General features: G+C 43.9%; 3 protein-coding genes across 27 annotated transcripts; 2 read left to right on the top strand and 1 right to left on the bottom strand.

Annotated features, from left to right (window-relative positions):
- Window positions 1-3,067: 3,067 nt before the first annotated feature.
- Window positions 3,068-253,577, top strand: PLCB4 (phospholipase C beta 4). 21 transcript variants are annotated; one of them, XM_084825031.1, is made up of 44 exons: window positions 3,395-3,717; window positions 32,615-32,670; window positions 96,361-96,424; window positions 100,159-100,288; window positions 105,409-105,480; window positions 113,512-113,709; window positions 128,109-128,265; window positions 143,150-143,250; window positions 148,212-148,292; window positions 149,479-149,538; window positions 150,884-151,027; window positions 163,529-163,608; window positions 165,131-165,184; window positions 168,707-168,788; window positions 169,368-169,468; window positions 169,988-170,045; window positions 179,040-179,148; window positions 179,719-179,929; window positions 180,508-180,601; window positions 181,344-181,423; window positions 181,894-181,978; window positions 187,636-187,726; window positions 189,017-189,112; window positions 190,053-190,153; window positions 191,740-191,775; window positions 194,887-195,028; window positions 196,371-196,455; window positions 196,686-196,810; window positions 198,299-198,350; window positions 205,775-205,877; window positions 209,574-209,738; window positions 216,062-216,266; window positions 221,478-221,566; window positions 223,412-223,562; window positions 223,758-223,807; window positions 224,704-224,769; window positions 229,573-229,688; window positions 234,688-234,763; window positions 238,550-238,725; window positions 241,884-241,985; window positions 243,507-243,564; window positions 247,103-247,189; window positions 250,338-250,374; window positions 252,938-253,577. In XM_084825031.1, exons 8-44 carry the CDS (start codon window positions 143,167-143,169, stop codon window positions 253,024-253,026), a joined length of 3,621 nt encoding a protein of 1,206 aa, XP_084681157.1. In that variant the 5' UTR covers window positions 3,395-3,717; window positions 32,615-32,670; window positions 96,361-96,424; window positions 100,159-100,288; window positions 105,409-105,480; window positions 113,512-113,709; window positions 128,109-128,265; window positions 143,150-143,166; the 3' UTR covers window positions 253,027-253,577. The 21 variants fall into 21 exon arrangements, with proteins under 21 accessions (XP_084681139.1, XP_084681215.1, XP_084681183.1 ...); XM_084825057.1 differs by lacking the exons at window positions 3,395-3,717; window positions 100,159-100,288; window positions 105,409-105,480; window positions 113,512-113,709; window positions 128,109-128,265 and adding exons at window positions 3,241-3,327; window positions 33,774-34,127; XM_084825082.1 differs by lacking the exons at window positions 100,159-100,288; window positions 105,409-105,480; window positions 113,512-113,709; window positions 128,109-128,265 and adding an exon at window positions 96,036-96,177 and having other exon boundaries at window positions 3,370-3,717.
- A 21,918-nt stretch (window positions 253,578-275,495) lies between these two features.
- Window positions 275,496-291,860, top strand: LAMP5 (lysosome associated membrane protein 5). The gene is made up of 6 exons (XM_084830499.1): window positions 275,496-275,611; window positions 276,032-276,204; window positions 277,148-277,279; window positions 277,798-277,903; window positions 283,434-283,622; window positions 291,682-291,860. The coding sequence occupies exons 1-6, from the start codon at window positions 275,545-275,547 to the stop codon at window positions 291,858-291,860; spliced, it is 846 nt and encodes a 281-aa protein (XP_084686625.1). The 5' UTR covers window positions 275,496-275,544.
- Window positions 291,861-302,418: 10,558 nt separating this feature from the next.
- On the bottom strand, window positions 302,419-471,040 carry PAK5 (p21 (RAC1) activated kinase 5). 5 transcript variants are annotated; one of them, XM_084824935.1, is made up of 12 exons: window positions 470,738-470,979; window positions 448,680-448,766; window positions 445,459-445,719; window positions 406,344-406,425; window positions 393,315-393,529; window positions 346,955-347,740; window positions 328,701-329,183; window positions 323,768-323,901; window positions 318,215-318,341; window positions 312,863-312,988; window positions 306,936-307,070; window positions 302,419-305,439 (listed from the first exon to the last, which is right to left on the bottom strand). In XM_084824935.1, exons 3-12 carry the CDS (start codon window positions 445,663-445,665, stop codon window positions 305,284-305,286), a joined length of 2,451 nt encoding a protein of 816 aa, XP_084681061.1. In that variant the 5' UTR covers window positions 445,666-445,719; window positions 448,680-448,766; window positions 470,738-470,979; the 3' UTR covers window positions 302,419-305,283. The 5 variants fall into 5 exon arrangements, with proteins under 5 accessions (XP_084681061.1, XP_084681099.1, XP_084681071.1 ...); XM_084824973.1 differs by lacking the exons at window positions 406,344-406,425; window positions 445,459-445,719 and having other exon boundaries at window positions 470,738-470,817; XM_084824945.1 differs by lacking the exons at window positions 445,459-445,719; window positions 448,680-448,766; window positions 470,738-470,979 and adding an exon at window positions 411,371-411,704.
- Between the last annotated feature and the right edge of the window lie 16,547 nt (window positions 471,041-487,587).

Here is a 487,587-nt window from a genome sequence, read left to right as displayed (position 1 = left end):
GGATTACAACTCTCATCATTCCCAGCCAGCATGGCCAACAGATCTGGAGTGCATCAGGTTGGGGAATGCTGGTGTAGATTATCATTCTAAGGTGAAAATGCATTATAAAGGGATCCCCCCCACACACACCAGTATTTCTGGGTTATAACGGGATTCCCGCCCCAGTAGTATTTCTGGATTACTTGGGGTGAGTATGACATTGCCTACATCATATCTGCAGCCTAATTTAATTGCAGGCTGTATTCCTCCAATGTGTGGTGTAGAGATGTGTGAATCAGCAAAACTCAAGCTCGCTGAAGTTCTTTGAATTCCATCTCGAAGCTTGTTCTGACTCGAGTCCATATCAGACTGTGAGCTTTGCTTTTTTCTTTCTGCATGGAAGTCTGTATTTTTGTGCATATTTTTCCAAATGTACCCATCAATTGTGCACATCCTTGAAATGAACACATTCCTCTCCCGCTGATTAAAGCGTGCCTGTGTGCATTTTTCAAAAGTACGCATTTTTTCATGCACGTTTTTCGAATGTACCCATGCTGTCAAACACATGCTTTGGGGTCTGTGAATCACATTGCAAGCTCGCAAATGGACGGACTTTGACCCCAGATTGTGTCTGAGTCCGTGTTTGGTCCAGAAGTTGCGAACTGAGTAAATCCTGATCAAAAACAAACAATTTTCTCTTTCTTCCCTAGTGTGGTGATGATCCTAAATGAATGTTATCTGCAATTATATCGCATTACCTTTCTGGATATAGAACTGCTGAAAGCTTACTCGCCCCTCTTCTTTCCAAATTATGTAAAATAGGTAAACCACAGTTAGATCTAGGAAGATCGGCAGAGTTCTCCACTTTTACCCCACTTCTCAGCAACTGTTTGCAATGACTACCTTCTATATACAAGTATTCAAATGTTCCAGATGCTACCTGATATCAAGCTAGGTTTTTATTTTTTCTGATATTCGTGAGTGTCATTCTACTCCGCTGCTAATCCCGGTACATAACGCATGTGGGTAGGGACAATCAGAGCCACCCAGGGGCTTATGGGGACTGGGGTAGGACCATGCATGTGTTGGGCTCTGGTGAGCAATGGGGCAGGGCCAATAGTATGTGGGGGTCTGGGACAGATTGCCCCTGTTTTAACCCCTCACCCCCGGGCAGTCCTGGGAACAGTACAAAAATAGCCAGCACCCTCTGAAATATTTAAGAAATATCTAGCTCCATTTGGCTTTGGAATCTTTTCAATATGATTTGGTAGTTGCTTTTCTTCTGGACCAGCCTTGTGCTCAGCTGAAGGATTGCCTGTCTCCACATGTGCCTGTCAGTACACTCAAACCTTCATCGGAGCTCTTTCTCTGGGTGCCCGTGCCCATCTGAGAGGTATGGCTGGGGGAGGAAAGGGGCTTCTCTGTGGTGGCACCCAGGTTATGGAATGCTCTCCCCAAGGACATTTGCCTGGCACCTAACTTTGATATCATTTTGGCACACTACTGGTGAAGAACATTAAAAAAAATATTTCTCAGGACTTTTACGTCATTTTGACCTGTTTTATGCTGCTCCTATAAATTTAATAGCTTTTGGTGTATTTTTGCATGTTTGTTGTTGTTGTTTTAAATCTTGTCAGCTGCTGCAGGAATTTGAAGGGCAAGTATATAAACCCCCATCATGACTAATTAAAGGTGTGTGTTTGATTTCTTCTTGCTTTTGAGGATTTGCTATTGTCAAAATCAGTTGTGGTCAAATTTTCAAGGTCATTTGCATTCTAATCCTTATAAATGTCTGTAATTCAAGGTCTGTACCATCTGTAAGCTTAAATTCATTTCTGTGGTTCAAGTTATGAGCCAAAACTGGGAAACAGTGTGAGCTCTGGGAAGAGCTGTGCAGTTCTCTGTTTCAGCCCCATTTCTCAACAACTGTCAATAACTACCAGCATGTGTGTGCAAGTGTTCAAACTATATATTAACCACAACCTGGTGTTTTCCAGGTGTGCTGGACTACAACTCCCATAATCCACAGCCAGCATGGCTATTGGGGTGAGTGGGACTTGTAGTCAAACACGTTTGCAGCTGGGGGGGACAGACCGGAAAACTACTTGCATAAGGTATACCCCTCGGAAACATTTAGTTTGCAGGTGTAAATATAGCTGTGGCTTAGGTTTTCAAACCATTAGCAAGTACGGTAGAGTAGATAAGTCTCCCATTTGAACCCCCAGTTAAGCAAAATGTGGCATTCTTGTTTGCCCTGCCCAACTGGTACTGAAAATTGATGTAAATTTTGAATTAAAATACATGTTGAATGGAAACAAGTAACAGAAGCATCACATTTGTCTAGGAATTAACCTTACCAGGGGCTATTTCCTCTACATATTCCAGGACAGGACAAGTTCACAAGGGTTCTTCTAAAGATTATGCATTAAGATTATGCAAAAATGGACACAGAGATTTCACATCCATAGTAGGTATCAAAGGCCAAAGTGGGAGTGCTAGATAACACGTACAATTAATTTGCAACAAACAAACCCAGGTAAGTAGTATATCTCCCCTCTTGCGAGTTCCTGTGCGTTTGTTCTGAATGTGGGGCTGGCTTATTGTCCCCCACTTCCAAGACTACAATCTTATACTGGGCGAAAACGCCATTAAACTCAACGTTAAGCTCACTTCTAAGCAGAGATGTGAAGCCCGAAAAATGCTGGAAAAGTTGCAGGGGACTCCTGCATTTCCCCCCAGGGATTTTTTGGGAAAATTTGGGCGGAAAACATGTTCTCCCCTGAATTTTCCACATCTTCCCCCAAGCCTGCGCACTTTTCTTCTGAGTAGACATGTGTAGGATCCCACTGTTAGTATACTATTCCTAGGCACAGCCCTTTTGAGAATCGCTGTGATTTGGCCGCCACGCTAAGGACATGTGCGCACAGCCTCACGTTGCCATCCGCCTGTTCCAGGTATCTGCGCGGGCTACCCCCGCCGCCACCACCTATGCCCAGACGCCACCATGCTCCCTCAGGGGCAGCGCACCTGCTGTCCAACGCGTGCACAACATCTCCGTATTCCTAATGCTGCCTGGAAAGGAAAAGGCGACAAACGAAACCCGTGTCCAGCCTGACTGTGAGTGCGGGGGGGGGGGGTGCGCTGGGCTGTCTGCCGGCCGCCCTGCCCCTCGCGGCGGGGAAAGGGCAGCCGCTCGCCAAAGCCTCCGCCATGCGGCATGTTCGTGCCCATGTGGGCGCATGTGATTTGCCCAGCGGCCGTGGCCTTGCTCTCCCCATCCGCCACACGGAAGAGGATCTGGGTGCTGCTGGCGACCCGCCTCGAAGGCTGCCGCCTCCTTCCTCGACGGTACACGCGCCGGCTCGGGTCCACCCCCGCCCGCCCGGGTGGGAGAGGAGCGCGATCGGGCCGCGTTGCTGTGGCCGGCCACGGGCGCGCCCCGCCCGCGAGCGCGCGCAGCAGCCTCTCCTCCGCGCCCGCGGAGCTGCGCCGCGTCCTCGCGCGCGCTTGGAAGGAGCCGCAACTCCAGCGGCGGCCGCCAAGAAGGGAGCCCCGCGCGGGGAGCCGAGGCTGGCTGGGACCTCGGGGCGGGGGGCGATGAGAGGAGGCTGGGGAAGCCGCCCCCTCCTCCAGCTCCTCCTCCCGCCGCCGCTCTCGGCGAGCATCTTGTGCAAACAAAAGGGCTGGCTGGCGGCGGCGGCGGCGGCTCTCCTCCGGAATCCTCGGGCGGCCGCTGATGTAAGTCCCTGGCGGGAGCGCTGGGAAAAGCAGGCGGGGAGGCGGCGGGGGGATGCGGTGCTGCTCCTGCCGCCGCCGCCGCCGCCGCCAACCGAGCGCCGCCTTTCCTGGCGAGCGTCGCCCGCCGCAGCCGCGCCAGGTCTCTGGAGCGGGCGAGCGGAAGGGGCCGGCAGGTAGGGCGAGGGGGCGGCGGGGCCCTGGCCTGAGCGCGCCGGGGAGCTGCGGGGCCTTCCCCTCGGCGCTCCCGCCCGCGCGGGATGCCGGGGGCGCGGATCCCTGGGGGGGGGGTGCGCGCGCGCGCGCCTGCCGGGAGACCCTCCTCGGCCGCGTCTCGCTTCTTGCGTCCCCTTGTCCGCGGAGCAGCCCCTGCCCGGAGCCGCGTTTACTCGGAAGTAAGCCCCTTGGCGTCCCGTGGGATTTGCTCCCCGGTAAGTGTGGCCAGGAGCGCGCCCCGAGCGTCGTTTTAAGCGTTCCGAGGGGCGGCCGGCGTGCGTGCTGTGGTAGCCCTGGCGGGCGGTCTGCTCTTTCTCGAGAGCCTCATGGCGAAAGCTCGTTCGTGGCGTGACTGAGATGTTTGCTTCACCTTGGCTTTGTTCACGGATAAACACAACCGGCGACCCATGGCAGGTCTGTCTGTATCTCAGCTCCCAGCTTGGATCCTAGCCTGCCTGTTACTGCTCTCCTTCCTTCCTTCCTTCCTTCCTTCCTTCCTTCCTCCCTCCCTTCCTTCCATCATCATCGCCTGCTGAACAGGTCTCCTTTTTCTGTATGTGCATCTGGGATGAAATGTCAGTGCAGTATGCAGTGCTAATAAATGTTTCTCCCCGGTCGAGTCTAACTTTAGTTTTGGAGCCTTCCCAACCTGAGATGAAAAGGGGTTGTTTTGTTTTGTGTGCTCTGGGAGGCCGTGGTACTTTCCTTCCTATGTAGAATTAACTTTAATGCCACATAGTATTTAACTTCAGTACTACATAGGAAGGAAAGTGCCACTTGTCACCCACTGCACAGAAATAACCCCTTTTCATCTCAGGCTGGGAATGCTCCTTTGGTAGTAATTAAAGGGTGGGTATGTAGAGATCTGCTTCTTCTTTTTTTGGGTGCTAATTTTTCCCAGCACTGTTTCAGATGAGATTCTCTCACAAAGCAGGTGTCGAGTCTGTTAGCCTGTGTTCGTGTTGCTGGTAACTCACCAGGTGAATTTGAGATATGACTGAATTTGAGATGTGATGAGACACGGGGTTTTCTTGGTCATTGCTGGAGAAGATTCCGTGTGCGCTCTCGGTTCTTAAAAGAACTATGAACACTTCGCTCCATCCTATTCTGCTCTTGCGCCTCTTTTTGATTTCCCCTCTCCCACCCCCTTTACTTGTGTGATGAGGTAATACTTCTGGCCAAGAGAATAATTTTTGGAAGCTGATCCGAGGAGTTCAAGGTCTCATATACAGATGTGTTTGGCCTGTAGTCACAATGCTGGTGATAAACCACCAAAGTTAATTCCTGCCAGAAGTGAAGCATACACAAGAAAATGCTAAATTTGCCATTATCCCTGTTTTCAACTAATTGCAGAAGAGAATGTACTGCTGTGGTATGGTATGTGTCTCTGCGTGTTTATTTGTATGTGTAATATACATATACATGCACCATACCACAGTGGCATACTCTCTTTCGTAACTTTAAAAAAAAGAGGCCAGTCCATAAAAATGATTGCCCTCCCGCATGTACTCACTGAGAATAAATTGTTATTCTCAGATGAGAGGTTGCTGATGTATGGTAGAATGCTACTGGTGTTCTACCACCAATGGTGTTGGCTTTTGTCTGGGAGCACACGCACAGCCTCTGCTTCTGAAGGACCTTGCAGAAGCAAGGAAGAGAGGAAGGGAAGTTACTGGTTCATGCTGAGGTCTTGAAGATGTGCATGACCATGAGTTTTTGTTGTTTGTGGCAATATTGCCAGTGTAGGGAAAACGTACCAGTTGTGCAGCATGACGCAAGGGTTTGTGGTGTCACTAGCACATGAGTCAGGAGTCTGGTGCATGAATTATGACAACCAGAGAAAATATGTGTGTAGAAAAGAGCAAAGTGCTGAAAGCTGCTTTGGAAGCTGCTACTAGTTGAAATCTGCAGGATGTGTTTCCATGTTAACATGTTTAGGATTGGGGTCTAACTGTACCAGACATACAGATTATATGAAAGGGCACTTTCAAAGATGGGCACATCTCCAAAGTTTCAAATGAAGCGGCTGAAATACTGCACTTTTAATTAAGCCAACAAAGCACTGCTAACCCGAACATATAGTGTTCTGTGGATGTTCATTGACAGTACAGTTGTGCAACTTTGCCAGTTGTGGGTTGTCACTGATGCCAAAGAAATGAAGATCTCCAGCTCCATAAGAGCAACAGATAGCATTGCCATACAAGTTAGGTAGTTAAATAGTCAATATTCGTTAAAATCTGGTGTGATTTTGAAGGAGTCTATTGTAAATTATCATGCACAATTTATTGTTTCCATAGGCTGCCTTTGAATCTAACTCTTATATAAAGGCCTTTTTGTTGTTGCATCTGAGAAATTCGAGTTGATGGCATTTAATAATACAAACATTGTATGTTGCAAGTAAGATTCTGTTTGCATATAAAATGAATAGTTGCCGTGTAAATGTAAATAGGAAGGAAGGAAATAAGGTTTGTTGTACTATTTTTTTTAATGGCACCTTATTTCAGAATGATTTAGCATTCTGCTAAAGACCCTAGGCCGCAACCAACAAATAGAGTTAAAGTCCATGGGCTTAAGAGCGCCCCTCTTTGTGTTGGACTGTGGCCCTTTTCTTTGCTTACAGATTAGACTTCTGATGAAAAATAGATCTGTGCTAGCAACTGTCAAAGCAATTGTAAAAGCTCAGTTGATCATTGGGTATGGATTCGTATCTGCTTGCATAACAATGCACTTTGCTTTACAGTTGCGCTCCCACGCAAAGGAGCTTTGTTTTAAAACACAGTGTTTTTTTTAAAAAAGCATTCAAAAATATCCAAAGCATATTCCTGTAATCTAAACAGTTGGCTGTGGTGTGTGAATGAAGAAAACCTTTGCAGATAAAAAAGGAGATGAAATGATTGCCTCCTCCCACAGGTGTCTCTTGAAATACAGCATGCTGAGGTGCAATCCTATTTAGTTTTAGGATGCAGTCCTATGTGTGTTTAGACAGAGAAAAGCCCTACAACTCCCAGCATGCCCCAGCCAGCAGTGCTGTCTGGGGAATGCTGGGAGTTAAAAGTCTGTCTAAACATGCATAGGATTGCACCCTTAGAAGACCATCTCTCAGTCTCCTTTGTGCACCACTCTGAATTTAGTGAATGACAGTATTATATGGTTTTTATTCTTCTGCCAATAAATCCATAATGCGGTCTTGACGTTTAGTGCAGTTTGTTTGTTTTTTAAAACTATGGCTGTATTGTTCCAGTAATTTTTTGGCAGTCGTGCTCGTCTTGGAGCTCTGTTGGGAACCTGTCAAATCCATTTGCCTCCTACCACGAGGGGGGGAAAAAAGAGTTCCTTGTTTTAAGTAACTTAAGTGCTTCATATGTAAGGTGGGGACATGTAAGTTGGCTGTTATGCCTACTCATTTGGGCTTGAGTAACTTCAACCTCTTTACAGTTTTGTGGCTTTTCTCACAATACTGATATATCTCACCAAAGGCAAATGTATTGACATTTCATAGTTCGAAGGAGGAAACAAGGAGTTTCCATAATCCGCAGTAAGACAATACTGTTATCAGAGCCAATGAAAATGTCACAAAATAGCAAACTTTTGTCTTCTCCAGAACTATTCATCAGGCAGGATAAACAAAATGTTAGAGTGGGGCGGAAGAGAGAAAAGGCTGGGATTAGTGAAGTTCAGCCTTTGCCAACTTGGTGCCCTCCTGATGTGTTTTACTACCATCTCCCCCTCACCCTCAGCTAGGATGGGCATTGGGGGTTGTAGGACGATGGGAGTCGTAGTCCAAAACATCTGGAGTGTACCCAGTTGGAGAAGGCTGGTACAGTTGCTACCCAAGGTGGCAGTCCGGTATCCAACTAACTGGGATTAAGCCACATTGATCTCAAGGAGACTTACTTCTGAGTAGACATGTCTAGGATTGCAGTGTATAACCATCTTGAGCTGGAACACAGGAGGAATTCTGCAGGTATAATCGGATTAGCTTGTCAAGGTGCAAGACAAATGGTAAGATGCATTCGGGGCCAAATTGGGACACACAGGAAAAAAAAGAAAAGAAAAAATGGACATTCTACCATTTTGATGAATATAAAATCTGTTATTTACTCAGTTTTGACTCAAGTCCTATTTGGAACCCCCGGATTCCTTGGGAGGCATGGAATGAAAATACAGAACAACATGGCATGCCTTATTAGCACAGTTGGTTTAATTTTTAGGTACCTGTTGGTCCACCTGAATTTTTTATTTTTGTGTTCTCTCTCTCTCATCTGTCCCTCCAATAGACTTGTGTGTCTCTGTTTTGAGACAGTGAGTAACTACTAGATTTCATATTTCCCCGGGTGGGGGAACATCCGTATTTTGCTTTTTTGTCCAAATAGTCACGGGTGCATTTTTGCAACCTGCCTTGCGCCTTGAGAGGCTAATGCACTTGTGTCTGCAAAGCTCCTTCATTGCGTGCGGCTCAAGATGGTTACAAACTGCAACTACACCAATCCCAGCCCAGCCCAGCTTCCCTTCCCCTGTCCCCCTCCCCCGCCACCCAGTTTTGTTTAACATCCTGCCTGATGAAGCGTTCTGGTGAACTTGGAAGCTTGTTGTCTACGTTGTGATATCTTAGTTGGTTCTAGTAAAGGTGTTGCCTTACTGTGGGCTTTTGGATTTTGTTCTTCTATTGGAAGTTATGCTTTAAAAGGAATTGTTATGTTTCTTATAGAATGCCTAGAGGAGCTGGCAACCTTGATGATGAAGAATGTTTATTTCCTTTTCAGTCCATGTCCAAGGCAGAGCGTATACTTTTAAACAGTTTTTTCCCCAGTCTGGTGCTCTGCAGATGTGTTGGACAACAACTCCTATCATCCCAGCACCAGGTTGTGGAGCACCAGGTTGGGGAAGACAACAAGTTCAGTAGCTGACTCTTGACTACTAATTTTGATGGCCAGGGTTTTGAAAAATCAATTTAGCAGCCTATGTGACAGCTGCGGGCAGGAGATCAAGACCTGTTCTATGTGCCTCCTTTAGAAAAATGTTCTATGTTCTATGTGTTCTATTCCTGTTCTATGTACCTTCTTTGTGTCAGATTAGGACAGTGATGGCTAGGAGAAAGGCCAGCTTCAGACTGCTTTGCCTGCTTGAGTGAGGGGGTGCTCTTCTCTACCCATGTTTTACAAGGGCTGTAATACTTTTCATTTGTTCAACTGATAGTTGTATATGTATTTGTGTGTGTGTGTGTGTGTACGTACACACACACACATATACACACACACGCACACTAAAAATGAAACAAAAGTAAATTTAATAACAAGATATGTGTGTGTATATATATCACAGACATATATTTCTTTGTTACTTGTCATTAAATTTATTTTTGTTTCATTTTTAATGGAACTTTTGTTGTGCTTTGTGTTTTCAGAAAAGTGGCTTAGAACTTTTTTTGTTTTTTAAAATACAAAACAAGTGGGGCCTGCAATAAAACGTTTCGGTGTGGAATGTTGTGTTCAGTATCCTCTGTTCCATTTTCCCTGCCACCTAGTTTTCCACTCCCCCCTCCCTTGCAACAGTCGTTCCGCATTTTGTAACTGCTCAGCATGCTCTGTGTTCATTGGGCTGTTTTAGGGGTGCAGCTGCCATAGGGTATTTTCGTCAAGATTTCTTGTACTTCTGAAAACTTCGGTGTTCCCCTGAGTCTGCTACTAGATCTCCCTCTAGTGCCTTGGTGCTGCTAGTTTGTCTATGTAATGAATGGTACTTGGAGAATTGAGATCGCCATTAGTATATATGATGACTCATATATACGCAGGGCTCAGTCCTGGGCCCAGTGCTCTTCAATATTTTTATTAATGACTTGGAGGAGGAGGTGCAGGGAATGCTGATCAAATTTGCAGATGACACAAAATTGGGAGGGATAGCTAATACTTTGGAAGACAGAAACAAAATTCAAAGTGATCTGGATAGACTGGAGTGCTGGGCAGAAAACAACAGAATGGCATTTAATAGGGACAAATGCCAAGTTCTGCACCTAGGAAAAAGAAACCAAATGCACAGTTACAAGATGGGGGATACGTGGCTCAACCACACTACGAGCGAGAAGGATCTTGGAATTGTCGTCGATCACAAGCTGAATATGAGCCAACAATGTGATGTGGCTGCAAAAAAGGCAAATGCTATTTTGGGCTGCATTCATAGAAGCATCGCTTCCAAATCCCGGGAAGTACTAGTTCCCCTCTACTCAGCACTGGTTAGGCCTCATCTGGAGTACTGTGTCCAGTTCTGGGCACCACACTTTAAGAAGGATGCAGACAAGCTGGAGAGGGTTCAAAGGAGGGCAACAAAAATGATCAGGGGACTGGAAACAAAGCCCTATGAAGAGAGACTGAAAGAACTGGGCATGTTTAGCCTTGAGAAGAGAAGACTGAGGGGAGATATGATAGCACTCTTCAAGTACTTGAAAGGTTGTCACAGAGAAGAAGGCCAGGATCTCTTCTTGATCATCCCAGAGTGCAGGACACGGAATAATGGGCTCAAGTTACAGGAAGCCAGATTCCGACTGAACATCAGGAAAAACTTCCTGAGTGTCAGAGCAATACGGCAATGGAACCAATTACCTGGGGAGGTGGTGGGCTCTCCCACACTGGAGGCCTTCAAGACGAGGCTGGACAGCCATTTGTCAGGGATGCTCTGACTTGGATTCCTGCATTGAGCAGGGGGTTGGACTCGATGGCCTTGTAGGCCCCTTCCAACCCTACTATTCTATGATTCTATGACTGATCCTGACTTTTGGGATAATAACTTGGAAGTGAACATTGCTGTGCTTTTAGAACGTGCTGCCTTTAACACACACAAATACTCTGCACACATACATCTAAATATACTCTCAAGGATTTTTTGTTTTTGAAAGCCAAGAGCTTCTATAATCTCATTCAGGCAAGGCAGTTCCTTCAGCGTGTGAACAGTCGCAACCATCCCTTGGTACATATCTGTGAGGACAGTGTAATGTAGGAACTAATCTTTTATGGACAGAGCTGGGCAGAAATTCCTCCAGTGTGTGGAAAAAGTGCTACAGTTTGAGGAATTTCTGCTGGTGGTATCCATGATGACCTAGTTCAGTGTTCACTGTGGGTTGTGACCTACCAGTGGGTCTCAGCCAAACTTCAAATGGTTTTAATGCTGCAGATTCCCGAGTGGCTCTTTGCTTGACTGCCCTGTGTCATGGCCGCACCATGCATACTGCATAGGCCGGTGTGGCACTGGGAGTTGGTGAGAGAGCAAGGCTAATATTTTTTTAATGAGAATAATTTTAAAAAAAAAGAATAAAGAGGAAGCAGATAAGAGAGGGAAACTGTTATAGGAAAAAGTGAATGAAAACACAGCAGAAGGGAGGGAGGTAGGGGATAGGGTACACATTAAGTGTGAAATGAGAACGGGAGAAGAAATGACAGCGGACAGTTAAGACTTTGAGAGGCACGTGGGAGGAGGATAAATATATAATAAACAGTTTTCTCTTAGAGCAGTGGTCCCTAACTTTTTTCGGTTGGTGGGCACATTCAGAATTTTGAGAGAGCATCATGGGCACTCTCATAAAATGGCTGCCATAGAAGAGCTTTCCCATTTATTAACTGGCGGCCATGCTGGGCATAGCAAGTTACAAAACACTCATTTCCCAGAAGGCTAACTGGTGACACTACTAGAAGAGTAACTTGACCTAGAACCTAAGCACATTGCAGAGCTCCAAATTATGAAACCACTCTTTTGAACCCAATTAAAGATTTTGAACCCAGACAGAGGGGACACTTTGCTTTGCAGCATGGCTGTCTCCCAGTTAAAAATAATTTAAAATAATCTTAATAAATAAAATTAAAATCAGGAGAGGCAGGGAGTGCGGTGGGTGCCAAGAGAGGTTGTCCACAGGCACATTGGTGCTCTTAGGTGCCATGTTAGAAACCCAGACTTAGAACCTTTGGATCAGCATATTCTTCTTGAAATGGGGAGGATGAATTATAATACCTCTAGAACCCAATGTCTGTACTTAACCTGAGGAAATTTGAATTATGGAACTCCCTGCTACAAGGAAATAGCTGTGGGAAAGAATTTAGCAATTTTCAAAGAGGGATTAAATACTAGTATAAAACATTAACATGATTATGCCCTTTGATTATGCTAAGCCTCACCTCTGTTGGTTACCATTTTGTGACTGGTGGGACTCCATCATTTTCAGCTCTCTCAAGTGGGCCCTGCGGGTAGAAAGTTTGAGAACTCCTGATCTAGTTGTATGTGTTGCATTTGGCCAGGCATTTATCTTATGGCTAAAGATAGCTAGGACCACTCACATGAAAAAGTCTTAGGTGAATCATCTGTCTTCTCCCCACTCCCTCACTTTATTATACTTTTAGCTAGAGCTGTGCAGAAATGGCCTCTCAAAATTCTCCACCCTTTTTGCGAGCAGAGACAATTTCACTGAATTTCTCCAAGGGGAGGAGAAATTCTCCAACAGTTTCTCACAGGTAGGACTCACCATTAGCTGGGATTGTAGCATAGGTCCTGTCTTTTTTCCCTAAAGGCTTTTGGTTTTTTTATGCTGCTGCTACAAGTGGCAACAGCATCGACTGGATGGACAGCCTGGCCCCCATTTTGTATCGTCCACAGTGCAGGTGTGGGAGGGGCAGTATTGTGTCTCACTCCAGGGAAGAGGTGGAGCTAGTCCTGTACCAAAATCTGCCTCCAATTTCTTCCCCCATGAAAGGATGTTGTCATTTTTCTGCCTCATTCTCAGGGCGTTAGATAAAAGAACTTTGGATTTCTTGTAGTAGTATTTTTGAGCTTAACTTAGTGCAGCGAGATGACTGAGGGAGCTTTGTAATAGAAAGAAAAGAAAATACACATCACTTATTGCTCTGCAGCCTACCAGGCTGCCTGCGGTTCCTGATCTGAAGAAGCCCGATGGGAGGAATTACCTTACGATGTCTTCCCCTGGGCTTTAATTGAAGAGTGGGAAGCCAAGGAGGCTACAGCCTGCAAGTGTGATGTTTGAACAGTAAAAGACAGGACACTCTCACACACACTCTTTGGCCCCCTGGTAAGTAAGACAAGCACAAGAATACAGAAACCAGCCCATGAGAATTTCCCTGAAATTGTCTTCTCCTTTGAATTTCTTTTTGAAAGCAATTTCTTTTCTATCAAATTGAATGAGAATGGTTGAAAAAAAAATGTGGAAGAATTTTTTGGCATGGCATCACTTTTAGCAAGCAGCAGAAAAAACCCTAAGAAAGTAGTTCAGTGCAAAATATAATGAAAAGGTTACCCAAAAACAACAATTACCATAAGAAAGACAGAGAAATAAAAGAAGCAATTTAACAACAATCGTTAACTTACTGGGTCGCTCTTTATGAACCAGATGTCTAGTAGCAATCATAAAAGTTTTTATATAGCAGTAATAATGACAACATTATTATAACATTGTTGGTGACTAATAAACACAAAACAAATAGTTGTTTAGCAACATGTTTCTGGTTTGTTTTTTTGCTTTTTTCAATAACTGGTTGCAAGGTGCATAGAAACATTGGGATGTCACTCTTGCTTTTGACAGCTCTGATTTAACGAGGCTTAAGAATCTGAATTGGCTCTTGTTGTAAAAGTGAATTTGCAGTGAATAGGCCTTACCCTTGTTCTTGGGTGTTGTGTGGGCAGGGAATGCAGCAGTTAGTGTTTGTCTCTTGTGGATAGCATAAGAAGAGCCTTGCTGGCTCAGATTGTGGTGGCTCCATCTACTCTGGCATCTTCGTTCTAACAGTGGCTAGCCAGATGCCTCCAGGAGCCTCAGAAGTAGGCCATGAAGGCAATGGCTGGGTTCTCACAACATGCTAAACTGCACTCAGTGGTTGAGTGTGGGTTGTTGTTGAACCGTGGGTTATCATGTTGTCTGAATGCAGTGTGTTTTCCACAACTCAACAACAAATCATGGGTTCTTAAGGTTCTTGTTCAAGAAAAATAAACCACACTGCATGGTTAACAGGCCACCCTGGTGAAAATGTGCTGTGTTCAGATAACACGATAACCCATGGTTCAACAACAGCCCGCACTCACCCACTGAGTGTGGGTTAGCATGAACCCAGCCAGTGTGTCCCCATCCCCCGCCCCACCCCTGTAATTTGTGTTTGAAGGCATACTGGTACTTTGCAGTAAGTACTTTGCTGTAAGTACACATCAGCCTTCCAGTCTGTTTTATCATTATCATTTTTGTTCTGGACCAATGCAGTTGTAATGCTCCTTAACTATGGTTAAGGGAGTGGAAATGGGCTGTGAAATTGCATGTTCTGACCATTTTCCACTGGTCTTAACCATGGCTCTGATGTTAACCATAGTTAATGCTATCCAGGGTTTGCTCACAACTATAGCTATAGGAACACACTCTGGTGATGGTGACTGTGGAGCTAGGGCAGGCTGATAAACTCTGAGTATGTGATCTAGTGACACTGATTTCCAGGATCACCTGTAACTGCTCACTGAGACCAGATGACCCTTGGTATTTATACTTCTGGGCAATTCAGCCTTTTATTCAAAAACCTGCAGGCGTAATAGGGAGTAGATCATTCCACAACATTCTTGTGACTTCTCTTTGCAGTTTTCTTGAACTACCACAGAGGCCATGGTTAGATGCAGGTATTCGGCACTAGAAGACTGTTTTGATCCAGTATAGCAAGTTTGTTTCTTAAATGCATCTGTGAAAGCAGTTATTTGAGTGGATGAGAGGTGAGATCCAATACGATGCAACGCTGTATAAGGTTTTTAGATTTTGCTTATATATATAGTTGTTCACCTTTTCATGTTAGGACTCACTGAAATATTTGTCAACACCTTTTTTGTGACTTCTCGGGAGATGGAGAAAGCTTCAGTGGAATTTTAAAAAAATGGCCTTGTTCAGATGTAATGCTCTGGCGTGGTTGCAAGGAGGAGATCGGGAGCTTTCACTTTTGTTTTAGACTGTCGTGATATCCCAAATTGGACAAACTGTGATGAATCTTAACCTTGAATCTTAACCATAGTTAACTACAGCTTAGGGTTCAGTCAATATACTAAACTGCGGTTAATCTAAAGCAGAAGCTTTGAATCTCCTTGTGGCCATGCTATAGGAGAGAGGAGGGAGAATTGTGTGACCCCGAGGCTATAGGAGAGAGGAGGGGGGAATTGTGTGACCCCGAGGTTTACTGCAGCGTGTTCTTGTAACACTAAACCATGGTCCAAATGCAGCCACTGTATCAGCTGCAGAATCTAGTGCAGTGAAACATTATATGGCTTTTCATTTATTCTCTGGAAAAAAGAGATTAGTTCTGCTATCTTCACCATATGCTTCCAGGCTGCAGGATTCCTGATGCCAGAGAGCCCAATTGTGTAGGTTAAGTGATTTCTGCTTAGGAATGTTTTTGAAAATTATGGGTTCCTGAAATAGGTGGCAAGTGTGCGTGTGTGAGTATTGATGGTTAGTAAAATTTGGAAAATGGTCTAATTTCCTTCACATTTAAAACAGAGGATTTTCTAGGCTGCCAGGGTGTTACAAAAAGACCATTGTAGGTTACATCTTAAGGGCGACGTATCCTGGAAATAAACAGTAGCAAAGCTGACTTTGTGTTAGGGCTGTAACTGATTATATTAAAATACAGTGGCTTGTGATCATTCTGGCCTCCAGAGGATACAGCAGCAAGGGTCTATCTTGCAAGCAAACTAGACATCACCTCCTTTGGGGTAAATATTATCCAGCTTAATATACCTCATGGAACAGATACATCGAAACATATACAAAATTGAAATCCACAGTAGCTTTCCATATTGGAAATGTGTAATGCCTCTCATTTGTGTTTGACAGGTGACAGTGTTAGGATCCACTTGACATATAGTCGGCTAGCTTTCAGTGAATCTGCAACCTACAAATTTAAGTTGTATCTGTGAGGCATCTGTGACTTTCAGCCATGCAGTGCAATCCTGTGCAGGTTTGCTCAGAAGTAAGCCCCACTACATTCAGTGGAGCTTACTCTCTAGTAAGTGTTTAGGGTTGCAGCCTAAAGGTGACCCAAGTCGTTGGGTTCCTGGGGTGGTGTCTGTGACCAACTACTCTGGTGACAGCATCTGACCGTGATCCTAGCCTAGCCTTCCACTGTGCATCCTGCAAACAGCTGTGATTCTATACGAAAGATTAATTGTGTGACCACCACTGCAATTAAAAATCTGGGAACAAAGAGCAAGGCAACATCTGTTGGCTTCATGGATGTCAAGGGCTGTATGTGCTTTTTGAAAAAGCATCACAACAATTTCAAAAGCTAGTTTGTTACTTGCATAAATTATACCAATCATCATTCCCTCTATTTCCAGTGTCCATGCTGTGAGTGCCATCGCTTATGTGGCCAAAGCAATTCCTCCCATGCACAAGAGGGAGATATCAGCAGGTTTGAGGGAGCCCTGAGGTTTGCAGAAGTACAAAAATCTTTAAGAAAGGGAGGCGGGGGGGAGGGGAATGGAATGGAGTATCCTGGAAGAGGCCATTTTGGACAGAAGCATTTTGTTGCAGGTTCCACTTGTTTAGAATGATTCTGATTTGTGTAGCCCTGAAAGCAGAGAATGAATTAAGTCAGGCAATGAAGCCTTTCTGGTTCAGTCATGGAAATAGAGCTCATTCACATGGCCTCCCAATCTCAGTTTTTCTGCACTTAGGTTGTATGATCATACTGTGTGAGAACAGATACTCAGTCTAAATGGCCTGTAACTTGATTAGATTGCTGTTCTTCCTCAGTTAGTATCTTTGTAAACAAATCTCCAGCATTTGCAGATGTTAGTGTCAAAGTGTCAGTAAGTTATATGATTACCAACATCTGTTAAAATTTCCTGGGACCATAGTGTTGATAGGTCAATTTGCCTTAGTCTTGGCATTGGGGTCACCAAATATAGAATTGCCCCACAAGAGTATAGTGTGGATGAATAGGATGGCTTATGGCATAAGGATGTTACAGTGTACTGCTGCAGAAAATGGGAAGGCTAAAAGAGGAAGGGGTCCCTGTGATTATCTCAGTGTGATGCCTGAAAATATTGGGGCTGCCCAGTGCCCTAAAATAAGGATCCCATATCAACATTACTGCATTGACAACTTGCATGCTCTCAGTACAATTTTGCACAGACAACAATTTCTTTTGGCTGCCCCTGCTTTTTCTTCATCTGAAAATTGACCACCTGCTCCAGAGATATTTAATATAGTGCAAACAAGTGGGAGCTGCAACACAATGTTGCAGTGTGGAGTGCTCCTTTTCAGCGTGCCAGCCATGCCTTCTTTCAGGATACTCCATTCCGTTCCCCACCCCCTCCAGGAACAGCAAGCATGCCATCTTCACTGAGCATGCTCAGTCCTCATTGAGCTGTTTTTGGGTCCCCTCTCTACTTAGGATTTTTTCCTAAAGTTTTTTTTGTAATTGGTGCCCACCCTCCCCTGCCAAGCCTGTTGATACCTCTCTCTTGTGCATGGATGGTGCTGTTTTGGCTGCATGAGGATCTGCATTTGGTAGGGTGGGCATGTGTCCCACTTTACCAAGGACAGACCTCTGTTTGAAGGGCTGTTCTGTCCAAGTCTCGTTTAAAGATCAACCATCAGAAGGAAGAGCTGGGCCTTGAAGTTGTGCATCCACACCACTTGGACAGCAGACTGAGCAAGGCACCCAGGTCACCTGCTTGCAGGCTTTCCCACTCTGGTGAGATCTGTTTTATTTCTATTTAAATTATAGTAATTTTGTTCTACATCTGAATCAGTACATATAAATTAGCATGTGCAAATTGGTGTCCTCTTTTATGTTCCCCTTCGTTGATGCATTTCTTCTTTTTTAGTGATGTGTCTGTAAGTGGATGCGTGGGGAATTGAGTTTGCTACTAGTTTATAGAATAATTAAAATAAAAGCCATGCGTGATAGGAATATGGTTATGAAGAGGTGTAAGCGGCAGTGCATTACGCAAAATGCCACACTGTGTAAAGCTATTCTGTTGTTAGCTACATAAATGATACCATTTTCATTCTGCTTTATTATATAGATAGATGGATAGATGGATATGGATATGAATATGGATATGGATATGGTTTATTTTATTCCCATTGTGGACAGAATAATGGCTGCATTTGCATTTAACAATAAACCAGAATTCCAGAGAGCCCTGGCTTATCGTTCAAGAGCAACCCCCTGGTGCATGCTCCCTTGCTTGCTCCCTCTTGGGAGTAGCTACATTAACTAGAAACTAACTAGGAAATAAATCTTAGCATTCTGTGCTCATGAGCGCTCCTAACAAATCAAAATCTGAAGCCAGGGTTTGTTGTTAGTTTCTGATTATGGGTTTGTTTGCAAGTGACAAGCCAGGAGTCCTGGTCTGGATGTACCCCTAAGCTTTCGCTTCCTGTTTAGATCTGGTTGTTTTAGCCGTTCCCACCAGCAAGAAAACCCAAATGGGAGTGACTGGGCAGCGTGCTCCAGCTTGTGAACAATACGCCAGGATTCTCCGGGATTTTGGCTTATCAAGGCAATTGATTTCTTATCTCCACCTAAGATTGTGCTCTTTCTTCCCCTGTGGCTCTGGAGCGTCTGTGGCTGTCACATCTAGAGACAGGATATTGGATGGAAATGCTTTTCCCCAATAAAATGCAGCACAATCCTGTGCTTGTTTATTCAGAAGTAGGTCCCACTGAACACATTGGGGCTTACTCCCAAGTAAGTGTGCCTAGCATTGCTGCCTTGGGTGAGTTTGCTTCATGATCTGACAGATTTCTGTCAGATTTCTGTTGGCTTGAGGCACATTGGTCTGGATTGTGTGGGGCAAAAAAAATGTAAAATCCAGACTGGGGTGGAGGGCACAGAATGAAGAGACTCTTTAAGAAATACTTCTTTTCAGAAAGGCTTGTGGAAGTGTGTTAGTTTTTATTATGGTGAATTTCCTTTCTGATCTTTTTAAAAACAAGAGTTTCTTCCATTGCTGCTCAGTGATGCTGAGGGCTACATACTGGTCCCGATCCAGAGAAAAGCGATCACGTTGAAACCCCATTGGAAACAATAGGACAAATTAATAATGGCTCATGACTAAATTAAACCTCCATTAATTTCAGTGGGACTTAAGGCATGACTGTTTTTATCTAGATTAGGGCCACTTATGTCGAAGCCCATGTAGTATAACTTTTCTTTTGCGGGATGGCCATTCTACTTGCATCTTCTATGTATTTCCCCCTGTTTTGTCAACTGGCAAAAAAGTTATGCTTATCTGTGTTAAGTGCAGGAGCTTGTTCCTCCATCTGCTTGCACCAGATATATTTGCCATTGTTCTTTGAATAAAAACTATACGATGTCAGTAACCCCAAAGTACTATATTTAATGTGCTAAGTTATATTCTGAACATGGTAAAGTCCAGGTTTTATAAGTTGGTATTGCATACATTTCAGTTTCCCCCAAATCCTAATTTCTCCCCCTCCCCCCAGAAACACCCTGAAAATGGTTTCTTCACGGCTTCAGAATATCCGGAAATGTTGAATATTTAACTTTAACACACAACTCAGAGTTCGCAACCCAACAACAAATCACAGTCTCTTTCTGGGTTGTTTGTGGTTAACAAACCATTTTGTTCGTTAGCGTGGCCGGGTCGTGCATCACAATAACCCAGAATTCAACCACCCATGGGTTAAATAAACCATGGATTAGTGTCATGTGTGAACACGGTCAGTGTTTTTTGTGCTGGTAGAGCGGATTTAGGTTGTGAATGACACATGGCAAAATACATGGGAGTTTACAGAATATTGTAAAATGGCAGCTAAAGACCACTGTTCCAATGGTCTTCTGACATGGTTAGGTCCAATTGTGATGTAACTCTGGCATCTTCAATATTTTCATGTGGTTTGTACGTAGTCAAAATGGTCTCTGAGAAATGTAGGAAGTTTGTATTGTTACTTTATTCCCCATCCCCATATTTTTTAAAAGTACTACTTAGCGAAATTTATTTTAAAACTTAAAAAAAGTCTTTAGACACTTTTTATTTTGACATCCATTACTAGATAGTATAGACAAAAAGCTTATGCTTTAAAAATCATCCCAAGAAAGACATCTTTTTTTAAAAAAATAATTCAATAGTATTCCACTACCAATCCTGGCTGTCCTAAATCAATTCTGCAAGGCGCTTAAGGCATCTGCCAGTATCTTTCAGGCTGATTAACTCACGGAATTGAATGTGAACAAAAATACTTGTTTCCCAAAGGGAACAGAATGCTAGCTTCCCTTGCAACACTCATTTTGCCTTCTCCTGGGAATCCAGTACCCTGAAGAATTCATTGTAGTAGTCCTCAATCCCTGGGGATTGGATATTTTACTGACTAGAATCTCGGTTATATAAAACACATGGCTATAATTAGTCATGATGTTTTAATTCAGTTTATTGTTGGTCATAAAGATAAAGCATGTAAATGTTTCCAGGAGTGTAGCCCAAGAATAAATTAAGACCGATATGAGTACCAACACAGTAAGTGGAGAGAACGGGAGATAAATATCACCTGTAAACACAGTTGTTAGTTGCAGTATGCTAGAAGCTCTCCTCTTAGATGATGGCTCAATTCAGATGCCACACTACACCATGGTTTGAATTAACCATGGATCAGAACCCATACCATGCTTTCAGCTTGCAAACACACAGGCAAAACAGTGGCTTAGACCGCTTGCCTGATTTCATTTCTGATTTGTGCATCACTTCTGCTTCTAACTATGGCGCAGGGACCTCCAGGGTTAGAACAACAGCTGTAACTATTTGTCAATTCAGATGCCATACCAAACCATGGTTTGCTCCAAACCATTGTTTTAATTCTGGTTTGCTAGCAGTCTTCAGTTGAGACATGTGAAACCCTTATTAAGCTCCTGCGATATGGTTTGGTGTGATACGTTAACCAGTATTTTTAAATATGGACAGCGGTATATAAGGGTGTAATCCTATGTCTCCTAGACAGTGTCTGGGGGACATAGGATATTTTGGTTTCTGAGATCCGAGGTTGGAACTAGGGCTTTGACCTTGGAGCCCAGAAACTGCTGTCCCTGCCCCCTCTCCCACCGCCTTGTAGCTGGCGTGAATTTGCGTTGGGTACATCTTTGTGCTCGGAAATGGAGTGCTGAGATGGTGAAAAGGGGTTGATCCTGGGGGCGGGGAGGGTAGGAGACCATGGAAGCTGCTTTACACAGCTTCCTATGTACGTCCCAGCCTCCATCCCGGCCTCTGTCCCTCCTCCTTCTTGAAGCCGCGCCTAGACTTTCTAGGGAAAATGTAGGGTGGATGGAACACGGAGGTGAGGATTGCCTCCATCCTCCAGCTGCCCTGCATTTGGGTACTCAGCAGCCTCTGACTTCAGAGGCTGCTGACAATCAAGATAGGAATGCACCCTAAATCTGTTAAATAGATACCTGAATTGAGAGCCAGTGTGGTGTAGTGGCTACAGTGTTGGACTGGGAGTCGGGAGATCCGGGTTCTAGTCCCCACTCAGCCATGGAAGCTCACTGGGTAACTTTGGGCCAGTCACAGACTCTCAGCCCAACCCACCTCACAGGGTTGTTGTTGTGAGGACAAAATGGAGAGGAGGAGGATTATGTACGCCGCCTTGGGCTCCTTAAATGAGGAAAAAAGGCGGGATATAAATGTAATAAATAAATAAATAAACAAACCAGAGTAGAACGTGAAAGAGAAGTCTGAGCCTTTAAATATTCTTTCAGTAAATGGTTTGTGGCTGAAACGTGCTGGCTTCGTTTAAGAGAAGACTTTAGGACCTAGTTCAAGCCAGTTGGGTTTGCAGAGTGATCTGTAACTTGGTTCCAAGTGAGCATGTGATCAGTTTGTTTGCTAGATAAATAAGCAGGCCATCTGATGGATGTCCCTAATCCATTTGCTTGGAGAATCAGGCAACAGACAGCTGGGAAATCCAGCTCTCCCCCACCCCTGTGTGTGTGTGTGTGTGTGTGTGTGTGTATGTGTGTCTTTCATCTAAAGCAACGTCGGCATGGTTTTATAAATGAAGCATTGTTTTTAACTGTTTGAACAGAGTTTAAATTTTAATCTACTTCCTGTAATTTTTTTTAAACATGGCAATAAAGAACAAAGCAACAAGGTTTGATATTTTTCTCCTCCACTTTGCCATCAACCAATCTGTCTTTCGGCATTTCAGGAGCTTAGCTATTGTTGGGTCTCAGATTAAAATAAATACATAGGTGCTTTTATTCTGTTCCAGACATGTGGGTGCCCTTTTCTTTCTGCCAGGGATCCTGAATCTTTAACAGCTTGGGGAACAAACTTTTCCCTGTCCATTAAAGAAAATGTGACAACTGAAGAAGGTACCTCCACAAGACCGAACAAAGCCAAAAATATATGAATATGTGGAGAAGCAGATTTTATTAAGCAGACAATCTTAGGTCCCAGTGGTTTTTCAGAATTAGTGGTAGCCCTTTCTCAGGGAAAACTCCCACTTCAAAACTGTCTTCTCTTGCTTCAGAGAGAATTGCCAACTCTCTGGCTTGGTTCAGGTCTTCACCCAGCACTGATGTGATGGGAAACAAATGTCCATGTTGTTTGGTTGACAGAGCCTAAGTATAGTCACAACAACAACAACAACAATAAGTAAGACATTATAATGCTGGATCTTGAAAATCATATAATTTCCTCCAGCTTATTTCTTTATAGAAAAGAAGAATTTAACTTGGGGGGGGGGGAATCTCTTTCAGCCTGAGGGCCACATTCCAGTGTTGGGTGGAGCCAAAGGCAAAAAGGGCAGGGCCAAGAACACCAGCATAGTTTAGCTTAAAGTGCTACTGCCAGAAATGAAGCCTTTGGAGAGGCATTTCAGCCTTTTAGAATGGGGAGAAAACCATGTAAAAGCTGAAAAAACACCAAATGATCAGTGGTCTGGGGAAATGGTATGTGGCTAGGAAACGGGGCATGGCCATCTGGGGAACCAACCCAGGAGCATCAGATTGGGACCCCAGGCAGGCAGGCAGGCAGGCAGGTAGGCAGGATTTGGCCTGCGAGCTTGAGGTTCCCCACCCCTGCTCTAGCTCCATGTGTGTGTTAGGAATCAGGATTCGCTGTTAAGAGCAGAGCCATGCGCAAATGGCCTCTCCAAGTTCTCCACCCTATTTGTGGGCAAAGGAATGGGGGGGGGGATTTCACCGAATTTCTCCAGGGGGAGGAGAAATTCTCCAATAGTTTCTCAGAAGTACAGCACACCGTTGGCTGGGGTTGTAGCACACCCTCTTTCTTTTGCTTAAGGGCTTTTGTTTTGTTTTTGCACTGCCACTGCACATGGCCAGCAGCATCAACTGGCCCTCATCTTGCACCCTGGAAAATGCCCCATACCTAGAGCCATTCCAGGGCATGGGGGGGCTGGGGGTGGTGCGGAAGGGAAGGTGGTGTTTTTGAGTTTACCTAATCACTGCAAGCTGGCTGAGGGTGCTATGTTTGTGTTTTCTTTCTATTACACATCTCTTCATTGCTCTGCAGCCTCCCAGGCTGCCTGCACTTCCTGATCTGAAAAAGCCCGATGGGAGGAATTACCCCATGATCTCTTCCTCTGGCCTTAAGTGCAGGAAGCTGAGGAAGCTAAAGGCTGCTGGAGAGATGATTGTACAGTGAAAGACAGGACACTCACACACACTCTTTGGACACCTCATAAGTAAGGTGAGCACAAGAACTCCAAACCAACTCATGAGAATTTCTTCCAAAAATGTCTTCTCCTTTGAATTTCTTTTCAAAAGCAATTTATTTTCTATCAAATTGAATGAGAATGTTAAAAAGAAGTAGGAGAAATTTTCGGCACATCACTAGCTAAGAGTATATAGTTTGGTCCAAAGATTCCAACCTGGAATATATCACCAATCTGTCCTTTCCCCAAAAACATGCTTTGAAGAGTACCCCAGTTTTTGGGATGCAGAAGCCTGGGTGTGCAGAGGGTTGTTCTCATGTGGTTGTGCGTGAGCACCCCCCCACACACACACTGCATGAGACGTGCCTTCTGCTTGTGCAGTTGCATTTTTGCTGCTGGGCCTCTGTGTGTAAATTTTAATGTGTGTGTATTATATCTAGATGTTAGTTTAAGGTATTCTTAACACAGTTATTTTTTAACAGTTAAAAATCTAATTTTTAATATGTTTTTTAAATAAAATGATTGATTATACTAGCAAATTAGGAAGAAGCATTCTAAGCTTCCTCCCTGATCAGCTAGTTTTCTATATGCAGGGATGTGTGCATGTGTACAGAGGAGAGTTACGTCACGTGAGCCTCCATCTGCACTCCGAAGTGGTATAGCCCAGCCACTGTGAGAACTAACCATCATTGTTGATGCAACAGTGAGTTCCTTCGGCTGCCATTCTGGTTGCTAGTCATGCAGAGTCCCAGGCAGTGCAGAATGATGCACATAACTCCAAGAGACTAGAGAAGAAAGCTGTCAATTCAGGGGTAGGTGGAACATGAGACCTAAGAGCTCATTTGTAACATTTGAACTAGGCATCTTGTCATAGCATCTTAATGTCAAATAGAAAACGAGGGTTAACATGTTTTCCTGTGTGTATGTTTTTTTTAAAAAAATTATACAAAATCAGGCAACTTCCACAAACACATTAGGGAGACATTCTGCCCAGCGTCACAGTGTCAGCAGATGAGAAAGCAACATCTGTCTTCTGAACAACAGAGATTGTGCCTTAAATATTCAGGATATCAGTTCTTTCCAAAACATCTCCAGACAATTAATGTAAATAAAGTTAGCAATAATTAAAACTCACTCGTCTTCTGGGATAAAGGAACACGCCACCTTCCATTTCCTCTTGCATTCTGACTAATTGTTAATTACTTTCCTAAAAGCTTTGTGGGCGTCAAGTAATCCTTTTTGTTTTACGCAATTTTTCTAGTCCTTAAAGGATATTAGAAGTTATTTCTGTACACAGAAGTAGCACTAATAGTGATGGAGCTAGCACTGTACACCCCCCTCCCCCAATTTGGATCAGGGCTGTGGTACAAGAGGAGGGGAAGTCCGATCCCCCTCCCATCACATGCACACCACTGTTCCAGTCCAGATTGCCTCCTGGAGATGCTGTTAGCCCCAGAGGGGAAAATCTGTGGGCGTGAACTTTGTCTGGAGAAGACACAATTCTGATATCTCCCTCCCTGCCCCACCCCACGTGTACATTTCTGTTTGTGAAAACCATCTCTGCAGGCCTATTGTATTCTCTAATCTCATACTAAGTACATTGTAGCTGTTTTTCCTCCATGTGATTTTTTTGAAACGTGGCTTACAGACAAAGCTGTCTCCTCCCTGCCCACATGGCTGTGCCATGGCAAACAAAAGACATAGATTCATGTGGAACAACTATTTCTGTATCTTCTGCCAGGAATGTGAGCCACCTTCCACGTTACCTAGAATTGACCTGTGCTTCTGCTTCCATGTAACATGGGGAATGTGCCCTCAAAATGTCTGGCAAGCAAAGAACTCCTGACGCAGCAAAGAATTGGACATGCTGGTCTTATATTTGCCAGTGCCTGCTGCAGGGGGAGGCTGCATGGCATGTGTGTGCTTAGCAGTATTCCCCTCTCTATTAAACGTGAGTTGCTGGAATGGCCACGTTTTTGAAAGGCTTGCCAAACCTTTCTCCGAGCCTGGCCAAACTGATCTCCACCATGTGGGCCTCGCTTTGTTTCTGGGCGAAGGCATGCATTTGCATGCTTTCCTCGCATTTATGGAAACAATCGGCTGGCTGTCATCTTTTTGAAGATCTTGAGAACTGATGGGACCTGATTGCTGCAAAAACAAATTATGTGTGAATTGCATGGAAATGGCTGTCAGAGCATCATCTGGTGTATGGCATGTCATAGCCCGGATGCTGGTGTGGCAGAAAATGTCTCATCTACCTAGCTACCTGCCTATCTTCCCTCCCCACCTCCTCAGTGGTGAAATGAGAGTTCCAATTTTGTGTGGACTTTTTCTATCCTACTGAGAGAAGATGCACAAACCCTGCCCCCCCCACCCCCACAGTTGACAGCAGAAGCTGAACATGCAGATTTGCAAGTAACTCATGCATCTGCTTTTCCAGTTGAACTCCTCTTGTGCATAAAACCTCAAAGCTTCAACATCTCTCAGGAGGATATATACCTAGAACATGGGTAGGCAATGTGGTGTCTTCCAGATGTTTTGGATGACAACTTCCACAATTCCTGACCATTGCCTATGCTGGCTGGGGCTGATGGGCATTTTAGTCCAAAACATCTGGGGGGCACCCTTGACCTAAAGCATAAAAGTTACTGGGGGTGGGGCAGGTGGGGGTGTAAAACAGATTTAACTCCCTCCACCCCTTACCACATACTTTATTTTTATTACGTGATTGGTGGGGTTTACTTAGTGGGAAGATAAAATGTGGTGATGGCATATGATTTTTGGGTTATGTGGGGGTGTTGCATGCTCTTCTCTATGAAGAACTCAAACATGGGATAAAACAATGTAACATCAGTTTGATCTTTGTTTATGAAAGTGCACCATTTGGGGATGAGTAAATGAGTTTCAGCTCTAATGGATGATATGGCAAAATAGTTCAACCTATCTTCATTGAGTGTGGCATGATGATACTTTAGAGACATGATGCTCATAGTTGGTGGTTATAATTTTCTCTGCTTTTGCAGCATGTTTATAGTTCCTCTGTTTCTTGCAGTGTGTTTATTGAAGCTGTGCCTGCTCACAGATAGCAAGGCTGGAAAAAGCCCAAGTGCCTGGCTGAATGAGCAATGAAATTTTGTTCCTGCTGCCTAGGATCTTGAAATGCCATTGAGTGCAGGGCTGGCCCTTAAATCACTGAAGGTGGCATCTAAAACTTGATGCTGGTAGGTTAAAAAATATCAGCATCGTTTTCCATCCCTGGAAAATGGTACTTGCAGGTTGTTATCTTTGTTTCCCTGTCCCCCTTACAGTGTTATAAGACTATGTATAGTGGTGGGCAGACTTCAGGCTTATAGGATCTACTTTCTTTTCTTTTTACTAGAAATGCAAGGTGCACCGAGCAGAGCTATGTGCACATTAGTGGCTGGATGGTGGGCGGGCAATATACTCTTAGAATTAAACAATGAAAGAACAAGGTGTCTTTGAGTACATAGACAGCTCAGGAATTTTTTTCCAGAACCGAGGTCCCAGTCCTGCCACACACAGATCCACTCCTGGGATGTTTCCAGGCAGAGGGATCCTAGCGCTACCAGTGAGAAGGCATTTTGCAGCTGTTTCATCTTCTCCTCCTTAATGGATTTTTTGCAGCAGAAAAAAAGATGGAAGAAGCGGGGGCAAATATGGGAGGCTCACAAGTAGAAGTCATTGGGGCTGTTCACACAACACGCTAACCCACACTCAGTGATTGAATGTGGGTTGTTTTGAACTGCGGGTTGTTGAACCGTGGGTTATCATGTTGCCTGAACGCATCCAGGGTGGTTTGTTAACCATGCAGTGTGGCTTATTTTTCTTGAACAAGACAGCTTGAGAACCCATGGTTTGTTGTGGTGTTGTTCAGGGTGATTAATAAGCCCCCCTGGCTGCGTTCAGACAACACAATAACCCACCCTGCAAAAGATGTGCTGTATTCAGACAACACACTATCACATGAGTCAACAAACAACTCACCGTTCAAACAGCCCATGCTCAACAACTGGGTGTGGCTTAGGGTGTTGTGTGAACAGCCCCATCATCTCTGTCCCTCTCCCTCACTCTCTCTCCCCCTCCCTCCCCCCCCCCAGTAAAATTCTGGGAATGAGGTAGGGCAATGGCACAATAAAAGCCTTGTCTGGAAGCAGCTTTCCTCTCCAAGGTTTCTCTTCATCTCAGCAGCCTGATTTGGGAAAATGAAAAGAAAAAAAAACTTTCTTGTTGCTGTTTTTAAAGAATTGAGAGTCAGAAACCCTTGCTGATCTACTGCAAGTCACCCAGAGATCTACCAGTAGATCCCACGTTATTTGCTGCCCACCCCAATGTTTAGACATAAGTGTTAATGATGGACAAATGAGCCTGTTAGTGCTTGGTCAAGTCAGCTGGAACAGGCAAACTGTGTGGCAGCCTCTCCCTCTGCCTTTTGCACCTCCCTGTAAACATCACGGGGCAGGAGCCTTCTTGCAGCCAGAGACCTAATTTGGTTATGTTTCATGGCTGTATTTGCAAAGTCCTGGTCATTGGCTAACTTCATTAACCAGATAGATCACAGAAGTAATTTCACTTTCACGCACATTCCCCTCCCACATCTATCTCCCTCTGGCCATGTTTGTGATGGTTGTCACTTGTTTGCAGTGCCTTTTAAATTAAGCTAATATTGAACTACACATTGTAACTATTATCATCCAGCCATTGTGTAATGCTTTGTCATAAGAAACTTGGCGAGGGGGGCCAATCAGGGGGCTCTGCTGCTGCCAAACCATGGAGACGATGTGCTTCAGTGACTGTACTTAACCTCGCTCTGTTTTCCAAAATGAGGATAATGCCTGAAAGTGCATGGCTAATTCAAGCTTCCATTTTGATGGCGTCTTTGCTGCACAGTGTGAACGAGTCTGCATGATAAAATCCACAGTGGTTGCAAGGGGGAGATTGCTGGTGGCAGTGGACCAAATGGTCACTTTGACCGATAGTAGATTTGGGCGACTTGAGGCCCCCACAGATGTTTTCATCTGTAGTGGCCGTCAGCCATAGCTGGCGTAGCCAATGACAAGGGAATATGGGAGTTGTAGGCCAAAACATCTGAATGGCTACCAGTTGCCTACCCCGGTGTATAGGGTAAAGCAGAGTAGCCAAGAACTCAAACAGAGCAATCCTAGGCACATCTACTTCAGAAGTAAGTCCCTCAGTGGGATGTATGCCCCTATCTGGACAGGGATAACCTAGCTTCACTAGTCTATGCTCTGGTAACCTCCAAGTTAGATTCTTGCAATACACTGTACATGGGGCTGCCCTTGAAGACTGTTCAGAAGCTGCAGCTTGTGCAAAATGTGGCATCCAGATTGATAGCAGGCTCCAGAAGGTCCAAACAGATAACACCAATTCTGGCCGGCTTGCACTGGCTGTCTGTACATTTCCAAGCCCATTTCAAGGCGCTGGTTTCAATCTATAAAGCCTTACATGGCTTGGGATGACAATACTTGACTGTGTGCCTCTCTCAGCATGACACTAACCATATACTGTATCCATCAAGTGAGTTCCTTCTCCCAAGTTCCCTCTCCAAGGGAGGTTTGGAGAATGGCAATGATGGAGAGGGCCTTCTTGGTGGTGGCTCCCCAGTTGTGGAACGCTCTCCCCAGTAAGGCCTGCCTGGAGCCCAGCATATGATAGTGTTTTTACTGGGTCCTGGAATTTCTTATTGTTGATTGTTAAAAGTGTGTGTGTGCGCGCGTGTGTGCGCATGTGCGTACTCACACACACACACACAGTTTTTATATTATGTTACAGTATTGTATTTTTAAGGTTTTTGATCTTTGTAAACTGCCCAGAGAGCTTCGGCTACTGGGTGGTATAGAAATGTAATAAATGAAATGAAACTTCAGGAATGTATATATAGGATTGCAGCCTTAGTTTCCGAACCTTGAAATGCCACTCCCTGTAGGAAGCCAAGTAAACAGAGGTGGCTACATTTCAGGCTCCAGAATGGTAACATGAATCAGTTCAAAGTGTGAAAGGGGCCTTGCTGTGCAATCAATAGCTGCTGTGGGAGGCTTGGACCTCCTGGTGGTTCTCTCCATGGGATTTTGTATTTCTTTGGCCCATGAGATACTTCATTGCTAGCTTTTATATACCGGTCTTGTGTAGGGCTGGGCTGAAGCATTGCTCCAAAAGAGTGGGACACAATTGGGTGATTGTAGGATGCCAAATGGGCCCCACCTAGAGATGTGAAGGCCTGGAAAAACCCTGGGAACAACAACAACAAACAGGGAAACTTGTTCCCCCCCCAAACAAAAAAAGTCCCTGGGGAAACCCCCTCCCCATTTCCCCCCCAGGCCTTCACTTCTCTAGCACCCCAGTTTTATTTTTGTTGCTTCTGTGGCTGTTCACAGCCATGATGATGCTTCCCTCTGCCATTTTATCTTGGCTCAGAGGAGCTTTGGGCTCCCTGTTAATGAGGGCGCAAGACTGCACAGAAAGCCAAGGAGGCATCTTCACATTGCCTAGGCAACTGGGAGATGCTGGCTGTCTTTCAGTGCTGCTGTGCCGCGAGACTGCAGCAGAGCACCAGAAGAGAGCAAGGGTGCTTCCAGATGAGGCTTTTATTGTGTAATCACCCTGCCTCATTCATGGATTTTGTGTGTGTGTGGGGGGGGAGGTCCCCCAACGTCCCTGTCTTCCACTCTTGACCGTTCTGTGTTTTCCCACTGCTTCTTTCCCCCACAGAATCCATTAACAATTTAATAGCTGCACAATGGGTTGTATGCAATGTTAGCCCTACTTCGAGTGGACCCATTGAAATGGATGGGACTTAAGTTCAGGTAACACTGGATACAACCCAATGTCTTTTGATTGGTCATGCCAGGAGTCCTTTACCTGGAAGCAACCCGAGTGTTCCTCATTTACCCTAGTCCAGCCTTTCTCAGGTGGTGACTTCTAGATATTTTGGGTGACAACTCCCATCATCGATGATCAGTAGCCCTGCTGGCTGGGGCTTATGGGAGGTGTAGTCCAAAATATCTGGAGGGCACCATGTTGGGAAAGGTTGGCCTGGGCAAAGGGGAGCGCTGGTCTAGCTTCCAGCACTGCACTGAAAGGCTGCACCGCAGCACAGGATGCGTTCCCATGTTGCTTAGGCAATTTGGGGAGGCGCTTCCTTCCCCCCCATACCCCTCCATAATGGGCAGATATTGCACAGATGTGTCGGCCTCCCCCCCCCATCCCCTGCAAGCATCACAGAAAGGGGATGACCATCCAGGTTTGCGGCCTGTGAAAGGGGAGCTGCAAAGTCACAGGGCCATTTTGACACTGGACCAGTTTTGTGTGATACACGTGGGGTGACCCGGGGAGGCACTGCGACAAAGGTTTGGCACACCTGACTTGGATAATTCTTACACATTCATACTGTAGTGTGTTACATCATGCTGAAGAACACTAAAAGTTGGCATAGGAGTTCACACTTGAAGCAAGGGGAAGTGAGATGTAGGGAGAAATGGGCAGGTAAGACGCTCACGCACACGAATTCGGAGCTGGAGCAGACGTGATGCTCAGTGTGTGAATACACTTCCCGCCTCTGTTTGTCCTTTAGCAATAACAGCTGAGGGGCCCCACAAGCAGGACTGAGTGATGTGATGGAGTGAGTGATGATTAACCCTTTTCCCACACTGGAGTTTCATTGACTTGCTATTAGCCCTAGGAGAAAGGTTTTCATTGGCACCTATGGAAGGTTCCTTCCCAAAACTAATAACAGGTGTGTGTGTGGGGGGGCATTTATTTACTTTTAAACTGCCCAACAACAGAAATTATCTGAACAGTGTACAACAGATTAAAAACATACTGTACGAATATTAAAGCAAAAAATAAATTTTTATTTATTTATTGCACAGAATCAAACCAAGACAAATCCAGCAGCAAAGAATAAAACCATTACAACACTGTAAAACAAGATTTAAAACAGCAGCAGAATAGAGTACTAAAAACAATTCTTAAAATTCCTGGGAGAACAAAAATGTCTTCAACTGGCACTGAAAAGGTGATAATGTAGGTGAGCCTCTCTGGGGAGGGCTTTCCACAAATGGGTTGCCACCACTGAAAAGGCCCTCTCTGTTGTGCCTAGCCTCATTTGGTGGGGGCAACTGGAGGGGGCCTAAGATGATGATCGTAGTGTCTGGGTAGGTAAATATGGGAGGAGACATTCTTCAGGTAACCTTTCCCTAAGCCATTTAGGGCTTTGAAGGTTAAAACTAGCATTTTGAATTGTGCCCAGAAATGACTGGCAGCCAGTGCAGAAAGAGACGTACTGGCATATTATGGTCAGATTGGCCAGCCCTTGTTAGCAGTTCAGTTGTCCTATTTTGAACTAAGTGAAGTTTCTGGACTGTTTTCAAAGGCAACTCCACACACAACATGTTGCAATAATCCAAATGGGAAGTTACCAGAGAGTGAATAACTGTCGCAAGGCTCTCTCTTTCCAGGTAGGGTCATACATGGTATATCAGCCTAAGCTGATAAAAGGCACTCTGAGCCACTGAGGATTTTGGGTTGGCACTGCAGTTCAGGGAAAGGGTTAACTGTGCATGTGTTGAGGTTCTGATCCTGCTTGGCCCCCACCCCCCAAGTTGCTCATCTTAAATGTGTGGATGTCTCGTTTTTTCTTTAACTCGTATCTTTTTGGGACCTCATACCTGCAAGTAGCAATGGAAAGCTTTCATTCCAAGTTCAGGCAAAATTTGTAGTTTGGGGCACAATCCTGTGTAAGTCCCATTCCTTTCATTAGAAGAGGTTTAAATTCCTGCTTTACTCCTGTTCCTAATCAATGGGATGCAAAGAGTGATTAAACTTTAGATTGCCCTTTTGGCTGTTACTTGATGTCAGTAATGGGGAGATGTCGAAGTAATGTGTTTGTAACAGCACCATAAATATCAATTATGGAACTGTAATTTAATTTAGAGCACTGTGATCTTCAGCACACCACATTTTTCACTGCTTTTTTGTTTGTTTTTATAGGGAAAGGAGCAGCTCTTCATAATGAGAGTTTCAAAGATATGATCTTGATTAAAAAGGTAGGTACCCCATCTTTATATCAATATGTCCATTTAAACCCAAAGAAGAGTGAAAACATGCATTGTCGAGAGGCCTGTTGAGACGTCTTTGTGGAAGAAATGGAAATAAATATATTTCTCTTTCTCAGAGGTTTAATGAGAGCCATTAGGTATGTATGAAATGCAACTGCTCTGCTTCCCTTGCTCCTCTATATCTTAATATACAGTTAAACATTGGGATTTTTCATAGTTTCATAATTTGTAGCTGGAGCAAGTTCTCCTCCTTAGTATCTTCTAAGCTGTACTCTGCATATTATAATTTACTTGTGTGTGTATTCAACTTTCAACCTTTGCTAAAAGTTAACTTTTGCTTCCATTTTAGTTTAAACACAGCTTGCCATGTCATCCAAACCTGGACAGACTATGGTTAATCTTAACTAGAAACAGGTCAACTTCAAACTATAGTTTATGAAACTAACAACGGTTAAGCTAAACCTTGGTTTAGGGTTCGGAAGACACACTAAACTGCAGTTAGTCTAACATGGAAGCAGCAGCTTCTGATTTCCATAAAGCCATTCCAGAGAGGGAGAGGGGAGCATGCGAGCCTAGGGAGCAGGGGAGGCTAGGCTTGTTGTAATGCTAAATCATTGTATAGCATTGGGGCCAAATAAAGCACATGCATACGTAAGGGTTTTTTTTAATAGAAGGTATCTCTTTGCAAAATATGTGAGCATAGAACTGCATCTCATTAGTATTTTGGATGTTTACTGAATGTGATGTGTCTGGCAGGAAAGCAGTTTAATGTACTGGGGAATCTAGAGTAAGAAATGGAAAGGGGAAAGCTGTCAGTCTAAAAAATGTAGGATTCAAATGGCAGTCCTTACATGAGATTAAGAGTAACTATATGCTGCAAAATGACAGAGTAATTCACTAGCTGAATTACGTTTATGGAAGATTTCTGTAATGTTATGGTAACTTGAATTATTCATTATGCTAATTTAGTGTGAATGCTATCATTCAGGCCTGCATGTGTTACCCATCATGCCAGAAAAACAGCAGAAGGCAACACTTTAGTTTTACTTCAGTTTTAGAGTTTTTAAAATGCTAGTTTGATTTTTCCACAGTTCTTGATAGGAATGACTTCACCCTTCTCAAGTTGGCTCTCTGACCCGTTCTCATCCTCAAATGGTGGCTGCTGTTAACTCTTCAGTGGCTCCTGGTCACACATGACTGGAAAGTACCAAGCAGACATACCACAGAGAGATGCTGTCACTGGCAGACAGCAGGACTTGGATGGCAGTCATCTGCTGCCCTAAAAGGAATTACTGGACACTGGTGCCTGCCTATCAGCCTGAGGAGAAATGAAAATTATGCTGAAGAGGGCGGGTGAATAAGGAAGAAAGTTAAGAAAATTCCTGTCTGGTTCAGGCTGCAAGAGGCAACTTTCTCATGAAAGTTACTGGTAACATTGGAAATAGGTACCTGTGTGTGTGTGTGTTTTGCCTTCAGGTGGGCATCATCATGAAAGCTCAAGGGCCAGTCTGCTTTGGACAGGCTGCATCATCATGAGGTCACAATGGCCAGTCTCTCTCTTTTAGGTAGGCAGTATCAGCATAAAGTCACAGTGACCAGTTTCCTTTCAGCAGGTAGCATCAGCATAAGGTCGCAATTGCCTCCCTCCCTCCCTCCCTCAAGCAAGGCAGCAAGCAGCATGTGGGCAAAATCTCTCTCTCTCTCTCTCTCTCTCTCTCTCTCTCACACACACACACACACGCACACTGATGCAGATAGAAGCTGGAGTCAGGTGGACGCCATCTTTTTTTTACTGAGGTGAGCATATGGACAGGTGGGCACTGTCTCCATTTCCCTTATGGAGGTGGCAGCAAGCAGTTTGTGGTCACAGTGGCTAACACCGATGTCTGTCTCATTGAAATGGAGAGCAGCATGGGGAAATGGAGTAACTGTTTGTCTTAAATCAGAGCTTGGACATCGTGGCTGAATGGGTAAGGGCCAATCGGCAGAAGCCTTGTGGCTGCTGTTGAATTGTTGACTGTTTTATAGTAGTTTTTTATGACTGGCTTTAAAAATTGGGTCACTAGGCGGTTTGGTCATTCTAAGAGTTGCTGCTTAGATTATTGCATTTTACTGTGAGTTATTGCAAGCCATTTCAAAGCTTTGCCATGAGGTAGAAGATGAATTTGTACAATCAATAAGGGTTTGACATGAACACTTCCCTGTAATATGTGCTAACGGAAGGAGATGGCTCAGAGAGAGAGAGAGCGTGCACATGAGATTGAGAGCACACTCCAGGGTCCAGTCCTTCTTTTTAAAGTTCAGTTCTGTGGTTAAATAGCACCACTTTTAAGTAGCTGGATCTTAGGGGATATCTGATAAGTTTGGTAGCAACAATATAAAAGGCTGGGTAATAGCAATAGACATAAAGTTCAGCTGTGGCCTTTTTCATGAAGGGACCCTACCTCAGTGGCAGAATATATGGGTTGCATTGCAGAAGGCCCGAGGTTCCATCCCCCTGCACCGCTAGTTAAAAGGATCAGGTGATGGGATTGGAAAGACCTCTGCCTCAAACCTTGGAGGACCGCTACCAGTTGGACCAGACAGTGTTGAGCTAGGATCTAGCTGCTAGATGGACAAATCATCCAAGGTGGTATAAGACAGATTCTTATGTTCCTGAGAAGAAAACTTTGAGGAATGGGAGGGACATGTTGAATGTTTTAATGAGCTTCGCACTTTGAATTTTTACTTTGCTTTTGATAAAACCTTTTTGAGAGATGTCTTTATGAGTCCTTTTAACACTTCTTCGAGAGCTACAGTAATTCTCCTTTAGATCTTATACAATTTTCGCAAGTGATTCGAATATCATGTGAAATAGAATTGGAGTGCTCACGGCTCTGGTTATGAACCTCTGCTATATCTATCTATCTATCTATCTATCTATCTATCTATCTATCTATCTCTGAGAATACTCAGGGCTACTTGTGGGTTTTGCTCTCCCCCTTTGGCTTCTTTCCCAGCTTTGTCTTACAAACATATTGTACCTAGAGCAGGAGTGACAAATATTTTTCAACCCAAGGGCTGAATTCCATGTTGGAGAAGCTCTTGGGGTGGGTGAGGGGCACATTCCAGTAGCGGGCAGGGCCACAGGCATAAGTAGATGGGGCTGAAGAATCCCCCGCCCTTCAATGTCATTGTTACCACTTTATGATAGCAAGCATGTCTACTCCGAAGTAAGCATGAGCAACATGCCTACTCTAAATAATCAGGACATGCCTCTGCAGGTCCACTCAGAAGTAAGCAGGACTGAATCACTCAGCAGCACTTTCAGATAGCATCCCAAATATCAACCCTATGCATGTCTCCTCAGAAGTAAACATGAGCAGCAACAGGGCCACGACTAGTGTGGCTACTTAGGAATGGCCAAAGAAGAGGAAACACATCACCAAAAAAGAGGGTGGCAATTTGCATAACATTTGCACATGCTAATTTGTATGCATAGATGCAAATTTAGAAGTAATTATGATAATTGAAATAGAAATACAGTACATCTCACCACAGTGCCAAAGACTGTGACCTGCCTGTTCAGTCTGCTGTTCAGGTGTTCTGTTGATGGGCAACAGTTCTGATAGTTCCCTCTCTTTAAACCAGAGCTGGACAGGACAGCCCTTCAAATAGAGGACTGTCATCTCTAAAAGAGGATACATGGCTACCCTAGTGACAACATAGGCCTCCATCCTGTCCAGAACCCCCATCTTCTTCCTCTAAGCAGGAGGAAGAATGTACCCAGTGTTCATCAACAGCACTCTGATAGCAATCAGAGACTGAAAGCATTATCTGAGCAGACAGTGTTTGAAGATATTTTATCCTGGAATGCTTTTTATGACCAAGTCTGCTAGTTTGTGTTGGTTGGTTGGTTATTTTTGCTGGGTTTTAATGCTGTTGTATATTCTGAATTTGTATTTGATTTTTATGGCGTTTCATGTTGTTGTACTTCATGGCATTTTTGCTTTGTTTTGCTTTTTAAAGGAAGCCATTTTGGAAAATTCATTTGAAAAGTGGGCTAGATATAATTTAAAGCAAATGAAGTGTGTACCTCTCCATCACATGTGTTCAGGATTGCGCCCTCTCTTACTCCCATGGAGACTATGAACAAAAACAAAAGTGTATTTTCTCCTGTAGCATGTTTGGGACATTCCTTTGCCTGGCTGGATACGCTTTTCACTTTAGATACCCATAGATAATTATGGCAGTCCTAGCTGGTGGTGATGTCAGCCTTTTAAGGGTTGGGTGGAGGAAGGGCCATACTATGCCAAGTTGTCAGAGTCTGATAGAGCACTCACCCCATCCTTCTTGCAGTAGTGAAGAGTGAAGTCGTGCAGAGTGAAGGCTAGGGATGGGAAACAAATTTATTTGGTTCACATTGTATGCAAACTTACAAAATCCTCACTTCCCGAACCTAAATGTGAACTGGAATGCAGCTTGCTGCTAAAATGCCCGCATTTCCAAAGTTTTTGATGCAGTCTGCAAAAAGGAAGGAAGAAAGAATGAAAGAAGCACACACAGAAATGCGCACAGAATGCACATGTTTGCAAAAATATGTACAAGAATGCTTTATTCAGTGAGGGAAAATGCATACGGTTGCAAAACTGTGCACAAGAATGAATGGATTAGGGGAGAATGCATACAAATATTGGGGATTTTAAGAAAATGTGTGCAAAAATGTGTTAAAGTTCATGTGGAATTAAAAAATAAAATCACAGCCAAATTGCCAAATTGGGATGGAATGAAATCATCATTGGAAAAAGGAGAACCTGAGTGAAATCAACAGATTTACCCATCCCCAATGAAGGCAGGAAATGAGCATGAGCCTGCTTCAACTTGGAGAGCAGGGGCTTGGTCTTGAGCTAAGGCATGAACCCAGACAGATGGTGATGGTTGCTTGGTCCGAGCTCAGCTGGGGTGAGATGAGAGATCTTCTCCCAGTCCAAGATGAGCTCCTGGCTTAGCTGCATTATTTTTGTTTTATTTATAGAATTTTCACTCCACCTTTGTGGTTTCAAGGTAGCCTATGGCAATAATATAAAACCTTAAAAGCCAATGGTATAAAATACAGGCCTAAAGTTTCTGGTCCAAAGTGGCTTCAAGGTAGCCTATGACAACAGTATAAAAACGTAAAATCCAGGACTATAAAATACAACAATACAATCTGACAATTGAAAGCTTAAAATCCAATCCTGAAATGGTAATACAAACCTCAAGGATAAAAATGGCAGAACGAGCTGATGAAATAGCACCTTAAAACTACTAAAAAGATCTTAAATACCATTGAAAGTACTGAAGAACAGGATGGACTTTGCCTGCTGCCTAAAAGGGAGAGTTCCATTTTTTGGGTGTTACCACAGGAATCTCTCTCCTTGTTTAGTCACCCACATAACCAGGGCTGGCCCAAGATATCTTATTGCCTGAGATGAATGACAAAATGGTATCCCCCTCCCATTCTGCATACTGACACCAACTGGACTGGTAGTTGACTCTTACTTCAAGACTGTTGACAGGACAGCATCCTCCATTGAACTAGAGGGCAGCAGGCTAGCTTTGGGGGATGGGGCGGGTTTACAGGCCAGGCAGTGTAACACAGCTTTGCCCGCTAACTCCATTCTCCTCTTCTACACTCCTCCCAGCATCCGCTGAGGTGGCTGCCTCAATCTGCCTAACGGTAGGGCTGGCCCCGAACCTCTGGGGACATCTGGAGAAGGGTCTCTGAAGATCTTAATTGATGGGCAGAATCCTGTGGGAGGAGGCAATACTTTAGAAGTATCCAGGCTGCCTGCCTCTAACTTCAGTGCCTCACACTCCAGGCAGATGGATGTGTCTGTAGTTGCCCTTGTCTGTGAGGAGAGGGGAGGTCATGAAGTCAGTGGAGAAATACAAAATCTGGGGGAGGGGCAATTCACAGTTAGGCAATACCTTTATTAGGACTAACCAAAATGCCACCAAAGGTTGTGCAAGCTTTCGAGTTCTCCAGAACTTTCGTCAGGCTAAGGGATATCACAGGCAGGGATGTGGGGGTGGGGGGTGGGGGAAACAGAAAAGTTCAAAAACTAGGCCAGATCTTGTGGCCCTGGGGTCAGTGGAGACACTCCAGACCATGGAAGTTGGGAACCACCTTTTTGATAGATTTGATAAGTAGTACGTTTGTAGTCCGAATAATGCTGTATCTCCAGGTAACTGGCACGTATATAACTCAGTGATTCTTTTTGGTTGCAAGGTTAATAAGCCATGTATTGCTTTGCAGAGAGGTGTTTCTTTGACAGGTTGATGAGCTTTTTGTGGTAAACAGGATTTGCTTTCCTATCATTGCCTGGTAATAAGCCACATTGTATACTTCTGAGTTACTGTTCAGTGAAGTAAGTTTACAGGGCCAGAGAGAGGTCTGAAAAACTGCTGCCAGCTCTCATGCAGGTTTTGCATTAATGGGGGGTTGGAATGCCAAAGCTAACTAATTAAATAAATGGAATGGGAATTGCTTTATCCAGGGCCTATTTTTTCAGGGTGGTTTGATTACAAACCTTGATCTACTTTGTTGTGAGAAGACAAATTTTCAAATCACTGATTCAAATGAAGCTTCCTATTTGTGCCTCACATATTTTCTAAACAAGGATGCATAAATTGCTTGATATAAACAGCAGAGCATACTTTTTTTTACCTAGAGGTAAGGGAACAGGCAGCTTAGGTTTAATTCCTCTTTTGATTTGGAAGGCAAAGCTAATCAGTCTTCATGTCCCCTTCTAGAGAGAAATTCCCTCCCAGTGTTGGGCTCTGTCTCCTCATGAAGAGGAGTAACCACCCTGACAGTCAGGATAATTGTTCCCAAAGACGTGCAGGAGAGGGCACAAATAACCAGTGCAAACTTGTGCTGTGCAGAGTTCTTGAGGCTCCTGCCTTACAACTTAGAGCATTCGCCCCAAATTCTCCCTTGGCAAGGGCTTGCATTCTTTGGAGCAGAGGATCGCTACTGGGAATTCCCATAATGGAAACCCTCACTGAGCTGACTAGAGTAGCCACGTTCTTGGCTGACTCTCCCATGGACTGTATGCAGTACGTGGCCAGAGCTATGGCCCTTGGGTGTTGTCGTCTGCCTCAACCTGTGGCTTGGACTCTGGAATGTGGACATCAGACCTAAGTTTAATGTCTTTACTGCTCTGTTCCTTGGTGGCAAGCCTTTTGGGGGGTCTCTGTAAGGGTGTCCTACTTGTTGAAGGAAAAGACAGAAAGAACACTTCCCTGCAACACCAAAGTCTCACAAGAGTACATCTCATGCCTGTCATTTGGGCAGGTTCTTTCCAGCTTGCAAGGACTCCAGAAGCTCCACATCTTCTGGTAACTGAGAGTCTGCACAAACCCAGCTCCCGTTCCTCCAGACCTCAACAGGGAGATGGAAGCAGGCAGTGGGGAAGACATTGCCCTACTACTGGTCATAGATTGCTGTCATTTGCTTGACACTCCTCCATCTGTTGCAGAGTGCAGAGCTGTTCCTCAGAGGGTGTGTGTGTCTTATTTTTGGCCTAGGGGCCACCAGTTGCTGAAACCTCTTTTTCAGGGAAGGATGGTTACAGAATTTAAATGTTAAAATATATATGAGACATCCAACAGTGTCTGTCCACCGATGGCATGGACATAGTTGATGGAACAGATCCCTTCTCCTCTCTGCTGCCCACTGCATCCCCCCACCCCACCCTGCATCTGCTCTGGAGTATGGGAACCCTGAACGCAGAGCGTATTGATATTTGAATTCAAGGTTATAATTGTCATAACTGTGCTCAGTTTCTGAATGTATATGTGATCTCATATAGCCTTTTTCTCCAACATATAATTGGCGTCTTCCCATAGGAAATTATGGTTATTGGTACAGAAAAAGCAATTCGGTATCCATCACGTTTGGGAAATGAGAGTTACTGCAAAGGTCAGAGTAAAATACACTCTCAATTATGCTAATGAGAGCTGCCACAATGATCCACGGGAAAGCTAAATGGCTCAGAATTCATCTTACTGTTTTCATTTATAATGAGTTCTGAACTACATGCTTTGTTACCGAATTGTGAAAGCATGAACTTTTCCCTCTAAGAATATTAATACAAGTAACATTGCTTTTAAGATAAAACTTAAATGTGCTTTAATGTTGGTGGTTAAGAACTGGCACATTGAATGCCCCATTTAGAAAGTCTCATTCCCATAAATTGTCAGCAAAGCCAACTTGCGGTATAGTTGAGTACCATTGTCCAATAAATATAGAGCAACTAAGGCTGCAGCCTTATGTACATTTACTCCGCAGTAAGTAACATTGAACTAGATGGGACTTAGATCAGTACATAGGGTTGCTCTGCACATGATGTTATGGGGTCTCCTGTCTTAGAGACAGACCTTCTGTTATATACGACCTGAGAATAATCAAGCCCAATCCTCTTGCAGTTGCAGAGTTCCATTAATTGGGGCTTCATTCCAGCCTCCTGGTCCCTCCCTTTTAGCTTTCTGTATGCTGTAGGCTTCAGAGATTAAGGTCAGTAATTGCATTAAGTGCTGGGCTATGGAATTGCTCTGTGGAGCTGAATGCTAAAGACTTAGGAATGTCTGGTCCTAAAACCACTTTTGCAGGCAGTGGAGCCGGTTCACACTTGCTAAATCAGGGGTTCAGGTCCTCTATATGCGGAGAGGCAGAGAGCTATGCGCACCTGTCACCATGAATATGTCGACATGGGTGTCTGTGTGTGCACATCTGTACATGACACCCCATCTCCATGATCATTCCCCCTTGTATGAGTTGCATTAAAAAAGCAGCATGGGTGTAGGGTGGTGCGGTCCCCATGTTCACCATATTATTGACAGGCTCATTGATTTTGGTGAGTAGATGGACTGAACCCTTAGACTGTGGTGTGGTCAGATATTTAGCAAAACATGGGCTTGGTCCACACTGCATGGCAGCTCCCAGGCAGCCTGCAATGGCATGGCGGGACTCAGGCTTGGAAGGCTTGGAGGGCCCTTTTTGAGCTGCTCAGACTAAAGCACAGTGGCTGTGCTTACAGCCCCCATATTTAGAGTTGCCTCTGTAAGCCCACCTGGCTGTTGGCCTATCAGCCAGCCTAGTTCTCACTGGTGTGGTCAACCTGTCTTTTAGCTCTACCACTTCAGACTGCAATGGGGGGGGGGGTTCAGGAAAAGACCAGGTGCGGGTGGGGTGGGGGTTTAACCCCCCGGGAGCGCTGTGGTCCTGATCTGAATTGGGGTCACACATGCTTACACAAGAAACAAAAATGACCAGCCTCAGCTACATACTGTGCAATTGGCATAACATGTAGTTTGGCCCTGAGATCACTGCTGAAGCAACAGCTCCCTTAGAGATCCAAGCTCCAGGGCTCCATTTCTGAAGCAGGAAAATGGACAATCACATAGGGACCCATTGCCACTCATGAAGGGAACCAATTCTGTACTCCAGTATAGGGAGTTGGTGCTGGTGTGTGTGAGTAGATCACAGGGTTGTCAAATATCCCTTAAAGGTTGATTTGTAAGGCTGCAATAGAGGGAGTATCAAAGGATATTCAACTACTGCTGATACTGCGCCATATACTCTTTCATGAATATCCTATTCAAAAGCAGTATTCCCAGAGTGATGTAGGTGAAAGCTTGCTTATAGCTTCTGGCATTGATGTTGAGTCACATGATCAAGGGGAATGATCAGATGATATTAGACACAGAAAGGGGCCCTAGTTGGTAGGTAGACATTAAGGATGCCTCAGTATCTGTTAGCTTGCTCATTTGATTCCCTCCTTTTCCTTTCAGTGGACTCATAGGCTTCATATCCTTTTCGTAAATTAGTGGCAACTTAGTTTTATTGGCAGGGAAAAAGAGAAACAGGTTAGACCTGTGAGCTTTGACTGTGGGGTGTGCTGCAGTAGTAATTTGTGTATTTCTTAAGGCCTCTACAAAACATCGTGTAAAATGTCTGAATGTATTGTATCGGAACAAAGGGCTCAGTGTTTTAAAATCAGATCTGCTGCAAAATGCTTGTCTTGTATATCATGGGTAATAGGTATATTTAATTGTAAACTATATCTATCTATCTATCTATCTATCTATCCATCCATCCATCCATCCATCCATCCATCCCCCCCCCTTTGGATGATATTTGAAGACAAATTATTTGTAAGAACAGATGCATTTTTTTAATGTCCAAGGCTTATTAATCTAATGTGCTCTCTGATACTGTACATCTGGTTTGTTGTTAAACAGGCCATTATGATGTTGTTATGAATGCTAATACCAGGCAGATTTCTTAAATTGAGTTATAATTGCTGTTCATTAATGGAACATTTGCTGTTCCATGCCTTTTTATGTTTCATGCATTTAGTATGCATTGTAACTCTTGAAAAGGAATGAAATTCCAGAAGTTTAATACTATGAATAATAAGATAAACAACTTTATCATGAACATAAACATATGGTTTTTTGTGGTTGCCATTATGCGGTAGATTGTCCACTGTCCATTTTCTTTTTATGGTGTGCGACTCTGGCTAGTCATGCTGGCTTTGTACCTCACGTAAAATTCTGTGAATGATGCAAGGCAATGGCATGATAAAAGTCTCATCTGGAAGCAGCCACAGAGAAAATTAGGTAGTAAGCCCAAACAGGTGGGGATTCATGTGAAGTTTATTCCATACAGTCTTTTGAACGTCACATATTTTTGCCTTGTGTGTTTATGTTCATCCTGAAATTCAAGAAACACATCCCGGCATTAAGGCATATGACCACAATCTTTAATTCAATAGTATTTAAAGACTCATATCCTATAATGCTGTCTGATGATTGCATCCAGCACCTTGCAGAACTTAACATAGAAAGCAGGAGCCTTGCAAAACTGGGAGCTCCACATTACTAAGATGCAGAAAGTGGAAATTCTGCTATGGTAGTATGTAGCAGTAACTCAAATAGGATTGATTCTGTGCTTCTTTTTCCTGGCATGCTTTTCAGTTATGGCTTTTACTTTAATTTTAGTTGTAAGAACATTGGAGCAGGAACCTGTCTTTTTATGGTTCTCTGTAAAGTGCCACACATTTGAATGCTGATATGTTAATAATAATCTTAAGCATTGCATTTGGCTCCATAGTTGGGCAAAAGATCATCTGGTTTGCGGATGTCCTGAACAGCTGTAGGCTCTGGCCTGTTTTTCTCTCTCTCTGATACAAGTGTCATTTGTACATAATCAGCCACGGTTCAGATGTCTGCTGTTGGTTGGTGACTGGTTTTAGACAAATGGTAACAATGTCCCCTTCATGGATCACTGCCTTGTTGTGGTGAAGGGGCTTGCGTAACTCAATGAAGCCATAAGCTATGCCGTGAAGGGCCACCCAAGACGGACAGGTCATGGCAGAGAGTTCTGACAAAATGTGGTCCACTGGAGAAGGAAATGGCAACCCACTCCAATATTCTTGCCAAGAAAACCCCATGGAATGTATCACAAGGCTAAACGAGATGATGCCGGAAGATGAGCCCCTCAGGTCGGAAGGTGTCCAATATGCTACTGGGGAAGAGCAGAGGGTATTTCCAAGTAGCGCCAGAAAGAGTGAAGCGGCTGGGCCAAACCCGAAAGGACACTCAGCTGTGGATGTGTCTGGTGGTGAAAAGAAAATCCGATGCTGTAAAGAACAATATTGTTTGGGAACCTGGAATGTCAGATCAATGAATCAAGGTAAGCTGGAGGTGGTCAAACATGAGATGGCAAGATTGAACATCGACATCTTGGGAATCAGCGAACTAAAATGGACAGGCATGGGCGAATTTAATTCAGGTGACTATCATATCTACTATTGTGGGCAAGAATCCCTTAGAAGAAATGGAGTAGCACTCATAGTCAACAAAAGGGTGGGAAAAGCAGTACTGGGGTACAATCTTAAAAATGATAGAATGATCTCAGTACGAATCCAAGGCAAACCATTCAACATCACAGTAATTCAAGTCTATGCCCCAACCACTGATGCCGAAGAAGCTGAGGTTGATCGGTTCTATGAAGACCTACAACACCTTCTAGAACTAACACCAAAAAAAGATGTCCTCTTCATCATAGGGGATTGGAATGCTAAAGTAGGAAGTCAAGAAATCACCGGGATAACAGGCAGGCATGGCCTTGGTGTACAAAATGAAGCAGGACAAAAGCTAATAGAGTTTTGCCAAGAGAACATGCTGATCATAGCAAACACTCTTTTCCAACAGCACAAGAGGCGACTCTACACATGGACGTCACCAGATGGTCAATATCGAAATCAGATTGATTATGTCCTTTGCAGCCAAAGATGGAGAAGCTCCATACAGTCAGTAAAAACAAGACCTGGAGCTGACTGTGGCTCAGATCATGAGCTGCTTCTTGCAAAATTTCGGCTTAAATTGAAGAACGTCGGGAAAACCACTAAACCGTTCAGGTATGACCTAAATCATATCCCTGATGAATATACAGTGGAGGTGAGGAATAGATTTCAGGGATTAGACCTGATAGACAGAGTGCCTGAGGAACTATGGACGGAGGTCCGTAACATTGTTCAGGAGGCAGCAACGAAATCCATCCCAAAGAAAAAGAAATGCAAGAAAGCAAAGTGGCTGTCTGATGAGGCTTTACAAGTAGCTCACGAAAGAAGGGAAGCGAAAAGCAAGGGAGAAAGGGGAAGATATAGCCAACTGAATGCAGAGTTCCAGAGAATAGCAAGGAGAGACAAGAAGGCCTTCTTAAATGAACAATGCAAAGAAATCGAGGAAAACAACAGAATGGGAAAGACTAGAGATCTCTTCAAGAAAATTGGAGATCTCAAGGGAATGTTTTGTGCCAAGACGGGCATGATAAAGGACAAAGAAGGCAGGGACCTAACAGAAGCAGATGAGATTAAGAAGAGGTGGCAAGAATACACAGAAGAACTATACAGGAAAGATCTGAATGTCCCTGATAGCCATGATAGTGCGGTCACTGAACTTGAGCCGGACATCCTAGAGAGTGAAGTCAAGTGGGTCTTAGGAAGCATTAGTAACAACAAAGCTAGTGGAGATGACAGTATTCCAGCCGAGCTATTTAAAATCCTAAAAGATGATGCTGTTAAAGTGCTGCATTCAATATGCCAACAAATCTGGAACACTCAACAGTGGCCACAAGACTGGAAAAGGTCAGTTTACATTCCAATTCCAAAGAAGGGCAACGCCAAAGAGTGTTCAGACTACCGCACAATTGCGCTCATTTCACATGCCAGCAAGGTGATGCTCAAAATCCTACAAGCTAGGCTTCAGCAGTATGCGAACCGAGAACTACCGGAAGTACAAGCTGGGTTTCGAAGAGGCAGAGGAACTAGAGATCAAATCGCCAACATTCGCTGCATCATGGAGAAAGCAAGAGAATTCCAGAAAAATGTCTATTTCTGCTTCATTGACTACGCTAAAGCCTTTGATTGTGTGGATCACAACAAACTGTGGCAAATTCTGAAAGTGATGGGAGTACCAGACCACCTTACCTGTCTCCTGAGAAACCTGTACAAGGGTCAAGAAGCAACAGTAAGAACCAGACATGGAACAACCGATTGGTTCAAAATTGGGAAAGGAGTACGACAAGGCTGCATATTGTCACCCTGCTTATTTAACTTATATGCAGAGTACATCATGAGAAATGCCGGGTTGGATGAATCAGAGGTCGGAATTAAGATTGCTGGGAGAATTATCAACAACCTCCGATATGCAGACGATACCACCCTAATGGCAGAAAGCGAAGAGGATCTAAAGAGCCTCTTGTTGAGGGTGAAAGAGGAGAGTGCAAAAGCTGGTTTGAAACTCAACATTAAAAAAACTAAGATCATGGCATGTGGCCCCATCACTTCCTGGCATATAGAAGGGGAAGAAATGGAAGCAGTGACAGATTTTACTTTCTTGGGTTCCAAGATCACCGCAGACGGTGACTGTAGCCATGAAATTAAAAGACGCTTGCTCCTTGGGAGGAAAGCTATGGCCAACCTAGACAGCATAGTAAGAAGCAGAGACATCTCCTTGCCGACAAAGGTCCATCTAATCAAAGCTATGGTTTTCCCAGTAGTAATGTATGGCTGTGAGAGCTGGACTATAAGGAAGGCTGAGCGCCGAAGAATTGATGCTTTCGAACTGTGGTGCTGGAGAAGACTCTTACGAGTCCCCTGGACTGCAAGGAGGTCAAATCAGTCCATCCTAAAGGAAATCAACCCTGAGTGCTCATTGGAAGGACAGATACTGAAGCTGAAGCTCCAATATTTTGGCCACCTAATGCGAAGAGAAAACTCCCTGGAAAAGACCCTGATGCTGGGAAAGACTGAAGGCAAAAGGAGAAGGGGACGGCAGAGGATGAGATGGCTAGATAGCATCACGGATGCAATGAATATGAACTTGAGCACGCTCCGGGAGAGAGCGCAGGACAGGAAGGCCTGGCGTGCTATGGTCCATGGGGTCACGAAGAGTCGGACACGACTGAACGACTGAACAACAACAACAATGTGGTCTCTTTTCCATACCTTTCTGGATCCATTATGGGCCTTGGCTAAATAAACAAAGTGCAGAGTACTTGCAAAGGTTTCTGTGCTAATTTTCTATTTTAATTGATAGAATACTTAATTTCAAGAACTCATTATCCCCAGATCATAGTATATTAAACTATACACACCTTTTATCCAGGGATATCAGTTCTATTAACTCAGCTCCAAATCAAATTTAGGCCTTGTCCCTGCTTTTACTCTAATTACCAGGTTTGAGTTTTTCAATAATATCAGATTTATGCAAGGGACCTTTTGTATCAAGACCTGCTTGTACCAGAAGTATATAAAACCTATTTGCTCCATCAGGCCCAAGCTGTGGTACAAATGGGTTTTCAGGTGGACAGAGAGGCGGATCGAAAAAAGCAGGAAGAGGAAACAAGCAGCAGCAGCAGATTAAATGACTGACCGAAAGGTATCGGAAGATTTTGTGGAGCATGCGAGTTTTGTGGGCATCATGACCATGAGTGGGTTCTGTAAATACTTAATAATGAATTAAATTTGTATCCCACTTTAAGGTAGCTCACAATAACAAAATACAGATGAAATGCAAAATTACATTTAAAACATAAAAACATATACATTGAAATCCCAATTAAACACAAACCAATAAAAAAGAAATAAAGCAGCACCCACCAGTTCATACAGATCAGCTGACTCTCGTCCAAACAGAAATGTCTTTGCCTGCTGGCGATAAGACAACGAAGATGGAGTCAGCCTGGCCTCCCCTGGCAGGAAATTCTAGAGCTGGGGAGCAGCCACCAAGAACGCCCTCTTGAGTGTTCCCCCAAGTATGCCTCTGAGGGTAACGGGACAGAGAAGGGCCTCTCCTAAGGACCTTAAAGCCCAGGCCACCTCACAGGGGAGAAAGCAGTCTTTCAAATAGCCTGACCCCAAGTGAAGTAGGACTTTGTAGGTCATAACCAGCACTCTAAATTGTTCTGCATATCAACTTGTATAATAACTTTTCTCACTTGTGTGGGTGTCATGATGAGTAGAATGATCACAGGTTGCTGTCTGAAGTAGATAGAGGAAGGGATGAGCAGATCCCCTCCCTGCAATTATTGTTGTGTGGGTTTGGCCCACCCCGCATTATGCTCCACCTGTCTTCTGGTTTGACTAAGATAATGTCTAAAGTCAGTTTCAGAATTTCTGAACATTCAACTTTTTTTCTGTTTCTCTCTTCTCCCTCCTCCTCCTCCTCCAGGTTACCAATTACCATTGCTTTCAATTACAGTGCAAAAAAGGAACCCTTCTGTGACTGCATGATAGTATCAAGATTCCCCTTTGTGCTATGATTTCACTGATGCACATATGTGCTGGTGTGCATTGGTAAGGGGTAAGAACAATAAAGGTGCAAGCTGGAACTGCACTTGTTCAGTGCACTGAAGAAGGTCTGAAAATAAGAAATGGAAGCATGCTGGATCACTAACTCACTGGTATCACTCCAGATATGAGGGAGTCCTGAAATCTGAAGAGAGATTTGGATGGGGAGAATTTTGTAATGTTTCTGCTTTTACAAGAGGTTGAGCGAGCTCTTGTGAAGCATAAGCACATTTTTGGATATGGTTTCTTCTCTCATTAAATGCTGTAGTACAAGATGTAGAACAAACCTTCCATTAGTAGACGATACCTTCCCTATGCAGAAGAGCACTTTTCACCATACACATCGAGATTAACCTTTGAAAAAGGTATGCTAAAATGACCCGAGTATGTGAAGACTTTGCCAGATCTGATCTGGTTTGAGTAAGGATATGGGCGAATCTGCCTGTTTCCAGACTGTCACTGTTCTGTATGTTTTTACCCCTGGTTTCATTCTACTTTACAATGATCTGCATATAAAGAGAAAACCTCTCAAAAATTCAAAATACATATTTAAATGCATACTTTCAATACATATTTACATGCATATTTTCTCTTAAAATACATATTTAAATGTGTATTTTGATATGTTTGAACTGGTGAGAACTGGAATGCAACATTCCAAGGAGTGCGACATTCACTGGATAGCTAAGATCCAGTTGGCACTTTTGTTTGAGTGGTGCAGATGAGGTCATTTTGTATGGAAATTCACAAAGGTTGAATTCCAGAAGCAACCTTAGCTTTTGGTCCTTCTCCTGCCCTTAAATCTAATATGCTTGATGCGTGAGATCCAAAAGGATGTATTTTAAAGTTATCCTCTTTGCGTCTCCTTTTGATTGTTTTTCCTGTCCTTTCTTCGCATAATGGATTTGGGTTAGTCCAACTGTCTGTGAAACTCCATGGGATCGAGGAGACGTCTTCTATTAAAAACAACAAAGAGTCTTATGGTACTTTATAACACATTTATCATGGCGTAAGCTTTCGTGGACTATATACCATAACAAATGTGTTCGTCTTTGAATGCTCCACAAGGCTCTGTTGGTCTAGTGTGGCTACCCCTCTGGAAATGGTCTTCTATTAAGGCAGTCTCCTTGTGACTGCTGTTTGGGGTAGCCTTTTTCTGCTCTTTATTAATCTCTTGGTTTTAGGTAGGAAGGTTTTATCTACTCTGTTTGTAACAGAGTGTGGTTTATACTCATTATGAGATTTGTATATTAGGGTTCTCATACAGTATTCTTGTTTTTGTGAATGCCTCTTTGATTTTAGCTTGAAGCCACATGCCTTAGCTCTAATGCCTAGTTGCTCCTTTAACGGAAGGGGTTCTGTTCCACTATGCAGATGGTTGTGTGCAGACCCCAGGTCAGGCTACATTTTTTAATTAAGCAGGGTCTGAAGGGCCATGCAATGGCTCTACCCATTGTACAACCCAAGGAGCAAGCAAAGGGCTCTTTAATCCCCTCCCCTCCGGCATAAACAGCAAGAGGGGCTTTGGCAGAGTCCTCCCCTTATTTTCCACCTTGCACATGGCATTCTAAATTGCATGTTTGTGGCTCATATACAGAGCTGAGTTGCATGAGGGGAACATTCGGACAGTGCCTTTGTTGTTCATGGGTTGATGGGATCAGGACAGGGACTCACCAGTTTGGGTTGGCCTTGGATTCCTAGCCAACATTGGTGATATTGCCTGGCTTGGTCCACAGATTTGTCCTCCTTGCCATGTTTGGCTGTTTTATGAACTGAGCACCACTTTCCCCAGGACTTTTTCACCGGCCCTGAATGATAAACAAGATTCTGAGCATGCTCAAGGTTAGTGTTCAGCAGCTAGGTGCCTGTGTATACAGAAGCTTCTTAATGTTAACCCAATACCTTCGCTGAAACTCTCTCATTGTTTGATGTCAGCTATGTGACCAGACTGCCTGATCAAGTTTTGTGTGCTTTTTCTGTATTTGGGTCAATTTTTTGATCCAGTGTTCTGGATGCGGCAGACCAGCCATATAAATCTAAAGCCATTTCTGGTGTGTGTGACTGGTTTGTATGTGTGGTGGATTTCCAAGGGGCTTTCTGTGTAATGGCTGGTCCTATATGGTGTGTGCAGGACAGGTAAAACCAAAATACAATGCTGAGGGGATAGTACTATACTGCGTTTTCATGGGGCATGGAATGTGCGCATGTGCTAACATTGTGACCCAGGAGAGGACTCTCAGAAATGACTTTTTTCTGAACTATGAATTCCCCTGAGGGGAGCTCATCCATAACTAGCCAATGTCTGTGCATACCACTGGTACTTCCCCTGCCTAATGTGGTGCTGAGCTTCCAAGGCACATGGAAAGCGGTGAGGCACCTTGCTGCTTTACAAATGCTCCTGAGTATCATGGTGACGTCACATAGAGCTGCCCGCCCGCCTGAGCCTGGAGAATTTTTATTTTATTTATTTATTAATTAAATTTCTTAATCTGGCCGGTCACCTGGCCACTCTGGGCGATGTACATCAATACAACAGTTTTAAAACAATAAAACTGTACATTAAAACGTCATATTTCTAAAAATACCCTAACCCACCCCAAATGCCTGCCTGAACAACCACGTTTTTAATGTGTGGTGGAAGCTCATTGAAGAGGGGGCATGGCGGAGTTCCCGAGGGAGGGAGTTCCACAGGGTGGGGGCCACCACAGAGAAGGCCCTCTCCCTCACCCTCACCAGCCTAGCTGTCCTGGCTGATGGGACAGAGAGAAGGCCATCCAAGGCTGCTCTTGTTGAGCGGCCTGTCTGGTGTTTCTGGAGGTGCTCCTTGAGGTAGGCTGGGATGGAACCATATAGGGTTTTAAAGGTCAAAACCAACACCTTGAATTTGGCCTGGAAAGCAACTGGTAACTAGTGCAACTCCTTCAGCACTGGTGTGATGTGATCACGCCGGCGGCTGCCTTTAATCAGGCGAGCCGCCATGTTCTGTACCAGGAGAAGGCATGGAAGGCTCTCCGAGACCTCACACTGAGCTTCTCATCCAGATTAAAAGATGTGCCCACCACTGGTGAGCTGGCAGGTCTGTTTTTGTAGCCTTGAACCAAGGGCTATTCATGTGGCCAGATGGGAAGCACCTGGGGGCTGGGTTGCATCTCTGTGACACAAAATGTAGAACAAGGTACATAGTTTGCTAATATGGGGAGCTGATCTTGTCTGGCAGACCCATGACCAGTACTGTGATTTCTAATTGTAAGAGCCATTTATGGGTTCATGGAACTTCAGTCTTGAGAATTTTAGGTTGTGGAATTCTTTCCCATGGGAGTGGCTCCCTCATTACTGGCATTTTGCAAAGGCTGCAATCATGCACCCACTTACATAGGAGTTAGCCCCTTTGTACTCTAATGGGACTTCTGACTTGACATGTATAGTATTGCGCTTAAGACCTTTCTGTTACGTTGTGCATTTAATGGAGTCCTCCTGCCCCCCGCTGCCCCGTCCATGTTATGCCTCCGCTGCCTCTGTTTTCATTTCATTTTATCACGATTATTGAATGTCTTTCCTAAGTTGTTTCAGCTTATGTTGTGAGCTGGTTCGAGGCTCTTTGGACCAAAATGGAAAAATATATTAAAGAACGCTAGGCACATTTCTTTGATAGATAAATCTGCTGTGTAGATAGAAAGCAGTGCTAGCATATTATACGTAATAGCCAGAAACTAAAAATGTACATGTTTGTCACATTCCATTGTGTTCCATTCTAGCATCATGGAGGGAGCAATCCTACCGGGATAGGCGGCTGCCTCCGAACTTGGAGGCAATCACCTATCCAATGCAGGGCAAGAGAAGCATGGAAGGGATCGTCCCCTCCGTGCTTCAGCTGCTCTGCATTTGTGGCTAGATGACTGATTTCAGCTGTCTAGCCGCCGGAAGGCGGAGTGGGGAAGTGGCTGCTGCACGACACATTGGATGTGTCGTACTGGCATTTCCGCCTTCCCCGCCCTGGAATGCCCCGTTTCTGCCACTCCACGCTCCTCTTCCAGGCTCAGAGCATGGGGCTGTTCTGAGCTGCCTGCAAGGCAGCGCAGGAGGGGGGGAAGGTTGGTTCTCCGGGAATCGATCTCAGAGCGTGGGCTCCAAGGTTGGTTCCTGGAATCCAACGTATCCTATGGCCGTCTAGCCACTGACTAGCGGCCATAGGATTGCTCCCTTAAAGATGCAACATGGGCCGTGACTATGCAGAATAGGGACAGGCTGCGCTGTTGATGGCTGCTGTGCCATCCGATATGACAAAGCAAATGGCTGTGACTGACACCACAGTTGGGGAGGGGCAAAATCTGCGCCCCATGCATCAAAACAACTGGGGTCACCATGGGCAGTGGCAGGCTTGGCCCCATCTCAATAGCATCCCTGCATGCACATCTTTACTTCCTCCATTGACTTCTATGGGGGAAGAGTCAAGTGCTATGCGCTGGGGACACTGTTGTAGTGGGGGTAAAACTGCTCTTGCCCCTTCTGGGGTGTTGTTGGTGGAGGCCTCACATAGAAATATGTTGCAGTCATCCCCCTTGCAATAAACTTGACATCTCCCTGACCATCTTTCCAGTCCACCCATGGTGATAATAGGCATGTTGTAACTCTCTGATTTTAAAGGAAGTGTTTCCACTCCAGTCTATTAGTATAATCGAGACTGAAGCATTTTCATTGAGGAAAAGCTCAGAGTGGCATTTGTTTCTATTTAGCAATCCTCGAGTATGGGAACTTTAATCGGAACAGCTTGGCTTGTTTCCTAATGTGGTTACATGCGTTTCAATAAATATTCTTTAAAATAAAACTAACACTCTCCAACGTGCCAGGGATCCTTCTGTCCATTCTTTCCCCCAAAGAGCCTTCAAAGTACCAAATTACGGAGGTAATGAGCTTTGGTACTAATAAGAAATTCAAGCCATAATTGAAGTATAGATTGAATTGGTTTCTGGGAATGGTAGCAGCTGCACTGATAATTGCTCTCTCCTGTGAGAAATATCCTGGAGTGTGAGTGTTTCTTCTCTCCTTTTACAGTCTTGTAGAGGCCGAAGAAGCTGAGGTTGATCGGTTCTGTGAAGACCTACAACACCTTCTAGAACTAACACCAAAAAAAAATGTCCTTTTCATCATAGGGGATTGGAATGCTAAAGTAGGAAGTCAAGAAATCACCAGGATAACAGGCAAGCATGGCAATGGTGTACAAAATGAAGCAGGACAAAGGCTAATAGAGTTTTGCCAAGAGAACACGCTGATCATAGCAAACACTCTTTTCCAGCAGCACAAGAGGCGACTCTACACATGGACGTCACCAGATGGTCAATATTGAAATCAGATTGATTATGTCCTTTGCAGCCAAAGATGGAAAAGCTCTATACAGTCAGTAAAAACAAGACCTGGAGCTGACTGTGGCTCAGATCACGAGCTGCTTCTTGCAAAATTTTGGCTGAAATTGAAGAACGTAGGGAAAACCACTAAACCATTCAGGTATGACCTAAATCATATCCCTTATGAATATACAGTGGAGGTGAGGAATAGATTTCAGGGATTAGACCTGATAGACAGAATGCCTGAGGAACTATGGACGGAGGCCCGTAACATTGTTCAGGAGGCAGCAACTCAATCCATCCCAAAGAAAAAGAAATGCAAGAAAGCAAAGTGGCTGTCTGATGAGGCTTTACAAGTAGCTGAGGAAAGAAGGGAAGCAAAAAGCAAGGGAGAAAGGGGAAGATATATCCAACTGAATGCAGAGTTCCAGAGAACAGCAAGGAGAGACAAGAAGGCCTTCTTAAATGAACAATGCAAAGAAACTGAGGAAAACAATAGAATGGGAAAAACTAGAGATCTTTTCAAGAAAATCGGAGATCTCAAGGGAACATTTTGTGCAAAGACGGGCATGATAAAGGACAAAGAAGGCAGGGACCTAACAGATGCAGATGAGATTAAGAAGAGGTGGCAAGAGTACACAGAAGAACTATACAGCAAAGATCTGAATGTCCCTGATAGCCATGATAGTGCGGTCACTGAACTTGAGCCGGACATCCTAGAGAATGAAGTCAAGTGGGCCTTAGGAAGCATTATTAACAACAAAGCTAGCAGAGATGACAGTATTCCAGCTGAGCTATTTAAAATCCTAAAAGATGATGCTGTTAAAGTGCTGCACTCAATATGCCAACAAATTTGGAACACTCAACAGTGGCCACAAGACTGGAAAAGCTCAGTTTACATTCCAATTCCAAAGAAGGGCAACGCCAAAGAGTGTTCAAACTACCGTACAATTGCGCTCATTTCACATGCCAGCAAGGTGATGCTCAAAATCCTACAAGCTAGGCTTCAGCAGTATGTGAACGGAGAACTACCGGAAGTACAAGCTGGGTTCCGAAGAAGCAGAGGAACTAAAGATCAAATCGCCAACATTCACTGCATCATGGAGAAAGCAAGAGAATTCCAGAAAAATGTCTATTTCTGCTTCATTGACTATGCTAAAGCCTTTGATCATGTGGATCACAACAAACTGTGGCAAATTCTTAAAGAGATGGGAGTACCAGGCCACCTTACCTGTCTCCTGAGAAACCTGTATGAGGGCGAAGAAGCAACAGTAAGAACCGGACATGGAACAACCGATTGGTTCAAAATTGGGAAAGGAGTACGACAAGGCTGCATATTGTCGCCTTGCTTATTTAACTTATATGCAGAGTACATCATGAGAAACGCCGGGTTGGATGAATCACAGGTCGGAATTAAGATTGCCGGGAGAATTATCAACAACCTCCGATATGCAGACGATACCACCCTAATGGCAGAAAGCGAAGAGGATCTAAAGAGCCTTTTGTTGAGGGTGAAAGTGGAGAGCGCAAAAGCTGGTTTGAAACTCAACATTAAAAAAACTAAGATCATGGCATCTGGCCCCATCACTTCCTGGCAGACAGAAGGGGAAGAAATGGCAGCAGTGACAGATTTTACTTTCTTGGGCTCCAAGATCACCGCAGACGGTGACTGTAGCCATGAAATTCAAAGACGCTTGCTCCTTGGGAGGAAAGCTATGGCAAACCTAGACAGCATAGTAAGAAGCACAGACATCACCTTGCCGACAAAGGTCCACATAATCAAAGCTATGGTTTTCCCAGTAGTAATGTATGGCTGTGAGAGCTGGACTATAAGGAAGGCTGAGTGCTGAAGAATCGATGCTTTCGAACTGTGGTGCTGGAGAAGACTCTTGTGAGTCCCCTGGATTGCAAGGAGGTCAAATCAGTCCATCCTAAAGGAAGTCAACCCTGACTGCTCATTGGAAGGACAGATACTGAAGCTGAAGCTCAAATATTTTGGCCACCAAATGCGAAGAGAAAACTCCCTGGAAAAGACCCTGATGCTGGGAAAGATTGAAGGCAAAAGGAGAAGGGGATGGCAGAGGATGAGATGGCTAGATTGAATCACTGATGCAATGAATATGAACTTGAGCACACTCCAGGAGAGAGCAGAGGACAGGAAGGCCTGGCGTGCTATGGTCCATGGGTTTACCAAGAGTCAGACATGACTTAACGACTGAACAACAACAGAGGGTTTTCTCCTAGCAAAAAAACCCCTGGGTCCAGGGATTAGGGGAGACTCAATCCGTGTAGCAGGCCATCGTGTTGTCCAGTTACAGTAGTGTAAGATTTTCTAGTGTAGAGATTGTATTCAGCACTGAGCAGAAATTGAGGGATGAATTTTACGAGGGAGCATCAACCTCCAGGTTGCTTTGGCAGTGGGAAGGAGTTCCCTTGCCTCCCAAGAAGCTACAGACAGTGACTGTGAATAGGCCTAGAACAAATGTGTCAAAGACTGCCCTTTTGTGAACATTTCTGTGCAACTTTTGTAGTGAAAACTGAACCTCATGTTAAATTTAGTGCAGCATTAATTGTGCTGTGGTGGTGGCTTCGAGACACAAGGGAGTAAGAGAAGCTTTATCCTACTTCTCTTGGATGTTTTTCTGATGTGTTTTATTTTTTTGCCTGTAGCCTGAAAAGGTGTGGACATGGGACATTCTGTTAAGGTAGGCTCTGTTTTCCCATTCCTAACTGTCAAGATTCCCCTTATGACCTGGACCCCCTGAGCAACTCCTTACGGATTTCTCGCCTCCTTATGAATCCCACTTTCCTTCTTTTCCCTTTCCAATAACATGGGGTTTAGGCTGTGGGCATGGGGCGATTGACACTGTAGGCACAGGGTTTAACCACAACAGTTTACTGGTAAATTAAAGCAAGTAAATCACAACTACAGGTATTTACACAATAGAGCTGAGTGATACAAAAGGCATTAAGAGAAAATAAAACTTGCAAAACACAAGTTCCTTTACTCTAGCTGTACTTGGAGTTCTCCAGGCTGCTTCTTCCTGCTCTCTCTTCAGGCTCTGGTCTCCCTGACTCTGCTGTTACTGGCTCTCTCACTCTCTTTATATACTGTCCTTCCTCAAAACTGAAAGTATCGTTTCAAACCTGAAGAAATGAAACTTAACTGGGGATATACATGGAACTGAAACTTAACCAGGGAAATGAAACTACTCCTCTCAGTAATAGTCCCTCCCAATAAAACACCTCCAGGCCTCTAGGCCTGACCTTTTTCCTTTCCTTGCCTCTGTAGGCCTCAAACCTTCACACTAACACTTCACACATTGGAGAAACAGCGAGTGTTTTACTGTCTGTACAAATATCTGTCTTGTCTTTTGGCTCTTGCACTGCCCTGTCAATAGAAACTACTTCAGGCTGCAGTGCTAAGTATGCTTACTTAGAAGTAAGCCCCACTGAACAGAATAGCACTTATGCCTGAGTATACACGCATAGGATGGCACAGTAAGGCTCACTAAGGGTGCAGTCCTATGACTTCTGCCCTCAATGCTCATAAGCCACTAACTCAGAGGCTTACAAGCATCCAAGCACAGAGTGGGAGGAGTGGCAGAGGCAGTTGTCACCTCTGCTGCTTCTCCTGCACTGCACTTTTGTTAGATGAGCTTTTTTGCCCATCTAACTGGGGCGTTCTGGAGGGGGAAGGAAGGAGGCTGGAGAGGTCTCAGGATAAGCTCATATCCCAGCCTCTCCAGTCCCCTTCCTGCTGCCCACCAGAACGCCCCCTTTACTCCCTGTCCCAGTTCCTGACCTCAGAGAGGCAGCTGGCACAGTTCTTTCCACACCAGCTGTGAGGGGCAGGGGGCGAAGTGTCCATTCCCAGATCTGAGGTTGGAGAGTTGTCTCTGACCTCAGAGCTAGGAATCCGAAGCATCTCCCCCCCCCCCGATGCTATCTAGGGGACATAGGATTGCTCCCTAAGCTATTTAGGCTGCAAACCTTTACCCATTAACCTGGGAGCTGGGCTGTTGCTAGCTATGTAAAAGATTTGGAGCACATAGGTGACAAATTTGCACATCCTGATTTATATCTATAGATGCAAATTTGGAAATCATTACTAGAATTTACATTTCACAGAGGGTAAGCCAATTAATTTCCTATCCCAATCATCCAGAATTGAGCCAGTGTGGTGTAGTGGTGAGAGTGTTCGAGTGGGAGTCGGGAGATCCGGATTCTAGTCTCTACTCGGCCATGGAAGCTCACTGGGTGACTTTAGGCCAGTCACAGACACTCAGTCCAACCTACCTCACAGGGTTGTTGTTGTGAGGATAAAATGGAGAGGAGGAGGATTATGTATGCTGCCTTGGGCTCCTTAGGAGGAAAAAAGGTGGGATATAAATGTAATAAATAAATAATAAAATCTTCGATTAATTTGCATCCCACCTCAGTTCAACTGAATCTGTTCTTCAATTAGTTTTATGCATTACTCCAATTACATTCCGACCAAGATGTTCCAGATCCTGCTCCAAAATGATTTTCTCTTAATTACCCCCAGTCATTAATCATCACACTATCCTCCCCACCCTAAATTAAATTACATTAAATTAAAACTAAATAGGGTTCAGGGCATTACAGTTCCCTTTGGGTGGTAGGGGGCTGGACGATTATTAAAATGACAGGAGGTTGCTGGTTCGTTCTTTCTTTCGTTGGTTCTTTCTTTCTTTCTTTCTTTTTACTACCTTAAACCAAAGGGAAGCTGGTAGCTGAGCTCAGATGCCCTCAGGAAAGAGAAAAACAGCATTTCCATTTCCTTTCCTTTTCAAGGGACATTGTAGGGAAATAGAAATGGCTGTCCATAGGTAAATTAATTGAAATAGGGAGCCAATTCCTCCACCCCCACCCCATACAACACCCGTTGGAAGGGACGTGGAAATGGCACTGTTTCCCTTTCCAGGAGCATTTGCAGTTCCAATTGGCAAGGCACTAGCAATGAGACAGCAGCTCAGCTGAGCTGCTGGCTTGCCTTTGCTTAAGATGAAAGGAAACAAAAGCCCTTCTCTTGCTACCCCACACACAACTGATGGGCGACACTCATGCTTGGTTCCCCCACAGCTACTGCATGATTCTAGCCTTGGTCCAAAGGATGCAGGTCACGCCCGCCCCTAGGCTACTCCTTACCAATGCCAATGTCTGGGAGTAAGCCCCACTGAACCCAGTGGGAGATATCTCCCAGTATATATTTATACGATTGCCTGCTAAGCTCCTTGTCAAAGGACTGATTAAAAAGGAGTCTTGGATATTTTAGCCAAGTAGACAGATAGTTCATATTAGATACCAAATGACAGGGCTCATGAACCCTTAATTAGTTGTGTAGAAGTGGGGATTTCAGCAGCTGCAGCTTGTCATGGAAGCTGCACCTGCTGAAAGTCCTCCTTCTACACAATTATTAAAGGTGCAGGAGCACGGCCCCCTTTTGAATCTGGCCACCCTTGTTCATATCCGTAGTGATTGGGTCTATGGAGAGCATAGAGGACTTGGTTGTGGCCACTTGGGTGAAACTAGTGGGGGGGGGGCTTGGGTGAAATTCTTCTGCTTTGTATGTGGAGTAGGGAAAGTGGGGCAGGGAAGAAAGAATGGGAAATTGTATTTTCGTCTTTATCCTGAAGTACTTTGAATGTGAGTGTGCCAGGCCAAGTGTACAACGCAAGTTCCTTTCAGAAACATGCCCGTCAGTGTTACGTAATCTGTTCTTGAAAGAAAATGTCAGGATTGTCTGTATGAAGAGGCGGAACCACCTTTACAGACACATAACAGTAGGGCTTTTCTGCCTCCTTCTGCCTTCTCCTCCTGGTACTTCAATTACCAGGTGTGTACTGTATGTAGGCAAGTAATTTTTGAAATTAATTTGACACTCTCATGACCTGTATGAATGAATCGGAAAATTTAGACCAACTGTTTTGAAGGTGAATGCAGCCTACACGATTCTAGGACGCTTATGTATTGTAGCTTGAATGTCACCTTTTCTGTGAACGATCTCCAGGAAAACTCCCATTTTAATTTTACATATATCTAAGAAAGAACTCGGTAGGGGTTTTGAATGCCAGCCTTTATATAAGAATTCATTTAGGGCTCTTTTTTTGTGATCCAGCAGGTTCTTATCACCTGCTGTAGTCCTTTGTATATGTACTGGTATATGTGTGTTAACAGAACTAAGTTCCCAGTTGTAATTATACAACACATTACTTGCTGCATTTTGAATGTAGAAACTACATATCTGCTGGTTTGGAGCTGTAATTGAAGTCTCATATTGGTGTTTTATTAACAAAAGGATGTGCTGGTAGTATGAGATCATACTATCTTGATTATTTCAGACATTTAATGTTGAGAATCTCAGAAGCAACTTTTGAACTTTATAGGTATTTCTTTTTAATCCATGCTTGCTATTGCATTCATATTGGCACAGTTAGGGATGCGCATTGCTGGCAGCCTGTTTCTCTTTCCGCTCGATGGAGTTCCGCAGTATGCTTGTCTTGGTTTGTATTTGTGGGCTGAGCCGGTGGTTTTTCCTGAAGTCCAGGAACGTTTTGTTTGTTTGTTTGTTTATTTTGTGGTGAGCTGTGATTTGCGCAAACAGAAATTTGTGCAAACGGTGGCCAAATTTGCATAATTTGTGTAAATCGTGGCTGAAATTTGCATAATCTGCACAAATTGTGCACATTTGTGCAGAATTCAGCTGCAATTTGCATAACTTAAAAATACAGAAAATTTGTGAACTGGCTCGACTCAATGCAGATCGAGTTGGGCTTTGCAGTGGAAAACGGACTGAAGTCCAGGGGGCTGAACCAAGTGAAGCTTGTTGAGCTTCACTCCCCAAATGGATTTCTCTGACGTCCCTAGACACAATCCGCTTACACTGCAGAGGCAGCATGAGGGATTGCAGTGGAACTCTGTGCCCCTTTCCTCTGTGTGCCTATGCACACCCAGCAGAAGTTACTTGTGGTGAGTGCAGAAGTAACAAACAAGGCACAGAGATGGAGGGAGGGCTGAAAGGGGCTGTGGGAGATAACGCACATAACTCCAGTCCACCCCAGTGTGCATGCAGGTGGGGGAAGGTGGTAAAACCTGACTCTGTTCACCCTTATGGGGATGCCCTGTGGGTGATGGACTTGCAGTGCAAGTGAATTGTATACATTGGGTCTTGGACCAGAAAGGCTTCAGATACATACCATGTAAAATAGCCACTGATCAGGTGCCCAAGAAACAACGTTTGTGTGGTGGCCAAGCTTGACAGGACCTGTCTGTGGATTTAAATATAACAGAAAAGCATGGGTTTCCACTATGAGAATTAATGCAATGAGCCTTCGATTCATGCGTAAGGATGGGTGAGAATTTTCTTTCCTTTTTAAAAAAGAAAAAATTACCAAAATTCACAAATTTCTTCATAGTCGGGACGGAAAGAACTTGAGATTTAGAGGAGACACTGAAACAGACAGATTTGTCCACCCAGGGCTTTGAGAGGTTAACTCTTAAAAGTCCGAGTTGAATCCCTGTGTATTCAATCATGTTAGTGCTGAACACCTATTTTTTTCTGACAGGCTCTTCCTCCTTAGCAGCTATATGACAGGCAGGTACAACATGATCTGCTGTGTGCAGGTGGGTGAGAATTGGTTTCGGTTAAGTTTTGATCAGAAAATTGCAAATTTCTTCATAGTTGGGACAGAAAGGAAATTTAAGAATTTAAATATAGGAAAAAATCAAAACTGACACGTTTGTCCATCCCTACAATTGGGCGCTCCCCCTGCTTTCCTCTTCTTTCACACTTGGGAGGTTTCTGTTTTAAACTAGCTACTGCTTCCTGTGACATCTGAACTCAGGGAACTGTTGTGTGTTGTTCTCGGACTACTCTGAAATGCCTTGCTATCTTAGTAAACAGTGTTTATTCTACATCACATCCTACTTGAATTGAGATTTATTTGTGATAGCAGAAGATGCTGAACCAAAGAAATGATCATTAGCGGAATCGTTGTCTTTTGATTTCAATCTTCACTTATTCCCCTGGCTCACACCTGTCATTCCAAAAATGAACTGGTACTTTACCTTGCTCTTAAACCTTCTGTGAGACAGTCAAGAGCAGAGAAGTAAACACCGCATTTCTAGATGACCGTTTCAGAGCAGCGCTTTTGTGCTTCATGAAACTCTGCTTAATATGATACACTGCTTTTGTAAAAGTGATTAGAAACTTGGAAATTTAATAGTATGAGAAAGTGTAAGTTACGCTGGAGGGAAACATATGTGGGCCTTTGTTATAAAGAAAGTCAGAGAGGCGGAGGGAGCAGAGGCGGAGGGGTAAACTCTTAGAGAACAAGGCAGATCACACAGAGGCAGGCACGGCTTCAGCCATGTGATACACCCAGAGGCAAATTTGCAACTCGGTCAACTCGGGAGGCCTTTCAGCTCAGTAACACTGGAGTATTTTCCAAAGCTGTGTCTGCAAACTCCTGGACAAGCCTTTTTTATCTGCATATGGTGAAAAAGGAACCATTTCCAAAAGAAGGAGAGGCTGGGAAAAGGTAAAATAATACAGCATCATTTCACAACCAGTAAATTCATTTTTTTTCCCAAACAGCCTTTCCAATCATTGGAAAGATTTTTATATTAGTGTTATTAATGCAATAGGTCTCTCTGTCAGGAAAATTAGGTGTGAGTGTAGGGAAAGAGCAGAAATACATTTCACGTTTGAGCGAGGCATGGTGATTTCCTTTTGCTTTTAGCCAAGTGAAGCTTGTCTTTAGTTCATTTTATGAAAGATTTTGGGACTGGACCATTTCGATGGGAGGCAGGGATCCCATTGAGAGTCTTTTTAACACCAACATGGGCACAGATAGAAATGGGAGTAAGCCTCTGTAATTATCACACTGAGGATCATTATCAGAGCTCCCCCTCCCCGTGCCGCCACTGCACTAGAACACATTGCTGGAGGTTCTTCTTTGTCTGTTGTATGGGGAAACTGGTGGCCCTGCATATGCTGTTGGACTACAACTCCCATCAGCCCCAGTCAGTGGGCAGGGATGATGGGAGTTGTAGTCCAATGACATCTGGAGGGGCGCAAGCTCCCCACCCCGCTTTATTCAATAGCGTGTCCTGCAGCACTGCATCCTGACCGCAACTCCTGCTTCACCTTTTTAAACATTTAAAATTTAATAGAATCATTAATCTCACAACAGATATGCTTGTACTTATTATAGACTAGGTATGCCTCCAACACCTTCAGCAATTCTGTGTGTCTGCATAGGCTGTAATGGACAGTAGGGGGAGAAAGGGAAGGGGAACTGGGAATTGGCAACCAAGTAAGAATCCATTTAGCTGCAACCTCAGTCTTGCTGCATCATTTATAAATGAAAGGGAGAGGTGGAGAGGTGTTCTTTTGGTTAAAGATATCTGAGGAAAAAATGGACATTTCCAGCTGCAGCATGTAAAATGGTAGGCTCACAGCAGGAATAGGTAACCTGGTGCCCTCCAGATGTTTTGGCCTAGAGCTCCCATAATCTTCGACCATGGGCTTTGATGGCTGGGGAGTATGGGTGTTGTAGTCTAAAACATCTAGAGGGTGCCAGGTTGCCTACCTCAGGCTTACTGCGCGGTGTCTTGGTATGCCTATGCCTTGGCAACGCATGCATGTGCATTTGAGCAGAGTGGCATCTGCTCCCACTCAGAGCTTTACTTTCTAGTGATCCAGGGAAGTAGGTTGAAAAACAGGACCTCTAGTGCATGTGTGCACACTACGGTATTTTAAAAGGGCATTTCCAAAAGACGAAGTAGTGAAAGTGATTTACTTGGAACCCTATGCAGGCATTAGCCCATCACACGAAGGGGTAAAGTTTGGAAGGAGAGTGGGCTCACATCTACTGGCCCTGGCCCAGATGTCACATGCTCCACTGTTGTTACCTGTCTCCACGCTTCTGACATCTACATCTTCAGCAAAGGTCTGAAGGGGGAGTCGGTTGTGCTCTCGTAAACTCCTCTGTGCAACCTTTAACTAGTGAATTAGTGAAATTGCCATTCTTATTTGGTCTATATTGGAGAGGCTTAACTGTGGATACCAGGAAATGGATAGCTCCGCTGGGCTTGGCTGAAATGCACAATGCTATTTTTTAACAGTGAATTAGTTTTGAAGTTGGTTAGGGGATAGCTCACGAATTCGATTTTTTAAAAAAGTACTTGCAGAAAGGCTGGTTAGATTAAATAATGTACCGCGAAATCGTTGTCTTCTAGGGTTCTCTGAGTTCAGGATTGACATGAGCTCGATTGTTTTTCATTGTGACAGAAACATTCCAGTCCTGCCCTTTTATTTCCGTAATCGAGTTTGGAAAGGAGGATATGGAAGTTTGGCATTCTTCCCTTTATGCTTTTGGGGAGTCTGCAAGGGCAAACTGCCAAGGCCTGAATGCTCTTTTATGAACCTACATTCCAGCTGCATTGGGAATACTGTGTACAGTTTTGGTCACCTCATCTCAAAAAGAGTGTCCTAGAGCTGGAAAAGGAGCAGAAAATGGTCAAGTGGTTGGAAGTGCAGCATAGTTGGTATGGGAAAAGGCTTGTGCATTTGAGTTTATGGTCGGTGGGAGGGGGGAGTGGACTAAGGGTCGACATGATGGAGGTTTATAAAAGGTATGGAGAAAGTGGATAGAGGGTTTTTGCCCTTTCTTGTAATGGAACCTCAGATTACCCAATATATTGATTGGCTGTAAGTTCAGGACAGGCAAAAGAACGTACTTCTTCACGCAACTTGTAATTAACTTATGGGATTTGCTCCATAAGATGGGGTGATGGGCACTAGCTTAGAGGGCTTTAAAGGGGGATTAGACAAATTCTGGGAGAGGTGGTCTATCAACCACTATTAAGCATAATATTTAAACAAAACCTCTGCGTTCCAGTGTGGCGTACTTACCAGTACCCCTTGCTAGGGGGCAACAGCATGGAAGAGCGAGTGCCTTCATGTCCTTTGCTTCTGTGTTTTCTAGGGGCATCTTGTTGGTTGTTGAAAAAGAAGACTAGTTGGTGGGCTTTATCCTAGCCAGCCGTACGGTCTCCACATCACTGTTCTTCATGCCATACTGTTTCCCTGCCTTTTAATTCTCACCTTGCGTGATCTTAAGATGCTTCACCTGTGTTCTTAACTGCCAACTTCATTTACACCTTGCTCTGACAAAATGCACTGATGTCGTGTGCGAACCTCACTACAAATACCTATTACCCCCAAAGGAGATGCCATCTTGAGTGACCTATCCGACTGCTTATTTCAGTATTCATTCAACCACAATGGGGATCCTGCCTGATCCAAAACAAAAAGTGACAGTCAACTTTGTTGGAGGCAGTTCAGACTGGATACACCACATTTAAAACCAAACTTCTTACTTCAGCCCAGTTTCTTTGTTACCTTAGTCCACTCTGCTCCATTTTCAGCTACATCCTTGGACTAGTCTAGTTATACCTGCAGCAGGCCCATCTCTTTAAAAACAAGTCTGCCCTAATCACGTACAAAACAGAAGCTTGGGAGGACAATTTTAAGAACCAATGGGGAACATGAGTTAGGGGTGCTAAACAATATGTGTGGCCTCCTCCTGTTGCTTTAATTCCAGAAAACTCCCTTGAGGGACAGATTTCCGGGAGGTGAAGCTAGTGTAGCATATCTTACTACATGCTCCTATTGCTCTTAAAATCACCCTGCCACCTAAGAAGCATTGTGGGGTTAGATCAGATGATCTATTTGTCATGAGCAGAAAGCCACCAGAGACACAAGAGAAGATGCATAAACATGTCTATCTGAAGTGATGGGACCCCTTTCATGACTCTACTTCCTTTGCCACTGGTAGGATGACAGGCTTATTGTACATCCAATATGCCACTGTAGCATTTGTGTTTGAGGATAGCAGGGCTCCTTATCTGGTTTAGTATATTTTATTTTAATTTTGGAGGCGAAATGAGTTCCAAGTGTGAAATTATATGCTCGTCCCTCCTCTTGGCTGTCTTCTTGGCAGAAGACTCGGAACGAATACGATCGAACACAGGTAAGAATCCATTTGCGATCTTATTCTGTGGCGGTGATGGCAGTGAAGAAATCCTACTTCTCTGCTACCATTGCATCTGCTCAGTGTTGTCCAGCGGAGCTCTTTCATATGGTTAAAGGCCTCTTGGGCCTTTACTTTACTACTTGCTCTTTAGATCCTTGCCCATCCTGGCTGGTGAAATCTGCCAGAGCTGGGCTGGATATCTGGACCTCAGAGGTGGTAAATGCCTCCTTGAGGGACGGCAAGGTCCCCGCAGCTTTGAAAGAAGCTGTGGTGAGACTCTTGCTGAAGAAACCAAATTTAGATCCCTTGGTTCCAGATAAGTACCGCCCTGTGTCAGATTTGCCATTCTTGGCAAGGTGCTAGAGCGTGTGGTGGCCTCACAACTCCAAGAGTTTTGGATTAAACTGATTATTTAGATCCATTCCAATAAGGTTTCAGGCCTGGTTATGGGATGAAAACAGCCTTGGTCACTCTGGTTGATGACTTACGCCGGGGAATGGATGGGGGGAGTGCTAACCAGTTGATTCTTCTGGACCTCTCAACAGCTTTCAATGCCATTGACCATGGTGTCCTTCTGGATCATTTATCTGGATTGGTCTTGAGAGGTACAGTTTTAATGTGGTTCAGGTCCTTTCTGGAGGAGTGGTCTCAGAAGGTGGTGCTGGGGGACTTCTGCTCCACCCCATGGCCATTAGCCTGTGGGGTACCACAAGGTTCTATCTTGTCCCCCATGCTTCTTAACATCTACATGAATCCGCTGGGGGAAGTCATCAGGATGTTTGGACTGAAATGTCATCAGTTTGCGGATAATACTCAGCTCTACCTCTCATTTCCATCTGCACATCCCAGGGAGGCTGTGGAACTCTTGAACATCTGGAGGCTGTTTTGGGATGGATGAGGGTGAACAAGCTGAAATTTAATCCAGACAAGACGGAGGTACTGTGGGTTGGGAAACCAACTACTTCAGATGGAGGTTTACAACTAGTCTTAGATGGGGTTGCACTCCCCCTGAAAGACCAAGTGTGCAGTTTGGGAATGCTCCTGGACTCTGAGCTAACTGGGAAAGCCCAGGTGGCTGTGGTGTCCAGGAGTGCTTTTTATCAGCTTAGGCTGGTATGCCAACTGCGGCCCTATCTGGAGAGGACGGACCTTGCCTCAGTTATCCATGCATTAGTCACGTCCAGGCTGGACTACTGTAATGTGCTATATGTGGGGCTGGCTTTGAAGACGGTTCAGAAATTCCAGCTTGTGCAGAATGTGGCTGCCCGAGTATTGGTGGGGGCGAGGCGATTCGATCATATAACGCCTATACTGTGCTAGCTGCACTGGTTACCAGTGTGTTTCCGAGCTCAATTTAAAGTGCTGGTTTTGACCTTTAAAGCCTTAAATTGTTTGGGACCAAGTTACTTGAAGGACCGCCTTCACCCATATCAGCCTGCCCACCCTTTAAGATCAGAAAGGGAGGCCCTTCTCATTTGCCCACCTGTGAGAGCAGTCAGGCGGGTGAACACACGTGAGAAGGCCTTCTCTGCAGTGGCCCCACACCTTTGGAACAAGCTGCCGTTGGAGGTCCGCCATGTCCCGTCACTGCAGACTTTTAAGAAGGCCTTGAAAACATATTATTTTACCTTGGCCTTATATTAATAAGACTGCTACTGCTGCTGTTAACATCATTGCTGGTTTTAATTGTTGACTTTTATTGTTTTTATGTTTTTATCACTTTTAATATTTTAACTGTTTTTATCTATTTTATTGTTGTAAGCCACCTTGGGAGGGCTTCTGTCCTGAAAGGCGGCCAAGAAATATTTTAAATAAATAAAAATTGTGTCTGGCACACAATGAAACCTATATGTATGTACATACACACATAAAATTCCCCAACTGTGGTTTCAATACTGAACTTGTGGACATTGATGAAGTAACCTAGAAGTTGTTTCCCTTTGTTCAATATATTTTCAATTCAGAGATTGTTAATGACTAGTCACTAACACATTGAAATAGAACATATGTCATGAATGGCTTGTGTTTACAAGAGACCTTATCTTGATGGCACTGCAAGAAAAAAACACATATTTAGCATAGTTTGCCTGGGCTATATCAAATGTTGATTTCATACTAGAACAATTTAGCTCTTTGTTACACTTTGTATTGACTTGTTCGCCTGTGGATTCAATCTGTGCTTGGGAAGTGAAAATAGTTGGTATTTCCTTCCATATTTGCCTTAAGCAATTGTTATGAAATTTGCATATATTTATTTTTGAGGTCACCGTGTTGATCTTAAGCATCATTTCCTTGTGTGTTAAAGTCTTTCATGATGTTTTCATCACGGTCCTCAGTTTTCGCTGGAGCCCATTAACAGCCAGGCAAACATTAATAGCCTGAAATGGAGCTTGTATGTGGTAAAGCAAAGAGTACAATTACTGTCGAAGTCTCTTGCTTTCTAAGATGGTGAAAGCAAATACTAACGGTTGAAGACAGTTGCAGCAATACTAATGGAAATGGTTTTGTAACAATTCTTAATGGGCTCAACTCATGTAATGGTTTTCCAAAATGCTTTTAATATAATTAAGTATTGCCCTGTGAATTTGCAAGTTTTAGACTCTGAGTAGCTGGTTTTTCGCAATTGCTTAGGAAAATATTTTAGAAGATAGTTAAAGTTAGATTAAAGTAAAGAATTGAAGTCCAGTATGAGGGTAATAGAAGGAGAAAGAGGAGAAGACACTGTGCGTTCTACCCACTTTGAGCAACCAATCCCCCGCAAGCTTCGAAATTCCACTCACCACTGTGTTGCAGGGAGGCCTCTCTAGAGACTTCTGTGTGAGGCCTCCTTTCCTCCTTGGCCCTTTGAATACTGTAATGGAAGCATACCAGGCGCCAGGGAACCTGGGAAGCCCAGTTTTCCATGGCACCTATGCCCATACAATGGATATCCGGCACCCCAGAAGCTTCATGTCCTAGGGCTTTTTGTATGCACCTCAAGCTCTGAGACATGTCGTTTCTGCCGTGCCAGAGTCCATTCTGAAGACACAGGCACTCTGGGAGAATTACACTTGCCAGGGTGTCTAGTGCCTGCAGTGCTGCCACTACAGCATTCAGGATATTAGAAAGGGAGGCAGAAGTATGAGCTGAAGAAGCATTTTGGGAGGAAGTGGAGCTTGCTTTGTAAAGGAGGGGAGCATTACAAGCTGGACGAAGTTGTATTTCAAAGCAGGTCGTAATTGCAGATTGTAGCAACGGCACTGTCTGAAACTAACTGTGAATCAATAAGCCAAAGATACAAGCAAAATAGTCTAGTACATAAGGATTAGAGTTGAAACAGGCACTTTTATTTCAGTTAACAGGTATGCTTTTGATGTGATGTATCTACCTGCCTGCCAGGACTAAATGCCTTGATCCATCCTCTTATAATATATTAAAAGTACTATTTGTCTGAAAGAAGAAAAAGACCCAGCCTCTGTTCATGTAAATGCACAGTGTCTCAAGTAGTGGGAGAGATGTAATTTGCTCCACAACTTTAATACTTGTTTCAAAAGTCTTTGCACTGGCTTTTTACTTGTTCCAGCTAACTGCAGATGTCCTTTTAGGTAACCTGGGCTTTCTCTGCAGTTGCTTTCTAATAGCACTGCCCTGTATGTTTGTACTCCAAAATAAGCAGGTGCTTTCATGATGTCAGAATGTGTAGTATACCCAAGTGGGGCTGCAAAAAGGAAATCAATCTGGCCTTGTGATGAGGATAGTCAAAAGTAAAAGAAAGCTTTTGGAGATTGGCTGGTCAACAGACCTGTAGTCACTCCCAGCTCCAGGTTTCTGAGGGCCCTTGGGCAAGACACCGTCAATGGGCCCCCTCCCTCAGTGAGTCTACCTTCTCACCACCATTGTCCCCAGCTGCTGTTGCTCCTCACCCTCATTCTCTGCTTGCTTGGCAGGCAAGAGCCACTGGGGAAGTGGGCAGTGGCATCCACTGCTCCTCCTTCTCACCACCACTGTTGTCTGGGCCAGAGCGAGAGGCAGGTGAACAAGCTGCTTGCAGTGGTGAAGAGGAGGAACAACTCCACGGAACTCTTGCCAGTGGGCCCTTGTCAGGTGCCCAACCATACCTACCCTTGACACCAGCCCTGTGTGTAGTAGCTACTGTTTAACTGCAATTCAGCCCCATTCAAGTAATGGTATGATCACCATCTCAGAAAGCCAAGGTTTCCTTGGGAAAACCAGTGTACGTGTATTCCTATTTTACTTTTACTTTTTAAAAAAATATATATCATCAAGGTTACCAAACTGTGTGGTGGTGGTTCTCTCTAAGATATCTGAAATGTAGCAACGGTTGTAAAGCATGAAATGGTAAAGAAGGGAGGAAGTTAGATGAATTTTAATGGTGTGCTTCACAACTGAAATAGTCCACAACACCTTCTAAAACTCACTCTGGTAAGGTTATTAAGTCTAGTGTCAAAAATTACCTAGCTGCACTGCTGGAAGAATGTCTTTTGGAATTCAATGGGGTTTACTCCCAGGTAAGTGGGTGTAGGATTGCAGACTAAATGTTAGCAACGTGTGATAAACTGATTCAGAGATATTATGCTATAAGTTAGAGATGAGCTGAAATGTGGGACCCCCCCCTTTTTTTCTCTTAGCACGTCATTCCCACAAAAAGGGTGTGTGTCTCCCATTCTGGTGGAGTTATTTCGTGGAGAGGGGGGACATGCGAACAGGGCAAAAACCTGCTCCTTCTCTGAAGTGGCGAGTGCCATTCTTAAAGGAGTCCAACTACGGTGAGGTCCCCCCTTTTCCCTTGGCAAGTGATTCTGCCCAGAGAAGGGGAGACCCCGAGCCACAGGGGGTGCTGTGGATCACTTCTTTTTTGAGAGGCTGTAAGAGCCCCTTTAAAGGGGCACTCCTCGGGAGCAATGCTCGGTGTGATTCCTCTCTCTGCTTTTGCAAGTGCTTTGGGAAGAGTCAAGGGGTCTGGATTGCCATTGTATCGTCTAGGGCTGATTGGAGCCGTAGGCAAAAATATCTGGAAGGCCACAAGTTGCCCACCCCTTGTCTAGGGTAAGACAATGTTTTTCCTAAGCTAGCACTGCCATGTTGGAGAAAATGCTAGGCCCTTGAATTAGAACCTGTTGCATGTGCAAAGAGAATCCCATGAAAGTTTGGCACAGCTGTGCCATTCATTATTTAGAAATAATGATCTCCCTCCCCAAATTCTGTTTCCTTTGGAAGTGTTGTAGGTATTGTGTATGTGTGGTCTTGCTCTGTTTTTCTTCCATTTCCCTCTTCTGTTCAATAGCCCTGTTTTATGCATTAGCAAAGACTTTACAGTTAACCAAACCGCAGACAGGTTTGGTACCACCTTTTATCCATTGAGCCCCCGAAAATGGAAATTTTGTAGTGTAAATGCATTTCATTTGTGATGTTGTTCACTCAGTTCTTGCTTAGCATTTGCCAGCACAATATTGTTAAAATATAATGCTGGCTTTTTAATCTAGAGATATATTAAATCCTAATGGATTAAATTCTGGCTCCTTTGAAGTCACAAGCAAAACTCGCTTTTTTTCCCCTTCCAGCACAGCCAAAATTCTACGCACAGTGGCGATTTGTAAAAACTTGCATTATATATATATATATATATATGTGTGTGTGTGTGTGTGTGTGTATGTATGTGTGTGTGTGTGTGTGTGTGTATATATATATATATATATATATATATATATGATTTAAAAAGATTAATTGTTTCTCCAGCTGGAAAAAGAAGTGAAATTCTTAGTGTTCCTATTTTACTGAAACCTGGGCTCACCTGCATGTTTTAAACATACATATCAAATACATGGATCAATAGCAGTTTAAAAAAATGTCTGCATTGGCTTTTAAAGCAAGATTTGTGAGACGTATAGTAACATTTCAGGAAGAGCTGTCTTGTGGGAGAGCCTTTACATTGTCAGCATTCTGTTCTGTTTCTGTTATAAAATGTCTCCTCTTAAAACCTTGAACTAGGAGGGAAAAAAGCCTGCTGTAACACTTCATTTCCTTGTCCCAGGTGTACAATAAATTGCTTGGTAAGGGGTTACAGGACTGTATTGTAGTTGTAATGCCTATTTCAATGAAGAATGATGCTGCCATTCTCAAACCTGTAATGCAGGCGTCTTCTCCATCCTGATATTGGGTCTTCTCATTTGAGTCATTGCTACAAAATTACTATTGAATACTCATTAGCTTGAAATGTATCATAGAATACATGTTTATTCGATATAATTTGGTAGTGCTAGTTGCTGATTACTTAATGTGTGAAGAAGCATGCAGAAAAGATGGGTTTGGGCTGGAATTGTATGCCCACTTACCTGAAAGTAAGCCCCATTGAATTCAATGGGACTTATTTTTCAGTAGACATGAAAAGTACAATTACTTACTGAAGGTATGGATTTGCTGAGATCTGTGCATGTATAATGTGGGATGGCAAAATGTACAGAGACTTTCCAGGGAACCCTTGGGTGGAGTCTGGTCTGAAGGACATGTCTTTGCTGGATATATTGCATGCATGGGTCTTTATACTACTGGTTAAAGTCATAGCAGAAATGGACCAGCCCTTAATGGCAGAATAAGTAATACCATAGCAGGTTTGGCAAGATCTGGGGTGTGTACATTGGAGGCATAAACACTGGATATTACAAGAGAATATTTTGAGTTCTATTTGCCTAACCAACAAGGTTGTTTGTGTTCCTGGTTAATTGTTTTGCTTAGTGAGGGCTTATGGGGGTTGGTCTTTTATGAGGAAGGATTACTTATTTTGTTATATGGACAGTTTCCAAGCATTGTAAATAGGAACAGGATGTCAACTTTGCTGGTCTGCGAGGCAGAAATGAAGGTTTATCTGGAGGCATAAGAGATGATGAGGAACGTGGAGAGAAATGGGAGTTTCTTCTCTTTATTTTGTTATCTGATGTGACTCCAGATTTCTAAACCGCTTACAATTTACCAGCACTTAACAGAACCACATGTATGAAAAGGGGTTTTTATTGTTATCATTGAAGATTGTTTTTTAAAATCAGGAACCCAGTCCTTTTCTTATTTAATATTCAATGTGGAATATTTGTGCATTCTAGCTTACAGTGAAATATTTTAATTCTTTCTGGCATCCTTTATTAGATTAGTTGTGAACTGTACTATACTATTTTTTTAATACCCCCCCTCATATTAATATTTGGCTTTTTATTATACAAAATTCCTCCAGGAAAGTTTACTAATCTTTCCACCCCCACCCCAAATCAGGGATGGAGCAAGGGCTACTACACAGATCTGGCAATTTGAGCAGCCTCCTCTGCTTAGCTCTACAGGGATACAGATGGGGGCTTCCATCGGGATTTAGATTCTGTGCCAGGCAGTTTGCTGTACCCCATGAAGAAATCCCCTCATGCCCCTCCAGGGATGGCGGCTAGGCAAATATTGAGTAACTTTTAAGGGGAAGCTGCATCTCACTAGTAGTTGTGGAATGTAGTACACCTTAAATCTAGCATGCCCTGACCCTCTTAGATAGCTTCACGGATTTGTTTACTCAGGGATGTCCCTTTACTCACTGCATAACACTTCAGTCCTAAAAAAAGTATAATATGTGTGCATCCTTTGTATTTGTCCCAGCAGTCTGAATGGAGACTACAGATGTGCATTTGTTTAATTTTTTGTAAATGTATATAATTTGGAATTATAACAGAAACAAAGGAAAAAAGGGGAAAATGAAGAACAAAACCAGCAACAATACTTTTAGATAAATCTGTAGCACTGTTGTTTTGGGCCCTAGCTCTCATCATTCTCAGCCACCATGGCCATGCTGGCTGGGGATGATGGAAGTTGTAGCCCAACACATCTGGAAGGTGGTATGTTGTGGAAATCTGTTCTAGCATCTCCTTCTTTCCCATGAGGGGATCTCTCAGACCTTATTAAGACCTCTAACATCTGCCCTAAACCCACCAATTATATTGGGTGACTTCAAATTCTAGTATTAGGAGAAATCTCTCTCTCTCTTTCTCTCTTTCAAATCTCTCTGTACCATGCATAATTTTATAACCCTCCATCTGAGGTATGGCTAGTGAGTGCATGGCACAGAGTCTCCTTTGGTTGCAGTGCCTACACTCTTATCTCCCTCCCTTAGAAGGCCCATCTAGCCCCTTCCCACATAACTTTTCAGAAGACATTTAAGACCATCTTGTTTCAATAGGCTTTTAGTATTGGTCAGATAATCTGATACCCTGATTAATTTTCCCATTTGACCCACCGCCCACCTGACCATTTCATCCTGTTTTTTATTCCGTTGATTCATTTGTTGTTAAAAATTGTTTTTAAACTGTATTGTGTTTGATAATGTGTACAATGCTTGGAGGGGGAGGCTTTTAAAAATAATAATAACAGTCCATTCCCCCATAAACACTTCCCCCCACAAACTAAAAAGCCCCAACCCATTAACTTTTCCTCACAGAGAAGGTGTTGATCATTTTGACTGGCTTTTCTGCACTTTTCCCAGGGCTATGATCTCCTTTTTGAGAGGGGTGACCAGACCTACACACAGCATTCCAAATGTGGCTGCATTATGGGTTGTCTAAAAGGCCTTACCATATTGGATGTTTTGTTTTCAGTCCCTTTCTTAATAATTACCAACACTGAGAATGTAGCATGTCTCAGAATGCAAAGGCACAATAATATGTAAGCATGCCTTTTGGTTTTCCATTCCCCAATTGGCAATGTGGCTCAAAGACCATGAGTCGCCCAACAATATCTGTGCACGCAAGCTAGTCCTGAAATATTATCCACAACATAGCATTGTTTTTCCTTTAAAGGAGAAAATTGTAGCACTAAGTACAACCCGAAGACATTTCTATTCTGAATGCAATCTAAATGATCAAATCTTTCAACCACCCAATATTTCGAAGGAGGGGGTAAGAAAAGTATGCATTTTGAATGGGCACAGCTATCATCCCATTCAAAACAAATTCCCTACCTTAGATGGCAGATTTCAGGGTCTTCCATAGTTGGCAATTGTGAACATGGCTGAAATGCCTGGGATGTTTACCCATGACATCTGCACTTTCTGTTATCAGTTTCTGCACTGGCTCTTATAAAAATCTATATTTTTTCCTCCTAGTTTTGATGGTTGTTGGAAACAGTTTCATAAACTAACATTAGAAAAACCCCATCCAGCAAAACAGCGTAATTTATTTGAAATGAATTGATACCTTGCATAGCTGGAGTTGATGAATAGATACCAGAGAAGGTTATGTTCATTGATGAATATTCTGATCTACAAAGCTTTCATTGGTCCAGCCGTATTTGAGTTGTTGATGGGGCATACTCTGGAAAAGGGCTAGGGGACAGATACATTTGGACTGGCCTTCAGGACATGTGAAATGCATCTAAAACTGGCCTGCTCTTCCTGTGGCAATTAATGGCAGCCTTCACAACCATACCTGTCTGATTTTCTGCAACTTACTGCAAACTAGGGATGTTCAAGAATTTCATTTCTGTTCACAAATCATGAGAACATATCCTGTGCACAATCCCAAATGCCGAATGCAAGCAGGAGTGCTTTTTTTCAAGAAATATTTGCAGATTCCCGAATTTGTGTTCACATTTGAAAAATGCACCTTTTAAAAAATGTGTGCTTTGAAATGGACATTTCCCCCCCAAAATAAAATAAAATGCATTTTCATGCTTTAGTTAATGGGGGGAAAGTGCACAGTTTGAAAAATATGCATAGAAATGCACACTTTCCCCATTTGAATGAGCTGGAAAGCCAGTAAAAAATGAGAATGGGAGTGAGCCAAAATGAGCTTCGAAGTGATTTTCAGAGAATTTAGGCGAGCTCAAAAATCGCTGGTTCTCCCATCCCTACTGCAAACCAAAATTCCCCCTTGCTGGATGGTAGACCTTCAGGACGAGGATTAGGAATCTTGTGAAGTCAAAGTCTGTGCCAAACCCCAGTGGCTTCACTAGATATCTGCCTCACATGTTCTAAGGCAGGGGTCCCTCCAATGGCACTACACAAAACTCCCCACTACTTGTCCCCTCCTAATACATTTTTAATTAAAAAAAATGAAAAATATTAGGGTGCCAGGTTCTCCTTCCTGTTCCTGAATCTTCCGCTGATCAGCTTTTCAGCAGGCAGGAAGAGAAAGCAAGGCAAATGGGTAGAGGGGAGAGAAAGAGCAAGGCTAGAGGCTAGGAACGGGGAGAAAAGTGAGGTAAAGAGTTGTGGGGCGAGAGAAATAGCAAGGCTAGAGACTGGGAGTGGAGAGAAACAGCAAGATAAAGGTGTGAGTGGGAGAGAAAAAGCTAGGCTAGGGGCTAGGAAGTGAGAGAAAGAAGAAGGCTAGGGGCTAGGAAGGGAGAGAGAGAAGAAGGCTAGGGATGGGGAAGGGAGAGAAATAGCAAGGAACAGGGTTGAGGGGAGAGAAATAGTGAGGCTAGAAACTGGGAGCAGAGAGAAAGAAAGAAAGAAAGAAAGAAAGGGAGGGAGGGAGCATAGGGGAAAGGTCTGTGTGGATGGAAGAAAACTGGGCAGACCGAGAAGCAACTCTTTCCATTTCCTCCTCTCTCCCAGCCTCTAGCCTTGCTATTTCTCTCCCCGCTCACCCCCTTGACTAGCCAGACCTCCATAGTAGCCATTTTGTGTCTAGCCACATCCTCCATGGGAGCCATTTTGTGGTAGTGCCCACAGCAGTTTCTTAAATGTGTCCCTGGGCCCAAAGAAGTTGGGGACACCTGTTCTAAGGCTGCCATACTGGGGACCTGGCCTGGAAGTTGCTGGAAACCAGCAAGCCATGGGACTTCTCTGGAAATTATTCTGCCCCATCCAAACCTGCGGTTCTAGCCTAATCTGCAATGTGGCAAAATCTGGATCAATTATACCTGTGCAAGCAACGTCCCTGGAAAACTGGATCTTGATCCATCTTTTGCCACCCATATCTGTATATCGTTTCTTTCTGCAACCAAGAAAACTAAATATGTTGTCCCTACAAAAGCATGTGTTAATGTTTTATTATATGGCAGCCTGGTAGTCAGCATTGGATTATTTGCAGCACAAGATCTGACTTTTTCTCCCTGCCTTTGTTTCTTCTTAGTTTCGTTTTTTGGGAAAGGCTGTTGGAGGATCATGGTGGCAGATGATCTTGAAGCATTGTCTGCCAATTCTAGCATAGCATGTCTCCAAATTATTACAGCAGCAAAATGTGTTTGAAAAGGTCCCGTCTCAAAATCACACACATTTAACTTCTGGCAGTCAGATAACATCTTTTTAATAGTCAAAGTAAGGGTGCTATTACTGGATGCAGTAACATATGTTAACAGCACCACTATTCACACAGATGTCATTTTGAGGCATACAGCTCTGAAAAACTTGGTTGCTATGGTCCATCGCCATCCATCTTGGTCCGTTCAAGAAACAGACTCCTCCCAAAATTTTCCCCACTGAATTGCCAAAGAAAGTTGAACCTATGAATGGGCTCCTTGCTTAATTTGGGCTACTCCATGTTCTGACACCAACCCCTGGTTCAAAGCTTGCAGCCATCCCTTCCAGCATCCTGTTTCTCTCCCATCATTGCTCCAGATTGGATGAATTGTTTGTGTTGATAATTTGTATAAAATGGGGAGAAGTGAATCCAGTATTGATTTAATAATAATAATAATAATAATAAGAAAACTAACAGTGAAGAGGAGTAGAATCGATGAGTCACTAACTTTTGATGCAGTTACTTCTCGTTTATACATATAAGTGATGGCTGCCTTCATAGCTTGAGGGAAAAGGAAGGATTGTAACTGAGTGCAGTTCATTCCTGAAGCCTCTCTTGGTGAACTGCTCGTGTTGCTTTCCAATGCTTGCAGAGGAAGAACAGGCACCCTGTGGTCTTTAGTGGTTAAGACGCTGAACTGCAGACCGGAAGGTTGGAACTGCAGACCGGAAGGACAGCAGTTCGAGACCCAAGTGCTGCGTGATGGAGTGAGCTCCTGTCTTCAGTCCCAGCTCCTGCCAACGTAGCAGTTCGAAAGCAGGAAATTGCAAGTAGATAAATAGGTACCGCTTCAACGGGAAAGGTAACAGCGTTCTGTGCACCTCAGTGTTCAGTCATGCTGTCCACATGACCACATAAGTGTCTTCGGACAGCATTGGCTCTTTGGCTTAGAAATGGAGATGAGCACCGCCCCGTATAGTCAGACACGACTGGTTGGGGACACCTTTACCTTTACCTGTGTGTATCTAAGTACCTTGAGATATAAGCTTTATTTGAAAGAGAGACAAACACACAGGTGTGGGTAACACTACACGCCATATTGGAAACTCTTGTAGTGGTGGTAATGACTTACCCTAGCAAATTAATTCCTAAATTGGTGGTATCAGGGCACATGGTGTGCCATGAGAGGGACTGATCAACATGAGACCAAGGAGCTGTACCGGAAAGAATTGAGGATGTTTTCTAGGTATTTGGCCTGAAATTCAGCAGTTGTAGTGCGATGTATTTGTGTATTGAAAACTGTTGCTTAGAGATGTTTGATGTTTCCTTACACCTTGGTGAATGAAATTATGGCTTGCCATCAAGCGAGCACTGAGACTTTCTCCACTTTAAAAATTAAGTCTTATTCTGTTTATCGACTGAGCTGGATTAGTCAGTTGCAAACCATTTGTTCATTGTGTGTGTGTGTGTGTGTGTGTGTGGAAGAAGATAGGCCTAAAAATACTGCAGATTGGAACTGTAAAACAGTTGGGGCTAATCCGCAGTAATTCATGCATAGGAGTTCTCCCCCCCCCCCCCGCCTGGTTTTCCAGCTTGAAAAAATAAATACATGCTGCATTGGATGACACATTTCTCATTTTAGCTTTTTTTCAGAAATTGTACACTAGAACAGCTTTATCCAAAACATTTTCCTGCATAACCTAGATAAGTAAAGGTGGGACGTATTAGAAGTATCGGGGCTGGATCCTGAGCTAATATAACTTCTGGATTTCAGTAGAAGTCTTACCGAATTAGTGAAGGGAATAATTTCTGTGGTTCTTTTGCCCTCTGTGTCTGCACTCCTATAACAGATGTTTAGGCCTCTTCCATAGTTTGCATGAGGCATGTCCTTTGGGTTAGTTACCCCTTTGTACACTTCACATTTTTATTACAAAGGTTGAGTGGTACAAAGGCTGAGTGGCATTTTGTACATGTTGGATTTATGTTTATGGACATATTATACAGGGGATCCTAAATGGTATACTGAACCACAGGATGGTGCTCTGGATTATATACTTTTTTTGTATCTTGTCTGAGCCTCAATAAAATAAGGTTGGGGTGACTGTGATTTCATTTGCGCCTAACTTGTTCCTGGCCTTTAAAGCATAAGAGCACTGAGAATTGTAATACCCTTTCTGTTCCTTTAGTATATTGACTGGTGAACAGAATTAATTGGCATATGAAAACTGATTGAAATTATGCCCTCTGAAGTTGATTATATATAAAGAGCCTTTCAGTATCTTTAACCATCTACACATCTGGGGCCATAGCTTGACTGCAAAGGGGTTCAAAAATGTGTACAACTTTCTGTTGTAACCGGTGCTGTTTCATAATCCAGAATTTCCCTCCCCCCACCCACTCCTTCCAAATCTCAATTTTAGTAGTAATGCAATTGCTTTGTACTCTTTATGGAGCCAGGAGCAGTACCTATGAGTTGCCTTTCTCCTCTTCTTCTGGCTTGGATTTCCAGAATTTATAAGGACAGGTTTGCGTATGCAGTTTACTATTGACGTAGCTTTCCATTCCTTAGGCTTGCCTGATTTTTTAAATAAAAATACTTAGGTAAGCCAAATGTACAAGCAGAATATCCCCCCCCCCAATGCAGTGATCCACACAATTGCATCAGCATGCCTTTAGTGGAAAGGTTGTGACCCATTAGTGTAGGTCCTAGTGCACATTGTTCCTTTCATTTTGGCTAGTTCTATACTAGTGCTTTTTATAGGTGTTGAAGTGCACTGATAACCATTGGGGCACATTACACATTCCATATACCATTTTTCTAGCATTATTTCCCGCTTTTTTATTCTGTGTTATCCAAAATATCGCAACAGATGTCATTGTGTGTTCTATGAGTAGGGATGCTGGAGAAATTTGAGAAAGACTAAAATGACCTCGGATTTCTAAGAATCTGACCTGCGAAATCCACTGTGCCATGACCCCCTCAGGCTGCATGGAGTCCATGGACTTTTGGATGATTTTTTTACTTTCTCCAAATTTATGCATAGGAAAATGTAGAAGTTTCTGCTGAGGAAAAGTTGAATGGAAAGGGGGGATACAATACACTAAATGTTACGTACCAAGGTAAATTATGTAAATTCTTACGAAACCTCTTACGTAATTATTTGCGTATTTTTCCGCATGATGAAAAAAAATGCATCTGTCTGTGAGTGGACGACAGAACAAAAGGCATCTGACAATCCATGAAACACAGACGGGGCAGATTTTACACAGTCCATACATCCCTAGCTATGAGGTATAAATTCACAAGGAGGATATAGTGTTATCATGATGGAATTGTAGGCACAGAGACATTCTTATTTCCTTAATTTTTTTTTACAGCAATGTAGGCTCACATCTTTCCCCTTAAAAAAAGAGAAAAAAATGAGAGAGTATTGTTGGATTCTGGGGGAAGTGGGGGAGAGAAGGGGCTTAATTGTGTGTGGTGCCCCATTCTAAGCCCTCTCTGACTTGCCAGTAGTCATTTGGTATTGCAAATGGCCACCATTTCTTTCTCTGTGTTGTAACTCAGAATATCTTTCACCTACCTTCCCTGGCTTGGTGTCCTCCAGACATGTTGAACGACAGCTCCCAGCATCCCCCAGACCGCCATATAGTGCAATACGTCTGGGGTGCACCAGGTTTTGGAAGGCCGCCCAATATGTATAAAATAAAAGCCCTTCTCATCAGACCTGGACATGTAGTGTAAAGTTTGGGTAATGCCTTTCAAATCAGAAGCTCCGAGTTCAAATCCCACAGTGTGTCAATTCCCTTTGTTCCAAGCCTTACCCTCTCTTCAGTTCTTGATACAAGTCTTAACATTTGTAATCATAATTAGACATTCTTAATAGCTTTTTAAATTTGAGTGCAGCTCAACATTCCAGTCCTGTGGTTACAAAACATGACATTTTTCTTTTCTTCCCCCCGCCCCAAACATTTCTATTTAAAAATAATAATAAAGTGTGGAAATGATGACAAACTTGGGCAAAGCAAACTGTGTGTTAAATTAAGCTTTGGACAATATGAAGAATATCAGAAGAGTTACAGTATGCACAATGTAATGCGTGGTGTGGGGGACTGTGCCTAACGACATAATTGAAAATCTAGTTTCTAATGGAGAGCAAAGGACGATACTTCACTGGCGCTCCAAATCATGTTCAAAACTGGGATTATCACTGTTACCATCCCATTTCCCAGTGCACTGTTCTTACTGTGAATACGCCTTTGGAACGGCAGGCAGCAGTAGGCAAGCACCAGCTTGGTTGGTGCATAAACCAGTTGGGCTGCTTTGACTGTACAAGTTAAACAGTCAAAAACCCTCAATGTTGGTACAAACACAGTTTGCTCAGTGCAGCACAGGAAACTCCCAGGCTGTGCAGAGCTGGCTGCCATTTGCAGTTCAAGATACAAAAAGCCCCTGCAAATGGCAGCCAACTCTGCATGGCCCATGGGATTCTGGGCAGCTAAAGATGAAGGGTGCTGCCAGTAGGGATGGGGAAGAAATCGTTTCAGTTCACATTTTAATGTGGACATACCTCATTTTGCACTTTTGAACTACTATGCGAACTGAAACTCAGTTATCCTTCAAAATTCACACTTTTTCGAATTTTGCCGTGGAGTTCTCCAATTTAAAAAGTGCCTACAAAAATGCATATATTAGAGAAAATCATGTTCAAATATGCATTATATTAGGAAAACTGCTTGCAGACAATGTGTCTGTTAGGCGAACATGCATGTATTAAGAGAAATATGCACAGAAATACTTAGGAATTTTCATGTAAACTTTAAAAAAAACTCAAAGTTTGCATTGAACCGAGCTTAAGACTAGAAAAATGAGAAACTGAGAGCAACCAAAACAGACAGATTTCTCCACCTCTAGCTGTCAGTGCCCATGATCCTGAGCTGCATAAGGCAGGTGCAGCCTCAGAGACTGTGTGGTTGGCTGTATTTGGTAGCCATAGATCATGGATGCCTTGCAAACCCCACAAATGCTGGATGTAGATACAGTTCCAAACTCTAGTAGGATCAAGACTGAAGGGGCCTCCCCGTCTCCCTCTTGAACTGGGGGGGGGGGATTTTAATTATTTGAGCAGGGGTGCTCAGATTCATGAGCGCTTCTGCTTAATTACCCTAATGGAGTCTATTGCTTCCATCCATGCCTTCCTTGGTTCTCCCTCACCCTAAGTGCCAAAGGAAATCAGTTTTAAAAAATGACTGGAGCAGTGAGAGGCTGGAGGTTTTGCTTTAACACTTGTTTTTCTGATCAAAATCCCTTCCCCTCCATTTTTACCCTGCAGACGAAAAAATATAGGGAAGTTAAGGATAAATCTTAGAAAACAATATATTAGCCACATGTTAGAAACCTCTTTAATGACAACCCATTTGCTTTTAGGGAACATTGATAGCATTTTGGGTGGTGTTGTTTTACTGCAATGTTCCACTGATTTAATTTATGCATTATAAGTACAATACTGGCTGTACCGATTTAAGATCAATTTTGGAGAAGAATAATGTTGGTAATGTCAGTGTTTCTCCAAGGCTTTACTGTCATGATGCTTTTTGTGGTGTGCACAATTCAGTTTGTTTGGATTATAGCTGATTTGCACTCTAATCCAATCATAATTTGGGCCAAGTCATTCTACTCATTATATCTGTTGTTGTCTTTTTTTTTTCTACTGTTGGTTCAGTGCGGTTGAGTCTTTTTAAACACACACACACACACACTCATTTTGATAGCATCTGACCTGAGCTGACTCTGAACCAGTAACCCCAAAGCTACCTACTCTCCTTGCTACTGCTTTCTAGAAGTGCCATTAAAAGTGAATAAGACCTGCAATATTTAGGGGTCAGCATTGCTACAGAAACACCATTTTGCATGACAGTACCTCTGTCACAGATGCTTGTTACTAATGGCTGTGATCTAATAATCAGGAGTGCACAATCTTTGGCCTTGAGGGCCACACTGGGTGTTTGTCGGGATGCCAGGGGCTACACATGTGTGCATATGGACATGGCCACTCACACACACAGGCATGTGTGCATGTACACACACACACACATTGCACTGGAAGCAGCAAAGGGTGACAGGTTGTACACCCCTGCAAAACCCAATATGTATATGCAGGAGAATGCCTGTGTCAGGGCTGGGTTCTGGGCAGCAAACTAGAGCGAGCCCAGAGTTGTGGGACAAGTTTGTAGTCCAGACAGATGAAGCAGCAGGACCAAAGAATAGCATCTAGGACCAAGCCAGACATCCGGATCCAGAAACACACCAGAGCTCAGGCAGACCTTGTTGCTCAAGCAAGGATCAGCTGGAACTAAATCCCTTTATTGTTCTTCTTTTCTAGAAGGATCCAATGGTCAGCCCAGGTGGGCGGAGTCAGTCTGGAAGCTTCTTCACTGAGGAGCTCCTGCTTGCAGTTCCATGGTTCACCATATGGGGGAGCAGCACACAGGCAGCTCCTGATAGACTGTGTGCAACGGGGCTCTAGGATTTTTTCCCCCCAGAACAGCTGCCTTGATGCATGCTGCAAGGAATTATCAAAACTTTGGCTTTTAAAAGCAGCATATGAATGGGGAAGTGGGTTGTTTCCAAGAAAGAAGTACACAGCTTGGCTACCAATGACAATGTAGTGGATTATGATCTTGAGGTTTTTTGTCCTTTGCAAAGAGGAAACCAGTCTTTTCTCAGGTCTCCCTCCATGGTCTTGCCTGGCAGAAACTTGTTGTCGAATTAATTTGATGTTTTAGGCCAACTCAAAGGGCACAAAATACTATGTAAGCTTTTGAGTTCTCTAGAAGTCTTCATCAGGCAAGATGGTAAACAAAGCAAAAAAAAAAGTGGTGGGGGGGCGGGGAGAAGGGGAGAAAGTGGTTGATGTTCAAGCCATGGAGTGTGCATTTGCTGATACAGTCTTAAGATGGAGAATGTGAGGATAAATTCAAATTAGGCTCTACTAGGTAAAACCTAGATGGTTTCAGGTTGTACCAGGGACCTTCCTAAGGGTTGCTGAGAATACACTGTTTGTGCAAAATCATTGCCACTAATCTGTACACCAATCTGTAGCTAAAGTAGTGTGTAGAAATAAGTTCCTGATTTCTCTGCTCTCTTTCAATCTGTATTTTGAAATGATTGGACATGCTGCTCCAACCACTTACCCTGAAACCACCACGCTAAAGGGCTGCAGTTATTTGAACTGGGGTTGCCAGGTCTCAGCCATCCTTTCAAAGATTTCAGCCTTCCTGAAATAAAATCTAAACATTTTTATTTTATAAAAATAAAATTTCAGGATGGGGGGGTCTAGAATCTGGTTGCAGAGTAAATTTTGTCTGATCACACTTGAGACAGAAGTCAGCTGCAAGCCTTAAACAGGACCTTTACTTAATATTAACAGGCGTTTTCTTGTTACAACAAAAATAGGCAAATAAGTAGGCAAAAGTGAAACCAAAACCAGCACCCCAACTCCCTACATGTATTAACCATTAGTGGCTTTTCAACCACTTATTTCCCCCTCCATACAGAGGGTTTTAATTAGTGGCTGTTGCTTTATTCTAACAGAATCAAGCCATTCATCTGCTTAACTTCAGAGCTTTTGCTCTTTGCTCCATCCCTCACATCCACTAGACTCTACCCCTGAGGCACTAGCCACAGCCATTTTATTGTCCTGAACCACCAGGTGCTGTTCTCCACCCCCACTAAGCTCCACCTCCTGATGTGCTGGACACCACCCTTTAGCTCCCTTTGGACTCTCTCTTTAAGTCTTAAGGGCCCAAGCCTCAGGAGACCTGAGAGACTATAGTCATTTCACTTATGATGTAGCTTATCAGGCACCCAAAAACTATCTGGCTGGGTTGTTGTTGTTTTTGCAACATCACCTAGCCTGTAAGTCAGCCTTCCCCAACCTGGTTCCCTCCAGATGTGTTGGACTACAACTCCCAGCATCCCTGTGCTAGCTGGGGGAGACTGGGAGTTATAGTCCAACATATCTGGAGAGCACTATGTGGGGGAAGGCTGATGTAAATGGTTTGTATGAAAAATGTATGGCACCAATCAAATAATTTTAGCTTCCCTTTAATCTTAAGATTTAAGGTGTTTTGTGTAAACCCATTGTAAGTCTCAAGGCAGTTTGATCTATAGCAAGTCCACATACTTGTATATTGTGCAACTCTTAAGTTACCAGAGAACTCGTGATGTTGCTTACTGCCAAGTAAGCTCTCTGCGTGATAGACTTAATCGCCATCAATATTATGGTAGACATCTATCGTTTTACCTTAAGGTGTTTGCAGCAGGATATTCTCACTCTAATGAGCAATGCTACAGAAGCTGGTAGACCTGTCAATATACTAGCTCTAAAGCCGCCCACATTTGGCTTTTTTTTTAAAATGACCCATAGTGATATGTGAAATGCAAACCATAGCATAGGCTACATGTGATGACCCATCCTTAATTGGCTAAATGTAAAAATAAAGAAAAAATATTGCTGTCTAGGTATCCTCAAGCACTCTTCATTTAAGAGCTGCAGTTTGCTCCTCCATAAGAAGGGTGGGGAAGGCCAGCGTGGGAGGGGCACGAGAGAGAGAGATTTTTTTTTGTCTTTCGCCCTTGGATTGAGGCGGGACTGAGAGCTTAAGCCACAGTTGTGTGCCAGGGAGGCAAGCCATGTATACAGCACAGATGGGTGGAACATCATAGAAAGAGGGGATGAAGGTACAAGAGGGAAGAACATTTCAGAAGTGCAGGACTGGTTAGGGTTGCCTTTGTTGTATGAGAGGGATCTCACTTGCTCATTTCTTTGCCGCTTATGGCCACACCATACCTTGCACTGATCACATGGAAAGTAGTCTGGGCCTGGTTGCTTAAAGCTCTGAACGATCTCTCCCACTGTCTGGCCCTATAAAGAGAGGAGGCTTCATGGGCTTTGTGCACTGGTTCCCCTTGTGCTCATAGAAAGGAGAGAGCACCAATCAGATCAAACGTGCCTTGGGCATGAGTAGCTCATTCCCAGAAGGAAGTGGTGGTTGTTGTTGGCTGGGCTCTTTTCTTTTACATGGTTCTTTCTCTTGTGGCGAATTTTCCCTCTCAGTTGGGAGGGAGAAGAGCAGGGAAGGGAAACAAAATACATCTTTAAATTGATGTTATTAACTATATGTTTGATCTCATAATTTCTGCATCTGAGTTTGTATTTAGTTTAGGTATTTCCTGTAGATTTGCTCTGATTCTTCTGTGTTAAATTGTTACCCACCAAGAATTCTGGGTGCGGGGGGGAGGTATGTTTGAGTTGTACAAATAATTGTGACATTTGTAGATTATGTTTAAAAAAGTCGACAGCTTAAATCTATTCAGTGCTTTTTGTGCCTTGTTTTTTTTTCTTTTTCAGATGCTGTATTAGCCGTGGTACTTCTCATGATTTATGCAAAAAAAATGTAGTGAAAAACTCCCATTTAATAGTAATCTTGCTATTGCATATTCTGTTTCTTGATTCTGGACATCTTTTGGTATCACTCTGTGACTTGCTATTGGTTTTGTTTTGCAGGGAGGGAGACCAGGCCCAGAGATCTATTATAATGGAAACATAATCCTTCTCCTAGGGGTTATTGAGCTCTTGCCCATTTTAAAATCCAAACTTGTAGCCCGTGACTCTTTTTGTCATGAGAATCTGCTTCAGTTTTGCTGTCAGCCTGCCCTGTATCTTCTTCATCCAACAAACAGTATATTTCATTTAAACTCTTGATCTGTTTTCTTTAACATCTTTTAACATCTATCTTGCATTACTAATTCTTCATCAAAAGTAATTACCAAAACCAAACGTACACACACATGCACAGGCTAGAGAGAGTCTGTTGCCAGCTGCAAATCAAAATACGGGAACAGGGAGAATCTCAGGGGTGGAACTACACGATATACCTTGTGGGAAATTGGCTGCCACTGATAACAGATCGATGTCAGAAGCAGCAGGAGTTGTCATTCCAGTGCATGGCAAATAGCAATCAGTGGTTCAAGACTAAAGCAATCAACTCTTGTATGCTTCTCAGAACAATAGAAATATTTCATGTCGAGGCTATAGGGCAAGAAGATTGCTTGCTGTACTGGTGTGGACATCTGGCAACCCAGTCTGTTCAAGAGTTTGGATATTGATTTTAGCACCCATTTGTAGCCCTCTATAATAAAGTTAAATGCTTTTTACTGCCACTGACCAGTAAAATGAAATCGTGTTCGTTTTTCAGGCCTATAGCAGTTGTAATTGCTTATTCTAGCAGTTTGTGAAGCCCTTGCTTCTCAAGTTGTATAACGATTGAATTGAGGAACTCAGGAGTGCAGAAGGTTTTGGTTTTTTTTTTAAGTGTGATCACAGAATTACTTCAGAAGGGTTCCTCTGGCTTTAATGCATTTTTTCAGGGTTCTATTTATTGAGTATAGTGGTCATAGATTCTAAATATCCTGCTGAATACCATAACAAAATAATTTTATGGGTAGTAATAATAATGAAGATCTAGGACTTATACAATCTTTTTTTCTAGAAAGCAGGACAATCTAATCTGTGGAAGGCAATGATTAATGTTGCCATTCATACTAGTCTTGCAGAAGGCCCATCACTGCAATGTTGCATGCTTATGTAGTTTGTGGAGAACTCTTTTGTAAAGATTGCTACTTTGAAATTCTGGGTGATTCCAGACAGGCAGCTCCTAGAGGTGTCCATTCATTGCTCTTCAGCTGTAAGCCTCATAAGAGAAGTGTAATTGAGTACTGGGGTTATTTTGCTTTATTCCATCCACATTCGTGGGTGTGACCTAGGCATGTGGGTGGCTAGGTCTTTTTAAAGTTTCAAACTTAAAAAAAAACCACAACAATCCGCTTCCATCTCTGCTGCCTCCCAAGTTCAGACTGCACTGTTTCTCCAGCCAGTTAGCCTGGCCAGAGCCACCTGCTGGAGGACTTCCCGGCTGACCACTGTGTGCTGGCCAAGGCCGCCGCTGCTACAACAACAAACCTCCTCCTGGGGAAACATGCAATTCCTTCCCTTCCCTGCACAGAAACTTCTCTTGCTCCAGGAGGGATTGAAAAGCAGCAACAAAACAGAGCTGAAGGGTCCTTGGAGGTCATACAGGAAAGCCAAAACAAGCAGATATTTAAAGAGGCCATAGCAGCTCCCCCACAGTAAAAAACTAAGATGGGGGTGGCAGTCCTCCACTGTGACAGATAACTAGCAGTCTTAATGCAAGCATGAAGGAACCTTTTTCTCCCTATATGTGCAAACTCCTTGTAACTAAGCAGCAGCATCTCTCTCTCTCTCTCTCTCTCTCTCTCTCTCTCTTTCTCCCTGTATACACAAATATATACACACATATACTGTATGCACACATTATATAAAATCAAAATTGCACAAAACAATAAAGGAAAATTTAAAACCGCCAAAGCACTTCCAGAGCGGGCAGCTGTTTATTATTAAGTAATTCATTATAAATGTTATAAATTGCTCCACATCAAGAGCGATTGGACAATACATTAAAATGCAAAATGCATCAGGAGCCAGGATTTCTGCCAGTAGGTGGGTGAGGCTGAGCCGGGGGAGAAAGAGGTAAAGAGAATTCTGGAGCCAGCAGAGTTGGAAGCGGCACCCCACAGCTCTCCAATAATTCTCATCTCTAAAGCCCAAACATATTCTTTAAAACCAGTGTGTTTGTGCAGGAGGGGGGGATGTCCTCAAGATAGTATCTTATGGGGGAAAAGTCGAACAAAGACAAGAGCTTATAGAATCATACTTGGAAGGGTCCTTAGAGGTAATTAGACAAACCCCATGCTCAATGCAGGATGCGACTACAGCATCCCTGACAAATTGCTGTCTAGCATCTGCTTACATACTTCCAGTGAAGGAGACTCTACCAGCTCTGGAAGTGGTCCCTACCACTGGCAAGCAGCTCTTACCATTAGGAAGTTTCTCCTGATTTGTAGCTGAAATGTGCATCCCAGCAGTTGCCACCCATGTCTGCTCCATTTACTGCCTGACAGCCTGTCAGACTCTTTAAGACCGCTGTCACATCTTCCCTTAATCTTTTCTTCTCAGGACTAAACATATTCATCTCTTTCGATTGTTCCTCATAGAACTTGGCTTCCAGCTCTCTCATCATTCTGGTTATCCTCCTGAGGGCTAGGGATGTTGAAGAAATCCATTTGTGGGGTGAAGTTCAATGAGTTTTCCTAGGTTCAGCCTTCCAGATTTCGTTTCGGTTCCTGCTGAGGCACCTGACTCATTCTGCAGTGAGTTGGGCCAGTTTGTGGGCATTTTGCGCATTTTTGTGAATTGCGCACATTTCTGAGCAACTTGCACAAATTTGGCCACAATCTGTGCAAATTCAGCTGTAATTTGTGCAAATTTGGCCTTAATTCATGCAAATTTGGCCTTAATTGGCGCAGATTTCTCAGAGATTTGCAATAATTGCAGAACCTGCAAGAAAAAATGCACTTAATAAGTTCCTGGATTTCAGGGAGGAAAAATGCAGCTTTGCTCGCAAACACAAATTGAGCCGTACACAGCGTGGAATCCCATTGAGTAAAGATTTCCCAGTGACAGACATCTCTACTCAGGGCAAGCACCTCTGTCCTTCTTGAACAGGCACCAAGCTAGACAGGAAGCATTGAGTGTTAGAGCAAAGGATTGGACAAGAGGTGTTCAAAGTGATTATAGGTTCACCTTTCCCATACATGTGTCAGGTTTCCCTTTGCCCCCACTGATCTTCAAACGCTGAATCAAGCACAGACAAGAGGCTTCAATCTACAGCTTTTAATTCCATTACCACAAAGGGTCATACAGATGCAAATTCTCCGTGACTCTCGGTCTGCAAGGAAATGCCTTCAGGGAGCTCAAACGGTAGCTGCGAAAGTTGCCCACCATTTGAAAGAAAAGTGGGCTCACTAGCCTAACTTAAGGGGTGGGGGGAGGTCTCTCCCTCGTGAGGCTTCTAAGCGCCGCTTTTCACTCAGGGCCAATTGGGAAGACCTAAGTTCTGCCCCTGCCATCTCCCTCTTGGCTCTGCTTCTGTGACTTGCATCTATTAATTCAGAGTCGCCAAACACCGCCTCTCCCTGTTCGCTGTCTCTCAGGGTGTGTGTGTGTGTGACAAGGGACCTTCCTCCAGCTGGACCTTTGAAACCTGAGGAGCCTGCCTATCCATATCTGGACTAGCCTGGGAACATACTTCCCCCATGTCTGGCGGTTCCTGTTCAGAATCTGAACTGCTCTCCCACTCCCTGCTCTCAGAAGCACTCCTGACAACATCATTGCACCACACCTCTTTGAAAAGTTGAAGGAATAGTGCTAAGGCGCTCTCCATTTGTGGAGACCATGCTGTTCTTTTGTGTGTGTTTTTAAGTTGGATTTTTTGATGCCTAAAAAGAAATGGAAGCAAGCACAGCAGGTCCATGATTTGCAAATACTGTTGTGAGGCTGCCCTGTCAAAGTGGGGTGAACCATGTGTGGTCAATCCTTGTCTGTATGCACCCTCTGTTGCCTAGAACTACTTTGCAGCTTGAAATGCCTCAGTTGTTTCCTCAGTAACTGTACATTACAGCATAGAATTGTAGGCTTTATACAACGGGGAATTGGAGACAGATTGTCGTGTTGATATTGGCGGTGGGAAAACCAAAATGTTTCTCCACTCATTTTTTTGTTTTGCTTTGCAATAATTTAATACACAGACTTTCAGAGTCATGTCAGGAATATATACTAAGCTTTGTTTTTGCCTTTTTCGGTTATTATTCCTAGTCATTTGATAGGTTTAATGTTCCTGTTCAGAAAATAAAACCAAGAATGAAATGTGTGGCTGAAACGTCCAGTTTTAGCTATTGGAGGGGAATGGGGGTGACATTTGCTGTTTGCAGGAGCTTCCTGTGACCACTGTTGTTGAGCCCTTATATAAATCTACGGTGCAGCCACATTTCAAATACTATTTACAATTCTGGCTGCCTCCATCTCCAAAAGGAAATATCGTGGAGCTTGGAAAAGTACAGGGAAGGGCAACCAAAATTATGAGGAGGTACCTTTCCCCACAAGGAAAGGTTAAAGTGTTTGGAACTTCTTATTTTAGGGTGAAAAGACAACTAAGTGGAGATGGACAGAGATTTATAAAATGATGTGGAGAAAGTGGATGCAGAGAAGTGTTCTCCCTCTCTCAAAATGCTAGAATTCAGGCCCCACAAATGCAATTAATTGGCAGTAGATCTCAGATGGACAAAAGACCTCAATTCTTCACACAACGCATCATTAACATGTGGAATTTTATGCCAAAAGGTGTGGTTATGGTCATTGGATTCATTGGCTTTAAAAGGGGATCAGACATATTCATGGAGGATAGATCTGTAAATGGCCTTGCTTGTGGCCTTCCTGGAGATATCTGCTTGGCTCTTGTTAGATGCAGAATACTTGGCTGATCATTTGCAGCAGAGCTGCTCTTGTATTTTTATGTCCTGGGATAATCTAATTCAGGAATTCTCGGTCCATACTACCAACACTTCTCCTCCATTGCTGGTGCCATCACTGCAGGGGGCTACCACACTGAAGGCTCTTTTCTTGGTGGACTCGAACTGGGCCATGGGTCCATGTAGACCCACCAGGAACATGCCCTCTGATTACCTCAGTGACTCGGGGTTGGTAAAGAAGGAGGCTCTCTCTCAGGTATCCTGGTCCCAAGTTGTTTAGGGCTTTGTATGCTAGTACTAATACCTTAAACTTGGGCCAGTAGCGAATAGGCAGCCAGTGCAGTTCCCTCAGCAGAGGAGTTACATGCTGAAAAGGGGCCACTCCCAACATTAATCGAGCTGCTGCATTCTGCACTAGCTCCAGCTTCCGGACCAGCGTTAAGGGCAGCCCCACATAGAGCGCATTGCAGTAATCCAGTCTTGAGGTTACTAATGCCTGTACCACTGTAGCCAAGCTATCCCTGTCCAGGAGAGGCTGCAGCTCGTGAACCTGCCGAAGCTGGTAAAAGGTACTCCAAGCCACTGTGACCACTTGGGCCTCCAGCGACAATTATGAATCTAGGAGTACCCCCCAGACTACGGACCTGATCTTTCAGAGGGAGGGCAACCCCATCCAGAACAGGCAATGAGCCTATTTCCCGGACCAGGGAACCACCCACCCACAGGGCTTCTGCCTTGCCAGGATTCAGCTTCAGTTCATTGGCCCTCATCCAGCCCATTACTGCGTCTAGGCACTGATTCAGGACTTGCACAGACTCTCCTGATTCAGATGTCACAGGGAGACAGAGCTGTGCGTCATCAGCATACTGATGGCATTTAGCTCCAAATCCCCTAATGACCACTCCCAGCGGCTTCATATAGATGTTAAACAACACTGGGGACAAGATGGTACCCTGCGGCACCCCATAGCTCAATTGCCAAGGGGCTGAGGAATAGTCACCCAATGTTGCTCTCTGAAATCGGCCCCGTAATAGGACCAGAACCACGGTAACACAGTGCCTTCGATACCCATCCCAGGGAGTCAATCCAGGAGGATACCACGGTCAATGGTATGAAAAGCCGATGAAAGATTGAGCCGAATTAACAGGATTGCACTCCCCCTGTCCCTCTCCTGATAAAGGTCATCCATCAGGGCGACCAAGGCTGATTCAGTCCTGTAACCAGGACGAAACCCAGATTGAAATGGCTCTAGATAATCAGTATCCCCCAACAGTGCCTGCAGTTGGTCTGCCACGAGCCTCTCAAGTACCTTCCCTAAAAAAAGGGTTTTTGCGACTGGGCGGTAGTTGTATAATACCGTTGGGTCCAGAGTGGGCTTCTTCAGGAGTGGCTGCACTACTGCCTCCTTAAGGACAGCAGGGACCACCCCTTCCTGTAGGGAAGCGTTTATCACTCCCTGGACCCACCCAGTCATAACCCCTCGGCTAGCTTTTATTAGCCAGGAGGGACAGGGATCAAGAGGGCATGTGGTCAGTCGCATTATTGCAAGCATCTTGTCCACATCATCAGGCCGTAACAACTGGAACTGATCCCACAAAATCAGGCAGATGGTGGCATCAGACACCTTGACTGGTACTGCCCTAACAACAGCATCAAGGTCGTTGCAGAGACAAGCGATTTTGTCCCCGAAGTGCGATGCAAAAAGGTCACAGCAGGTCCTTGACGGGGCCACGGCCCCATTTACTGGGGGAGATGTTAACAACCCCTGGACCACCTGGAAGAGCTCTGCTGGACGGCTACTTGAGGATGCAATGGAGGCAGCAAAATAAACATTCTTTGCTGCCCACACTGCCATGCAGTAGGCACGATTATGCACTCTAGAGTGTGCTCGGTCATCTTCACTTCGATGCTTGCGCCATTTGCGCTCTAGCCGATGTCCAGCCTGTTTCATTGATGGCAGCTCCCCAGTATGCCAGGGAGCAGAACGGGCTCTACAGTGCCAGAGAGGGCATTCAGGTGCAATCAAGTTGATGGCCCTCCACATCTCACTGTTCCACAGTGAGGCTAGGGCCTCAGCTGGATCACCAGCTCTCTCCACTAGAAAATCAGTAAGAGCATTCAAGAGCATTCAGAAATCCATTGGATTCCATCAGTTTCCTGGGGCGGACCATCCCCCAGGAGACTGATGTCCCCCAACCCCATGGGAGGTCCCCCAACCCCGTGGGAGGAGAGTAACACCGTAAGTTCAAATCTCACCAGGAAATGGTCTGACCATGGCAGTGGGGTTACTTGGAGCCCCCCAATCTTCAGACTACCCATCTCACAAGTTGGAGCAAAAACCAAATCAAGGGTGTGCCTTGCTTCATTTGTTGGGCCGATGACATACTGACGCAGCCCCATGGTTGTCATGGAGGCCATGAAGTCCTGAGCTAGAACTCCAGAGACAGCCTCAGCATGGAAGTTGAAATTACCCAGAACCACCGTCCTGGGTTCCTCCAACACCACACTTGCAACTGTCTCTACCAGTTCAGTCAGGGAGGATGCTGGGAAGCAGGGTAGGCAGTACACCAGCAGCATCCCCAATCTGTCTGTACGGCCCAACACCAGGTGCAACCCCTCAAGGCCTGCTCCAAGGTGGAGTGGTCTCCTGCTGATAGAGATGGAAGTTCTATGAACCACGGCAACTCCCCCCTGGCCCCGGCCCTCCAACCTATGGATGGTGCTGCATTCAGTACCCAGGTGGGCAGAGCTGAGTCAGGTTGACTCCACCCAGCTCACCCACCCAAGTCTCAGTAATACATGCCATGTTGGCCCTCTCATCCATGATTAAATCATGAATGAGTGCGGTCTTATTGCAGACCGATCTGGTGTTAAATAGCAGCACCACAGGACAGGCGGGCACAGTGGAAGAGCTACCAGGTACATGAGAGCTAAAGGAGGGGGGTAGAAGGGGAACAGTGTATAAACACCTGTGGCCCATTCTACTTTGATGTCCCAACCCCCTCCTCCTGCCATATCTCCTTCTGCTCCAAGTCGCTGGAATAGTGGTGCCCCCTCCATGGGTCCCTATATCAGAGTTTCCTAGGCACATCCTTACGGCCGTAAAAATACCCCCACACTCTCAAGAGCCACCCACCATTCAAATATACAATCAACCATTCAACACATACACTCCACTCATCCAACAATTACTCCCAACTAAACTAACACAGTGACAGTTTGTAATTTGTGGTTGTAACCAGCTGCTGGCCGCAGTTAGGACATCAGGGTTGTTAATCAACCAAAATAAAGCAGAGAACAAGTAAAGTGGTTATTTCTTAGCCATGTAACCTAATTCCATTGGTTCATGCTCAATCTACCTCACCTGGAAGGTGGTAAAGCAGTTCTCCCTCCCCCCCCCCAGCTCTCACCCAGGGGAAGCTCCATTTCTGACTACCACAGGCTCCCACCCTGGACAGAGAAGCAGTGCTAGGATATGGAGCCTCTATCCCCTGTTTCTCACCCAGGGTGGGCAGCAATAACATATGGAAAACTGCTGTTGTCAGAGGATCCCTGCTCTCACTCAGGGACACCTCACTCACATAAGACAGGCAATCAATAGATGAGCAAGATGTAAGCAGGCCAAAAAGGAAGAGAAGATAGAAGGCACCCTCGTGGCAAACCGAAGGGGCAAACCAAACATCACTCACACTAGATGTCATTGACTGAAACTTAAGTGCCATGAGTACTTTTTTAGTTGATATTGAATTAAATCATTATGACTGGGGTTTCCCTCTTGTGCAATATATGTTTATGTACTGTCATTCATTCTGAAAAGCTCCCTTTCAACTTCCTCTCTTTCTCCATCTCCTTCTCCTTCTCCTCCTCCTTTTTTCTTTCTTTGAAGTTGCTCATCTGAAGGACTCATCAGAACAAAGCTTTCATATATCCTGCATTCATTTAGATAAGGATACAATGGTAGTATTTTTGCTTTTTGTGCTTGCAGGAGGTACGAATGTTAGAAATCTATTCTGACTCGATGGACCTAATCAGAAGTTTTCCTGAAGCTTGTTAACAAAGACAGTGCTCTTCAGAGGTAGAAAGTAACACCTGACCTGACACAGTACCATATCTTTCTGAGTCAGGTGTTGTTTTCTACTCAAGGGTAGGGATGTGCACCAGGTTCAGGAAAAAGCAGGCATAGACTAGAGATGTATGAGAATTTTCATTTTGCTCACAAAACATGTGAGCATGCCCTGTTCGAAGCCCTGAATATAAGTTTGAGCACGTGCCCGCCAAAAACATTTACAAATTGCTGGACATGTACTGCTTGCACCCAGTTTGCACCACTGGAGGAAAGTGGCACAAATTTGGGGAAATTCACATCTGATTGCTGCTCCGTTTGCACAATTTTCCCATCTGCGCAGATCAAGTAGCAATCGCAAACGTGGACAGGAATTGGGCACGAGACAAGCAACAAGACGATGTTTGGAGAATCCTCAAACGTCACTCCTTCACCCATCCCTAGCCTAGACTGAGTTAGAGTTGTGTGATGTCCAACCCTAGTAGGTATGACTCATCTTTTTTTAGTTGAAACATAGAGCTTTCATTTTCCCACATAAGATTTAAGGAACCACTTAAATGAATCTTGTGAAGTGATCACATCGTAGCATATAAGTCTAGATTTATAAAGCTGGCCCAACTCAATGGATCTTATGTAAATGACACCGTGTAATATTTTCCTTTTTGCAGAGCAAGAGGTTTCCCACTACACCCAAATCGAATTCTTTTTATCTACCCAGATAAGCACTACTTGGTAAGTTTCCTGTTTATATACAATGGGGCCAACTTGCCACCAGTATTAACCATAAATGATATTTTCATTTGGGGATGGCTGGGGTGAGGTGGGGGAGAGAAAGAAATAAAAGCTCTGTGAAGGTTTGAGGCCTGCAGATTCAAGGAAAAGAAAAAAGTCAGGCTTAGAAGCCTAGGGGTTTTTTGTTGGGAGGGGGTAACCCTGAGAGGAATAGTTTCATTTCCCTGGTTGGTTTCGTTTTCCTGAGTTAGGTTTCATTTCTCCAGGTTTGAAACAGTACTTTCAGGTTTGGGAAAGGAGGGGATATAAAGGGAGACAGAACCAGTGAGAGGGAGACCAGAGAAAGGAAGACCAGAGAGTCAGAAAGACCAGAGCAGGAAGAGAGAGCAGGAAGAAGCAGCTTAGAGAAGTCTAAATGCAACTAGGGTAGAGGAACTTGCATTTTTGCAACCTCTATTTTCTCTTAATGGCTTTTGTATCACTCAGCTCTATTTTGTAAATACCTTTAGTTGTAAATTGCTTGCTTTAATTTACCAGTAAACCGTTGTGGTTAACACCCAAGTATCTGAAGTTCCAGTCACCACACATCTGCAGCCTAAACCCCACATTATCGGGAAGGGGAAGTTTACAGTGAGGAGGAGGATAATGTAAGCCGCCTTGGGTTCCTTGCGAGAGGGAGAAAGGCGGGGTATAAATGCAATAAATAAATAAATAAATAAAAAGAAGGAAGGAGCGACTCTTAAGGAGGCAAGAGATTCTTAAGCAGATGCTCAGGGAGTCCAGGTCATAAGGGGAACCCTGACAAGCTCAGATTTGATTGTGCCCATGTCACCAAGCTTCTGCTTAGATGGTATCTGTGCAGCTTCAGGCAGTGATTGCCATTCTCGCTCCTGAGCTGAAAAAGGCAAAGGATCCTTTAATCTTTGGCTTGCTCCTTGCAGCTAATTATCCAGTTACCAAGGCATCAGATTCACCCTAGTTCCTTATATGCAGAGAGAGAGAGAGAGAGAGAGAGAGAGAGACCTTAAGCAACAAAAGTGTCAAGGGTTGCAACCAGCTGGCAGCATTTGAAGGAAACCTCCAGAGGCACTTTATTTTTGTAGCTCTAATCTAATATACTGAGTTGCTCCTTTGGTTCTGGAGAAATTTGTACTCCCTTGGTGCTTGTTGGAGGAACTGTGCTTGCATATCTCAAAAATCTAAAAATATAAATGTATGTGGAGAGTGAGCCCTCCATTACCTGCTATCCAGGCTAATATACATTGCTATCTCAAGGTCGTACTGGGCCACTGTTTTTTGTTCCTGAGTGTTGGGGGCGGGGGGAGAGACGCCTATTGTTGTTGTCAACCTAAAGAGTATTTGTTGATCCTATATATACCATTCTCATTCAGTTACTTCTGGGTGTCTAAAATAGCACTGACATCAGTAGTACTACAAGAAGCCTTCAGCCAAAGATTTGGCTGGTTATTTCAGAAATAATATGTAAAATTCTTGAGGCTGGGCTGAGAATTTGTGTTTGAACTTGGAAAATTTCAAAGAGAGGATGGCTTTTGAATGTGTTTGAAAGACGGGACATAATTACCTCCCTTTACCTTTTTCACTGTTAGTGCTGCATGATAATGATCCTGGGGGTGTTAGCGATAGCACCCCCTAGTGCTGTTGCTTTTTCCTTTCCTTTCTCCCATAAGATGCTAGACTGAGGTGCAGGAAGCAGTGGCCTTCCTCTGATTTGGCTTTATATGTCATCATGCAGCCCAAGTTCATTGGGTATGTAGCATCATTGCAAAGCCCAATCAGAGGGAGGGTAATGTTTTCTGTCCTGTTTTGTTGGGGGAAAATGGCACATAAGAACATAAGAAGAACCCTGCTGGATCAGGCCAAGGGTCCATCTAGTCCAGCATTCTGTTCACAGAGTGGCCATCCAGCTGTCAACGGGAAACCCACAAGCAGGACATGAGTGAAAAACCACCTGCCTGCCAATGTTCCTCAGCAACAGGTGTATATAGGCTTACTGCCTCTGAAATTGGAGGTACCACATAGCCATAAGGACTAGTAGGCACCCAGCAGCAAAGAGCGTATTAGCCAGTGCTAGTAGGGGGGCAAACAACTTGCCTCTGTTTTGGTCCCCCACAAGCCACCGAACTACCTTCTAAACGTGGCATCCTGCAAATAGGATGGCACAGTTGGGTGAGCACTTTTGTTAAGCCCTAGAAATTCGGTCCTCCCCCTCTCTCTACCATGGGTATTTCTCCTGCCCAGCCCCTCTGTTACATCACTGCAGGTTATCTGCCTCTTTAGCCCCTCTGTTACATCAGAGCAGCCCTGAAAGTTGCTGATGAGATGGTTTTGCCAGTGTCACCTTAAACTGGATATTGTTAGCTTTCCTGGAAGCTCAAGTAGCAATTGGGTATTCATCATCTCCTTGCCCTTGAAGGTAATGTGGAAATAGATGAGTTTGGGATCACTTTCCCTTAATGCTTGTGGAGAACTCCTAAATGAACAAGCAGAATGTTTTCCTGAGTTGTGCAGTAATCCTATAGATGAACAGGGGAGGAGTAAGACTGTGTGTCCATTGCATGTTTTAATGCGCATGAGGGATAATTTTAATTTAAAAAAAATAAGGCGTTATCTTTGAAGAATCGTGGCTTCTCCGCAATTTTTTCCCCTCTAATTCAGGCATGATCTTTGAAGATTCAAAGATCATGCCTGAATTAGAAAAAAAAAAAATTTAGAGAAGCCACGATTCTTTGAAGATAACACCTTAATTTAAAAAAAACAAAAGCTGAAGCGGGGGATAGAAGGGAGTAAAACTTGGTCTCATTTGAAAGGATAGAACAACCCCCTGCTCAGTGCAGGAAGCCTGATTCCCAGGCAGTCGCCCATCCAACTACTGACTGGGGCTGACCCTGCTTAGCTTCCGAGATCAGACAAGTACGTGCACATCCAGCCCTTTGCTTGTTGGTGAGGAAACATTCTGAGGAAGTTATGCAATCAGTAGCTGGAAGACGACATGGGGCTGTCGAGAACTGTGATTGGACAGGAGGGAAATACAAACACCGCTGTATATGGATGGGCAGGGGAGGGGACTACGACCAGATAAGGTAGCGAAGGCAGAAAATCAGAGCACATTAAGGGGAAATACCGGGATATCAGGGTATTGAAAGCGGGAGCACAGGAGTGGGAAATTCCGGTTCCAATTCGAGGCGGGTACTGTGTAGTGTGAAAGACAGGTGGTGCAACCTCAATGGAAGTGAAAAAACCCGTAAGTGTAGATCGGCCCCATGTCAATCAGTTGGCCTTCTTTAGGTTGAGGGCAGTCTCTCTCCTGCTTGAGTCTCATGAGCTTTGTTTGGGTGGTGCTGGGGTAATCCTTTCAACTGCTTACCATAAACACTGAATTTGGGAAATATTAACCTGATACAAAATACTTTGGTTAGGGAAATGGTTTCCTTCGAAATGTGGTGGTGAAATGTTTACAGTATCCTCAGACATTGAAGTAGGCTGGGCCCCTCAATGGCTGTGCCAGGGAAGTGATACATCTAGACTTTTCTCATGAACACAAGTAAAATCTTTGTTCATTGTGATAAAGCACAGTGTGAGATTTGCCCGCTTTAATGCCAGGAGAAGCATCAGGAAAAACAAGTAATATCTCTTCTTGCTTGCTTACAAGAGTTCCTATCAACATGCTTTTTTGAAGGAGACCAACATCCATCTACTCTTCATTTCGTTTCCAGCAGCATCCAGCCAGATGCCATTTGAGAGGCTCACAAGCAGAGCATGAAGTTGATGGTCACCCCTTGGTGACAGTCCCTAGCATCTGCTATTAATCATAATAATCATTTCCTCTATTTCTAATGATCAGAGGTGAGTGCTGTTGCTTTTGTAGCCAAAACACAAGAGGGAGGTATCAGGCGGGTCAGGGAAACCCCAAGGTTTGCAGAAGTACAAAAATCTTTAGGAAAAATCCCCCCCAACAGCCCAGTAAGGACCGAGCAAGCATGCTCAGCAGCTCTGTAACCTCCTTGTGAATCATCAGCCTAGAGTCAAGGGAGGTAGTCAGGAAGTGAGCTTAAGGAACTGGGAGGCAGCTTCCAAAAGTTTGCAAGCTGAGCACACAATTTCTGAACCATTTTTGGAACTTTAAGCTGAATCCCCGTTAGCAAGACAGTCAATGTAAATCTCTTTTTAACAAAGTTGTGATGGCCCTGGGGTCCCTAATAACAGCTTAGACTCCATTTGGTTTCCCCTTCATTGCTGCGAATACCAGTTGTGTCTTGACTGCCTTTGCATCTGTTATCCATTGGCTGTCCCTGGACAGTTTGGTACTCAAGAGTACCTAAGCAGCTTGAGGATATTACCCGATCTTTAAATTTGGAACTAAAGGCTGAGCAACCTAAAGGAAGTCTGTGCCCACAGCATTTTTCTGACTTTTTGCAACCCATCTGGGAAGTGAAGTCATTTGGGTTCTTTTTTCTCTGAAGCCACTCCTGCTCTATTTCTTTTCCTTTCCACCGAAAGCTACCTATTTCCACTGCCACGGTCACCAGAACCCACACCTCTTTGGTTGCAGAGCCTTCCAATCCCCTGCTCTGCCGTTTCCATAGTGCCACCTTTCCCTCCTTATTTGGCAGATGCTAATTTCCCCAATCTGCTTCTTTCTCTTATCTTTTAGTAAGGCCTGTTAGAACTAAGGTACCGGCCCATGTGCTAGGGGCTGGGTATGCTAACCAAGCTATTTTTTTCTTCTGTAGCAAATGTGCACACATGTGTTTCTGAGAACCAAAAGATTTGTAAAAAATAAAGTTCACACTTTTAGACTTGAAGGAATGTTTGAGCTAATTTCTCCAATTCAGAAGTAACTACTCCCCATTTGTAAGGGCATGGCGCATATATCTGCTGTGTGCACACTGCACCTCTGGTTAAAGGCACCCTTAAATCTGTATTGGCCATTACACTCGCGGACATGCAAATTACATGCCTGTGTGAACAAGGATGTGCAGCAACAGAATGGACCTGTGCCTGTAATACACCTTTGAGGTTTGGCTATAGAAACAGCTAGAAGGCAAGTATTTGGCCACTGCTATTAGCCAAGTTGATGGACCTTTCTTGGGTGCGCACTCATTTTGTCTTAAATATTTTCATGGGAGTTACTGCTAGTTCTTACCAGTGAGTTGCACATGTTTAGTCTCTACTTAAGACATTATCTTTGCCTCTTACCTGGGAAGCATTGGGTTACTTGCCTAGGCATTTAGGGATGGCACAGGTGCCCGATTCAGTCTGGGAATCCGGCGGACCTGCCCCTGCCCACACCCCCGAGCCCTGCTTGCCAAGTCGCCCCTTGTCTTCGCTCAGTGAATGGCCTGCACTCACCCTGGCAGCCTTGTCGAGCTTCGCAGCTGCCATATTCTGAGAAATAAAATGGTGACTGCAGAAATGCGCAAATTTGCACACACATGAAAATGCACATTTTTGCAAATGCACATATTCGTGTATGCGCAAAATGCATATTTACGAAAATGCATTTTCATACATGCACTAATGTGTCCCTTCACAAAAATGTGCATTTCACATGTGAGAATATGCGCATTCGCAAAAATGTACATTTTCATGCATACCAAACATGCGCATTTTTGCGATGGCCTTTTTTTTTTTTTTTAGAAATGGCGACCGCAGAGCTTGACGAGGCCATGGGCTGCTTGCCAAGAGTGGGAGGGACTTAAGCACAGTCCAGGGACTGGCGGACAGGAGCTGTGTCAGAGTCCGGAGAACCCGGATGGGGGTGATTTTGCACATCCCTATTTCCATTTGTGCCAAGTGAAGGCATTGTCATTAGCGCTCTCTGCCCTTCTGAGTGCATTATTCTTCTCTTGGTGACTCCCAAGGGCTGATAGTAGGGAAATCCTCTTTGAGTGTGGCTCATTGGGATCACCATGGCAGCTCAGCATATCCTCCCGAGATTGCCATGCTACGTGCAACGTCAGTTTCCTAATTATATTTAGCAGTAATCATGCACTGTGTTTCGCTTCCCAGGGGTATCTGGTGGGCTACTGGTGCAGACAGAGCACAAAACTAGATACATCTTTGGTTTAATCCAGCAGGGCAATGCTTACGTTTCTGATCCTGTTTCTCTCCTTCAGAGAGGAGTTTTAAAAGACATTTTTGTGAAGTCTGATGAAAGAACAATAATATTTTGACATCTGGGTGGTGGTGTCCCACCACCTCAGCATTTAAATTTTTGGAGTCTGGGATTCCCTCCCCCTGCTATTCCTACTACACGGAGGGAGCAATCCTTTGGCCGCTAGACAGTGGCTAGAGGCCATAGGATAGCATGTTATCCGGGAACCGACCTCAGAGCCCGTGCTCCGAGGTTGGTTCCCAGAAAACCAACCTCCCTCCACTTCCGTGCAGCTTCTGAGGCAGCGTGGAACAGCCCCGTCTTCCGTGCTCGCAAGAGGAACACGGAACAGCCAAAAAGGGGCATGGCTGGGAGTGTTCCGGGGCGGGGAGGGTGGGAATGCCTGTATGACACATCCAATGTGTTGTACAGCAGGCTCCTCCACTGCTCTGCCCTGCCACACAGCTAGACAGCCGCAATTGGCTGTGCAGCCGAAAATGCAGGGCAAGAGAAACACGGAGGGAATGATCCCCTCCGTGCTTCTCCTGCCCTGCATTGGATAGGCGGTCACCTCCAATTTCGGAGGCGGCCGCCTATCTGAATAGGATTGCACCCTTAATGGACTAATTTGTTACCTTAATTGATTTAAAAGGAACACTTGATTAACTGGACAGCAGACTTCTTAAAAATGACAACCCTTAATCGTTTTTAGTACAGCTATTCCCAAGAACTGCAGGTGGTGAGCACAAGCTCAGAAAATGCACTTCTCTTTATCATGCAGGAGGGAGTGCTACTTCTAAGATGTATTGCCTTCTGTGCATGGTGCCTAGAGTATATGTGTACAGTATTATAAAATGAAGGATAGGTCCCCATCCCAAGAGATATACAGCCAAGAGACTAGGAAGCTGTTGGGAAAAGTACATAGCCCAATGGAGAACTGAAACATTTCAGACATTGGGAGGGTGTACCTACTCCAAAACACTGCACAGTGGTTGGGGAGCAGAGTATGGACAGGAGGGTGTCTGCCTTTGGAAAGGGTAGAGCTCCTGGTAATTAGGTTTTTTCCCCCCAGACTGCCACCCTAGAAGCTCCTCTCCTTACAAAGCTGTCAGGAAGCACAATCAAGGTTAGAGGCCACTGCAACTGAAACTTCTGAAGACTTGAGTTAAATTTGTGTTTGGAGTTTAATTATATTATATACATGTGTGTGTGTGTGCGCGCGTACGCACGTGTGTGTGTGTATACAGACACACTCACATATATGTCTGGAGTTTAATTATGTATGATATCTACCACTTATATACTGCTTGATACCCTAAGACCACTGTGGATTACATAAAAGCTAATATAATACAATATAAAAACCAGTGTAAAAACAAGACAAAATAATAAATACATTTAAAACATTACAACAAGAACAGTAGAAGAGAGCTGTACAATTACAAATTGGGGAAAGCCTGACTTGTAATATTATACAATCATATAATTATTATTAATATAATACATAAATAAATAAAATACATAAAATAAAAGGCTCTTCCTGTAATGAATCCCACAAGTTCGTCAAGAAAAGCGATGTGCATACCGGAGATATTCTAAGTAATACACAGTAATGCACATACACAAGTATTTCTGGTTTATATATAGCACTTCACATTTTTACTGTAATCCATTTCATGGTCTTCTAGGAGTTAGGTGTGAACCGTAAAACTGAGAGATTGGATCTTCCCTATTTTGCAGCGTTTTGATGCAAGATCTCTGCTTTTGTGCTAACAACTCTGTTTTCCTCAATATTTGTTCTGGGTGGGTTAATTGCCCCATTACGTTATAGTATCTCCTTTGATCCATTGTTGTTGGTTGATTGAGTGGAGCATTAAACTGGGCAATGGACCTTGCCTGAATGACCAGGCAGTGGAAAATGATGAAAGAACTGTTAGTTTTGGATAACAGTCACCTTCTCCCATAAACTGGCATAACTGGTATAAGAGAAGCAGATATATTTACTTTGCTGCCTTACTGATCCTGAGAACAATGTCTACATTATCAAATATCAAGATAATCTTGCTAAGAGTGGAAGACTTCCCTCTTATCTCTGAAACAGCCTTCCTGATGTTGTCTACTAGCATGTTGATTGTGCCAAAGGAGGTGTAGGCTCAGATGAATGTTGGCAACTTGGTTTTTAAGAAAACAGCTGGCCTAGGTGTCCTCACCCTTAAAAATGAACTATACACTTTTGCTATAATTAATACATTTTGTACAAATTTACATTTAATTTAACATAAGAGCCCTGCAGGATCAGACCAAAGCCTATCTAGACCTGCATCCTGTTTCTCACAGTCGCCAACCAGATGCCTTTGAGAAGCCCCAAAAGGGGACATCAGGCACTAGCCCTCTCCCACTGTTGATTCCCATTGGCTAGTATTCAGAGCCAAGCTACGTCTGATCCTGGGAGTAGCATATAGCCGTCGTCACCAGTAGCCATTGATAGCTGTATCCTCCATGAATTTGTCTAATTCCCTTTTAATGCTGTCCAAGTTGATGGTCATCACTACATCTTGTGGAAGTGAATTCCATAGTTTAACTATGTACAGTGTGAAGGAGTACTTCCCTTTATCTGTCCTGGATCTCCCAACAATTGCCTTTATTGCATGCAAGATGACAGGGCATACATACATGTCGGTAGCAGAAACTGATCAGCTGGATTTGTTTTATTCTTTTGGATTTGCATCCTACAACTCTGGAAACCAGGGTTACATTCTGACCAAGCCAGTCAAAGTCTAGCTAGACCTGTGCCTTTCTGATAACTATTTGTCTGTGTGTTTGCTTCATGTTTCCTTTGTGAACTCTATGATCATGTTTCTCTTTCAAGATCCTACAGTTAAATCACAAGAAGCTATCCATGCAATCTAACTGAGCAGGGAGACGGAAGGAGCTTTCTGAAGTGAGTTGAAGGTCAGAGCCTACTCCTAAATAAAGGGCATGCGAGGCCTCCTGGATGCATACAGGGCTGGTGACCAAGGGGCCTTACTCCTGCCATTGCTATCTGATGAAGCCACTATGCAATCACAAAGAAAGACTTGTGATTTTACATACAAGCATTCATCCTGACTATGGAATATTCTTTTATCCATTTATGCGTAATAGGTAGTCACATGAAACTGTTGACCCAGTGTGCATCAGCGACAGAACAGGTGAATTCCATGTTAGGGCTCATTAGGAAGGGGACCAAAATAAAACTGCCAATATCATGATGCCTGTATACAAATCAATGGTGAGACCACACTTGGAATACTGTGTACAGTTCTGGTCCCCATACCTCAAAATGATGTTGTGAAGTTGAAAAAGGTGCAGAAAAGGGCAACCAAAATCACTGAGGCCTGGAGCAGCTCTCCTATAAAGAAAAGTTACGATGACTAGGATTGTTTAGCTTAGAAAAAAGGCCAGTATGGGGAGACATGATTAAAGTGCACAAAATTATGCATGGTGTGGAGGAAGTGAACAGGGAGATATTTTTCTCCCTCTCTCATAATATTAGAACTCAGCATCATCCCCTGAAGCTGAATGGTGGGACATTCAGGACAGATAAAAGGGAGTATGTCTTCTCCAAGCACATAGTTAAACAATGGAATTCACTGCTAGGCATGATGCCTACATATTACCTACAGTAACAGAGGTAGTATGCCTATGTATGCTAGTTGCTAGGGAGTAGGAGGGTGCTATTATACTCATGCCCTAGTTGTGGGCTGCTGGCAGGCAGCTGGTTGGCCAGTGCTGGACTAGATAGGCCTGATTCGGCATGGATCTTCCTATGTTCTTTTGACCAGCTGTGCTAGTATGGAAAAAGTTTTATATGCAGTGAGACAACATGATACATCTGGTTGCGCTCCATTTAGGACGGGTGCTTTCTGAGAGCAAAGATTAATGAGCATTTTATTAGAAAGGCCTCTTTGTTTTTCCCAGCTGGCCTTTATGTAATCTGATAATGCCATGAAAATTGATAGTAAGAGCATATCTAATAAAACCTCCCGCTGTTCCCTATTTTTGTGGTACTAATGCGTCAATATAAGCAGTGCTTTGTTTTGTTAGAACTGATTTTGAGTCTAGGATAATTTAAATATCTCTGTATGGTTTAATTTGGCAACTTTAGCTTAGGTTTGTAGTGTTACAGGGAAAACCTAATGTAACTGTAGCTATGTATCTGTTTCGCTAACATTTCTTGGCCTCAGTCAGCAGCTGGAGGCTGCATGGTACCTGATCTTTTCCTGTATTACTCTCAAAATGATATGGGATGGCAGTATTTACTTCAGGTCTGAAGTCAGTCTGAGAAGGTTTCCATGGTGGTTAATGATGTCAGAGAAGAGCAGCAACTCAGTGCTGTTTGCTGTTACAATGGAATTGTAGTGCCTTTGCTTTTCAGACTAGAGAAAAACAGCTTCCCCTTTGTAGTAAACACTAAATGCTATGAAAAGTGTGCTCTTAGTAAACCAGAATTATTGATCTGTGCTGATAGTCATCTGAGGACTGGGAGTGATCATGGTAGCACACAGTGGGTTGTTGTGTTGTAAAAATTATTGGCAACTTGTTTTAGTTTTCTATTCTCTTTTCTGTGTGGTCCCATGGTCTGTGTTAAATTGTCTGGCTTCTGAAGCAACTGCCTTGTATTGGGAATCCTTTCTTCTTCTTCTTCTTCTTCTTCTCCTCCTCCTCCTCCTCCTCCTCCCTCTGTGTGCGCATGTGCGTGCGCGCGCATGTGTGTGTACACGAGACAATCACCAGATTTCTGAAGAATTGTTACCTGCACTCTCCTGACTTACAGTTTTGTTTCATAATGAAAGGAAAACGTTAACCCCTCCTGCCAACAAAAGATGTTAACTGTGCACATAATAGGGATAATTTGTAATGCTACAATTTCACCTACATGGCATGGGAAATATGGTTCTATAGTATTTACTGCTCAAACACTGAGAGGGAGGCTAAAAGGGGTATTCAGATGAAGTTGGTCCTTGTGTGCCATTTTGAAAACCACTGTTGATCTGGCCTGTTTGCATCCACCCTAGAAACAATTCACAATTTGTTGTTTCAGTGACTCTGCCAAAGATAAATATGATGACAAAACTGGAGTTGGACCCCTCTCTCTCTCTCTCTCTCTGTCACAACTTCCATGTAGCTTGGATTATAGCTCCCACAAGCCCAAAGCAGAGTGGCCACTGGTGAGAAGTTTATGGGAGTTGAAGTCCAAAACATCTGGAGGGCATCAGTTTCACTACTGTTGTAAAGAAGAGATTAAAAGAAAGGTCATTAATAAAATACTTATGGCTGCTAATTCCCTGTCCAACCTTAGTTGCGTAGAGAAGTTTTTCATTATAATAGCCATATAACACAAACTACAGACTTTGGTCTTTAAAAGGATGAGAAAAATATTGTTTCAGAGTCTTGGTGGGGAAAGTGAAACAAATAAGAGATTTCTCATGAGTTAAACTGAGCATCTGTGACAGGGAAACACAACCAGACTAATATAAGACCTGGTTTAATGTCTTGAATCATGGGAAGTGATTTTGGTATTTGGTACAATGAGGAAAAAAACTACACAATTGTGTAACATGGTAGCATTGGATACTTAACCAGAGGAATTTAACAGAAGCAAACCGTGTGTTTACAGAACTAGTACTTTTAGCTTCATAACTGAGAGCCACATGACTGAAGTAAGAGAAAGTTGCTTTGTGAATGAAGACAAGCAGAGTTGTATAGCACAACTTGGAAAAGGGCAAAACAATAATATTTCCAAAAAGGGATATGTCGAAAAATATGGCTTTGTCTAACTTCAGAAGAAGAAGAAAAAAAACAAACTAGTTTCTCCACTAATTTAAAAACACCTACTCACAGACATGCTTTCTTCAGACTATGTTTAATGGCAGAATGTTAATTAAACATAATGCAAATGTTATGTACAATAATAGTTTTTCTCTCTATTTTTCTGCGGAAAATAAATGGGAGGCAGTGGAGGCTGGTTACTGTGATTTCAGTTGGGTGGTGAATCCGCTCTGGTTTCAGTCAGAACCAGTTAGAACTCTAAAAGAGCCATCCAAGGTGCTCGCACTACACACTGTTGTAAAGAAAGTAGTGGATTGCTGAATAAAGGGTTGGTATTACAAAATTAAGATGGTATTAGCCTGTTTCTGGCACTCTTATGCACACCTATGCTGTGCACAGTTACACTTCATTCTGATGTGTGAAAAAAAAATGCAGAAGCCTAGCTTAGTGAATGGGGCAGACACCACATTCTACACTTAAATGTTTTTTAAGGCACAGAGGACTTAGTGGATTAGTTGCACTGGCTTCGTTTGCACATCACAGTTAAGTCAGAACTCTGGCTTATCGTGCATGCTTTGGGGTATGGTCAGGCAAATGACGTGGCAAATTTTTGTGTAGATGAAACTGTAAACTCTTGCTGAATCGGTATGGCTGTGGCTTCATTCTTAGGGGCCTTGCTAGGTCTATGCAGAAGCCTAGCAAGGTTCTAGGATGTGCCAGTAATGTCATTGGTACATTCTAGCACTTAGAGGCCTCTGTGTAGGCTGTAGTCTGCATGGAGACCTCAAGGCAAGACAGAGTGTGCATTGAGGTTCACATTGGCTAGTGCTGTGCCGAAAATTTCTCCCACATTTTTGGGGACCATTCTTATTCAATTTGGTAGAAGAGAAATTGCTTTCGAAAAGAAATTCAATGGTGAATAAATTTTGGAGAAATTCTCATGGGTTGGGTTTGGGTGTCTTGGGCTACTTAGGAGGTGGCTGAGGAGTCAGTGCAAACGTCCTGTTTTTCATTGTACAATCATCTCTCCAGCAGCCTGTAGCCTCCTCTGCCTCCTACACTGGAATTAAAGCCCAGTTTAAGGCACCACGAGATAATTCCTCCCATAGGGCTTTTTCAGATCAGGATGTGCAGGCAGCCTGGGAGGCTAGCTGTGATTAGGCAAGCTCAAAAACACCACAAAAATAAATGATAAAGCATCCTGAATGAGGCAGAATGATGGAAACCTCTTTCATGGGGGGAGAAAAATTCAGGAAATTGGAGGACAGATTTTGGCAGAGCAGTAACTGCATCTCATCCCTGGAGCTGGACACAACACTGCCCCTACCTGCACTGTGGTGGATATAAACTGGGGTCCAGCCTGCCAAGACAGTTGATGCTGTTGCAGCACGAACCCCCCCCCCCAAAAAAAACCCTTACCAAAAAAGAAGCTGTGCTGCGAGCATTGCCAGTGGGGAGCCCTACCTGGGGGAAACTATTGAGAATGTCTCCTCCCCGAGGAGAAATTCAGTGAAATTGTCTCCGAAATTTCTCTGCCCACAAGTGAGGTGGAGAATTTCAAGATGCTGTTGCACAACTGTAACATAGACATGTGATGGCACCTAGTGGTCTGGGAGATTACAAATGGCGTGGTTTGGGGGGCCTTTTTGTCACGAAATGTCTTGAAGTAGTTGATTCAGCTGCTTTTAGCTACTCCTAAGCCAAGCAGTGTTGGTTTCACATTAATGCAGCATCTAGTATGTAGCGTGAATATAGCGTTAGTTTAGATAAATGGCACAACATCACATGCGACAGTTCAGCTTTGGCCCTACTTTGTGACATGGTATCAGTAACCTGAGCCTCCTTGAAAGACGTTTTTCAACTTGATTTGTGTGCCAGCTGAGGAACAAGAGCCAAACCTAGACCTTCTATTTCTTCTTTTTTTTAAGAATCTGTATAGAATTTCCCAAATGTTAAATTGGATGTAGAGAAAGTAGATGTGTTTGTACACGCTCTTTTCTTTATGCAAAGCATTGTACAAGGGTTGGCTTTACAAATCCACTCAATAATGAAGAGAGTCGTAATTGATTGGCAATTAATATGTAATGTTTTCCAATCCATTTTAGTCCCCCCGATCAGAGAAAAGACTTTTGACTTCGTTTCTGTAATGAGCACCGTATTTTTTAAAGTACTGTAAGCTAAGCTTACTTGTATAATTTGCTTGACCAAGTACAAAGTTGGCTGGCAGATAAAGAGAGAATAATCATAATTTGGATGAGAATATGGCATATTTATTTGTAATGAATGCTTGAAATCATCTTCCAGTGAATAGCTTCTGCTGATACTTTAAAAAGACCATTTGTCAGTGTACTTTAGATAGATGCAAGAAAACCAGGTAAAGAATTCTGGGGAAATTTCCTGGAGTAGCTGATTCTACAGCTTTTAGCTGAAAATATTTATCTGTTTACCAGATAATTTATTTTACCATTTTAAATTTTTTTTACTACATAACTGCAAATATATGCACGCCCCATAAAAATCAATTACACCAGCTTTGGACCTGATGCTTTTAAAAGACATTATATCTAAAACAGCTTTCATGTTTTTAAACATTTTAAATGTTTTTTGAACTGCCCAGAGAGGTTCAGTTATTGGGTGGTATATATATGTAATAAATAAATATCCTCTTGGGTAGCTTTGTATAAAATAATTCATTTTGAATGTTGCTATGTATGTCTGCATAATTAGATTACTTTGGCTAGTTCTAATTTCAATGTATTATCTTTTAGATAAGGGAGGGAATTTACAATACCATTTCTTGGGCTGGCATAAGTCCCGGCTCCATTTGGGGGCATGTTGGGGGGCACATCGGGGCCTAGGATGCTGCAGATCTTTGGCTGCCCCAACACCCTCCCTGAACTGCCCCATTTTTGGCCTCACCACTGACAGAACACTGCCAGCAGGGTAGCCCACAGCGGCAGAGCTTAACACTACCATCCAGGGAGGACCTCTTCAGGCAGATCTCCCTCTCTGCTGCATCCACCAGCCCCTCAACCAGAGCCAGCCTTTAAGAGAGCTCCCTAAAAACACATTCTTTGGTGGATATAATATTCAATTAAGCAGTATTAAACTCATGCCAGTTGGAGTAGCTGGAAATAATTGACAAGCTTAAATTAGGGATGTTTTTGTTTATTTCCCCCCCTTTCATCAGATTACCAAGTTTGAAAAGTGAAACTATTTCAGTATTAGAAACATCAGCCAAACTCCAGAGTATCTATCTTCCCTAAAACTTGAATTTAATAGGAACATAAGAAGAGCCCTGCTGGATCAGACTAAGGGCTTATCTAGCCCAGTATTCTGTTCACACAGTGGCCAACCAACTGCCTCTGAGCAGCCCACAAGCAGGACATGAGGGCAATAGCACCCTCCTGCTCTCATGTCCCCAAGCAACTAGTATACAGAGGCATACTGCCTTCAATACTGGAGGTAATATATAGCCAGCAGGATTAATAGCCCTGTAGAGCCTTATCGTCCATGAATGTGTCTAATCCCCTTTTAAAGCCATCCAAGATGGTGGCTGTCAATACATCTTGTGGCAGCAAATTCCATAATTAACTATGTGCTGTGTGAAGAAGTCCTTTCTTTTGCCCTGAATCTCCCACCATTCCACTTCTTGGGATGATCCTGGGTTATAATATTACAAGAGAGGGATAAAAACATCTCCCTGTATCTACATTCTCCACCCCATGCATAATTTTGTACTTCTCTATCATGTCTTCCCATACTCACTGTTGTTCTAAGCTAAACAGTCTCAAGCATTGCAAACTTTCCTCAGAGGAGTTGCTCCAGCCTCTTGATCATTTGGGTTGCCCTTTTCTGCACCTTTTCCAGCACTACAGTATCCCTTTTGACATGTAGTGACCAGAACTGTACACAGTATTCCAAGTGTGGTTGCACCATAGACTTTTATAAGGGAAGTATAGTGGTTAAGACGCTGAACTGCAGACTGGAAGGTCGGCAGGATAGCAGTTCGAGACCCGAGTGCTGCGTGACGGAGTGAGCTCCCGTCTTCAGTCCCAGCTCCTGCCAACCTAGCAGTTCGAAAGCAAGAAATTGCAAGTAGATAAATAGGTACCGCCTCGGCGGGAAAGGTAACAGCGTTCCATGCACCTGGGTGTTCAGTCATGCCGGCCACATGACCACGGAAGCGTCTTTGGACAGCGCTGGCTCTTCGGCTTAGAAACGGGGATGAGCACCGCACCCTAGAGTCGGACACGACTGGTTGGGGACAGCTTTACCTTTACCTTTATGATATTGGCAGTTTTATTTTCAGTTCCTTCTCTAATTATGCCCAACATAGAATTTGCTTTTCTCACAGTAGTTACACACTGGATTGACATTTTCATCAAGCTATCTACCACAACCCCAAGATCTCCTTCTAGGTCTGTCACCACCATCTTGGATCCCATCAGTGGATAAGCAGAGTTGGAATTTTACATTGTACGCTTGCTTATATTGAATTGCGCTTGCCATTTTAAAGCCCATTTCCCCAGTTTGGAGAGACCCTTTTGGATCTATTCACAATCCCTTTTTGTTTTGGACATACTAAATAATTTAGTGTCATTAGTATAAATTTAGAATCTGTGCCAGGCATAACTGCTGCATCTCTGCAATAATTTGCCAACATTTTTGCCAGCTCCAGTACCATCAGAAGTGGAGATTATGGTAGTGATACAGTCAGTCACTCCTCTATCAGGGGGCCACATTGCTCTTGCCCAGTGGAATAGCCAAGAAGGCCTTCAGAATTTATCATTACCCAAAAATGTCTTGGGAAACACCTTTTCATCTAACTTTAGCACATAGATAACTTTGGCTACAGAAGATGAAGAAAAAGGAGCCAATAAAACCATGCAAAACAAATTGGCTGGGGTCAGATGCTGCATGCAAAAACTGAGCTGCTTGAGGTGTGCCATGATCGCCTAGATCCTTTTTCTCTTCACAAGAGCACAAGCGCCAAGCACAACGATGCTTTGCAGCTTCCAGGTGCTTATGTTCCTATTGTTGCTGGGCCTGATTTCACCACAGTGAGCACAATGTCAGGGGCAGAATATATACCTAGCTGCACAGTATGCTTTGTTTTCTGATCCTCTGCCCTTGTGGCTTGTTTTCATGGAGTTTTTAGTGCTGTATGTAGAAGCGAAAAGATTCCTTGTTCAGAGTGCTGATAAGAGTGCTGAAAGATTCAGTGAGTGCTACTCACATTGCGAGTTGTGTTGTCTGGATGGCCAGGAGGCAGACTGTATCAAAGACCGAAGGCTGTGGCTCGGGACCATCTCCTCCTTCTCATAGTACAGTCATTCTTCTGCCTTCAGGAGAGAAGGTAAGCTCTATCACAGCAGGAGATTTGGTGTTTCATCATTTCATAAGTGGCTCCTACCCCTCCCCCCGTCCTTTTTTCCCCAATCGAGGCACTTGCACACAAAACAAAAAACTGGCCTTCTTCCACCACTCTGTCGTCTTTGGACTCCTGTTAGACACTTTGTATTGTGCCTTAGTTTTTCCTGTCTTTTTTAAACAAAGGTGTTTTGTTTTTGTAACCTCAGGCTTCTTTTCTGAGAGTCCTGATTTGGCCTGCTCACTTGTATCCTTTCCCTGGTATCCTTTCAACATCATGGTACCTGTCAGTGATTCAACAGGCTCCACATTTCAGATACCCAGCAAACCACCCTCCCCCGGTCTGTGGTGCAGGGATGTGAGGAGTGAAAGTAACTGAGGCCCAGAAAACTGCCTTCCATCTCTCGGTCTCAGAGAGCTCTGCTCTGTGGGGAGCAGCCACATATCTCCAGCATCCCGGGGTAAATGCAGTGAGTAAGGGCTCCTCTTTCCTTTGGGTCTCCCCCCCCCACTGGAGTTATGGGGGTGTGGAAACTGAAATGTTAGAGGGCCTGAAGGTTCAGACCAGCACCTTTTTGAGGCCTCCACCATCCCCAGTGCTGGTGGTCCCCCTTACTCAGCTGTGCCTGCCATGTGTGGAGAAGGATCCTTCCCAACCCTTTGCTAGTGGAGAATAAATCCCTGTTCCTCCAGTCGGAGAGAGAAGGGTTGTGTGGGGAAAGCCAGGCCACAATAAAGCAGGCTGCCACTGTGAGAAAATGAACTGTGGTTCGATTTTAATGTGTATCGATAAAGTTTGTATATTATTATATAATTTATTGTAAGCTGGTATATTATTGGTTATGAAATCTTGGAATCTTGCTTGATTGACAGAATGAATAGCCCTGTGCTTTGGGAGTGAAGCCCTTGTTGTTGTTCCGCTGCTGTTGCTGTTTTATTATTTAGATGACTATAAAACTAGTTCCCTGAGTGTTTTAGAAACAGGTGCTGTCAACTGGGAAGTGACACTTGACAGTTGATGAGCATTATGAGAATGACTAGGAGTGAAAGATCAAAGGGTGTGTTCTGATTAAAGGGAAAGATGTAACAGTTGATGTACACAAGTCCTGCAACGCAACGTTGCAGCATAGAGGCTCCTGGTCAAGTTTCCGGCCACTGTCTTCCAGTCCCCCTCCCCAGCAGTCCCAGTCAGTTAGCATTCTGTGACCGCAGAGTGCACTCAGTCTTCACTGGGCTGCTTTTAGGGGTCCAAACCTTAGATTTCATCCCTAAAGATTTGCTTGTACTTTTACAACCATTGGGGTTCCCCCATGCCTGCTGATACCTCCCTCTTGTGTGGATGGTACTGTTTTGGCTATATAAGGATCCACACTCAGAGAATTGAGTTTGCCATTAGTATATATGTTGAGTAAAGATTATAGAATCAATCAATATAACAAAATCTGATTACAGTTCAAATAGGTGTCTTGGAACTAGCTGATTTAATCCCAAAGCTCATGTTGCTGAATTTTTGTTGCCCCCCCCCCAGAATATTTTGCTAACACACAGGTGGGCAACAGGGTGCCCACAGGCACCAATGCACCTCTAGACATCTTTCTTGGCACCTGCCAAGATGCTCAACCTCTCCCACTTTTTAAAAAGAAACCATATTAATACATTTTCCTACCGGCAGCTGGGATTGCTGTGAAATAAGTTTGTGTTGGTGCTGAAAACTGTGGGTTCTAAGGAGTTGTTTAGTGTGTTGGGGCTCAGACCCCACCTCTGCTTTTTACTCAGTCTCAGGTTACTTGCCCTTTGCCATGCCTCCTGTGGCAGTGATTTTGTGGTGGTGCCCAGGACAGTTTCTCAAATTGCCAAATGTGCCCATGACTAGAGATATGAAGGCCTGAAAAAAACTGGAAAAAAACTGAGGGAAAAAATGTGTCCCCCCCATTTTTTTTTCATGGACCGTTTTTTGTTTTTTTCTGAAAAATTGAAAAAAATTGAACAGCTTTGGATTGTTGAAATATTTTCTTTGAGAACTTAAGACAAGGTGTATTGTTACTAGGGCTGTGCACTGCTTCGGTCCAAAGCCTAAATAGCAAGTTGAAGCGGGCTGCTTCGGAGGTGCCTCCGCGTGATACAAGGCAGAGCAGAATAGCAACAAGGCACCCAGAAGCGAAGCAGCTTGTGTACGAAGTGCCTCGTTGGACTCGGTGATTCGTTTTGAGCAACCCAGACAGCCTGGCGCCAAAAGTATCAACTTGAAAAAGTTCAGCGAGGGGTTGAGGAGGGAGGGGGAGGAGGGAGCTTTGGTGAATGGAAACTCTAGTTGCCAAATCAGAGCTGAACGTAACCCAGCAATCTCCAATCAGTGACAGTGGTGGTGGAGGAGGGAAGATGGAAGAACTGGAGACAAATGGCTGCTTTTGAGAGACAGAGATCATTCTGGTGGTGTTACTTAGGGATGTGAGAATCCACCCCCATCTGGGTTCTCCCGACGCCCGCCCCTGCCCTGCTCACTGGTCCGTCCACCACAATTGCCATGTTTTTAAAAAACATGGCAATTGGAAGCCTATGTGCACATAGACTTATATGTAAAAAGAGCTGTGAATTGCCCACGCAGGAGGAGGAGGCAGCCCTCGTGAGCAGGAAATGGCTAGCAGCGGTGTGTGGGGGGGTGCTGCACCTCCTCCTCCCTGGTCGGCTGTCAAGGACAGCCAACCAGCAGCGTGTTGCATGCCCCTGCCACTTCCTACCTGTCTCCTCCTTGTGAACAGGAGACAGTTAGCAGTCCTTGGCAGACGAGCAGGCAGGAGGAGAAGGCGGTATTGGGCTGAGATGTATAGCTCTTTGCTTTGAGAGTTTTTGTGGGGGGGGATCAAATTTCAGCTGCACCTAGCACAAAAAGTACTGTGCCAAACTGTCTGAAATGTGGCAGGTGGGATCCCCTCCATGTTGGCAGAGAAGCCCCCAAGTTTCATGTATTTATCATGAAAACTGAAAAAGTTATGGCCATTTGTGTTTTCCCATGCAAGTCAATGGGAAAACGCCCAAACCGAGTGATCCGGATAGCCGAATCTCACTTCGGATCCAGAACTAAGTCGAAGTGGAGGGGGTCCAAGTCAGTCCAAGTTGAAGGGCTTATTCTGAGGGTCTGAAGCAGCATCTTAAGTGAAGTGGGGGGGTCCATGCACAGCCCTAATAGTTACCCAGCCGTTATTCCCCCTTTCTAGCACAAAGATGTGCTGAACTGTCTGAAATTTGGCAGGTGGAATCCCCTCCATGTGAGCAGAGAGGCACCCAAGTTTCATGTTTCTAGATTTCTAAAAACTGTGTAATAAAACTTGTATAGTAAGACTAGAGATGTAAAATGTCTGAAATAATGAAGTCATGGGGGGAAATGTTTTTGGTTTTTTTTGGTAGTCCACGCTGTAAGATGACCAGCATAGCTGTTTCTTCCATTACTTATTAAAATTATTGATCCGTTGTATCTTTTACTGATGGACATTTTGGACTGCTCCAAGTCATGCTCAGTTTCCCAACATGTTAGAGTCACTATATCATAATATGGAAGAAAATGTGCATTCTTGACAGTCTGGTTTTTTTTTTTTTTCCCCCTTATGGAGTCTGGTGTTTCTGGACTTGTTCTGGTTAGATGCTGTAGCATTCAATTACTGTAGTTCTAATCTAAAACCCACATGTGAAAAAAAAACATTGTAGGTTATTCTGCCACTGTCACCAGATGCAACAGAAGAGCATGTGGGTTATCCTACCTACGTTTCTTTTTTTAAGTTAACTTTGAGACTTGGGTCTCTAGCACGCGCTGTCACAGCTTTGAAAAAGATCTCAGACCTCACCGCTAAGGAATGCTGTCTCAGCTACAAATCTTTAAACTGCTGCCACTAGAATAAACTAGGGCTATGCACAGACACCCCCCCACTTCACTTTGGATGCCACTTTGGACCCTCCTAATCAGCCCCTCTTTGACTTGGACTGATTCGGACCCCCTCCGCTTCAACTCAGTTCCAGACCTGAAGTGAGATTCAGATATCCAGACCACTCAGTTTGGGCATTTTCCAATTGACTTGCATGGGAAAACACAAATGGCCATAACTGTTTCAGTTTCCATGATAAAAACATGAAACTTGGAGGCCTCTCTGCTGACATGGAGGGGATTCCACCTGCCAAATTTCAGACAGTTCAGCACATCTTTGTGCTAGATGTGGGTGAACATTGAGTTTTTCCACAAAAACTCTCAAAGCAAAAACCTATACCTCTCAGTGCCATGCTGCGGTCTCCCCCGCCGCCTGCTCGGCTGTCTATGGCCATTTTTCCACAACAACAGAAGGAGAAGCTAATGGAGGAGTACTGGATTTTAATTTAAAAAGAATCAGCTTTGCTGCAATGTGGTCCATGTAGGGCTCCACGAGCGGATTCTTTGCCCCAGTAAAAATCACTTCACAGAACATACTTTCTGGTGGAGGTGGGGGTTGGAGTGAATATCATCTGACTGGCAGGGGCTGCTCAACCAATAAGAGAGGCTTTCCCCCTCTCCCCCCTTTCTCCTTTCCCCTGAAAGTCCAGATGCACCTGCATTTCAGGAGCAAGCCTCATTGAGCACAATGGGAGTTACCTGCGAGTAGATCCACATATGCTTGTGCTGGGAAAGAGAGCAGTAAACACAGAGGGGACTGGGCTAACCTATCGCATGAAAAACCACAGACGCAAATGGTGTAGCAGACACCATCTGCGGCCGTAAATCCCTTAGTTTAAGCTAAATGCAGCCATTTACAGCTGCATTTAACTTAATCTAAGAGCTTTATGGCTGCAAATGGCGCAGTGGACGCCATTTGCATCCAGAGTCCGTCAGGCTCAGCCAGTGATATGGCAGTGGCGGCCGTATCGCTGGCACTCTGGAGCTGGCAGTGAGGGGGATCCGACCAGGGAGGATTCCTCAGGGAGGCGGAGGTAAGTACTCCGTTCTTCCACGGACTCCGGAAGCCGGATTCTTTTCTTTTGAATTCGGCCTCACTGGGGTCCGTGGAGGAATTTTTCGCCATCCCTACTCTCTACCTAAAAGAAACTCAGTAGCCTGCTTGCTATGGCAGAGGTGTGGAATTGAAACCATCACTAGAGACAGCCTTTCAAAATGAGTAAAAAAAAATATGTTCATTAATGGAAATGATTTACAAAAGTCAATAAAATGTCACTCCTCAAATAATAGGTTGAGATTGCTTTAAGGTTTATTCGGGCAATAATTACAAATTTACTAACGGAGTTTACTTTTAAAATGTTTTGAATATGATGATAATTTTATGAGCAAACCAAGTTATACATAATATAACTTTAGGAACATAAAAGTTATTTAATGTTCCTAAAGCAGCCTCCCCTAGCCTGGTGTCTGCAATGGAGGACTACATTGTACTTTTAGACTATAATGCCCAGCTTTCCTGACCATTGGCCATCCTGCCTGAGGCTGATGGCAGCTGAAGTCCAGAATATCTGGAGGGCACCAGGTTGGGGAAGGCTATCTTAAAGCAACAAAGTAGATCTGTGAAGAGCACTAAAAAAATAAATATTGCTTATTTTTCATTTTTTCCCAAAATGTTCATTTTTTTCCACCACCCCCCCCCAGAAAAAGTGGGGTTTTTCCATGGCTTCAAAATGTCCAGAAATTTTACATCTCTCTACCCATGGCCCCAAAAGGTTGCTTATCCCTGTGCTAACCCCTCACACCTAATTAACACTCATCAAAGAAGTGACAAAGAGGGTTGTGGTTTGCTTCTTTTTATTATTTTTTTATTATGCATATCATCAACCAACAACAAATATGTGTTGCACATACAAATATAGCATTGCATCTAAAGATTAACAGGGGAACAACATAGCAACCTAATACATACCCATTACTTTCCCATTCAGACATCAGGTGATGTCTTGGTGGAAATCGACTTGGTGAAATTCAGACTGCATACTCAGAGGGGCAGTTTAAAAAATGACTCTGAGTGGTGATAGCGAAACCTGTGAATAGGTAGTTGATAAGGTAGGGGATCCAACCTGAATCTACTACCAATGCAAAATAGGCTGTAGCTTTGTGTGAAGAGTTGCTGACCATTTTACCACAGCCACTCACTCCCTTCCAACAGCTTGGAACTAAACAGGAGAGAGAATAAAACCTAAAATGGAAATAAAAATACTCTGCATACAAGACCAAACAGATACCTGTTCTACAAAGACATCATGGGGTTCTCTACAATTAATCTACAAATGTTGGTTGGCAGCCATACCTCTCACTTGTGGCAGCCTTCCTCTCAGCTGTCATCTGAGTTTCTTCTCTGTAGCTTCCCCATCTCTTACCTGGGTAGATTAAGATTGCCAGTCTTCCTTCAAGTAGGGATGTCACGGGCGCCTGACTGGATCCGGGAATCCATCAGGTGCCCTCCGCCCACGACCCCCGGACTGTGCCCGCTGAGACGCTGTCCTCGCTTACCCCCTGCTTGTACTCGCTTGCACCCTCCCAGACTCACTGCAATCCCATCAGGTGAGTGCCTGCCATTTTCCCGCCTTTGATTTCTATGTAAAAAAGGAAGTTAAAAAAAAAAGTTTGGGGCTGGGAAAGCTTAATATGCGCAATATTAGAGGTATAATCCCTCTAATATTGCGCGTATTACATTTTCCCGGCCCCAAACTGTGCATATTTAAATATGCACATTTTAACTTCCTTTTTTATGTAGAAATCAAAAGTGGGAAAATGGCAGGTGCTCACCTGGATGGGATCGCGGTGAGCCCAGGCAATTAGTTGAGCTTGTGGGCAGTCCGAGTGCGGTTCCGGGGGGGGGGGTGCGAGCAGGGGTGCCACTTCAGTAGGCGCCCGGAGAAGCCAAGCTTGGGTGAGTTCTTACATCCTACCTTCAAGCCCCACATATACTCTCACCGTTTTGATATTACTCAGTGTCTCTCCACCAATCACCTTTTCCAGCACTCTCTTCAAGACAGCAGGCTCCAAGATGGTGGAGTGGGTGAGACAGATGGAGATCAGCCCCTTGATGTTAGTCTGTCTCCACCAAGGACTGTATTGGGGCCCAGAATGCAATAGAGGTGCTAATATAAAGTTGGCATTCTTCCTGTTCTCTCTCTCTCCCCCCCCCCATCCCCAAGTTGGTGGCAGTAAGGGCAACACTTTCTAGAGAGAGTTCTCCTTCTGAAGGGAGATAGGGTCCCCAAGGATTCAGCTGAAAAAATTAAATCTCCTTTAATCTGCACCCATAGCAGTACTGGCTAGTTTAGTCAGTTTGTACTTCGCAAGGGTTATGGTGTCCTTGATTTTGAGCAAGTAGAAAGGTGGCACTCAACAGCAATATACAGGAGAAGAAACTACAACAAAATGAAAAACAAAAGGACAAACATCTAAGATAAGAGTGCAACAAGCATGAGAATAGTATTAAAATTAGTGCTGTGCCGAAAATTTCTCCCACATTTTTTTCGGCCATTCTCATTCAATTTGATAGAAAAGAAAATTGCTTTTAAAAAGAAAAACAGGAGAAATTTCAGAGAAATTCTCATGGGTTGGGTTTGGGGTTCTTGTGCTTACCTTACTTATGAGGTGACCAAGGAGCATGAGTGAGTGTCCTGTCTGTCATCGTACAATAACTTCTGTGGCAGCCAGTAGCCTCCTTGGCTTCCCGCACTTCAGTTAAAGCCATCATGAGGAAGACATCATGAGGCAATTCCTCCCATGGAGGCTTTTTCAGTTCAGAAAGTACAGGTGGCCTGGGAGGCTGTAGGGCAATGGAAAGATGTGCAGTAAAGAGAGAAAACACACACAGCACCCTCGGCCACCTTAGAGTGATTAGGTAAGCTCAAAAACCAAAAGAAATTCAAAATTCTGCCTCAGAGAAGTGGAAGCCTCAACTCATTTGATGCTGTTGCCACCTACAGAAGCAGTGCGATGAACCAAAACCCCTTAGAAAAAAAGAAATAAGTTGTGCTACAGCCCCTGCCTATAGTCGGCCCTATTTGTTAGAGAATTTTCCTCCCCTAGGAGAAATTTGGTGAATTGTTCCCCTAATTTCTCAGCCCATAAATAGGCTGGAGAATTTTGAGAGGGTATTTGTGCACAGCTCTAATTAAAATATCGAATGTATACAACTTTCAAGCTTGCACAGTCTTCAGGGAAATTATATATGTTGATTCTTAGAAGGATACATTTATTTTTAACTAGTAGGGTTTTTTTTCCTGGTAAACTGTTTTTCAAGAACCTTCATAAAATGTTGTTGCCTGAATGATAAAAGACAAGATTAATTTTCCCACTGCTTTACTGGTAATTCCTCTTACAAGCAGAGGGTGTGCATGCTCAGAACTTGGCCAAAGTTGGGTAAGGTTTGTTGTGGGTCCACAAGAACATGAGCAAAAGATAGGAGCTCCAGTTCAGATGAATCCCAAGGGACAGATTCTGGATATTTCGTAGCTCTATTTGGGTGTTAAAAATCTGTCTTACCTCAACATGCAAGAGAGACAGAGAGAGCATCAAGCAATAGAGCAGATGGAATGCATGGTCCCTGGGCCTGGATGCACAGCTGGCATTCATGAGGAAATGAGAGATCCTATAGCCACTCAGCTGACAATCTCAAATACGTGATTGCATCTTTAATTTCTTTTTGTATTCTCATGGCATTTTCACCTTGGGAATCTGTTCCTCTAAGACAGCCTTCTTCAACCTGGTGTCCTTCAGATGTGTTGGACTAAGACTTCCATCATTTCCCAGCCAACATGGAGATGATGGAAGTTGTTGTCAGGATGTGCCCTAGCTGCCTCTTACAGTCTTCTCCAATAGCCAACTCAAGACACAGACAAAAGGATTCTTTTCAAGGCATTAATCCTTTTACAGCTTAATGACTCTTTCAGATGCCAATCACCAGCAACTAAGCAAGGAACAGCACTGGGGAAAGATAGCAGAGTAGCCTATGCTCCGGGTAGGCAGTTGGTCCCGGTTTGAAGGAGAGTCACTTGCAGACCCTGAACTTATGGGCTAGGGAGAGATCCTCCCTCTTTCCCTTGGGTCCTCGGGACGCGACCGTTGCTTGCGTGCCAAATGAGCGCTACGCCTCCTTTCCGCGCCCTCCAGCTGTCATCGCTCCCTGCATCTGCGCCGAGCGTCCAGCAAGCCCCCCTCCAGCGCTCTCTCACTGCCAGGGTCACTATCCCAGGAATGCTGGCAGGAGGAGTCTCTGCCAGCTGCTGTGCTTGTGAGAGATGAGCGAGCTCCTCTCCCACAAATTGCTGTTCCTCCTCAGAATCAGAACTGCTCTGTGGTTCTATTGGCTCAGTTTCCACCCTGACAGTTGTAGTCCCATACATCTGAAGGGCACCGGATTGGAGAAGGCTGCTCAAATGCTTCCCGTTAATGATTGCTCCTTCCTTGGCAAGGTTCCAAATGTTGAGCGGAAGCAAGCCAGAAACCCATCTAGTTCACAGCAGCTTTGGTAATCCTATGTTTTGCTTTCTCTTGGCATTGTTTAATTTTGCTGTCCTCTTAATCTGTACTTCCTCTCTGTCAGAAGAAAATTTAGTTTCCCAGTTTAAACACCACTCAAAATTGTGGATTGGACTGTATCCACTTTAGATAATTAACTATTCAGAAAACTCCATTTTCTTTTATTAAAGCTGGACCAACGTTTGCTTTTGTTTGTTTGTTTTGTTTAAAATATTAAACAATCTTGCCTTTCTGGTGACTTCGGACATTGGAAGTGACCAGAAGGTCAAGCTCAATTCCAGGTCTTCCTGAGACTTACAGGGTGGAACCTCACAGCTCAAGGGTAACACCTGTGGGGGTAGGGACTAGAGCCTGGCAACACTAGGTGGTGGTTGGGTGTGTTTTTCAATATAAATGTTGTTTTATTAGATTCTTAACCTTTAACATCATACGAAAATGAGGAAAACCAAACTGCCCTTGTGGCCCGCCCATCCCCACACCTAACTTTTCTTTAAAGCATTCCTTACCAGTAAAAATACTTGTCTGCAACTTGCTCTTAACAAATCGATCGTCTTTTATAATACATCGTTTAATGCAAATGTTGTTTACGGATGTCAACATAGCTTACGTAGGGAGCTGCCTTATACCGGGTCAGACCATTCATCCATCTGGCTCAGTACTTCTGAGTACTGTACCAGTCTTCCCCAACCTGGTGCCCTCTAGATGTTTGGGGCATCAACTTTCATCAGCCCCAGCCAGCATGGCTAGTCCCCAAATATCCGGAGGGCACCAAGTTGGGGGAGGCTGTTCAATACTGACTCTCCGGGTTTTCAGAAAATAGTATTTTCCTGCTCTACCTGTAGATGCCAGGGATAGATCCAGGGCCTTCTGCGAACAAAGCATCTGCTCTAACCCCGAGTCCAGTTTTCTTCTGAAGTAACAGTATTTATTTTCCCATTGAACAATTGTAGGTTCTTAAGAATTGGCTAGGGAGGCTTTTGCTGCTAACAACAAATTGTTGTTGTTGTTGTTGTTAATAATAATAATTTATTACATTTCTATACCACCCAATAGCCAAAACTCTCTGGGTAGTTTACAAAATAAGGGCTTTCGATCCACTTCCATTTATTTAACAGTATAAAATATGGGTGAACTGTGATAGCATGTCCCCATTATTTTCTGAAGCATACCTTTTACATGTTTCCAAGAGTCTTGAATATATTGGCAGGATTACCGTGCATGGATAAAAGAGCCTGTCTTGACACCATCTTTCTGGTAAAACCAATTACCTAAGTCCTGACGTATTCATGCTTTCTTTTGGTGGATTTAAAGAGGGAGAGAGAGATCAAGCTTTTCCTTTTAATCCCTTTTAACAAGGATCATTTCTATCTTCTCTCATGTGTTTCTCCCTATATTTATTATAACTATATTGGTGTCCACCACTCCAATGTGTGGTCATATTGGTGACCTGTGACACACTCACGACGGCAGCCCTCAGGTAAAGCGCTCACCTGTGTGTTCCACCCATGGCCTGTCATGGATAAACACACTTAGGATGCAATCCTATGGCTGCTGGACAGCGGCTAGACTGCCATAGGATTTTTTGTTTCTGGGAACTGAGCTTGGAGCTAGTGCTCCAAGGTCAGTTCCCACAAATCTGACCCCCCGGGACCTCGTAGGCGGCACGGTTCATCCCTGGCTCCGCGCTCAGAATAACAGTGCAGAGAGGCCAAGAAGGAGGCGTTCCTGGGGGCAGGGAGGGGAGGAGACCACGGAAGCACCGTTACGATGCTTCCTATGCGCCGTCTGCCCACCCCCCCGCTCCGAGATGCCCTGGCTAGAGAGCTGAAATTGGCTGTCTAGCCACAAATGCAAGGCAGCCAGAGTGCAGAGGAGAGGATTCCCTCTGCGCTCTGCCCACCCTGCATTGGATAGTCGGTCACCTCCGAGTTTGGGGCCAGCCAACTATCCCCATAGGATTACACCCTTAGTTTGTGAGTTGACCCATTTGTCTGCCGGCATTTGTTGGCCCTGACTCTGAGCAAATGTGGCACTGGCATGTTCAGTCAGCAGGCAAATGGACTGACTTCCATATTAAGTGCATTTTATATGTAATGTGTTACGGGTGGAATGCATACATGGGCAAGCACCTCACCCTTGGCCACCATGTTTTCTCTCTCTCACACACACACACACATGGAGAGATACTGAAGAACTGGAAGGAAAAGTGGTGGTGGTGGTAGCGGTTTAAGTTTTACGATCAGGGAGAAAGCTGGTAATGGGCCCCAGAGAAAACAGGTTACTACTTTGCTCCTGACTCCTCACCCTGAGATTTAACTCCTTTCTGTGGAGACCAAAACTTTGAGCCTTTGGATCAAAACTTCAGCATATCAGCCCATTTGCCGCAATTAACCCATATAGAATTATGGAGCCGAAGGAGGCCCTGTAGGCCATCCAGTCCAGCTCCCTGCTCGATGCAGGAAATACAAAGCTTGAGCATCCCCAAGAGATAGCTGTCTAGCCTCTGCTTGAAGACCTCCAGAGAGTGTTTGCCTGCAAGCCTTCTAAATCATTCATGCCATTGTCAAACTACTCTTGTCATTGAGAAGTTTGCCCCAATGTTCAACTGAAATCTACCCTCCTGTATCTTAAGCCCATTAAATCTAGTCTTGCCCTCTGGGGCAGCAGAGAACAAGTCTTTGCCCTCTTCTATGTGACAGCCCTTCAGGTCCCCCTTCAATCGTCTCATCTCCAGGCTAAACAAATCCCGTTCCTTCAATCTTTCCTCATAGGACTTGTTTTCCATACCCCTGATCATCTTGGTTGTCCTCATCTGGATCTGTTCCAGTTTGTTTATATCAGGGCTAAACTATATGCTGCATTAAATGTGGAACATGTAGCTGATCCTACCTGTTTTAATTTAGTGTAACCATGTAGGGCCCTGATCTGAATTGAGCCCACTATGCACAGGTAGCAGGGGTTAAGACTTCCTACTCAGCTGCTCTCCTTAGCCTGCGTGTGTGTGTGTGTGCGTGCACGTGTACGTGTGTAGGGGAGGTTTAGTGGGAAGTTTGAACACCCTCTGCCCCGGCATGTGATAGTCTTGATCCAGGACTAACACTAAAGTAAAACAAAAATTGGGATTCGCTACATGCTACGCATTTAATGTAACGTGTAGTTTAGCCCTTACTCTTAAAGTGCAGCACTCAGAACTGAACACAGTACTCCAGATGAAGTCTGACTAGTGCAAGATAATGTGGTTCTGTTACTTCTTGTGACCTGGAAACTATGGTTCTTAACCCAGCCTAAAATCGCATTAGCCTTTTTTGCAAACACATTGCACTGCTGACTCATGTTCAGCTTATGATTGACTATAATCCCAAGATCCCTTTCACATGTACTACTGCCAAGCCAGATGTTCCCCTTTCAATACTTGTGCAATTGATATTTTTTAACCCTAAAAGCAGAATTTTGCATTTGTCTCATAAACCGCTATGATGTAAAGAAAAGAGAGGAAAGGCACTTAAAAATAGAAATCTGACCATAGGGTTCGTGATGTAGCATTCAGTGTGTATTGTCTGATTGCATTCTAGTCCTTTTGGCTGAGTTAATCCTAAATGGAGTCTTTTGTAGAGGACCTGCTACTTAACTGTTATGCTTAGCTAAATAGGATCACAGTGTACTTTTCATTTGTATTGAATTTTCTCCAACATTGTTAACGTTTTTGGGACAGAGGGATACTGTGCTGTAAACCACAACAAACCTTCTGCTCATGTTCTACTGATAATGATGTTATTGGATGGTGAGCATAAAAAAATAAACATTTTGTACCTATAAATGCAGTTGACTTCAGTTTGACTTAGTAAATTTAAATTGGGTAGCTGGGCTTTCTTTTATAGCAACAAAGGAAGATACAGTAACAAATGAATACAACTTAGTATATCAGATGGCCATCTTTGGGAATGGGAACAGTTAAAAGAAAAACGCTCTAGCAACTACTTCAAGAATAAAAAATGCATTGTCTTTTCATTGCCATTTTATTTTCCAGGGTATTGTGCATTACAAATGTATTCTCAAAATCAGTCATGGAAATGTATGTGTTTTTAGCACAGTGACTTTCTTTAACAACTGGTGAAGTCCGAAAGCAGATTGTTAAGCTATTTTCCGCAGGAGAACCCGTTCACTATCTTGACCAGAGCTAGATCTACACTAGTGTTTTTTATGGGTACTGAAGTGCATTGATAATTGTTGGGGCACGTTACGCATTCTGTATACTGCTTTTCTAGCATTATTTCGCACTTTTTATTCTGTATTATTCAAAATACCACAACAGATGTCACAGTGTGTGTTTCGAGGTATAAATGTGCAAGAGGGATATAACATCACCATGATGTAAATGGGAGTGGTGTTGATTTTCTAACACGACCTTCGCTAACCTGGAGCTCTCCAGATGTTTTAGACTGTAAGTCCCATTAGCCCCAGCCCACATGGTCAGGGGTGAAGGGAACAGTAGTCCAAAACATCTGGTTGGGGAAGGCTGTAATCCAACAGATGGTTTCTTTTTCTTCCTTCGCCTGTGCAGTAGCAAATGCTGTGGGGATGCAAACCACATTGATGGAAACATCTCAGTATCACTGTAGTTTCACACTAGCTTTTACTGTAATACAGGATGGTTCAAATTGCCACACATGCAAAGATGTTGGTTCTCCTGCATATTAAAAAAGGTAAAGGTGTCCCCAACCAGTCGTGTCCGACTCTAGGGTGTGGTGCTCATCTCCATTTCTAAGCTGAAGAGCCAGTGCTGTCCGAAGACGCTTCTGTGGTCATGTGGCCGGCATGACTGAACACCAAGGTGCATGGAACGCTGTTACCTTTCCCATCGAAGCAGTACCTATTTATCGACTTGCAATTTCTTGCTTTCGAACTGCTAGGTTGGCAGGAGCTGGGACTGAAGACGGGAGCTCACTCCGTCACGCAGCACTCGGGTCTCGAACTGCTGTCCTGCTGACCTTCCAGTCTGCAGATCAGCGTCTTAACCACTAAGCCACTGCGGCCCCCTCCTGCGTATTGGTAGTTCTCAAATTCAGTGTAAGTTGTTTTTTTTAGAGGTTTTCCTTTGCAAGTATATGAAGCGGGCAGTGTGTGTGTGTGTGTGCATGTGTGTGTGTGGTTGTTGAACTTGGAGTCCTGGTATGATGGGTATTTTTATGAACTTTGGAATGAGAAGGCATTAGTCTGACAGGACTGGCATGGACTATCATTTGGAGAGTGCTGTGTTCAGAATTGGCCACTGAATCCTAAATGCTGATTGGTGCTATCAGGACAGCTTGCAGTGCTCCGTCTCTGCATCTCCACAGTGACTTTGCATAAGTAGTCATTTTTGTGGGCTTTTACTGGTGTTGCCATTACTACTTGCTGAACGAGATGTATTAATGCAGCAGTGTTAGAATTAAGATTGTGCATTTCATTTATACGACACTCTTCTTCCCAAGCGTCTGAGCATCGAAGGTACGATTCTCTAGCGATTTCTCATCCAGGCATTTTATAAGGCCAGATCTAAGTTAGCTTCTAGAATTTCTTCCTGTGTCTCCAAGGCCATTTTCTGGGCCATTCTCTGGATGTCCTGCACTTGTTAATACTTTTAAAGCTAGGATGCTAAGAACCACGAGTGGAGTTTGGCTCATGGAACAGGGTTTTCCCTGCTCCATGCAGTAGCATCTTGTACACTCCCCCAAAGCAGCTTCTGGGGTTTGAGGACCCTCTGGAATGGTGTTTAGCATAGCCCATAAAGCTGTAGCAACAGGGGGAAGCAGAACCCCTCATTGTGTGAACAGAAAGGTCCCATTGGATCCGAGGCTGTGTCTTCAATCCTAAATGCACTTACTAGGGAGTAAGCCCCATTCAACACAGTGGGGCTTTTTCTGAGTCAACATTTTTTTACTTAATTGTTTATTTAGAGTATTTTTATCCCACTCCTCAGCCAAAAATCCTCCCAGAGCAACTTAATCAGTAAAACAAGGCGTCCCTGCCCACAGGCTTACAGTCTGAAAGATTGTACGGCACACAAGGAAAAAGGAAGAGGGAGGGAAGAGGGAAAATTTAAGACTTTCAGCAGGGTTGGTGGAATGGCCCTGCCTGTCCCTCTCATCTCTCTCAATACAGCTTTGCTGGAATGGCTACTGGAGATGACATGCATAGGACTGCACTGTAACGTCTGATCGTCTGATGAATACTTTCTGAAATGGACAAAGAGTTCATTTGTACATTAAAAAAAAAAGCATTGCAGATATAAAGCCTCAGTTTAAAATGACAAATGTCTTCTTATCTAAGAATGGGCTTAGCTACTAAACGGGGCCATATGAAGTAAGTCTTTATCCTTTAGGGGTTACCTGGCTTCTTTCAGTTCTCTTTGAATTGCTCTTAGATGAAACAGTAGAACTGCACCACTATTGATCGCAATGACAATTCTAATCTGCTGATCACAAATAAGGTTTGGGATAACTCTGGGCACCCCACCCCCATTGAACACCTTGAAGGAAAGGCAACATAAGGATATGATAAATAATAAAGAACATTTGTTATTCACACTCTCTGAACTTCTATTATGCCCCTGCGACTGTAGCACTCAGCCAAATTATATGATCATAATCTGGATTTTTTTTTTTAAGGTGGTGGGGGTGCTAGGAGTATGGAAAGCCATTTTGTGTATCAAAAAGCTATTGATTGTAGCTGTTTGATTGTAGCTATTGATTGTAGCTGTTAGTTTAATATTTAAATGAATGTATGAATGCTGACAAGCCAATCAGCCAAAGTACTTTAATTTACATGAATGAAGTAACCCATGTAAATGGGACTAAAATGACTTTGAATTCACCTTAGGTGGGATGTGGATTGGTTTATGGATCACACAGTTTTCTTGAGTGTATCGTTGGTCTTCAGATTAATCATTTCTCCTAATACCGATTGAATGTTCCCCTTGCTTATGTTTTCCTGCACTTCCTCCACAAGAGGGAGGTATCAACAGGCTTGGGGTAAACCTGAAGTTTGCAGTAGGGATGTACAAGAATTTTGTTTCTGCTCACAAAACATGCAAGCATGCCATATTTGTAAGACTGAATGCAAGCATGAGCAGAAGAACGTGTCCGCCGAAAACGTTTGCAAATTCTCGAATGTGTGCTCGCATTTGATTTGTGCAAATTTCCCCATTCGCGCAAAATGAACAGAGATCACAAATGCGAGCCCAAATCAAGGAGAGATGAGCAATGGGCTGATGCTCAAAGAATCGTGGTGAGCCTGAACATCGGTCGTTTGCCCATCCCTAGTGTTCAGAGGTATGAAAATTTTAAGAGAAAAACAGCCCAATGATAACTCAGTGGTACAGAATGTCAGCGGAATGAGAGAGGAGAGGCAGCCTAACATTTGGGAGGGGAAATGGCAGGGGAAGAAAGGAAAGAAAGCCAGATCGGAGGGGGAATGGAATGGAGTGGCTGGAGAAGGAGGGGAGGGAGGAAGAGAGACACAGAGAACTACTCCAAACCATGTCATTGACTGGATAGAGTACCCTGGTTCATATTGAGAAGCTATTTTAAATGTTCCCAGGATCAGAAGTTAGAGCTTCCCATAAACATCAATGGAGACATCCAAGATTTTAATATAGATGGGACTGGGCACGAGTTTGTCCACACACACAAACACACGAAGAAAAAAAAGAGAGGGGAAAACCCAGGAGTGGCTGGAACCCCGAAAGACTCCACACTGTAACATTTTGTTGCAGAGCCTTACTTGTAATTACATAGGGCATTACATTGTAATTACATATCCAAGACTGCCGCTGTGCCTCTTCTTGTTCTGTTGCACCAACTGGACCAGCCTCTCGTGCACCAGGAAGCGATTGCTTCCTAAAGCATCCCTGGAAATGAGCAGAAACACTCATTTCTGGAATGGGACAGGTCAGCGGAGCTTCCTTCTGTGAGCTCCGTTGCCCTGCCCTGTTCCATCAATGACTGTTTCAGCTCATTTCCTGCTCCTTTGGGATCCTCTAGTTTCCCATTGCTTTAACAGTGGGCCTGCTAGCTTGCATGCAGCATTGGATAGTGCCCATAGTGTAGAGCAGCCTTCCCCAACTGGGTGCCCTCCAGGTGTTTTGGACTTCAACTCCCACTTGCCCCAGCCAGCATGGCCAGTTGTCATGAATGCTGGGAACTGTAGTCAAAACATCTGGAGGGCACCAGGTTGGAGAAGGGTGGTGTAGAGGTAATGGTTGACTGTTTAATTATTTTCTCTAGTGCAGTTTGGCTTGCCTTGTCTTCCCCCTACTCTATATAATTAGCTTTCATGTATCACAAACAATGGACGCAGAGTCATTTGTATTCTTAATGACTGTCATATTACTTTGGAGTACATGATGTTCTTTAATGTAATAATAGTAGGTTCTTTTCTTCTGCAGTTCTGCCATTGTTACTACATCTGTACACATATAACTGTCTGTTTTGTCTTGATTTTTTTTTTTTGTAAACTCCCTATATATGAGAATCAGTGATGCTGAAACCCTATAGGATTTTTGTGCACGCATGAAATGAGTGTTTACCAAGAATGGGCTGGAGTAACTGTTCATTTGTGCTGTGGAAACTTACTTTCCCACAGCCTGATATTAATGTATGCACATATCATTCCGATAATTGAAATTAGAAGCTTCTTAAAGGAGGAAGAAACCAATGGACAGAGACAGGGAGAGGGAGAGAGTAGTAGTTCTGTATATTCACATTGGCCCAGTTTGCATGTCACAGCAAGGCAGATTGATTTCTTTTTTAAAAAAAAATCTGGCTTACCGTGAATGCACAAGTATGCTCTGTCCCTCTTGCTTGGCTCCTTCTGCCAGCAGGAGTGGCCAAATGCAACCACTCTCCATCCATGGTTTGTTTAGCATGACATCCGAGCCAAGATCTCTGTCTTGTTGCTCTCCCAACAAGCTAGACTTATAAACAAGACTAAAACCTGATTTCCCCTTCATGGATCACTGCCTTGTTGTGGCGAAGGGGCTTGCGTAACTCAGTGAAGCCATAAGCTATGCCGTGCAGGGCCACCCAAGACGGACAGGTCATGGCAGAGAGTTCTGACAAAATGTGGTCCACTGGAGAAGGAAATGGCAACCCACTCCAGTATCCTTGCCTAGAAAACCCCATGGAACGTATCACAAGGCTAAAAGAGATGACACCGGAAGATGAGCCCCTCAGGTCGGAAGGTGTCCAATATACTACTGGGGAAGAGCAGAGGGTATTTCCAAGTAGCGCCAGAAAGAGTGAAGCGGCTGGGCCAAAGCCAAAAGGACACTCAGCTGTGGATGTGTCCGGTGGTGAAAAGAAAATCCGATGCTGTAAAGAACAATATTGTTTAGGAACCTGGAATGTAAGATCAATGAATCAAGGTAAGCTAGAGGTGGTCAAACATGAGATGGCAAGATTGAACATCGACATCTTGGGAATCAGCGAACTAAAATGGACAGGCATGGGCGAATTTAATTCAGGTGACCATCATATCTACTATTGTGGGCAAGAATCCCTTAGAAGAAATGGAGTAGCACTCATAGTCAACAAAAGGGTGGGAAAAGCAGTACTGGGGTACAGTCTTAAAAACGATAGAATGATCTCAGTACGAATCCAAGGCAAACCATTCAACATCACAGTAATTCAAGTCTATGCCCCAACCACTGATGCCGAAGACGCTGAGGTTGATCGGTTCTATGAAGACCTACAACACCTTCTAGAACTATCACCAAAAAAAGATGTCCTCTTCATCATAGGGGATTGGAATGCTAAAGTAGGAAGTCAAGAAATCACTGGGATAACAGGCAGGCATGGCCTTGGTGCACAAAATGAAGCAGGACAAAAGCTAATAGAGTTTTGCAAGGAGAACACGCTGATCATAGCAAACACTCTTTTCCAACAGCATAAGAGGCAACTCTACACATGGACATCACCAGATGGTCAATATCGAAATCAGATTGATTATGTCCTTTGCAGTCAAAGATGGAAAAAGCTCTATACAGTCAGTAAAAACAAGACCTGGAGCTGACTGTGGCTCAGATCATGAGCTTCTTGTTGCAAAATTTCAGCTTAAATTGAAGAACGTAGGGAAAACCACTAAACCATTCAGGTATGACCTCAATCATATTCTTTATGAATATACAGTGGAGGTGAGGAATAGATTTCAGGGATTAGACCTGATAGACAGAGTGCCTGAGGAACTATGGACGGAGGTCCGTAACCTTGTTCAGGAGGCAGCAACTCAATCCATCCCAAAGAAAAAGAAATGCAAGAAAGCCAAGTGGCTGTCTGATGAGGCTTTACAAGTAGCTGAGGAAAGAAGGGAAGCAAAAAGCAAGGGAGAAAGGGGAAGATATATCCAACTGAATGCAGAGTTCCAGAGAATAGTAAGGAGAGACAAGAAGGCCTTCTTAAATGAACAATGCAAAGAAATCGAGGAAAACAATAGAATGGGAAAGACTAAAGATCTCTTCAAGAAAATCGGAGATCTCAAGGGAACGTTTTGTGCAAAGACGGGCATGATAAAGGACAAAGAAGGCAGGGACCTAACAGAAGCAGATGAGATTAAGAAGAGGTGGCAAGAATACACAGAAGAACTATACAGGAAAGATCTTAATGTCCCTGTTAGCCATGATAGTGTGGCCACTGAACTTGAGCCGGACATCCTTGAGAGTGAAGTCAAGTGGGCCTTAGGAAGCATTACTAACAACAAAGCTAGTGGAGATGACAGTATTCCAGCTGAGCTATTTAAAATCCTAAAAGATGATGCTGTTAAAGTGCTGCATTCAATATGCCAACAAATTTGGAACAGTCAACAATGGCTGCAAGACTGGAAAAGGTCAGTTTACATTCCAATTCCAAAGAAGGGCAACGCCAAAGAGTGTTCAAACTACCGCACAATTGCGCTCGTTTCACATGCCAGCAAGGTGATGCTCAAAATCCTACAAGCTAGGCTTCAGCAGTATGCGAACCGAGAACTACCGGAAGAACAAGTTGGGTTTCGAAGAGGCAGAGGAACTAGAGATCAAATCGCCAACGTTCGCTGGATCATGGAGAAAGCAAGAGAATTCCAGAAAAATGTCTATTTCTGCTTCATTGACTACGCTAAAGCCTTTGATTGTGTGGATCACAACAAACTGTGGCAAATTCTTAAAGAGATGGGAATACCAGACCACCTTACCTGTCTCCTGAGAAACCTGTATGAGGGTCATGAAGCAACAGTAAGAACCAGACATGGAACAACCGAGTGGTTCAAAATTGGGAAAGGAGTACGACAAGGCTGCATATTGTCACCTTGCTTATTTAACTTATATGCAGAGTACATCATGAGAAACGCCGGGTTGGATGAATCACAGGTCAGAATTAAGATTGCCGGGAGAATTATCAACAACCTCCGATATGCAGACGATACCACCCTAATGGCAGAAAGTGAAGAGGATCTCAAGAGCCTCTTGTTGAGGGTGAAAGAGGAGAGTGCAAAAGCTGGTTTGAAACTCAACATTAAAAAAACGAAGATCATGGCATCTGGCCCCATCACTTCCTGGCATATAGAAGGGGAAGAAATGGAAGCAGTGACAGATTTTACTTTCTTGGGCTCCAAGATCACCGCAGACGGTGACTGTAGCCATGAAATTAAAAGACGCTTGCTCCTTAGGAGGAAAGCTATGGCAAACCTAGACAGCATAGTAAGAAGCAGAGACATCACCTTGCCGACAAAGGTCCGTCTAATCAAAGCTATGGTTTTCCCAGTAGTAATGTATGGCTGTGAGAGCTGGACTATAAGGAAGGCTGAGCGCCGAAGAATTGATGCTTTCGAACTGTGGTGCTGGAGAAGACTCTTACGAGTCCCCTGGACTGCAAGGAGGTCAAATCAGTCAATCCTAAAGGAAATCAACCCTGAGCGCTCATTGGAAGGACAGATGCTGAAGGTGAAATATTTTGGCCACCTAATGCGAAGAGAAAACTCTCTGGAAAAGACCCTGATGCTGGGAAAGACTGAAGGCAAAAGGAGAAGGGGATGACAGAGGATGAGATGGCTAGATAGCATCACCGATGCAATGAATATGAACTTGAGCACACTCCGGGAGAGAGCGCAGGACAGGAAGGCCTGGCATGCTATGGTCCATGGGGTCACGTAGAGTCGGACACGACTGAACAACTGAACAACAAAAAACCTGATTTAATGCATCTGGCTTGCTAGGAGAGGAACAAGCCAGAGATCTTGGTGTGGACGTGATGCAAAACAAACCGTGGACAGAGCTTGTTTAGCCACTCCTGCTGGCAGGAGGAGCCAAGTGGGGGGGAGAGAGCAATGTGCATAAGCATGCTTGCTCATTCACTGTAAACTAGAATATATTTCTTTACAAAATCTGGTTTACCATGATATGTGAACTGGCCCATTATATGTGATAGATTTTGCTAAGTTGTCAATCTGATATACAACAGAAGGTGTTGTGATTTACTCCAGTATTCCTCTCAGTCATGTATCACAGATTGTATCAGTGGGGGTGGCAGGTGATGATGTAGGCTTTTAAGAGAACTGATGCCTAGTTTTATTGTAAAACAGAAACATTTCCCCCTTCATCCCTTCTGAAATCTTTGCCTATGTAGCCAATGAAACTATCAAGCCAAGTCAGTGGTAATAGAGGATTGCTTACCTTTTAAGCAGCATGGCCAACAAATATGATTTGGATGTATCTATTTTTAACAGAAGCATTTCTTTACAGAAGCATTTCTCCACTGCTCCACTGCTCCACTCCACTTCCACTGATTGAAGAGACTATAAATGATGAAATACTATTTTGTTAAAGTTTGAACTGTTTGTTCAGGTCTAAACTTCATGATAAGCAGAGTTGAAGAACAGCCATATCTATTTATTTGTATCATTTTCAGACTTATAGGGTGAGGTATTTTGCAAAAAAAATGTTTTAAAAATTCAAGTAAACTATGTCTACTGGATCACCCCTATCCACTTGCTTGTGGATACTCTGATAGATTAATGAGACAGGACTTATTTTTGCTAAAGCTGTGTTGATTCTTCAACATGAAGACTAACTTTATCTTTAATAATGTTTTCCACCATTTTACTTGGAATAGATGTTAACCCACTGCCATGTAATTTCCTAGATCTCCCCCCACCGCCATTACCTACATGGAACAGGTGGCATTTCAGAGAAAACTATCTTGGAGGTCCTGGATTTCATCTTCCTGCCCAGGAATCTAACTACCGCACATCTACATGTCCTCACGGCATTGGTGCTGATGTCCAACCCAAGCACTATATGCAATGGCATCTGCTACCTTTGCTCCAAGTAAAGCAAGTCACCATGCAGTCTGCACCATGGATCAGTGGTGGAGCACATGCTTTAGATGTAGAAGGTTCCAGGTTCAATCCCTTGCATCTCCAGGTAGAGCTAGAAAGACTCCTGTCTAAGATGGAAGAGCTGCTGCCAATACTGAGCTAGATGGACCAAGGGTCTGATTAAGTACGCATCCACTGCTGGGAGTGCAGCCCCAATCACTGGAGGCATATCTCCGGTGCAAGATACCATCCACCTTCTGATCTAAACCACTTCCAGAGAATATGGAGGGTATTAGAACACCTATGTATAGGATCACACCAGGGCAGAAGCCATATGCTTTTCGTATGTGCCACTTGATTTGGATGATCTTTGTGGACTGTGTGTGCCCTTAGAGGAAGAGGTGTGTGACCATGCATCAAGCTGAGTTTGACTGACAGATGAAGTTAGTGGTGCTAGCTATTTTTAGTTTAGAACGAGCTTTCCTCATTCTAAGGTTATCACAGTTATAATTACATTTGAGCTTCTCCTTAACCAAAATAAGCAGCTGCTGGAGAATGAAAATTGTTCTCAAAGTGGCTGGGGATTATGATGCATTGAATGCACTAATCCATGTTTGATTAAGATGCTCTTGCCTTCCCACAGAGATAACTTGCTCTACATCTTTGTGTACTTGGGTCATTACGGAACAATATGCTATTATTCCTTCAAGTTTAAGATTACATCGTGCGCATGTGTGCGTTTGCTAGTTTTTGAGTATTTGTGCGAGATTTTCCTTTTGAATTCCTTTTGCAACATTCATGTTGACACTTTCAACACTTACTATTTTTCGTCTCGCTTCCCAGTGTGGTGGGGTATGTTCTTGGCTGCACAGCATACAATTTGTATTCCTCACACTTCCCTTCAGGCTACTCTGGGATCTCAACACATCTGTAAAGATGTCAGCCATATACTTTCACTGTGTAAAAAGTGTGAAATAGAACAACATTGTCTTTCTTGCTATTTGTTGAGGAAAAGGGGAACGGTAGCCAAGGGCAAAACCCTTGCCCACAAGCCAGTTGTAGACTTCCAGACAAATAATTTAGACATTACTGTATTGAACAGTTTACTGTATTGAACAGTTCAAGGTGTGTGAGAGAGAACACATTTATGCATCTTGAATGAAACACTAATCCAAATGGATTTTTCTTTGAAAAATTCCCTCACTGTAGTCGCACATTTCCTCTGAGAAAAAAGATCATAGAAATATTATATCTTCATTTATTTATGATTTTTTTTAATCTCAGTCTTCCTCCAAGGAGCTCAAGTTGGTGTAAATGGCCCCACCTTCTTTTTATCTTCACAACAGCTCTGTGATGTAGGTTTGGTGGAGAGTTTATGATTGGCTGGTCCACAGTCATCCAGTGAGCTTCTAAGAAACCGGGGTATATTTTTTCCTGCCTTGCCTGTGAAGTCTTTCCCTTTGACAGCAGATAAAATAGGTAATCAAAGCTAGCAGTTTCCAATGGTAATATTTTGGAGGGGAAAGAAACACGCTTATACCATGTCTAGAAAGGAAGCTTCTCTAGGACCATAGCATATTGCTCCCGTTTCCATAATCCATAATTCACTTGCTGGCAAAGAGTTCGCCCTCCCCCTCCCCCCTTAGCAAGTGCATTTGTCCAATAAATCTAGCTCACAAAGATCCCCTCCTCACTGGGCTTTTGCAGGAGATGGCAGCAGGAGCCAAGTGCAGCTTACACTTTGTGCAAAAGCCCAGGTGAGCGAGGGGTTGGCATAGGCCGCAAATATTGACTTTGTTATTGTGGGCCCTTCAAAATGCTGTTCTGTGTGAACGGTCTAAGTCAGTGCTTCTCAAACTGTAGGCCATGACTCACAGGTGTGCACCGATGTATTCCTGATTGGGCTGCACAATGAGGCCCCTTTTCTTCTTCTTTCCTGCTATTTCCAGGCCCTTTTCAAAATTTACTTTTGTTGGGTTGACTTATTATTATTGTGTAGTCCCATTAAGAGACAGGCTCCCTCCTGTCCTCCTTAAATTCTGTTTCGATTCATACTGCCTACATACCCCTCTATTAACATTAAACATGAAAACTAAACTAAAATCCTGTTGCGTGTTAACTACAGATGCAATATTCTTGCATTTTCTGTTGAACAGGGAGAAGGTAGAGCTTGGAAAATGGAGCTAGTTTTACAATTGGGCCTTGAAAGGTTGACTATAGGTGGGTCCCACTTTGAAATGGTTGTCAAAGGCTGGTTCAGTCTGGTACGGCACAGCCTTTGCTACTAACTTTGACAAATTTCTTAATCTGTTACATTTTGCACTGGGCTTTCAAGGGCTACACATGTATGAACAAATGGATCTGCCTTATGAGTTAGAATATGGACTCATCCAGCCCAGCCTTCCCTAACCGGGTGCTCTCCAGATATTTTAGACTACAGCTCCCAACATTCCTAACCCCAGGACATGTTGACTGGAGCTGATGGGAGTTTAGGGATGTGTGAGTCATCAAAACTCTGTTTTATGTGTGAATAAACTCTGTGTTATGTGTGAATCAGCAAAACTCTCTGGAGCTGATGGGAGTTTAGGGATGTGTGAATCAGCAAAACTCAAGCTCTCCCAAGTTCCTTGAATTCCATCTTGAAGCTCGTTCTGACTTGAATCTGGATCAGATTGCCAGCTTAGTTTTTTCTCTCTTTTCATATGAAAATCTGTGCGCATTTTCCCAAATGTATGCATCAGTTGTACGCATGTTTGAAATGTATGCATTCTTCTCCCTTTGAGTGAAGCGAATTTGTATGCATCTTTCAAAAGTACACATGCGCGTTTTCAAATGTGCTCATGCTGTTGAATGCATGGGGGGGGGGTCGTCTGTGTATCACACTGCAAGCTTGGAAATGTACAGACTTCGACTGCATCCGAGTCTGTCTTAGGTCTGGAAGGTGCGAACCGGATAAATCCTGATCAAAAATGGACTGAGATGAATTTCTTATACATCCCTAGAGCTGAAGCCAATACATCTGGAGGACAATGAGTTGGGGAGAGCTGATATAGTCCAGTATTATTTGCTCTGACTGACAGCAGCTCTCCAAGGGCATTGGCAGATGGGACTTTCCCAGCTCGATTACCTCTGATCCTTTCATGAGAGAAGCCAGAGTTGAACCTAAGATCTTGGGCATGCATCTCATCTTCTCTATGATTGGGCTGTGTCCCCCTTTCCAATAATAGAAAATAAATCAAGGCTGTAATAAATCTTTGATGGCACACTGGACGAGGGTTTAAAACCGTGTTTATGGGGGTATATTTCCCAAATGAGCCCTCTTTTGAAAGGATAGAGAAGTACTTCAGTGTATTTATGTATTTAATCCTCTACTGTTTTGCTTAGCCTGCTTCTCACAAGAGTATGCAATACGACTAAAATGAAGTACAAATGTATCTTAGGTTCTGTAGAAATGGCACATAAACCTCTGTATTACTAGAACAAGCTCATGTTCAGTCATGTCCAACTTTATTAAAGTTTAGCTTCATCGAAAACCTAATCATGCGAGGGATTCCTACCAATACACATTTGAAAGGTATTGCAGAAATTTGATCTGAAGTCTTTAAAAAACGTAAACACTGGAGATCTGGGTCTAGATAAGGCTCAGGCAGAGATGAGTTAATCTCCAAGGAATTTTGAGGAGGAGGTGTGGGATGAGAAGGAAGGGTTCACAAAGAGTTATCTGCCTCTCCTTTAATTGTACATGTTCGTTCATGTATCTGTTTTCAAAACTAATTGCTTGACATTAAAAGTTAAAACGAGAGTGCACTCAAATGTCAATAATTTCCTTTGCCCTTCTTGAAAGGTCTGAAATATTTTTCATTAGTAGGTAAAGACATGCATTTGTATCAGCCCCTTGTCTCCACAAAACTCCTTTCCTAACTTCTAATCTAAATCATAATTTTCTGAAGGTCATGAGCATTTGCTTAAATTGATGTGCTGTGTCTTTATTAATTCCCTACCACCCCCCAAACCCTTTCTGTGTCCTCTAGTTAATATGGCAGTCTCTATTCTTTACCTCCCAGCTTTCTGTTAAAACAGAAAAGGTTGTGTTTAAAATCTGTGGAGAAAGCCTTGCCTTTTGGGACCTAATCCAGCAGTTTCCTCAGTACTCCTCTTGCTAACACTGTTTATGTCATGAATAGAGGCTGTGTTGTGAAATTTTGAACCTATTTTTAGGGCATTCAGTAGAAATTCTGTTCTCTGGCAACATTTCCCATCAAGATGTCAAAGTTGCACTGCTTTTCCCTCTTTCCGTTGCAGTGTTTGTATGGTGAGATCTCAAGTTTATTAAATTATGCATGGTCCCTCTGGCTTCATGTGATATCCATATTTTTTGGCTTCTAGCCATGTACTTTACTTAGAAAACCCTCTTTGATTTCCCTGTTTCAGGAGAATGACGAGGATTAAATATTCCTTCATGTTATTTTGAGTCTTTTTATTTATGTTGGGGAATATTTGTAAACTTCAATGCAGGTGGGAGCATTTTCTGCCAGAGAGCATGATGAAGATGAGTGATGTTATAACTCTAATTAATCACGTATGATTAATATATGGCCTGATGGGCTTTAAGTATTTCTCACTGGATACTTACTAAAGGCAATGGATTGGATCCATACTTCCTGTGAGTGGGATTCCACTCACTGGAGCTCCTGTTGGAGGAAGGGGGATTGTGATTTTCACCAATTCTTGCTACAGCCTCCTGAAAAGCTGCTCTGGATGGGTGGGGGACTCTCTGGAACTATATGGGAGGTGGCTGTGCAGGGGGCTGCAAGGGGAAGGGGGAATTGATGGAAATCGCTCCCCTGCCCCAACCGCTCACAGAAGGGTAAGTCTGGATCCAGTCCTGTGCATGAAAAAAAAAAAGAGTATACAAGTCGTATTTTTTTTAAAGCATGTGTTTTTCCTAGTGCAAAAATTATAACTTTTCTCCTGTTTACTAGAAATTACATTAATTCTTAATTTGAAGAGTTTATTGTTTCAACATATTTAAATGTATAAAGCTGCCTTAGATCCACTAGTCCATCTAGCCCAATATTGTCTATCCAACTCTCCAAAGTCTTTTGCACCCTTCTATCTAAGATCCTTTCAATGGGGATTTAACCAGTGACATTATACATGCAAAGCATATGCTGTACTGCAGGACTATGAACCCTCCTGGTTCTAGCTTGGTGATGTTGTGCTTTAATTTTGACTTATGTGCAGCATGCTCCTAAATGTGTGCGTTCAGAAGTAAATCTGATGGATTGATTTCAGTGGGTCTTTTATCCCAGTAATTATGTTTTAGGAAATTTCAGTTTCCTCTCTTTGTTTTCTGTTTGTTTTTGTTTTTCAGAACTAGTTTGTTCTGCAAAGGTTATCAAACCAATTCCCTCCAGTTTTAGAATGTTGCTGGCTTTTTGCATCTAGGGGCCAAATCCCAGCACCAATGGGAGCTTTCCTCTTGTTCCGACTGGGATCATAGCAGAGGCAAAAGTTAACACCCACGCACCCTGCCACAGCTTGAATCCTGCTCCTCACCCCTCATTGCCTATTTGTTTTGTTTTTTAAAAATAATCAGGCATGCAAGGCCAAATCATGTGACAAACGTTACACCAAGTTTGTCTCTAGATGGGTCATTATTTGGCAGATTACAGGTCCTAAACCCTGCTTATTTCACTTGATAGGAAGGTCAGAGAGCGTATAGCTTAGTAATAGGTCACAGGCTTTGCACAAAAGAGGACCAAGGTTCAGATCAGCAGGGCTGGGAAAGACTTCTGCCTGAGAGCTGCTGGCAGTCAGAGTACTGACTAGGTGAATGGCCTGGCTCAGTATAAGGCAGAATCATATGTCTAGAATATTTATACTTCTGTAAGGAGATGTAAGGGGGCCGCAGTGGCTTAGTGGTTAAGACGCTGAACTGCAGACCGGAAGGTCGGTGACAGCAGTTCGAGACCCGAGTGCCGCGTGACGGAGCGAGCTCCTGTCTTCAGTCCCAGCTCCTGCCAACCTAGCAGTTCGAAAGCAAGAAATTGCAAGTAGATAAATAGGTACCGCCTCGGTGGGAAAGGTAACAGCGTTCCGTGCACCTCGGTGTTCAGTCATGCCAGCCACATGACCACGGAAGCGTCTTCGGACAGCGCTGGCTCTTCAGCCTAGAAACGGGGATGAGCACCGCACCCTAGAGTCGGACACGACTGGTTGGGGACACCTTTACCTTTACACCTTTTAAGGAGATGTTAGTGAGCCCACATAAGCAAGACTTGTGCTGCCACTTCAGTAGTCACCGTGTGAAAATGCATGCTGTGATTTTTCTTTAGGGAGATAAGTTTTGATTTAGATCTGCAGCTTCCATTATCTCAGGCATTCTGACTGATACATTTGATACAAAGATTTGCATGTAAACTAGTGCTTTTCTAAAACTGTAGATAATAAACTGTGGCAAGAGGAATGCTAATGAAAGGTATACTTTGGTTCCTTATCGAGGTTTTTTTTCTCTCACTGATAAGGAACCCAAGTATTCCATTCATTAAATTAATAACATCTCTCTGATCTTTGCTGCTTTACATTCTAACAGCCAAAGTTTAATGTCACTTTGTTTTCGTTCCAGGCTGATTGTTCTATATAATGGCAAAACCATATGAATTTAACTGGCAGAAGCCAGTTCCATCCTTTCTGCAAGATGGAGCTGTGTTTGACAGATATGAAGAGGTAAGGAGTCTTCCTTAATATCCTCCAGACACAAAACATTGAAACCTCAAGTCTGAAGACTAACAATGAGTGTTTGCCTCTAGTCACTAGAGCTTCATAGATAGGAACGTAGGAAGCTGTCTTATTCCGAAATGCAACTCCAGAGAGCTACTCCAAAAATGAATTCAGCCCTTGGTTTGAAATATGATTTCACCTACAGCATTATTTTGACCAAATCCTTTAATATTATAATGTTTAATATGGTGTTTGGGTGAAAAATACTTTTGTTTAAAGCCATCTCGTCACTAACAGATTGCATGTTACAGAGGTAGCCATGCTTCTAAAATTCCCTCCCTCTGAACTTCGCCCCAGATTTTGGTGTGTGAAATAAATAAGTCCTAGTCACTGAGCAGCACTGATGATTAACAGTGTAATTCTTTACATGTCTATTCAGAAAGATGTCCCATGTATGAGTGTATAGGATTGCATCCATAGATTTCCACTGTTCTGCTGGCATCTTTGGATGTCATAAAGACCACTGACCATGCACAGTTGGATCTAGCTGCATTTTTCCATTGCTGCTGCTCACATGTGTTTAATTTTTTGGTTCTTTGCAGATAAGCCACATACAAGTGATGGTGCGCATTAAAATTAGGGATACATGGATTGTGTAAAATCTCTTCCATCTATCTTTCATGGATTGTCAGGCACTTTTCATTCTATTATCCACCCATCACTGGAATCGGATTTTTTTATTTCTAAATTTTTGCAAATGTACATCGCGCATGTGTGGAAATGCACAAATCCCCCCATGCGTATTTTCATGCTTTAGCCTATGGGGGAAATGCACTGGGCTTTTTTATTTTGCATATTTTTCTACAACAAAATTTGTGCAAAATTCAGGAAAGTTAGAAAACTGGTCTGCAAATCTGCAGAATCTGCCCAACAGGGGAAAAGCCAGTCTGCTGTGGAATCCATGGGCTGGATTTATGACAGTCTCAACCCATTTGGTTCTGTTGTGGATTTCTCTGACATCCTTAATTAAAATACAGTTTGGTTGGGTTTTTGGACTAATAATGGAAACTGCAGCAAGTGAATTCAAGCTCTGTTACCATCCTTGAAAACTGAGAAATGCATATAGGGAAAAACACTTCACCAGACAGCAGTATAACGAAATCCAGGAAAGGCCAGGCCAGTTCCATCCCAATTGAAATCAGAAGATGCACATTCAAGAGTGGCTTTAGAAAGCTGATTATTCCACTCCAGCAAAGCACACTTATTACAAGATCATCCAGTGTGATTTGCATATCTGTGTAAATTCATAAAAAGAAATAGTCCCAAGGAACGTGGAAAGGAACATAGCGTGTTTGCAAAAGATAAAATTTAGAGCATGCTTTCCTTTTATTTAATCATGTGGTCAACATTCCTTTTAGAAATAGATAACTGGACATTCTGTTTGTTTAACTGAATTTAACAGGCGGGCATTGTTTGGTGTTTTAACAAGCTTCACATAAACAGAATCTTTGGTTAATCTATCCAGCACTTGTTCAATTAGCTTGAGGCTCGATTTAACAAGACAAATAACAGATTTTTTAAAAAATCCAAATAAATCCCTTTAGTAATATTTTTACTTCATTCTCTAATCTCTTGAAATGAAGAAAAGATATTTTTAAACATGGAGGTTTGCCAAGACAGATAGAGGCCTTGTATACCCATATTCGTGGCGGCAGCAAATAAGCTAACGGGCTTGCTAAATGTTTGTTGGTTGCAGAAGGATTCTTCAGCACTTCATTCCCCCTCCCTGTTCCACAAATAGTGTCCCCAAAATGTAGAGTTCAGCTGGTACTAGAAATAAGCAGATGGGTTTCAGTCTAGTCCACTTGAGCATAACACCCATACATGGAGGTAACTCCATAGCACAGGCATAGGCAATGTGGAACCCATGGGCACCATCTGCCAAGGTAACAAGATTTCCTACTGACAGCTGGGATTGCTTCAAAGCAATATGAGGCCTCTGGCTACTCCCATCTTTTCCCATAAATGACCCTGGGCTACACATGGGGCTTAGGAAATACATTCTTAAGAAAACAAGATGGCAGGTGGCTGCAGGCCATTGCTTTCGTCTGCAGGTGGTGTCCAGGAAAGTTATTCAAATTACCAGATGTGCCCTCAGGCCCAAAAAAGATTGCCCACCCCTGCCATATGATGTGCTGGGAGTTATAGTTCAACACATCTGGACATCACCTGGTTGGGGAAGGCTGCCACAGCACATAACTGAACTCCCCTCTCCTTGCTGCCTGTATTCAGGCAACATGGAATGCAAATCCTGGGCTCATCTCTCATGTCCTCATCCATTCGTCCATCCATCCGTCCGTCCTCTCAGTCAAGGATCGAGCTCCTATTCCGCAAGCTCCTGTTCCTCGACTAAGGGGAGGGGAAAGACTCCATGGGGATGTGATAGGCACGCATAGGAGACTTGCCATTCTCTGTAACTGCCTGGTGTGTGGAATGCCCATGTGCGCATCTGAAGTGGTGGTGGGAAGATAAAATTGGCTCTATGTCCTATGGGAATTCCTCCACATGCGCAAGTGGTACCCATGCTGGAGTGCATTGAGGCCACATTTAGTGTGTTGAATAAGGTCTTTGGGAAGGAGGGCTGACCACTTCTGTGAACATTGATGTGCAAGTGTTTTGTTCTGGGTGGACAAGTGCTTTTCTAACTCCTGTAATTCCCTTAATTCTTTCCATACATTCTTCTTTGGGTAAATTGTTTCTTATATAGCAGCCAATGGTGAAACCAGGGGGGACAACAAAACTTTATCTGGAGAAGAGGAATGTTGTGGGCATATGTGCCAGTTAAAATGCAGGCATGTTAACACGTTTATCACTTCTCAGTATTTAGAATTAAGAGCCACAAAAGTTGCAAGGTTAAGAGCTTAGAGAAGAAACAAAATCCATAATGGGTATTTTAATGCTCTCCAGATGCTGGAGACAGAAGTTCTGTTCATGAGAAGACTGCTTTAGGTTCCAAATAATTGCCTCTATATAAAGTTGAAATGGTTGGTGCAAACAGCGGTTTGTGCTGCTGCTGCTAAAAAATTACCCTGTGCCTTGCTAGTGCAGCAAGATGCTTTAGTACTGCTTCCATGTAGGATAACCTCCTTCAGTTTGGGAACACTTGACTCAAGGAGCCCCAACGGTCACTTGAGGCTCATGCTGCCTGTGCTGGGTATTCATTGTACCCATTATCACATCACACAAGCATAGACTTGCCTTGGCTTTTTCTAATGCAAAATGTGGTTTACAATGCATATTCTGGACACATGAGGTTTTTCTCTGTCCTCCACATGTCTGCCAACCTGCACCATGGTACAGGGGAGTGGTGGAGGTGCTTCCACCAGCATGTGGCCAAGGGGAGCTGCTATGCTGCTTTAGCCAAAAGGTGTATCCCTGAATCTCCAGCAGTGTCTCCCAGCCCACTTGTATTGTTTCTGTGTAATAAATGTATTTATTTATTTTTGTCAAGCCGTTTCCCCCTGCTCTTCACCTGAACAGGGCTCCCAGAGCAGCTTACAAAGAGCAGTAATAAGAGAGTCTTACCATCTAAAAGACACAACAGAAAAGGAAAAGGGATTTGGAGGGAAAAAATAAATGGAGGCCCTAGTTCTTAATTACATACTTGGTTAGCTTCCAGCTATCAAAACACCTTATCAGAAGTAGCAACGCAGCTGAATATTGACCTTACAGGTTGGGGCCTTGGCCTTCTTGGGCCTAGGAGAAATCTGCCGGCTCCTCATCAGTCCCTCTATGGAAAGTAAGTCTCAGGGGGATCCAGATAACACCTGCACCCTCCCCCCCCAAGCAGATGAGTGAAGCTGAAAGCTACTAATCTTGAGCCACCTTTTGCACCATAAGCCCCAGATAATGGGTGTGAGTGTTACCCCACATAGCACAAACTCATAAAAATGGGGCCACATTTTGCCTTTTGGCTGCTTTGTCAGACAGTGGCTCCATCTAGTCCAGCACCCTGTTTGCAATAGCGGCCTGCTAGATACTTCTAGGAAGCTCTCAAGCTGGCCATGGTAGCCACAGCCCTTCCTCACTCTTCTTCCTCACGCCACCAGCAACTGGTACTCAGAGGCATATTGTCTGAACCTGAAGGTTTAATTTAGCTGCTAGGCCAAGGGTAAGCAACCTGCTGTCTTCCAGCTGTTCTGGACTACAACTCCCATAATTCCTGGCCATTGGTCATGCCGTCTGACAGTTATGGGAGTTGTAATACAACACATCTGGAAGGCACCAGGTTGCCTACCTCAGAGCTAGGCTAAGTCCCTTCCAGTTTCTACATATTGCAGAGACCTGCCTCAACGAAGCAAGTGAATGGTTGGCCACCCTTATTCCATATGGTGCAGAGTGACCTGGAGGGCACCATGGGAGTTATCTGCATGAGGCGCTGCCCTGTTTGTTTGTTTGTTTATTGCATTTTTATCCCGCCTTTTTTCCTCTTGCAAGGAACCCAAGGCGGCTTACATTATCCTCCTCCTCCTCTCCATTTTATCCTCACAACAACAACCCTGTGAGGTAGGTTGGGCTGAGAGTCTCTGACTGGCCCAAAGCCACCCAGTGAGCTTCCATGGCTGAGTGGGGACTAGAACCTGGATCTCCCAGCTCCCAGTCCAACACTCTCGCCACTACGCCACAGCCTAAGAATCCTGTGTAATGCTTGCTGACTGTAATAGTAGCCCAGCTGCTGCCTGTGATGCAGCAGGAAAAGTGGAGGGGGCTGTAGGCCTGATTCTTGGGGCTCTGAAATGTAGTACCAGTTGTAGGATTTGCCTTTTCAGCCTCTCTATATTTGGGATATTATGATGTTTAAAATGTTTTGGTTCTGAACTAGAAGGGGGGCGGGGAGGGTGGGTAATCTGTGTACTTCTTCAGTTATTTCTTGACGAGCTGAATATTTCATTTTTCTCCTTCAACAGGAATCTTTCGTCTTTGAACCATGCTGCCTCTTTAAAGTGGACGAATTTGGGTTTTTCCTAACATGGAAAAGTGAAGGGAAGGTACAATTCACAGTGACTGCAAGGCCATCATTGTCTGTGTGGAACGCTTACATCCCCCATCCTAGAAGCATGCACTGAATATTTGTGATAAGGCTCATGCTGTCTGTTCCATTGTGAGGCATTACTCCTACATCTCTGGGCCACAGGCTGCGATCCTAAACACACTTACTAGGGAGTAAGCCCCACTGAACACAGTGGAACTTACTGCCGAGTAAACACGCATAGGTTGCACTGTTAATTTGGTGAGGGGAAATCCGCACCCAGAACTGGGTTTCCCGTGTGTTCCTGATCTCCGCCTCATGATTTTTGTCTTAGCTGGGGAGGAGGAAACAGTTCAGGCACCTCTCTTGCCCCAACAATCATCTGCTTACTGAAAGGAAGGTGTGTGTGGGTGAGATTTGTTGAGCACAACTGTGTTCACAGAAGTGTGTAAAGGGGTATAATTGTATAGAAGTGTGCTAATGTGCTTGGCTTGACAGTGGTCTTAGACAGGCTTCACCAACCTGGTGCACTCCAGATGTGTTGGACTACAACTCCCAACGTGCCCCAGCCAGCCATGCTAGGATTTCTACTCCAACACATTGGAGGGCACCAGGTTGGGGAAGCTCTGGTCTTAGAGATATGTAATCCTGCTGCTGTCTAGCTGCCTCTCTCCATCCCCTTCTGTGATGATGGCTGTTGGGGAGTGCATAGCAACAGCCCATCTTTGTTCCCTTCTGTCCTCCTCTCATGACATCATCCTGGTGCAGCCATCATTTCACCCCATCCGGTGTATTTGATGTTGGGAGGTGAAATAAGGACTTTGAGTCTGGTAAGCAGATGCTAAATTTCTGTAGTTCTGTAACTATTTCGACGTGGTTAATGTTTTAATCCTTTTAGGAGTAACGATATCACTGGTCCGCATGCTTTAACCCAAGGTTGGAGCACCCGTGGCCCTTCAAATGTTGCTGGTCTCCATTATCTCTGGCCACTGGCCATGGTGACTGGAGCTGATGAGATTTGGAATCCCACAGGTCACAGGATCCCCACCCCTGTTTTAACCAAAATTAATAGAATGTGTACTGCTTTGTATTAATTGTGTTTGTGAATTCTATTCATTTTTTGCTTTTGTTACATTTCCTGTTTCAGTATGTTATGTATTACATCAAACCTTGGAGCTTAAGAGCTGTTCCCTTTGTTGTTCCAGGAAGGGCAAGTTTTAGAATGCTCCCTGATCAACAGTATTCGTGTTGGAGCAGTGCCAAAGGTATTTTTCTAATTTTGTTTTGTAATATTGTTTTAAACAATAGGTGTTGGGTTGAGGGCCAGTAGTGGAACTTTTTTTGTAAATTTACTACCTACAAATGTCAAATGCCCCTGAAAGCCTGGCATCTTCGAGGGCCACAGAATTGGGGGGGGGGATGAAATCCTGCATAAACCTCATCTTTTGATATGCAGTGGATGGCTGAGGGGAAAAAAATGTCTGTGAGAGGGTATGCTCCAGCTATTGTTAAGCATTTTTAAGTTCTGTTGATTTCAGTGGCAGAGTTTTAAGCTTATGCTTTAGTTTCCCCATTTAAATCAGTGGGACTGGAAAGTGTTTTCCTCTTGGCTAGATCATTTCCATTTGTTTTTGTTGTTTTTTTTAAAAATTACATGGCTATTATGAAGACAGTTATTTAATTAATATGCATTAGTTCATTGGCATTCTGATCCCAATGAAGATGTTGCCATGCAAATGAGCTTCCTTAAATCTGGAAAGAGACTCTACATCAAAGTAACATGATAGTGTCTATGCATGCTTTCCCTAATCTATCTGTTCCTTCAATTCTGGCTTATACCCAGTCTCTTGAGGCAACAGGATGGTGATCTGTTTCTTAGACTGATCATCTTTTATTAATTCTTCTCGCATAGCCTTCCTGTGGCTGCTCGAATAGCCAAGTCTGCTGCTGGCACTAAAGCTCCATTTTCTGAAAATGTAGATTCGTATCCATAGGCTTATCAGAGGACAGATACATATGGCCCACTGTCAGTGATTAAAGGTGGAACCTGTAACAGTGAAGTGGTCATGGCTGAGGGAATTACCTCATGAATACTGAAAATTTTATGAAAAAGAAGGTGAACTCTACCTGAAAAGGGATTGTGTGGTGTCAAAGGGACAATTGAGCACAGGGAAGATGCTGCAGACATATTTGTATGGTATAATTTTGGCCTGAACTATGATTGGAGTATCTCACTTACATAGGACTGGTGCAGACATAACACTGGAATCATGGTTATGATTCCATAACCAGCTCTTGAGGGCAGAGCATTAGTGAAGTACCACCAATTATCTGGCCCATAAGGGTTTCACCTTATGAATCAAGCCTTTGTATAATCAGATGTATTTAAAACATTCAGATCTGCCTTCGTATTTCAGTGACACTATTCAACAAGCAGTTGTGAAGTGAAGATTTTCTAATAGTAACCTTGAAATGCTGACAAAAAAATTAAGTGAACGTGAATAAGGAACTTCACAGGTTAAATATTTGGAACAACAACAACAACAAAACGGAATTCCTTTCTGTTTTTAGCCCTGGATGATCTAACAAGGCATTCGTTGCGTTTTACAGGATCCAAAAATGTTAGCTGCTCTTGAGGCTGTTGGCAAAGTAGAAAATGAACTGGAGGGACGTATAGTGTGTGTCTGTAGTGGCACGGATCTGGTGAACATCAGCTTCACATATATGGTAGCGGAAAGCACCGAAGAAGCCAAGGTATTGCAGTTACACACAGCTTGTGGGCTTTGCTGAATTCTTCTTCCGTGTCAGGGGGTTTCGTCTCTGAGGGCTGCATGTGTTGGCTTGGGGGCCGTGTGCATGCACACACACGCACACGCACACCCCAGCGATCCTGGGGGAGGGAGTGGAGAGCCTTCTCGCTACCCTCTCCTAAGCAGTCCTGATATAGATTGCTTTTTCCTCACTGGTAGCAGCATCGGGAAAAGAGCGATCTGTGTCAGGAATGCTGGGGAGGGGATGGAGAGAAGGGTAGTCTTATGGGAGGAAGCGCAGTTACGGTCTTGGGGGCCACAGGTTGTGGGCCCCTGTTCTATGTAAATCCCTTGTGCTCTGCTGAAGGATAACAACCATTCATTGGAAGAGAGATCTGGTGAAGTTAAGGGCAGAGAGCACATACTGCCAAAATGAGCTAATTTATCAAATGAATTAAGGCAGTGCTTTTCAGGTTCGTTGGGTGTTTCCCCCGTGTGGGAAAATGTTAGAATGGCAACTTAGGAAATGTGCAGATGTGCGATAAAACGTTAAATTACAATTAGAGATGTTATCTGTAACTTTTTGAAGAGCTGGACTGCCAGGAGACTTGTTAAATAACACTTAAGCCTCATCTTTCATTGGGAAGGATAAATAAATAAATAACTATAAATGAGTAAGATTATAATCTTGAATTATTACTCTTTTAAAGGCCATGTTTATGTCTTTATCCATTATGAGCTATGGAGCTTGAATGGAAAAATAAAACATCTGATGTTTGATAAAGTGGGCGGGGGGGATCTAAAAACACCAGGGGGGCAATCTTGTGGTCCCTGGGAGGCTATTTCAGGGGGCCATATGATACCACAGACCTCCCTATCTTTCCGCAGAAGTCCTCTGTCGATAGTAGCAGACGTTTTGCTGCTGTGGCTTCCCTGGTGGTGCTCCATGGCGGTGAGGGTTAAAATGGGGCATTCCAGAGCAGTGTCAGGGTGGATGACAGGAAGGCTTTGGTTCCGCTGGATCCAAAAAGCCTTCCTTCCCTAGACGTGTCCCCAGAACTATGGGGCGGGGGGAACCATGCCAGTCCTGGAGCTGGTTGTTATTTCCCATCCCACTGAAAGCAATTGGAGGAAAAATAAACAAAAGGAAAAGCCAGTGTCAACAAATAAGGGGGGGAACCAGCCCCCTTCCTTCTGCTCTGGCCAGCAGGGCTTAGGAGGTGGTGGTTTTTATGCCATGGATTCTCCTGTCACCACCTCCATAGGATTGTTCTTGCTGATATTATGGATATTTGGATTAAGGGCATATGAGCAGATGAAGCCGTCATATTTTGAGTCAGATCGTTGGTCCTTCCAGCCTGGCTCTCCAGGGCTTCAGTCTTTCTCAGCCTTGCTGCCTGAAATCCTTTAACCACAGATTCCAGGGACTGAGACCAGGAGCTACTGCATGCCATGCATGTGGGCCCTGCCCTGTTGGTTCCCCTGCTATGAGTGTTATATTGCCATCTTTTTAATTCTGCTATGCCATCCTCTAATTACTTTACCATTTAAAAACTTGTAATCCTGTTTCTATGATGATGACAATCAGGACCAAGAAGTTTTCTATATGGAATTCTATGCAGATATTTTTGATTTACTGTAGCAAAACAGGCTCAGTATGGCCTGCTCCCTTTTTGGAGACACAGAGTTGGATCCAGCTTTAGTCATACTTAGAGCAGACCCATTGAAATCAGTGGGCCTTAAGTGAGTCATGACTTTGTCCCATTGATTTCTTTGGGTCTGCTCAGAGTATGATGAAATCTGGGTTCAGTCCACAATATTAAGGGCTATGAATCCAAGATTACTTTCAATAAATGGTTTTCCTCAGAAGATTGTTTATGCGGGTGACTCAGGTTACTGTGTGATTAGTAGCCACATGTGGTTGTTGAAGTTTTTCAGTTGAATACTCAGCCTGTGGGAGGAGATTCTCATCAGGACAGCAGTGCACGGGGAGAGAAGGCTTAACTTTCCCTTCCACAGCTGTGATCCTAACAAAACCCACCTCACCATGCTACAATCAGCAGTAGAGAAAGGTCCCACTGGCACAGAGTAATACATTTTCTAAAAACCCAGATGTGGTTTCTAACTGTGCAATAAAAGTAACATCTAATTTGACCCTGAGTTTGATTCCTAGAAGCATTTATACACACAGCATTCTGAGGTCATTATAAGGTGTCTGGACATATTGTATAGCGGATAAAGCAGAAAACCAGGTGGATTCACAAGAATATAAAAAAGATTCCAGTTACATAATTTGGTTCCATGTTATTAATGGATTGCCATAACCTGTTCTCCAAGCTCGCTTACTAACAAGGTTCCATTGGAACCTAGAACTTCTTCTCCAGTGTAATAGATCATGAGACCCGATCAGTAAGCACCAATGTCTTTTTTAAGGGGATGAACACCTCTTAGGCCTGTCCCCTTGTACAGGGAAAGTACAGGGAAAGCTAATGGGGCCATATTCATCCCATTGCATATTGATGTGAGAAGTACCCGTGCAATTTTATATGCACACACAAAAATAGCTACGGACTGACTGCCAGCTTAATTTTGGTTTGGTTATGAACATTATGGTATGTATGCATATCAATTTGTGTGGGGAAAAGATAGCAATCTCAAGAAGATGTTTCTTTGGGGAACAAAGTCTAACTCAAATAGTCCACCAGGGAAAACATAAGCTTAACTTAATGGCCAACAGCATTTAATGGCATCTTAAACTCAGACGTATTTCCCAAAAAACTATTAACATTTAATGGGCAATACTTCTGTAGTCATTGATATGAATGTACTGTGATTATGGCTTGGTTAATATACTTTATGTAACACAAATGCTGTTGATTGTGAAGTGGAGTGCTTCTGCAGTTCTCTTTTGAAGTGCTGGCATTGAAGGGCACAGTAGGGCTGTTTGGGTTTTTTCATAAATTAGTCTTTACGGCAAGGGTGAGTAACTTGTGGTCCTCCAGATGTTGATGCAGTACAGGTCCCATCATTCCTGACCATTGCCTGTACTAGCTGGAGCTCATGGGAGCTGGAGTCCCAACACATGCTGGAGAGACCCTGCTTAAAATTATCCCCACTGAATGCTTGAGGGTTTATTTTAATGATAATTTGATCATAATTGGAGACACTACGATGAGGGGATTTAGGCATAACTGACCTTTTTTTAACCCCTTGTTTAGGTGGGATCCATTTTAAATAAATGTCCAAGTGTAGACAAAACAAAATCCATTAAAAATGCATGTCAAGGGAAAACAAAGAGGGGGGGGGGAAGGCTGTGGATGCTTCCTGGAAGCACAGTTCATTTTCAGGGGGTGGAGTTTGAGGCTGGTGCTGGGCAGATGTATGTGTGAAAAGCAGCAGTTTATAGAATGGTCAAAGACAGAAAGCTGAGAGTTTCTACCTTGAGTTTTCTACAACAGAGGGTACATCCCGGGGGATCCCTTCCCTTCTTTTCCTTTTGGCCTGGTCTGCATCTCCCACCCTCCTCAGCCTGTTGCATAATTCAAGGATTAAAGTTTAATAATAACCTTGATTTGAAAAACCTGGCAGTTCTTTAACTTTGCTCCAGTAGTTCAGCTGTAGTGGAGAACACAAAATGAGAGCAAGGTCACATAAGCTTTCCTTGTAGAGATGATTACACTGAACACTTAACAACCTTCAGTGGTATGCATCTGAAGCAGGTGTCTAAGATATGAAGCTAATGCATATTGAGGGCTCACGTGCCCTCAAAACCCATAGGAACAATGAGCGGAGGGCTTAAATGGTCATAGAGCTGAACTCTGTGCAGGACAAATGGCAGTCATCCTGGGAATGAAAGCAGGGCGTTTCAATGAATTTCAGTGCCTCTTCCCTTACTAGCTCCTGCAGTTGCTGGTCCTGATGGACACTTTTCTACCTATCCCTGTAGCTTATCATATCCAAGGACACTAAGTTGTCCTTTAGTCCACCCATTTCCACAGCTAGGCAAACCTGCTGTCTCTTTGCTTGCTTTCCTCTCTCCATTTGTCTGTCGCTTAAGTAGTCTGCCACTGCTCACCAACCTAACATATTAATCCTATTAATTTGAAAACAAAATTAAAACAAATTAGTTTCCACATCCGTTTGCATTAAGTTTCCCAGCTGTGATGCCAGACCAAAAAGGAATACACATCCACAAAAATAAATGGGGAAGGCTTTGTACATTTCCTATCCATTGCAATGAACTCTTTGGGTGTGTGGTTGTGTGGAGAAAGTCCAGTTTGCAGTTAAAATACATAAGTAGACCTGGGCAACGATTTGTATGATTGTAGCAGCAGGACCAGCAGTTGTTGCTAGTGTGCATGCTGTGCACATATCGCACTACAGAGTTATCATAAGCAAAGGACCAGTCTCTGCCATAGGAAGATCAGAATATCTTTTAGATTGGAAGTGGGGGCAGGCAGGCGACAGAGGGATTGGAAGGGAGGGAGGGAGAAGTAGGGGGTTCAAAGGTATAAATTTGAGCAAATGATGTTGCTGACATTGCTCTGAAAGCAGAAGTTACTGCTGTAGCTCTGACAGAAAGAACAGTTGTGTGATGCCAGCCTTGTTTTGTTTTCAAACTTACTGTGTACCCAGCAACAGTGGAAAAATTTTCACTTGAAAACGGTTTGTGTGAACCAGCCTTTTATCCTGTAAAATTCACCGTTTCCTTATGAACAAAGCTTGTTTTCATCTTGGGTAGATACAGTAAGCTCTTTAGGGATCCCACGGGGCCAAACTATTGATGGGATGCTTCTGCATCTACTGGCTTTTGGATGAAATGTGGCTTTCAGTGGCAATCTCTTTTCCGGGTGCTGTCACTTGTTGGCTCTTTCAGAGAGGAGAAGCATAAATAATGAAAATGTCCCTGTGCTGTAGGAAGACAATCATGGAATGTCAATTGTCTGTCTGATTTGAGAAGAGGCACTTTAATGTGACTCTGGGGGAGATGAGAGGGCGAGAAGTATGAGTTGAGGGTGGTGTAGGATGGCTGGTCCTGTTTGTGGGCCACTCCACATACTATGTTTCTGACACAGAAATTACTGTGCATGTGGGAAAAGGAACAGTGGAACTGTTGTGTATTACTGTCAGAACTATTTAATTTGGCCAGCATAAACTTTCTGCTGATACTACACCAAACATTGTATTTATTTCTTTAATGGTATTTATAGCCGCCTCATAACACAGGTTCTCCAGGCAGCTTGCAAAACAAATATGTTAAAATATAAAACTATATTTTTAATAAAACGGTAAAATAATAGTTTATATAAAGCTATTAAAACTAAGACAAAATTAAAACCCAGATTGACGGAAAGCAGACAGTCTTTCTCATGGTTTTCTATCAAGGTCACCTTAAAATCGGATGAAGTTGGTAGGTGGTTGGTGAAAGTCAGTTTTTGCTACGTGCTGCCAGGTAATGGACCTAATTACAAGAAAGGTGAGCCAGTGTGGGATGGTGGTTAAAGTGCTCGAGTGAGACTGGGGAGATCTCGGTTCAAATCCTTGCTCAGCCATGAAGCTCACTGTGTGACTTTGGTCCTCTCTCACAACCTGAAAGGGGGGTGGGGTGGGTGGAGTACTATGTATACTGCTCTGAGCTTCTTGGAGGGAGGGCAGGATTATAAATAAGTAGGCTTACAAAGTATAGCCACCTAAGACTCCCCCTGCTGCCCCTCTTTAGGTGTTCTATACACTGAGAGCTTTGTTATGTATGGCCATCAATGCCCTTCATCCATTAATGTAGGAAAAAGACATGTTGATGGCACAATAATGGCAGGTGTCAGATGACAAACTTCCTGAATCAGAATTACCCACCTCTCCAAGTGACCCTTCTGTATAGTCCTGTTCCCCATCTACTCCCCCCCCCCCACGCACACACACAATTTAATTGCTTTTGGAATCAACAGGGATGTAATACCATTTCAAAACAGAGCTTACTTGTATGGTTTTCTCACAGTCCTGTTTATCTCCTCCAGTCCTCAGCAGTGTGGTAGACTGTACTTCTGCTGACACCTGGTGGCATCCCTGTAAAAGAAGGTTTAACTTTTAAACTGAAGGGTGTCTCTGGGTGCTCTGTATGATTTTTAAAAATCTCTTAGATGAGTGGCATGATGGGGACCTGGTAAATATTTTAAACATTTTAAACAAATGTTTTTTAAACATTTGAGGCCATTTTGAAAGTTTTGTGGGCTTTTTAAATAGATAACTGGAGAATACAATAAGACAATTCTGTGTTCGTAGAATTCATCACCGTCTCCCACTTCATCATTCCCACCCCCCTTGTGAAGCAACATTTCCTGTAGTTGATTAGGTAAGCATTTCAGTTCCTAATTGCAAGTATGATTTCCTGAAAAAGCCCTCCCAGTGGAAACTTGCGGCAAATGTGAGAGAAACACTTTTATGCAATTGGATGCACACATATTGGGGCAGGGGTCCCCAACCTTTTTGGACCAGTGGGCATATTTGGGAATTTGAGATACTGCTGTGGGCACCACCACAAAATGCCTAATCAGTGGATCGCTGCGTTGGCATCTACCTTTGGCATCTATGGATCTTAGGCTGTGTCTTATTCAGTAAAAACTTTTGCTTCGTGTCTTTTGGACATCACAACGACTCTTTAATAAGAGATTGTCTAATTCAGCTAAGTGCTGGCGGTGCAATACAGCTATTGCTTCTTTTAAACATACATTTTGGCAATGTCCAGTGGTTGCTTCTGTATGCAGGGAGGTTATAACACAGAAAATTTTTGTACTGGAACAGTCTTGAATAATCACTGATGTACAAGCTCTTTTAAATTATTTACCAACTTCATGGAATTAATAAATGGCCAGCATAAATGGATTCTCTGTACCCTTTTGAGAGCTAAAAGACTGATATTACAACATTGGAAGGATAAATACTCACCTCCTGTAATGCAATGGATTGAGGACCTTATGATGGTTTCAATATTTGAAGGGGTGGCATATAGACACCACCTTCAAATGGATACTTAGTTGGATATTTGGTCCACTTTTGTTGAAACCCATGTATAATTGCTAGAAAGTGGTATGCATTTCATACAAACCCATGTATGTATATTTAAAACATGGGAATAAAACAAATTAAATAATATAATAAATATTTTCGGATGCCTGCCGTCACCACGTTGGGGACCCATTTGCGGGTGCTATTGGAGGTACCTGTGGATGCATTGGGCACCCCTATATCAGGGGCTATTTAGATATAGTGATGTGAAGGAGCAGCAGTAAGCCAAACAAAACAGGGTTTTCCCCACTAGAAATAAGAACTAGTTGCCTGTTTTACCTGGTTTGGGTGTAAGAGAAGTAAGGAGTGGTTGCTTATCTCCCCTGATGCCAACAAAGCGACCTGTTCTTGGTGCCATCAGGGAACATCATTGGGAGGGAGGGCAACCCTTCGCTACCTCTGTAGTTGGAGAGCCCCAGTGAAGGTTCCACCAATTTGCCAAAGGCCTACTGATAACCCTGGTGTTGCACCGGAGGTTTATTTTTTGGTTGTAGAGTTGATTGAGAGTTTGTTTTCAGCCATCTCATCTTAAAGATATCTGCTTGGATGTAAGAAATTATTTATAATTAGTGTTATATCTGAAGTTTGGAATGGAGAGACCATAATAATGAATTCAGTTGTCCACCTTCCCTCTCCAACTGCCACAACCCCTTTATGAACTGAACCCTCAGCTCCACCTAAATTCAGTCCCAGGTTGAATTGGGCTCATTGTGAGCCTTGCCAGGACCTTCCCCTTTCCCAAGCAAATGTACACTTGGGAGGGTGGAGGAATATGTGGCGAGAAAGGCTAGCTGGGGCTGGTGTAGGCCATTATGCTTGAGGTCCTGATGTATCTGTTGCTGCTGTGATACATGGGAAATGTAGTTTCTGATGCCTCTTTATTCAATAAATTGGAAGGGCTGACAGGGAGCTCCAGGTGTGCCAATATTCTGAGTTTTTCTGAGAGTTCTCTGAGAATGTTCAGGGGGAAAGATTAATTGTGAAGCAAGTGGGGTGGGAGGCTTGTCCATCATTCATTTCAGGAGGGCATACTTTCTAGCAAGTGTACTTCAGGCTGCAGCCCAAGTGGGAAGCTTGATACTGACAACTTAATTGCAAGTTATGTAAACTGTCCTGCAATTACTCCAGTTATGTAAACTAGCCGGAAATTGACACTGTAACATATCCAAGTCAGATATTGGCCAGAAAGTCTTTGCTTTTATGCTGTTCTGGCAGCTTATCCTTTTTTGGTTGATGGGTACATTTGCAATGCTGAGACTCTGTTGTGGGCACTCTCACAAAATGGTTGGCATGGGGGCGCTTAGCCATTTATAAAATGGCTGCCATGATGGGCATGCCCAGTCACAAAGCACTCATTTTCCAGAAGGAAACCTAGTGAGGCTAAAAGAAAAGTATATTTCCCAAGAACCTAAACACATGGCAGATGTGGGATCTGAGCTCCGAAACACAAAACCACTCGTTTGGACCCAAATAAAGGTAGTACTGGGGAGCAGCACTTTTACAGCATGCCAGCCTCCCAGTTTTTTTAAAATTAATTAAACCTTTAATGAAACAAAAAAAGGTTTTGTTTCATTAATAAAACAAAAATAAGGAGTGGCAGAGAACCTTGTGGGCACCAAAACAGGTGTGTATGGGCACACTGGTGCCCATAGGCACTACGCTGTACACCCCAGGCTTACTCACTGCAGATGGTGCTTCATGGAAGCATCACTTCCATACTGTACAAATTTGGAAATTTTGGGTATAGAATCTGTAGGTGATGATCAAATAGGAATTACAATCAACACAAGAGTCATACTACTCTTACGTCACAGAAAGAACATCAGTGATTGAGAAAATGCTTTTTAGGGATGAAAACTAGGCAGCAAGGGAACATAGTTTAGCAGGATACTCTCCACTGAGGTGATTCAGTAGGTGAAACTGTCAATGGCTGTGGCACGGTAATTCTTACCTTTTGTCACTGGGAGGCAGAGGCAGAGCGAGTCACAGCCAGCACTGTGCAAGTGTACACTTGCGGAGTGGGTGGTTGCCCCTACTGTCATCAGCAACCTCCTCCAGGGTGATGATCCATTCAGCAACCCTGTACTTGCATGGTTCTGGCTGTGGCATCTTCTACCAGCAGTAGAGGTAAGCATAGGATTCCCCCTGTTGTTCTTCATGGCATCCAGTGATTTGGCCTAGTGATCCACCTCACCAGCCACCGCAGGAAACTGATATCCCTTTTTAACAGAACAATTTTCTATTGGCAAGACTGCATTGGCTACCTAATCTTACAGTGTAATCTTTCAGGCCGAAATTAAAGCCACCCTAAGTTCATATATAGTATCATCATTTAAATCTGAATGAAAGCTACTGCTATTGAGTTCTGAACATAGCTTGCTAAAGATGCATTTAGAAGATGCGTTTACAGTATGTGTGATGTTGTGTAAAACATCACCACCATTAGAATGCATCAGAGCAGTGTCTCTTACTCTGTGGATTTAAATACTGATATTACAGAAATCTGAAAGGGCTTAAATTAAACCTCCCTTAAGGCTCCCCCAAAACTCAGTTAAGTATTTTTGGAAATCTGATTCCCTACCATCACCCTGCCTGAATCTATCAGCTAATGTTGATCATTGTATTACCATAACTAATCATGCCCATTTATTCTTTGTAATTGAAAGGAGTACAGATTTAGATAGGAGAATTGGACTCAAAACTCTGGTTGATGTTCCTTGCCTATCCTTTTTTTTTTTTTGGTATAGGATATTTATTAATGGGTTAAGAAGATATTCCTGAATACAATTTTGAACCCTAGGAACTGGAGACTGATTCTGTTACGCATAGGAATTAGAAATGTGTTTTGTAGTGTTTGTGATTACCATTTTGGAATTTTAAGAGCTTATCGTAAAAACAGTAATGTGAGCCAGAGGTGTGTGTGCTAGTTTGTCTTCTGTCTTTCTTTTTTTTTAAGCGATTGCGCAGTCTCTTGTTTCATTTATTTTATTTTATAATTTAAGCACAATGCACATATGGCCCATCACCTAAAGGCTTCATTCTGCAAGCTGCTTTTAAAACTTAGGGCTTTTCTACAGAAGGATTTATCATGCTCTCGCCATTCCCTACATACATTTTGTTACAGGTTCTTTAGACAATGCTGTGACCCTTCAGTTTTGTTTCTGTATCTAAAGAGCACATTTGGTGAGGTTTTTTAGAGCAGGGAAAATGCAGTATTTAATTGTAAATGACCTTTTCTACATGAGGCTGTTGCCTGTTAATCTACTGTATCTACTTCTGGTTTCATTGCAGAATTGAGATCTAAGTGCTACACCAAGACTGTTTCCTTTTCCACTACAAAACCTCGCACTGTGGTATAGCTGAATAGCACAATTACACAAGAGAAAAAAGTGTTTTCTTTCCCTTTCACAATTAAATAACATTTTCCCTCCTCTAGAGATGCACTAAAAGTGCTCTTTAGACACAGAAGTGAAACTGAAGGGTCATGATGTCGTCTAAAGAACCCATAAACAACCGTGAGTAGGGAATAATGAGTGCACAATAAATGTCTCATGTAGAAAAGGCCAAAGTGAAATAAACCGCTTTTTTCACTGGTATATTTACGCTATCCTTCTATACCACAGTGCCACCTAGAGGTTATGTCACAGAAAAGCGGGAAAGGAAATGCTCTTTGTGTGGTGCTCGAATCTCAATTCTGCAATGAAACTGAAAGTAGATGCAGCAAATTAACAGCTGATTAACAGCCTTGTGTAGAAAAGCTCTTAGTGATGTTTCAGAAACAATTGCCATGAGTTTAGGGGATGGGAAGAAACCCTAGAACCAAGCAAGATTACCATGTTTTCTTAATGGAACATCTGACTATTACAGCAGAGAGAGGGAGAAAAAGGGACAGGAGGAACATGAATGGTAGAAAAAGGATGGCCAGACCCAGCCTTGCCACTAGGGGATCTTACCCACCTGCCTTTTGGACACCGTTATAGGCAGCATTAGTTTTGCTGTAACATCCATAGAATGGCGCTGGTACTTCTGGCTGCTGTGTTTGTGTGTGTGCTTCTGTAACTGAGAGCTTCTGTTTCAGTCATCACAGCCAAAGTAGCCACATGTAGGCCAGGCACCGGCTGTTGCGAATTCTGGAGTCCCCCCCCCCCCAGAGTCATTCAGAGCAAGCAGGAGGTGTTCATAAACACTCACTCTCCACTTTCCATCTGTCTGTTCTATATCTCATCACTTCTTGAACCCTTAGCTGTCCCTCTGCTCTTTGCCCTCTAAACCCATAGGGACAGTATGAGCCACCATCACCCTTTCAATAGAACATGTGTGGAGGATGTAATGATTGCAGAATTGGGCAGGAAATTTGTACTTTTACGTGATGATATAATGCTGCTGTACTTTTCCTAAGTTCTCAGAGGAAACATTTAAGAAGGGGAATGGATTATCATGGCTCAAATAACTGAGTGTTACATGCATCCATGTGAACAGCTGTGCCATTCCTAGCTTCAGAGGCAACAGAGGGTCTAGAATCAAGTCACTTGTATAGAGAAGAAATGTAAGAAAGCATCCAGTTGAATATTGTAAATTATATTGCGTGTGTGAGATTATTGAGAGCTGGTTTAGTGTTGTGACTAGGGGACTGAGCGACGGATCCCTGGTTTGAATTTCACATCTCTATGAACTCATACGGAGACCTTAGGTAAGCCATTCTCCTCTCAACCTCAGCTCCCTTTCTGCAGTATGGGAATAATAACACTGATGTACTTTACATGGTAGTTGTGAAGGATTGTAACAAGATCATTTATGTGAAATGCTATGAACACTTAAGGGTGCAATGCTATGGGGATAGTCATCAGCCTCTGAACTCATAGGCTGATGACACTCCAGTGCACTGCAGAGTGGCTGGAGCTCAGAGCGGATCCTCGCCTCCATGCTCCAGCCGCCCTGCATTTCTGGCTAGGCAGGCCAGGGAGCTCCAGAGCAGGAAGCGGGGAGGCCAGGAAGCACAAGGGAACCTGCGTAACGTGGCATCTGCGGTCTCCTCCCCTTCCCTCCCCTGGGACTAGCCCCTTTTCCTCGTCTCTGTGCTCTGTTTCCGAGCGCCGAGATGTAGTTGGCACCGAAAGAACCAACTGGGGCAGGGAGCGCAGTTTCTGGGAACCGTGGTTGGAGCCCTGGCTCCGCCTTCAGCGTCCAGAAACCAGAAACGCTTTTGGTCCTCTAGGCAGTGTCTAGTGGCCATAGGATTGCTCCCTAAAAGCGCTAAACAAATACTAAATACTAAGTATTGTTGTTACATACTGATATTATTATATTACATTGCATTACAGCAGGTGACATTTTTGCCATTACATAGAAAGAACACTGTTGTTGAAGTGAACATACATGGTAATAACATTATCCTTTTTCATTTTGGTGTTTCCCATAGCTTATGTCCTTTCTTGTCTTTCAGCAATGGGTTGATGGACTCAGAGCAATCATACGTAACTTTAGAGCAAACAATGTCTGTCCTATGACATGCCTCAAGAAACAGTAAGTTTTCTTCCCTCACCTCATCAATTCTTATTTTGTTTCTGGCTGCATTTTTCTTTACATGCTCTCTCAAAAAATTTCCTGTCCTTACTTGGTCCAGTGAGCAATGAATATCTGGGCAGTTTGCAGAAGACATTCCCCACAAATTCAAGCATCCATGAGAAATGTAGTGTTAATTTATTCTTCATATTTTTTCCACAAATAAAAATGTTCCCAAAGTCAGATATATTCTGAGGGGTGAAGTGAGTTCACTGCTGGATATTATCATCTGTGGAGAGATGCAGTTGTAGTGCTTGGACTTGTTTGAACTTTTCCTGGTTCATGTTTGCCCAAGTATGCGCAAACTTTCTTGTTACATTTGGATTCCAAGTGGGCTCGTTTTTTTGTTCCTGGGTTTTCATGGAGAACGTTCTGAAACCTGGGAAAGACTTGGCCCATTCCAAATGCTTCCCTGCCTGCCCTCCATTCTCCCCAGTCTTCCTCAGAAGTGTGTTTCCCTCCTCCTCACCTTGTAAGCCCCTCCCCCCCCCAGCTTGTATGGCTTTCAGTGGATTACAGTATTTTCTTGGGAGCATTAACACCTCTGCTGTTTGGGGATCCATGGCATGAAGAGAGCAACTGTCATTGCCCCCTTTCATTTCTAATGGTTGGAGCAGAGAAGGGAGCAGGACAGGAGGCTGAAGGTGACCATATTCAAACAATTTTGGTTTGTTCTCTTCTTCAGTATTTGTCTTTTGCTGACTGCAGGGCACACTGACATTGGCTTTCCATAGCTGAATTAAACATTATGTTTACAACCCAGTTGTGTTCATTCAACCCTGTCTGTAAAGTGAGTCCCCAGCATAACCGTGTTTGTTGAAGAATAGGCTGGGTTTACCAAAGCACCTGTGGAAGCAATTGAGGTCATTTTCTCCTCTTGCCCTCCTGTTATACATGTCCAGTTAAGGTTTTGTGTATTTTCAGAGTTTGGAATGCTATAAGCCAATTAGATCTTCAAGGAACTCAAGGTATGGATTAATTGCTAGAGGAAGGTGGAGCAGACTTAGACCTGAGCTGAAACTCTGAAGTTTCATTTTCAGTACTGTATAAAAAGCACCCCTTGTTTTGGGTTGTGCTTTCAATTGCCTGATCTTTTCTGACCAAGACTGGGGGAGCTAGCTGACTAAGCTGAGCTTACGTTTAGGCAGAACCCCTGTATATGTCCTCTGTGAGCCCTCTCTCCAGTCCATATAAATGTAGACAGGGCTAGCGGCGGGGTTGTTGTCTCATGGAATGCAAGGCAATCAAAATTCTTTAATGTTGGCTCAGCTCTAAGTAGATTCCTAAATAATTCACCTGTGGTTTTAAAAGGGCATTTCTTAGATCTCACTTTGGATGAAATCTGGGAATCCCACTTTTAGAAACATGGGAAGAAGTGTGAGGCACTTCTCTGCTTGTTTTCACTTTATAATATGAACCAGCTTTTACTGCGTTCCTTCTGTGAAATATGTGTTAATAGTTGTTGTTTTTTCTTAACTTCTAGCTGGATGAAACTGGCATTTCTGACTAACACTAATAGCAAGATTCCAGTTAGAAGGTAAGGGGGATTCAGAGATGTTCAGTGATTTGCCCAGCAGTAGTTGTACCACTGTGAAATTATATATGTGTGTGTGTGTATGTATGTGTGTAGTACCCAATGCTAGTCTTACCAGACCCATTGCAATGAAAGGGATTTAAGCTGGTTGTGACCAATGGAACTCGGATTCATTGCAATGGGTCTACTCTAAGTAGGACTAGCATTGGATACTACCCTATATGTCAGAGTCTATCCGCAAGGCATACAATTCAGTGGTCTTTGAGGATTAAGGCATACTGATTTCTATAGGCTAAGATGGGTGGGCAACTTTGGCAGGCCCCACCACCACCCTGGAGTGCAGAAAAATAAATAAATAAAATGACGTTCCATAGAAGTTATGAATCCTAAAAGGGTCCAAAAAAAGTCAGAAACTGGGTGTATTTTAAAAAAGGGGGGCAGTACAGGTCGCACAGGTCCCAGAGACTGGATGCTGCCCACCCTTGGCCTAAGATATGTATGAGTTTTGTGGTCCGGCAATACTGTCAGTAACCTTTGATTTTCCCACCCTGATCTGCCATTTGTTACTGGGTAAATAGTGAAGATAGCAACCTTGTGAGAATACAGCCATCTCAAATTTTATCAGGTGTTTCTGTATACATACCAAAAACCCTTTAAAGTAAATGTTGCAAACTTCAAATGGCATTTGTTCTTCCCAACCTATTTGTGCTTTTATAGGTAGACCTTTTGCTAGAATTCGGAAGTTAATGTCATGTCAGGCCCTTTTACTCTAGAGTTAAGGACAGGAAGCTGCTGAAATCATGGCTCCAAAGAAGTCAGTGTTGACATGTTCGTTCATCACTATTTAGTTTTTTTTACTATCAATCTATATTTTTTTTAAAAAACACAACAATTCTGAAGTCTAGAACAATAGATGAATACAAGGAACAGTAACTATAAAATGCATATATATACAAATGTTGATACTCCCTGTTCACCTTAGTGATGTCTGAGTTTCATTGTATAATCCATATTTTCTAAATACCGCAGACACAGTAAGACATACTCTGTAGTGTAGCAACACCCCCCCCCCTGCATACAGTATATGCTGGATGCAAACAACACCAACCTAACCTTCCCCATGGTACCTTGTTTTCAAGCTTCCCAGACGTTACAGCCAAATACAGATCTCATGGCCCAGAAATGTTCTGAGATATTATCCAGGATTCAGAGTTCATGCCAGTGGATGCGGACATATTTTTGAACACAGAGATTTAAGGGAGATGTCAAAGACAACTAGATCATGTGTTTAATGCAATCGTTGTGTTGGTGTGTCGAATGTAGAGGGAATGTAAGAACTGGGGATGAGCATTTGAAAGGGAGGCACAGCATCATTGAAAAGAACTCTTTTGATGGTTTTTCAGGGATTGCATTAAAAGGGTGAGGGCAATCAGTGGTCAGATTGGCTAGGATTACTCATGTGACTTGATGTGATAAGATTCCCTTACCCCTCAGTTGGCTTTGCCCTTGGTGACAGCATCATGAAGCCAAATCTGATTGGCTACATAATGCCATGCTATCTTCATGGTCACTGTGTGATCCCTGATTGGCTGGGATCACTCTAGGAAGAAGAAAGAGGTCCCAACCAGGAAAAAACATGGTATTGAAGCTGCAGAAAGAGAGCAAACAACAGTAGCAAATAACTCAGAAAAAAGGTTAAATGCTAAGGGAAATATTTTAAACACACACACTGGAGCTCTATTTGTGTTGCAAAATCCAAAACAAATGAACATTCAACCCAGCCCTAAAATAAAGACATCTTTGAGAAGGGTTCCATGTACATTTTGCTTTCCAAGTTTTCTTTATGACATTTGAAGACTTGAAGAAGGCTAAAAGGCAACAATTGGTCTGAAGGTAACAAAAAAGAGGAACTCCCCCCCCCCTTAACTTGCATAAGGTGCCCCACTCGCTCTACATTTAGATCCCTCCTCAAACTTCACCTTTCCCATGAAACTTTGGCTTAACCCCTTAATCCTTACCGGTAACTGTAACCAAGACTGAGTATGAAGTATGTATAGCTGCATTTGCTCACATTTGTACCATTCATTCCTCTTCTTCCTTTCTTCTGTTGTCTTCTTCACTATCAAAATTTAGATTTTAAGCTCTTGTGGCATAGGAGATCTCTCTCACTTACTTGTGAAAACAGCAAGTCTTGTGACATCTTAAAGACAAACACATTTATTATGGCATAAGTTTTTGTGGGCTACAAACCACTTCATTAAATTCTCTTAAGGTGCTATGTCCAGTTGCTACAGAGTAACTGGACATGTGCACTACTTCAGGGCAAAGGGGGTCTGGGTCCTCCTTTTCCCTTCTAAGTGATCACAGGGGTGAAAGAGAAATCAGGCTTATTACATTCTTGTAACAACTAATATATATAGGTCAACAGAGCTGCATATATAACCACTACCCCTATTTGTAAAGTGGATCAGCAGCATGTCGATGTGTTGGATCTCCAAATGGCAGAGGGAGAGGGCCAGAGTGGATCTTTAGAGGTGGAAGAATCCATGAGATATATAGGAAAGCCCTATCTGTATTTGGGGGCAAGACCCAGGGCTGGCAAGGATTGACACATGCACACTAGCCCTCCCCCAGTTGCTTCAGGGGGCAAATGGAGGCTGAATTGTTCCTTCCCGTTCTAAGGGATGGCAGGAGTGGGAGGAGAATGGGCTTCAAGCCAGAGTGTCCTTTGGCTTTTGAGCTCAAATCTTTCTCCACAATGGCCCCATTTGGAAGTTGGCCTTCCTTCTGTTCAAAAGCCATCATGGGGGCTCAAAGGCAGGCTGAGTGGAGCTTTTCTGTGATCGCAACACACAAACTGTGTTTGCTTTGCATAGGTGGGTCTGTTACCAGTCACATGGCATGTGCAGTCACAGCATATGTAAAGGTACTCTGCCTAAGCTGAAGCTAAGTAGTTAGGGATCTTCTCCAGCTTGGTTAGAAAAGCTCAGAAACTGCAGAGTTCCCTGAAGCCTTAGAAACCAGCCTTTTGCAAAACTCTCTTTGAGCTGTGATTAGTGTCCAGGACTTGGACAGAAATAGATGAAATTTAGAGGAGGCAGTCAAAAGCATGCCCCCCAAAATGGAGATGCCTTTTGACAATATCAAAAGTGAAACCAGAACTAAAAACACTGCTTTGGCTCTCTTTTGTTACTGATGCCTGGATAATTTACATTTCTACGTGATATCAAAGAATAAAGTGCAGAAATGTAGCCATTTTGTTTCCCAAAAACCACAGCTTGTATGTAGTATGATTAGAATGATCCTGATAATTAAGTAGAGGCTGTGCTAAAATTGTTTATGCACACAACAATTCATGACAGTATGATGTTCGTGAGGAGGCTTACGCTGGAGTTATGTTTGTAAACTGACAACAGAGGAAATCATGAACTACCCACTACCACCACTTTTGAAAGATGTGTGAAGTAGCTCTGCTGATGGCTTACACAATACTTTTCAAATAATGGACTTTTCTGTTTTCTCTAGCATTACCCGAACTTTTGCATCAGGTAAAACTGAAAAGGTGATCTTTCAGGCACTTAAGGAATTGGGTCTTCCTAGTGGAAAGGTATTTAAATTTAATTTTCAAGAATGATGGACTTGATCCGTTTTTAGATGTGTGTCATAAGCCAAATATACTCAGCAGTGTCAGTGGAAGATTATTCACTACCACTTTTACCCATATCTTAGCCATATTCATTAGTTGTTTTACAAGTCTTAATGTTCATGCTGTTTATAGTTAAGACACTTCGAAGAGAGGGGTCTATAAATACATACAAAACACTGCACAGCATTGTGAATTTGGAGAACTATTTCCCAGTTCCCTTGTTTTTTCCTGCCAAATAATATCAAGTGAGATGCTCAGTACTTCCATCCCTAATGAACGTAGTGTAAAATGTGGTGGCCATCAACTCAACTGGCCTGGCCTGTGAGCCATGTTGACCCAAGAATTTCCACTTGACCATTGCCAGTCAACATTCTAGTGCCTTAAGCTGGTGAATGTAGGGTAAGAACTGAGTATTTTCACAAACAGTATGTAGAATAAAATGGAACATCAATTTGGCTCCTTATTAATTTTGAGTTTACTTAGTCAAAATGTTAAGAAAATGTTTAAGACGAGTAGAGTCAAGTTTTCTTTTCTTTTCAGAATGATGAAATAGAGCCCTCAGCTTTTACTTATGAGAAATTTTATGAACTGACCCAGAAGATATGTCCTCGTACTGATATAGAAGATCTTTTTAGGAAAATGTAAGTTAATTATACATGAAATGAATTATATTTTTATTTTAATATGGTAAATATTACTATAATCATGATTTTATGCCATATTAATAATTGCAGTCAGATTTTTGTTCTTCTCCAAGGTAAACAGTCAGTTAAGAGAAGGACCTGGAACTGTTTTTGAATTGGCTTTACTAACCTACAATATTAACCGGCTATTTTAAGGTTATTAACATGATATGTGAACTAACTAGGATAAGAAAGTCTTAATGTCTGAAATTTCATGCACTAAGATTTTGAAGTGGAAGACTTACATGTTGGTTTGTTCATCACTTTAATCTGTTTAAATAATGACATGGAGAAAAGCTGCTGTTTTGTAGCAAGCATAGTTATTCATTACAGTCGTGCCCATTCTGAAAATGCACAGCTTAGGTCAGTGGCAGAATCTTAGATGGGAGTTGAGAATATAAAAAATGTCAACATGTAAATCATACCTGCTGTAGCACTTACATGAAAACTTACTTTCTCTAATAAATTTCTTTTCAGCAATGGAGACAAAACTGATTATTTAACGGTAGACCAATTAGTGAGCTTTCTAAATGAAGTAAGCTTTTTCATACATTAACTACCATACAAGTCTGTCTGCAGTGGCTTGCTTCTTCTGGCCTTCTCATTGCATGTTTCATGCCACCATTTGCTGTGCTTCTGATCAGCTGATCTTTCCATTTTGGCAATATCCAGGTGCAAAAATCAGCTCCAGCTTGATGCATTCCCCTGCTTTCTTCATGTTGGCTTTGCAAATTGCTTGTGTTGACTACTTACCGTAGTTGTGTAGCTGCTGTGTGTGTTGTTGGTTGTTATGTCCAATGTAGTTTTAACCAAAGTGACTTGATATCCTTTTATTTTTAGAGTGGTCCTTCTAAATATTGAGGGGGCGGTAGAAGGGAAATTGAACATTGGACTTCTGTGTGCAGTAACTGGAGTTTTTCATTTCCATGTGCTATTTCAAAAATTTACATAGGATGTGTGTGTTTTTTTCCAAATGCTGACTCACGTATCATAGGATTTTACTGACAGCATGTTTTTTCTAAGATGCTTTCTTGTTAGCAAAACAAATGGATGACCACATAGTATTTACTAAATGAAATACTGGATAAAAAGTTGTTTTTTGGAAGACTCTTTTATTCCTAGATGTGTTAAGGTGAGCACACTTGATGCTCATATGAATCATTTGAAGTATAGCACAGCACAAGTTTGTCAGGATCTAGCAAAGTCTAAATAGTCAGGTGTTCTGTTTCTGTTACACTGTGTTTTTTCTGTCTTGCTTAGAAGACCAGCTGTGATGAAAGGGGTTTTTTTTAGGAGGTAGGAGAGGTATTTTTCACATTGCATCTCACCCTCCATTAGTGATGGCTGGTTTCTGAGGGATTGAGATGCCCACCACAATTCTGTTTAGTCTCTTTTTGATTTGCCTCTGCTCTCCCTGCATCTGCTAGAACTACTGCGATGGCCTTCCTGCCACACCAGAGAGATGAGATTGAGTTAGTGCTTATGGCAATGAGTTTAGATTGTTCTAGGATGGTGCCATTTTAGAGAAAGCCAAGAAAATGCTCTTTCTGCCCATCTTCATCTCTGGCACTCTTTCCTCTAGTGAGGGAGAGAGGGTTCAATGGTTGTGATGATTTGGAGAGCATTGGTACAGCAATATGGAGTGGGACGAGGTATGGGAGTGAGGGAGATGGGGTGGGGTACGGGAGAAGGTTTCACTAGGGAGGAGAAAGCAGAGAACCAGGGGGGAAGGTCAGGATTGAAGAATGGGACCCTCCTTTTACCCAGCCCCCGCCTATGAAATGTTGTGTGCCTTTCTCTAGGGTGAATTCACTAAAACCAAGGAAAGTCCCTATGTTTCACATCTTTATGCATGATTCCTTAATCTTGATATATTCCACATTGTCTCATTTTTATGGTGCATCACTTGAGATAGCAGTGAGCTATGAAAATGGGATGGTATTGCTTTACTTTTGCCATTTCACTTGACCAAAAAAAGAAAATATTTTCCAATTCTGCTCTTTGTCATACCTCCTAGAATACTGTTCCAAACACCATGTATAACATCTCTGCCAAAAAAAGTGAACAGTTAGATTTTTTTAAGATCACTAATTAACTAATGCTTACAGTAACAATTCCACTCGAGTGACTTACAGAACTTTTTTACATGAGGCATTCCTCATGATTCCTTACTCACACTCATGATTCCATACTCACAGTTGTTTACGGATTCTTTAGATGACGTCATGATCCTGCAGTTTTGCTTCTGTTTTTTAAGAGCACTTTCCCGCGGTTTTTTTAGACTTGCTGTACAAAAGGAACACTGAAGCCGTCAACCATATCCCCCAAACCAGTATAACTGGTGCTCATTTACTGCTGAATAGAAGGGAGGCCACCATCTAGCATATAAAGTGAGTTTAGACTGTAGCTCATAACCCTCAATAATGGAAAGGTCATCATACTAAGATAGGTTTCCTGAGTATGAGGCTGCTATAATGATACTAGAACACACTTATGTGCAATCAGGCCAGTTACCTATGAAAATTAATCTGCAATTGCTCATTAATAGTAGCGATAATTGCTTGTAATGCTGGCTGTAACCACAACAATTTCCATTGGAATGGATTGCCATTTCATTTTCAGTTAAATTCTGGTATGCTTATACAGTATACAACAATATTGACACGGGGGCCACTATAGCTGGGTCAATGTGTATTTTGGGCTAGAAAAGAAAAGAAAAAAACACAAAAAGAAACTTCTGCCTTGGGGAAGAGCAAAATTCTATGGCCTGGGTACATCTATTCAGATTGATATGCTTTCTTTTACAATAAACAGTTGATAATACAATTGTGATATGTATGTATACATACACACACACGCGCGCGCGCACACACACGCTTCTGTCTGTCATGGCTGCTGGAAACTATTTATGGGGTTTAAAGCCACCCCTGCCTTCTGCTTGGGCCATGAAAAATCTTCAGCTGCTCTTCTGGCCCTGTTTTTTAATCTTTAGTTTTCAGTCTGTACTTTTACAAAACACTAAATATGAAGAAAGAAAACAAAACAAAATAAAGATTTCTAAGGGTAAAGAGGCAGCTTTTACCAATAGTTGTATGGATTGAGATTTTCCTTCAAGTTAAAGCAGGGTGAACAAACTTCAGGCTTGCAGGCTTGATTTTTAACTAGGAGCTTTTCTACATGAGGTTGTTAATCTGCTGCATCTACTTTTGGTTTTGTCGCAGAATTGAGAACTGAGCAGTAAACGAGGAGCATTTCTTTTCTTGCTTTTCTGCTCCATAACCTCCAAGTGGCACTGTGACATAGTGGGATAGTGCAGGTAAACAAGAGGAAACAGCATCTTCTTTTGCTTTTAGAAATAATACACCATTTTCCCTAATCTAAAAAGACTTGCCGAAAGTGCTGTTTATGAACAGAAGGGAAACTGGAGGGTCATGACATCATTTAAAAAACCCATAAACAACTGCGAGTAGGGAATAATGAACACACAGTAAATTCCTCATGGAGAAAAGCTCTAGAACTCCACCAGTCAGAGCCAGGTGCAAAAGCATAGCTCAGGCAAGCAGTCATGTGTGAAGAATTAAGGAACAGTTTGCTTCTGAGTACCTGCTCAGTTCAGAGATTTGTGATCGGTACCAGAACCAAGCTCCAAAGTTCTTTCACACACAAAACCACTCTTAGTTCCCTCCCATCCCAAGTGTTCTTTTTCAGCCACCTGATTGGGGAGCAGGGAGGGAAGCTTTCTAGTCTGTTGCTATTGTAAGATGTTTGGGAATAGGAAACCCTCACCAATCTACTGTAAATCACCCAGATCTACTGGGAGATCCCGATCAACCTTTTGCCCACCCCTGGGTTAAAGTGTACCGTTCAGCGTAAAACAAGCTGCTAGTTTCACTAAACTCCTGAAGGGTCAGACTTAGTTAATTTATTTCTCCATTACTGCTCTGGCTTTTGAGATTTTAGCAAGGACTTCTCACACCTTTTCATGGCTGGGGAATGCTGGGAGTTGTAGGATTTTTTTTTTCTGTCTAAACATTCATAGGATTGTGCCCTTAAGAAGCTGAATCCCTAACATCTAGTTTGGCCTTTAGGCACTGCAGGTAATTGGATGAGGTGTGGCTTGTGTATGATCAGGTATCCTCTGTCTTGATGCCTCTACATTGCTCGGGCATATGAATAATGCTGTAGACAACAGCAGTAAGGCTGACAGATATACAGAATATCTGAACTAGAGAATACCTGAGGCTAAGCCATGACGACTAAGTGGAACCTCCAGATTCAGAGGCAGTGTATCAGTTGTTGGGGGATAGATAGTTGGGAGGACTGTAGACTTCATGCCTGGCTTGTGGACTTACTGAAAGCATATGTCTGGCCATTGTTGGACACAAGACAGTGGACCAGGCAGGACTTTGATCTGATCCAGCAAGGCTGGTTCAGTGAAGCCAGTTACAGATTGGATAGTATGGGGGAAGTGTAAAAGCTTGAGACAAAGAGAAATCACTATAGTCTGTCAAAACAACAAAATGTCTTGCCTGCAAGTACTCAGGATCCCCCCTTTCCCAACATTCTCCTAATTCCCTGCATTGCTTATTTGTGGTAATATATTTAATACTTATGTGTAGTGTAAGGGGTGGGGTGAAATTGTGACTGTATTCTGAAACCATCCCTCTTTGTTCCTCAGTGATTTTGAATATTATATCGAAACTAATGATGTAAAGCTTTGCGCTGCTTTTGATCAGCTGTGTGAATTTGTGGCTGGGATGTGAAGTTGCATGCTAAGGTTCTGTTTTTAAGTGATGCTTTCTTAGCAAGGGGGCACGCTGCATTTATCTTCTTTCATATTTCATCAGCTTTAATTTACATATCCAGGAAATCAACGTACAGTGAGGGTGCAATACTATGCATGTTTAGACAGAAAAAAAGTCCTACAATTCCCAGCATTCCCCAGCCAGTATGGCTGGGTGGGTCATACTGGGAGTTGGAGGACATTTTTTTTCTAAACATGCATAGAATTGCATGTTGAATTAAATTTCTATACGTCTGATGTAGACGGTTCGTAGCACAGATGGAGAGGTTATGCTATCTCAGTTACATGTTTTGATTTGGCATTGCTTATATTATTTTTTAATGCTAACTTGTGCGTAGACAAGGGAATGTTTTCTCTACAGAGAGAACTCATTTACTTGCCTTTTCATTGGATATTTCTTGATGTTGAACAGAATGCCAGATATTTATGAAATTTCAACAAATGTTCCTTGGTGCCTCTTACATAAGACTGGCCACACTGTTGATCTGCAATATGTGGTGTTCTGCATTCCATCTTTGAAACTCCCATAAGTGAAGTTTACAACTAGGTACTCGCCATGGTTGAAGGACTTTTATATTCATAGATTTATTTTGCTCTCATCTGCTTACATGTCACTTACTCTGCTGAAATGTGCTTCGTATTTGTTTTTGTTTTAATTGAGATTCAGGCACACAATGTACAGCTCTAATTTCCTGTGACGACGTAAAAACCTTAATTCTGTGGACTCTTGTTTGTCGTTAATTTGAAGCCATGAATAAATGGCTGGTGTGCGCTAACCTCTCAAGGGCGACTGGAGATACAACTTCTTGCCATCTTGCAAAATTTCGCACTAGGTGACTCCCAAGTTCACGTCCAGCCCTAGAATTTTGGGAGTCTCCTGCTGAAGTAGCTGAAGTCACAACAGTGTTTCTAGATATTATGCAATTCACATGTTTCATCTAATTAGAATTATATGAAGACTGCAATTCTATGTACACTTCCTTAGAAGAAAACCTCATTTGGCAGTAGGACTTGTTTTTTAGTTAGTACGCTTAGCTTTGGCTGTACAGAGGACAGGAAATAGACCCCCTTGCAGTCTATTAATGATAATAACAATATTTAAACATGCAATACATACAAAAACTATAAGAAATATATACTTCCATATTTTGGGGGGTGGGGAGAAAAAACCAATTCTGTATAATTCCCTGCATATATACATTATGCCTCATTGTCATATAGCAATCTTATTATACATGCATATATCTAAAAGTCTGAAATTCATAGCATTGCTGAATCTAGTTGTACATTCCACCAGACACATATTTTTGAGTCCAATAGACTACAAATAATTTCCATTTATCCACACATCTTTGAAAACTGGCAGTTCTTTATAGCCTATTGGGCTACTATCTGAAACCAATGCATGAAATGCCAGATATTTCAAGCCATTTTTCTACAGATAGTTTATTCTCTCTCTCCCGCAATTCTTAGCTATAAGTATTTTGCTGCTGTTAAGATACTACCCTACCAAGCACCTGCTTCTCTTTTTTATATGTTTAACATCATTCCGCAGAACCACGTTTCATGCTATAGCTAGTTAATCACCTGCTTAGCTCTTGTATAATTCTGGTGAAATATCTATTGAATATTTCTTTATAATTTTACATTTTCATCGTGTGTGTGTGGGGGGGGGGGGCTGAGCTATAGCTAGCTGTCAGAGGGGAGCCAGGATCTGGGAGCCAGGAGTTGTGCTAGGGAGTTAAAGCTGAAGACTTCACCGAAACACACCAGGTGGCTTCATGGTTTGACACTTCCAGCATTTTGGTTTGGATCCAAGTTATCTCTTCCATAATCAGGGTGGTGTGATATTACTGATTTCTGCTGATTCACCACCACCATCCCCCTGTGCCATCTTGGACATTATTCTAGAGGGTCTTCTGACCTTCATTTAGTGGCTTGGGGGGGGACCATGAGGGCCTACAAAGAGAAAGGGATAGGAAAATCCCATTGCTTAACTAAAACTCTGCCTGTAATTCTTTGGATCCAAGCATTAATGTTAATATTTCCATATGATGTTAAAATCTTAACAATGTGTAGTAACACTGACTGAATAATTGCACACAAGTTTTCTTTAAAAGCCACTTTTAAGATTCCTAAAGGGCTAGTTTTACACATACAACTCCAGCCTTTTTCTAGAATATTAATTTGCACGTTGTGTGGCTTCTCCCTTTCCAGTATTGCAAAAATATGGCTCTTCCTCTCTGTCCCCTCAGCAAAGATTCTGGTCCACACTCTGGTCATCTCTTGCTTAGTCTTCAGCCTTTTCTCAGGTGCTAAAATGGCTCTTCTGAGAAGGCTTTCATAAATCACTGAGCAAATAAGTGAAACTACAGGTGCCAGGCCCTTTTTGTATCTTTCCCATACAGACATGCTGGCCTGACATTTGATAACACTTTTATTTCCAATGGAAGGGCTGTTCATTTTTTTCTAGCATGACCCATTCTTTTAGTGGAATGCATGTATTTTCTGTGAATCAGCTAAAATTATTTTCTGCAGGTACCCTCCATTGTTGTGCAGCTTCCAAAATGGCTAATTGCTAATATATAGGCTGGGTTCAGATGTATCGTGAAACCATGGGTTGTTCTAATGGCCTCATTCAGACATAACACTAAAGCATAGTTCAGTATTACATGCACAAATCTACTCCCACCCTTCCTCTGGCACAGCCATGAGTCAGAGATTGGAAGTGTCTACTTCCATTTTCAGCTAGTTGCAGTTTGTTATTTCATCCAAACCAAGAGTGATTAGTTTTAACTACATGTTATCCAAAGAAGTCAGGATCATAAGTCACAATCTGAAGTTGGTTTGTTTTTACAAACTGTAGTTATAACTAAAAACAGTTTGTCCTGGTTCAGACAATACGAGAAACTTCAGTTAGCTGAAATCAGAAGCGGATATTTCTGAACTTGCGGCCACCATGGAGGTGGATTGTAAACTATGGTTTACAGTGCAATCCTATGCATGTTACTCAGAAGTAAGTCCCACTGTATTCAGTGGCACTTATTCCCTTGTAAATAAGTTTAGGGTTGCAGCCTAACATCCAAATACAGTGTAATGTGGTGCTACCTCCAGACACACCCAACTTCTGAGCCTAAGCCTGCACACAAACTGGTATGTTTGGGGCTGACAGAGCAGGATCTGAAACCTCTGTTAAAGCTTGTGTACTACAAACCACAGTTTGTGCTAGCTGTAATTTGCTGTTACGCCTGAATTCAGAGACCTTTGAGAAACCATAGTTAGGGCCATTGCCCTGCACCTTGAAGATGGGAATGTACTTATAATGCTGAGAACTGAGGAGATGGCAAACAAAAGCAGACAAACAATCTAAACTATGATTTGGGAGTTGTATATGCGGGCATTCAAACTGCGGTGTGGGTTCTTACATATGATTAGGACAAACCATGTTTTGCTTTACATCTGAACTCAGCCTTAGAGATATTAGTCACTGCAAGGTGCACATACTTCTTCCATACCTTCTACTACAGTATTCTTGATCAAATGTCTGGGCTTTCATAATTTTAGAGGGTGGTGTATTTATTATTCCCCCCCCCCCGAGGTATCTTTACCACCACTACTAAAAAGAAAAATAGGAAATTTGATAATGCATTCATTTTAATCACAGCAGGTCTTCCCAAGCATGATATTTGTAATTTTGACCAAAATTTGTCAAAATTGTCATTGGGTCAATATTGGCCTTTATGACTGCAATCCAAAAATGGAACTGGAACAGCTAGATCTATGCATCCCATCTTGGGGAACTTAGGACTGTATTTCTCAAACATCAGTCTCATCTCGCCCCACCACCACATACTAAGCCATTGTTGAATCTGGGGGGACTTTCAAAAGCAGTTTGGATATGGCATATGAATCTATTGTTCAAAGGGGAAAAAAAGGCCACTGGGCATATCCTAGCCCTTGGGCACATATAAAGTAGCACTTTGGATCCTAGCCAATGATATTATTAAAATAATTAGATAACTTTACTCCAAGTTATCAGACATTTTTATCTTTCAACTTAGCATTATAATAATTAGTCATTACTTCCTTCTGTGCCAGTATTTATTTCCAGTCATTCAAACTTTGTTTGGTTTACCTTATAAACTGGTATGTGGCCAGATGAATTCTAAGCACTCCATTAAGTTATTTATTGACCACACTGAATTCTTTAAACATGCATCACCACAATTTGCACAGGATACTTTAAAAATTCTTTCTCTTTGTGTGTTTCCACTTTAGATATGAATGGTAGTGTTTTTAAAATATAAAGTTATATGATGTAATATATGGGAAATTCAGAAGTCATCTAGTTCAAACTAGAAAGTATTAAACTAATATTCTATTATTTAAAATAGATTTTAGGGTAGAGGAGATGCATTTATTAATGATGGTGCTAAGGAGCAATAAATAAATGATTTGCAATGTGCACTGCATGCATTTGTTTATTGCGTATGAACAACAGTGATACATATTACACTGGATTATACAGTTTTATTGAACATGAGTTAAAATTAATTTAGCTGCAAAATATTGGGATTTAAAACAACCGAAAGATAAGTAAAATAGCCAAGTTTTAAAAGCAATTACTTCTACCCCCCACAACTATCTCAGTATTGAAATAATTTTTGTAGAAATAAAGCTGCACGCTAGCCAGCTTTCTAAATCTTATTTTTCCTCTAACCTTAGCATCAACGAGATCCTCGACTGAATGAAATTTTATTTCCATTCTATGATCCTAAAAGAGCAATGCAGATAATTGAGATGTATGAGCCAGATGAAGATTTAAAAAGCAGAGGTAAGAAGAAGGTGGTTCAAGGTGATCATTTCTATAAACTGAATGGTTTACTCTGAGGTTGCCTATTCAGATGTATAGGCTGTTCTGACCTTTGCCTCATGATAGGTAACATTGACATACCTAGTCCATCCTTGAAACAAGCCAGTGATGTGATCACCCAGTCCTTATTCTGCCAGAGGGCAGGCTGCCATCGATTCATCCTAGCTAGTCCCTGTAGACCTAGACAGAAGGAGCCAAGCATATATAACTAAGATGGTTAAATCTGGGAAGTGGGGTATCCATGGGGAGGCAATGGAGACAAAGTCAGAGCTGTATTGAGAACAATCTAACAAATAGTCAAGAAATGGTTTAACTGTGAGGCTTCCCAGGAGGAGGAGGAGAGGGAGGGGTTATGGATTGAGTGACATGGCTGCATATATGAGCTACACCTAACATCGTGTTTCTGCAATTGACCTTTCCTGTCCTCTCCTCCCAGCCACAACTCCCCATGCACCCCCATCTGCAGTGCTGCTGTTTTCCACCAGCATCAATACATAGAATCTATAATGTTGTGTTTGTCATGCTTTTCAGGTCTCATGTCAAGTGATGGGTTTTGCCGGTACTTGATGTCAGATGAAAATGCACCCGTCTTCTTAGACCGTTTAGAACTATACCAAGAAATGGAACAACCTTTGGCTCACTACTTCATTAGCTCCTCCCACAACACGTATCTCACAGGAAGACAGTTTGGTGGGAAGTCATCTGTGGAGATGTATAGACAAGTCCTCTTAGCTGGATGCAGGTTGGTCATGCATGATGGTGGTTTAAGTGAATGTTTTAGAGAGCTGCTACATTATAGAATAGGTTAACCATATCTGATTCATCATTGCATGTTATTCAGTACTTATGGTACACATATACACATGTAACAAACACTGAATTAAATATTGAAAGGATCACAGAAGCACTGGTGGAAATTTGCAATGATATCTTTAAAGATATTACAGGATGGGCAAACAGCGGGCGTTGTTCTACCAACTGAATGCTGTTGATTTTTGACCACACACAATGAAAAATGTAAATTATCCTGGAGCCATGTGCATTCAGAGGCATTTGTTTATATCTATGTAGATCTGTATTTGCATATGAGTCATATTTAATTGCTTGAAAAGAGTAAATATGATGGTAAATTCAGATCAAAGTAAGAAAAGAAATACGTCATTTTCTCTCAGATGGTTTATTGACATACAGAATGCATTTAAAAGTGCCAACTGTTATTCTATGACATTATTTGAAAGGAATACTGTTAGTTTTAAATCTTAATAGTGAATTGCTTTAGCAGTGAAAAGTGGACTCAGTACTTTTTCACTTTGGTTATAGATGTGTGGAACTTGATTGCTGGGACGGAAAAGGTGAAGACCAAGAACCAATAATAACACATGGAAAGGCAATGTGTACAGACATTCTTTTCAAGGTAAGCATCTCCTGTAATATATGAAAAAAAAAACCCAAAAAACGAGCCAAAGATCTATTAGTATATTTTTTTTCTTGGTTTACCAGGAACTCAGCTGTCAGTTGTGTGAACTCCTCATAATGTAGTGTTGCTATTCCACCCAAATATATAAAGGGTTCTTTCTTTTCCCTTATTATTCCAAAGCTTGCTTATGATTGACTATCAGTAACCTTCTGTGCTGCAGCATTCATTTAAAACCATCTCTAAAAATTAATTGTGGCTCTGCTGGGTTTGAGGTTCTTCTTGCTTATCAGTGGAAAGGGAAGGTGTAGGACAGGGGTCCCTAATGCAGATTAGCTACATCCTCTGTGGGAGCCATTTTATGGTGGCACCCACAGCAGTTCCTCAAATTCCCAACTATGCCCATGGGTCTAAAAAGCTTGGGGGACCCTGGTGCAGGATTTACTTTGAGTAAGGTCCTTCCATTAGCAATAGACTGCATAAATAGGCCAGTGTGGATCAGAGAATTTGTGGTGTATATTACTTATCACCACAGCCAAATTCCTTTAGCAACAGGGAGCACTTTTGGGAGACCTGTCATTCAGTTTAACAGTGTGGGATAAAATTGAAAAAAAAATCAGTATGAAACTCTTTTCAGCATGTACTGTGTTTTGTTTTGAATTGTAGCATCCTTTTGTTTAATATGCTCTTGATTGTACCTGAATTGGTTTTCATGTGTAACCTTTTATTTGCATTTTTTAAGGATGTGATTCAAGCCATTAGGGAAACAGCTTTTGTAACATCTGACTATCCTGTCATCCTGTCGTTTGAAAATCACTGCAGGTATATTATGAAGAATTGTTCCTCTTGCATATTTCAGTGGTGAGATGAAAGAGATTGTGGCAAAGTTCAAAGTAGGGCAAGTGTTGCTAATAACAGCATTCTAAGGTGATTGACCTGGGTTAAATTTGAGGGCACTTGAAGTACTTGATTTAATTACAAAGGTCAGATTTAAGTTGCTTTGCAATACTGGGGTTTAAACTGTGATGCAGTTGCTTTAATGCATGTGAAAGTCACTTTAATATAGTCGTTTTTATTCTGTTCTTCAGTTGCCTTTGGTTTTATCATGTTCACCATAATAACTTTCAGTTATGCAATAAGCAGACTGCATAAAAAAATGAGTAGATGTCTTACACTTTTGTATTTTGGTTCTTTGGGTTCTATTTTTTGGTTCTATGTTTGGTTCTTTTGATTCTATTTTTGGTTCTTTTGGTTCTACTTTGGTTCACTTTTGTATTTTGGTTCTTTTCCAGCAAATATCAGCAGTACAAAATGTCAAAATACTGTGAAGATGTTTTTGGAGACCTTCTATTAAAGCAGCCGCTAGAAGCACATCCAGTAGGTATCTTCCAACTGTTTTGTTTAAATCTTCTTGTAGAAACTTTTGGAAAATTTGGTGACAAGAGTCATATATATCCATAAGCTTAGGTGATATCAGATTTCTATCATGAAGCGCTGTGTGTGAAGCCCCTGAACATAGTTGCTCCTGCTTACCTTTCCTCGTTAATTTCTCAGCATACTCCTTCTAGAGCCCTGTGTTCCTCTGGTACCACTTTTAAGCTAGACCAAATATTACATCTGTTGTCTCATAAGTGCCATCTGTTTTCTTTGGTTGGATCTCATCTTTGGAATTCATTGCTCCTGGGATGCAAAACTACACAGCAGTTTAAACGGAAGGGGGTTAGGAAAGCAAGAACTGTGATGATTGACATCCCTGTTGGCCAGTTGGCATTGCAAATACACCAGGCAGCAGCATGACACAGACAGTGGAACCCTCCATAGGGTTTTGTTTGATGATGGCACAACTTGGCAATTTCTAGTCAGGGCCACTGGGGTGAGGACACTGTGTGAAAAAAACAAAACAAAACCCACTATCATTGCAGCAGACTGTTGCTTTGCACTCCTGTCTGCTGCACGTTTTCTGTGCAGCACCTGACAGACTTTTCCCTCCAGTATTTGTTTCCCCAATTGAATCCCCTACCCCCGCCCCCATTCTACGGGTTTTCTCTGAGTTTCATTCTTTCCTCCTTAGCTTTACATTTGTTTTTATTGATTTTTCAAGATATTTTCATTTCAATCATCTCCTTGCCTAGTCTAGATGTACTTTGCCTTGTTCCCTGTCCATTCAGCTCCTCCAGCCAGTCCTCTTTCGTCTCCTCTCTCACATTCTCCTGTTCCTGTGACTACGCCCAGCCATCTGGTCTCTCTCCTAATCAGTTGCTTCTCCTGGGAGCACATGCTGCCAGGTGAGTCTGTAGTGAGTTGGTTAGTGAGCAGAAAAGGTGGACTTTGCAGCATTCTTATACGCTGGTAGGTAGCCACCTAGAGATTTGTGTAGCTTAAACATAGGCTTTAGCTACCCAAGGTGAGCCTCTCACGTACACTAATAGGTATCAGGCAAGTACAGCTTCATATGTCAACAATTGTACATTGCTAAGCTTTTCCCAACTACCTCATGAAGTAAAAGAGATAAAGGTGTTGTGCCTTGATTCCCACAGAAGAGCTGAGAAACTCCCCCTCCTATGTTAGACTGTTGAGGCCCTGTTCTCAGAGAAGGGGTGATTGATTTCCAAGCCTGTGCTGCTTCGAGCACCTTTTGGAAGGAGAAACACCCCTTCTCCTGAATGTGCGTGTGTTGGCCTGTAAGCTTCTGAGAAGGGAAGAGGCGCTGCCTGTCAGCTCATGAGCTGGAGGGAAGCATCTAGCAGAGAAGCTTATAAGATCCAAAGCTTTGCCCTTTGGTCTCGCTCCAAGGGAGCTTGGAGAGATTTTGCTGGTGCTAGAAGAACAACTTCTCATACTTTGTTGGAGGCCCCCAGAGTACAAACAGCGTGGCACGGAACTGCTTTGTCACCTGAAGAGAGGTGTGAGCTTTCTTTGTATATTTATTCTGCATGTATTTTCTATCAATAAACTGTCTTCCTTTTGCACAAGTGGCTTTGTTTCATCTTCGTAATCAAACGAATCTATGACTGGGACCTGACAGAATCAGAACCCCAGATCAATTCAGAATCCCTGCTGTCCCTCTGCCAGACAATGCCTCCCCACCCATTGTTGCTGCTTCACCTGCTGCCATCTGGTCTTCACCCCTCCCTAATCTGTTCCCCGTAAAGCACGCTCTTAAATGTGAATCCCTGCTGTATCTGGGGTGCTCTGCCAGCGCTTGCTATTCTTTAGCTCACCTGCAGCCTGCCAGTCTCTCTCAAATTGTGACAGAATCTGCAGGCTGTCACCATGTTTTATCTGGGGTACTACCAACATTCCTTGTGCCTAGGGATGTTGGAGAATTCCACCACGGACCGCAATGAGGCCGGATTCAATGGGGTCCGTGGCGGAATGGAGCACTCACCTCTGCGCCCCTCTGGAATCTGTCCAGGCCGGCTCCTCCACATGGTGATCCTGCGGAGCCGGCTGCCGGCTCCGCAGCACTGGCAGTACGGCCAGCCGCCATTGCCGTGCTGTATCGCTGGGCTAACTCCGGATGCAAATGGTGTCCACTACTCCATTTGCGTCCCTGTTTTCACGCGATAGGCTATGCAAATTATATTTACGTAGATATTTGCGTAGCCTATCATGTGAAAAAACAGGGACACCAATGGCGTAGAGGACGCCATTTGCGTCTGGACTTAGCACAGCGATATGGCAATGGCGGCCGGCTGTATCGCCAGCACTGCGTAGCCGGTGGTCGGCTCCACAGGATCACCGTGTGGAGGAGCCAGCCTGGACGGATTCCAGAGGGGTGCGGAGGTGAGTGCTCCATTCTGCAGGATCACTGCAGAGTGGAGCCGGCCTAAACGGATTCCAGGGGGAGGGATGGATTGCCTCCCTCCCCGCAGATCCCCCCAGCCGGAATGGGGTAAGTGATCCGCCCACCCCTACTTGTGCCTGCCTCCATTATCTGTCCACCTCTTTGAGGCAAGGCCACCATGGAAGAAGAAGCCCTGTAACAACTGGGGTGCCTTCCTGCCAACTCTTCTCCTCTCCATGCCTGTTGCTTCTCTGCCCACCTGCTGCTGCACATTTCATTGAGAGAGACACCATTGTCCACCATGTCCACACATGGCTACCGTCCACCTCATAAAATGAAGATTGCACCCACCTATTTCTGCACATGCCCTTCTCAGAGAGAAAGAAGCTGTGCCCACATCCTCCTGCTTCTATCTGCCAAAGTGGAAAGGCGGGAGAGAGACATTGTGCCCGTATCTACTCCTGCTTTAATATGAGAGACAGAGAGACAGAGGCTGGCTGTTGTGATGTCATCCTGAGGCTGCTCACTTGAAGAAGAGAGACTAGCCATTGTGACTTCAAGCAACTGCTGCTCACCTGAAGGAAAATAACCAGCCATTGTGACCCCCTGCTGACATTTCCTGCCCGATGGAGAGAGATGGGCCATTGGGATGTGTCGCCACCAATATGCAGAGGATGCCCAACTCTATTTCTCCTTTCATCTCACACCAAAGATGCTGTTGACATTTTGAATCAATGCATGGAGGCAGTAATGGGTTGGATGAGGGCTAAGAAACTGAAGCTTAACCCAGATGACACAGGGGTCCCAATGGTCAGGAAGGAGAAGGACTCTGAGCTAGGGATTCAGCCTGTTTCGGATGGGGTAGTACTCCCCTTGAAGAATCAGGTTCACAGTCCAGGGGTGGATTGGTTTTAACTGCTGACTTTGTCTGCTTGGTGGATTGTTTTATATTGTTTTTACAAAACTGTACTTTGTAAGCTGCCCGAGTAGTGGTTTTGCACCAGAAAGGCAGCATATAAATATTTTAATGAATCAATAAAATAAACTGTGACCTCATGCTGATGCTGCCTATCTGAAGGAGGGAGGCTGGTTCTTATGACCTCATGCTAATGCTGCCTGCCTGAAGGAGGGAGAGATTGGCCAGTGTACTCTCCTTCAGTTGTTGTCCACCTGACCGGAGGAGGAGGAGGAGGAGGGGAGAAAGAGAGAGACTGCTGCTGGGCCTAAAAATTGTCAATCACTTTCATAGCAGCTCCTGTCCTGGGACAAATAGCACCTTTGGTGGTGGGGGGGAGGTGTCATTGAGGCCACAATATAGGGGGAAAGGATTGAACATTTGCTCCACCTGTGCTGCAGTTCTAATACAGGTTGGTGCCTCCCATGCCTACTGTTTAAGAAACACACATACGTGCTGCAGGTTACCCAGAGATCTACCAGTAGATCCAGATCTATCTTCTGCCCACACCTGCAGATGACTGAGGTGCATCTCTGTTAGGTTGGTCCCTTGGATATATCTAAGGGGGTTGTTTGTGTTTTTGCTGGGTGAGAGAAGGTTGTTCTGGATTAAATAATCTGGGTTAAGTAATTAAGCCAAAGTACATGTAACTGAAGTAAGCGTGGGTAAGCAGGGTATACTCTTCCCCTGCTTCCCCATGCCTCCATTTCCCCCCTTCATCTATTCTTGAGGTAGGGACCTGTCATAGCTCTTCTTTGTGAAGTGCCATGTGCATGGATGGATGGATGGATGGATGGATCGATCGATATCTATCTATCTATCTATCTATCTATCTATCTATCTATCTAATTAGGTTCCTTATGAAAACCAAGTGAATGGAAGGAGATAGTTCCAGAGGAAATTGTTTCACTTTCATTCCTGTGGGGTTTGGGAGAGAAGATAATTGTGCATAATGTGTTTCAGGATTTCCCTCTTCTCTATGATTATAATAGATACAGAAGCCTTGTACTCAGTTGTGTCTGGTCATCCTAGAAGTCAAGGTGTGACTAAGGCCATCCAGTACAACCATGGTTGAGTGGAGATTTGAACTAGTTAACCTTTTAAAAAAACAAACTCTGATTCATAGAGCAGCTTGTGAACCAGCCACTATACATCACCATATGCAGCTGGGTGACTCCAGTAGCAACAACTGCTGTTTTCTTATTGAATTGCAGTAGACATTTGGCTAAACAATAGACTGACTTTTCACAGTCATCTCACTCACTCAACGCTATTTTATACTTTTGTCAAGTATTCCTTATCAGCAACCTATACTTTCCAGTCCCAACCTAGAACAAACCCTACTCTCTTACAGGTTTAAACTGTGTGCTCGTTAAATACGTGATGCAGCTGATCCTCAATGGTTTTTTTACCTTGAACTAACCATGTGGGGTCCCATTCTAGATTGGGACCACTGCATGTGGGTGGGGGAGGTTTAAACTTTCCCACCCAGCCACTTCCCCCCTTAGATTCCCCCGCCCCCCATGCAGGGGCTAAAAGAAGAAAAAACCTCTATTGGCACCAATAAAGAATTAAAGGATGGATCCCCCCCCCCAAAAAAAACCCCAACCCATGAGGGGTGAGTATGCTCAGTGTCCATGGAATGCTGACTGGCTGTTGAAAGGGGGAAACTGGAAAACCAGAGGGAGAGGGAATAGAATGGACTACCCTGGAAGAGGGTATGGCTGGAACTCTTATCAGAAACACCTTATACTTCGTTGCAAGTTCCATGTTGTTGTTGTTGTTAAATCTAGGCACACCAGGGGTAGAGAGGTATGTATTTTGTTAAATATATTCTGTCCGTGTTTCACAGACTTTAGGTGTCTTTCATTCCATCATCCACTCACTGATGGAATCAGATTTTTTGTAGGAGAAGTTAGTTCTACTTGCTAACTCTTGTCACTGCTTCTTAGAGAAACTTAGATACGTAGCAGTTTTATTTTCCATTTCTGTTTTAAACATGTACCATTGAGTAGAGGGGGCTTTGAGGGCAGTATCATTGTTAGCAAATGATAAAAAGATCTTTGAGTAGGGTAATTGTGCTATGGAAAATGCTACAGAGAGAGGGGGAAACAGATGACTGTATGCCCAACAGGCTTCTGCAAGTCACAGGACACTTCATTCTGTCCCTGGCCCTTCTTTTCAGCATAATTGCCATAAATATAATCATTGTGGGCAGAACTGTAACAAAAGACAGTAATACAAATGTGTGTGTGCAAAATATTTCCTAATTACGACTCATCTCGGTTGCAGCTTGAACCAGGAAGACCTCTGCCTTCTCCAAACGACCTTAAAAGGAAAATCCTTATTAAAAACAAACGGTTGAAACCTGAAGTGGAAAAAAGTAAGTAAAATGCTGTTAAAAGATTGAAATGAAAACCTAAACAAAAAGCAACATCATAGTCTCTATTTAAATCTTGTCAATCACTTCCAGTATCCCCAGACAAGGGGATACCGGAAAGGCTTCTGCTTTGCTGCGCTATCATTTATGACAGAAGCATTGCAAGAGCGCTTTCTAGAGTATTGTTTGATTTGTTGTGTTATATTCATGTTTGCCTTTACAATAGATCTCACTGTGCGTTTACAAAACTACTACTGCTTTGCATAAAGAAGACTTCTTTAATTATTAGTCTCAATGGAGTGGTGGTCTTCAGTGGTACTAGGTTTTATTTTGATCACCATTTTTTTTCCCTTTGGTTACTCAGTATTCCAGAGTCTTACAATTCCGTCAGGGAACTGGCCATTCATATGAGACATCCGCATCTATTGAAGACATCAGGTGGAAGTAGTCCCAGGTCTTCCCACTCCCCACCATGAAGCAACTAACAGATAAACTATTACAGATAAACTATTACAGACGCAGTGATGGAGTGATTGCTTATTTCTAGTAGAATGACTGCAATCCTATGTGCTATTACCTCTGAATCAGCTGCATTGAATATAGTGGGATTTACTTTCAAGTAAACAGGCATAGGATTGTTACTTAAAACCTGCTAAGGTCCTTGACAGTTCTCATGCACTTCAACGTCTAGGTTAGTGGTACTCCAGCAGTAGAGCTGTACTGTAGTGGTCGAATACATGTGATTTTAACATGTGAGGTTCCATGTCTTGTTTCTGATGCTTCCAGTTAAGAATTCAGAAGTAGCAGGACCTGACAAAAACTTACTAGCTAAGGTCCAATGTATTAATGACAAACAGTGTCAAAGGAGACCCATGCATGTGCAATAACATTGAATGAGACAGAGCACATTGGCAGGCTCAACAACATGGATTGTTGCTACACCAGCATTGACTTACTCTGAGGACTAGCAACAATGGGGTACAAAGTAGATCACCATCCACATGACCTAGTACCTATAAACATTGTGTGAATAGCCATGTGGTAGTGACTCCCATGTTGTGGCTGACAACACACAAATTACAATTTCATTGAGCATGGACTATGCTGAGCACATGGAGTACACTGTGATTCAATACTGACAATGATCAACTCAACCTTTTGAATTTAGGCATCCATTCCGAACCAGGTCTTAACAACGGAATGATTTTACAATATATTTTCATCGATGTATCTCTTTTTTCCCCGTGTGTGTGTGTGTGTGTGCGCGTGCGCATGCATGTTTATTTTAAACAGAACAGCTTGAAACCTTGAAAAGTATGATGGAAGCTGGTGAAACTGCTGCTCCTGTCAGCATCTTGGAAGATGACAATGAAGAAGAGATAGAAAGCGGTATGGTGGTTCTTAAAATTGTCCTCCTTTTAAGCTCCTCCTGCTGGTCGTTTTATTGTCTCAGCTGATAGCTCATTTGACAGTTAGGCCTTTGACGAGCCAGCTTTAATTTTAACGTCATGTCTGCTAGCAATGACCACAGTTAGGCGAGTATCCCTTTCTAGCATAAATGTCATTATCTTTACATTTGGGCACCGAATTCGAGGGATATATGCAAGAAGCACAGGGTGTTCATGAAAAGCCAGTCGGGGCCTGACCCTATGGTGTTATGCTGCTCAAACACGTAGGACAGAGCTTAAGGGAATGTGGGGTTTTTTTTAGTTATATGTTGTTTGTGAGCTTTTATGTAAATGGCTTTTAAACTTTGTATGTTACATTTTAATGTTTTAACTTCTATAAACCGCCCAGAGAGCTTTGGCTATGGGGCAATATAGAGATGATGATGATGATAGAATAGACCCAACCCCCAGGACCAACAGGGTGGGTATTGGTGCTACTGTGCTAGTATTTGCCTCTTGCCAAAGCATGTTAAGTGCCATGCAAGGGCAGAGAGTGAACATGGTCCCCTCTGATACACACCCCTCCCGAATATCGTATGGGTCTTTGTTATCTAACAGTAAGGCCTAGATGCACAGAGCAGGTAATGGGTGACAGCCACATGAGTGCCTATGGGGGAGGCGTTGCCAGGCATAGGATCCTACTTCTGAGCTGTTGCCTTTTATTACATAGGCTTAAAATTCCATATTTTAAGTACTGCTGAGTTAAATGTACTGAAAAGTGACATTCTTTTATGGATAAAAGCTAGTAAACAACTTAGAAGTCTTTCTGCTGCCTTTGTAAAACATCTGGTTTGCTGGTTGGCTGGTTGGCTTTTGTGTCTTTTCTTTAGTTGACATCTTTCTAATGCCTTACACCCTTTTTGGCTTGCATTATTACGTAGTTGACCAAGAAGAGGAAGCCCATCCAGAGTACAAATTTGGAAGTGAGCTCTCTGCAGATGACTTGAGCCAGAAAGAATCTGTAGCCAACAATGTGAAAAAGGTAGGCTAGCTTTTCCCCGCATACATTTTAACTGGAAGATTTCTCACTGAGATGGCCATGAGAACAGGATCACAGTGCGCACATTGTAGTAGGTAGAAACTGTGTAAGACGTCTAAGAATTTCCTTATGCAGTTGCTGACATTTTAAATGTATGGCAACGTCAACCTCCTTTTTTAAAAAAAAAAAAAAGTGTATTATTCTTATTCAGGACAGTTCCCCTTTGATATATTGAGAGCTGTACTTGAGAAAATATATCAAGACCAGAGGTTAATGTTGATGTTGTTTTTACCCAGAGAAGGCTGCATGTCACTTACTGTGCATATTGTACTGACCCCAGGTGTACATAATTTGGGTTAAAGTTGCAAAGAGAAGAGGGACTGACTCTGTTCGCTGTTGGCTGCTGCTGCTGGAGCACTTTTGTGTTGGAGCTTCTTAATTCTGTGTGTTTGGTGCATACTGTGTCGTTCTTTGCTGGTAATATGACTAATAAAAGCCAGAGATTTGTAGAGTAACAGAAGTAAGCATATGAAAGCACCAATTTGAGATAATTCCAGGAGATCATGAAAGCAGTCCAAAAGGGAGTGTTACTCCAATTGTTTTTTATTGCTATAGCTTGCTATTACACCCCAACTACCAGATGACTCTTTGTTATAGAACATTTCAATGTACTAGGGCAGCAAACACATCAAATCCTGCTTACTCCAGGAAACATTCACATTCTGACCTACATTAGAACTTTTGTTCTTGCTGGGTCCTTCTTTTTTGCCTAGCTATCTTCCAGTCTTGATCCAGGCAGCCATGCCAGTAGAAGCCCTCCTTGCTACCACCTGCCTTTTTGAAGCCTTTTTAAATCTTTGGAATACAATTGCTAATTCAGGAATGATAACTCCTTACTTTTTCTTAGCTACCTCTGGAGCTCCAAGTTGCATCTAACTGAGATGGGGATTCACCGCGTAGCATAGCGTGTTTGCAGTTAGTTAATGAACTAAGTGGCACACGACTCCCTCCAGTTAGTAAACTTGTCCTTGATTGTGAACTGGCGTGACTGCTTTGCTCCCCTAATAAATTATGTGACAGATACTCCAAGATAGTGTCTTCAGGAGTTAGCCAGTGTCTTTCAGTGTTAATGCCAGGGATAGAATTGCAGATAGTTGTCCTGTACTTTTATCTAATATGTAGCACTGTGTTTCAAGCAATCGTAGAATCTCTTTTGTCAGACAAGAGGGCTCTTTTCTACACAACAGCTCCTTTAAAAATTAAGAACTGAGCAGCTGATTCAGTTAACTTGTTTTTCATCCAGCAGTTTCAGTAATATACACCGGACCCCAGGTATGTCATGATGTCTGTTCTTGTTCCTCCATTATTTCTTCTGCACAGAGGGCCTTTCTGTCAACATATTATAAACCACTGCGCTTTTAAACAGAAGCTGTAACTTACACATGTGTGCTTGCATGCACCCAATGGAAAGGATAGATTTAAAATACATGCCCAGTGCTTTTCCTTGTTTTAAGCTCCCCCCCCCACTTTGAGTTATGAGTGTATGATATTGCAATTTCTTTGGATAACATCTGTATTTTTCCCCTTAGGCTGTGGACGATTCTGAACAAGAAAACAATAAAAAGGTGATCCTTGCGATATTTTACAGCTTTCCCATTTTTATTTTTCTGCGTCTAACCAAGCTGCTTTGTAGAATGCATTCTTAACTCCCTGCATCATTTAACCCTTCTCTTTATGTAGCTATTCCTCAGGATTTGGAAGATTATTTCTAGTTGCCATGGTGGCTGTTTTTTTATAGTGGGGGTAGCAAATCCAACTGCCCCCACAACGCAGGATAGTTCGAAGCTAGATGGCCTGCATGATTCTTCTATCTTAGCCTAATGCAGATAGTTACAGAGTCAGCTTTTTGGAGAGTGATAAGCAACTCTGACTTCCTTCTCATGTCTTCATTCCTTTCTTTACTTTGCCTTCCTCTTTCTTTTTATTTTCTTTTGGTTGGGCGGGTTGCATGTTAAACTTGCGTCTGGAAATGCTTCACTTGAACCTCTTTTCCCCATTACTCTTCTCCATATTTCTGTTCTGTCAAGATTCTTCTAATTCGTAGGCCTAACTCAGTGTTATTCTCTTCCCATCTTTTATGGGGAAGAGTTTCTGCTGTTTATATAGAAGAGGCTGAGTTTTACAGCGCTGATGTGCTAAAATGGCCGATGATTATGTCATAATCATCAGTTTATAGTTCAATAAGAAAAGCTGAGGCACAGCTTTTGCGTCTGCACTCCATTGATATTTCAAAGGGGTTGCAAATATTTAATTACTAATTGTGAACCAGCAGAAATGTCAAGGAAAAGCATCATGTTAAATTTGAATGCATATTCTTTCTTTCTGTATTTGCTTACTTAGAAGAATATGGACTTCTAAACAGGCTTCAGCTTGTTTTATGGACTTTCATCTAATCTGTCCCTGAGCCTCTAGAAACAGCATCATGCACTTCTAGCCCTTTCCCTGATGTAGGATACAAACTCTTATTTCAGTTCATTTCATGGCTCTTGAGTATTGTCAAGATATTCAATAGCAACTAGAGTATGTTATTAAAATTCTGGTATTTTCTTAGCAAAGGAAGGCAAAGTGATGGGCTGTGACATTAAGGTTGCAATCCTGTGCACACTTACCCTATGCACACTTACCTGGGAGTAAGGCCCATCAAACCCAATTGGGGTGACTTCTGAGTGGACATGCATAGGATTGCATGGTAAATATATTATTGGGGAGGGACTGGATATTGGTGGGGTGGAGTAGAGTGGAGGAAGAAGCCCTAGAAACAGCCTGGGTCTTGGTGTTCATCAGTACTTAATGTCACATGACAACATAACTGTGGGGAGGAGGCAGAAATCTTCCAAAATTTTTGCAATACGTGCATTGCCAAATGGAGAGGTCACAAAGTGGAGTCAGTGGAGGCTGCCATTTCTTACTGGTAACTAATTAATATTCTGATAGCAGGGGGCTGGATCCACAGGTACCCTTCCATGTGCAGAAGGTATCTTCCGTTCACAGAAGGGCTACGGCACGGCATGAGAAAAGGGAAACCTAAATCCAAAGAGTTTTTTTCTCTGCTTGCACAGGAGTTTGTGCAACTGCTTGCACGAGAGAGAGAGAGCTTGGGCAGCCGCTTGCACAAGCAAGAGCATGAAGTCAGCTGTAGAATCTACCTATTATGGCAGTGCATGATTAGTACCACAAACACTTGTGCAAGCTTTTGCAGAACAGCACTAGCAGCTGCTGTGTCTGGATCCAACCAATGCATGCATGAGACTTGAAGGCTCTGTAGGACTATGTAGGACTATGAGACCTACCATGGCTTTATTCACTGAGTGCCTTGTACTATATGTAGGCATTCCTTTCTTCTCTGCCTATCAGGAGTGCTCTCACATAACTCTAGAAAACTATGTATCTCTTGTGGCTGGGACTGGGAGAGCGTTCTGATGGGTTGTGTCCAATCCTGTCCACCCATCAGCAAAATGAAAACTGCTAGTGCAAGGGTCTCCAACCCTTTTGGACCTGTGGGCTCATTTGGGAATTTGAGAAACTGCTGTGGGCACCGCCACAAAATGGCTCCCATGGTGGATGGGGCTAGTCACATAATAGCTGCCATGGGGGCCTGGCTAGTCAAAGGTAAGCAAAAGCGGTTGGGGGAGAGAAATAGCAAGGCTAGAGGCTAGGAGGAGGAAATAGCAAAGCAAAGGGCTAGAGGGGAGATAAAGAGCCAGGCTAGAGACTATGAAGGGAGAGAAAGAGGATTGCCCTAACATTTTCCAAAGTTTTTCTTAAAACAATGTTTTGGAAGGGGCAGGGAGGGGAGAGCTTTGTGGGTGCTGATGGAGGTCCCCACAGGTGCCATGGCACCCGTGGGTGCTGTGTTGGGGACCCCTGCACTAGCAGAATGATTTCACCTCCCCATTGCAGACGCTCACCCACCTACCATTTTGTGGGGGTACAGAGTTCAGGGTCATATGAGACATCGTATGGTGCAGGACGTATGTGCTGACCCAAAAGGGGTAGTTAATCCTCCAAGAGTGGATGTCCCTCTAGCCTAGACCTTAAGAAAAACCATCCAGAATACAAAAGCAGGCAAAAATCCAAGTGGAAAGCAGAATGTCTATGGCCTAATCCTGCCTACAGACCCTTCTCTTCTGCTCTGTGGGGTTTTTACTGCTGTAGTGGAGAAACGCTTGATCACCCCTTAAAGCAAAAGGTCAGTTTTTAGTCTGATGTCCATAAGATTTCAAACACTGCTCTACGTTTCTCTAATTGCTCCCTTGTTACCCTTGCCCCTTCCCTCCCCCCTCTCTTCCAGTGTCTTAACTATGCCCACTCTTTCCTACTTTCTCTTCTTCCCAGTGCTATCTAAATTGATATAGTAAGCTCAGTGGAACAGGACAAGAACCTCTTCTTTGCTTATTCTGTCAAGCACCTTGCACACTGATGGTGATACATAATAACAAGTGATTATAATAAAACACTCTGTAACCATAGATTTATTCTGATACCCCACATAGCTTTCTTCAACGTATGTAAGCATTATTCGCATGCATTTATGGTTGGGAAGGCCTCTTCAGTGTCATTTTCCATTTAAGTTCACTTCTTGAAATTCTGACCAAATCCTATTTAAAATCATTCCTGTTGGGACAAAGAAAGAAATGCTGCCACTGACTGATGTTTGTCTCTGAATATGCTTTCAGGGTGTAATAACTGCGGAAGATGAGCAAGCATGGATGGCTTCTTACAAATATGTAGGAGCCACAACTAATATACACCCGTACTTATCAACGTTGATCAACTATGCTCAGCCTGTTAAGTTTCAAGGTTTCCACATAGCAGAAGGTAACTTTAAAATGTCTAATTAATGTGCAATACATTTTCCCTTTTTCCCTTTTTTGTTTTTTTTACTGTGCATCTCAAGTATGGCTTTTTACCATCACATTTTCCCTGATATTTCATTTCATCCTTTGTCCACACGGAGGCACCAGATAACAAGGAGCATGGTAACCTACATCAAGAAGAATACTTAGCACATCTGTATTTATTTATGCATTTAATTGATCTGCTTTTCCCTCTTCAGAAAAATATGGTTGCTGTAAATACTTGAATTTTCCACCTTGAAAAACACATATTGCTGATTTCATGCCATTCTAATTCTTAACCTGGTGAATTTGTAGTTTCACAGAAATGGAGCTGATTGTCAATAGCTTAGAAAAGGTATCATGGTTGGAGAAAGATAGATGACCATGATCTGAATACTTTTTATGTTTTATTCCATTTATTTAAATGTAAGTTTTTATACCTTCCATTCCTTTCCTTTATTCTGCCAGGGGCAGAAATCTGCATCAAATACTGGGGCTTTCTCTATCCAGTGTCATGGCAAGATTTGATCGGGCTACTTTACACAGTTGTTTCTATCTCATTATATTCCATTCCTTACCTTTTCATGGGGTGGCTACTTTTCCACAAAAAGCCATTACATGCACTGTGGGCATCTTGAAATTTCCTCCCTGGTTCCTGCCCCTTTCCCTCCCCTTGCAGATTACTGGTGGTTTGGTTGTCATTGACACGCAATTTGGGTGGCCAGCATCCTCCACTGAACTGCCCAAACCCCACCCCCACAGGCACTGGCTTCCCAGCAAACTGCTGGCATGCCGGCCATTCTGTGTGGTGGAGTAAGCAGCCAAAGTCAGGAGCAAAAGTCGGTGCATTGCATTTAGTCATGGCATGGTGGCAAGCCAGCATCATGGCGAGCCAGCAGCTCAGTATACTGCTAGGCCCACCACCCCAGCGTCACTGCCATTATCATCAGGACTGTGCCCCCAACAACCCCAAACAAAGCAGGTTTTTCATGCTACGGGAGAAGTACATGGGCAGGCCATGACGCTCCTGTTGCACAGGCTGAAAAAATACTGATTTTTTTTCCGTTTGGGGATAGCACGGGGTAGGCAGGGGGAAATAGCAGGAAAATCACTGGAGGATTACAACATTATGTAATGGACCCGCAAACCTCTGTGAGTGGCCAATCATGAATATGCGATAAATTGCAGGTGTAGAGATGCTCTAAGAAGCCGGGAGATATGTATGTTCAGACGTTTAACTTAATTCATTGTAGGCCTTGATATTCTACTAATCTCTTATCTCCCCAAATTTTATAAAACAGATTTTACTATTTTCTTTCCAGAACGCAACATTCACTACAATATGTCCTCTTTTAATGAGTCTGTCGGGCTAGGTTATTTGAAAACACATGCAATTGAGTTTGTGAAGTATCCTTGCATTGAGAGAGCTATAAAGGGGGTGTTTTGTCATTTCAGCTGAAGAGGCAACTGTGTGGCTAAACAATGCACAGTCCGTTAATAAAGTACAGCATGATCATTGTCTGTGGCAAATGCCTCGTGAGTTAAAACATTAAAAAAAACCTCATAAAGATGTGGGCAAATGATCATTAAGCCTCTATGTTGCTTGGTTATTCCATTTTCCTTAACAAATAACACAGCTATAATAAACGGCAAATGAGTCGAATATACCCAAAGGGAGGCAGAGTGGATTCCAGCAATTACATGCCTCAAATTTTCTGGAACGCTGGATGCCAGATGGTCTCACTCAACTATCAGACCCCAGGTAGGCAGACATGTCCACTGAGTTTCAAAGAAAAGCAGCTTGGGTAGTCACTCTCCACCAGATGCCATTGCTTTTGCCCCTGGCATTATTGGACAACTCAGTCACATGGATAAATATGAGAATGTGTGTCAAACCAGGCAGGCCCTAAGATTAAAACCAGTAAAAACAAAAGGTATAGAAGTTTCTGCATGGGTCTTTATGTTACAGGATTAATCAACATGGTGCTAGTGGTCACAGTTGTAACCGATATAATACATATACAGAGTCAGCATCTTAAAACAAGTCACTTCCGTGGAACAATCGATACGCATTGCTTCTGAGTGAAAACATTGGAAAGGAGGGCATTTCCAGAAGGGGAAGCTGAAAAGCACAGTGCTGTTTACTTATGCTCAATTTATTTGGAGCCCAGAGAACTGTTGCTGGCAAATCTCATTTATAGGCTATAGTAGTTGGGATATTCTGTAATGGAAGTAACAGACAAGTGGAGGTCAGGTGCTTCTCTGCAAAGCAGGAGTAACATATCAGCATTTGCCCAAAGTGTTCCTCATGCCCATTGTATGTTTCTTTCACGTAGAGGCCACTGAAGAACGTTTTCTCATGGCTTTGTTCCACCCAGAGTGTGTACATGTGTCACATTTGTAAGCTACGTATCATCTGGATGGCTAAATGTAGAGGGTCACCCTACCAGCCAGTGGCTGCTTGTGAGGTAGATGGAGAACTGCCAATTAGCGTTGGATGCACGGGGGCTGCTAGCTCAGTACTGTGGAGGTATACAGCTGCTCAGTGGCTCGCAGCGTGTAACATGGGTCACTAATGTGGTCCATGCTAGGTGCTACTATCTACTCAGGGGAGGAGAGGAGAAATCTGTTTTGCAAATGGTCTTCCACTCACACAAACTTGGAATCCAACCCTACTAGAATTAAAGGAGAGCCAGCATGGTGAGGTGGTTAGAGTGCTGGACTGGGAGCTGGGAGATCTGGGTTCTAGCCCCCACTCAGCCATGAACCTCACTGGGTGACTTCGGGCCAGTCACTGACTCTCAGCCTAACCTACATCACATGGTGGTTGTGAAGAGAAAATGGAGAGGGGGAGAAGGGCTGTGTAAGCTGCCTTGGGTTCCTTGCAAGAGGTAAAAAGGACAGGATATAAATGTAAATAAATAAATAAATCATCCTGCTTTAACAGAGAAGAATCATAGTAGTAGAACCAGGTCCACGTGCTGTTCATCATTGCCCTTCTGTCAAGTGTCGTAACATCATAGAATATGGAAAGCTATGATATATTTTGTATTTGAAATGCAGATTTAACTTCAGTAGGTTTAAGCATTCTCAGGTTTCAGAATAAGTATTTTCATTCAGCACACAGGACTTGCATTTCAGTTAAACTGGCTATCTGGGACAAATTATTTCCTTAGATTAAGAAGGCTGTTCAGCCTCAGCTTGGCATTGCTCAGGAATGAGATACTAAACTATTTTTGTCTTTTGACAGATTTAGCAATGCAGTTGAATCAGGGAAAATTTGAATATAATGGGTCATGCGGGTGAGTAATGATATAAACTGTTGTCATTATGCAGAACCATGTCACTTTTAATTACATGCTGAAAATGAAATACAGCATGTAGAGATTAGATGCTCTATTCTGTTTTATGAAAGGGAGCTGAAAGATCTGGGCATGCTTAGGCTTGTAGGGAGCAAGAAGCTAAGAAACAATAGAACCATAGAATAGTAGGGTTGGAAGGGGCCTACAAGGCCATCGAGTCCAACCCCCTGCTCAGTGCAGGAATCCAAGTCAGAGCATCCCTGACAGATGGCTGTCCAGCCTCGTCTTGAAGGCCTCCAGTGTGGGAGAGCCCACCACCTCCCCAGGTAGTTGGTTCCATTTTCGTATTGCTCTTACAGTCAGGAAGTTTTTCCTGATGTTCAGCCGGAATCTGGCTTCCTGTCACTTGAGCCCATTATTCCGTGTCCTGCACTCTGGGATGATCAAGAAGAGATCCTGGCCTTCTTCTCTGTGACAACCTTTCAAGTACTTGAAGAGTGCTATCATATCTCCCCTCAGTCTTCTCTTCTCAAGGCTAAACATGCCCAGTTCTTTCAGTCTCTCTTCATAGGGCTTTGTTTCCAGTCCCCTGATCATCTTTGTTGCCCTCCTCTGAACCCTCTCCAGTTTGTCTGCATCCTTCTTAAAGTGTGGTGCCCAGAACTGGACACAGTACTCCAGATGAGGCCTAACCAGTGCCGAGTAGAGGGGAACTAGTACTTCCCGGGATTTGGAAGCGATGCTTCTATGAATGCAGCCCAAAATAGCATTTGCCTTTTTTGCAGCCACATCACATTGTTGGCTCATATTCAGCTTGTGATCGACAACAATTCCAAGAGCCTTCTCGCTTGTAGTGTGGTTGAGCCACGTATCCCCCATCTTGTAACTGTGCATTTGGTTTCTTTTTCCTAGGTGCAGAACTTGGCATTTGTCCCTATTAAATGTCATTCTGTTGTTTTCTGCCCAGCGCTCCAGTCTATCCAGATCACTTTGAATTTTGTTTCTGTCTTCCAAAGTATTAGCTATCCCTCCCAATTTGGTGTCATCTGCAAATTTGATCAGCATTCCCTGCACGTCCTCCTCCAAGTCATTCATAACAATGTTGAAGAGCACTGGGCCCAGGACTGAGCCCTGCGGTACCCCACTCATTACCTCTCCCCAGTTTGAGAAGGTCCCATTGATAAGCACTCTTTGAGTCCGATTCTGTAGCCAACTGTGGATCCACCGGATCGTTGTTTCATCTAGCCCACTTTGAGCTAGTTTGCTCATCAGGATATCATGGGGCACTTTGTCGAAAGCTTTGCTGAAGTCGAGGTATATGATGTCTACAGCATTCCCACGGTCTACAAGGGAGGTTACTTGATCAAAAAATGAGATCAGATTTGTCTGGCAGGACTTGTTTTTGACAAATCCATGTTGGCTTCGAGTAATCACGGCATTGTTGTCAAGGTGCTTCCAAATGGATTGCTTTATCATCTGCTCCAGAATTTTCCCAGGGATTGATATCAGACTGACTGGTCTGTAGTTCCCAGGTTCCTCCTTTCTACCCTTTTTGAAGATAGGGACAACGTTAGCCCTCCTCCAGTCATCTGGCACTTCCCCCGTCCTCCATGATTTCTCAAAGAGAATAGACAGCAGTTCTGAGAGTTCTTCTGCCAGTTCCTTTATGACTCTAGGATGCAGTTCATCTGGCCCTGGAGATTTGAACTCATTCAAAGTAATGAGGTGTTCCTTGACCATATGCCTATCGATCTCAAGCTGCAATCCTGCCCCTTCAGCCTGTACTTCGCCTTTGCCAGGGGGGTCATAGACCCTCTTTTGGGAGAAGACTGAGCCAAAGTAGGAATTGAGCACCTCTGCCTTTTCTTTGTCATCTGTTATCGTTTTGCCATCCTTATTTAATAGCTGAACCACCATTTCTTTCCTCTGCCTTTTACTATGCACATAGCTGAAGAAAGCCTTTTTGTTGTTTTTAACATCCCTTGCTAACCTCAGCTCATTCTCAGCTTTAGCCTTCCTGAAGCCATCCCTGCAATTCTGTGCTATCTGCCTGTACTCTTCCTTTGTTACTTGGCCTTCTTTCCACTTCCTATATGTGTCCATTTTTGTTTTCAGGTCATCCCTAAGCTTTTTGTGAAGCCACATTGGCTTCTTCTGTTGTCTTCCACCTTTTCTTCTTGTTGGAATTGCTTGTGATTGTGCCTTGAGAATTTCCTTTTTTAAAAGCTCCCACCCATCTTGGACTCCTTTTCTTGCTAGCATCGCTTGCCATGGGACCTTACTGATCATTGTTCTGAGTTTATGAAAATCAGCTTTCCTAAAATCCAGGGTACGCGTTTGACTACACTCGGCTTTTGCTTCCCTTAGAACCAAGAACTCAAGTACAACATGGTCGCTTTCCCCCAGAGTTCCTGTAACTGCTACTTTATCCACTAAGTCATCTCTGTTGGTTAGGAGCAAGTCAAGGATAGCCGATCCTCTAGTTCCTTCCTCTACTTTCTGTAGGAGGAAGTTATCCGCCACACAAGTCAGGAATTTCCTGGAGGGGCCATGTTTTGCAGAATTTGTCTCCCAACAAATATCGGGGAAATTGAAGTCCCCCATTACTACTACATCATGCTTCCTTAAAACATTGGCTATTTGCTTTTCAAAAGTTTCATCCTTGTCTCCTCCTTGATTGGGTGGCCGGTAGTAGACTCTGACCACCAGGTTCCTTTTATTCTTTGCTCCATTTATTTCAACCCAGATGCTCTCGATGGGGCTACCAAGCTCCTCCTCCTGTATTTCTGTGCAGAGATATGTATTTTTCACATACAGTGCAACCCCACCTCCCTTTCTGTTCCTCCTGTTCTTTTTGAACAAGTTATATCCTTCAATTGCTGTATTCTAGTCATGAGAGTCATCCCACCAAGTCTCAGTTATACCTATCAGGTCATAATATCCCTCTTGTATTAAGAGTTCAAGTTCGTTCTGTTTGTTTCCCATACTCTGGGCATTAGTATATAGACATCGAAGACCATGTGCTTCATAGTCTGGCTTTCTTCCTACATGTGTCTGAAGGCTATTATTGGGCGCTATCAGAGCTGTTCTCTCCATTGCAGTGCATGCGCCTATGTCCATTGTTACCCCCAACATTACATCTCCCTTCCCTGTAGGATTCAGTTTAAAGCCCTCCTGATGAAGTTCTTCATGCTGTGGCCAAACACATTCTTCCCATCCTTTGTGAGGTGCAACCCATCCCTAGCCAACAGCCCATCTTCCAGGAAGTATAGCCCGTGGTCCCAGAATCCAAATCTCTCTCGTCGGCACCACCTTCGATAAATACAAGGAGAGGCATTAAGTCAGTTTAGTAGGGAGATTCTTTCAGGTTAAAGACTATCCTAAGTGGAAGAACAAATAGCTGTCTAGCAAATTTAAGTTGGAAGCTTTAAATATTGATCAGGTAGAGTACTTTTCTGGAGTACTTTTCCTAAAGCCTCCACAAGAAAAAAAGTTCTGTGATTTAAAATAGAACCGCATAAATGTTTGTGTGTCTCAGAGCCACAATCTTCATGGCAACAACAGTCATGTTTGAATATGTGTCTGCTCCATTCATGAATAAAGTGCAATCAGGGAGGTTTGGTTTTTAGCATCAACAGTGGAGTATAAATGAGGAGACATGACCCCCCCCATCTCTTATGCTATGTTGCCCCAGCACTTTTCTTCTAACCTGCCTGTTTCCAGAATCGGAACCAGGCTGGGGGAAAATGTTTGGGTGATGCATGGCATAAGGCAGAGAACGCTCTCCCTCCCCTCCCCCACGCACCCCTTTTGATGTTAAAAATCAAACTTTTCACTTCCTGCTTTATCCATGGATGGGGCAGACACTAGATGTTGCTGCCACTGCTGTGTCTAATTTACCGTTCAGCAGTTCCTCTCTGAGATCAGGAACATTCTTGTTCCCCACCCACCCCTCTCACACACCCATTTTTGCGCAGATGGGGTGTCTGGTGTTGGGGAGACTAGTACTGAGAAAGTTGAAATTATCTTGGTCCATTTTGGCAGATAGTCCTTGCTTTTATACTTTCAGTATGAACGACTTGTTGCAGATTGGGAAGGAATTTTCTGCAGGTCAGTTGAGCTATGGATCAGATGGGAGGTCGTGTCATTGTGGGAGATATCCCTTGTAAAAGATGCCTGAAGAATTGCTTTCATCCAGATCTACGATTCCTTGCCCAGTTGATACAGAACAATCTCTCTCTCTCTCTCTCTCTCTCTCTCTCTCTCCCTCCCTCTCTCTCATGCATACATGCACACATACACTTTTATTTTCTCTTTTGTTCCTCCTTGTATTCCTACTTATCTGGATAAAAATGGAAGACTGGAGTTTCAATAACTATGCAGACACCGAAGGCTGTAATAATAGGGACATAATTTAATAATTATCTTCTTTTCTTCCCGATTGGTTTGTGCTACCCAATGAGATATCTATTCTCTCTTTCGTTGTTTAGTTTGATTTAGAATTTTACTCCTTCACTTATATTTTATGCTGCTGTTGATAATATGATATAGATTAGGAAGAACCTCAATAAATTTATGCCTGGTGTTGCACTGTTGCATCTCACCAATGCTCAGTGGGCATCCCTTTTAATCAGTTTTGTGAACCTTCTTTGAACACTGGTTTGCACTGAGTGTTTGAAACATGTAGTTTTGTGCACAGCAGATTCCATTTCATGAAATCTCTCTTTAACTATGTTGCTTGCAAGAGATGGGGGAATGTCCATCCTGAAGAGCTGCCCTTTTAACATGGCTGCCAAAAACATCTTGGAATGATCAGTCTGGCATGGAATTAGTATAAGAACTTTGTATAACCTCAACTGTGCCAATATATTAGACTTGCTAATGCATGTCAGAGAAGAGTAATAACATGGCACAGATTAAAAGAGGCCCCAAAGGCCTGTCTGTCTAAAGTAATACTTTTGTGGATCCCTATTTTCTTTGTGTAAGGGTCAAACTATATTTAATAATCAATTGCATGAAGTTTTTCCTTGATATTTTCATCCTCCCCCCTCCTCAAATGGGCAGCAACTCGGGGGAGGATTTTTAATGTAAAAGAGAACAGTGGGTCTTCCACTCCAGATTTCAGCTTATGTACCTGCAATATGTATGTGGGTTGAGTGTGGAGTAAAATGGGGGTTAAGTCCAAGGAAAAATATGCCTGAGTGAATATCGCATGTAGTAGTTTGGCTCTTTGTTGAATGATATATCCACTGCAGATAGATGGGTGAGCTCATACTGGACTGGCTCAGAAATAAGTTGAGCCATTTCTCTAAACTTCAGAAAATGGCTTGGTTCATTTCCAAGCCAAACCAAATTCAAACCCCCACACCCAATTGACACCATAGCCCATCTAGGAGAGGATATTAATATACGTTTGGATTGCATAGGAGAAGAAAGAAGTTGCGCCCCCCAGAACTGCTAATGGGAGACCAATGTCCAGCCCCACTAAGGTCCCTCATGGCAAGGGGGTGGATTTTAATCTGAGTAGCAGAAGATCCAGAGGCAGATAATGCTCACCTTTTCTTTGAGAAAAGCATTATGAGCCCCTGAAGCTCATATACGGGCCTGAGCAAAACAGTTTTCACCAGCATCTCTAATTGCAGACCTCATCTTCTGCATGCTATGATGGCACAGGACAGTGGATATGGCAATGTCTACAACAAATATATCTTCCTCTTTAATCTCTACAACATATACATTTATACATATGAATAAGTCTGAACCACTAATTCTGTCACAAAAGAACAGATTGCAGACAAGTTACTGATAGCTCACTTCTCTTTTCCTTATGCATGCATGCACACTCTCCCTCATTTAATTATCAGTGTGCATTTCTCCCATGTAGACGTGATCAGTTCATGCTGATTTATGTTGCCTTTGGAATTGTTTGAATGGATTTTTCGGTGGTGGAGGGAGAAAAAGGATAACACAGATCATAAGACAGTAAACTATGCAGGGTTTTAGGGGTGCTGCTCTTTGCACAACCTCCACATAATGAAGGGTGGGGAGAAGAGGAAACATTGTTATCACATGATGATGACATTGATGATGATGTCACATTTTATTATTATTTAAAAGTTTATTTAATTTTTTAATATCGTAATGACAACCCTATCTCACAATCCTCCCTCAATATTTCCCACCTAACCCATCAGCAGGTCAACCTACAGAGCAATCACACAGATCAAAGCAAAAAGCATTAATTCATAAAAATTAAAATAAAAGAACATCGGACAAACTAAGAGGAAAAGGGGAGAGAAAAAAAACACACAAACAAGAGTTGCCAAGAAAAAGTCATCTTCTAACATCAGCATTAATCATAATGATAATTATATATAATTAATTAATTATATATTAATCATATATAAATATATCGCCCAACCCCTCATTGTGCAATATATTAGCCTTCCCCAACCTTGTGCCCTCTGGATGTTTTGGACTACAATTCCCAACAGCCTCAACCAGCATGGCCAATGATCAGGGATGATGGGAGATGTAGTCCAAAACATCTGGAGGACAATACATGAACAAACAATTTCAGAGATATCATAGTATGTATAGTTTCTTGATAAAGACAGCCTCAATATAGATGGAGTGGTAGGGAGGAAAGCCTCAACAAAAACTGAAAGTATTTATTTAAATCAAAGTACATAAAGAATACTAGGAATTATGAAATCTATGACAAAAAAGCAGGGAAGGCAAGCTGCTCCTTAAAACAAGGCTCTAGGCATGAATGCTATGGCTTGGGGGATTACCTTCTCCACTCAACATCACAAGCCTTGAATTACTAATAGAGGCAGCCATTCAACCATCTAGTGGAATGTAAGGACCCCAACCTTCACACCAAAGAATGCATGGCAGGAAAAAAAACGTACACCATATTTGTAGTCATCAAGGCTTTCAAGCAACCACATGGTAGAAAATCCCACCACATGGTTAGCCGTATTAGCTCAGTTTTCAAAATAAAATTGGAGGCCTAATAATTGCTTAAATGGAATCTCACAAATTGAATACATGTCTCTGGGTCTAGGCTATGGAAAGAAATGTCTGAAATGATTAGCAGATGATATAAGTAACTTGTGCTGATTACTGTGGTTTTATTTGCTATTCTTCAGTGGATAAAATTCACAATGGCTTTCTGTTTTTCCTGAAATGTCTGTTTTGAAAATGAATACTCTGCAATGTTCTATTCATTCATTCATTCATTCATTCATTCATTCAATTTATATCCACTTTTCTATATACAACACCCAAGGCAGCTAAAACCAATAATAAAAATACAATATAAAGTGGCTTCTTAAAAAAAAAAACCTAAATTATAACGCTAAGATAAAAAAGAGCAGTATGAAGTTTTACCTATAAAAATATGCCTTCCTTTTTTTAAGGTATCTTCTTAAACCAGATTTTATGCGTCGACCTGATCGAACATTTGACCCTTTCTCTGAAACTCCTGTAGATGGTGTGATTGCAGCAACCTGTTCAGTACAGGTAGGAAGCATATGTATAATAAACCAGCCTAGGACAGACTGCCTTGGCTAAAAGTGAAATATACTGCTTGACAATGAATGTATGAAGCTAAAGGGGAGAAGGGCTTATAGCTCCATGGTAGAGCACAAGCTTTTGATGCAGAAGATCCTAGGTTCATTTCCCAGCATTTTGAGTTAAAAAGGGTTCATGTAGCAGTTCGAAGGCCTCTGCCTAAGACCTTGCAGAGCTCCTGTGACTTAGTGCTGGGCGCATCTGCAAGGTCTGCTTTTGTGGACTTCCTCCATTTCCCATCTCCAGGTCCATTCCATGCAGATTTTTTTAAATGGAAATCAATTTGCATAAAGAACAAAGTTGAGATCCTAAGATAAAAAACCATTTGGGGCTGTATCTGACAAGACCAGCACCTGGAATTGTACCTGTATGTCTATATAGGAAGGCAGTGCAGATCCTGGAGCATGTATATGATCTGTGCATGTAATAAAGCATTTCCCTCTGGAGGGGAGCCACCACAAGCTACACCATCTGGAGCCCGTAGACAGTCATGAAGGGCATGCATGATGAGCTGCACACGAAATGACCGAGCCTCGTGGTTTAAACAGTATTATTCATGGTCACTCACTCTAGGGAAAAAAATAATCACAAACCCATTGCCAACGGAGTTTGTGAATAATTCTCAAGGCTGCCACTGCCACCTGATTTGCTAGCTGGGACAATTGATCTAATAATGTGGTTAGATCATGAGCTGCTTCTTGCAAAATTTCGGCTGAAATTGAAGAACGTAGGGAAAACCACTAAACCATTCAGGTATGACCTCAATCATATCCCTTATGAATATACAGTGGAGTTGAGGAATAGATTTCAGGGATTAGACCTGATAGACAGAGTGCCTGAGGAACTATGGACGGAGGTCCGTAACATTGTTCAGGAGGCAGCAACGAAATCCATCCCAAAGAAAAAGAAATGCAAGAAAGCCAAGTGGCTGTCTGATGAGGCTTTACAAGTAGCTGAGGAAAGAAGGGAAGCAAAAAGCAAGGGAGAAAGGGGAAGGTATATCCAACTGAATGCAGAGTTCCAGAGAATAGCAAGGAGAGACAAGAAGGCCTTCTTAAATGAACAATGCAAAGAAATCGAGGAAAACAACAGAATGGGAAAGACTAGAGATCTCTTCAAGAAAATCAGAAATCTCAAGGGAACGTTTTGTGCAAAGACAGGCATGATAAAGGACAAAGAAGGCAGGGACCTAACAGAAGCAGATGAGATTAAGAAGAGGTGGAAAGAATACACAGAAGAACTATATAGGAAAGATCTTAATGTCCCTGATAGCCATGATAGTACGGTCACTGAACTTGAGCCGGACATCCTAGAGAGTCAAGTGGGCCTTAGGAAGCATTACTAACAACAAAGCTAGCAGAGATGGCAGTATTCCAGCCGAGCTATTTAAAATCCTAAAAGATGATGCTGTTGAAGTGCTGCACTCAATCTGCCAACAAATTTGGAACACTCAACAGTGGCCACAAGACTGGAAAAGGTCAGTTTACATTCCAATTCCAAAGAAGGGCAATGCCAAAGAGTGTTCAAACTACCGCACAATTGCGCTCATTTCACATGCCAGCAAGGTGATGCTCAAAATCCTACAAGCTAGGCTTCAGCAGTATGTGAACCAAGAACTACTGGAAGTACAAGCTGGGTTTCGAAGAGGCAGAGGAACTAGAGATCAATTCGCCGGATCATGGAGAAAGCAAGAGAATTCCAGAAAAACGTCTATTTCTGCTTCATTGACTACGCTAAAGCCTTTGATTGTGTGGATCACAACAAACTCTGGCAAATTCTTAAAGAGATGGGAGTACCAGACCACCTTACCTGTCTCCTGAGAAACCTGTACAAGGGTCAAGAAGCAACAGTAAGAACCAGACATGGAACAACCGATTGGTTCACAATTGGGAAAGGAGTACGACAAGGCTGTATATTGTCGCCCTGCTTATTTAATTTATATGTAGAGCACATCATGAGAAACGCCGGGTTGGATGAATCACAGGTCGGAATTAAGATTGCCGGGAGAATTATCAACAACCTCAGTTACGCAGACGATACCACCCTAATGGCAGAAAGCGAAGAGGATCTAAAGAGCCTCTTGCTGAGGGTGAAAGTGGAGAGTGCAAAAGCTGGTTTGAAACTCAACATAAAAAAAAATAAGATCATGGCATCTGGCCCCATCACTTCCTGGCATATAGAAGGGGAAGAAATGGCAGCAGTGACAGATTTTATTTTCTTGGGCTCCAAGATCACCGCAGACGGTGACTGTAGCCATGAAATTAAAAGACGCTTGCTCCTTGGGAGGAAAGCTATGGCAAACCTAGACAGCATAGTAAGAAGCAGAGACATCACCTTGCCAACAAAGTTTCGTATAATCAAAGCTATGTTTTTCCCAGTAGTACCGTATGGCTGTGCGAGCTGGACTGTAAGGAAAGCTGAGCGCTGAAGAATTGATGCTTTTGAACTGTGGTGCTGGAGAAGACTCTTACGAGTCCCCTGGACTGCAAGGAGGTCAAATCAGTCCATCCTAAAGGAAATCAACCCTGAGTGCTCATTGGAAGGACAGATACTGAAGCTGAAGCTCCAATATTTTGGCCACCTAATGCAAAGAGAAAACTCCCTGGAAAAGACCCTGATGCTGGGAAAGACTGAAGGCAAAAGGAGAAGGGGACGGAAGAGAATGAGATGGCTAGATAGCATCACCGATGCAATGAATATGAACTTGAGCACACTCCGGGAGAGAGCAGAGGACCGGAAGGCCTGGAGTGCTATGGTCCATGGTGTCACGAAGAGTCGGACATGACTTAATGACTGAACAACAACAACAACAACAACAATTTCCTTGAGGAAAGTAGCATACAGAATAATCCTGTGCACGTTTAATTAGAAACAGTCCCAGGGTGTTCAGTGGGGCTTCGTGCCTAGTACGTGTGTTTAGGGTTGCAGCCTTAGGGTTGCATCCAATGCTGGTCATCCACTAGCAGAACAAAACTGCTGGTGGAACAGATTCCCCCTTCCTGCAGCCCCCATGCCCACCCCCATTCTGCTCTGGAGGATTGGAGGACCCACCGGAGCAGATTTGGGGCGCGTGCAGGGGGCTGCAGCAGGGAGGACAGGGAGCCCCTGCTATGCCAGCAGAAGTCTGCTAGTGTGACATTGGATCCAGCCCATAATATCCTACTCTTCTCACCCAAGTATCTTCTCTGCTGTTTTAGAATTTCTCAAACCCCTGAGTAGCCTTCAAAGTACATGAATCCTTAGCTCAGTAAGTACTTAAATATATATTTGTGTGCACATACAGGCAAAGTAGGTGAAAGAATCACAGAACAACATGATCCGATGATGATTTCTGACACAAAAAGTATAATGAGTTATATAGTACATAAAATTACAAACAGGCTATGAATATTTGTCAAATATTGCCAGCCTCGCCTTGGTTATACCATGTAGTTGTTAATAAACCTTGTGCATACATGCTTACATTAAAAAGTTTACATATCAGTAAATCCATTGATTTCACAGTTGAATTAAGTGTGTGTGTGTGTGTGTGTGTGTTTGTAGATACATACGTATATAGAAGACTGAAACTCAACACTGAATATTCACTATGTTATAGTTTGCATCTGACCAATGTGCTGTTAAGTTTTATGCTTTAATTTAAAGGTAATATCTGGCCAGTTTCTGTCAGACAAAAAAATTGGTACGTACGTAGAAGTGGATATGTATGGTCTTCCCACTGACACAATACGTAAAGAATTCCGAACACGGATGGTGATGAACAATGGTTTGAATCCTGTTTACAATGAAGAATCATTTGTATTCCGAAAGGTATGATGCGATTTGACAGTACGCTTCTGCGTTGCAGCCTGTATGTGAATCATGTTTTGCTTCAATATGAACACTTTCCCGAAGAAGGATTATTTAGGAGCATAAAGTCTTGCTAGTGTGTTCCCTTCATATAGGGCTGTACCATGGTACACTTTTTATCATGGGTTAAGGCTGATTTAATCTTAGGCCCCCCCCTTTTTTTTTTTTTTAAGAGCGAACCTCTTGTAGCTATCACGTGATTTTTATTTTTCTGTTTGGCTTTTCCCTCTTCTTGCTTCCTCCTCCTCCCTCTTGGAGGAACCCACCTCGTTCGTGGCTATGCCTGTGTTCCAGGTATGCAGTCTGCTCAGAATGAGCTCCAGCTGGTGAACCTCTACATTCCTTGGAGATTACAACTTCTTCCCTGCCCTGGCAGTGGCTGCTATCTTGCACTGTTCCTTCAGCCAAGAGGGCAGGTGAGATGCTGCATCCAAAGCAAAGGTCAATGTCATTACATGGATTAAGTCAGGAGGGGGCTGCCCCCACATCTGAGGCTGGCTCCCTCATCCTGTGTGCGTCATGTACATTTTTTTCTCTCTCTTCCACCAAAAATGTTCTTAGACACCATTTGGTAAAGCATTTTAAAAGATTGCTTCTTGAGGGTGAGTTTACCTGTGCCATTTGACAAAACTTTCTTATCCTGATGGTGGAAAACTGCAGTATCTTTGGGGATAAACATTTTCTTGATGTGTCCCTGGCCTGATTTAAATATGCAGCAGGATGCAGTGGTACAATCTTCAGGTGATAAGAGTAGTCTATCGTACTTCAGCCTGAAGGTGGGGGAGGTCCCATTTTTTAATGTTCCCCCTCCTTAAAACTTCCTGCAAGTGAAAGTCATCAGGGGAAAGTTTTCTAGCCCAGAAGCCTTTCACTGCTATTTTCTCCTTGCAAGGGATTTTACACATAGGGGAACATTTGAAGATGGTATCTTCCACCTGCAGATTGAAATGGTACAAGTCCATTCTACAAGTGGTAGCGCTTCAGGATTCTACCGTCTCATTCCCATCTTGTTATGAAGAAACCCCCATTTGGTAAAAACACAGGCGCAGGCTTAAGTTGCACTGTGCCGGGCACTTGTACGCAACCTTTAATTGAGGAAGTACCGCAGAAAGATTTGCCGAAACTGCATGTGTGAATTCACCTTCAGTTGTAATCCACGGTGTCTATGATTTTTTATATCCCATTCTACTTTTAATTTTTTGTCCACTAGAGTTTCATCCGAAGTATGTGCGTTAGTGGTGCCGTCTTTGACAATGTCTCTTATCCTTTCACTTGTTCTGTTGTCTAGAATGCAGAACGCTTACCTGCTTTTCTTTCTTCAGTGATGGATCTTTTTGGCTAGTGATCACGCCCTTTTTAATTATGGCTGTGGCATAATGCCAAATATAAATTTTCCTAGTAGCTTGGCACAAGTTTCCTATGGCTGATACTTGGTCTAATAATAGTTTGGAAGGCAACTTAAAGTAAGCACAGCTCCAGAGCCCTATAGTGGAAAAACAACCTTAACAACAGTATGAGGCAGTAGGTTTAGGCTTCATCAGCCTCCCATTATAAACACAAACCTCATGCAAACTATTAGCAGGTAATGTGTGAGTTGCGTTTTCTTGTCCTGTTTAAAAATAAAAACAAAACAACTGCTGTTGTAATACATATTCTGTGTTGTCATTCCACTGTGAGATATTGGTAAGGTGTGATATGATATTTTCAGTGCTTACATTGGATCAGTCTTGCTGTACTAAACCATGGATGCTAGTTTGGATATTGCTGAATAAATCATTGATTTCATAACTGTAAAATAAATAAATAAATAAACTGAAGCTTGATCCCATGGAGCCATTGGGGGCTGCATTGATCCAAGCAGTAGCCTAGGCTTCTAACTGCCACGGCACATTATCCTTAGTGAGTGGGCCAGGAGGATGGAACATCTGGTGCTATCGTATAACATCTTAGCCTGGGGAGTGGACATAAACTACCTCTGCATTAAGGTTAGCAGGATGCTTTCTTTCTGGGCCTGTTTGCACCGGCTGCTGCTAAATAAGCGCATATTTTGAGGCTGGTAATTCTTGCCAGTGGGATGGTACGGGGTATCAGGCCCATGTTTTGCGAGAACACCAGCATTCATGGTCTACATTTGCAGGGAAACCCTTCTGGCTGATCCTTTGTATCCCATTGATAGAATGCCAATTAACAGCATCTGGGGCAATTGTCATTTTTTGTTCTTCATAATCGGTTCTGCATATAAGTCATGTGTCTAGCAGAGGAACCAACTGGGGAGAAAAAAGACCAAATTGTTTTCAACTTCCTGCTACAATTTGAGAAGCTGAAGGACCGGTTCCCATTTAGTTTCTCTGTCTCTTCACGACTGCCAGTGATGCCATCTAGGCAAATGAAGCACATCGGCTTGATACCTTGCTCTTTGAAATGGCAGACAAGGACCGCATAGTTAAGCATTTTTGGCTGCAGCTGTGGATGAAGGACATTCACAGCTGGTGGTGGGAGAGCACTTTAGAGTGAAGTTCCTCCTAGTGCTGCAGGCAGGGCTAGAATCCACTTCCACCCCCAACGAGGAACAGGAAATGAAGGAGATATCATCACCCTCCTGCCCAGTAGCAGAGGACAGGACTTTTGTAAGGCTCTAACCTTTCATTAGAATCTATTTCGCATTCCATCTGCGAATGAGTTCCCCCTCCCCATCTCTCTCCCCCTATCTGTGAAGACCCTGCAATGGTTCCTGCTGGATTACCAGAACCAAAGAGCTAGGCAAGCACCTATTCAACTACCTCTCCCTGATCAGGTAGGTCTCTTTAGTCCTGGTGGACAAGTCCTTGCACTCTGCCTGGCTGTCAATCAGTAATAGAAATCATATCATAATGGACACAAGACTGACAGCCTGGTAAGTCCATTGCAGTGGTAGAACTGCCCAGGGATGCCGAGGAGTGGACTCAGAGTCATCCACCTTGCCCTCAGGGAATTTCTTCCAGAAGTGCATCGTGTAATGGCAAGGACGGGCAACGTCATAGCAAAACCAAAAATAAATCACCAAGATAGACCCACAGGCCAAATATTCCAGAAGGAGGCAATTCAGCCATCCAGTGAGTGGAATCATAAGCAGAACTTCTTCAAGGTGTTCTGAACACCCCCACACACTGGAATGAGCAGTCAACAGGTAGAGCAAGTAGAGTGGTCCTTGGACTGGGAAACATTTTGGCAAATTGCAGATTCAATGGCTCAACGAGTTTTGGCCCTCTTCACCCAGTTCTCTTGTGAAGCACCAGAAGGCTCCAATGCTTTTGCAGCATGGTGGCCCAGGGGGCTGCTATACTCTTATTGCCACAATTCATCTCATTCCCTAGACCAGGAGTAGGTACCATATTGTCTCCAGGGTACAGATTGCCCCCCAGACTTGCCCCCTGTGAGCCAGATGATGTCAGTGGCTGGGTCCCCATCAGTAATGTCGGGGTCACAGCCCCCCCTGACCTCGTTGGGTCCCCACCCAAAGTGCCATCTTGAACTCTCCCAGTTGGCACTTACTTCAGCCAGAGAGCTCATCTTGCTCATCCTTCAGCTTCCCCGTGATGGGAAGACAAAGGATGAGTGCAATGCATTCAACGCATGCTTGCAGTAAGCACCAGCTGAGCATGCAGCACTTAGCATGCTGCTTTCTCTCCCAATTGGGTAGAAGAGTCACAAGCTAAGTAAGGGGCATCCCCTTGTTATCTCTGACTTTTGATCAGAGATAACAAGGGGAGTTCTATCCTTGCTTTCTCCCAAGCCCCCAGTACCTTCCAGGCCAGGGGACAGAGCTTGGGGAGGGGCCCAGAGAGGTCTAAGTCTCCACAGGCTTAATGGGGAACCCGCACAGGTCAGTTTAGGTCCAGAGATTCCCCACCCCTGCCCTAGTCATTCAGAAAGCTGTAAACCTTCTTCTGCAAACCACCCAGAGAGCTTCAGCTATGGGGCAGTATAGAAATGTAATAAAATAAATAAAGCTGAGGGAGAGAGCAGAGCAATTCTCATAGCACCACACTAGCCATGCTTCATGTGTTTTCCTGAATGAATCAATTAGTGAACCATCAATTGAACATTCTGTATCTTAGGGCCTCATAATCCACCATGGACCAACATGACTCCAATTTGACAGTGTGGACGTTGAGTGGGACGCTGTAGCTCAACCTGTCTATTCTAATGAGGGTTGTCTTAACTTCATGACATCTTGCAAGCTTTAATCTATCCAGAGAACTTATGGAACTGCATGGAATGCCTTAACTTACTGGCACTCATCACCAGGTCTCACCTATGAAGGCTGAAATCTCAGATATTTCTGAGTTCCTTCAGTCAGATCTAGACAAGCCTTAGTGTCTGTGCAGTTATAAGACAATTATCAGTCCTGGCAAATGCACTTGACTGTGCTTATGCAAAACCTCTCTTTTCCATCCTTGAATGAAAAGATCCTTTAGAAGGAGCTAACAAAATAACCCTTCACAGTTTCAGTTTTCCCATGTCAAAATTTAACATATTGATTCAGACTTTTAGAGGACCTTCATTCAAACCCATGGCCTAGGTTTCGTTAAAGGAACATTCTTAAGACTGTATTTCCAGGGGCAATGTCCTCAGTATGCAAAATTTCAGAAAAAAGCATCCATATGAGTATATTAAAATATTTGCATCTTCCATCAGGACAGGGTGACCCCCACATTTATCACTGTGGGCAACTCTGCCTTTCACACATCTCAAGACATTGCTATACCTTCTTTGTTTCCCAAACTTGTATAGCCTAGAGGAAAGGAGTGGCAAAGTAACATCTGAAGAGCCCTGTATTTTTGCTTTTAATGACATGGCCATATCTGAAAGAGGGAGCACTTTTTTTTTTCATTAAAGAATCCTCTGTGGAGGAAAAAGCTATTCAAATCTAGCTTAGCAAGGTGGCTGTGAGATTTGTATTCTTGAGGCATATACAAGAGAGGTTTGCCCCACAAAGGGTATTGTTACCCATCCCATCAGGGAAACAGTAACCTTGGCAGCTTTTCAGGGCAATGAGATTTGTAAAGCCACACCTTGGTCATCTATTTGTAGGCATTATAAAGTTTATATTCTTATGCCTCTGCAGATGCAGTCTTTGGTAGGAAGGTACTGAAAAAATGGTTTGGAGTGATGGAATTCTCCCTCCTGGGATGATAGTGCTTTTGGACATCCCACAGTAAACTGCTCTTCCCTGCCAACCGAGTGGTGAAAAAAATAATAATTGGACTTTCCTTGAAGTTTCATTCTTGATGATGATAGCAGTTTATCCTGCCTGAATTCTTAGGCTGAGATATTTGGAATAGCTGCCCCCTAGAATATGGGCTTCTGGAGATTCCTGATTCCTGTCCTCTGTAGCCTTGTTCTCGTTGGTGAAAAGGGTGATAATGTATTTATTTTTCTTGCTGGTTGTTTTATTAAGAGTTCAGTATGTTTAGGTTTGTTGTACAAATTCAGGTAGGAGGTAGGATTGTTCCTCCACCTCGTAATTCTCTTTGGGGAAAAATGCTACTAGCCATTTCTGCAGCAGTAAGAGGCGATTTATTTCAAAATACACTGTTTTCCCACCACTATCAAGAAAGAAATTTCATGGTAAGTCGTTCTACCAAATTTTGATAGTCAGAAACATGTCCCCTTTCTGGTATTTGGTTCCTGCAGACTTGCTTTGCCTTGTATATTTATGTAGGAGAAAGAGAGAAATGCTTTCATCCATCAAGGGTTGTGTTGCTACCATTGTGTGTATTCCAACCAAACTACATGGCCAGAGAATGTAGACATTGGTGGGAGTGGAGTTAGAACAACCTCAGAAAAAGCAACACAACAGCACTGTAGATTGTGTATAAATGTGGACATGGAAGGTATAGTCTATATCTCAACACTGCATAGCCACAATAAACTCCACAACTTTGGGATTCCTTGTCCCTTTCCAAAACTAAACATTTCGTTTCTGTTTGTCACCTTCTGCTTGCTTGTTTTCTTACTCCAAATTTCCTTAGTTTCCATTTTTAGAATAAAAGTCAAAATAACAGAAATCTAGAGAATTCTTCGATGGGCTGTTTCCATAGCCATTCCTCACTAACCACAGTGCTTCAAAATATACTTCTGGAATGGAGTCTTATGTAGAGACATAACCAGGCAGCACTTCTCTGGACTGACACTGTTAGGGACTGGCCATGACATGATTCCTGGATTCCTTCAAAGATGACAGCGACAGAATATGCTGTATTATGATTATCAATAACCAACTTTGTTCTTCGATTTCTTAGGTTATTCTACCAGACCTTGCAGTCTTGAGGATAGCTGTTTATGATGACAACAACAAACTGATTGGCCAAAGGATATTGCCTCTAGATGGTCTACAGGCAGGTTACAGACACATTTCCCTCCGAAATGAAGGCAACAAACCATTATCTCTGCCAACAGTCTTCTGCAACATTGTTCTCAAAACATACGTCCCTGATGGCTTTGGAGGTAAACATTTGAATTGATGCCATTAACTCTGAAGATTTTAGTAAGCAAGAATTAAGGATATACTTTAAAATCCATAATCCTAAAGATGGAGAACTTCTAAACATTTCTTAGCCCTACATAAAATACTAACTGTAAAAACATGGGTTGGATCCAGCCTATGTTGTTGTTGTTGTTGTTGTTGTTGTTCAGTCGTTCAGTCGTGTCCGACTCTTCGTGACCCCATGGACCATAGCACGCCAGGCCTTCCTGTCCTGCGTTCTCTCCCGGAGCGTGCTCAAGTTCATATTCATTGCATCCGTGATGCTATCTAGCCATCTCATCCTCTGCCGTCCCCTTCTCCTTTTGCCTTCAGTCTTTCCCAGCATCAGGGTCTTTTCCAGGGAGTTTTCTCTTCGCATTAGGTGGCCAAAATATTGGAGCTTCAGCTTCATTATCTGTCCTTCCAATGAGCAGTCAGGGTTGATTTCCTTTAGGATGGACTGATTTGACCTCCTTGCAGTCCAGGGGACTCGTAAGAGTCTTCTCCAGCACCACAGTTCGAAAGCATCAGTTCTTCGGCGCTCAGCCTTCCTTATAGTCCAGCTCTCACAGCCATACATTACTACTGGGAAAACCATAGCTTTGATTAGACGGACCTTTGTCGGCAAGGTGATGTCTCTGCTTCTTACTATGCTGTCTAGGTTTGCCATAGCTTTCCTCCCAAGGAGCAAGCGTCTTTTAATTTCATGGCTACAGTCACCGTCTGCGGTGATCTTGGAGCCCAAGAAAGTAAAACCTGTCACTGCTTCCATTTCTTCCCCTTCTATATGCCAGGAAGTGATGGGGCCAGATGACATGATCTTAGTTTTTTTAATGTTGAGTTTCAAACCAGCTTTTCCACTCTCCTCTTTCACCCTCAACAAGAGGCTCTTGAGATCCTCTTCGCTTTCTGCCATTAGGGTGGTATCGTCTGCATATCGGACGTTGTTGATAATTCTCCCAGCAATCTTAATTCTGACCTCTGATTCATCCAACCCGGCATTTCTCATGATGTACTCTGCATATAAGTTAAATAAGCAGGGTGACAATATGCAGCCTTGTCGTACTCCTTTCCCAATTTTGAACCAATCGGTTGTTCCATCTCTGGTTCTTACTGTTGCTTCTTGACCCTCGTACAGGTTTCTCAGGAGACAGGTAAGGTGGTCTGGTACTCCCATCTCTTTAAGAATTTGCCACAGTTTGTTGTGATCCACACAATCAAAGGCTTTAGCGTAGTCAATGAAGCAGAAATAGACGTTTTTCTGGAATTCTCTTGCTTTCTCCATGATCCAGCGAATGTTGGCGATTTGATCTCTAGTTCCTCTGCCTCTTCGAAACCCAACTTGTACTTCCGGTAGTTCTCGGTTCGCATATTGCTGAAGCCTAGCTTGTAGGATTTTGAGCATCACCTTGCTGGCATGTGAAATGAGCGCAATTGTGCGGTAGTTTGAACACTCTTTGGCATTGCCCTTCTTTGGAATTGGAATGTAAACTGACCTTTTCCAGTCTTGTGTCCACTGTTGAGTGTTCCAGATTTGTTGGCACATTGAATGCAGCACTTTAACAGCATCATCTTTTAGGATTTTAAATAGCTCGGCTGGAATACTGTCATCTCCGCTAGCTTTGTTGTTACTAATGCTTCCTAAGGCCCACTTGACTTCACTCTCGAGGATGTCCGGCTCAAGTTCAGTGAGCGCACTATCATGGCTATCAGGGACATTCAGATCTTTCCTGTATAGTTCTTCTGTGTATTCTTGCCACCTCTTCTTAATCTCATCTGCTTCTGTTAGGTCCCTGCCTTCTTTGTCCTTTATCATGCCCATCTTTGCACAAAACGTTCCCTTGAGATCTCCAATTTTCTTGAAGAGATCTCTAGTCTTTCCCATTCTGTTGTTTTCCTCGATTTCTTTGCATTGTTCATTTAAGAAGGCCTTCTTGTCTCTCCTTGCTATTCTCTGGAACTCTGCATTCAGTTGGGTATATCTTCCCCTTTCTCCCTTGCTTTTCGCTTCCCTGCTTTCGTGAGCTACTTGTAAAGCCTCATCAGACAGCCACTTGGCTTTCTTGCATTTCTTTTTCTTTGGGACGGATTTCGTTGCTGCCTCCTGAACAATGTTACGGACCTCCGTCCATAGTTCCTCAGGCACTCTGTCTATCAGGTCTAATCCCTGAAATCTATTCCTCACCTCCACTGTATATTCATCAGGGATATGATTTAGGTCATACCTGAACAGTTTAGTGGTTTTCCCGACGTTCTTCAATTGAAGCCGAAATTTTGCAAGAAGCAGCTCATGATCTGAGCCACAGTCAGCTCCAGGTCTTGTTTTTACTGACTGTATGGAGCTTCTCCATCTTTGGCTGCAAAGGACATAATCAATCTGATTTCGATATTGACCATCTGGTGACGTCCATGTGTAGAGTCGCCTCTTGTGCTGTTGGAAAAGAGTGTTTGCTATGATCAGCATGTTCTCTTGGCAAAACTCTATTAGCTTTTGTCCTGCTTCATTTTGTACACCAAGGCCATGCCTGCCTGTTATCCCGGTGATTTCTTGACTTCCTACTTTAGCATTCCAATCACCTATGATAAAGAGGACATCTTTTTTGGGTGTTAGTTCTAGAAGGTGTTGTAGGTCTTCATAGAACCGATCAACCTCAGCTTCTTCGGCATCAGTGGTTGGGGCATAGACTTGAATTACTGTGATGTTGAATGGTTTGCCTTGGATTCGTACTGAGATCATTCTATCATTTTTAAGACTGTACCCCAGTACTGCTTTTCCCACCCTTTTGTTGACTATGAGTGCTACTCCATTTCTTCTAAGGGATTCTTGCCCACAATAGTAGATATGATGGTCACCTGAATTAAATTCGCCCATGCCTGTCCATTTGAGTTCGCTGATTCCCAAGATGTCGATGTTCAATCTTGCCATCTCATGTTTGACCACCTCCAGCTTACCTTGATTCATTGATCTGACATTCCAGGTTCCTAAACAATATTGTTCTTTACAGCATCGGATTTTCTTTTCACCGCCAGACACATCCACAGCTGAGTGTCCTTTTGGGTTTGGCCCAGCCGCTTCACTCTTTCTGGCGCTACTTGGAAATACCCTCTGCTCTTCCCCAGTAGCATATTGGACACCTTCCGACCTGAGGGGCTCATCTTCCGGCGTCATCTCTTTTAGCCTTGTGATACGTTCCATGGGGTTTTCTTGGCAAGAATACTGGAGTGGGTTGCCATTTCCTTCTCCAGTGGACCACATTTTGTCAGAACTCTCTGCCATGACCTGTCCGTCTTGGGTGGCCCTGCACGGCATAGCTTATGGCTTCACTGAGTTACGCAAGCCCCTTCGCCACAACAAGGCAGTGATCCATGAAGGGGCAGCCTATGTTAGTTGCATTTAAATCCCATAGAAAAATTAGTCATGACTAACTTAAGTTATTGCCCTAATAGGAATTGTGGTTTTATGACCAACACAGCTACCTTTCCTTTTTAAGTCCCATTGATTTCAATGTGATTTAAGTGCGACTAACATAAGCTGGATCCAACTCTATAGATTTTTATGGTTGTGAAGACAAATAGGCTTGGAAGGACTAGTGTCTTGAAACTAATTAAACTAATTAATATCTAGTGTGGTCCCGAAAACTCATTTGCAATGCCTGCAGACTCTTTTTTAGTATTCTGAGAGACTTTTGATTGTATGCAAATAGAAGCAGGCTTGATTGATCCTCAGTGACTGGAGTTACTTTTGGCCTGGAACAGGTTTAGTCCCTACCCCAATGGTGTCTCCAAGCGCAGCCCTTTATTTTCCACTATAAAATGAATGGCTTCCATTGAATTACATGGGGAACATAATGCACTGTACTTGGGGATAAAGTTGCAGTAAAGGAAAACCTGCCTGCTTCCCCGGCCACTAGGTGGCCAACCACCACTGCTAGGGATTTCTTATGGGGTGGTGAACTATGTACCTCCTCCTCCTCCTGAACGCTTATTTGGGGGGTCAGTATGTTTCCAAAGCATCCTTCCCCCATCCCAAATAAAATGGAGACCAAAGGAAGTGGGTTCAGGATTGGAAAGGACAGAGGCCATGCAGAGCATCCCCACCCACCCACCCTGTCCCCAAATCCGGCCAACAACCCCAAACATTCCTTACCTCATTCCTTCTTAGGGTCTGGAGACGATGCTCTGGTTGAGGCAACAGCAATCAGCATGGCCAGTTTTGGATAACAGCTGACTGGGGATGATTGGAGCTGTAGCCCAACATATCTGGAGGGCATCAGGTTAGGGAAGACTGCCTTATAGCAATGGTCTCAGTGGTGGATGGGTGGAAGAAGAACTCTCCACCTCTACCTCCTTGCCATTCAGTTGATCGCTGAAGCTAGTGTAGCAAGCAAAGCAAAGGAGTGGGCTCAGACAAGCTGTTCTGCTTGGGGAATGAGGTGGTGAGTGATCTGGGGAATACTTCAGAGTCTCCATTCCTCTGCCTTCCATTAAACTTGGCTAGTTTTGTTCTTTATCTGTATAATTTTGTGTGTACATAAAGGGACAAGTACTTTTGTAAAATATATCATGCAAGATATATTTGGGCTGCAATTCCAAGAAGGGGTGTCTGTATGTGTATGCGCGCGTAAAACCAGATTTCACCACAACTTCCACCATTGAAGAAGTAATTCACTTTTAAGTTTTAAAAAATCAGATCATTTGTCAGAACCACTGCAGTGTAAACTTCAACGAAAGCTCCAATTACACACATAGTTATCTGGTAGCAACAGGTGGGCATCCTCTATCCTTGAAGGTTGCCCCTCCCATACAGGAAGGAGGCAGGACCAGCATGCTAATTGATTCCTCCTATGGAGGAGCTCCCATTCTCCCACACTGGCCCTACCTTGCATTAGGGAAGCTGGATTTTGTTTGATCTCTGCAGAACCCAACAAACAGCTAAGCTTGCTACATATTGTTTTTCCTTTCTCCTCCCTCCCTGCCCAGCTGCCATATCCTAATTAGAGCCCAATTTGGGCCATACATTTCTGCACCGCTTTTAAGTATACTGTGGCTTTCCACATTAGTAGTCCATGATGAAGAGGTGAGAAGTGCCTGACAAAATTAAGCATAGTCTTTGTAGAAATTATATGACATGTTTTGAAGGGAACTGAAGTGGAAAATAACTTGACGACTTATGTATTTTAAATTTCCGTTAGACATTGTGGATGCCTTGTCAGATCCAAAGAAATTTTTATCTGTCATGGAGAAAAGAGCAGACCAGATGAGAGCTATGGGGATTGAAACCGTAAGTAGTAATTAACTATGGATATGAAAGTAATTTGCATTTCTACTTAAAGCCTCTCATAGTAGAAGATTTGAAAGAAGAGAGGAGGTGAGAAGATTGGCCAGCTTTCTCTTTTTGTTCAGTTTAGGTAGGGTACAACATGACTGTACTTTGGCTAGAGTGACATTGATTGGGTGAAGGCGATACATTTCTAAATATATTTTGCTGTTTAAGGGGCAACCTTAATTCACCTCTTTGCTCTAATTCATACATCCATGAATTAGAGCAAAGAGTTTCAGCTATTGGGTGGTATAGAAATGTAACTGTATGTATGTATGCATATGTAGGTCATCTATGGATCCTTGGCTAGGAGTGTCTGGTTCTTTTTGTGCTCGAAGGAGTTCTGTGGAGTACCCAATGTGGTTTGCATTTGCTAAGCCATGTTTTTTTCTCTGAACTCTGGAAACATTTTGCAGATTTTTGTGTTTAGCAGTAATTTGTGCAAATAGAGATTTTGGCAAATTATGGCTGAAATTTACACATACTTGTGTAATTGGCAGCTTAAATTTGAGCAATTTGAGCAAATTTCAGCTGTAATTTGCGCAAATTAAAAACACAGAAAATCTGTGAACTGGCCTGATTTGCTGCAGACAGAGGAGGAAGATGGAACTGCAGATTCCATCCGCAGGAGAAGATGGAACGACGTCCAGGGGCTAAACCAGGGAAAACTCATCGCACTCCAAATCCCTGTCCTTGGGTATTAAGAATCCATAGCATATAAGCCTTTCATTTTGAACAGAGACCTCATAGTTTCACCAATAAGTTTGAACAAGTGGGAACTACAATAAATTTTTGCAGCATCTACTCATTCCTGGCTGCCCTCTTCTAGGATACTCTCTTCCCTTCCCACTCCCCTGTGATTTTCCATGCCCCCCCCCCCAAGCAATCAGTCAGCATTCCATCCCCACTGGGCATATTCAGTCCTCGTTGGGCTGTTTAGATTTTTTTATGTATATATTTCTGTAAACCCTTGGGCTCCCTCAAGTCTACTGATACTTCCCTCTTCTACATGGAAAATGACTATAAGGGCCAGCAGTTGTAGAATTGAGACTGCTGTTAGTATATATGATATATCAAAATTTCCAATGGTGATCTCAACTACACACACACACACACACACACACACACACACAAATATTTTCTACCCTGTTCCAAAATGTTGGAATAAAGATGTCTGAAATGTTGCTGTTTCTTAGGCAAGATATCCTTGGACAGGGGCAGTAAGATGCAAAAGATCTTATGTGCATCAGTACCAACAGTGGTTTGTGTCTCTATGGCTTAAATGTTATCCAGGTGATGCAGAACCATTAAGAAGCCCTTACAATCCAAAATTAGTTGCAAATTTTACCAAGTGTTTTGCTCTGATTCTACCAAAAATCACCATTAGCTTGTTTGCTGAAGGTTATCATCCTCTCGCTAATGCTGTCCAACTACTTGCATGTCACAAATAATGTAAGGGGAACAGCTCTGGGCTAGTTGTGCTGACTGCTGGGCTGTCTCTTTGTCCTGCGTCTGGCACCTGGGATCCAGGTCCTGTGATGCTGGGACCTATTAAACCAGCCTTCCCAAACCTGGTGTCCTCCATTGGTTTTTGACTACAACTTGCAGAATTCCTGGCCACTGGCTATGCTGGCTGGGGCTGATGGGAGTTGAAGTCCAAAACATCTGTAGGGCACCAGGATGGGGAAGGCTGCCTGAAACCTTGCCTTGTGCCTTTATCCTTTGCGCACACATCTGACTACTTGGAATCTTTTACCCCCAATTCCAGATTGTCAATGGTCTTTAAAAATTCCTTGTTGCTTGCAGAGTGATATAGCTGATGTTCCAAATGACACTTCAAAGAATGACAAGAAAGGCAAAGCTAATAATCCCAAAGCAAATGTTACTCCTCAGACCAGCTCTGAACTTAGACCAAATGCCACTTCTGGTGTGGGACCTGGAATGGAAGCTAAGAAAGGTAAACATGCATCTGGAAGAGTTCAAAGGTTTCTTACTGTATCCCTGTAGAAATACTATGACATGCTTATAGTCTTTATGAAGCAGTGTAAAAGGCTTTTTATAATAACCAACACACCTTTTCAGTGAGTTTGGGTGACTGACTAAAACCAACATTTAAAACAGTATCAGTGTGTACATTTTTGTTTTATTTTAGGTATAGATCTTATTCCTCAAATAAAGATAGAGGACTTAAAGCAAATGAAGGTAAGTCAATGCAAAAGCTTAGCAATATCTTTCTAGAACCTAGATTGAATTGTTTGGCAGAGGTGAAAATAACGTTGAAATTAAAATGTTATGGGCGGGGAGGCATTGAAAATCATGAGGCTAGAGTGCGCAGTGGATTTGCCTCCATGCTTATTGAATAATCAACCAAAGGAGTTTTCCTTTTTCTTGACCTCTCTTTAAGCTCTTTAGAATTCCAAAATGGCCCCTCTTGGCTTCTTTGCTACTTCCTGGATTAATTTTACTACAAACAACCCCAAGGGAACCTTTGAGAAGGGAACCTTTGAAAAGGCTAAAGGGGCTGGGGCTAAGGAGCTATTAGAAACAAGAAGCCAGTCTTGTTGCCTTGTTGTGCCCATGGTGTATTGCTGATTGGTTTCTACTGTGGTGTGTAAACTGGGAAATGGGGAGACGGATCGGAACTGCTTGAACAAGCCCACAGTCTAGGCCTCCAGGTCTCCACTTCAAATTCTTGCAGGTGTTAGTCAGGTATATAACACCATTTGTTTGTTTATGTAACTCACCAGGAATTCCCAGGTGGCCATGCACTTTTGGTGGCTTTTGGTGCAGGTTTTTCCCATTCTAAAAGGTTGAAATGCTTCTCCTAAGGCTTCATTATTGGTAGGAAGAGCTTTAAGCTGAAATATCCTGGTATTTTTGGCCCCGCCTGTTTTGTCTTTGGCCCTGCTCACCCCTGGAATGCAGCCCCCAAGAGCTCCAAAATGGAATTTGGCCCTCGGGCTGAAAGAGATTCAACACCCCTGATCTGAGTCAAAACAGATGTGTGCAGGTGCCATTCTCAGGATTTTAATGATTCCAGAAGTCTTAAGGAGATGTTAATCTAAGCTTTTTTTCTTTTTCTTTTTAATGGGGAGCAGGCATATATAAAGCATTTGAAAAAACAGCAAAAAGAACTGAATGCTTTGAAGAAGAGGCATGTAAAGGTAAAGAGATAAGCTAGACTGTTTTGCATCAGTTTTCTATTCTCAGACATGGGGTAGCAGAACTGGAAAAAAACCTGATTGTCATAATGATTGGCAAAATAATTAGGTAGCGCCACCGTGTCTTAGGTATGGCTCCATCTATGCAGGTAAGTGCAGCATCAGCTATATGGAATGCTCGTTGCCATCCCTAGTTGTGAAGGGGAAGGATTTAAGAAGCTGCATACGATCTCCATCTTTCTGGTGCTCTACCTCCATCAGTCAACCTAAGCCACTCCAAGTAGATGAGACCCAGTCTTTATCTCTCAGTTAAATGTACCTACATGAAAAAATATATGCCTACCACCCTGAGCTCCATGGAGGAAGGGTAAGTTACAAAAATAATGATGTACCTGTGTTGGGTGGTCTTTGGCATCTCACAAAAATCATTTATAAGATTAAGATGTTCAACAGTAGATCAGTAACTTTTAAAGCTTTAATCTATGTATATCCTCTCATACACATCAATCCTAGCCACTCTCACTCTCTCTTCATACTCTCTTCAATTCAACTCTTCACAGACCCAGCACAAATCCCATGTCTCACAAACCCTCTCTGTCTCTCTCTGATCTATTCCCTAAGAAAACAATCTCTTTTCTGAACCCTTTCTGTCTCACAGAGGCACAGCACCCTGCTTATATATCACACACATTTCGCCCCACCTTCACTCTCTCAGCCAAATCTTCCATATGCTAATACACCATTCCTCCTGTCACTCAACCCACTCTCGCCCTAGATATACTCACCATAAAACAATACACATCTGTACCTACAGTTCATAATATACATATGTGTAATGTCACAGGGGCTACTTCAATTTATGTTGTGAAAGTCCTGCATGCTAGGGCTGCCCATGTGAGTCACATCATCTTTAGGTCCTAGGTTTCATTGCTTTCAATGGAGCTTACTCCAAGGTAAGTGTGTATAGGATTGCAGTCTTAGTCTCTTTCATCTCAGGTATTTTCTCTATTCTGAGTAGACAGGATTTTTATGGATGTCTAAGCTTGTCAGAATTACATCATTCTTTTTTCTCTAAGTAGTTGCTCATGTTCGTAATCAGCATGTATATCCCCCTGATGAAGCTGACAGCTTGCTCATGCTGTTCAGATTCACTTTTCTGTGAAATCTTTCTGGAGCAGGAATGTCTGAGGTTTGTTCTCATCGTGAATCATAGACACTATGTATGACTCGTTTCCCAAAGGTGTAGTCAACTTATTTTGGAATTTAGGTTTAGACTTTAATACTTGAACTTCAAAGTGTTGGCCAGCTTTCTGCTTATCTAGTAATTAAAGGGAATGTGAAATTCTCCTGTGAGATTTTGTAAAGGACTCTGGATGGGTGACATTATAAGTGAAATGTGTTTATTATTATTCAAAGCTGTGTTAGGAACAAATCTACAGTGAAGTTTAGAATTAGCAACCTTTACATATTTCAATAATATACATTCAGTGTGATGCATATTAGAACAAGTGTAACCCAGTAACCATAGCTTGTGTCAGGAATATTTATAGTTTGTGATTCCTGACTTTCTCCAGACTTTCACAGAATGCTGTTGGATTGCCAAATAATGGCAGAGTAATAGTGGTGTAGTGTGGAACCAGAGCTCATAGGGATGCAGCATCAGCACTTTTTAAAAAATAATAATTTTATTAATTTTTCAAATACAATAAAAACATGCACAACAAATGAACCAAAAAAAAAAAGAAAAGGAAGAGAAAATAAAATAACATACATAAAGTTGAATTCTACTGGCAGAGGGCAATATATTTAACACATTTTCCACTTTTACATTACAATCACAAATGTGAACCAAATCTGTAAATGGCTTGGAGATTATTTATATAATTCTTCATATTACAGTTTGTATTTATTCTCTTTTCCATAATCTGACGATGTTGAATACCTTGCTGGTCTGTATATGAAATAAAATCATGCATACTTTATAAAAATCAGATACTTTTGCTTTACCTTTAACTGATCTAAGTTGGTGTGTCAATTTTTCTGCTATGGCTATTTGCCACAGCTCTGTATACCAAGAGTTTAATCTTAAGAATTCTGCATTTTTCCAACATTTTGCTATTACCCTACACGCTGCCATCAGCATAAAGACTATCAGTCCCTTAGATGTCACTTTTCCATTTTGTTCCTCCCAAATTGTTAATAAAGCTAATGCTGGTGTGGCATAGATAACTTGATGTGTGACGTTTGCCATTTCTGTAAATATCCTTTTCCAGAACTGTAACACAACAGAACATAACCACCACATATGAATATATAACCCTTGCTGATTGCAATCTCTCCAACTTTTTGTAATATTTGTATTATTTATCCTTACTAGACACACCAGTGTAATATACCATCAGTGTAATATTTTTAAAGAATTTTCCCTAAGGATTATTGATAGTTTTCCTTGACTGAGTCGTCCATAATTTGTTCCACGTATCTTTGTCTATTTTTATCCCAACATCATCTTCCCATATTATTTTCAATCCTGTTGACATACTTGTATCTATTTCAATTAAGTGTGTGTATATTTTAGAGATCAGTCCTTTCGTATTATTCATATGTTCCAAAATAACAGCATCAGCACTTTTTAATTAGCACTGATACTGACATCATCTGCCCCTGCCCCGCCCGACTTCCCTGTTCTCTCTGAACTTGGCTGCAACCCTCGCAGTAGCTGGGGGGAAATTGACTTTCCCAGCAACAATATATTGTTCCCTATTGTAATGCAAAGTATTTGGAGGTGGTTTGATCTAGAATGGGCAAAAAAGACCCATTCACTTTACAAAAACCCCCGCTCCAGGTGGAGATGAAAACTGCTAGAACTGACGTGTTGACATGGATCCACACCGCTCCCTGCATTTTTGGACTCTCCTTGAGGCCGTGGCTATGAGGACTATCACAACAAGCACCCACACTTCAAAATTTACAACTTTGCACCGCTGCAGAGTAATCACCATTTTTTCTTCATTATGCGCAGTTACAGCATGTGGTGAATTTGAATGGATGATACTAATATAGTTGAAATGCCAAAACACAACTGTTAGGAATATGATCATTTACAGAGCAGGCCTAACTAAGGATGCTGGATAAATTCGAGATAGACAAAAATGAGCTTGGATTTCTAAGAATCCAACCTGCAGAATCTGCTGTGGAATGACCCCCTCAGGCCGCACGGAGTTCGTGGACTTTCGGGTGGTGTTTTGTTTTGTTTTACTTTCCCAAAATTTACACATATAAATTTGTAGGAAAATACGCAAGTTTCTGCTGAGGAAACGTTGAATGGAATGGGGGACAATATGCTAAATGTTATGCACTGAGGTAAATTATGTAAATACTTATATAAATACTTATGTAATCATTTGCATATTTTTCCGCATGACAAAAAAATATATATTTGCATCCATCTGTGGACAGACGATGGAACAAAAGATGGAGCAGATTTTACACAGTCCGTGCATCCATAGCCCTAACTGGGGGGTGGGGAGGAGAGAGAGCAAAGTGGCATTTTGGCTGAATCTACACATAATGGTTTTACCATTATCATGCTGCAGTGATAACTGTTGGTGTACATGACACCAATGGGCACCAATAGTTATCACTGCAGTATGATAATGGTAAAACTGCTATGTGTAGATTCAGCCCTAGTCTATCATTTCCAAAGCCCAGCCAGCTTGTGTAAGCCAGGGCAAGTGAAGGAGACTTAAGGTTTTTTTATTGTTGGTAGTTCTGTTTTTTTATAATTCCCCTCCTGTTGGTTTCAATGGAACTGAAAAGATCTATGCCAGCTTGAGGCTACTGTAGTTGAGGAGGCCAGTTTCAGGGCACAAAGCAGCTGTGTATCCAAGGCAACCTCTGACCTACTCCTGTCCTGCAATTGGAATGTCCCATTTCAGGGCCTACCACCAAAGGAAACACCACCAACATCTACAGAGTTTTCCACAATTGTACCTGGTGCACCCCCCACCAGCACAGCTCCTCTCCATTGGTGGGGGGACACTTCTACCCCATCCTATCCTCCTTCAGCTGGCAGTTAGGATTGTCTATTAATTATTATACTTATATCCCACCTTTCCTCCAAGGAGTCAAAGCGGCATACAAGGTTCTTCCATCCCGCTTCCTTTTATCCTCACAACAATACTGTGAAGTAGGTAAGGCTGATAGATAGTGACAGGCCCAAGGTCACCCACTGAGTTTTGTAGCTGGAGTGGGGATTTGAACCTGAGTCTCCTAGATCCTTGGCCCACGCTCTAATAGCACCACCATTGTGCATGGCAATCTATGCAGTACAAGAGGACAGGGGAGAAACAGAGGGACAGGAGGAAAGTGAAGACGTATACAGGGAAAGAATGTGCAGTTTTTTTCAATTACATATACTTAGGGCACAATCCTATGCAAGTTTAGACAGAAAAAAAACCTACAACTCCTAGCCTGCTCCAGCCAGCCATGCTGGCTGGGGCATGCTGGGAGTTGTAGGCCTTTGTTTTGCCTAAACTTACATAGGATTGCACCTTTAGATTTAGTTACCAGCATTCTTCCCCAACTTAGTGCAGGTTGGGGATGGCTGCAGTAGGGCATGCGAATTCGGGGGCCAAATGCCTGACAGAATAAAAAGGGCTTTGTGCAGTGTCAAAACGCTTTCAAAGATTATCATACCAAGAACCAGAAGTGCTTTTTCTGACCTTCATATGTATAGGCTGAGACATACATTCGGATGCCTAATAATTCACACTGTAGCCTGATGAGCCATTTCTTCTGTTGCAGGAACACTGCATTATGCAGAAGTTACACTGCACACAAGTTGACAAAATCGTAGCGCAATACGACAAAGAGAAGTTAGCTTATGAGAAAATCCTCGAGAAGGCAATCAAGAAGAAGGGGTACAGTCTTTTTAAACTGACTTTAAAAATTGTTTTTAATTTGAGGATATATCTGTTGCATTAATAAACTTTTTTTCTTTTGTTCCTGGTTGTCCCTCAGGGAGAACCAAGTGAAGCTGCATATCTTGTGTACAAATATATTTTTTGTTTCATTGCCCGTTTTAAACCAGTTTTAACAACTGGCTTAGAGAATTCAAGCAAGAGCCTGTTTTCTGTAGACCTGGAGTTTGGCTTGGAGGGAGAGTCTGACAATAGCCCAGATTTTCCCAATCTTGGATCCCCAGATATTGGATTACAACTCCCATCAGCCCGGCCAACATGACCACTGGTCATGGATGATGGGAGTTGTAGTCTGGCACCACGTGGCGAGAGTCCTGGGCAGGATGGGAGGGGGCAGGATGGTGGTGTCATTTTAACTTTAGGTGCAAACACATCCGGAACTGGCACTACCTAGTACAGTTACACAATTGTATCGCACCACGATGTGCTCTGCTGGCAGCATACTGGTTGGAGTTTCATATTTGCTGATCTCACCTGGATTAGTCAAGTTTGCCAGGACCAGTGAATACTTGAGGCCTTTAGGTTTAATGAGTGTATCACTTATTAAAAAGATCATTTGGAGGCATAAAGAATTTTCTCCTTGTCTTACTAACAGTCAGTGTTTTATTTTAAACTGAAGTATATGCTTAAATATCTCAAACACTTAGCACACAAACTTATTTTTCAGTCTGGCATAAGTGGTGACCCCAGTGTGGAAGGACTAGCCAATCTGGAATTCAGTCTTAGATGCTGCCTCAGTTTAATACTGTTTCTACAACCAATGTATTAATTTATCCAACTTTGCCTTCCTTTAAAGGGTAAACTATGCAAGTAATATTGGGTGCACAAAAGGCAATAGTCCTGCGCAGATTTCAAACAAGGTAGAAATGAACATGTGGGGGAGAGGAGAACCAGGTTTCCCCATATACACCCCAGCATATCCAGTTTTGAATGTGCAATCAGTACTCTGCAAGAATAGAGAGAACAAACTGTGCATTCAGACTTGAGCCTATCCTCTTTGGGATACACATACGTGGGCCCCTTTACTCAAGTTCCTAGACAAGGTTACAGGTGGGGATAGGGGCATTTCATCACTTTTCAAAATATTATTCTTTGGTGTGCATCATGTTTCTTCAGTCTTTCCCTTGCATATCAGAGGGCAGCATCCAATAGTGCCATTCCGCAAACTCAAGTAGTGCTGGCAGAGCTCCGCTGAATCTTTCCATTGCACAAGTAGTTGCACATTACACTTGTACAACCCATTGTGCAACTGCTTGCACAACCCATTGCACAAGTGTAATGCACAACCGGTTGCACAACCAGTTGCGCAAACGTGATGCACAACCGCTTGCACAACGCGCTTGTGCAAACATAACTTCAGTTGGATTCTCCTCTTGCACATAGTTCGGAACCTAGTTTCTGCTAACATCATTTGCGCTACCAGAATGACATAGTTGGATACTGCCCATCGCCATGACGCTATAAAAGCCCTTCTGGGTCAGACTGAATACCCATGTATTCCAACATCCCTGTTTCCAGCAGTGACCAGGTAGAAGCTTCTCAGAACCTCACAAACTAAGTATGAAGGCAAGAGCCCTGCCTTCTTTTTGCTTGCCCCCAGATGCACCCAGCTGTTCCATTTAGCCGTCGTGCTAATAGCCATTGATAAGCGCTTTCCTCCCCCATGAATCAGTCTCATCCCCTTTTAAAGCCACCCCAAGCTATAGCCCATTACCACTTCTTTTGGCAGCAAACTCCATATGTTAAGTAAGCGTTGCATTAAGAATTGCTTCCTTTTGTCTGTCCTGAGTACATGACTAGAAGTATATAGAGGCTACATCTTTTCCAGAGTGGGGGTGGGGGATATAATGACACTCTTGTACATTTGCAGATGAGCGAAGTGCCTAGGGATGAGCAAGGGATGTCAGCTATACACTACAAGTGCCATTACATGTCTCAGGGTCTCCAGGGAGTTGCCGCGCTCATGGATTAATTCACAGATACCAATGTGTTCAGATTTCCAGATAAATAAACAGCCTATTTCTTTGGGGGGGGAGAAAGGGAAATAACTGTGCTGTCCCCTAGGGAGTGTTTAAAGCAGCCTTCCCTAACCTGCTGCCCTCCGGATGTGTTGGACTACAACTCCCAGCATCCTCCAGCTGGCTGGAAGGCAACAAGATGGGGAAGGCTGGTTTAGAGTCTCATTGTATGAGGTCCAAGCTAGATAGGATAGAAACAGATACCTTTGTTCATGTGCCTCCTGTTTTACATATGAAAACAAGTGAGTGGGTGAGGGGAGCTGAACCTTCCTCCATCTTACCTCCCTGCATTCTGCCATTTTTTTCCTAGCTTTGAACATGAAGGTATACGGAACGGAATCCTCTCATATCTTATCTCCACCTCTTCAGGCACTTTCCCCCCAACCTAGCCCACTTCCAGTATTGGAGCTGGGCTAGGAAATATTCAGAGATTGCATTTTATGTCTGGATTCTCTTCTCTTTGAAGGCAGCATAAATACTAATCAGACTCTGATTCTGCCTCTGGAGCTTCGCATGTGCCTTCCAAAATGTCAAACCCATGGCACGTGTCTTTGCAAAGCCATCTATCCTATGGCAACAATGTCAATTATTAATCCTCTCAGTAGTCCAGAGGGAACACAAGGTATGTCAGGATTTCTTCAAGTTTTCCGTGTGGACCTTGTAGCAAGGAATTTTAGAAGATAAAGGTTTTTGTGAATGTTCATAAACTAAAACTGAATTTGACGCTCAGTAAATAAATTGAAATGACATTACTGCATTCTTGCTTTAAAACTCTAGCAGTATACAACCACAGTAAAAAATAAACAACAATAACAATTCAAAATGATACAAACCTAAAATCACAAGTTTAGTAACCAGAACTAGCACCAATTGTAGGCTTAGGGGCAGGCCAAAATGGCCACCCCCAATTCACCACCTCATTTACAGATGGTGAATTGGGGATGGCTACTTTGTTCTTAGAGTCCAAAGAGTACTTTGGTTCTGTTTTGATGGTCACAGTTTGACCCCCCAAAAAAAGTTTTTTTTTTTGAGGGGAGGGGCTTACCATGCTAGCATGGGCGGGTGTGACCTCTTCTTCTTTTATTTTTCTTCTTTTGTGTTACTAGTTTCCCTGCCCCTGCTCCAGTGTGGTTGCTGAAACTCTGAACATCATGATGTCACATGTATAGTTCATTAGACTTTACAAGGAGGAGATGCAGGGCTGCTGATGTCAGTGGCTTCCATGCAGTTCCCATAATGTTTGTTGTCAACCTAATTGTCATTTTAATAAGGGCTTCACGTTAAAATAAGTATAATAACTACATGTTAAAATAAATAGGGGGATAGAACTGAAAAGAACAGCCTTATGTTACGTTATCCTGCAAACACAAATGAACTGTAATGTGTAGCAAAACTTCCTCCATGTCTTGACATCACATACCGTGTGTTTTCCTACCCCATATCATTGGCTGCTGGTGGCAGTGCTGGTTGTGGTGGCAGATAGACATAAAGATACTGTGTAAATTGGACTACACATTACACTGGAGAAGAGAGAGAACATAACACGGGGCTGCCATTTTTGGTGGCAGCCCCTGTTAATAGTAATGTGAAGTTCCAGCTGTAGAATAAGGGGAAATGTTTTGGAAAGAAAAAACTAAGTCAAGCTGATCAATGTTTTGTATTAAAGATTCAGGATTTATGGTTTGCATATGCTCTTAGATTTAAGCCCTAAAAATTTGATAGGCAAAAAGATTATTTATCACTAATTATTACACAAGCATTGTTGTGGACATTCTGTTGTTTTGGCAACTTAAACCTTGACTATTTAAGTCGACGTATACACCTCCTTCTCCTTCTAGGGCCTTATCCGGTGTTGGATGGGAGGCCAGGGGCCATGCACATATGTACATGTGCACACACAACACACACACATACGAGCACACGTATGGCAGGGAAAAAAGTGAAGTCTCTGGGGGTTGGAGATACAAACATGGTTTCCCCTGTCAGTGCTTGCACTGGCTAGGAAACTCTATTCTTATGTCCTGTCTGTATTTTCTCCCCCTGTAGCTGGGCTGCGGGAGAAAGTAGCCAGGGTCCCAACAGTTCTGTGGGTTGCGTGTGGCCCATGGATTGTGAACCCCTGATTTAGGCCATAGTTGATCCCCCAAACAGGGCTGTCTCGATGTATCGGGTTGGGAAGGGTGCATTCACATAGTTCACACGTGTTGCCAATACCTTGGCCAATACCTTTGCTGGGTCTCAGAATTGCACAATGATTTCATACATACACCCACGCTGAAACAAGATCCTGCCATGTGTACTAGCAGGAATAAGTGAGAGGGAAGAGCTAGGGATGGTGTGGAATGTTCTCTCCTTTCATCAAGATTAACAAAGCACAGATTCTTCCAATTCTCACATTCTGATGATTGAACAGGTATTTTAAGACAAAAATTTAAATAATAATTACCTACTTAAATTGTTCTTAGCTGTTTACATTGTTATAATTTTTCTGTGTTAAAATTGTAGGCTGTTTTTATTATGTGTTTTCGTAATGCTGGTGTATTTTTTATCAGTTGTTGTAAACTGCCCAGAGAGCTTTGGCTATAGGGAGGTATAGAAATACATACATACATACTTGATCTTGGATGTGAGCTCTTAAGAAAACAGGAATATTTTGGAAACATCCATTAAGGAGATAGGTAAAGTGAATGGATCTACTTATACATACTCTATACAATTGAGTCATTGTTGTCCTAAATTGTGCATTATATAATTTAGATATCAGCAAGCCAACAATATGAGAAATGTGGCTCATTTGTAAAAACAGCATACTGTTATCGAAATATGTTTAGGCATTTGGTCATCCTCTAACATTTATTAGGAAGCTTTAATATGTGGTGCTTGTTTGAAATTTCTCTGTTTGTTTATATGTTTTGTTTTAGAGGAAATAACTGCCTTGAGATGAAAAAAGAAATAGAAAATAAAATTCAGATACTCACATCAGATCACAAATCTAAGGTAAGAGAAGAACGAGCCATTTTAACAATGCATTCCATCATGTGAGGATTTTGTAAGTGGCTAAGATGCCTCTAGAAGTAGCAGATAACTTTTGCTGCTGCAGCAGGGAGTAGGAAGAAAGACTGCAGACTTACCCAGAACTGGGTGAAACAAGCCACCGCTTTAATTGAGTTGAGAGTTTCCAAAGTCTGGCTTTGAGAAGGACCCAGGTGTTGTAGCTGCAAGCCGTTCTGATACCTGGTCTGCTCCCCAGCCTCTCTGCTCGCAGAACCTGGGAGGAATGATAGTGCAAGGCCCCAGATGCCCTTAAAGTCATCAAGCTGGGGTCAAAGCTGTTTAACCCATCCCAGTTGAACTGGATGTTGTCCTCCAGCTTCTTAAGGAGACACACACTCCTCACAGTTTGTAACTGCAGCGTATAGTGTTTGCTGTTTTTACTTACACTGGCATGAATCCTAACTTCCTCTGAGCAGAATTTCGCACGTGGGACACTCCCACTGGCAGAAGAGGGAGAGGCACTTTTTATGTATTCTCCTTTCCCCCTGTGTCTTTCGAACATCTGCTCTGGAGGGTTAATGAAGATGCCATTGCAGCATGAGAGGTGGTGTTGTGGGCTGCAAGGAGAAAAGGAATTGGCAAAAATCCCCCCCCTTCTACAGGTAGGAGTCTTCATTGGATCAGAGTCCCTTCCATGAGAAGAAGGAGCCCTTCAGTGAATGGAAGGACTATGCAGGATCCAAACCATTGTTTCCAGTTGCCCAAAGCTATAGTTCAGTTCCTGTCAATACTGGGTGCATGAACTTGAGCACGCTCCGGGAGAGAGCGCAGGACAGGAAGGCCTGGTGTGCTATGGTCCATGGGGTCACGAAGAGTCAGACACGACTGAACGACTGAACAACAACAAAAACAAGCTGTACTTATTGGGCTACAGGTTTCTCATGGAGAGAACCTATCTTTAAAAGGCCAGGTACTTCTAAATACACATTTATTATTATTTATTTTTTATTTATTAAATTTCTTAATCGCCCATCTGGTCAGTCACCTGACCACTCTTGGTGATGTACAATAATACAACAGTTTAAAAACAATAAAATAACACATTAAAAGATCATTTTCTAAAATTTCCCTAGCCCACCCCAAATGCCTGCCTGAACAACCAAGTTTTCAACGCGTGGCAGAAGCTCATTAAAGAGAGGTCATGGCGGAGTTCCCTAGGGAGGGAGTTCCACAGAGAAAGCCCTCTCCCTCGTCCTCACCAGCCTAGCTGTCCTGGCTGATGGGACAGACAGAAGGCCATCCAAGGCTGATCTTGTTGAGCGGCCTGTCCGGTGTTGCTGGAGGTGCTCCTTGAGATAGGCTGGGCCGGAACCATATAGGGTTTTATAGGTCAAAACCAACACCTTGAATTTGGCCCGGAAAGCAACTGGTAACCAGTGCAACTCCTTCAACACCAGAGTGATGTGATCATGCCGGCAGCTGCCTTTAATCAGGCGAGCCACCGCATTCTGCACCAGCTGCAGCTTCCGAACCATCTTCAAGGGTAACCCCACGTAGAGCGCATTACAGTAGTCTATATGAGAGGAGACCAAGGCATGTACTACCGATAGGAGCAGATGGTCGGGAAGGTAGGGGTGCAGCTGCCGTATCAGATGGAGTTGGTACAGTGCTGTCAGGCTCACAGCTGACACCTGAGTCTCCATGGACAGCTGGGAGTCTAAAATGACCCCCAGGCTGCGGACCTGGTCTTTCAAGGGTAGCCGTGCCCCATTCAACACCAGGTCAGCATCCCCCCAACCTCCTCTTGTCTCCCACCAAAAGTACCTCAGTCTTGTCAGGGTTCAGCTTCAGCTTATTCCTCCCCATCCAGCCACTTACCATCTCCAGACATTTGGACAGGGATTCTACAGCCAACCTTGGTGAAGATTTGAGCAAGAGGTAGAGCTGTGTGTCTTCCGCATATTGATGACACCACATCCCAAACCTCCTGATGATCGCCCCCAGTGGCTTCACATAGATGTTAAATAGCATCGGGGAGAGGATGGAACCCTGTGGCACCCCACAAGTGAGCAGCCATAGGTCTGAAACCTTTCTCTCCCAGTGCTACCCTCTGGTACCTGCTGGAGAGGAGGGACCGGAACCACCGTAATACAGTGTCTCCAATGCCCATCCCCTCCAGGTGGCCCAGGAGGATACTGTGGTCAACAGTATCAAAAGTCACTGAGAGGTCGAGGAGAACAAGGAAGGAGTATTCACCCCTATCCAAAGCCCTCCTCATATCATCCACCAAGGCGACCAAGGCTGTTTCTGTCCCATGCCCAGGCCTGAAGCCCAACTGAAATGGATCTAGATAATCAGCTTCTTCCAAGTGTGCCTTCAACTGCATCGCCACCACCCGCTCAATCACCTTGCCCCAAAAAGGCAGATTCGAGACTGGGCAACAGTTGTTCAGAAATTGGGGACCCGAGGAGGGCTTTTTTAAAAGTGGTCTTATCACTGCCTCCTTGAGGGCTGATGGCATCACTCCCTCCTCAGGGGAGGCGTTCACCACCACCCTGATCCCCTCACCCAGCCTCTCTCTGCAGCTCATAATGAGCCAAGATGGGCAAGGATCAAGTAAGCAGGTGGTCAGCTTTACAGATGAAAGCACCTTGTCCACTTCATCAGGAGGAAGACTACACAGCGTTGTAGTCAGTGGTGGCTTTGCTTTGGCTCATGCAAAGCGAGGCACCTGATTTTCACTGATTCCACCTACTTGCCCTCCATGCCATATCCCATCCAGTTCACCCTCAGGAGCAGCTTTGAGGGAGCAGAGGGGGCTGTAGTGGATGGGTGGAATCAGCAAAAATATGGTTCATAGGGATGGTGGAGAAATTAGTTCAATTTGCATTTTAACACTTACCTACCTAACTTCGCACTTTCAAACCACTATGTGAACCGAAACTTGGTTATCCTTCAAAATTCACACTTCTCCAAATTTGCAGTGGAGTTCTCCAATCAAAACCTGAGTAGAAAAATGTGTATATTAGGGAAAATAATGTTCACAAATACATTGGATTAGGAAAACTGCTTGCAGAAAATGCGTACATTAGGCATAAATGCATACAAAAATGCATGCATTAGGAGAAATATGCATAAAAATGCTTATGAATTTTCATGCAATTTTGTCTTTTAAAAAACTCCAAGTTTGGGGTAAACTGAACTTAAGACTAGAGAAATTCTCAAAGTTTAAGATGAACCAAGCTTAAAATTGGGAAAATGAAAAATGGAGAGAAACTGAAATGGACATATTTGGCCGTCCCTAATGGTTCCTTTCTTGGCACAAGTGGAAGTGGTTTCTGCTAGTGCAAAGATTCCATTGGATAAAAGCCATATTTTTTTTTTTTGTAAAATCACTATGGAAGGAAGCATAACAACAAGAAAAAGTGTTTAAACCCTTAGATATACTTGTCTTGCTAGACAACCCCTATGCATAATCTGTGGAAGCATTCTTCTGGGTAAACAGGTGAGTAATACAGCTCTGGAAACGTGCCTTCAACAATGTCAAAAGGCGTAGAAAAGTAAAATAGAGAGGCAGAATGGGAAGGGTCCGTTTCATTTTCTTGCTTCTTCTCCTGATCATACCGATTGATTTCCTCAGTAGTTCCATGGCAGTGCCTGGTTTCTGTTGGGAAATTCCTTTCTGCCATTTTTTCTGCCTTTGTTTCCAAGACTGCCAACAAAATAGCCAATAGCCTCCCTTTAAAAGGTAAGCCTAGAAAGTACTAACTCAGCCATCCTTCCTGCAAGGTAAAAGAGATTGTGGCGCAGCACACAAAGGAGTGGTCTGAGATGATCAACACACACAGTGCCGAAGAGCAAGAAATGCGTGATTTTCATCTGAGCCAGCAGTGCGAATTACTAAAGAAGCTGCTAATTAACGCTCATGAACAGCAGACCCAGCAACTAAAGCTGTCGCATGACAGGTGAGCATGCCAGTGTTCCCGTTCAAGCACGGGGAGGTCTCTGAGGCTTGAAGTTGATTCAGCTCATTTTATGAAACTGCACCACTATAGCATGGGAGTGCTCTGTTCACTAAAAACTTGGAGGCCAATCTTCACTACGGGGCTTTATATAAAGGGCCTGACATATTGAGAGCACCATTTGATGTCAAGAGTGTTTGTGGATGCTGTCTTGTTCAGGATCAGTCTTAAAAGTTGTGTTTTTAACCCTAACACAGTCTTTGCTATGGATGAATATAAGCACCATGATTAGATGGGGAGGAAAATCACACATTCTTAGTAAACCTAAACTTATTTTACTGCTTTAATAACTAGAGGTCTGCGCTGACCACAAGACTGGAATTGAACCCCAATTTCATGCATCAGAAAATGGCCCGATTTTGCTCAGACCCATTCGGAGGCCATCTACTTTGATTTGGGTACTGAACCTGAGTTGAGATTCGGAAATCCAAAGCTCTTGCCTTCCATTGACTATCATGGGAACCCAAGAATGGCTGTAACATTTTTCTGTTTGTCAGACATGGATGAAATTTACAGGCATAGTAGCCCCCTAGGAGAGGACAATGCCTGCCAGATTCCAGAAAAACAGGGACAGCAAATGAGATGACTATGAGAGAGCCATTCTTCCAATGCCCTTAGGCTTCACTTTGAAAAAAGGCTTAAAATGTTGTTAATCATCATAACTCCCTAATCCCTGCACCTATCCTTCTGAAACTTTGCAGGTTTCTTGCCTGAAGACACCTCTACGATGTATGCCCTCAAACAACCACTGCCACTTTGGTTCAGGTGGCACAACAAACCATTGCAACCTCCCGCTGTGGGTTGAATATTCAAAATGGCCACCAGCACACACCGCAACCCACTGTAGCTTAAATAAGCCACGGTGGATTGCAGTGTGCGCTGGTGGCCATTTTGAATATTCAGTAAGCCATGCTAGTTTGTGATGATCATGTGAACTGGTCCAGTGTCTGCCTTTCCAAAGCCTGAATTGCAGACACAGCTTCTTACAGGGCCCAGCTTCAGTTCTGGTATCTTTAGAAGGAAGCCCGCTTCACCTTGGGAAGCACCAGAAATTACCTGAAGGACCAAATTCAGCTTGGGCTTTGGGGTCTGGCTGAACCTGATGCACATCTCTATTAATAACATAAAATGTAACATTTATTTATGCATGTTTTCTCAGAAGTAAGACCCAATCTATGGAGTTTCATACTGGGTAAGCACACATAGGCTTGCAACCTCAAAAGTATAAATGCCTTAGTTTTTTGCTAGCAAAATTGCAAATATGACCTTACAACATTTGAAATAGCTCCACAGGCTTCCTGTGTATTTCTGAGTCCAATTCAAGGAGCCGTGTTCAACCTATAAAGCAATATGTGGCTTGAGACAGGGACATCTCAAAGACCCCCTCCTGCCACACAAATCTGTGTTTTGGTGTCTTTTGGCGAGGCCCTTCTCCAGGTTGCCTCCAGAGCTATGCCCTCAATACAGAAATTCTGGATAAGAAATACTACTTCTGCTTGCCTGAATGATTTGGCCATTACCTTACTTCTCAGAACAAGGTTTTATCATTTCACACACGCTCAGGCAGATGTAGAATCACATTCATAAAAATCATTGCATAAAGATTCAGACAAGAAAAATTTACTCATTCACACTGTGACCACCTCATCACGTGAAAACACACTTCCCCCATGGAGAGATTGACAGCTACTATATTGGGGAACAGGCCTTTTCTGTAGTGGCATCCCCTCTCTGGTTTTTTTACCTGGTACCCACACTTTCAAACTTTCAGTGCCAAGTAAAAATGTTTTTATTTACCCAGGCATTTTAATTTTAGTTTATTGTGGTTTGGTTTTGGTGCTGCTTCTAGACTTCTAAAACAAATTTAGTTTGCATTTTTAAAAATTAAATTGGAATATTTTACTCCATGATTTTACTTGCTGCTATGTTATTTTTAGGTTTGTCTGATGTTGTTTTTGTTATTTATTGTCTTAGTTCTTTTATTGATTTCTTTTGTGAGTTGCCTCGAACACTAGAGAAGCAGGATATAAATGAAAAAAAAAACACTAAATTCTTAAATTGCTGGTAACCAACCAGCTATTTTTCTCTGAAATACTAGATAAATGATGAGATACAGTCTTGGCGTGGTTTTATGTAGTTAGCATTATTCAAATGGTAAAATCTAACAGTGCAATCCTGTACATGTCTATTCAAAAGTAAGCCCAGCTGAATTCAGTGATGCATACTCCCAGGTCAGTGAGTATAGGATTGTAGGCTAAATATCAGTCCTTGATATTCTGTAACTATCAGAGGCTGAGGTTGATTCAGACAAGCTATCTTTTTTAGTTGACTACCTCATCATTTTATAATGTGATGGCATATTTGTTAAGGGTGGGTAATAGCTGTCAATCTCTCTATGGGGGAAGTGAGTTTTCAGTGAGGTGATCACAGTGTGAATGAGTAGATTTTTCTTGTCTGAATCTTGATGCAATGATTTTTATGTATGTGATTCTACATCTGCCTAAGCATGTGTGAAATGATAAAAACCTCTTTCTGAGAAGCAAGGTAACCACCAAATCATTCAGGCGAGCAGAAGTAGTATTTCCTATCCAGAATGGTTTTAGCATAAGGTCTTTGGAGATAAATATTATACATTTAGCTATTGTAAAAGAACAGGATTCTGCTGAGCATGGCAGTCTGTTCTTTTTCACATGGCCAGATACAACATTTTATCAGTAAATTAGTCTCTGACAATGCAACCCTACACATGAGTTTAGTGGGACTGCTCCCAGGTATGTGTGTACAGCAGAGGTTGGCAACCTGCAGCCCACAGTTAGTTTCAAAAGCTCTTTGCAAGGGATCAGTTCAGACACCTGGCAAGAGACATCTGTCCCTCCCCTGGCAAGCCAAGGGGTTGGGAGGAAGAGAGAGGCAGAGGGAGTCAGAAAAGAGAGAGTGAGAGAGAAAAGAGGAGGGGTGGGGGAGAAGAATGGCCCCACCCACTTCTGACTTTGACCATGCCCACTTTGAGTTCAGACCCCACCCACTGCTGGCATGAGCCTCCCAACAGATTACCCCCTAATTGTCCTAATTTCACTTCTCTTTGTCCTTTTTCTGTATAGGGAAAGCAAAGAAATGCGTGCCAACCAAGCAAAAATTTCTATGGAAAACAGCAAAGCCATAAGCCAAGACAAATCTATCAAAAACAAAGCTGAAAGGGAAAGGTAAGTATCGTATTTCATCGCTGTCTGTGGGGTAAACTGGACAGTCAGTAAAATCCTACTTGTGTGTAATTTCTGTGGCACAATGTCCATTTCCACCTTCATTTTGGCCTTTATTTTAAACAAGTTGTCACTCATTGGTTCCGTTATTGGGCCTTTCTTAGACTCATAATTTTGGATGGTGTGTCTGAAAACGTTAGCTGATACATGACAAATTGGAGTTCTCACACATGTGAAGTTGAGCACAAATATTAATGGTAGCAGCTGATAAAAATAGAAGAAGTAACTGATGATAAAGAGAGCTAGGAACAAATTGGCTGGTGGAAGAGGCCGGAAAAAGTGCCACAGTTGAAATAACGTGGGCTGTTCTCTGGAGATTTCAAACATGGCCTACTCCTGTTCCCTCATGACTGCTGCTATTGATCAGGAGCAGCAAGGTACGTAAGCTTTTTTATTGCATTTGCCCTGTGAGACAGGTCATTGATGTTCCCATTTTGCACATAAGGACCTACTAAAGCTGAAAACAGCTTAGGGTGCAATCCTATGCATGTTTAGACAAGAAAAGGCCTACAACTCCCAGCATGCCCCAGCCAGCAGTGCTTGGGCCCTTGGCTGGCTGGGGCATGCTGGGAGTTGTAGGCCTTTTCTCTGTCTAAACCTGCATAGGATTGCACCCTCACTTGCTTAAGACCACATATTGAGGCCATTTTATTTATTTTACAACATTTACATCCCCATCCTTCCTCCAAGAAGCTTAGAGTGGCATTTTATTCTCACAACATGTAAGTTATTACATTTTATACCCCACCTTTCCTCTAAGGAGCCCAAGGCGGGGTACATGTTGTCTCCCTGCCTTATCCTCACAGCCACCTTGTAAGGTAAGTTAGGCTGAGAGACAGTGAGTGACCCAAAATCACTCAGTTAGCTTCAGAGCTTGGTGGAGATTTGATCCTGGATCTGCCTAGTTCTAGTCCAACAAGCTAACCACCACACTGGTCTTGGTCCGAGGTGGCCTGTGGCATTAGCCTTCCTTCCTGCCATCCTCCCTTTTGGACTGCTGCTGCACCACACTACACTGGGCTGTGAAGTAGTGATTTGTTCAATGGGACCTGCAACAAAATTTCGCAGTATGGAGTGCTCCCTGTTAAGGATTCCTGCCACTTCTTTCCATTCTCCCTGATTCATGGTTTTTCCATTTATCCCCCCAACCCCCACCGCCCCTGTCAGCCAACATTCCTTAGCCACTAGATATACTCAGTTCTCATTGGGCTGTTTTTCTTCTTTCTTCTCTTTTTTCTTTTTACTTCTGCAAACCTTGGGGTTTCCCAAAGCCTGCAGATACCTCCCTCTTGTGCATGGATGGTGGTGACGTGGCTACATAAGGACCGGATCTCAGAGAATTGAGACCACTAATATGATATATAATAGCTGAATGATATCAGAGCTACCATCAGGCTTACTCTTTTTTCACTGACATTTTTTTGAAGTAGGTGGATACTATAATGTTAGAAATGTCTTTTATAGGCGTGTCAGGGAACTGAACAGCAGCAACACAAAGAAGTTTCTGGAAGAGAGAAAGCGGGTAAGTAGTTAATCGTCTCAGATATCATAAATATCTACATCAGGGGTAGGCAAACGTTTTGGGCTGTGGGCACATTTGGCAATTTGAGAAACTGTCCTGGGCACCACCACAAAATGGCTGCCATGGGAGGCATGGCAAAGGATAAGTAACCTGCCCCAAAGCCTGAGTATAAGCAGAGGTAGGGTCTGAGCCCCAAACACACTAAACAATTCCTTTGAACCCACCGTTTTCAAAACCAACAGAAACCTATTTCACAGCAATCCCAGCTGCCAGTAAGAAAATGTGTTCATTGGGAAAAAAAGTGGGAGGGTTAGGGCACCTTGGTGGGCACCAAGAAAGGTGTCTAGGGGTTCATTGGTGCCCATTGGCACTGTGTTGCCTACCCCCGATTTACATGCTTCATAAGCAATCATACTTCTCAAAGAATCTGTCTTTATACAAGGAATCATCATAGTTGTAAACAAATTCACCTATATAGTTGATAAAGCTGATTAGCTTGAAGGATATGACTAGGAAAGAAGATATAATGGAAAAAAAGAGCAGCTCTTAAAATAAAAATAAACCATGCATTAAAAAAAGACAGACTGTGACTTGCAATGAGGGGGACTCGAGGGGTTGGACCCAGACTAAATTAACAGACATAGTGTAGTCCCATGGGAATTAATGTAAGACGTAAGTCATGACTAACTGAAGCCCCAGTTGATTTCAGTGGGAACTAAGAGTGAATAACTTAGAGAGCAATTCGGTGACCCCTAGACAGCATGTGTGGGGGCCATAGGGTAGTTCAGGTTCCTGGATCTAAGGTGAGAGACAGCGCTCTGACTTCGGACCAGAGTCCGAGCTCTCCTCCCCCTCACAGCTGGTGCAGAGAGAACCGTGCCAGCTGCCTCTCCGAGGTCACAAAAGCAACCTTGGAGGGAAGGTAAAGGGGGCGTTCCCATGGGCGGGGAGTGGAGGGGACTGGGAAAGTCGGCTTACAAGGAATCCTCCAGCCTCCCCAGTTTCCATCCCTCCCACTCCCTGATGCCACAGCTAGACAGGCAAGAACACCCATCTAGCTAAAGTACAGGGCAGGAGGAGCATGGAGGCAAAGATTGCCACCGGCGCTCCTCCCGCACTGCATTGGATGGCCATAAGCCTCAGAGTTCAGAGGCTTATGGCCATCCCCATAGGACTGTGTCCTTAGAGTGCAGTCCTATGCATGTCTACTCAGAGGTAGGTCCCACTGAGCTCAGTGGGGCTTATTTGCAGGTACTTGTCCATAGGATTGCAACCTTAGTAAGCTACTGATCTATATACATCCAATTTGGAGCATGTTCTGAAAAGTTTTTCTAAGAAATCTTGAGCTTCTTAGGATGCAGTCCTATGCAAAGCATGCATAGGATTGCACTGCTACAGACTAAAAAGCTGAAGTGAAGACCACTGAATTCAGTGTCAATTTCTGTTATTATTTGTAGTCGTTTATAATCTGCTTCAAAAATGGGTTGTCTTCTCAGATGGTGGGGAAGACCAGTTTACTTAGGTATAATGTTCTTCTTCTCAGTGAATTATTATTATTATTATTATTATTATTATTATTATTATTAAATGCATTTCTTAGCCACCTTTCAAGACTACAGTCTTCCCAAGGCAGCTTATATAAAACCTACAATTCTATATCAATATAACTAATACATAAAATCAAAATTTTAAAACAAATTTAAGCACAGACCAGTCACAAAAGCAACACATTTAATGAAAACCTTGCAATTAAAAGCCAAATAAAAGAAATACATTGTTGAAAACCTCTTGAAAGCAACAACAGCACGGAAACAGATGTATTTCTCTTGGGAGGGGGTTGCACAGGGCAAGGGCCACCACTGAAAAGGCTCTTGTCTCTAGTGTTCACTAATTAACAGATTGTAATGGCAGGCCAGTAAGTGGGGCCTCTGACGATGACCTTAGCACATGAGCAGGTTCATCAGGGTGGAGGCCAGCCTTCCCCAGCCTCGTGCTCTACAAGTGTGTTGGATTGCATCTCCCATAATTCCCAGCCAGCACGGTCAATGGTCATTGCTGGCTAGGAATTATGGGAGGTGCAGTCCAACACACCTGGAGGGCATCAGGCTGGGGAATATTGGTGTAGGCAGTCCTTCAAATAACTTGCTCTTCCACCATCAACCACGTAGAAAACTCATACTAAGTGTAGTCATGCTATTGTTTTATTTGGTCAGCTAAGTGGTTAATTTGAAGTGTATGAAATAGTACTGCGCTGAGTTTTCACCCATAAAAATTATTGGTGCGAAAGGGGGGCCTTTGAGGCTCAGAACCCTCCAACCCAGCCCAGACTTCTAGTATACCTTTTTTCATGTTTGTTTGTGGCTGTTTGCAGCCACTGCGTCCCCTATCTCTGCTTCTCCTTTGGCACCATTTTGTTTTAAAAGTACCTGACAAGGCGCACCCGCCTGTTTGGGGGATCCTGTTGTATATGGGACCTTGTAACCAATCAGACTTGGCTATGTGGTGACATGGCTGAGGGCAAACAAAGCCTCCGCTTTACCCCCACGTAGAGACATGTTCTGGATACAACATTTGAACTTGTGCTTTTCCAATCCCCCGCCTTAGAAAATTACTGAAAGGGGTGTCCTTTTTAAGGAGTGCCAAAGTGCTTGCAAGAATCCGCTTTTCCTTTTGGCTCAGCTCTAGTATGAAGAGAATCTTTAAGCAGTTCAAATATTGTTGTGTCCCTAATTTGATAAGAGTGTTTTGGCCCTCAGTAGTATATATCTATTTGTTTTATTTTATCTATTATTACATTTTGATACTGCCTTTTTTTCCTCCTGTAAATAACCCAAGGCGGCTTACATAGTCCTGCTCCTCCTCTCCATTTTATCCTCACAACAACCCTGTGAGGTAAGTTAGGCTGAGAGTCAGCAACTGGCCCAAAGTCACCCAGTGAGCTTCATAGCTAAGTGGGGACTAGAACCCGGGTCTTCCAAGTCCCAGGCCAACACTTTTACCACTACACCACACTGGCTCTTAATCTATACACACACATACATTTGCATGCCTAACACATGCATATAAATCATGTCCTCTTTGGGTCATCTTGAGAAGGTGTGAATCATCAAAATTTAGGGTGCGCCAATGAGTGACCTAGCCAGGATCACATCTTGGTGCTGTATTGACTTCCTCATACCGAAGGCTGAGGTCCCCCTTTATGGTACACTGCACTGGAAATGAGAACTTCCATCACCTCAAGGAAAACAGATACAGATAGTATCTCTTGGAATGTGAATTCTTCAGAGGTTGTATTCCTTCACTGTGTTCTCTATGGCAGCCTTCCCCAACCTAGCACCCTCCAGAGGTGTTGGACTGGATGGGAATTATGTGAATGGCATTTCAACACATCTGGAAGCACCAGGTTTGGGAAGGATGGTTTGTGGCATGCAGAATTCTTCCAAAAATAACATTTTGGGAGAGCTACTTGTTAAAAGCCCATACAGCCACAGAGAGAAGTCTGTGTTTCATCTTTGCATTGGTCTGTTTTTGCATATAGCTGGCAATGAAGCAATCAAAGGAAATGGATCAGCTGAAAAAAGTTCAACTTGAGCATCTAGAAATTCTGGAGAAACAAAATGAACAGGTAATCATGGGATAGGCTGCGAGAAGAACGTGTGCGTGTGAGCTACAACGTTTATTCAAGGAATTGGCTAGATCAAGAGTGGGAACCTGTGCTGTTGGACTCCAGCTTCCATCAGCCCCAGCCAGTATGATTAGTGGTCAGGAGTGATGGGCTTTACAGTCCAACAACATCCAAATGACCACATGTTCCCTACCCCTTGGTAAGATAGATTGACTAAAAATGTGCCGCGAAATAATGAGCAGTTGGGCAGGGGCAGGGCTTGTCTGTGTGTGTATTTTCAGTAAGCTATTTTTTGTACAAATACTCGGAAAAACCCAAAGTGGCAGGGTTTTTCTGAGAGGCATATTCCCCCTTCTTTGTCAAAAAGCAGGGGATGCCTCTTCTAAGACAGTGCTTACTGCAAGATGTGATGGCATCATCTAAAAATAATGGTATAACTTTGCTTTTTGCAAATGCATTCAAACTTAATAAATTGATTAACAGAATATAACTAATACAATCATTTAAGATTGATTTAATTGAACAACAGCCCTACTGTGTTTATCTGTATCTAGATAATTCTGGCTTGCAGAGCTTTTCTACATGAGGCATTTATTGTGTGCTTGTCATTCCCAACTTATGGTTGTTTACGGATTCTTTAGGTGACATTCCCCTCCAGTTTTGCGTCTGTTTTTAAACAGCACTTTCGGCTATTTTTTTTAGAGTGGGGAAAATGTGTTGTTATTTAAAGAAAGTGAAAGAAAACACTATTTCCACTTCTGTATTTGCGCTATTCCACTATGCCACTGTGCCACAAACTTTCTTTGTGTAGTGTTTGGATCTCAATTCGGTGACAAAACCAAAAGTAGACATAGCGGATTAACAGCCTTGAGTAGAAAAGCTCACACCGCCACCTTCAATCCCTTCTGTTAATTCAAGCCCTGCTCATTTTAAGAGGCTCAGTGCTGGCACAGAGTTTTAAGAGTCAAGCCTTCACTATGCTGAACTCCTCAAATGTTTGTGTTTTCACCGTTTATGGAGGTCTAAATATATAGATAGGCCAACATCTGGAATGTGCATAATGTTCAGATAATTATTTGAAAACTGTCATCCTTTATTATCTAAATTAATCAACTTGCTAATGCTAGAATGGGCATCAGTGATGTGTATAAGGGTAGCTTCACACACCAGTCCAGAGCATGAGAGGTACAATGAGCAAGTCACGAGCCCATGCATGCCTCCTCCCCCTTTATGTAGAGCAGGCTGCATGACTCAGTGCATATCCCCTGCTTATGTACACCATGTCCACACTATTCATATGCTATGAACAGAGGGGAGAAAAGGTCACATGGGAAGGTTCTACGCATGGTTGGAGGAGGATTGCAGGAGCATGAGACTGGATACTGCACTATACTGAATATACAATCTACACACCAAGCCGATGTGTGGCCAAGTCCTAAGAACACACATCCAAAGAGTTCCAGCCAGCTGTGCAGTTTTCAGTTGGGTCTAGAACAGCCTTCTCCAAGCTAGTGACCTCCAGATATTTTGGACTACAACTCCCAACATTCCTGTCCAATGGCCATGTTGGATGTGGCTGATGGGAGCTGATATCCTGAACATATGGAGCGGTCTAGAATCTCTATGAGAGAGGTGTTGTAAAATTTCTGAACAGTACTTCCTTCCTGTTCCAAAGGCATTTTGCAAGGTAATTCTCTCTCCGCCTCCCCTAAGCAGCTTGCAGGACATCCCCATGGATCGTGATTGGAAAATAAAAGGGGAATGCCTTATTTCAGATGCTGAGCCTTTGCTTTTGTGTCAAGCAGCTTTCTGGATTGTGTCCCAAAAGCTGAATTTATCCTGTTTCACCCCAGTCTTTTTCAATGTCCCTAAGGGTTTATGAGATATTCATTGTCAAAACCAAAGATGATAGCAACTTCTGTACTGAAACGGAGCAACAATATTAACAGTTGTCTCCATTTTAAAAATGTGGGTATCCGAAGTATTTTAGCAGCTGCTACTATTGGTTAGGCTAAAATCAGAATTATTATTATTATTATTATTATTATTATTATTATTATTATTATTATTATACTGGGAAGGGTTTTGGCATGGAAAACAGTATATCTTAGGGCTGGTTCAGATATAACAGGAAACTAAGGTTAGTGAACAAGCAAGGATCAGAAACCACATTTTTATCTTGGCTTGTTGAGCTAACCGTAATTTAAACAAACTATAGTCCTCTGAGTTCAAGCATAACAGAGAGTTGTGCTTCATTTAAAAGTGAAAACAGAAGTTACCAATTTACTCCTCTGGTGCATACTGGGGCTGAGGGGTGGGGGTAGGAACATACAATCCAAGGCTAACTGCAACCCATTCACATAGGAGGAAGCCATGTTTCCCCCTATGTCCAAACCAACCCTTAGTTGTTTCCTGTCCTAGAAGGGATGAGATTTAGCTGGTAATATGAATTGCTTCTCATAGTTGTATCATTTTTGCAACAATTCTGAAACCATTTATGTGCATATAGCGAATTAATTAATTAAGAAAGAAGCTTCAGGATTGATACATTCAAATGCTGAGACCTATGGCCTGGTTTGTCTGTCTTAAATTTTTTTTGTCTCATTTAATTTAACTTTATTGAATTTTACTAAGCACAAAGGACATCAGTGAAAGATCAAGGCCCGAAATCTATATCTTGGCTATATGTGTTTCCATTGAAGATTATTTTTTAATGCAAATCTCTACCAGTGCAACCCTATACCCACTTATCTGGGAGTAAACCCCACTGAATTCATGGTCTGTTGTAGGGTTGAGATTTATTGAACCCTCAAACAGTCACATTCAGATGGCTCGACAAACTGTGGCAACCCCTGCTGGCAAGTGTTCAAAATGACTTGCGGCACAACCCACCATGGCCACAAACTGGTCCAGTGGGACTTATATCTGAGTACATATGTATAGGATTGTGCTGTAAAAGTCTTGCAGTGACCTTCATTAAAAGATGAACATGGAGAGATATAGGGGAAAGCACACATAGACATTGTTATTAACATGTATAACTTTATTTTTTCTTGCATTCGTTTGTCACTCTCATCTTAGTTTGCATTCATTTTATTTGCCTCTGTTGTATTACTCAATTTTGACGTTATTATTTTTGTGCAAACAGCTTTTGAAATCCTGTCATGCAGTCTCTCAAACTCAAGGTAGGATTGATCTACACTGAGCAAACTACCACGTTTAGTGTGCTTTACTAAAATAAATTGATAATCACTGAGGAACTTTCTGTAGATGTAACTTGTGATGGATGAGCTCCCCTTGGCTTGATTTGGAATTGGCTTGGTACTTACAAGCTGTCTTGGAAAGCTCCTCTATTTCCAAGAGTTCTGTCTTGGTTTGTAATGTTGTGCTGTGGCCCATACACATTACCACATTTCCCACGGAAGCTTTACTTTGGTTTGATACCCTATGTGTGGTTGAAGTTTCAGTCAAGGCAGAATACAGCCAGGCCACCTCCCAGTTTATTTGCAGCATGATATTATGTTGATAATCACATGCTCATTTTAAATGTATAGTTTCTCAACAATCAATGAGAGTTTGACTGAGAGAAAAAGATTAACTTAAAAAAAAAACTTCTATGCATGCCATTTACAAACCATCTAGCTTTAGGCCTATGGTCTGTTGAATGCTGATGATGCATGCATAGAATCTTGTATAACAACCTGTACCAGAGAAGAACATTTTGGGGAAACAGTGAGGGAGTTCCATATTCTTCTGTGGCAAGACCATTTCACTGGATAGCTAATCCTGCTGTAGCACCTGTCAGAAAGTGAAAAGTAAATTCCTTGTGCAATACTTCCCCTTGCTTTTTTGGGAGGATGCTTATTAATGTTAATCCAGGATCCATACAAAGCAGTTGCACTATGATGGATCAGTTTTCTCCCCAAACCATTAACAAACTGAACACAGACACTGCATGTGGACGAGGGTTCCATGTTCATTGTAACTCCTCCAGCGTTTGTGAGATCTCAAATTGAAATGTTAATGTTTCCAACAGCATTAAGACGGCAACTAGTTGGAACTTTAAATGCCAACTCGTGTGTCCCAGTGCTAACAGATGTTACAGTATCTGTTGCAAGGACATTTATCCTACAATGATTTGTCTATTTCAGAATGGTCAACATCCCAATATATTTTCATTGCTTCAGAAGTGTCATGGGTCAAATTAAGAAATTATTTATATAAGTGACAACATGCCCTTTACATATTTGGAAACATTGTTATGAACAGTTGTTCAGAACAGATGAACAGACATATAACCTGTGTTAAAATATGGCTGATTTTGACAAAATGTTGGACCTGTAATAACTTGATTATCAATCTGCCTTCACTACCAGCAATTTGCCCATAACTTGCTCAAGGCAAATACAATGACTTATCGTTAATTGCACCTATGAAATGGAAAAAACCCTTTGTCTTTTCATTAAACTCATGACGGTCATTGACTTGACTTGAGAATGAATGATGGAAACAGAGAAATGGAACTTACCATATGTTTAACCCATTCCCGCCCCCCAGTGCAGAGTGGTGAATGTGTGGGAATCACTAATCTTATATACTTTCCTTAATATGGTAGGTAGAAATGAGATCACATAGTTGGGATTTCTTTTATACCTGTAATTCCCTTGAATTGAAATTTTAATTCCTAAATGCAATTGACTTTTTATAGATTAGTAATAGCAAACAATATGAAGAATCATATATGCTACAAATTGACATTTCTGGTTAATGTCAGACCTCTTACATCAGTTAAGTTTCCTTAACAGATGTAAAACGATGATTGTGTCCCTGTTTTAAGGCCAATTTTTTTAATGACTACTTGAATCAGGCTTTTTCAAATGTATTTCCCATCATGAGCAAGCGTTTGCCTTTGGACTCCTGAACGTTATGGTTACCCATTGTTAAGCTGAAAATGTGGTAGAGTTGATGCCCACAAGTAATCAACAGAATATAAGGTTGGATCCAAACTTAGTCAGACTAGACCCATTGGAATCAGTGGGAATTAAATTGGTCATGATGAACTTAAGTCTCGTTGATTTGAATGGATCTACTCTAAATATGACTAACTCTGGATCCAATCCATATAGTGATGTCCATCTTCAAATACTTCCAAAGGCCATGCTTTAGTCATTTAAAGGCAATTGGAAGGAGGAGGTAGATACCTGAATTTCACTTGGAACATTCCAGTTGCTGAAGTATATATATTGGTCAGCATTTCAAAAGAGGCTGTACTTGCTGATCCATACATTATGTTTCATATTTTCACTTATGATTTTTTCCATTACCTTCTGACTTGAGATATCTGAAATGGAAAAATGGGTAATGTTGTTTAATTTTTGTGTCACTCAAAATGTTAGGATGAAGAATCCAGTGGTTTCAAGAAAGAAATATACTGGTAGCACTTGCCCCAAACTTTTATATTTGCATAGTGGGGAATTGTGTTTATCTGGTGTGTATGCAAACAGATAATTTAGCCCTGATTTATTCAATTGTTCTTTCCATGCATAGCAGCTCATGAGCACACACAGAGTTACCGTATGAGGAAGGGGTCCCTAATTTATCTCTGGGTGTTGGGCATAGCTCTGTACATTTATCCTTATTGCAACAACAGCCCCTTTAACCAGGAATCAAGTGGTAATCTCAGATTTATAGTCTTTCTCCATCCCTCCATTTCAGTTCTGTTAACAGTACAATTTTCCTGGTTTGCAGGCAAAGGAGATGCAGCAGATGGTGAAGCTAGAAGCAGAGATGGACCGCAGGCCAGCAACAGTGGTATAAAGCCTCAACATGCAAACTGAAGTCTGAAATCTAGTATTTTTTGTATTTCCAAAGTTAACTCACTGAAGATTGGACGGTGGTGTCTCTTCCACTTAGTGTCAAGTGTAGCTTCAAATCACTGATAAAGAGCTTGGAATGTTTTGTAACGTTCAGAGTACTGTATTTTCTTTCTGCCACAATAGACCATGCTTATATATTAAAACAACAACAACATGATTTTAAAATCCTGTCCAGTTCAGAAAGCTGCTCTCTTTTAAGTGAGATGTTTGTCTTTATTGGGGTAACGGGATCAGACTGGTCTAATACAGTCACACATTCTGTTTGTTCTTGAATAATTTGCACTTGTCTGTTCTTAAAACTTGTATTGTCATTTTATATTACACTTTGCCTGGGGTTCCTTGGCTTTTGAGAGCCAACCAGGTGTCCTGTAACTTCCCAGAAAACACTCAGCATTCTGGTGCAAGAGCCTTTGATAAGGGACACTTCATCTAAAAAAAAAAAAAAATGACATTGTCCATAAGTATCTTTCTAGGAGGAAATCATCTTTTAACTCTTTGTTTTGTTTTGCCATGAGGACAACCTGGAAATGTAGCAAATGTAATACAAATTAAAATTACGCAAGTGAGACCTGCAACAAAATGTCGCAGCACAGAATTCTCCCTTTTCAGGATTCCAGCCAATCCATTCCATTCCATTCCCCTTCCCCACCCTGGTTTTTCGCCTCCCCCCAAACAGTCAGTATCCCATGACCACTTGGTATGCTCAGTCCTGACTGGGCTGGGTTTTTTTTGGGGGGGTCCCCTTTTAAGGTTTTTTCTAAAGATTTTTTGTACTTCTGCAAACCTTGGGTTTCCCCTGAGCCTGCTAATGCCTCCCTCTTGTGCCTAGATGGTGCCATTTTGGCTACATAAGGACTGGCACATGGAGAATGGAGATTGCTATGAATATATATGATACTGGGAAACTACTATCTGTAAAATCAGTAGTCTAATTTAACATTTAGTATAAAAGCTGTGCAGGTTATTTCTGTATTCAAAACTATGTCATCAGCAAGTGCCGTATCAGGTTGGTCTTGTCTGGATTGAAACTGACTTTTGTAAAATGCTGCTGAGAGGATTGTGAAGTGGCAAAAGGCTGTCCTCGTGCCAAATCTATTTAATATGATAAAAAGTAAAGGAACTGTATTGTAGGCACTTTAACCAATGTTTACATACTACTTAACAGTTGCATTTTGATCCACTCATTACCAGTCCCAAATTATTACCGCTCATTGTATCTTAAAATTTGTTAAACAGCTGTTGGGAGAGAGGGGGAGAGTTTGTTACTGTGAAATTGTAATGTATTTATACACATGCAATCACAATCTTCTAGAAGATCACATTCCTATGGTGACAACAACAACAACAACAGTAAACAAAATTCTGTTTGCATGTAGTACAAACACCAATTTTGACTTCAGTTAATATCGTATGACCGGCAATTCTCTTACCGGTAAATCAGTACAGAGTCAGTGTATGATACAGAATATTTGATTAATTAACAAAACATAAGTATATATGTATACTTATATATATATATATGTGTATATGAATTATGTGGGCATTCTTACTACTTCAAGTTCTAGTTGAAAAAGAAAATATGTTAATTTAATTTTACACAATATATTTATGCAGATTTTCAAACTTTCATATCAGGAATAACCCTTTTTATGTCTGTTAAATATACAAACAATTTGCTACAGTATTAATGTGCATGTTCTTAAAACCTGCTGTAGTTACAATGCAGAACAATGCATGTCAGCCTTCTGCTTAGAGTTGTCCATGCTACCACCATAAAAGAGACTGTGGAGAACTGGTAGTTTAGATCAAATCAGACAACTGATTTCAATAACACTCAGTACCAATCATGTTGTTGTATATGCTTGTACAAACTGATTCTACATATTCCTATAAATGACAAATAAAGAAATAATTATGTAATTGTCCTGAGATATAACTTTCAGATTCTCTAATAAAAACCCATACACATGGAGTAACTGGCCACATGGATCAACCCAGACTACCTGTGGTAAAATTCAAGGTGCTCCATAGAGCAAATATTCTCATTTTGTTTCTCTGCTTCATTTACTCTGTTATTCCATCCATGAATATGTTTTTAACTGGCAATTTGTTAGTAGGTTGCAGATGTGACACCTCCCCAAAGAGAAAAAGCTGTCTGTGTTGAACCTGATCAGTCTTACTTTTAAAATATAATGCAAAATCAACCTTATATTTAAATTCACCAGTCTGTCTGTCTGTCTGTCTCTCTCTCACACACACACACATACACACACACACACATTCACTCTCTCACTCTTTCTCTGACTTTAGCTCATCATCTGCAAGTACTTACTAGATGGGACATATTCATTTTTTATTTGTCCCTCCACTCTTAATCCTTTTGGATTAAACTGCTTTGCTCAGTACTGCTATCTGAAACAGCAAGTGTGCCTGACATAGTCCTGGTCAAGTAAGCTTAGGTTGCAGGAATTCCCAAGCAACTGAAGTCCATCTTGCTTCCATTGTAAAGTCACTGTTAATTTGGTCTTGTTTAACCACAGAACCTGCACCAAATGGTCTGAAGCACTCTGGTGGGTAACTGAACTAATCCAAACAAACATCACTACATTCAAAATTGTAAATTGAAATCTATTAAGGCTTATTTTGGAAAAATACAGACTATAAAGAAAGTGGCATGGTGGTTGTATGAACATTAGAAACTTTATAATTGGCGGGGGAAAGAATGCAACAAAAATCAAAGATTAATTTAAAAAAACTGTAATTGCCAAAGCTGGTATTATGAATTTAGCTAATAGGATAACGGCTTGAGCTTCTAGCATTGTTATGACTCCTCCTTCCAACTTTTTCCTGCTACTTGCAATTTAAAGCTAAACTAAAACAAAACTAAACTTTTAACTAAAACATAAGTGTTAAGTCTCCAATTACTTTCTCCTGCGACTTCCTTGAATATATAAAACGTATGCTAAAGCATTACTAAGTTCCTCTAGGCATGTGAAGAATAGAGGTAAAAGAGTGAAAGGCAAACCTCAAGACTTGGAAATAATTCTAAGTTCCAAAGTCTAAGAGTCTAAAGAGGTCCATAGTTACCCAAATCCTTGGGTCTGGTGGCGAGGCAGAAAGAGTGAAGTGAAATAGTAGCAGCAGCAGGAACAGCAGAAATGAGCTCTAACTACCTGTGTTTTTATACACTTGCTCTGGTCAGAGGTGGGGGTCCCAATGAGTAATGAGACAACCATCTTCCAATCAAAATGGGGTGTGTCCACTCACTAACCAATCAGAAGTAAGGTGTCTCATCTACCACAATCTCGTGTTTGTGGAACACATCTGGCACCACTACAAACGGGTTACTTTGAAATGTCTTAAAACGTGGCCCAAAGTCTGCCACCTGGGCATGTTATCTTGATTGACATATTTCTCCCTGGTACATCTTCTTTGAACTCACGGTCATCTTTGGTCATATCTGCCTGAACACCTCCTCCCAGTTGTTGCTTGTGCTCAACAGCTTCCCCTGCCCAACTAGCACTGCGTAAGAACATCCTCTTATCAGCTACAGCTTCCCCTGCCCAACTAGCACTGCGTAAGAACATCCTCTTATCAGCAGGTGTACACCACGAGCTGTCAAAACAGTACTTTCCCTCCTCTTAGTCAGCATCTGAGCATGCTCAGTTCTTCTGTTCATCTCGCTCATACAGCCTGCCAGCATACTGTGGCTTTTAACAAGCTCTGTGAAGCCGCTTGTAAAGACAGCTATGTTTGTTTGTTTCCTTCAAAGACACTCCTGGAAAACCTTAGTCTCAGTTAGTGAAAGCACATCAATCAGCATAGAATCAAAACTTCAACGTCTTCTTGCCCAGGGGTCATGTGTCTGGAATATAAGACTGATTCTTAAATACGAGTCTGAGGTCTTTTAGGGGTTCTTGTAGGTCTCCCCAAAACCCTCATTCAGGTCATTCCACCATTCCAGATCAAATGGGCCATCTTCAGTCTTTGTTAGCAACATTAACACTTTTAGTACCAGATTAACAGTCACTGTAATTATCTGCTGTGTGGTCATTGCCTGGTTTCATGTTCGAGCAGCACATTTCAGATTAAAGGTCTGAAGGTCTCACATTAGCAGTAACAATAGTGTTAGTATGATCAATAAAAAGCAGGATTTTTCTTCGGCCAATTCTTGCTCTGGAAGAATTGTTATGTGGCCTTGTATCCACTGTCCCAGAGGTTTGCCTGGCACCTATTTTAGAGCCCCGCAACCTTCAGAGAAGTACAATTCCTGCCGGCATTAATTTTATTTATAAATTTATGAGTTGCCTTTCAGCCCAAATAGGCCTCCCAAGGCAACTCACAATTTAAACGCAAAACAACTTAAAAACTTTAAAAATCTAAAAACTTTCTAAAAAGCAATTTACAAATGTTAAAGCATCACTAACAGCAAAATTAAGAGCAGGGAAGAATCTTAAAAACAGAACAAAAATGTTTTAACAGCCTGCCTGAAATGGAACGGGGGGGGGGGAGGGGCAGCCTAACTTCCTTTGTGAGAGAATTTCATAGGCAGAGTTCTGTCACAGAGAAGACCCTAACCCATGTTCCCACCAACCTGACCTCTCTTGTTGGTGGGGGACACACAGAAGGGTATCCAAAGAAGATCTAGGCAGACTCCCATGGGAGGAAGCAGTCTTTCAGATATCTTGGCCCAGAGCCATTTAGGGCTATATAGGTAAGAACCAGCAACTCGATTTGTACCAGGAAATAAGATTAGCAGCCAGTGCAGTTAATACAAGGCTGGTATCATATGGTCAACCAAGTGTGCGCCAGAAAGCAGTCAGGCTGCTGCATTTTGCAGTAGCTGCAGTTTCCAAGCGTTCTTCAAGAGCAGCCACATCACCATCTAATCTGGAGGTGATTAAGGCATGGATCACTGTGGCCAGATCTTCCTTCTCCAGGATGGGATGCAACTGGCACACCAGTATTGCAAAGGTATTTTATACCCACAGCAACTACCTGATTCTCAGGAGGAAGGCCAGGTCCAGAAGCATCCCCAAGCTGTGAATCTAATCTATTGAGGATCTATTGACCAACAGTATCTCTGTCTTGTTGGGATTTAACCTTAACTTGTTAATCCACATCCAGTCCATCACAGCACCCAATGCAACAGTTCAGGATTTCCATAGCCTCCTTCGCATCAGTTGGCAGAGACATTGAGCTGGGTGCCATCTGCATGACTAGCGATCGTCCTCCAGAACTAATATTCCGTTTAATTCCTATTGATTTTAATAAGATATATGCTCATGAACTGCACAGGATTGAATCCTTGTATGGTTTTGACTTCAGGGGATGGAGGATAGCAGTTCTAATTAGAGATCCCTTATGCTTAAATAAGTTTAAAAGCATTTTCATATATATAATGTTTACTTTGCAGTATAGGAACATTTTTGTCCAATTAGCTGTTTTCTGATTAAGATTGTTCACATATACTCTTCGAGAGTTCATTTGCTCCAAAAGCATCTCTCCAAACTGGGCAAAACGGGCATCCAAATAGCAAATGCAGTTCAGTTTAAGCAAGTGTAAAGTGATGCACATTGCAGCCAAAAATCCCAATTTCACATACACACTGATGGGGGCTGAGCTGGCAGCACTGCTGACCAGGAAAGGGATCGTGACAGGTAGCTCAATGAACTGTCAACCCAGTGTACAGCTGCTGTGAAAAAAAGCAAATTCCATATTGGAGATTGTTAGGAAAGGAACTGAAAATAAGACTGTCAATATACTGCTGTTATACAAATCTATGGTGCAGCCATACTTGGAATACTGTGTACAGTTCTGGTCACTGCACCTCAAAAAGGATATTGTAGAGCTTGAGAAGGTGCAGAAAAGAGCAACCAAAATGGTCAAAGGGCTGGAACAACGCCCCTATTGGGGAAGGCTATATTGTTTGGGGCTGTTTAGCTTAGAAATTGCTTTTGAACTGTGGTGCTGGAGAAGACTCTTACGAGTCCCCTGGACTGCAAGGAGGTCAGATCAGTCCATCCTCAAGGAAATCAACCCTGAGTGCTCATTGGAAGGACAGATACTGAAGCTGAAGCTCAAATATTTTGGCCACCTAATGCGAAGAGGAAACTCCCTGGAAAAGACCCTGATGCTGGGAAAGACTGAAGGCAAAAGGAGAAGGGGACGGCAGAGGATGAGATGGCTAGATAGCATCACCGATGCAATGAATATGGACTTGAGCACGCTCCGGGAGAGAGCGCAGGACAGGAAGGCCTGGCGTGCTATGGTCCATGGGGTCACGAAAAGTCGGACACGACTGAACAACAACAACAACAACAAGCTTAGAAAAAAGCTGAGTGAAGGGAGACATCATAGAGGTGTGTAATATGGGTATAAAGTGGATAGGGATATGTTTTTCTGCCTCTCTTATAATACTAGAACCTGGGGACATCCCATGAAGGTAATGTGAGATTCAGGAGAGACAAAATGAAGTATTTAATCACTCAGGGCATAGTCAAACTATGGAATTCGCTACCACAAGATACAACGATGGCCACAAATATGGACAGCTTTAAAAGGGAATTAGACACATTTAATTCATGGATGAGAAGGCTAGCAATGGCTACTAGTCAGGATGACTATTGCCTCTGTTATTAGAGGCAGTACCTCACAATGCCAGTTGCTGTGGATCATGAGCGGGAGGGTGCTGTTATGCTTATGTCCTGCTTGTGGTCTTCCCACAGACATCTGGTTGGTCACTGTGGGAACAGATTGCTGGACTTGATAGGTCTTTAGCCTGATCCAGCATAGCTATTTTTATGTTCTTACATTTTCCCACAGATTATCCTTGGGTTGGATCCAGAGATCTGCCCACCAAAGGGGGCAGGCAGAAGCTGATTATCCTGCCTCCTCCTCTCTCCACTTGTGTATTGTTACTATCCTCTTTAAATAACCTCTTGATTCTGATATGCTTGAAACCCAGCAAAAGACAAACTTAGGAATGCTTTAAAGATCTATTTCACTGGCCTCATCACAGTTCTACAGCTTCCCAATCAGATGCTGTTACGCAAATTGTTTTCCTCATTGGAGCTTTCAACTCATAATATCCTGAATTGTGAGAGACTGACAGCGTCTACTGTGTGTAGCATTACCCAAATTCTAGTGCTGTGCTGAAAATTTCTCCCACAATTTTTTGCGACCATTCTCATTCAATTTGATAGAAAAGAAACTGTTTTCAAACAGAAATTCAAAGGAGGAGACATTTTGGAGAAATTCTCATGGGTTGGGTTTGAGGTTCTTGTGCTTATCTTACTTGCAAGGTGGCCGAGGCACACAGGTGAGTGTCTTGTCTGTCATCGTACAACAATCTCTGTGGGAGCCTGTAGCCTCCTTGGCTTCCTGCACTTCAGTTAAAGCCATCACGAGGAAGACATCATGAAAAAGCCACGGGGCTTTTTTAGTTCAGAAAGGGCAGATGGCCTGGGAGGCTGCGGACCAATGGCAAGATGTATAACAGAGAAAGAAAACATACATTGCACCCTCGGCCACCTCACAGGGATCAGGTAAGCTCAAAAATACTACCAAAAGAAATTCAAAATTCTGCCTCAGAAAAGTGGAAGCCTCAACTCATTCGATGCTGTTGCCACTTGCAGCAGCAATGGTGAGCCCTGCCCAGGAGAAACTGTTAGAGAATTTCTCCTCCCCTTGGAGAAATTCGGTGAAACCGTCCCCCCAATTTCTCTGCCCACAAATAGCCTGGAGAATTTTGAGAGGCCATTTGTGCACATCTCTACCAAATTCTTATGTTTATGTAGGCATACCCCTAAGGCAGGGGTGTTGAATAACTTTCTGCCCAAGGGCCAAATTCTATTTTGGACATGCTCTTGTGGACAGGTGCATTCCAATAGTTGGTGGGGCCAATGGCAAATGGGCAGGGCCAAAATACCAAAAATGCCAGCGTATTTTAGCTTGAAGCTTTTATCGCCAGTAACGAAGAGCTTTTCTACCTAAGGCTGTTAGTCGCTGTATCGCCTTTCAGTTTCATCTCAGAATTGAGATCTGCACTCTACAGAAACAGTTTTTCCTTTCCTGCTTTCCCACTACGTAACCTCTAGGTGGCACTGTACTATAGCAGAATATTGCAATTATACAAGTAGGAAAATACATTTTCTTTCGCTTTCAGAAATAATACCCCATTTTCCCCACTCTAAACACACACACACACACACACACACACACCCTGAGAAAGCACTCTTAAACTGGAGGATCATGATGTCATATAAAGTATCTGTAAATAAACATGAGTAAGGAATCCTGAACACACAATAAATGCCTCATGTAGAAAAGTGCTAAGCCTTAGAAGAAGCATTTCAGCCTTTTAGAATGGGGAAAAACTGCAAAAATCCAGGTAACCACCAGATGATGACTGGTTGGGGGAAAGGCAGGGGGCAGGGGAAGAGGGTGTGGCCATCTAGAGAACCCCAGAGGCTGGATTGAGACTCCAGAAAGGCCGGATTCAGCCACAGTCCTGAGCCTTTTGTATGCCTGCCCTAAGGATTTGTATGCTATCCATTCTGAACTTGGAAAGCAAAATCTTCCAAACAAAGGGAAGTGTATTTATATTTTGACCCACTCCAAAAGCATGAGGCTCAAGCAAACATCTTTTGGTGATATTAGAATATTGACATTTCCCCAGAAGCATAGCCCCAGGGTCTCTGGCCTCTCCCATCACCTGCTATCCAGTCTTTTTAAATGGCAATATCTGGGACTGAATGTGGAGTTGTGCGCACAAAGCATGTTCTCTATCACTTTGATATGGTCCACAAGTTGCTCAAGTCCACAAAGTGTTCAGGCTTGTATTTTGGCAAGTCTAGAGTGGGAACATGGTTCGCTGGGGACTGCCACCTGTTCTTGCCCCCCTGAGGATATGATTTAAAGAAGGCACCTTTGGTGGCTCTGAAATTATAATTGGATGATTTGGAGGAAGTCATCTATAGGGTATGTTGGCGTGAATTCATAAAGCAGGGATGGGAAACATGTGACCCTGCATATGTTGGACTACAACTCCCATCAGCCCCAGCCAGGATTGCCAATGGTGGGGATGATGGGAGTTGCAGTTCAACAACCTCTGGAGAGCCCCATGTTCCACATCCCTGTTGTTAGGGACTTATGGTTTGATATCAAGTTTGTTGTAAATCCTGTCTGATTTTTCTAATACTGATAACATAGGTGATTTTTATATTTATGTTGTTCTGTTGATGACTTCATGCCATGTAGTTCTCCAAATGTTTTAAAGTATACACCAAAGGCTTAAGAATGTCTTGATAATTTTCTGTATCACTGCTGTCTGTCTCATCAAAAAATATTCCTTAAGGGATCAGAAGGTTTTACACACTGTTTAACCAGGGGAAAAGTTTAAATACTTATGTGCCTGCCTGAACCTCAAGATCATCCTCAGCGGCCCGTCTCGGTGAGCCCTTGCCAAAGGAAGTGAGGTGGGTGGCTGCTAGGAGGAGGGCCTTTCCTGCTGTGGCACCCTGGCTGTGGAATGAGCTCCCTAGTGAGGTTCGCCTGGCACCTACATTGTATTCCTTCCAGCGCCAGGTGAAGACCTTTTTATTTTCCCAGGCATTTTAGCATTTTAGCTTTCTAGACTTTTAGCTTTGCTGTTTTAAATCTGTATTTTAAATCTCTGCATTGCTGCTAGGTTTTATTCTGGTTTTATTCTGGTTGTATTGTTGTATTGTGGTTTTAATGTTTTTATATTTTAATGTTCATATATTTTATATTGTCTTACTGTGCGCTTTTGGGGTTTAATTTTTGTGAACGACCCAGACAGCTTCGGCTATTGGGTGGTAGAGAAATTAAATAAATAAGAAAATACTTACAAAAATACTCCTCCTATCTGTCCCCCACCTCCTACTCTCAGTCAAGCTGGCTACAGTCTTGGCACTTTGCATTTTTAAATAGCATACTGTAAAACTAGCAGAAATACAAAAGATTGAAAATAACCTACAGTAAATGAGAGGCTGCTCCACAGATTAAATATAAAATGGGAGCTGGTAAAAGAGAATGATAAAATTCATGACTGCCTGTAGTGCAGCACAATCTTTGATGTATTTTAAGTAGCAAATATTCAAATATAGTACTAAGAAGGGGAAATCATTAGGTTGGCTGCTAGATGGTGGTGACTTATTTTCATGTAATATCAAGGCTTAAAGTGATTCTGCAGAATATACATAAGGAGAGGGGATGAAAAGGGATTTTCTTAATATTATTCAAAATTTACCAACCAGTTCACCAAGGAAACAAGGCACTGATTGCTGCTTTTTTAAAAAAGAAAAAGAAAATCCAGATGGGAAATTCTAGCTTTCTCTGACAACCACAGACTGAAATCAGTGTGTGTGTGTGTGTGTGTGTGACTAATCTATCAATATTTTCTGTATAATTTCATGAATTTAATACCCTTTATAGTCATTGTTCACAAAGTAATATGCACCCCAGTTCCATGGTCTATTTAACTGGAGATGCCAGCAATTGAACCTGGGGCCTTCTGCATGCGCTCCGCCACTGAGGCAATGATGGAGGTAATGTAGCAAAATATTAATTCTTAACACACAAATGTCCATCATTCTTATCTACACAAATGTAGAGACGTTGCCCAGAAACCCACTCTTTGCCAGTACAGGAGCCCCATACCTTATAGCAGACTTCCCCTACCTGGTACTCTCCAGGTGTTCTGTACTACCTTTCCCAGAATTCTTGATCACTTGCCATGCTGGCTGGGAATGACGAGAATTGAAGTCCAAAACATCTGGAGGGCACCAGGTTGGGGAAGGCTGCCTTATACATTCCCATATTTATTATCAAGGCATTTTTTTCTCAGAAGTCTTTGTTCCTTCCTTGTCATGCTTGCTTGATATTCTGCTTCCCCATCCCCCTGTATAGTAGGTGTTATGTAGTAAAGATTTCCACATCGACCATTCAGTTAATTTCTTGATAGGCTTAACATGTGGGCCAGACACGGTGGGACTGGTTCAACACCCACACCACCCAGATTCTTGTTCCCTGGACATCATTTGGAGATGTGCTAAGTGGGGTCAATGCATCATCCGAAAGAGTTCATTGTGCAACAGGTCTGCACTCCGGATTCCGAAGACTGCCCAAAGCATGGTGATCTCCAAGAGTTCATAACTGGGATCCTTTGGATTATCGGATAACTCAGATTAAGATTTTAAACTTTAACATCTATGGACTACTGCAGCCAAAAGTTAACTCCCACATGCTAAAATGAGCAGCAAAGAACAGCAGTGCAAACCTGAGTTCAGCCATCTGGGCAACTGAATTAAACACCACCATCACACTCTTTCCCCTTCCGCCCTTCCAATCCCTTTCCTTGTGTCTTTCTTTTTAGATTGTGAGCCTGAGGGCAGGGACTATCTGATTGTTGATTTTTGTAAGCCACTCTGGGTGTCTTTTCACTGAAGACTGGGATATAAATGCTTTGAATAAATGAAACTGAATGGATATTTTCATTCTATGACTATAATAAACCACAGGAGTACTCCTACTAAGTGGCAAAATCAACATGTGGACATCACCTCCTAGGAGTCTTGAGAACTGCTTTGCCCTATACTACAGTGAGGCATTGCCAGTGCTGAAGTTCATTCTTTTTCCCATCTTCCCAGTCTGATAAAACCTGGAGACTTCAGTTCCACCCCATCAAGTTTGGAAATTACATTGTAAATCACAGCTGCCTTCCAGTCAATAGAAACCAATAACCTTTGTTGCAACTGCTACATTCAGCAGCTATTAGCAGAGAGAAGGAACTAGGGCTGCTGATCTTTTCTTCTGAAAACCTAAAAGCTATTCTGGAAAGAAATGGCTATTTTGACAGTCACCCACTGTGGGCAACATATTGTCTCTTCCAGACATGTCAGTTCAGATAGGAAGTTGCATGTTCTGAGTGCAATGTTTTAATGTGTGTGATTCAACCGGATGCTAAAAATGTAATGTAACTTAGCTTAATGGAGAAGGAGAGGAAGAGGAAGAAACAACTGCCCTGTGATGTCACCTTGCTGCTGTACAATCTGTGTACAATCTGATGTGAGTGATCCTCATTCTTAAAGTGAGGAAGGCAGGGCTGGCTCAAGACATTTTGCTGCCGCTGCCCCCTCCCATTCCATGTAGAAAAGCCAACAGGACTGGCAGTTGAGTCTTTCTATGACACTGGTGATGGGACAGCATCTTCCACCCCAGGCAGCAGGCTAGCTTAGGAGGCTCAAGGCAGGTTGTCTGGCCCACAGCTCTCTCCTCCAATACCTTGCTGCTACATCCCAGAATCTGCCGCCTGAAGCAACTGCCTCACTCTGCCTAATGGTAGGCCCAGGCCTAGAGGAAGGTAACAAATGAACATTGATGATCAAACACCCTTCTTGGCTAGTCATTTCTTTGGGTTAAAATTAGTATGCACGTAAGAGGTCTCTTTAGGGCAGCTATGCTGTCTAGAGAGAACCCAATATTTCTCAGAAGACTTTTTCTGAGAAAATAAGATATCTCAAGATTATTGTTCTTTTCTCACCCCACCCCTCCTTAGAAAAAGAAGGCCAATTTGCAGAATTTTCTTCAAATATTCTCCACCATTTTTGTGTGTGTGGTGGCCGCCATTTCCCCCTCACACTGCCCCGGAATGACATTAGGTCCAGGGCATTGTGGAGAATTCAAAATGGTGGCTAGACTGCCAAGACAGCAACAGAACAAACAAACAGACAGACAGACACCTTGGGGGAAAAGAAAGAAGCTGTGACACTGCTGTTGCTAATGGTGAGCCCTGCTTCGAAGGAAATGTTGGAGAATTTCTCATCCTCCTGGGGAAATTTGGTGAAACAGCCCCACAATGTTTCTGCCATCAAATGGGGGCAGGGGTGGAATTGAGAGACCCTTTGTACACTGTGACATGGAGCTTGGGGGCATCCCCACATAGTAAGTCTCTTCAGATGAGTGGCTTACTTCATGTGGCAGCTGTTTGTGTACATTGACCTGTGCTGGAGGAGAGAGTACAAAGTTATTTTCTATACCTGCCCTACCAGAAAGTGGATCCCTTGTAGAAAGTTTGGGTTAAAGGAGGGTCCCAGTATGAAAGTCAAAGACTACTGGCATACCCTGTCCCCAGTATTCATGGGTCAATCTCTAGCTGTCTGCCATTTCTCTCTTGTTATTGCAGTGTGTAAGCACTGTGTACTGGGGTAGTGCCACTTTTATGGCCTGTAGAGTTCATTTTGGCTTCATTTTTACTACTACATAAATGTTTAGTAGAAATAAAAAAAACCTATATAATGGGTCTCTAAAATATTGCCTCACCTCATTTTTCTTCAAGAATATACTATGATCTGAAGATTTAGCACATCAAGTTCATCCACAACTCGAAGAAAGTTCCATTGGGGAGGGGGAAAATAATCTCAGGTGTATAAATCTACATTTTGATCTCTCCCATTGCATCCTCTAAAATCTATAACTAGCCCTTCCCTTAGCCATGACAGCCTTACTTCATTTCGGCTAATTTAGCCATCGTCAACCTGGTGCCCTCCAGATGTTTATGACTGCAACCCCCATCATCCCCAACCATAGGCCATGCTGGCTGTGGCTGAATTGAAGTCCAAAATATCTGGAGGGCACCACGTTGGGGAATGCTGAGCTAATTTAATTTGCAGAGCAGGGGGACCAGCATGGTGTCACATTTCTAGGGAAAATAGCGCAATAGGCTCCCCCTCCCCTGATTTTTGGTATCCATGTAGGAAAATCCATAGTAACCAAGCAGGAAAATGTGGATAATTGGATTATGGAACAATGTGTATGAGAAGCAATAGAAAGTGCATTTAAAAAAATATTTTTATTTACTTATTTTAATTGAAAACATTTGTATCCTTATCATTAAGATCTCAGGGCAGCATACAGATAAAATAAATTTAAACAGTATAAAACAATAAATAATTTAAACAGCTAAAACATATTCAACATTAAACAAGCTAATACCAATTAAAATCTAAAACAATAAAACACTTAAAACAGTATGCTACTTTAGGGAATGCATTTAGCCCTCAAAGGCTCTGGTAAAAAGCCATGTTTTCACTTGGCGCCGAAATGAAATGAAATGAATGTATGTGCTAATCAGGCCTCCAAGGGAAGGGCATTCTACAATCAGGGTGTCACAGCAGAGAAGGCCCTCTCCGATGTCCCACCATAGTGTATGTCTCATACTAGTGGGACTCAGAGGAGGGCCCCTTCAACAGATCTCAGTCCTTGGGCAGGCATATATAGGGAGAGGCACTCCCTCAAATATCAAGGTCCCAAGCCACTTAGGGCTTTAAATGTCATCACCAGAATCTTGAATTCTGACCTGAAGCATATTGGCAGCCAGTGCAATTCCTTTAAAACCGGTGTTATGTGATCTTTATGAGATGTTCTGGTCAGCAGTCTAGCTGCTGCATTTTGCACTAGCTGCAACTTTTGAGTCATCTTCAAAGGCAGCCCCACATAAAGTGCATTGCAGTAGTTTAATCAGGAAGTTACCAGCGCAGGTACTACTGTGGCTAGGTTATCCCTGTCCAGAAAAGGCCTTAGAAAGATATTCAACACCCCTGTCTTAGGGGTATGCCTCCATAAACATAAGAACTTGGTAGAGCTGTGCACAAATGGCCTCTCAAAATTCTCCAGGCTACTTGTGGGCAGAGAAATTGGGGGGACGGTTTCACCGAATTTCTCCAAGGGGAGGAGAAATTCTCCAACAGTTTCTGCCAGGCAGGGCTCACCACTGCTCCTGCAAGTGGCAACAGCATCAACTGTGTTGAGACTTCCACTTTTCTGAGGCAGAATTATGAATTTCTTTTGGTGGCATTTTGGATACCACCAATCACTTACCTCATCACTGTGAGGCGGCCGAGGGTGCTGTGTGTTTTCTCTCTCTATTGCACATCTTTCCATTGCTCTGCAGCCTCCCAGGCCACCTGCACTTTCTGAACTGAAAAGCCCCATGGGAGAAATTGCCTCATGATGTCTTCCTCACGATGGCTTTAACTGAAGTGCGGGAAGCCAAGGAGGCTACAGGCTCCCACAGAGATTATTGTACGATGCCAGACAGGACACTCGCTCATGCTCCTTGGCCACCTCATAAAAAAGGTAAGCACAAGAACCCCAAACCCAACTCATGAGAAGTTCTCTGAAACTTCTCCTCCTTTGAATTTCTGTTTGAATTTGAAAGCAGTTTCTATTCTATCAAATTGAATGGGAATGGTCGAAAAAAATGTGGGAGAAATTTTCAGCACAGCACTAGTTGCAATATATATGGCTTTTCCCCAAACCTTGAAATATATGAATGCTGGTGTAGTGTTTTCAATGTGTTCACCACCCAGAGAACTTTGGTTACTAGGAGCTTTAAAATTGAATATTTTCTTAACGCATAGTTGTCAGGGGTGTTTCTGAGTGCAGGGAGTGGGATAGCAATCCAGATTCTGAAGGAGAACCATGAAGGAGAACCATGGGGGAGGTGTTTTCCCAGGCTAGTCCAGATATGAGTAGGCCTGCTTCTCAGGTTACAAATGTACAGATGGCTGAGCTTGAGGGTCCCTCCTCAACCCCCTCACCCCGGTGAGAGGCAGCGAACAGGAGGTTGACCTAATAGATGCCAGGTGCAGGCGCAGAGCCAAGATAGAGAAGGCAGGGGTGGAACGTAGATGGTCTACCCGATTGGCCTTGCATGAGAGGCTGCACTTAGAGGCCTCACGAGAAGAGAGGGACCTCCCCCCCCCCGCCTCTTAAGTTAGGCTAGTGAGAGCTCCTCCCTCTTCAAACAGCAGGCAACTTTCATAAATTCCATTTGGATCTCCTGAAGGCATTCCTTTGTAGACAGAGAGTTCTCTAAGAATTTGCATCTGTATGACCCTGTGAAGTAATGGATTAAAAGCTGTAGACTGAAGCCTCTTGTCTGTGTATGTTTGGGCACTGAAGTGAAGTGGGGTCTAAGGGAATCCTGACAATAGTGGTGATGAGACAGAGCTACAAATCCAAAAAAGTCCCTGGTGCAGACCTCCCCTCTGCCAGGACTCACTAAGTGGCCTTAGGCAAGCCACTCACTCTCAGCCTCAGTGCCCCCATCAGCAACACATGGGGGATAATAATACTGACTCAGTTTGACTTGTTGTATGGATAACAATTAGATAATGTGTGTGAAGCACATTGAACATTTGATAGTGTTAACTGAATGTCAGTATTCTTGTTGCTGTTTGTCAGCCAGGGTAGGCATGTCAAGGAAGAAGGAGAAAGGATGTGTTAGAGCAGGGGTGTTGAACCACTTTCTGCCTGAGGGTCAAATTCAGTTTTGTAGAAGCTCTCAGCAGCTGCACTCCAATGGTGGGCGGGACTAAAAGCAAAAGAGGCGGGGCCCCAAATCCCAAAAGTACCAGCCTATTTTAGCTTAAAGCTCTTAGAGCCAGTACAGTAGCCTTAGTAGAGGCATCTCAAGCTTTTAGAAGGGGGGGGGGCATGTGAAAGCTGGGAAACTACCAAGCAACCAGTGGCTGGGAACAGATGATGGGGCCAAGGGGAGTGGGCGTGGCCACCTGGTGAACCATGAGGGGCCAGGTTGGTACCCCAGGCAGGTCAGATGGGGACCATGGCCCTGAAGTTCTGCACCCCTGAGTTAGACATTAGTACCAAGAGGGTCTAAGTTCCAGGTGAAGAGAAGCAGAAATCCTACTCCTGACTATTAGGGAACTGCATCGCAAGCTATAATGTTAAACCCAGACAGGCACTCTACCATAAACAATGTCCTGATCACAGAGGCCATAAAAAGCTCACGAACGTGCTGCCTTCGCCTGCATCTATGATAAAATAAATGAGAGTGGAAAACATTGTATCACATTTGATTTACGGAACAGGGATAAGCCATGGAGGGGCACACGGAGTGTCATCCATCTGTTAAGCCCGATAGGACAGTGCAGCAGTCTTTCAGAAGTGCACGTGGTTGGGTTGCCTTTCATTTGACCTAACAGTTCACTAGGCTGGTTGGCATGCAGTACAGAGTTCGGAGCAACTACCTTGAAACATAGGTGTGCCTATCCATTTATTCCTTCTCGAATGGCATATTGTCTCCCCCTGCCACAAACATACCTATATTCCACAACTGTGAAAGCATACACTGAGACATATACACGATTTCATTGCAGTCTGAATTCATGCAAGTGCTTTTGATATTAATGGTCGGATACTGTGTGAAAGCCCGGTTACGCTTAAGGACTGCAACATGGGGCTTTCTGAAAGATTTGTTCTTGTTTTTCAGCAATCAGCTCATGGTCTTACGCACAGGGGGAATAGAGCATTGCTTCTGACTTTGCTACTCTGCACATCCAAGCACTCGCTTCTAAGCGACACATTAAACAGTTGCTTTTCTTAAGCAAAATGTCTACTGATCCGTGGACAGCTCACTTCCTTTACTGGTGCAGGGAACCTTTATTCCCTGCACCAAACGCAGCCATAAAATGCCTTGTTTTATTGGTCTGTTTCTTCCTCTGATGGAATTGGATTCGTTCAGGGAATGGTAGCGTACTAAAGCATCTGCTTGAAATGACAAAGGAAAATAGGAAGGAAGGTTGCGTGCAGCAACACCAAGGATACCCAGGCTACATGGTCATAGCGCTATGAACTAAAGGAGCTTAAACAGTCTGCTTCACTTTTATAAATTTGAATGAGAATATATTTGCGATTGTGTTCATAACCTCAGGTTTTGGCTACTTTGCCTGTTTAATTCTCCTACCTTCAACATTTGGACTTAAAAACAATGACAGAAGCGTTAATGAAAATAAGAACAAGGGTACTGGATTATTTTTTAATATTTACCATTACAATTAAATCTGGGGGGGGGCTATGAGTGATGCATGTTAAAATGTCTATGCTACAGACAAACCTCAGCTTTGACTGTTCATATGATGCCAGAAACTAGTATCCTTGTCTGTTTGACTGCAATTGTACTGGTCCATAGGTCTTTCCAAATCTTTGTTTACTGTTTTTCTGCCAGCAGGCAAAGTCATTTTTATTCAAGCAGACCTTTGTCATATAAGTGGGTCTGTTGAGTTGGGTACTATTATTCTTTTATTGCGCTTTTTACCTGTGTATTCACACAGGTGAATTATTACAAATATAATAAAATATTTGTTTTATTATACTTTTAACCAATTTTTTTTTTTAGTTAACCACTTTGAGCATCATTTTCTTGGTGGAAAGGCAGGGTACAAGTCATATCATATCATATCAAATCAAATCAAATCAATCAATAGTTTGACTACTGCATCATTTATTCTATCGTGAGATAGATGTGGGAGGCACATTTGTCTAGGACCCTGGCAGCAGCTTTTCACAACTCTGTTTTGCTTCAGGAAACTGATTCCATTCTTCTTTAACATTTGGCTACATTCTCTATCAACTTTCTTTAAGAAGATAGATTCAAAAATATGTCAGCCAGTGTTATAGTGTGACTAGAGCAGTGCACTAGGAGACCTGGGTTCAAATCCCCCCATAGCCATGGAACTTACTGGGTGACCCTGGGCTAGTCACTCTCTCTTCTCATCCTAAACTACCTCGCAGATTTGCTGTGAAGATAAAATGGGGAAATCAGCCATGTATGCCATCCTGAGTTCCTCTGAGGATTAATAAGGTTGTATTTTGTGGATTGTGAGCTGGACACACTAGTGTGAAGTGTGAAGCACTTTGAACAATCAAAAAGTAATTAAGGGTGCAATCCTATGCATGTTTAGAAAGGAAAATGTCCTACAACTCCCAGCATGCCCCAGCCAGCCATGCTGGCTGGGGCATGCTGGGAGTTGTAGGCCTTTTTTTCTTTCTAAACATGCATAGGATTGCATCCTAAAAGATTCATGTTTACCCTCAAGGATGGTGGTGGTAGGGAGTGAAGGGGGGAAGAATAGGCTGTGGCTTGGCTTTGTCTGTTTTTCCAGTTGAGGAGAGTTGGTTGAGTTATCAGCTTCCACTCCAAGAGGCGGAAAGGTTAAGGCTAATTAATTCTTATATGTTACAATCATGGTTGCCCTTATTCTACTTAGCCACAATGGAGTATGAAATCCAGTGGTGCTCAGATGTGGTTCTCCATGCTTAATTTCCTTCTGCTCCATTTGATGTACAAATTGGCATGGCTTTAAGCACATCAACTCCATCTCCTTTGCCATCCACCTACTGCCAAAGCAGTCAGACATGAATGATTAAGGAGGTCCTCTGGTTTAGCATGCTGCAATCTGTTCGGATGATTTCTGCTTTCTTCATTAGGCCTTGCTGCTGATTTGGGTACTTTAGTCTTCCTGCAAGCATTTGATGCATTTCTGTTAAATTATTCCTTTTAAATAGGGGGACTATTTCATGTAGAATTATGGGGTGGGGCGGGGGTGGTACATGTTCTTGCCTCAGCTTTTGGATATGCACTCGAGTGAAAAGTTCAGTGTATGGAATAGGCACATTCCATGGGAAAGCAATGACAAACCAAAGGCATCTGTTCTGTGCACATGCACTATATCAGCTGGTTGTTTTCTCTAGATATTTTTTAAAAAATAGTTTCAAAAATCAATTTCTTTGGGAAACTGCATTCAGTAGATCACTTTTTTTCTTGAACTGTGTAGCTTTCCCATACAAGAATAGAATTATACAAGGATCTGAGCTGATTAGGTGCTACAGAACAATTAATTAATTGTTAATTTGCCTCCTTTGTTACTGTGGTAGCTAATTTTAATCTATAGTTTTATGGAAGGGGTCAGTGAGCATGAAAATGTATGTAATTTGAATGGGTTGCTCTTCTGCAGCTGCACACTGCAGCAATGGACTACAGCTTCAAGTTAGTGCCTGCAGCAGATGGTGAACAATCAGTTCAGTGGCTTAACCCAGACAAAACTCTGGTTGTTTTGTTTATAATAAATAACTTTAGCTTCAAAATGCTTTAGTTTTGGACTTTTAGATCTATCTATATATTAAAATAATTTAATGTTCAGATTAATTTTATTTTTTTAAAGTGGTGGTTTCTCTGGTATATTTGATAGCCATCTCAGTCCTTGTGCATTTGTAGCCATTACTTTCCTCTAATGTGCATTTATGCGCATCACAGAACTCGTTCTGCTCATAAAGTTGTGTGTGCTCACTGATATTTTATAGTGCAATCCGAGGCATGCTGAGTCCAAAGTAAGTCCGACTGACCTTATTGGGACTTAAACCTGGGTAAATGTGTGCAGCCTAACTGTGTGGTCCTAGATGCATCTACTCAGAAGATGCCCTACTGCATCCAGGGGGACTTAGGAAAGTAGTCACAGGATTGCAGCCTTAGATACCTACATTTACAGAGCTTGCATTTACATGTGCTACATTTTGCATTCAGACTTTTACATTTTACATTCAGACTTTTACATTCAGACTTTAACTAAAATAAACTCTTTAAAGTCCATTTGGTAGTCAGGCATAAATGCATTGGCAATGGGTTGTATCAAATGTTAGTTGAACTTAAGCCCCATTCATGTCAATGGGTCTGCTCTAAGTAGGACTACTTTTGGAAACAAACCCTTATGGTTTGTAGCAGAGGGCTGAAATATTTGTTATGAGGGCAAATGTAGAGATTAGAACAGTGCTGTGATCCGAGACATGGTCCATGGAAGTGAACTCCTGCACCACCTGTTTCCCATATGGTGAGAGGGTACTGAGGTGTAAGAGTGGCCTTCGAGCCACATTTCATGATGTGGCCACCATTTGAGGGCTGAGTAAAACTGACCTCTCCTGGCAGCCACTCTACAGGACAAGTCTTTTCATGTCTCCTGGCTTACCATGCACTCCCTAACTCTGGGGTTTGTCTCCATGTTTCTGTCACCTACCACCAGAAATATTTGGTGGAAACCAAAAGATAGCGGAGCAGCAACTTTTACAAGTGAAATGGCCTGCTTGGTGCCTATTATTATGCAATGCATATGAAAGCCCCCATTGATCCCACTGAACTCGAGGGGGCATACTTCTGCATAGATACATTTAGGATTGCACTGTTAAAATGGCACATCTCCAATGTGCATACTCCAAAGGAGTATATTATAACTCTGGAACAAGGCTTGAGGACTGCAGTCTCATGGGTTTGCCTCATTAATTCATTACCCATGTAATTGCTTTGAAGACTTTACAGTGAGGATGTATTCCAGCCTTCCCCCACATGGTGCCTTCCAGATGTTTTGAAGTGCAATTCCCATCACCCCTCATCTTTGGACATGCTGGCTGGGGCTGATGGGAGTCAAAATCCACAACATCTGGAAGGCACCACTTTGGAGGAGGCTGATGTATTCTTTCCATGAATGAAGTGTGTGTGTGTGTGTGTGTGTGAGAGAGAGAGAGAGAGAAAGAGAGAAAGAGAGAGAGAAAGAGAGAAAGAGAGAAAAAGAGAGAGAGATTTGGAGGGGGACACCTTGCTCTGGTTGGTTTCAGGTTATTTTCTCAGCAGTCCCCCTCCCCCAACTCCACACATGCCCTTTTGCTAATGTTTTATCCTTTTCCTGTTTCTCGATGCAAGTATTCATTTTCTACATTACCAGATAATATAACCAGCTAACTCTGAAGCCCAGTAACCTCAAAAATCTGGCCAAAGGATGATTTGTCAATACCTTCCATGCTATGAAAAATCCCCCGATCCTCAGAAATGCAGCAAGCAACCACTTGTTATGGCTACCATAAATCTGCTTCATTGATGCCCTCGCCCTCGGACCAATGTGTAAGGGAGCATCTTTGAACCTATAGATGTCTGTGGGTGGTTTCCAATCCTAGCAAGGAAGAAGCATCATTTTAATTATTTTATGTGGGGGGAAAAGCCACCCCCACCCCCAAATTGGATCATGGAAGGGAAAAGAGGTATAATAAACTTCGATCTGTTGGTGTGCTAAAGAAATAAGTGACCTCCGGAGGAAGGATGTCTGGGAGAGAAAGAAGTGCTGTTGGACTTTAGCAAGACCACCTGAGCTACTACTGAATGAAGGCAGCGGTTGGGGGTGGGGGTGGGGGTGGGGGAGAGGGAGGAAGGGAAAACAAGGACCCAGCACCCGCTCTCTTCTGCAGAGGTTTCAGTCCTAAGTGGAGGGATCTTTAGAGTGGCTTCCTTACGTTCGACTTGCGTGTTGTCGTACTGGCTGCAAGGACGGGTGCTTTGGACAGCTCCCTCTCGGACACGCCGTAGTGGGGAAGGGAGCCGTTCAATACCGCGGCGCAGTTCAGCACTAGGTTACCTTGGACAGCTCCCGACGGCCTCCTCCATTACACCCCGCCTCCCCGTCACTTCTAGCTATTCCTCGAGCTTCGCAAAGCGAGCGGAGCGCCTTGCACCCGCGCAGCAGCGCCGGCACCCGCCCGGGGCTGGAAGGAAACCACCCTGAGGAGCCTCATCGCCATCGCTGGTTTCCTCCTCGCGGGCTCAGTTTTGGGAGCATGGACCCGAGACGGCGCGGGACCTGGTCACCCAGCCCGGGGCTCCGGGGGCTGCTTCTATTTGTTTGTGAGTATAGCCTTGCCACAGCTACGGCAGATTTTCCTGAACATTCCCCCTCGCCGCTTTGCCCTGCCTGGCGCATCTTCCCGAGCGTATCCACCGTTACATCAGTTCTGTTTGAGAGCCGTCTGAGAAATGGGAGAAAAACAGCCACGAATGACCGCCTGGGCGTTTTTCGGGGTGGGAGGATGTGGGCAGGGCTGGATAAAATCTACCCCCTTGATTTTTCTGGAAAGGGTAAGTCAAGTGGGTTTCGCTGGGAAAATTTACCTAGTTTACACGGTAGTCTTTTCGCCCAGATCGGACAGAAAACGCCCCGTGGAGAGCAGAGAACTCCTTTTCCAGCGTAGCTCCCAAGCCATGCTACTGAACCGTCCCCGTCCCCCCCGCAGATCCCGGTTCTCTATGTATTTTCTCCTCCAACAGATGCACTAGCTAGCACCGTGGCAGAGCAAGAAGTGGAAAACCTCTCCGGACTCTCTCCTAACCCCGAAAAGGCGATTTTTGTAGTTCGTGAAAACGGAACAATTTGTCTCATGGCGGAATTTGCGGCGAAGTTAATCGTCCCTTATGATGTGTGGGCCAGCAATTATGTGGATGTAAGAATCTGTCGCTTCCTCTCTCCTATCACCCCCCCCCCCGCCGCCCCTACATACCCCATTCCACTAACTTGGTGTATTTCATCCTCTAAAAAGGGTGAAAAGGTTCGGATTTAACATTTTGCGAAGGATCGTTGGCTTAAATTCCTGTGTGTGTGTGTGTGTGTGTGTGTGTGAGCGAGAGAGAGAGAGGGAGAGAAAGAGTGAGTGAGAATGAGAGAGAGAGAGAGAGAAAAGAAAGAGAATAGGAATAATCTAGAATATGATTCCAACCGTGGTCCCCCTTAGTTTCTTCATGTTGCCAAGGTAATGCGTCTTCTCTCCCTCTCTCTCCCTTTCTCTCTCGCTCTCACACACAGACACACAGAGGCACACTTTAAAACCAACAACCTACTTCTAATTTTCAAATACTTAAGTCTGAAGTGAGAATAAACTCTGCACAGGAACATAAACGCCCCCTGTCTCCACCCCCAACCCATTGTTTTCCAGAAAAAAAGAAGAAGCTCGCTTTATCTGTTCCTGGGAATAAGCGTTCTTTGATTTGGCGCTTAAGTAAAGTGTATAAAGTTGGGGTGGGGGATTCCTGTGGGAGTTAAAAAGTAATCCGACAATACATAATTACTCAGCTCGATCCCCTGGGGTTGGGAGCTGGGGGGACTGTTATGGGTAATAATTATCCCTTGGGCTGTACTGCAAAATCCAGGCATTTCTTTCTAACACGAAGTACTGAGCAGCTGTGAACCTAAACACATCTCTATGTTCATTTTATCCGTTGTGGGTTGATATCACGCAGCACTGGAAAAAGAGATGTGGTGTGGATACTCCACCACATTTTCTGAGAATATCACAGATATTCTCTGTGAAAGTATTAAATTTCCTATAAAATCCTTATTTATTTTTAAATGTTTGGGATTGACATTGATCGAATCTTGTGTGCATTCAGACGATCACGGAGCAAGCCTATATCCCACTTTCTCGGGCAGCAGAAGAGCGAGGGAAATGCGGCAGCAATGAATCCGAGCTCCAAATTTCGTGGATAGACAAAGCTTACACCCTCCGACTTTACTTTGTCAAGGTAAATGATGACGGTCGCAGGGTCCCCTGCACAGGACTTAGAAACAAAACAAAAAAATAGGGAAGAAAAGAAAGTATCAAAGAAGAAAATAAGGGGCAGGAAGAGTGCGAGAGAGAAACTGAGGAAGAAAGAGAGAGGGAAAGAAAGAGAGGGGGGAGAGGGAGAGGGGGAGAACGCGATGCTAATCAACCAGAACGTATTTTTGTAGCTTTCAAATGCATGTTATGCCTTTTCGTCAAGGAAGTCGCACAAGGCGCTTCTCTTGTCCTTGTCAATTTCCTACACTCCGTGTCAATTTCAGACCTGAGAAATGAGCACGCTTTAAAGAAGAGCACGGAGTTCCCAAACCACAGCCCAAGTTCTCGCCAGGCCAAAGCGAAGGGTCGAATCCGAGGGGCATGGGCGGCGGCGGGCTTCCTAACCCTTGATCGATCATTCTTTTCTTGCCTCCCTTTCACTATTCCTCCTTCCTTCCTTCCTTCCTTCCTTCCCACCCCACCCCCGCCCCGAATTGGCAGGAGAGTCGCAATACAAGCTCAGGGCCAGAGGCTTGGTGGAAAATGAGCAAAGTCCAGTTTGTTTATGACAGCTCGGAGCGCACCTACTTCAAACAAGCCGTTAACCGTAAGTGAAATGCTCAACAGAGGCCTAGTCAACCAGCTGCGGGCGGGGAACGAGGGATACGGGCTCGGTGATGGATGGGTTAGAAAGAAAGCGGTCTTGCATTCTGGATCTAGCCTGGAAGGGGGGGGGGGGATATAGAGAGACAGGCTGCCAGGCAGAGGATGAAATGGACAACCCTGGAAACACAGTCACATTCAGGCGCGATTTTGGCGTGCTAAGTACGCTTGGCGCTGCGGGGAGGGCTGGGGGAAATCCGGCTTCCTTCCCGCGTCTGCGCGTTTTTGTCCCACCCCGCTCTCTTCCGTGATCTTCAGTCTCCTCTCCGGATTTGTCCAGCCCTTGCTTGGACCAGGTTCCCCCAACCTCAGCCCGCACTGCGGATAAAACCGCAGGCTTACATTCGCCCGACGGCCTCCCCTTCTTCACCCTAACTCAGAGGAGGCTGGTGGCTCTGATTTCGGTGGGGTTGTGAATCCATTCTGGTTTCAGTCAGAACCAGCCAGAACCCTAAAGGAGCTCTCCAAGGCGCTGAACCTATTCTGGGGATAGGGCCACCAGCCTCCACTGCCCTAACTCCCCTTCCTTTTTGGATTCATCGTCTGGCGTGTATATTCAACTCATGTCCTGATCCAGGAGCATTTAGGCGCGGGATCCCCGCTCCTCTGCCAGGCTGCAGTTTTCTTCACTAGTGCGCTAAACTGTGCGCTAAACTGGCCTTTTCCTTCGCGGGATTCAGAAGCGGCCACGATTCTGCTTTGCGCTCTCCTAAAAAAAAGGCACATAGAGTCATTTTCATGTTTAGTTTAAAGAAAGGGACCGATTCGCCCGTTTAAGGCTGCCAACCGCCAGCTTGGGCGCAGGTAAACTTCAGCCGATTTTTGTCGCATTCGTCGAGTTCTACGAAGATGAAGAGGCTGACGTGGTAGTCCCAGACGTGTTGCAGGGAAGTAAGGCTGAAATCCCACGAGCTTCCCAGGGAGTACGTGCCAATTGAACTCAGTAGGACTTACTTCTGGGTCGACAGGCTGCAAGTCCCACACGCTTCTGGTAGGGCTGTCTGCAGTGATCTTTTTAAGACTGAAAGGATCAATGGATTACACCAAAATATTTAACAAAACAACCCCCCTAGTAAACTTGCCTTTCTGGGATGTAAGGAGATTCTGCAAATTTGCAAATTAATGAACAAAAGCTACCATTCTTCATCTGAAAGAAAAGCCACCTTCTCCCTTTCTTTTCTGTTTGGCTATGGGGTGATATAGAAATGTAATAAATAATAATAATAATAATAATAATAATAATAAATATAATATAATATTCACTATTACAGCAAGTCACCAGGACTGTGTTTAAAAAATTGAAACCTGTGCCCTGAACTTTCAGATCTACAAAATAAAAGTGGTCTCCATTGGTCAGGATCATTTGACCAAAGCTTTAATTGCTGAATCATGGGCTGCCTAAATGGATTAAACGTTGTAGCCCTAGTTTATGGTTGGAGTGTAACCTAATCTTGAATTTTACAGAAGCAGGTTTGCAGTTATGGGTGCATTTATTGCACTATTCCAGGCACTTTTGAATGCAGAGCTTTGGGCTCTTAGATCTATCTGGCAGTTTTGCCAATTGAAACGGGACTAACTTGCTTCCATTTTCCTATTTTCTTTTGGACCTGACCTTGTAATGCTTAAAAACAAAAAAACAATCAAGTTATCTCAGTTTTCCCTTCACAGAGATGGCAGTGATTACAAGACAATAAACAAAAAAATATATTGACTATGTCCAAATGCTCTGAAAGGATGATTAATTAATTTATTTTTGCTTCATTGATGTGGCTTCCATTTTTAAAAACACAGTGGAAATTATTCTATTTCCTTGCATTTCTCCCCCCCCCACCCCATGCCCCCTTTTAAGGTATTTTCTTGATGCCTGTATTTGTTACTATGTGTATCTGCAGGATGTTTCAGAGAGTGTCAGTATTTTTTGTTTTTGCTGTGAAGCATGCAAAAGCCAAACCCTTCATGTATAAATTCCATGCCTTCTGAATATTTTCTGGAAGCAATTTCTAATATTTGGATCCTTTAAGCCTGATTTTTTTTTTTTTTAGCTTTCTCTGCTCTAAGTATAGATTGTGGGAAAAACCATTTTCATATTAAAATAAATGTATAGAGAAATTCATGATGCATTTTCAGAATGACTTGAAATGCATCAGTCTTCTGTGCATATAATTTAATGGGATTTGTCATCATATGCAACCACAGCTTAGCAATGCTGGACACGCAACTCATAAAATACGTGTTAATCATGATAAAGACTTACAGTGTAATCATAATATGCATGTGTACTCAGTCAGAAGTATGTTTAATGGGGCTTACTCCCAGGTAAGTGGGTATAGGGTTTCAGCCTTAGAGTTAAGTCCACAGAGAGTCATTCAGTAGGACATCAGAGCATAACTAGTCTTCCACAAACTGAATGACCATGGTGGCTGGGGATGATGGGAACTAGAGGGCAGCAGATTGGGGAAGGCTTAAGTAGTTGGGTGTCATTGATTTCAATACTTACATTTTCTTTCTTTCAGAATTTCAGCCTTACTTATTAAGATTTCTGACTTGTTTTCTGTAAAGTGTCATGTACCTAGATCAGCCTCCCCCAACCTAGTGCCCCTCAGATGTTTTAGACTACAGTTCCCAGCATTCCCAACCACTGGCCATGCTGATGGGAGCTGAAGTCCCAAACATCTGGGTTGACCCAGATATCTTTTTTTCACCCACAATTCTTGCTTTGTATGAACTTTTTGCCATAATAATTTGTGATGATGGCTTTGCAGTGAGAGTGTAATCGGCTAGAATGTTGGATTTGCATGTGGGAATCACAGGTTCAAATCCTGCCTCAGCTGCAGTGCTTATGGGGTGGCCTTGGGCAAGTCACAATCTCTCACCTGGTTCGCATGTAAGGACAACCGCTCATTTAGCCAATGGGTTGTTGTTCGGTGGGAACAGCCCCTCGGTCTCAGCCTAGCCTGCCGCACAGGCTGCGTCTGAGGCTAAAATGCTGCCCTAAGTAGGATATAAATATAATAATCCTCAGAAGACATAGAGCAAGTGATGGCATGTGGCATAGTGCAAGGGGAATGCCAGAAGCATTTTTAACAACAACAACAACAACAAATATGCTGCTTCTGTAGTGATGAACATTGTTACAGAAAGCCATTGCCATAGTTGGTATTCCTAACTTCCCAACTGTGATCACTGATCACCATGAGTTGCCTCCATAGCAAGAAGTCCCCCAGTGGGATGTTAGGCATATATTGCTTATATATGGGCACTACAAACTGTCATGATAGCACCACTATGTGATTAGACCCTAATGATGAATGCAAGGATGGTAAAAGGTCATGAGGGCAGCAGTTAACACTCTGCATTTTGGATTGTATCCATAATTCCCATAAAGCTGCAATCCTGTAATAATTTCCCTGGGATTAAGGCCCATTGAACTCAATGGCGCATACTTCTGAGAAGGCATAGGGTTGCATCAGATTGCACTGTAAGTGTTGGCAATACCGCATGTGAATATTTCTTCAACTGGTTGTTGTTGTTGTTTTAAATCTACATAGAGGTTCTTGGTGTCACCAGAGTGCAAACTGGGCATCATCAAAGCTGGTGCCTTCCTGATGTATTGGTCTTGCTGGTTGAGGATGATGGAAATTGTAGTCCAACACATTGAGGGGGGGATGGGTGGGAGAAGGTGAGTGTTTTCTGCTCTGTGTACACTGTTCAGAGGGTGAAGAGAAGAAAAGCCCCTGCTGCCATTCTTACTCTTGCTCTGAAAATAATCAGAAAGTCTTTCTGGTTATTAGGTCAGTCTAGCCAACAAGAATGCTTTGCATGCAATCCAGATTTGACTGGAGATAGTGGCTAAGATGCCCTGTTTGACTTCTACATATTCCTCTTTGACCAATGTGTAGAGGGGACATTCCAAACACTATGGATTGATCCAGTCACACTCAAAACAAATCCCATAGAATACCCTTCCCCAACCTGGTGCCCTCCAGATGTTTTGGACTACTACTCCCTCCATGCCTGACCATTAGCCATGCTGGTTGGGGATGATGGGAGATATAGTCTAACACAGCAGGAGGACACCACGTTAGAAAAGACTGCCATAGAGAATAAGAGAAAGCTATTTTCTCTCCCTCTGCCCTGGCGCACACAGTCACCTTGCTGTGTCATCATCCTTGCCCTGCTGTCAGGATGAGTGAGTGAGGGGGTGGGGGGGCCAGGGTGCAAAGCTCTACTATGTCTCGTGGGACCCCTCTTCCCAAGGTCAGACTGGACCAAGCTCTTTATATGTTATTTATTTTAGCTATTAAAAATCTACCCCACCTTTCCACAAAAGTGCTTAAGGCAGCTACACTGGCAGCATCCAGAGCATGGAAGTGTGTCAGAACCAGTGTGGCAGGCTGCTCTCTCCCTCTCTCCTGACTGCAGCAGCATCAGGATTATTGGCGTGATTTCATAGAATCATAGAATAGCAGGGTTGGGAGGGACCTACAAGGCCATCGAGTCCAACCCCCTGCTCAGTGCAGGAATCCAAGTCAGAGCATCCCTGACAGATGGCTGTCCATCCAGCCTCGTCTTGAATGCCACCAGTGTGGGAGAGCCCATCACCTCCCTAGGCAATTGGTTCCATTGCCCTATTGCTCTAACAGTCAGGAAGTTTTTCCTGATGTTCAGCCAGAATCTGGCTGGATCACCATGATCTATGCAGTGCTCACATTAATACCTTTAGCATTACGGTTGGCTGGTTAATGTTGAATTCCTACATACAGAGAGGCTTGCCTGGCACCTACATTGTGGTCTTTTCGGCACCAGATGAAGACCTTTCTATTCTCCCAGGCATTTTAGTCCTTCAGTTTTTATTTTTTTAAATTGGAAATTGTATTTTTACATCTTTACACTGCTGCTGTGGTTTGTTGTTGTTGTTGTTGTTGTTGTTATTATTGTTACTTTGGTGATATAATGTAGTTTTAGGATGCAATCCTATGCATGGATTCTAATAAAGCTTGTAGCAATCCTAGGTAATAAAGCATGTAGCAAACCACAGTACATGGTGGGTTGGGTCCTGACTCAGGGTGCAATCCTATGCATGTTTAGACAGAAAAAAAGCCCACAGCATGCCCAGCCAGCCATGCTGATTGGGGAATGCTGGGAGGTGTGGGAAGTTTTTCTGTCTAAACATGCATAGGATTGCACCCTTAACCTTAAAAAAGTGTCATATTAGTTTTTGTCACATTGGTGCATTTTATGATTTTAACTGTTGTGAACTGCCCAGAGAACTTCAGCTGTTGAGCAGTAAATAAATAAATAAACAAACAAATAAATGTCCCAGTAAATTCACTGGCACTTACTTCTGAGTAGACATGGATAGGACTGCACAGTAAAGCAACAGAATGATTGCCTGCTCAAATACTGGAAAATGTTGTAGATCCCAAGCATTATAAGGGGGTACTCATTCATTGACATTTCTGTCCTCTTGGCAGCTGGGAAGCATACAGTCACCACCCATCACCTTTCAGCTTTAGTCACCCCAGCTGGGAAGTCTTATGAATGTCAAGCTCAGCAGACAATCACCTTGGCCTCCAGCGACCACCAGAAATCTGTCGTTCTCTTGCTGTCTGAGGTCCGCCTTCAGCCCTTTGACATCAGCTCTGACTATGTCTTCACTGAAGGTAAGGGCCTTTCGGGTGCTGGGAAATGTTTGGGCACAATCTGGAAGGAGGAGGCAGCAGCTCTTGACCAGGAAAGCAAGCCATTTCAGTGGAGAGTTGAGATGGAGAAGGCATGCAATCCAGCTTTCTACTTTAATGCCCAAGGCAGGGGGCTGCACTGTCCTGTAATGGGTGAACTCCAACAACTCTGGGGCATGCTGCCATGGGGAAAATGCACATAGTCTCACAATGGATTTTAAACCTTTTGCTTCTTGGTACTGTGTGAAGTGGCTCTAACTTTGGAGTGTCTTTGCTCAGCTGCTTTCCTTGATCAGGTCCAGTATTTGGGGTGTGTGCGTGTATGTTCTGCTAACATGTTAAGGAAGAGCAAAGGAAGGTTCAATGCAAGGTGAATAGCTACTGAAATGGCAGCAGTGGTAGGTAGTTCTCAGAATTCTTGGATAATGTAGGTGGCACCTAGGAACATAGGAAGCTGCCTTATTGAGCCGGAGTACTGGCCCATTAGCTCAGTATTGTCGACACTGACTAGTGCTGCCTATTCAGGGTTTCAGGCGGGTTCCTTTCCCAGCTCTATCTGGAGATGCTGGGGACTCAACCAGGGACTCTATCCTGTGATGATGATAAAGACAAAGATAAGTCATATTTTGCTTGTTAATTGCATTTGATGATACTTCCCAGAGAGCCATTTATGCTGGGATATCTGCAGTGGAATCTAAATGGTCAACACATTGTGGAGTTATATCTTGAGTGAGGCTGCTAGAAAGCAAAAGTGTTGATTAAGCTTTTGTGTGAGTGGGGGAGGACTGGAGATAGAAATGACCTCCCCACTCACTCTTAGAAGTGGGACTGAACAACAGTGTTGAACATCTGAAATGTTTCTGATGTTGTCCCCAGATACTTAAAAACACTGAGGTAAGCTTAGGGAATTGGGAATAGCTGATAGCCCTCAAAACTAAGGCACAACCTTTCATGTTATATACCACCTGTCCCCAGCATGACGCTTTCCAGATATCTGGATGACTACAACCTCTGTCAGCCCCAGCCAAGAGGGCCAGCACTCAGGGATGATGGAGGTTGTGGCCCAATATATCTGGAGGGCACCACATTGGGGAAGGCTGTTATAAAACCCAAGACTTGCATTGGGGGTTGGACTCAGTGGCCTTGTAGGCCCCTTCCAACCCTACTATTCTATGATTCTATGATTTCCCTATCACTCCTGGGGTTTGTCAATTACGCTCTCCTGTTGCTCCTAATAAATGGGATGTTTTTATTTATGATCTGAACCGTGGCTTGTATCCAGTGGCGGTTTTGCTTTAAGGACTTCCACTTGTGCAAGGTAAGGCACTAGATCTTTGCCAATTCCTCGTACCTGCTTAAGCCTCCATCCCTCCAAAGCTGCTTTTGGGGTCAGGGGACCCTTCAAAACAGAATGGTTAGAGAGGATTGGCAAAAAGTGGGTGCCCTGACTTGAGTGAACAGAAGTGATTTCTGTCAAGGTGGCAGCAGCACTGACTGGATGCAACCGCAAGTGTTTTTAAATAGCCATCAGATATTCCTCTTTTTAAGTGTTTGTATTGTGGCAGTTATTGAGGATTCTGTACCTCAATAGTCATAATTATTCACTGTTCTGGCAAAATATTACAAATCTGAACTGAAAAGGGACAATGTCAGAATGCTTTTTATACAGCTCTTTTTATTACCTTCTTGAGTTCTCTTCTAAATTTTCTGAACAGAAAACATTTTCTAGTTTCTGTAGCCCATTCTCTTGCTTATGGATAATCTATATATTCCTCTGGCACACAGGATGTGTGGCAGAACATGGAGGATTTCAGCTTTATGGAATATTTTGGCTTTGTGTGTTAGTATATGTATCTGTACATACCTGATTTTGAAGCATGGAACAGCACTTCTGGATCTCAGAAAGATGCAGTTAATCACTTATATATTACAATGACCAATACAAAAAGCAAAATGTTTCAGTTTCTGCCTTCTTCAGCTGCCCTGATGTGAATCAAAGGGTACTGTCACCAATGTGGTGTGTGTGCACACACGTGCATGCACACACACACACACACACACATATATATATAGTGTGTGTGTGTGTGTGTGTATTATCAAATATGGGTTCGATAATGGTTGGCAATGCATATGAGTGCCACAGTCCTGTATGCATAGGTAACAACAAAACATAAGAGTAGTCTGCTGGATTAGGCCAAGGGTCCAGGTAGTTGAGCATCCTGTGTCCAACCAGATGGTTCTGGGAATCCCAGATGCCGGCCATAAAGGCAACAACCCTCCTTTATTTTGACCCCCAACAATAGCTATTCAGAGGTATTCTACCTCTGAACATGGAGATTTCTTTTATCTATAAATACATTGACAATCTGGAGCATGTCCAGAGAAAGGTGGACAGGATGGAGAGGAGTCTGGATACCAAGTCCTATGAGAAACAGTTGGAAGAGCTGGGTATTTTTAGCCTGGATAAGATAGTTTAAAGGAAGATGTGGTCATGGTCTTCAAATATCTGAAGGGCTGTCATGCAGAAGATGGAGCTGGCTGGTTGCTCCGGACAGCAGGACTGGAGAAACGGCAGGGATGTAGAATTCAGGTAAACATCAGGAGGAACTTCCTCATGGTAAGAGCTGCTCACCAGTGGAATGGACTACCTTGAGAAGTGGTGGATTCTCCTCCTCTGGAAGTATTTAAGCAGAGGATAGACAGCCATTTACTAGCTCAATGGCCAGTTGCTAGAGAGCAACAACATGGATGCTTTAGGGCACAGTTCTCTGCATGCTGGCTGGGGAATGCTGGGAGCTGTAGGACTTTTTTCTACCTAGACATGCATAGGATTGTGCCTTTAGTTGCATCCTACATTGCAGATCCTGCTTTGAGCAATAAGTTGGTCTAGTTAACCTCGAGAGCCTCTTCCAACTCTAGTTAACCGCAAGAGCTCCTTCCAAGTATGATTCTGTCACGGCTAAGAGTAATTGAAAGATCTATCCATGAATTAGTCCAACCTTCTTTTAAAGTCATCTAAGCTGGTGGCCATCACCACATCTTTCTGGGCAGTGAATTCCACAATTTAATTATGTGTGGTATGGAGAAGTATGTTCTCTTGTCTGTTCTGAATCTAAAGCACATCCATTTTCATTGGGTGACCACAAGGTCTAGTGTTAAGACTAGAGAGGGAGAAAGCATTATCTTTCCCTTTAAGTCTTGCATGCTATTAATGATTGGCTGACCCTCTATCATCCCCCGCTTAGTCACCTTCTCCCTCCCTGCTAAACTAATGACCTCTGGTCATTTTTGGTTAACCTTTTTGACATCTTTTCCAACTCTACAATACCCTCTTTTAGATGGGGCAAGCAGAACTCTAGACACAATTTCAGATGCACCAGCACTATGTTGTTGTTCAGTCGTTAAGTCGTGTCCGGCTCTTCGTGACCCCATGGACCATAGCACGCCAGGCCTTCCTGTCCTCCGCTCTCTCCCGGAGTGTGCTCAAGTTCATATTCATTGCATCGGTGATGCTATCTAGCCATCTCATCCTCTGCCGTCCCCTTCTACTTTTGCCTTCAATCTTTCCCAGCATCAGGGTCTTTTCTATAGATTTACATAAAAGTATTGCAAGTAGTGTCCTAATAAAACCTAGCATAGAATCTCCCCTTTTTACTGCTGTCAGACTGTGTTGATGATGACATGAAACTCTCCATCATGATCCTAAGATCTCTTTCTTGGTTATTCAAGGGATGGGAGATGGAATGGAAGGAGGGGGAAGGAAGGAAGCCAGAGTCTTGAAAGAAATGGAAAACCTGGTGATAGATCGGGGAAGAAGGTCAGCTGTAATTCACATAATATGTCAAATTGTTGGTCAGAGGCCTCTGAAGAATGTTGTGTTGTAGCTGGTTCCATGCTGGTTGAAATGACTTGAACATGACAATTGGTTTCCCCAGTCACAGTCCATCTTCTGTCATTACTGCTGTAATGCAACAATTGTATAGGATGTCACGGTGCTACACCAGGTGATGGTGGCTGATCACAGTGCAGTAGCACCAATTTATGATGGGTAAATGTGAGTCATGGCATTTCCCCTCAATGGAGGGGGTTTTTTGGGGGTGTGCATGGTATTGTTGTCCTCCATCCCAGCTGCTTGTTTGCTGGCCCCTTTGGTGAACTTTACAATATTCCAATTAAATCATGATTTCACAGTGCATCGCTCTTTGGGAATTGGGAGTTCTTGATTTCCTGGCTCACAATTTGCAAAATATGCTGATAAGCAATTCTCTGACTTGAATAGGTGGACCTTTTGTTGAGCCCAGATTGTTGAACCACTAGGTTGTCTTGCATGCACAGGCTCTCATGCCTCCAGGGCAAATGTGTAATTATGACTTTTTGATCCAACTCAAATGCATCACCCTTGACAGCTTTGGCATTCTAGTTTTTTAGTCTAATGCCCAATGAAACCCCAAACCATGATTTGGGGTGTGCAGTCTTCTTGCTGCCTTAACTCACAAGCTGAAACCATACTGAAGGCTGCAGACTTTATTCATTTCATGATTCCAATTCATATTCAGTGTGATCCCAACTGTAGAGCAATCCTTCCAAGATTTTATATGGGATTGAAAAGCAGGAGGCATTCTGAAGAGATCGGAGGGATGGCAAGACTATATTGGTACTCTGATCACATTTGCAGTCTTCCCCAACCGGCTGTCCTCCAGGTGTGTTGAACTACAATTCCCATCACCCCATCATTGGGAAGGCTGGGGATGATGAGAGTTGTAGGGCAACACACACTGAGGCTGCTGGCGGGAGAAGACAGGATTTTAGTATTCCCTTTGGTTTCTGAAGCACCCAGTGTCAGTGTCACCTATTTCTAAGACATCTTGTGTACCAGAACGCAAAACCATCTCCAAAGCTGTGCTGGTAATCCTTTACCACAAGCACAGCTTTGAGAAGTAAAGCGTGCCTTCCCTTTGGGCAATCAAATGAATGGTGAAGTTTGTCTTGAGGTCAGAAGTTTGATTCACCCAGCCACCTTAACCTGATCTTTCAAACAGCAAAGTCCTGTTTTGTTTTCTGGTTGCTTGTTTTTTTTAAAAAAACAATCCATATTAGAGCAATATCTTTATGAGGCCAACCCAAGGTCAAAAAGCTTGTAGTGTGCAAGCTTTTGAGTTCTTCAGAGCTTCATCAGGCTAGGTGCTAAATAAAGCAAGGGTGGGGGGAAAGGGGGAAATGCTGGCTGATGCTAAAGCAGTGGAGTCTGCATTTTGTCAGGGTCTTAAGATTGAATGTGGGAGGAGCTGGCAGAAATTAAAATTGGGCTCTGCTAGGTGCTGCAATGATTTCTGGGAGCACCGGGAATGTCCCTAGGGCTTCTGGGATGAAGGAACAAAGAGTGGCAGCGGGAACCTGAACCCAGCACAGCATTTCCTCCATTTGTGTCCTCTGAAATGTTCCTCTGGCTGAATAACAAGGGGGCGGGTGCTTTCTGTTAATACAGGTGAGGACACGCCCTCCCATACCCTTGTGTTCCCCCATCTGCTGCCTGATGTGCCAAAGCTGGTGTCAAGGGCTCCTTGGAGGGCTCTCAGTCTAATCCAGTAGCCAAGTCCAGACACAGACAAAGGGATTATTTTCAAAGCTTTATTCTTCTTTTACAACTTAACAGCTCTACAGGTAGCAACTAGATCTGAGCAGCAGCATCCCTATGCCCTAAGTTAGAACAGTTGGTCCCCGTTCGAAGGGCAATTACTGGCAGACCCCTGAATATAAAGACTAGGGAGAATCCCTCCCCTTTTCCCTTGGATCCTCTGGGCACAACCGTTCTTTGAGCGCAAACCATTTGGAGCCGCTCTCTGCGTCTGTGCCTGCGCCGCGCATCCCCCCCAGTCTGCTATCTGTGCTGAGTCACTCCCTGGACTGCTTTCTAAACTAGGAATGTGGGTGGGAGGAATCTCCGTCAGCTGTTGGTCCTGGGAAAAAAGGAGCGCGCTCCTCTCCCGAAGGAGCGACTGCTCTTCCTCAGCATCAGAACTACTCTGGGATTCTATGGGCTCAGTGTCCACCCTGACAGCTGGTTCATAATGTTGCATCACTGCAGCTCATCATTGGCTGATATCACTGCACTGCCAAGCGCAGCTCTTGCCAGATGTGGCGTAAGGTCATGACCAGAATGTCATATAGCGGAGAAGAGGTTGAGAGGGTCAGGGCTTGACATGACTAAAGCAAACAGCCTCCCGAAATTCTCCATGCTATTTGTGGACAGAGACCTTGATTGGGGGGATGAGGGGGGGGATGGACAATTTCACCAAAGTTCTCCAGCAGGAGGAGAAATTCTCGACAGTTTCTCACAGGCAGGGCTCACAATCGGCAGAGGCTATAGCACAGCTTCCCTCTTTTTTCCTAAGGGTTTTTGGCTCTCCCGTGCTGCCACTGCAAGTGGCAACAGCATCAACCCTGTTGGCTGCCCGGCCCCCATTTTTCATCCACCACAATGCAGGTGTGAGGGGGGCAGTGTTGTGCCCAGCTCCAGGGAAGAGGTGGAGCTAGTGATGTGCCACAATCTGTCCTCCAACTTTCTGAACATTTTCTTCCCCCATGAGAGAGGCTTCCATTGTTTGGCTTCATTTCCAGGGTGTTATATAATATTTTTTGTCATGTTTTTGAGTTTGCCTAATCACTGCAAGGCAGCTGAGGGTGCTGTGTGTGTGTTTTCTGTTTATTACACCTCTCTCCATTGCTCTGCAGCCTCCCTGGCTGCCTGCGCTTTCTGATCTGAAAAAGCCCTGTGGGAGAGATTACCTCATAGTGTCTCCCCCTTGGGTTTAATTGAAGTGTGGGAAGCCAAGGAGGCTACAGGCTGCCAGAGAGACGATTGTAAAATGAAAGACAGGACAACTCATACACTCTCCTTGGTCACCTCCTAAGCAAGGCAAGTCCAAGAACTCTGAACCCAACCTATGAGAATTTCTCTGAAATGTTCTTCTCCTTTGAATTTCTTTTCTATCAAATTGTATGAGAATGTTCAGGGAAAAAAATTCGGCACAGCACTAGAAAAGATGCACAGATTTAATGTCAATTCAAGTTGCCTGATTTTGATCTCTTATGTGTGTCCGGCCTCTGTACATCTCAAGTACACAGGGCTACCACACTATTGAAGTCTTTCTCCTGCTTGGCTTCTTACAGTGTCTGGTGTAAGGCAGGGGTGCGGAACCTTAGGCCCAGGAGCCAAATCTGGTCCAACCTGCCCCCCTGGGCATGCTCAGAAGGCTCCAGCCCTTCCCCTGGCTCCAGCCCTGCCCTTGGCTGGTGATGGTCTCCCAGTTTTGGTGAACTTTTTTCCCCATTCTAAAAGGTTGAAATGCCTTTCGTCAGGCTTAGTTACTGGCAGTAATTGCTTTAAGCTTAAATATGCTGGGGGGGTGTTTTGTTTTTTGTATTTTGGCCAAACCCCTCTTGCCTTGGGCTCCTCCCACCACTGGAATGTGAACCCCCCCCCATCCAGAGCTTCTATGGAATAAAATTCAGTCCTCAAGCCGAAAGAGATTCTGCCCCCCTGGCATAGGGGTTGAGTGTTGGACGTGACCTCAGAAGACTGAGGCTCAAATGTGATCACTGGGTGAACCTGGGCCAGTCACTTTCTCATATTCAGGGCGACTTGCCTCGCACAGTCGTAGTGAGGATAACATGAGGTGGGTAGCATCTACATTGCCCTGAGTTCTTTGGAGGAAAACCCCCCAATCTTTTCTTTCAAAGAAGGCATTTATAAGAACATAAGAAGAGCCCTGTTGGATCAAACCAAGGGTCCATCTAGTCCAGCATTCTGTTCACACAGTGGCCAACCAGCTGTTGACCAGGAACCCACAAACAGGACATGAGCACAATAGCACCCTCCCACCCATGTTCCCCAGCAACTGGTTTACATAGGCTCACTGCCTCTGGTACTGGAGGTAGCACACAGCCATCAGGACAAGTAGCCATTGATTCACCTATATTCACCTGTATGCACAATAATTCTCTCTCCCTCTTCCCTGCCCCTCTCTTTCATATGTTGCAGGCCATAAATGTCCAGTGGACCAAAGAGAACAGTTAGAAGAGACCCTTCCTCTGGTTCTGGGCTTGATCTTGGGACTGGTTATTGTGATAACCCTCGGTGTTTACCATATCCATCTCAAAATGACAGCGAATCAAGTCCAAATTCCACGGGACAGATCTGAGTATAAACATATGGGATAGCTGGTGAAGCCATGGATCAGCTGAAGCAAAAGCACTTTTTTCCTCTTAGGCAGGGTCTCCCCCATGATCAGATGATCAACTGTGTAATGACCAAATGGAGAGGGTAGGGTGGGGTGGGGTGGGGTGGGGGGTAGGAAGCAGCCATTTCTCAAAAGTCAGTGCTTAGAGCAGAGGGAGAGCCTTTGCTCCCTTGGAGAACCGTCAACACAAAAGTCAGCTTTGCTTCTACTTTCGACTCCCTTCCCATTCAAGTACTAAGGGAAGACATTGGGATGAAAGTGTATGTTTTGCTGTGAGAACTGATTGAGGTGGTGGTGATGACGATGATGAGATATGGCAGAAATGGGAAGCCTGTGCCCCACCCAGATGTTGGACTACAACTCCCATCATCCCCCTCCATTGACCAAGCTGGCTGGGGATAATGGAGTCCAGCAACATCTGGGAGGCCCCAGGTTCCCCATCCATGATATATTGGGTGAGATTCAGAGATCCTTGAGTGGAGTTCTGCTCATGGGGCAGTATCCAATGTGATACGAGTGCTAGAGTAAGGGACATTGTGCTACAACAAGTGACCTGGAGCACAATGCCATAGCATTAGCTGGTGCAACGGGTTTGCCAGGGAATCCATGCGCACCAGCTAACGATATTAGGGGTCCTTTACGTTAGCAAAACATAATCTATGCTAGTGCTTCTGTCCCATTGGATACTGTCCATTGAATGCTCTTCACTTATGGAAGTGGTGCAGGGCAGGGGGGATTTTTGGCTGGTATCCCCTTCCTCCTGCAACACCTAGCATCCCTTGGAAATTGGACTGGAATGGTTGGGGAACCCTCCAGAACAGTGTGGCTGCAGGGGGAAGAAGAAATGAGCACAACTCACTTCTACCTCTTCCATGGGCAGACGGGGGGGGGGGCTTGGCTGGTTTGGAGCGTCTTCCTCAAACAGAAGGACACCTTCCATTCATGGCAGGGCTGCTCTGGATCCAAGGCATAGTCCTGAATCCCAAAAGCCCAGAGAACATGCCTACAGAAACAAAGAAATGGGAGGAGCAAGGGATTTAGGACAGCCCCCCTTGAACACCCATTCCTGTTGGAAAAATGTCACTTCGAAGGAAAAACACACACCAGCCAGCCCCTGCTTACCTGATATTAAGTCCTTAGGGTTCCACTGCAGCTCATCTCGACTGAAACTCTATTTTGATAAGATGAAAACAAAAAACAAGGTTCTGTGGTTTTAGCCTGAATTTTTTTGTTTGTTTTGTTTGCTTTTTGGGAATGCTTTAGCACCAGAACAACTTTATGGTTGTTGCTGCTGAAAACATAAAGAGTGTCATGCTATTGTAATAACCCAAGTGAGAAATGCTTCCGGGCCAGACACCTTTGCATGTGCTGTGATTGAAAAATGCCAATTGCTACATGATGATTTTGTAAGACCGCAGTGACAAAATGTTCATCTTACTATGCAGATAGATACCTTCAGGTGTTCTAAATATATACGTGTAAATATCTATATGGGAAAACTCAATAAATCCTAAATTATGTTGCTTAATGCACAGTATTTTTAAAAATCTTATACAAATATATATATGTATCATATTTTATTGGCATTCTTATTCATTTGGAAATGACCTTTGCTTCTGTACAAATAATGAGATGCAAATAAAATGTTGGAAGATTCTGTAAAAGAGTGCACTGTATTAGTAATGCCTCCAGCAGAGGGAAGGAGGGAGTTTGTTGGGAGAAGCTCGCCCTGATCCAGGTCATTGCACATCCATGGTGTGTGGATAGTGCTTAAGGTCACAGTGCGATACCCACTTACCTGGGAGGAAGCCCCACTGAACTCATTGAGACTTATTTCTGAGTAAACATGCATAGGATTGCAATGTAAAAGAGGAAGGTTTGGTCTCATCTGTGTCAATCACATCCACCAAGTTCAATGGAGCCCTGATGAGCATCTAATGCTCCTGCAGATCTCACTTGTTGGGTTAGGCTAGTTTGCCTTTGGGTCATTACTGAGTGGAGGCTGGTGGCTCCGATTTCAGTGGGCTGTGAACCCATTCTGGGTTTCAGTCAGAACCAGCCAGAATTCTAAAGGAGCTATCCAAGATGCTGAACCCTATCCCCAAAATAGCTTCAGCACCTTGTATAGCTCCTTTAGGGTTCTGGCTGGTTCTGACTGAAACACAGAATGCATTTCCACCCCACCAAAATCAGAGCCACCAAACTCCACTGACATATATTAATAGTGTGTTATCACCATAGTTAGAACTGGCCACATCTCTTTCTTAATAAGCCGGAGTCCTCTGAAAACTCAGATATTGTTCCGGTTATGCATTCTCTAGGACAGGGGTGGGCAGACTTCTGGCTTACAGGATCTACTTTTTTTTAAATTATTTACTAGAGCTAAATAACAGAGATCCACCAGATTCACCTGGTGCAAAAGTCATACACTTAAAATGAACGAATTCTGAACCCAGGCATTTGTTCTGAGTACCAGAACTGAACAGAGCTCACAATCCTTCCACAGAAAAATCCACTCCTGGTTACCCCAAGCATTTTTCATTTTGGCAGTATAATTTAGGGAGATTCATTTTGTTACTGCTGTTGTTAAACCATTGGGAATCAGAAATCCTTGCCAATCTACTGCAAATTATTCAGAGATCTGAAGTAGATCCAGATTTACTTTCTGCCTATCACTGCTGTAGGATAACAACAACAACAACTTGTGGACATTGTGACTGTAAAACTTCTGCATGTGATATATTATTTGCACTCAGTAATCTGATTTTGTTTGTAAAACTTTCTCTCTCTCTCTCTCTCTCTCTCTCTCTCTCTCTCTCACACACACACACACACACACACACACACACGTAATCTGGATTCTGACCATGATTGCTGGTTTTTCAAAAAACCTTCCCCTGTACTATTTTCCCACTGAATATTGCCTCTTGAGCTGTTCTTTTCCCCCTGAAGGTGCTGTGCAACAGGTAAACAGTGCTGGGGAAAGGGTAAAACTGCCCTCCCTCTGTGTAGTGGTCCAGATCTGGATCATGGTGCCCCAAGGCTATGTCACGCTAAGAAAGAGACATGGCTCAAACATTCTACTAATATAAAGTGTAGTTCGGATCTTTGACGGAGATGTATTTTTGGGAAGGAGTGTTTTTTAAAAAATAAATAAATAGTTCAAAACAGCAAAATGCACATTTTTACACAAAACACACACAACAAGAAGAGTAGAAAAAGATTTCAAACCTAAATGATTACTCTAAACAGAAACAGAGGTTTCTAAGGGTAAGACATGTTGTGAATCCAGACTGATATTTACAATAATAATATTTAGTATTTACATCGCATTTTCAGGTGCCTTGCATACCTTGTCTTGTTGTCATTTTTCCAACAACAGCCCTGTAAGGTATGCCACTTTTATTCCCATGCTGCAGATGTGAGTCTGGCAGACACTGGCTTGCCTAAGGCCACCTAGAGACATGTTTGAGGCAGAATTTGAACCAGGGGCTTCCTTCTTCCTAACTCAGCCTCTTTGCCATTACACTACTAGGGATGTACGAAACACCTACCTGACTCCGCGCCAGGCAATCCATGTGGGGGGGGAGGCACTCTGTCCCTCCCCCCGGAATCCTCGACGGGGGGGAGGCACTCCGTCCCTCCCCCCAGAATCCTGCCCGGCTGGCTCCGCTCCACGGCCAAGCCGCAGAGCTGCCAGCCAGCTCCGGCCGCCCACAGCCGGACATCCGGCCACTGGGCAGCCCTGCAGGGACGCAAATGGCAGCTGTCGTAGCTGCCGCCATTTGCGTCCCTGTATTGAGCTGTGATAGGCTATGTAAGTATTTACGTAGCCTATCACAGCAGGGGGAAAAACCCTAGCATACACAAATGGCGGTAGCTGCTGCCATTTGCATACGCTGGGTTTTTTTCCCCCTGCCGTGATAGGCTACGTAAATACTTACATAGCCTATCACAGTAGGGGGGGGGAAAACCAGCGTATGCAAATGGCGGTAGCCGCCGCCATTTGTGTATGCTGGGGTTTCCCCCCCCCCCGCTGTGATAAGCTACGTAAATACTTATGTAGCCTATCACGGCCTCTGCAGGGACGCAAATGGCATCCCTGCATTAGCCATGATAGGCTACGTAAGTATTTACATAGCCTATCACGGCTATGAAGAAGAGGAAGCGAATGACGCCACAGGACGGCCGCCATTTGCAAAGCAGCGTGGATGGGAGCAGGTAAGTGCTCCGTTTCACACGCCTTTCGTGGGCTGGGGGTGGCGGGGTCTTCATCCTGCGTACCTTTCATGGGTTGGGGGGGGCGGGGGCTTCGTTCTGCGACGGATTTCGGGTGGCCGAATGCACTGGCATTCGGCCTCACCGAGATCCGTCGCAGAATTCTCTGACATCCCTACACTACACTACACCAGCTCCATGCTAAAGGCAGGGTTGTCTTGTATGGATGATGCTCCTGAAAAAAGGCAGGCAACAGAAACATGAAGTTTATCCAGTCTTGGTTTTTAGGTATTCTTTATTTTAATCATGTCTACCCCACTTTTCTTTCTCAGCTTTTAGTTGACTTACAACTAAAATGAAATACAAAGCCACAGAATACAAAGACAAACACAGAACTGAGGGCATTTCTACACTAGCATAAACTCCTGCATTTAAAATGGGGCTTTCTGCTTCTGTTTTAAATGCAGGATCACCATTGATTCCCTTTGCATGTGCTTCCTTTCCCCCCTCCCCTTCCCTCCTCCTTCTCCCCGTATCTGAGCCTTCCATTATCTTTCATTGATTTCGCTTCTCTTCTTGCCGCTTTAACTGTTTTGACAGAGGAAACTGAAGCGGAACACAACGGGGTAATTTGATAGCTCATTATCTGCAATCTATTTAAAAATGGAACAAAGGGCATTTAGTGCAAGAGGGTCACCGCGTCATGTAAAGAGCCCACAAATGTCCATGAAGGAGCAATCTTGATCGCAGGATAAAAGCTCCATGTGATGAGGCCCTGAGACAACATACAAGTTCCCTCTCAGCTAAAGATGGTCAAACGCTCTCAGGCTCTCTTTGGGTTGACATGGAAATAGGAAACAAATTGGTTCATTTCCTGAGGCAATCCAAGGATATTAGGAGATGAAGACCCTCCCCCCTCCCATCCCTGCCAGGTCCTCAGCCTGCAAAATACCCTCCTCAGCTTCCCTTTGTTCAGTCCTTAAGTCATGTCCAACTCTTCGTGACCCCATGGACCATAGCACGCCAGGCCTTCCTGTCCTGCGCTCTCTCCCGGAGCGTGCTCAAGTTCATATTCATTGCATCGGTGATGTTATCTAGCCATCTCATCCTCTGCTGTCCCCTTCTCCTTTTGCCTTCGATCTTTCCCAGCATCAGGGTCTTTTCCAGGGAGTTTTCTCTTCACATTAGGTGGCCAAAATATTTCAGCTTCAGTATCTGTCCCTTTACTTACTTGCAAATGGGGGCTGCAGTGGTGGCAGCAACAGTATTTGGTGACCAGGGCTTTCCCTTCTCATGCCATCATCTGGAAGTGCTGCAGAAGACATCAGGTCTGAATTGTTTGCTTAGAAGGCCCACTCGCCAAAAGCACCACAGTCTTGTTGGGCGGGGTAAGTCTCATTTTGTTATCCCCTATTACCATGCTATGTCTGATGAGCCACCATAGGTTGGCTAAGAAGCTGCATTCAGCTTTGCAGGGCAAATATTGTACTGAGAATCGAGTTCTGGGGTCTCCAGAGTTGTGCCAGTAGGCACTAATGTGTCCATAGACACCTCTCTTGGCACCCACCAGGCTCCCTGCCCCCTCCTGATTGTTATATTTCTTAACGCTTTTTAAAATTAAAAATATATTTTTTAAAACTGGAAGGGTGACAATGTCTTTATTTGGGTCCAAAAGAGTTGTTTTAGAACTCAGCACCACATCTGCTTTGTACTTAGAGTCTTGGGCAAGTTACTTTTCTTTTTATCTCACCAGTTTGCCATCTGGGAAATGAGTGTTCTCTGACCAGCCATGTCCAACATGGCAGCCATTTTATGAATGCGCAACCCCCATGGCAGCCATTTTGTGAATGCGCAACCCCCATGGCAGCCATTTTATGAATGCGCAACCCCCCATGGCAGCCATTTTGTGAGAGCATCCATGACACACTCTCAAAATTCCAAGTGCACTCACAGATTTTAAAAGATTGGGGACCCCTGAGCTAGATTATTTATCTTTCTGGAATGATGGGACAGGGGCACATGTACTTTCTCCCGCTAGCTATTTCATGGTTGCTGGAGCTTAATGAGTGGGGATTGTTTTTGCTTTTCCCCTTGAGATTTATCACACACACAGTTCCTAAAGAGAAAACACACAGGCACGCACATGCACACACACTACAGTAAGCTCTGGTCCAGTAGGAGGGTAAGTTTTCAGAACCATCATCCAAATTTCTGTCCCTATGACTCGGTTGAAGCTGATGGCTCCAATCTCCTGAAGGCCCCAACCAGGTAGGAGGTTAGTTTGCTGTATGTTTGGGGCAGGGGTGTGTGTGCTCTTGTCCACACAAGTCCTGACAGAAAGAGCCGCCATCTGTAATTTACAAATTGCTAGGCTGAGGAGCGACTCAGAGGCATCTTTCAAGCCGGTTCCCTTCCTACTGGGGCATAGCAGCCTGGACCCTGTATGTGCCCGCAAGCATCTAGAGTCTCCAGCTCAAGCTCCCGTAAACACACGTAGACAGTCTGACAACCAAATTCTAGAAGGTGGCATAGCAGTGCAGTTGTTGTTGGCTATTTGAGGCTGTAGAACAGCAGTGAGTGACCTGCGGCCGTCCAGATATTGTTGGAATACAGCTCCCATCATCCACACTGGCTGGGGCTGATGGGAGCTGGAGTCAAACAGCATCTGGAGAATTGCAAGTTGCCCACCACTGCTAGAAATATATATGTACAGCTATGTCTTTATTTTATTTTATTTTATTTTATTTTCTGTTTGGGTGCTGCCATGACTCTGAAAACCAAAGTGCAGATACCACTGCCCAAATTGGCTTGAGGACTGAGCTGATTAAGCTGGGATGTCGATGTTACATTCAGTGGAAGCTGGTGGTTCCGATTTCAGTGGGGCTATGGTATCCACTCTGGGTTTCAGTCAGAACCGGCCAGAACTCTAAAGGAGCTTTCCAAGGTGCTGAACCCTATCCCCCAAATATGTTCAGCACCTTGGATAGTTCCTTTAGAGTTCTGGCCGGTTCTAACTGAAACCCAGAATGGAACCTCAGCCCCACTGAAATTAGCGCCACCAACCACCATTGATTACACTATAGAAGAGATGGGCCATTGCCACTGCTTTCATCATAAGAGGCACCCAGCCTGCCCACCCACTTGCAAGTTTGCTTGGGGAGGGGGGCAAACCACCAAGAGCAGCCTGCCTGCCCTCCCCTCCCACCTGACGCTGGGCCTGGAATTGGGCTCATGTGTATGACCATCAGTGTCTGCTCCTGGTCAAGATGCCCCCTTCATTGCTGTTGCTGCTGCCCACTGGATTGCCCTGGGCCCAACATGCACACCATGTAGGGTGCTCCTGTCACTGGCCACTCGCTTTGAGAGGGCAAGGGAAGGGGCGGCAACAGAAAAGAGAAGGAACCTCAGGGTCGAGGGCTTGTCAGTGGTCCCACTGCTGGCATGTGGCCCTTGGCAGATGCCCCAACATGCTGCCCCTGAAATCATGCCCTGAGCATGAAATCAGCCCTGAGCATGAGAGTAGAACCACCCCAAAAAAGTAAAGGAAGATGCAAATCTGAGAGAAAGTAACGATCCATCTATGACAGTGGAACTTAGCTGCTGGTTTGTCATTTGCCCCGAGCCTTCACACAACACTGCCAGATACAAACCAAATCTGTCTATTGGTGCATGAAATATGCAAGTTAAAATCCTTTACCACAGCAGAATTGCAAACATGGATATTTTTATTTGCACATGGAATTTCCTCACAGAATTGTTCGGTGGGCACAAAACTTTTTAAAGATGGCAATGCCTTCTAATGAACACAATGGATACTGCTGAAACCACGGATCAGAAAATAACAGATACTCCCCGCCCCCATTTTAAACTTTAAAATGTGTATCATTTTATAACAATTACTTTATCTAAAGATCAGAAGCTTTATTTTGCTCTTAATGGTTTTACTTTTTAACACTATCACTGTTAATTTTTTAAGCCCAACTCCTTGGCTTAAACAGAAACATGTTTTGTAGACTTTCTACTCTGGATCAGTGATTTGTTCTGACATGATCTCGGATGAGTGCTGATCTCTGCCCACAGAAAACTTATTCTAGCAGTAGCAGGACTCCTTTGTATTTGTCATACATTATTTCTTCGGATAGAAAGACCGATCTCCTTTTGAAATAAAGGCAAGTTTCAAAGTGTACCGGGGTGGTATTCTGCGTGAACTTTCCCCCGTGGGAGGGGCTGTCGCTCAGTGGCAGAGCAGCTGCTTTGCGCCCAGACGGTTCTAGGTTTAGTTCTTGGCACCTCCAGGTAGGTGACTGAAACCCTGGAGAGCCATGACTAGTCAGCGTGGACCAGGGCTGCACAACTGCTTTGGCTCTGAGGGCTGCATTGGTCAATGCCAGGGAGCATTGACACTTCTTGCTAGCAAAAAAAAAAAAATCTGAGGAAGCCTATCCCGTGCCAGCCAATATCACTTCAGTTGGGACACAAGACAGTGGAGTTTGGGGCCATCTAAATTAATGTTTTTAGGGAGCAGGGCTCTCAATTAGGAGTTGCAGCCAGATGTAGTCAGAACTAGAGTTAGTCATAATTGATTGATTGCAATAACACTTCTTGCTAGCAAGGGAATCACTTCCTCATCTCCCGTCTCTGATGAGAACTCCAGATAGGGCTGCTGCTGCTGCAAATACAGGAGTGGGGGGACCAGTGGGCTGCTAGAAATGGCTTGGCGGGCCACCCTTTTTGCACCCCTGGTGTAGGCAATGTTAACTGAAGCAGTGGTCTGGTTTCAGATAAGGCAGCTTCCTCGCTCAGTCAGATTTCTATTTGGGTAGTGTAAGTTGAGGGGGCATGGGGGGGCGTGTTAGGCTGAATGACGTTTCAAGGCTCCCCCCACCACCACCAGTATGTGCAGCAAGAGTGAGTTGGTGCTGGAACCAAGCCTGAAAGCAGCAGTGGGATGAACTGCTTCCTTCAGGAAATCCTGTGGCACTGTGGGTTCCCCTAGAAATCTGATGGGGAACAGGAATCCACTGGAGAGTGAACCCCCATCTTATGCTCAGCCTGTATATTTGTGTAAATAAACCTTATACCACAGAAACACCTTCAAAGCTCCAGTGGCCTCTTTCTCAGGAAAGCAAACCTGGATCAAATGCCTGCATCTCAGGAGTCCTCAGAGCTTGGGGGGATTGGGGCACAGAAATTGTAACAGTATTATTATTGGCTTGCTCCTGATGAAAAGCAGAATACAGCCAACATAAAGAACATTCTGATTTTGATTCATTCTTCTTGCACCGTAATTGCAATCTGAGGAAGCCTATCCCGTGCCAGCTAATATCACTTCAGTTGGGACACAAGCCAGTGGAGTTTGGGGCCGTCTAAATTAATGTTTAATTAATTAATACAAATGGGCAAAGGCAGATTCAGATCTACAGAAAGATCTCAGTGATTTGCAGTATATCAGCCAGGTTTTCTAATGCCCAATTGTTTAACTATGGCAGCAAAAGAATGACTCTTCCCCACATGTACCCTAAATTATATTGCTGAAATGAAGGAAGATTGGAGTAACCAGTGTGAGATGTAATGTAATGTAATTACAATAAATGTAATGATAAATAAAAATAACAAATAACCAGGACCTGATTTCTGTGCGGGATGATTTTGAGTTGTGTTCAGTTATGGCACACAGAACGAATTCACGTGCTCAGAATTTTTTTACTTCCAAGTTATTTTTTTTTCCTTACAGATTCTGGTAGAAAAAAAAGTAGATCCCATAAGCCTGACGTCTGCCTGGCCTCTGGATGCCTCTCTGCTGGTATTCAGTCTGAAGCTAGGTCATGAAGCTCAGGGCCTGTTTCACTAGCTCGTAAGATCAAGGCATTTGTTCCAAATGAAAGGCATTTGTAGGCGAGGTGTAAGATTGAACACCAAAATGGGATTCCCTTGGAAATTATTTTGTAACCTCAATAGCCAGTGGAGATATGTACTTCTCTACAGCCTTGATAATCATCTAAAGCAGCCGTCCCCTACCTGGTGGCATCTAAATGTTTTGCACTTCACCTCCCATTATCCCCAGCCAGAATGGCCAATGATCAGGAATGCTGGGAGTTGTAGTCCAAAACATCGAGAAGGCACAAGGTTGGGGAAGGCTGATCTAAAGCACTAACAGCAGAACTCTATATGCATGTCTACTCAGAAGTAAGACCCATTGAACACAGTGGGACTTACTCCTGAGTAAACGTGCATATAATTGCACTGCACCAGTGCATGATATGCAATTTGAAGCGGCATTACTCTATGTGTTTGCTTTTCTGGCTTGGATTTTTTTTTTTAAGGTATATTTGTAAAGCAATAAAGGACTGGCAAATCTGTCTAGAATCAGCAGCCTTCTAATTTCTTGTTTTGCTTCTCTTTAATTACAATAAGTAATGGCCAACTTATTTATGAAAAAGAAACCCCTCCACAATGCAAAATGATCTAACCAGATATGTTAGATTTAGTGTCAGATTTTTTTTTCAAGTGAAGTCAGTAACAGCAACAACAAAAAAGTTGGAAAATACATGGCTGTCATAGTATGCATAATTTAAAATAATAATAATAAATAAATATCTCCATCATTAAAATAATCATGAAGCACTTATAAAGGCAAATCTCTATAGGCCTATGGTAAACATGCAAATCTATCCAACGAGCAACACAAAATTGGTTGTAGTAGTTACTGCTGAATTAACATTCCAAAAGGGTTTAGACAGCATTTTTCCCTGTATGGCAAACACATCAACATAATCTTACACAACACTTCAGTTTAGACATGGAAAATGCCCACTCACTGGCTGGACTTGCTTGGACTTGTTGAGTTCGTGTTTGACTTCCGAAACCTGAATATAGATAACGAAGACTGATGTTGTGGCACTGGAATCGGCACAGACAAAAAGAAAGAAATGTCCATATTGCTAGCTGAGAACAATCATTAACCCTTCCTCCTGGATGTGAGTTGGGTATGGCTCCATCAATGATGTGAAAATGACCCTTGTGAACTGTGTTGCAGGTCGCTGTGCATGCAGCTGGGGTTTTTGGTCTACTTTTGCACGCAAACATGGCAGCTGCTAACATGCAATCCACACAAAATTAGAACTGCACAACTTGGGTTGGATCCAGGATTGGCCTTCCACAAGTGAAAGGGAGCTTTTGCGAGAGGACAGGATCCACCTGCATAAGGCCCCTCCACCTAATTCTTGGGGATGCCCCCCCCCCGCTCCCCACACAGCACAGATCACCCCATTCAGCAGGATCTCCTGACTATCTGTGTGGCATTTTCAGGAGGCTGGAGAGGCTACACTGGGATGAAGGGGGTCAGGAAGTCCACTTCCTCCAGGACAGTTGATCCACTGTAAATCAGCTCCAACCTCATGCGGCTGACTCACCGAATAGAACACTCCATTCACTGGGTTGGATCCTGACTTAGTCACACTTAGAGTAGACCCATTGGAATCAATGGGTCTTATGTTAGTCATGACTTTCTTAAGTCCCATTCATTTCAATGGGTAGGTAGGACCAAGAGTGCAATCCTAAGCAAGTTTAGACAGAAAAAAGTCCTACAACTCCCAATATTCCCAGCCAGCCATGCTGGGAATTGTAGGGCTTTTTTCTGTCTAAACATGCATAGGATGGCACCCTAAGTCAGTATCCAACCACTGTGTACTGTGGTTTGCTATATGCTTTAATACCTCCTTTTCTGCAGACTGGGGCAGGTAGGAAAAACAGGTGGTGCATTGAGCCCCTGGCAGGGCACAACCTGCCACTGGTGGTAAGCGGCATTTGGTTTGGTGATCACGAGTTGCGTGGGCCTGTCCTCAACATAGGATGGTAGCAGGGTTGTGGGAGTTTGAATGTAAGTAAACTCATCCAGCTGAATGCACATGCAGTAAGGCAGGCATGGGAACTCAAGGGTCAGATATGGACCTGAGCCTAGTTTCATGCAGACCTCAGCCCACTTCGTAAACCCTGCCAACTTTGGCTCCACCCACTGTGGCTCTGGCCACACGCACTCCTGGAATGCAGACCTCTGACAGGCTTTGACTGAGGTAAAGTGGAACTTGACGGGAGACGGGTTTCCCCCTGCTGTAGCAAGGCGTCACTCAACTGCATTGACTGCTGACAATATTCAAGACTGACGTAACACACTTAGGGCACAATCCTAGGCATGTTTAGACAGAAAACGTCCTACAGCAAGAAAAAGCAGGACTTTATTTCCGTCTAAACGTGAATAGAATTGCCCCCTTAGAGTTGGCAGTAGCTACCAAATGGCACGCTTACCTCTTGACCAGCAAGCCTCCACCGTGCTGTTTCTGTGGTAGCTGATCATCTGCTACCGCTGCACACAAGTTGCCATGTCCATTCGATAAAATATGGATATGTGAAGCCACCCTAGGACGAGTACCTGCGTATTTTGCAAGAACAGGACTGGAATCCTTAAGCATTGTTTCAAGGGGAAAAGGGATCTAGCATTGCCCAGCAATTTGAACGTTTGCAAAATGAAGACATATGTTGGACTGGCACGGTTGAGAAGTTCTTGTCAACATTCTGAATGGCTAGCGTGTGTGCGTGTTCAAAAGGGATAAAAAAGTAGGAAAGATCTCGCTCAAATGCTTGGTAAGTTACACCTATCACCTCTATTAGCACGATCACTATGACATCAAAGTACTGTAAATTATCAAAAGCGATGTACAGAAAATTACAAATTCATTTCAAAATACATCACACTGCTACCACTGAGATAAAAAGTGCGTCTTCTTTTGTTTTTTGTTATCAGAAAAGGTGTCCTTCTGAAATAGAAGTGCTGTTTTACTTTGATTTTAAATAAAACCCTGGCGTTCCATCTGGGTTGTGCTACAAGGTTCCCTGCCCAGCCCCCTGCAAGTCGGGTTTGTAGTAACATCTTTCTGCTTTAAACGTTGCTAGGCTAAAGCCAGGGACTGACTGTGGAAGGTGCATCTCACGCTGGAGTATGAGCCGTCAATGTGTCTTGTTTCCAAGGAAAGAAATATCTTCATAAACCTGGAGAAGTTTCCTTCATTGTGTGTTGAGCCATATCAGCAGTGGTACATTTCTAGACTCACTGGTGCTTTCTGCTGACTCGGCAGTTTTCATCCCGCTTCTGTGCAGACTTCCCCAGAGAGTAATAAAAGCTGCTGAATTCAGTGGTGCCTGTACTGCCTCATGAGAGGCACTATGCAAGAAGGAGGCCCAGCCAGTTTCAGAAACGGGTGTCTCAAGAGTTCTTGTGCTGTTCCCCTTTGCGAAGGTTCCCTCACCAACATCAAGTCTAGAAAGCCACGGAGTACTGACGAGACCTAGAAAAGCCAAAATGGTATTGTGAAGGAAGTAACATATAAATGATCAGCACTGCACCCTTAAATCATTAGATAACAGTACATAGCGTTGACATGGCACTTTCAAATGTGCAAAAGCTTTGTAAACATTATCTGAAGCCTATTCTAGACATGAAGGTGAGAAATGAAGATGCAGAATGAAGATGAGAAATAGATGGTCAAGTCCTGAGGTGGGACAGTAGAGTAGAAATGTTACAAGTAATCGAAAAGAGGTGTTTGTAACAGTGAATACCTTTGAAAGATTATGCATGAGTATACGTGTTTGCTCACTGCTTTCCTTGTCCCCACAAGGCCCCCAAACATGCCTGGGGCAGGAGAAAAGGGAGGCAGGCTCCAGCTCCTTGGCAGAACATCACATTCCCATTGAGGAGAGCATGGAGACTACATGTTCCAGCAAGAGATTATGAGAATTTTGTTTAGGTATGCAAATCATGGGATCACTCCCTTTTGCCTGCAATTTGTCCTGCTAAAAAGGGACCCATTTTTTTTGATGGATCACTTTTTGACAATATAAATTGCAGACATGGGTGGGTGGGATATCTGGATTGGGACTGCAGCAGGGGTCAAAGAATTAAAGACCCCTACACCCCCACCCCTGCCCCCACTAAGGGTCCAGTAGAGATTGGGTCCCCTCTGCTTCCTTAGGAGTAAAAAAAGTACATCTTTAACATGTAATTTGGCCTCAGGGCTACAATCTAACATGAAGTTAAGTGATCTTATGGCCTTGGCATGCTAAACTCTTGCTAGTTCCGACAATATTTTTCCCCCAATCTCTTTCCTGTGCATGGTGGGGGAGCTGGGTGCCTAGTACTGCTGGATGTCCATACGTGGGCATAACGTTTAGATAACGTTTAGATAACGTTTAGATAACGTTTAGATAACGTTTAGGGCCTATGCGTGTAGGGCCAGATTGCAGTGTTGATGCCTGCATTTTATCTGAGATATCGTTGGTGGTATTTATGTGTATGCACAAATGCGCCATTAAAATATTCTGCTCACATGTGGGGATCCAGCAGGACAGGAAGGTGCAATTGAGGTAGAATATTGTCTTTATTTATTTATTTTTTATTTATTACATTTCTATACCACCCAATAGCCAAAGCTCTCTGGGCGGTTCACAAAAATTAAAACCACAAGTACAGCATAATTTGTGGGCTGTAGCTCAGGCTACAGCATAACTTCTGGGCTGTAACTGGTCTTCTAGCTTAGATTACGGCCTAAAACAGCCTTCTCCAACCTGGTGCCCTCCAGATGTCTTGGTTTACAACTCCCATCATCTCTGGCCATACAGGCCAGGGCTGACAGGAGTTGTAGTCCAAAATATCTGGAAGGTGCCATTTGGGGAAGGATGGCATAAAAAGGCACCGATTTGGGGTCCTATTTGCCCAAGGAAGTGCTGGAGGGTGAAGATACCTATTAACGAGCACAAGAGTCCATGAAAGCATGAACACTCTCACCTTATGCAGATCCTTCACTCTTGGTGGTAAATTGTCTCGGATTCTGCGCATCGCCTGGAGAGGTGGCTCATTGAAATAAGGAGGCTCTCCATCTATCATTTCTATTACCATGATTCCGAGAGACCAGATATCCACCTGCAATAGACATCCACTTATTACCATGTGAAAGAGAAGGCTCTCTACAGCTAGCCTTCTACAGATGCCTAATACTCATAGTGACGTGGTCCTCTTAATTTTTTTAAAAGACATAGACATAGAATCATAGGGTTGGAAGGGGCCTACAAGACCATCGAATCCAACCCTCTGCTCAGTGCAGGAAGCCTGATTCCCAGGCCGTCTCCCATCCAAGTACTAACCAGGGCTGACCCTGCTTAGCTTCCGAGATCAGATGAGTTCAGAGTGAGCCATGGTTGGCTTGCTTGGTGGGCATCTCTTCTGAGGAACTGATTGCATGGGCTGAGAGACCACACTTTTGGTTTAAGGAATGGCTATGATGATAGTTAATCCCAAACCAAGGCTGTGCTTTTTTTTCACCTGGTGTTTGCTCTCCAGTTGGAAAACATTAGTGTTGCTAGCTTTCATGCATTGAATTGCACTAGGTACCATTGCCCATGCTTGAACTATAAGCATTCTGACCCAAGAAATCCTCTCAAAAACCCTGCTTAGTTGGTGGTTTTATTGATTGACTGAGTTATGAAAATCTTCTTGATCTCTTATTAATTCTCCTGAAATCTCAAAGGGTTGGATCCAGATTTAGTCATACTGAAAGAAGACCCACTGAAACCAATGGGATTTGAGTTAGTGAGGATTAATTTAAGTCCTGTTAGTGTCACTGGGCCTGCCCTAAGTAGGACTACATTTGGATGTAACCCAGGGTTAGATTTTGCAAAGACCTGGTCATGTTTATTCTAGCAGTAACCTTCCTGGAGGTGTTGCTTTCTTGGAAATCTCAAGCAAGCCAATGGAGGCTGGTGTCTGGGGTTCAGTCAGATCCAGCCAGACTTCTAATGGATCTATCCAAGGTGCTGAACCTATTTTGGGGGTTAGAGTTCAGCACCTAGGATTGGTCCTTTAGAAGTCTGGCTGGATCTGACTGAAATCTGTAATGGATCTACAGCCCCACCAAAATCAGAGCCACCAGCCCCACTGAATCAAGCTATGCCTCCCCAGGGCTGTCTGGCCAGAGAGTTGACCCTGATACCTGATTCCCATTCATAATGTATGTTAATAAAGACACTCAAGACCTCAGGACCCCATTGTCCTGCCTGTCCCTTTTGGAAAGGCTTATTGCCGAAACTGAGTGGGAGTACTGCACAAATCCTTTGGAGAGGACTGCATCTGTGGCATGCATGAACAACACTTTATTGTACTTGGCTAGTTATTTTACTGTTAACATGTTGTGGTGCAAATACAATAAACATGTAATTTTTAAGTCAAGAAAAACGTCGCCATAAAAAAGCGCAAGCATGGTAATAAACATTGACACGTGATTTATTCTGCAACTCAAAAATGGCAGGTATAGCAATGAGAAGTCCTTCTCATCTTACACTGCTGTATTGTGTGGTGCATATTTCACTTGCATGGATTTAGTTACCAGTGTGAAATGCACCCATAAAATACATCCAAACGGGCTTATTATGGAGAAAGGGGGACAGCGGGGAGTGTGCAAGCTATTTGCACTGCTATGAGCAAAGATCCCTATTTTGATGCCTTTACAGTCATCTCAATTTCTGAAGCTCAGAGTTTGCATATTTTCACTTTCAGGCCCTCTCTCTTCTTACATGTATATCTCAAGTGGCTTCTTTGCCTGATCATATGAAGTGCAAATATATTGCAGGATTCCTTATGTTGTTAATGGACAATCAAGACTTGCGGCTGGATAGCTAGCAGAGATGTAGTTCATGGGTAGGCGACTGGGTGCCCTCCAGGGGTCACATCCCGATTTAAGCTGGATAAATGCTGCTGATGGAAATGGACTTTCCTTCCCCTCCTTCCCACAGCAGCCCCCTGAAAACGCTACACAGAGGGTCAGGAATCCCTGCTGAATGGGGTGAGATGTGTGTGTGAGGGATCTCGAAAAATTGGGCACAGGGACCTTACGTGAGCAGAGCTCTTCCTCTCATGGAAGGTCCCTTCTTCCCACAGAAGGTCCCTTCCTCTTGCGGAAGGCAGATCCTGGATCCAGCCCCAGATGTTTTGGAATAAAATACCCATCAGCCCCATCCAGCATAGCCAAATGGTCAGGGAGTGTGGGAGTTGTAGCCCAAGCTACCTGGAGGACCCAGGGTCGCCTACCACTGATGTAGCGCAGTCCTAGGCATGTTTATTCAGAAGGAAATACCACTGCATTCAATGGGACCTGCTCCCAGATGTATGTGCATAGGATTGCAGTCTTATTGACGTTATAGTTTCCACCTTCCTTGCAGGACCAGCCCAGAACCGAAAGAACCTTTGGAGGGAAAGGAGGACTATATTGCTAGGCATGTGTGAGAATTTTGTTTCAGTTAGCAAGTCATTGAAACATGCCCCTTTTGCAAATGGAAGTGCATTTTTCAGGAACACCTCATGCATTCCCGAGCTTGCAAACACATTTGAAAAATGTGTATGCATATATATGCACACTTCAAAATGTGGATTTTTCAAAAGATATGCATTTTCACGCTTTAGGCAACGGGGGAAAAGTGCACACTTTGGAATAGAAGAGTGCCTTTCCCCATTTGAATGAACAGAAAAACAGATCGCAAACGAATAAAGGAGTGAGACAAATTGAGCCTTGTAGTGGAGTTCAGAGCATCTCAGCCAACTCAAGCATCCCTGCTTCTCCCACCCTGACCTATTGCTAACCTTAGTACTAACAGGGTTCAAGGGGAATCAGCACATACCACTGACCTGTGGAGGCTGGTGGCTTGGGTTGTGGTGGGGCTGTGCACCCGTTCTGGGTTTCAGTCAGAACCAGCCAGAACTCTAAAGGAGCTCTCCAAACTGCCAAACCTATTTTGTGGATTGGGTCCAGCAACTTGGAGAGCTCCTTTAGCGTTCTGGCTGGTTCTGACTGAAACCCAGAATGGGTGCACAGCCCCACTGAAATCGGAACCACCAGCCTCTACTGCCAATAACGCTCCCAGGACCACCACCCTGGAAGATACCCCACTCGAAGAGGCTGCAGATTTCGAGGAACAAATACACTCTGACGAGTTTCACACACACAGCTCCACACCCACCACGATCTCCCCCAGGAATCCCAGGAGCGGAGATAGCCGTGTGTCCCAACAGAAACGCAGGATCTGAGCCACAGTGTCCATCATGGCAACATGAAGTTGAATGTCCCTGAGCCCTACTCATGAGGAGAAAGACAGACTCCTCATGTGCTCTGGACCAGGGCCCTGAAGTCTGGCCAGAGGGTCAGGGCAACAACCCAAGCTACAGATCTGCTCCGTTAGGAGATGAAGCGGCCCCAGATGTTGCTGGGCTTCTTGCGATGCTGTAGCGGACAGCTCTCTCCAGAACGTCCACATCTCTGGCTCACTGGATGGTTCTTGGCGAAGCAGGATCTTGAGCCACATGGCAGGGACAGTAGAAGAGGGGCTATACTTTGCAGTCGGTCCCCATGGACACCTGCACCATCCCCAGGGATGCCCTTGCACGGAGTAACGTAACATGCAAACGAGTGGCATATTTGTATTTTTGTGGCGATCCTCATGCGACAGCAGCAACAGCTGCTGCAGGACACTGAAACTGCTGCAAAAGGCCGCCAGCGCACAGGAAGCGTTTTTGTCTGTGAAGGGTTAAACGTGCTATGACATATTGAAACGATGTTGGTGTTCGTGGTGCCCAATTACCCTAGCTGTCTGGAGGGTTATACCCATTATGAGCCCCAAAGTGCAGCAGAGGGAGAGGGGAGAAGCAGGGCCACGCCACCCATTCTGCTGAAAGCTCAGCTCCATTGGGATCTGCCCTCCTTCAGCTGTCACCTGACAGCAGCCATTCCATCAGGCTGCAATAAAGGGAGAGATGGGAAGCTGGACTGCACCTTCTGCTCTGCTGGAATACCAGCCTCGTCTGGCTTCTCATCTCCTTGAACTGTTTCCGTTCCAGCTGATCATTAGAAGAACTACTATGTAACTTTTAAGAACTGGTGACTGAATTTGTTCTCCTCTTCCCTCCTCAACCCTTTTTCCTTTTGTGTCATGGCTTTTAGACTGAAGTCTGTGGGCAGGGACTGTATTTTTTATTGATCTTATATAAGGCTTTGGGAGCCTTTTTGGCTAAAGAATGGTGTCAAGGATAACGGCCTCCTTTCCGCCATAAGATCGGGTCAAACTGTCACGTTGGATGTAACCATCTGCAATTGTTTGTAATCTAGAGGCTCCTTGGCCCTTTGCCCAAGGCCAGACGCAGCCCCTGCTACCTGGAAAGTGCCAACAGCTGGAGGTGGTGGGGAGTTCCAGCCTCTTGGAGGCCAGGGCGGTCCACCCAGGGATTGAGCCAGTGATTGGCTGAAGGGAAATCTGTCCCGGGTTACCAAGGCTGGGCTTTAAAAGTGGGCTGAAGTCAAGGCATGGAGTCTCCCTTCATCTTGGTGGTCCTGGTCCTACAGACGGCTGGTCGCTATCCGAGGAGATCAATACTTAGGTATGTAAGGATAGGCCAGGTAAATTTATTATTTTGCTTGGGCGTGCATTCATGAAGCTCTCTGTTTATTGTTAAGTGATTTCGCTTTGTAACCTCTTGTGTAACTTGCTACTTCCATTCTTCCCTTTCCCTCTACCCCTTTATATTGATCTTAATAAACCTTTATCCAACCTTTAGTTGGCGTGGTCTCTCTGCATAACCTCAGTGCTAATTTCAGTGCCTCTTGGTTTATGAGGGTGGCCTAGGGATGTACGAAAGTGACTTACCTTTAATGAAATTTGATTCGAGGTGGGGGGGAGGCACTCCGTCCCTCCCCCCTGAAATTCTGGTGGGGGGGAGGTGCTCCGTCCCTCCCCCTGAAATTCTGGCGGGGGGGAGGGACTCCATCCCTCCCCCCCCCGAATCCTGGCTGGCTGGGTGCGCAAATGGCGGCGGCTGTAGCCGCTGCCGTTTGCGTCCCTGCAGTCAGCCGTGATAGGCTACGTAAATGTTTATGTAGCCTATCACGGCTGATTTAAAAGAAAAAAAAAACACGCGTATGCAAATGGCAGCGCCCATATGAGCACCATAAATCTACGCTATTTGCATTCCCCTTATTTTCGCCATCTTAGTTTATGTAAATGTTTACGTAGACTAAGACGTGTCAAAATAAGGAATGCAAATGGCGGCGCCCATGGGCGCCACCATTTGTGTACACGTATTTTTTTTCCCCTTTAAATCAGCCATGATAGGCTACGTAAACATTTACGTAGCCTATCACGGTATTTTTTAAAAATCTAGTCATGATAGGCTACGTAAATCTTTACGTAGCCTATCACTTTTTTTTTTTTTACTGGAAATGGTGGCGGTGGCAGCCGGTCGGAAGACCGGCCGCCGCAGCCACCGCGCCACCGAACCGCCGCCAGAGCCGCCAGGAGGATTCACCCAAGGTAAGTCCCGTCCCGGGGGGGCGGGGGGCAGACCGTTTTGCCACCAATTTTGGGGGCCCGAATGCGCTGGCATTCGGCCTCCCCAAGATTCGTGGCAAAATTCTCTGACATCCCTAGTGGCTACTGGGTAGTTTGGGGGACTGAAAGGCTGGGTTTGGCCAGTCCTGTTTGTGGGAAGGAGATCCCAGGATTGGGTCCTGAGCAGTCCTCCCTCACAGGGATGTTGGGGCCAGTCCCAGCGGGATCCTTTTCCTTCACAAGTGGTGTCAAAATGCTTTAAATAAATAAGTGATATGAGATAATCATTTTTTTTAAAAAAAACCTAATATATATTGCTGAATGGAGCAAGACACCAATTTTACTTACCTCTGTTCCATAAGGCAATCTAGAAATCACTTCAGGTGCCATCCAATATGGGGTTCCAACAAGCGATTTCCTTTTAGGAACATCTTTTGAAACTTGGGCACAGAACCCAAAATCTGACAATTTTATCTGAAAAATAAAGAGCACATCAGAAAAATAGTAAAGTGGGCAGTGCGTGTTGTTCATACATATTTAGCAGATGTCCATCATCTTAATTGTATAGGATAGATCAGGGGTGGGGTATCAAGAAGAGTGTCAGAGGATGAAGCTATGAATCTAGGAAGGGGATGGAACAGTATCTGGAGGGAAAGGGGGATCAGAATTTTTAAGGGCTTAAGGATGCTTGAAAGAAGCAGAAAGAAACATAGGTGATTAAAATATGACAAAAATGCATGGAACGGAAGAGCCAGGAAGAGATGAGGATAAGGGAACTGGCAGTGCCTTTGAATATACAGAGAAGACCTAATTTCTTTTCAGAAATTGGGAAAGAGTAGGAGAGGACAGAAGGATGGAGAAGGAGGAAGAGAATGCAGGACAAGAACAAAATTCATGTTGAACTTTATGAACCTTCTTAAAAAGTGCTGCAAGATCTTCAATAGGGAGGGGGGGAGCAGCAGCAGCTAATACAAATAGATCTGAAGAGAAAGGGTCAGCAAGAAAACTTTAAAAAGCATCTCTATGTAGGTGTCAGAATGGGAGAACAGTAGAAGCATTCCTAACTCCTGTAACCTTGTGTAGAATCTACACTAGTCCAAACTGTTGGAGGGAGTGTAACACGCTTGGAACATATGTGGCGGGAATGTGATGAGATATATAGATTTTGGTCTGAAATCATTTAAGAATATGGAAAAATACTGAAAACAAGACTCTATTTGGATCCTAAGCTAACTTTGTTAACTATATTTCAAGATAATACTGAAACATTACCATACAACGAAATGCTTATATTCTTATTGGTTGCTGCATGCCAAGTTATTGTGAAAAATGGGAAGTCTCACTTGCATTTAACAATAGATATGTGGTACACTAATGTATGGAATATCATATTTGCAGAAAAGCTAACTAAACAGCTGAAAGCCACCAGAGGACAACAAGAAACAGATGACTTTGGGATGACCTGGTATTATTTGATAAATTTTATAAATGACAAAGAACATACAAGAAGGCCACAAACTACCCATGGCAAATTGTGCAGATATGCTTTTGGTCATGCTTCAACATGATAGACTTCTCTGCATCAGCATAATTGAGTCTCAGCAATCAATTGCATTTTTTCAATTTACATTAACAAATCCTCAATGAATTCCTGTATCAAGTTATATAAGTTTGCTTTACTGCTTTATTAAATTGTATATTAAATCAATTTTTAAAATCTTTTTTTAAAAGACCCTTGTTCCTTAAGGGGCTTGTGGATTTTACAGTCCATCAGATGTTTGCTTATATACTTGTAGAGCAATCCTATGGTTCTTGGGAAGGCATCCCAGGGGCCATAGGATATGCTGGATCTCCTCCCCACCCCACCCCCAGTTGTACACAGAGCTACAACCTCAGGAGAGGAGAACAAGTCTGAATCAGAATTCCCCCCACTTCTCTCAGCCACTGTGGAAAGCTCCATGGTGCCTCCTCTTCCAGCCACTTTTGTAACCTTGGATGAGGAGGGTGGAAAGGATGCCGGTAGGAGGGGAGGGAGAGGCCATGGATCTGTCAGATCCAGAAGCCCCTCTATTCCTGTCCCTGTCCACTGCCAAGTAAGCAGAAGCCTGCCTAGCTCTGAATGCTCGTTAAGGAGGAACTGGAGGGGGAAATGCCTCCAGCATTCCTCAAAGGCCATTCCTGCCTTTTGCTGGAGCACTCCAAAGTCAGTGCGCTCCATCCTACGGGCTAGACATCCACAGGATTACTCTGTTAACAGTAGCGTGGGTATAAAAATACATGGGAGAACCTTCTGTTTATCTCTTTTTCACTCTTGGCTTAAAGTTGCTCTGATGATAATAGAAGTTATGCATGTAGAATGGCTTGCTCAGTTCTTCTAGTGAAGCAACAATATACTCAAAGCAAAATAAGGAGGCGTTCTTTACCAATTTGCGGCAAAGCCCATTTTGCAGAATGCTATTGTGCATCAAGATAACCCCTATCGTGGTGCCCTGCACAGAATAGTCAAAGGCCGGTGGTATAGCACTGAGTCCTGCGTTTGCATGGCAGCAATGGAAAAGGCAACACATCCGATTGCCAGCTCATTTGTCATGTCAGGCTGCACTTGGGATCTAGAAGAGGAAGCTGTAGGAAGAGTTAATAAGGAAGCTTGGTGCATTGTTGCCTTGCGGAGACCAGCATTTTATTATCGGCATTGTCTGTCTTGTTTTGGCATCAGTGCAGACATCACTTTAAATCAAGGCTTTCTCACCCATTTCTCCTATCCCTCAACTCAACATCAGAGGGGGGGGGGGAATAGAAATAATTATTTCTATTTATAAAACAAAGCTCAAGCACGGCAAAGGCTTCTTTTTGTACCATGAATAACAGATAGATGAAGCAATGCATATTTTGGGTGCCAGAACCATTTCCCTTTATGCTGGAGCACAAGAAGCTTTTGCATCTCTATGGCTCCTCTGAGTATATAAAAGTTGCTTTTTAAACTAAAAGCAATTTAAAAAGAGAAAAATCAGATGATTATACAACCTCTCTTGACAAAAAATGCATTGGAGATAATAAGCATAGTAGAAATAAGCATAATGAGAATTGTAAGCATATCTAGAAAGCAGAGATCAGTTTGCTTTTTAGCAGCACTTCTATTATTACCCCCGCCCTCCCGAAGAATATTCATAAGGTTGGAAATAATTTTATTTTTTAATTTTTTTATGCGGTTCTATCACTCTACCCCAGCGAGAAGGTCTACAAAAGGTAACGCATGTCCCTTAGTACATGGAAAGTGTGTAAATGATCAAGACATCAGATAGGTGGGTTGAATCCCATTGAAATCGATGAGATTTAGCAAGCCTCATTGAGCACAGCAGAATTGCAGGCAAAGTCTAGAAGAAGAATGATGAGATAAAGCATTACTTTGGGTGAATCCAATGTTAGTCCTACTTAGACTAGACCCATTGAAATGAATGGGACTTAAGTCAGGACTAACTTGTCCCATTCATTGCAATGGGTCTCCTCTAAGTAGGGCTAGCATTGGATTCAACCCTTTGCATTGGTGGCTAGTGGCTAGGGATGTCGGAGAATTTCTCCACGAATCTCCAGGAGGCCGAATGCCAACGCATTCGGCCCCCCGAAATTGGTGGAGAAACAGCCCGCCACCCCCCCGCCACCCCCCGGGATGGGACTTACCTTGGTCGAATGTCCCTGGCGGCGGCGGCTCCTGGTGGTGGCCGCGGCGGCGGCCGCCAGTCACCGCCATTTCCAAGTGTAAAAAACAACAACAACAACAACAACAAACGTGACAGGCTACATAAAGATTTACGTAGCCTATCACGGCTAGTTTTTCAAAAAACACCATGATAGGCTACGTAAATGTTTATGTAGCCTATCACTGCTGACTTTGGGGGGGGGGGGAAGCGCGTATGCGCTTTTTTTTTTTCTTTCCCAAAGTCAGCCATGATAGGCTATGTAAACATTTACGTAGCCTATCACGGCTGACTGCAGGAACGCAAACGGCGGCGGCTACGGACGCCGCCATTTGCGACCCAGCAGGACTAGAGGATTCGCGGCCGGAAGGACGGGGCGCCTCCCCCCCGGCCAGAATTTCAGCTGGAGGGACGGGGCACCTCCCCCCCAGCCAGAATTTCGGCGGGGAGGGATGGGGCGCCTCCCCCCCCGCCCAGAATTTCGGGGGGAGGAACGGAGCGCCTCCCCCCCACCGCGAAGCAAGCTGCGGGACCAGGTAAGGGACTTTTGTCCATCCCTACGTAGTGGCACCTAGGCACATTGGCTCAGAGGAAGGTCTGTGTGCTGTAAACTGCCCAAGATCACATCTGCAGCTGGTCTTGCTGTCTGGCCTCTTCACTGCTTTAACTGCATTTTCCAGCTTTCACTCTCACTCTGTTTCACTCTTTCTGTGACTCACTCTCAGCTGTTTAACTCTGTGCTCTGAATGGCTGGTTTACAATGATCACAGAAACAAAGGTAGTTTAGGAGGCAGCTACCCCAAATCTGTTTGCTTGTGTGCTTACATGTGCACAGAACGCACATTCACTTGCCCACCCTCCTGGAGGATCACTAAGCACCCAATTGCTGGAGACAGTGAAGCTTTGCTTACCCAGATCTGACACTTTTTCATTGCTTACATGGTTAATTGCCTGGATGTGATAACAGAGGAGATGAAAGAGCCTTTGGTTAGCCAGGAAGTCATTTCCATACTTCCAAATCAGTGTTGCTATTTGATCCAATGCACAAATTAATCACTAAGGGGAGCTAATTTGGTGCTGCTGGGTAAATAACATCAACATCTGTACATGGTTCTCGTTGCTACGCTATGGATGTTTTTGACTGGCCTTCCCTAACCCAGCACCCTCCCAATGGGTTGGACTACAACTCTCATTGTCCCCAGCCAGCATGGCCCCAGCCTCCCCTAACTTGGTGTCCTTCAGGTGTGCTGGTCTATGGGGATAGTAGGGATGGTAGTCCAACACATCGGGAGGCTGCCAGATTGGGGGAGGTTCGTCTATACCTTCCTCTGAGAGACTGGGTTATACCACTTCTCCCTAGGGCAAGGGGAAGTAGGGATGTGGCACTCCAGTCACAAAGTAAACCAGAACCAAGGTATGGCTGGGATCCAAAGCACTGCAGGTGGGACTCCACTTGCGCATGAGGGCTTTTTAGTGCCCCTTCCCACAGCAGCCCATGAGCGGTGAGGGCTTGACATTGTAAAGCAGGGGTGGGCAACTCTGGGGGCTCCAGGAGCCCACGTCAACCCCCGGAACCTGTTGGGGGCCACACCCCACTGCTGTGCACCACCAAATTCTGGCAGCAGCTGTGGCAGAAACATTGTTGGTTTGCCACTGAATGTTGGCCACAAACCATGATGGTGGCCTAACTTGGCTTTAAACCAAGGCTTTAAAGCTACATTTGGCCCTCTTAGGCCACAACTGCAGTTTGCCACTGCTGTTTGGCAGCAACCCACCTCTTCTTTTGCTACTGCCGCTGCCGCCACAGCAGGAAATTTGGTGGCTGGGGGCAGGACACTTAAAGCCAGGGAGCAGCATGAAATATCACCTCTTCTATATGTGCACAGAACCTCTTCCTATTTGTATGTGGGGTGTATACAGATTCCGGCTTATGCTCCAAAGAAGCCTAATTCATGTTCACGATCTCAGTCTAAACTCAATGTCAGAGTAAATGTCAAATACTTACTCGCCCATCGCTTGTGAGAAGTATAGAGTCACTCTTTATATCCCGGTGAATAACTCCTTGATTGTGAAGGTAGGACAGCGCTCTTAGTACAGAGAGACAGACGGTAGCAATCTGTTCTTCATTCATTCTGGAATTCAGAAGGCAACATATGAAAACACATTTTGCAGTAATAATGAGTTGTATCCAATGTTATTCTAATGCAAGTTTCATTCATTTCAGTGGGTCTGCTCTAAGAAGGTCTACCCCTGGATTCAACCCATTACTGTCTGAGACTTCCCCCCAACTCCCAAAGCACAACAATCATAAAAGATTTTTATAATCTATGCTAAAAATATTGTTTCCGAATGGGAAATTACAGTTTGTAGATACTGATAATATCAAATAATAATCCAGCCCGAGTCCATCCACCCAACTCTCATCAAGAATATTTTACAAAAAGGGAAAGAACATTTATTAATAGCTTATTGCATTCAAATGCATATTTGGTTGTAGAGAAAAATACAGATGAAGACAATAGAGAGATGAAAAGAAACACATTGTTGTGTGCCTTCATAATCTTTAAAGTACTCTGTAGAGCAAGAGATTCATATTTAGTTTCTGGTAAACTATGTGCTCTTTAGACAAGATGTTCCAGAGCAATCCTAGTCCCCTTTGACAGCTGTCTGAGTGGGGTTAGGATGTGGCAGAAGAGGCACAAGTTGCATACCAATAAATATGAGGAAAGCATCCACTTGTGGGTCTATTGATCATGAACCTTTGTTCCTCAATGGCAGCGCCTGATGAAGTTCAATGAAATGGGATATTAGTTTGGTTCTCTTTGTTAATGTCTTATTTCTTTAAAGATCTACACATACCTATTCAGGAATTTAGACCTTAGTGCCTTTTATTCCAACATCACACATGTGCATTGTAGTCGTTGGATTTCTTTTAGGTGGGGTGTAATGTTCATTAGCCTTCAGCCCCTGTAAATTTGGATTTTATTTCATATAGGATATATATGTATACACTTTGTAATAAAATGCATGTAAGACTTTTGTACACATATTAGAGTTAAGTGGTTTAATTATAGCAGTTGTCTGCTCTTTATCATGTGCTGGTTGTTTTATTTGCAACTGTTGTACTTATTTGGTCCTGGCAAGTTGGGGGGGGGGGCAAGAAAACAGAGAATCCTAGGAAGGGGAGGCAAGAAAACAGAATCTTGGAAAAGGGGGGGGGACACCTGAGAAGCCTGGAAAGGGGGGGGGGACAGAATCCTAGAAAGGAGAGGCAAGTAAATCAAGAATCCTGGAAGAGAAGGGCCACCCCCCCCCCCGAGAATCCTGGAAAGGGGGAGGCAAGAAAACAGAGAATCCTGGAAGAGGAGGGCAACCCCCCCGAGAATCCTGGAAGGGGGGGCAAGAAAATAGAGAATCTTGGAAAAGGGGGAGGCAAAAGAACAGAGGGGCATAGAAAGGGGAGGCAAGAAAACAGAGAATCCTGATAAGGGGGGAACAAGAGAATCCTGGCAGAGGGCGGGGGGCAAAAAATACAGAGAATCATGGAAAGGGGAGGTGAGAAAACAGAATCCTGGCAGGGGTGAGGGGAAGAAAACAGAGAAACCTGGTGGGGGGGTGAGGTGGGGGGAAATATAGAATCCTGACAAGGGTTGGAGGTAAGAAAATCCCAAAGATAAATGTCCACTAGCCCAAATGACCACAAGACAAATGTTCCCACGGCCCTGAAAAAAATGACAAATGTGCCCAGAGGCCTGAAAAGGTTGCCCGCCCCTGGCTTATACTGAGTGAGACCATTGGTGCGTCTAGCCCAGTTGTATTGTTTACTTTGATTGGAAGCAGCTCTCCATGGCTGTAGGCAGTGGTCTTACCCATCACCATATAACTGGAGATGCCAGGAACTGAACTTTTGCATGCAAATTTGCTCCTGCTGTCACAAACTCCACCAGCTGGGGGAGCCTGCCCAGAAAACAGCCTGTCGCCCTCTTGCCCCCTTGTACCATTTCATGGCCTGGGACCATCATCTGCATATGCACAGGCTTACTGGTCGGCTGGGATAAGCAGCTGTGATGCAGTTAAGGAGGTGGAAATGGCTGGACAGCAGGCACTCAGGAGGATGCGAAGCCCGTGAGACTGGGATGGGGAAGGAGACCACACCTAGCCCCCCAAAGTTAAGGCAAGGAGTGTGAGCAGAAGAAGACTCTCAATGGCTCCTGCATCAGGAACAGTCAGCAGTTCACCATGGCCCAAGTCCATGGTCAATCCAGTGTGATCGATGCTCTGCTTGCCCGTGCCTTATACTACTTATGTAAATGTTGCAGACACTTCAGTAAAATCTTAGAGGGAAGGTCAGAAAATGTTCAAACGAAGATTAAGGACTGATTCTAATGAATCCAGCCCTAATGACAGCATTTAAGAGAGAGTTTTCTGGAAGCATCTGTTTGCAATTAAACGCCTGTCAAAATATTTGGCATGGTGACTAACATTACAGAAAATAGCTCTTAATGAAAAGTGGGAGAATTTTTAGTATGTGGGCTGAAGTCGATCTTAAAAATAGCCCTGGTTCCATAAGGAAAAGTCACACAGCAAATGAGATAATGCCCACTTTTAGAACCAGCGACTGTGCAAAATTCAGTATGCAAACTTCCAAGCTGCACAGAACTTTTCCTCGGGCAGGGTGTTCAGAGAAACACAAGACTGAATTCCCACTTTTAAGTAGTGCACATGCCAGTGATGTCATTGTTATGTGCTGGCAACTGGAGAACTCTGCAAAGGCTTTAACTTCCTGCATGTGGCTTCACAGTTGGATTAATTTAAATCCAGGCTATTTAAATCGCATGGCCTTGGCCATCGAAGCTGAGGGATGATGGGAGTTGTAGTCGAACATATTTGGAAGGTGCCAGGTTGGGAAAGGCTGCTCTAAAGTGTGGCAGAAGATATTTTAACATACATTTGCTACACTAAGAGGCATTTGGTTTTCCAAGCAGAGAATGGGTGCCCTAAAAACACACTTTAGAATGCCCCTCCACCTTTAGAAATGTTATGAAAAGCCAGCCCTTGAGTTGGATCTAGGATATGCCTTCCATAAGAAGAAGGACTCCACTTGTGGAAGTTCCTTCCACCTGATTTTTGGGATCTCCCCCCACCCCACATGGCAGCTCACTCCATTCAGCAGGGTCTCCTGACTCTCTGTGTAGCATTTTCAGGGGGCTGCTATGGGAAAGAAGGAGCCAGGAAGTCCACTCCCATCAGCACGGTTGATCTAGCATACCTCTGGATCCAACCCCTTGTATTTAAGGCAGCTGTATGTGGTGGAGAAGTGAGATTTGTTATTATGATAAATCCCTTCTTGGCTTTCCCATCTCTATGTTGCCTGTGGCAAATATTCCTAGCTAATTTGGATTTTTAGGATGGCTTAGAAGAGCTATGCAATGTAATCCCACTGCTGGGGTTGCTAAAAATGGGAGGGGGAAGGTTTTAAAATAGAAGACAGAGAAAAAAGGTCAAGATGAAAATTCTCTAACTAGTAAAGACGTTCAAGGCTACCCAAAATATTACACCCGTTTCACCTAAAAGGATGTAGGTAAGGTGTGAAGCGCAGGGTCATTTTAAAAGCACACACATCATGTTTCACAGTGCCCCTTTTATTTTGAAAGAAACAGCAGATCTTGCTGGTGAGGTGAGCCAATCAAACAGTAAATGGCAACCTCTCCTCCACCTCTCTTGATCAGCTACTTTTCTTTCAAAATAAAAGCAGCAGACTTAAGAATGCTTTTAAAGAAGCTTCATTAATGTGTGGAAGGTGTAAACCTGTGGTTGGATCCAGAATTAGTTAGCCCCTGCAGTCTGCAGAACTCTAGGAACATCAGAAGCTGCCTTATACTGAGTTAGACCAGACTTGGTTATACTTAGAGTAGATCTACTGAAATCAATGGGCTGAGGTTAGTCATGACAACACAAAAGGAGAGAATGGTCCCAGGATGCTATAAACAATTTTACTGATGAAAAGCCCAACACATTTAGGCCTCTTGCTATTTTGTTAGGCCTTCTTCAAAGGGCTGTAATGAGACATATATAGGACATAAATGAGACAACACAGAAATATATACATACATACACATTTAGAAGAGCACATTGCAAGCAGGGCCTGTGCATAGATTTGAACATTTTTTTAAATTTCTGTGTTGTATCAGTTATGTCCTATATATGTACTGTTACAGCCCTTTGAAGAAGGCCTAACAAAATAGCAATACGCCAGGCTTTTCATCAATAACATTGTTTGTAGCATCCTGAGACCATTCTCTCCTTTGATGTTGATCTTGGATGATCACCTGCCTTGCACCTGAAGTTAGTCATGACCAATTCAAGTTCCATTTATTTCAATGGGGGTGCTCTAAGTATGGCTAAGTCTGGATCCAATCCCTGAGGTCCACTGGTCTTGTCTGCTACTAGGACTTACTTTGCTGTTTCAAACTACTTCTGTGCATGTAGATTTCTTGCCCCTCTCCCTCCGCATTGCTTGAGAAAGCACTGGTGCAAACTGATGCACATTATAGCAGTGGCTAGCCCATAGTTCATTAGTTGCACTTGTTGTGAATGGGCATGCACAGCCCACTGAGAGTATTGCAGTGCTGACAGACGCTGCATCCCAGTGCACATTTTGCCATGCATCCAGTCCACTTTGGAAACCAAACCTGTCACATTACCACGCATCTCTACTTCAGTATCTTACAGATACATCTCCTGGTACTGGTACAAATTATGTTTAGTAAATTCCTAGGTTGCCATAGAAACAGCTGAGGGAATTAATAGGAATTAGCAGTAGAGTGTGTACCAAATTAGCACTCACTCCTCCACCTGTTCTTCCATTGTTGCTACTCATGACAGAATGGCAGGATGATATGTCCCTATTCTTCTCCTTGCCATCAGTTCATCACCTTTCCCTTATACATAGTTCTGTGTGCGCTCTGATGTGGGCATGATGCTCCCTTACAGAAAGGTCGAATTGATTTCAGTAGAGGAAAAAGGCGGGATATAAATGTAACAAACAAATAAAAATGGAGAGATCCAATTGGTTTCAGTTCACTTCAGCTGGAGTGAACTGGGAAGCCCCTGCAGGCAGCAGAGCTCTAGGAACACAGGAAGCTGCCTCATACTGAGTCAAGCCATTGGACCATCTAGCCCAGTATTGCTGACACTGGCTGGCAGCAGCGGCTCTCAAGGGTTTCAGGCAGGCGTTTTTCCTCGGTGTTCAGTCATGCCGGCCACATGACCACGGAAGCGTCTTCAGACAGCGCTGGCTCTTCAGCTTAGAAATGGAGATGAGCACCACACTCTAGAGTCAGACACGACTGGTTGGGGACACCTTTACCTTTTTACCTTTTCTGGAGACTGTACCCGAGACCCTGGGGCCTTCTGCATGCAAAGCAGGGGTTCTACTACTGAGCTATGGCCATTCCCTGGTGATGCTGTGGCCCTTCCTGCTATCTCTCCAAATGACCAGGTTGCTCAAGGGGTTCCTTGTCTATAAATGGGCCCGTTGCAAGCTAACCAAGCTTACCTTGTATGAGTCACTATGTCTGTCAAAGCACCGCCTTCCAGAAACTCCATCACAACCCACAGCTCATCGCCCACAAGGTAACTGTTGTACATGTCAACCACATTTTCATGATGATAGTCTCTCATTATAACAACCTAGGAGAAGAACAAAGCCCCCCAATGAATTACACATGTATGGATTCTTTCTCTTCTTTTTATTAGCATATGCCACATTATACAGATTTGGAGTTGGATCCAGATTTAGGCTGGATCAACTATGCTGACAGAAGTGGATTTCCCTGGCCCCTCTCCTTCCCACAGCAGTCCCCTGAAAATGCTACACAGGAAGTCGGGAGACCCTGCTGAATGGGGTGAGTCATCACCCTGGAGTGGCTGCAGGAGGAGTGATCAAACTGCCTTTCTCTACAGCTACAACTACCTTTGCTTCTGTTTTCCAAATGGATAGGAAAATGTATACCCAGGCATTTGCTGATTTTAATACCTAGTTCGGTAAATTGTCTCTGTTGTTTTTATCTTTGCATTTTATTTTAATTGTTGTTTTAATGCATTTTGTACACCACTCTGTGATCTGATAATGAAGGATAGTATATCAATATTTTAAACAAACAAACAAAGATGGGCGTGCCCGATTCCTTTGCAGTTGTCTAACTAAGCAGGCATTCCGAATCACGACCAAAGTATGCATTTAGAAAGGCCGCAGGCCTGTGTGTGTGTGTGTGTGTTTCTACATTTGGAGCATTCGGCAACGTGTGGCACTGTTTATCTTCAAGGGTAGGTCCCAACTCGGTGGCATGCTGCGACCACTGCCAGCACTGCAGCAGCAAACATTGGTGCTTTGGTGTCAAGAATGAGGGTAGTAGAAGTTGAAGCCATGAGGGCCGCTTGGGTTGTCACGTATGAAGTAGCCACCTGGAAGCCTATTGTTTTTTTGGCCATTTCTCAGCCCGGCAGCTCAAGGCCACACTCTGCTCAGGCGTATTGGGGAAGTGATAACAGCCGTGTCTGGTGGAAGATTCAGCCTCCTTGGAGGGTGGAGTGGGGTGTCCTGGGACTGGGTTATGACTGGATGTTTGAAGTCTGCCTTGATTTGCTAGGGCCAGGCAATAAAAAGGGGGCCAAAGAAGGGGCGGGCATCTCTTCTTTGGCCCTGACGGTACTAGGGTGTGCTGCTGGTCGATGGCTATCCTGAGAGGCCCATACTTTGGTATGTACAGAATAGACTAGCTAGCTTTATTGTTTTGCTCCTGGGAGTGTGACCCCTGGTGTTTGGCATTTCTGGTTTTTGAGTATTGTAACTTGCTTGTAATTTCCTGTACCACCTACCACCTCTCCCCTTTCCCTTCCTCTTTGTTCCTTTCCCCTAATAAACTTTTATCCAACTTCCAGTTAGTGTGGTGTGTCCTGTATAACTTCAGTGCTAAATACGGTGCCTATTGGCCTGGGAAGGGAGCTACTGAGTAATCTTGAGAAGACTTGTGGCCAAGTTGGGCCTGGCCTACCTTGCAAGGTTGTTGGGGTGAGACCAACAATCCTTCACAACCTGCCCTCTGCTCTTGCTGCAGCACAGCTTTGCTGTGGGGGAGAAGTTTTGATACAGATGTATGAGAAATTCATTTCAGTTTGTTTTTGACCAGGTATTACTCAGTTCGGACCTTCTGGACTGAACACAAGTTTGCAATGTGATTTGCAGAACGAAAAAAATGTGTTTGACAGCATGCATACTTCTGAAAAATGCACATGAAAAAATGAGTACTTCTGAAAAAGGCGCACAACTAAGCTTTAATCAATGGGAGAAGAATGCGTACATTCCAAACACGCACAACTGATGCGTAGGTTTGGAGAAAAACACACAAAACTTTGCATGGATTTTCATACAAAAAGAAAACAAACAGAGCTCGCAATCTGATATGGACTCGAATCAGAACGAGCTTTGAGGAAGGATGTAGCTCAGTGGTAGAACACCATGCAAATGGTCCCACCAGGTTTGATCACCAGCATTTCCAGGTAGGGCTGGGAAAGACGCCTGTCTGAACTCCTGGAATGCTGCTGCTGCCACCCAGAGTAGAGAATACTGAGCTAAATAGACGGATTGCCTAACTTGGTGTAAGGTGAGTTACATTGCATTGGAGGACATGAGAAAAGGGGTGCATCCTTTTAGGCCTCCCTGCTGTAGTTGCACCAGACTTTTCCCACTTTGGCTTTGGGGACTTCAAAGAAGAACTGCAAACTTCTTGGGACGGCAGCCAAAGAGTGGTGTCCAAGGATCTGACCATTTGAGGATCTCAGAACTGGGTGAGATGAGAGTATAGGTTTCAGAGGAGTTTACTAAGAGGGTAAGACAAGGTCAATAACACAATGAAGTGGGAGAGGGACAGGAGCGGTGTGGGCTGTAGGATGACCATGTGTCCTACTTTACAGAGGGTAGTCCTCTATTCAAAGAGCTGTCCAGTCCAAGTCCGTTTTAAAGAGAAAGAAATGAAGGGAGACCACCTAGGGACCTTGGAGATGTCCATCTATAGTTAGCACCTGGACAGAAGGCTGGTGACCTGGTCACAGTCTTCCCCACTATGGCAAGTTGTACTAAAGTTCTATTTAAATAAAAATTATTTATCAATTTGCATATATATATATATATATATATATATATGCACATTTTATGCAAATCTGTATCTTCCTTTGTCCTCTTTTTTTTGGTGATGCATTTCCTCTTTTTCAGCAATGGTTAAGTGGCCACCCTGGGAGGGTTTGGTTCCCTAGTGACTGTGGAGAAGTTCAGACTTGGGTGCATGTAGCCCCCCAAAAGAAGAGACTATAGCAGGACTGGGTGACTTCTGGCCCTCCAAATGTTTTGGCATCCCTAGCCAGCATACCCGATAGTGAGGGAAGATGGGAATTGTAGGCCAAAATATCTGGAGGACCATGACTTGCCCACTCCTGGACTACAGGAATGAAAACGAGCAGGAGGAGAGGAGAGGAGCCACAGATTCTAGCTGTGTTGGAGACACCACCTTTAAGTGTTTAGCATGAGATCCATGAACAGAAGCAATGCACGACCTTCTGCCACTTGAGAAAGCCAAAGGACATGGCAACAGGATGGGCTCCCAGCCTTTGAGGTCCCAGCCCTGTTAACTGAGCGCTTGCTTGGGGCACAGAGAGAAGTCTATCCCATACACACACCACTTCTTTTGTGGCTTAGGGAATGGTCACGTGGTGGCCACTGGAGGTGTGTACAAGATGAGGACGTTTTTGTATTGCATCAGACTCTTGCAGAACACTCTCTATCATGCTGTCTTCACAGCAGTAAAATACTGTTGTGTGATTGGAGGTGTGGGCCACTCAACTCAGATGCCAAGCCATGGTTTTGCCATTGGGGCTGTGTGGTGGGCTCATACTGAGCCAGTGATGATTGCTGCTGACCATAATTTGCATCCAAAATGGAATCAGGAACTACAGTGGGTTTCTGATGGGATGTAAACTGTGGTTAGTGGTAACTGTAGCTTGCTTGGTTTGGATGTCATGCAAACAGTGGTTACCCCAAACCAGGAAATTGGAGGAGGAAATTGACATGCATGAGGGAGAGTGGGAGAGAGAAGAGACCCACGATCGTGAAACTCTCTCACCAGGGAGATTTGCCAAGTTTCTTTTCTTCCTGCTGTTAGGTGGAATTTCAAACCCTTTAAAAAAAAATTCAGAATACTTCTTATTACAGATTGATTCTGTTTTATGTTGGACTCCTGGATTTTATAGTGTTGTCTTTTTATTGCTTATTGCTTGGTTTGACTGAATTTAATTGTACTGATATGATTGTTTTATGTAAGCCACATTGTAAAAAAAAACAACCCTGAAAAGCAGAATATAAATATTTTAAATAAAATAATAAATAAGAGGAAGCTTGCAAGCCTGCAACATATTACTGATTGCAAAACCATGACACACCTCTCTTTCTCTCCCCGCTCAACATCTGAATTTGAATCACTTGGAAATTCAGGCAATTAATTTGACTTTTCTCACATATGCTTTACTAGCACTTCCATTCCCTTATGAGATGTGATAACCAAGAATTTGGGCTTTAAGTGATATTCTTGAAGGTGTCAAATTTAGATGGTGGCCTCCAGTTCTCTGGGCCTATATGATGGAACCTGATCTGAGGGTGTGCGCCAATTCAAAGAGAGGTGAATGCATTACAAACAGTCTAACTCTCTGTGTACCGGCATTTGCACTTAATGGATCTTACTTTTGAACTTTTATGACTGTATGCCTGCTTTCCAGGATATATTAAGCCTTGGCCTTGGACATCCATTTTATGTAGTTCCTGCCTTTCTGTAAATGAGATCAAGCCCATCAACATGGTTCTCCCCCTCTGGTTTTGTCCTTACAGCAACCCTACAAGGTAGGCTAAGAGACAGTGATGGTCCATGGTTACCCAGTGAGCTTTGCCGCTGATTGAAGAGATTTGAAGCTGGGTCTCCCTTGTCTAAACCCAATGCTCTAACCACTCACACTGCCATCTGACGGGTCAGAGCAGATCTCTCTAGCCTGGTGCCCTCCAGCTGTTTCGGACTGACTTCCATCAGCCCCAGCCAGCATGGTCAATTGTCAGGGATGATGGGAGTAGTAGTCTAAAACATCTGGGGCATCCTTGGAAAACTTCCTTGGAAAACCCGTCATGCCAGCAAACACAACTGGTGTTGTGCTAGTGGTTGTTTACACTAGTGCAATGTAATTTACATTAGCGATAGTGCCAGGTTGGATCATGCCCCTGGAGTCCATTAGTTTGGAGGAGGCTGGTTCAGTCTGGAATCTCAGTGTCTTATATAGAGATCTTAGGCACAATCCGGTTATGTACTTAAGTTGTACTTAAGTTGTACTTAAGTACAACGGTGATGTACTTAAGTAGTGTGGAAGCATCTCCCTGTGGTTCCAAAATGACTTACCTCATTGAAGAGCAGTTCCCTTCTCTGCTGCTTCCTGAGATCCATCTTCTTCACCGCGACTTGCTTCCCTGTGTGCTTCTCCGTGGCAATGCAAACGATACCGGTGGAGCCTTCCCCAATCTTGATGAAGTTGTCTAAGTACTCCCGAGGGTCCCCTGGGCTCACCACCAGCTGCAAGGCTGCCCGGAATTGTTCATGTGACACGCGGGATGTCTGCTGATCTGAGGACGAACCCCAGCTTGGCGGAGGGTAAGCATTTGAAGTTATGCTCGGGGAGCTTGGGTAAGAAGCTGTGGAAACGTAATGCGAGCTCGGCTGCAGAGAAGGCTGGTGGTGAAAGTGAGAGAATTTGTGATAGATGGCTGGGTACTGGTAGCCACTGGCTTTGCTCTGACTTTGAGGTAGCTTGGTTGGGCCTCGAGGGTAAGTATCTGATCCAGACAGCGGCGGGCTTACGACCATCTGTGCCCGATCATAATCCAGCTGTGAAAAGAGGCGAATCAACAAGTCAGCTTCATTTTCATGCTCATGGGGTGTTTCCCCAATTAATCATGATGGGATGTGCACTTTTGCTACTCTGGCGTCCGTCTCAAGTTGGATGACCTTACCCAGGGGGCATGACAGACTCCCTAGGAGAGATACCTGTTGGCTGCATGTGCCCCTTCACTGCTTCCAATGTGGCCTGTGGAGCCATGGGGACCCCCGGAATTTCTACTCTTAGTGCTACCACTAGTGATGGGGGAAGCAAGAGAAACCCTTCGCTTAACTCCAATCTCTCCTGAGATAAGACAATTTTTTCCCTTGCTAGCACTACCAAGGGAAAGACCTGCCTGGTGGTGGGGAGGAGGAGAGTGTGTGTCTGGAGGAAATGTGTGTGTGTATGAGTGTACGAATGTGAGTGTATGTGCATGGCTGAGTGTCTGAATGAGTGTATATGAGTGTGTGTGTGTGCGTGTGTACACACATTCATGTCCGCTAGAGGCTGGCGGTTCTGATTTCCGTGGGGCGGTGAATCCATTCTGGGTTTCAGTCAGGACCAGCCAGAACTCCAAAGAGCTGTCCATGGTGCTGAACCCCCCCTGCCCAAATGGGTTCAGCACCTTGGATTGCTCCTTTAGAGTTCTGGCTGGTTCTGACTAAAACCCAGAATGGACTCACAACCCCACCAAACTTGGAGCCACCACCCTCCACTGTGTGTATCCATGCACACACATTTGTGCCCCCTGGCACCCCAGCAGACACTTGATATGGCCCTTGGGGCCGAACTGTTGTGCACCCATGCTCAAGAACCTCACACTGGCTCTTAAACGTGGCTTGTCTCAAGTGGTGCAACATAGTCCCATTCCTAGAGATGCCTTTCAGAGCCTCTCTCAAGCAGTGCCGTTGCCATAGCTCAGGGGTAAGGAGGGAAGCAGAGGAGGCCTGCAGCCAGAAGCACCAGGGCTGAACCCCAAAACAGGGTTTAAAAGATCTTGGGGCAGGGCAGGGCAGGGCAGGGCTGGGAAAGACCCGTGCCTGATCCCTTGGGGAGCTGTTGACAGACACCAGTGATCTGACTTTGAATAGGGCAGCTTCATAAGTAGCTCATTGCTGATTCCTTGCTTTTCCAAGATGCATGGTTCTCTGAGTCCGGTAGAGTTAATTCATGCAGACCGTAAAGAGATAGTCTGCAGGGCAGACTAAAGGCACAATTCACTAGCAAGCCATCCTGCACAAGCCCATTAACTACTGCAGGTCACATTCACATCAATGGGGCTTGTCCAGGAGAGCTTCTCACTGGAGTCTGTGCCCTATATCAGGATTGTTGAACCTTAGACCTGTGGGCCAAACCTGGCCACCTGGGATCCTAATCCAGCCCGCTGGAGTTCCCCAGATGGCCATGCACCCCCTTTCCCCCAACATGCACCCCCTTTCCCCCAGCCACTGATCATTTATTGGTTCCCTAGCTGTTATGCATTCTCACCCAATTCCAAAAGCTTGAAATGCCTCTCCTAAGGCTCAGTTACTGGCAGTGAGAGCTTGAAGCTAAAAGATGCGCACATTTTTTTGGTATTTTTCTGCCTCTTTTTGCCTAAGGATGGGCTTGCTTTCTCCCGTTTTTGATTTTTTTTTAAATCTCAAGTTCTTTCTCTCCCAGACATGAAGGCATTATGAAATTGGGTAAATTCTGATGGAAAACACGCTGAAATGAAATCCGCACCCACCTGCAGCAGCCAAATTCAATAGGTACAGCTATTCCCAGCATGGAGAGGACCATATTGTACCTGCCTGCCATGTAGCTGTTAAAGGTGACTGAATTCATGGGAATTAAAACCCAGAATTTGAAGACCAAAGCGCTCAAAGCCCTGGGCCTAGGTTGACGCATTTGGCATTTTCTATTTCTCCCACAGCCGAATGTTTTAATCTCAAGGTCTTTGGGCCCTGAAAATAGGGAACTTTGCGAATTTTGGTAAAGTCTTACCAAAACGGAACTGAAACAGAACTCTCACTCATCCCTATTTTTGCCTTTGGCCTACCCCACTACCAGAATGCAGCCCTTGAGAGCTTCTCTGAAACTGATTTCAGCCCTCTGGCTGAAAGAGCTTTGACCCTCTTGCGTAATACTGTGGGTCACAGAGCCAGTTCCATAACACATGCACTGTCATACTGCATGGAGTGTCATCTGAATCAGGGTTGCAGACCTGTGCACAGCTAGGCTGCTTCAGTCTCATTGACTTAAGTAGGAGAGGAGCCATTTTGTGGTGCTGAAACGTGGTGCTCATTTTGGCACCAGATTAAGGCCTTTGTATTCTCCCAAGCATTTTGGTTTTTCAGTTTGTTTTTATCTGGTACTGTGTGTTTAAATATTCTGCAGCGAGCTTCTGTTTGATTTTATTTTTATATTGTAGCTTTAAATGTTTACACTGTATTTTATCTGTATTTTATTAAATGTTGTGAACTGCCCAGAGAGCTCTGGCTATTGGGCAGGATAAAAATGTAATGAATGAATGAATGAATGAATGAATGAATGAATAAATGTTTCCCAGATTGAGACCCTGGTCTTTGCTGTTACTAAAGCTTACAGGAATGTGTTTGCATAAGCAATCATTCTCTTAAAGGTGACAGCAGTCGTTTCCTGATGTCTGACTGCTGGATGGGATGAGATCATTGGCTTGCTCTGTGAAATGACTTCCTCTGTTTTCCTGTCTAAAGCAGCCTCCGTATTTTCCTTGCCCTTTGTTCAATCTCAATTCTATTTCAGTATGACCTGTCCTGGCAGACAGCTTGGGTATTAGGGTCTATAGCTTACCAATCAGGTCTCTCTTTATTCTGTCCTTTATACAGTTAATGCAGCAGACAGAAATCTCCTCACATCCCCACTTGGCTCTTTTATACACATGTATACGTGTGTGTGTGTGTGTGCGCGTGCGCGCGCGCCTTTGAATGCCCAGAGGCATTTGGCTGGCCACCATCAGACACAGAATGCCAGGTTAGATGGAACGTGGACTGATCCAGTCATGCTTTGAGCAGGACAGCTCTTGCTGCTGCTGCCCAGGTAGTTTGAGGACAAGCTGGAACAAGACATGATGCCAAGAGGATGTGCAACATACATCTCTGATATACATCACGCTTTTTTCTGTGTGACATGGGAGGAGCGCAGGCAATAGCTTCTGGATGGGCATAGGGAGGGGGGAAGGGATGGGGATTGTTGTGCAGCACCCACTGATATGCTGGAGTCTGCGAAGCAACACAGGATCCTAACAGATGGAAGTTCATCTTTGTCATTGATACAGGAACATCTGTAACGTGACATGTGACCAATTTTCCTGATTATTCACTTTGGTTAGCTCCATAATCGATGTTTCATGGGGTAAAATCCAACACAAGTCCTACTTAGAGTAGACTAATTGAAATGAATGGGACTTAAGTAAGTCATGACTAACAAGTCCTATTCATTTTAATGGGTCTACTCTAAGTAGGACCAATGTTGGATTTTACTCATAGTGTCCTCAGTCCAGAAAATAGCTTTGTTTATGACCCAGTATCAAGAGCAGAAGGTCTCCCTTGAATTTAAAGTCATTTCTCCAGTCTGTGATTGGAGAACCATTGCCTTAAGTCAGGGGTGGGGAACCTCAGGCATGTGAGCCAAATCTGCCCTACCTGGGATCCCAATCCAGCTCTCCAGGACTTGCCAGATGGCCACCTCCTCTCCCCCAATTGTCTGCCAATTAATGGTTTCCTGGCTTTTGCAGTTTTCTCCCCATTCTAAAAGGCCGAACTGCCTCTCCAGAGAGCTTCTCTGTAATAGATTCCAGCACTTAGGCTGAAAGAGGTTCCTCACTGCCTTAGGTTTCAGGGATCTGGGGTCTATGAGAGATTGTATCCTTGTAATATCTTTTCCTAAGCAAAAAGTAGGTTTGGTCACATTGATGGCTATTGGCATTTGAATATGCCAAAGGATACACATTTATCAATGCCCCCACTAAGCTGAAAAAGGATGAAGGAGAAATGACCATGAGTTATTTTTGTAGGATTTCTTTGAAGAAACAACCGTTTGTCATTTCCAGTTTACCACATTCCAGCAGGCTGTACTGTGAGAGATGAGAGATGAGAGGGGGAAGTGGGGCTATTCCACCAGCCTTGCTGAAAGGTCTCCCACCACCACCATTAAGGCTTCTCCTTCCTCAGCTGTCACCACCAACAGCCATTCCAGCAGGCTGAGCTGAGGGAGATGAGTGGGTAAATAGAGCCATTCCACCAGCCCTGCTAAAAGACTATGCCGTTTTTTCCTCTTCCCTTCTCATCTCCTTTTCTTTGTGTATCATGTCTTTTCAGAATGTAAGCCTGCAGGCAGGGGCTATCTTGTTTAACTGATCATAGGTAAGCCACTCTGGAAGTCTTTTGGCTGACAACTAGGATAAAAATACTTTAAATAATAAACAAGCAAACATGCAGCTGCACCTAGGGTTAATTAATCAACTTAGACTACCATCCTATACCCACTTACCTGCGAGTAAGCTTGATTCAACTCAACAGGACTTACTTCTGAATAGACATGTACAGGATTGCTGTCTTAAAGGTTTAATTGCAGATCCGTCTGATTAACCATTGGGATGGACAGTGAGCAAAACAAAACAAAGAGGTGCTGGGTCTTGGATCTCTCTTGAATGGTCAAATGCTGACTATTTCCAACACTGGATAAAAAACAGACTTGAAATGCCTTTTCCTTCCTTCAACTTTAAGCTGACCGAGATTCTAGCTTTAAATGCGAACTACTATACTAAGTTTGGTTTGCTTGGAGCTTTTTTCTGAGCATAAAAGACCTGGATTGAAGAGTTCCTTTGACCTGTGCTGTGTCTGGGGCCTTGGCACCTCTGAACATCTTATTTTCTTACTCCCCAAAAGGATGTTGTGGAGCTAGAAAAGGGCAAGCAAAATGATTGGGAGGATGGAGCACCATTCCCATAAGGAAAGACAAAAGGTTTGGGGGCTTTTCAGTTGAGGAAAGATAACTAAGGTGGCTGTGGCAGAGGAATGATGTCCAGAGAAAGCAGAACTTGGGAGCAGGTGGGGGTCACTAGTGAAATTTGATTGGCAGTAGATTCAGTATCCATGATTGGAAGTACTTCTTCATATACAGTGGTGATGGCCTGTCTTTTGCACCTGCCTCTAGTTGGTGGAACTCAGGGGTTCTAATAAAAAAACAAAGAAGAGCCTGAAAGCCTGAAGTCTGCCCACCCTTGGCTTAGATGGCTTTAAAAGGCCTTACAGTACATGGGGTTGGATCCAGATTTAGCCATACTTAGAGTAGATCCATTGAAATAAATGAGAGTTCAGCTAGTCATGACTAACTGAAGTCCGATTGATTTCAATGGGTCTGCTCTAAGTATGGCTAAATCTGGATCTAACCCATTGAAGATATAATGGGTATATAGGCCATGATGGCAGAATGGAACTTCCATATTCAGAGGCAGCATGATACTGAATGCCAGGTGCTGGAGGACAACAGTTAGGGAGGTCTTTTCATTTCATCCTCTTCTTATATACTTCTTGGAGGCATCTGATTGGTCAGTGTGGAAAATAGGATGCTACACTACATGATCTGATCCAGTAAGGCTGTCACTCCAATGGTGATTGAAGCTGCCATTGGTCCACTGAAATCAGTGTCAATGCTTCAGTATGTCTTTTTCATCTGCATCTACCACAATACTGATGGACTTTGAACTTCCTTATTCTCAGAAGTAGGGATTTACAGATTTTGTTAAATCCGTTCTGTCTGTGTTTTGACAGGCATTTTTCATTCTGTCATCGGCTCACTGATGGAATTTGCTTTTTTGTAGGAGAATTTCATTCATCTGTAACTGCGCATTTGTGCTAATGTGTAGGAATGGGCAAATGTGCGCTAGGAATAGGATTCTCTGAATATCGACTTGCTGCTTGTCTCATGTCAGTTTCCCATTTGCATCTGCGATACTGCTCATTTTGTGTGAACGGGAAACTTGCGCAAATCAAGCAGTGATCCAAATGGGAGATTTGAGTAAATCTCCCCAAATTTGCACAAATTCTCTCCATAGACTAAAGCATGGCTGATTCAGTCTATTGAAGAAATTTGTGCACATTAGGAAATGTGTTCGAATCAAACTGGGAATCAGGAATAAGATAAACATGAGCACACGTTCGACAGTGTGAGAATTTTTTGGTGGACACATGCTTGCCCTTGCATTTGGAGCTTTGAACAGGGCATGCTCATACGTTTTGAGAGCAAAAACGAAATTCTCGTGCATCCCAAGTAATTACATTACTGCAAATGCACACTTGAAAAGTAAAGAGATATGCAAAGTAAAGATTTGCCCAGCTGCCTTTACATCTGTACAAAGGGGTGTGTGCACACTTGTAGTGGATATAGATATATTGCTACAGACATCAATAATATGCACACAACTTGAGTGGAGTGATGCTGTAGAACAAAAAATAAACAATAAATATAGTCTGGAAGATCACCGAGATCTCATCCCTAAGAAAATCTACAGCATGAGCATATAAAGGGCAGTCATGATTTTAGAAGGATTATTATTTTAGAAAGATATAAAATAAGAGTTTGCCATTTCCTGAATGATTTTCTCAAATGACCAGCTAATTAACTGCAGTTTCACAAAATAGATTATTACTAATCAAAATCAGAATCAGTCTTGGAGGATATTATATCACTGACAATCTTGAAGAGGCAACTTTTAATAACGTCTTTTTATATGATTTCAATCAAACTTGATTGTGAGTGTTCAGAATTCAGACTACTGCATTCTTTGTACGTATTTTCGTTTTGGGAAAGGTCTTACCTAGCTTTCTATCCATTACTTCTAGACGTTCTCAAATAGTCTTTTGGGTATTTATAAGCAAAATACACCTATATGGGTGCAGGATAAAAAAAAAGAAAAGAAAAAAGAAAGAAAAGAAAGAAATTGTAAGCCATTCTGATCATGAATAATCCTCAGCTCTGTTCAAAGCAAAATAGCTTGGGATAATGTATGTAACATCTCCAAGGTGGGTGGGTGGGTGGGTGGGTGGGGGGGTAGACACAGGATCATGATGTAGCACAATTACAAATAATTATAGCAGTGAATTTATTTAATCAATCAATTTCAGTGGTGGAGCAGAGGGGTGGACAGAGCATAATGGTCTACATAGCTCTTTCCGTCACTAGTTTCAGTGCTGGCTGCGAGCCAGAAGTTCCCTGATCCATGTTAGTTAAATGCACATTAATCTGAATTTGGCAGTGTAATCAAGGACCCAACTGAACTGTGAAATTGAATTCTGCAGTGGAACATCATTTGACCATTTTATGCTAAGACTGCGGTGGGGGGGAGCAGGGGGGCAGAAAAGCTTACTGCAGCATCAATTTGTCACTGTAGGCTGTTGCATGGCAAGGGAGTGCTCGTGACTGAGGTCTGCTCAGCAGGGGAAGATGGATTTAAAGTACAGAATTAGATCAGTGTTTGGCCTCCTCCTGCGTTCAGCAGACTCACTTGTCTTTTCCTCTCTTACGCAGCTTTGATGGCAGGAAGGTTTTGCTGGCTTTCAGGAGGCGTCTCTGAAGCGTAGAACTGCTGGATTTCCCAGATGAAGCACTTCTAATGGCTCCAAAAATGCTGACTAGAGCCACCAACTGCATCATAAAGCAGCAAATCCCCAAGACAGAAATGAGTTGGATACAAGCAACGGACACACAAAATGAGTACAGCCATGAATTAATTCGGCCTACTGGGAAGAACTCTTTCTTACAACCACAAGAAACAAAGGTTGGGGGGAGGGAGAGAATCTAGATTCACTGAGGATTTTGTCCAGGCTATAATGATCATGGAAGGCTGACTGTTAATGAAAATTACATGCACAGATGACTGTTCCTCTGACTTTTCTGCCTGTACAGGACCTCACAATTTCAAGTTATAATTGTACAAGGGGAATGATGGCTTGAGTACATAAGAGCTTTTCTAGATCTGTTCGTTCAGTGGTCTGCTTCAGCTTTCCTCAAACCCGGCACTCTCCTGATGTTTTGGATGACACAATTGACCTTGCTGGTTGGGGCTGATGGGGGTTGTAGTCTAAAACATTGGGAGGGCACAAGATTGGTGAAGGCTGGTCTATTTGATCCCATATATTGTTGCCAACAACACTGATCAGTATCTCATAAAACCCGTACGCAACATAGAATAATAACAGCATACATCATTCTATGACCCAGTTTGCACGTAATGGTGGCAATTCCTAGGAATTCCTGAGGGCAAGTGAAGTGATGAGCAGTGCACTTGTGGCTTCCATTTTCAATTAACAACCCAGGAATGCCCCACTGCTGGGTTGTTTCATGATATGCAAACCCGGAAACTGTGGGTTAAATAACCCAGTATTAACCCAATAGCAAACCATGGGCAATTCCTGGGATAACTGTGGGTTGTTTAACTCAGAGTTAACCTACAGTTTCCAGGTTCACATGTCATGGAACAATCAGGAACTGGGATCCTGGGCTGTGAATTAAAAATGGAAGTGATGAGCACGTGGCTTGCCACTTAGCCCATGGCAACGATGGAATTGCCATTGTTACATGCAAACTGAGTAAGTGTGGCTGGATGGATAGGTTGCTATTTAGGCAAAAGAGCTTTGCCTTGTGATCAATGGAAGGCCTGCTCTCTGTTTTATTAGTCTTCTTTACAGCCAATATCACCTATCCATTTTCTAACTTTTCTCTGCAAACATGACAACTTGCAGTTTTTAAACCTAGAAATGAAGGAGCCCAATCCTGCGCTGCACAGGATGGTCCTGAACAAGCATGCACTGATTATGCCAGCCTTCTCATAGAATCATAGAATAGTAGGGTTGGAAGGGGCCTACAAGGCCATCGAGTCCAACCCCCTGCTCAATGCAGGAATCCAAGTCAGAGCATCCCTGACAAATGGCTGTCCAGCCTCGTCTTAAAGGCCTCCAGTGTGGGAGAGCCCACCACCTCCCCAGGTAATTGGTTCCATTGCCGTATTGCTCTGACACTCAGGAAGTTTTTCCTGATGTTCAGCCGGAATCTGGCTTCCTGTAACTTGAGCCCATTATTCCGTGTCCTGCACTCTGGGATGATCAAGAAGAGATCCTGGCCTTCTTCTCTGTGACAACCTTTCAAGTACTTGAAGAGTGCTATCATATCTCCCCTCAGTCTTCTCTTCTCAAGGCTAAACATGCCCAGTTCTTTCAGTCTCTCTTCATAGGGCTTTGTTTCCAGTCCCCTGATCATCTTTGTTGCCCTCCTTTGAACCCTCTCCAGCTTGTCTGCATCCTTCTTAAAGTGTGGTGCCCAGAACTGGACACAGTACTCCAGATGAGGCCTAACCAGTGCTGAGTAGAGGGGAACTAGTACTTCCCGGGATTTGGAAGCGATGCTTCTATGAATGCAGCCCAAAATAGCATTTGCCTTTTTTGCAGCCACATCACATTGTTGGCTCATATTCAGCTTGTGATCGACGACAATTCCAAGATCCTTCTCGCTCGTAGTGTGGTTGAGCCACGTATCCCCCATCTTGTAACTGTGCATTTGGTTTCTTTTTCCTAGGTGCAGAACTTGGCATTTGTCCCTATTAAATGCCATTCTGTTGTTTTCTGCCCAGCACTCCAGTCTATCCAGATCACTTTGAATTTTGTTTCTGTCTTCCAAAGTATTAGCTATCCCTCCCAATTTTGTGTCATCTGCAAATTTGATCAGCATTCCCTGCACCTCCTCCTCCAAGTCATTAATAAAAATATTGAAGAGCACTGGGCCCAGGACTGAGCCCTGCGGTACCCCACTCGTTACCTCTCCCCAGCTTGAGAAGGTCCCATTGATAAGCACTCTTTGAGTCCGATTCTGTAGCCAACTGTGGATCCACCGGATCGTTGTTTCATCTAGCCCACTTCGAGCTAGTTTGCTCATCAGGATATCATGGGGCACTTTGTCGAAAGCTTTGCTGAAGTCGAGGTATATGATGTCTACAGCATTCCCACGGTCTACAAGGGAGGTGACTTGATCAAAAAATGAGATCAGATTTGTCTGGCAGGACTTGTTTTTGACAAATCCATGTTGGCTTCGAGTAATCACGAAGTAATTCTTCGAGTAATAATTCTCCAACCTAGTGCCTCCAGATCTTTTGGACTACAACTCCTAGCATTCCTGATCACTGGCCATGCTGGCTGAGGTTGATGTAAGTTAGAGTCCAAAACATCTGGAGGGCATCAGGTTGGGGATATGCACATCTCTGGTACTGGTAGACTGGATGTCAAGTGTCTGTCTGTCTGTCTGTCTATCTATCTCCTACCAAGGCAGCATGTCCTGGAACTTAAATAGCTGTACACAAATGGGAATTTTGGCAGGGGCAGCTTGTCATTAAGAAGCTGTTATATATCCTACCTGCCTTCCATGATGGATCTCAGGGCAGTGTACATAGGACACCCAGCTGGACTCCCATCTAGGCAGTAGCCAGATCCAGATCTACTGAACTTCTATAAGGTTGCTGTATCATGTGACTTCTGACCCCAGGCTGGATCTAAATTTAAGGTGGATCAACTGTGCTGACAGAATTGGACTTCCTTGCTCTCTCCTTGCCATGGCAGCCCCTCCAGCCCCCTGAAAATGCTACACAGAGAGTCAAAAGACCCTGTTGAATGGGGTCAGCTCTGGTGTGTGCATGGGAAGAGGCAATCCCCAAAAATGGGTGGAGGGACCTTCCATTAGCAGAGCCCTCCCTCTTGCGGAAGGTAGGGATGTATGAGAATTTAATTTTTGCTTGCAAAACAGCACGTGTCCACCCAAAATGTTCACAAATTGCTGGGCATTTGCTTGTGTTCGATTTGCGCAATTTTCCCAGTTCATTTTTGTGAAAATTTCCTAACTTGTGCAAATTTCCCCCGTAAACCAAATCAGCCCACGTTAGTCTAGGGAGGAAAGTTGTGCAAATTAAGACATTTGTGCAAATTAGGAAATCTGCACAAATTTGGGGAAATTTCTGCAAATTTCACATTTGATTGCTGCTCAATTTGCACAATTTTCCCCTTTGCGCAGAGCGAGCAGCAAGTGCAAACAGGAATTGGGCATGAGATGACCAGCAAGACGATGTTCAGAGAATCCTAGTGATCTTGAACATTACTCATTTGTATATTCCTAGTGGAAGGTCCCTTCCTCCCACAGAAGGCAGATCCTGGATCCAACTTCACGTCCTCAGAGACTACCTTGTATCTTTTTGCTCTGCTTAAAAAAAATAATTATTATGTGATAAGTTACAGCAGTTGTGTGCTCTCTTTCTTTCAAATAACTGAAATTCTGAGAGTATGACTCTCTGCCACTCCTCCTCCAGTAAGTTGCCATTTAAAAGTTCAGAGTTATAGGTTCTCCTCATAAGAAAGCTTTTGACAAATATCAAACAAGGTATTGAGAAGAGGTTAGACTGTAATTCCCTCTCCCCCCATTGAAAGTCTTATCACCCTGATAATGATCCAGACAGCTCAGATATTAGATACAAGTTAATTATCTTCCCATGTTAGTGATTTGAAATTTACTTTAATAATTGTCAGCAGCAGATAGATAGATAGATAGATAGATAGATAGATAGATAGATAGATATATTGCATGATAGACTACAAGAGACAGGTTGAAGAAAAAAGTAGAACAAGCTTTTGAACAAATGTACTCATGCATACATTTTGCACATATGTGTGACTCAAAATGCTCCCATTTCTGCTTTCTGTGACATGCATAACAAAATGCCACTAAGCAAACTTGACACATCTTCATTCTCATGAGGTCCAAGCATAGATACCCATAGTGTTGCAAGATCAAATCGACAACATGCATTACGTATTGTTTCATTGTTTCTTTCTCTTTCTTATGTTTAATTAAAATATAAATATAGATTGATTGCATCTCCCAAAGGAAATCCTTTTAAAGAATGGAGAAGAGTGTGCATGGGGGTGGGGGTTGGAATCAGATTCTCAAGACCAGGTCAACAGAGCAGATTAAATTCTGACAAGAAATTCATCAAAATCACAGCAGTGAAACGGAACATGCTGCCACAGAAACAGCTGTACTGTCATGCCTTAATGTAACTCAGAAACAGACGTTCTCCCTTTGGCACAAAAGGCCTTTTAGGCTGCGATCCTATACACAGTTACCTGGGAGTAAGTCTCACTGAATGCAGTGGGAGTTACTTCTGAGTAGACATGCATAGGGTTGCACTGTTAGTTGAGAAGAAATGGATATTTCCTGATGCTTTAAAAAGTGATCACCCTTTGGGGGGGGAAGGGAAAGGGACAGGAATGCAGCGACAACAACATCAACAATTTGGTAGACTTCAAAGGTGTGAGAGGCTGCTGACGGGGAAAGTGAAAAAGTGAACCATCGCTGAGTCTAATGCGAATGAAGGCACTGAAATTCAACCTATCTGAGTAGGTGGCAATTGACGTCCCTGTGGAATAGCCCCCCAAAACAGACAACGGACATCCTCCTCCCTCCTGGAGCTGATATGTTCAGTTAAATAATACAAAGTGCCATTTTATGACTCCAGGGGTGGTTCACATAGCTGTTCTAGTGCATGGAAACGAAGATGGACTCAGTGGGTGTTGCTGACTGCGGTTCACCCTGTGATCGAATAGTCACATAGCTGCAGCAATGCGCTTCATCATGGGCTGAGTGGAAACACAGGGCAGGCTCAGAATGGACAGAAGAAGGTATTATTTCACACAAAGCATAACAAACATGTAGGATTTGCTATTAAATACTTAGCGTGCAGCTTATCCTCACCATTTTGTTTACCTTGGAATATAAGCACACGGAGCCCTGATCTGGATCAGGACCACTGTGCATGGGTTTAAACCTTCCCACCCAGACATTTCACCCAAAATACACCCCCCCTCCTTGTGGACTAAAAGAAGAAGAAAACTCCACTGGTGCCACACTACATATTTAACCTAATGTGTAGTTTAGACCTTAGATGGCTTTAAAGGAGAGTTAGACAAATTGGTGGAGGAAGAATTTATCTAACACTATCAAGGGCTATTAGCTGTGACAGCCAAACAGAACTACTAGGGTTTCAATGAGGCAGTAAATCTCTGAAATTGCCAGTTACTGGTAGTGGTGGCAGGAAGATGGGACACAGTAGTCCAGGGCTGCAGCCTTCGTGTGAGGCAGTGGAAACAGGACTAGATGGACCTTTGCTCAGATGCATCAGGATTCCTTTTATGTTCTTAAGAGGAGAGGGTTGTATCCAATTGGTTCTATCCAATCTTAATCTAATTTGAGTCCCATTCATTTCAGTAGGTCTCCTCTAAGTAGGACTAATATTGGACACAACCTGGAGTCAGCTCCGATTATACAAAGCTAGAAGGTTCAGGACAGGTAACCTAGCTCCTGCTCTGGAATACGTCTATTGAATTCAATAGGTTTGTTGCAGAGGTAATGGCTTGAAGATGGATTTCTTCAGCCGATTAATCTGAAATGCTTTTACATAGCTGCGGACTTAAATACTTAATTTAGAGATGTAAATTTGTGGAAACTTTGAAGTCATGGAAAAAAGAACACTTGTTTTTCCCCATTCCCCCCCGCCCCCCAAAAACAGAAATTCTGAGAAAAATAGAAAAATAAAACTTAATTTTTATTAAAGTCAATTTGTTGCTCTAGGATAGCCTTCCACAACCTGGTGCCCTGCAGATATTTTGGATTTCAGCTCCCATCAGCCTCAGACAGCATGGCCAATGGTCAGGAAAGCTGGCCATCGTAGTCCAACTCATCTGGAGGGTGCAAGTTGGAGAAGGCTACTTTGGGAAGATCAAGCAGCCTTTATGTTCTTAAAGTTATATTATGTAGAACTTGGTTTGTTCATAAAATTATCATTATATTTATAAACTTTTTAAAATAAATTCAGTAAATTTGTAGTTATTGTCTGAATAAACTATTAAATTTACCAAACATGATAATTTTATGAACAAAGTTATACACAACATATTTTAAGTTCCTAGTTTATGTCTGACGAGAGGGAACTTCAGCGAGTAGTCCCTGAAACATCTGAATCATCCTAGAAGCCAGAAGAAGCAGGAAGAACTGAAGGCAGAGGAAGACTGGTATACAGCAGCTGTTCCTATTTGTAAGGAAGTCTGGGGAACTTCCTAAACCTGTTCTTGCTTTTGGGGTGGAGTTTAGGGAAATCTGATCTGAAGGAAAAGCTTTCGAGATTTTACTTAGCTGGGAAAGACTCTGTTTAGGAATCATGAGCAACCATATTTAATTGAAGGACCTTTAAGTAACCTCAACCTATTATTTGAAGAGTGACATTTTATTCACTTTTGTAAATAATTTCCATTAATGAACATCTTATTTTTTGTTCATTTTGAAAGCTTGTCTCTAGTGGTGGTGTCAATCCCATGCCTATGCCATAGGAACCAGGTTACTGAGTTCCTTTTAGGTAAAATGAGTTTATTCTAGTGGCACCAGTTAAAAGGTTTTACAGCTGAAGCAGCATTCCCTAGTGGGCAAGTCTAATTGAGAACTTTATTAAAAACGCAGCAGTAAGTTCTACAGGCCTAAGCCTCAAAGTTAATTAAAAAAAGAAAGAGAAACATAGGTGGGATAGCCCACATGCTGGTCCGTCACATCTGGTGACAGTTGCGGGAAAACCTATAGTGTTTTTTATTCACATGTGGGTTTTAGATTAGAATTACATTAATTGATTGCTACAGCATCTAACCAGAACAAGCCCAGAAAAACAGGACAAAATCCAAACTCTCCGTAGAACAAAATCCAAACAGAAGAATGCACATTTTCTTCTATATTATGGTATGGTGGCTCTACTGACATGCTGAGAAAATGAGCATGACTTGGAGCATCCCAAAATGTCTATCAGTAAAAGATACATTAGATCAATAATTGTAATAAGGGATGGAAGAAATAACTAGGCTGCAAATTTTACAGAGAGGACAAAAAAAAAAAATTCCCCCATGGCTTCATTATTTCCAGACATTTTACATCTCTAATCTTTCTATAAATATCTTCTTATTACATAGTTTTTAGAAATTGTTTGGGAGAAGTAAAGGCTGGGTAACAACATATAAACACATTGTCTTAAATTCTAAAAGAAAAAAATTCATGATCCAAAGCTGTTCAATTTTTTCAATTTTTCAGAAAAAAACAAAAACTGTCCTTGGAAAAAGCCTGGAAAAAAACACATTTTTTCCTGATTTTTTCCCATGTTTTTCCTAGGCCTTCACATCTTTAATTTATCATAGCAACCAAACAAAACTCAACCATGTGATTACCATCTGTAATCTGCCCACAGGATTTTGTTATTGGGCAGATTCAAAATAAAATAAAATAAAATAAATGCAGAGACAGCAACCAGCTATAATTTACTGTATAGGCTGTTGTGACATAAGCCTATGTTGTGGATGTTTGAATATTTAGGCTTTAGTGATATTTGTGCATGTTCTGGCCCTTGGGAGGGGAAAGAGTCAGCCTAGAAGTGTGAAATTGCTAACGTTCTGGAAAGGCCCTGAGTTGAGAGGGATGTCACTGAAAAATGTGGAGGGAGTTTTATGAGTAAGGGTACGAAGTTGGGATTTTTGTTTTTCTGGAGGTGAATGCCAAGATCAGTCACACACACCTTAATGAAAGAATGATAAACTTAATTTATTCTTAAGAATGGCAGTGAAATCACTGCCTTTATTGAGGAAGACCTCCATTTTTCTGATGCAAAGCACTATTTTTACGGAAGCCCCAGCAAGGATAGGTTGCAGCAGGCTGATGAAACTGAATTGGCAGCATTTATTTTGAAACAGAACACACAAATATGAGAAGTAACTTTGAGAAGATTACATTGATTGCGATGCACTCAAATCCTTCTTGTGGAAGAAGGCTTTGAACAACACCTCGTGAAAGCCTTGGTGTTTCTTGTGGAATAATCTGCAGCAGGGGCGGGCAACTTGTGGCCCTCCAGATGTTTTGGCTTACAACTCCCATCAGCCTGAGCCAGAACAGCCAATGGTGAGGGATGATGGGAGTTGTAGGTCAAAATATCTGGAGGACCACAAGTTGTCCACCCCAATCTACAGGCTAAACCAGACATCAGAGCAAATGTGTGGAAGCTGCCAAAACCAGCAGCCATTGCCCATTGGTTAAGACTCCCACTGCCCCTCATAATGTATTGGAGAACTTACCTATGTCTTTATTTTGGCAACATGTTGCATTTCCCAGCTCCCTGGTCTAGGTCATTGGCTGTTACTGCTTTGGGGTGGGGTAGCTAATGCCGTAATGTTGATGTAAATTCTACTAAAAGTTAAACATTTGGCTGCAATTTTTGATAATGGCTGTGCATTTGGTGCAGCTTTTCCCAACCTAGTGCCCTCCAGATGTGTTGGACTGCAACTCCCATCATTCCCAGCTAGCATTGGCCATGCTGGCTGGGAATGATAGGATTTGCAGTCCAACACATCTGGAGGGCACCAGGGTGGGGAAGGCTGATTTAGTATGATGTAATAAAGAAAAAAAAAAGTAGCAATACCACAATAATCAGACAGGTTTGATCTTTTAAATTTCCCTAGTAATGATGACTGTCCTGAACCTACCTTCCTTCCAATTCTATCTGATTTACTGTCTGTCAAGACAATAAGTGGTTGGTGGTTGCCTATGCAAATTCTTGCGCAAGACAGTTGGGGAGGGGTCAACAGTGGTTTGATGTGGAAACCCTTGTGCAAGCCTGCTGAAATGTTTAGGATCATTATGGAATGCACATTCAGATGTGCTGCCAAATGCACATCTCACTGCAGGCAATGACAGCACCTGCTTTGGGATGTGCATCCTGCAGAAAACAACGGGGTAGCTAGAACGATCCACATTTTGGTGTGCATTCCAGTGCATATGCTGTTGGTACTTAAATGCAAATATATTCAAGGCACTCCGCAGATATCTGAGACAAACGAGGCAGAAAAGTAGGAAATCCCTTGGAAATAAAGGGACAGGTTTGGATACCTCCAATAATGCCTATGATCGAAGTACATATCCCTATGTAGCTCCAGTACTATTCTGGAAAGGCCTGTGTTTTAAAGAACGTCCACCCAATATTTGAAAGCAGGAGTAGAGTATGAGGCTATGCCTAAGAGTGCAAATCTACTTTTCATTTGTATTCAGATGCCTCTATATAAGTGCATGAGACATGGATGAATATGTTCATTTCAGCTTCATTCAGTTTCTCATTTTTCTAACCATAGGTTTGTTTTGTCATGATTCCATATCATTTTTTTAAAGGCTGCATGAAAAATTATAGGCATTTCCATGTGCATTTCCACTAATATACCCGTTTTAATGCATCTTTGCCTAATATACACATTTTCTGCAAGCAATTTCCCCTAATACAATGCACTTTTGTACATTGTTTTCACTAATATTTTTGTGTACACTTTCCCCTAATACACACATTTTTGAATGCCTTTTTTGATCCGAGAACTACACCGCAAAATCCAGAAAAGCGCAAACAGAAGCATAACTGCATTTTGGGCTGCATATAAGTTCAGAAAGTGCAAATTAAGTAAGTTCACATTAAAATGTTAACCAAGCCAATGTCTCACCCATCCCTACCTTTCACCTCTTGGTGTGATATAAACAGCAGAAACAAGGTCTTCTTGAGAACTGTAATACTGGGACTATATTAGAGTGCAAAATAAGTGTTGAACTCCAAATACTGAAATGACCACAACGTTGAAAATGTTGACCTATAAAAGTTTACCTTTGGAATGCCTGCTGCTGTTTCTGACAATCGAGGGTAGGTATATGAACTATACGAATGGCCTTGCTGATTTGACTTAAAAGCACTTGCTCCATAGGGCATGATTGGCTCTTGCAGACCAGAGCCTGACCTGGACCTCTGTCTCATGGCAGGTTGAGGGCTTGTCTGGTTTACATAGGATGACTTTGGTCTTTTGTCATAATCATCCTTGGCCCAGTCGCTGTCACTGTATTCTAGTCTCTCTCTTGAGCATTGGCTGTGAAGGGAAGTTCGAGTAGGAGTGTAATGAAAAGACTCTTTGTAATCCAGAGAAGATCCACTAGGAGCCCTCTGATATTCCAGCTTCAGACCACCAAACTCATTCTGTTTACTTTTTGATTCCATGTGAGCATGATAATCTGGTAAGAACCTAGAGATATCGGACGTCAGGGGTTTAGCTTCTGAAAAATACATTTCGCTGGGTTTCATTTTCACCACATGTCCATTTTGTTTGGCAGCACAGCTGCTTTTCGAATATCTGTCCAGCTCTTCCCCATAAAGACTTTTTTCTCTGTATTTGTCAGTGAGGATGTCCACAGCAGTGTCTGACTCACTCGAATACTGAGAATATGTGAAGTAGCCATTTTCCTTCTGGTGGATTTCAACATGGTTCGAGTGTCCCAGGTGCGGGGTGGGAGGGCTCTCCTTCCGAAGGGAGTTGGAACGCGTCACAGAGATATTGTCAAATTCCTCGAGCAAGCCATTGATTGAAGTATCCTTGCAAGGTTTATTTCCTCTAACGATGGTCTGGGAACAGAAGATAGCTTTTGATTAAAGACTGCCTTAGATTTAATGTCACAGTGATAAAACTATCGAGCAGAGCAATTTCGACGACACTGTAAGGAACATACTGACAGTCCACCACATCCTTCTATCAAATCTAACATTTTAGGACAAAAATGTAATTTCCCCTCAAGATGCATTATTGCATCCTCTTGCAAACTCTATACACAACTGTAGACTTTAATAATAAATTGCCATTTGATGTTAGTCTGAATCACTTCCGGGCAAAGCTTACAACTAGTTTGCTGGCATACGACTGAATGAAAAGAAATCACTCCCCAGTTCGGATTCACTTATACAGGTTGTTATGGGGAAAGGAGTGGCATAGCAAATGGTGTGCTGCTTATTACCGGGCATTTTATTCTTCCACAAAAAAGATCACTGAAGGTAACACTATCAACGAACCATGAGAGACAAGGAGAGAGAGAGAGAGAGAGAGAGAGAGAGAGAGAAAGAAAAAGAACTCCAGAGATTTTTCTTTTATGCTCTGTGCAACTGTCATATTATCTCAAGCTGGGCTAGAATAATTTGCTACCTTCTCAAAGGGCCAGAATGTAGGACCATCTAGGATTCAAACCTTGGTATCTCCCTTTAAAGTAGGGGCAGGGAACCTGTAGCCATTCAGTTGTTGCTGTTGGGATCCAATTCCCATCATCCCCAGACAGCATGGGCAATGGTCAAGGACAATTGGAGTTGGAGACCAATAACATTTGGAGTCCACAGGTTCCCCAGCTGTGGATTAAAGTAGAGCTGTGCAGAAATGGTGTCTCAAAATTCTACACCCTATTTGTGGGCAAAGAAATTGTGGGCCTCTCAAAATTCTCCACCCTACTGTGGGCAGAGAACATTTCACCAAATTTCTCCAGGGAGAAGGGGAAATCCTCCAACAGTTTCTCACAGGTAGGACTCACCATTGGCAGGGGTTGTGGCACAGCTTATTTCTACTTTCCTAAAAGTTTTGTCGTTTTTGTGGGGGAGGGGTTGCACTACCACTGCGAGTGACAACAGCAGCAACTGTGTTGGCAGCCTGGCCCCCATTCTACATCCTCCACAGTGTCCCATTGTCCTGGGGCATTGTGGGGGAAGAGAGGGAAGGCTGCCACCATATAAAATGAATGGAAATGCAGGAAGCTGAGGAGGCTACAGGCTGCCAGAGAGATGATTGTACAATGAAAGACAGGACAGTCACGCATACTCCTCGGCCACTTGTAAATAAGCTCAGCACAAGAACCCTGAAGCCCCTCCATGAGAATTTATCTGAAATTTTCCCCTCTTTTGAATTTCTTTTCAAAAGCAATTTCATTTCTGTCAAACTGAATGCGAATGGTTGAAAAATATGTGGGAGAAATGTTCAGAACAGCACTACTTTAAACCATCTCAGATAGCAGGGCTGAGAGACATTTACTCTAGGAGAGGTGCTGCCAATCAGATTCAGACATTACTGGGTTAGCTGGACCAGTGGTCTCAACTCACTATACAGGCTGCATCATATGAAAAGTTAATAAAGTCTAGAGGCTTAGCCTAGCCAGCCATTCTTTGGTTGAACAGACCCATAAGAATTTAATAGTGGCCTGTGGCTTTAAGTCAGGGGTGTTGAATGTCAGGCCTGTGGATTAAAACTCCTCCTCCTGTAGTTCCAATCTCCCTGCCCACCCCCTCCAGTTCTCCAGAAGGCCATGTCCCTTCCCCTTGGCCCCATCCCTTTCCTCTGACCACTGATTGTTTGGCAATTTCATAAGGACATAAGAACATAAGAAGAGCCATGCTGGATCAGACCAAGGGTCCATTTAGTCCAGCATCCTGTTCACACAGTGGCCAACCAGTTGTTGATCAGGAACCCACAAGCAGGACATAAACACAACAGCACCCTCCGACCCATATTCCCCAGCAACAGGTGTACATAGGCTCATTTGCCTCTGGTCTTGGAGGTAGCACATAGCCATCAAGACTAGTAGCCATTGATAGCCTTTTCCTCCAGGAATTTGTCCAAGCCCCTTTTAAAGCCATCCAAAGGGGTGGCCATCACTACATCCTGTGGTAGCGAGTTCCATAGTTTAACTAAGCGCTGTGTGAAGATTTCCTGTCTTTTGCATATTTTTTCCCCATTCTAAAATGTTGAAATCCCCCTCCTAATGCAGTAAGAGCTTTACACTAAAACATACTGGTATTTTTTTGTATTTTAGCCACTTCCTTTTTGCCTTTAGTCCAGCCCAACATGACCTCTTCCCGACAGCTTATCTGAGCTTTAAGTGAAAATGTAGAGGAGCAATGCATACACATGTTTCTCCAAGCACCCATTATATAGCATGCACTAACCGTTTCATATGTTCCGAATGTTAGAATGCATTAAATGTGTGGTAAATGTCACTTGAAAGCTTGGGGCAAACTGTAAGGTACCCCTCAAAGCTACTCAATGAAGTTTGATTTATCTTCAGTCCAATCCTAGGAATGCTTATTCAGATATCATTCCTACTGAGTTTAGTGGGACTTAACTCCATAGTAAGTACACTTAGGATTGAAGTTTTAAAGAGACTTAGAAACAACCCTAAGAGGCACCAAAATACTTCATCACATTTGCAACTTGAATAGTTCCAATAGTATGAATAGTAATTGATACTGATAGGGTTAAATACAAGGATGCGTTCCAAAACCATGAAGTTTCTAAGTTCTCCATTTTCTCCTGTTTAGGATATTGCTTAGTCTAAACTGTGTTTGGGGTATAGCATTTTCACAAAACCAATAGAAAGGCTCACTGTCTAGACCTTAAGCATTTCTGAGGGTGGTTGCTGCTAAATGACATTGACAAAATTAGTCAAACTGTGTGTAGGCAGGGAATGTGAAACAGTTGCTGGTTCGTTTTGTTTGGGTTTTTGTTTTTTTCCAGATTGGGCAACAATGAAATAGAGGTATGGGAATAATTTCAGCCTGGTCCACCATACAATAATCTTAGAATCTTAAAATTATCTGGGCACCTTTAGGAAAAGTGTCCTCGAACCAATACAACCTGTAACACAATAATCTGTACAGTGTCACAAATGAAAGAGCAAAGCAACAGCATTCAGAGGCAGTCTGGAAAAACCCTTAAGAACTGGTATCTGTTGATGTTCTGATATAATGCAGTGTTTATAGGCTGGGTCAGACAGACCATTTGTTATTCAGGCAGGGAGATGATATTCAGAACAAAGAGAGTCTATTCGCGGTTTATACATCAAAATTTAATCACACCCAGTCCTTAAAATCACCGGGGCTGATTCAGACAAGGTTAAGTACTTTTAAGTCTCATTCATTTCAGTGGGAGAGCTAAGCATATGCTCAACAGAACCATCCTATACATCTCTACTCAGAAGTCAGCCCCACTGAGTTCAATGGGACTTACTATCAAATCAGTGTTGAGCCTGAATAATTCTCACTGAAATGCATAAGACTTAGGCTGCAGTCCTATACCCACTTACCTGAGACCTACTGAACCCCATTGTGGGACTTACTTCTGGAGAGACATGTGTAGGGCTGCACTGTTAAAAGCGTTTAACTTTGACTGGATTGTGCCCATTATATTTTAAAATGCGCCATCTCTGAAATTACTTTTTTATTGTATGTGTTCTGGAGAATAGCCTTAAAAACCATGTCAGTATCATTTTAAAAGTGACAGATGTTTGAAAAATCCCAAGAAAGAATGGTTCATAGAGCCCCTGCCTTTGACTGAGACAGTCATGAAATTGACATATATCTAATAATTCAAAGGTGACAGAGACATGGCTCATCAGGTAAACATTAATCTAAATGATCTTTTGTTGGCCTTCCTTCAAATTCATTTCAGTGACTTCCTCAAAACTGACTTCTGTGTTTGAGGAACGGGGTGTCTGTGAATAGGATGGTGGAAAGGAATGTTTGTTATCTTAACATGGTGAGAATGGTCAGTCACCATTTTATCCCATTAATTACCAAGCTGCTGCTTACAGGTATTGCCAGAGAATACGAAGTTAATATAAAAGAATGCTGCTAATCTGGTATTAGGTGGCCGCTAGTGATCTGAGTACAAGCAAAACTTGAACTTGTCAAAGGTCTCCAGATTCTACCTCCAGGTTCATTCTATATCATGTCTGTATCAGACTGTGATCTTGGTTTTTTCCTTTTCTCATGAAAATTAATGCATATTTTCTAACACCGTGTTCAGTCCAGGAGATGTGAACTGGGTAAATCCTCATCAAAAACACACTTCAACAAATGTCTCATACATCCCCAGTGGCCACTTATGCATCACCAAGAAAGAGGCAAAAAAGATGACAAAGAACTGAATCAAATTTGTGTATGCTAATTTGTATGTATTGATGCAAGTTTAGAAATAATTACTATAATTTCAATTGAAATACAATATATCTCACCTTAGTGGGGAAGACCTTGCTCAGATGACCTCCTGTGTGCCTGCTAGATCTGCTGTCCAGGTGCTAACTGTTACTGGGCAACTTCGAGACCCCTGTTTGAGCTTCCTTTTCATGGTTCTTTATCTTTAAACCCAACTTGGACCTGCCAGCCCTTCAGCCACAGGAAGCCTTCAAAGAGGGGACTGTCTCTCATAAAGTAGGGCACATGGCCACTCTATTTGGTAGGAAAATATCTTATAGCAATTATGTTGACAATAGTTTGTTCTTTGACTTGGACTCAAGTTTTTTCCCTCGACACTCTGGCTAAATTTGTTTAAGCAAAGCATCCAGGGCAGTCAAAAAAGGTCTATTCTAGCAAGTAAAAATCCAGTCTCTTTTAGGAATATAACATAAACAAGCTGTACTGGATCAGACCAAAGGCCTATCTAGTCCAGCATTCCATTCACCTGGTGGACAAGTAGATGCCTATGGGAAGGCCACAAGCAGGACTGAGTGCAATAGCACTCTCCTGCTCATGTTCCCCAACAGAAGAACTACCTCTGATACATATAGCCATCATAACAAGTAGCCATTGTCCTTCATGAATTTGTCTAATCCCCTTTGAAGTGGATGGCCAACTTGGTGGCCATAGCTACATCTTATGGAAGCAAATCCCATAGTTGTTGTTGTTGTTGCTGTTGTTGTTGTTGGACTAGATAACTTACATGGGTTTGTGATCCTCCAGTCTCTATGCGTGGGTTTACAGCTTTTTCCCTTGCATTCCACCGAGTCTCACCCTTTTTGGCCGATTCTTCTATGACACTTCATTTGACAATTAAGTCAGTCAGTGCAGTCAATGCCCAGCAACTCTGACCTGTCACGGATCCTTGTTCTGATTTCTGTGTGCAATGAGGAGTCCCCCTTGCGATTCTGCAGCCATAGATTCCAAAACAATCCGTCAAACAAGAGTGTGCTGACTGGCTTCCTTTTGACTTTGAAACCATTCAGTGACATGAACGTGTTTCATGATGCGCTTGTCTTTTGGTGACAGGATGGTTCTGTGTTATTCATATTTAATTACCGCATCATAAAACAGCACGATCGAAAAAGAAATGCTTCATAATTTAATGGGAGACTGAAGCACCCAAGAGACATCCACTTCCCCTGTGCAAATGTGTGGCTCTGATACAAGTGCTGATTTAATATTCTCCCTGTGTTTATGCTTCAAAGAAGAGGATCTTCTTCTCCCTCTCCTTGGCTACATAGCCTCAATTCATTCGCCTGTGCTTATGGATTCTCTCTGCTTGTTTGAGCAGAGAGGACCCTTTGTGAGCATGAGGGTGCTCTGCATATAAAAGTATCATTTTCCTAGGAGGCACTGCTGTTTTTCATTTGTGCCTTATGCAGGGATGTTCAAATCTCCCCTTGCTTCCAGATGGAGGGATTCTGCAGGCACATTCACTGTCTTGGCCCTGAGCCAAGATGTAGATGTGCAAAGGCCTTTAGTAGTAGCTGGCATGAACTGTTGATGACACTGGTTTGTGCCAGCCAGCAATGAGAAGCCTTTTTTTGTGAGTGTAAATTGTGCCTTGCCCACCTCCAAGGTGGTGGCCCTTTTTTTTCTGGAAAATTGCAGATGCCATTTAATTGGGCAGATGCTTTGACAAATTCAAGCCAGATTCTGCTTTTTAAATAAAATAAAATAAATAAAGACACAAAGGGCTCCATATAGGACAGAGTCGAAAATGTTCAGTGATCTCTCCTCCAAGAGGAAAGCAAACCAAGATACCACTGCTCATGGAAGTCTTCACCGCTCAGAAAAGTGCCCAAACATGTTTGGAAACTCTGTAGATTCATGGTCATAGTAATATACTCAAAAGTATTGTTACATGCTGCTGTTAAAGTGCTGCACTCAATATGCCAACACATTTGGAACACTCAATAGTGGCCACAAGACTGGAAAAGCTCAGTTTACATTCCAATTCCAAAGAAGGGCAATGCCAAAGAGTGTTCAAACTACTGCATGATTGCGCTCATTTCACATGCCAGCAAGGTGATGCTCAAAATCCTACAAGCTAGGCTTCAGCAGTATGCGAACCGAGAACTACTGGAAGTACAAGCGGGGTTTCGAAGAGGCAGAGGAACTAGAGATCAAAACGCCAACATTCGCTGCATCATGGAGAAAGCACGAGAATTCCAGAAAAACGTCTAATTTCTGCTTCATTGACTATGCGAAAGCCTTTGATTGTGTGGATCACAACAAACTGTGGCAAATACTTAAAGAGATGGGAGTACCAGACCACCTTACCTGTCTCCTGAGATACCTGTACGAGGGTCAAGAAGCAACAGTAAGAACCGGACATGGAACAACCGATTGGTTCAAAACTGGGAAAGGAGTACGACAAGGCTGCATATTGTTGCCCTGCTTATTTAACTTATACGCAGAGTACATCATGAGAAACGCCAGGTTGGATGAATCACAGGTCAGAATTAAGATTGCTGGGAGAATTATCAACAACCTCAGATATGCAGATGATACCACCCTAATGGCCGAAAGCGAAGAGGATCTAAAGAGCCTCTTGCTGAGGGTGAAAGTGGAGAGTGCAAAAGCTGGTTTGAAACTCAACATTAAAAAAACTAAGATCATGGCATCTGGCCCCATCATTTCCTGGCATATAGAAAGGGAAGAAATGGAAGCAGTGACAGATTTTATTTTCTTGGGCTCCAAGATGACCGCAGACGGTGACTGTAGCCATGAAATTAAAAGACGCTTGCTCCTTGGGAGGAAAGCTATGGCACACCTAGACAGCATAGTAAGAAGCAGAGACATCACCTTGCCGACAAAGGTTCGTATAATCAAAGCTATGGTTTTTCCAGTAGCAATGTATGGCTGTGAGAGCTGGACTATAAGGAAGGCTGAGTGCCGAAGAATTGATGCGTTTGAACTGTGGTGCTGGAGAAGACTCTTACGAGTCCCCTGGACTGCAAGGAGGTCAAATCAGTCCATCCTAAAGGAAATCAACCCTGAGTGCTCATTGGAAGGACAGATACTGAAGCTGAAGCTCAAATACTTTGGCCACCTAATGCGAAGAGAAAACTCACTGGAAAAGACCCTGATGCTGGGAAAGATTGAAGGCAAAAGGAGAAGGGGACAGCAGAGGATGAGATGGCTAGATAGCATCACCGATGCAATGAATATGGACTTGAGCACACTCCAGGAGAGAGCGGAGGACAGGAAGGCCTGGCGTGCTATGGTCCATGGGGTCATGAAGAGTCGGACACGACTTAACAACTGAACAACAACAACAAATTGTTACATGCACCCCATTACCCCGGGTGATCAGAAGTTCCAGGGGTAGTGATACCTAAGTCTGATTTCCTCTTGGAGGAGAGATAGTGGAGACTTACTGTGTTTTCGTAACATTTGGTGTATTTACCAATATACTACTAAAGCACAGGTGGATGCAAGCATCATACACAGCAGGCAGCTGATCAAGTATCATGCATGAGATCTCCAAAGAGAAACACTCAGCCACCCCTCCACTGCAAAAGTGCCTTCAGGTAACACTCTGCCTCTTCGTCTCTCCCTCTGCCCCTGTCTCAAAAAACTGCTTCAATTGTTACACACACACACCCCTAGCTAACATCAGCCCAGATCCTTAGCTACAGGGAGAGGAGAGGATGAGTCAGCTTCCCCAGGCTCGGATGGGTTACACATTCCAGAGAGATAAAAATAGCCCCTCCTCTAGCGGTTAGTTCCCACAAGGTAACATCTACTAGCCATCCTGAGCCATTGACATGCCATTTGCCTGACAAAAGATAGGACTGGCATGACTGGCCAGCAGTCATAACAGTATATTACTTTATAACAGGGGTGTAGAACCTCAGGCCCAGGGGCCAAATCTGGCCATGCCCCATTCTCCGGGCCCCATCGCCTTTCCCCGACCTTCAGCCATTGGATGATGCCTCAGCTTTTGTGCAGTTTCCCCCCATTCTAAAAGGGTGAAATGCCTCTTCCCAAGGCTTCATTACTGTCAGGAAGAGCATTAAGCTAGAATATGCTGGTATAATGGGCATTTGACCCCGACCCTTTTGCTTTTAGCCCCACCCACCACTCAGATGAGACCACCAAGATCTTCTCTGAAATGGACTTTGGCCCTCAGGCTGAAATAGCTTCAACACCCCTGTTTTATAATAAAGAGAGGTTTGCCTTAATGCCTATGACATTCTCTTTTTAGCCTAATTCAGTGACAACTGTAGTTCTAAAATAGTCCCCTCCTTGAAGACATAGACACAAATCTCATTGGGTTTGGAAGCAGCTGGTTTGTCATATCCAAGTCACTTGGCATCACCCAAGCATACTTCCCTGATGAAGGTTCTTGGAATATTGACTTTTGCAATACCACCACAGTGGCCCCTAATGGTGAATTTGCTTTGAGGCATGAGATGGTTATTTTGAAGCTTCTCCATGGAAAACAGTGAGACCTGTGGTGAGCTTACTGCAGTCCAAGGATTACCCTAAGTCAAAAAGATTCTGCTTAAAGAATATGTGCTTTTGGCTCCAATATTTGATTCAACAGAATGTCGACAGGTATACAGAGTGTAGGACCTCACACCCAGAGTAAAAGCCATGTTCCACCATAGACTCTTGGATAGTTCAATGCATAACCCACCAGTCCCACTAACAATAACCAATATGCACATTTTCAATGGACCAGTGTGTGTGGACTGGTATGTTGGTGGCTATAATTACGTGAGTACCTTGCATTCAATGTTTCTCCATGGGAATGCATCTGGTCCAGCTTTGTGTTTCTAAAATGTCCAGAAAGATGCTTCCAAGGAAGCCCCCAGTCAGAGCCATATCCTGAAAGTAGTGGTTCCACTTAGGTTTCATAGACAGTAGTAGCCACCACTAGACCTCTTTTCCTCTGTGATTGTGTCTCGCTAAACCCCATGTAAAGTCATCTATGCCAGTGATGCTTATAGTAGTGAACAGCCCCTCACAGGAATGAAGACACGAGGGAAATCTTTGGATAGAGGGCCACCACTTTGTTAATCAACATCAGGGATCTGCAATGTATAATAAACCTATGGATATGTGGGGACACCCCTTAGCCCCAGGAGACTTCTGTTATGTCCCCTAGTCTGTGGATTTGGTAGCCCCACCTTGGCTCTAAGCACCAGATCAGCTTGAGGGGGCCCCTAGCCACTCCAGTCCATCCCTGCTGCTTAGCATTTGTTGCACTAGAGGTCTACAGGGCCCAGTGGCTGCTCACCTCTTCTATCCTCTTGAACTGACAAGCAATGACAGATATGATGGGCCAGCAACTCTTTGCCTCCCAAGTGGCTCTGGATGCTCACCAGGTTACTTACTTCACTGGGTGCCAGTCCTATCCCAAGTGTGAGCAAATGAGAACAAGCCAGTTGGTGGAAACAAAACCCACATCACTCCCATGTGTCTTCTTCCTGCCTGGAGGGGGAGGGGGAATAAATATGCTCCTGCACAAGCAGAGGAGGAGCGCCATTCCTCAAATTAGGGTGCAATCCTATGCATGTTTAGACAGAAAAAAGTCCTACAGCTCCCAGCATTCCCCAGCCAGCCATGCTAGCTGGGGAATGCTGGGAGTTGCAAGACTGTTTTCTGCCTAAACATGCACAGGATTGCACCCTAAATGATGGATTATGTGCAGAAGAACTTTCTTTTCTCTGTCCTGAGTCTACTGCCCAGCGCTTTCAGCTGACCTTTCCAAGACTGTTTACAGACAGCAGATATGCTTTTAAAAATGTTTCGTTGCTTCTTAAGCATAACAAATCCCTCTCGCTCCACTTGAACTACTTTAAAAGGAAATTGCTTACAGAAAAAGGGCGGGTGTCATTGTTCCTGGCTCATTCAGGAACGGCCTGACCTTAGCACACTTTTAACATGTTTGTTCAGTTTCCTATGAGGTATTTTAGATTAATGGCAGTAGATGAAGGCAAATAAAGAACTTTGTTCAGCTAAAGATTTACTGGAAGTTTTAAACATTTTAAAGCCGATGAAACATGGATAGTGTGATGCCCCACTTCAGATTTGGGTGGAAGGGGTAGCAGAGATTTTACTAGGATGGGGAAAGATTTCATAAGGTCCAAAGGCTTGCCCTTGTGTGTGTTGTGGAAGGACCATCACTCAGTGGTAGAGCACATGGCTTGCATGCAGTAGGTCCTCGGTTCAAATCCCATTATCTCCAATCAGAAGGTCCAGGCAGCAGGTGATGGGAAAGATCTCTCTCTCCTTGAGACCCTGGAGATATGCAGCCAGTCACAGTAGACAATACTGGGCTAGATGGACAAACCGTCTGACTTGGTATAAGGCATCTTCCTATGTTCCTATATTCAAGGTAGGGATGTGTGAATCCGCAATGCTCAAACTCACCAAAGTTCTCCAAAATCCATCTTGAAGCTCATTCCAACTTGAGTCCGTATCAGACTGCAAACTTTGTTTTTTAGTTTTTGCACAAAAATCCATGCATATTTCCACGCACATTTCCCCAAATGTACATATCAACTGTGCATTTTTGAAGTGTATGCATTCTTGAAATGTTCGTATTTTTGAAATGCATGCATTTTTGAAATGTACTCCTTCTTCTCCCATGATTAAAACATATTTGTGCACATTTTTGAAGTGTATGTATTTTTGAAATGTACTCATTTTGAAATGTATGCATTTTTGAAATATACTCATTTCTGAAATATACTCATTTTTGAAATGTACTCATTTGGAAGTGTACTCCTTTTTCTTTTGAAATGTATGCATTTTTGAAATGTGCTCATTTTTGAAATGTATGCATTTTTGAAATATACTCATTTCTGAAATATACTCATTTTTGAAATGTACTCATTTTGACATGTATGCATATTTGAAATGTACGTTTTTCTCCCATGCTTAAAGCATATTCCTGCACATTTTTGAAGTGAGTATATTTTTTAAATATGTGCATTTTTGAAATGTACTCATTTTGAAATGTACTCATTTTTGAAAGGTACTCACATTGAAATGTATGCATTTTTGAAATGTACTCATTTTGACATGTATGCATTTTTTAAATGTACACATTCTTCTCCCATGATTAAAGCATATTTCTGCACATTTTTGAAATGTATCCATTTTTTAAATGTACTGTTTTTGAAATGTGTGTATTTTTGAAATATGCATATTTTGAAATGTACACATTTTTGAAATGCACACATACTGCCAAATGCATTGGGGTGTGTGTGTCTGCAAATCACATTGCAAGTTTGGAAATGTACAAACTTTGACCACAGATTGCAATCGAATCTATGATTGGTCCAGAACGTGCAAACTGGGTAAAATACTGATTAAAAAAAAATGAACTGAAACAAATTTCTCATACATCCCTAATTCAAGTTTAAATGGCAAAACATCGCATTTAAAAAAATCTGTTGTGCTCATTTTCTGATATATTTCTATATAAATATAGATACACACACACACACACAGACCTCACAGTAACTTAGCAGTGTTATCAATCCAGGGCAGTCCCCCTGTTTTTGTTTTTGTTTTAAAGTAAAGGGGTTTTGTGCCTTTGACATGCATTTCTAGTATGTAGGGCCATTTAATTGTTTATAACAATAGTCACTCCGTGTGTATAACCAGTTTGAGGTATGGAAGCTCCTGCAGAATATGTAATTTCAAAGAAGTAAGGGGGAAGAGGCCACCCCAAATAGCAGCTTTGCGTAGAGCAAAACCTGAAACCCACACTATCATACCATTTCAGTTGCTATTTGTTATCGGACGTCAACATCTGATGAGTATCCAACTGCATATATTAATGCAAAACAGAGTGCAGCTTGGGAGAAATCAATATTACAATGAGGAGTTATGGCACTCCTTTGTGTCCTAGACTGTTGTACATTAGAATCAATGAAAGCCAATCTATTTGAGTTAAAGTCCACTTCTCCCCAAGAGCAGATATCCTCTGCTCTCCTTTGCTTTCTGAAGAGTTCCAGCATTTCTCCTGGCTACCAGTGACAACAGCCATATTTCATGGTGTTATGTTCGAAGTCTGTCCTCTGGTGATAAGCTATAATGGATCTGTCTGTAAAAACAGCTGTCTCACCATGTTACAAAGAGGAGATGAAAAACAGCCCCTGTTCTCAAACCACTGTATTAACATTGACTATAATGAAGTAGGTAATTAACTGCCTTGCTCTAGTAACACATTGCCTTAAACTAATAATTCTATATTCCTTCCCCTCCTTAAAAAAATTAAGAGTATATAAGTCTGCATTTAAATGCTATATAGTGACAACAGAAAAGGGTGTGTGTATCCTTTAAACATCCAGACCCAAACTGTGTATCAATCTAACTAATGTTCTCATTTTACTTAGTGAGCATCTGAAAAAAATAATCTTTTTTCCAAAAAGAGAAAGGCACTTGCACCCTTAAAGACAAATCAAGTATAAACAATAATGCCTGACTATTTGTCTTCACAAATGGCAACTGAAGGAACAAAATCCCCACCCCACATTAATACCAAACGAGTATTCACAAGGAGTGGTTAGGTAAGGTTTGCTTTCTGACATAGATATTGTAGTTCTGGTGATGCATGCAATTGTACCATAGAATCATAGAATAGTAGGGTTGGAAGGGGCCTACAAGACTGTCGAGTCCAACCCCCTGCTCAATGCAGGAATCCAAGTCAGAGCATCCCCAACAGATGGCTGTCCAGCCTCATCTTGAATGCCTCCGGTGTGGGAGAGCCCACCACCTCCCTAGGTAATTGGTTCCATTGTCGTATTGCTCTAACAGTCAGGACGTTTTTCCTGATGTTCAGCCGGAATCTGGCTTCCTGTAAGTTGAGCCCATGATTCTGTGTCTTGCACTCTGGGATGATCAAGAAGAGATCCTGGCCTTCCTCTCTGTGACAGCCTTTCAAGTACTTGAAGAGTTCTATCATATCTCCCCTGCACCTCCTCATACCAAGCCCACTGCCTGACTTTATCCAATTTACTTTCCATCAAGGGGGCAAAAATTATCAACAGCTGGATGCCTACATGTTTGTTGAGTGGGGAAGAACGGGGAAGTGCATTATAGGTGTACATCCCTGTCCCATTGAGGAAGTAGACAGCATTCAAATTTCAATGTGTATTTTGATGTACACCTGATGCATGCCTGCAGCTCCTAAAAGCAAGGATATCTGAGATACCAAAGTTTTTGAGGATATCTGAGACAATTAGGAGGCCAAACTGAAAATGCTGCAAAAATAAAGGGGAAGATTCTATTCCATATATCCATAGTAATCATAAAAACAACAACATTGTGATCGTGAAAAATGGTTCTCATTTTTCTAAAAAATCTCTTCAATACGTTCCTTCTGGATTCCTTGATCTTTCTCCTATGATTTACATTTCTAAAGTAGATTCTCAAAAGCAGGGATGATAAAATCTGACACTTTTGCCTTCCCTCTGTTTCTCATTTTTCCAGTCTTAAATTTGGTTTATCCGAACATAGAAATTTCTTTTAAAAATTTGCATGAAAATTCATATGCACTGTGTGCACATTCCTCCTAATACATGCATTTAAATGCACTTTTGGCTAACATACACATTTTTTCAAGCACGTTCCCTAACAGAATGCATGTTTGAATGTTATTTCATGAATATACGGATTTATGTGTGCAGATCCCCGCTAATAAATGTGCATTTTTGTATAAATTTTTTTGATGGGAGAACTCCATTGCAAAATTTGGAGAAGTGCCAGTACTGAAGAATGACTGAGTTCAGTTTCACATATTGGTCTGAAAATGTGAAAATAAGGATGTTTGCACTAAAATGTGGACTCAGTTACTTTTTCTCCCACCCCTACTTAGAAGCAAGGATGTAACAAGTGGGCTGGGGCGGGGTGGGGAGAGATACACATAAAGAGAGAGAGAGAGAGAGAGAGAGAGAGCACGGACATGGGGAAGAACCACACTGTCTATGAGGCGGCAGAGAAGGGGGTGGGGAGCATGGTTTCTGGGAACCAAACTTGGAGCCAAAGTGTGCAGGGCAGCCTCCCCCAACCTGGTGCCCTCCAGATGTTTTGGACTACAACTCCCAGCATTCCTGACCATTGGCCATTCTGGCTGGGGTTGATGGAAGCTGAAGCAGGGATGTATGAGAATTTCATTTCAGTTTGCAAATCACTTGAAAATGCCCTGTTCACAGTCCTGAACATGAACACGAACAGGAGCACATTTTCTCCCAAAATGTTAGCAAATTCCTGAACCTACGTTTGGGTTCGCAAAATGTGTAGTTGAAAAATGTGCAACTTTCTCAAAATGCACAACTTTCTCAACATGCTCAGAATTTTAAAACACCCATGGTTTAGTCTATGGGGGAAATCTGCACAAATTTTGGGGGGGGTTTGCACAACTCTCATGGTCGATAGCTGTTCGTTTTGCGCAATTTTCCCATTCGTGCAAAATGAACAGCAAGCGTAGACCATAGATTAGGGGTGGTGAAGTGCGGCCCTCCAGATGTAGTTGGATTGCAATTCCCATCAGCCCTACCCAACATAGCCAATAGTGAGGGATGATGGGAGTGCAGTCCAATAACATCAGGGGGGCCAACACATGCCCCATCCCTGCCATAAATGGACCAATGGATCAGCTCAGTATAAGGAAACATTCTATGCTCCCAGGGGCATTAGAAATTTTCAGTATAATAGGAGATCAAAGCATAGAAAAGGCACAGTACCTGGAAAGTGCGCTAGTGAATTAGAAATGCAGTTTAGCCGGAATGTGCTCAAGCTGTCTGATCCTCCTGTGCCAGCACATAAATGTTTAGGATGAGGGTTTGCCCATTTCCATGACAGCATGATATCACAAAGGATGATCTTATACTAGGAGTGCAGGACTGCTGGGGCACATACTTGGATTTCAGAGAATGGGCATCAAAATTTTTCCCTCCCTTGGACTGCTTGTATGTATGGCATTGGGAAGTTTCTATCTCTCAGCCTCAGTTTACTCTACTGCAAAATGGGGACACAGCAGTGGTCTCCTTCACAGACTGTTGTGAGGGTGAGCTTGATAAATGGTACATTTTGGGTTGACTCCAATTGAGATGGTTACAAGATAGAGGAAATGTGTAGTATGGCAGCCCCTGCTTATACAGGTATGATGCCTGAGTTTCTTGGTGCTGTCCTAATACTTCTATATAGGCTCAGGAGTCAAGAGTGGAAACTAGCTGGCAGAAAGGGAGAGCAAAGGCACTGTAACAAACCCACTGGCTATAGCGTGTTCTGTGATTAGTGCAAGGGGGTGTTGGGGGGACACCACTGTGTTTACCATTTTTTGTAAAAGATGACTAGAGGAGCCAAGTTAGTTATCCTTTCCACATTGCTCATACAAATACAGGGAACCAGCCAGAACCGTCCTGAACAACTGGGCTGACTTGGAGTAAAAAAACCCATTATTTTAAGTATGTGCCTAGTTGCAGGGGTCCCAATCTGGATTGGGACCCTAGTGTAGGAAGTAGGGGGGCATGTAAGATCTAAATCAGGGGCCATTGCACCTACTCTAGAGTAAAAATTAAAAGAATCTGTAGATGCTAAACACACATTTAAAATAATATCTGTTTCAGCTGCTAAGATGAGCATTTAGAGGTGTTTACAAGGATTTTAACGTAGATGTTTGCATAGGCTGCACCCATGACATAAACATGAGTTTGAATTCCGCACATTCAAGTGATGAGGCCACAGATTACAAGGAAGTGGGGAAGTGTGGAAGGGATCCATTCTCACTGCAGACCCCAGAAGACTCCACCCCTCCCCCAAGACCTTGGAGTAGGAATGCATGGATTTTGTTAAATCCATTGTGTCTGTGTTTCACAGACTGTCAGGGCATCTTTCGTTCTGTCATCCGCTTATTGATGGAACTGGATTTCTTTTACCAGAATGTCATTCTTCTTGCTAATGTCATTCTTCAGCACTAGTGTGCACTTGTGCAAATGCACTAATCTGCATTAGCACTAATGTGATTTGGTGCAAATCCGCCCCCCCCCCCCGCAAGTGAACAATCTTTCCGCAAGTCGGTGGAATCCTCATAACTTGGAAAAAAGTGAACCTCTGTGGATTCATAGAAAGTTGGATTCATAGAAATCAAAATTCATTTGAATCTGTTGTGGATTTCTCCAACTTCCCTACCCTGAAGCATGAGGAACTCCTGGAGCTCATCTGACCACCACCTCCCTGGCCTGTGGAGGATGTGTGACCATTATTCTCGGACTGCAAGGATTCCACCCCAGAACCCACAATTAAGCCATGATCCTCAAAATGCCACTGGAGACAATGCCTACAAAATCAGGCAAGGCTCCTTTAAATACAGAAGCCTTTTCCCAGTAGAGGCAGAGTTAACCACCAAGATTGAGCTGCTCCCAATAGCCCTCAAAGCAAGTTCTCAGCCCTGTTTGTGTTAGCATCTGCTAGGAGCACCACTCGGAGCTGTCCCTGAGCAACACTCGGAGCTGTCCAAGGTCCTCCTGGTGCCTGAATTGCCTTGGAGATTCTTGGGTTTGCATCCCAAGTTGGCTTTGTTGCTCGCTGCCTAGAACAGAATATCCTGCCTTGATTCTGGACGAACCCCTGCTCTGCTGCCTCCTCCCTGCCCCAAAGGCCGAAAAACTGATCCTGGGGCAGGAGGGAGGCAGAGGAAGCTTCCAGTCCTCAGAAGACCATCTTTTCCTGCCAGGGGCTGTGACATAACCAAGAATCCTGGGTGGAAAAGACATATAGAGCCACATTTTCCCACTGGGGATTCTGGGACTTGTAGTCCAAGTGGGAAAGGATGCTCCACCAGGGACAGGGAACACTCACCTCTGTTGTCTTCCCCAGCTTCAAGGTTTGTGCCTTTGGGGCAGGGGAGGCTCTTTTTTTAGTGTTCAGCTGGAACATTCAAAAACCTTCTACCCCTTTTCAGAGCCAATGGGAGGGTGACCCCCCCGCCATCTCAATATGCATCTGTTCTGCTGCCTGTTCAGAGCTTGGGAACTACAGGCTGGACTGCAACCCTAGATTACAATGTAAGAAAGTAGTGGCCCATTCCTCTAAAGAGGGATGGGGAATGTGTGGCTCTCCAGATCTGGTTGGAAACTCCCATCATCCCTCACCATTTGCAATGCTGGCTAGGGCTGATGGGAGCTGCAGTTCAACAACATCTAGAGGGCCATATGTTCCCCACGCCTCACATGTTCCCCATTCCTGCTCTCATAGGACAATCATCGCTCCAAGGTCTTTGGATGTGGAGCAGTATACAAATACTGTAAATACATACATACATACATACATACATACATACATTGAAAATGGCAGCTCCGCCACACTGAACTTTTAAAAGAACAGCTGGGTAGAACACGCTACGCATTTCTGCTCAGGTAGATCGAGCCTTATCATAAAAACATTCAAGTACTTTCTGCTGCCACCTTGTGTTGCGTACCGATAGTCCACATTAAGCAATAGCCTTATAGTAGTGCATTGGATTTTGTAGCCCTTTCTTACAGGAATGAATGGCCCACTTAACATAACAAAGCTGAAAAGACTTTTTTTTTGGGGGGGGGGGAAATCAAGATCTACTGCCACCTGTGAATGGATACTCATTTGGATATTTGGTCTACTTTTGTTGAAATTTATGTATAATTCTTAGAAACCTGTATTTCCATAAATATATACACATTTCATATGTATGCACTGAAATTGATATATTCAAGCCTGCCTGCCTGCCTGCCTGCCTGCCTGCCTGCCTGCCTGCCTGCCTTTCTTTCTTTCTTTCTTTCTTTTCCTTTCTTCCTTCCTTCCTTCTTTCCTTTTCTTTCCTCTTCCTTCCTTCTGTTGAAATTTTACAATAAAAAATAAGTTTTAAAAATTGAAAAATTAAATTTCAGGAAATGGCCTTGAAATCTGACTTCAAAATGATGCGTGTGTAGGTTTTTGAACATTTTACATCCTGATTTTATGCATATAGATTCAGAGGTAATTCCCACATTTAATGAGGCGCTGTCCCAGGTATTGTGCCTTGGACTACAGCCTTAGATCTTCTGGGCAGGTTTTTAGATGGATATTTACCTGTTTAAGGGGATGATTCTTGATTAAGGCATATTGCCTGAGACACAAAGAACTACACAAGTAGTTCTGCATGCCAAAGGGGGTGTTGGGCTTGATTCTCTCGAACAGCAGCCCTGCTACCATATGTAAAACTATTTCTGAGATTGGGAAACCTTTTCAAAATAGATGGTGATATGGCACAACTGTCCCAAAGGGGTTGGGGAGAGGGATGAAAATTCAACAAACCCTTGGGTGTTTCTAAAGTGGCTCCCTGGATCTACACCATTGTTTCTTAACAGAGTTAGTAGAAATTTGATTAAGGACTGTAGCACTACTCAATTCTGTACACTGATGCAAGTCTACTCAGATGTAGGTCCTATTAAGTTCAATGGGACTTAATCCCAGATAATTGCATAAAGGATCCAGTGGCAGCTGGTGGTTACTGTGACCAGTGGGGCAGAAGTGGACCCAAGGGGTTGTGAGAGGCAAAGGGTTCAGTGGTGTCTCCGATCAATAGAATACCACCGGAAAACATTTAAGCCCACATTAAACTGCTCCATCGGCAGGAAGCCATTGCACAGCATCTAAAATCCATCTCTTTCCATGAGCATCCCCACCACTTTAAGATCATGAGTGCAAAGGGGGTGTGGGATTCACACAGCCACAAAAAAACCACACACATTTGGACTTGCATTCTCCTGTTCCAGCAACAACTCCCATTGCACAGAGAATCAAGAACCTTTAAAATCATGAGTACAAAACAGTGTGGGGGAATCCACAAAGCCACACAAGATGATGACGATCTCATCAGAGACACACAGAAAAGCAGTGTTTGGACCCCAGGAGCAACCTATTGCAAAAGGGGACACTGAGAGATCGTCATCATTGCAAAAGGGGACACTGAGAGATCGTCATCATCATCATCCCAGAGCCACATACAGAAGCATCCAAAATGCTGGTAAGCATGGCAAGCAAGAAAGTTCTGAGCATCCAAGCATACATCTCAGCCACCCTCTCAAGCAACAGCAGAAAGCAGTACACACAGTACAAAAAACCAAATCCATCTTATAAAAGCCTATGAAGCCAAAAGGACTGGTTTACTCAGGATTAAGCATGGCCAGAAATTTCTGTTTAATTCAGATGACCATCATATCTACTACTGTGGGCAAGAATCCCTTAGAAGAAATGGAGTAGCACTCATAGTCAACAAAAGGGTGGGAAAAGCAGTACTGGGGTACAATCTTGAAAATGATAGAATCATCTCAGTACGAATCGAAGGCAAACCATTCAACATCACAGTAATTCAAGTCTATGCCCCAACCACTGAGGCCAAAGAAGCTGAGCTTGATCAGTTCTATGAAGACCTACAACACCTTCTAGAACAAACACCAAAAAAGGGCAAGCATGGTCTTGCTGTACAAAATGAAGCAGGACAAAGGCTAATAGAGTTTTGCCAAGAGAACACGCTGATCATAGCAAACACTCTTTTCCAACAGCACAAGAGGCGATTCTACACGTGGACATCACCAGATGGTCAATATTGAAATCAGATTGATTATGTACTTTGCAGCCAAAGATGGAGAAGCTCTATACAGTCAGTCAAAACAAGACCTGGAGCTGACTGTGGCTCAGATCATGAGCTTCTTGTTGCAAAATTTCAGCTTAAATTGAAGAACGTAGGGAAAACCATTAAACCATTCAGGTATGACCTCAATCATATCCCTTATGAATATACACTGGAGGTGACGAACAGATTTAAGGGATTAGACCTGATAGATAGAGTGCCTGAGGAACTATGGACGGAGGTCTGTAACATTGTTCAGGAGGCAGCAACTCAAACCATCCCAAAGAAAAAGAAATGCAAGAAAGCAAAGTGGCAGTCTGATGTAGGGATGTCAGAGAATTCTGCCACGGATCTCGGGGAGGCCGAATGCCAGTGAATTCGGCCCCCCGAAATCGGTGGCGGAACGGTCTGCCACCCCCCCGCCATGCCTGGGATGGGACTTACCTTGGGCGGATCTCCCTGGCGGCGGCAGCTGCGGTTCGGTGGCAGCGGCTGGTCTTCCGACCAGCTGCCGCCGCCGCCATTTCCAATAAAAACAAAACAAAACACAGTGATAGGCTACGTAAATGTTTATGTAGCCTATCACAGCTGATTTTTAAAAAACCAAAAAAAGTGCGTACGCAAGTTTGCATTCCTTATTTTGGCACGTCTTAGTCTATGTAAACATTTACGTAGACTAAGACGGCGAAAATAAGGGGAACGCAAATAGCGTAGACGCTACGCTACTTGCGTTCCCCTTATTTTCGCCATCTTAGTCTACGTAAATGTTTACGTAGACTAAGACGTGCCAAAATAAGGAATGCAAATGGCGGCACCCATGGGCGCCACCATTTGCGTAGGTGCGTTTTTGTTTTTAAATCAGCCGTGATAGGCTACGTAAACATTTATGTAGCCTATCATGGATGACTGCAGGGACGCAAACGGCGGCAGCTACGGCCACCGCCTTTTGCGTCCCTGCTAGTCAGCGGCCGGATGTCCAGCCGCTGGCGGAGCCGGCCAGCAGCTCCGCAGAATCCCTGCGGAGTGGAGCCGGCCGGCCAGGATTCCGGGGGGGGGAGGAACGGAGCACCTCCCCCCCCGCGAGGATTCCGGGGGGAGGGACGGAATGCCTCCCCCCCAACCATTAGCATTATCCCCGAAAGGTAAGTGATTTTCGTACATCCCTAGCTCTGATGAGGCTTTACAAGTAGCTGAGGAAAGAAGGGAAGTGAAAAGCAAGGGAGAAAGGGGAAGATATATCCAACTGCATGCAGAGTTCCAGAGAATAGCAAGGAGAGACAAGAAGGCCTTCTTCAATGAACAATGCAAAGAAATCGAGGAAAACAATAGAATGGGAAAGACTAGAGATCTTTTCAAGAACATCAGAGATCTCAAGGGAACGTTTTGTGCAAAGACAGGCATGATAAAGGACAAAGAAGGCAGGGACCTAACAGAAGCAGATGAGATTAAGAAGAGGTGGAAAGAATACACAGAAGAACTATACAGGAAAGATCTGAATGTCCCTAATAGCCATGATAGAGCAGTCACTGAACTTGAGCCGGACATCCTAGAGAGTGAAGTCATATGGGCCTGAGGAAACATTCCTAACAACAAAACTAGCGGAGATTACAGTATTCCAGCTGAGGTATTTAAAATCCTAAAAGATGATGCTGTTAAAGTACTGCACTCAATATGCCAACAAATTTGGAACACTCAACAGCGGCCACAAGACTGGAAAAGGTCAGTTTACATTCCAATTCCAAAGAAGGGCAACACCAAAGAGTGTTCAAACTACCGCACAATTGTGCTCATTTCACATGCCAGCAAGGTGATGCTCAAAATCCTACAAGCTAGGCTTCAGCAGTTTGTGAACCAAGAACTACCGGAAGTACAAGCTGGGTTTCAAAGAGGCAGAGGAACTAGAGATCAAATCGCCAACATTCGCTGGATCATGGAGAAAGCAAGAGAATTCCAGAAAAACGTCTATTTCTGCTTCATTGACTATGCAAAAGCCTTTGATTGTGTGGATGACAACAAACCGTGGCAAATTCTTAAAGAGATGGGAGTACCAGACCACCTTACCTGTCTCCTGAGAAACCTGTACGGGAATCAAGAAGCAACAGTAAGAACCAGACATGGAACAACCGATTGGTTCACAATTGGGAAAGGAGTACGACAAGGCTGCATATTGTCACCCTGCTTATTTAACTTATATGCAGAGTGCATCATGAGAAACGCTGGGCTGGATGAATCACAGGTCGGAATTAAGATTGCTGGGAGAATTATCAACAACCTCAGATACGCAGAAGACACCACCCTAATGGCAGAAAGCGAAGAGGATCTCAAGAGCCTCTTGTTGAGGGTGAAAGTGGAGAGTGCAAAAGCTGGTTTGAAACTCAGCATTAAAAAAACGAAGATCATGGCATCTGGCCCCATCACTTCCTGGCATATAGAAAGGGAAGAAATGGAAGCAGTGACAGATTTTATTTTCTTGGGCTCCAAGATCACCACAGACAGTGACTGTAGCCATGAAATTAAAAGATGTTTGCTCCTTGGGAGGAAAGTTATGGCAAACCTAGACAGCATAGTAAGAAGCAGAGACATCACCTTGCCGACAAAGGTTCGTATAGTCAAAGCTATGGTTTTCCCAGTAGTAATGTATGGCTGTGAGAGCTGGGCTATAAGGAAGGCTGAGCGCCGAAAAATTGATGCCTTCGAACTGTGGTGCTGGAGAAGACTCTTACGAGTCCCCTGGACTGCAAGGAGGTCAAATCAGTCCATCCTAAAGGAAATCAACCCTGAGTGCTCATTGGAAGGACAGATACTGAAGCTGAAGCTGAAATATTTTGGCCACCTAATGCGAAGAGAAAACTCCCTGGAAAAGACCCTGATACTGGGAAAGATTGAAGGCAAAAGGAGAAGGGGACAGCAGAGGATGAGATGGCTAGATAGCATCACCGATGCAATGAATATGGACTTGAGCACACTCCAGGAGAGAGCGGAGGGCAGGAAGGCCTGGCGTGCTATGGTCCATGGGGTTATGAAGAGTTGGACACGACTTAATGACTGAACAACAACAACAGAAAATTCTAAGCATCCAAACATACATCTGAGTATCCCCAGAGTTACCCCTCTGCAAAACGCCTTAGCAGTAAGTAGCATTGTAAAACAACAAACAAACAAACACCAAATGTATTGGCCTCTGACAAGAACAACAGGCTGGCTTAGTTGGGAGCAAGCATCATCAGCCAGTTCTAAGCACCTGAAGCAGCCCAGGTGTACCCCAGCCTAGTCTCCCTATATTCAAGCCAGAAAATCATCATCTTGAAGCAGCCAAGGCTTTAATTTAATGCAGCCATAGAGAAGGAATTGTGCCTATAAATTACCCCTTCTCCTGAGTCTCCCTATATTCAAGCAAGAAAATCCCCACCCCCAGATGGATCATGGGCACAGATAAATTTAAATGAAATTAATTCCTCACTCCCAGCAGTTGTTAAAATTAAGTAAACTAACAGCAAACACCAGCCAGAGAAAAATCAAGTATAAATCCATCTTTAAATAAACAGCAAGAAAACCATAGCAAAACCCACCCACCCCTTCATTCAAGTTAATGGTTTTTAAAAACTAGAGCTTCAATCCTATACACACTTACTTGGGAGTAAGACCCATGGTACTCAGTGGAGCTTACTTCTGAGTATACATGCATAGGATTGCACTGTAAGTCAAGCAGCAGCAATAATCAGAGAGAAATCATGTTTTTAATTAGAAGTCATTCGAGGTAGCATTGCTGTGATGGCCTGGCTAGCTCCAGTCCTCAGGAAAGCAAATGCCACAAAAAGCACACACACACACTGACACATACTCTCACCTCTGTTTGTCTCCTTCAAATAAACCAAGAAATCACAGTTATTGCCTCAGCCATGATGCATGCTCTCTGCTCACTGACTCTGGGCCAAAAAAACATTCTCCCTATTATTTTCCCTAGTCTTCCGCAAGCATGCATGGCCCTGATTTGGACTGTGACTGTAGACTTTGGGAGAGGAGAGTTTAAGCTTCCTCCCCCTGCACCATTTTCATCCCAAAATTCCACCACTGGAATCAAGTAGTGATAACTGTGTGTGTGTGTGTGTGTGTGTGTGAGTGAGAGAGAGAGAGAGAGATTTAAAAATCCACCATTTGACTGTATTGGCTTGTCTAGAGTTCTGCTCATATCTTGGGAACTACATGCTGGGTTGCATTCCCAGATTACAATGTGAGAAAGCAGTGCCCTCGCTTTCTTGCATTGCATCAAATGCATCAGATTTGACACTGTCACACAGCTGTACAGAGAACAGAGACGTGTCCCCCTTAGTGGCATTTCCCTTGCTGCTTTGATGGTTTCCAGTCATCATTTACCCCTTCATGGATCACTGCCTTGTTGTGGCGAAGGGGCTTGGGTAACTCAGTGAAGCCATAAGCTATGCCGTGCAGGGCCACCCAAGACGGACAGGTCATGGCAGAGAGTTCTGACAAAATGTGGTCCACTGGAGAAGGAAATGGCAACCCACTCCAGTATTCTTACCAAGAAAACCCCATGGAACGTATCACAAGGCTAAAAGAGATGACGCCGGAAGATGAGCCCCTCAGGTCGGAAGGTGTCCAGTATGCTACTGGGGAAGAGCAGAGGGTATTTCCAAGTAGCGCCAGAAAGAGTGAAGCGGCTGGGCCAAACCCGAAAGGACACTCAGCTGTGGATATGTCTGGTGGTGAAAAGAAAATCCGATGCTGTAAAGAACAATATTATTTAGGAACCTGGAATGTCAGATCAATGAATCAAGGTAAGCTGGAGGTGGTCAAACATGAGATGGCAAGATTGAACATCGACATCTTGGGAATCAGCGAACTCAAATGGACAGGCATGGGCGAATTTAATTCAGGTGACCATCATATCTACTATTGTGGGCAAGAATCCCATAGAAGAAATGGAGTAGCACTCATAGTCAACAAAAGGGTGGGAAAAGCAGTACTGGGGTACAATCTTAAAAATGATAGAATGATCTCAGTACGAATCCAAGGCAAACCATTCAACATCACAGTAATTCAAGTCTATGCCCCAACCACTGAGGCCGAAGAAGCTGAGGTTGATCGGTTCTATGAAGACCTACAACACCTTCTAGAACTAACACCAAAAAAAGATGTCCTCTTCATCATAGGGGATTGGAATGCTAAAGTAGGAAGTCAAGAAATCACCGGGATAACAGGCAGGCATGGCCTTGGTGTACAAAATGAAGCAGGACAAAAGCTAATAGAGTTTTGCCAAGAGAACATGCTGATCATAGCAAACACTCTTTTCCAACAGCACAAGAGGCGACTGTACACATGGACGTCACCAGATGGTCAACATTGAAATCAGATTGATTACATCCTTTGCAGCCAAAGATGGAGAAGCTCCATACAGTCAGTAAAAACAAGACCTGGAGCTGACTGTGGCTCAGATCATGAGCTGCTTCTTGCAAAATTTCGGCTTAAATTGAAGAACGTCGGGAAAACCACTAAACTGTTCAGGTATGACCTAAATCATATCCCTGATGAATATACAGTGGAGGTGAGGAATAGATTTCAGGGATTAGACCTGATAGACAGAGTGCCTGAGGAACTATGGACGGAGGTCCGTAACATTGTTCAGGAGGCAGCAACGAAATCCATCCCAAAGAAAAAGAAATGCAAGAAAGCCAAGTGGCTGTCTGATGAGGCTTTACAAGTAGCTCACGAAAGAAGGGAAGCGAAAAGCAAGGGAGAAAGGGGAAGATATACCCAACTGAATGCAGAGTTCCAGAGAATAGCAAGGAGAGACAAGAAGGCCTTCTTCAATGAACAATGCAAAGAAATCGAGGAAAACAACAGAATGGGAAAGACTAGAGATCTCTTCAAGAAAATTGGAGATCTCAAGGGAACGTTTTGTGCAATGATGGGCATGATAAAGGACAAAGAAGGCAGGGACCTAACAGAAGCAGATGAGATTAAGAAGAAGTGGCAAGAATACACAGAAGAACTATACAGGAAAGATCTGAATGTCCCTGATAACCATGATAGTGCGGTCACTGAACTTGAGCCGGACATCCTCGAGAGTGAAGTCAAGTGGGCCTTAGGAAGCATTAGTAACAACAAAGGTAGCGGAGATGACAGTATTCCAGCCGAGCTATTTAAAATCCTAAAAGATGATGCTGTTAAAGTGCTGCATTCAATATGCCAACAAATCTGGAACACTCAACAGTGGCCACAAGACTGGAAAAGCTCAGTTTACATTCCAATTCCAAAGAACGGCAACGCCAAAGAGTGTTCAAACTACCGCACAATTGCGCTCATTTCACATGCCAGCAAGGTAATGCTCAAAATCGTACAAGCTAGGCTTCAGCAGTATGCGAACCGAGAACTACCGGAAGTACAAGCTGGGTTTCGAAGAGGCAGAGGAACTAGAGATCAAATCGCCAACATTCGCTGCATCATGGAGAAAGCAAGAGAATTCCAGAAAAACGTCTATTTCTGCTTCATTGACTACGCTAAAGCCTTTGATTGTGTGGATCACAACAAACTGTGGCAAATTCTTAAAGTGATGGGAGTACCAGACCACCTTACCTGTCTCCTGAGAAACCTGTATGAGGGTCAAGAAGCAACAGTCAGAACCAGACATGGAACAACCGATTGGTTCAAAATTGGGAAAGGAGTACGACAAGGCTGCATATTGTCACCCTGCTTATTTAACTTATATGCAGAGTACATCATGAGAAATGCCGGGTTGGATGAATCAGAGGTCGGAATTAAGATTGCTGGGAGAATTATCAACAACCTCCGATATGCAGACGATACCACCCTAATGGCAGAAAGCGAAGAGGATCTCAAGAGCCTCTTGTTGAGGGTGAAAGAGGAGAGTGCAAAAGCTGGTTTGAAACTCAACATTAAAAAAACGAAGATCATGGCATCTGGCCCCATCACTTCCTGGCATATAGAAGGGGAAGAAATGGAAGCAGTGACAGATTTTACTTTCTTGGGCTCCAAGATCACCGCAGACGGTGACTGTAGCCATGAAATTAAAAGACGCTTGCTCCTTGGGAGGAAAGCTATGGCAAACCTAGACAGCATAGTAAGAAGCAGAGACATCACCTTGCTGACAAAGGTCCGTCTAATCAAAGCTATGGTTTTCCCAGTAGTAATGTATGGCTGTGAGAGCTGGACTATAAGGAAGGCTGAGCGCCGAAGAATTGATGCTTTCGAACTGTGGTGCTGGAGAAGACTCTTACGAGTCCCCTGGACTGCAAGGAGGTCAAATCAGTCCATCCTAAAGGAAATCAACCCTGAGTGCTCATTGGAAGGACAGATACTGAAGCTGAAGCTCCAATATTTTGGCCACCTAATGCAAAGAGAAAACTCCCTGGAAAAGACCCTGATGCTGGGAAAGACTGAAGGCAAAAGGAGAAGGGGACGGCAGAGGATGAGATGGCTAGATAGCATCACGGATGCAATGAATATGAACTTGAGCACGCTCTGGGAGAGAGCGCAGGACAGGAAGGCCTGGCGTGCTATGGTCCATGGGGTCACGAAGAGTCGGACACGACTGAACGACTGAACAACAACAACAAGTCATCATTTAACTTCTACACACATACATACATACACATTCAGATGCCACTCCATGTCGGGGCCTAATTCAAAGCACTAATATTAACATACAAAGCCCTAAATGGCTTGGGGCCAGGTTATCTGAAGAATTGCCTCGTCTCATATGTGTCTGCCTGGACCCTAAGATCATCTTCAGGGGTCCTCTCCAGGAGCCCCTGCCAAAAGAAGTGAGGCAGGTGGCTACCAGGAAGAGGGCCTGTTCTGCTGTGGCACCCCAGTTGTGGAATGAGCTCCCTAGAGAGGTTTGCCTGGCACCTACGTTGTACTCCTTTTGGTGCTAGGTTTTATTCTCCCAGTGTTTTAGCACTTGAATCTCTTAGCTCTGCTGTTTTAAATCTGTATTTTAAATTTCTCCATTGCTGCTAGGTTTTATTCTGGTTGTACTTTTATATTGTAGTTTTAAGCTTTCATATTTTATATTGTTTTATGCCGTACTTTATGGTTTTAATTTTTTTTTAATCACCCAGACAGCTTCAGCTATTGGGTGATATAGAAACAAACAAACAAAATTACCCTTAGCGCCTCATTGCCACTTGGGGGATCAGGAAAGAATTATCTCCATAATGATTCTTTATTAGAGCAGAACTCTAATATGTGTTTGTAGTTTAACATCAACTAGGCTTTTTACAGCTGCTACTCTCCCCGTTCAGATCTGCAGCTTTTAAATTATCAGAAAGGTGGTATTTACATCTTGGGCTGAATCTACACACAGTAGTTATACCGGAAAGTGAAAACACAACAAACACCAGCTCAGAACTCTCCAGAAAACTGCCCCATGCCCCCATCCCACTCTGGCTGCAGTGAACCATCTGGGCCTTGGATGTGTTGGATCCCCTGCCCACAACCCTGACCTACTGGGTATGGAGGATTGCTCTCTCCATAACGAAGGCCTGAACGGTAGCCGGGTTAGTCTGTTACAGCAATACAAAGAGTCTTGTAGAATCTTAAAGATTAATATGTTTACTGTGGATTTCAGGGTCTAGCTATTGTAAACAATGGGGACAAAAGGTAATAAATGCAAATTCTTGCCATTCATGTCCTTTTGGCCCAACTGTTTAAAATCTTTTCTCTGTACCACATGCGTATACACACACACACGCAAACACACACACACACACGCAAACACACAACAAATGCCCAATGCACCTTGTGCATCTAGTCCATGGATGCTTATGTTTCCATGATTATGCCACAATAAATCTAATCATCTTTAAAGTGCTTCAGGACCGTTGCTTTTATTAATCAGATTTAATTTATCAGTAGCATTCTCCATTGGCACTAGGTGGTGCACTAACACCATTTCTTAGACAGCTATGCAAGAACAACTCTTCTGTAAAGTACATACAGCATAGGGTGGGGCAGGGCAGTTTCTATTAGAGTTCCCAGTAGTCCATTCAAGTCGAAATATGTGATTTTATGGAATCCATTGTCTGAGCTGGAAAAGATGGCTTCACAGGTTCATGTGTTGTTGTGAGCATTTCGTAAACCACGTTGGCTTGGATCCAGAATGTGCTTCCAGCAAACGGAAGGACTCCTTACGTCCGCGGAATGCTTCTGATCCAGCAGGGTATTTCTGCTAGCAGAATGCGGGGGGTGGGGTGGGGAGGTCACTTTCAGAGATTCCCGCTCCCTCCGCAGATCCCTATGCCTCTGAGAAGCTGCTCTGGAGGGCTGGGGATTCTCTGGAAGAGAATGGGAGATAGTGAGAATCCTGAGCATACTGAGCAAAGCTCAGTGTTCCCACTGGTGGGAGCAAACACTGGACCAGCCCTTTATATACTGGAAAGTTCTCTAAAGTTAATAAATACTGAAGTCAGTCTAAAACTCCATATGTGCACTGGGCTCCTATTCAAAGCTCCCAGGTGTGGCAGGCTGCATTCAGCGGGGATCGCTCTTGTCATTCAGAGGAACACAGAATACTGGGCAGCTCCACTCTGGAACACAGGGGGTGGAGCTGCCCAGCACTGCAGTAAACAACAATGCATTGGGAATGTCCATGCATGTAAGTCATACCTGGATTGGTTGCCTGATGACAATACACTCTGTAGGATCCAGCTTCTTGTTCTTAGGGTATGAGCCAAACAATGCTAGAAAGGGCTTCGCTGCTGTCTTCCCAGAATAGAAAGGCGCATTCGTGCACACACAGATACACCATCTAATTACATCCATTAATTAAATTTTGACTTCCAGTTCGCAGATACTTGGATTTAGGGTCCACCAACCAGCTGTAAATTGGGCTGGCTGAGTATTCCTACCACGCGGCAGGGTTTATTCTAATTCAGTCTCAGAATTAAGGGATCTAAAATATGGGATATCTGACTTGTCCTTTTAGCCCCATCTTTCCCCATCCAAGGATCAGGGTGGGTATAACTGAGAAACTTTGAATAAATTTACATTAATTAACATATGCCATTTTTACAGTTTCCCATCTGGGAGAGGTAACATGCCATGGAAAAAGAGGAGAGTGATCTTTAGTAGCAGAATGGCAAAAGTATATGAAGATAAAGATTTTCCTCCCTCACCGAATACTATCTACTACTGGACAATGAATGTCTAACCATGATATTTTCTGAACAATAAAGAACACAGCCACTAGATGACAGCAAAACGACAAGATCCTAGAATACAGGTAAAGTCTACTGCTGTCTTACATTTTATTTATTTATTTATTTATTTATTTATTTATTGCATTTATATCCCACCTTTTTTCCTCTTGCAAGGAACCCAAGGCGGCTTACATTAGCCTCATCCTCCACTCCATTTTATCCTCACAACAACAACCCTACCTGTGAGGTAGGTTGGGCTGAGAGTCTGTGACATGCCCAAAGTCACCCAGTGAGCTTCCATGGCCCAGCGGGGACTAGAACCCCGATCTCCTGGCTCCCAGTCCAGCGCTCTAGCCACTACAACACACTGGCTCTCAACACTGTCTTACATTGTATCCTATCCATTACAATAATGATGTCTTAATTGGAATTTCTAACAGATCATGATATTTAAACATATTTAAAATCAGTATTGGGATGTATCATTGTCTTCCTCCCTTAACAATGCATGGTAAAGACATTCTCAGTTATTACTGCATGAGACCTAGAGACTATAGCTGAGTTTTCACTGCCAATTTGAAAAGTTATCCAGTGGTAAAAATTGTGCATCCTGAAAATAGAGAATCCAAATCCTATACTGTACCACTGAGCTATGGCCCTGCTCTGTCATGGTCCTCCCAAATGCCCTGTCCACCCCTAATAACATGCTACACCATGGTGTGTTGCCATCACACAGCAACTAGGTTTGCACATGCATGGGCGGTTAATAAGGCACCGTGGCTTATTAACCACCCCCGCATGTGCCAAGTGCATGCTGCCCAATTTTATGAATTACCCATGCCAGCCAAGGCTTGTTGTTATGTGTGAACCCAGTGAAGGTGCCTGCCTGGGGTGGTTACCAAACCACCAAGCAACCCTACAACAGGCCATGGGTTCTGGGTGGTTTGTTAACCACCCCAACCACTCACCCTCACCAAATTTGCATGTAATGACAAGCTGCACCCAGAGAGGGGAATTAGGGGAGCAATCCTATGGCCAATAGACAGTCTCTGACGGGCCATAGGATGGTTTGGATTTCCCAATCTGAGGTCACAGACAGCACTCTGACCTCAGACGTGGGAATCAGAGATCTGCCCCCTGCCCCTCGCAGCCAGTATGGAAAGAACCACACCAGCTGGCCTCCAAGGTGAAAAAAATGATCTCAGAGAATGAGGAAAGGGGGTGTTTTGGTAGGCAAAGAGGGGAGGAGACTGGAGAGGCCAGGATATGAGCTATCCCGAGGCCTCTCCGGCCTCCTTCTCTGCCCCTCCTTCCCAAAACATCCTCGCTAGATGGGCAAAAAAGGCAGGGCAGGAGGATGGGGATGCAAAGCTCGCTGCGGCTGTTCCTCTCATCTCCGGGTTTGGGGGTTTCTGATCATTGAGGGCACAACCCATAGGCCTGTGTCCTAGGGAAATCAGGCCGCATGCACCTGGCACATGTGTGTGTGGGTTAATAAGCCTCCATAGCTTATTAACCACCTGTACGCATGCAAGCCAGCCCAGCTAGTGATGCTGGCCATAGTACTAACAGAATAATTGTAGTTTTCCATCCCAAGTGCTGCTATGCTGACAGTGAAGATGTTCAGAGATATGGGCTCTAAGAAATAAAGAAAACTTAGGAAGGAAAAGTCAGGAAAAGGAGATAATCCAGTCAAGCCAGAGTAAATCTTTGCAAATTAATTACACTTGCAAAGCTTTGGACATTTGCTTGGATTTAAAGCAACAAACAGTCCTGGCAACTGGAATGATAAATCTTTGCGGTGTAATTTTCTACATGGTTTCATGGAAAATATAACTGGTATTCACCCATAACAGCATTAAAAAAAAGTAAGCAGAATTGTAAATGCACTCCAAAGGTATGCCTGAATTTATTTAAACCCCATTGTTTTTAAGCCCTTCACTTTACTGATTCATGAAGAGCTAGGATGACTGGGTGAGAATAGGAAAACAGTGCACATCGATTTCTGCGTTAACTATATATTATCCAAGAAATAACTTTTTGTTTGGAGATGGCTCATTAAAAACAACAGCTAAGAATATTGATTTGAAATGATAAACTGATACATAGCAAATGATCTGCAGCAGGGCATGAGCAATATTCTCCTTTCTTGTTGTCAGATCTGAGGCTGACAACCTTGTTTATACATCATGTTAGCCTCAGCTTCAGGGGAACATTACTCATGGTGTATCCCCAATTGGCCCATAATCTTCAAAAGCTCCCCTTCATGGATCACTGCCTTGTTGCGGCGAAGGGGCTTGCGTAACTCAGTGAAGCCATAAGCTATGCCGTGCAGGGCCACCCAAGACGGACAGGTCATGGCAGAGAGTTCTGACAAAATGTGGTCCACTGGAGAAGGAAATGGCAACCCACTCCAGTATTCTTGCCAAGAAAACCCCATGGAACGTATCACAAGGCTAAAAGAGATGACGCCGGAAGATGAGCCCCTCAGGTCGGAAGGTGTCCAATATGCTACTGGGGAAGAGCAGAGGGTATTTCCAAGTAGCGCCAGAAAGAGTGAAGCAGCTGGGCCAAACCCGAAAGGACACTCAGCTGTGGATGTGTCTGGCGGTGAAAAGAAAATCCGATGCTGTAAAGAACAATATTGTTTAGGAACCTGGAATGTCAGATCAATGAATCAAGGTAAGCTGGAGGTGGTCAAACATGAGATGGCAAGATTGAACATCGACATCTTGGGAATCAGCGAACTAAAATGGACAGGCATGGGCGAATTTAATTCAGGTGACCATCACATTTACTATTGTGGGCAAGAATCCCTTAGAAGAAATGGAGTAGCACTCATAGTCAACAAAAGGGTGGGAAAAGCAGTACTGGGGTACAATCTTAAAAATGATAGAATGATCTCAGTACGAATCCAAGGCAAACCATTCAACATCACAGTAATTCAAGTCTATGCCCCAACCACTGAGGCCGAAGAAGCTGAGGTTGATCGGTTCTATGAAGACCTACAACACCTTCTAGAACTAACACCAAAAAAAGATGTCCTCTTCATCATAGGGGATTGGAATGCTAAAGTAGGAAGTCAAGAAATCACCGGGATAACAGGCAGGCATGGCCTTGGTGTACAAAATGAAGCAGGACAAAAGCTAATAGAGTTTTGCCAAGAGAACATGCTGATCATAGCAAACACTCTTTTCCAACAACACAAGAGGCGACTCTACACATGGACGTCACCAGATGGTCAATATCGAAATCAGATTGATTATGTCCTTTGCAGCCAAAGATGGAGAAGCTCCATACAGTCAGTAAAAACAAGACCTGGAGCTGACTGTGGCTCAGATCATGAGCTGCTTCTTGCAAAATTTCAGCTTCAAGTAAAGAACGTCGGGAAAACCACTAAACCGTTCAGGTATGACCTAAATCATATCCCTGATGAATATACAGTGGAGGTGAGGAATAGATTTCAGGGATTAGACCTGATAGACAGAGTGCCTGAGGAACTATGGACGGAGGTCCGTAACATTGTTCAGGAGGCAGCAACTCAATCCGTCCCAAAGAAAAAGAAATGCAAGAAAGCCAAGTGGCTGTCTGATGAGGCTTTACAAGTAGCTCACGAAAGAAGGGAAGCGAAAAGCAAGGGAGAAAGGGGAAGATATACCCAACTGAATGCAGAGTTCCAGAGAATAGCAAGGAGAGACAAGAAGGCCTTCTTCAATGAACAATGCAAAGAAATCGAGGAAAACAACAGAATGGGAAAGACTAGAGATCTCTTCAAGAAAATTGGAGACCTCAAGGGAACGTTTTGTGCAAAGACGGGCATGATAAAGGACAAAGAAGGCAGGGACCTAACAGAAGCAGATGAGATTAAGAAGAGGTGGCAAGAATACACAGAAGAACTATACAGGAAAGATTTGAATGTCCCTGATAGCCATGATAGTGCGGTCACTGAACTTGAGCTGGACATCCTAGAGAGTGAAGTCAAGTGGGCCTTAGGAAGCATTAGTAACAACAAAGCTAGCGGAGATGACAGTATTCCAGCCGAGCTATTTAAAATCCTAAAAGATGATGCTGTTAAAGTGCTGCATTCAATATGCCAACAAATCTGGAACACTCAACAGTGGCCACAAGACTGGAAAAGCTCAGTTTACATTCCAATTCCAAAGAACGGCAATGCCAAAGAGTGTTCAAACTACCGCACAATTGCGCTCATTTCACATGCCAGCAAGGTGATGCTCAAAATCGTACAAGCTAGGCTTCAGCAGTATGCGAACCGAGAACTACCGGAAGTACAAGCTGGGTTTCAAAGAGGCAGAGGAACTAGAGATCAAATCGCCAACATTCGCTGCATCATGGAGAAAGCACGAGAATTCCAGAAAAATGTCTATTTCTGCTTCATTGACTACGCTAAAGCCTTTGATTGTGTGGATCACAACAAACTGTGGCAAATTCTTAAAGTGATGGGAGTACCAGACCACCTTACCTGTCTCCTGAGAAACCTGTACGAGGGTCAAGAAGCAACAGTAAGAACCAGAGATGGAACAACCGATTGGTTCAAAATTGGGAAAGGAGTACGACAAGGCTGCATATTGTCACCCTGCTTATTTAACTTATATGCAGAGTACATCATGAGAAATGCCGGGTTGGATGAATCAGAGATCGGAATTAAGATTGCTGGGAGAATTATCAACAACCTCCGATATGCAGACGATACCACCCTAATGGCAGAAAGCGAAGAGGATCTCAAGAGCCTCTTGTTGAGGGTGAAAGAGGAGAGTGCAAAAGCTGGTTTGAAACTCAACATTAAAAAAACGAAGATCATGGCATCTGGCCCCATCACTTCCTGGCATATAGAAGGGGAAGAAATGGAAGCAGTGACAGATTTTACTTTCTTGGGCTCCAAGATCACCGCAGACGGTGACTGTAGCCATGAAATTAAAAGACGCTTGCTCCTTGGGAGGAAAGCTATGGCAAACCTAGACAGCATAGTAAGAAGCAGAGACATCACCTTGCCGACAAAGGTCCGTCTAATCAAAGCTATGGTTTTCCCAGTAGTAATGTATGGCTGTGAGAGCTGGACTATATGGAAGGCTGAGCGCCGAAGAATTGATGCTTTCGAACTGTGGTGCTGGAGAAGACTCTTACGAGTCCCGGACTGCAAGGAGGTCAAATCAGTCCATCCTAAAGGAAATCAACCCTGACTGCTCATTGGAAGGACAGATAATGAAGCTGAAGCTCCAATATTTTGGCCACCTAATGCGAAGAGAAAACTCCCTGGAAAAGACCCTGATGCTGGGAAAGACTGAAGGCAAAAGGAGAAGGGGACGGCAGAGGATGAGATGGCTAGATAGCATCACGGATGCAATGAATATGAACTTGAGCACGCTCCGGGAGAGAGCGCAGGACAGGAAGGCCTGGCGTGCTATGGTCCATGGGGTCACGAAGAGTCGGACACGACTGAACGACTGAACAACAACAACAACTTCAAAAGCTGCCCAGTTTGGAGCAAGAGCTATTGAAAACTTGGCTCTTTAAGAACGTATTTGGTTGAATGCTTTAATAAGCCTTGGGGGATGGGGGGAGTTACCCTTAACTGGTGTTCTTACAAGTTGCTATTGTTGTTTATTAATTCGGGTGTTTAAGAATGTTGTATGAGTAAGGGGTTGGAACTTATTATTTTAAATATAGTTCATTTTTTGCCTACTGCCTTGAACCCTCTTTCCTGGAAATAGGGATGGTTCGGGTGCCCGATTCCATCCGGTAATCTGGCGGAACCACCCCTGCTCGCACACTTGAGCCCTGCTCGCTGAGCCCCTGCTTGCCCCCTGCCCATGCTTTGTGAGCAGCCTGAACTCACCTTGGCCACCTCATTGAGCTCTGTGGTCACCATTAAAAAAAAAAAAAAGGCAATTGCAAAATTGTGCATGTTTGTGTATGCACAAAAATGCGGATTTTCTCATATGCAAATATGTGCATTTGGAAAATGCACATCTTGCATATGCAAATATATATATATAATATGCACATTCACAACAATGAGCATTTTCACGCATAAACAAATATGCACATTTTTGTGTTGCCATTTTATTTTTTCAAAAAATGACAAACACAATGCTCAGCGAGGCTGCCAGGGTGAGTGCGGGCTGCTCGCTGAGCATGGGAGGGGCTCAAGCACAGCCTGGGGACTGGAAAGCAGAGGCAGGGGCTGGGTGGGCGCCTGGAGAACCCAGACAGTGGTGGGTTTGCACATCCCTGCCTGGAAATAGGCAGCATATATGCTTTTAAAATATAATAAAATAAACAAACAGTAGTCCTATGTGGGGAGGGAAAGTTTCAAGATCGGAAGAAGGAAGTGTGCTCTTGAATGCAAGTTATTGGTTCACAACCAAAAGTATCCTTTCAATTTATACTTTGAGAATTCAATCCAGCATCAACACTGGAGTCATCCTAAAACCAACATGGCAGGCTTTCCCAAGGGGTAGATAATTTTTACGTACGACCTAAAACAGTAGTGTCAGGGCCTGATGAATTTCTGTTGGCAGAGCAGTCCACAAAATGGGCACAACCTGAGAAAAGGCGCTAATTCTTGTGGCTCCCCACCAAGCTTCATGAGATTGGGGAACCTAAAGTAGCACCTCAGGTGATGAGCAGAGTATGTGGGGAGGAACATATGGAAGAAGGCAATCCTTAAGGCACCTACCTCCCAAGCCATTTATGGATTTAAAGGTTAACACCAGCACACTGAATTTAGCCTGGAAACAAATGGTCATCCAGTGTAATTCCATTAAAGTAGTTGCAACATGGTCAAAATTCCTAGCTGCCATCAGCAACCTAGCTGCTGCATTTTGCACCAATTGCAGTTCCAGATCCTTTTCAAGGGCAGCCCCATTTCCAGAATGTTGCCCTAATCTAATCTGGAGGGAACTACGCATAAATGGCCTGCACATCTAGCAAGGGTGCTGGATCAAGGAGCACCCCTAAACTATGAATCTGATCTCTTAGTGAGAGTGCAAGACAGGTTGCACACCTAACCCCAAATCAGGTCATCCACCTTTCGATAGCACTTCTATCTTGTCAGGATAAAGTATCAGCTTGTTTTGGCCCATCTGGTCCCTCACAGTTGTCAGACAGTGTTTCACCCTCTAATGCCTCCCTAGGATCAGATGAAAATGAGAGGTAGAGCTGAATCTGCATAGAGCTGACTTTGCAGCCAAATCCCCAGCTGACCACACCCAGCTGTTTCATGCAGATGTTGAACAGCGTGGGGGACAAGACAGAACACTGAGGTTCAGTCAGACTCACTACAAATTTATTTCCACCACTGCTCTAGCTGACTTCCCACTAGCTTCATTGCTCCCAGCTCTCTAGTAAATCCGGGAGCCTTATGAGCAATGTCAGGGAGAAGAGGGTGCTTAGGAGTGATTGTCCAGGTCATATCCATATTCCACAAATTAACCAGGGCGTCAGCACAATCACCAGCCATACTGGTTGGACAATCTCCTGGTTCCTTCAGGAATCCATCTGGATCCACTGGGCTCCAAGGTGGACCATCTCAACAGGCCTGCAACCATCCCTGCAGAGATTAGCAGTTGTCAGCAGCCTGGATCAGCCTTCCCTAAGGTGGGGGCTTCCAGATGTTTTGGACCAACACCCTTTATCCTCATCCAGCATGGCCAATGGTCGGGAATGATGTACTCCAAACCATCTGGGGGGCACCAGGCTGGAGAAGAGTGGTTTAGAGATTGTCAGAAGTCTAGACTTAACCGGGGTCATGACAATGGGAACACTTCTACTCCCTCCACCCTCAGATCACTTTCTCTTGGTCACTTTCTCTTCCACTTGGTAACTGGACCCACTCATGGTGTAGAGTATATGCCTGTTCTGGTGTTTGTGCTGAACAAAGTGCTGAACCTATTTTGGGATATAGAGTTCAGTACATTGGACAGCACATTTCAGCACACTGGACAGCACAATTAGAGTTTTGGCTGGTGCAAAACTCTAATTGTTGAATAAACACATTCATCCCCTTCATGGATGATCACTGCCTTGTTGTGGCGAAGGGGCTTGCGTAACTGAATGAAGCCATAAGCTATGCTGTGCAAGGCCACCCAGGACGTACAGGTCATGGCAGAGAGTTCTGACAAAATGTGGTCCACTGGAGAAGGAAATGGCAACCCACTCCAGTATTCTTGCCAAGAAAACCCCATGGAATGTATCACAAGGCTAAAAGATATGACGCCGGAAGATGAGCCCCTCAGGTCGGAAGGTGTCCAATATACTACTGGGGAAGAGCAGAGGGAATTTCCAAGTAGCGCCAGAAAGAGTGAAGTGGCTGGACCAAAGCTGAAAGGACACTCAGCTGTGGATGTGTCTGGTGGTGAAAAGAAAGTTGGATGCTGTAAAGAACAATATTGTTTAGGAACCTGGAATATCAGATCAATGAATCAAGGTAAGCTGGAGGTGGTCAAACATGAGATGGCAAGATTGAACATCGACATCTTGGGAATCAGTGAACTAAAATGGACTAGCATGGGCGAATTTAATTCAGGTGACCATTCTATCTACTACTGTGGGCAAGAATCCCTTAGAAGAAATGGAGTAGCACTCATAGTCAACAAAAGGGTGGGAAAAGCAGTACTGGGGTACGCTCTCAAAAATGACAGAATGATCTCAGTACGAATCCAAGGCAAACCATTCAACATCACAGTAATTCAAGTCTATGCCCCAACCACTGAGGCCGAAGAAGCTGAGGTTGATCGGTTCTATGAAGACCTACAACACCTTCTAGAACTAACACCAAATAAAGATGTCCTTTTCATCATAGGGGATTGGAATGCTAAAGTAGGAAGTCAAGAAATCACTGGGATAACAGGCAAGCATGGCCTTGGTGTACAAAATGAAGCAGGACAAAGGCTAATAGTTTTGCCAAGAGAACATGCTGATCATAGCAAACACTCTTTTCACAACAGCACAATATAGCAAACACTCTGATCATAGCAAACACTCTTTTCACAACAGCACAAGAGGCGACTCTACACATGGACATCACCAGATGGTCAATATTGAAATCAGATTGATTATGTACTTTGCAGCCAAAGATGGAGAAGCTCTATACAGTCAGTCAAAACAAGACCTGGAGCTGACTGTGGCTCAGATCATGAGCTTCTTGTTGCAAAATTTCAGCTTAAATTGAAGAACGTAGGGAAAACCACTAAACCATTCAGGTATGACCTCAATCATATCCCTTATGAATATACAGTGGAGGTGAGGAATAGATTTAAGGGATTAGACCTGATAGGCAGAGTGCCTGAGGAACTATGGACAGAGGTCTGTAAGATTGTTCAGGAGGCAGCAACTCAATCCATCCCAAAGAAAAAGAAATGCAAGACAGAAAAGTAGCTGGAGAAGACTCTTACAAGTCCTCTGGACTGCAAGGAGGTCAAATCAGTCAATCCTAAAGGAAATCAACCCTGAGTGCTCATTGGAAGGACAGATACTGAAGCTGAAGCTCAAATATTTTGGCCACCTAATGCGAAGAGAAAACTCCCTGGAAAAGACCCTGATGCTGGGAAAGACTGGAGGCAAAAGGAGAAGGGGACAGCAGAGAATGAGATGGCTAGATAGCATCACCGATGCAATGAATATGAACTAGATAGAGCACACTCCGGGAGAGAGCGCAGGACAGGAAGGCCTGGCGTGCTATGGTCCATGGGGTTATGAAGAGTCGGACACGACTTAACGACTGAACAACAACAAACACATTCATAATGCATTGGGTATGGGGGGAGGGAGGAATCCATTTACAGATGAACCTGGTTTGCTTAGCAATGAGGTTTGGGAGAAACTAAGATAGATACTCCTTTCTTTTAAATTCAGAAGATGCTAATGTAATACTAATAGGACTCAGCTTTTCTTGAAGTATACACTCAAGGAAAATCTACAAATAAGAGTGTTAGTGGTAGAGGAAGCAATTTTTTTATGCCAAGTGTGCATCTGTCACATTTAATGAATAAGGTGTTCCATATCTCTATATAGTGTGTACCCCTATTTTTGCAAAAAATGCCCATTCCAGGTCCCCCCACCCTGACATACCTGGAAAATGAATGCTTTAAAATTTGAGCTTGTATTTCAAAACATTTGTAAGAAGGGCAAGAAAGCATTATAGCACTGCAGAAGTGTAAAAAAGCTGAAGTAACGCTAGATTATTATTTAAAAAAAAACCAAAAACCCCAGACTGAATGTGCAAATAGATTGAGTTTCACGTAATATCTGGGATATTTGTTCCTGCCTGAATCTGCCATTACTGCCCTTGCTGGTTGGCAGAATGATGTCATATTTAATTTTCCCTCAAATGAAACCATTTTTCTTTTTTTTTTCTTTTAAAATTTTGGGGGGCATTGTTGCGTGAAGGCAGCCATCTTGGATGCCACAGAGGAGGTAGAGATGGGAATCTCAGGTTGTTTACAGGCTTCGGCCTAAAGCAAGAAAAAAATATTCTGCCTTGGGGAGCATCCCAGGGACCATAGGTTATGTCATCATCCCCTTCCTGAAGCTGTAGACACTTCTACAACTTCGGGAGGGGGACTCTGCCTTCCGATCCCTCCCTTTCCCCCTTGAAGCAGCCGCAGAAAGAACCGCAGCAGCTGCTTCCCGAGGTCAGAAAAGCAACCTCAGGCAGCTCCATAGAGGTAAAAACGGGGGGACTGTAGTGGGTAGGGAAGGGAAAGCTGGGATCTGCTATATCCTGTGGGCTCTCTAGCTCAGAGGCCTGCCCAGAGGCAGGGGGGAGAAGGAGGACAGAGTGGCAAAAATCACCTCCATCGCTCCTCTCGCCCTGCTAGCAGCAGCCTGGCAGGACACAGGATTCTTGGAAGCCTCTGACATCAGAAGCTTCCACCCAGCGGGCAGCAATCCCATAAGTTTGTGTCCTAAACAGAAAAATCACTGGGAACATGTAACAGGAAGGTCCATCACTCAGAGCGCATGCTTTCCTTGCAGAAGGTCCCAGGTTCAGTTCCTGACCTCTCCAGCTATGTCTGGAAAAGACTCCTATGTGAAACCCTAGAGAGCCACTGCCCATCAGTGTAATACTGAACTAAATGGACCAGTGAAATGACTCAATATAAGAAGCTTCTTAGGTTCTACCTCCACAGACAAAAACCACCTGGTATTGGCAATTAACTTTGTTTGCTTTTTGGTATTGCCTTTGTTATTCCCTGCTTGCATTTAACTCATTTCTAATTTTTCTCAGGACTCTAATCTTAAATGGTTGTTAAGTACCTTCTCTACATATAAAGTCTATTTGAAGGATGAACCTGCCAATTTTAGTTTCATTTAGGGCACAATCCTATGCATGTTTAGATGGAGAAAAGGCCTACAACTCCCAGCATTCCCCAGCCAGCCTTGCTGGCTGGGGAATGCTGGGAGTTGTAGGCCTTTTCTCCATCTAAACATGCATACAATTGCGCCCTTAGCATCCCCTTTTTCCAGGCTTAAGTTCATTTTGCCCCATTTCCTTATCATTGTGATTTTTTTTAAAGGCTGCATGAAAATTTGTATGCATTTTTGCACACTGTTTCTCATGATATACACATTTTTACATAATTTTGCTTAGCATGCACATTTTTGTCTAAGATATGTATTTGATACACATTTTGGTGTTCACCTTCCCTTATTATGCACATTTTTGTATGCATTTTTTATTGGAGAATTGCTTTGCAAAATTAAGAAAAATTACAATAGTTATAACTGTTCCGGTTCACATATTGATTCAGGAACTGCAAATTAGATAAGCTGACATTAACATACAAACCAAATGAATCTATCTCCCATGCCTAATATAGACAAACAAACAAAAAGTACTTTTTTGCATGAATTTTAATTCCTTCCTTGCACAGCAATATCTTCTAGTTAATGTCAATGGGGGCGGGGGAGGATGATAATTAGGCCCACTGGATTCCCCAGTGGCCAACGTGCAAGATGGCCAATGGAGAAGGAACTCTTTTAATCCACTTAAAGACCATTTAGGGGGAGTTCTCTGAATTACTCTTACCGATCACAGGGAGGAAAGTATTGTCTGGGAACCATATGGTACAAATTTAAAAGCATACAGCATAGAGAAGTGGTTGTTTGTAGTTGCTAGCCACAGGGTAATCCAAGAATTATTATGTCCCCCCCTTTCTGAAGCCTCTGCAGAGAGTGGAAATGCTGGGCTTATGGTGTGGCTGGGGAGGGTACACAGGAACCACCTAACCAAATTAATTGGCTACTGAGTGGTTCCTGGTTGCGCGTTTCCAGATTCTGAAGCCATTGCAATATATTATTGTCCAATTAATGGAGGCCCCCAGTGTTCAGCTCCAAAAGTAAACTAGTTTACAATGGCTTGCATGTAGGAATGGACTAATATTTCAGACCAATCTTGGTTTTAAAAATAATGAACCCAGTCCATCATTACCCCGGCTCTTACCACCTAAATTAAGCCTGTCTGAGGATTTAGGGTAAGAAATATTAATTTTTGCCAGAGATACAGGCTTTGTAACCCACATAAAGGGATGCTGCATTGGTAGAGACAGACTTTTTATAGTGGCAGAAAAGATAAACTCACAATGCACACAAGAAAATGCCTGCCTTTGTGCATAGCCTTGACAGATGCCACAGGATTTCTCTGTAGTGGTAACAGTTTTATGCACGCAAGAATCTATTTTAGGCTGTTTTTTTGTTTAAATCTCCACACAGTGGAGATTTAAAATGACCATTTTGATTCTCTAAGACAGCGGTCCCCAACCTTTTTGGCACCAGGGACCAGTCCAATTTTTCCACAGACCGGGGTTTATTTTCCCCCGCTGGTGGAATTCTGTCCGCTGGGACACAAATGGCGACCACATAGCGGATGCCATTTGCGTCCCTATTCTTTGCAGTAATCAGCTACGTAAAGATTTACGTAGCCTATTACTTGTAGAACAGGGACACAAATGGCGTCCGCATAGCAGATGCCATTTGCGTCCCAGCAGCTGGAAGCCCACCAGCAGCCAGAGCTGGCCAGCAGCTCTGCGGACCAGCAAGGATTCCGGGTTGGAGGGACGGATTGCCTCCCCTGCCGCGGACCCCCCACGGACCCAAGGTGTGGGGGTTTCACACACCCCTGCAGCCTGGTTGCTGATAGGCCACAGACTGGTACCGGTCCACAGCCTGGGGGTTGGGGACCCCTGCTCTAAGAGAAATCCATATTGATCCCAGAACTTCCCCATCACTTGGCTATTTATGTCTGAATTGAATTTAGGGCTGGATGACCCCCCTCCCCCGCAAACACAAGTTTGTTTTGTTTTGTTTCACAGTTGGTGAACCGAGAAGGTTATTTTCAGGATGGGGGCTGTCAAGGTTCCACTTATGACCTGGATCCCCTGAGCAACCCCTTAAGGATCTCTTGCCTCCTTAAGAGTCCCATCTTCCTTCTTTTAAACTTCCCCTTCCCAATAATATGGGGTTTAGGCTGTAGATGGGGGGTGATTGACAGACTAGACACAGGGTTTAACCGCAACAGTTTACTTAGTAGATTTAAAGCAAACAAATTACAACTAAAGGCATTTACACAATATTGCTGAGTGATACAAAAGGCATTAAAAAAAATAAAAGTTGTAAAGTGCAAGTTCCTTTACCCTAGCTGTCCTTAGACTTTTCTAGGCTGCTTCTTCCTGTTTACTCTTCAGACTCTTGCTCTCACTTCAGGCTCTGGCTGTCTCTCTCTCTCCCTTCAGGCTCTGCTCTTCCTGACTTGCTCTTGCTCTGGCTGCAGCCATGACTTTCTGACTGACTGGCTCTTTCACTCTCTTTATATACCCTCTTCCCTCAAAACTGAAGGCTGCTGCTTCAAACCTGGAGAAATGAAACTTACAGGGGAATTGACACAGAAACTTAACCGGAGAAATGAAACTACTCCTCAGGGTTACCCCCTCCCAACAGAAAACGCCAGGCCTCTAAGCCTGACTTTGCCTCTGTAGGCCTCAAACCTTCACAGGCCAAAATTATTCAAAGTTTTTTGATAAGGGCTGACCGGGAATCAGTGGTGATAGGGTTTTTTTTCCCTCATGTAGTTTTTTGTTTTTCTGCCCCATGGTCTTAGATATCCACAAAAACTTTGTAGAGACCCTTGGATACCCTTGATTTTAGGAACTGCAGGTGCAAAGTGACATGCATGTCAAAATGCACGTCCAGAGGTGGATGCTGCCTATTACTTTGAATGGGATGTACATCTGAATATGTATTTGGATGCACTACCAAAGGTAGATGCTGCCCTTTGCACAATCTTGTACATGTCTAGTCAGAAACAGGTTCCACTGAGCTCAATGAGGTTTACTCCCAGGGTTTAGGATTGCTGCCTTAGATGAGCTTTCTGCATCCCTGTGTTTGAATCCCTAGCTAGTCTGCACAAGAAATGATGTGTCCAGGCAATGGTAACCTTCATTCTTGGTGGAAAGTAAATGGGATAGAATTGGAATGGAGGTAGGTTCAGGATGATCATCTATATCAGCAGAATGACAATATCTGTATTGGAAATCAAGTCTGCCAGATTATCATAGCATCCTAACACAGAAGGAAGCCACACAGATTGCAATAGAACATTGCTTAGGACTATGATGCCAGGCTGCGGTATCTGGGATGGAGATTGTTCCCTGATCCATCTTGGATGCACATCCAGTGTGCATCTGGAGCTTTTTCATATGCAGGTCATCTGACCAGTGGCAGCTGGTGACTTCAGTTCCGGAGGGGTGGTGATTCCATTCTGGATTTTACAACCAGCCAAAACTCTAAAGGTGCTATCCAAGGTCCTGAACCTTAGCCCCAAAATGGGTTCAGCATGTTGGAGAGCACCTTTAGAGCTTTGGCTCGTTGTACCTAAAACCCAGAATGGAATCACTGCCCCTCCGGAACTGGAGTCACCACTGTATCTGACTGCTTTCAGTGAAGGAAGCAAGGCCATGTGCATGTGACCATGCCCAATGGGCATGAGGATTCCAGGTTTCCAGTTAAAATAATACGGCACCTTCTACCCTTGTCAGAAATTGCTGGCTCACCATGGCAGCCTGCCTCTCTAGTTCTCTTACAGTAGAGCAGCTGACTGCAACCTGGTGCCCTCCAGAAGTTTTGGACTACAACTCCCAACATTCCTGACCATTGGACATGCTGCCTGGGGTTAATGGGAGTTGAGGTCTAAAACATTTGGAGAGCACCTGGTTGGGGAAGGCGGGTCTAGTCCAAAGGTTGGAGATGAGAAGTGCCCTGTGAATTAAATGAAATTTTAGGCATCCCAGAAACAGAGAAATGGTGTTGAAGTCAAATGGGGGGAAAGATCCAGCACTACCTTCATAGGAGCAAGTTGGATGGGTGTGATGCATGAAGGATCCACCATAGGCTTCGGCCTGTTAGCTGTGTCTGCCAGTAAACTATGCCACTGTTGAGGTAGACCTGTGAATTTCTGTTCTCTGTGATCAAACCCGGTGTGCACCCTGTGTTCAAAATTCGAGGGGCCAGAAATTTCAAGCTTTTTCTTTTTCTTTCCAAACATGGTGGGAAAACCTGACAGGAAAGAGAGAGAGACAGAGACAGAGAGAATGAGAATGAGAATCTTTGCATTAAGTTTTTTTAAGTTATTAAGAAAATACAACATGTGTTTCATCCAGTACAGATGTTACTGGATGACATGGAATGGATAACACTTCATGCATCTGATTAAGTGGACTCTAGTCCACCAAAGCTTATGCTTTAATAAATGTGTTAATCTTTAAAATGCCACAAGACCCTTGAGAAATCTGGATTATGACCAGCTCCAGAATAGAAAGTACCAATGTTAAAATATTTGAAAGGAGGTGTTTCGCAACTACACTGGTGATTTGGACACAAGGGAGTAGCCAAAATTAATGTTTTCACTTAGATCAATAGTATATGTCTAGCCCATAGATCAGTGGATCCCATCCATGGATCCCCAGGTGCAGTTGGACTACAGCTCTGTTCATCCCCAGCCAATATGGCTGAAAGTCAGGGATGGCAGGAGTCCAACAGCATCTGCGAACCAAAGGTTGGGAACCAGTACCATAGACAAAGAGCAAGGGGGCCAGAAGTCAATGGCAGAGCACACACTTTGCAGCTGAAGACTTTTGGTTTAGTCTCTGATGTCTCCAGTAAAAGGACTCAGCAGGTCCCAGGGCTGAGGAGGACCACCCTCTGGGACTTTAGACAGCTGTTGATGGTCAGAGTACACAATACTGGGCTAGATGGACCAACATTCTGTCACAGGACCAAACTAGACATGATGCAGGAGATCTGTGTTTGAAGTAGAATAGAAGCAACTGTGGCAGGAGATTGAATTGGCTTGGGGCTGCAGTACTAAGGGAGGAAGTGAACTGCCCAGAGAGCTTTGGCTATTGGGTGGTATAGAAATGAAATGAATTGAATGAATGAATGAATGAATGAATGAATAAATAAGGTTAAGCTTTTCCTCCCTTGCTTGATCGAAATCTCCCCACGCTCGAACCCTGTATTAGGCCCATTTGGGGGCGGGGGGGACTACGACAGGTAGCCATGTTCAGTGAACCCAAGGAAAGGCAACTCCCCTTGGATCACAACCTGTCCCCCTCTGTAAAACTGAGACTGTCATCACTACATGATAATTTATTCAAAAGATACATTGAATCAGCATTCAATGTATCTTTTGCATCGAACACAAGAGGCCTCGTCTATGGCCCTGCTCAGGCTCTGAAATGCCCTTCCTAAGGAAGCTCATTTTGTTGATGCACAAAGACCTGTCTCTTCAAAACAGGCCTTTGACCTGTCAGTTAGCTGATAGTTTTTAACCCCCCTGGCTTATTTGCTTCTGATTTTTTTCCTGTCATCTTTTATTTCTTGCGTTTGTTTTATAACATTGTCGTTTGTATGGTTACATCTTACAGCGCAATCCTACGCATCTCCACTCAGAAGAAAACCCTACTGTGTTCAGTGTGACTTACTACCACCATACATTTGTACAGGATTGCAGCCTTGTTTCATTTCTGTTGTTAGCTGCTTTGGGGGGGGGGGTTATATTAAAAAAAAGTAAGGTAAACAACATTTAAAATAAATAGTGTGTGTATGTGTGTGTCTGCGTATGGAGCATAAACTGCTTTGATAAGATCTAGTTCCTTGTTAGCATGGGAGAAATGAGAGTCCTATTTCTCCTCACTCTGACAACCTACTCACGTCGCTATCTGCCGGTGGCCTTGAAATAACTTTAATCACTTTGCCTGCCTGCATTTCTTGGCTCCATGGTTAAAGTGTGAAAATCAGCAAGAGGCTCCATAGCTCTAGGAGGCAATATACAGTGCCACATACAGGGAAGCTCAGGCCACTGTGTGGGGAGAACTAATTTAGAAAATGGACAGAGAAAACACATGTTGACCAGAGGCCAACTTAAAATGGAGAAGGCGCAGTAAAAACAAAAGCCATCCGGGCTCTGGGAGGGGCAGCAATTCTTTGATGCTTTAAGGACCAATTCACACAAGCCTCTGAGAGCATGAAAGGGCGGCATTCTATTCAATGTGTTGTGTGGCAAAGTGGCGGTCAGATTAAGGTGGCCGTGTTTCCTACTTTACAGGGGACCGTCCTCTGTTTGAAGGGCTGTCGAGCCAAGTCTGGCTTAAAGATAAGGAACCATAAGAAGGGACGGCAAGCTTGGGGGCCTTGGAGATGCCCATCAACACCACCTGGAGAGCAGACTGAGCAAGGCACACAGGTCACCTGGGCACAGTTTTCCGCACTCCGGTGAGATGTGCTGGTGCCTACATTGTGCTCTTTTCAGCCCCAGGTGCAGACCTTTCAATTTTCCCAGGCATTTTAGTTTTTCAGTTTCTGTATTAAATCTGATACTGTAGTTTAAATCTTTCCACTGTTGCTAGGTTCTGTTTGGTTATTATTGTTATTTTAGTTTTAAACTTTAATACTGTATTTTATCGTGTTGCATTTTATGGTTTTAATTGTTGTAAACTGCTCAGACAGCTTTGGCTATTGGGCAGTATAGAAATGTAATAAATAAACAAACAAACAAACACTGTATTTCTATTTAAATTCTAGTACTTTCTGAATCTGCAGCTGTACATATTAATTAGCATATGCAAATGTTATGCAAACCTGTACCCTCTTTTCAGATGACACGTTTCCTCTTTTTGGGCAATGTATCAGTGGCCACTCTAGAGCTTCGCTGTGTGGTGTGCATGCAGATTACTGGTCAACCCAATGTACATGGTGTGTATTGTAGCAAACTACCTAGAGCTATGCAGTGCGCAGATCCAATATACCTGCACTTTATCATGTCTTTCCTTTGGGAAAATAAGCATTGCATTTAAATCTAGATTGTGCTTCCCACTCACTCTCCCCCTATTACTTTGTGTTATTTTTCTTTATTTCTCTTTTCTTTATTGAAAATTATTTTTAGACCTCCTTTAATGGTGGAACCCTCCCATGACAAGAGTGCAAGATAAAAGAAAGGGTAGAACAGTGTGAAACAGAGGGGTAGAGAATTCACAGGAATGTCAGAAAACATTTTTTTAAAGAATGATTTTGGTGATGTTGTTTTGGTTTGGTTTTTAGGAATACTCCACAGGATTGTAAAGTTTTGACCAAAAGCTACATGGAAAATGGAATGTTGCTGAGAGATTCACTATTAAAGAAGGTACCATAACCCCTGTAGCTTCCTGTTTTGTTTTGTTTTTTAAATGCTAGGATTACATGCATGTCTAAGAGGGAATTCCCTTTAATTTCAATGGGACTTACTCTCTAGTAAGTGTGTTTAGGATTGCAGCCTAAGAACATGGATTTCTGCAAAACACCTGTCTTAATGCAATCCTATGCAAGTCCGTTCAGAAGTAAGCCTCACTAATCCATTTGCACGATCACCATGGCTTAAACCTATCTGGGCCAAGGTGATTGTCATGTCTTCCAAACCTGGGTGGCATGGCTTGTCTGAGAAAACAACCCCCAAATAACCCAACAACAGGCCATGGGTTATTTGAGAGTTCTTTCCCCCTCAAACAAGCCATGCTGCTCGGGTTTGGACAACACGACAAGCTGAGCCTGGGCAGGTAATTAGGCAAATGGCACTTATCGCCACGCACTGCAGCTTAAACAAGCCACAGTGGCTTCTTTAACTCACAGCGACAGTGCAAACTGAGTCACTGAGCTCAATGGGGCCGACTCCCAGATAGGACTGCCAATCTTGTGCACTATTGCTTGGGCATAAGCCCCACTGAACCCAATGGGACTTGATTCTGTGTAAAGCCAACAAAGATTGATCGGTTATGCTTTGCGAGATTGCATTAATATTTTGTTTATTACCTTTATATACCGCCTTTCCTCCAAGGAGCCCAAGGTGTTGTACATCCTCCCCCTCTCCATTTTATCCTCACCACAACCCTGTGAGGTGGGTTAGGCTGAGAGTCAGTGACTGGCCCAAAGTCCCCAGGTGAGCTTCATGCCAGTGTGGCAACTAGAACCCAGGTCTCCCCAGTGCCAGTCCAACACTCTCACCACTACACCACACTGCCATGTTAGGTGGCTAATTTTGCTTATTAACTCTTGAGTAACATCTTTTCTGGAAAAGGCTTTGGTACAATATCTAAAATGAATAGAGTGAATTTAACTAGCTTTATTGTTAATTCAGTTGGGAGGCTACCCCATGCCGCCCCGTTTTGTTGCTGAAACTTGCGCATGCAGAACTTCCTGACCACAGGCATACTCACAGCCTTATGAATGGCTTTCTGCTAGGCTCTGCCCGTGAACATCAAAGTTCAATGAGTGATTGGCTGGGCAGTGCATTGGGGTGGCCTTCTGGCTACCAGCACCTGTAGTGTGGCACTCCGAAGCCCAGATCATCTGCGATCAGCTTGACTTGAAGCTCACTTAGGTGTATACCAAAGCAACATATGTAATGCAGCAGAGTCAGTCCAGGTTGTAAAACTAAGGGCACAATCCTATGCATATTCAGACAGAAAAAAAAAGTCCCCAGCTGTCTGGGGAATGCTGGGAGTAATAGGACTTTTTTCTGTCTAAACATGCATAGGATTGTGCCTTATGGGTTGTTTCCAATGTTAATCTAACTCAAGTCCCATTCATTTCAATGGGTCTTCTCTAAGTAAGATTAACCTTAGATACAACCCTAAGTAGAACTCGGCAGAAACAAACAGTGCCTGTTCCATACATTCTGTGAAACTGCATTTGGCTCACAACAGAAATAAGGGCGAGAAGATTCCAGCCTAAAATGAATTGTTCCTCCTAGCACTTTATAAACCTGTCACATATATTCACTGTTTAATTACTGTAATAAATGATATTATCTTCATACAGTGTTGTAAATTGCAATGTATCTTACTAGAGTAATATGGTGCACATTCAGAACTTACTTTCAGAACTATTAAATTGGAAACAGAGTGATTTACTTGGCAAGCTAAATTTCCTGTGTTTTTCAGAAGCTCAGTAAGTATAGGTTCTGCATGCTGAGATAACAGCAAGAAGGGAACCTTTACAAGTGAATGAACAGTGCATAACTGCTAGGGATGGCAGAGAATTCCGCCATGGATCACGGTGAGGCTGAATGCCAGTGCATTCAGCCCCCCGAACTTTGTGGTAGAACGGCCTGCCCCCCCCACCGATCTCCCCCAGGACAAGACTCACCTGGGGCGGATCTTCCAGGCGGCAGCGGCTGCGGCGGCTGCCAGTCTTCCGACCGGCTGCTGCCGCTGCCATTTCCACTCTTGTAAAAGAAAAAAAAGAAAAGAAAAAGAAAGACATGATAGGCTATGTAAAGATTTACGTAGCCTATCATGACTAGGTTTTTAAAAAACAACAACGATGTGATAGGCTACGTAAATCTTTTCGTAGCCTATCATGGCTGGGTGGGTTAAAAACAAACAAACCCGCGTACGCAAATGGCGGTGGCTACGGCCGCCGCCATTTGCGTTCCTTATTTTTGCCCTCTTAATCTACGTAAATATTTACGTAGACTATGACGGTGAAAATCAAGGGCAACGCAAATAGCATAGCGGGCGCTACTTGCGTCCCTTTTTGATTCCCTAAAACAGGGAATCAAAAAGGGATGCAAATAGCGCCCGCTACGCTATTTGCGTTCCCCTTGATTTTCGCTGTCATAGTCTACATAAATATTTACGTAGATTAAGAGGGCAAAAATAAGGAATGCAAATGGCGGCGGCCGTAGCCACTGCCATTTGCGTACGCGGGTTTTTTGTTTATTTTTACCCATAGCCCTCCGCGGCCGGAAATCCGGCTGCGGATGGTTCTGGCCTGGCCTGGCTGGCTGCTCCGTGGAGCTGCCGCGGAGCACAGCCAGCCTCGGAGAATTCCGGGGGGGAGGAACGGAGCGCCTCCCCCCCGGCGAGGATTCTGGGGGGAGGGACGGAATGCCCCCCCACCATCAACATAATCCGCGAACAGGTAAGTGACTTTTGTACATCCCTAATAACTGCAGGTTTATCTCTACATATTCACATGGGCCAACACATATTTAAGATACATCTTTCAATTTGACAACAGGAGTTTCAAGGTATTTGCATCTTTCCAGTTTGTGTCTCCCTTCTGAAAACATAATATATTTTGTTCAATGTTTTATGTTACGTTTTGATATAAGGAAAAACATGCCATGCATTCACTTTCTACATGGTATGGGTTTCATTTTTATGTAAGGAAAGTCTTCTATTTTGACTTTATATAAATAGTTACTTGCATCAGTTACTTAGATACATACAATTACTTGTTGCGTATATCTAAGGGAGGGGAGGACAACCTCTGGCCCTCCAGATGTTGTTGGCCTACAACTCCTATCAGCTCTAGCCATCATGACCAATGGTCAGGGACACTGTGAGCTGGAGTCCAAGAACATCTGGAGGGCTGCTGTTTGCCCTGCTCGAACAGCTTACCTGGTTTAGCTGCAGAGTAAGAGGTAGCACGTTTGGAGCATGCTCTTTCAAAGCAATTTGCAAACACGTCCTCATTTTGGTAAAATCATAACAGAAACAAAGCTTTGCTTCCAAGGTAATCATGTATATATTTCATATTTATTCTATATTTCTATATTAAAAGTTTCTGTATTGCCATAAACTATGCAGGGATGGGCACCTTGTGGCCCTCTAGATGTTCTCCCCTGCATCTCCCATCAGCCCTAGCCAGCATAGCAAATAGTAGGGTTGTATGAACATTTCGTTACAAAACATGCAAACATGTCCTGTTTGCAACTCCGAATGCGATTGCAAATGCACGTCCATCGAAAATGTTCACAAACTGCTGAACATGTGCTCACGTTCCATTTGCGTAAATGCCCTAAATTTATGCACATTTCCTAAATTTACATAAATGTCCCAAAGTTATGCAAATTTCAACATTTGCGCAAATATCCCCCGGCCCCCGGGAGACTGAATCAGCCCCACTTTACTCTATGGAGGAAAGCTGACTAAATTTAAGAAAGTCGTGTAAAGTTAGGGCATTTGCATAAATTTAGGAAATTTACATAAATTTCACAGGGGAAATTTGCATACGGATCACTGCTTGATTTGCACAATTTTCCCGTTCATGCAGAGCAAGTAGCAATTGCGAATACATGGAAATTTGGCATGAGATGAGCAGCAAGGCGATGTTCAGAGAATCCTGGCTCATTCATCCATCCCTAGCCAATAGTGAGGGATCATGGGACTTGTAGGGCAAAACATATGGAGGGCTACCAATTGTCACCCCTGCATAGTTCGTAGCGATATAGAATTTAAACTTTTAATATAGAAACAGCATGTTATAGATACTGCTAGGACTTGTCCAGCTTAGGAAAAACATGTCAGTCTTTTGCACAAACTTCTTGCTTTGTACTGAATTCATCAAATGGACATGCAGGACAGCTTTTGTGGTACGTGCAATTTTGTACTTAAGTAAACTACATAGTCAAAAAACCAATCTTGGATAAGGCAAAGCAGCAACACTATACAAAACAAGAGATGGCACCTCAAGTTAAGCATTTCCCAAGTGTATATCTTTCCTGATCAAATGATAACAGTTTAATCTGAGTGTGACATTGTAGATCTTGAAAGAGCATTTATCCAATAAGGAGCCAGAGTGGATTTGAGGCTAGGAACATTAAAGGAATGACTGGCTCCCATTAACCTGGAAGCACCGGTCCAAGCAGGAGTTTGGCTAACTTTGGATCAGCTGCAGTCCTAAGCTGAAACAGGAAACCCCATTTCACAAAACCTTTCACCTTCTGGAGGCCCCATTTGGGTGATTTTTCAGGGGTATTCGAATAGGGCTAAAAACATTTGCCTCTCCCCACTTTAAAGGAGGCGATTTGCAGCATGATTCACAGTGCAACCCACCAGAACTCTTCATTTGATCTTGTGAAATGCAATTTCTCAGAAACTTGTGACTTGGTTTGAGAGTGCGCCTCCCTAAAATGGCAACTTTTGTGCCAAAAATTGAATCGTGCTAAAATGTAGCATAGCACCAGTCTATGATGAAATGATTGCCTGTCCTCATGCTCTCAGGATAGTTTCAATCATGGGCAGAAAGTGACTATATGAGAACGCTGAACTAAATATGTATTTGTTTCAGTATTCTGGAATCTCTAAACCTCTCTTCCCCAACCTGGTGCTCACCAGAGGTGTTAGACTACAGCTGTGATCATCCCCAGCTAGCATGGGCACAGAGTTGTAGTCCAACACAGCTCGAGGGCACTAGTTTGGGGAAGGGCTGCTCTAAACATTTTGAAGTTGTTCTTGTGAGTAAGGTTTCAGTTCTGATGAGTGTATAGAAAACCACTTCTTACGATCGCACAGCAAATCAGCTCAATGTTTACTTCACAAAGTTTATATACAACATAGAGAAATGAATAAAAATGTCAATTTTGCAAAATGTTAGAATAAAAAAAAATATAACTTCATTCTTTATCATCTTAGCATTCCATAAGAATGTAACTAGAGCCCTGCTGGTCAATCTAGTCCATACTTCCCCAACTTGGTGCCTTCCATAAGTGTTGAACTACAACTCCCAACATCCCTGGACACTGGGAATGCTGGCTTGGGCTGATGGGAGTTGCAATCCAAAAAGTGAAACTCTATTCACACTCAGCTTTTCTTGCAGAGCTGACCCTGATCTAAAGTCTGTTGAGTCAAAATGTATTGCATCAAGTGTTATATTTTATAAAACATCTACACATTAGTAGTACTACACATTAGTAGTACTGCAGCTTACGCTGTGGCTTCGTGCTTTCTCTGCTGCTGCTACCATGCCCTGTGCTCCTAGGACAACAGATCATGCTACTTAATCAATGACAGGTGGTGCGGTTGTGCAGCCTTTTCTCTGGAGCAGGGATAGCCAACCTGATGCCCTCCAAATGTTTTGGACTACAGCTCCAATCATCCGGCGCCCCTGGTCATGTTGGCTGTTGCTGGTGGGATCTGTAGCCCCCAAACATCTGGAGGGCACGAGGTTGCCTGCCTCTGCTCTAGAGAGATGAGCTCCACTTACACAGCAGTTTGCCTGGGGTAGAAAATCAATGGCAATAGGTCAAGCCAACTTTGCAACATGGGCTTACAAGCCAGGTAGCTTCCAGGTAGCTAAATACTCCATGGAGACACACGTGGCCCTGCACATTCAGGGTGTTGCTGGCTTCAACCACAGCATCTTCCATTTTGGAAAAATCAATCCATTTGGCTTATTTACATAACAACAACAAAGCCCTGGGGGCACCTTATTTGGACAGAGCACTTCTCTGTAGATCTAGTGCCTCCTGCATGTCAATTGTCTGCCCTTGAGCAGCTCAAACTATCATGGTTCTCTGTAGACCCTGATAATAACTGCATCTATTAAAAGTATATCACAGATTCAACGAAAAACACAAGTAGGTACAAAGCATCTACACTGCCTGATGAGCCAAATATGACCAACCATCTATCACTGTATTCCAGGAATCATAAGTAGGGATGTCAGAGAATTTCGCCACGAATCTCGGGGAGGCCGAATGCCAGTGCATTCGGCCCCCCGAAATCGGTGGCGAAACAGTCTGCCACCCCCCCGCCACCCCCCGGGACAGGACTTACCTTGGGCGAATCTTCCTGGCGGCGGCGGCTCCGGTTCGGTGGCGGTTCGGTGGCGGTTCGGCGGCAGCGGGTCTTCCGACCGGCTGCCGCTGCCGCCATTTCCAGTAAAAAAAACACAAAAAACAAAAAAAACGTGATAGGCTACGTAAAGATTTACGTAGCCTATCACGGCTAGATTTTTAAAAAATACCGTGATAGTCTACGTAAATGTTTATGTAGCCTATCACAGCTGAGTAAAACAAACAAAAAAACACGCGCGTACGCAAATGGCGGCGCCCATGGGCGCTGCCATTTGCGTACGCGCGCGTTTTTGTTTGTTTGTTTGTTATACTCAGCCGTGATAGGCTACATAAACATTTACGTAGCCTATCACGGCTGACTGCAGGGACGCAAATGGCGGCGGCTATGGCCGCCGCCATTTGCGGACCCGGCCGGCCAGGATTTGGTAGGGGAGGGACGGAGCGCCTCCCCCCCCCGGGCCAGAATTTTGGGGGGGAGGGACGGAGTGCCTCCCCCCCACCTCAAATCACATTTCGTTAACAGGTAAGTGACTTTTGTACATCCCTAAATAAGTGGTCCAAACCATGGATGATGGTACTGCTGGTAATGAGACTTTGGTCAACCAGTGTCAAATAGTATGTATGTATGTATTTCTATACCGCCCAACAGCCAAAGCTCTCTGGGTGGTTCACAAAAATTAAAACCAAAGAGCACACAATAAAAAAAAAACAATGTAAAATATATAAAACATTAAAACCACAGTATAATCATACAACCAGAATAAAACCAGAGTAATACCTAGCAGCAATGCAGAGATTTAAAATACAGATTTAAAACAGCAAAGCTAAAAGTCTAGAAAGCTAAAATGCTAAAATGCCTGGGAAAATAGAAAGGTCTTTACCTGGCGCCAGAAGGAATACAATGTAGGTGCCAGACGAACCTCCCTAGGGATAGTGAGTATAGCACTGTCTCTATCATCATTCTCCAGCCCATGTGACAAACTGGTGACTTGTTCCTGGTGGCCAGTGACAAACTGGCATGAAGAGAGGGGCAGTTGGGATGCTCTTGTGTAGCTTAGCTCTATCATTCAAAGGTGGATGTTGCTGTAGCTGGCTGGCCTTTCCACTTGGTGGGTAGCCTGGACAGTTGCTGCTGCCACAAGCCTAGCACTTAAACACTGTGGTGTAGTGCAGCCAGGGCTCCCAGGGACGCAGTGCCGGCACTTTTTAATTAGCAGGGACGCGGATGTCATCTGCGACCCCCCTCAGACTTCCCTGTTCCCTCTGAGTTCAGCTGCAGTCCTCACAGTAGCTGAGGGGGAAACAGAGTTTTCCAGCAACAATATATTCTTCCCTGTTGTAATGCAAAACATTTTGGGGTGGCTTAGTCTTGAATGAGCAATTCAGAGCTTTCCAAAAGACCTGCTTCCTGGTAGAGATGAAAACTGCTAGAAGTGGTTTGTTGCTGTGGATCAACACAGCGGCCTGCATGTTTGGACTCTCCTTGAGGGCGTGGCTATGGGGACTGTCCTGATGAGTGCCTGCACTTCAAAATTTACCATTACAGCACTGCCTGTATGCCCTGAACGTAATTTGGGATTATGCTTGGAGTAGATGTTTTGGGACGTGCCTCCCTTTGCTCCGTTTACTTGTACAATAGTCTAGCAACATTCTCCCTCCCCCAACCTTCTAATTTTTAAATTTTATTTTCAGGTTATGCATTTAGCTAATTCCTTATTATACTCTGTACACACAGGGACAAAACAGACGTCACTTTAAATCCGTATCTAGCAGCTACGTCTCCCCCCATTTTTGCTCTAGAGTAGGTGCAGGGGGCCCTGCCCTGGATCTGGCCCCTAGTGTGGGGGTGGGGTGGGGGCTTTTAAGATCTGGATTGGGTCCCCTGTGGCTACTCTTGAGTAAAAATGAAAAAAGAGACGTAGCTGCTAGATACAGATTTAATGTCTGTTTTGGCCCTGAGCCTTTGTGTAATTCACCGGGCCAATGCTTTCTTCTTTCCGGTAGTTGTCAGTGGAGGCTGGTGGCTCGGATTTCGGTGGGGCTGTGAATCTACTCTGGGTTTCAGTCAGAACCGGCCAGAACTCTAAAGGAGTTACCCAAGGTGCTGGACCCTATCCCCCAAATATTCACAGCCCCACTGAAATCGGAGCCACCAGCCTCCACTGGTACTTGTTACTGGTCATACATTTTCAGTGTTATCAAATCCTCTGGCTATGAGATGAGAGAGGCATGGGAGTGCTGTTTACCAAAGTTTCTTGGCCCCCAAAACTTTGCGTCTGTATTCATCAACACCCCTAGCCTCCACTCCTGAGTAAAGCTTGCATGGTAATTTCCCTGAGCGTCTTTTGCGTCGTCAGCCCTTTTGCCTCTACTCGGTCACATGGGTTTTAGCAGCAGCAGGCACTGCTAAAACACCGCAGCCAGGGCCTTAATAACAAGCCCCCCTGCTCTTAATGGGCCAAACTTGTGGGGGGAAGAGTAAGGAGGAGAGGTTGCAGGAGGGAAAGGACAAACATCCCTTGAGGGTTAAGCCATGTGCAGGCAGTGTCAAGAGTACAAATGAATGTATGGAGGACAGGACTGGGACCGTGCTTGCTGGCCCTATGCCCAATTTAGCTAAGTTGCTTTGTAGATCCTGTACTGAGCAGGGGGTTGGACTGGATAACCTCCAAGGTCCCTTGCAACTCTATCATTCTGTTTCTAAGTCCAAAATCCTGTATGCAGAGGTCTCCTATGTGTTATCCCTCACTTGCAAAAATGAACATGAATCATGTGTGTTCAAGCGTACACATGCAGGCCCACATTCATACCGCAACTTGAATACATGGTCATACAGAGTAGACCCATTGAAATCAATGGGAGTGAAGTTAGCTAGGGCTACCTTAAGTCCCTTTGATTCCAATGGATCTGCTCTAAGTAGGACTAAGTCTGGATCCAACCCCTGAAAGTTTAGGTGAGGGCCAGCAGGCACAATTCCACGCCTAATCACCCCTCCAAGTATTCCTTTGTACACGTGATGAACATCTGCATGCAGCTGCGGTGGAGAATGCTCTGAGTACTGCTAATCTAATTCGTCAGTCTGTGTTTCAAATATCTCCTAAACTGGTCATTCACCACCACCACCAGCACCACCACTACCTACACACCCCACGAAGTTACTGCAATCAACGCAATCTGGTAAGAAGAAAACATTGAAACAATTCCAAACCATTTCAGCCTTGCCATTGTCAATGTTTCTTCTCAAGCACACAATACCTTGTTGATTGTTGAAAATGCCTTCACTGGTCACACCACAGCACAGCAGGGTGTCTCGGGACGGCTGACCCATGAGCAACATCTAATAGAGATGCACAATGAAATAAATTCAACTAAATAAATAAATAAAAGACAATGCGGGCTTGTACAGCAATAACAAATGCTGGCACAGAATTACCAAAGGAACACAGTTGTCGTTTGGAGCACATCGCTCCACCTGCTCCTCACTGAAAGCCGCCCGTGTATGCTGTGTTTTGAGGCATCAGCTGCCATCAGTAAACAAACTCTCTCAAATAAGATTTCCTGAAAATAAGATTGAGGTCTGTGCTAGATTGCTGCCTCAGGCCTGTGATAAGGCCAGCCACTGGTCATGGCGGTGTTGTTAGATTTCCCACATACTGAATGGCATCACTCTTCTTCCCTCTCTCTCCACGGCAGCCGCTCCGCTATATAACTCAGTTCTACAGCATTTATGCAACTGACTTTGGCCTGCACAGTTTACCAGGAAAAGGGGAGAAGCATGCCATTGTTGCCTGGTAAACATGTAACTGACTCCCACTTCTGGTTTAAGAGTGAAGCGCATGACCTTACACCAGGGAAAAGTAGGCCTCGTTGTCACAGATGTGGTCAACTGGGCAGGACTGCTACAGACTGCAGGTAGGGACTTGCATATGGAATTCACTACCAGATGTAGATGGTTTTAAAGAGAGAGCAGACATGTTCATGGATGATAAGGCTATCAATGGCTGCTATCATTATCAATAATTATCAATGGCTACTCATCATGATGGCTGTATTATTAGCTCCAATATCAGAAGCAGCATGCCTCTGAATACCAGTGGCTGAGGGAGCATGATTGGGAAGGTACCAATGCATTCACATCTTGTTGTGAGCTTCCCATAGGCATCTGGCTCACCACTTTGTGAACAGAATGCTGGATTACACACATCTTGGTCTGATCCAGCACAGCTATTCTTATTTTCTTAATGCTCTTCCATAAAAACAAAACAAGCAAAAACACCTTCCATCCACATAGAAAACTAACATGTCTGGGAGAAGACTAGGCTACAATCCTTCTTCCTGACATTTAGTTTTCTACGTGCAGGGAAAAGAGCATTCAATCATGTGAGCCCCCATCTACAAATGGTACAGCCCTGACACAGATTTACCACCTCAGTAAGAACTAGGCCCTCACACCCTCAGCAAGAACGACATTGATGGGAAATCTATAATTATCGATCCATACATTGTAGACCTATAATTTATCACTATTTGCTATGATCTATGACTTTATACATATTTTTGCAGTTTCTTAGTTCATGGGTGGTTTCAGAGTTTTTCAACAAAGTAAATTCTTGATCAACTTGCAGGTGTTTGACGACCACGCACATTGTTAGTGATACGTCTTCCAACTATGCTGTCTTAAAAGGGTGTGAAAGCAGATGGGCAAATTCGAGCTGCTTTTAATGTGATGGACAGTGCAGTCTTATACATGTCCACTCAGGGAGCCCCACTGACTTCAGTGGTACTTACTCTGAGGTAACCCTATAGACTGTATAGGTAATCCTAACCCCATACGCTGTATAAGATTGCAGCTTGAGTCTCTGATCCAACACAGATTCACAAATTATTAATTTCTCTTCTTTTTTTAAAAGAATAACTTCCGCTGTGCTATGCCAGGCATCACAGAATATGACTACCAGAGCCAGAGTAATTGTTGCTATTTTTTTTTCCTGGTCTGCATTAGATGAGAAAATGTTAATGTTACAGAAGTGTCAAGGACAGAGATGGTGATTTATCAGGGGAGAAAGATGTGTGTGTGTGTGGAGGGGGAGGATAATGAATACATGTTTGCCGTTGCCTAAGGGAAAAATCTAAACCAGAAGTCTGAAATTTATTTCTGCATTAATGAAATGTATTAGCATTAATTGAGCCTTTCTATAATTGAAATGATGATATAGTTGCTGTAGAAGTGTGAAATCAATTTGTCCTGCATTCAAGCTGTAAAAATCTTCAAAATTCACTCTGACTGCATCTTCTGTATTAATGACGTCCAGCTGATTAAAATTGGCCTAACTCCACTGAAATCACTGGTTTTATATCTGCAGAGGACCTTGATGTTAGGTCTTCGGGATAATTTCCACAATTACAGCCTTCCATCTTTCTCTGAACCAGATAAACATTGGAGCTGAAAGGCTCAAACAGTACTGGTCTGCTCCAAAGCCCTGTACCAAGACAAGGTGTCCCACTCACAAATGTCTGCTATGCTCAGCAGCCACCCTTATCGAATCGCAGTTGGAAACACCATTTCTCAAAATATGAAATAAATAAACGTGGCCTGCAATGAAACCAAAGCATGGTGCCAACAAAGAATGTCTGGATCAAGGGGCAGAAGAAGTATTTTAAAAGATTTAGATCCCCCACCCCACACACATGCACACAATAACCCACATCATCCTAACAATACAAGTAAACAGCACAAGTGCTGCCGGCAAAATTCAGGGCTTCAAGTCCTGTCACAAACTGGAAAAGGCCATTTTTAACCCTAGAAGGACAGTAAGGGTGCAATCCTATGCCTGTTTGGACAGAAAAAAGTCCTACATCTCCCAGCATGATGCATAGGATTGTCTTTTAACTTCAGCAACCCCCATTTCCCTGGATTACCAAGCAGTGGGACTTTCCATGTGGCTGGATGCTACAGAACTACACAGAGAGAATACGCCTCAATAACTGAGTTGAAGAAATATATCATTCTGAATTCTTAGAGCTACCCCTGAAGAAGGCCCCTAAAAATGTCAAGGCTGAAGTGTGTTGGGCTTTATTGAAAATAAAGTTATATTTCCCAGCATCTTGAAACGCGTTCTTTCTCCATAGATCTATGATGGATGCTTTACAGTTTGTCTACACTCATCGGATGCTACAGAAGCCTACTTCTCAATGTGGCTACCACCACCATGCAGGAAGGTTTGAAGCAAACATGGCCTGGCTAGTGGTTGTCCTTTTGCATCCCTTCAGATGACACAGTGGTGGAGCTGGTGGGCTGGATCAAGCTAGTCATGCTTAGTCCCATTGAAATCAAGGGTACTTAAGTTGGTCATGGCTAACTTTTCATATTTACTTCAAAGGAGCTTAAATGTGTAACAATTCAATCTTATGCATGTCTTCTCAGACTTAAGCCCCACAGAGTTGGGTGGGACTTACCCCAGGTATGGGCAATATCTAATGTGACATGAGCACTAATGTAAATTACGTTGCGCTGGCGTAAGGAAACTCTTGAACACCACCAATAGCGTTAGATGGCGTGATGGGTTTTCTGGGGAATCTTGTTACACCGGCTAATGCTACTGGCATTGTGCTAGGGCAAAGTAATCTATGTTAGCATTTGGGTCACTTGGATACTGCCCTAAGTGTGTATAGGACTGCAGCCTAACTTGAATCCAACCCTTTCGTCAACCACAGCGTGCCACTTGAACAATGCAATTGGATTTGTCTTCTGGAACAGCATGAACTGACTGTTGGTGTGCCTAACAGTAGGGACGAGGGAGAACTGCATTTGGTTCGCACCTTTAAGTGAAACAACCTAATTTACACTTCCCAGATGAATATGTGGATCAGAACATAGTTATGCTTTAGAATGCATGCCTCTCTGAATTTTGTGTTGCAATTCTCAGCTCAAAAATTGTGTAAAAGAATGTGCATAGCAGGGAAAGCTGCATACAAAAATGTGAACTTTCATACTGCTGGGTTTTTAAATCAAAGACAAATGTAGAAGTGAGACCAAGCAGACTTAAGATTGAATATCAAAGCTGACATGGGGTTGGATCCCAACATAGTCATGCTTAGAGTAGACCCACTGAAATCAACAGGACTAACTGGTCTCATTGATTTCAATAGGTCTTGTGACTAACTGAAGTCTCATTGATTTCAATAGGGCTGCTCTAAGCAAAGTCTGGATCTAGCCCATTGACCAGAAATAGGCTGATTCATCCATCCCGCTTTCTCTCTCTCTGGGCTCCTTCACACGGAGCTTTTATCCTGCGATTGAGATTGCTCCTTCACAGAAGTTTGCGGGCTCTTTACATGACGCTGTGATCATTCAAGGCATCTCCTGCACTAAATGTCCTTTGTTCCGTTTTTAAATAGATCGCAGATAATGACCTATCAAATTGCCCCATTGTGGTCCGCTTCAGTTTCCGCCATGAAAAGAGTAAAAGCAGCAAGAAGAGGAGTGAGATCAATGAAAGATAATGGAAGACTCAGATATGGGGAGAAGGAGGGGGAAAGGGGAGTGGGGAAAGGAAGCACGTGAAAAAGGGAGTCGTTGTGATCTTGCATAATTAAAACGGAAGCAGAAAGCCCCGTTTTAAATGCAGGATTTTAGGCTGGTGTAGAAATGCCCCCCCGCGCGCACACACACAGGTATGGAGTAAAGGATAAAAATGTAATACAAATATTAAAATGTCACATCAGCTTCCATATAAATGTGGTATCTTGCAAACTTGGATGTTTTGCTAAACACTGTTTGCATGTTTTCCCACACTGGTACCTCTTTTGCTTTATTTTTAGAAAATTAACAGTTGCAGCTTTGTCCTGTCCCATGTTATTTGTGTGAGTAAAACTGTCATGGTGAGAGATCTCATAATATTAGCCTCACAGGAATCCTTTAACTCATGCCAATATATTAGATCAAACAATACTCATGCAAGGGGGAAGGGTACCTGTGGGCTTTGGGGAATTAACTTAGACTACATACAGCTTAAAACAGGGCAAGGAAAGCTGACACAATCTTCACTACATCATTTGAGTAGGTTTGCCTGATCTGTAGGAGGGAAGCCTGATATATCCTTATTCAAGCTACAAACAAGACCATCTCTCCCTCGCTTTAACGTAAAACACCAGACACTTGGATTCTGTTGCAAGAATTTAACGTACAAGCAAGACATCAAAGAGAAAACAATATAGATTTCAGATAGTGTGTGTAAGAATGGCTCCTTCGGAGTGGCAAATTGGGTTTTTGTTTCACTTACCTCCTGAATAGCAGCAGGTTCTAAACCCACAACGTTCTGGGTGGCAGCCATTTCTGAACATCTAAAACAGGGATCTACTGGTAGATCTCTGAGTGATATGCAGCACATTTCCAAGGGTTTCTGACTCTCAATAGTTAAGACATTGCACGTAAAACTGCAAGTTAAAAAAAATAAATCTCTGCCATGTCTGTCCTTGTACTAATCACTTCACTCCACTTTCGGCCTTAATGTTCCTCGCCTGTAAAATATGAGACAGATTGCCTTTGACCAGGTCTTTGGGCAGTTCAACTCACTAGTTTTAGTTTGGTGTTAAAAAACACACACCCTGATCTGTAGGAACTCAGAAACAAATTTGTACCAATATATGAAGGCTCACAGGGGGGTGGGGGTAGGTAAATGGCTCCACCCCCTGACTCATCATTTTGCATCTGTCTCCACCCGCTCAGCCACTATTTCCCATTTGTCTCTGATGGGTAGACCTTTGGGTTCTATCTAGTAAGAACCAAAACAAAATAAGTCCCACAAGCCTGAAGTCTGCCCAGCCCTGATCTAGAATGCAGCTAGGTCTTGATTCAGAGTATTCTCTTCAAAAATCTTACTTCAGAGGCCCCAGCCCAGGAGTGGTAATATATAGAATGAATGCTATAGCCCTCTTTTCCTTCCCACGTTTAGCCTTTGGTTATTTGCTGCTCAGGATGAGATAAGCACAGAACAGTGATACAAATTTACACAACTCCTGCTGACAGTGTCCTTCACCAAAGCTGAAATACGATGATATCAAAGCACAGCATTATTTTAGTTATTTTTTTATTTATTTAGTACAGTTCTAGTCTACCCAGTAACTAGTGTTCTCTGGGCAAATTACAGCCAGTCAAAAAACTAAAATGCCACTTTAAAACACAGTGAAAAATATAAAATACAACACAAATATTTAAAAGAATAAAATACAATATAATGCAAAACAATAAACAGCATACCACTTGATAAAACAGCCATAATAACCTAGAACTAGGTCTCTTAAATGCCTGGGAGAAAGGAAACTTCTTTGCCTGGCACCGAAAAGATAATAATGTAGGTGCAGGAGAACCTCTTTCGGGAGTTTATTCCACAAGTGGGGTGCTACCACTGAGAAGGCCCTCTCTCTTGTAGCCATCCGCCTAGCCTCCTTTGGTGGTGGCACCCAGTGGAGGGCCTCTGAAGGTGACCCAAGTGTCCGAGCAGGTACATGTGGAAGGAGGCATGCCTTTACGTACTCTGTTCCCAAGCTATACACTACGCCTGCAATCCTATACACACTGACCTGGGAGTAAACCCATTGAAAACAATGGGATGTACTTCTAAGGAGACAGGCTTGCCTGATACATTTTCACTGCTAGTTGATGAAACTAGTTTGGTCGTGTAATTTTTTGCTTAAAGTTTATTGTATTTAGGAATGGTGAAACTGAACTGGCAACTTATTTGTATATAAGCAGGTTCAGAATTTTATGAAAAATCCCCATCTTTTTGGAACACAACAGTGATGTAAGTCTGCAGAGGTTTCCACAGTAGCTTCTTCACAAACTCATAAATCTGGCCTCATGGGGGAGGGCATGTTGGGGGTGTACTAGTGGCTGGGGATGGAGGAGCCATGGATCCACAGCCCTCTCAGTCCCCAACCACACTCTGACCAAGGGAAAACATTTACACCAGGTCCAGGTCCATCCACTGATGGAGGAAAAAAAATACAGGAAGCCCTCCTACAGTCTTCTGTCCTGCTGGCTGTTTCCAGCAGGGCATAGGAAAGTTCAGATCCTCCAGTAGCAAAGGCTTTGCAGAGATAGCATAGGATTGCTCTCTAAAACTGTATTGTAAAATATTCATTTTTAGATACATTTTGATTCTCTTTTGAGCTGAGAACTGCATCATAAAAGTTGCAGAAGTGCGAAATCCAAAGGATAATTATGTTCTGACCCACACGTTACTCTGGGAAGTGGGGAACAGGTCAGTTCTCATCAGACTTCTCAAATTCCTTGAGCATATCTATAAACCTATGGTTGTGACTGTAAATTATCAACATGTTCATGCATTTTTATGGGGCACCCTGTACATTAAATTAAATCATGGCAGTATGTGCACAGTAAATATATTATTAATTATGAGTACGATTATGCCAAGGGGGGGGTGTTTTTCATGAACATTTTCAGCAGCATAAAAACCCTCCCCCCATTGGAGATTTGTTGGTAATTGTGTTGAAGCAGGGTTCATGTGTTCTAAATTGGTTTCATTTGAGCTCCATGCCATTGTCCCCTTTCCAAATCCAATTGGCTACGTAGCATTGTGATGTCATCCTGTTCACTACACAATCCCCAATTGGCTGGGATCTCCAGTATAATTAACTGAGAAGTCACAGTAAAAAAAAAAGTGACAAAGTGGTGGCAGAGAAGAGAAACAATGGCTTCAGACTGATTTAAAAAAAAGGAAATTCTCACAATTCACGTTTTTCCCCAATGTGTCATATTCCCTAATACGAGCACTACTTTGTGTTAACCTGAAAGCGGAAATGGGAGAATATTCAGTATAACCCTTGTTAAGGCAGCAATCCTATCCACACTTACATTGAAATCAGTTGGACATGCTTCTTTGTAAGCATGCATAGGATTGCACTGCATGAGATAACTTTCCCTAACAGAGCAATCCTACACATGTCTAATCATTGCATTTCAATGGGGCTTACTCCCAGGTAAGTGGGTATAAGTCTGCAATCCTATAAACTCTTACCTGGGATTACACAATGGGATTTACTTCTGAGCATACATGCATAGGATTGCACCGTTAGTCTTCATTTTGACAGAGAACTGCACAGATCAATTATTATTTGTTTCACGTGTTGTGTGCTTGTAAAAATTACCTTGATGTCAAATGGCTCAAAGTTGTGACAATGATTTTGAATACTGACTATGATTAATCCATCCTTGCATCAATGTGCCATTCTTTCTTAAAACAAACATATTAACTGGATGCTGATACAATGCTTACATTGCAGATGGTTGTTCTGTCGGTTCCCAAGTGAGATTTCACATGTTTTACTCTTTTGCACTCCTCCCATTTGGAAAATGGCATTAAAAATATACTCTCACCATCATTGCTTGGGCTACATGCACTTTAGCTTTTAATGCAGTCCTGTGCTGAAGGATGTTACTGTTGAGAGCATGTAGCAATTCCCTTTCAAATATCGCCAAGATGATTCTCATGTTGAATGCTTACCTGAAGAAGATGGCCCTGAAAGATACTAAAGAACAGCAGCCTCTGGTCTTGTTCTAAGACAGAGTCTGTAATTTATAGTTTGGTGTTCTAGAGTTGTACTAACCCTTTCTGTTAAAAGGGCAGTGGCATCAGTAAATCACTAGCATGTTGGTCAATCAATATGCACATATCAGGACGTTTGAATAATGCAATTGAATCTTGGCTCCAGCACAGAGGAGATTTAGACTGAAATAATAATACAAAACATTACTAGGGAGGGAGCCTCAGAAATTACTTCTGAGTAAACATGCATAAGATTACACTATTAGGAACCTTTTCACCTGACATTCATCATACTGCCAGAACTGGTTATTATTGCAAACCGTTCTGTGCATCATTGTTGTTTAACATCATCACATTTATTTTATTAATTTTCTTGTGGAAATGTGAGAGAAGGAGCTGTGTGGGTGTGTGTCCACGCACGCACATACACACATATATACACGCACACATATATACAATTAAAGGGTTTTGTTTTAAATCCAGAGGAAAGAATAATTTAGCACCTTTATCCCAGCACCAGATCCAAGATGGTATTGAAAAATTATAAATGTGAACCCTCTCCCCCATTAGCCACTGCCAGATGGAAAACCCCCTATTGAAATGCCCTAGATGAGTACATAAGGCTGTACAAATTGGTCATATAATCAGTTTTCCTTTGCAATGCAGGTCTCACCTGCTATTTTATCACTAAAGTTTCCTTTCCCCCCTCTCCTTTCTCTATGGTTGGCTCAAAATAATGATCATCTAAGCCATGTTGCTCACATCAAAGGGAGTTGTTTCGATTAGGGATGTGCATTGTATGCAGCTGAAGCCTGAGCAGAATCAGGCCACTTTGGATAATTTCTTCCTGAGGTGAAGTGAGCTCGCCACTGAAGTGCCCTGAAATGAAGCTGGATCCACACAAGGCTTTGCGGCATGCTTCAGGCTTTAGAAATGCAGACATTCTGTCTCCAAAAACAGGGCCTTCTGCATTTGTTTCTGTAAATGCGGATGAGGGAGGGGAGTGGGGAAGGGAGGGAATGTGGTTGAGAGACTAATGTGTCCACCTTCTAATTCTGTGGCATGTTTTATCAGAGGCTTTCCAAGCACTCCCCTTCATGGATCACTGCCTTGTTGTGGCGAAGGGGCTTGCGTAACTCAGTGAAGCCATAAGCTATGCCGTGCAGGGCCACCCAAGACGGACAGGTCATGGCAGAGAGTTCTGACAAAATGTGGTCCACTGGAGAAGGAAATGGCAACCCACTCCAGTATTCTTGCCAAGAAAACCCCATGGAACGTATCACAAGGCTAAAAGAGATGACGCCGGAAGATGAGCCCCTCAGGTTGGAAGGTGTCCAATATACTACTGGGGAAGAGCAGAGGGTATTTCCAAGTAGTGCCAGAAAGAGTGAAGCGGCTGGGCCAAAGCCGAAAGGACACTCAGCTGTGGATGTGTCTGGTGGTGAAAAGAAAATCCGATGCTGTAAAGAACAATATTGTTTAGGAACATGGAATGTCAGATCAATAAATCAAGGTAAGCTGGAGGTGGTCAAACATGAGATGGCAAGATTGAACATCGACATCTTGGGAATCAGCAAACTAAAATGGACAGGCATGGGCGAATTTAATTCAGGTGACCATCATATCTACTACTGTGGGAAAGAATCCCTTAGAAGAAATGAAGTAGCACTCATAGTCAACAAAAGGGTGGGAAAAGCAGTACTGGGGTACAATCTTAAAAATGATAGAATGATCTCAGTACGAATCCAAGGCAAACCATTCAACATCACAGTAATTCAAGTCTATGCCCCAACCACTGATGCCGAAGAAGCTGAGCATGATCGGTTCTATGAAGACCTACAACACCTTCTAGAACTAACACCAAAAAAAGATGTCCTCTTCATCATAGGGGATTGGAATGCTAAAGTAGGAAGTCAAGAAATCACTGGGATAACAGGCAGGCATGGCCTTGGTGTACAAAATGAAGCAGGACAAAAGCTAATAGAGTTTTGCCAAGAGAACATGCTGATCATAGCAAACACGCTTTTCCAACAGCACAAGAGACGACTCTACACATGGACATCACCAGATGGTCAATATCGAAATCAGATTGATTATGTCCTTTGCAGCCAAAGATGGAGAAGCTCTATACAGTCAGTCAAAACAAGACATGGAGCTGACTGTGGCTCAGATCATGAGCTTCTTGTTGCAAAATTTCGGCTTAAATTGAAGAACGTAGGGAAAACCAGTAAAGCATTCAGGTATGACCTAAATCATATCCCTTATGAATATACAATGGAGGTGAGGAATAGATTTCAGAGATTAGACCTGATAGACAGAGTGCCTGAGGAACTATGGACGGAGGTCCGTAACATTGTTCAGGAGGCAGCAACGAAATCCATCCCAAAGAAAAAGAAATGCAAGAAAGCCAAGTGGCTGTCTGATGAGGCTTTACAAGTAGCTGAGGAAAGAAGGGAAGCGAAAAGCAAGAGAGAAAGGGGAAGATATATCCAACTGAATGCAGAGTTCCAGAGAATAGCAAGGGAAGACAAGAAGGCCTTCTTAAATGAACAATGCAAAGAAATGGAGGAAAACAACAGAATGGGAAAGACTAGAGATCTCTTCAAGAACATCAGAGATCTCAAGGGAACATTTAGGCAGGGACCTAACAGATGCAGATGAGATTAAGAAGAGGTGGAAAGAATACACAGAAGAACTATACAGGAAAGATCTGAATGTCCCTGATAGCCATGATAGTGCAGGCACTGAACTTGAGCCGGATATCCTAGAGAGTGAAGTCAAGTGGGCCTTAGGAAGCATTAGTAACAACAAAGCTAGCGGAGATGACAGTCTTCCAGCTGAGCTATTTAAAATCTTAAAAGATGATGCTGTTAAAGTGCTGCATTCAATATGCCAACAAATCTGGCACACTCAACAATGGCCGCAAGACTGGAAAAGGTCAGTTTACATTCCAATTCCAAAGAAGGGCAACGCCAAAGAGTGTTCAAACTACCGCACAACTGTGCTCATTTCACATGCCAGCAAGGTGAAGCTCAAAATCCTACAAGCTAGGCTTCAGCAGTATGCGAACCGAGAACTACTGGAAGTACAAGCGGGGTTTCGAAGAGGCAGAGGAACTAGAGATGAAATTGCCAACATTTGCTGGATCATGGAGAAAGCAAGAGAATTCCAGAAAAACATCTATTTCTGCTTCATTGACTACACTAAAGCCTTTGATTGTGTGGATCACAACAAACTGTGGCAAATTCTTAAAGTGATGGGAGTACCAGACCACCTTACCTGTCTCCTGAGAAACCTGTACGAGGGTCAAGAAGCAACAGTAAGAACCAGACATGGAACAACCGAGTGGTTAAAAATTGGGAAAGGAGTACGACAAGGCTGCATATTGTCACCCTGCTTATTTAACTTATATGCAGAGTACATCATGAGAAATGCCAGGTTGGATGAATCAGAGGTCGGAATTAAGATTGCCGGGAGAATTATCAACAACCTCCGATATGCAGATGATACCACCCTAATGGCAGAAAGCGAAGAGGATCTCAAGAGCCTCTTGTTGAGGGTGAAAGAGGAGAGTGCAAAAGCTGGTTTGAAACTCAACATTAAAAAAACTAAGATCATGGCATCTGGCCCTATCACTTCCTGGCATATAGAAGGGGAAGAAATGGAAGCAGTGACAGATTTTACTTTCTTGGGCTCCAAGATCACCGCAGACGGTGACTGTAGCCATGAAATTAAAAGACGCTTGCTCCTTGGGAGGAAAGCTATGGCCAACCTAGACAGCATAGTAAGAAGCAGAGACATCACCTTGCCGACAAAGGTCCGTCTAATCAAAGCTATGGTTTTCCCAGTAGTAATGTATGGCTGTGAGAGCTGGACTATAAGGAAGGCTGAGCGCCGAAGAATTGATGCTTTCGAACTGTGGTGCTGGAGAAGACTCTTACGAGTCCCCTGGACTGCAAGGAGGTCAAATCAGTCCATCCTAAAGGAAATCAACCCTGAGTGCTCATTGGAAGGACAGATAATGAAGCTGAAGCTCCAATATTTTGGCCACCTAATGCGAAGAGAAAACTCCCTGGAAAAGACCCTGATGCTGGGAAAGACTGAAGGCAAAAGGAGAAGGGGACGGCAGAGGATGAGATGGCTAGATAGCATCACGGATGCAATGAATATGAACTTGAGCCCGCTCCGGGAGACAGCGCAGGACAGGAAGGCCTGGCGTGCTATGGTCCATGGGGTCACGAAGAGTCGGACACGACTGAACGACTGAACAACAACAACAACTTCAAAAGCTGCCCAGTTTGGAGCAAGAGCTATTGAAAACTTGACTCTTTAAGAACGTATTTGGTTGAATGCTTTAATAAGCCTTGGGGGATGGGGGGAGTTACCCTTAACTGGTGTTCTTACAAGTTGCTATTGTTGTTTATTAATTCGGGTTTTTAAGAATGTTGTATGAGTAAGGGGTTGGAACTTATTATTTTAAATATAGTTCATTTTTTGCCTACTGCCTTGAACCCTCTTTCCTGGAAATAGGGATGGTTCGGGTGCCCGATTCCATCCGGTAATCTGGCAGAACCACCCCTGCTCGCACACTTGAGCCCTGCTCGCTGAGCCCCTGCTCGCCCTCTGCCCATGCTTTGTGAGCAGCCTGAACTCACCTTGGCCACCTCATTGAGCTCTGTGGTCACCATTAAAAAAAAAAAAAAGGCAATTGCAAAATTGTGCATGTTTGTGTATGCACAAAAATGCGGATTTTCTCATATGCAAATATGTGCATTTGGAAAATGCACATCTTGCATATGCAAATATATATATATAATATGCACATTCACAACAATGAGCATTTTCACGCATAAACAAATATGCACATTTTTGTGTTGCCATTTTATTTTTTCAAAAAATGACAAACACAATGCTCAGCGAGGCTGCCAGGGTGAGTGCGGGCTGCTCGCTGAGCATGGGAGGGGCTCAAGCACAGCCTGGGGACTGGAAAGCAGAGGCAGGGGCTGGGTGGGCGCCTGGAGAACCCAGACAGTGGTGGGTTTGCACATCCCTGCCTGGAAATAGGCAGCATATATGCTTTTAAAATATAATAAAATAAACAAACAGTAGTCCTATGTGGGGAGGGAAAGTTTCAAGATCGGGAGAAGGAAGTGTGCTCTTGAATGCAAGTTATTGGTTCACAACCAAAAGTATCCTTTCAATTTATACTTTGAGAATTCAATCCAGCATCAACACTGGAGTCATCCTAAAACCAACATGGCAGGCTTTCCCAAGGGGTAGATAATTTTTACGTACTACCTAAAACAGTAGTGTCAGGGCCTGATGAATTTCTGTTGGCAGAGCAGTCCACAAAATGGGCACAACCTGAGAAAAGGCGCTAATTCTTGTGGCTCCCCACCAAGCTTCATGAGATTGGGGAACCTAAAGTAGCACCTCAGGTGATGAGCAGAGTATGTGGGGAGGAACATATGGAAGAAGGCAATCCTTAAGGCACCTACCTCCCAAGCCATTTATGGATTTAAAGGTTAACACCAGCACACTGAATTTAGCCTGGAAACAAATGGTCATCCAGTGTAATTCCATTAAAGTAGTTGCAACATGGTCAAAATTCCTAGCTGCCATCAGCAACCTAGCTGCTGCATTTTGCACCAATTGCAGTTCCAGATCCTTTTCAAGGGCAGCCCCATTTCCAGAATGTTGCCCTAATCTAAGCTGGAGGGAACTACGCATAAATGGCCTGCACATCTAGCAAGGGTGCTGGATCAAGGAGCACCCCTAAACTATGAATCTGATCTCTTAGTGAGAGTGCAAGACAGGTTGCACACCTAACCCCAAATCAGGTCATCCACCTTTCGATAGCACTTCTATCTTGTCAGGATAAAGTATCAGCTTGTTTTGGCCCATCTGGTCCCTCACAGTTGTCAGACAGTGCTTCACCCTCTACTGCCTCCCTAGGATCAGATGAAAATGAGAGGTAGAGCTGAATCTGCATAGAGCTGACTTTGCAGCCAAATCCCCAGCTGACCACACCCAGCTGTTTCATGCAGATGTTGAACAGCGTGGGGGACAAGACAGAACACTGAGGTTCAGTCAGACTCACTACAAATTTATTTCCACCACTGCTCTAGCTGACTTCCCAATAGCTTCATTGCTCCCAGCAATCTCGTAAATCCGGGAGCCTTATGAGCAATGTCAGGGAGAAGAGGGTGCTTAGGAGTGATTGTCCAGGTCATATCCATATTCCACAAATTAACCAGGGCATCAGCACAATCACCAGCCATACTGGTTGGACAATCTCCTGGTTCCTTCAGGAATCCATCTGGATCCACTGGGCTCCAAGGTGGACCATCTCAACAGGCCTGCAACCATCCCTGCAGAGATTAGCAGTTGTCAGCAGCCTGGATCAGCCTTCCCTAAGGTGGGGGCTTCCAGATGTTTTGGACCAACACCCTTTATCCTCATCCAGGATGGCCAATGGTCGGGAATGATGTACTCCAAACCATCTGGGGGGCACCAGGCTGGAGAAGAGTGGTTTAGAGATTGTCAGAAGTCTAGACTTAACTGGGGTCATGACAATGGGAACACTTCTACTCCCTCCACCCTCAGATCACTTTCTCTTGGTCACTTTCTCTTCCACTTGGTAACTGGACCCACTTATGGTGTAGAGTATATGCCTGTTCTGGTGTTTGTGCTGAACAAAGTGCTGAACCTATTTTGGGATATAGAGTTCAGTACATTGGACAGCACATTTCAGCACATTGGACAGCACAATTAGAGTTTTGGCTGGTGCAAAACTCTAATTGTTGAATAAACACATTCATCCCCTTCATGGATGATCACTGCCTTGCTATTGTCCAAAGAATTGATGCTTTCAAACTGTGGTGCTGGAGAAGACTCTTATGAGTCCCCTGGACTGCAAGGAGGTCAAATCAATCAATCCTAAAGGAAATCAACCCTGAGTGCTCATTGGAAGGACAGATCCTGAAGCTGAAGCTCAAATATTTTGGCCACCTAATGCAAAGAGAAAACTCTCTGGAAAAGACCCTGATGCTGGGAAAGACTGAAGGCCAAAGGAGAAGGGGACGGCAGAGGATGAGATGGCTAGATAGCATCACGGATGCAATGAGTATGAACTTGAGTACGCTCCGGGAGAGAGCGCAGGACAGGAAGGCCTGGCATGCTATGGTCCATGGGTTCATGAAGAGTCGGACACGACTGAATGACTGAACAATAACAATTCCAATCACTGTCCTTTGGGGGGGACATAAAACTGCATCTCTCTTCTTCTGTTTCTCAGTTGCTAACTTGTTCGGTAGCAAGCAAGTGGGAAGTACAAGCTTCAGGGTTGGGTTGGGGCGGGGGCTGGTAGCTTCAAGTTCGGCTTGTTCCCAATTTCAAAATCCTTTCAGTTCCACTTCTCAGTTAGGAAATCAACCCTTCTTTAACAGTTTTCCCTACAGTTGAAAAATCTTTCTTTCCAACACACCTCATTATTTAAAAACAACCTCAGACTGGTTTTGTATCATCATAATTCCCTGGCCCCTGCACCAAGCCTTCTGAAACATTATTACCCATTGGTTTTATCCCTACATTGCAGGTTGGGCTGAGACAGCCGTGTACAATAGAACAACCCTGTAGAGTTGTTCATTGTTATTCCCCTATTGCAGGCATGTGCTGAGAAAGTAGCTAACAGCAGGCCTGCGATATACCCCACTGCTAATATTGCAGGCTAGAGCTGCGGCTATGTCAATTCATAGAATAGTAGGGTTGGAAGGGGCCTACAAGGCCATTGAGTCCAATTGCCCCTCAGATCTCCTCCCAGGCCAAGCCATGCATTCAATTGCATGCGAAAACCTCATGCTCCAATAAGTTGCACGCAGGCTGCCTGCAGTTTAAAATGTTAAAAAACTAAACAAACAAAAACATTTTGCACATGAAGTAAGATCCAAATCAGAGCAGGGACACCTGTCTTTCCTGCTAACTTTTGTTTTTCCAGCCCCCTCAGCCACAGCCACAGGTAATGGGGACACACACACACACACACACACACACACAGGCACACTGGAACAGTTTGTTACAGGCCCCAGTCGTACATGCTAATACCATTCTTCTGCAGAGAGTGCTGATCCTTATGCAGCCAAAACAGCACCACCCATGCACAATAAGGAGGTATCAGCAAATTAATTTTGACTCACTATCAAAAATATTTAGGAAAAACCTATATGAGTGGGGGAACACACACACACACACACACACACACACAAAGCCCAGTGAGGACTGAGTGTGCTCAGTAGGAATGGAATGCTGTGACTGTTGAGAGAAAAAAGATGAACACCAGGGCGGGGGGAAATGAAACAGAGTGGCTGGAAACCTGAACAGAGCACTCCACACTGCAACATTTTGTTGCAGATCCCACTCCTTAGATTTCATTTTCCTTTCTGAAACAGAAAATAATAGTACCTGTGCATGTGAGTTTGTACTGTAAATATCAACATGGTAATCTAAAGGAATAAGCACACTTTGGATTGGAACTAGAGTTACTTGGAGTAAACCAACTGAAATCAGTTGGTTTATTACTGAAGTCTCTAAGAATGACTATCTTTGGATACAACCCATCATCATCACCATCATCTAATTTAAAAAGAAAACTGTAAAAGATACAAAATGGTGCAAAAGCCAACGCAATGAGTAAGCCTTTCATTACTGTTCACAGAAGGTCTGTTAAAAGACCTGCTCACTTCTGTATCCATAACAAAAGCTGCCAGTCTTTCATGCTTGTGGACAAAGGTTAAGCAAATCTATGGCTAGCCGGCCCTTTGTGGCTGTCACTTGGTTGGCATGCCACATATATAGTTCATAGTCATATCTTGTCAGTGCCAGTAGAGGGGTCTATGACATAACCTTCAGTCCTCAATGCAGAGATTTCAACATCCGCTAAAACTCGATACAGTGCTAATGAAACATAAATCCATTGATTCACTTAGGCCTCATTTACATTTACCACTAGTGTCGTGGGAGCTGCTTAGGCTGGCCGCTTCTACCTTGCCAAAAAAGAGGCATTGCCACCACAAGAGGATAACAGGGAACGCAGATTTGCACAAAACCTGCATATGCTAATTGATATGTAGAGCTGTAAATTTAGAAAGGATGACTATCATTTAAAGATAAATACAGTACAATACATGTCATCATTGTGGGGAAGATTGCGACCAGGTGACTTGTGTGCCTGCTCAGTCGGCTGTCCAGGTGCTCACTGCTGATGGGGAACTTCTAGGCCCCTCCCTGCTCCCTTTTCTGATGGGTTTCCCACCCCCACCCCACTTTAAACTGGACTTGGACTGGACAGCCCTTCAACTATAGGACTGGCAGCCTTCGAATAGAGGATCGTCCTCTGTAAAGTAGGACATATGGCCACCTTAGAGCTGTTTCTCCACGGCAGCATTCTATTTCACTTCAGTGTCTGAATACTGGATCCGTATGGGCATGGCCAATCTCGCTGGGTCCCTCTTACCCATTGTCACCTGGGAGGGAGGGAGGGATGGCAATCATTGCTTGGCAAAGACCCATGAAATGGCTCCTATCATGTTGCTCTTGTATCTTTCACATCTTGATGATGTGAAATCTTGCTTTGGGGAAGAAGTTCCCATGCCACTGGTGGTATAAATACAATGCAAAGGGGTAAGATTGGAGGATGCAAGCACTATTTTCAGGGGATCATATCATGTTTATAATGTTCTCCCTAAGTTGAACTGTGCATGGGTAGTCCTGAAGCCAAAGCTAGGAGAAGGGATCCTGGCTCCCTTGCTGGGAAACACAGTCCCTTGTTTTGCAAAAGATGGCAGCATGAGGAAACCAGAGAAGAAATGGAAACTTGGCATAAGCTGTGGAGGAAGCAGGAACTGGGTGTTGGCTAAGAGGAAGTATTCAAGGGCTTGAAGCAGCCAGGTCTGGTAGGGTTTCCTTGGCACCCAGCTCAGCTAAGCAAGGGGAAGAAAACCGACTTCTGTTTAACCCTCCTTCCCTCTGTCTGAGGCCTGAATGGGAGTCCCTGGACCAGGAATACTGCTTTCCCTGCCACAATCCCTACCCATCCTCCACAGTCACCAAGATGAGACTGGGAATGCTATTTTGATCCAAGTGCAGTGTCAGGGCCAGCTGCAATATGCTTTATGTCTCCATGCACAAAGTAAAACCCCAAACTAGGGATGTTAGAGAAATCTGCCGCAGATTCAAATGCGGTTGGATTCTTTGGAATCCAGCCTCCGGATTCCGTGGTGGATCGGCCCCACTTGCCTCTGCTCCAGGAGGATTCCATGCAGAATGGCTCCGGCTGCTTGCTCCTGGACCCGTCCCATTCACCTCTGTGCCGATCGCCATTTTTTTTTAATGGCGATCGGCAGGATGTGCCCATAGCCTTAGATGCAAACTAGAGCCGTGAATCTTGCATATTAGTCTATGTGTCCATAGACCTCTATGCAAGATTCACACCTCCAGTTTGTGTATAAGTCTATGGGCACATCCTGCCGATCACCATTTCTTTTTTTAAAAATGGCGATCAGCGCGGTGGCGAACGAGACGGGTCCAGCAGGTAAGCGGCCCTCAAGCTGGGCGGCTCCGCAGAATTCTTGCAGAGCAGAGCCACTCCAGAGGATTCCGGGGGGAGGAATGGATCGCCTCCTCCCCCCCCGGGTGAATTCCCCACCGGAATGGGCGGTGGGGAATCTGTACAAACCCCAAAACCTGTTGAACAAATGGATAGGTACCTGCTGTTCTTTGGTGCAGTCACACCAAGACAGGGAGGGGATAGATTCATTTGCATTATGTTTACTGGATGGGGGCAGTTCAGCTCTTCACATCCTGCTGAGATCAGATAAACATGCAAAAATAGTCTGGACACAAGAAGTAAAGAAAGGCCTTATGTTTCCTCCTTCAGGCCAAATATGCATATAGCTCTCAAACTGGACAGAGCTGGAAAAACAGCCTACAACAGACTGAAGTTTGTTGTGCTGATGGAACTGGAAGAATGTAGTCTATACGTGCACAAACGTTTCCACTTTGTTTGCCATTTTGAAATATTTTGCAAGGTTTAGAGTAGCCTGAGCTCATTATCAACAGCTGAGTGTCTAATTCCTCATTTCAGCTTAATTAAATTTTTCGGTCCATTGTTGGCAGACTCTGAAGAGAAGAAAAGTATTAGGGACAATGAAGTATTAATTCCAACATCTCACTTTCAGTGGCAGTTTTCTAGCAAACAACTGTTAAGCTGTTGGCCAAAGAGATTAAAACATTCTGTAATTTCCCCAAACAACGAGAGAGATGTCCCTCCTAAAATTCCCTGGGATGTTAAAATCTCAGGAGTCTATTTCATTCTATGAGGGGTTTTTTTTTGGGGGGGTAACGTCAAATTCTAAAGATTTTCCTTACATTGTTGTCAAAGAAACAAGCATTCTGCTAAAATGCTGCTGAGTTTCAGCAACTTAAATTATAAGACTAATAAAACGAGTCTTATTCTTCACCATTTCATGGTGGATAGCTCAGTGAAAAAGTTGACCTGGGCCCCATCTACTTGAGCCATTTGCCCCAGTGCTGCTTCAAAGGGAAGATCTTTGCAACAGATGACGCAGTCGCCGCTTCGCAGCCCAATTGTGGTTTTCAAGGAGAAATCTGGATTTTCCGAGTCCATTTGCTGCGAAGCTTTCATTGGCTTCAGGTTCACTGCGGGCGGTTGAGCCATCTGTCCCGTCCTCGGATTGACATCGCAGCGTCATTAGTGATGCCCCTCCCCGTTCCTCCTTCTCAGCTCCGCAGTTGCAGATGCACAAAGAAGCGGGCTGGTGGAAGCCGCACTGATTGGTGGAAGGGAAAGTAGCCTGGGGCGGGGGGAGAGCAGAGGGGCAAACATGTCTACCGGGAAGTAACGCATTGCCTTCAGTTCCATGTCGTTGCCTCTCAGTTTAAGTATCGCGCTTGAGAGTGGAGACGTGCAGCTACAAAGGAACATAGCTGAGAAGCACTGGATGCCAGTGGATTCACAGCTGCGCAGTTGAGAAAGGGTGGGTGCCAGGGCAGGTGATTTCCACAAACATGTACTAAGAAGCACTTCACTGAGCCTGTGTTTGTGCGGGGAGGGGGGGCTGTTGATTGGGCAGTTAATACACCGTGTGCTACTCACTCTCTCCTCCTCCCCAGCTCCATGCTCTCTGCTCTCAGCAGCGGCTCAATCTCTGGAGGCACGGCTGCCTGCTTGCCTGCCCACCTCAGAAATGTGTATGCGGGGCTTGTTATGAGCGCTACTCACAAGCAAGTCCTACATGCTAGTCGTGCACCCTCCTCCCCAGAGCACCCTTGCTCTGCGCTCTCTGCTCTTCCGGGCTTGAGAGGCCCGCTTTAACCCTCCCACCTACCGCCCCAGTTGTTAATTTAATTCGCAGCGCTAATACTGCGCAGCTCCTACCGAGCAAACAGTGAAATCGGTGCCATGTAGGTGTGGCCCCAGTGTGGGGATCTAAGAGAGAGATTGAAAGAGATCCTACAAATCTATTGTGTGACCACACTTGCAATACTGCGCATAATTCCGATCACTGCACCTCAAAAAGGATATCGCAGAGCTGGAAAACATGCAGAAGAGGCCACCCAAAATGATCAGGGGGTTGGACCAACTCTCCTATGAGGAAAAGGTACAATGTTTAGGGCTCTTCAGCTTAGAATGAGGGGGGGGATATCATCGGGTCTGGGGGCCGTTTTCATCCCTGGACCTACCCCCACAGGGTGCCACACACTACGTAGGGAGCCAGATTTTTTTTTAAAATTGTGGTTTTCTACCAAAATCCAGCTGCAAACTGCTAAGATTAACTAAAATGGTCAAATTTAGCTCATTCTCAAGCTAAATTCGAGCATTCTGTAGTGTTAAAACTGTAGTTTTTCTCTGCCATTGCCAAATTCAGCAGTGGAGAGGGGCATATGTGGCATGTGGGCTGGGTGTTGCCCACCCCGGCTTAGAAAAAAGGCTGAGTAAAGAGGGACACAATAGAAATGCATACAATTATGCATGGTGTGAAGAATGTGGATTTTTTTCTCTCTCCCTCCAAGGGTCATCCAAAGAAGCTGAAGGGGTGGTGGTGGTGGAGATTCAGGACAAAAGGAAGTATTTTCTTGACACAGTGGAGAATTCCACAGTGGAATTTGCTGCCACAGGATGGGATGGTGATAGCCACTAGGTTAGATTGCTTTAAAGGGGGATTAGACAAATTAGTGGAAGATGAGGTTATCTATGCCTACTAAACATGATGGCTATCTGCTGTCTCAAGGAACAGAGGCAGAATGCCTCTGTACCAGCTACTGGGGTCTGGGGAACAGGAGCCAATGCAATCATGTCCTGCTTGTCGGCTTTCCATGGGCATCTGGTTAGCCACTGTGTGGACAAAGATGCTGGACTAAATATGCCTTTCACCTGATCCAGCGGGACTTTTCTTCTGACATCACTTAGGCAAAATGAAGTCAATTGAAAGAGAGAGAAGATGGGGAGGGGAGGATGGCAGTGCAAATGAACAGATGCACATTTTCATAAGTACTGCCAAAAAACCATGAAAAGGAGGAGTTGTTTTTCAACAATGCTGAAAATGTTCCTCAAAGACAGTGAGTAGTTTTGGCTCAGCAACAGTTTATGCCACCAATCTTTAAAATATTGAGCAAAATGAGTTCATATATCATGTGCTAGTAGGAGCAAGGAGAGCACTGTAATCCCTATCCTTTCTTCTCCTACCCCAAATTACCTAGGATGTCATGCTGCCACTCAAGAATTATATCACTGTATAGACACTCTTATCACCATAAACAGTAATATTCAAAGTCAGCATTTGGTTTCTGTAATACAATGAATACGGATATAGATGTACTTACTCCTGAGAAGGCATGCAGAAAATTACGGATTAAATATAAGGAGGGGGAAATGTAAACCTGAGATTAGAGAGATATTTTTTTCCATTTCCATTTCTTATTATCATGACTAAGATCTAATCTATTTCCTTTGTAGAAATGTATGTTGTGTCCTTGAAGCATAAACAATATTATGCAATTGCGTGTATCTGACAATCTTTGATCAGAAAAACCTTGCTCCAGCATTCCATTTGAGCCTGAGCTTGCTGTTCTCCAGACAGACAGGGGCATTTGGAGGAACAATTATGAGACAAGCCTGCCTGCACGGAACCAGTCTTGCTATGGGACACAAGTTTAATTTCCTGAAAAGCTACTTCCTGGGGCTAAAGACACAGAAATATCTTTGATCCCCCCCCCTCTGCCTGCCCACAAAATAGGGAGGGACCGAACATGAGATTAAATAAAAACATTAGGCGTCAGGTTTCAAAAGGGGGATTCATTTGTTTTTCTAGGTGACTATTTTCATGTACTGTTTCGATAGATAGATAGATAGATAGATAGATAGATAGATAGATAGACACACACACACACACACACACACAGTATGCATGTGTGTGTGTGGGGGTGTATCCTTTCTTTTCCTACCCCAAATTACCTAGAATGTCAGGCTGCTACCTTTCTCAAGAATTATATCAGCTTTATGTGTGTGCATATATATTTGTGTGTGCATGTGCGTGTGTATACACACACACCCTAACAAAGCCAATGGTAAAGGGGGATTAATTTGTTTTGCTAGGTACCTATTTTCATGTACTCTATGTGCACGTGTGTGTATACACACACACACCCTCCCTAACAAAGCTCACGGTAAAGGGGGATTCATTTGTTTTGCTATAGGTGCCCATTTTCATGTATTCTGTGTGTGCGTGGGTGTGTATTCCTAACAAAGCCCCTGGTAATGAATTGCCAAAAGGGAAGCTTTATTGTCTACATAAGGTAAGCTGGAGGTGCTAGACACTACTGCATAAAACAAAGGAGTCGAAGTCAAAACGCGTTCTTGTTCTTTTGACCTCTGTATTGACTGCTCTGGAAAATGCAGCCTCTTGGACAAAAAGAGCAATATGTAACCCAAGTCTAACAGGAAAGGCAGAATGAAGCATTTTCCTCCTTGACTGCACCTTCTCAGCTAGTTTGATTCGCCTGGAATATTCTAGGGTTTCCTTTTTTGTTCTTTCCCTCTCTCACTCTGAAGAAAAGGCCTTTTTCTGCTCCTCCATATTCAGCACTGCACCCGTTCCCTCAAAGCAAGCGCTTTCAGCAGCCACTCCATCGATTAGTTCTGCTATAGAATGGAGAATATCTTTCAGTTGAACAACCAGGAAGATGAAGGGAGAGCATTCCCTATTGTTCCTGCCAGTTAGCGAGTTCACCCTGTGCTTGCGGTTATATGAGTGGCAAATCACAATTATATGTATGTGACCATCTGGGGGACACGGAGCCAGAAATCTGGCAGGGGAAGGACTTGGGAAGGGGGTGGCTGGTATCAGTGTAAATCGTACAAGACCATAATGAAGGGAAGGAATTTGGAATTAAAACTAGGGCCACACGCAATGTTCTTCAGCAAAGCTATTCAGCATGAAAGCAGGCCTTTGAGGAGGAGCAAACTATTTCCACAAGGAAATCCCCCGCCCCTGGAAAACACTCACCTTTCCTGTCCCTGTTTACTATTCACTCCCACTTGTCGTATTTGCTTGTGTGCACCGTTTAAAACAGGACTGGGGAACCTTAGGTGGCTTCCTGGCTTTTGTGCAGTTTTTCCCCATTCTGAAAGGCTGAAATGCCTCTCATGTGGCAGGAAGAGCCTGAGCTAGAGTATGCCAGTATTTTTGCCCCTGCCCCTTTTGCCATTGGCCCCACCAATCATGGGAATGCGCTCCAGGGAGCTTCTCCAAAAGGAAATTCAGCCCTTGGGTTGAAGGAGGTTCTACACTCCTGATTTAAAGCAACAACACCACCCAGAGCTGGGAGGGGCTGTAGCTCAGTGTGACAGAGCACCTGCTTTGCATGCAGATGGTCCCAGGTTTGATCCCCGGCTTCTCCAGGTAGGGTGAGGCAAGGACCCTGCCTGAAACCTTCGAGAGCCGCTGCCAGCCAGTGTTGACAATACTGGGCTAGATGGACCAATAGTCTGACTCAGTGTAAGGCAGTTCCCTATGTTCTCCTTCCCCTATTGGCTGGGAATGTGAACCCAGCCAACTGGGATCATGTAGCAGCTGCACTCCCACCCATTCAACGTGACACTGACCCTGGCAATTTCAATACCGGAAGGCATATAATTTTAAAATATTGTAACAGTTATGACTTTAAACCCTGGATTTTGCTAAACTAAAATTGCTGCTGTGCCTACAATGAGCGGAGCAGATCTTCTCACACACCTTGTTCGCCAGCATGGTGTTGTTTTGTGCTTGCAATACTGCCTCTTCAAAATCCCATCAATCTTTGCTTGCATACCCTGAGGTTCTTGGGCTCTCACAGCTATGTACTATTTAAAATGAGTAAACATGGAGCACGCTGGTTTATTATGAGTCACTATTTATACGTCCAGGAATGAATGTGTGTTCTGCATTGAGATGTAGCGTACCATGCTCACACGATGGGTTGTTTCACACACAAATGTACATTGCAATACCTCAACAATGGAAATGAAGTTATTCCAGATGATACAAGCTGTCTCTCTGGTGTTTGACCTGCAATGCAAGATGTTGCAGTGAGAGGACAGCCGTGGGTTCACCCTGACACTGTGCTTAATAATGTTGGGTATAAGGTACGCATAGGAAGATAGGAATGTGCCTTCTACTAAGTCAGATCCTTGGTCCTTCCAGCCCAGTACTGTCAACACTGACTAACAGCAGCTCTCCAGGGTTTCAGGCATGATTTTTTTTCAGGGCCAGCCCAAGGCATTTTGCTGCCTGAGGCAAAGAACAAGATGGCATCTCCTCCCATACCATGTACAAAAGCTGACTGGACTGGTAGATGAATTTGTCTTCGATGCTGATGATGGGACAGCATCTTCCACTGCACCTGAAAGCAGCAAGCTGTGTTAGGGGGTGCAGGGCAGCTGCGTGGCACCCAGGTCTCTCCTCCAACATCTTGCTGTCACCTCCCAGCATCTGCTGCATGAGGTGACTGCTTCACTCCCCCTAATGGTAGGGCCGGCCCTGAGTTTTTCCCAGACCTAACTGGAGATGCTGGGGATTGAACCTGGGACCTTCTGCATGCAAAGCAGGTCCTCCACCACAGATGTATGGTTTTGGTTGGTGGTAGATGTTTGAAGGACCCACCTTAGGGCAAGTGGTCCCAATGATATTTTCAGCCCACCCCCTTATGGGAATGTATTTACATTGTCTCCCTCATCATGTACATTACTGTTATGCTCATCCATAATTTTACTAGGCCAATAAAGCTTATGGGAACTCTGCCACTTATGTAGAGTACGGATTCTGCCTGATTCCGAGCCAAATGGTCTCCATGTTCAGTTTTTGCCTCTAATGTAGGGATTTCACAAGGTCTGATCCTGCCCCGAAAAAGCTCTTGGCGCTACATTTTTGTGACTCTTTGCAACTGTTTGCAGACATTGATTCCCCACTATTCCCCACCTTGGCTGCTGCCTTGGCAGCTTTTCCTTTCTCGGTTTCATTTCTCCTTGAGTGAATCCAGGCAATCAGGGATCAATTCTTGGATGTGAAGATACCAAAACACAGCATAGCCAATCAGATTTAGCTAAGTGGTGATGTCACTAAAGGCCTATCAGCATGACAGCAATGCTTCCGGTCTGTGCACTCCAAGATCACTCTAAGAATCAAAACATTCCTCAGCCCTTTGTAATGATCCCTAAAAAGTCACCCAAAGGAATAGCCCGCATTCAGTTGTGATGAAGATTTTAGTAATATTGCCCCCCCCCCCCAAGTCTGGCTCACTTCCCCATATATTTCTTATTGTTTAGCGGTTTTGTAGATTAAGGCTGCAATCCTATACACACTTACCTGGGTGTAAGTCCCATTGAATTCAACAGGGCTTGCTTCTGAGTAGTCATGGATAGGATTGCACCGTAAGTCATTCAGGAACCCAGAAAAAACAAGCATCAGAAGCATGGAATCAGTTTTTTGGCTAGTCTTGAAGCACCTGTACACAGTAATAAAAGCACTAGAGGCAGAACAGCTTTTGGCAAATTTAATCAAGTACTCTCCCCCTCTGATCAGGATGATTAAGGCACAGCCAAGAGTCATTTCTCTGTTTGCTGCCTTTTGACACTCATTGACAGACACACAGTGGGAGATTTGAAGCCTGATTATCTCTTTTCTTTCATCTGTTCTCTCGGAGAAAGTCTTATTACGATAGTGCTGTATAGTTACAGCTGCATCAAACTATTTCCTTCAAAATCAACAAAAGCGCAGGATCCATAGAGGACAGAGAAAAATGGAGAACACTGTTATAAACCAGAGACAGGCTGTGCTTTCTGCAACGCTATTATAAGAAAACCATGGACGACTCCATTTTCAATAGTCAGGAAATTTTGATATGGAAAACTGAATGGTGCCCACACATATGTACAGCAGTGTGTGTGTGTGTGTGTGTGTGTTCGTTTGTTTGCGTACTTATCCATGTGCAACTCCTATGCTTTTGGGAGACCCAACCATGTTTAAATGACCCAACCATCTGGGTCATTAAAGCATTTCTAGTCTTTAACAAAAATGGCCACAATCCAACACAGTTAAGTGCACAAACCTTCAGAGCAAATTTGGGGGCACCTGGGGGGTGGCAGGAGGGAGGGGGGATCTATTCTGCTAGTGGTTTCCATTCCACTGGTGCACAGACAAGATTAGATGCAACTCAAAGCTCTGAAGAGAGAGAAAATCTTCATAATTCCTTTCTTTTTAAATGGCGTATGTCTGTGAAGGTTTGAGGCCTACAGAGGCAAAGGGAAAGAAAGTCAGGCTTAGAGGCCTGGGGGGGAGGAGTTGCTGGGGGGGGAGGTATCCCTGAGAGGAGTAGTTTCATTTCCCCAGTGGAGGGAGCAATCCTATGTGGATCCATGTTCACTTCCGACCCTGGGGGCAACCGCCTATCCAGTGCTGGGAGGGAGGAGTGGTGAGGATCTCCTCCTCGCTCCCCACACACTGCTTTCGCGGCTAGGCAGCCGATTTTAGCTGTCTAGCTGCAGGACCTTGGGGCACAGGAAGCAGCCTCCGGATGACACATAGGATGTGCCTTAATGGTATTTCCAACCTCCCCGCCCTGCCCCTGGGAACACCCCATTTTCGCCACTCTGTGCCGCTCTTACGAGCATGGAGCGCAGGGCAATCCGCACTGCCTACGAGGTGGCGCAGGAGGGGGTGGGGGTCGGTTCTCCAGGAACCGACCTATCCTATGGCTGTCTAGCCACTGACTAGTGGCCAAAGGATTGTGTCCTAAGTTCCATTTCTTCAGGTTTGAAACAGTACTTTCGGTTTTGAGGGAGAAGGGTATATAAAGAGAGAGAGAGAGCCTGTAAGAGCAGAGTTGGGGAGACTACAGCCTAAAGGGGGAGCACGAAGAAGCAGCCTGAAAAAGTGTAAGTACAGTTAGGGCAAAGAAACTTGCGTTTTTCATCTTTTATTTACTCTTAATGCCTTTTTTTTATCACTCAGCTCTATTGTGTAAATACCTTTAGTTGTAATTTGCTTGCTTTAATTTACCAGTAAACTGTTGTGGTTAAAACCCAAGTGTCTGAAGTGTTAATCACCCCACGTTTACAGCCTAAACCCCATGTTATTGGGAAGGGGAAGTTAAAGAAGGAAGGTGGGACTCTCAAGTAGAAAAGAGATCCTTAAGGAACTGCTCATGGGTTCCAGGTCATAAGGGGAACCCTGACAATGTCACAGCAGGTATTTATTTATTTATTTATTTATTTATGAGTGGATTTACAAATAAAAACCTTCATAGAACAAATTAAAAGTTACAACATGCACAATAATAACCAGTGACATAAAAACAATTCATTCCAAAACCAGCAGTAAAATAGCAACAGTTACTACTTGAATTTAAGAGCATGGACCAGGATCATGAATCAATTTACCGTGGTTGTAAACAACCAGGTCTTTTTATATGAAATCTAGGGCATGAATGACTGTAGCAAGAGTCTTAGAAGATTTCCTTTCTGTGTGAAAATGAAGGGGGAAGGCCTCCTCCAAGATGATACCTCTCATCTTATATTACAGATACTTAAGATTTTTTAAAAATGTGTTGCCCAGTTAACCAGAGATGCCTTTTTAGTCAATTAAAAAGATGAAATTCAATTAATGTAACCAATTAATCCATTAAAGGCTGAAGCCCTTGTTTTTAACCATAAGGGTGTTTGTACAATCTGGTTTCTTTACACAAGCAAATAGCATAAGAGAACTCTTCCTCCAAGTATTGTAAACTGGTTCTACAACCAAATCTGTGGCTTGCTTTTGTAGGCCAACAGCCTGATCCTATGCAATGGGATTTACACCCAGATAAGTGGATTTAGGGTTGCAATCTAAATGCATTATTTCCCTTTTTTTTGTTCGGGAGAGGAAGAATAATACCATACTATTGTTTGGGCTGAAAAGCTCTTCAGAGATTGTGTCCTGTTCTTGATATCTATTTCCCACTGGAAGAAATTAGAATAAAAATTGAGTTGTCTCACACTTTGATTTCGGATTGTAATAGTCTTGGGTTGAGTGTGTCAATACATTAGTTTTACTGACTTCATTGAGAATATGTGCATGTAAGGGACACCTGATATACACAGTATTATGAATTCATTTCACTAAGCCCCAAATATTGGATATGGTTAGGTATTTCCCACTTCTTTATACTAGGGTAAGCCAGGAAGGAAGGACACTAGATAGGAAGAGACATTTGGGCCTTGTAATTTCTATTCATAATCTACATATATGATTTTAGGACCTTTGAATTTAAGATTACACTGGTATTTTTATTTTTTACAGATGGCTATACACAAAAAGAAAACCTACTTAGAAAATAAAATGGTAATTTTTTATTATTGTTATTATTATTATTTTCACCTTTTACATTTATAAAGTTGTTTTAATCAGAAGTAAGCAATTCCTGATATATGTTCTTAGCTTTCTGAAAAATTAACAGTTTTGGGCAGGTTTGTTTTTTAAATTGCAGAAATGCATCTTGATTGTGTTAATTTCAAAATATGAAATGCACAGAATTGTTAACTGATATTTTATGGCAGACGGCTGTTGGGTGGTAAACAATGGGATTGTAGGCAGGTCCCTTTGCCAGCCTTCTACAGAATACAACATTAAAAAAAACCCTCCTCCTAAAAAGAAAAGGAATTCAAATCAACACATTCCTCAGTAGTGACAGATCCAACACTCCAGCTGGCTTACCAGTTACTAAAGGCCTCCAAGTTTTATCTGAAATGTCATTTAATTTTCTCATGATTCTGATGAAGGTTGAAAATATGCCAAATATTGGGCCATGGATAAAGAATTATTTCAAAAACCTCAGACTTGAAAGGCATCGACCACACAATCCTGTATGCATGCCTTCTCAGAGGTAAGCCCCTTTGCATCCTGTGAGGTGCTCTCCGATCCAATGTAGTTACTGGAGGCTCAAGTGGCCTCAGTGGCTCGGAGCACCTTTTACCAATTTTAGTTGATTTGTCAGCTGCAGCCTTTCCTGGATAGAGATAGCCTGGCCACAGTGATCCATGCTCTAGTAACCTCCGGGTTAGATTACAGTAATGCATTAGATGTGGGGCTGCCCTCAAAAACAGCTCAGAAGCTTCAAATAGTACAGAATTTATCTGCTAGAATTCCAGCTGGTTTACCTAGATGGACCAATGTTACATCAGTTCTGAAGGACAAGAACATTGGCTGCCTATTCACTATCAAGCCCAGTGCAAGGTACATAGAAACATAGGAAGCTGCCTTGTACTGAGTCAGACTATGGGCCCATATAGCCCAGTATTGTTGACACTGACTGGCAGCAGCCCTCCAGGGTTTCAGGGATTTTTCCTAGCCCTACCTGGAGATGCCAGGGATCGAACCTGGGACCTTCTGCATGCAAGGCAGGGGCTCTGCCGCTGAGCCACTGGCCCAGGCTGCTTATTTTTAAAGCCCTAAATGGCTTGGGGGCCCAAATATTTGAAGGAGCACTTCCTCTCGTACCAACCTACCCATGCATTAAGGAGGCCCTTCTCCATGCCCCATCTATACAAGAGGTGCATTATACATCTTTGAAAGAGAGGGTGTCCTGTGTGGTGGCTCCTAAACAGGGAGGTACAGCAGTCACCATCATTGTATTGTTTCCCTGCACCAGGTTAAAACCTTGTTATTTGCCCAGAGACTTTAGGTGCGCAATCCTAACTAGCTCCACTCTCCCCGCCCCAGAATGCCCACCAGCCCTGCCTCTTTTCAGTCGCTCCGCGCTCTTCTTACGAGCGCGGAGGATGGGGCTCCTCCGCGCTGCCTCAGAGGCAGCGCGGACAAGAGGGAAAGTCAGATTTCCAGGAACCGACCTTGGAGTGCAGGCTCCGAGGTCAGTTTCTGGAAAAGAGCAATCCTATGGCCTTCTAGACAGCGTCTAGTGGCCATAGGATTGCTCCCTCCATATATTAAATTATTAGCTGATTGTATAGCTTGATACCTCTCAACTGTATTATATTGTTGTTTAAAGTTTTATGTTATTTTATTATTGTATTGAATATTTAAATTTGCTGTATACCACCCTGCAATCCAGCTTTGGATGAGGATGCAATTTATACATTTTAAAAGTAAACATAAAATAAAAAGTGTATTAAATAGTGCCTATGTGTATGCATATAATTGCAGGCTAATGTTCTATGTATGTATGGGTATGTATTTGAAGGTATTTGATCTTTGAAAACAAAGAGAGAAAGACAGAGGGGGTGCTCAAATAAATTTGTCCTCAAAATCCTCTCTTGTGATTTTGTATTCAATATAATCCAAAACATTTAGGTATTCAACACCTATTTAACTTCAGAGAGACACTTGATATTTGACACTGCATAGTTTGTTTAACAATACTTTGGGGGGGGATTAATTTAAAAAATACGTTTGCAATCTCTCCAATTGCTTGAGACTGTTAAACAATTATTTGACAGCCAGCAGTAGTTAAAAATTTGACTTTTAGCACTTGCTAGTCTATAAATCGTAATATTTGGTATCATATGTTTGGTCCCAAATCCTGCTATAGTCATGACCTAAATGCCATTTAAATGAGTGGAACAAATTAGTCTTGATTAGCTTATTGCTTTCAGTGAGTCATGGATAACTTTAGCTGGATTGGGGCTATATACAACTTGATAACTAAATATGAGGGAGAGAGAGGGAGGGAGGGAGAGAGAGAGAGAGAGAGAGAGAGAGAGAGAGAGAGAGAGAGAGCATGGTGTGGAGAATGTGGATAGGGAGACATTTTCTCCCTCTTTCATAATCCTAGAACCCAAACAGCTAATCCCATGAGCTGATTGGTGGGAGATTCAGGGCAGTTAAAACAAAGTACTTCTTCACACAGCACAGAGTCAACCTATGGAATTCGCTAGTACAAGATATAATGATGGCCACCAATTTGGACAGCTTTAAAAGAGGGTTAGACAAATTCATGAAGGAGAAGGCTATCAATGGCTGACCATATGTACCGTTTTAAACGGGACAGTACCGTTTTTTTCATATTTCCCAACCATCCCGTCATTTTAATATAAATGTCAATTTTGTCCTGTTTTTAATTTTTTGTAAAAAAACTGACCGCGTTTATCGTAAGGCTCTATGCTAATCAATGCGTGCAGTAAAACTACTAGTGTGATGGAAGAGGAAGTTCCGTTTACCTTATCCAGCCAGGGCCAGGCTTCTTGAGCTAGCGACGATCAGACGCCACCCCCTTGCTTGTCTGCAGTGGCGGGGAATTCAAGAGGCGGTCGCTAAGCCCCGTTCAGCGTGTGGGGAGCCAGGAGGGGTGAGTCTTACCGTTATTTCTACCATCATTCCGCCCATAGAGAGTCTTTCTGCCCTACATTCAGCTTGATTCGGACTTTTCAGACTCATATTTCGGTTCAACAGGCTGTTAGCAATTTTTTTATTACAGCGGAACTCTCTGGTGGGACATTAGCATATACCGGCTTGTGATAGCAGTCAGGGTGTTCATTCCTTTTTTTTTCTTTTTGGTGTATGTTTATGATTTTTTGCAGTCTGACCACTGCAGTCCTGCATTAGAGTGTTCAGTGAGGTAGGCCATACAGATTTGTTTACTGCTGATGTGATATTTTATAAGTATTTTACATATGTATATTTATGAGTGGTTTTTTTGTGTATATGCAATAAATTAGTGTTATTCATTTGCGCCTCTTTCCATGTTCCTTTGCAGAGAGTTTAGGTTGTTTTTTAGGTCTCTTATAGCCTGAGAGACCACAAAGGGAGCTGCAGTTGTTTTGTTATATTATGGTTTTTCATGAATACGCAACATTACATAACCACGTCCTGTTTTTGTCATCCCAATATCCTGTTTTTGTCTCAAGGAAATAGTCCTGATGGCTATGTGCTACCTCCAGTATTGGGGGCAGTTTGCCTATGTACACCAGTTGCTGCGGAATATGTATGGGAGGATGCTGTTGCACTCATGTCTTGCTAGTGGTTTCCCCGTGGGCAGCTGGTTGACCACTGTGTGAACAGAATGCATGGTCTGATCCAGCATGGCTCATCTTATCTTATGTTCTTATACATACTGTAAGTATCCTGATCCAAAGAACTACTTAGGGAATGCCATTACAGGGGGAACTGGTACTCACCCACCCACAACACCACCACAACCCAAACTGTTTTTGAAAGGCCACTCAGTTATGGCCATGAGGGGATGCTGTTCATGACATACATGCCTTGGGTACATGGAACTAGAGACCAAACTATACACAAGAGACATATGGAGGGTGGGGGGACTCTGAATTTGATATATGCAGGTTGCAATGGTGAAGAGGAGGAGCAAGTCCGGCGGGCACTTGACAGTGGACCTCTCCTGCTGTGTAGGCTCTTGGCAGGTGCCCAACTATGCCTACCCTTGACACTGACCCTGGCAGGGGTTGAACCCAGAGTCTTCCACATGCAAAGCATGTGTTCTGCCATGGAGCTATGGTCCCACCCCAACATTCAGTTTTGACAGAGGAATGAACACGAAGGACTGCAGTTTCCTTAGCGACCTGAGAAACTAAATGCTAATTGCAGGTGCAGACCATCGCCTCCAGCCCCACCACCATGACCACCTACACACTTCAGCAGCTGCAAAGACATGCAGGTCAATCATCCAGGGGACTATAAACTGTAACTTTATAGGCCATTGGGAAGGAGTGTGATAAAAATGCTAGGATGAGTCAGTGGCCTTTGACGTTTACGGATAGCCCAAGGAGATTGTCCCTTAAGCAAGAGAACCCCATGGTTCTGGATTTTGGAACAGTTTGTTCTGTTTAAGAAATACCTCTTGGAGAAGGTAGAATGCAATGAACAGTGAAAGCAATCCATGAGGGGAAAACTGTTGTAATTCTAAACTGCTACACTGAACACCACGATGCTGATAGTTCATGATTGCGCACTAGCCAGTATGATTACCCTGCCTTCCATGACAATTCTGGATCTTATAACTTAGGGTTTTTCTGAATTCAGTTTTTGTAGCTTGACTTGTGTAAATAACTGCATTTTATGAATAGAACCTGCTCACTAACTGTTTACTGCCTAAGGTAACTTGGATATCATATTGTAGTGGCTATGAGGTTTTTGTTGTTGTTTTCGTTTTTAATTCCCAGCAATTCAAGTTTTTTTTTAATTATTGCCCCTTTCCCAATGGGAATTCCCCCCCCCAAAAAAAATAATGACAGAATGATCTCAATTCGAATTCAAGGTAAGCCATTTAACATCACACAGTGATCCAAATATACGCCCCAACCACAGATGCTGAAGAAACAGAAGTAAATCAGTTCTATGAGGATCTGCAGCACCTACTGGATAGTACCCCAAAAAAAGATGTTATTTTCATTATAGGAGACTGGAATGCTAAGGTGGGTAGTCAAACAACACCTGGAATTACAGGCAAGCATGGTCTGGGAGAACAAAATGAAGCAGGACATAGGCTGATAGAATTTTGCCAAGACAACTCACTGTGCATAACAAACACTCTCTTCCAACAACCTAAGAGACGACTTTATACATGGACTTCATCAGACGGTCGACACCGAAATCAGATTGACTACATTCTTTGTAGCCAAAGGTGGCGGACATTATGTAGTTGGTAAAAACAAGACCTGGAGCTGATCGTAGTTCAGATCTAGGGATGGCAGAGAATTCCGCCACGGATCTCGGTGAGGCTGAATGCCAGTGCATTCGGCCCCCTGAAATCTGTGGCGGAACGGCCTGCCACCCCCCCGCCCTCCTGCGGATCCCCCCCGGGACAGGACTCACCTGGGGCGGATCTTCCGGGCAGCGGCAGCTCCGGCGGCGGCTTCGGTGGTGGCGGCGGCTGGTCTTCCAACCGGCTGCCACCACCGCCATTTCCACTCTTGTAAAAAAAAAAAAAAAAGACGTGATAGGCTACATAAAGATTTACGTAGCCTATCATGGCTAGGTTTAAAAAAAAAAAATGACGTGATAGGCTACATAAATCTTTACGTAGCCTATCACGGCTGGGTGGGTTAAAAAAAAAAACCCGCGTATGCAAATGGTGGCAGCTACGGCCGCCACCATTTGCGTTCCTTATTTTTGCCCGTCTTAGTCTATGTAAATATTTACGTAGACTATGACGGCAAAAAAAAATGGGAACGCAAATAGTGTAGCGGAATCAAAAAGGGACGCAAATAGCACCCGCTACACTATTTGCGTTCCCCTTTATTTTCGCCGTCATAGTCTACGTAAATATTTACGTACATTAAGAGGGCAAAAATAAGGAACGCAAATGGCGGCGGCCGTAGCTGCTGTATGCGGGTTTTTTTGTTTTACCCAGAGCCCTCCGCGGCTGGAAATCCGGCTGCGGACGGCTCTGGCCTGGCTGGGACTGGCCGGCTGCTCCGCGGAGCTGCCACAGAGCACAGCCGGCCGTGGAGGATTCCGGGGGGGAGGAACGGAGCGCCTCCCCCCTGTCCAGGATTCTGGGGGGAGGGATGGAACACCTCCTCCCACACCATAAACATAATCTGCAAACAGGTAAGTGACTTTCGTACATCCCTATTCAGATCATGAACTTCTTATTGCACAATTTAGAATCAGACTAAAGAGAATAGGGAAGACCCACAGATCAGTTAGATATGAGCTCACTAATACTTCTAATGAATATGCAGTGAGGTGAAGAATAGATTTAAGGGACTAGATTTAGTAGATAGGGTCCCGGAAGAACTATGGACAGAAGTTCGCAACATTGTTCAGGAGGCGGCAACAAAAAATGTCCCAAAGAAAAAGAAAACCAAGAAGGCAAGATGGCTGTCTGCTGAGACACTGGAAGCAGCCCAAGAAAGAAGGAAACCAAAAGGCAACAGTGATAGGGGGAGATATGCCCAATTAAATGCAAAATTCCAGAGGTTAGCCAGAAGAGATAAGGAATTATTTTTAAACAAGCAATGCACGGAAGCAGAAGAAGATGATAGAATAGGAAGGACAAGAGACCTCTTCCAGAAAATTAGAAACATAGGAGGTAAATTCCAGGCAAAAATGGGTATGATCAAAAACAAAGATGGCAAGGACCTAAAAGAAGCAGAAGAGATCAAGAAAAGGTGGCAAGAATATACGGAAGATCTGTATAGGAAGGATAATAATATCGGGGATAGATCTGACAGTGTGGTCAGTGAGCTAGAGCCAGACATCCTGAAAAGTGAGGTTGAATGGGCCTTAAGAAGCATTGCTAACAACAAGGCAGCAGGAGATGACGGTATCCCAGCTGAACTGTTTAAAATCTTGCAAGATGATGCTGTCAAGGTGATGTATGCCATATGCCAGCAAATTTGGAAAACACAAGAATGGCCAACAGATTGGAAAATATCAACCTATATCCCCATACCAAAAAAGGGAAGCACCAAAGAATGTTCAAACTATCGAACAGTGGCACTTATTTCACATGCCAGTAAGGTAATGCTCAAGATCTTGCAAGGTAGACTCCAGCAATTCATGGAACGAGAATTGCCAGATGTACAACCTGGGTTTAGAAAAGGCAGAGGAACTAGAGACCAAATTGCCAATATCCGCTGGATAATGGAGAAAGCCAGGGAGTTTCAGAAAAACATCTATTTCTGTTTTATTGACTATTCTAAAGCCTTTGACTGTGTGGATCATAACAAATTGTGGCAAGTTCTTGGTGGTTTAGGGATACCAAGTCATTTTGTCTGCCTCCTGAGGAATCTGTATAACGACCAAGTAGCAACGGTAAGAACAGACCACGAATCAACGGACTGGTTTAAGACTGGGAAAGGAATACAGCGGGGTTGTATACTCTCACCCTACCTATTCAACCTGTACGCAGAACACATCATGCGACGTGCTGGGCTTGATGAAGCCAAGGCTGGAGTTAAAATCGCTGGAAGAAACATTAACAATCTCCGATATGCAGATGATACCACTTTGATGGCTGAAAGCAAGGAGGAGCTGAGGAACCTCATGACGAAGGTAAAAGAAGAAAGTGCAAAAGCTGGGTTGCAGTTAAACCTCAAAAAAACCAAGATTATGGCAATCAGCTTGATTGAGAACTGGCAAATAGAGGGAGAAAACGTGGAGGCAGTGACAGACTTTGTCTTTCTAGGTGCAAAGATTACTGCAGACGCTGACTGCAGCCAGGAAATCAGAAGACATTTACTTCTTGGGAGGAGAGCAATGACAAATCTTGATAAAATAGTGAAGAGCAGAGACATCACACTGATAACAAAGGTCGACATAGTTAAAGCAATGGTATTCCCCGTAGTAACCTATGGCTGCGAGAGCTGGCCCATAAGGAAGGCTGAGCGAAGGAAGATAGATGCTTTTGAACTGTGGTGCTGGAGGAAAATTCTGAGAGTGCCTTGGACTGCAAGAAGATCAAACCAGTCCATACTCCAGGAGATAAAGCCAGACAGCTCACTTGAGGGAAGGATATTCAAGGCAAAACTGAAGTACTTTAGCCACATCATGAGAAGACAGGATACCCTGGAGAAGATGCTGATGCTAGGGAAAGTGGAAGGCAAAAGGAAGAGGGGCCGACCAAGGGCAAGACGGATGGATGATATTCTGGAGGTGACGGACTAGACCTTGGGGGAGCTGGGGGTGTCGACGGCCGACAGGAAGCTCTGGCGTGGGCTAGTCTATGAAGTCATGAAGAGTTGGAAGCGACTGAACAAATAAACAACAACAACCTGGAGATGCTGGGGATCGAACCTGGGACCTTGTGCATGCAAAGCAGGGGCTCTACCACTGAGCTATGGCTCCTCCCCGCAAGTCATATTCTTCCCTTTGGCTCAACCACTCACTACCTCCCCTGCCCATTATTGTTTAGCCTGGAGGAGAGCCAATTAAGAGGTGATATGAGAGACATCTTCAAATATTTTAAGGAGAGCCACAGAGATCAGTCATGGGGAGCCCCTGACTCTCCAGATGTCACTGGACTACCACTCCCATCATCCCACAGCACTGGCCCTTCTGGCTAGGCCTGATGGGACTCAGCTAAACATAAACCCCTGACACAGATGATGGAGCTATTGCTCGCCCACTCTGCAATGCTCCAGCGGGTGGGACCCAAACCAACAGGATCCAATTACAAGAAAAGGAATTTCGATGAAACATTAGGAAGAACTGCCTGATGGTATGAGTTTTTCTGGCAGCGGAACAGTCTGGTGGCCTCTCCTTCGTTAAAGGTTTTTAAGCAGAGGCTGGATGGCTGCCGTTCAGGGGATGCTGTAGTCATGGATTTCCTGCATTGGAAGGGGGCTTGGCTAGATGACCTTTGAGGTAACTTTCAACTCTGTGATTCTGTGAATCTTCCTCTGGCTGGAAAAAGCTGAGGAACCCAAATGCAGGATGTTTCTTTAGCATTTCCTGGTCAGAGGACAGCGCAGCCATCATGGGCAGGAGGAAGTGGCATGGGAGCAGATGACATACGTGTGTGTGTGTAGATAGAGAGATATCTCCAGACTGAGTGATATGCTGCAAAACCACCTGAAACCTAAATGAGTAAAATGCTCGACAGTCTGTCAATGTGATCAGTAATTTAGATATTCTGAAGAGGAAAAAATGTGGTAGCCCCTGAAGACACAGGACCAATCCATCACAGATGTCATTAGTCTAGTCTAGTTACAAAGATTTAAGAAGGTGATATATTCACAGACAAAAGTTTCAGTCCTAAATGCTCTTACTAGGGAGCTGCCCAAGTAAGGGTAAAAGCAGCCTTCCCCAACCTGGTGCCCTCCAGATGGTTTTGGATTACAATTCCCAGCATTGCTGACCACTGGGTATGCTGGCTAAGGCTGATGGGAGTTTATGTGCAAAACACCTAGAGCATCAGGATGAGGGAGGCCACTCTAAAGGGTTAATGCTTTTCTTAGGAAACTGAAACTGAAAGTAATGTAGTGGTCCTTTGGTAATTGTTAGACCTGCTGCCTTAGTCAGCTGTATCAGCAGTAAATTATGCTTGTTTAAATTTGATAAATCATTAGAAAAAAAGGGAAGGTTTCCAGAGTCTGCCTTGCAGAGAAGCTGTTTTGTTGTGATCTGGTCTACAATAATATACCTTCCTGCTTAGTGAGTTTGTGCACAAAATCACTGACTGTGAAAAGTCACATCTTATTGGTATATCTGAGTGTGGTCTGAAGAATTCTAGGCATGTCTACAACAGTTGCTTACCAAAGCTTAGCACTCATTTTAAGCATCTGTAGTACCCACCTGGGTTTCTCTGGGTTTCTGCAAACATCTGTGAAGAAGTGAGTTGCAACACTGAAAACTGCAGTAGTTGGAAAAGGCGCTGATTCCCGTTTCAATGGTTCGTGCTCCAAAACGTCTTATGCACCCTCCCAAACAAAAACAAATCCTACGGACATTGTGATTTTCAACCATGCGAAGAGCTTGCCATCTTGAATGGATGGAGAGCATTCTCTCTTTCTTTAGGTTGCAAATCTATCCCCTCTTTCCTGGAAGTAAGACCCGCTGAGAAAACACATATAGGACTGTGTAGTTAATGTATTTTCCAATTCCATCTGGATTTTCAAAACAATTTTCAAGGTGGGTTGAAGAAAAATAAAGGATAAGAATAAAGACATAAAACCAATCTCCGTAGGAAGAAGGTTCTTAGCAAAACAAACCGACAAAGGTTACGTTGAGACCCCTACAACATAATGTCAACCACTGCTGAATTAGACAGGAGCAAGATGACCTGTGGCTTTGGCCATGGCTGCACTACAGGTTTACATTCCAAGTATCCACCCAACAGCCTGGTTCACATGTAATGTAACTATAACAGATTTTTTTAAAAAACAAGCAAACCAACCTGGGTTATTGTGAATAAGGCACCATGCTCATGCATGCTGCCCAATTGCTCCTGCTGCAAGCGGGAGTGGCTCAATGACCCACATACTTTCTCTCCGCGGTATGCTTAGCATTATGTGCAAACCAGGACCTCTGGCTTGTCTCTCCCCTGACAAACCAGAGAAAGGACCCATGGTTCCACGTGTTGAATGAAAATGGTGCATTCTACAAAGGTGACTGTTGCACATTTGTACCATTCTAGAGATCAGTTCATGTTGGCACCGTGAATTAATCGTGCATTCTTTCACCATATTATACACACACTATGTCAATAGTCTAAGCGGGGCATTCACTGCACTAGTTAGAGGATATGATCACCGAGATTAATCCTGTACAGAGCTGGATTTGCTTCTTTGCTTTCACTCACTAGGCAAAGTGTGGCTGTGCTTCGACAGCTCCAGATCTTAACGGTTCAGCACTGCAAATGGCTGTTTTCATAATATGTGCTCAGTATCACTAGCTTTGTGCCAGTAAATTGGATATTTAAGCACAATGGCCTCAGTAATCAAAATCGTTCACTTTCATCAAGGGGCCTTCCTGAACCATTACTAGATTGCATCTATTCTTCTCACTGGTAGAGTGATCTGAAATGTTAGGCACATTAATAACTTTCCCTGATTAGGATCCCCACTATTTAGCAGGTACACTGAATACATGCTGAATGCTTGAGGAACCTTGGCTTAGATCAGAAGCACACACTTTTGACTATGATAAAAACCTATAACTGGATTGCAGTTATTGGGATACTTTACATCAGCCATCCCCAACTCTCCAGATATGTTGGACTACAACTCCCATCAACCCCAGCCAGCATGACCAGTGGCCATGCTGACTCAGGAAAATGACAGAGTAGTCAGAGACACCGCTAGCTTTGAGGGGACTGTGGGCAAGTTGCTTTCTCGGCCTCACACCACTGCCACCCTGCCAGCCACCTCTGCTTTTTTTTAATCCGGGGGTGGTGGGGTGGCAGCAGCGGTGGCTTCCCCTCCTCCTAGCCCACTGCTAGCCAAAGGAAACAGAGCAGCAGCCAGCCAGGTGATGCTGCAGCCCCGCAGCATGCCGTTTTAAATTACCCTTTCTGTTACTTCTTTAACTTCTGAGCAGCAGCGTTCTGAACCAATCAGATGTTGTCATGGAGGGATGGGGGATGGGGCAGCCAATGAGGGCACAGCATTGGGGAAAGGGTGGTCTTGACATTGCTCCTATGCCCTCATTGCCATGCCTTCCCAAAGGCAGCATCTGATTGGTTCAGATTGCTGCTGCTCAAAAGTTAAAGAGATAAAAAGTTAATGTAAAATGGCGCGCTGCTGTGGCCTTATCCTGCTGGCTGCTGCTGCACTTCCTTTTGCCAGTAGTGGCCTAGGAGGATGAGGAAGACCTGGAACACCACCACTGCCACCTGCAGGAAAGGCATTTGGGAGCCCTCCCAGACCATGGGGTGCCGGACCTCCACCCTATGGTGCAGTGCCAGTGGGTCCAACACATCTGGGGGGTGCCAGGTCGTAGGAGGCTGCATGACATCCACACAAATGCATACCTTCTTCTGGGATATTAGTGGTTTAGATGTATTTGGTGGGGGTGGGAGTTAGGGATGTTAGAGAATTCCGCCATGGACTCCAATGAGGCCGGATCTTTAGAATCCGGCCCCTCGGAGTCTGTGGCGGAACAGAGCAATCCCCCCCGCCACCCCGCAAAATTTTCCTGGGACGGACCCTACCTGGTGTCAGCCGTCCAGTCTGTCCACTGCCCCAGTCTGCAGCCGCGAATGGCTGCCCCAGTCTGCGGCTGCCATTTGCCTCCCTACTTTAGCTGTGATAGGCTATGTAAGTATTTACGTAGCCTATCACGGCAAAGAGCAGGGATGCAAACGGCAGCCGCTACACCATTTGCGTCCCTGCGTTAGGCGTGATAGGCTACGTATATATTTACAGAGCCTATCATGGAAAGAGCAGGGACACAAATGGCGTAGCGGGCGCCATTTGCATCCTTGCTCTTTGCAGTGATAGGCTACGTAAATATATACATATCCTATCATGGCTAATGCAGGGACGCAAATAGCGCTCGCTACGCCGGATGCCATTTGCGGCCGCAGCCCGGCAGTGGACGGAAGTCTGACTGCGGGCGGGCCCGGCCAGTGGCTCCGCAGACTCGCCAAGGAGTGGAGCCAGACGGGCAGGATTCTGGGGGGAGGGATGGATTGCCTCCCCCCCCATGGATGCCCCGGACCGGAACGGGATAAGTAATCCATACACCCCTAGTGGGAGTGAGGAGATACATCTCCTCACCTATAAAAATTGAGATGACTGCAGACTTGGCAGGGGATTCCATCCCCTCCATGAGGCAAAGCTCTCACTGAAAAGACTGCTTACCTACTACTGGGGAGATGAAACCTGGTTGGGAATAAGATGAGCCCTGGCATTTATGAATGGTCAGTTCCAAAACCTTAAGAAACAACAACCCAAAAATGACTTGGAGCAGTAGACGTCATGAAATGTTAAGATGTTGTGCTTCCTTGAATTGGCCCCATGCTGCAGTAACCCTTTTTAAAGGTGTTCTTAGAATCTGAGAGAAAAGAAACTTACCTTGTAAATAAAAAATTAAGTATTTCAAGATCCTGGGTCCTTATCTCCTGCATCCATGCTTTGGAATTCCCTCTACAGCTCTTGCGTCTGAAAGGAGCATTGATGGGAAGGATAAACCACATCAATATTACACAGGAAAATAATAAGGAAGTACTAGAAGACCATTGTGGTCCTTCACCTATGGACTTGAAGACATATTTCAGTCATCTATCCACTTTCTATCTCTGTAAGGATGTTAAGAGCCTTGTGTGGCACAGAGTGGTAGGCAGCAGTACTGCAACCGAAACTCTCCCCACGACCTGAGTTCGATCCCAGCGGAAGCCGGGTCTCAGGTAGCTGGTTCAGGTCGACTCAGCCCTCCATCCTCCCGACGTCGGTAAAATGAGTACCCAGCTTGCTGGGGGAAAAAGTAGTCACGACTGGGGAAGGCAATGGCAAACCACCCCGCTATAGTCTGCTATGAAAATGCCGACACAAGCGGCATCCCTCTAGAAGTCAGCAATGACCCGGTGCTTGCACAGGAGGAACCTTTCCTTTCCTAAGGATGTCACACTGAAGCTTATGACCGTAAGGGTGGCCAACATGTAGCAACATTTAGCAGAAAACCGCTGAAGAGACTTTAGTTGGATGGATGAGTTGACAGTCAAGTCAGTGTTATAGTATATAAGCATAGGTTCTTACAATTAGGATGGAGAAGTTTAAATTAGACTCAGCTTGTGTTTGTTTCTGCGGAGTACATTTTCCAGAACTTCTTGGTATCACTTATCCTGATTTTTTTTTAAAGAAATCTTCATACTGCACAGAAATAAACAGAAATGGGGGTGGGGGTGCCCTCTCTTGAATGAATGGATGAAGCTAGGGAACATTCACACAGCACAGCAACACCTAAGGAGAGAGATGAGCACAACTGTTCAACAGGGGTGAGCAACACACATCCTGTAAGCCACATGTGGTCCCTGCCGCCCCATACTGCACTGCTGAATTCTGCAGTGGCCGACTACAGAGCTGTTTGCCACTGAATATCGGCAGTAAATCACCAATTTTTAGGATTAAAAAACAAAATGATTTTTTAATTTTTATTTATTTATTGATTTCATTTCTATACCACCCAATAGCCGAAGCTCTCGGGGCGATTCACAAAAATTAATGGGGGGACATCTGGCCTACGGGGGGGGAGTCCAGGAGGTGAAAATAGCCCCCAGATCTCACCACAGTTGCCCACCCCTGCTTCTATATGGGGTGTGTGAGGGGGTGTTAGATGGCAACTGAAAGTGCAATGTGGCTTACTTCCGAGCAGACAGGCATAGGATTGTGCTGGGCCTCCATGAGTGGCAAGATTGAGTCTGTGTAATGTTTGAGTTACTTCGGTACGAGGGAGGGGGTGTTTGAGATCACAACCGTCACACTCAAGGACACAGCAGAACTGGACGACTGCAGTGGCTGGAAGGGGCGGCAGAGGCCACATCCAGCAGACACTACTACTGTCACTACTCAAAATCATTATGACTCTCATTTTTGGCTCCATCAACTTTGCCTCTGTCCTGCTCACCCCTGAGACCCTTTTCCAGACTGGAATTTGGCCCTCGGGCTGAAAAAGTTTCCCCCACTCCAGACGTACATCTTGAGAACAACTTTGCTTGCTCTCCATCACCATGCTGGTATTTTATGGGCAAGAGACCATGAATAGCACTGCACCCAGCAGCAGAAGGCAGCAGGAACATGGACACCACCAATAGTTAGTGGGGCAAACATTTTGCGCCACCTCCCAAATTGCTGAAAGCACCAGTGCCCCACTTTCAGGGAGCCCACATTTGTGCCCACATGGGGGCTGGAGGGCTGGATGGAGAGAAACAGCCATCTGCCGTTGCATCTGTTTGCAATGCTGGGGTGGCCAATTTAGGTGGCATTCCCGGCAGCCAATCGAACACACTGCTTGGCCTTGGGGGGGCAGGGCTTTGTGGCGGACCAGAGGGAAAACTCCCGCCCTCTGGTCCACTCCTGGGCTATAAATATGGGCCCAGTTTCCCTCCCCCAACCCCCTCCCCTCAACATTGCAGCTTGTGCATTAGGTTGGCAGGCCATTTTGGTCTCTGGCATAAATCAAATACGTAGAACGTGCGCCAAATGTAGAAGCACCTCTGCCGTTGAAGATCCAGCACAGTCTAGCTCACCTTAGCCCCATGACTTCTGGCTTCTCTCCTTGCCTGTTGACAGGATACATGTGCTTCCAAAGCTGGCTTTGGTTGGCATGGAGTCCCATCCACCTGCTTTCCCATGGACGCGCTGTACTGCCAGCGAAGCCGTCAGGACGATCAAGCACAAATCTGCTCAGTCGTCTTTTCTACCCCTTTAATATTTTTGTGTCCTGTGTTTTAAGAATCAAACTGGCTGCTTAAAACCAAAACCACAGTGGGCTCGATTGAACTAGAACTTCAGTGCCTGTCCAAACCATTTTTTTAAAAAGTGGGGGCGGGGAGGGAAAAATAGTCGTTAGAACTACTTCAGATTGAAAGAAGCCGTATTGTTTCCCCTTCGCAAAAGGGAAACCTCATTTACTTCAACTTTGTTCTGTACAAGCATTGGTCTCCAAATTCCTTTTGACTGGCTTTCCAACTCCAGAAGTTGCTGTTCTCAGCCTGGCGTGCAGCGGTAAAGTCTGAAGCGCAGGTGCTCACCGTAACTGTCCCCGTATCTATGCCCTCAAGGAGAGTCCAGAAATGGATGCAGCTGCGTCGATCCGTATCAACAAACCAGTTCTAGCAGTTCCATCTCCACCAGGAGCAGGTCTTTTGTAAAGCTAAGGAGACTTAATTTCCCGTTCAGGACCAAGCCACTGCAAAACCTTTTGCATTACAACAGGGAACACAATATATTGTTGTTGGGAAAATTCATTCCCCCCCCCCATCCCCAGCTATTACGAGGGCTGCAGCTAGGCTCAGAGAGAAGAGGGAATTCGGGGGGGGGGGAGATGACATCAGCATCCCTGCTGATTTAAAAAAAGTGCAGTTTCTGCATCCCTGTATAGGGGTGCACGAACCCCAGTCACCAGTCCGGCTGGGGGTCCGTGGGGGGGGGAGGCGATCCGTTCCTCCCCCTGGAATCCTCCCTGGCCGGCTCTGCTCCTCGGCAAGTCCACGGAGCCGCTGGCCGGGTCCATCCGCAGCCAGACTACGGATGCAAATGGCATCCGGCATAGCGGACGCCATTTGTGTCCCTGCTCTTTTCGTGATAGGCTACGTAAAGATTTACGTAGCCTATCACGAAAAGAGCAGGGACGCAAATGTCGTCCACTACACCAGATGCCATTTGCATCCGCAGACTGGCAGCAGACAGCTGCAGACTCAGTGGATGGACCTGGACCCGGCCGGTGGCAGGTAGGGTCCATCCAGGCAAACTTCTAAAGAATCCGGCCTCATTGGAGTCCATGGCAGAATTCTCCACCATCCCTATCCCTGCATGCCCTGGCTTCACTACACCATTGCTCAGTCTGCTTCATCAGCCTGTTTGGCTTTCTGAATAATCCCAGACACTTTCCTATCAGGCCTTATCTCAAACAAGACTTTACCAAAACACTCTCATGGGGGTCCATTGAATCATTAAGGGGGCAATCCTATGCATGTTTGGACAAAAAAAAAAAAAAAGTCCTACAACTCTCAGCACGCCCCAGCCAGCTAACTAAGCCTTAGGAGAGGCATGTCACATTTTTAGAATGGGGAAAATAACACGCAAAAGCCGGGAAACCACCAAGCAATCAGCAGTTGGGTTGGGGGAAAGAAGGCATGATTAAGATCCCTGGTGGGCCAGACTTAGCATGCAGGCAGCCTGAGGTTCAACACCCTTGCTTATCGGGGATCTCAGTCTTCACCACTGCTTGTCTTTCACCAAGTATGTTCACCACTGCTTCTCACAATCATAAATCATTACAAGGTGCTCATGATGGAGTTGTGAGGGGCGGGGGGATGGAAGAGGAGAAGTAAGAACGACTGTAATTTCTCAGTGAGATCACAGTAGGACACTTCTGCTGTGACTCCAACCATTTTCCATATCACCAGGGCAATGCCCACCATGGGGTAGGGCACTGTAATAAGACATGCTGCAGTCTTAGTTAAGTAGAAGGGATTGTAACCCATTGCTGCCCCGCCTTGAGGGTGGCTGTAGATGTCTCCTAAGTGTGATCCCTATGCTCAAAAGTATTGGGCAAATGTGTCATCCACGCAACTGCCTTCTCATCAGTTGAGTATTTTACAATACTAGGCAGAGTCTACCCCCAGCCGCACTTCATTAGGGATGTACAGATTGTATGAAATCCGCTCCATATGTGTTTCACAGATTGTCAGGAGCCTTTTGTTCCAGCATCTGTTCGCACAGACCGATTCTATTTTTTCCCCCTGTTATGCGGAAAAATACGCAAATAATTTCGTAAGAGGGTTTGCAACAATTTACATAATTTACCTTACTTTGTAACATTTAGTGTATTGGCCCCCATTCCATTCCACTTTTCCCCATGTACATTTACCAGTCTCAGCAGAAACTTGCATATTTTCCTACGAATAAATATGCATCAATTTCAGGAAAGTAAAAACACACCAAAAAAATCCCAAAGTCCACGGACTCTGCGTGGCCTGAGGAGGTCAGGCTGCAGCAGATTCTGCAGGTCAGATTCTTAGAAATCTGAGCTCATTTCAGTCCATCTCAGATTTCTCCAGTGTCCCTACACTACATGGGTTCAATTGGAAAATAAGCAGTGTGCATACATGACAACACACAATAAGTTTGTGTAGGTATCCAGGCACAAAAATCGGGATGATTGCAGTGAGTTACTCTTGCAAGTGACATGTGCAAATCTGGATGTTAACCAACAAGGGGTGGTTTTTATTTGAGCTATCAGGATTAGCTATACTTTCTGCTTTCATAAGCAAAGGAAGATATTTACCTTAAAATGGGAACTTTTGCCGACATCTACAAGGTTAAGGGAAGCACGTGTTCTCCCTACCAAAGGTCTATTCTTGAATTAAATTCTTTATTCTATACTTTTCAAAGAACAAAACCACCTCTCCCCAAAAAGGTGTTTCCAAGTACATTTTCAAAGTGCAATACTTCTGACAGAAAAGCCATGTTCCCATGAGAGGCAGAGAGAGAGAGAGAGAGAGAGAGAGAGAGAGAGAGAGAGAGAGAGAAAACGAGAGAGAAAGCATGTACGGCAGAAAACTTTCTCGTTGATGCATGCAGTTTGTTTTTTAAAATGATATTATTATGAAGAGATATTAAATAATTTACCCTTCAAAAGAGCACCACATTTCTCTCCTTGAGGAGAGAATTCTAAACATGGTCAAGTCTCACAGAGAAAAGTTGGCCGTGTGAACAAGACCATTGCTCTATACTGACTTTCCTAGACAACTGTAAATAATTCAGACGGGAGCAAAACATGGAAGCAGAGGAAGGACTCTTCTCCCCCCAGATTGCTACTGGGTATAAACAGAATCCCTTTGTCCTCAGGCTAATAACTTGGTTGAAGCTGGATTTGGGAACAGCAGTATTATCTCAACGGTTAGCTTTCAACAGGAACAGTACCAGTGAAGATGGTGATCACTTCCTGTCTGGAACTTGTAGTATGACTTAAAAATATGAGAGTAAGGCCAGCAGTAGTATATGTCACCCTGGCAGAGCCCACTGCAGATGCCTGCCCCACTTTTGTTTTTCTGGCCCAGCACTCTGAGCAGCACTGGGTGGCTGGATCTGGCCACCCTTTGTAATTTCCCACAATGCCCCCAACCTAATGTCTTTCTGGGGCATTGTGGGTGGCTAGACACAGCCACCTAGCACTGTTCGGAGTGCTGCCAACGCAGCCAGATAAATCCACCAGGGCCCCCTAGCAGAAGTGGGGGCCCACCAGAGGATTCTTTGCCCTGGGCTCCATCAAACCTGATGCTGGCCCTGAATAAGAGCTCTGTTAGATCAGACCATCTAGCCTAGTTTCCTGTTTTTAACTGTGCTGAGCTGGGAAGCACCTGGGAAGCCCACAGCAGGACAAAAAGGCAACAAGCCCCCACATTCCCCAGCAACTGATATTCACAGACACGTTACCTTTGAATATATTTCTTGGTTTAAAATGATTTTGGGGCCTCCTTCAAGGGTAGAGCCCTCCGAAGGTGGCATTCAAGATAAAAACAATATAAAACTATGAAAAACAAATACAATGAAAACACAATGATAAATATTCAATACGAATGCTATAAAAGCATGAACCCTGTAGATATCATGGCAAATAGCCATGGATGGATAAATGCCCTCCATAATTTTTCCTAAACTCATTAAAGCCATCTAATTTGTGGCTATCAGCCCATCTTATGGCATCAAATTTCATACATTAATTAATTACGTCCTTCCTCTCAATATCATGTATGATGTGAGATGGCTGTGGCTACGCAATGATGATATGTTAATTTATACATTTTATAAGTGAATAAAGGCACTTTTTATACTCTCTGTTTACATTTTTTAAAATTACTTCAGAATTGGCACTGAAAATCAGTCCTGGCCGAATCCTGGCTGCAGACGTATATGGTTCCTTTATTTCAGTTTTTAATTGCATGGATATATGAGAGAGATGTTGAAGTTGAGTTGGAAATAACTCATAAGTAGTTCATCTTGTGCAATTGGGGGACAGTGGGGAGAGGGAAAAGAAGGGAGAGGAACTGGTGACATTTGCCAGCTAAGGAATGTTTAAATTTGCTTAGCTGTCAAGCTGTCACTCAGAACAAAAATAGACAATGTGCTATGCCAGAAACAGTTTTGTTTTTCAAGAAGTAAGATTATTCATTGTAACTGTTCATCCACATCCATTCTTCTTACATGTGAGCCTTTTAGCAGCTTACACTGCTACAAAATCTCTTAATCGGAGCAGTAATACACCCAGTGCATTCTCCAGACATATTTCTTGCTGAGGTGGCCAACTTCAGGAAGCAGGTGAGGGCTCTCTTGATAGAGTGCTTCTACACTTAAGTCCCTGCACATTAAAAAGTGTCTGGGAGAAGGAGCCTAACCTTTCCCCTGATTTGCTTGTTTTCTACATGCGAGGAATTACTATTTATTTTGTAGGGCAGTGCATTCTATCATGTGAATTCCCACCTGGTATGAAGTGGTACAGCCCAGACACAGGTTAATCACCTTAGTGAGTACTAGGCCAGACAGCCATTACCTCAAACTGCTACAATACACGGCACAGAAGTACCACAGCAAATACTTGCAGTTGACTGACTGACTAAACAATGATCCCCACAAATGCACATCAAACAGGCAATATGCAGGCTGCCCACCGTGTCATACTCTGAGTGTTCCAAAAGCTAGCTGATTTATGTTTGGTGACTTTGTGAACCTGGTGGTCTTCCACCATGGCCATTATGGTTAACTTTGCCCTCATGGCTGGCTGAAGGCCCCTAGCTCAGGAGGTGAATTTGGGCTGAAATTCAGGAGCTGACCATTTTGGATAAGTTTTGTTTCCAATAGCCACCTGAGGTGCTAACCTCAGCAGGTCCATCCTATCATGGCAGCGGCCACTGGAGTAGCAGCAATGTTGCAGGTGGAGGCGAGAGAAGGAAATGCTTCCAGTATGATATTCGCCATGTATAACGCACATAGTTGCCCCAGAACAGCTGCTCTAGGATAGGTGGGCCATGTATTCTACTTTAAAGAGGACAGGCCTTGATTTGAAGGCTTCCTCTGTTTGAAGGGCTGTCCAGTTCAACTCTGATTTAAAGATAAAGAACCAGAAGAAGGGAGAGTGAGTGGGAGCCTTGAAGTTGCCCATCAACAGATCTTAGGCAGAAGGTTGAATAGGCACACAGGAGGTCATCTGTTCACAGTTTTCCCCACTATGGTGTGACCTATTGTATTTATATTTAAATTATAGTGATTATTTCCAAGTGTGTGTGTATGTCCTCTTTCATGGAAGATAATAATATCAATGGCTACTAGTCATGATGGCTATATATTACCAGCAGTATCAGACGCAGAATGCCTCTGAATACCAGTTGCTGGGGAATGGGAATGTGAGGGTGCTATTGTGCTCATGTTCTGCTTGTGGACCTCCCATATGTATCTGGTTGGACTAGACAGGCTTTTGGTCTGATCTAGCACAGCTCTTCTCAAGTTCTTATGATCTCTTGTCCTCTTTTGGGGAGATGTGTAAGTGACCTATTCTAGGACTGCACCATCTTGTCCAAGATCATATGATCTGCAGCATCTATCCCCCTGCCTCCCAACCAAAAACATATGCATACAATAACTACAAAGAAAGAAAGAAAGAAAGAAAGAAAGAAAGAAAGAAAGGTTGTTATTTCCCCTTTAAACATCCATATCCCTTTCCAGCCCTTCACTCCGGTCCCACCTAGAGATCATTTTGTGTTTGGGCATAGAAAGCTTCTGTTTACGTGCAGCAAATGAGGCAGGAAAAAGGGGTATGTAAAACAGCATACAAAGAGATGCTTTCTGTGTGAATGGCGAATGCAAAATTAATGTCTAATTGTAGGTGCAAAATATCTTCCCCAAATATTTTGCGAATCCAATTTAGATGCACAGCCAGGCGTGCAAAATCCTTATTACATACGATTCTGGATTCCTAAATAGAGTGTTATCAGCCCAGGCAAATTAGACCTTTCTATAAACTTTTCAGCCACATATCTCCATGGCCAGCACTCAATGTGGCCAGCACGCAAAGACTCTGCCAGAACAAGAGGCATGACCCTAAAATGGAGATGGCGAAGGACATTCTGCTCTTCCAGATGCAGAGGTTTCAGAGCTACCTTGTAGCACAGACATAGCCATCAAGATATAATGGGTTGAAGCCAAAGCTATACATAAGGAAAAGCACCACTTGCATTGTTCCACAAACACATATGCAAGGGTTCATGAGCCCATCCAGGCTTGTAATGTCTATTCTGATTGGCAGCGGCTCTCCAGGGCTTCAGACAGAGGCCTTTTCCCATCACCTCCTGCCTGATACCTTTTAAATGGAGATGCCAGGGATTGAAACTAGGGTCTTTTACATGCAGAGCATGCGCTTTTCCACTGAGCTATGGCCTCTCCCCTAGTGAACACTCAAGGAGGTGCTGCATAACGTGGGACCCCCTGACACACATAACATTTGAATGATTGTGGCAGGAGTTTTATACAATTACGTAAGAGCAGAGTCAGGGAGACCAGACACCAGAGCCTGAAGGGAGAGCAGGGAGAAGCAGCCTGAAAAAGTGTAAGTACAGCTAGAGCAAAGGAACTTGCATTTTGCAACTCTTATTCACTTTTAAGGTCTTTTGTATCTCTCAGCTCTATTGTGTAAATGCCTTTAGTTGTGATCTGCTTGCTTTGATTTACCAGTAAACTGTTGTGGTTAAACTCTGTGTCTAAAGTAGGGGTGGAGGAGAATTCCGCCATGGACTCCAATGAGGCTGGATTCTTTAGAATCCAGCCCCCCGGAGTCCGTGGCGGAATGGACCCCTTACCTCCGCCACCCTGCAAAGTTCAACGGGGACGGACCCTACCTGCTGCCGGCCGGATCCGGGTCCATCCGCTGAGCCCGCAGCCGCAGCCGCTGCCGGTCTGCGGATGCAAATGGTGTCTGGCGTAGCAGACGCCATTTGCGTCCCTGCTCTGTTCGTGATAGGCTATGTAAATATTTACGTAGCCTATCACGGCAAAGAGCAGGGACGCAAATGGTGTCCACTACACTGGACACCATTTGCATCCGCAGACCAGCAGCGGACAGAAGACCGGCTGTGGACGGGCCCGGCCAGTGGCTCCGCAGACTCGCCATGGAGTGGAGCCAGCTGGGGAGGATTCCGGGGGGAGGGACGGATTGCCTCCCCCCCCCGCGGACCCCCGGGCGGAACAGTGAATGGGGTTCGTACACCCCTAGTCGAAAGTGATGATCACCCCACGTCTACAGCCTAAACCCCACGTTATTAAAACAAAGGCAGTAAAAGAAGGAAGGTAAGGCTCTTAGGGAGCAATCCTATGGCCGCTAGACAGCAGCTAGAGAGCTGTTATATGGATATGCTGTTATCTGGGAACCAACCTCCCCCCATTTCCGCACTGCCTCCGAGGCAGCATGGAACAGCCCTGTCCTCCGCACTCGCAAGAGGAGCGCGGAACAGCCAGAAAGGGGCGTGGCTGGGGGCGTTCCGGGGTGGGAAGAGCGTAGCTGCCTGTACGACACATCCTATGTGTTGTACAGCAGCCTCCTTCCCTGCTCTGTGCTCCCGTGGCTAGACAGCCACAATCGGCTGTCTAGCAGAAAAAGCAGGGCAGGAGGAGCGCGGAGGAAACGATCCCCTCTGTGCTTCTCCTGCCTTGCTTGGGATAGGCGGTCGCCTCCGAGTTCAGAGGCAGCTGCCTATCTAGATAGGGTTGCACCCTTAAAGAAGCAAGGAATCCTTAAGGAGTTGCTCAGGAAGTCCAAGTCATAAAAAAAACACACCGGACAGTAGCTCTCCTGTGTTTTGCCACCACCTTTTCTGTACTTTTTCTTACCAGGAAAAATCTGTTAAGGAAGAACAGGTGGGATAGCTGCCCTATACCTTTTGAGTGTTGGTTCTAGAAGCCCAATGAGCTAAATCAAATGTTAATCCTGTGTAGAATAGATCCATTCATTTCAATGAGTCTACTCTAGACAGGACTAACATTAGATTTAATCTTCTGTCTGGAAGCACCCAATGCATTGTGTGGATCTCGGCCTGAATTATTTGTGTATAACTGGGAGGTCACTTGCTCTATACAGACATCATGCGGGACAGGGACGTCTGTGTGTGCAAATATGAACTCCTAAAAGCCGCACACGTTCACTGCTGTCATGTTCAGAGACTTGTCGCCAGAGCGAGCCTAGTTCACCGCAACGGGCTCACAGCACCGAGAGAGCTTTGACAATCAGTCTGGACAGCCAGCAGTTCACAATAGCGGACATGTGCTCCTCTTTTAAGGGATAGGGGGGCTTTATGATAAATAATAGGAGCTGGTTATATGCTGTGGGCAAGAATTTCACTGCTCATTCCCTTTCACCTCCCTTGTGCTCCCAGGGCCCTAAGCACAATGGATGTTTTTGCCTCAACCATTTTTCTCCCACCACATGAGCAAAGAAGAGTTGGTACTTTAGCTTCTGGGTGAAAGGCCTGTTTTAAACTTGCCCTTGCGAGTTGGGACATGAGAAAGTCACCAGCATGGAAAATGTTGTGCATCTTGGCTTGAGGCCGTCACAGAGATGAGCAGAGGGGAGGAAGAATTTTGTTAGCAAATGTCAGCTCTGCATGTTCATATATAGACGAGTGGCAGTTTAACATTTTATTGCACAAGCCACAAACCATGAGAAAAGAGTATGCATTCAAAAGAGTATGCATTCTCTCTCTCTCTCTCTCCCCCCTCCCCATAATACGAGATCCTGGGGTCATCCCATGAAGCTGATTGGTGGGAGATTCAGGGCAGATAAAAGGAATTACTGCTTCACACAGCACATTAATTTTTGTGAACCACCCAGACAGCTTCAGCTATTGGGCGGTATAGAAATGAAATGAATGAATGAATGAATGAATGAATGAATAAAGTCAAATTCTCTGTCACAAGATGTAGTGATGGCCACCAATATGGATGGCTTTAAAAGGGGGTTAGACAAATTCCTGGAGGAGAAAGTTATCATTGGCTACTAGTCCTGATGGCTCTGTGCTACCTCCAGTATCAGAGGCAGTATGCCTATGTATACCACTTGCTGGGGAACATGGGCAGGAGGGTGGTGATGCATTTGTGTCGTGCTTGTGGGTTTCCCGTGGGCAACTGGTTGGCCACTGTGTGAACAGAATGCTGGATTAGATGGACCCTTAGTCTGATCCAGCACGGCTCTTCTTATGTTCATATGTTTTTAAAAATGCAAATAATGAAAAGAGGGGGAAATATATACAGTATAGTGTGGACTCTAGGCCCCAGGGTTCCAACATATTAACAAAGTTTGCTCTGCTTAATGTGGTGCTTCTGGGTTTACCTCTCTTGGTGCCTGTCAAGGCTCCCTGCCCCGTCTGAGTTTAATTTTATTTTTTAAAGGTTCTTTTAAATTTAAAGAAATCAACTGGACATGCTACCACATTCAAAGGAGTGGTTTTGTGTTTTGGCTGACCCAACCTCTGCTATTTTGAGATTGGACAAGCCCGTCCATGGCAGCCATTTTGTGACAGTGCCCACAACACTCTTTCAACATTTCAAATGTGCCCACTGACTGAAAAAGGTTCCAGACTGACAACAGATAACAGACTGCTTCTACATCTGAAGCAAACTTGTGAGATCCTAGGATACCGGCTATAATTTTTTAGACTGCATGTGCTGCATTCCATTCATAAGGTTTATTGCAGTAAAATGTGTAAGTTCTAGTGCCATGTTATTCTCATAGTTTTATTGGTATCTTGTATTTTGCGTTTTTAATTTATCCGCACCCTGCCCCCAAAACATTAGTTATTGGTTGAATGAAAAATATGATAAATAATCCTTTTTGAAATGAAATCTAAGCACTGCTGTTTGTCTTCTATGCCTCTCTGTGTGCATACATTTGCTAGAACTAGTATTTCATTTAAAAACAAATAAAACAAATTTAGGGGGGGGGTTGTTTTGTTTTTTAAATGGTGCTCATCAAATGGATTCCAGCTTCTGCCTGGCATTCACTAGGCACAGCGCCTGGGTCAAGGGTAGACATGGTGGCGCACCAGTTGAAGATCCACACCCCAGCAGGGGCTCACTGACAAGAGCTCCCTGCAGTTGCTCCTCCTGTTCATCACTGCAACCTGCTTGTTCACCTGCCTCTCGCTCTGGCCCAGGCAATGGTGGTGGTGAGAAGGGGAGCAAGCAGATGCCCCTGCCGCCTTGCTCACCAGCTCTCTGCCTGTCAACCAAACAAGTGGTAGCAATGATGGGAAAGAGGAGGAGGAGCAATAACAGCTAATGACAATGGCGGCGAGAAGGGAGACTCACTGAGGGAGTGGAACCATTGAGGGTGTCTTGCCCAAAGGCCCTCAAAAGTCTGGAGCTGGCACTGACTAGGGGCTGTCTTCATTTCCAAACACAACTCCCCAAGGAGTGTCATTCGCTGCAAGCAGTGCCATCAGCACCATGCAGACCCGAATCAGGAGGAAGTGCAACAGCATCAGGCTGCACGTCCCAACGTGAAAGGAACAATGTATTCGTGGGGAGCTACCATGTAACTAACTACATCATATTGTTACGGCAGCCTTCCCCAGTCTGGTGCTCTCCAGATATGTGGGACTACAACTCCCATCATTCCCCAGTCAGCAAGGCCACCTGCCCTGCTGGCTGGAGGGGGTGGGAAGGTGGATTTTATTATTATTATTATTATTATTATTATTATTATTATGTATTTGTTTATTTTTATTACATAAATTTATATACTGTTTTCCAGTAAACTATCAAAGCGGTTAACAGGAATAATAAAACGATAAAACGTCACAATAAAAGAAAGATAAAATAACTTGTCAGCTCTAGCCATACTGGCTGGATCGTCCCTCAGGGAAAACCTCTGTGAAGAGGTGGGTCTTGAGCAGACATCTAAAGATCAGCCCTGAAGATACCTGCCTAACGCCAATGGGGAGTGCATTCCAGAGGGCAGATGCCACAACTCTAAAAGCTCTACTGCAGGTAAACTTCAGGAGCATGCAACAATGTCAGACTGACTGACCCGAGCTGCAAAGGTTGCTGCCTTTGTGGTTATTTTTGCTGTTTGGATTGGTTTATTTCTCCTTTGCTTGACGTTAGTATAATTATTATTGGATTGTTTCATCCTACTGTATATTTATTAATGTGAGATGTTTTTATGTATGATCATTTAAACCTTGCTATGATTAGTAATGGTTACATTATTTGGAAATGTCACGTTCCGTTGTGTACATTTTCTTGATGTTGTCGTAAGCCGCTTTGAGCATGGTTTTACCATGGGAAATTGGCACACAAATAAACTGATGGTGGTACTGGGAACCTCATTAAAGCTGCAAACCTATACACCCGAGGTGGGGAATCCTTCCTCCCACCCTGCCTGAGGGCCGCATTCCTTCAGGGGGAAAGTGGTCCAGAGCTGGTGGTGGTGGTCAATGCTGAGAGGAAGGGAGGGAGAGTGGGGGGGGGGCAGAGAGAGAGAGAGAGAGAGAGAGAGAGAATGTACACACAGAGAGACCTCTGCATATCCACAGCTGACTCTCACTCAGGCAATTTCCCATGCTGCTTGGCTGAGTTCTGGAAAACAGCTGAGCAACAGAGAAATCAGAGGATGCCAAGACCCACTGCTCAGCCACAGTCCCCTTTTTCTCACTACTGAGCTGTTTCCCCCAATTGCTGGAGCAGTGGGGTGGGATGGAGGCAGAAATCATGCCTGCTTCCCTACTGCCTCCATCCCTCGCCTCGTTCAGCTCAGCAGCGGGAAAACAGCTGAGCTGGATGGGTGAAGGGAGATCACAGGGAGGAGCCTAGCAAGACAGGCTGCCAGGCTAGAAGGATGGGGAGCTGTGGGCCCCAGGTTGCCTCCCTTACTAGTCACATTAACTCTGGAATAAGCCCCACTGAACACAGTGGGACTTACTTTCATTCATTTCATTCATTCATTACATTTCTATACCACCCAATAGCCAAAGCTCTCTGGGCAGTTTACAAAGACTGAGCTGGTTTGTTTTATAGCATTTTTTGTTTTTCAGTGCATTTCAACTGAACCTTTCTTTATTTTGCATAGTTTTGTATCATTTTTAACTTGCATGCTGCTTTGAGAGCATTCTATCCTTAAAGGTGGCCTAAATAAATAAATAAATTACTTTGGAGTAAACATGCCTTTGATTGCCCTGTAAGAAATCATCCCTACTATCTTGGCCTCAGCCCACTAGTTTAAATCTTACCTCAGCACCCTTCACCTCCTTCCCCACTTCCTCCAAATTGGCAAAATGGTGATAGTAATATGGGCCTGCCTTAGAGGCATGTTAAGAATTAACTCAGATAATGCCGGGGAGGGCAGAATCTAAATCAGGCTCTAATGGTAGTTCTCTCATTGATTTACAGAAGATCTCCAAGGGTTTCTGACTCCCAACAGTTTAAAAATTGCAAGTAATACTGCATGTATTAATTAATAAATAAATAAATTCTCAGCCATGGCTAACCTTGTTCTAATCACTTCTCTCTTGGCCTCAGTGTTCCTCACCTATAAAATTGGATGCCTTTGACCAGATCTTTGTGCAGCTCTGACTGGTTTCAGAGTCTGGTGTTAGAGTCCTATCTGCACTAAGGGCATTTCTACACCAGCCTAAAATCCTGCATTTAAAACAGGGCTTTCTGCTTCTGTTTTAAATGCAGGATCACAACTGACTCCCTTTACAAGTGCTTCCTTTCCCCCCTCCCCTTTCCCCCTCCTTCTCCCTGTATCTGAGTCTTCCATTATCTTTCATGGATCTCACTCCTCTTCTTGCCGCTTTAACTCTTTTTCATGGAGGAATCTGAAGTGGAACACAATGCGGTAATTTGATAGCTCATTATCTGCGATCTATTTAAAAACGGAACAAAGGGCATTTAGTGCAGGAGATGCCCTGGAGGGTCACAGCAGGATCACAGCATCATGTAAAGAGCCCTCAAACTTCAGTGAAGGAGCAATCTCAATCGCAAAATAAAAGCTCTGTGTGATGAAGCCCCAATTCTGATGTAGATTTGTATTTGTATAGGCAGGTTTATGGGGAGGTAACCAGCTCCACCCCCTGAGTCACCCATGTTGCATCTAGCTTTTCCCCCACAGCCCCAATTTTGCACTTGGTTGACCTCTGGGTTCTAGTAAAAACAACAACCACAAAAACAATGGAGATCCCACATGCCCACCCTGGAGGAAACGTCTGTGAAAATGCCTTGAGTTTGAGCCCTATGTCAAGTTATTAATAATAAAAGATAATGAGGTTGAATGTGGTTTGAGTTTGTAAGAAAGCTGCTCAGTATAGACAAGGTCAGCACCACCTAAGATCCACATTAAGCTGAAGACAGCCCACTAGCCAAGCAGAGGGTCAAAAATAGAAGGTTTACTAATAGGGCCAGCCCAAGACATTTTGCTGCCTGAGGCACAGCAAGAAATGGTGCCCCCATCCACCGAACACACACACCAAGTCAAGGTGCACAGTATCCAAGGCTAGCCAAGTTATTTTGGCACACGAGGCAGAAGTATCACAAATTCTTCTCCCTCTCCATGGCAGTGAAAATACAACAATAGTACATTAAATAACCAACAACTTGCTACCCTTTCATGACACCCAAAATCCACTGCCTGAAGCAGCCGTCTCACTCTGCCTAAAGATATGGCTGAGGCTAGCCCTCTTAATGAGTCCCTGGAAGGCCACCATACTTGGTTGGCGTGCCGCGTTCAGCTTGACAGGTCACAGGTTATACCGGCCCGATTTAGCCTCATGCCAATTTCCATTCATCTCAGTTGTTGGCACTCTGATGTTTTGGCCTAGCTTAAGTATTCATCCAAGAATGCTCTTCAAGGAGAAGTGGCCTAGGCTACAGCAGATAAGAGCAGGAACCTGAGAGCACAATTGTGGGAGAGAAAAATGGGAAAGCCAGAACAGACGTGGCAAAACTCAGAAGGGAAAGGACTATTTCAAGGTCAAGAGGGTAACCTGACTATCAGCCACTGCCTAGGGAAGCAAGTCAAGGCAGAAGCAGAGTGATAAGGGACACAGATGGCTCTGGGGGACTCATAAACAGACTCCTTAAACCCCCTGCATACTAACAACACACTCTCCAAAACTACAAAAATAAGTGCATTTGCTTGGCACTGGTGGTTGTGAGCAAGTCACAAAACTACATTTGAAGCTCTCTTCTGCAAATGATACATGGCACTACTATCATCATGGCTTAGATTTATTATCACAGTGTTAAAACTTTCAATATTCACAAGTGTACACCAGCAGAGTTGCTTAAAATAGTTCAGACAGCTAAATATTTGTCCTAGCTAAGTAGGTACAGTTGGCAAGCAAATTCCAAGATCAGGTTCAAAATCGATACATCGTGGAGGCATCTGTTTCTCAAAGCAAAAGCAGAAGTGGAGCATTTGCAGAAATTTTGGCAAGAAACTTAGGGGAAAGAGAAGGGGAGAAGCAAGCCGAGAAGGGGAAAGGCAGAAGCAAGTGTGTTGGAAGGGTTCCCAGAAGACGAAACTGAGCATAGAAGTTCGGAAGATATGAATAGTTGTCCACGTGAAACTTTTTGTATATTGCTCCTCTTTTAAAATGGGCTCTGCACTGTAACCATTTTCATAATCAAGCAAACAGAAGTGGGTCCTGCAACAAAATGTCGCACTGTGGGGTGTTCCTGTTCAGGGTTCCAGCCAGCTAGCCATGCCCTGTTCAGGATACTCCATCTCTTTCCCCCTCCCTCCTCCCAGTTTTCCATTCTTTCCTCCAACACTGAGTGAGCATTCTGTGGCCACTGAGTGTGCAAAGTCCTTACTGGGCTATTTAGGGGGGCTCGTTCCCCGCTTGTGTTTTTTTCTTTTCTTTTTTAAATTCTGCACACTTTGGGATTCTTCAAGCTTGCCAGTACCTCCCTCTTGTGTGTGGCCAGTGCCATTTTGGCAACATGATCCACACTTGGAGAATTAATTCACTATTAGTATATAGGATAGGTCCTATTGATCAGTGGGATGTACAAAGCCACAACTGAAGATAGGACTCCAACCATATCTAATCATAGTCTTGGGGTGCTTCCAGGCAAGGTTACTATTGTGCCAATGCCTTGACTCATTCATAGAATTTTACAGGGGATCCAGACGATGATGTCTTCCTCCCATGTTTTCCCACTGCATCTTCCATCTTTTGTCTTAGTAAAGAAAACTTGTTAAGGAGGGAGACACAGAAGAGCTTCACAAGATCTTTTGATTGGTAGTGCTAAGACCCCTCCATCTGAGACAGCCTTCCCAACCTGGTACCCTCCAGATGTTTTCGGCTACAACTCCCAGCATTCCTGACTATTGACCATGGAGCTGATAGGAGTTGATGTCCAAAACATCCAGAGAGCACCAGGTTGGGGAAGGATGGTCTGGAAGCACCCTTGGCTCAGTGCTGAAATGAAAGTGCACACCGCGCAGAAGTACGCCAAGGTACAGTTTGGAGGAAGACTGATGACAAAAAAGAAACCATTAGCGGAAAAGAATGGCCAGAGCATAGAAACAAGCATTTGTACGTTCATTGAAACATGCATGCATGCATGGATTCTGAGTATAAGCAAACCTGCAGAATTCCAATGTGAGGGGAGGACAACAGAATGCTGATGGTTAAAGCATCGACTAGCTTTGAGCCAGGATCCAAAGCAAGGGAAACCTAATAAAGGGCTCTGAAAAGGGGAGAAGGGGAAAAATCCCCAAAGCAATTGTTTGGAGGGAAAGCACGCTACACAGTCCATTACCAGGTACCAACCCTAGCAGTAAGTGAGGGTTCACACAGGGCAGCTCGAGATGTTTGGCAAAGGAAAAATAGTGCCCCCTCCATTTACAAAAGCTGACTTGACTGGTGTTTTTTTTCTTCAGCACTAACAATGGGACAGCATCCTCCAACACTCCTGAAGGCAGCAGCCTGGCTTCGGGACTGCAGGGCAGGCTGTGTGGCCCACAGCTCCCTCCTCCAACACTTTACTGCCACCTCCCAGTATCTGCTGCCTGCCTGAGGCAACCACCTCAATCCACTTAATGGTAGGGCCGGCCCTGGGGCCATATAAGACTCAAACTCAAGTCTAGCTGGAAGTGGCATTGGCCAGTGCTGGCTTTCCTGCAAATGAGAAGCATGGCAGGGTTGAAGGAGAAGAATAATTCCCAGCCCCAGAACCTTAAAAAGGGGTGATACATCCCATACAGTTGACCATTGAGCCTGTCAGTGTCTCCAAAACCACCGGAAGCCCACTTGCCTATGCCTCTTGCACAGCTTTGAAGGCAGGATGGAGGCCCTGCTGGTTAGGGCTATGCTGGTTAGGGCTGATGGGAGTTGTAGGGCAAAACGTCTGATGGGTCATAAGTTGCCCACCGCTGCTTTATAGATAGCAATAGAAAGAGATGGTCCAGGTCCTTCAGCCTGCTGATCAGAGATACCTCCTCCTTCCACCCACTTATAGGAAACCACAACAACAGCCCCACGGTGGGCACCAGCTTGTATGGCATCTACATCTCCACTTTCATTTTTTAAAAGGGATGGGCTTTCATGCCCTCGCAGGTACAGAGAAGACTTGGACACCATACTGGCAGCTCAGAAGAGAAATAAGAGTCCCAAAATTATTACAAAAATCCTAAATTGTTGCGAGTTTTTTGTACTTGCAGCATTGGCATCTTCTACACTAGCCAGGTGTCTATGACCTAGTTTTCACTGAGGTTGTAACCTTGTGTCTCTGCTATACCATTTCAGATTGCAGGTGGGTGGCTCTTGTGATCTGAATGCTCCTATGCACACGTTCCCTGCACATAGAAAACTAGCATGTCAGGGAGAGGTCTAGGCGAGAATCCTGCTTCCTGACATCATTTTTATGTGTGCAAGGGGAATTCGTTTTGTGTGGAAGAGCATTCAACTATATGCTCAGGGCTGACAGGTTTGAAGGCGGGCATGTGGAAAGTGTCCTCTGGTGTGCTGCGTCTTCTGTCACTGGGTCCTGGCAGGCTTACCTGGCTGTGGGGGCAGCAGGCCAAGCAGGCAAAAAAAAAAAAAAATTAATGTGCCAGGCCAATAATTACAACAACAGCAACAACAACGAGGCAGCGGCAGGGTGGCATCAGCAGTGGGCCCTGCCTGTGCACTGAGCACTGGCGGCTGCCCAAGAATGGTGGGTATTGACACCAACCCTTCATGTGTCCCTGTCTTTGAGTGCTTAGGGCTGTGGAGAGTGTCATGTCATTTCTTCACCATCAGTGATTTCCTTTTGTCATTCATCTGTGCTGCTGTCTAATGTCTTGTATACTTTCCTAATGCCACAACAAGGTCAGTTGCAATGTAGCTGTTGTCTCTTCTCCCCCTGCCATCACACCACCAGGGGATAAATTATTCAGAAGTAACTTAGACCTTTATTTTGTGTATGTGTGTGGGGAAAAAAACTGTCTTAACAGTGGTGCTGGGAATTTTGGTGGTGCTGTGAATCCATTCTGGGCTTCAGTCAGAACTATAAAGGAGATATCCAAGGTGCTGAACCCCCAACATAGGTTTGGCAGCTTGGAGAGCTCCTTTAGAGTTCTGGCTAGTTCTGACTGAAACCCAGAATGGATTGGTAGCCCCATTGAAATCAGAGCCACCAGCCCACACTACGTCTTAACACTCAAAGCATCACATCTCGTGACGTTTATGTATTGCACAAGGAGCAAGATAAAGCATGTAGCAAACATCTAAAATAACTTTTAACCTTTCATATAAAGAATGGCAAAAATAAGTGGCTTGGAAGCTTCTGCTTTTAAAAAAAACCACACAGCTCAGCGTAATCAAAAAGACTTGGTGTTATCTTCTATTGATTTCATTGGCAAGTCTCCAAGATTTCCTGCCTAGTAGTGCCTAGATGGCTCACTCAGTGTGCTACTCTATTCTTAGACTGAGCTCCTATGCAATATTTGACTGTTAAAGAAAAGTGAATTCTTTAGTACAAGTTGCTCTCTCACACACATATATATAAAAGTGAGAAGGCCCACAGGTGGGCTTGCGGGAGGGTGGGGGGAGGGTTGTAAAGGCTGAAAAAGGATTAAAGTGGAAATCCAAAGTGCATTTGCCTCGGAGTAAGTAAACATGTATAAGATGGTGCTGCAATTTTGCGTGTATGTGCAAAAATGTGTGCTACTTGATAGGATATTATCTTCTACATAGCTGTTGTGCCAGGTTCCCTAGAACAAACACAAAACACTTATTTCCTTGTTCAAAATTATTTGGCTCCCCAAAGAAAATGTACAATCTTTACGCAATTGGATTCCATCAATTTGGCCTAAGATGTTGTCGCCCACATTTTTTTTAGCCCATCTTATTTTATGAATAGTGGGATGAAAATAGTTGAATATCTGTTTTTGATGTCAGACATGCACCATCATTAAAAAAAGAAGAAGTCCCAAATCAAACCAGAACGAGTAGCTTGCAATTCACAAGTAGTCCAGTTTCTCCAACGGAGTCTTAAAAAACAGGGCATTGTTTCATGAGATTCAGGAAGGTGGTGAGTTTTTTCTTCTGGTTTTCCTACGTCCCCAAGATCGAAAATGACACCGTCATGGAGCTTACCGCACAACACGCAAAGCAATTGCAAATTTCCCCTTTCGTGCCAAATCTTGAATCCACGAGAACGTGGGAGCACCGTGCTCTCCGTTCAGGTTGCCACTTCCGTGCCTCAATTCTCCCCCTCCCCCATCTCGTATGTGCTGGTATCTGTGCGTGTGCACAGACATGCACGCGCGCGCACACACGCACACGTTGCTGCAATCTGCACATTGGACCGATGTGCCTTTGGGGGCTGCTCTCCCCAGCATAAGCAGCATGTGCCTGTGTAAGTGGCATGATGTCCGAAGTCTACTTCTAGAGAGGTACCATGCGTGCTACACACTCGGCCGCAACAGAGCCGACTGCGCCCCTCCTCCGAAACTCCGACTGAGGAGCATCCGCGAACCGGGGCGCATGATGTTGATGCTCCGGCCATGGTTGGAACACACACACGGAGAAGGAGGGCGGGCTGGCTGGCGGGCTGGCTGGCTGGCGCTCAGGGAGCGCCGGGCTTCGCCTCCGTCCCCGGCGCTCTCCGCCTCCTCGCAGCACCAGCCGCGGCACGCTCCCCACCCCGCGCGGCTGCCTCCGGCTCTTCCGGCAGCGCTGCCCAGGCTCGACACGGCAAGCGCAGCCCTGCGGGAGGCAGCGCTGCCCGGAGAGACGTGGCGCCCTCGCAACCTGACAAAGGCTTTGGCGGTCGGGGATGGCCCCCGCGCCCCTCCCGATGCCCCCGCTGGCCCTGCGGGCAGCTCGGGGGCCCTGCGCTGGGCCACGCATGCCGCGCAAGCCCGCGCTTACCTGAGGGCGCCGGCTCGGCGTCAGGCTGGCTCCGGCTGCATCTCCTTCTCCGTCACACCGCTCCGAGCGCCATGTTCGCCGCGGCGTGTCGCTGGGCAGACAGGCGGCGGAGGCAGGCGAGGAGGCACCGCTCGGCGGCGGCGGCGGCGGCGGCTGCTGCTGCCGCCGCCGCTACATCCGGGCTGCCGCCGGCCGGAGCTCGCTCGAGGCCGCCTCACGGTGGCCGCGCGCCGAGATGCTCCGCGGCGCCGGCCCGGAGGCGACGAGCGCAGCCAGAAACGCCTCCTGAGCGCGGGGGAATACAGAGCGGGCGTGCTCCCGGGGGATTTGTGTCACAGATCTCTCTTCCCCGCCCCTTTAATCCGCTGCGATGGATGGATGGATGGATGGATGGATAGATAGATAGATAGATAGATAGAGATAGATAGATAGATAGATAGAGATAGATAGATAGATAGATAGATAGATAGATAGCCAGCCGCAATGATACCCAAAGAGGAGGTGCTTTCGCTCTTCTGCGTTGCAAAGTGGTTGCATTATGATGCCGATGCTCTGTTGTGGTTAAACATAACTGGGGGGGGTGGGTAAGAAACTCTTGATCTAGTTGATCAGAATTGCTGATTCAATCGCAGGTCACAACAAATCCTGTCTTTTTTGCATGCTACTTCTAATGGATTTTAAATGTTTATCCTCCTCCTCCTCCTCACCATCCTGGGATGGCTCGGTGTTTACACCCCCCAGTCCTTCCTCCACCGTATAAGTACTATTTAGCATTCATTCAGTGCTCTCCTTGAGTGCTCACATACATGGTCTACGTAGTCTTTGCAATCAGCCTTGTAGAGCAGACCAGTGTTATTTCGCCATTCTTATGGATGATGGAAGAACGGTTAAACTGAATGGTTGGACTGAGGTTGCATAAAACTATTCAGGCTGCAGTCCTGTAGATCCTGACCTGGGAGTAAGTCCTTTTGAACCCAATGAGAGGTCAGGTCAGACTTTCCATAAAGATGTCCCATTTATTATTATTTATTCTATTATTACAATTGGATCCCACCCATCTTCCAAGAAGCCTGGGGCATTGTACATCACTGTCCGCCCCCCCCCCCCGACAACTGTATCATCACAACAAACCTGTGAGGTAGATCAGGGTGATGGTAACTGGCCCAAGGTCACGTGGTTAACTTGATGATGGATTTGAACCCAGGTCTCCCTGGGTTTAGCCCAGTAGTCAAATCACTCACTATACCACATTAGCTCTCCTGTTCTTTCAAATGGCCACAGAAATGCATTGGGATGTATTGTGATTCTGCAACCTGTCTATTTTAAAACACAAACCAACGGGTGGAAATACTGAACAATCATCTCTAGGAAATATCCCTCTGAATGGCCATGGACATCCTTTAGAAAGGACTGGAATCCTGCACACTGCGCTGTAGGACTCCCAATGGATTTCTGTGGTCATTTGGGAGGGCTAAGCAATGATATGGTTTGACACAAGGCTTGAAACAGAGCAGTGTGCAGGATCATGACCCATTCTAATGCATTTCCAGCATCCATTGGTTTAAAGCATTGCAAAGGCCATTCAGAAACTCAGGTGTATTGCCAGGACCAGAAGAAACTGATGCATTTCAACAGCCATTTGGTATCATTCCTTAGGATATGGATGAGCCTTGATCTCCTGTGCCTTGTAGCATTTCATGGGCCTAATTGGAGCCCATTGTCAGGGTGGAAACTGAGCCGATAGAACCCCAGAGCTGTTCTGATTCTGAGGAGGAACAGCAATCCGTGGGAGAGGAGCCAGCTCATCCCTCACAGGCACAGCAGCTGGCAGAGATTCCTCCTGCCAGCATTTCTGGGATAGATAGTGACCCTGGCAGTGAGAGAGCACTGGAGGGGGGCTTGCTGGATGCTCGACGCCGATGCCGGGAGCGCCGACAGCTGGAGGGCGTGGAAAGGAGGCGTAGCGCCTGTTTGGCATGCAAGCAACGGTCGCGTCCCGAGGACCGAAGGGAAAGAGGGAGGATCTCTCCCTAGCCCATAAATTCAGGGTCTTTCCGTGATTCTCCTTCAAACAGGGACCAACTGCCTAACCCGGAGCATAGGCTACTCTGCTGTTCCTTGCTTAGTCGCTGGTGATTAGCATCTGAAAGAGTCATTAAGTTATAAAAGGATTAAAGCCTTGAAAAGAATCCTTTTGTCTGTGTCTTGAGTTGGCTATTGGAGTAGACTGAAAGAGGCCGCCAGGCCACTCCTGACACCCATGAGATCTGAAGAGGATTCACCAGCCTCAAACAGAACTAAAGGACAGGAGGGAGGATTTGCAAAGTTAATGCAGTAGTCAGTGATGTAGTGAAGGGTGTGTGTGTGTGGGAGAGCAGCTCCAGGAGTTTTTTCAGAACAGGAGCAATGATGCCAGAGCACCAGGATACATGACAGACCCCACTTGGTCTGGCAAGTGAATGAGGTGATAACGAGGCTTTCAAGTTTTACTCCTGCTTGTGACATTAGCACAGAGAAAGAGGCCAGCCCACTGTTTCATGACTGTCAGCTGATCTTAATAAATTGGGTATTCCGCTTGTAATGATGCTCATTGGTGTGTTGTGCATAGGATCATTTTCGGACTCTCCTTGCAGGTGAGGCTATAGGGGCTCACATGATGAGCTCCCGCCCTTCAAAATGTACTACCGCAACACTGGCAGTAGTAGATCTATGGAGCATGTCACTGCATGGCTCATTGCCACAGCTAATGCACATCGATAGGCTTAGGCTCTTCATCCGTCCCATCAGTTTGGAACAGTACTATTGAGATCATACACCGATGGTCAGCAGACAATTGCATCCAAAGGCTTCTGCTTAGCTCAGTTGTGGGCCAGGCTTTTGGTCTCCCTTGAAAAATAAGGGGAAGCTTCTAAGGGTGCAATCCGATCAGGATAGTCAGCCGCCTCCAAAGTCAGAGGCAGCTGACTATCCTATGAAGGGCAGGCAGAGCATGGAGGGGATCCTCTCCTTTGCACTCTGCCCTCCCTGCTTTTGTGACTAGATGGCCAGTTTTGACTGTCTAGCTGGGCCTTGTTGGAGTGGGAGCCAGGGAGGCCGTGCAGTGCATAGGAGGATGTGTAGGTGGCTTCTGAAGTTCCCTGCCCACCCCCAGGAACACCCCCTATTTGCCCGCTCCACACTCCATTTCCAAGCACAAAGACCGATAAGAATCACGCCAGCCATGAGACGGTGATGGAGGGGGCAGGGAGCGCGGTTCCTGACAGTGGTCAGAGTGGTGGCTCTGACCTCAGTTCCCGGAAACTGAGAAGTCCTATGGCCCTCTAGACACTATCTAGTGGGCCACAGGATTGCTCTCCCCAGTGGGGCTGGGCAACATGTGTGCCCCCCCCCCCCAGGTATTTTGGCCTACAACCCCTGTCATCCCAGACAATTGGCTATGCTGGCTTAGGGCAGACTGGAGTCATAGGCCAAAACATCTTGATGGGAATCAGGCTGTGCAGGGTTAAATTCTTTTTTAGTTGTTCTTAAGAGAAGCCCAAAATATAGAGAACTCAAGAGAAAAGAAGAGGAGAAGACATTCTAAATGTGCCTTAAAACTCATGGCAACTTCAACATCCCTTGGAACCTGGTTCATGATTTTTCATAAACATTCAAGAACTGGCAACAAATTCATACTAGCTCAGTCAAGGTGAGAGGGAGTTTACATAAGTGTTGCTGCTTATATATGCATATAGAGAAGCAGTTTGTGGCTATTTTCTCTCCACTTTTAAAACTGAGCCACATTACAGCTGCTGCCACCCACATCTTCTCAAAACCCTTTTTTTGGAATTATTTAGCCACTGTCATATTGTCTAAATCACACCTCTGAATGAGGCCTTATTGAAAACTTTTAAGATAATTTAATTCCATCAAGGCTTTATATATCCAAACACACACACACACACACACACACACACACACACACACCCTGCCCCCACACTGTAGAATCAGTGCTGCTTTGTTGTTTTGTTGTTTTTAACTGGCTTATGTTTTTAAATGTCTGTGCCTCTGTTAGATAATCCAGATTGCTCCCCCTGTGCCTACTCCAGAGTAAAACTGAAAATAAGACAGAGCTGTTTAAAGACACATGTTTAAAGTAATTTCTGGGTTGGCCGTAATAAGGCAGTGCGTCCACTGAAAGAACTGCAGGCTGGACTGGGTGACAAAGAGGTGCCACCGAGGCAGGAGTACAGTCAGCTGACTCAGTATGCAATCAGGTGACCCAGGGAACCAATGCAGCTCCACCTGGCCCTATATAAAGCCTCTGCTCTTTCTGCCTGGGCATCTTGCCTCCTAGCTGAGGGACTGAGTTCTGCTCTCTGCTACCCCCTCCCGTGGAACATGGCTGTTTGCCTCTGGTGCAGCTGCCTATAAGCTGATGCCTTAGGACCTGACCTTCTGCCTGCCTCATGCTACGGTTCTTGTCTCTGGTCTGTCCCTCAGTAGCTGTCCCCTCTGGAGCCTGACCTTTGCCTGTCTTAAGTCATGCTACTTGCCTCTGGCCCCAGCCCAGCAGCTGGCTTGCTCCCTCCCAACGTTGGGGCCCTGACTGTGTGATCACTTCGGATGCTGACCCTCGGTAACCCCGGATACACTGTTCCTTGCTTAGGAGTCTCTTGGGAAACACTTGCACAAATACGATTTCCAGTGGAGGCTGGTGGCTCTGATTTGGGCGGGGCTGTAAATCCATCCTGGCTTTCAGTCAGATCCAGCCAGAACTCTAAAGAAGCTATCCAAGGTGCTGAACCCTGTCCCCAAAATGGGATTGGCACCTTGGATGGCTTGTTTAGAGTTCTGGCTGGTTCTGACTGAAAGCCAGGATGGATTCCACAGCCCCACAAGATTGAAGCCACCAGCTTCCACTGATGATTTCCTCAAAGGCTGAAGCAATGTCTTTTCTAGGCACCCGGCATCATTGATTAACAGGCAGATTATTCTGCTGCTTATCTCTGGATTATCCTGGCAGACTAGAAGAATATATATGAAAAGCATTGCAAGAACAGATAAAACAGTATGAGTTGTACACAAGCCCCCAGTATGAGCTTTTGTAGCTCCTCTCTTAGCAGACTGCACAAGGATGCAAAATATTTTGAATGCATAGAGTGATGCTGATTTCCTGTTCTGATGGCCGAAACCAGGAGCATCTCTACATCAGCCTAAAATCCTGCATTTAAAACAGGGCTTTCTGCTTCTGTTTTAAATGCACGATTACGACAGACTCTCTTTGCACTTGCTTCCTTTCCCCCCTCTCCTTTCCCCCTCCTTCTCCCCTTTATCTGAGTCTTCCATATGTTTCATTATACAGCCGTTAGATAGTGCTGTGGCCTAGCTCCTCTTCTAGCAACTTTTCATTTTCCAGGGTGGGAACTCAAGCGATACACAAGCGGGGTAATTTGATAGCTCATTATCACCAATCTCTTAAAAAACAGAATAAAGGTCATTTAGTGCAGGAGAGGCCCTGGAGTTTCATGACTTCATCTAAAGGGCCCACAAACTTCCATGAGTGAGCAATCTCAATAGCAGGATAAAAGCTCCATGTGAAGGAGCCCCAGGTATGTTGAACCTCTTTCAGCCAGAGGGCAGAATGACATTTCGGAGAAGCTCTCAGGGTTTGTATTTGAGTGGTAGGTGGAGCCAAAGACCAAAGGGGCAGGGCAGACCAAAAATAGCAGTATATTTTAGCTTAAAGCTCTTACAGTAACTCAGAGTAAGAGCTTTAAGCTAAGCTAAGCAACTAAGCCTTCAGAGAGGCATTTCAGCTTTTTAGAATCAGAAACGAACCATGCAAAAGCTGGAAAATCACGGAATGATTAGTAGCCAGGGAAAGGGGGTGTGGCCACAAAATGGGTGTGGCCATTTGAGAAAATTTGGAGAGCCAGATTGGGAGCGGAGGAGGTCCAGATTCAGCCCACAGGCCTGAGGCTCAATACCCCTGACTGAAATCCAGCAGGGTCAAAGTGACAGATCCATGGCTGGATGCTGTTGCGCACTGGCGCATGAGGTTGTAGGCTTCTGTAAAATGCAGCAGAAGCATCCAGTCATATGTTCTATTGAGTCAGCAGAATTCAAGGGACAAGGGCCAAAACTGGGTGGAACTCAGGCACCACAGCAAACCTTCAGATTACTGTATGATACACATGTCATCCCAATATAAATTGAAACTTGTTTTTTGTCAGCAAAAGTTAAAGTTATTAAAATAACTTTATCTTCTTGGCAATGCTCTTATAAAATATTTGGTATCACTGGGCAAAAAATAAATACAGGCAAGGCATCTGCATTATCAGAAGCAGCATGCTCAGTGATCTGAAGCAATGGAAATTGTGAAGTACATATAACTAACACTCTGCAAGCTATTCACCCGAGAAAAGTACAGTTCCATAACTCCATCAGTGTAGCAAGTTTTTCCAAGGCAGTTTTTTTTTAGAATCTGGAGTATTCCCTATTGTAAGATTCACGCCATGCTTGGTTCCCCTTTTTGAAAGCAATTGGCTTAATCTTAATTGGCGTTGTGAAGCCCTCCACTTTCATACCTGACAAGCTTTCAGCTGTTGAGAAGCTGGGAAACAATTGCCACGCGGCCGCCATTCGCAAAGCAGGACAAATGGCACCAGGTAAGTGCTCCGTTTCGTGTGCCTTTCGCGGGGTTGTGGGGCGGGGGGGCTTCGTTCCGCCACGGATTTTGGGGGGCCGAATGCACTGGCATTCAGCCTCGCTGAGATCCGTGGCGGAATTCTCTGACATTCCTAGAAGACAGAAACAAAATTCAAAGTGATCTTGATAGACGGGAGCGCTGGGCAGAAAAAAACACAATGACATTTAATAGGGATAAATTTGCCATATCAGAGAACCATTCCACACATGCCGTTTTCCAACATGGAGGTAAACCCCTGATAGGAAGTATATTCTGTAACCTTGGCCCAAGGATATCCTTTAGAGCCACCTTCCCCGACCTGGTGCCCTCCAGATGTTTTGGATTGCAACTCCTGGAATTCTTGACCATTGGCCTTGCTGGCTGGGGCTGATGGGAGCTGAAGTCCAAACCGTCTGAAGAAAAAGAAGCTTTCTGGGCTGGTGTGAAAAGAGCAAAGTCTGGTAGCATATTAAAGGAGAAGTGGTCAATGTCTACAGATCTGGGGGTCAATCCCTGCCCCCTGGAACTCATCAAGAACTGCATCCCTGCCCCACTGCCAAATTTGCCACCAAAATGTGGTGTTGTGGCAGCAAAAAAGGGGCCAGTTGTTCTTTAACAATGGCTCTTTTGGCTGCCGCACTGTTGGATTTTGGTGGGGAAATGCAGTTTGTTCTATTGAAAATGAGGGGAAATTGCCCCCTTTTTGCTGCCACACTGCCAAAGTTCAGTGGTGAATGCAGCAGTGGTGGTGGTCACAGCAGTGGGGGACACAAAAAAGACTGGTGGTAGGGTCATGTGTTGCCACCCCTGTCTTAAAGGGTGACAGTGTTATTGTGGCTTGAGCTTTTGTTGGCCAGAGCCAGCTTTGTCTGATGTATGAAGAGGTCGGAGGAAGATACAGAGCAAAAATGTACAAAGAAGCTAGTCAATTTAACTCTGTATATTGCTGTGGCACACGTATCTTTTCCAACCTTTTGGCTTCACTCTGTTTAAAAAAAAAAAAAAAACTTTCTTTCTTTCTTTCTTTCTTTCTTTCTTTCTTTCTGTACTCAGGGTTATATACAGCTACTTAAATCATCGCTATGCATCTGAGAAAGCAGGCTCTGGCCCATGAATGCATATGCCACAATAACAGAGCAATCTTCTGTATGCCTACTCAGAAGTAATCCCATTGAATTCAATAGGGGTTACTCCCATGTCAGTGAATACAGGATTGAACAGCACACCACAACCTGGAGCCTTCCAGTTGTGTTGAACTTCATCTCCCATCATCCCCAGCCAGCGTGGCCAATGGTGAGGAATGCTGGGAATTGTAGTCCAGAACATCTGGATGATACCAGGTTGGGAAAGGCTGATTTTGAAGGTAACACAACACTTGTTTGCGGCAACTGACAAACATGGCTACCCCCTCTGGAATTTAGGGTGGTGTTGTGGTAAGGCTGATGTGGTTATGCATATGAGTTTCTTTCTGTAGCCTCTGGTTTATGCTGGAATTGTTCATGAATAGGCTTGGATAGTGAGAATAAATGTTTAGCAATATTCTTTATAAGATGCAATTACACTGGTTTTAATGAGCGTATAAATTATTGTTCAGGTTGGTCTCATGTTGCTTGAGTTTACCTCAAGAATGGCCACGGGGCGGGGGGGGGGGGCTTTGTGCACTGTTTGTTTGGCTTGCCTGCTAATTCAGTGCACAAGAATTCAGTGTACAAGAAGGTGTAGCAGAACACCTTTATGACTAAAATGGCACCACAACTAAATGCCCCCCTACTACACACACTTCTCCTTTTCTCCTTTTATCACCTGGTGGAACAACACTTGCATGGTCTCCATTGTGGTGTTCAGGATAATAAGAGAATGTTCACCTTCAGAGCTGCTCAGTCTCCTTAAGATGGGCTGCTGATCTTGGGGAGTTACTTGTTGTTTTCTCCCTTCAGGCTCCTAAATGTGATGGGTTACGAAACAAACTTCAACATCAGCAAGACTGAAGTCATACGACCCCCTAAACTTTGGAAGCGCCCCCCGCCCCCCTTACTTAAACCAGAAAGGGAGACCAAACTGAAATGTAGTACATCTTGGTAGTGTGACCGGTGGTATTTAAGGCTCAGAGATGTGAGGCAGGGATTGGAGAATTTTGTGTGGTGCACATTTTTAGGCAAACCAAGTTAATTTGCATTCCCTGAACAAATATGTAGAACATTATAGTTATCCTTTGGATTTCACACTTCTCTGAATGCTGTGGTTCAATTCTTGACTCAAAAACTGTACAAAACTGTGTATTTTAGGGAGGAAAGGTGTACAATTTCAATGTTATTTTTGTGCGTCTTAAAAAAAAGAAATCTCAGAAAACAGGATGGAACACACTTCTGACTGAACACATGTGATCCATCTATCAACAATTTGAGTTGGACCAAAACCCCTTTAAAGAAAAGCCGTGTGAGCAAGCGCTCTGTCGGAGAGAAAGAGGAATTTTATACCTTATTAATAAAGAAGAAAGCACAGATTTATAGACCCATAATTATATATTAAAAGCTAAAACAAAAGCACACACTTATTATCTCCTTGTTCTTTGACACTGAGCCAAGACAGTTGCCTTGGTTTCCCAGAAGCTGCATATTGTATAATTTCAGATTTGGGGTTGTTAAAGCATCTTGGTGACCCAAGAGCCCAAGTTCTACAACTTGAAGCAAAAATAATTGGTAAAAATCCAGCCTAAGTCTTACTTAGGGTTGACCCATTGAAATGAATGGGACTCGTGTTAGCCATGACTGACCTAAGTCCCATTAATTTCAATGGGTCTGCTCTAAGTGGGACTTATGTTGGATTTAACCCCACGTTTGTCTCTCAGACAGGAAGAGATGGCGCCAAGCATAAAAGACTCTGAGTTGCCCACCGTCCTCCTCAGTTCTGTTCCTCACCATATAAAGGTAAAAGGTAAAGGTGTCCCCAACCAGTCGTGTCCGACTCTAGGGTGCGGTGCTCATCCCTGTTTCTAAGCCGAAGAGCCAGCGCTGTCCGAAGACGCTTCCGTGGTCATGTGGCCGGCATGGCTGAACACCGAGGTGCACGGAACGCTGTTAACTTTCCTGCCGAGGCAGTATCTATTTATCTACTTGCAATTTCTTGCTTTCGAACTGCTAGGTTGGCAGAAGCTGGGACTGAAGACGGGAGCTCACTCCGTCATGCAGCACTCGGGTCTCGAACTGCTGACCTGCCGACCTTCCAGTCTGCAGCTCAGCGTCTTAACCACTAAGCCACCACGGCCCCTTCCTCACCATATAAAGACAGCCTAATCTTGGGAGAGATGGATGATGTCAAACCATGTGGTTCCCGGAGCTAAATTTGTTCTCATACCCATGGGCAGGTGCAGCGTTTTCACCAAGGATTTCAATTATGGGGAGGGGGGTGAACTCTGAGGGCTGTGAGGGGTGAGAACCTTCACCCTTGGTAAATGTGAGCTAAGGCCATTGGTGCAGGGGTAAATCTTGAAGTGCAGGCAGTCATCATGACCATGCCCATCGCCACATCCTCAAGGAGGGTCTAAAAAGTAGGCTGCTGTGTTGATCCAGTATCGGCTGCAGGTTTTTGAGGGCCTTTGGGCCAGGCACCTTCAATCAATGGGCCCCCTCCCTCAGTGAGCCTGCCTTCTCACCACCACTGTCACCAGCTGCTATTGCTCCCCATCTGCTTTCCCATCACTGCTACTACTTGCTTACCTGGCAGGCAGAGGGCAAGGCGGCAGGGGCATCTGCTGCGCCTCCTTCTCACCACCACCACTGCCTGGACCAGAGCGAGAGGCAGGTGAACAGGCAGGTTGCAAGGGGAAGAGCAGCAGCAGCCTCATGGGGCTGTTGTCTGTGGGGGCCCTGCTGGGGTGGGGGCCCTCGACCGGTGTGCAACGATGCCTACCCTGGATGCGGGCCCTGTGTTGATCCGTATCGACAAGCCAGTTCTAGTAGTTTTCATCTCCACCAGGAGCATCTTTTGTAAAGCTAATGGGTCTTAGCTGTGCATTCAAGACCTGGCCACCCCAGAATAATTTGTATTGGGGAACAATATGTCGTCGCTGGGAAATTTCATTTCCTGCCAGCTACTGTGAGGACAGCAGCTAAACTCAGAGGGAAGAGGGAAGCCAGAACGGGTGGGGGTGGCACATGACATCAACATCCCTGCTAATAAAATGTGCTGGCGCCGTGTCCCTGTGCGCACTGGCTCCGCTACACCACAGACTAAGGCTGCGTGGCACCCTAGTAAAAAAGTGAAAAATGTTTCACAGTCATGACCACTTCAATAGATTCAGCCTAGGTTTTAATTAGAGTTAACTGCATTTACATATTTCTAGATTCTTTCTTGTAATTTTGCCCAGCTCTGCTAATGCATTTTGGGAATGCAGTGCATTCATTTTTAGTTGCTTCTTGTGAGTCCAATACTCTCGGCCCTTCCATTTATACGTTCGCTCATTTGCCTGATCAGGCAGGAGGCAACTTCTTTCAGAACATAAAGTTATGTTCACTGATGAGAGAGAACACTGAACTGTAGTGGTTGTGTTTGGAAACATGCAAAGATGAATTCCTACTTTGTTTATTACAGGAAACGAAGCATCAAGATCACATTGAAATGAAATTATTTTCAACTAGACAATGACAATGCTGCATTTGATAAATTAGTGGGGGTGGGGGTGTTCAAAGAATTTAAGGTGTATGTGTAGGGGATTCCCTGGTCAAATTAATAGTAAAATTATCTGGCCTCAAATAATGGTAATATTGATTATCATTTCACGTTGCCTATCATAGAATCATAGAATAGTAGGGTTGGAAGGGGCCCACAAGACCGTAGAGTCCAACCCCCTGCTCAGTGCAGGAATCCAAGTCAGAGCATCCCTGACAGATGGCTGTCCAGCCTCATCTTTAATGCCTCCAGTGTGGGAGAGCCCACCACCTCCCTAGGTAACCAGTTCCACTGTCGTATTGCTCTAACAGTCAGGAAGTTTTTCCTGATGTTCAGCCGGAATCTGGCTTCCTGTCACTTGGGCCCATTATTCCGTGTCCTGCATACTGGATAATCGAGAAGAGATCCTGGCCTTCCTCTCTGTGATTGTCAGGGTGGACACTGAGCCCATAGAATCCCAGAGTAGTTCTGATTCTGAGGAAGAGCAGTCGCTCCTGGGAGAGGAGCGCGCTCCTCTTTCCAGGGCCAACAGCTGACGGAGATTCCTCCCACCAGCATTCCTAGCTTAGATAGCAGTCCAGGGAATGACAGAGCGCGGGAAGCAGACTTGATGGACGCGCAACGCCGACGCAGAGAGCGGCGCCAAATGGAGGGCGCAGAAAGGAGGCGTAGTGCCCGGTTGGTGCGCAAACAATGGCTGTGCCCAGAGGATCCAAGGGAAAAGAGGAGGGACTCTCCCTAGTCCTTAAGTTCAGGGGTCTGCCAGTAATTCCCTTTCAAACGGGGACCAACTGTTCCAACTTAGGGCATAGGTACTCTGCTGCTCATATCTAGTTGCTAACGGTAGAGTTGTTAAGTTGTAAAAGAGGAATAAAGCTTTGAAAAGAATCCATTTGTCTGTGTCTGGACTTGGCTACTGGATTAGACTGAGAGAGGCCTCCAAGGAGCCCTTGACAGTGACAACCTTTCCAGTACTTGAAGAGCGCTGTCGTATCTCCCCTCAGTCTTCTCTTCTCAAGGCTAAACAGGCCCAGTTCTTTCAGTCTCTCTTCATAGGGCTTTGTTTCCAGTCCCCTGATCATCTTTGTTGCCCTCCTCTGAACCCTCTCTGCATCCTTCTTAAATTGTGGTGCCCAGAACTGGACACAGTACTCCAGATGAGGCCTAACCAGTGCTGAGTAGAGGGGAACTAGTACTTCACGTGATTTGGAAGCTATGCTTCTATTAATGCAGCCCAAAAGAGCATTTGCCTTTTTTGCAGCCACATCGCATTGTTGGCTCATATTCAGCTTGTGATCAACAACAATTCCAAGATCCTTCTTGCTTGTAGTGTTGTTGAGCCACATATCCTCCATCTTGTCAATGTGCATTTGGTTTCTTTTTCCTAGGTGCTGAACTTGGCATTTATCCCTATTAAATGTCATTCTGTTTTTTTCTGCCCAGCGCTCCAGTCTATCAAGTTCACTTTGAATTTTGTTTCTGTCTTCTAGGGATGTCAGAGAATTCTTGCATGGATCTCAGTGAGGCCAAATGCCAGTGCATTCGGCCTCCTGAAATCCGTGGCGGAACGAAGCCCCCTGCCCCACCACCCCGCGAAAGGCACGCGAAATGGAGTACTTACTGGTGCTGTTCGCGCTGCTTTGCAAATGGCGGCCGCATCTGCGGCTGCCATTCGCTTCCCCATTTTTGCCGTGATCGGCTACGTAAATACTTACGTAGCCTATCACAGCTAACACAGGGATGCCATTTGCATCCCTGCGGAGCCCGTGATAGGCTACATAAATATTTATGTAGCCTATCACAGCAAAAAAAGGGAACGAAAATGGCTTCCCTGTAGCCGCTGCCATTTGCGCCCCTGTTTTTTTGCCGTAATACGCTATGTAAATATTTACATAGCCTATCACGGAGAAAGACAGGGGTGCAAATGGCGGCCGCTACGCCATTTGCACCCCTGTTTTTTTGCTGTGATAGGCTACATAAATATTTACATAGCCTATCACGGCAAAAAAACAGGAACACAAATGGCGGCCATCGTAGCTGCCACCATTTGCGTCTGCAGGCTCCGCATGCCTGCGAATGCACCTGGCCGGTGGCTCCACGGAGATGCTGCGGAGCGGAGCCGGCCGGGTTAGGATTTTGGGGGGAGGTGCAGAGTGCCTTCCCCCCACTGCGAATCACCCCCTTTGAAAAGGTAAGTGACTTTCCACATCCCTACTGTCTTCCAAGGTATTAGCTATTCCGTCCAATTTTGTGTCATCTGCAAATTTGATCAGCATTCCCTGCACCTCCTCTTCCAAGTCATTAATAAAAATGTTGAAGAGCACTGGGCCCAGGACTGAGCCCTGCGGTACCCCACTCGTTACCTCTCCCCAGTTTGAGAAGGTCCCATTGATAAGCACTCTCTGAGTCCGATTCTGTAGCCAACTGTGGATCCACCAAATCCTTGTTTCATCTAGCCCACTTTGAGCTAGTTTGCTCATCAGGATATCATGGGGCACTTTGTCGAAAGCTTTGCTGAAGCTGAGGTATATTATGTCCACAGCAATCTCACAGTCCACAAGGGAGGTTACCTGATCAAAATATGAGATCAGATTCATCAGGCAGGATTTGTTCTTAACAAATCCATGTCGGCTTTGAGTAATCATTACATTGTTTTCAAGGTGCTTCCAGATGGATTGCTTTATCATCTGCTCCAGAATTTTCCCAGGGATTGATGTCAGACTGACTGGTCCGTAGTTCCCAGGTTCCTCCTTTTTACCCTTTTTGAAGATAGGGACAACATTAGCCCTCCTCCAGTCATCTGGCACTTCCCCCGTCCTCCATGATTTCTCAAAGAGAATAGACAGTGGTTCTGAGAGCTCTTCTGCCAGTTCCTTTATTACTCTAGGATGCAGTTCATCTGGCCCTGGAGATTTGAACTCATTCAATGTAATGAGGTGTTCCTTGACCATATGCCTATCAATCTCAAGCTGCAATCCTGCTCCTTCAGCCTGTGCTTCACCTTTTCCAGGGGTCTCATAGACCCTCTTTTGGGAGGAGACAGAGCCAAAGTAGGAATTGAGCACTTCTGCCTTGTCTTTGTCATCTGTTATCATTTTGCCATCCTTATTTAATAGCTGAGCCACCATTTCTTTCCTCTGTCTTTTACTATGGACATATCTGAAAGAAAGCCTTTTTGTTGCTTTTAGCATCTCTCGCTAACCTCAGCTCATTCTCACCTTTAGCCTTCCTGACACCATCCCTGCAATTCTGTGCTACCTGCCTGTACTCTTTCTTTGTAGCTTGGCCTTTCTTCCACTACCTATACATGTCCTTTTTTGTTTTCAGGTCATCTCTAAGCTTTTTGTGAAGCCACAGTGGCTTCTTCTGTTGTCTTGTCTTCCACCTTCTTTTCTTGTTGGAATTGTTTGTAATTGTGCCTTGAGAATTTCCTTTTGTAAAAACTCCCACCCATCTTGGACTCCTTTTCTCATTACAGCCGCTTGCCATGGGACCTTACTTATCATTGTTCTGAGTTTATTAAAATTGGCTTTCCTAAAATCCAGGGTACGCGTTTGGCTACACTCAGCTGTTGCTTCCTTTAGAACCAAGAACTCAAGTATAACATGGTTGCTTTCCCCCAGAGTTCCTGTAACTGCTACTTTATCCACTAAGTCATCTCTGTTGGTTAGGATCAAGTCAAGGATAGCCGATCCTCTAGTTCCTTCCTCCACTTTCTGTAGGAGAAAGTTATCCGCCACACAAGTCAGGAATTTCTTGGAGGGTCCAAGAATACTGCCAGATACTAAACACTATGGGATGTTACCTATTAAATACTATAACATAGAAAAATACCATTACATGGCAATCATAAAATTTTAAATACTATTGCATGCCAACTAGAGATGTTGGAGACATCTGCAATGGAACCAAAGGAGTTGGATTTTCATGAATCCGACCTGCAGATTCCACAGTGGACCAGGTTTTCCACTGTCAAGTGGATTATGCAGACCTGCGGACTGTTTTTCTAACCTTCCTGAATTTTGTGCAAATTTCTTTGCAGAAAAATACACAAAATAAAAAAAACCAGCCAAAAATGTGCATTTCCCCCAAGGTTAAAGTGTGAAAATGCACATTTGGGGGGAATTTGTGCATTTTTCTATATGCGAATTTGTGCAAATTCAGGAACAAAAAAATCCAATTCTGTGGATGGGCAGATGATGGAACAAAAGGCACCAAACAATCCGTGAAACACAAATGGAATGGATTTTACACAGTCCGTACATCCTTAATGCCAACCATAAAAGAATCTCAAATATGGCTTGAATCTGTCATTGAGGAAACCCTGCGATCTCAGAAAGCTTATCAGGCGTTTCTCAATGACAAGGACCAGTGAAAAGGAGCAAAATAACCACTGTATGTCCTCTGCAATGTGCTGCCACTCAGGAATGTTGAGTGTGTTCTAGGGGACTTTCAGTTCACAGTGGGTGATGGTGAAGCCCACCACTACTCCTTGTGAATTGAGTGTGCACATTAGAACATGGAAACGATCAAGAGATGAAAAAGAAGGATCCTAAATCTGGGCTGTCCGAGAGGTGCCTCTCTTGGCGCTCACCAAGTTCTCTGCCCCTCTTGATTTTTTTAAAAAATTTCTCAACTTTTTTTTTTTAACTGGGAGGTTAACCGGGAGGTTAATTTTTTTAAACTGGGAGGTTGTCATGCTGTAAAGTAAAGTGATGCCCTGCCCTCCAGCACGATCTTTATTTGGATTCGAAGGAGTGGTTTTGAGTTTGGGAGCTCAGAAGTCACCTGTACCTTGTTCTTCGGTTCTTGGGCAAGCTACTTTTCTTTCAGTCTCACAAGTTTGCCTTCTGGGAAATGGGTGTTTTGTGACTGCCCTCTTCTCACAGCCTTTCAAATACAGGACAGTTCTCTGTAAAGCAGGACTCATGTCCACCCTCAGCAGCAATGTCTGGAAGAGGTTCAGTCATAAAACTGGGGAGCTTCACTTAGTTATTATTTAGAAGATTTGCATCCTGTCTTGTGGTTAAATGATCCTCAAGGCGGCTTACAATGGACTATAGCAATGTGTGTACATACACCCATGCACACACACGTACCAGCAGCCCTAAGCCCCCGGCTGATGGATAGAGCCAGAGTGTGCTCCCCTTCAGCTCTTGCGTGACTGGCAGCTTGAGGTGACTGTATTTTCTGGCAGGGATAGGGTAGGTAAGCACCTTGCAGCTGCTCCTTCTTTGGCCGGTAGATGAGGCCAGGCTGGTCTCCTGTTTGCTATGTGTGAGAGTCTGTGTGGTGTAGTGGTTAGAGTACTGGACTGGGACTTGGGAGATCTGGGTTCTAGTCCCCACTCTGCCATGAAGCTCACTGGGTGACTTTGGGCCAGTCACTGACTCTCAGCCTAACCTATCTTGCAGGGTTATTGAGAGGATAAAATGGAGAGGAGGAGGGGGATCATGTATGCCGCCTTAGGCTCCTTGGAGGAAAGATCCAATATAAATATAACAAATAAATG

The sequence above is a fragment of the Heloderma suspectum genome, chromosome 1 (assembly GCF_057233095.1).
Source record: "Heloderma suspectum isolate Gila_16-S chromosome 1, 16-S_ref, whole genome shotgun sequence".
Classification (NCBI taxonomy): domain Eukaryota; kingdom Metazoa; phylum Chordata; class Lepidosauria; order Squamata; family Helodermatidae; genus Heloderma; species Heloderma suspectum.
Note: the sequence above shows the minus strand (reverse complement) of the source record. Positions and strands in the feature narration are given on the sequence as shown.

What these genes read in the sequence shown, in the direction of transcription:
- PLCB4 (XM_084825013.1), top strand. Translation starts at nt 143,167, where the DNA reads ATGGCAAAACCATATGAATTTAACTGGCAGAAGCCAGTTCCATCCTTT. An exon ending in GAAGATCTTTTTAGGAAAAT is followed by an intron (nt 169,469 to 169,987) that starts GTAAGTTAATTA and finishes ATTTCTTTTCAG; the next exon opens with CAATGGAGACAAAACTGATT. An exon ending in CAGCAACCTGTTCAGTACAG is followed by an intron (nt 205,878 to 209,573) that starts GTAGGAAGCATA and finishes TTTAATTTAAAG; the next exon opens with GTAATATCTGGCCAGTTTCT.
- LAMP5 (XM_084830499.1), top strand. Translation starts at nt 275,545, where the DNA reads ATGGACCCGAGACGGCGCGGGACCTGGTCACCCAGCCCGGGGCTCCGG. An exon ending in GGGCCAGCAATTATGTGGAT is followed by an intron (nt 276,205 to 277,147) that starts GTAAGAATCTGT and finishes GTGTGCATTCAG; the next exon opens with ACGATCACGGAGCAAGCCTA. An exon ending in TGACTATGTCTTCACTGAAG is followed by an intron (nt 283,623 to 291,681) that starts GTAAGGGCCTTT and finishes CATATGTTGCAG; the next exon opens with GCCATAAATGTCCAGTGGAC.
- PAK5 (XM_084824935.1), bottom strand. Translation starts at nt 445,665, where the DNA reads ATGCTCTCCATCCATTCAAGATGGCAAGCTCTTCGCATGGTTGAAAAT. An exon ending in CATTTTCAACAATCAACAAG is followed by an intron (nt 393,530 to 406,343) that starts GTATTGTGTGCT and finishes CTTTCCTGTCAG; the next exon opens with GTTTTCCCACCATGTTTGGA. An exon ending in TTCTCACAAGCGATGGGCGA is followed by an intron (nt 312,989 to 318,214) that starts GTAAGTATTTGA and finishes TTTATTTTTCAG; the next exon opens with ATAAAATTGTCAGATTTTGG.